A 571,410-nucleotide genomic window follows, 5' to 3' on the forward strand; every position below is an offset into this window, starting at 1 on the left:
AACCGACTGTCCTGAGGTCCCCGATGGGCCGGGCTGGTCATCTAGATCCAGTTGGACAGAGCTGCTGTCATCACTGTGGGCCTCTTCTGTTGGTGGTGTGGACATGTGTGGACCCTCCTGTCCGGTGACGTTGGGTAGGGGTCCTGCAGGGGTATAAAAGGATGGTTTTTACATCTGTGTGTGCCATGGTGTGCAATGGGTGGGTGACCGTGTACCCTAGTGCTTGCATTCCTGTGTGGGACCTTGTGTGATGATGGTTTAGGGGGTTGTATGGGTATGTGCAGTGGGCATGCTTTAGTGATGGTTATCCATGCTTTGTTGTTGAATGCAGGGCTTGCTGTTGGGATGGGTGGTTTGTGATGTTGGGACATATGTGAGGAGTTGGAGTTCTGGGGGTGAGGGTGCGGGTGGGGGTATGTGCTGGCATTCAGGTAGGGTGGGGGATGTAATAATTAAGATTTGACTTACCAGAGTCCATTCCTCCACCTACTCCTGCGAGGCCCTCAGGATGCAGAATCGGCAAGACCTGCTCCTCCCATGTTGTTAATTGTGGGTTAGGAGGTGGGGGTCCGCCGCCAGTCCGCTGAACCGCCTGGTGGTGTCTTGAGACCATGGAACGCACCTTCCCCCGTAGGTCGTTCCACCTCTTCCTGATGTCCTCCCGATTTCTTGGGTGCTGTCCCACTGCGTTGACCCTGTCCACTATTCTTCGCCATAGCTCCATCTTCCTTGCTATTGAGGTGTGCTGCACCTGTGATCCGAATAGCTGTGGCTCTACCTGGACGATTTCCTCCACCATGACCCTGAGCTCCTCCTCCGAGAACCTGGGGTGTCTTTGCCGTGCCATGGGGTGGTGTAGGTGATGTGTGGGGTGGAGTGTGTGGTGATAAGTGTGCTGATATGTAGTGGGGTGTTGTGTGAGGTGCGTGGAAGTTCTGTGGGTGATGGTGTTGTGTGCCTGCGGATGCTGTTGTTCTTGCTGGTGCTGTCTCTCTCTGGCCTTCTTTCTGAATTTTTAGTCGTAGGGGTTTATGAGTGATGTGGGTGTGTGTTTTATATTGTAATGGGTGTGTGGGAGTGGTGTGTGTATGTGTATCAGGTGTGTGTATCTCGAATTGTCCAATGTGGCTGTGTTTTGCAAGAGTGTGTGTATTTTGAGCGCAGCGGTGTGTACCGCGAATGGAATACTGCGGTTGCGTCGTGATATTGTGGGCGTTTTTCTGTTGGTGTGACGGTGGAGGTTTTGTTTTCGCCAGTTTATCACTGACCTTTGGTGTGGCAGACTTGTGTGGGTGTCTGAATTGTGGTGGATTCTGAAATGTGGGTCATAATAGCTGTGGCGGAATTCCGCGGCGGTGTGTTGGCGGTCTTCTGCACGGCGGTAAGCGGCTTTTACACCCAATGTTGTAATGAGGGCCTTAGTCTCCAGCCAAAATCCACTAAGGTTGAAGTAATAGATTGTATTAGGTCTATCCAGTTCCATCTTTTGCAATTGCCATAAAAAGCCATAGCCATTGTGGCCATCGTGTCTTGCTTGATACTGATGGATGATAAAGATATCTGAGTGGTGTTAGGGAGCCGTGACTAGTGCTCCTGGATGAAAAGGGCTGATGGATCTGTGATTGAGCTCATTCCTGAATATGGGAGTCTGTGCCAACGATGCTTCGATTTGGGCTTCCAGGGAGAGAAGAAAATGGTTCAATAGGTTATCCAGTCTTGGTCTGATATGCTTTCCCTCCTCAGCTTTTTGGTAGGGGATTGAGAGTAATTAGCCTCTGGCATGTATTTAGGTGACTCGATCTCCTGTGGTGCTGTCTGGGACAGTGGGACAGCCCCGCTGCTGTGCACTTATGTGGTCACCGTAACTGCACACAAGCACTGTTTGCTGGGGGAGCTTCTCTTTCCGTTCCCCAGTTTTCTATGTCTGACTGGTTCAAGTGATGATTAGCTCCCATCTGTGCTGTTCTCACCAGAATGGGTTCCTGAAAGCCAAGTGGAGGGTCAGTTCAGGGAGTCCCTTCGCTGCATCAAATCTCCACTTGTAACTTTGGGCAGGGGTTTGACCTACAAGATTATAGCCCTGTGACTGAGGGCCCCTCAAGACAGTTGCTGTAGAAACTTGTTGCTGGTTTATTGGACTCCAATGTGCCCATTGAGGTGGCTGAATGAAGGCCCTTATGGCGGGCCCTGACAAATTATTCTATGATCAGCCCTTGTGCTGGCGATTGGGCCCCTGGGGCCAAGGACCTCTTAAAACTTGCACTGGACGACCCCTGGGGTGACCGGAGATCTGGAATTATTGGCGTTGGTTAGGCTGTGGGTGCGCCATCTTGACTGTACTCCTCTGTCCCTTGCTTTCTTAACTTGTTGGATGGGCTGGAGCCAAACTCAAACTCAGACTCCTAAAGGGAGGGACCCAGAGGTGTGGTGGAAATATTATCTGTGAACTCCTTGGCTCCGGGGTGGAACTTTCCTTTTGGGCACATTGCCAAGACTTTGTTTGGATGAAGCATTACTGTGTCCTTGGGTGCTTGGAATCCTTAAAATGCTGTACTGTAAACTTTATCTGAGTTTAGCCAACAAATGTGTGGTTAGTGCCTCCCTGTTGGCAGCCTTACCCCGGGGCACCAGTAAGGATGGTGGGAGAAAAAAGAGCATGCTACTGACTTGCTGAAAATTACAGAAGGTTCGCCCAGGCAGCTGCTGGAGTCACGGAATGGAAATAATTAGTTGGCTTCCAGATGGCTCCTGTGTACTTCTGGTAAGATTCAAGATACGGCAAGTTCAGTGGCCTGACGGCTGTGCGAGGCACTGAACCAGGCTCAGGCACCCAGCGGGACAACACCGCTCTGTCCCCGCCGAACCGCTAAATCTGCTGGTCCGGAGGATCCCAGTGGGCTCCCCGCAGCTGCTGCTCCAACCGCTCAATAGCTTGCAGCTTTTCGGTTCCAACTTCACCTTCCGTTGTGTCTTACATCTCACATCCATGGTGATATTACATTTCTACATGCCTAACTTTTAAATACCATCCATTTTACTTTGTGGGCTACAAGACCTACATAGGGGTGATTTATTACTATGGATTGTTGTGACAGGATAAACTACAGGTTTTACATTAAAACAGCAGCCAGGCTACAATGGTATGCCTGAAGCCATGTTTTCAAGGCCCACTCTGTGGATGGCACAATAGTGGCATTTAACTTCCAGGCTGTGGGTACATTTTCTAAATTATATACTATGGACTTACAGGCATGTTCAATATCTCAATCAGGGAGAGTCAATTTAGCCATGTTTAAAGGTGAACATTGGCACTTTACTCCTGTTTAGAAAGGGGAACAGAACAAAGAATTCCAGGTCCAGAAAAAAAGAGTATAGAAAAAGGTGACCACGCGGAACAGGCAAATTTCCTACAATGTCCAAACTACTTCTTACATCACATTATGCAATTACTCTATTTGCTTCATACCTTTGTGTACCAGTATCTTCCATACCTATGGACTAGCAAGAAATGTAGGCCCATATTTATGGAAAGTTAGCACCGCCTTAGCATAATTTTATTTACGCTAAAGCAATGCTCACTTAGCTCCATATTTACATTTTAACACCAGACCTGACTAGCGTCAAAATATCTGAGTTAGCGGCATTTTTAGGAAGCGCCAACCAACCTTGCGTCAAATTGCCACAGTGATATGCAAGGTAGGCATTTACTTCCTAAAAATGACGCTAGCTCTCCAGTGCCATATTTACCTCCTGACACTAAAACGACACACACTATGGAGATGGACCTAAAGAGTGATGCTAAGGCCGATTAGCATCAAATATTAACGCCTGGTCAGACCAGGTTGTAAAGTGCTGCTAGGCACATTTTCATGGGGAAACACCATGTAATGGGCACATAGATGCCCACTCCAACCCCCAGCATCACCACCACTCACACCACAGGGACACTAATTGAGGAGGGAGCCCATCCCAGGTAAGTTTACGTGTATGTATGTTGTGTGCAAACTGGGCGCCACTTACATGGGGCCCCCTGGCTGGCACTGGTTGTTTTGGGGTAGTCCTTCAGATACTTGCCCCTGTGTTGGACATTGGGGTTGTGCTAACAACTCTTTTTAATGATGTTTTGCAATTTAAACCAGAACAAGCTGTGCAAGATCCTCCATACATTTTATTCCTAGAATAGAGACTTACACAGATACAGGTACGTGATACAACTTATGTGTCACAGTTAGCGAAATGTCACTCCACGAGATATAATAATGCAATAAAGTATCCAAGTCATGTACACCATTGACATACAAGAGTTCCAAAGTGAACACCGTTGGTTGTCTTGACAATTGCAACTCATAAAATAACCGCATCAATCAATTCTCTGTATCAGTGCTAGCTTTCGAGCTCAAGGACTCATTATTTGTAAAGCGCTTCAACAAATGACCCCAGGGCATTAAATCTGTTGTTACTCTATAATCTGCACATGCCAAATGCATAAGCTGTTCCTCCACTACTACTACCCCTCACACCAAAAGATCCGGTAGCCAGAGATCAACCAGAGGTCTCCTGGAGCTCATCCATCCTATGGCTACCCTACGTTGATCCAGCATCTGTGCCAGCTGTGCAAGTTTTTGAGGGATCTTCCACCCTCTGGGTCTAGCCACCACTCTGAGTACACAGGCCAACAGGGTCAGGGCAATATCTAGGCCCGTGGACTCCACAACCTTGGGGACCACTGCCTTACAAAACAGCCGCATTCCCTCACAGGACCATGCCAGATGAAGAAAGGAGTCATCTCTCTCACCACAGCAGTTACACCTGGCCCCCCTAGTGGAGTCCATTTTGTTCAGGTGATGTGGAGTCACATATGTGCGGAGCACAACATTTAAGTGTAGGAGCTTGAACCTATCTATGAGACAGTGCGTAGTATCAATAATGTCTTAGCCCAATCAGCGTCCGCTATTGGGTCCTTCAATCCCCACTCCCAGGCTCGACGTGCAGCACAGGGTTTTTTAACCATGTCCTCCTGAAGTGCCCTGTAGAATAAAGTAATCAAATGTCTCCCCTCTCCTCAACTAATCAGTCCTCCTAACACCTTCCTTCAATGCATATGGGGTGGCTGGGAAATCACTCCACACCTCCTGCATGACACTTTCAAGTTTAATGTAGTGCAGGAAATTATCCAGGCCTAGCTGAAATGGTTCCCGCACCTCCTGAAATGAAAAGAGAGACTCACTAGGGTATAAGTCCCCCACCACCAAACAGCCCTCTGCTCTCCATTGTTTTTTAGACATAACTGGGTGGTCATTTCAACCCTGGCGGTACAGGACCGTCAGGGCTGAAATGACGGAAGCACCGCCAACAGGCTGGCGGTACTCCCCTGGTCATTACGACCGCGGCAGAAGCGCCGCGGTCGCACCGCCGGGGCCGACGGTTTCCCGCCACAATGGCCACGGCGGTAGTAATCTGCCAGGGCAGCACTGCTAGCAGCGCTGCCTAGGGGATTATGAGTCCCCCTATCGCCCGCCTTTTCCTGGCCGTTTGAACCACCAGGAAAAGGCTGGCGGTACGGGGAGTCGTGGGGCCTCTGGCATGGGCAGTGCAGGGGCCCCCTGACAGGGCCCCATGCGGCTTTTCACTGTCTGCTCTGCAGACAGTGAAAAGCGCAACAGGTGCAACTGCACCCGTCGCATGGCCACAACACCGCCGGCTCCATTTGGAGCAAGCTCCCATGTTGCGGCCCAGCGGGGATGTCATAATGGGCCCTGCGGGAGTTACAACAGTTACAACTGTTGTAATGAGGGCCATGATTTTTTATCGCTCAGAACGGCGCTAGGTCCCATAATTTCAACTCCCTATGAAATGTGGCACAACGGAGTATCCTCCCGACCACCTGATCCCATATCATCCCAGTATTAACTGGGTAGGGACCTCCTGCTCCGAATGACCGCCTCTCATCAGGATCCTGGCTAGTGTGTCAGAGCCCAGCATCCCCTCAAAAAGTCACTTCTCCCATGTGTCCATCTCAACTAGCCACTTCACAGCGAGTTTAAGGTGTGCTGCATTATAGTATAGCCTGATATCTGGGAGAGCCAACCTGCCCTCTTCCACGTCCCGTCCAAGTGTGGACAAGGCCACTCTGCTGTGGCACCCAGCCCAAACCAGGGAGATCACCAGGCTATCCAAGCAAGCGACCAATTGAGGGGTCAGTGGAAATAGAGAATTCTGCACCAGGTCGAGACAACGCAGGAGGACCACCATCTTGGCAACTGCTGCTCTACCCATCACAGACAATGGCAACTTATTCCAGAGCAAGACAAAGGGTTCCAGACCTAACATAACCCTCTCTGCATTGAGCGTCTTATGAGCCGCCTCGGTATGGGTGACTCAGATGCCTAGGTATCGAAAGCCCTCCAGCTCCCAACAAAAGCCCACCACTGGTAACTCATCCAGGGATCTACCATGAAGAGTACCCAGGGGGAACAAAAGTGATTTATGTGCATTCACCCAAAGGCCAGAGACAACTCCAAACTCTGCCAAGAGGTGTAACAACAAGGGAACCAATTCACCTGGTAATCTAAGATAGTGCAGTGTATCATCCACATAAAGTGAGAGTATATGGGTGGATTGGCCCACCCGAATCCCCCAGATGTCCACCTCTTTACAAAGCAACAGGGCCAACAGCTCCATTGCTAAAGCAAAAAGGAGAGGTGAGAGGGGTTCCCCTGCCCACCACCCAGGAGCCCAAGAGCTTATCACCCACTCAAACAGATTGATGGGTTCAGTGTAAAATAAGTGCACCCATGCACATAACTCAGGGCCAAATGCCATCCCCTGCAACAAAGCCATCAGATATTTCCACTTAACAGTATTGAAAGCCTTGGCTAACTCCTTTGCCATGTCCATTGTTTCATGCAGGAGATGGGACAAGCAACATAAGTTAAAGGTCGTACTTTGGGCTGGTATAAAACCGCATTGGTCCTCATGAACGAAATCTCGAGCAACCCCACGCAGTCTGGTAGGTAATATCTTGCAAAGAATTTTGACATTGCTAATTAGCATTGTAAGCCGATGGGAGGTAGGATTGCTCTGGTCGCCTCTGGGTTTGAGCATAAGGCAGATAATACCCTGCTGCATCGATTCTGGCAAGATACCCCTCCCATGGGCCTTCTTGATGACCTCTAACAGTTTCACCTGGAGGAGGGTGTAATATGCTTGATAGAATTCAACGGGGTAGCCATCGCCCCAGGGGTTTTGGACTTTTGTAATGCAGTTATAGCGTCACCCACCTCCTCCAGTGTGATATCTTCTTCCAATTCCCTCATGCCGTCGGGATCCAACTGGGGAAGCTCTAACCATTGTAGGAACTCCTGTATAAACTCATCTGACCCCAGTGGGCCAGCTCAGGATACTTTTTGCAAATGTTCAACCAATAAAGCCTAAATGTCCCTTCGGCTTGTAACCAGTACTCTTGCTGGGTTTCTAACATGCAATATGGGGGAAATCCACCTCACGTTATAGTATCCGTGCTAACAACTTGCCCCACTTATCCAGCTCCTTGTGCAGCCTCTGATGGTAAGTCCCAAGTGTTAACTTGTCCAGTGCCTCCCAACAGCTACCTACTTACCTGCTTATGCAAAGGTGTTCTCTTTGTGCCTCAGGAGTGAAGGACTCACAAAGCTGCATGTCTGCCGGTTACCCCTTCCAAGTCCTTGAGATCACGTTCTAATTGTCTGCGAACCCCACATGCGGTTCGAATACAGGTCCCCTGCACAACTACCTTCAGTGCCTCCCATTCGATTGCCATGGTTGCCATGATTCCCCAGTTCACCTCCAAGTAATTTGCCAACATCTTGCCTCCCTGCCACCCAGCCACCCACAAAATCGCAGAAGTACAAGAGCGTGATCAGAAAGGAATCTCCCAAAATGTGTCACCTCTATCACTTGTGAGCAGTCCAGGTCACCCAATAGGAAATGTTCCAATCAACTGTATCTGTATGTCTGCTATAATTCCCCAATTTGCCTCCAAGTAATTTGTTATCGAGGTAGCTAGTGTCTCACAACAGGCACTGTCCATCAGGAGATCTGGTGGCATATGCCAACATCTTGCCTCTCTGCCACCCAGCCCCCCACAAGATCGCAGAAGTACAAGGGTGTGATCAGAAAGGAATCTCCCAAAATATGTCACCTCTGTCATTTGTGAGCAGTCCAGGTCACCCAATAGGAAATGGTCCAATCAACTGTATGTGTTGTGTGTCTTTGAGTGGCGTGTATATTCCATGCCTTCCAGGTACAATCCCCTCCAGCCACCCATAGTCCCAAATTGTTCTTAACAGAGGTAAGTGAACTAACCATTAGCGGCTTAGTACCCTGCCTCGAGAGATGACGGTCCCTCTCCCCGCCAAATATGCATTTAAAATACCGTGCCCAAATAATGGGGGAGCCTATGCCATTCTCAAGCACCCCCAATATATTTTCATAAAAGGAGCGATCGTCACTGTTGGGTGCATACATTTTTAGGATTGTGATGGGTTCCCCGTCCAGTATCCCCTGAAGGGGCAAATATTGTCCCTGCACGTCCGCCTCACTGTAGGTGTGTAAAAAAGGGATGCTAGGCACCACTCACACCGCCATGCCCTGCACATAGGAGAAATATGACACTGAAAACAATTGGCCCTAACACTTCTTGGATAGTTTCTGGGATTCATCATCCACCATGTGCATTTACTGTAACCAGGCTAACTGTATCTTATGCCATCAAAGAAATTAACGTACCTTGTGTCATGTAGAATCTTTTTTTTAGCTCCCTGACATTACATGTCATTATGTTCACTTGCTTAGCCATGGGACTGTTGTACATTGCCCCATCTGCCAGAATCTCCCCTCTCTTACCTATATAGGTGGGCATGAAACCACCCCCAAGTAAAACAGATTAGTTAAAGCACAAAATGAGATTATCAGGGAAAAGAGGGTGTACATTGATCAACAGACCTACACAACATTACACTTCTGAAGGTCAACAACAAGGAAAGAACGTTCTTGGGTGTGCTGATTGATCAATACATCAGGTATTGCTATTTAAAAGGGAGCAGTTACTCTTTTAGTTAACACAATGATACACTTTGTAGGAGGTTGTTATTCCTGGTAGGTCCAGATGATGGCAGGGTGTGTTAAGCGTCATTTAGAGTATGTAACTGCCTCTTCTAATGGTTTTATACCTCAGTGAACTACAAAGGACAAAATTAATAAGAGAGGCACAATCAATTTGATGAATATATGTTTAAATGAAGACAAGAATCAAGGGCCATAGCAACACAAGTACTAATTATCTATAAGATATTCTTGATATGTAAAACAGGCATGTAAAGTTGGAATAAAATGCACAAAGTTGACTGATTCCAAAAATCTTACTTTCACTGATATATGCATTTTGGAAATGATTTCTGTGTCCTGCTTCTTTTTATCAGATGCCTTATATTTCAAATTCTTTGTCTAGGAGATAATTTGTTTAGATGTGTGTTATTTATATTTTTGTTTTACTGTTACCAGCATGAAGGCAAGGTCATTTTTTGAGATAATTTGAAATTTATTTTAATCCTTAGGAATAATGCCTAATATGTCCAAAATCTAATTATTAACCGGTGGTTTTGGTGTAGTTACATTACAGATTTTAATTGCGCTTTTTTAATTCACTGTTAATGTCACTTAACACGCATAACTTCAGCAGACATCTTAACCAATTTTATCCAATGTTTTCAGGCACAAGGGTCAGTGGTCTGAACCGATTGCTTGGACACCCTTTTAAACAACAATTGGTGGCGCTGTTTCCTCAGCTTTGACTATGCGTAACATATTCCTTTGGTTCCAATAAAGATTAGTTTATTTCGATGTCTAGAAAATATAACTGTACCATAAATTGTTTACTTTCATAGATATAACTGCAATTGCTTCAACAGAATATTGGTACCAGGACCTGCTAGACATTTTAAGGAGTAGATGTAATGATGCATTAGCCATGCTATCTAAATCCACAAGGAGCGACATGAGCTTCTACACTTCTCCACACCCACAGCCAACCTTGCACTTTTACAATGTGGATTAATAGCAGACCTGTGAAAAGGTAAGAGGGACAAGAGAGAGAGAGAGAGACACACACACACACACTGGATATCATCACATTGCCTGGGTGGACAGCTGGGTTTGACTTGCACCGCAGAAACATTGTTATTTAAAGATACAAGAAGAATGTTAGTATGATTATGGTATTGACTTTGACATCTAACTTCTGAAACCGAATAAGCCATACATGATGACACTAAACCTATTTCCAGTTCTCTATTCTGGAACGAAGTTCAGTACTTTTTCATGAGCTGAAATATAATTAGAGTGGATATAATAACTTCAAACAACACTGTGAGTTATTATATGTTGTTTGCTGAAAAGAGATACCTTCAATTGATTGCATTAAGTGTAACTCATGGATGACTGTATTATGAAAGGTGTTTATAATATCATATAATTAACCTACACAACCAGCAATCATATACTATTTCAATGTAATGCATTAACAGCAAATATTATTAACAATATAAGGCCAATATTAAAATTACTCCTCTTGTAGAAGCAATGCAAATGTGATATTGAGTTCTTAATCCAAACAAATGATTGCTTGTTTAACCAAAGTGCAAAATAAGAGTCCTAGTGGATGATTGTTTGTGAAAAGTGAACAATGTGCAATGATAAGAGTTCAGATTCGTAAATGAAGAGGCCCTAAAATAAATTTCAAGTGCAAGTTTATATCCCTATACGAGTGTTGTGCTTAAATGCCTCACTGACTCCAGAGATTCCTTTTGTCAACTTCCAAGAATAACAGTTTACAAGGAATCCAAACCTCTAAATAGCAAGTCCTGGCTGCAGCAACTACTATGCAACTCCTATGCAATGCTATGAACCATGAGGAACTTATGCTCTAAGAAATGAAAAATACAGCCACCATATGGAAGTCTTGTGAGAGAGCTGATGCTCCATGGGACACGTAGTGTAACACAAGGCATCTGACCAAGTAGTACCTACACTCTGTATGTTCCACCATCATCTTTTGCTTCTGAGGCCATTCAGTAGATTCAGAATACTGGACCTCATTTACAAGGCCCTAGTGCCACACTGCATCACTGTAGCGTCATTTTTTAATGCTCCAGGGACGCAGTGTGCCGGCCCATATTTACAAGGCCACGCAATGCCACCTTGCGTGGCTTTTCATGGCCTTGTAAATATGGCCCCCTTTCAATCATAACTCTGTGTTAAAGGGGCATTCCATTGGTGTTGCTGTGGGTGTTCCCACACTACACCCATGGAACCTTAAGGTATCTGACACGTTCCCAGATTTACAAGCCTGGGAATGCGCCAGATTCCTATGCCACCTCAGAGGTGGTGTTAAATTTGCACAAATTTGCCTGTGTTTTCCTCATTCTGCAGCACACATAGAAAAAGGAAAACTCAATTAATGATTTTGTTTATGTGCAGGAAAATGTGCCTTCCAGCACCTTAACAATCATCCCTGCAATGCAGGCACCCTTGCACCATGGCCCAAGAATGCCTGAGTTGGTGCTAGGCAGCAGTTTGTGCACCAGTGCTGAGGAAAGTATACGTCTTATTTCTGTAAATACAGCGCATCCCTGCACTTTCTAAATGATGCACTGCAGTGCACCAAGCTGGCTTGCAGCACCACACTGCATCATTTCATCATAAATGAGGCCCACTGTGTCTCCATCAGGGACCATGACGCAGGTCCCTTGCATCCTAATATCAGGCTACTGCACTCCTGGAAAGACAAAGGTGCCATTTAATAAGACGATGTTTTATTGACACTAAAAACAAAGCCCGATTACATAGACTTTGTGGTAATTAAGATGTCATTATTCTCTGACAGGGCATCTGGTGTTCATTTATTCCCTTATGCACACAGTTCCTGCAGATCCACATTAATAATGAACCTAATTTCTGCTCACTACATGAAAAAAGCATTCAGTTCTCCAGTCCAGCATTACGTGACATGAAACAAGTTACAGTGTTCACGAATCATGATCATAACACATTTAAGTGCAATCTTGTTAGCAAACTGTTCACTGAAGCTTTACACAAATATGGCAAATTAAGCAACTAATATGAAATTAAAATTACAAACAAATATAAAGATTGTCCAACTGTTTAAATTGAACATAAGAGTTATCACTTCAGCTATGCTTGCCAAGTAGTGTGAACTCTGTTCTCACTTGTTTTGTTCCAAGCTTTATTAACCTGAATAACCTCAGCCAATTGAACAATTATCCAGGAGGTATCCCTGACCTCAAAGCAGGGAATTTTAATTTCCTTCTTTATTTGATTGAACACCTGCTAAGTCGCACGTGAGTGCATGTGCAGTGGTTCTAGTTTCCAATTCCTCTGGTATGCAAACTGGAATACACGTATAATATTAATCTTTGCAGGATGTTTTTCTGTTACCAATATGTAATATCATAATTCACTCCACTGCTCTGCAAACATTAGGGTTTCTGCAAATTGCTGATTTTTGGGTAAAGCTGTCTTTATAATCTAATCCCACTGGCTTACTACTGCTGCGTGAAAGACATTCTGAGGGAAATATACAGATTTCAAAGTATTAATCACGATTTTACGTTTACCTCCATAAGGCAAATAATTCATATTCTTTACAAATAGCATCACTTTTTGCTTGCACAAACACTGTATTTGAAGGTGCTGCTTATTGAATAGCAAGCACTGGTCATGTTTCTAACAGTTCAGAAACATCCATTCTTTATGGATTGAAGCAGCACTCATAGCAGGCAGGGAGTTCCTATGATACCTAAACAGTAGGAGCCCTAGAGCAGTAATAAAAATTAAAAAGAATAATGATTCAATTAATTTAAACTTCAATAACTAAGGATGTGATTGTGAAATAAGATGCATCACCACACATATTGCCAACTTCTCAGGAAATATAAGTGCTCTCTGTACCTTTGAAGTGTACAGACAGGCTGCGTTACTTTTCTTCCCGTAAGGTGTAAGCTGTGTTGTGAATGTTGCCATGGCACTAGTAGCGTTCACATGAGCTTAGGTTCTTCCTGCTTTTAGAAGAGGCCTGCTGTGTTGGTATTGTGGCCACTGTAATGAAACAATGTTCCTGTATTTTCTACATGGGTATGGATTTGCATTACTGTCACATGATCAAAAGTCTTTTGCATAAATTGAATAATTTGTTTAAAGAATTAGGTCTTAGCTCAGATGAATCCAAAGATATTGGATATTTTTCAAAACATTAACTGTCACCCTTTCAGCAGTTGATTGCTGTTAGTTGTTAGAGTCCCAACTGAAGGACTCGGGACAAAAATATTTTACACATTAAGAAGCCTATTCACAAACTGCCTTTTGTAGTATATTTTTCAGTCTACAGTAGTACTATTAAGGTACCCCAAAATTATGCTCACAAACCTTGCTGTAATGCTTTTCACAAAAGGATGTTAAAATATTTTATAATGAAATAATAAATATGTTTTATTTCGCTATTGTTTTGACATTACATTATATTTATTTATATTATTTACTATTTTAAATAGTTCAATTTCACTCAAAATGATTTCCTATAGGATTTTTTAAGTCCTTACCTCCGTTATATTCCATGGGAGGGTGTTGCAGAATCAGTGGTTGACCAAGAGTGGTGCTGGATTTACCAGTGTTTCTTTTGTTGGCTGTAGTAACTTACTCTTGGAAATTTGGCTCCATCCCCATTTTTAGGGGGTGGAGATGTGTAAGTTTACCGTTTGAGTAATTTTATGCTTGTATTTTATGTATAGCCAAACGAAGTAAAGTTATTCAAAAATGTAAAAGTTGATTATACGTGTAAATAACTCAAAGGTCTACGTTACCTTTGAGAATAGCCCATGAAGTGTATTTCAAAAACAGTGTGACAAATGATTCTTTGTCATTAAGATGTTTATGTTGCTACATATATAGTCACTTCAAAGGGATTGTTTTGAAGATAAGAAAACAAAAGCATGATGAGTGGAGTGCCTGAATTGAGTCATTGAGTCATTTTTGGTTCACAGTGCCACTACAGGTACCAATTATATGCAATTAAGTCATAGTGCCACAGCAGTAGGGACATTCCAGCCAGAAATGGTAGTGTGTTCTAGAGCAAGAGCATCCAAACAATCTCTTCGTTGAGGTGCAGTTTCAGTCCTACAGCCCACTGAACACAGGCCTTATATAGGGATGTACCTTTTGCACTTGGGTAGCCTCACAGACAACAACAAAAAGTGATGGATGGAATGCTTGAATTAATCACAGCCACTGTTAATTCCTCTGGTCTGAATTCCAGTTCCATTATTTTAAAAGCACCAGTTATTTCAAGAGAGGTCTCAGAATCTTCAAGAATCCTTATCATCATGTACCATTATTTAAAGTCAAATGACTTGAATTGTCGAGTGAGATGCATACATTATTGTTATTTAATATACAACACTGTTCTTCGTGGCAGTGTATTATGGTAAAGAGGTGCTCCCCACAGTGGAAACTCAGTGTAAATCTGTAATCCGAAGCAAGATTTTTCAATATGAGTAGGATATGCAGAATAAAAGAGGCAGAGTTTTCAGCAGAAAAACTTACTTTGCTTTGGACTTGCCCCTCTCTACGGCCTTATTGGACAAGCATTACAGATGTTACATGATTGGTGTCTACAAGTACCGCTGTATATCTGGGCAAGAACCTTTGTGTACGCATTACAGTGTCCCACTCCTGACAGGCTCTGAAAGAGGTATTGTTATATATACGAACACATTTCAAAAGTTACATTTTTGCACAATCGAGTCTGTCGTGGATGCTTCACTGTACTAAACAAAAGTTTGCTTTGAAAGACTCCTCACATGGGTATGCTGATGCTCATAGCAATGTTGCTTCATCCATTCTTTCCATGTCTCTTTCCCATCCTTGCTTGAAGATTAACAATTGTTTCAACCCATCACCTGTTATTGTGCAATATGTGGCAGGTACAGCCCCTTTACCAGGTCTAGAGCTAACAGCTTTCTTTTTTAATGAGGATTCTTCTTGGAGGATTTCGTTCCCTACCTTTAGCCAATGCTTGTTGGAATTATATGTATCTATACAATTGACATCTGTCTAATTTGAACTTTGCTTACAGTTTCTTAAGCAGTTTAATGGTAATCGTGTCCCAAACATCACTAAACTGAGAAATTCCTATAAGGGCTCAGCTTCCAAATTTGCCTAGAGCATTCACACCTGCAAGTCTGTTCCCTGATAAGAGTATATGTCCTCAACCAACCACACTCCTTGACTGTTTTTCCCATATGTTGTGTTGATTGTTGTGCTTGTCACCACAGGTATCGAGGGGTGCCAGTATTGTTCACATAAGGCATTTACGTAGCCTTCTGGCCCAAATGGTATTCCATATAGTCATACTAGTGGCTCATCAGCAGGTGAGACAATCCAGCCATGCACAGCCAACAAGAGTGCAGCTTTGTAATGTAGTCTAACGTTCAGCAGCGCTATCCCTCCCTCATACTTGCTATGTTGTTCTTGGCGCTCCAAGAATGTTCTTAAACCTTCAATTATTTTTATACAGTTTGGAATTGGATACTGTGTTCTGCAAACTGTAGGACGCAGGGAAGGGAAATAAGTCTAATAAAAGCTATTTCATGTTGCTATATTAAATTAATTTTAGTAAATTCGTATTTCATTGCCTGAAATTTATTAGCGGTTTCGGCTTCATTTTTCAAGACACAACTGTTTTAACTCAAGCTCACAATACAATTGTGCTAAGCATTCACTAGTTCAACATCTGATATATCCCAGCTAGTTATGTAGAATCCCTAGGCTAGCTCTAGGTATATTGAACTGCCTTTACAGCAAAGGCCTTCTCCAACCAAAACACATTATTCCCATGTTTAGAAAATATGAGAACTCCAAAGTTCATGTGCGCAACAGAGCAGAGCCAAGACATCAGAGAGACATAAAGATGGCACCATTCAATCTAATCCTCAATATTAGCATAGATACAAATATGCACAATCACTTTTTTCTATACGCTGATGGGCTACAATTTATGGAATTATCACTGAGATTACCATCCTGTTTACCGTTGATTCTCAATCCACTGATTAAATGTATAACTTGTCTCCTTCAGTCTACTGATATCTGATGACTTTGAGGAGTTTGGATCAAACTAAAATTTCCCCGTTTTCTTAACTGTTCTTGTTCATCTTAAACTACAAAGCAGTGTGAAGAGCGTTATTACATTCACTTTTCGCTTTGTCTGTTGGTGTCTGAGTCACTACTTTACTGATAAGCCAACTGTTTTTACCAAAAAAATCCATTATGAGTTTAATTGTCTAATTTACCAAGCAGTTTACTCATGTAATTTAGTTTTAACTAACCCCTTGGCCATAAATCGTCCAAGTAGATTAATCATTAACGCTTGTCTACATTTGAACAGATTTTCCTCTAACAGAGAGAGCCTCGTTCATCAATGTTTTTCCACTAGATCCAACAAAGCTCTGGTCAGCATCTGTTCAATAAGATTTGTGTGGAATCAACCGTGTGGTCGGATTTGGAGTTACGTAAAATGGAATTCCAGCATGGAACTTCATTTCACCAGATCACGAGTGGACCGGCGTTCCAGTAGCCAGATATATAAGGTACAGGAACACCACATCCGATTTTATTGGCTGGACAATCTGGCTGGTAAAATTGTTCTGGGAAACGGCAGCATTGCAGCTCAACCAGCTTTCAAATCCCTGCCAAACCCTCAGTAATGGCACCAAAAGAGTGTAATGCTTTGCCCTTCTAGTGATAGTCACTCCCCTTCCCTCTCTTCCCAACTCACTTTCCTTACTGATAGCCTCCGCTCACAGCAGGTGGTAAATATAAGCATTAATCCCCCAGAAACATGGGGTACAATACATAATTCATGCAGTAAAACCGAGTCCACAAAGTATTCCTTATTCCTTGGGAATAGCTCAGAACTGCAGAAAGTCTATGAGAAATTTCCAGCCAGTATGGATAATTCCAGCAGCCTGGTATTTCCTTATTACTCATAATCGGACCTTAGGTATGTTTCCACTCAATAAATCTCAATAATGGGCCCATCAAAACGAACCTATTTCCTACAGATACTCCTAGAACCATCCATTTATCATTCTCCTGCAAGAAAACGAGAAGTGTGTTAACATATCCTTGTAAGGGATTGTAATTCACAGAATCTCTGACCAACTGGGATGAGGCCATAAAATATGGGTGGTCCACAATTAATACATAAATTATATAACTCTGCTTATGTAAAGTGCTAAAGTCCTGATTATGATCTTGGAGGATGGAATACTCTGTCACAAACGTGACAGATATTCTGTCCGCCAGAATATGATTTACATAGGATATAAAGAAACTGTAATACAGCGGACGGGATAGCTGTCCCCCATGTGCCCCATGCATCGCAATCAGGCCCTAAGAGTTTACAGTAAACTAAGGGGCATATTTACAAGCTCAGTGGTGCAGGGAAGCACAGCAAGTGACCTTGCTGCGCTGCCCTGTGCCACAAGTATGTGCATTTCTGACCTTTCTCCTGTGCTGGTGCACAAATGGCTAACTAGCGCCAACACAGGCACTCATGCACCATGGTGCAAAGGTGTCTGCATAGTCAGCAAGATTGCTTTTGTGCAGAAAGGAACATCTTCTTGCACAAAAACAATCTAGAGAGGCATTTTCCTCTATGTATGTGGCAGAATGCAGTACACATGGAAAGAGAAAACAATGAGAAGAAATATAGATATTTCTCCTTGTTGCACCTGCCCTGGGGACGTATTCCCAGGTTTACAAAGTCTTGTAAATCTCCGAATGCGTCAAAACCCACCGCACTGCCCATGGTACGCCTCCCTGATGCACTGTATGGCAATACAATGATTTGCGCTGCACTGCCTTGCATCATATCTACAAGACCATGGAAAATGAAGAACCACGCAAAGTGGCTTGAGTGGCCTTGTACGTGTGGGGCTGCACTATGCGCCGCCTGTGTGTCACAAAATGTGACGCATGAGCGGGGCACGGGGATTGTTAATAAGCCCCTAAATACCAGCAAAATTATATAATCACAGATTTCACTGATTATCAAAGATAATTCTTAGTCAAACGAAACTATTGTTAGCAGGGGAGTAGTTTTTCAGGGCTGTGCGCCCAAAACATAATTTCGTCCTCACTTGCTTAGCTGTTGCATGCTGGGCCAAGAAACAACGCCCTTTCTCACATCGGAGAAAGAAACTGAAGTCTAAGAGCCTTGAAATACAGCACCGGTGCAGTCCGATCACACAGCTCACACCACTGAAGAATAGGCAACAAATGCATAAAGGTAGTAAGTATATCCTGTTTAACACCGTACACGTGTATGTGTGCACACGTACACAACTATTTTTTTTTATTATGAATAGTTTATTTTTTATAGTGCAGTCCATCTGATGAAAGAAAAATAATGGTTCACTTCACAATTTTTTTTTGCATCATCTGCAAACTGGAACGTTGGGCAAAGAGCACTTGATGTTTACTGTCAGGTCGGGGTGCCTGTACACAGTAAGACGTTGCTGTGTCACCCAGCAAATATTGGTCCCAGATGGTAGATTTATCTTGTTCCCCGTGGCACGGGTAGTAACTTTCCATTTACCGTGGAGGAAACGGACAGGTGTCCCATGAACCTCTTACAAATCTATGTGGAAAGGCCACATTCGGAACAGTTGAGACTGCCAGAGACAACGGGGACTCGTCACTATTTCCCCAGAGAAATCACACAAAGGAATCAGGGTTAGGGGTGTTAGAGACTTTTATTAGAATCAAAAATAGTACAGACCATATGCAAAATAGTACTAGGAAATATCACAGTTATGGTGGCTTAAAGATTAGACAGAATCTAAATATTATAAAAAGCGATAATACGGTAATTTGATAACTCCCCTTCCAAGTGAGTCTCTGCTAAATTAAATGCACAACTGAACGCCTGCCCTCGTTAAAGGTGCAGTACATCATTGAATACCTGATTGGTAAGAGCAGGCTGCCCTCTGCTCTCCACGACAGGTTCCATCTGTGAGAGCCTAGAAGGGTATCAGCTAGTGTCACTGCAGAAGTAACTCAATAGATACAAATATGTGTGCCTCTCTGCCTCAGAGAGTTTGTGGCATTGTATTTTTACAGGGCAACAGTGAAATGCTGTCCCTGTAAGATCTGGTGTAGTGTGTGAAGAAATTCATTGGAATTCTACAGCTTCACACATAAAAACCCTCTAGGACTAAGGTAAACAGCATACCATACATGGCGATATGAATTAATGAACTGAAACTGCACTATTGTAATTTGTAAACATAGCAACAGATTGGTATATACTTCTTTACTTAATGCAAAAAAGCAACCAGCAAAAGGAATGATCAAAGAGGGGACTTAGTCCATAAGTAACTAGTCGGCACAAAGCAAATAATATGTAAATACACCACAGTAGTTGTGTTTGTTTTACGTTATCGTTATACAGACAGGTTTCTTTTTTTTTTATTTCAAACATTTATATTGAGTTTCATATCAAAAGAATATACAGTACACTTCTGCAAAGGAATGCAGCGCACAGGGTGTGGTTATGGGAATAAAATGAGTTCTTGTAATCCAGAACATCCCTGTCATTACTGATTACAATGTGTTTCCAAGATGCAGGTGTGAGAATTAACATTAGGGCGGTATAACAATATACATATCCAAAAGCAGACCAGAGATAGACGCCTGTATTGGCATTTTATCTGGTATCTCAAAACTAAAGTGCCTATTAAGAAGTGTAAATAAAGAGAAAAAGGAAAATGGAAGAAATGGAAAAGGACACCCCAGTGACAAAAAGATAAAACAATAGAAAGATAAAAGATACTTTTATTAAACCCAACATCACAGGAGCAGGTCCCCTCCTCTAAAGAAGGATGTGAAAAGCTAGACAGCTACTTTCAGATTAATTTATGATGCTTTGTCAGGGTCAGCAGGTCTACATATCACAAATTAAGATCACTAACAATATACTCAAGAAGCCTACAGTGGTACTTTCCGCCTTTCGAAATCTTATTCATACAGAGGTCCTGCCAATTGTTAGGACGATTAAATCAGGTTCTCCTGTAGACCCAGTTCCATTAGAAACAAAGCTGAGAGGAGGCGAGAGAGCCATGGAGGATTTAACGTAGATCTCTAAGTTATCCCTGGACAGTGGGTGCATATCAAATCTATAGAAACATGTGATCATCGGCCCTTTGCTAAAAAAAAAAATACAGCACTGGATCCAGACAATGTAGAACATTACAGGCCAATCTTGCTATGGCCATGAGTCAGTACAATTCTCAAAAAATTGACTAATGGCATTTTATCCGACTTTCTGAAATCTAATAAATTACTGCACCAGACTGGATTCGGTTTGGTTGCAATAGTGAGACTGTTCTTATGCTGGCAACGGAAAACAAATAAAACTCTGAACAAAGGCGGGTCTGCTGTGTTCATTCTCTTGGATCTGAGCGCAGCTTTTGACATGTTTCCCATTCAATACTTTGTCACAGGCTGGAAAGTATTGGGGTCACAGGGGCAGCTTCAAGATGGCTAACATAATTTCTGGCAAACAGGGGTTTTGTAGGTAGTGAAGGGCCCTATCTGTCAGAGATGCATCAGTTGAAATGTAGAGTACCAAATGGCTCTTCATTGAGCCCTACTTTATTTAATGTATATGTGCGGCCACTATTAGACATTACTTGCGATCTGGGTTTTACACAGGTCTCCTACGCGGATGACACCCAGATTGTTGTCTCTCTGTCACCAAATACTCTCACAACCTTTGACAGACTTCACACCTGTCTGGAAAGGGTATCCAACTGAATGGCCTCTAGCTGCCTCAAGCTAAACGGGGATAAGACAGAGCTAATGGTGACCGGAAATAATCCAGCACCCTGGGACCAATTCCTCTGGCCACCATTCCTGGGGGAACGTCCGTTCCGCAAATCTGAAGTAAAAAGCCTAGGTGTCACTGTAGACAAAGACTTGACGATGGCTGTTCATGATAAAAAGGTGTCAGGTTCATGTTTTGGCCTCCTAACATCTCTTTAGCAAACACTAAAATGGCTTCCCCTGGAGTGTCGGATAATAGTAGTCCAAGGATAAATACTTTCCAGACTGGACTACAGCATCGTTGCAGCCCCTCATATGTTATTAGAAAGGCTGAAGGTTGCACAGAATGTCACAGCCAGAGTATTGGTGGGACTGCCTAAAACAGCTTTAGCACAGATTCACTAGTTTCACAAAAAAGATTCAGTAAAAATCAAGGCCCTTTGTGTTGCTCCCAGGGTAAAGTATTCTCAAGGTCCACACATACTTCAACATCTTGTCCCTTCATACTTCCTCTAGAGGTTGAAGAACAAACAATTATTCTCTGCTGATGGTTCCCAAAGTCAAAAGAGTAAGAGGTGGTGCCCAGTCTTTTAGCAATCTTGTCTCCAAACTCTAGAACACACTGCCTATTCATTTAAGATCAGACCAGAATTTCTCAGCTTTAGGAAACAGCTGAAAACCTATCTTTTCGCCCAAGCAGGGTAATATAATCGAGATGCCCTCACTGTGTGCTGTTCTCACCGGGAAGCCTGCAAATGGATATCTGTGCACTCTATAAATATTTTTTTTCATAAACTTTTAATTCATTTTCCAATCACGGTATGGCACTATCTCTTGCTACAAATATAACATGTGACAGTGCATATATTGTCAATACATATCATTATTCCAACCATTTGAATCCAGCCGGTGAAATGCAGACTAAATACCAAATCCTTATCACCACCCCTTCCATTCTTATAAATATTTGTAATAATAATAATAAACAATAAAAGAAAGAGATACTCAGAAAAAATGACAGGGCCATCAGTTTCTGAAGTTGGTCAATAGCAGCGATTTGTGAACATGTAATACCCGCCATTAAGGTGGTTTGCTCTTCTATAAATACTTAACAAAGGAGTCCAATAGGTGCCTAGACCAGGAAGCATTATGTAATTGAGGGTACATTATGTTGTCCATGCTTGTAATAGAGCAAAACAATTTCCACCACGTTTTAAAGGAAATCACAGAAGTTTAATCCATTCCATTAGGACCACCTTGTTGCCCATTAGGGCTAGCAGCAAAGAGTTTTGTTCAGTGAGGCCCAACGTGTGAGGACTGGCTGGCTGTCCCAGGGCTATGGTCAAGAAGCAAATCTTAAATGGGCCTCCCAAAGATATCAATTCATGTACACTGCCCCATAACAGTTGAGTCAATTTACAGGTGAAGAACATATGTTCCAGAGTGCCATCTCCCTCCCGGCATCTCCAAAAAGTGTCCGTCTTAGACAAACCCACCCCATGAAGTCTGGCAGGTGCCCAGTATGTTTCATGCATAGACCAGAACCTGGTTTGTGCTAAGGCCGGGGATACAGACAGGTTTCTAAGAAAGTTTCGTCCCAAGAGACAGTGTGCAGGATTTATCAGGTGGTTATGTAAGAAAGGTTGCTAGCTGAGAGAATGTACTCATTGGATGCACTGTGAGTTTTTCTAAAATTGGCTATATGTCTGTGATGATAAAGGAGAATTCTATGCGATGAATGAGAGAATGTCATGACAGATGGAATTGCGCAGATGAATAAATACTGGCATCTCAGTAGTGAAAGGAGCTCCTGTCACTGTTTTCACCTAACGAGGGACAAAACCGTAGAGTTCCCCATCATAAGCTCCGCATTTTAAGTTGCCCTTGCTCTTTTCCTGCTACTCGGGGAGCTGAGGGTATCACAGTAGCCACTACCTCTAATTATGATACACACACTGTTGTGCAAGCCATCCCAGCTGGCTATATTATTCATTGGGTTACTTGTTTCTCTTACAGGATCAGAACCTATCTACTAACTATCACTTCTATCTTTATCGTTCCTTAGACTGGAATGGAATAGAAACTAGAATTCTGAACAGTAGCGAGAAATAGGTAAATAGACAGAAATCAAGGTAGCAAAGTTTGTTTTAAGGGTAACAAAAAGATAAAGATGGGATTCAAGTTAGAAAGGCTGCTGATGTGTGAACTGGTTAATTGAGGTGAGGGGGTCAGAGTGGAGTAATAGTTAAGGGGGGCGTGGCCAAGATGTTGGCCGGAGCAGACGCTAAAGCAAAGAGCTCTGCTCACGGCCCACCTTTCGCACAATTATCCTGGCCCCTGATGTGAGTATCAAGAAGGAGGCTTCTCCCCCTACCTGGGGGTAGCCTAGCAGACTCTAGACCCGCGGGAGCTGATCACGCGTTGGCCCTACTGAAAAGCACGGAGTGGGGCGTGGTCGAGGCCCCGGCTCGGAGGACCGACTGTCCTGGCCGAGGAGGGAGCGGCTTTGAGGCAGCATCGGAGAGGCCCCCTCGGACCTCGCTGAGATTCCCCTGAGACGCTGGGGCTGTGACGCCCGAAAAATTACCTGGAGGAGCAGGGAGCCGTCTCTCTGAGCGCGACTCTCGTGCGCCGTGTCCTCCGGCCTAGCCGTGCCCTGGCTGGGCGGCCAGCGGACCGGGGCGCGCGTGGCGGGCGGGCGCGGTGGCACCCTGAGTGGCCCACCTGTGTGACTCTGCCTGCGCGGGGATGGCGCGCGGGTCCAGGGCCTCTGCAGGGCGGACTCCAGCCACGGGAGGACCTGGACTGGGCGCTCTGACCGGCCGGAGCCGACCGCCCTCTGCCTGGGGCTGTGGCTATGCGTGCTTACCTGTGGGGGGCCCGGACCACGGGTGGCCCGCCGGGGCGCCCCATCTGCTGTGAGGCGGTGAGAACTTTCCTCCTGGGCCCCCTTCTGTAACGGGTGCGGTGCGTGCCGGGGCCTGGGCCGGGCAAGGCGGCCTGCTGGCAGCGGTCGCCCCTCCCCCCACGCTTGAGAACTGAACAGGCTTGTTCACGGCCCTGGTGAGGAAGATCAGCCAGGAACGGCGACCTGGCACTGCGGCAGCGACTGGGAGTGGGGCCACATAAAGAGTAAGGAACACGCAGGAAAAATTTAAAGAAGGGAAAAAAAAAGGCTGAAAAAAAATACAAGAAGAAAGACAATAAAATCAACAAAGCACCAGAGTGATAGAACAAGGCTAGTATAGACGCAAGATACAATCCATCAATCCACAACAAGAAGAAACTCTGCTACTGGGAGTCTCACTGCTTCGCGCTGACCACCGCAAACTAACAGACAGAGTGCACAACACAGAATTGTCGCTAAAAACTGTTCAACCAGAGGTGGCAGACATGAAAAACAAAATCCAACAAATGGAAACGGAACTAGCGCAGTTGCAACAAAGGGCCGAGGAAGCGGAAGGTCGCTCAAGACGCAACAACATCAGATTTATCGGCATCCCGTAACGCTTGGAACTACCTAAAGCTGAGGATTTCATAGAGAACTGGTTGAAAGACATAATGAAAATACAAGACGCCACTAAAGCTCCAGTGATAGAGAGGTCCCATAGAATCCCGGGCAGGCCCCCGCGGCCACCTCGCCCTCTGATAGCCCGGTTTCTTAATCATAGAGAGAGAGACTCAGTCCTCCAACATTTCAGAACCTCTAACCCAGTCAGCTTGGAAAACAGCAATGTATCTGCTTATCCGGACTACACGATGGAAGAGCAACGTAAAAGGGCAGCCTTCCTCCACATGACCTGGGACTGCCCCCCAATCCGAACTGTATGGAACGACATAATAACACTGCTGGCCGAATGGACGGCCATCACACTGTCCCCTACACCTGAATTATGCTTACTGGGAATAGGCCCATGTCCCAAAAACCGGAAGCAAACACTCAGATGCATAGCTCTAGCGCTGGTGATGTACAGACGCCTCGTAGCCATGCACTGGAAAACCCCGGTCGCTCCGGGGATTGATCAGTGGCGCTGGGCCAAGGCCGAGGAGCAGACGCTGCAGCTTCTATTGGTCAAAGGGATCCCGGTCAAGGGATTAAACACTTGGAACTCCTTCGTAATAGCCATAGAAAGCAAAGATGACGAGCGACCGCCATGAATATTTCTCTAAACGACAACTCCCGTGCGAAGGAGACAACAAATATGTCAAAATAACCAAACACCACCACAAACACTACAAAGACGTATTCCAACGCACACAAGATTACACTTTCACATGTGGATGCCCAGTCACACTACCGGCAAATAAGCATACGACAAAAAACAAAAATACAAAAAAAAAGGGGACACGCAGTGATAGCACTAGTAACGCACCAACTAGGTGAGAGCGCATGCTCTGGGGTTGCCTGCCCTCCAGAGGGACCAGCGGCCCTGTCCGTTCTCGCCTGCCTGAAGATTCCCCCCCGGCCCCTGGCCGACTGTGGACTGGCTCCCCCTGGGGTTCTCTGCCTGCCCCAGGTCAGCGTCCCGGGCGGCGCTGTTAACGCTCGGGAGGCGGTCGTCGGAGCATGGGTGGAGGTCTATGGCCTCTCGCCCCTATACCCCCCGCCTGTCCTCTCCCCTCCTTGCACACGCTCACTGGGTCCCCTGACTCTTTCACTGGGCTCTTCTTTTACACCCCCCTGTTCGTTGATTTTTATTTCACAAGGTAGATTAGACTAACGCTTTGCTCGGCCCTGTCCCTTCGACCTGGCACGCACCCATGCTGGGGCTCCCGCACTTGCATGGGCAGTCGTGGGGAGGGGCATCTGCCCGGGAATGGTAAATGTGGTTGCCAAGGGTAGAGTGGAGTGTATCACCATTCGCATCGTATTATAATCACCTGGATCTTTCTTTTATGCTTATAGAGTAATAGTTAAGCACATGTTAGAAGGAATGAAGGGGAAAATAACCTCTTGATATTTTGGAAGTTGTGATAAGGTATGCAGAGCTGAAGATTCAAGTGGAAAAGGCTACCCTCCTTGCCTGTGTATGAGCTGGGCACTCTTGGGGCCTCATGGGATGACCCCTGTAACACACTTGTTACTATTGTTCAAAGCTGGGTGCTTCATGGTGGTGTTACAAGTGCCACTTAAAGCATGCCAATCTCTAACTTGTTTCTAGACACCAGACGGGGGCATCGAGCTCAGAGGTTTTGTTTCTCCAATTCTCTTAAGACACGTTCAGTTCAGCTGCTGCCGTTCATATGAGGGGTTGGACTGCAGCGGTTATGAGTACCAGTCTCCATGTAGGCTTCCTTTGTTCTGGGAGATAAGGTCTGCCTTACATGCCTCTTTCTATATAGAGGAGAGTCAAAGTTAGTCCATTATCAATGGGATTCTCAGATCCAGGCGTGTAGCGAAGGGTAGATTTTTTAGGGGTACTGGACCCAAAGGATAATTACAACATAAACGAGGCTCCCTAATAGTTTCTTTTAATAAAGCCACAATATAGTGAGATTCTAAAGGACGCAACACATTTGACAATATTTTTTAAGTATTCTACCCTGACAGCAAATTATAATAACTATTATTAAATGGTGCTACTAAAAGTACAGTGAGAAAGAACCATTGGGAATCTTTCATGAAATGGGTGTTTTGAAAGCAATTCTTGACAATAAAATGGAGGTGAACTGAATAGAATATAAATGCAATAATACACAGGACTATGTATACTCCATCAATGCATCTTTGGGGAAATATACGGCAAATGCTGCATTTCTTGGTGTATTTTAATAACAACCATTGATAAAAGCTGAATTGGCTTTAATGGTACTTCTGAACACAATGATATAGTTTTGAGTACACAGACAGTGCATTCAAAGATACGGGGTCCACTGTCAGTCAGCACTGTGCTGACTATACCTGGTTCTTACAGGGTAGACCTTAAAGGAATGTCAGCAGGACAGAAAGATACAGTAGCTATAGGTTATTAGGGGAGGTTGGACACAGCTCAGGTAGTGAGTGTAGCGATGTACTTACTACCACAGTTAAAAGGAACTGGAAATAATCAGTCAGCTACCTATCCATTGTTTTAGAGCAGTGGTTCCCAAACTTTTTCGACCAGCTGCTCCCTTCACCTATTGGCCATTTCACGTGGCTCCCCATTATGTCACTTTTTGGGTGGGCGATGTAAGCCCAGCCTCAGGAGTACTTCAATTTCAATTCAAATAATTGGGATGAAGGCAATTAAGGTATTATCATACTGGTAACAAAATAAAAATATAAGTTGTTTACTTTAAGAAAAAAATGAAATTCAGTTAAGTCAGAAACAATACAATATTAATGGCCAAAAATGTTCCCATGAATTAGCAATCTTTTTTAACACATGTAAGATTAACCACACAACAAGGTTCTGTAGAAAATGTTTTTTAATTAACAGGAAAAACCGCGGAGTCCGAATGTAAACAAAGTAGAAAGGCCTAAATTTGTTTTGAAAATCCCAGTGAGATGGATGTGCTTGTTTTTCTTTACATAGCTCCTCAAATCTTGGTGTTTTTTTTTAGATTGCAACACGCAATTCCTTTTCAAGGTGAATTGTTTCCCTATATTTTTACTTTATCACCGCAACTGCTAAGAAACCAGCTTCACAAAACTAGGAATTAGCAAATGGGATCAAAACACGCAGGGCACTCTTGCTAATCACTTGGTATTCATCTTCAGTTTGGCACCAAAACTCAAGCAGTGACAGAGAATGGAACTGTACTTTCAATGTTGAGTCACTTGAAATGTCAATGAGCTGGTCTGCTTCATCGTTGTTGAAATGCTGCGATATCTCAGCACTAAAGGGGCCTCTCACCCATTTTAGTGTCTCCACTTAATCCTCTGGGAAATATTTCTGAAGGTAAAAATGCAGTTATGACAAACACAAAACAAAAACGGTCCTCAGTTCCTCCTTTAATGCCATCACATAGTCTTGCAGAAACTTGTCCAATGAAGAAAAACATTTATAGCCACCTTTGCTTACACTGCTTTTCCAAAGGATCACTTTTTATTAAAGCCTGAAACTTTGTCTGAGAGCTGCAAGATGTTAGTATTAGTACCGTGCAAGGACTTGTTCAGTTTTTCTAAAAGATCAGAAAGAAAATAATGTTTTCTTAGAATGTCTGCATTAATAAATCTGTTGGCGAAACAATGTTCATCATCATGTAGATATGAGTATATTTCATTCCTAAGCTCATACATTCTAAGCGGGAGTTACTGAGAGACAGCCATCGAGGAGCATAAGTGTTTGGCACCTATGTCATCACACAGCTTAGCAAAAAAATCTTGCTTTCATTGGCCTTGTTTTAATAAAATGTATCACGTTGATAACTATTTTCAGAATACTATGCAGTTCTTCACTGAGGTTTTCTGCTGCTAGTGCTTCTCTGTGTATCATACAGTGTGTCCAAACAGCATTAGGTGCTTTAGACCATATGCAAGCTTGAATTCTTTAGCATCCTGCCATTGAAAGGCCCCCGTCTGTACAAACTCCAACACATCTCTCTCAGTCAATCTGATTATGTACCATAAAATCGTCTACAAACCGCAAACAAGTCTGCACCGGCAGTTCCACCTTTCATTTCTTTACCGAACAACAAATCCTCAACAATTTTATTTTGTTAACAAACCTGACATAGCAAACATGATGGTTGTCTTTTTGGTTGTCTGTTGCCTCATCCAATTGGAGTGCAAAGTCTTTGCCTTTTAAGTTACAGATAAGCTGATCATTAACATCTTCAGCTATATCATTTATCCTCTGGCTGATGGTATTATTAGAAAGAGGCACTTAAAGCAGTTGTTTACTTGCATCTTCGCTGAGCATGATGGTTACTATATCAACAGAAGCAGGCAATATCAGCTCTTCTGCAATTGTGTGTGTTTTTTTACACTGTGCAACACGATAGGCCACTTTAAAAGAAGACAGGAGGGCGTTGCTATTAACTTTGGCTTGTTTTGAGAAACTGGACTTTTGTAGTTTGACTTCTGTAGGTTTTCTTTGGAAAAATTCCCTTGGCTTCCAACCACATTTGGGTGAAGACTTTCAAGATAATGCTTTAGTTTACTTGGAAGCATGGATTCTAAAGCCAAAACGTTTAAACAGATTACACATTGAGGACGTCCTCATTATTGACCTGTACACATGTGAAACCATAATCTAGATACCTGTCATCATACTTTCTGTACTTGGTTTTTGGCTTCCTGTCCTCTTTTTTCTCAGAAGAACCTGAGACTTCACTTTGCTCAGACGAACTTGAACTCGGGATTAAAAATCTCTTCATTGTCAGTCATAAAGATGTCAATCAGTTCCACAAGCCTTAATTGTTCAGACGTAGAAGAGAAGAAAGGGAGGAAATTAATCAACAAAACTATATAATAGAGGCCTTTCTGTTTGTTAAGTTCCTTGTCTTTTTTTCTTTTCTTTAGCTCAGGCTGGTATCTCCAGGCTACTATTGGGTTCTATCCACAGTTCCCTCTGAATAAGCCTTAAGTTAAGGACAAAGCATCCAGGTAAGTATAAGAAGAACTAAAGCTATTCTCTTTCTATTCTGCTGTTATTTAGTAGCACATGATGATGGTGACCACTGTGACTTCATTGATATCAAAGACAAAAATGACATTCCTTTTTTTTAATGAAATTGGAGATCAGAAAATGTGTTCAAAGGATGAAGGGAGCCAATTTGGAGCTGCTAATGGATACATCAGACTGTCATTTGGAATGGAAAATATCACACTTCAACCATTCCTGGGTCCTATCCAATGAGATTTCATCTTTTTTCAACATCATCAACAATTATCATGGATGAAGTTTTGGCTCTTTGTCAAATTTTCTGAAATAATCAACCAATATCCTTGTGATTTTTTAATCAAGATGAATGAAAATAGGATGGCATGACATTTGTTGCTCAGATTAGTTTTTGGTAATTTTTCTAGCATAATCGTGATAACAATTAAAAGTAGTGCAAGAGATACAGGAAAAGGAGAATGTCCATTTTACCAGTTCACATGGTCACAGGACTAAGAATAGAAATACAGAACAATAAAATGGCACAGGGAAACTTTGCTGATTTTCAGCGCTGTGGTTGCAACCAACAACAGAAAACATGAGCGACTCTAACTCAGTGCACATAAAAGCTGGGTAGGAACCACTTCACATACCTGCTCGTACTTCAATGAAGTAATGTGCAGGTACCAAGGTGCTCTTTCAATGATGGATCCAGCTTTGGCAACAGCAAGTGATACGCCACAGATTGCTTGACTGCCAGGAAGACCTGGTTCACTGGGTTCGGCTGGTGCAGTGGATCGGCTTTCCCACAGCAGTGTGCTTCTTCCCTGTGCAGATTTAAAAGCAGTAAGACAAATTATTACTGTTTTATCTTTAACCAACCCTACCAAAGGCATACTTTTTTAAAATTCAGTGTGCCATCCAAATAATGATTGGTACATGTTTCAAACAGCAAATATAACTTAAAATTATTTTAAATGTATGCTAAAGCTGCACTAATGCTATGTACTGTTCTGTGACTATAATTGAAGTTAGAAAAACAAGGTGATGGATTAAATGCTTGTAATAATCTCAGCCACTGGCTGCATTCCAATCCACTGTTTTTTTGTCCACCATGCCACCTCAGCATTAAATTGTAGTAAGCACCATCATACACAGTGTTGCTGGTTGTGAAGAAGGAAGGATAGGGAACTCTTGGCCGGGGCACTAACTCATTCCCTCCCCAAGCTCAATAAGAGCTGTTTCCTACCCTAGCTCAGTCCACAGGAGGTTCCTTTTTCTGGATCTTAAACCGTTCCTTACAGTAGAAGGCAGAGCCCACAAAGAAAAAATCAAAGTCCTCCAGGATACATGGGGGTGCTGTGTAGCACCTTCTGCGCCTCTAGGTCTTTTAGCCTAGTGCCACTGACTCTACCCTGCCACCAAGGACCTGATCAGTCCCAATCAGGCTCATACTTGTGTGCTTCATTTTTGGCCCCTTTCATCTTTGTGATGGCACTGAGGAGGTGTGCCTGCTAAGATACTGGGAAACGCATTTAGAAATGATGCTGACTGTGCTCATTACCTCCTCGTCCTAGTCCTCACAAGGCTTACTCACTGGTTGAGTTCTGCTTCCAGCACAAAACATTGCAAGCTTAAACAAAAGTAAATGTTGTGACTATGTTGTTGAATGTATGAAATATGAATAGGTAATTGCATTCATAGGGCTTAGTGCCCCTGTGGCCTACACATGCACTGTTAAGAACAATAGCAGCTCAGACAGAAACCACTTCCTGTCCTTTAATTTGCCTGCTGCCAGACCCTGCAAGTGGGGGTATGTTTGTCAGATGTGGTTGCTCTTACAACTCTAATAATATCAGTAGCTCGGAGTGATTATCAAGTAGCTGTTATAAATGCTGGAGATTCCTGGACCCTAAACTCACCAACCAAAATAAACTGTGCCATTGCAGCCTTGCCTTTCAGGTCCCAAAACCGTCAGTCATTGTTTGGAAAATGGCTTCAAAGAGTTGGTTTGTGTACTGTTCCCAGTGTCATCGTCACTTGCCCTGAAGACAGTCGCCCTGCCTCTCGGATGTGGACATTTCTCTACATACCATAACCTCTAGCTGTCTCTTCACTATCTGCTCTTAAGCCTAAAGTAGTCTCTCTGTCCCTTTGCTGTAGTTGTCATTCGGATCTTCCTCTGGCTGTCTCGTCTTGTGGTGGTGCCCACACAAGAGTAATTTCTCTTCTTCTGGTTTGTCACAGCTCCCTGCTGCTGAAGGGTCTCTGACAGTGTTCCCTGGCTGTCCCGCTGACCCTCTCTTTGCACCCGTTCACCCTCTCTCCCTGTGATCACCTGCAGCTCTCCCCACCCTTCTCCCCTCTCTCCTGTGATCACCTCCATTGCAGGCTGCAGCTCTCCCCGGCTGGCTTCTCGGTGAGCTGCATTCTTCCCTGATTGCTGCACCCTACTGCCCTCCCTTCCTACACTTACTCACACTTCACCCTCTCTACACCTTCCACAGCACTTTAGGAGGGGTCACTAAGCATTCCTAGCCCCTTACGCTGGAACCCTGCTTTCTGGGTTACCTGTTCATGATGTTCCGAACATCTGTGTGATCCCAGCTGTCCCCACTGTGCCCTCCCAAACCGTAGATCCTGTGGATCCACAAGCCCTTCGTTCAAACCACTGGGCTGCCTAGTCATAATGCGTGTATTATGAATGAAGCAGTCCTGCCGCTCAGCATATGTTCAAAGACCCCGAGTTATGCCCTGGACTCCGATAATCTACTGTACATGCATAAGACTAGCCATCCAACTCTTATCTCCCAGGTGTATACTGTGCATGCAACATCCCTGCCCTATGATGCCCAGGGCATCCGCCACAGCTACTGTGCATACATGCACCCTCTCGTGCAAGTCACCTGGTCTTCCCCGTACCTCCTGCAGCATGCATAGACTCTGCCATGCATGCTAACAAACAGCTGCAAGTTAGAGCAGCCGTTCACCCCGCTGCTAATTGGACCTCATGAGAAGCTTCTCAAGGCAAGGAAGGTGTGCCACAGTGCCAAGGTTTAGTGGAGAGAAGAAGGCTTCAGTGAGAGCCAATTAAGGTTTGGCGCAGCCAAGTGCAGTCATTCATTATAAGTACTGGTTGACCTCGAAGTGGCAAAATATTGTGATGAGGCCGTGGGGAGAGAAAGATGAATGTCAGGTACACAGGGAAAGATATATTAACAAGCATAACATGGATGTTGTGTACGTTTCCTCCTCCTTGCTAGACCACAGCACCTCCACTTCAACCTCTCATTCTCAAACGTACTAAAAAGTTAGCCACATCTCCCTTCTGTGTCACACTTGCTGTCCTCCATACACATATTTTCTTCTCCGTTTACAACGTCATTACTTTGCTTTGACCACACACACCTCACACCTTACCTCTGGAGCACACATTCTGCCTTCAATCTGGACACTTTCTCCTCTCCCTAACACTATTTAAGAGTACTTGATTGTTCACACTCCTACTTTACAGTTTCTTGAGAATTTAGGAGGCACCGCTGCTTTCAGTTATTTCAAAGCCTCTAGCTTTTGCTAACTGTGGTTTCCAAGTTCCACTCAGTCTGTACCTCCCATAGCTGTTTTTAGGTTGAGCATAGCTGCACGCAAGCGCTGCTTTTCCTACGTGTTGGTATGTATTAGGTCGAGCAGTTTTTAACCACACCCACCACTATCACTTGTTCATGGGCTTGCCCTTCAAAAATCCTTTCTTTTCATTGGTAAATGCTTTACATTTGTCCCTCCTTGGGGCGGTTTTGGTACCGCCTTGGCTATCACCCCTGTTACATGGCTAATTGCACTTTTGCCGATATGTTTGACTGCGAGCGAACTTCTTTTTCCTTTTGTGTCTCTTCACGCTGATGTTCATGGCGGGCGTCGGCTCGCTTATGTGAAACTGTATTACTTTAGTTTTTTTATTAGTTGTTTACTGATCATGTCTTTGGTGTGTGTTGTACTTATTTCTCTTTTATGCCCTTTCTTCTTCTCACAATAGCCTCGGTTTTAAGGGCACGGGCCTATCAGCCTTTGTTTTTTTAATATTTCATTCTGAGCAGCTCATGTTTTTGTTTTTCACTATGCGGGTACACCGGTACTGCTTAGAAACGGTGCACAAACCAAAATCCTCCCTGGATATCAAGAACGAAGGGGCTGAGCCGGCCCCTGGTTTCAATCACTTGAGTAACAGCTGGATCTAAAGAAGGCACACTTATTATGTTCGCAGTGCTTAATTTGAGCTGGTGTGTTCCAATGCAGGGCACAAACAATTTTTGTTAAAGGGCCATCAGTTATTTTTCTGCCTCACTGATTTACTGTGGGCAAAATAAAGAATAATTTATTAGAAATGCAAACTCTAATATGTGAAAGTGTCCTTCCGTTCCAAACTATAAACAAGCTGCCAGGCTGGAAGTTTAAACAGCAAGATGTTATCATGTTGTAGAAAACATTTTGAACACAAGGAAATGAATCACTCTTTACTCGTAAACACTGTGAAATACAGCAAATTAATGTAAAAAAGACTGATGGGGAGACGAAAGCTTAACGTGAAAAACAAAAACAGGGAGCAAAAACATTAGCATGTGTTTGTGAAAGGGTAGCATCACCCAGATGAAAGAGTATAAATGACTGGCTGGCTGGCTCTTAAGACAGCAGCAATGTTATCAGATGCTATAAAACTCTGTGGAGTGGATCACACCTAAACAGTGTAAATTGCAGCCAAACACCATATGGGACACACCAGTAAAAGAACTTGTAAACATAAATATTATAAGACACAATTGTATGCAGGCATTAGCTTTTAAAAAATATTTATTTTCTGTGTGACCAATGTGTTCCATGGTTCGACTGTAGCTTTTAAGTGGAAATTGTGTATTTTGTAAGCCCGTCTTTGCCTTCAGTAAACACAACGTTAGCGTGCTTCAATGAAGATTTGCCTGTCTCTCACCCTAGCAATCCTAATCTCATAATAATAATTACCTGATTTTCTTGCATTTGACAAGGAACTTCTAGTTGCAACGTTGGACGTGCGTACTTTAATGACAATGGCCTGCCTAATGATCCCACGGGCAGCAATAACACTCCAGCGCTGTCTCCTGAATTGCCGCTCACCCGGCGCCGCCTAAACAGCGGCTCTTCTTAGTCATGAACGTAATCACGCTGGGTGAAACCATGCTCCAGAGGCTAGACGCTGACAGGTGGGGCTTATGTAAATCTCCCACATGGAATGCCTAAATGAGTTACTCGGGCCGCAAAAGACTTTCAACTTCTTTGTAACGTAATTTATAAACTTTGCACACATAAATCTTTTTAACTATCTTACCATGTTCCCAAGATGCATGTGGCTCCCCTCCCTATATCTAACGGGGCACAGTTTGGGAACCACTGGCCTAGACCAACCTGTTGCTTTAAACTTTAGGAGGTTACTTCCTATGGAACGGAGATGGCGTGCTGAAGAAGCTGAGACCATAACTGTTTGGGGCTCACTTCAAGATTCAGACAGACCAACGGGCCCCTCAATTGGCTATTGCAAATGAGGGGTGAGAATCCAGAATTGTTGAGGTGGTCCATTTCCCTACACGGAATGGACTTTACAGTGGAACATAGACCTGGGTCAGACCATGCCAATGCTGGTGGTCTATCCAGTTTCTTCCACCTTAGTGATGAGAACTCCCAGGAGTTTAGGTAGTTCTTCTCAAGTTCAGCTGGGAGAGACATGTGTTAAGCCTTAAGCACGGCCTTAAGGTGGTGCTCCCCCAAATGTTTTGCCTGCTTGCCTCCATTTTCCTGGATTTTTTGTTTCAATGGGCCTCACAATCCCCGACAACAACCCAATTTCTCACAAGCAAAGTGGAACCAATGGAGACTGGAATGTCTAAACCCAAATTGTATTCAAACCCGACACCCAAACACCTTATCATTGCCTTTTGTAGGTGAATGGCAATCCGGTACCAGCTCTGTTAGATATGGGGTGTCGACAGAGCATAATGAGACCCCAGCTCCTCCAAGGAGAACCACTTGAACAAGCAAGGCTTAGTAACTATCCAATGTTTTCATGGCGATTAAAAGCCATCCCCAGTAGTGAAAGTAGATTTATAACACAAAGGAGAGAAGCAAGTGCCTCTTCAGGTGAGGTTGATTCATGAACAATGTAAAGTGACCTGCGCGATGCGGCACTGCACAGGGGCCCCTGCACTGCCCATGCCAAGTGCATGGGCAGTGCAGGGGACCCCAGAGGGGCCCCAGAGCACCCCTTCCGCCAGCCTTTCCCTGGCAGGGAAACCCGCCAGGGAAAGGCTGGAAGACATGGGATCATTATCCGAGGGGCAGCAGCGCTGGCCTGTCGGATAATCATGCCGTCCACCGTCAGGCTGCCTGTCGGACGCAGCTGTGACGGTCTGGGCCGCCATGCTAGATGGTGGGATTTCCTGCCACCACCAGCATGGCAGCCCAGACCGCCAAGATCATAATGAGGGCCTATGTCCCACTGTTATTGCCTACCTCTGAGCACAAGATTTTGAGTCAATGGAAGGATCTCTTTAGGGTCACAGAACAAGTGACCCTGGTAACCTACAAACTAGAGATAATACAGTGAAGAAAGAATCTCAGCTATACCATGTGCATTTGCTAGAAAGATAGGAGGGGCCTCTTCCAGTTCTCTGTATTGAAAGGGGAGGATTCAGTGGGCAGGACCTACAATGTATAGATTCAGATCTGGAACCTGAGAAGAGACAGGAATTGGGGAAACAGCTAGACTTGTGTCCAGAGTTTTTTCCACAACTCCCAGGCAGACTCAAATAATTCAGCATTCTAATGTGACAGGGAACCAGGAAAGTGAGTGCGACTCAAACACTGTAGAATACCTGAAGCCCGGCATCACACGAAGAAGAGAAAGTACAGACAATGCTATTAATGGGAGTAATGTAGCCATCAGAGAGGAAGTGGAATTCGCCCATAGTATTGGTCCCAAAACCAGACGGTACTACCTGCTTCTGCATAGACTTCCGAGAAGTTTGATACCTACAGCACCCACTGCTCGACAACATGATTGAAAGATTAGGACAGGCCATATATATTAGCGCGTTAGATTTATGCAAAGGATACTGGCAGGATAAAACTGTCTTTACCACCCTGGGTGGACTTCACTGTCTTGCCCTTTGGATTGCACAGGGCCCCTATTACATTCCAAAGGATGATGAACATGATACAATACTGAAACCCCATATGGCCTTTGCAGCCTCTTACATAGATGACAATCATTTATAGCCCTCCATGGAAGTAACACATGGGACACCTCTGGACCATCTTACAGGCTTTACAGCACAAAGGGCTTAAAGTTAACCCTACAAAGAGTCATCCAGCTTCCAAACAAGTCAAGTATTTGGGATACTTGTTGGGGAAGGGACTAATTCAACACCAAACAGAGAAGGTGTCAGCTATCCTACAGGCATCCTTTCCAAAAACAAGAAAAGATTTGCAAGCCTTTCTTGTTTTAGTGTGGTAGTATTGAAGGTTCATTATGAGATTTTCCCATTGAGTCGCACCATTAACTGATTTGTTGAAACATAACTGAGAAGCTGACAAAAATTTAAACAATCTGTCACCCAATGTGCTGAGTGCTTTTGAAATGTTACAGAATTTCCTCACCTCAGCCCCCGTTCAACGTACCCCTGATTACTCTAAGAAATGTATCTTACAAACTGATGCTTCAGGGGTTGGGTTGGTGGCAGTACTTTCCCAAAAAGATTAAGTGGGGGTCAAGAAACCCATAATCTACATCAGTCATAAACTCATCCCAAGGAAAAAGAGGGACTGCCAGTCAAATTGGCTATTGAGGGCAGAAGTTTGATTTGTACGCCGATCACACCCCATTAGAATGGATGTCATAGTGTCGCGTAGGCTCTCAATATTCGAATGAGACTACTGGATTTTGAGCAGCAAGATCGTTCACAGTGTGGGAGACTGAGTCTGACCCACAGTGGGTGACACCTGTCGCTCCAAATCCGGGTTTTGCTCCGACTAACTAGCAGTGCCTCATCTCTCCCAAAAGGTAGAGCTGATTGGGCAGCCCAGCGCATGACATATCATACTTCTCGGGAAGTCGTGGTCACTAGGGTCGCATCCGGTTCACTCATCCACAATTCGGTCCCAGATATAAATGACGATAAAAAGCAGTACAAGTTTTAAAGACTGGTTTAATAAAACAACTGCATTTTAGATAGCAAAGCGTGAGCTGCAATAACCAGAATGACACAACATGACAATATTAAAATGGTGACGATGAGAGTGAAGCACAAGACTAACGCTATCATATTGCCACTAGAATCAATGGACTATTTTCTATCTGAGTCATAATTTGAGCACAGCATGTTAAGCTCTAATCCTGCCCTTCAGGTTCCCCTGGGAGGACATCGACCCTCATACCTGAGCAAAGGCCTGTAGTCTGTGTTAGCATCTGCAGCAAAGCATTCAGCATACAGTCGTGGTTCCCTGGCTGGAATCTCCCTCTTGGCGTGTAATGGGACTAGGAAGTGTTTTTATAATAACACAGCTAATGTTCTAAGAAAATGTCCCTATGTAAGGATGTGTATTTTCTAAGAATGTTGGAGACTAAACTTCTACCGGCAATGGACCAAACTGTAGCCTTGACTGAAGCACAAAGTGATCAAGAATGTCTTGTTTGAGATCACAGTGCTGGGCTAAGCAAAACAGTTAGATAGAAGAAATTAAAACAGGACCGTAAAACTGGTTATTGTAAAAATAACAATGCGAAGCCGAATAAAATATATCTAGGTCATAGTGCACAGCGGCCTAGTGTATTAAACTAACGTGCATGAAGCTATAACTAAAATGGCTACATAACACCCTACCCTTGTCGGTTGAAAGTGGTTCAAGCCAAACAAAAATTTCCCAACCTAAGATATATAAAAACCCAAGTCAATTTTGACAAGTTAAAAAGGACACACAAGCACACTACTGGGCAATTTAAAACATGAGCATGTGACTTATAATTCAATGATAATGTCAATTTAGAAAAGTTCCAAACTAAGTACGAGTCATGAAGAGCAGGAGATCTTCCACTTCAGCAGGTGAATGAACCGGAAAGTCTGTGCCAAAAATGATCAAGGAGCAAGTGTGTTCCATAGCCCCAGTGTCAACCAAGTTGCATCCCGTGGAGTGCCCATAGATGAGTTGCTGGCAACTTCCTCCAGGAAGGGTAACTCATAATTAGCTTCACATAGCAAACGCAGCCTCAGTGCGCATATCTGGTAATGAACCCTCAGCAAGAACATCAACAGATCAGCATTTATTGCTTCCAGTGCATGTTCAAAAGAGCACCAGAGGCACTGGAACACGGGCTGCACACAATACAAAACCGGTCTGAATGACAAAGACCAGTCACACTCCAAATGCTCCAGGAGTGTTGCTCCAAAATGCTCCATCATACGTTCATGACACAGCTGCGCTGATGGGAGCGCCGTCATTTGTTCCCGTTGAGGCGGGACAGCCATTGCGCATAAACAACAGCAACAGCAGGATGCCAGCTAATAAAGCCAAAGTTATCGGAAATCCCCAAAAAAATACTACTGAAAATTGAGTGGATAGCTGAAGGTATCAAACCGAATATAGAGGAAAAGGTGTGAACAAAACCAGAACCAACAGCTTTGAAAAAATGTGCTATTCCAGTCGTGCTGGATGCATTAAATATCCGTCTCACGAGTTCACCAAAGTGTCTCGGAAAGTTCGTATTTAACAGGGACTGTATTTCTGCTGATGACCTTGCCACTTGAAGTGCGTAGGTCTCGCGTGCAGATGTAAGGGCCACATGCTTTTGAAACAATAAAGCCTTGAGTCTACTTAACATGTCAAAATTCACGTTTGAAGTAGCAATGTAAGGCCAAATATCAGCTACCTCCTTAAATTTAGTGGGGGAAAACAATACGTTCCCGCAGCATGTAACAACCTTATAGACCGAAACAACGTAAACTATTCTGGCCCCCATGCCACAACAGTCTATTGAGCAGGATGTAGCTGCCGTTTGAAAGCACCTGGAACGTAGGTCTAATCAAGAGGCCTGGAACTCCCTTACGATAACAAGCCAAGTTTGCAGCCGAGGCGTTACACGCCCCATGCAAGGACAGCTTTTTACAAATTATCGAATGACTGACTGAAGTCTTGCATTCACTGCAGCTAAGAAAGACCTCTTTCATGCCATTGAAGCATTTGTACGAGAAGGGAAGCTCCCACACCTCATGGATGTAACTATCTCCCAGCTTTTCATATCTGCCTACTGGAATGTGTTTTAAACAGGAGGTGAATTGTAGTGTTGAAATAGGCAGATTAATAACCCCGTGTATTAACCACTCTGCCGATGGTATTTCGGCCACGGTAAAAGGCAACTTTTCTAATTTCTCAATGTTAAGCATGACATAAGTCGCTTCTTTCTTAGCCATAAGTTGTTGTCTTTGTCGCGTTAGATTAAAAGAAGAAAATATCTCCCTTGCACTGACGTGCTGCCATGGAACGCGACCCGCCTTCAATGTTTGAAGCGTCCAACCCAACTGCATAATGGACCTGATCTGACTCTGTCCATGGTATAAAGAAGACATATCAGATTGTATAATGTCTATAGCATAAGAGACAATGTTGTTAATTGTATATATCTGGTCTGGTTTTTAGATTTTCCTGATCTATTTGCCTTAACCGGGCAGCAGCATCTTGTTGGGAAAGTTTCCATATTTCATTGTATACTACATATAAGAAACGCTTCCTACGTGGTGTTCTGGGGCCTGACAACAAATCTTGTAAGTCAGTGGAGTTAGACAAGAGACTGAGGTGTTCTTTAACTGCGTTCAGTGAGGATGATTTTAGCCACTGTTGGCATAATTTTCCTACACTATATGTTGTAATGATATCTGCATGTTCTGGAGATGTATAGCGAGGGTCTGGCCTACTCTTCCTAAAACCCCCCGAGGAGTTAATAAAACATTGATGACACCCATTGGTATCTATTGGCCACAATAACCACCCGCCTGGACGGGTCAGTGAAGCATTAAACGTACCATTCTGGACCCACTCATCGAGCTCATCTTTAGTTGCATTTGTGTATTTTTGGCCTTGTAAAATTTCGCAGGGGCAGGTATACTGGGCGTGTTTAATTCACTGATTGTTGCTAAACCTAAACAACTCGTTTGTTGCACTGTTTCATTTAAGAAGATCATTTGAACAGGAATAAGACATGCTCTAAACAATGTATCTTTCCCCTTAATTTGCCAATTTTTTGTTCCCCAGACACTTTTCAGATCAATTGATTTGGACCAATATTCATAGCCTTCTATCGATAGCCAAGAAACAAAGGATTCCAAATATATAAATTTTGTATTAGTCAATACCATGCGTATATCCTTAGTAGGCAGTACCTTAAAGTAATACGACTCAGCATTCTTTTGGTTGTGCCCAGAAAAATATGCAAACTTTTCAGAATACGTTTTAGAACTCCCTTGCAGTGGAGTTGTACAATGTTCCAATTGCGTGTAATTAAATACCATTTTGGGACTGCTTGCTCTATGTATGAAATGGTGCCCATAATAATTATAGCAAAACATATCACCATAATTTTCTTTGGATTGGTAAACATCTTAATTTTCAAAGACAGTATAATATTGCAAATCTGTCATCATAGAATCAACTGTTTTCACATCCCAATCGTCAGATACAATGCCTGGTATCACTATATCATTCATTGATAATTTGAATACATACGGTATTTGAATAATTTCCGTGGGACCATATATATCAAACATTACTTTGTACCAAACAATCCCATCAGGAATTTGCTCTGCGGAAATGTTCACAAAGGATAAATCTCTTCGGACTTTGTGTGACAAAAAATGTGGTTTCAAAACCTCCTGCACCTGTTCAACTCTTGATCTTTCAGGAAGAAAATGACCATGTATTAATAAGAAAAAGGTAATAACAAAACCAATCCAAAGTAGAAAGGCTAGGACAGTCAGAAAAAGCCATATATAGTTCCATGGAAAAATGAAATACGTTTCTTTAAGCCAGTTTGTTAGCTTACGTGCACTTGACAAATCAGCTGTCGAAGAGGCGAATGAGTCTGAGAAGTCATCGTTGAAGCCGGCAAAATAACCAGAGGCAGTTCGTGCAAATGGCATAGTCGTTGTCAGTGGTGGAGTTGGTGTTTCCTGTGGTGGTACACTATAGACAGCACCATCCGTTTGGCTTGTAGTCGAGTTGACTTGGTCAAATGTTTCTAAGTTAGTTGACGTTAGTGGAACTAATGCAAGATCATCTTCCACCCTCCCCAAGCTCGGAGAGGTATCAGTGTTCGTATAAGCAAATTGTAGTGGAACTTCTTCACCAGTAGTGAGAGGGATTCGGGAACTACTGGATGTTCCTCTTGGACGGCTGTGCAGGATCAGCCACATGGTGTAATTTGACATTGTCAATAGAGACAAAACGATTTTCTTTGGCACCTGCCAACGGTGGTAGAATAACAGTTCTGGTACCATGTTTCCCTAGTACAGGGACTGGTGCTCGATAAGATGGCCCAAATTCCTTTTTCACTGCAACTTTTTTCACATACAAGATCCCCAACTCTGGTAATCCAGCCAGTAGATGTTACTGGCACATCCTTAATTCCTCTGGCGGCGCCACTTTTTGAAGAATTATCATCACGGAACTGTTGCAATTCCTGTAAGACAGTGACATGTTCATTTATGTCAAAAGGTGTTTCTGCTGCCTCCACGCCAGGACCATCAAGATCCGGAACATATATTTGACTTCCGAACAGGCACTCATATGAAGTATGACCCCCAGGGACCTTCTAGGCAGGTTATTTAGTGCTCTCTGGACTCCATACAGGTGATTAAGCCAACTACGATCCGTACCTAGGACTCTGGCTGTTAAGGATTGCTTTAAATTGCAGTTTAATCGCTCCATGACACTATTTCCCTCGGGATGAAATGGAGACGAGTACTGGAGTTGGACTCCCAACGAAGCCATGGTGTCCCTGAATGCCCTTGAGGCAAAAGCAGGGCCCTGGTCTGAATGGAAGGCCGCAACTGCATATGTACCGACAAAGACTCGCAAATCTTTAATAACAGTCCGAGCATCAGCCGAGCATTGTAGCCACACCCATACAAATCTGGAGCATGAATCAACAGCGACTAGTATATATTTGTATACACTATCAGGTGTTAGGGGACCGCAGTGGTCCAAGTACACACACTGTAATGGTTTGTTTGAAATTAGGAGGGGTGTCTGCGGCGGGCACTTGGCAGTGGAAACTTTGATTTGTTGACAGATGTCACAACAAAGGACATACTGCTTAGTTTCTTTGTAGAGACCTGGCCACCAATAACGGGCCTGTAATATTGAAATTGTAGCTGCCACACCTGCATGTGCAGATGCTACCCCCTCATGCGCTGCTTTAATCAATTGTGGTCTTATATCTTTGTTAGGGATGTCTCGTACACCTATGCCTGGTATCTTAACTTCAGCGTTCAGCATACTTTCCATATGATAATGATATTTGGTAGGAAATCCTTTAGGATGGGGCGTGCCATCAGACGTAGCTTTCACAGCAGGCCTAATATCTGCGTCTGGTTTGGAACTCGAGCGAGTCACTGCAGCTACAGTGGCTACTGCCACTGCTGACTTTGCGGCTTCATCAGCCAACGTGTTTCCAGCAACATGTATTCCAACGCGCTGGTGTCCAAGTGTATGTATTCATGTATTCGGTAGCTTCTCTTTCAGGTCAGCTACTTTCCCCCACAGTAGTCTGTGTTTAATGGTGTTGTCTTTGGAGTCTCTTAACCCATTCTGGCACCAATAATGCAGGTATTCATTAAAGGACTGAACACAGTAATACAAATCACAAACAATCAGCGTAGGCTGTGCCGGATCCGTGTGTTCAGTGCCATCAGCAGAGCTTTTAGCTCAGCCAATTGTGCTGTACAATCCCCCAGGGTCTGTGTAAAGGTATGTAGAGGACAACATTTATCCCCTTCCATATAGCCACTTACGACTGCGCAAGCAGCAGAATATTGATGTTTTAGTTCCAATTGCAGGTTGTGCTGAGCCATCAGTATGCATGACTCTATGATACTGATCAATAGGCAAGGTATTTGCTGGAACTGGGTATTCTACTTCATATTGTAGGAATTCCTGAGTTTGTAACTTTGGGTCGAAAATGTAGTCTACAACAGTGGCCGTCAGAGACGTAGCCTATTGTATCCAATGTGGATGTAGTGCTTTTGCGTTTGGAACACTAGCTTTTGTAACAGCCTCTAAGGCTGGGCTTGGAGAAACGACAATAATGCGTTTTCCTTGGGCAAGATGTCTTTCTTTAATGACAGCCATCTGTACAGCAGTGAGAATTTTCTATGTGGGAGCAAAGCATTGTTCAGCTGCTGAATACAAATGTGATTTGTATGCAATCGGGACTGTCTCATCTTCATTAAATGTCACATAGGTGAAACCGATGGCTCCAGCTATTACTCTGATGACCAAATGTGTTTTGTTGTCCCTTGTGTGTAAATGTTGTGCTGCAAGCATGTCTGTCTGCAATTCTCTAAGAATACGCGTATGTTCAATTGTCCAGAATTTACTTGAAAAATCTGGACGTATTAGGTCATATAAAGGTTTTATGCACGTAGCATAATCTGGAATGTAGGTTCTGCCCAAATTTAAGAAACCCAATAATGATTGGAGTATTTTAATCGTATTCGGTGGTTGTAACTGTACGCACTTTTCTAAGAATTGTGGCGCTAGGCTCTTCCCTTCACTTGACAGCTCATATCCTAGAAACAGGACGCTGAGGAAGGCTATTTTTGTTTTTTTTAAGTTAAATTTGTAGCCAAATTTGGCAAATCCTACAACAATGCGGGCTACCCGTCTTAAATGTTGTAGTAGTTCATCATCTGTGAGATATATATCATCTACATAGGACAATGCTTCAGGGTCGATCTCGGGCAAAATACTAGTGACATGAGCCGCGAACAGTCCTGGGCTGTTCTTATACCCCAGATGTAAACGACAGATTTTTTTCTGAGAGCCTAGTGCGCTAAAGTTTGTTAAGTCTCTACTTTCAGGCGCTATGTTCTGGCAGAAAAACCCATTGGAAATGTCTAGTGTTGTTTTGTATTATTTACGCATTATGTTGCTCATTAGTGCAGTGCTATGTGAATTTTGTATAGCATAGATGCATGTATGACTATTCAGATGTCTGTAGTCTAAGACTATTCTGTATGAATGGTCTGGTTTAGCTACGGGGAGTAAGGGGTTTTTCATTGGCGAGACACAGGGTTCAATCACACCCTGGTACTCTAATTGCGTGAGTATTTCTCTCACTGGTGCTTTTGCTTCATGTTTCAGAGGATACTGCGGTTGTGGCTGAGGTACACTTTTAATTGGAATTACATGGTAGGGGGATTCCTTATCCCATCCTACGTGATTTCTGTTTAATGCAGGTGGTTGTGCTAGAGCCCATTCAATGGAATAGGATTCAGCTAGTTCCTCTGAAACAAGGGGCGAGAGGAAGGTTTAATGACATCTTCTCCATATGGACAGGTACGGACAAAGTCAGGCGGCCAATCTTGTTCGGCCAACAAGACATCATACACTTTTACTATGCTATCCCAAAAGATTGCGTCTACTGTGCGTTCAATGCCTCCTTCTAACTGTAGTGTTACTTTGTACACCTTCCCATGCGTGGAGACACGCATGTCAGCTGTTTGTACTTGTATAAAGTCATCAGTTGCTTTCACCTCCAGATGCTCTAGAAGATTCCAGCGAACTATTGTGACCTCTGCCGCGCTGTCTAGCAAGGCTAGAGCCCAATTCTTGTTCTTCAAGAGGACCCTCTTCCTGTGTGGCATGTCAGACTGCGACTGCTGCCACTTTTTTCTTTTTAAATTTTTGTTTTTGTTGGGCGGGTTTCTCTTCCTTTTTAACAGAAACCTCTGAAGAGCGTTGGGATTCCTGTCTCGGTTTCACGTACTCTGTTCTTCACCCTGATCACCCACCTCTCTCATTTCTCGTTTCCGATGAGTCCTGAAAGGAACGAGATTGGCGTGTATCAGTATATTGATATCTATCAGGCGTTTTGATATTATCTCTATTTCTGAGATTATACCTATTCTGTGGGGTCTCCGTACGCAGAGATTCTCCCCTTACTTTTTTAGGCGTTTGTTGCTTTTTATCCCAGTGTTTCTTACTACCCTCAGGGGCTTGCTTGGGGTTATCTTTATTTGATTTACCCTGAAATTGAGGGTTTTGTGGTCTGGCCCCTAGGCTATCTCAACCAATGCTTGGATAGGTCTTGCTATTATTTTAGGCAGCTCTCGTTCATGATCTTGTTGTGGAACGTCATGAAGCCGCATGCGCACTGCAAGTGTGACTGCTTCCCCTTTAAGATTACTTAAAATGATTGAGGATACTGTGGCAAAATTGCCCTTCAACTGCATCCCCAAATCTAGGGCCGGGGCAGCCCCATATTCATCTTGAATTTGTTTCCGCACTTCCAGTAAATTGGCAAGTGTCGGTGTACCGTGTGCGGTTGTGTAGAGCGCGGCAAATACTGTGCCCCATGTATTACAATTTTCTACTGCCAAAGGGCAAGCACATCGTTAATATTCTATGTTTATCCTGAGGTCCCGTATGGGGAAACACTGCCTCCAGCGTATTAGTTTTCTGTGCTAACCAAAACGGAGTTTCCTCTCGTTTACCCATAATCGAATGTACAGTCGCAGGATTTATACCTGGCGTTACTGCCTGTGGATGTGCTGGAGCAGCACGTGCTGGGTTTGTATTTAATGTTTGCATCACAAATTGTACTAATCGTCTATATATTGCTATTAATTCAATGTATAAGCAACGACCCTCAGCTACTACTAAATTTCCAACCGCAGGATGGGGTGTATAGGTGGCCAGTAAAGGCCAGGTAGAACCATCATTACTTAGAGGACCTAACCTTACTGGTAATATTGTATGGGGTAGGGTGCCATCAAGCCAATTATTATGTTCTTGATAAGATAGAGGTACCTCTAAATATGCGTATGCTCTGTATTGTTCAGGCGCATTCACAGGTGTAGATTGGTGAAATGTATCAGTGTTCTCATCAACTGTTGGAAATGTGACCCAAGAGTAAAAAAGTTCTGTTCTATAAGCTGCATGGGCATCCACCACAAAAGTGACTGGACCTCCCTGGGCCGTTAGGCCATTTGCTAGTAAGTGTGCTGTGAGAGGTTGTCTCATGTTAACAGCGATTTATACATGTTAGGGATTCGCCATGATAGTAACACTATTAGTTAAGAGAAGGCACACCAAAATGGGGTTTCCTTTTGAAGTTCAAGCTTGAACAACCGCCAGTTGTAGTAGGATTACCTACACAGCTGTGGTGGAAATCTTCAGTACCACGGACATCTCCACACACGGCATGGAGGTGTCATTATATACAATTAGACAGAGATACTCCGGAAAATTAGAGCCTGACCAAACGTTGGCGGCGCCATGTCGCGTAGTCTCTCATTATTCTAATGAGACTACTGGATTTTGAGCAGCAAGATCGTTCACAGTATGGGAGACTGAGTCTGACCCACAGTGGGTGACACCTGTCGCCGGGTTTTGCTCCGGCTAACTAGCAGTGCCTCGTCTCTCCCAAAAGGTAGAGATGATTGGGCAGCCGAGCGCATGATATATCATACTTCTCAGGGAAGCCATGGTCACTCAGGTCACATCCGGTTCTCTCATCCACAATTCTCAGATATAAATGACGATAAAAAGCAGTATAAGTTTTAAAGACTGGTTTAATAAAACAACTGCATTTTAGATAGCAAAGCATGAGCTGCAATAACCAGAACAACACAACATGACAATATTAAAATGGGGACGATGAGAGTGAAGCATAAGAATAGCGCTATCATATTGCCACTAGAATCAATGGACTATTTTCTATCGGAGTCATAATTTGAGCACAGCATGTTAAGATCTAATCCTGCCCTTCAGGTTCCCCCGGAAGGACATCGACCCTCATACCTGAGCTAAGGCCTGTAGTCTGCGTTAGCATCTGCAGCAAAGCATTCAGCATACAGTCGTGGTTCCCTGGCTGGAATCTCCCTCTTGCCATGTAATGGGACTAGGAAGTGTTTTTATAATAACACAGCTAATGTTCCAAGAAAATGTCCCGACGTAATGATGTGTATTTTCTACGAATGTTGGAGACTAAACTTCTACCACGTTCACCGGCAATGTACCAAACTGTAGCCTTGACTGAAGCACAAAGTGATCAAGAATGTCTTGTTTGAGAACGCAGTGCTGGGCTAAGCAAAACAGTTAGATAGAAGAAATTAAAACAGGACCGTAAAACTGATTATTGTAAAAATAACAATGCGAAGCTGAATAAAATATATCTAGGCCATAGTGTACAGCGGGCTAGTGTATTAAACTAACGTGCATGAAGCTATAACTAAAATGGCTATACAACAATAGGACAAAGAGAATATTGGAGTATTACGATGGTTTCTGGCCCATCAATTGTTCCCATTTGAAACATATCAGACGAAAGAGAGGGAACAAACCAATGCAGATTTCCTTTCACAATACCCTCAGAGACAATTTCTTCCAAGGAAGAAAGTAAGGGAGGAGAATGTGATGACCCACAGTTCCACCCAGCTCACTTGCCTGATATGACCATGAAGGTCTCTGATGGATGTCGGCACCACCTGAAACATCAAAACCGCATTAAAAGAGGGGAGGGGCAGCCACCATAAAGGAAAAGTCCATGGAAACTGATGGAATCCCTCCTACAGAGCAACCGGGGAGTAGCCGAGCTGCAGAAAAAGGACAAAAGACCAAAGAGAGGGATCTCAGAAAGGAGTAGTAATGCTGACCTAGAGGAGGATGGAGACACCGATGCAGAGGGGAATCTTGGGGACAAGTGCTGAGGGGGAGTGCACACCACTCCCCCTAAGTGCCCATGTACGTCTCGAGCCGGCCAAATACACATGTGCAGTAGGCTCTCTCCAGCCCAGCAACACAGTTGCCGGGTTGGAGAGGGCATGCAGAGGCTCCCATTCTGCTTGGGAGCACCCTGGCTGGGCGCTCCCAGCCAATCCTGATGCTGCTTTGAGCAGCGACAGGATTGGCCGCAGGGCAGGCTGGGAGCCTGTGCCTGCAGCAGAGGTGCGGATGGAGCGGTGAGGCAGCGATGGAGGTGTTTGTTTAAAATGTATTTTTAATTTAATTTTTATTTCCAACATCCTCCCCTCCAGCGCGCTGCCCCACCTCTTCTGATTGCCACTAGCCGTGACGGCTAATGGTGGTGTCTTCAGTGTGGGGGTTGAAATTTTTCTAAATTCATGTTTAAAAACTAGACACGCAGAATACATGAGACTCAATGCAGTGCCGTAATAAGGTGAAACATTTCTGTGAGTTAAAGGAATACACTTTTTAGAATTTTGAAGAGAGATTATCATACTTTTACATGATTTTTGTTGCAAAATATTTTCATGGTTCAGCTTATGCATAGCTTCTTAGAGCTAAAACAGACCGTCGGCTCTTCCAGTTAATTTTTTGGCTTCCCTGCCTCTACCTGTAGCGATGTGCCTCTTTTTTGTCTGACACAGACTCACTGTATGTGTTGCTAAAGCAAAGGGGCTGAGTGTTTGTCAGCTGGCCAGTGTTTTTTGTCTTGATTCCCGGTAATGTGCACAGTGAGGTCAGCAAGGAGGGGAGGTTAGCTGCGGTTTGTGGGCACTTATCGCTGTTTTCGATTGGCTAACCTGTGGATACATCTTTCATAAACCTGAATGCTTTTCTGCCCCGAAGTCCAAGTACTCTGACAAGAAGAATTAGTCCTCTAAATCTCCCCCTGGAGTTGATACAAGTGTATCAGTTTGGAAGAAGCTTGACTACAGCATGACTGTAAGCGGCAGAGTAGGCTGACTACTTCCTCACGGGGATCCTGCCTTAATATAGAAAAGAGTAAAGTGATTTTGAGCTGTCATTCCATTTCGTCTCACTGCCCAAACCCATCCATTTACTTTCAACTTCTATCTATTCTTTATGGATCTCTCTCGCTCTTCTCTTTCCTTGTGATTGTACTCCAAAGCACTTTCACTCCGTCTGGGATGGTGATACAATTTTTGGTATCATAGTTGATGGGCTTTTTTAGGTCACGCTTCCTAGACAGCACATGTGCTGTATGTTGTGAGGCATGTTGTGGCTTACCAAGAACACACAGGGGCTTTGAGCCCACCTGTTGCTTACCACAAGTTGGTTTTTCTGTTAGTCTCATTTGCCCACTTCTTATTTGTGTCTCAGCTTGTCAATCCTTTGGTTGTCCCTTCCCTTAACTCTTTACCATCTCTTTGATTGCCTGGCATCTCTGCTTCCACCGCTTGATTTTCAAACACATTTGTTTTCTCTTAAGCACTCCATGAGAGTGCATGTGTTTTCAAATCTTTGCCCTCATGTGCTTATCTTCCCCTGCATTCCCTGTAACTCTCTGTTATCCAAGTGCTTTTGAGCTCATCTGTGTGCTTCTCCCCCTTGCCTCGTCCCTCCCTCCATGTTGCTTCCCCACACTCACCTCTCTCTGTGCTGCTTTCCTAGCTCTCCTGCCCTCCTCTGTGTTGCTTTGGCTTCCCTCCACTTCCACCCTCCTCTGTATTGCTTTGGCTTTCTTCTCTCACTGTCGCCTATGTTATTTCTGCATTCCCTCCATTGCTTCTGGGATGCTGCACAGCATGGCTATAAACCATTAGCAAAGCCAGTATGCTACAACAGAGACACCTATTGACTTTGCCATTGCCTTTTCTTTTCTTAACTGTGACAGCAGAAACCATATGGCCTTCTTGCAGTACTGGAAACCGATAAGGTAAATTGTGGAAATTTACAATGACAGAGGCAGAGTTCTGGCTGGCTTATTGTCTCAAGAATAAAGATTAGGAAATATTGCTGATGACCAGATTTTGCCAACGGTATGCCTTCTTAGCACTAAGGTATTTTAAAGAACAATATTATCTAGTTGGGACCATAGACTTGTTTGCTGTTATGTTCATGCTACAAGTGTTCCTGGTCCCTCGGTCTACTTCACAGGCATAATCTTTGTGTCCATGCTTTAGCGTCTCTATGTCCTTGTGTCTCAGCACCAGCAAGCTTGTGTAACTTTTATGGCCCTCCTCTGTGACACAGTGAACCTCTATCCCTATGTCCGAATATCAGGGATGCCGTGTATTACCCAGTGCCAGTGTCAGTAAAAGTGTCTCCTACATCATTGTCCAAATGTCAATGCCCCTTTAACAGTGCCAGTTTCTCCATGTACCATGTCATTGTCCCAGTGCCAATATGATCATCTCAATGTCTCTGTCAATACCTCAGTTTCACTATTCCAATGACAATGTCCAATGTAACTTTAACTGTCTCATTGTCAGTGTCTCACAGCATCTGGGCTACATGCCAGTGACAGCAATGGACTTCTCATTGTGCATGCTAGTGTTCCGCTGTCAATATTGATGACCTTGTGTCCCTGTGTCCCTGTGTTTATATCAGTGCATTTCCATCAATACCCCCATAATAGAGTATCAGTATCCCTGTGCCTGTGTCCCTCCCATCATTATTCAGGTGTTGGTGTCCCGATTTGTGTCTCCTCTGGTAGTTTCCCTTTGTCAATTTTGGTGCTTTAGTGACAACGACCCAGTGTCAGTGCTTCCATGTTGGAGGCTGATGTTGTGTCACATCCTAGTGCTAATAACCACATGTTGTAACAGCCTCCTGCGTCTGTGTCCCAATACTACTGCCTTTGTGTCAGTGTCCGACTTGTTTTCCTCGTTAGTGCTCCATTATCAAGACCAGTGCAGCTATTTCTCTCCTCACCCTGGTAAGTGTCTTCTGTCAGCAACAATTTCCCCATCTAAGTTCTTTTCAGTCATTGCCATGTGCTGATGGGAGCATTCCAATGTCACTGGCTCTGTGACAGTGTCCTCACGTACCAGTGTCTGTGTTATCAGGCAGAGTCATTGTAGCAGTAACTCTTGGCAGGGTTGCAGTGCCCAGTATCCAGGTTAGTGTACAATTATCTGTGTCCCTATGTCAGTCTCCTTATATCAGTCTTCTAATGTCACTGGTCAGTACCTCAGTGTTGTGTCTCTTCAGTTAGCAAGTGTTTTTTAGTGTCCCTGTGCCATTTTACTGTCCTGGTGTTTTGTCTGTGTGCCAGTATTTAAATGTGAGTAGTACTAGTCTTCCCTTTTCAGTCTCTAACCATCACTGACCCTTGCCATTGTTCCATCATTTAGCATGTGTTCCCTGTCAGCATTCCAGTGTCACTGTTTCCAAGTTATTATCCTCATTTAAGCACTGGTGCTCCAGTGTCTTTGTCTCAGTGCCTGCGTCCTTGTATCAGTGCTGGTATGTCAGAGTTCTAGTGTTGGTGTTGGTGGTCCTGTGTCAGTGCCCTAGTGTCAACGTTTGGGACCCATGTCAGAATTTCTGTTTCACTTTCCCCATGTTACAGTGCCTATGGCGGATGAGCTTCACCCCACTGCTGAAAGGTAGCAGACAAAAAAATAAAACGATAATACAACTACTGTATTATTGTTTTATTTTTTGCTTCCTCCTCGTAGGGTGGGGCAATTACTGTCATCAGCAGCAGTCAGAGGGGGGAGGAGTAGTGCGCACTTCTATGTGTGCATGTCGGTCTGGCCAGCCGTCTAAGGCTGGCCAAACCAGCATGGGCACTTGTTGGAGCTAAATTTCCCCAAGGTGTCTTCCAGTAGGAGAGAGCACCAAGATTTACTAAATAGAATATGAAGAGACAGCGTTGGTCTTCAATTTTATCAATTTATTCGCTGCAGAGGGCTACAAGCACAGGAGCACATGTGTCTTCTCATGCAAAGCAGTAGCAACCCCCAACCCTTCTCCCTGGTCACCTTTAGACTGTAATTTCCACCTCCCTCCCACTGCGTGAGTGCTTAGTTAATTCCATATATGTGCAGAACCCATCCCGAACTGGTTTTAGCAAGATTAACAGGATGCAGATTGCATCTTAACAGAAAACGGTTTCAACTGACAGGATACAGATAATGTCTTAACAGAAAACATTTGCAAACTGACAGGATATAGGCAATATCTCCACTGAAGCGCCTTGAGCTAACAAGATAAGGATAACATTTCTAAGCTAAAATATCCCAGAATAGGAGATGCAGCAGTATAAACCATCTGCTAAGTGTGAGCAAACAAATTCCGAGTAAAGCAGGTCCAAGGGTCAAACAGAGCAACTGCCTTCCCAAGTAAAATGCAGCTCTGCACGTAGTTCATACATTGTAGAAATCAAATAGCATACAAAATGGAGCCCTCATGTCAAGTTAAGAATTTTCCGTTTCCACAAACACCCCTTTTTGACATGAGGCGAACATTTTTCATCTAAATTTCTATGTTACACATCTCATAAAACACTCCTTCTTGAGCAAGCAAAGCATTTGTTGCACGTATATTAACCGGGGGTGGATGACAAGCTCCCATACATGTGGTACAAATGACTGGCAGACAATTTATACAGAGGCAGCATCCTAGCACTACCCCAGCAATTATGAGTAGTCCTATGAACACTTTCCAGCCCCAAGTAGTAAGAATTCCCCAGAACCATCCTGACACGGTCCATGTCCCGGTATCTTGGTATATTTCTTCAGCTGTTTTATATAATTTATTTATTGCCAAGTGGACAGAAGGGGCATTATCCGGTATAGATATGCAGCAAGAAGGCCCAATTATGCAGCATACACCCAACGCTTATATCTAAGGCGACCCTGTGTTGAAGAGCCATCAACCCATTGGCTTGCATCTCAACAGTTATGTTGGCTAATGCTCCTGCAGTCTCATTTATGACAACTTCAACCATGTGGGTGAGTCTCCTAATGTCTCTACTCACAAGGCCTGCTCCTACTGGGTAGAACAGGGCTAGGAAGAAATCTGTAGCTACCTCACCTGTAGTGTCTCTTTGGTCAACTTCTCTCTTCTGCAGGTGATTGTTTTTGTGGTAGCTAGGAGGCGCCATATAAACAGGAGATGTAAGAAAGGCTAAATAGCAAGCGTCAGATCATTCTGGTGGGAGGCGAATATAGGCGTTCTTCCCACACACAAACACTATGGCTTCATGTTGCCGCAAATTCATGAGGGCCTGTCTCGTTCAAATGTATTGATGTCCTACATTTACTCTGACCAATCCACTTCTGTCCCTGGCGCGAGAAACAGAGGGGGACCTTCACACTGGTCACTATTATTCTAGTTCACAGTCTCTTCCTTATCTGTGATGTGGTGAAGGAGCTGTTATAACTTTCATATTCCTTTTCCTCCAGTTCGTTGCCCCTCCTCCCACTGTTTATTCCACATGTATTATTTAGTTTTGACAGGAAGTCAAGATACCCCAGTGTTTCCTTTGTTATAGACCTTTTTAGAAGGAGTGCTGTTATTGCCATGAACTGACTTATTCTGCTTGTTCCATTAAATGAAAAGGGAAGAGTACCAAACGGCATAATACTCTCAGTGGAATGGGGAAGGAACCCACAAACAATCGGATTTATTCAAATTTGCAGAACCGCCCCCATCATTTTAATGAAAGTGTTATTCATATAATCTGCCCTGTGGGCTTCCTTGTTGGGTGCTAACATAATAAAGTGATGTTTGGGAGGGGAAGCAGTTGTGGGTATTATCTTATGCATGGGAGCATGCCATGCAAGTGCGAAAAACGCCACTAATGCAAGGGAGCATACGGAAAGTAATGTAGAAAATAATACAATACCCTTTTTTTCCTGTTCCCCCCTCTTTCCTCCTCTGTAATATTGCTTTACCTATCCATTTCCCTATCTACACTATCAGGAACTATTACAATAATCCCCAGTGTCCTTTGTTTGAAAGCACTGGTCAGCTTATGTACAGGTCCGGTCGTTGGCGATCTTCACCACTGGCAGGGGGTGCAGTCCTTCCTGGGACTGTTTCTTCTGTTAAGTCTCTTTATAATTCACAAAAGCTTTCCTTCTCAAACAGTATCTGGGTCCGATTAGATCTTGTTCAAACAACCCAGGAGGAGAAGTGATCTTATATGCGTGTTCCTCAGGAGTCCTTACCTCCCCGTTCAGAACCTCTTCTCCATCTCCAAAAGGTATCTGGTAGAGAATGTGTTCAGTCTCAGACTCCGGCACTTTGTTAAGCACCCATTGATCATAGGGCAAAGGCAAAGGGCACTTTTTCACATGTGAGGCGTGAATCCAGTTCTTTTTACCATCTTACTTCACAGCTGTTTGGGTCACTAGGAGAATCTGGAATGGACCCTTCCACCTGGGCTCAAGGCGGAATTTTTTCTGGAAGTTTTTCACGAATATCCAGTCCCCTGGCCGCAAGGAATGGCCATCCCCCTCAAACCTCCTGGGTAGTGTCTCCTTCACCTGTTTGTGAATAGAACGCAATTGTTCATTGAGTTGCACACAATAATAATGGATAATCAATGTCAGAGAACAGCTTTTTCCTCGGCATCCCCCACAAATTGGCTGGTCCCATTATCACTTCATGGGGCGACACCTTAGTGCTAGAGTGTGGCGTATTTCTAATGGACAACACTGCTATGGGGAGTGCCTCTGGCCACTTTAACTTTGTCTCAGCACATATCTTTGCCAATGTGCTCTTTAGGATATCATTGTAGCGTTCCACTTGGCCTGCTGCTTTTGGATGATAGGCACAATGAAATTTCTGTTGTATTTGCAAATCCCTACAGACCAAATCCATCACCTGTCCGGTGAAATGGCTGCCATTGTCACTATAAATTGTTTGAGGCAGGCCATACCTAGGAAAGTGCTCTTTCATCAGTACCTTGACCGCACTGGCAGCGGAGCAATCAGTCAGTGGATAGGCCTCCACCCAGCTGCTGAAAGTGCACACCACTACCAGCATGTACCTTTTCTTGTTCACTCGTTCCATTTCCACAAAATCCATCTGTAGGACTTCAAACAGAAGGTCTGGGGTGCAAAATTTCCTTTAGGGACAAGGGTGCCATTTCCTACATTGTATGTCTGGCATATTATGCATCTCTGCGCATGTGATCGTGCATACGTGCACATTTAGTAATATTCTTGTTACACCAGACCTGGTCTAGCATGTCCACTATACCCTGTGCACTGATGTGAGCTGGCACACGAGCTGATGTAACAATAGCATTTACATGGGCATCTGGTAACATCCACTTTTTCTTCCTTGTTTTATCCACCCAACACCTTTCTCTGTCCAAGTACTATGCCACCACTCAAGTTCCTCCAGTGTCGCCGCATCCTGGATATCTTTTACGCTGCTTATTGTCTGATTCATCATGCCTACTTCTGGCATCCATCTAGCTGTCTCTGCCACATACATGGGCGTCTGTTCACTCTGAGCTGTATCTTTCGCTATTTGATCAGCATAAGCATTGCCTCTTCCCACATCATTCTCTATTTTCATGTGGGCTGAACATTTTATCACTGCAATCTTACTGGGTAGCGTCAGGGCATTCAGTAATCTTACAATCAAATCCCCATGTTGTGTCTTCGTCCCATGCAAAGTCATGAGCCCTCTTTCTTTCCACAATTTTCCAAAGGAGTGTGCCACCCTGAAAGCTTATTGGCTATCTGTGTAGACATTTACTCTTAACCCCTGGCTCAGTTTGCAGGCTGTTGTTAGAGCTATCAATTCCACTGCTTGTGCAGAGTTTTGAGATATTTTGTTACTCTCTACTACCGTATCGGGTGTAGTGATGGCATATGCAGCAGTAGCCATTCCACTGGGTAATTTGAAACAAGACCCTTCCACAAACAGTTCCCCCTCCCAATCTTGCAGTGATTGATCGGTAAAGTCAACTCTCCCTTTTGTCTAGTCTTCAGCGGTGATAATGCAGCCATGAATGTGTTTGTCAGAGAGATCTTTGTCTGGGAGGGGAAATATGGTGGCTGAATTTAGGACATTACATCTTCTGGTGGTGATATGGGGTGCAAATAGCACCAACTCATATCCAGTCAATCTAGCATTGGTCAGATGTTGAGTCTGTGTTTTGTTTAATAAAACATCTAATGCATATGGTACCATTACTGTCAATCAGTAGCCCAATATATACCCTTCACTCTAGCTGATGGCAGCCGCAGCAGCTGCTAACGCCCTTAAGCATCGAGGCAGTGCTCGGGCCACCAGATCCAACATGGATGAGAAGTACGCACATGGTCTGTTCTTTTCTCCATGTAACTGTGTTAGCAGGGCAAAACTGCATCCTTCATTTTCATGTAGAAAAAGCGTAAATTGTTTCTGATAGTCTAGGGTGGCCAATGCTGATGCATTGCATAGAGCCCTTTTCAATTGTTCAAAAGCCTGCTCGCATTCCTGCGTCCATTGTGAGTGTACATGTACATCCTTGAGGTTGAGAGCTACTAATGGTTTGCCCAACAATGAGAAATTTGGTATACATTGTCTGTAATATGAGGTAATTACTATAAAGGCTTTCACCTATTTCTGTGTACAGGGTCTCTGCAAGGCACCAATGGCTGAAATTCTTTGTGGATCAAATCGTTTACCCCCTTCGACAGGAGGTGCCCTAAGTAGGAGACCTCCTGTTGACAGAATTGTAATTTGGGAAGGGATACTTTGTGACCCAATGTGGACAAATGTGTAAAAACCTGTAGTGTAGAGTCTTTGCATTCGTCAAGAGTGACACCTGCCACTAGTATATCATCAATATACTGGAATAACACTGTGCCCTCAGGGAGCTGAAGGGAATCTAACTGATTTTTCAAAATCTGTGAGAAAATCAACGGACTTTCAGTATACCCTTGAGGAGCCATCAAAATTTGTAAGATTTGTGTCTTAGGGTGAACAAGAACAAGTATTGGCTTTCATCATCAATAGGAATGCTGAAGAAGGCATTCTTAAGATCGATGACTGAGAAGTATTTGGCTGTGAGCGGAATCATATTGAATTATGTTGTGACATCAGGGACAGCAGGGACCTTTGGTACTACAATTTTATTAATGGCATGCAGATCAATAACTAATCTATACTCAGGTGGGGCATCAGGTGCTGTCTTCTACACCACGGGAGTAGAGAACTATTGCAGGGGCTACCATAACTTTCCTTTTTATTCCCTGGCCAGCATGTGTTGAATGACTTGGAACAGTCCTTCTTCTACTTCTGGGGCTAGCTTAAATTGGGGAATACGAGGTAGAGGAGCACCATTCCTTACCCGTATTTTAATGGGGTACAGTTTTTTACAGTACCAAAGTCATTTTTGTCTGCGGCCCATAGGGAAGTGTTGATGGTACGCAGCTCTGGATGTGTGCCTAAGAGGGATGACTTTGAATAGTTGTGTGTTGTTTTAGGATTGGCTATGGTAACATCTACACTGTCTGGGGAACAATATATGTGGGCATGCAATTTCTTAAGGAGATCTAATCCAAGTAAATTCTCGTGACACCCCTCAGTTAGGACTAAAGAATGTGGGACGGAAAAAGGTCCTACAGTGATGTCAAGTGGCTTGGAGATGGGGCTGTGTACTGGTGTTCTTGCGAACCCACGCGAAATGTTTGTAGACCCAGAGAGGGGCGCCCCAGGGAGAGAGTTGCGCATGGCTGAAGTATGTGTAGTGCCAGTGTCTAACAGAAATGGATGATCCCTATTTTCTACATTCACAGGTACATAGGGTCCTCGCTGGTCAACAGGTGTGGCCACTCTCCCATTACCCTTTCTTAGGCACCCCTATGACATATTGTCAATATATTCATCCATTTATTCATCAAAGTGAATTGGGCGTGGCTGTTGGTATTCAGCGTGTGGTTTGAAATCATGTCTGGTCATTCCCCCCCCATTCACTGTCTGGTATCCCGTCCACTTCCTCGCTAACCTTGTTGTGTGGTCCCCTGTAGATCCGGACAAGTGTATTTCCAATGTCCCTCCTTTTTACAATAGGTGCAAGCATTTGGCCCTATTGGTCTCTGTCTCTGTTGCGCCGGGGCCACTGAGCCCTCTTCTACGTCCTCTTCCTCTCTGTCCCATGTTATTACCTTGATACTGCTGGAGAAATGCCTGCACCATAAGCGCCTTTGTTTTTAAATCCTTAAATTTTTTATCTGTATGTTCCTTTCTAGTTTTAGACATATTTTAATAGTAGGTGGCCAAAACAATTAAGACGGATTCTTTGTTGTTTTAATAGCATCACAGACATCCTTCTGTAAATTAGACACAAATTTATCAGCAAACATTTGTTGTCCTGTCTGTGTATTAAGGTCCTGCCCACTAAAGGAGCAGAATATTTCCTCAAATCTGGTGAAAAAATCTGTCATTTCATCATCTACCTTCTGTTTGCAGGTGGCTAATTTGTCCCAATCTACATGTGTGTTAAGCACTATGGTCTGAAGGTGAGTTATAATGCGCTGGGGTAGGTTGCACAAACGTTTGCTGAGGAGGGCGCCTGGTACTTGCGTGGCATCATCCCCTTCTAACTCTGCCCAAGTAGCCCCAAATATAGTAGCATCATTCACTTTCTTTATTTGCTGCCAAATAGTGAGTGGGAGTAATGTACCAAAGAACATCTCTACATCTTTATATGTCATAATGGCCATACTGCTGGCAGCTTCCAATTCCTCCTAAAACAAAGTAGGGTTTTTTCTGTAGTCAGGAAGGCTTTTCCTAATACTGAGGAGTTCTGAACATTGCCAAGGGGTATGTACATACTGATGAATGAAACCTCCTTCAGCTAAAGCATCAGCTCTATGGTGAAGTTCACGCATGGGGAGTTGGCGACTTAGTGCCTTTACAGCCTATGTGTGAGACTTCGTCCCACGGCAATACACCTATCTTCTAATCCAATATAAGTCCCAAACAGACTGTATTCATCTTCCTGTATGTCTGCAGGAAAGTCAATCTTTGCCTCCTCATATCTACCTTGCAGTATTTTATACATATGTTGAAATATAATACCCTGTTGGACAACATTGTAATCTTTGAACTGGTGTAGTACTTCTGCTACTTGTACCTTTTAATTCTCATCCATCCTGTCCTTTTCCACATTAGTGAGTTGTAATTTTTGTGTGATGGACCTAGAGGTCCTCCCTGTGTTCAAATCCTCTTTACTAAGTCTGAGTGTGGGAAACTCTATTTCAGGGTCATTTTTCTCGTGGCATAGGATTGGGCGCAAAGTACTTCCCCACGACAATGCTGGTCCCCTGGGCCCTGACGGGACAGTATGGGTGGGACTAGTGCCAGTGAAAGGAGAAGGGGTACTAGTGGTAGTGGAAGGTGTGGAAGGGGCTGAAGTAACGCTATATGTTAGAGGTGGCTGAGAGGGAACCGTCACAGCCACATTTTGGCCACCATGTTGCTCTTGTGCATTGGGAATTTCGTTTAAATTCGGGTTTGAAGGGGCACCTGAATTATAATGGGAGCGTAAGGTGGAGGGGGGTTATCAAGGAGATGTTGCAACGGGTCAGGGGGTGTTGGATGTTCTTCGTCTTTTAACTTTTGGGGTACTGAAGGATATATCTTACTTGTAGTCATTCTGAACTCCCTATCCCCCTCTTCTATATTCTGTGCTCTCTGTTGGTTAGCATAATCAGTTAGTTTTTGGACTGGGGACTTTTTTTTTTATTATTTGTTCTTTCATTTCTTTCATTCTAACCTTTCTTGCTTCTTTTTCCCAGGTATGATAACTATCCCACATAGCTCCCAGTACTTTCTGTTTATTCAACATTTGTTCAAGGTAATAAAGGTTTTCATCATCCCAGGAGCCATTTAATGGCCATTGCCTTTCCCCTCCTTTCCTTGTGTATTTGTGCCGTAATGGGCCCCAGAGGGTCGGGCCTGTACCATATTTCTTTAACACAAACCAAGCCGGGCTTCCCTCATCTGGCACAGGTATTGACACATCCAGACTGAATGCCCCGAAACAACAACAACAATACTTAGAAATGCATTTCTTGAGCTTACTCATCCTTATCTTAAAAGCGGATTATGGGCATGAGAAGGTCTTTTACCAAACCAAATGCCTAGGTCAACAATATCTCAGAGCTAAGTATTCAAGACGTCACAATATCCCAAAAAGTACAAAGTGACATAGAACAGTCTCACCAATTAAATGCAGTCAAGTGGCGTGGTCAAGTCAGGGGCCGGGTCTTCGTATTCTTGAGACACAATTTCGTCTACCCTCCTACTGGTTCTCAGTGGAAGAAAGTCTTTACAGATGGACAGATGTTGGGGACGTTGGATGGCAGCTGCAAGAAACTTGTTTAATGGCAGGGGCCCCCCCGATCCGCTGTCTCCGGTCTCCTCTGTCTGTCACAGGCTTCTAGTCTGTCGAATTTCTTGCCATGAGGATCAGCAGCAGTGCCTCCATTTGTTGGGGCTAAATTTCCCCAAGGTGTCTTCCATTAGGAGAGAGCACCAAGATTTACTTAATAGAATACGAAGAGTCAGTGTTGGTCTTCAATTTTATCAATTTATTCGCTGCAGCAGGTTACAAGCACAGGAGCACATGAGTCTCCTCATGCAAAGCAGTAGCAACCCCCAACCCTTCTCCCTGTTCACCTCTATACTGTAATTTCCACCTCCCTCCCAGTGCATGTGCTTAGTTAATTCCATATATGTGCAGAACCCATCCCCGAACTGGTTTTAGCAAGATTAACAGGATGCAGATTGCATCTTAACAGAAAACGGTTTCAAATGACAGGAAACAGATAACATCTTATCAGAAAACATTTGTGTTAGAAATGAGGTCTTAGCTTGGAAGTCAGGTTACCCCTGTCCAAGCAAGGACCCTCACTCTAGTCAGGGTAAAATAGAATCACCCTCAGGTAACCCCTGCTTGCCCCCTTGGTAGCTTGGCACGAGCAGCAGACTTAACTTCAGAGTGCTAAGTGTAAAGTATTTGTACCAACACACACAGTAACTTAATGAAAACACTACAAAATGACACAACACAGATTTAGAAAAATAGAAAATATTTATCTAAACAAAACAAGACCAAAACAACAAAACGTTGTTAGTGTGAAAATGTACCTTGGGCGCATCAAAAATAACCCTGCACGGGCAAGTATGCGTCAAAAAGAGCTTGCGATGCGTCGATTTCACTCACGAGCGAGACCTTGTGTAATTTCTCCTTTTGTCGTGTCGGCGTGCAACGTTTCTTCTCTCCGCAGGAGAGCGATGCGTCAATGTGGTCACCACTCTCGGGTCTGGGCAGACCTTACGTCGTTTTTACACGCCCAGCAGTGTTTGCGTTGGAAATCCAGCCACTGTGCGTCATTTCTCAAGCCCCAGGCGCCGATCTTCTGGTCGCGTTGCAGGCGAGTGTCGATTTTAGGCCGCGAAGCCAGCGGCGCATGGATTTTTCAGCCGCAGATTGGAGTTGCGTAGATCTTTTCCCTGCACGGCGTTCTGTGCGTGGATTTCTCACTCTTGGGCTGCCAGCTTCTCCTTTCAGGGTCCCAGGAACTGGATGAGCACCACTTAGCAAGGTAGGAGTCTCTCCAGAGACTCCAGGTGCTGGCAGACATAAGACTTTGCTGTCCCTGAGACTACAAATAACAGGAGGCAAGCTCTAAATCAAGCCCTTGGAGATCTTCACAAGAAGGAAGGCAACACAAAGTTCAGTCTCTGTCCTCTTAGCACAGGCAGAAGCAGCAACTGCAGGATAGCTCCACAAAGCACAGTCACAGGCAGGGCAGCTCTTCTTCTTCTCCAGCTCTTCTCCAGGCAGAGGTTCCTCTTGGTTTCCAGAAGTGTTCTAAAGTCTGTAGTTTTGGGTGTCCTTCTTATATCCATTTTCTCCTTTGAAGTAGGCCTACTGCAAAGCAAAGTCTCTGTTGATTGTGAAATCCTGCCTTGCCCAGGCCAGGCCACAAACACTCACCAGGGGTTGGAGACTGCATTGTGTGAGGGCAGGCGCAGCCCTTTCAGGTGTGAGTGACCACTCGGGTTGGAGACTGCATTGTGTGAGGGCAGGCACAGCCCTTTCAGGTGTGAGTGACCACTCCTTCCCTCCCTCCTAGCACAGATGCCTCATCAGGAAATGCAGACTACACACCAGCCCCCTTTGTGTCACTATCTAGTGCAACCAGCCCAACTGTCAAACTGACCCAGACGGTGAATCCCCAAACAGGAAGAGTCACAGAAATGGTTTAAACAAAAAAATGCTCACTTACAAAAAGTGGCATTTTCAAACACACAATCTTAAAATCAACTTTACTAAAATATGTATTTTTAGATTGTGAGCTCAGAGACCCCAAACTCCAAATATATATCCACCCCCAAGGGGAATCTACACTTTAATCATATTTAAAGGCAGGCCTCATGTTAACCTATGAGAGAGACAGGCCTTGCAACAGTTAAAAACGAATTTAGCAGTATTTGACTGTCACAACCTATAAAACACATTAATATATGTCCTACCTTAACCACCTTAACCATACACTGCACCCTGCCCTTGGGGATACCTAGGGCCTACGTTAGGGGTGCCTTACATATAAGAAAAGGGAAGGTTTAGGCCTAGCAAGTGGGTACACTTGCCAAGTCGAATTTACAGTTAAAACTGCGCACACAGACACTGCAACAGAGCTAGTAATGTGGGTGGCACAACCAGTGCTTCCGGCCCACTAGTAGCATTTGATTTACAGACCCTTGACACCTCTAGTGCACTTTACTAGGGACTTACCAGTAAATCAAATATGCCAATCATGGATAAACCAATCAACAATACAATTTACACAGACAGCATATGCACTTTAGCACTGGTTAGCAGTGGTAATGTGCTCAGAGTTCTAAAGCCAACAAAAACAGGTCAGAAACAATAGGAGGAAGGAGGCAAAAAGATTGGGGATGACCCTGCAAAAAGGGAAAATTCAACAATTCGCAAACTGACAGGATATAGGCAGTATCTCCACTGAAGAGCCTTGAGCTAACAAGATAAGGATAACATCTCCAAGCTAAAATATCCCAGAATAGGGGAAGCAGCAGTATAAACCATCTGCTAAGTGTGAGCAAACAAATTCTGAGTAAAGCAGGTCCAAGGGTCAAACAGAGCAACTGCCGTCGCAAGCAAAATGCAGCTCTGCACGTAGTCCATACATTTGAGAAATCAAATAGCATATAAAATGGAGCCCTCATGTCAAGTTAAGAACTTTCCGTTTCCACACATTTAGACCTCTCCATCCGGGCAAGAACTAGTACAGTCTCCCAGTCCCCATCTGAGCGGCAATTCGGGCCGCTCAGACCAATCCAGGTGCTTGTCTCATGCTGGGTAACAGCATGAGACAAGCATCTGGATTAGATGGGGAGAGAAGACGCACAGAAGTACCGACGAGGCGAGGAACACCGAGGCGGTCTTCTTAAGGTAAGTGTTTTTATTGTATTTTATAACTATTCCCACCACCCCTGCACAAACACCCCTCCTACACCTCCCCAGGCATGAACACCACCCTCTGCCACGCAAACCCTCCCCCTATCCCAGCGAGTATTATTAAAAGCAGCCACCAATGCACAGTCTCTATGTCAGTGTCCATATCCCAGTGGCAGTGTGTTATGCCCAGGTTCGGCGTGCGCTGCTGCGTGCCGAACCCGAGCTGCCTCGGTCGCGTCTGCGGGGGGCTCAAGTGAGTGAAGGGACGGTTGGACGGAGGCGAAGCTGCCGGGCAGACGCGACCGCGGCGCTCTTAATTTTGATTGATTTATAAATAAAGAAAACGGAATATGCTTACCGCAGTGTCTCCAGAGTTGAATACAACAACTCATTTGTGGCGACGAGCTGGTTTCTTACTACGCTTTTAATGTAAGGAGATTGAGACCAAGGGGGTCATTCTGACCTCGGCGGTCTTTTTTGTAGACCGCCGAGGGACCGCCGTACGGAAGACCGCCAGTGCTGGCGGTCTTCCGCACGGGCCATTGCGACCGTTGGCAGCGCTCCGCCCGTTTCCGGACGAAGAGCCGCCAACAGCCATACTGGCGGCAGGCAGGGAAGTGGAGGTAGCTCCACCTCCACCGCCACGCCAACAGAACACCTCCCAGCGAATCACGACTTGTGATTCGCTGTGGCGGTGTTCTGTTGGCGTGGCGGTGTCGGCGGAGCTGCCCCCATGGGTCCCGTTCCCTCCTGTAGGATCACCGGAACAGGTAAGGTGATCGTCCATTAGGGAAAGGGGGTGGGGGGATGTTGTGAGTTGTGTGCGTGCATGGGTGGTGTGCGTGTGTGTATGTTGAGAGTGCGTGCATGAATGCGGGGGGGTGTGTGTATGTGCATGACTGCGTGCATGAATGCGGGGGGTGTGTGTATGTTGAGAGTGCGTGCATGAATGCGGGGGGTGTGTGTATGTTGAGAGTGCGTGCATGAATGCAGGGGGGCTGTGTATGTGCGTGACTGCGTGCATGAATGCGGGGGGGGTGTATGTTGAGAGTGCGTGCATGAATGCGGGGGGTGTGTGTATGTGCATGACTGCGTGCATGAATGCGGGGGTGTGTGTATGTTGAGAGTGCATGCATGAATGCGGGGGGTGTGTGTATGTTGAGAGTGCGTGCATGAAGAAGAACTAGATGAATATTTGATGACTACCAAAAAGTTGTCCACAAGATTTGATGTTTTACCTAGTCTAGTAGTTTTGTGGCACAAATTCTTCAAGCGTCAGCAATTTCAAAGCGAGGATGTTGATGCATATGTCAGTGCTCTAAGACAACTGGCTTCCAAGTGTGAATTTCGGGATTTTCAAGACCAACTCATAAGGGACCAGTTCATTGGTCATTGTTCAAATAAACATATTCAGCAGAAATTACTCACCATGGGAAATTCAACGTTGGATGAAGCTATCAAAGTAGCCAAGAGCGTGGAGCTTGCCCAGATCTCTTTGATGGAACTTTCTTCTAGCTCTACTGTGAAGGACTCGGATCCTGTTCATGTCAGTGTTGTTACAAAAAGGGGTGCGGCAAAGAATGCTGATATGAAAAAGAGTGACAATCCTTTTTTTAGATCTTCGAATATTTGTTTTAGATGTGGAAACATGCCTGTCTGTCAATCCACTAGCATTAAGCAAACTAATGTCACGTGCATAGTGGAGGACGGGGAAGAAAATAGAGAAGAATCTTTTGTAAAAGCCTTCCAAGACATGATTGTTGTGGTCACAGATAGAGTATTAGGGGTCAAGGAACATAACCAATGCATAGATCCCATGGTGGATATTTGGGTTGGGGATAAAATGCTTCATTTATTGGTGGATTCTGGTGCACGCATTACTATGATTTCATCGGATCTGTTCCACAATACTTGGGGTGACAGAAAGTTATTCCCTCCCGATAGGTCTCCGGTCTCGTATGAAGGCAGGAAAATTGAGTTAGAAGGTTACATAGAAGACAGTTTAGTGTTCAAGGGTCGGAAGATTTTTGGTAAAATCTATGTGGCATACAAGGGTTTGAACATTTTGGGGTGGTATCATCAGGGTCTGTTTGGTATGGTGCTGAAACCTGGAACTAAAGAGCAAGTTTTGGTGGTGGAGAGTGCAGATTCCAAGACACCGTTTGAGGATGAGTTTCCTGGTATTTTTGCCCAGGGTTTGGGGAAGAGTACAGGATCCAAGCATAGAATAAAGGTTAAGGATAGGGCCATTCCTGTAAGACATAAAGTCAGGTCAGTACCGTTTAGTTTAAGAGAAGGTCTTAAATCTGAATTGAACAAGCTTCAACAGAATGGTGTAATTGAGCCAATTGAGTCCAGTTTGTGGCTTTCTCCTTTGGTTGTTGCCCGTAAACGTAATGGAGACCCGCGTTTATGTGTGGATCTCAGGAGTCTCAATAAGGAAATATGGGTAGACTCGTATCCTTTACCCAAGATCAGTGATCTACTTGAAGGGCTCAGGCGCTCAGTATGGTTTTCAAAGATTGATCTGGCGTCTGCATATCACAAGGTTGAACTGGATGAGGATTTGCGCCATTACACCGCTTTCAATTCACCCTTTGGCACTTTCCAGTTTTTGCAGGATGCCTTTCGGGTTGGCTTCTGCTGCATCAGCGTTCCAACGCATCATGCACAAAATTTGGGGGGAAATCCAAGGTATTCTAATCTTTCAGGATGATGTGTTGATTCACACAAGGGGTTTAGAAGATCACAATGAGAAAATTAGATCAGTATTTAAAAAATTTCAGTCCTTTGGCGTCTGTGTAAAGAAGGAAAAATGTGAGTTTTATAAAAAAAAATATAATTTTTAGGCCATTGTGGGGGTCATTCCGACCCTGGCGGTAAAAACCGCCAGGGCCGCGAACGACGGAAAGCACTGCCAACAGGCTGGCGGTGCTTCCTGGGCCATTCTGACCGCGGCTGGCGGTTTCCCGCCGGATTAACCCCGGTTGGCCCAATCCGCAGCGCCATGGGGATTCTGACCCCCTTCCCGCCAGCCTTTTCTGGCGGTTTTTACCGCCAGGAACAGGCTGGGGGGAATGGGTGTCCTGGGGCCCCTTAACAGGGCCCCATGAAGCTTGAAAACCGCGACGGGTGCAACTGCACCCGTCACACACCTGCAACACCGCCGGCTCCATTGGGAGCCGGCTTCTGTGTTGCAGGCAGTCTTCCCGCTGGGCCGGCGGGCGCTAACAATGTTAGCGCCCGCTGGCCCAGCGGGAAGGTCGGAATGGCCCCAGCGGTCTTCTGACCGCGGAGCGGCCATATGGCGGTTCCCGCCAGGCGGGCAGCGACCGCCGCCCGCCTCGGTTGGAATGAGGGCCTGTGTGTCTCGGGAAGGTATTACACCTCGTCCTGGGTTAGTAAAGGCGATTGTAGATTCCCTTAACCCTAAAGATAAAGATGAGTTACGACCTTTTGTTGGCATGTGTGAATACTACTCAAAGTTCATTTCCAACTATGCTAGCAAAACGAAAGTTTTGTCCAATATGCTCAAAAGCAAAGTTCCGTTTAAATGGGACAGTGAATGTCAAACCATTTTCGAAAGGGTGAAGCAAGAGTTGGTGGACGCCAGACCACTGAGTCCTTACGACCCCAGCCAACTGTGTACCATTACGGTGGATGCTAGTAGGTATGGGTTGGGGGCTGTGTTGTCGCAAGGTCTAGGAAAAGAGGAGAAAGTTATTAGTTATGCTTCTAGAGTCTTACGTGATCCTGAACTGAATTATTCAGTGATTGAAAAAGAGTTGCTAGCATGCTATTGGGCTAGCGAGAAATTTAGGAGTCATATATGGGGCAGAAAATATGTAATTCAAACAGATCATAAACCGTTGGTTTACATTCTAAATGGTGATAAAATTAACTATATGACCCCTCGTATCGCACGTCTCACCACAAAATTGTTGCAGTATGACTTTCAGGTCAAGTATATTCCGGGGAAAGATAATTTCACAGCAGATTTTCTATCTCGTCTACCTATAAGTGAAGAAAGTAATCTTGATTTGGAGGATGATGTGGAAGATTGTTTCATAGCTGCAATTGATGCTGATGAGTCCAAGGTGTGCACGGAGACTGTGTGGAGGGAGGCTGAAAGCAGTGATGAGGTGTTGTCCATTGTTAAGCAGCATATAATCAATGGCTGGCCTAAAGAAAGAAATGTGAATCCTGAAGTTCAGCCATATGTCAAGGTGGGTGATGAATTGTCAATTGAAAATGGTTTCATTTTGAGGAATGATAAATGTGTTCCCCCATGTGAGATTCGTACAAGGTTGGTGGACCACGCTCATGAGGGTCATCTTGGTGCCACTATGACTAAGAGACGTATTAGAGCACACTATTGGTGGTCTTCTATGGACAAGGATGTAGAAAGAGTGGTTGGTGGGTGTGTGGTGTGTAATGGTGCAGAAAAAGGGTTGAAGATGGCAAAACCTCCATTACAACCCATATCGTTACCGGACAAGGCTTGGGTCAAAGTTGGGGTCGATATGGTTGGACCTTTCAATTTTCTCCCCAGCCAGATGCGTTATGCTTTTGTTTTAATGGATTATTTCAGTAAGTGGGCAGAAGTGCTTTTTTTTGCAAAGCCCACTGCTGGCAGTGCGATTCAGTTTCTCAAAGAGATTTTTTGGAGGGAAGGTTTTCCGGAAACCTTGATTTCGGATAATGGTGTACAGTTTGTGGGTTATAACATGGAAATTTTTCTGAGAGAATCTGGTGTGAAACATTTGAAAAGTTCTCTATACCATCCTCAAATGAATGGTTTAGTAGAGAGAATGAATAGGGTGGTTGTGGAGTGTATCAAATGGGCTAAAGCGAGTAAGCTGGATGTGGAAGAAGCAGTTAATTCGATGCTGTGGTTCTATCGCACCACTCCACATTCTGTGACAAAAATTTCTCCTTTTGAACTGCTCAAAGGAAAACGTAGCACCTCAAGACTGTTTCCAGCGTGGTTAGCCAGAGCTGTCTCTGGTAAAATTCCTGATTCTGTGAACAAGGACGGGGTGTGGTGTGAAGTAAAAAAAAATCAAGAAAAGGTAAAAGCTAGGTATGACCTGAAGAATTCTACAAAAAAGCTCTCATTCCAACCTGGAGATCTGGTGCGCGTCAAGTTACAGACATTTGTGAGGAAAGGAGAAGCCTGCTATGGTTCTCCTGTGAGGGTGAAGAAAGTATGTGGTAATGCCATCATGGTTGAGGGGGGTCAATGGTGGAATATGGGGAAGGTTGTTAAGGTTAAGGATGTCGGTCACCGTGGAGAGGAAGGATGTGACTCCTCTGGGTCAGAGGGCATTCATCAGGAACGCAAGGTGTTAGACAATCATTTGTTAGAACCCGACACCTTGAGGAGGTCTGTCCGTGAGAAACGGGTACCGATCAAACTCAGGGAATATCATAGTATTTAGCAAGAATGTTTTAAGTTTTTTTTTTATCTCATGGACACACTGATGTGATTGTTAAATGTTATGTAACGCATAGGTTATCCAATGCTCTTATGTTTTTGTTCTTATTTTTGTAAGTTGTCTTGTTAAAAAAAAAAAGAAAAAAAAAAAAGAGAGATATTATGTTATGCCCAGGTTCGGCGCGCGCTGCTGCGTGCTGAACCCGAGCTGCCTCGGTCGCGTCTGCGGGGGGCTCGAGCGAGTGAAGGGACGGTTGGACGGAGGTGAAGCTGCCGGGCAGACGCGACCGCGGCGCTCTTAATTTTGATTGATTTATAAATAAAGAAAACGGAATACGCTTACCGCGGTGTCTCCAAAGTTGAATACAACACAGTGTCTCCCTGTCAATGTCCCTGTGTCAGTGCACTTGTCATTATCCCCATTTCAGTACACTAATATCTTGTCCCCAGTCAGTGTCTCTGTGTTGTATTACTGTACTAATAATGTGTCATAGTGTCAATATTCATGTGTCCTAGCTTTCCTGTGTCAGTGTCCCAGTGAAACGTCCCCATGCCAGTGTCCCAGCATTAGTGACTGCGCTCCATGTCTATGTTTCACTGCCCCAGTAATAGGGAACCAAGGTCAAGATGTATTTGCCTGTGTCATTATATTAGTTACTATTTGCCATTGCCCCTGTGTTAGTGTCCACTTGTATTCTAGTGTCACTCTCCTGGGTCAATGTCCCTATTCCAATGTTGGTCCTCCTGTGACCAGTGACAATGTTGGCATCCACTTCTCAATGGTCCTAAATCATATACAAGTGTCAGTTTTCTGGTGTGAGTTTGACCCCCCTCTGAACCCACCCCGCGCTGTGCCAGTATTCCAGCCTTAAAGTCCTGCGAAATGTCACTGTTTATAAACTGCTTATTCCATCCTCAGGCCACTTTGAAACACTAAAGGGCTGGATAAGCACTGGGGGCTAGGAATAAAAAATTAAAGCTTTATTGGTCCGGGGAGATGAGTAGTTAAGGAAATATATCTTGAAAAATGTTGTAAAATAATGGGGCAGTAATTCAGCAAAGCAACCAAAGTTGCTGCACTGTGTCATGCATGGGGAAGAAAGCAGTTTAGAGTCATATTTACTAAAAATGTCCCGCTGTTGCTGTCTTCTCATGTACTGGCGCACAAACAGGCCATCTAGCATAATGCGCACAAGCCCTTGCACCATTGCGATGTCTAGCTTAAGTTTAAGTACACCATTGCAGTACACTGAAAATATTTTTATAATGTTCCACATATTGGGTGGGGGGGGGAGCATTTCCTGTACAGTGCAACACACATGCCGAATTAGACAAGTTAAGAGAAATAAAATAATTTGTTCAACTTTACGCTTTCTTTAAGGCTGCCTTATTTTCTGATGTAAACCTTGTACTGGCTATTTTAGTAGTTTCCTGTATTCCTCAGGACTGCTTCAACGCTGATCCATTTAGGAAAGAGTTGAAGACTCTTTTCTCTTTCTCTTCCCCCTTCGTGCGTTTTTCCCCTCTTGATCTTGGGAAATGTCTAATGAGGAAACATAACCACAGGCCCATATTAAGCATTGGAGCAAAATTATAGTCTGCTAAGTGAAACACAGGAAAGATTTTTGTACAGCACATACCCTGAACTATTGTAATGCCAGGTGCTCTCATATGTGATAATAAAAAAACAGAGGGCACGCTTTAATAAAAATAATTGGCTAGGATCACAAAATGTGGTGTTGCTATTTCCCATTGATGCTTGTTATTATTAATTCCTGCCGTATGAGGGTGGAGCATAGGTGGCATGAAGACGCCACAACAAATCTCACCCATCTGTGGCTCGTCCAACTCAACAGCAGAAAAAGCAAGCATCTTAAACTACCTCCTTAGCGCCGCGAAATTGGCAGGGGGTTGGGTGTGGGGTGGTTGGCACACGACAGCAGTCATCGCGCATGCAACTTTTGAAATGTGACGGTACGTCCTCTGTGGTAAGAACAATAATCTATGAAACAATAAGCTTCAAATAGTCTTCCGCAGAGCCATACGACAGCGAGAACAGTGCCCCGCCTTCCCCCATTAAAAAGTCCAATATCCTTAAATGACGCTCAACAACAAGACCCCGAAAGTGAAAGCGAAAGAGCGGCGTCTGACCACGAGAGCAATGCGTTCAGACTCTCCCGGCAGCAGAGAGACCCGGGCCGCCTGTGTACGCGCCCCCTTCGGCCGCCATGTAAGTGGTTGTGGTGAAGCGCCCAGAGGACACAGGCAGGTGAGGCGAGCCTCGCCCTCCGCACATGGCTTGGAGGGAAGCGCTGTGCGCCCTGATGACATTTCTCCACCTTGTGGCTCTCTGCGCAGCAACGGCTGAAGCACGCACAGGTAAGGATCTGCTATCGCTGCTTGTCCCTTGCGCTGCTCTATCCAACTTGACACGGGCCAGACGTGTCACCTACACACCCTCTCACCTTGAGAGCCCGCCCAGCCTAGTTACGGTAGCCCTTCTGATTGTTAACGGCACCCCGTAGTCAATGGGAAATTTGTCAAGCCCAAATACAGGTAAGACCTGCGGCCGCTTTCAGGGAAGTCATGAACAGGGCCAGCTTTAGCGCTGGTGGCGCCCTGTGCGACAGACTTTTTTCCGCCCCTCTCCATCACGATCTCCTCCTCAGAGACACTCACTACCACTCAGGCAAATGTGTCCCCTTTCTCTCCATAGCCACCTTTCACATGTGTTTAATTTGTTTTAAAGCGCTGGTAAACGCTGGCTTTACTAATCCACTCAGCTATCCACATAAAATATATTCCTGCGCTTTGAAACAGGCATATTAACCCTCTGCGCTACTTTATGGCAAATCAAAGCTGCCCTACACAAAACTCCCATCCCTTTCTAGGGTGAGCACACGTCCATAAATTTCACGGACTGCCCGTAATTTCGCCTTGCTGTCTGTTGTCCGTGATGAAAGGTTTAACAGACGGCATTTGTCCGTAATTTTAGGGCGAAGGCCCACAACCGAAGGGCGCTTGAGGGTCCGGAGCAGAAATCCCACCGAGGCCCACGAGTAACAATTTGTGCCGAAACGAGGCGCGCAAAGGAGGGGGACCGGAAGTGGTCTCCCCTCAAGGCGACCACCCCACTCGCAGCAAGGGTCTGCTGGAGAGCAGGATACAAGGACTAAACAAGGTAGCGAGTTAAGCCTAAAAAGAAATGAGTACCCTCCTACATAGAAAAGGAATAACACCAATGCCAAAGGGCAAGATACACAAAGGAGTAAACGCGAGAGTGATTTGTGGCAAATTATTGATGGATAGGTGACATGCAGATAAAAAATTATGGGGGTTGTTAAGATGCAAAGTGTGTTAGGACAAACCATAACAATAACAATGTAAGCATAAACCCAGGGGCTATTAACCTCATGGACAAAGTGATTTATGACAACTCATGACCCCTTTGCATGTACATATGAGATGACGGAATGATTTATGGCCCTCATAAAAGCAGGGCAAACATGCTGTAAATCAACCTTAATAAACTGCAGCCAACATTTCCCAAACCAATGAACAGAGTTATGTACTACTTATATTTTACAGGAATGGGCCTTTTGGAGGGGTTTAGCCTTTCACCAAAAAGACAACGGATGGCAGGGCGAAATTACAGTCAGATCAGTTTCCCCAGCTGTATTGAAGGGCAGGGAGTCCCCTGTGTTCTGAGGGAGGGAGGGGCAGACGGAAAAGAAAAGGCCTTCTTGCCAGGGTGTTTCCTTCCCTAAAGAAATGAAAATATGTGCAACTGGTAAATCTGCAAATGCAGAGGGGCTTGAAAACCTGCTTTGACTTTAATCAAAGGAGTCACTTGAAGCTTTCTGATGGCAAAGATATTTTCTTTTAGAGAGGTACTGTAATGGTGTTCCAAGGTGAGCTGTGGAGTGTGTGGTTTTAATGGAGTGTAATAAAAAATGTTAGTACTAGGTGTAAACTGTGTATTATTCAAATCTGTATTTGAGAAGCAACTTTTTTTTATTTAACCGAAATGTATTTGCGCGTTTTGAAGCAGCCTATAATATGATGTAATTGTATTTATATAGCGCTTACTACCTCTGACGAGGCGTCAGATGCATGTTTAAAATAAGGACTTACATATTCACAGTTCTTTCATGGACCTCGGTACCTCATAGTACTAACAAACATTGGCAAAAACCAATAGGTCTTGTCTACGTAAGAGTTATTGGCTTTGCCAATGTGTTTTAGCCTTGTTACACACCAGAGTGGCTGCTGTTCATGGCTAAAAGTTAGTGGCATAGTGGTGTAGAGTGGCATAGGAGCAGTGGCGTAGTGGTGCAGAGTAAAGTGCAGTGGGGTACAGTGCAGTTGTTTAGAGTGCATTGGCATAGAATGCAGTGGTTTAGAGTGCAGTGGCATGGAGTGGCGTGGGGGTAAAGTAGAGTGGCATAGAGTGTAGTGGAATAGAGTGGCATACAATAGTGGCAGAGAGTGCAGTAGTGTATAGTGGTGCAGTGTAGAGTGGTGTAGTGCAGAGTAGAGTATAGTGCTGTAGAGTGCAGTTGCGTAGAGTGGAGTGATGCAGAGTTGAGTGGCCTAGAGTACATTAATCGCAAGAGGTATCTTGACATTTTAATTGCGTCCTGAAGGCTGGACACAAGAAACTTTTCAGCAGGTGCTTTTAAATTTTAAGTTTTGTAATTAATTGCCAAAAACAGCACCACCTCCCTCAGGTCAGCGCCTCCAAACCAGGTCAGCACCCCGTGCAGCTGCACAGCGCGCACTGCCTTAAAGCCGGCCCTGGTCCTGACCCTAGAAAGAGGAGGCCACTGTGTGCATGACAACATGTCACCAGTGTGATAAGTTAACTGGCCACTACGTGATAACTTACCTAACCTGGGCGCAGTCGAGGGTATAAATAAATGGTCGCAGTTACAGATGTCCTGTGTCTGTTGGTGCAGTAGGGCTGGTGGCATTGTGTGGCACCCACTCTTGCAACATTTGGTGTTGAGGAGGGCCCCCACGCAGCCCCCGATTCTCCTGGACTAGCAGGTTTTGCCAGCATCACACAAGCACGTCTGTGAAGTAGAAGGGCCACCTCCGCACAGCTGCTTCATTGCTGCAGCCGCCGCTGATTGTTTCAGCCTGTGGTGTGCTAATTGCCCACATCTCACCTTGGGCCCTCGTCTGGACCGCTGCTGCTGGCAACCCAGGGGAACTCACTGTGCTGTAGCCGATTTCAGAAGTTCCCTGCAGGAAAACAAGTGTGTATCCTGGCCTTTGCTCAGAATCCTGAGAACCCCGACAAATCTCCCAGTACTGAAAAAGAAAAAGCGTAACATAATTTTTGTCTGTTGTGATATGCCTGAGCAAGGTTTGTATTACATAAAGCTGCCAAAAATAAAAGGTGGAGTCTGTCTGTCGCCCACGCTCTGTCATCCTCCAAAACGTATGGGCTGATTTATAAGCCCCGTGGTGCAGGGCAGTGCAGCAAGTGAATTTTCTGTGCTGCCCAGTGCCACAGAGAAAGAGAAGAAATGTGCCATATCTTTAAGATACAGTGCATTTCTGTCCTCTCCTCTTGCACTGGCACACCATGGTGCTAGGATGCCTGCGTTGCAGATAGGATTGATTCTGTGCAGAAAGGGATATCTTCCTGCACAAAAACAATTAATGGAAGCTATTTCCTCTTTGAATGTGTGCTGCAGGATGCAGCACACATAGAAAGAGGAACAAAAGAGGAGAAATTAAGATGTTTCTCCTCATTGTGCCTCCCCTGAGGAGACGTAGGATTTTGACACATTCCCAGGTTTATAGATTCTTGTAAATCTGGGAATGCATCAAAACACATGCATCAAACCTCATTGGTGTTGCTCGGGAAAACCCACCGCAACACCCAGGGAACTCCTCTCTGACGACTTACGATGCATTGTCTTGCACCATATCTACAAGGCCATGAAAAGCCACGCAGAGTTGCTTTTCTTGGCCTTGTAGATATGGGCCTGCACTATGCGGTGCCAGTGCATCACAAAAAGTGACACACCGGTGGAGCACAGGTCTTGTAAATAAGCCCCTTAATGTCAAAGCCTTGACCTTTGATGTCAGAAAGATTAGATACCCATCCAGTGGATGAATTGGATATTGTAAAACTTTAAAACCTGATGTCAATCCCAGGGACACTACTTTACCAAATTGTGTGATCCTAAGAAAATACTTTATTTTGTGTAACCTCCTTTTTTGTTAATTTTTACATGCTAAAATACCTTTAAATATGTGAGTTCAGGATGTGTGCTACAGAAACATCTCACTTGTGTTTGATTTAATAGCCTATAATGTTATTTCTCCATTTGTAATATGAATTTAGACACCATATAGGGTATGCATAACAACTGACTTGCAGACTAGTTCACTAATAGCATAGTTATCAGGGTAGGGACAGGCAGGTTTCTCAATTCATTTTTGAAAATTAGCACTTTTAATAAATACCTTTCCACTCTCTGATTGACATGAAGCCCCAGTGCTTCAGGGCTTCAGATTGAAGTGGCCGGGGCTAAATTTATGACCCCGTCATCAGTGGGAGGAGATTAGCCCTTGAGGCTACGGCTTTGCCGAGCAGATGACCTCACAAACCTCAGGACTGTGAGATCGTCACCTGGCACATAGTTTAGTCATTGTAGACAGATGTTGGGCACCCGCAGGCCTGCAGAAGAGAGAATGAGCAGAGTGCAGCAGCCTCTAGCCAGCAAAAGAGTATGGTGGTCATTCCAACCCTGGCGGTCCATGACCGCCGGGTTGGAGGACCGCGGGAGCACCGCCGACAGGCCGGCGGTGCTCCAATGGGCATTCCGACCGCGGCGGTAAAGCCGCGGTCGGACCGGCAACACTGGCGGTCTCCCGCCAGTGTACCGCCGCCCATAGGAATCCTCCAAGGCGGCGCAGCTAGCTGCGCCGCCGAGGGGATTCCGACCCCCCCTACCGCCATCCAGTTCCCGGCGGTCCGCCCACCGGGAACCGGATGGCGGTAGGGGGGGTCGCGGGGCCCCTGGGGGCCCCTGCAGTGCCCATGCCACTGGCATGGGCACTGCAGGGGCCCCCGTAAGAGGGCCCCTAAATGTATTTCACTGTCTGCTGCGCAGACAGTGAAATACGCGACGGGTGCAACTGCACCCGTCGCACAGCTTTCACTCCGCCGGCTCGATTCCGAGCCGGCTTCATCGTGGAAGCCTCTTTCCCGCTGGGCTGGCGGGCGGCCTGAAGGCGGCCGCCCGCCAGCCCAGCGGGAATGTCAGAATTACCGCCGCGGTCTTTCGACCGCGGAACGGTAACCTGACGGCGGGACTTTGGCGGGCGGCCTCCGCCGCCCGCCAAGGTCAGAATGAGGGCCTATGTGTGGTAAATGTTTTAAAAAGGATGAAGCACTGTGACTGCAGTGCACTAGCACTTGCACAAATCTGATTTTATTTTGACATGCCGTGGGAAACAATTAAGGGGACTGTTCATTCATGACGTCTTCCACAAGATGCCCCTGCCTACAGCATGCCCAGTAACCTTGAGACTATACAAGCTAGAGACTTGATAGAGATGGTTAGGTTGCAGGTCTTGTAGGCCAACAGTGTGTGTACTTGTGCATTAGCTTGAGGCCCTACCCTTGGTTCTGGCTTGTTGAAAATCTAAAGGAATGGAGATGAGCAGAAAGCATTTCATACTTTGACATTTATGTCCTTGTTCAACCCAGTGGCCTATATCTGTCTCACGTAATGCTTTTGGGTGGGTCTTTTCATCTTTCTTTGAACTCTTGTATGGAACTGCATGAAGGACTTCTTTACTTACAAATATAGCCCTCACTGTCTGCTGTTGTTGCCATCCTCCTGTGTACCTCACTCTAATGTGCTAATTCTATGTGCATTAGCACACTTAACCCAGACCTTTCGGCTTTGCCGATGCTTGTTAACTGTCCTTTACATACGTGGTCCCATAGCTGGGTTTTCTCATGTCAGGAAGTACTGTGGATTTATAGAAGACTACGTTACAAGTATTCATTATTGCTTTAAAGGCTCACAGATTTTTCACATGGGCAGTTCTCTGTATTTTTCGTAAAATGAATTTTCTACTCTTTTTGGGGATGGGGATGGTGTCAGATTTGCAAGTGATAGCACAGCCATTTTCTATATTTTTCTTTGGGCATGTGATATAGATTTTATTCATAGTACTGTTTCATGTGAGAAAATCATCCTTTCTTTTGTGGAGTGCCTTTGATGCACTTGGTTGTTATCTGCTAGTGTTTTCTTATTGTTGACTATTTCCATATTTAGTTTCTTTGGCGTGCTGCTGTTTTGTCATGGTTCCCAGTTTACCCACTGTTTGTCATGGTTGTGATTCCTGATGCTTTCACTGGCTAAACTTTGGTGCTGTTGTTAAACATTAGTGATCTGCTGCTATTTTTCCACGAGGAGGTATAGGAGCTCCTTGTACTACGTATCATTGGTGACATGCTGTCGGAGATATGCTACAGTTGTAAGTCCAAGAAACACAAGCATTGGCAAAGTCAAGAGGTCTCGCCAATGGGCGGCCTATTGGCTTTGTCAGACGGGTGGAGGTAGGTATGGGGAGGGGCGGGCAGTGGTGGATAACGTGATTTTTTTAAAAATAAGCACTATGAAGTGTCCAGCAAAACAGCAGTAGGGGTGTGTGACCTAGCCACCAAGGAAGATGGCAACATGAGTGCTGAGCTCCAGCAGACAGCCTCTTTGCAGATGGTATCCTGGTGACCCACCGGGTTGCTCCTAAGTCTGGTGCAGATTGTGAAGTCCCGGAGGCATGCAGCGTTGAGCAAGGGGCCGAAAGGGCAAAGGATGTGTGGCGGCTGTGAAGCGGATGCCATGCTGAGCATCCCCAAAAAGTAAAAAAAAAAAAATGACATTGTGCGAAGTGTGTGCATAATTTAAAAAAAAAAAAATGCTTCCATCAAGTGTGTGTGTCAGGAGGGAAGTGCTTGATTCCATTGATGCGTAGTGGCTGTGAATCGGTGCCACAGTAAGGGCCAGATGTAGGAAGTTCCGATTTTGCGAATCGGAAATTGCGAGTCGGTGCGACTCGGATGCAGAACGGTGTCTCAGACACTGTCTGCGATTCGCTATGGGGTCGCAAAGACCCACCTCATTAATATTAATGAGGTGGGTCGCATTTTGCGACCCCATAGCGAGTCCCTGCACTCACAGGGATGGTGGCCTGCTGAAGACAGCAGACCTCCATGTCTGTGACTGCTTTTTATATAAAGCAGTTTTTTTTTTTTCTTTTGCAGCCCGTTTTCCTTAAAGGAAAACGAGTTGCAAAATAAAAAAAAAAACGAAACCATTTGGTTTCGTTTTTTCAGAGCAGGCAGTGGTCCTTTGGACCACTGCCTGCTCTGGAAAAACATTTTGGGCAACATTCACAAAGGGGAAGGGGTCCCCCGGGGACCCCTTCCCTTTTGCGAATGGGTTACCACCAGTGTGACACTGGTGGTAACTGCGAATTGCTTTGCGACCGCATTTGCGGTCACAAAGCAATTTAGCATTGCGAAATTGCGAGTCGCAAATAGGAAGGGGACACCCCTTTGCGAGTCGCATTCACAATTTGCAAGTCGGTACTGACTTGCAAATTGAGAATGTGCATCGCGATTAGCATTTTGCATGGCGCAAACTGCGATTTCCGCAGTTTCCACCATGCAAAATGCTTCCTACATCTGGCCCTAAGTGAGAAGTGCTGGCTGGATGACGCACTTGCATTCCATTTTGAAGGGAGTGTCTCTGTCACAATTCTGAAGGTGAAAATGAGCCAAGCCGAAGAAAAAATAGTGCGCCAACAAACACATACATTAAAGAAGAGAGTGAGCTTACATGTAACAGGGGCAGTCTTCATGGGAGGAAACCAAGCAACAAAAGGAGGAACAAATACAAGTAAGTGACTAGTACAAAAACACACATTTATGAGAGGCACTACAAAGAACCAATTAAAAGCAACGGGCAGCAATGGGCATGCACTTACTTTGCAGCAGTGGTTCCCAACCTGTGGTCCGGGGACCCCAGGGGATCTGCAAAGCCTCCTCAGGGGGTCTGCGACTGCTGAGAAAATTAAATAATATTAACAAATTAATAAAGTGTATATAAGGTGCCTAAATGTACAATCAAAAACTTGAAAGTGTACTGTGTCGAGTAACTTTTAATGGAGGCTAAAAATTAAATTAGTATCCTCAGATTGATTCGTGGGAGCAGTGCAGGTACATCAAACAGAATATATTCTGGGTGATATGTGGCTTCATTTACATTTAGAAAAGTTCCAACCTTCCTATTGAAATTTTTTTATTTTTTTATTTTTAAATCAAATACATCTGTTATCATTTGTGGATGTGTTTGATGAATTTTTGTTTCTGTATTTCTTGTGTAACGTTTTGTAATTCAAATCATTGACAGTATTTAGGCCAAAGTCCCTGGCTTCCACTAATGACTCAGTGGAGGGTCCCCTGATTCCAACATTGATTCAGTTGGGGTCCCCGGGCTCCAGTAATGATAAAGTGGGGGTTCACAGAAGTCAAAAGTTGGAAGCCACTGCGCTACAGAGTAGATAATAACATATCTCAAAGAGAGAATGCATGGACTGCCTATGCAAGACCAAATGAAGCACAGCTGCTAGCAGTGTTGTTTGTTGAGGTTTCATGAGGTGATAATACTTTAGATGGCGGTGCTAGCTGTGTGTGTTTTTCTTGATGCAGTGCTGTAATTTATGGTGTGGTCAAGCCTGTATTGATGGAAAAAGGTAGCTATCATACATATTTCATTCAAGCTCCATTATTACTCAGAACAAGCTCAATCACCTTAAGACAGGTTTTGGCTGTTCATTTTTAAAGCCTTCTTTCAAGGAGGAAGGCAAAATGCCACCTATTATAACACATTTTTCCAAATATAGTGACCACAAAGACATAACTTTTCGACCTGGCTCACAAAGTGTAAAGTCTGCTTTCTAATTTTTAATCAGTTCCATCATTCCCTCTTGATTTCTTACCCACACTGACTTTTGTTTCCCTTGTGTTCATTGTTCCCCAGGTCCATTTTATTAATACTCTGCCCGGTGTCCATTAGCTCTCCCCTATATCTGTCACTTCTATCTACTTCACACAAAAAAGTCTGACACTTACTTTAAATGAGAAGGTCTTAGATTAGTTTGTTAGTGAAATAATAGAGCAGATATGAAAATGTAAAAGTTCAGTCAAAGTCGATCTGTACATCAAGTTACTCAGATTAACCCTTTGGTTGCCAAGGGCATAACGGTTACGTCCTCGGCTGCACAGCTCGCGTGCCGAGGATGTAACCGTTACGCCTGGACCCGGCCAACGGGGGAGCGCTAGCAGTAACCCCGTGGACCTCCAACCCCCCTCCCATGGGCAGGGATGGAAGGGGAATCGCTTCCCCTTCCACCCCTTCCACCCCTGCCCTCAGCACCCTCCCCCCCCAATGACTCGTCAGAGGTCGCCCCGATCCAGCGCGATCGGAAGAGAAATGCCTGCATTTCTCTTCCGATCTGGGGAGGGTGGGGGATGGCAGAGAGGCATTAAAGGAAAGGAAAAGCTTTTCCTTTCCTTTGATGTCTTTCTTAGCATTTCTGCAACCTGATTGTAAAGTGATCGGGCTGCAGAAATGCCCACTAGACTCCAGGGATTTGTGTTTACTTTTGTAAACACATGAGGGGAGCGGCCCCATAGGCAAAGGCTGCTCCCCAAGGGGGGCATTTTTTTAAATTAGGCCTTTTCTGCCCTCTCCTCCCCCCCCCCCCCCGGAGCAGATCGGCCTATTTTAATTAATTAGGCAAGGTTCGCTCCCTGGGGGGAGGGTGGGGGGCAAATTGTTTTTAGGCCATTTCTGCCCACCTTGGGGGCAGTTCGGCCTTTTTTTGAAGGGGGGCAGAAACCACTAGATACCAGGGATTTTTTTTTCACATCAATTTCACACAAGGGGAGCAACACCGCCACCCCCCCTACGCAAAAACAGGTAGTTTTGTATTTGATAATTTTGATGTGTCCACATAGTGTTTTGGGGCATTTCCTGTCGCAGGCACTAGGCCTACCCACACAAGTGAGGTACCATTTTTATAGGGAGACTTGGCGGAATGCTGGGTGGAAGGAAATGTGTGCCTCCTCTCAGATTCCAGAACTTTCGATCACGGAAATGTGGGGAAAAAGTGTAAATTCTTTTTGCCAAATGTTGAGGTTTGCAAAGGATTCTGGGTAAGAGAACCCAGTGAGAGCCCCACAAGTCACTATCCTGGATTCCCCTGGATGTCTAGTTTTGAAAAATGCACAGGTTTGGGAGGTTTCCCCAGGTGCCGGCTGAGCTAGAGGCCAAAATCCACAGCTAGACACTTTCCAAAAAACACGTCAGATTTCAATGTAAAAATGGGATGTGTCCATGTTGCATTTCCTGTCACGGGCATGAGGCCTACCCACACAAGTGAGGTACCATTTTTATTGGGAGACTTGGGGGAACACAGAACAGAAGAACAAGTGTTATTGCTTCTTGGCTTTCTCTACATTTGTTCCTTCAAAGTGTAAGACAGTGTGTAAAAAAGACGTCTATTTGAGAAGTGCCCTGTAATTCACATGCTAGTATGGGGACCCCAGAATTCAGAGATATGCAGATAACCACTGCTTCTCAACACCTTATTGTGTGCCCATTTTGGAAATACAAAGGTTTTCTTGATACCTGTTTTTCACTCTTTATAGTTCACTAAATGAATTGCTGTATACCCGGTATACAATGAAAACCCATTGCAAGGTGCAGCTCCTTTATTGGCTCTGGGTACCTAGGGTTCTTGATAAACATACAAGCCCTATATATACCCGCAACAAGAAGAGTCCAGCAAAAGTAATGGTATATTGCTTTTAAAAATCTGCCATAGCTGGGAAAGGTTATAGAAGAAAAGGTGGACAGAAATGGCTCTTTTTTTCACCTCAATTTCAATATCTTTTTATTTTAGCTGTTACTTTCTGTAGGAAAACCTTGAAGGATCTACACAAATGACCCCTTGCTGAATTCAGAATTTTGTATACATTTTAGAAATGTTTAGCTGTCCGGGATCCAGCACTGGTTTCACACCCATTGCTGCTACTAACTGGAAGGATAATTGTATGTGGGTGTACTTAACCGAGGGAATGTTAGGCGCTCTGGGTAATAGGGAAAAATCATACGAAATTATTACTTAAATCATCTAATGGTGCACCCTTGAAAGACCCCACCCCTGGGTCTTGATGTGTGCTAAGCACTCATAAATACCAATAACTACAAGAGGCACTCATGCATACATAATATCCAGTATTATAGAATCACTGATTAAGATTTGTTATGAGATCGAATAAAACAGTGCTCATAAGTAAGTACTCATTATGTACATATATTGTATATTACTACAAAAAGAAAATGAGATAATATAAATCATATATATCAATGTCCTTCAATTAAGTAACAATGTCCGAATTAAATGTAATCAAATAATCAAAATTGATGCTCCAAACTTGTGATATGATCCAAAGTCAAAATCCCAAATCCTTCAATCCAAATTGAGTCATGTTCTTCAAAGGTATCTCGTAGTCAGTGTTGATTTAGCTTTCGGATTCACAGCCAACACGTGTTTCGTCCGGGAAAGCTTCCAAAGGGTGTGTTTTTGAATCTGAGTATCGCAGATAATGGTGGGGCAGGATTTTCTTTCAAAATCAGGGATATATAATTTTGCAGCAAAATAGTTAGGAAACGTGTAGTAAAATAGTAAGAGTTTACAAGAGTTGGTAAGTGTGTTTTAAGACATTTTACATGTGTACAACCCCAGTTAGGCATCTATGGCACTATGGGGGTCATTACAAGCTTGGCGGGCGGCTACCGCCGCCCGCAAAGCTGTAACCGCCATGCGGCCGCAATCCTGCGGTCCCCATTACAACATCCCCGCTGGGCCGGTGGGCGCAAACCTAGTTTACGCCCGCCGGCCCAGCGGGGATGCAGCCGCAACATAGGAGCCGGCTCCTAATGGAGCCGGCGGTGTTGCGGCCGTGTGACGGGTGCAGTAGCACCTGTCGCGCTTTTCCGGGGCCCTATTAGGAGGCATGGGCAGTGCAGGGGCCCCCAGGGGCCCCAGGACTCCCCTTAGTGCAATCCTCTTCCTGGCGGTGCAAACCGCCAGAAACAGGCTGGCGGTAGGGGAGTCATAATCCCCAGGGCAGCGCTGCCCTGGCGGATTATCACTGCCGGGGCTAAAACGGCGGGAAACCGCCGGCCCCGGCAGTGCGACCGCGGCGCTACCACAGCGATCGAAATATGGGTCTCCGTACCGCCAGCCTGTTGGCAGTACGGACGCCACTTTAGCCCTGGCGGTCTCTGACCGCCAGGGTTGAAATGACCCCCTATATGTTTTTCTTCTCACTAGGAAGTACCTGTTAAGTGCTTGTTTGTGCTTATCTAGCCTGTACACATCTGGAAAATTGCTTCAAAGTCTCAACAGACGTAGAGATAACAAAAGTGACTCTACCTAAATTTTGACTAAATTACTTCAGAGAACATGACCTAACATGACTTTTGACTTTCAGGACATCAAAGAAAGTGGTATTGCACAACCCTTGACGCATTGTGTCTATTTTGTAATCATGTATTATTCAAAACAGGCGATTGCAACATGTTAATAGGAAATTGGTAACCAGCAAAACAACTAACTGCCTACTAAAATTAGCAACAGTGTTTCCACTGATAGAAGAGACAGGCCACACTATAAAATCACAATCTTCTAACCATGCACAACAAATAAAGTGATGTTTACTTAGCCACCTTACATGGGTGCACTTTAAAACTTCGTCATGTATCTGAGGCAATGAATAAATGGCACAAATTGTTGTTTTTGTACCTTTTAAAAGGTCTTGCCTGGGACAACTCCTGTGCTGTCCCTTGCAAGATGTTTTGCCAGTGCTGCCATATCTGGCACTTTTTATGTCTCTCCTGCGTCTTGCTTGCAAGAGACACTGTGTTCCCCAAGGAGCTACCATGTGTGGGCTTCATTGTCACTTTTATTTGCTTCCTTCTTATTGGGCACCATAAAAGATGGGGCAAACCCAGTAACCCTGGGACCTGGGTATGTAATTCTATGTCATTTCAGGCCACCACATACGTTTAACTTCCTTCTGGGTGACTTATGCTTGGGGAAAACTTTTTTAGATCAAATAATTATAATGGTCATGGGTTGTATTCTTCATACATTGGGAATTTTGCCTCTATCAATGGGGTGAGTTATGTAAGTTTTCACAAATACAAACAAGCTGTATTGTGAAGCGCAAAGGACTGATACACGGTTCTCTCACTTTAGGTGCTTCCTACAACAAAATCTCATCCTGATGATGACCCTGTGTGAATTAATTTTGCAGGTTGGGTTGAAACGTTGACAAAAACGGATGTGGACTGACTTTAAAATTGTTAGTGGTTTCCAGAAACCCAGATTTGGGGTGTTGTATGGAAGATCACATGATTTTTTTAGCCACATTTGTACATATGATTTTGTTATAACACTGGTGCATTTTAGTTTCACTTTATTCACTTCCACTGCGCTGTCACATTTGAGGGACACCTGAAATATAAATTGAGGGTTGTCTTGAGTGGGCAATTTTAAATATTTTTGTTTTGAATAAAATGGATAAGGTACTTACCAAAACTTATCAGTGTGTTTTTTTTTTTAATCCTATTGGTCACTGCCGAGGAAGTTAAGGGCTGTACTTCCCCTGAAGGGATCATCTATTTGTTATGGAATTCTAATTGGGCAGCACAAGCTGGCCTCACTTCCTCTTCTTTCAGCTAGAGCATGGACCAAGTGCTGATTGCATCACCCGATTAGGGTCCTTTCCTGCTAGGGCTATGATTGAGGTACTATTTTTTTATTTTTTGTATCTCTTGCTTCTTCCCCTCCTTCCACCCATCAGTGTTGCTTCTTCCCCTTCCACCCTTGTCTGAGTTGTTTCTTTCTCTTCCACCCCCTTAATGTCCATGTTGCTCCGCCCTCCCCCTCCCCCACCATATGGGAAGAAAAAGTGCTATGATGCGGCCAGTGCTGGCCTTTCTTTCAGTGTTTTTTTTTTAATGTCTTAATGTCCTGTTGACTCCTACCTACTCTCTGGTTGTCCACCTCTACTATATTGACAAAGCCAATAACTTACCTCTGGGTGAGATATATTGACTTTGCCAATGCTTGTAATCTGTGTGATGACATGCTGAATTTGTTTTTATTGTGATGTTGTGTATCATTGGTGTGGTAGATTACAGTGTTTCTTTCAATTGTATGGTGGTGTGTTTTATGTTCTGGTAAGATGCAATGTTTACCTTGTAAAGGTGCAATAGGTTTCGGCATTGTTTGTATGGTAATGGATTTCTGAAAGTGGTAGTTTGCGTATTTGTTGTGTAATATTGAATTTCATGGCCTCATAGTTTGCTAATATTTTCCATCACATGGAACTGTGTTTCAAGGTATGGTTTTTGATGAGTACAGTCTTTCATTTATTGTCAAGTTGTTGTGCTGCTTCCTTATGTGATGTTGTAGTTTGCATGTTCTTGTATACCAGAGGTCTTCAAACTGGGGTGCGGGCCCCCCCAGGGGGGCCTCAAGTAATCCCGGGGGGGCGCCAGGCTCTGGCCAAAAGAAGCATTAAACAGATAACAGGGCTTTATTTCAAGCAGAAGCATGTTATTGCATGTTTTTTAAAAGGAAACAGTACTAATAGCAATGTTTAAATAGTTCTAGACATATTTAAACATTGCTATCTTTATAAAATAATTGTGAAAAATGCTGAGGGGGGCCAAATGATTTTTATTTTTCAACTGGGGGGCTCGGCATTAAAAGGTTTGGAGACCACTGTTATAGACTGTACCATTCTGTTCTCCATATAGTGTTGTATTTCATGAATTTGTAGTTTCCTAGGATTTATAGGAAGGTGTTGCTGTATTTTATGTCCTGACAATATTGTACTGGATCCCATGGTTCAGAAAATTGCACAATATTCCCTTGGTGTGGTATTTTATTTCTCAGTGTTGCACTATAATTAAGGCTGTGATAGACTGCTGTGATTTGTTTTTTTGGCATACAGCTTTTGCAAGGCATGATCGAATTATGTGGCTTAACTATGAGCTAAGCAGCTTACTTATTTGTGGGGCTCTATATTCTAATATGGTAGTTTTCTGTAGTTGTGCCTTGGTGTGTTACTGTTATTCATGATGTGTTACTTTTGTTTTCCCTTGGCGTGGGACTCTATGTAATAATTATATAATTTGCTGTGCTTTGCTTGGTCTGATTTACTTTTTCTGTCATAGGTGCCTTGCTGTTAGCGAGTGGCTGTCAATACTTCTGTTGCTGACTAAACAACATATGAGTACAGATAGAATGCTGTTGTAATTTATGCTGCAGTAGAAGTGGCAGTATGGAGTTTTGCTCCATGACTTGTACTTTGATGTTTTTCATGTGTATGGTGTATATTTCATGGTGCTCTGATTTGTGGTGGGCTGCTTTGTTTTACTGTGTTGATCACCATCATATGATGGTGATTTTCCTGATGTGCAGTTTTCGGCTTTTTCCCTATGGATCGTAACAAATGTAATGGTGTGGCAGATGGCGGTATAGCTCAATGATGTGATGTATTTCATGGAGAATAAACCTTTTAGCCTTGGTATGAGTGTATGTTTGGCTGTTCTACTTTGTTGCATTTATGTTATATTTCATGATATTGTAGTAACATATGTTTTTTGCCTTTGTGTGGTGCTGTATTTCTTGGTGTGATCATTTACTATTTATGTCTGGGTAGTGCTAAATGTAATGCATGTGGTAAGTTTCTGTTTTTTACGTCAAGAAGTATATTGCTTTGTATGTTGATTAATGTAATTTTCCTACAGATGTTGCTGTGTTTCATGGAATCGAAGTGTGCTGTGTGTTGTTTTGGCATGTTGTACTTAACGTTGTGGTTTTGTTTGTTCTTTACTTCTATGTGATGAGCTTTTCACTCTGTGGTTTTATTGTGTATTTCTTTGGTGCTGTTCCATTTTATGATGAGGTAAGTGTATTGTTTTTCTGAGTGAAGAGCTATATTTTAGGATCTGTTTTGATATATGTTCTTGCGGCGTGGTTCTGTGTAGCAAAGTGTAATTTGTGCTCTGATTTTTTTCGTAGGTTTGGTGCTTTTTTCAGGTAGCATTTTGTTTTCTTTAATATGGTTCTATGCTATAGAGGAGTAAGCCTTGAGCCAACCATCTTATCAGTCCCACTTGGGGGATGGGTTCTCACATGATTTATTGGCAAGGTATGGACGCCTAGAGATGGAAAATATGTGATAGCAAGTCATAACTCTTTGCCTTTTATAAGTTACAACTCTACTACCAAGATACTTTAATGTAAAAAAAAAATCATATTTTTTTATTATTGTGAATTGTATTAATAAAATTTACAATTACAGTAAATGTGATTATATAAATTGATAATTATAATAGTAATTACGATTTATATTAAGTATACCAAGTAAAATGTATACATTTTTTAAATTAATTTATTTTTCCAGAGCTGGTGGTGAATGACTGTGCAGCATCTTGAAGAAGACTGAAACAACCACATCCTGCCCCTCTGATCCCTAGTGTATAATTCACTTATGGTCAAATGTCCAATATGGAGTTACACTGACAAGCCCACAGTACGACTCATCATGGAAAACTTTGTTAGAGGCAGCTTAAGTAAGGAATCACATTCCACTATTAGACATTGTGAGAAATGTGGAAAGTAACATGGTTCCCCAAATATTTTACCACAGGAAGCGCAGGAGCCTGTTTACTATGAAGAGGGACTTATAGACTATTAAGCAAAAAGCTGAAACAAGTGTCAGTGATGATGCTGGAACGAGTGAGTGCATATATAAACGCTTAAATAGAAGAACATCATTAAAGTCCAACGTGTATGCTGAAGAATGCATAGTTTGTGGAACGATAATGCTCCAAGGGAACATCAACACATGGGAAATTAATCAAGGCCACAGAGCTTAGAGTTGATAAACGACTTCGAGAATGTGTAACCATTAATTGTGATTAAAAGATTTTAGCAGTTTATAGTAAGGACATAGTGGCTGCAGAAGTCCATTATCATATATCTTGTATAGGAACTATACAAGGGTTAAAGCAGAGGAGGAAGATCATGCATCTAGCATTAAAACCGATGATTATTTAAAAAATATGAGAGATGAAGCATATGATGAACTATTTCAATACATAAGAACTGTGATTATTCCTGACAAAGAGGTAATACGTGTGACGACTCTCACTGAAAGGCTTGAAACCCTCATGACACACAGAGGAATACAAAGAATAGATGAATCGACCAAGAAGCATATTAGAAGAAAATTGGACTCCGAGTTTGGTGACCGCAGCCAACTATTCTCAGACAACCAAGAAAAATTATTGGCCCAACCTGATAGTATCATGTTACAAGACGTTGTAAGAGAAAACCAGAGTATGAAAAGAACATTATCAGTTTTAAAGGTTAAAGTAACAGACATGAACAAGATCATCGATCAAACATCATTGCACATAACAATGTGTAAAACAAACTTGACATCAACACCATGGCCATATCATCCATCACACGTTGATAAAGATTCATTTACAGTGCCTGATTACCTCAAACAGATCCTATTAGGACGTCTGACTGGAGAGCCAGGAAACACAAAGCCATCCAAAAGGGTTGCCTTACTTATGCAATCATTCCCCCCAAGCAATTGTTGTTCCCATACGCCATGAAAACGCTGACCGGCAATGTTGAAATAATTTGCAATCTAAACAGACCTACTTGGTCATAGGATTTCATACTCACAACTGGAAGAAAATGATACCTCCTTGTGTCTTCAGAGACTTGCTACTAACTTAAATGAGCAAATTGTTCTTCCAGCCAACATTCAGCCTCATGTCTTCTCTAACTTAGCATAGGATAACATTGTAGGCAGGAAGAGACTCTTATTGGTAAGGGGACAACCCATTGAGTCAACAGTATAGCTGTGCAGCCCACGTTGTTTGGACCACAATCTTTTCAAGCTCCTCTCCCAAGCATTGAGAAACAAAAGCAAAGAATGTTGACCACCTCAAACACTGACAAATTGTTCATGTAGGTTTCTGATGAATGAGTTGGGCCTCAGCCATTGATGACAAGTACCAAAGTCATGCCGGAATGTGTTGCCCGATTGCAGCTTCCACAAAATAAGAACATAATCTGGGTTGTCACAAGACAAGAAGCAAGCCTTGCACAGATAATACAAAGTTGGACAGGATTTAACATCAGTACTAGAGACCTAATTAGTGTATACCAGGAGTCCATTGGCTACTTGCCCACCATTAATGCCCCTGCAACTGAGTTGACAACTGTTTCTGAAATTGTGAAACAGTCAGAGCTGATAAGGGAACCACTGCATTTTGCAAAAGTTGTAGTGGTCATATATCAAGCTCTCTACGCAAAAGCAACTGAGATTGTGTGGAAGCATAAAGCAACATACAACAGAATCATTCTTCGGATAGGCACCTTTTGCACCATTTGCAATGTCATGTCCGTTCTTTCAAATGCTTTCAAGACGCTGGCCGTCAAAACCTTTGCATTGAAGCAGACATGATAGCAGAAGGATCAATATCATCAGTACTAGAAGGTTGTGTGTACAATTGTGCAGATGTTGAGGCTGGCTTGGATGGAATTTATCCCCTAAGTGGAGAAAAATTACAAAGAGAACATTTAGGTATCTACTCCTTCATTGAGGATGTTAATGACTTTGCAAAAGACATATGCCAACAGAGATTAAACAGCTTCTTGCAGAATGCAACCTTTGCTAAAGTAAAAGAGCTTTGGGATGTATTCCTGGAACATCTTTGTCATGACAATGGAAATCTCTCTGCATTTTGGATGTCGTTTGTGGATATTGTTGAAAATGTGTTGCTAGCTTTGCTGCCTGCTGCTTGAGAAGTAAATTAGCATTTATATCTTACCACCATACGCACTATGATCCCATAGTGTTTAGCATATGACAGGATGAACTACACTAGATATCTTCCTTCATACTATGCCAAAATGACATTACCTGCAGTGAAACATCCAGAGATACACCACTACTTAATCAACTGATGCTTTTCAGTTCAAATATCAGATGTTAATCTGTTTTGATGAATTCCGGTCGATCAAGCAATAGAGGTAACAGTCAACAAAGACACACAGACTCTGGGTGTTACGGCAAGGTTCAACCTCAAGGTGGGGGCTGTTAAAAGATATATGACGGCTAAACACAGACGCACCTTTTTGGGTCAGATAAGGGAAATGGTTCATAACAACAGATCAGCTCTTACTCATGCAGACCTCATAAGTCACAAATTGACAAAGATGAAGATACTATTACGAGAGCTATTAGTCTGGTTCAAAGCTGGATAAACTCATTTCTTGTGCCACATGATCTTATTAGTCTCTCCAGGGCAAAAAAGGCATCTCAGGACATAGTATCCGACATAATAAAGGTGCATGAAATAGGTAAACAGTGCTATACAGACTTCAAACTTTGAGCGAGTTGAAGATGAACAAACTAAAAATCCACACTAACATGTCCAAGAAGAAGGCAGTGAAAAGCAATGGCAGGACAAACCTCATCAAAGCAGACAAAGCACCATTTCGTTGCATCCTTGTGACAGCACAGAATCACCCTTTAGGACCTTTACCCTGGGCTTTAGCAACTGTTGCGAAAGACAAACAAAGCTGTTATAGCAGCATACTTGTAGAAAGACGTTGCCACTGCTGAGGAAATACCTGGAAATTCAGCCACACTGATTCATGATATGGTTCTTGTTCAAAGAGTAAAAGGAGAGGAATCAAACTTTGGTGAGGTGGCTATGTCTGTCTTGTCCATGGCTTTGCAGGAAGGAAATAGGAGTCAAAGAATCAATGTTGTGTTTGATACGTACAATGAGACATCTATTAAGAACACCGAAAGGACAATCGGAGAGGAAGAACTCAGGCACCAGTTACAGAGCATCTCACCTTCCCAGATTGTCAGACAGTGGAGGAAATTCCCAAGCCACATAAGGAATAAAACAACTGTGATCGCATATCTTCTTAACAAATGGAGGAAACCAGAGTATTTTATAAAACTTGAGAATAAAACAATGTTCGCGAACTGTGAAGATAAATGCTACAAAATCACATCTGAAGGCAGCCACGAAGTGCCCAATCTCAACAGTACACACGAAGAAGCAGATGGTTGTTTGTTGCTGCATGCTGCACACACTGCTAATGAGGGTTCTGAGGCAGTAATGATAAGCTCAGATGACATGGATGTGTTTTATTATGTTTTTGGGATTCCATGACGGAATCATGGCTAAATTGTTTCTGAAAAGTGGTACTAAAATACAGATGTGAATACTTGACATTGATAAAATAGCTTTACCTCTTTGTGAAAATGTTTGGCGAGCTATGATAGGTCTCCATACTTTTACTGGATGTGACACAGTAAGCGCATTTACAGGAAGAGTAAGTGCATTAAAAATCCTGTCTGCCAACAGACATACACAGGAAACATTTTCGCAGCTTGGAGACAAATGGGATCTGCCTGAAGAACTAATGGACAAATTGGAACAGTTCTCATGTTTGCTGTATGCACCAAAATCTTCGGTTCATCACGTGAATGACTTGAGTTATCACCTATTCTTCGCAAAGAAGGATGCAATAGACAGTCATCAACTTCCACCTTGCACGAGCTGTCTGAAGAAAATGCCGAACGTGTGAATCATCAAGCTGCAAGAGATCTCTTCTCAATGATCCACAGACACCTAGTCCAATTGGGAAAGGGTGGAAGTTGGCAAAGCATGAGGGAGCAGAACAATTGGTAGTGGACTGGATGGAGGGGCAGCCAGCACCTTAGGCTGTGTGTCAACACCAGGGCAGTGCGTGCTCTATTGGCGACTAGAATGCAAAAACCCAGCACTCTCAAAACAACGTAGTTTATGCATTGTGCTGATATGTTGTTGTTTAACCTTTTGCATTGCAGAGTTCTATCCAGAAGACTTATTTTTAATGTGCTTACAAATACTGTTCATTTGCAGTGTATTGCTGCAGGCTTTCAGAGTGTGTTAGGGTGTGGTCCCTTTCCAGGGCCTTCTAGAGACTTTCCCTGCAACATGCCTGGGTGTGGTTGTGGGCTGGGCCAAGACTCTATAAAAAGGAGCCAGCCCAGCTCCAAGTGCTCACTATTCAGAGGTCCCGGTGCAGAGCAGCAGCTACTTCCTGAGCTCCTGTCCTGGTGGCCTATTTGATCTTCCAGACATCTGACTTTCATTCTTCATTTGGAGATCCTTGTTCTGGGCGGTAAGACGGTGGTTGGGCTGGCCTCCCGACGCCGTTATCGAGAACTCTCATGTTCTTGGGCCTAATCCTTTTATGATTTGACAGAGTACTTTGCGCGGGTGAAATATGCGCTTGAGTGTTTGTGACATTTGCAGGGTGACTTGCGAATCGGCAAGACGCGCGATTCATTTCATGATAATTTAATCTTGTTAATTATTGCGCGCTACCATTTCTTGACATTTACATGGTGGCTTAAGAATCGGCAAGACGTGCGATTCGTTTTATGGTGTTTTAACTTTGTTGTTCATTGCGCGCTACCATTTCTTGACATTTACATGGTGGCTTAAGAATCGGCAAGACACGCGATTCGCTTTATGGTGTTTTAACTTTGTTGTTCATTGCGCACTACCATTTCTTGACATTTACATGGTCGTTTCATTGTACTTTGATCTTGTTATTCATTGTGAGCTGTTATTTCTTGGCATTTACATCGTGGTTTGCGAATCGGCAAGACGCACGATTCTCTCCTCAAGTTTAATTCATGTTGTTTAATGTATGCCACTATTCTAAGATATTTATCATGTAATATTCGAGTTGACAAGTTATGTGATTTGTTTTTCCTGAATCCATATTGTGTTATTCATGGTGCACAATCCTGTTATGGTGTTTACTATATATATATATATATATATATATATATATATATATATATATATATATAAATCTACAATATGCGAAATTTGTGTTGAAACATTTTAAGAGTACACAGAAGATCAGAGTGTCTAGATGCAATATTGTATGGTCCTAGTATGCATTCTCAAAAAACGGATTTATATGACTGGTTTAAAATTTAGTCAGAACATTTTTCTGATTTTCATGTAAAGGAAAGTACTTGAATAAGAAAGTTTTCATTTAATCCATCTTGGTTCCCATACAGGTATCCGGCCATCTTGAAACTTAGTCATTTTAAACGTAATTCTTCGATTGTTCATGTTTTCAGAATGACTATGCTTTGAATCATAGTCTGGTATAGATTTCAGGAGATATAATTTTCATATTGTGTGTTCTAACCTTTTTCTTACTACAGGTCTCCTTCCCAGCTGTTTCCCTTCCTAATCCTCTGTTCCCCTCTTGAACTCTCTTAGCCTCTGTGATTTATGTATCAGAGTCTTGGAGCTGTTCAGTGGTGGACGTGTTGGGAACGTGCGCAGACCCTGAGGATCTGGTGACTCTGACACTGTGTTAGATATGCTAACTTGCAAATGCATTAGGAACTGCAAACTGCCAACATGTGTCTGCTGTCTAAATTACCTCAAGTGCATTGACATGTGCAGACTTCCCGCCTGTGAAAATCAAACAGATGCAGAGAATTATGACACCTATTGAGAAGAAGATGATGACAATGAATGACAAAATTGTGTTTATGTTCACTCATGACATACATTGCCTACGTAAGATGTGACAACTATTATTATTTGAAATTGTAAGTGAAAATTATGCACATAAACTATATCAATATATGAGGAATACAATAATGTTTTATTGCTATTATTTTAAGGACTGTATTGTTATTTTTACAATTAATAATCATAATTATTTTAAAATTATATTGAATTTAACCAATCTGGTGGAATTAGATTTATTTCTCCACATATTATGGTGAATTTGTATGTTATTCATCGAAAATATGAAAACCATTATTTTGTTAGGCTATGGTTGCTAATGTCACACAAAAGTAAAAGAGTGACAACTTGCTATCACATATTTTGCATCTCTAAGCATCCATACCTTGCAAAGAAATCATGTTATAATCCATCCACCAAGTGGTAAAAATGGCCTAAATTGGGGGCTCCTGGCCTATGTTCCCTCTAAGCTGCGTGCCTGTGGGCCCACAAAGAAGGAGATTTATCAGCGCGCAGGAGGTCATGAAGAGCGCGCATTCCACAAGATTTTTCTGCCATAAATCACTAAACAAGTGAAGAGATGAAGAGATCTTTCCACACTGTGTGAAAAGTAGAATGAAACAGAGACTGGAAAGGCAGTCTGATTTGTCAGAAATATGAAAATAAAGCATTCCATGTATTGCTTTTCTCACAGGTCACGCTTTGTCTTGTTCTGGCTGCCAGTGCTTTTCGCATCTCTTTTGAATCGTCTGCAGACGGTTTCATCCAGCACCCATTCCACCCCTCGTTCTTTTAAATACATGTTATTTCTTCACAGCATGGAACACCGTAGGACACTTCAAGGTGAACACAAATGTGATTATTGTTGGGGAAAATTACACCAGCTTTTTTTCGCTTTCAATATGTATGAGTTCTGCAGAGGTTTTTAGCACTTTCATATGTGCATTGGTGATTCATTTGGACGTGCAAGCATGTCTAAACTGCCTTTTAATAGTACCAGTTTACACTGCTGTATGAACACAATATTGCAAATTTGGTAAGGAACATATGTTTGGGAAACAGTTTCTGAAAGGTGGTATTAAAGCAGTGGAAACCGTAAAATGCACTCCTTGTATATCATGTAAACTTATAATTACGGTAATATCACATTTACATGCGCTTTGACAGTGCCATTTCCTTCTTCACCTGTATGAACTTTTCTGGTATCTGCATGGTGACAGTAAGATAGAGAGTAAGAAGAATGAGAGTGATTGAGTGACCTGGTGAATGTGAGTATGAATAAGTGCACGAGACAGAGAAAAAGGAAGTGAAAGTGATTAAGCGAGATAGTGGACACATGGAAAGTTAGTGATCTACAAATAAATACTGAAGGAGTTAAGAGAGTGTCTGAGCATGTGTCAAGGTGACTGAGAAAGTGGGTGTTAAGGAGACCGTGTTATCTTGTAACAAATGAATGAGTGGGAGAGAGCGAGTGGGTGACAGAATGAGAGCAAGTATTGACAATTCATGAAAGATTGAGAGTAAGTCTGAGGAGGGACATATATTTTTGGACCATGGTGGGATGGAAAGAAAGAAGAGAGAATGAGAAAGACGACAAGAATTGTATGGCACAGTAAGTAATAGATATTCTGTTGGCTAGTAACCAATGAGTCACACATATTCAAGCTACACCTACAATTAATAGCACATTTTACATCTTTTCAGTCTGTAGCTGAAGTAAATTAAGGCCATGCATTTTGTGGTACATAAACTGTTTGACAGGCCTTCTGTGCGACATGACAGGAAGGGCAAGCAAAATAACTATGTGCAGCTCCATAGAAACATTAACTGATAAGCACAGTAAACACAGAAATTCCCACTGTATTAGCGCTTGTCATATTTTCCTGCTACATGTTTTCTGATGGATGTTTCTCTATTGTTATTGTCATGACTATTTTATCTCCTTTCACAAAATGTATCATGGGTGATATTTCTTCTGCATGATGCTGCAATCTTGATTTTTTCAGATAGCCGTAATTTCTAATTGACCATTCACATGTTCTACAGAGCTTCTGATAAATATTCGGCTCATTATAAGTAAATCTTTTTCTGCTGCAGAGGAATGTGCTTCTGGGAATATTGAAGTTGGAAAGATTTTATGAGCTCCCATTGATAACACGCCTGAATGTAGTTTGCTTTTTAGCTGTGATAGTTAGAAAATATGCTTTAAAGTGTATAATGGTGTACCATTTTATGTAAAATGGGGGCCTTTTCTGCCCCTCGCAATCATCACATAGAGTAGTGAATTGCATGCTCACATAATGTCTCACCTGAAAGTGCTGTGGCACACACAGCAAAAATAAGTGTGCCCATAAACAGTCTATTATCGCACACAGGTGAAAATAATTAGAGGGAACATTGGTCCTGGCTAAAGGCTTAGAGGTCATTTTCTGTGTTCTTCCTTGGTATGGTACACCGTTTCATCGGGTGGTAGCTTGGTGTATTTCTAGACTCCGCACTGTTTCATTATCTGGTAGGTTGCTGTTCTATTTCCTTGGTATGGTGGTATATGTTTTTTGAGATAGTATTTATGTTTTATTTTGTTTGGTGTTTGCTGCTATCTCTTCAGACCAATCACATGGAGCTGATAAAATTAAACCAAAACATTTATATTTCAAAAGCTAAAAGCAGCAAACCTTTCTACTTGCCTTTGAAATGGATTCTAATAAATGTATTGTAACATTTTGCACGCAACAGCTAATCTTCTTGCTAGAGTTTTCCTAAATGTTGGCATTCGTTATCTATTTTTTTTAACAAGGCCGCTGTGCCTTTTTTTAAATTAGTTTTACGATTGTCACTAAGATTCAACCTTGGAACTGAAACTACTATCAGGTAGCTTCTCATATTCCTCTTTAAAGGTGAGGAGCCGGGAGGCATGTCATCACTGACGGCCACTTGCCAACAGGGGCGGCGGGCGATGGGGGGGTATTAAAAAAAAAAAACTGTAACAAAAATGTACCTCTATGTTGAGAGAGACTGCTCCATCTCTCCCTCCGTCCTCCGCCCTCCTGGAAACACAAGGCTTCCAGACAGTATGACAGCAGCATTGTGATTGGTCTGAGCACCCTGATTCAGCGCTCAGACAGGAAGTAGGGCTCTGTCTCCTTTGGGCTGTTCCATACATCCTTGTGGAGAAATGCAAAGCGTGCATGACTGTTTGGCCGGCTGAACACGGCCGGCCAAAGCGCCATGTGCACTTATGTGCACTCACCACTCTGCCTCCAGCCCTCCTCCTCCTCCAGCCCCGCCCTAACCTAGCTCCCAGAGGAAAAATGACGTTACATTATCATTTTTCCCTTTTGTCCACTGCATAAAGCAGTGAGGCAACACTCCACCACTACCACTGCTGCTTGTCATCTGTAGTCATTCGGAAACCTATGCCTAGACACTTTAATATAAGCCCAAGTTTTGTGTTCCTCTGAACAGACATGTTTATTGGAAATACTTAGTAAAGGGAAGTGGAGCCTGGGGATACAGAAGAATCACATCAGTGCTTCACGGCATTCCACAGTCATAAAAAAGTCTGGCAGGAGTCTGGTTACTGTTACACAGATGATTCATTGCTAGAACTTGTTTTAACGTGCTGTAAAGATTGAGGCAACTGTAGCATGGCCCAGCCTTTAATTTGAAATACTTAATGTGAGAATGGGGGGATGCTAGCATGTCCTACGTCAGGACTCCACTTGTGATCGTGCTTATAACTATTAATTAAAACTTTCCCTCTTTAATAAGATGTCTCATATGGGATGTTGTATCAACGGTGCTTCCAACGAATAGATATCTGCCATCTCTCAACCTTCAATAGTGCTGCAATGCTGTACTAATGGCAATGTGCGCTATACAAATGACAAATTGGGATCTATTTACTAAATTCTCGCGCAGCAGACAAAAATGCTGTGCTCCATTACGTGAGAGGGAATGGGCAGGGCAGCGCCACATCTGCAGAGGTATGGCAATCTTCTCCCCTCTCCCTAGCATTGGCGCAAAATCAGGCTGCCTGACGTCATGCATTCACCTTTGCACTACAATGTCAAGCTGCCTGTGTGAGTGTAGGATAGGTTTTGTACTGAAAGGATACTATTCCAATTCAAAATACCATGCTTAGACTAACTTTAAATCTTTTCTTACCTTGTATGTGTGCTGTACAGTGCACCACACACATGTGAAGTAGGAAAAGACAGGAGAAATAAAAGTATTTATCTTTGATATCTCCTTTTTTCAAAAGGGTGTTATTTTTTAGGAGAAAAACCCTGTTTACTTTATTTTAGTAAATAGGGTTTTGTGTCAATATTCTAAAGTTGAAACATTGCATGGAAGTGAACTCTGGTGGGTTTTTGTTTAAATGTCTCTCACTGCATTATGTATTGAAAGTTGCATATTATTTGATGCTGTGTTAGTTGTACCTGGATTGATCTAACACCCATAGTTGTGCATGTGCTTCTCTATTTCTTTAGCAGTTGTTAATGATCCAGTCGAATTGCCACCATCCTGTGCAATTGTGTCCCTAAGAAAGAAGCCTTTTCAATTCGAGTGATAGGAAAGCACCCTTTTAAAGGCTCCAGTGCACTGTATTCTAGAGCAAATTTTTCATATAAATTGGAAGTGCTGCTTCAAAGTTACCACAGCATGCCCACATGTCTCTAGGAAGCAGATATGAATGGCACCCTTCCCACTGTGAACCTAAATGTTTCCCTTTAATGAAAGTAGAACTACTAGGCCCCTCAATGACTCAAAACTGGAATAACTGCTGGAGGCCTCTAATCATCCAAAAAAGCCTGTGTTTCTTCATACCACAAACTCTACCTTGCACAACCAATTCCAGTTGCAGAGCAAAATAAAAATGACTGGAGTTTCAATATTTGTGCTATGCACACCACAGAAAACAAAATCAATACAGCGGTATGTCATGACTACCTGGCAGAGACCAGGGGCCTAGCACATTTTGGAGGGAGCCCATCTCGACCTAATCACTGATTCATTGTCTGGGTTCAAACTAAATTATAGCAGCGTCCTGCATACCAACATCCATCAAAGACTGCGGAATCGGCCACCAGAGATTCTGAATACAGCAGCCAATATGGTTACATATGGAATTATAGGTGAATTACAGGGAGGTTTTTCACCAAGGGGTTCTGAGTCACTCGGAACCCTGAGGTGAAAATTATCCCGTATTCACTTATTACCCATAATTCACCTATTACTCATCTATGATTTTACCCATCTATGAATCATCTGTGCTTGCTTTCAGTTACTATGCAGTGGCAAACTAGTAACAGGGAGCCATAGAGCCATACATAAAAGAGACTCTCCTTCCTGTTGTAAATTAAATAAGTAAATTAATGACCTCCTGCCACTCATCCCCACCACTCCGTGCCTTCCCTATGCTGCAGAAACTATGTTCACTAATTTACACTGCTGCTCTGACAAGCTCTTAGAGGGCTGAGCCAGAACAGCTTGGAATTCCTCTAAGACGTAGCAACAGTGGGTAATTGTAGGAAGTTGGCTTTGTATATACTATCTCAAAGTGAGAGATAGTGTGCACAGAGTCCAAGGGTTCCCCTTAGAGGTTGATAGTGGCAAAATTTGATAATACTAATGCTCTATTTTGTGGTAGTGTGGTCGAGCAGTAGGCTTATCAGAGGGTAGTGTTAAGCATTTGTTGTACACACACAGGCAATAAATGAGGAACACACACTCAAAGACTTAACTCCAGGCCAATAGTTTTTATATACAAAAATAACTTTTCTTAATTTATTTTAGAACCACAAGATTCAAGATTTGAAGTAAATACATAAAATGCAAGGCACTCCACACAGGTAAGTAAGGAACTTTGAATTAAAACAGTAGTACACATAGTATAGGTTAAAATGTCAATAAGCTATTTTAAAAGTAGGCAGTGCAAAAATCAACAGTTCCTGGGGGAGGTAAGTATGGTTAGGTTTTGCAGGTAAGTAAAGCACTTACACAGTCAGTCTCCTGGGTATAGGCAGCCCACCGTTGGGGATTCAAGGCAACCCCCCGTTGGGGGTTCAAGGAAACCCCAAAGTCACTTCACCAGCAACACAGGGCTGGACAGGTGCAGAGGTCAAAAGAGGGCCCAAAACACATAGGTGCCTATGGAGAACAGGGGTGCTCCGGTACCGGTCTGCTGGCAGGTAAGTACCTGCGTCCTCGGAGAGCAGACCAGGGGGGTTTTGTAGAGCACTGGGGGGGGAGAACACAAACAGGCACACAAAATACACCCTCAGCGGCACAGGGGCGGCGGGGTGAAGTGTGCTAAATAGGCATCGGGTTTGCTCTAGGAAGCAATGGAGGGACCCGGGGGTCACTTAGGTGATGCAGGCAGGGCAAGGGGCTGAACTAGGAAGAGGGCCGTCTGCTGGTCACTCCTGCACTGGAGGTTGGTTCCTCTTGGTCCTGGGGGCTGCGGGTGCAGTGCTTGGTCCAGGCATCGGGTTCCTTGTTACCAGCAGTTGCGGTCAGGGAGGGCCTCTGGATCCTCTCTGTAGGCGTTGCTGTGGAGGTGCAGGGGGGGTCGACTCGAGTTACTCACATTGTCGCAGTCGCCTGGGAGTCCTCTCTGCAGTGTTTGTTCTCTGGAGCTCGAGCCGGGGGCGTCGGGTGCAGAGTGAGAAGTCTCACGCTTCCGGCGGGAAGGGAGAGTTTTTTAAAAGTTGTTTCTTTGTTGCAAAGATGCTGCTGTTGGTGAACAGTGCCGCTGTTCTCGGGAGTTTCGTGGTCCTTTGGTTTCAGGGCAGTCCTCTGAGTCCTCAGAGTTCACTGGTCCCTGTGGGAAGCGTCGCTGTGCAGGTTCTTTGAGTCTGGAGACAGGCTGGTAGTGCTGGGGCCAAGTCAGTTGTTGTCTCCGTCATCTCTGCAGGGCTTTCAGGTCAACAGTCCTTCTTCTTTGTGTAAGTTGCAGGAATCTGATTTCCTGGGTTCTGGGTCACCCCTAAAGACTACATTTACGGGCGTGTTTAGGTCTGGGGGACAGTAGCCAATGGCTACTGTCCTGGAGGGTGGCTACACCCTCTTTGTGCCTCCTCCCTGAGGGGAGGGGGGCACATCCCTAATCCTGTTCCATGTTGAATAGCGCCCCCAAGAAAAAAAACAGTACTCGTCCTTTGCGACATGCAAAATTATTTTAATTATCGTAACGTATTTGGTAGCCTTTGTCCGGAGCCTGCATTCTAATTTGTTGATCTCCCGCCACTATGCCCCTTTTGCCGTCTCTGTAATTAGTCATTCCCTTTGCCAAGACTGAGTGGCTGTGACACTACTTGTTTCTCTCTTGTCATTAGCTCAGTCAGTAAGTTCTAATAGCCTTCTATAAGTCCAATGCTTGCAGTTGTTTACAGCCAGAAAATGATAAAAATGACACACAATATTTACACAGTAATTCACTTGGAAGAATCTATCACTATATATAACCAACAGTTTCTAAAAACAGCATAAACCAGTAATTCAGTGCATTATATTCTTTCATCATTGGGTTGCAGTATTTATAACCGGTAATACATCTGCTACAGTGTGTTTGTGCATGGCCCAGTGTTAGATTTAACAAACGTAGTAGGTTGTGGTACTTTTAAAATTTGTTAGTTTGCCGTGCTGCAGATTATATTGTTTAGTAATGTGCTGTGATTTTTCGTGCCATAGTGGTGTGTTTTGTTGTCTGGTAGGTTGTTCTTTTCTTGATGTTGCGCTGTTTTTTATGATGTGGTTATGGATTGTTTAATTTAGTGTGGTGTTATAATATGTGATAGGCGGTTTAGTGTATTATTTTGGCATAGCACTTTCTTTTATGATGTTGTAATTTGCAGTGGTCTAGCTTGTTGTCGTAGTTCTGTGTTTTCCCTTTGGTATGGTGGTATTTTTCATGGTGTGGCATTTTAGTTCAAGTTTATTTATTCATGATTTGGAACTCGTAGAAGGTCCACATAAACAATACAGTATATTTAAAATTACAAAACGCATAATCAATGGATTCAAATCTACATTATAATCCATATTATTTACAAATAAAGTGTATCCATATATCAGCCCACTTAGCTGTATTACAGTACATTTCCTATACAGTGCATTAACATATAAACTTCATGAATACAGGAATAAAAACATTCTCTGTATAAAACGCCTGTACTATAAAACAATCAATGTAAATTTAAAAAAGCCTTAAAAAATCTAAAAATCCTAAAACAGAATATTTCATTTGGAGGGTTAAACAATAATTTGAGAGCTTCACCTTCTGAGCGTATATTGAAACTCAAAAAGGGGGTGTTTCAGCCATTTTTTCCTCAGTAAAAGTAAAGATGGACAAACAAATATAACATGCTTAAGATCCTGAACATCCGCATAACACAGAACACACACGTTTGAAGTAACAAATCCTTTATAGGTTGTCTTTAAGTGGCAGTATGTTCTATCTCAGCAGAATACAAAAAAGCTTCACCCCATGCGGAAAATTCCAAAATATATAAGGCTGTGTTTTTTTCAGAATCACTGCTATAATCAAAACATCAAATCTCCTCTTTTGGCTAGAAAGCTCCATATCTAACTGAAAACGTTTATGCATTATAACCACCTTTTAAACTCCATTTGAATTGGAGAGGCGATAGAGCCAAAGTTAAATAAGAGTCAAGCTCTAACACTTATAATGCATATTTATATTTTCTAAAAAATTGAGATTTCTCTCTCAGTATTTCAAAAACTTCTTTATGAACAAGATGTTTTATGGAAAATTGATCACTATGAAATAGGCAAAAAGCCCTCCGGACCATCTCTGCTAAACCCTGCATAAAAGAACTATTAATGCTAAATTCCAGCCTTACGGTTGCAGTAGATGCCAAGGTTTTGAAGGGAACTAAGGGCCAGATGTAGGAAACACTTTGCGAGTCGCAAACGGCAAAATCTGCCATTTGCGACTCGCAAATGCGTGTTTCCTATGCAGAAATGCATTTTGCGAGTCGTTACCGACTCGCAAAATGCATTTCCGAATCGCAAATAGGAAGGGGTGTTCCCTTCCTATTTGCGAGTCGCAGTGGTATGCAACTCCATTTGGGACCGCGGTCGCAAATGGAGTCGCAGTTACCATCCCCTTCAAGTGGATGGTAACCCACTCACAAATTGGAAGGGGTCCCCATGGGACCCCTTCCAGTTTGAGACTGGACCCCAAAACATTTTTTCAGGGCAGGGAGTGGTCCAAGGGACCACTCCCTGCCCTGAAAAAACCGAAACAAAAGGTTTCGGATTATTTTGAAATGCAGCTCGTTTTCCCTTAGGGAAAACGGGCTACATTTAAAAAAAAAAAAACTGCTTTATTTAAAAGCAGGTCGCTAACATGGAGGTCTGCTGACGTCAGCAGGCCTCCATGTTAGCGAGTGCCTATACTCGCAATGGGGCCGCAATTTGCGACCCACCTCATGAATATTCATGAGGTGGGTCATTGCGACCCCATTGCGAGTTGCAGTCGGTGTCTGAGACACCGTACTGCATAGCAATTTGCGACTTGCAAATTGCGAGTCGCAGGGACTCGCAATTTGCAAGTCGCAAATTGCTTTTTTGCTACATCTGGCCCTAAGCGTCTTAAAATGTGCCCTTCCGTTCTGTCTAAGAACTCCCAGTCTGCTATCTTTGTACCTCTAATGCATACAATAAAGTAGCAGGAAACTTTACTTGATAAACTGACAATAGATAAGCAAAATGTTGCAGACCAACTGCCTTATAAAATGCACTTAATCCTTGTGCTTGCGAAAAGGTCTTCCCCACATTATTGCATATACGTTCATGGTCACTGAGTGAACTAGACATAATTTGACCCAGAAAACAATAGGCCATCAAAAGCTAGAGCGGGTGAAGACCTATGTACCAAGAAATATTTATTTTCTCACGTGATTTTTTTCCCTAGAAAACATACTACTTGTGATTTCAAGAAATTAATTTTTAAATAATGTTGATCAGTATAGCATTTAAGAGCTGGCAGGCGATTATTTAATCCTTTCGGAGTGAGGTCAATCACCACAATATCATCAGCATACAATAGATAAGATATATGGCGCCCTCCAATTTTGGGCGCCAAGCCCTTGCTTTTCCCTAAGACGATAGGCAAGTCATTAATATACAATAAAAATAGCAGCGGGCCAGAAGACACCCCTGCTTTAATCTATTTTTAGTTGGAATTTCAGCTGACAAACCCGGATCCCCACTTAACAGTGCTTTGCACCATGAGGAAGAATGCAAGGCTATGATCAAATTAACAAATTTGCAGGGATGCCTAAGTTAAATCGCTTCCTCCACAGGATCTTGCGATTAACCCTATTGAAGGCTGTTGAAATGTCTATAAATGCAGCATATACAACACCACTCCTAATCTGTACATATTTTTCATTTAAAAGCTGCATTACTGAAATATCATCTAGAGTATTATGCCCCTTCCTAAATCCAGCCTGTTCCAAAGGAAGGGCAGAATTTTCCTCGACCCAAGACTTTAAATGCTCTAATAGACTTTTGGCAAATACCTTACCGACTGCATCCAATAAAACTATTTGATGGTAACTTAATGGGGAAGTTCTATAATCTTTCTTATATAGGGGGACTATAACACTCCCAACCCAAGATGCCGAAACTGCACCTTTTAGATAACAGACCTGAAATACAGGATGGAGGATCTTTGCCCAAAGCAAGGGTTCCTGTTTAATTACTGAAATTGGGACCCCATCAGGGCCCATTGCTCCAGAAGCCCGTAGGGTCCGTATAAACCCTCAATCTTCATCACTGTAGGAGGACCATATCAATATCAGTATTACAATCTAGCAGAATGTCCATTTCACTTAGCTCAGTATCCAAGTTTTCTGCACAAAGGGAAAGTATGTAGTCTCTCCATCCTGCCTCAGCTATAGGCGGGGTGAGAGAAAATTTGCGAGACCCACATCATTCTGAGATAATTTCCCAATATTTACAAGCCTTTTTTGACCCAGCAGCTTCTCTTAGGGCAGCCCACCTCTGCTCGGCCTTCTCGTTTCTTATACCTGCCTTCAACTACCCCCTTCTCCTCTTTAATAAGGAGATTGTTCTGCCCCTTTCCTTTGTATACAGCACAAACTGGAGTCTTACCACCTTATTAATTTCCCTATTCAGCAGCAACACAGATGACCTTATCTTCTTTCGGGGTGGCTTACACCTTAACTGATTACACTGGACTATTGCACCCATAAATTCAGAAAAACAATGAAGGAGGTCCCTACTACAGTCATCAATTTGCAATATAGCACTTTCAAGACTTTTGTTTTTTAGAAAACTTATTTTTAAAGGGAACAATGATTTCTACCTGTTTTCCTATTGAAAGTAGTGTGTAGGCCATTACAATTCCATGCTTCTGCAGCCGAAAAACATAGCTTCAATGAAAGGCTAAGGATCTTATGATCACTAAACAAAGTATCTAAAATTATCAGATCCTTCACAGATTGAGCTATAACATAGATGCAACAAAATAATTGATGATAGAGCCTCCCCTTCATGATTTATGTGTTAGCTCTGCTGGTGAATCCAAATTAAATCTTCCATTTAAAATCACATAGCTAGATTCTCTCATGCATTTTTAAAGGGTGTATCCCCTTTTATCAGTCCTAATTCTTGAAGGGAATAATAAAAGTGGAATATTAAAAGCGGATTCCCTCTCTGCATCACAAAATCGAGAAATAGATAAATTAGTAACTTTGCACTTGAGATCACCCATTAACAACAGCTCACATTCTACCTCATTTAACCCAATGGATGATATAAAATTAAACGTGTAATAGTGATTTCTCATCACCCTTATCTGGGAGAATATATGCAATCACTACTAACATTGAAACTCTCCTACGACCTTCCATAATAGGATTAACTCTCAATATCTGATAAAAATTTGCAGGGGCTTTCATAGTCCAATTTTAATTTATTACTCAGAAGCATAGCAATTCCCCCCTTTGCGCAATCTTTTTTCGCTGGCTTTGCCTTTTGGCACAACACTGTATAGCCTGAATAAGAAAAATCAGCTGTACACCAGGTCTCTTGGATGCAGATTAAATTAGCCTGTAAGGAATAAAGATGATCAAGTTTTTCAGTTTGATTCTCAATTCCAGCTGCATTTCATGAAAACACACACAAATTATTGTTAATGACCTGTTTGTGATGCATGCCCCATCGTCCGGGTACTCTTTAGAGCTCCAACCAGCCAGCTCCATTTCTCCTGGTCATTGTCTACCCAGATGGAGAGGGGATCGCCCACATATTTTACAACTCTTTCTCCATTAAAAATGGAGACAGTAAGATTTTCCAGAGAAGATCTTAAAGGACAGACACCTCGCAAAGAACATAGCCACCTCCATACTGTTGTGGAACTGGGAAAGCAAGATATTTATTAAGTGGATGCTCTTCTTTCCATATAGGGATCACATCTATACCTCTACATTGAAGCTGTTCTCAATTGTCTAGAATTTTGAAAAACTTTTAAAATGAAACCAGACCCTTGTCTTTGCTACTCCTGGAGCATATGTTAAATACACACGAGAAATATCTTTACTTTCAATCAGTTTTAGCTCATCAATATCTGGAAAGCAAGATATTAAAAATGTCTGGTTCAAAATGGGATCTGAGTCAAATAATACTATAAATTCCAAACACACAGTATTTCCAATGGCCCAAGTAGAGCCAACTTCCTTGGTTAGAATGTCCCCACCTCCCTGATGACCAGACAACTAGTTAGGTAACTCAACATTTGGCTTCACAGCATTAGAGACCAAATAGAAGAATCAGCACATGGATTTAGAGAAGAGAAACCCTTCTCTACAACAGAAGGCTTTTCCTGGGAGGGTCCTAACGAAGAGGTCCGCTTAAGTTCATCCTTAAAAGGAGAAGCTCCTGATGTTCCCAGTTCCAAAAACCTAACTTTCCTTGGTTTCTTTTTCGAAATGTTCTGCTTGCCCTTTTTTCCAGACAGTGTTTTCCCAATTTTCTTCCTTTTATTTGCGTTCTGTTAACAATTTCCATTATTTGCCAGTGCCACAGGTTCAGTGTGTACTCTAGCCGTTGATTGACAAAATAGGAAAAGAGGCCACCTCGGAGATCAGCTCTTTTGATGGAATATCAGAGTCAGCTGTACAGGGGTCAGGGGTGGGGGGTTTGAGAAAAATTATTTAGTGAATAGCCAACACTATCTTGATGAGAAACCGTCTTAGCATAAGTGGACTTACGAGGTACTTGAGGCTTACCTGCTTGGGTTCCCTGATGAAAAAATAAAAACTGCTTAAGAGTATATACTGCAGGGCGGATGTCCTGGTCTAATGAAGAGGGGCTGATAATTGGACACCCCAATATTTTTACAAGCCTCATTGGTGACCGATAGAAACTTCTCATCCGGAGCTATCCCCATCTCCTTTTGACCCATCAGTACTTTCAATATGACCAATAATATAACTTGTGTGTGGTCAGAGTTATTCACCAAATTTTCTAGTAACACCAAGATAGAAGATAAAATTCTTACTAGACATTTGAGAGACTCAGATAGTAAAGTGTATTGATCTGGAGACTTACTGGACAATTCCCAGGAAATACAAGATCTGGGGCTGGAGATGACTGTAGTGCTGAAGGCGCTCAATCAGATGGTGTACTGCTGAAAGGCCTCAACCCAGAGGATTGTTTTGTGCCAACCAGAGACTTAGTTACACCACAGGAAGGGGAACTCCTGGCAGGCAGCGCTACATTCGCATCAATGTCTGGAAGAGTAAAGTCCCCTACATCAGGATCACCCGGGACATTACAAGCACACTGAAGTTAAAGGTCTTCCATCTGGTAAGATTGGAGAGACATGTTTTTTGATGAAATCAGAGTTCCTAACAACAGTGTCTGCTGCCAGTCCATCTTCCTTGATTACTAGATTATCTGACGACTCCTTCTGAAGAAAGGAAAGAATAGAATTAGAGCTTTTTTGCCTGCAGCTAGGATATACCCCTATTTCTAAGTGGGTTGGCATTATCTGGTAAGAAGAACTCTACCCATACAAAAGACTTCTAGCTGTCATTCTGGAGCTAATAGATCTTTGGAGTCTGAGCCCAAAATAAAAGGGGCGCTGCAGGAAACTGGCAGACAATATATATATATGTATATATATATATTAGGCTACTAGATTATCAGACGACTCCTTCTGAAGAAAGGAAAGAATAGAATTAGAGCTTTTTTGCCTGCAGCTAAAATATACCCCTATTTCTTAGTGGGTTGGACTTGGTCTTTTTACATGCTCTGGTAAGAAGAACTCTACCCTTACAGAGACTTCTTGCTGTCATTCTGGAGATAATAGGTCTTTGGAGTCTGAGCCCAGAATAAAAGAGGCGGTGCAGGAAACTGGCAGACAATATATATATATATATATATATATGTATATATATATATATATATATATATACATATTAGGCGAAAGAAGTAACTCAGAATGCCTATCTTTGAAGAGACCTTGTGCTAAAGACCAGTGTGGGCGGGCCTCCCTGGGGTGCAAGCCGCACTAGCCTACTACCAGCCGCTTCCACCCCACCAGAGGAAACCCACGGCTCTAAGCCTCGCCTCTCTTGGCCCTGTCCTGCATCTCCCGGGTCTCCTAGTTCCCTTGTGGTTCCAATGCCACCAGTTCCTCCTGGAACCAAATCCCAGGCTTTGTAGTCAACTTCTCCACACTGCTGAATCTCAACAGCAGTGAGCCAACACTGGTGCCAAAAACCAGGCTGCTATACACAGGCTACTGTGTCTGCCGAGTCTCCAAGATGAATTACTGGTAAGCGGGGAGCAGAAGGCACCAAACACAGTCCTGTCCAAATGGCCTCCAGATGGGCCAACTGTACCAAAGTTAGAAAACAGGGAGCAGGATTATATGAGCGGTAGCTTGTAGCAGGCTTACTCTTCTAAACGGGGGGCGAGGGTCAACACACAACCTCCACATGCCTCCTATCACCTTTTCTAACTTCCCGACCTCTCCAGTACCACTGCTGGACACCGTTCTGCTTACAGCAGGCTTTCTTGGCAAAATGGGGGGTGGGGGAGTCCCTCACCGCCTCCACACTCCTTGCACCTTTTACCTTTCACCTTTCCTGACTCCACAGCTTCACTGATGGACTTTGCCAGCACCGACGCTTTACTCCTCTTCGGGGGTTTGATGCTGGCCGCGCTGTGTCACAGTTCCACCCTGCACCACACGCCTGCTGGAAGCCACTCCGCTTCTGGAAGCTGCGGGAAGCCGCTGCTGCTGGACTGCTGAAAGACCTGTAGTGCCAACACTACAGGTGCTAGTTTTTCATTGGCCGGTGTTGAATTTCATTATGTGCAGGCTTATGTGCTATAGCCTAGTGCATTGTTACATGGTTTATTCGGTTGCCAGGGTATTGTAGTTCATGATATGTTCTTTTACACTTTGTTTTCCCTGTTGTGGTAGTGGGTTTCATGAAATGTTCTTTTGTAGTTTGTTTTTCTTGGTGTGGTAATTCATGATCCAAGTTGTTATTTACAATCTTATTGTGTGATGTGTTTTCCATGGTATCATGGTGCAGTGGTTTGATTCACCTTGACTGTGTAAGTGATGGATCCAAGTGTTTAAATCAATCTGAACCACTGAAAATTTAACTCGCACACATTTTTTTCCCTTTTGTGGCTATATTTCAAGTTTATTGTGTGTTGCTTTCGGTGTGGTTATGTATTCCGTAAAATGTAACAATTTGCTTTGTGTTTCTTGCTTGAGTTCTGTCTTGCATGTTGCAGTAGTTTATTCTGTTTCATTGGTGCAGTATTTTATTTTAAAACTTGCCAGTTTGCTGTGTTCCCTAACATCATTTTATTCCCTCTGATCCCCATGCATTGAGTGCACTTTTCTCTTTAATTCTTCCTAAATGGTTACAAAACCCTTCAATCAGAAAACTATTAATTTGCACATGATAATCACTTCATTTCAAGCAAAATACCCTCCATCAGGAATCACAACAAAGCAAATTCCAAACCGATTTTTTTTTTAATCCTTGGCATCTGAAAAAGTTGTAGATTTTCGAAAGATTAATAAAATGAAGATTGGAGTGGATAATGATATTGCTCTTGAAATTGAGAGAGGCCGTTCAATTAGAGTTATTACCCCAAAGCACTGGGAAAAGTATTAAATTAACATGCGATTTATCAATTTTGGAGTATCAGTTAAGGATAACTTGGACAGTAATTGGTTAGCTGTGTTTTCCTTACCTGTGTGTTGTATCACCATGGTAGTTTGGTGTGTTTTTCCTTGCCATGGTGACTGTTCAGTAGCTATGTAGTTTTCTTTGTCATAGTACTGCATTTTATGTTGTGGTATTGTGTTCTATTTGTCTTCAAGGTGTTGGGAGCTAAACTCTGTCTTGTGGTTTGCGTTGCAGTATTGAAATGTACCCTTGTTTTGTATTTTTAGGCAGGAGCACAAAGTGACTGCTGTTTCTATGAAATGTTTAGAAATTGTTTTCTTGGGGTGTATCATTTAAGTCCAGTTGGTAAATTTCAATATTCAAATTTGATGAGAAAATCTGATGGTTTTATTAAAACTCATTTAAAATGCACAGGTGAATCCACAAAAACACCTTTCAATTTTGCCTGAACTAAACAATCTCACTGCAGTGATTTGCATTTATGACGTTTGAACTGGTCTTCACAGGTCCAAGATTCATTCTGAAACTAATGGTAGTCTTGAAACTTGTAGTAGAGTGAAAGGATTTAGACAGGTGGATGCTACATTTGATTGTTAGCAGTTGGACAACCCAAGGGGGAGTTGCCTAAATGGCAATACAAAGCTGAGAGCTAAGATCATATCACTTCAGAATCACCAGAGGGTGGTGGCGGAGCCACGCAGGCGACCAACATGGCCGCAAGGCACTGAAGCTTCGACGGGCGATCTACTCCCGCCAGCAGATATGAGGCCAGCGGAGCAGAATTAAACTGAGGCCGGACATGCCCGATGTGCGAGAGGGTCCCCGAGCTTGTAGCGGAAGAGCAGGTCCAGCTGGAGGTGAGCGGCCGGGGGGCCGCCTGGAGGCCTCTCCGGCCCACCACAAGCCCTGGAGGCCCCGCGATGACAGTGGCCACGGGTGAGCATGGGGCGGTTTGGCCCAGGGTACTGGGCGGTTCCCCGTGACTGACTGACAACAACAGGTTCTGCCGCCGTGCTGTCTGTGGGCTCAATTCTAAGTGCCGGCCCTGCGCTCCAGAGGTCCCTCGGTGACAAGGGCCGAGGGGTGGGCAGGCTGGGCGGTGCAGCCTAAAAGCACAAGTTGCTGCCCAAGCACTGGGGATTAGGATCCTGCTGGCATCCAGCCCGATAAAGAGGGAGAGGGCCGGCGGAGCTGGGCATCCTGTGGTGCGGCCTAGCTGGAATGAAAAAGGCCCGACACACCCCTATCCGAGGTCAAGGGTTGAAAGGCCGGTGGCACGCAGACCAGGATGTGTGAGAAACAAACAAGCAGCTACAAACACTGATGTAATGCTCAGGGGGTCACGGGCTGTGGTGTGAGAGCCACTACGAACTAGAGATTGGCTACTTTGGAATGCCTGTCTGGTGCGGTGCTAAGCTAGGCCGCAGGCGACAGTTTGTAGTGCGATGAACATGGCAAGGGGGGACTCTAAGCAAAAGAAGCTTACATTTGAGAGGTCACGCCGTGCCATGGTGACAGACAGAAGCATGGCAGAGGGGGGTGATGCGGCTGGGGTCCCAGAGGTGGCGCAGCCTACGGACCTGGGTGCAGTCATGGCTGAGCTGAGATCCGGATTCTGGGCGCTAGATGCCAGATTTGACACAATGTTGTCCCGCCTGGATAAGATGAGGGACGTAATGAACAAACCGGATACTAGAAGCCAGGGAGTCGAAGATTGTATCTCCTACCTTGACAGTGGAGCAAACAAAGTAGAGAAACGTCTTTAATAGATGGAAAACAGGCTCCGCATGGTGGCAATTAAAAACTAGGATCTGAAAGCCTGAGGACGACGGAAAAATATTTGCAAACTGGGAATTGCGGAATCCATAAACACTGGTCGCTTAGGCACTTTCGTAGAGACCCTGCTAACTGGAATGCTAGGCTGAGACAACTTAACTACTACGTTTGTGGTGGAACATGCCCACAGGGCCTTGGGGCCGCATTCAGGCCTGGAGCACCGCTGAGACCTATCTTGGCCCGCCTACCAAATTTTCAGTGACCGCAATACTGCCCTATGCCTGGCAAAAGAGAAAGAAAGTCCCCCTGCAGTATCAGGGCATGTCAGTGTCAATATTTCCTGATTTCATGATTGCGGTGCAGGAGGCATGGCGCAAGTCCCCACAAGCGAAACTACAGCTGCGCAAGCTTGGTATCCAATATGGAGTGTTGTATACAGCACAGCTACGGGTTGACATTAACAGTAAAACACGCATTTTAGAGATCCAGCCGACGCCTTGGACTTTTGTAAACAAACAACATGTCGGAGACTTGGGGGAAGGGCCAATGGGCTCCCCACCCAATACACAGAATTCAGTCAGTATGGACATGTTCCCAGAAGAGTAGGCCTGGTCTGGGATGCGGCCATCAGTGGATCGGTGCGGCCATCAGTGGATCTTGCCTCCGCGCTTTCAGAAAATGCGAGTGAGTCACTGAAGGGCGCATAGGGCTGATGCACTGTACTTCTAGAAACTCATCACAGGTGGATCCTAAATTAGTGAGGAGATGCCCGTCGTGGTGTTGCTTCTTCCCCCCCACCCCCCCCCCCCCCCCCATGGTGGATACCCTATGCATCTTTCAGGGATTGTTGTTTCTTTATTTTCAATAAATATGTTCTATTTGGTTTATTGTTGGGGATTCACTGGCCAGTTTTTTGCTGGATTTTTATGGGGGGGATGGAACTGTCTTTCGTATAACTGTTGCAGTTATATGTTACCGTTTTTGTGCACAGATTGCCAACACTTGTATTGTATTATACCCACACATATGCCCAAATACATGACAGGCTGCAGCACCGACGGGCATGCAGCTCTAGAGACCGGAATATTCGGGTGTGTATAATCACAGCAAGGACAAAGAAGTACTGCAGTACCTGAATAGGCACGGGGCACAGATAGCATTCCTACAGGAGACCCAACTCCCACCACAAGATACACACAAATTTGCAGCCTGCTTGGGCCCTCAAAGGTATTTCTCCTGTTATAGCTCATACTCCTGTGGGGTCAGTACCTTGGTGCATAGGAACCTACTGTTCCATCCCATTTCAACCTCGACGGACGACCAGGGCAGATATATACTGGTGGTTGGAGTGTTGGCAGGACACCTGGTCCTGTTAGTAAATGTTTATGCCCCGAATACAGACGACCCTGATTTTTTTCCACACCCTGCTGTCCTGAATAGACCAATTGGCAGTAGACCACATTATTATGGGTGGAGTTTTTAATATGATTATGGACACACTCCTTGATACCCCAGCAGTAAACCTGACTGTCAAACCTCGATTCTTGCGGATTCTGTGGGATATCCATGGGCTACGGGACCCTGGCACCTACAAAACATGCATGCCTCATATTACACATTCTATTCAGCTCCACTTAACACATAGACGTGGATAGACTACTGACTAGTCTTGTGCGCCACCACACTCTTAGTGGACCATATCACACATCTACGCATGTTGTCAGACCACTCCCCAGTCAGGCTCCTCTGTAAGATTCCACAGACAGTACCGTGAGAGCATAGATGGAGATTCCCCACCCTGGCTTCACAAGACGTGCTCTTTTGCACCGAGCTACAAAAATCGATTACAGAGTACTTCAACCTCAATAAAGCCACAGTCACCTCTTATGCCACCTTATGGGAAGTTTTTTTAAAATTATTTATTTATTTATTTATTTATTCAATTTAACAGTAAACATCAATAATAGCCCGGGAGCCGAAGACACAATAGGCAAATCCCCTCAGTGTGCACATGATATCGCAAGAGGAGCTAAGACCAACCCCTGTAAATCGAAGAGCCACCTCATTTCCAAGTCCGCCAATCCGAGTGGCCTCCCTTATAGAAAGCAGAGTTACAACATGAAGCACACCCCTAAAAATAAGCTGAATACAAGAGCTCTCCGGGCACAACTCCATAATACACACAACAACGTACAAAAGAAGGCGGCAGGGCAGACTGAAATAGCAGGATCATCCATCATACATCACATATTTCACATCAAGGAACAGCATTCAAGGCAAACATCCAAGGGTGCATCCATGCGCACTCTCCAAGTCTTCCCAAGTCAATCCTGGGACTCCAAAAAGGCACAAAAAGGTGCCCAAATGTCTCTGGGGCGGGAGCACGCAGGAGTCAGTTCCCAAAACATTGACAGCTGCTCCTGGCAAAATGCAGCATCACGTAGCCAATCAGATCTCTGCGGAACCCGGCCCCTCCCCCAGCACATCGCCACTCTTCGCCAGCAAAAGCAACATGCCCACCAGACGTCTCCACTCCGAAGGGACCCCATCCAGCAACCCAAGCAGAGCCAGCACTGGAGAAAAGGGCAGATCCAATCCAGTCACACTAGCTATCACATGCATCACCTCTCCCCAAAAGGAGCGCACCGCTCCACAGTTCCATGCCAGATGTAAAAAGTCCACATCCGGGGCAGAACATTGCTCACAATGTGCATCCTCCCTGAGCCCCATATCACACAGGCCGCGAGGGGTATAATATAAACGGTGCAGAAATTTAAAATGTATGAGCCGCCGCCTATAATTGGGTGACAAGGCTCTCATATGTGCGCAACAGCTTCTCCACATAGCCTCAGTGATAGCCTCCCCAACGTCCTTCTCCCATTTAATCTTAGCAGCCTCCACCACCGCCTTCCGCTGCTCCTGCAAGCAGCCATACAATTTTGTAATAAGCCTACGTGGCGACTGTACGCGCCACAACAATTCAAGCGCCGGAAAGGTCTCAGGCAGCGATGGAAGACCAGTAATTCGCGCACGGAGCACCGCATATATACGAAGTAAATACAACCTATGTAGCCCAGTATCAGCTCTGGGCCGCAATGCCTCCTCCAGCTAAATCAACTGCTTGTTCACAAACCAGTCTCCCAACAAGGACAGCTCTGAGTCAACGAGAAACTCCCTCAATCGTGCGTCGCGGGACACTCTCTCATCAGCGACGTCCAACACTGGCATCGCAGGAGCAAAGGGTTCACGCACCCCGAACGGCGTGCCAAAGCAGCCCACGCCCCAGAAGTACACGCAACTGTGTTCACCGCCCTGGAACCGTGTTCACCGCCCTGGAACGAGTCCGGGACACACATCCCGGAAGCCTTGGCAGCCGATCCGGCCAAATCGCATCGTCTTCGGCCGCAAAATGAGGCGAATATCTGATAGGTCGGATCCAGTAATACGCAAAATGAGCCTGCGCACAACAATAATAAAGCTCCAGATCAGGGGCGGCGAGACCCTCCATCTCGAACGGCAGCGTCAGCTTCTCCCAGGAAATCCGGGGCTGCCCGCCCGCCCACACCAGCCAGACCAAAGCTGATCTAAGCCTCCGCAAAAAACTTGCAGTGAGCGCCAAAGGGAGATTAACAAACAGATACAAGAACTTAGGCAGCACAACCATCTTTAGCAGGCCAATACGTCCAAGAAGCGAGAGCGGCAACGAACGCCACACCTCCAGTCCATCTTCCAACCAAGCCACTAATTGGCCATCCAAAGGGTCTCCGCATCACAACTCAACCAAACTCCCAGATAACGAACCGTTCGCCCAGTCGATAGGATAACGCGTCCGAACACACGTCGTGCCACACATGAGGGGAAGCACAACCGACTTCGACTAGTTCATCGTTAGGCCTGAGAAAACACCAAAACGGACAACCTCAGCAAGTAAGACCTTCAGATTCGCACCAGGCTTCCGCACGTACAGTGCAATATCATCTGTGTACATAGAAATTAAGATCGGACATTGCCTGAACTTCACCCCCTATCATTATGATGCTGCCGCAAGTAGGCCGGCAGTGGCTCCATCGCTATAGCAAAAAGTAGGGGGGGACAAGGGGCACCCCTACCGAATCCCCCAAGCCACAGGGAAGGGGGCCGAGATACAGCCGTTCAACCGTAACCTCGCAACTGGATCCGTGTACAACAAACGAATCAACTTTATGAAACGGCCACTCATACACACCCTACCCAACAACTCAAATAAGTAGGGCCATGCCAAAGAATCAAACGCCTTTGTTGCATCAAGGAACACCGCCACCGCAAAAAACGTACGCAAATTATGAGCCGTCGACCGCTCCGGTACGAATCCAGACTGATCGGGAAGCACCAAGCGCGGCATCAGCGGCCTCAATCGCAGCACCAACAACTTAGCCAGAATTTTGTTATCCACATTAATCATGGAGAGCGGGCGATACGACTCACGACGACAGGGATCCTTACCCGGCTTAAGTATCGTAATGATCAATGCCTCACACAGGGAGACCCAGACTCCAGTGCCTCAGCATAAACCTCCTGCAGATGAGGGGCCAAAATCTCAGAATATTCCTTAGCAGCGGTTAAGCCATCCAAGCCAGGGGACTTATCACCAGGCAATCCACTGATTACGGCTTTGATCTCCTCCACCGAAAAAGGTTCATCAAAGTAAGCTCTAAGTGCCTCTTCGAACCAAAGCAAGCTAATCTCTGAAAAATAAACGTGAACCGTGTCAAGATGCAACTCAGCGGGGGCCGAGTACAAATCCTCAAAATAACTTGTAAAAACCTTCAGGACTCCCTCCGTGCCCACCACCCGCTCAACCCCCTGTCCGTCAATTTCAGTAACGTAGTCACTCGCCCAAGGTTTCCGCAACATGTTCGCCAGTGTACGACCCGCCCTGCCTCCCTCCCCATAACGCCAAGCTCTAGCGTATCGGCCCAAAAAACAAACTTCCCGCTGGGAGGCTTCCTCATATCGTGAGACCGCCTCGGGTAAAGCTGCCTGTGTCTCACCATCCCAATCTTCCACTAATTTTGTCTCCAGTTCCGCTATCTGCAACTCCAGTCCTGCCAACTCATGGCACAGAGAGCAAAGCACACCATGCTGCTTGGAAAGGCACTCTCCCCGAATAACCACTTTAAAGGCCTCTAACAGCATGCCAGATGAACTAACCGATCCAGAGTTCTCAGCGAAATAATGTAAGATGGCCTCACAAATTTCCTCGCGAAATACCACATCCCGCAGGGCCCCCCGTGGCAAGCACCAAGCAAACGCAGTGGTAGGGATCCCAGGGATCGACAACTGCAGCTTAACCGGGGAATGATCCGAAAGGGTCCGGGCCAGATGCTCCACTGACCGCATCCACATCTCGACATCTCTAGTTCCCAACCACTGGTCCAAACGGGACCAGCTATTATGCACATAGTTGACACATGTGCCCTCCCGTCGATCACCATGCTTAGCCCTCCATAAATCAATTAAACCACCATCACTCATCAAAGTCATCAAGGTAGCAGCAGAAGCGGAGTGTCGGGGCCTAGCCCCACTCTCTCGGTCTCTCTCTGGATCCCAAACCACATTGAACCTCCCCCCCAAATCACAGCCCCACCCCCCAGTGATTCAACCATACGCCACACCTCACTGAAAAAAACAGGGTCATCCACATTAGGGCCGTAAATTGACACCAGCCGGCAAGGTCTATCTAACAGCGTCCCGCTCAACAACACATAACGTCCATTCGGGTCCACGATAGCCCGGCGTATACCCCCCTGCAACTCCTTACGCAACAATATCGCTACCCCTCTGGCATAACGCGAGTACACCACTCCATGGCATTCACCAATCCACCCAGCCTTCAGCCGGATCAACGTGGAAGCCACCAAATGAGTCTCTTGAAGCATACATACATCAATCTGATGACGCTGAATGTAAGAGGACATAAGACGCACCTTACGCTGATCATTTAAACCACGCACATTCCAAGTTAAGCAATTAACCACCATCATTATCTCCCATCACGTGACAGCAACATTTCCATGTGTCCCGCCACAGAGTCACCCGCCGCCATCCAACAGACTCAGTCAACACAAATAGACAAAGATAACAGATCCAAACATCAGAGATACAACGAGCCAAAAGCACAAACCCACCCCCACCGATGCAGACCCCCCAAACGGGCCAAAGCAGACACCCCCCCCCCCTATCTCCTAACCAAAGGGATCGGGAACCCACAACATAGCTGAACAAAAGGACTCATCCATGGGGCGGAAGTCGAGCCGTCCAGCCCATCCGTAACGCAGATGAGAAGGAATGGACAAAGGGCTAAAGTAACGGATAAACTAACACAGCAGCACTTGAGTAAATATACAAGGCAATGCAGCAAGGCACTTTACAGAGACAAGGGTCCAGTAGTATCACAAAGCCAAAAACAGTCAATCAGTATCACTAAGGTTTGCCCGCTCCGAGCCAGGATCTCCAGACTCCCCAGCCGCAGCTCTCCTTGGAAGCGTCTTGACAAATTTGTCCGCCAGCTTCGGATCCGTAAAGAAATGTAAGGTGCCCCCATGCTGTATCTGAAGCTTCACCGGATAAATGAGAGAAAAACGAGCTGCGGTCAGACTTAAAGAGCGCTTAATTGGCAGGAACGCCTTACGCGCCGCCTACACGCTTGGGGTGTAGTCTGGAAAAAAATGCAGCTCCATTTTTATAAATCACCGGGCGCCATTCTCTGGCCAACCGCAACACAGTGTCTCGGTCGCGATATTTCATAAGACGGAAAATAACAGGACGCAGCGGAGTCCCAAGAGGAGGCCGAGGGCCCAACGACTGATGAGCCTGCTCGACCACCAACATGCGAGACAACTCACCAGGAAACAAGTCGGAAAGCATTTTCTCCATAAAGTCCTCCATCCTACCCATGTCTGTGGACTCAGGAAGACCAATCAGCCTGATGTTATTACGCCGCGACCTCGTCTCCAAGTCTTCATTTTTGTTCCTGATAACCTCCAGGACCCTCTCGATCTGCAGCAAGCGTTCTATCTCACCCTGCCGCTGATCCTCCATTTCCGAGGTACCCGCCTCCAGGCGGTCAAATCGGGCATCATGGTCGTCTACCCGGGCCCTGATGTGATCCATCTGCTCCGTCAGATTATCAAGCTTAGCATCAATGCCCGCCAAGCTGCACTTATGGTCCAGAAACATGGATTTCCGAGGGCACATCATCCGTCTGCGCCTCTCCAGACAGCAGAGCAGGGGGGCCTCCCTTCCGCTTGCCGCCATCAAAGGACAACTTGGCCTGCCGCTGATCCGCCTTGCCCATAACTGCACCACTGCAAGTGCAACTGAAATCACGCCGTCAAACACCACGGAGCAGACAGGGCACACAAAAAATGTAAAAATAAAAAAATATGGGGCCAAGGCGTCTTTCTGCCGAGGAGCCCCGAGGCCAGACAGGTCCCCTCAGCCAATAAGCACACACGCCACAAGTAGCACCAGGGATCCTCCACGTAAGTCCCTCTCCTGAAATGGCGCAAGATGCCACCCAGAGGCACCCCCAGGCCGCCGCCACCACCAGGGCGCCCCGTCACCACCTCCAGGCCCACCAGTGGCAGTAGTGGGCCAAATGGGGCCTCAGTTCACTACAGAGGACCAAAAATGCGGCAAAAAATACCTCTGGCGCACCCCCCGGCCCGATCCGACCGGCGATCACCACTACCAGGCGCTCACGGCAAGGGCTGATTACAGGAGGCCCAAGGCAGGCCCACACATCCCCGGAGCCCAAACCCCCGGCACTCCCCTGCACAGGAGGCACCACTGCCATCGACTCTGGGGGGCCTCCTCACTCCAAAAGCCGCGCTGCCCAGGAGGCCGCCACTGGCCGACCCGGGCTCGCGCAATTTGGCCGCCTCTCCGGAGGCGGGACAGGCCCTGCCGTCCTCGGCGCCCCGCCCGCAGCAAGGCCGCACCAGGCAACAGGCCGCCGGAGGCGCAGCTCTCCCGGGGGGCCGCGGCCCGACAAGACCGCCGAGGGCCCCCCCCCCAGTGACACTCACCACGTGCCCCTCTCCAGCGGGGGTCAAGAAACACCCGGGCCGTGCGCGCCTCTCCTCGCGGGCCCGACACCAGCTGGGCCCCCCTTTGTAATCTGCCCAAAAGGCCCGTCCATAGCCGGGGCCCCTACGCCTACGGGGGCACCAGTCCCAGCCGAAAGTCTCCCAGCCGGGGGGAGCACTATTCAGGCCACTCCATCAGGAGAAATGTCAAAAGGAGCCCCAGGTCCGGCGGAGCCTCACTCAGTGACGGCTATCTTGCCGGCCGGCTGGCTCTGCCCCCCCCACCTTATGGGAAGCTTTTAAGGCATACGTAAGGGGGGTCTGCATAGCAAAACAAGCAGGAATCCTGCGCCATATCCGTAGCACTCTTTCCAGGGTGGAAGGGGCACTGGTGGAGCTGGATCGCACTGATGCATTGCATCGTTTGCAAACTAATAAGAGCCAGCGAGCCTCTCTCATAGAGGAGTTTCAGGACCTTGCCAAGGCCAAAGCCCATTACTTGGGCAACTATGCAAGCACCCGGTGGTACGGAGAGGGGGAGCAACCGGGCCGCCCCCTGGCAAACCTACCGAGATCCTCCAGGGCCGCCTCACACATACATACATAGTTTCTCACCTACTACACGCAGCTATATTCTTCTACCCAGAACGGTGATAACCCATCCCAGGCACAATATCTTGACGAAATAGCAATGGTGTGGCTTACAAATGCACAACAACAGTTTCTGGCTGAACCATTCAAATGTGAGGAGATAGTTCAGGCTCTGGATGGCTCAAGGGCCCCAGGGCTTGACTGGTTCACCATTGCCTTCTACAAGGCATATTGGAACATACTAGCGCCACATCTATTGGAAGTGTACACCAAGGCACAGGAAACTGGCATCCTACTGGCAACACTTAGAGAGGCAGTTATTGCACTGCTGCCCAAGCCAGGTAAAGACCTAACAAAATGCAGCTCCTATAGGCCCATTTCCCTATTAAATTTCGATAATACTAGCAACTCGACTGTCCTTACTGTTGGATAGCGTAATATAATCTGCACAATTGGGATTGATCCCACAGCGGTCAACAACCATTAACCTCCGTACATTGTTTGCCACGCCTAATAGAGTCTCCCCTACGATTCCCGCAGCAGTGCACTCATGGACGCGGAGAAGGCGTTCGACTCGTTGGAGTGGCCATTTTTAATGGCAGCTCTTCATAAGCTTGGCATTCCCTGTACCTTCCTTTTCCTGATTAAGCTCCTATATACTGAACCAACTGCCAGACTTAGAATTAATGACACCCTGTCACAGTGTCGCGTAGGCTCTCATTATCCTAATGAGACTACTGGATTTTTGGACGGCAAGAACGTTCGCAGTGTGGGGGACTAAGTCTAACCCAAGGCGGAGGATCCTTGTCACCCCAAATCGGGGTTGAGCTCCGGCTAACTAGCAGTGCCTCATCTCTCCCAAAGGGAAGAGACAATTGGGCAGCCGAGCGCATGACATCTTAGTGCTTCCCAGGGAAGTTTTTGTCACTCAGATCCCAACCAGTTCTCTCATACACAGTATGGTCTCATATATAAATGACAAAGGCAGTTTGAGTTTTAAAGATTGGTTTAATAAAACAACTGCATTTTAGATAACAATGCGTGAGCCGCAATAACCAGAACCATACAACACAGTAGGATTGAAATAGTAACGAGGAGAGTGAAACATAAGAATAACGCTATCATAATTCAACTAGATTACGTTCTCTCTCCTAAGTTCTATTTTGAGCACAGCATGTTAAGCTCTAAGCCTGCCTTTCAGGTTCCCCTGGGAGGACATCGACCCTCATACCTGAGCAAAGGCCTGTGATCGGGATCAGCATCTGCAACAGGGCAGTCAGCGTCTAGTTGTGGGTTCCTGGTCGGAATCTCCCTCTTACGTGTATCAGGACTAGGAAGTGTTTTTATAACTAACACGCCAATGTTCTAAGAAACGTCCCTACGTAAGAATGTGTACTTTGTACGAACCCTAAAGACTAAACTTCTATCACGTCTATCGGCAATGTACCAGACTGTATCCTTGACTGAAGCACAGAGCGAGCAGGAATGTATTGTTTGAGAACTTCAGTGCTGAAGTAAGCTAAACAGTGTGATAGAAGAAAATAAAACAAGACTGTGAAACTGGTTATTGTAAAATAACAGTGCGAGGCTAAATAAAATGCATCTAGGACAAAGTGCACAAAGGCCTAATACTTTAAGCAAACGCGCAAAAGCTACATTAAAATATTGCTACACTACACCCTCCCCTTGTCGGTAGAAAGTGGTTGAAGCCAAAGCTAAAAATGCCCTAAGCTAAAAAATAATTAAAACCCTATAGAATTTCAACAAGTCATGAGGACACCAAGGCACATCAATCCTCAATTTAAAAATAAGCATGCGGCCAGAGCCAAATTCATGTAACAGTGTCAATTTAGATGAGATCCAAGTCAATTAGTGGTAATGGAAAGCAGGAGGTTCTCCACTTCGGCAGATGACAAAACCGGAAAATCCACACCAAAGACTATCAAGGAGCAGGTGTGTTCCAAAGCCCCAGAATCAACCAAGGCGGCATCCCGGACACAGTCCGTGAACGAGTTAATATCAACTTCCTCCAGGAATGGTAACTCGTAATCAGCCTCACAAAGCAAACGCAGCCGCAGAGCGCATGTCTGGGAATGAGTCCTCATCGGGAACATCAACAGATCAGCATCAACCACTGGGGGGCGTTGCTGTGAGAGACAGACGACTAGTGCACGTTCAAAAGAGCACCAACGGCACCGAAACACGGGCTGCACACAATCCAAAACTGGTCTGAATGACAGAGACCTGTCACACCACAAATGTTCCAGGAGTGTTGCTCCAAAGTGCTGCATCATGCGTTCACGACACAGCTGCGCTGATGGGAGCGCCCACATTCGTCCGTGTTGCGGCGGGACAGCCATTGCGGAAAAACAACAGCAACAGCAAAATGCCAGCTAATAAAGCCAAAGTTATCGGAAATCCCCCAAAAATGCTTCCGAAAATCGAATGAATAGCCGAAGGTATCAAACCAAATATGGAAGAGAAGGTATGAACGAAACCAACACCAACGGCTTTGAAAAAATGTGCTAATCCAGCTGTGCTGGACGCATTAAATATACGTCCCACGAGGACTGTATTTCTGCTGACGACCTTGCCACCTGAAGTGCGTAGGTCTCGCGTGCAGATGTAAGGGCCACATGCTTCTGAAAAAATAAAGCCTTTAGTCTCTTCACCTTGGAAGTAGCAATGTGAGGCCAAATATCCGCTACCTCCCTTAATTTAGTGGGGTGAAACAACACATTCCCGCAGCAAGTAACGACCTTAGTGACCGAAACAACATAAACTATTCCGGCCCGCGTACCACAACAGTCTTCATTATTGAGGAGGACGTAGCTGCCGTTTGAAAGCACCTGGAACGTGTGTTTAATCAAGGGGACTGGAACTCCCTTCAGATAGCAAGCCAAATTCGCAACCGAGGCATTACATGCCCCATGCAAGGACAGCTGCTTGCAAATCATCGAATGGCTGACTGAAGTCTCACATTCACTACCGCTAAGAAAGACTTCTTTCATGCCATTGAGGCATTTGTACAAGAAGGGAAGCTCCCACACCTCATGGATGTAACTATCTCCCAGCTTTTCATATCTGCCTACCGGAACATGTTTCAAACAAGATGTGAATTGTAATGTAGAAATAGGCAGATTAATAACCCTGTGTATCAACCACTCTGCAGACGGTATTTCGGCCACGGTAAAAGGCAATCTTTCTAATTTTTCAATGTCGCCTCCTTCTTAGCCATTAGTTGTTGTTGTCGCGTTAAATTAAAGGAAAAAAATATCTCCCTGGCACTGATGTGCTGCCACGGAACGCGACCCGCCTTCAATGTCTGAAGCGTCCAACCCAACTGCATAATGGACCTGGTCTGACTTTGTCCATGATATAAAGAAGACATATCAGATCGTATAATGTCTATAGCAGAAGAAACAATGTTGTTAATCGTATATATTCGGTCGGACAAGGTGTGAATTCCATTATCCACAACAGCTTATGCCTTTTTCAAATTTTCCTGATCTACCTGCCTTAACCGGGCTGCAGCCTCCTGCTGGGAAAGTTTCCATATTTCATTGTACACTTCGTACAAGAAACGCTTCCTACGTGGTGTCTTCGGGCCTGACAAAAAGTCTTGCAAGTCAGTGTTATTAGACAGGAGTGTGAGATGTGTCTTAACTACATCTAGTGAGGATGATGTTAACCACTTTTGGCACAATTTTCCCACACTATATGTAGTAATAATTTCAGCATGTTCTGGTGATATATAGCGAGTGTCTGCCCGATTCGCCCTGAAACCCCCCCCGAGGAGGTGACAAAACGTTGATGACATCCATTGGTGTCTATAGGCCACAATAACCACCCGCCCGGACGTGTCAATGAAGTGTTAAATGTACCTTTCTGGACCCAGTCTGTAAGCTCACCAAAAGTGGCATTTATGTATTTCTGCCAGTTATTAATTTTTGCCGGGACTGGTATACTAGGCACGTTCAATTCTCTAATCGTTGCTAAGCCCAAACAGCTAGTCTGTTGTACTGTTTCATTTAAGAAAATCATTTGGACGGGAATGAGACATGCTCTAAACAATGTTTCTCTACCCTTTGTTTGCCAATGTTTTGTTCCCCAAACACTTTTCAAATCAACATTATTTGACCAATATTCATAACCTTCAATCTACAGTCGGGAAACAAAAGAATCTGAATATATGAATTTCGTATTAGTCAACAACATTTGCTTATCTTTAGACGGAGTTAACTTAAAAAAATGTGACTTAGCATTCATTTGATTATGCCCAGAAAAATACGGAAATTTGTCATAATAAGTTTTGGAACTCCCTTGCGGGGGAGTTGGGCAATGCTCCCATTGCGTATAGTCAAATATCGTTTTTGGACTACTTGCTTTATGTATAAAATGGTGCCCATAATAATTATAACAAAACATGTCACCATAATTCTCTTTAAACTGGTAAACATCTTCATTTTCATAGACAATATAGTATTGTAATTCAGTCATCATAGAATCAACTGTCTTCACATCCCAATCATCAGATACAATGCCTGGTATGACGATATCATTCATAGATAACTTTAGGACATACAGTATTTGAATTATCTCAGTGGGACCGTATATATCAAACATTACTTTATCCCACACAATCCCATCAGGAATTGGCACCGCAGAAATGTTCACAAAGGACAACTCCCTTCGAACCTTATGTGATGAAAAATGTGGCTTCAACACCTCCTCCACCTGTTCAACCACTGATCTCTCAGGAAGAAAATGACCATGTATCAACAGAAAAAAGGTAATAACAAACCCTATCCAAAGAAAGAATGCTGACAGTCAATAAGAGCCACAGATAGTTCCAAGGGAAAACAAAATACGTATCTTTAAGCCAAGACTTCAGCTTACGTGGACCTGGGTCAGTAGTAGAAGAGGCAAACGAGTCAGATAGACCATCGTTGTTGTTGGCAAAGTACCCAGAGGCAGTTCGTGCAAAAGATGCCGCCGTATTCAATGGAGGAGTTGGTGTTTCTCGCAGTGGTACACTGTAGATAGCACCATCCGCCACAACAGTAGTCATGGTGACTCGATCAAATGTTTCTAAGTTATTGGTTGTCAGTGGAACTAAAGCGAGATCATCGTCCACCCTCCCCAAGCTCGGAGAGGCAACAGTGTTGGTATAGATAACTTGAAGCGGAACATCTTCCCCAGTAGTGAGAGGGATTCGGGAACTACTGGACGTTCCTCTTGGTCTGCTGTGCAGAATCGGCCACATGTTGTAACTTGACATTATCAATAGAAACAAAGCGATTTTCTTTGGCCCCCGGCAACGGTGGTAAAACAAAAGCTCTTGTTCCGTGTATTCCCAACACAGGGACAGGTGCTCGATAAGAAGGGCCAAATTCTTTTTTCACTCCGACCTTTTCACGCACAAGATCCCCGACTCTGGGAATCCAACCAGTAGGTGTTACTGGCACATCCTTAATTCCTGTGGAGGCAGCACTTTTAGAAGAGTTATCTTCATGGAACTGTTGTAATTCCTGCAAAACAGTGACACGATCATTTATGTCAAAGGGCGTTTCCGCCGCCTCCACACCAGGACCATCAAGATCCGGAACAAACATTCATGTTCCGAACAGGCACTCATATGAAGTACGACCCCCCAGGGACCTTCTAGGCAGGTTATTCAGTGCTCTCTGGACTCCATACAGGTGGGTTAGCCAACTACGACCCGTACCTAATACTCTGGCTGTTAAGGATTGCTTTAAATCTCGATTTAATCGCTCCACGACAGAATTTCCCTCGGGATGAAATGGAGACGAGAACTGGAGCTGGACCCCCAACTAAGCAATGGTGTCCCTGAATGCCCTTGAGGCAAAAGCAGGGCCCTGGTCCGAATGGAATGCCCAACTGCATATGTACCGACAAAGATACGCAAATCTTTAATAACAGTTCGAGCGTCAGCTGAGCGCTGTGGCCACACCCACACAAATCTGGAGCAAGAATCATCAGCGACTAGTATATATTTGTATGCACTATCTGGTGTGAGTGGACTGCAATGATCCAAATACACACATTGTAATGGTCTGTTAGATATTAAGAGGGGTGTCTGCGGCGGGCACTTAGCTGTTGAAACTTTAATTTGTTAACAGATGTCACAACAAAGGACATACTGCTTAGTCTCTTTATAAAGACCAGGCCACCAGTAACGGGCCTGTAATAGCGAAATTGTGGCGGCCACGCAAGCATGTGCAGATGCCACTCCCTCATGCGCTGCATTAATAATTTGTGGTCTTACAACTTTATTGGGGATCTTGCGTATGCCTACACTAGGTATTTTAACCTCAGCGTTGAGCATACTTCCCATGAAGTATTGATATTTATTAGGAAATCCTTTAGGAAAAGGCGTGCCATCAACCGTAGCTTTTATGGCAGCCAGAATCTCTGTGTCTGGTTTGGAACTCGAACGAGTCACTGCGGCCTGCCGACTTGGCGGCTTCATCAGCCAAAGTATTCCCAGCAACGTGTATTCCAACGTGCTGGTGTCCAAGAGTATGTACAACATGGACTTTGGGTAGCGTCTCCTTCAGGTCCGCTACCTTCCCCCACAGCAGCCTGTGTTTTATGGTGTTACCCTTTGAATCTCTGAAACCATTCAAGCGCCAGTAATGTAGGTATTCATTAAAAGACTGGACACAATAATACGAATCACAATCAGCGTGAACTGTGTCGGATTTGTATGTTCTAATGCCATCAGTAGAGCTTTCAGCTCAGCCAATTGTGCTGTACAATCCCCTAATGTTTGTGTATAAGTATGTTGGGGGCTGAATTCTTCCCCCTCCATATGGCCGCTCACTACAGCACATGCAGCAGAATATTGGTGTTTTGTCCCAACCGCCGGTTGCGCAGAGCCATCGGTGTACATGACTACTTGATATTGATCAATAGGCAACGTGTCAGCGGGAACTGATTATTCGACTTCATATTGCAGAAATTCCTGAGTTTGTAATTTTGGGTCAAAAATGTAATCTACATCAGTGGCTGTTAAAGACGTAGCCCATTGTATCCATCGCAGGTGTAGTGCTTTTGCTTTAGGAACGCTCGCTTTTGTAACAGCCTCCAGGGCCGGAATAGGGGAAACAACTATAATGCGTTTACCCTGGGCAAGAGGTCGTTTCTTAATAACAGCCATTTGTACAGCAGTGAGAATTTTCTCTGTTGGTGCGAATTGTTGTTCAGCAGCCGAATACAAGTGGGACTTGTATCCAGTCGGGACTGTCTCACCTTCATTAAATGTGACATACGTAAACCCAATGGCCCCAGCTATCACCCTGATGACCAAATGCGTCTTATTGTCCCATGTATGTAAATGTTTTGCAGCAAGGAGGTCTGCTTGTAACTTCCGAAGAGTATGTGTATGTTCAATTGTCCAAACTTTGCTTGAAAAATCTGGATGGATTAATTCGTATAAAGGTTTTGATGCGTGTAGCATAATCAGGAATATATGTTCTGCCAAAATTTAGAAAGCCCAACAATGATTGGAGTTTCTTAATCGTATTAGGTGGTTGCAATTGTGCACTTTTTTCTAAAAACCGTGGCGCTAGGCTCTTACCTTCATTCGACAGCTCATATCCCAGGAATATGACGCTGAGGAAGGCAATTTTAGATTTTTTAAAGTTAAATTTGTAGCCAATTTTGGCAAACCCTACAACAATGCGGGTTACCCGTCTTAAATGGTGTAGTAACTCGTCATCTGTGAGATATATATCGTCTACATAAGACAATGCTTCAGGGTCCAACTCATGTAAAATTGCAGTTACACGAGCCGCAGACAGTCCCGGGCTATTCTTATACCCCTGAGATAAACAACAGAATTTTTTTCTGGGAACCTAACGCGCTAAAGCTTGTCAGATCCCTGCTTTCTGGTGCTATATTCTGGCAGGAGAAACCATTTGAGATGTCTGAAGTCGTTTTGTGTTTTTTCTGCACAATGTTGTTCATCAGTGTGGCGCTATGTGAATTTTGTATAGCATATGTACGTGTATGTCTGTAGTCTAAGACTATTCTATATGAATGGTCCGGTTTAGCTACAGGGAATAAGGGATTATTCATCGCTGAGACACAGGGTTCAATTACTCCCTGGTATTCTAGTTATGTAAGTATTTCCCTCACTGGTGCCCTTGCTTCATGTTTTATAGGATACTGCGGTTGTGGCTGAGGTTCACCTTTAATCGGAATTACATGATATGGAGAATCCCTATCCCACCCTACGTGATTTCTATATAAGGCAGGTGCTTGTGCTAGAGCCCATTTGATGCAATAGGACTCGGCGAGTTCCCCTGGAACAAGTGGTGAGAACGAAGGTTTAATAACCACCTCCCCAACTGGGCAAGTGCGAACAAAGTCAGGCGGCCAAGCCTGCTCAGCCAGCAAAATGTCACATATCTTGACTACACGATCCCAAAAGATCGCGTTTATAGTGCGTTCAATGTCTCTTTCCAATTGTAAAGTCACTGTATGCACCCTATCGGGGTCAGAGACATGCATATCTGCTGTTTCAACTTGTATGAAGTCATCAGTTGCTTCCACCTCCAGATGCTCTAGAAGATTCCGGCAAACTATTGTGACCTCTGCCGCGCTGTCTAGCAGTGCTAGTGCCCAAGTCTTGTTCTTCAAGAGAACTCTCTTCCTGTGTGGCATATCTAACTGAGACTGCCGCCACTTTTTTCTTTTTAAACTGTTGTTTTTGTTGTATCGGTTTCTCTTCCTTCTTGACAGAAACCTCTGAAGAGCGTTGTGATTCCTGTCTTGGTTTCACGTACTCTGTTCTCCGCTCTGACCGCCCACCTCTCTCATTTCGCTTTTCTGATGAGTCCTGAAAGGAACGAGATTGGGGTGTATCAGTGTATTGATATCTATCAGGCGTTTTCAAATTATCCCTATTTCTGAGATTATACCTAGTCTGCGGGTTCTCCGTACACGGAGATTCTCCCCTTTCTTTTTTAGGTGTCTGTTGTTTTTTCTCCCAGCGCTTCTTATTACCCTCAGGTTGTTGTTTAGCAGTGTCTTTACTAACTTTTCCCTGAAACTGTGGTTTTTGCGGTCTAGCCCCTAGGCTATCTCGACCAATACTGGAATATGTTTCCGCTATTATTTTAGGCAGTTCCCGCTCCTGATCTAATTGTGGGACGTCACGAAGACGCATACTCACCGCAAGTGCAACTGCCTCCCCTTTAAGATTACTTAGTATTATTGAAGAAACCATGGCAAAGTTGCCCATCAGTTGCATTCCTAAATCTAAGGCTGGGGCAGCCCCGTATTCATCCTGAATCTATTTAAGCACTTCCGGTAGGTTCGCTAATGTCGGTGTACCGTGTGCCGTTGTGTAGAGCGCGGCAAACACCGTGCCCCATGTATTACAATGTTCCATGGTGGGAACCATGCCAAATGGTAAACACATAGTTAATATTCTATGTTTGTCCTGAGGGCCCGTATGGGGAAATACCGCCTCCAGCGTATTAATTTTCTGTGCCAGCCAAAATGGAGTCTCCTCCCGGTTTGCTGGAACTTTACCCATGATAGAGTGTACAGTCGCCGGGTTTATACCTGGAGCTACTGCATGTTGTTGTGCTGGAGCAGCACGCACTGGGTTTGTATTTAGTGTCTGCATCACAAATTGTACTAAGCGTCTATATGTAGCCATTAAGTCTGTATATAAACGACGAACTTCAGCCATCGGCATATTTGCAACCGCAGGATGTGGTTTATATGTGGCCAATAAAGGCCAGGTCGGACCATCAATACTCAGCGGACCTAACCTTACTGGCAATATAGTATGGGGTAGGGTGCCATCAAGCCAATTATTATGTTCTTGATAAGATAGAGGTATCTCTAGGTATGCGTACACCCTGTACTGGCCAGGCGCGTTCGCAACCGTATATGTGTGAAATGCATTTGTATTCCTATCAACTGCTGGGAATGTGACCCAGGAGTAGAAAAGTTCTGTTCTATAGGCTGCATGGGTGGCCACCACAAACGTGACTGGACCACCCTGGATCGTAAGACCATGTGCAAGCAAATGTGCTGTGAGTGGCTGTCTCATATTAAGAGCTATTTGTATTACCTGGGGATTCGCCATTAGAAAAACAGCACTGGTTCAGAGAGGGCACACCAAAATGGGGTCTTTCCTTTTAAGGTTCAAGCTTGAACAACCATCTGCTATATTTAGGGTTACCTATATCGCGGTGGTGGAAGTCCTCAGTGCCACGGACGTCTCCGTTAAAGGAACTGAGGGATCATTATCATATATGAGACCGAGAGAGACTGGTGGACCTGAAAATTAGAGCCAGACCAAACGATGGCGGCGCCATGTCGCGTAGGATCTCATTATCCTAAAGAGACTACTGGATTTTTGGGCGGCAAGATCGTTCGCAGTGTGGGGGACTAAGTCTAACCCACGGTGGAGGACCCTTGTCACCCCAAATCCGGGTTGAGCTCCGGCTAACTAGCAGTGCCTCATCTCTCCCAAAGGGAAGAGACAATTGGGCAGCCGAGCGCATGACATCTTAGGCCTTCCCAGGGAAGTCGTGGTCACTCAGATCCCAACCAGTTCTCTCATACACAGTATGGTCTCATATATAAATAGATGACAAAGGCAGTTTGAGTTTTAAAGATTGGTTTAATAAAACAATTGCATTTTAGATAACAAGGCGGGGGCCGCAATAACCAGAACCATACAACACAGTAGGATTGAAATAGTAACGAGGAGAGTGAAACATAAGAATAACGCTATCATAATGCAACTAGATTACGTTCTCTCTCCTAAGTTCTATTTTGAGCACAGCATGTTAAGCTCTAAGCCTGCCTTTCAGGTTCCCCCTGGGAGGACATCGACCCTCATACTTGAGCAAAGGCCTGTGATCGGGATCAGCATCTGCAACAGGGCAGTCAGCGTCTAGTTGTGGGTTCCCGGTCGGAATCTCCCTCTTACGTGTATCAGGACTAGGAAGTGTTTTTATAACTAACACGCCAATGTTCTAAGAAACATCCCTACATAAGAATGTATACTTTCTAACCCGATCACAGATAAAATATAGGCAGCATGCTGCTTACAAACTTGATAAATCTCTATGAACTACAGCCACAGACTCATACGTTATAAAGTTCTATGATGGGTATATGTAACACCGGTGGCTATAGCCAGGATGGACCCCACACGCTCATCAAACTGTTCTAAATGTCCGGCCCCTCAGACAGATTTTGCACATATGGCATGGTCGTGCCCCTTATTTCCGCAATACTGGCAGGATATTTTTGGCAAACTTTCTTTAATGATATAAGTTACACTAGAGTCCTGCCCCATGCTTGCACTTATGGGTTAAGTAGCTGCTATTCCACAATCTGTAAGACGATATACGGCACTAGCCCTGCTATTAGCAAAATGCAAACTCGACATACACTGGTGCAATTAAAAATGCCCAAAATAGGAGCATGGCTACACAGTCTTATCTATAGCAATACCACCAGCAAAGTATATGCAGAGCTTCAACCACTCGCATCACGCCCCAAAAACATATGTCAACCCCTATCTGTCTGCTGCCAACATATCACTTTTATGGGAAGGCCGCCTTCAAGGACTGTAGTGAATAGAGGATAAGGAGGTATATATGGTACCGAACTCAGGTGAAGCCCGCCTGATTGCCACATGCACACTCTCAAATGGTTGGAATATTGTAATGCCTGTACACACTGGGAACATGTAATGTTTGGCATACTGGGCTGTATCTTAACTTGAAGTAATGGCAGCAATCTGTGTTTTCCTTTGTTCTTCATTGTCTTGTTTGTTTATATCTTATTGACAAATTATAAATATTTTTTTTTTTTAAAGAATCATCAGAGGGTTTCTTTTTTTAGTATCCATGTATTTAGAGGCTGATCAATTTCACGCAGAACATTTCATTATTGTACTGTATTCTATGTATCTTTTTGTAAAAGTGAAACAAGTGGGAACAAGTGTGTTTTACCACCAGATCTGTCCTTGTTAAAGGCAAATTGAAATTTGACCCTTAACTTTCCTGACAACAGCGATGGTGGCGACAAAAACTTAAAACCATCAGCTACAAGATCCCTCTTAATTTGGGTGTCACGGGTGGGAGGCTGCACACCACGCATGGCAGAGCACAAAGAACCAAATAATTGGCAAGTAGTACTTTATGCAAACATTGTGATGATGGTACAAGTGCCTGGCACGAGCAGATCTCATGAGGGGACATGGAGTGGAGAATCATCTTCCATCTACATAAAAGACCAAAACATATGGATAGCATTGGGAAGAACAGAACTCCAAGAGGTGTAGAGCTATGACAGTGCATGGTTATCTGCTGGTGAAATCTCTTTTCTAAATATTAAAAAATACTTAGGCACCATTTCACTGGTTTTGAAAGCAATAGGAACAATGACACAGATGGACAAAAGGCTAGTCAGGGAAACAATAACAAACATTGTTTGTGGCACAATAGTGAGTTCCTTTCCAGAACATATACAGGCTGCAGTTACATTGTTGCAAAGGTGATTGCTTCGGAAGCCACACCAGCTTTGTAACTTGCGATCCATTGTTCAGTCTTGTTTCTGCAGTTAGTTCCGTTAATCAACAGGGATGAGAGAGTCCTACAGTCAATATTCATTGTTGTGTGATTTTCACCTAGACAAACAATCTAGTTTATTGCTCGCACAAAATATAGCACTTTTTGGAATGGCAATTACAACATTTTAATTACATTGCAGAGTAACATGGGGCCAGATGTACTAAGCTTTTTTCTGTGCGCAAACAGCCTGATTAGCACTGTGGGATGTACAAATGCTATTTTGCAATTCAGCAATCTATCACAAAATCGCAAAATAGGTTTTCGAGTCACTTTTAGGAAGGGGCGTGTCAAGGACATCCCTTCCTAATAGCCAGTCGCAGGGGGATGTAGGAATGTATTGCAACTGAGAATGCAGTCGCAAAACATTTGCGGTTACCACCAACTTCAAGATGATGGTAACCCATTCGCAAACAGGAAGGGGTTCCCACAGACCACTGCCTACTCTTAAAAAATGAAAAGAAAACTTTTCAGTTTTATTTTTGTAATGTATTCCATTTTCCTTTAAGGAAAAGGGGCTACGTTAAAAATAAAATGCTTTATTTAAAAAGCAATCACAGACATGGTGGTTTGCTGACCCTTGCAGGCCGCCATCCCTGTAATTGTAGCCATTCACAGTGGGTCACAAATTGTGACCTGCCTCATGCATATTAATGAGGAAGGTACATTTGCGACCCACTGTGAATCACTAACAATGTTAAACCCACTGTTGTACATCGCATTTTGCGATTTCCTAATAGTGAATCGCTCAAATTTTCTATTAGGAAATTGCAAACCTGTGATTTTGTACATCTGGCCCTTAATTCCTACATACATCTTCATCCTTTCTCCTCCTCTATAACAGCTATTCTTAATACATAGTGCATATTTGATATGTAGTGTTCATTTTGGAATTTCGATTTGGGTTCTATATGTTTGACCTTGCTTAACTCCTAAACTCTGTTTAAATATGGGCTTACATTGCTTGGCACAGTATGTGATGTAGTATATAACTTATTTATTTTTTTGGCATTGAATCTAATGCTGTATTAGTCAAACGTGACTATTAAAGAATCCAATAGCTGTTTTGAAACTAGTCAGTGCAAACATTGCAGCGCATGCAAACCTTATGATGGTATGTTTGTGCAATTCCTACCCATCACCGCTTGAGTCAAAGGAGGGATACATGAGGGAAGAATTTAGAACAGGTTATTTGGGAGATAATAGTAGTAAAAAGAGGTTTGGGTGCATCAAGGAGGGAAGAGTCTAGAAAGTGGTATTTTGGAGGCCAAAGTAGTAGAATGAGGTTTAGGATGAGTCAGAGAGTGGAGGTAGTTGGGAGGACGTGGTCTGGCACTGCACTAAGATGGCAGCATTCTAAGTTGCTCTGCTGGACAGAGCAACTATCCTGAGTGTCATCCCGGTCTGGCATGCAACATCGGCCAGCCTCAGGACTAAAAGTGATCACCAGCAGCACACCCTGAAGTGGACGCAGGCAGGATCTGCCATGGTGCCTAGCGCGTGAGACCTGGAGGAGGACAGGCCGTGCCAGGCCTGCACCGATGGGCTGCCTGGGGCTCTAGGGCTCTGGGGAAGCACGAGCTTCCATCCCCACATGAGGGGCCGGCGGGCCGTGCTGCGCTGAACTGGGACTGGCGGAATGCTGTCGGGAGCCATTGAAGATGTTGGACGGCCCGGGTCAGCTAGGGGAGTGCACCGGCACCCATGTTCACTTGCGACCTGACAGCGGCTTACAGCTGCACGTCTCCACCCGCAGAGAACATCCTGTACAACTCAGGGGTGACAACCATTGACGCTTGTGGGTTGCTGTTGGGAGAGATACGCTGGCTGTACTTTCTGCACCATGTTCCCCGGTAAGTGCAACGATTTTTTACTCTCGCCTGCATGAAAGGACTGGCATAACTCGTCTCTAATAATGTAATCTGGACACGCATACTGCACTACGCAATCTTCATTTATCTCTCCACAAACCTGCCAAAATTGCATTACAGCGTAATGTGAGGCATCATTTGCACCATAAGCGGTACCTTTACGGCTGGATATTTCCTAGGCCTGTACTGCTGTGCCACTACCCTTGCTTAGCCCAGCCTGCTTACTATTGAACACCTGATATCCTCACACTGAAAAATGGGCAAAACAGGTGCTAAGCAACAGCGCCTTACATTTGAATCTAAGAGACAATCGCACCTGGCAGCACCGCCGGCTGATCAGTTGCCAGAGGGAGAAGGTGATGGAGGAGAGGCCTCTCCTCCTGGTGAAGACATTATATCAATCCTGCCTGAAATGCGAACCAGTCTCGCCGCCATTGATTATAAGCTGAAGTCCTTCACCCGACGCATGGTCGACATGAAAGACTGCATAGATAAACAATACAGGCGCCTAATTGATGCTCAACAGCATGTTGGGTCTGGTGGCTTAGTGGACTAATGCGTCCACTGTAGGGGGCTGTGTTTGACCTTATGGTCACAGGTTCCAAATCCTGGAGGGTCCACTCAGACTTTCATTCAAAATTCTGAGGTCGATAAAATTTGTACCATTGAGTTGGGTAACAATAAACATCTGTTATTCAGCGCCAAGAGGCCTACGGGTGAACATGCGCTTTACAAATACACATGTTATATTATGTCTCTGATGTAGATGTGGACATGCAACAAGCCAAACCTTTGGAGGAGGTTAAAGCGGAGCTGTGCAAAGTTCAATTAAAAAACGATTTGGAAGCCCGGTCTAGGAGAAATAAGGGCGCACTGAAGTCTACATTGAAAAATTACTCCTCACGTTATTTGGAGCTGAGATGTTCTCCCAGTCATTTGTAACCAAGAGGATACATAGATCTCTGGCCTCTCGGCCGATTCCTGGTGCTCCTCCCAGGCCCATTATTGTTAGGTTTCTCAACTACAGGGACAGAGTCCGGGTGCTTCGACTGGCCCGGGAGGCAAAGGAGGTTTTTCATGAAGGGATGCACCTAACTTTCTTTCCTGACTTCACACAGTCCGTGCAAGACACACGTAGGAAGTTTCTCCCGTCAAAAAGAAACTACAAGAGCGGGACTTAACGTATGTCATGCTGTCCCCAGCAAGACTGTGTTTCTCCTGGAAAGGCAAGCCGAGGATCTTCACGGACTCTATTGCAGCACTCTCCTTCCTGCAGAAACAAACTCCTTCACAGGGTGCCTCCGTGCCTCATGGACACGCAGACAATGCATCGTCCCTAGACAAGGTAGAATGACTGACCATCAGGTTTGTGTATGCTACCCAGGTTATTTCAGGTCAGACCTATTGGTTGCTCAAATATCAATACTTACACTGTTGACATAACATATGCCACATATCTCATTTGGGTCATGTGGTTACTATTGCAGGCTATACTGCATTGGCTCGATCTCAATGTTATATATAGTTTACCGCTGAGAGTCTTTTTTCAATACCTATGTTTTCATGACTCTTTTGCTGGTTGTCGCTACCTTACCAGTGTTCTGGCCTCCCTCGGCTTTTGGCTATGTTATCTAAAGTATTATATGATGCTCTAAATCAGTAGTTCCCAACCTTTTGACTTCTGTGGGCCCCCACTGTATCATTACTGGAACCCGGGGACCCCCACTGAATCATTAGTGGAATCCAGGGACCCCCCACTGAGTCATTACGGAAAGCTGGGGAGCTAATGTTTTAATATTATTTAATTTTCTAAGCAGTCGCGGACCCCCTGAAGGGGCTTCGTGGACCCCCAGGGGTGCCCGGACATCAGGTTGGGAACCACTGCTCTAAATAGTTTGTCCCTATCTCACCAATCAGTCTGTTTATGCTGTTTTCGGGTCTCACTGGGAGATTGGGTCCTAGTGTGGGAGGGAGGGTTGGGGGTGGAAGGGATGTTTGTACTTTTCATCATTTTGTGAAATGCTGTGGCATGCAGCTGGAAATTTCTATACATGATCACATTACATTAATACTGTCGGTTTTATATGGTACACACACCTGACTGAGGAGGCCAAGCATTAACATTTATCACTTGGAATACAGGAGGTCTATATAACTCTAAAAAATGTCACCAGGTCCTCACCTATCTCAAGCGCCACAAAGTGGACATTATTTGTTTGCAAGAAACACCCATCATGCCAGGGAGAAGGACAAGCTTGCCCACCTCACCTCATTAGGCCCCTATCAATACTTTGCTTCTTATTCCTCTGGCTCCAGGGTGGTAGCTATCATTATCCAAAAGCATGTGCTGTTCCGACATCTCCAGGCTGTAGCAGACCCTGAAGGACGGTATCTAATATTACAAGGCCTCATCGGGTATACACAGGTTTAACTACTTAATACATATGGCCTTAACGTAGACTGCCCAGACTTTTTCCAAACTGTACTGAAACAATGCCTTACAGTTGACCCAGGTACCATCATCTGGGGGCTGGAGACCACAATCTTTTACTGGATATTAACTTGGACTGTTCTGACTGCCACAAGTGTCGCTTGACCATGGCTCATGTTGCATTCTTGGGCATAATGGCACAGTTTGATCTGTTTGACATTTGGCATGCATTGCATGGGGTGGCCCCCGAGCACACTTTTCACTCCTCGGTGCATGATACCTCCTCACGACTTGACTTCTGGGTGGGTTCATGGGATGTGGAGAGCTGGACGAAAGATGTAAGATGCTTACCCAGAACTCTGTTTGACCACTCCCCAGTGGTCTTACTGATCACCTTGCCTACTACCTTAGTACAGCTACCGTTATGGCGACTTCAAACTAGGACATTGTTCAATGCGGTATTTAAAGGTTAAATCCGCTCTGCGATTACAGATTATGTATCCTTAAATAAGGGCTCTGTCACCACAGTTGCCACTTTCTGGGAGGCCTTGAAGGCTGTTATCCGGGGTGAGTGCATTGTTAAGGGGCATGGAATCCTCAAATCAATTAGAGGGAGACTTGCACAGCTGGGAACCAAGCTTCTTAATCTGGAGCTCCACGATGAAGACTCCAAAGACTAGAGCCTATTAGACCCCATGTTGGCGCTACTTTTGGATTTCAGGACAAGGCTTGTAGAGAGGTGAAATGAATAAGTAAACACTCACAAGCCAGGAAATACGGGAGGGAGACAGGTCAGGACATACACTGGCCATGCTGTCTAACCCCCTTGACCTTCCAATGACTGATGTCTTAAATTAAACTTGATTTGTTTACCTACCTCCTCATTTGCATCCTAGTCTTTAGGCCTCCGAGTCACATGCCGCATTTTTCTCAGGCTCTTATGGAACAGCTTTCTCCATTTGTAATTGAGTTAGCAAGGATATTAATCTTAGGTGACTTTAATTATTGGGCAAATGAGGCAACTGTCTCTTGATTTCACAGATCTGCTCTGCAGTTTAAATCTTACCCAACATGATTTCTCACCTACTCATTACAAAGGTCACACTCTTGACCAAGTTTGGATTACCAGTCATTCAGTGTCTTCTATAGATGTTTTACCATGCATATGGTCAGACCATTAATTAAATTCCTTCTCATGGATGTGATTTTGTCTATGCTCAACCTGTAGCTGCTAAATGCTCTAGAAACTGGGCCTGCGTTAACATTAAGTCCTTTTGCACCTCCGTGGCTAATTCTATGCCTGATACCAAGGTCAACCTTGACATACTGGAGGATGGTATTCTGAATTGGCTGACTAATGTGTGTGATTCCCATGCTCCTCTTAGAAGTGCTAGTCCACTAAGGTGTCATGATGCCTCAAAATGGTTCTCAGAGGACCTGAAATCAGCCAAACTGAAATTATGTTGTGCTGAACGTAAGTAGCGAAGGAACTACTCCAATGAGGGAAAAGCGGTTTATTTGTCACTTCTTAAACAATATAAAAACTTAGCATACTACCTAAATCCATTTATTTTTCAAATAAAATTACCATTTCAGTCAACAAGTCAAAGGAAATTTTTAAAATCGTGGATGAACTGTCCAATCCTGATAGAGTGACGTTTACAATCACTCTCACCCAAAATGTATGCGAGGCCCTTGTTCAGATTGTTCTTCTGCTATGACTATCCCTATGTCACATTGTAATTCAGCCACAATGTCTGCTCCGCCTACCATTAGTAAAGAGCATCTTTTGGATCTCTTGTCTGAAGTAATATTGGGCTCCCCTAACAACCCCTGCCCTCCTGAGGTTCTAAAAATAGTTTTTTCGCATTTCCCTGATCTTGCCCTTGCCTTCCTCAACACCTCTTTAAATTGTGGCCTGGTGCCCAGCTTCTTTAAGGTAGAGATTGTGATCCCTTTACTAAAGAAAGACGGTGATGACCCCTCTATCTAGAAAATTATCACCCAATATCTTTCCTTCCTTATCTGGCTAAGGTTCTCAAGGCCCATATAGCCAAAAGCCTCTGCTTCTTTGTGGAGTCAACTAACTTTCTTGATCTGCCCATTCCACCGAAACAGTCATTCTAGCTGTGGTGGACGATCTTCGTGAGGCGGCTGACAGGGATAACACCCAGGTTTTGGTGCTTTTTGATCTCTCGGCGGCCTTCAACACATTTGACCATTATATTCTGGTCAACCGGGTCATAGCCACAAGTCTTTGTGGTGCGGAACGAGACTGGGTTGAGTCCTTCTTAAGGGATTGGTCACAGGCAGTCAGGATTTCCTCCTTTTTTCATCTAAGGTTAGGTTGTCCTGTGGTGTCCCTCAGGGTTCCTCCCTGTCCCCCTATCTTTTTAATTTACATATACACCCACTGGTGAATCTCCTGAATCAAAGGAGGGCCAAGGTTTACAACTTCACTGATTATTTTCAATTGATCTTCACCATTGACAGCTCCTTTGAATGTGCAACTTCTTTCCAAAACTCGTTACTATTTATCCAGGATCGGATGAATGACAATCAGCTAAAACTTAACTTTGAAGTGTACCCATGGGCTCTCCCCCTGTTCCCAATAATTCAGCTAAGAGCCCTGGAGTCTTGATTGATTCCAATTTGACCTTGAAACCCTAAGTAGGGGCCTGTAATGTCCTCATGTTTTTTACAGTTTAGGAAAATCAGAAAGCTCTGCAAATGTGTGTCTTAGGAGGCTTTCAAGCGGGTTTTAATTGCAATGGTTCTCTCTAGATTAGACAATGCTAACTCCTTGTACTTGGGTCTTACTAAGTTCCTAATTTGCAGATTCCAACTAGTCCAAAATCAAGGAGCTAGGCCATTGTTTCAGCAACCTCATAATTGTCACATTAACCCCTTATTAATTAACCTGTAGAACAGCTCTCCATTTTCAAGGCAGGGTGTCTTATTTTTAAGTCACTCCAGTCTGGCAGTCCTACTTTTGTATCTGCTCGTATACAAAAACATATTCCTATTCACAATTTGAGGTCCTCAAAGGCTAATGTTATTTCTGTGTCCACCTTTAAAAAAGAGACACTCTGTGGCTCCAGGTTTGCGGTACTGGTGCCCCACATCTGGAACGCATTTCCTCTAGAAATCAGATTCTCTTCCTGCTACATGGCATTCAGGAAACTCTTAAAGACATGGCTCTTCAGGCTGGCATATGAGTAAGGAGCTGTTGTATGCTTGTTCTTGTTACGTCAGCACCAAGAAACCAATCTGGTGTACGTGCGCTCTAGAAATAGTTGTAACATAACATAACATGCTGGTAAAACCTTGGTGGAATGTCAGTTATGTCCAACTGTAGACATCCCTGATAGGCACCCACTGTATGACCCAGAGAAAATACTACGGGAATTTTGTTGCCTTCTACCGAAGGCTATATACATCTCACACACAGGCTGTCCTCGAAGAGTGTTAACCTATTTACAGCGGGTTGCCTTGGCATGGTTAGACCAGCCGCAACATGAGATCCTTTGCCGACCCCTGACAGTTATGAAGATCAAACAGGTTATTGCACAGCTGAATAATTGAAAGGCACCTGGGAGTGATGGACTCTCAGCAGCGTTTTATAAAACGGATGGTGAGGAGCTGGCACCTTCATTGCTCGAGGTATATGCCAGGGCATTTCAACGGGTCACACAGTCCCTGACAATGAGAGAATCCATCATGATTACACTTCTCAAGCTGGATAAACCTCTGCATAAATGTAAATCATATTGCCCTCTATTTGTTATAAATGTTGACAACAAAATTTTGGCCAAATTATTGGCAAACCAGCTACTTCCATTGATGCCCAACTTGACTCATCCAGACAATTGTGAATAACCTCTACCTACTGTTCACCTTTACACATCAGTTGAACTCTGAGGTACCTGTTGTCGCAACATTTTTATATGCTGCCAAGGTGTTTGATACTATTGAATGGCCTTTTCTGCTCACAGTGCTAACCAGAAGGGGACTGGGTGGGGCGTTTGTGAAATGGGTGCAGTTGTTACATACAGCCCCGTTGGGTAGGCTATGCTTGAATAGCAGCTTATTAGAGCCTTTCGAGATATGTTAGGGTGCACGACAGGGATGCCCTCTGTGGCCTCTTCTTTTTAGCCTTACTGTGTAGCCCATGGGAATCCACCATAGACTATCCTATGTGAATTCCACCATAGACTGGTATGTGAATTCCACCATAGACTGGTATAAACTTGGGGTTCCGGTACACTACTATCCATGTATCCTGATGATGCGATGCTGGTAGTCAGTAACCCAGCTGTCAATTTGAATGCCATTATACAGGAAATAATAGACTTTGGGCATTGGTCCGGACTTGAGATCATTTGGTCTAAATCAATCATGGTCCCCTTGATGATAGCCACCACCAGGCTCAGTACCTTTTATGAAATACAATGGCAGACTGAACCAGTTAGACACTTGGGTATCTTTTATCAGACAGACATTCCCACCATTGTCAGGGCGAATTATGGGAAATATATGGAGACCTTATAGTCTCACATTGATAAATGGATAACCCTCTTGCACTCACTGGTGGGTAAGGTTGCTCTAATGAAAATGATAGCCCTTCCTAAGTTTCCATATTTATTCCGGATTATTCTGGACCCTTTACACAAAGCTTTTTTTCGCCCAACTGTGCTCTCTCATGATAAAATTGCGTGGGCAGGCAGGCACCCCCAGATTGGGTGGCACACCTTACTTCTTCTGTACCACAAAGGTGGATTTGCAGTCCCTCTCATGGAAGTTTACTATTTAGTGGTGCAAGTACAATTCATCCTCCATTGGTTCCACAACAACAGACACACACCCCATGTAATTATTGAGGGAGGCCTGATGTACCCCCGCCCATCTCCGGCCGGTCACTTACACTGAACTTTCCAGACCAACCCAGGAAATAAATAGAGTGCACTACACTGCCTGGGCCTAGAATAGGCTGGCCACTCTGTGCAATATATCCTTGCCATACTCCACGCAAATACCCATCAGGCCTTATCACATGTTACAACTGGACAGCGCCCCTGAAGTTCTGCAGTCTATAAAGAAGAGCCATCTCACAACACCAGGAGATTTATTTCTTGCACACAAATTTTAAACATACCGGGAATATGTGGGAGACTCACAGGCCGCTATGGTAGATGTTCTTACTTATGATAAACATTCACACAAAGCAAAACGCCTTTTTTGTATGTTCCCAGAGGAACCCCTGGAATGGTTGATCTTGACCATCCTACTTACTAACCCACAGCCCTATAAACTTGTATCAAAATTGTATACCGCAGTAATGAACTACTTGATCCCCAGAGCCTCCTAGGGTTCGCCAGGCGTGGGTGGGTGATCTGGGACAGGATATAACAGATGAGCAAATGTAAATTTGCTGTCAACAAACTAAGGAGGTGTCCTCCAAAAGCAGTTATTGATTAATCCATTATAAGTATCTACATACAGTGTATCTTTCCCCAGTAGATCTTGCACACTACTATTGTGATGTTGATATTAAATGCGAACAATGTGGAATTCTGGGTGTAGCGTTTTTTCATTTAGCATGGACCTGCCCGGCAGTGACCACTCTTTTGGTCTCAACTTATGACGCATTACTCGACGTGACAGATTATACCTACCAACTCACCGCCACCATGGTGCTGTTGGGATATGTTAAAGAGATTCCAAAAACATTTCAAAAGTTTACTGCCCTTTCCTTACTTCTGGGAAAGTGCAGAGTAGCAATGAGGTGGGTAAGCTCGCTCCAAAATTTCAGGATCGTCTGAAGGATATGTCACTATGAGAGGAATGGTCAGGGTTATATGCTGAAACTTTGCCACCTGTGGACCATCTGCAGGACCTTTGGAATTCATTGAGGTCCTATCTGTTAAAACTGGATCCGATCTGAATGAACAAGTTGCACCTGCAGTGGTGTCCTATGCTGGTTCCTACCGGAAGTGCTGTACTGTTTGATTATTATATACTAAAGTGGTGACATGTAACTGATTTGCAAGATATTATGATCTCCTAGTACGCTGGTAACTATGGTTGAATCTTTGTCTTCACAATGTTCCACTTGACAGCCTTGTGTACTGTGGGCATAAGTTTCTCAGCTTATTTTGCCCAGTAGTTGTGCCATTCTTTGCCATATTGACATGCTCCTTGTCTTGATTTTGTTATCAAAATATGAAAATAAAATTAGAAAAAGAGTTGAGGTAGGTGATACATTGAGAGATGTATAGGATGAAACATTGAGTATTGCATAGAAGAGAGTCAACTTTTTTTTCTTTTACAGTGGGAGTAAAGTAATAAATATATAGATAGATAACTACATAGAAATGGTATATATGTTTAAGGAAAATAATATTTCGGGATATTAAATTGTATAAACTCAGAATTTCAAGTGTCGATGTACTTGAAGATCAATTATTGGTGTATTTTAATAAATATATATTTTTATTTGTATTCTATATTTTTCTCAATAATTCAATGGTGAAGCATGTGTAGATAAAAGTTATAATAATATTTACATATTGTGATAGATAAATGAAACAGAGACCAATAAGCATCTAATCAAATAACTTACATGAAAACTATGCAGTGACCTATATACATGTTAAGCATAAAATAATATACATGTATGTAACCATAAGTAATATATACATTTGTTAAGGAGACCAAAATAATATCTATATATTTTTAAAAACCCATAGTTAGTATACCTATTTGTGCAAAGAAATACATATATTTAAATACATGGGGCGTACCGCCCCTGCCTCGGGTGTGTCCTGCGCTGCCTTTCACCAGCTTCCGCATGCTGCAGAGTGTCCTCGGCTCGCTGTTCCGCATTCCTCCTAGTCTTCGCGGTGTCCTAAGCTCTGTCATGAAGCCTCTTGTGGTGTTCGTCCTGGGCGGGCCCGGTGCCGGCAAAGGCACCCAGTGCGAGAAGATAGTGGAGAAGTAGGGCTACACCCACCTGTCAGCAGGCGATCTCCTTCGTAACGAACAAAAAAAGCCAGATTCCGAGTTTGGTGAACTCATCAAAACCTACATTAAGGATGGGCAAATTGTCCCAGTTGAAATAACAATCTCTCTGCTCCAGAGGGAAATGGACGAGACGATGGCAGCCAATGCCCAGAAGAATACGTTTCTGATTGACGGCTTTCCTCGAAATGAAGACAATCTGCTGGGCTGGAATAAGCACATGGAAGGCAAGGCAGTTGTGTCTTTTGTGCTCTTTTTTGACTGTGATAATGAGACCTGTACAGAGCGTTGTCTGGAGCGAGGAGAGAGCAGTGGAAGGACTGACGACAACCGAGAAAGCCTAGTAAAGAGAATCCAAACCTATCTACAGTCAACAAAGCCCATAATTGACCAATACGAAAAGAACGGGAAAGTCAAGAAGGTGGATGCTTCCAAATCAGTGGATGCTGTGTTTGCTGCAGTGCAGATTATTTTCGACAAAGAAGGTTAACTCCACGCTGGAAGATTACCTAGGAATTGTGCTGAAATCTCCGAAAGCTGCAACTAGAACTTGTCAACTACTTTTTTGTTTTAACTGTCGAATTATTATTGTTTAAAAACTTTTATTATGTATCAGTGTGACTTATTAGAGACGGCAGGGTATGTTAGCTAATTATCAGGTTTGTTCAACAAATGTTGCTATGAAATTACTGTCTTAATCAACTGTGCAGTTTTAATGAATTTGGTAGCAAACCTTTAATTTGATGAAAACTCTGTGCGTGCATCAAAATATCCACACACTCCCTGTAGTATAAGGCTTGTCTGTTGTTCTTAATTTGTTGTAGTCTTTTCATAGTTGATAAAGATGATCTGTGGTAGAGGTCATAGGTGTGCTCCAGTTTAGACAGTACAAGAGAAATAATAGCCTGTACCTTGTGTGTAAATTGCAGGTGTTTGAAGATGTGTGGCAAAGTTTTCATAGTAATGAAACTTTATTCTGCTAATTTATCCACTTGAGCATTCATTGATAACTTGGGAGTCCATGGTAATTCAAAGCTTTCTTATTTCCTTAGATACTTTAGTAGGTGGTCCCAGATCGTAAGGCCAGCACAGAGTGCGTCATAGTTTTTCCAGTCGCCACATGTGAGTATTTCATCATCATAAAAAGCTTTATTTGGTTGTAAAACAACCATAAAAGAGCATAAAAAGTATAACACATACAATCATAAAAACCAGTACAGATGATAAAACTCTAAACGTTAGTTAAAAGTAAGAAATCCCAATTAGAAGCAGTACAAATAGTCAGACAGGCGTTGAATGCCTCGACCTCCAAGCAGCTTGAGAAAAAAACAGGAAACAGCATATGAAACATGTTCATTAGGGTGCAACTGTAGATGCATCAATGCTGAGCGAACTTGCATAAAATTCAGAGACTTCAGCAACTGGATAATAAACTGCTTTCTAGCCACACTAAAATATTTTCGAAATAGTACAAAGAGTAGAGTGTCCTGCGTAGACCTGTTGACACAGCTGCAGGGCAACAAAGTGCCAGATAGCCACCATCCACTACATGATGTCAAAAGACATTGTAACAGGTTAAACCTTAATCTTTTTAAAACAAATCTGTCCCTCAAATTGGAAACATTGATCAGATATGGTTCCAATCCCTGAACTGTTTTCAGGAGCATATGTCCTCGAACCATAGGTTTCATCATCTCTGCTTGTCAATGCACAAACAAGTCCCTCAGCCTTTTCAGATCTGAAAAGCACAATGAGTGGGGATAGTAAAATAACAGTACCCCGCCTAGGCTGGCAAAAGCTGCCCTCACATAAGCGATCCAGAGGTTTCTTTTTACTTTATTAAGTGACAAGTAGTCAGAAAGAACCTGTCTAGTCAGCTTGAGGCCCTCCCTAGTCTAGATCTTAATCCAACACAACAAGGGTCTGAGGGCAACAGCCTCAGCTAAGTATTTGTTGCCAAGCTCCTCATGGATGGAGAAGACCGGAGTACTTTTGGGAACCTGCACCAGTTGCCTTAAAGCCTGCAGACTGAATTTTATCAATCTTCGCATATCCCCTAACTTTGCTGCCACATAAAACTTTCGAAACACATTTGGCCTGGTAGATCTTGAGTAAGATGCATGGTGACCAGGAATCCAACCTTTTTGCAAAACCAGCCACTCGTCCCTGTGGTCTTTATTAGCTCAACCACCTGCCCTCAATTAAGGGGTTCCAATTTATATTTGCATCAAACATTACCCCTAAATATAGAGAAGCCAAGACTTTTGCAAGGGTGTTATGAGCCACTTTAAAAGTCTTGGAGCTACTAGACCGAGTGCCAACTACCATGACATATGATTTTGTAAAGTTTACTGCCAAATCCAAGCTGTCCACAAAGGCAGTTAACTTGTCTTATAGTAGTTGCAGCCCCACTGCCGTTCTGGCCATGAGAACCGCGTTGTTGACATATAATAAAACTGGAAGCGTCCTGATTACCACCTTTGGGCGACCTGCCTGTACAGAAAGGAGGGCTTGTTCCAATTCATTAATGTAGAGGGAGGACCAGAAGGGGGCTAGGATACATTCCTGATGAACCCCCCTGCTTGTGGGGAAGGGCTAAGTACAATCTACACATTGGGAGTACTACAACAGGCCAAGGTAGCAGCGTGCAAGAATGATAAAAAGGGCCACAGAATTCGCATCCACCCCTTTGCAAGAAGCAGATCCCACAGCTTCTTGTAATTGACTCTACCAAAGGCAGACGTAAGGTCCATAAATGCCAGTTGGAGAGATCCTGTACAGGCAACAGTATACTTATTAATAAATAGGTATAAATTCAAACATTGATCAGATATTGACCTCTCCGACTCGAAGCCATATTGGACCTAGGACAATATGGGGGTCATTCTGACCCTGGCGGTCCGAGACCGCCAGGGCTATAATGACTGAAAGCACCGCCAACAGGCTGGCGGTGCTTTCTTCCCTATTCTGACTGCGGTTGCACCGCCGGGGCTGGCGGTTTTCCGCCGTTTCTGCCCCGGCGGTGATAATCCGCCAGGGCAGCGCTGCCCTGGGGATTATGACCCCCTTACCGCCAGCCTGTTTCTGGTGGTTTTCACCGCCAGGAAGAGGCTGGCGGTAAGGGGTGTCCTGGGGCCCCTGGGGGCACCTGCACTGCCCATGCCATTGGCATGGGCAGTGCAGGGGCCCCCTAACAGGGCCCCGGCCAGCTTTTCACTGTCTGCATAGCAGACAGTGAAAAGCGCGACGGGTGCAACTGCACCCGTCGCACGGCCGCAACACCGCCGGCTCCATTCGGAGCAGGCTCCTGTGTTGCGGCCTCATTCCCGCTGGGCCAGCGGGCGCAAACTTGGTTTGCGCCCGCCGGCCCAGCGGGAATGTCGGAATGGGGGCTGCGTGAGTGCGGCCGCATTGGTGGCCGCATGGCGGTTTCCGCCTGGCGGGCGGCGGTAGCCGGCCGCCAAGGTCGCAATGACCCCCTGAGTCCTTAGCATCAGCCCATGCCATCAAACCTATTTAATTTACCCTCTCCAAAACCTTGACTACTACTTCAATCAAAGAGATAGGATGATAACACTGAGGGTTATCCTTGTCCCCTTTCTTGAAAACCGGTACAATAACAGTGGTAGACCACAAAGGCAACAAACCCACCCGCGTGGCAGCATTCAGAATGAAGGTCAGAGCTGGTCGCCAAATCTTGATGTTATCCGGAAACAAATCACTGGGAATTCCTTCAGGTCCTGGGGCTTTTTACAAGATAGTGCACGGATATCTTGGGAGACTTCATCTAATGTGAAAACAAAGCTAACACTGCCCTTCAGCTTCTGTCCTGCCACCATTGGTTCCGAAGTTATAAACCGCTTCGAATGGTCAATCCATTGTTGCTCTGAGATATGATGGCATGTGGCCGGGCCAGTTCCCTCTGCAAAACAAGGCCTGTTTATCACCCTCCTGAAAAGAGAACTAGCTCTAAACTCACAAGTGTGATCTAGCTCCGCCCATGCATTTTCTCATAAGGCAGATTTGTGGTTAGCTAAGGCCTTTTTATACTCCCCTACGACAGGCAACAGGATCCCTATCTCTGGGGACTTGTTTAATTGCCGCCTTCCGATGGCTAAGGCTCCTTGAACAGTCACGGTCAAACCATTTAGGGACCTGCGGGTCAACAGTTGTCACAGGGGCTAGTAATAATGCTTCAGGGGTTTGAAATTTGATAAAATATCTACTTCAGCATAGGACTGGTTGCTTCTTAAATCGACTTGTCCTGTAAAAAAAATCTACTTGTCCCTTTGGTGCCATGTAGTGTGGCGACAAATTATGGTGGCAATCTCATTATGTAAGAGCTCTGATAATGGCCTCTCTGGTTATGCCAGGGCTACTTCTATACTAGGGCTTGAATACTTAGATTTCAATCCTTACTTTAGCTATTTCCTTATTTTGAGACGTTCCGCAGATCTACATACTGGGGCTGGAGGAAGCAGTAAACAATAGTTCTAGGGCTGGAATGCCTTTGAGTCTGCAAATCTACTAACTTGCATGTTTTTAAAGGATTTTCACCAGCTCTTCTCTAATCCTTTCCCATAATGAGAAAGGTTGGAAATTTACTCCTTACAATGGCAGAAGTAGAAGTTCTTCCAGGGTTGGGAAAAAAGTGGGCGTAGGGAAAGTGAACTTGTAAACGCTAAATAGATTTTCGCAAGAGCAGATCTACACATGCATATTTGCTTGTGCTAAAATACAGTTCTCAAATATTTCTAGGAGTAAAAAATCCTGGTCTACTTCTGTAAGTTCTTGTGAATTCATGAAAGCCACTAATTCAAAGAGGCTGGTGGCCCTTTGTTACGCCACTGGTGGCAATGTGTGCTTTTTGAGACCAAAAACCTTTTTTGTTTTTGCCAGTGATTGTTAGAATGGTGAGGGCCTGGCAGCTCCCACAACAATAAAGTGTTTCAAAAGCCATGTAAAAAAAAGACATGCATTGACAAAACCAAAAGACTCACAGAAAATGTCAGATCAGTTCGCTTTGCCAGTGCTTGTTTATTTTCATGCTTCCCATAATATTTTTGAAAATGGTTGCACTGATTTTCCATTAGGAATATTTTATGGAAATGCTAGCATGCATCAACACATTTTACTAAATGACGCTTCAAAGAAATAGCACCTAACATTTCATAGTAGCAAAACGTTTTTTTTCCTACTTGCATTTTTTTCTGAATATTTTATTTTGAAAGCAAAGCTTCTGCAAATATTTGCATCTAATCACAACATCTGGGAGCATTATACTTAGCCTCAGATTGTTAAACATTTCAAACGTGTTTACACTTTTGTTTTTCCACTGGAACCACTGCCAGTAGTGAAGTCTGACCTTAAAACGTTTATTTACAGCGCTCACCCTAATAATGAAGGCTTTTCATTAATGAACCATAAATACAAGTTCGAACAGCATTAACTTAAACACACACATATTACTTCAATTGCAGACATTTCCCTTCTCTGTAAACTGGCAGTGTTTGTGCTGCAGAGGGTTGGGCCTACTTGTCCCAAGGACAAAATAAACATGAAAAATAGTTGCCATTGACCCCAAACAATATGTCCTGGGCAATAGGAATTCCACAAACCTGATGCTTGTACTTTCTGAGCAATACCTGCAAATGCTGACAAGATAGCTCAGTCTGGGGTGCATGGATCCAAAGAAGTAGTAATAGCCTGCTGACAACTTGAAAAAGTGATGCTTTAAATTGCAATGGCTCCACCTGAGACCATTTAAGTCTCCTACCTTGGTCAAAAATAGAAAATCCACTTTGCCCCTCACCCTAGGGCACACAAGCAATTGCACCATCAATAACTAAGGACAAAGGGCTATGAATTATATCAAACTTAGAAATTAGCAAATGCAAGGGGGATGATACAAAAATAAAATCTATAATGGACATGCATACCTCTGAGTGTTGGGTGAATAAGTGGGTTAGGAAAATTAACTAACCTCTCCATAGTAAAGACAAGATTATAAGTGCATAAAATTATACTAAGCTCCGAGCCCTCCTTAGTGTGAGCCATGTGCAGCGCTCTCGTCCACCATACATTTAGGCTTATTTGAGGCCAGTCCTAGGGAGCAATCAGAGGGGTGACAGTTAAAGTCCCCGCTAATATAAGCATTTCCCTCCCAAAGCCATGCATTGATAAAGAGTCGGTAAGAGAGCATAAACAGGAAAGGCTAGACACCCCACCTGCTCTGTCCTTCACATTATAAAAGTTAAACAAGGGACTGATAGCTTCAACCCCTGCAACAGAGGCGAGTCCCATTCCAAATCCTTTACCTACCCACAGAGCTCCGCTGCAGCAAACACAATCAAATCCCCACTAACCCTCCCCACCACAGAAAGCACTGCGAGAGAGAAATACATTTTTTATAACCCTCTAAAAAGAAGATATTTTTCAATTCCCATGATTCCTGAAGGCAAATAATCTGATAACACCTGACAAACTGTGATCAATTATAGTCATTGCCCTTAGCAGACAAATCTTCATTATTCCAAGATAACAGTTTCAGGTCATTCTCATTGCTAGCGACAATTACCTCAGAGTGAGATGTGGATGTGGAGAATGGGGGTGGGGGTAGATCGAGGGTAGTCAGTCAGTCTCACATCTCAAGGCTGCTTAGGGGCGCAAATCTATTCAACAAGCTTAAAGCTGGGGATACCAACAGGACTGATGGAAAACTACCCCTGGAGACCTACCTTCACCGTCCCTGGTTCTACAGGGGACGACAAACTATTTCAGGCTTATAGAAAAAACCCAGAGGGTGTGCTTGGATAGTAGCAGGTCTGGTAGACTGAGGCGCTCTCAGGTGGCCAGAACGTGTGCAATAATAGTAGGTTTGGTAAAGTTTACCACCACGCAATCCCTCACCCATCTCTTGCTATCTCGACCCAATCAGCTTACCCTCTGGACTACATTGACAGATTCCTAGATCCCTGTGCTTGTGCTAGAATGCATGTTGAGCCAGTGTACCACTTTAATTTTTTAGCCCATCAAAGGATTTGGGTACAGGATTGTTCTAAGGGGGGGCATACTCCCTGGGACTACCACATATGGTATTGCTTGTGGGGGCAGATTAATTACCACCCCTGCTTTGGGAAGTGGCGGACAGGTTGGGACGGGGGATGAGATGGGTCCCTGGGCACTGGGAGGCCTACCGGAGCAGAGGGAACACCTGATGAGTTCCTGGTTTGCTTGGACACTTGGAGAGGCGGAGCTAGTTCATTAGGAAGCATGTTAGGTCTTTGTAAAAGAAATAAACCAGAGGGAGTAGTCAAAACATGCCACGTGAGGTGGAGATACATTTTTCATATGATTAGCAAAACTCTGCATTTAATCGGGGTTAAGCTAGATAGGATAGGGTCTAGTTTAGTTTTTAAAACAGCCTTAAAGTCAGACAAGAGGTCATCATAAGGAGACTACTGGAAACAACGTAACAGCGGTTCCATTTGAGCCCCCGCATTGACTGAGGTACAATTCTGTTTAGCGGCTGCCAACCATCTCCTGTGTTTACACCTGGGGCTTGCAGTAGGGCTTAAAAGTCTACATTCTGAGCAGTCCCTCAGGCCCTTCCACCTCAGAGGACAGGGGAAGGCTGTCCCTGGTAAGGGATGGCCTTCATTCAACCAACTCAACCTCCTTTGAAACCACCCCAACTGCTCGGGTCAGAAGACCCTCAATGGTGGAGACACGAGGGGCAACATACAGAGACAAAGACTTGGCAGCTGGCACTTTCCTTTTTCCCATAATCCCAGCCAGATGCCTCACCAAAGATAGGGAATGGCAGCAAATACAAATTGTTCTATACAAACGCCACCCCAAATGAAACAAAACAATAAATAATTACTAATTCTTCTTGAGTCAAAGCAATGGAACCCAGCAAACAAATTGCCTCCACAAGGTATTATTGTCACTATTTCGCACCAAGCCGCAAAGGGGAACTGTCCACATGCTCCCTGAAGCCCTTACAGGACAAAGACAGAGCCACAATCACAGAAGGTAACTCCAACCAGGTGCCCACAGATGAGTAGCCCAACAAAAAAAATCTAAAAAAATATTTGCACCAAACCATGTAGAAGCTAAAAGATCCAGGTGATAAGCAGCCAAGACGAAACCAAGGGGGGTGGCCCTGTCCCGCCTCTTCCTGGTGCCAACGGGCGCAAGAAGTGCTCACCATGTCCCCAGCTTTGCCTGGCCGTGGCCCGTGCGCGACCTGTGCAGGGGGGCTGACAATAATGCATCAGGCGCAAAGACTGGTGGGATAGGTAGTCCCCCACCAGCACAACAACTGCGTGAGTATTTCAGTTTTGGAATCATTCAATTTGAGATGGTTCCATGTCATCCACTGATCAATGGCTCTGAGGCAATTGAGGATGCTTTAGTTTCCAATATTTTTGGGAATTTCCAGTTTAAGAAATGTGTGTGTGTGTGTGTCATCTGCATAGTGATAGCATGGGAGCTGAAATTAATTGATCATTGCCAGTAATGACTCCACGAAGAGGTTGAAAAGCGTGGGTGAGATGAAGTAGCCTTTAGGGACCCCTGCTTTTGAGAAGTACGGTTTGGATGAGAAAGGTGGAGTTTGGATGACATTTGTTCTGTTTTGAAAGTAGGATGAGATCCAGTAGAGAGCAGTCCCCTCTATGCTGGCTTCATATTAGTCTTTGTTTTTGAGTGTCATGGTCAACAGTGTCGAAGGCAGCTGAGAGGTCCAAGAGAAGTAGTGCAGTGACCCTGTTCTGGTCTGTTGTGTTTTTAAGGTCATCCCATATGGTGATGAGGGATCATTCTGTGCCTCTTGCTGGGCAGAGCCTTGTTTGGTAGTCGGAAAGTATGGAGTTATCTTCACTGAATTGTGACATCTGGGCGAATGCTGCTCTTTCGATCAGGTTGTCCGTGCAAAGTCTTTTTGTAATCAGTCTGTAGTTGCTGGGGTCATGTGGGTCCTGGTTTGTTTTCTTTAATAATGGACATAGGTATGTCTGTTTTAGGTCTTCTGGAATAATTCCCATAGTTAAAGAATTATTGATGATTTTTCTTACTGGTGTGGCAGAAGATGTAGTTAAAAGAATGCTCTTGAAGATTTGTGGTGGATAATGGTCAGAAAGGCAGCCAGCTAGCTTTGACAAGATCCATAAATTCAATTTGTGATAGTTGTTTGAAGGAATGCAGCGGCAAAGTGAGCCTAGTCTTGGAGGGAACTGTTGGAAATGGGTTGGTGCTGGTGGTTTTCCTTTGTTTTAAATAGGAGTCTGACATGCCTGCTTTGATTATGTGATGATTTGCCAATATGTCAGTGAATTCTTAAGTAATGAGAAGAGTTCCTTCTGTGCATTTAGGTTTACGATAATCAATGAGAATTTTATTTGCACATTTATCTTTTTGACGCCCACCATACTATCCCTTACTCTATCGGAGACAACCATTTGGGTCGGTTGGCACCAGGCTTATGTGTCAGTCTGTTTGCCCCTTTTTTAGCTTTTTGATTGTTGACTTGTATATTCTGTTAAGTTTGTATAGGTGAAGTTTGTTTCTATTACAGTTTGTTCTGAGTCAGGTGCATTGCAGCCTTGTAATTTGTTGTTTTATCTTTGTTAGTCCTGTAATTCTCTAAAGTGCTTGTTTTTTTTGTCTTGTTGTGTTATTCTTAGTGGTACTAGGACATCAAAAGCTTCCTGAAGCCATTCATAAAGTTTCTGAACGGAATTTATTATGTCTAGGTCTGTGTTGAATGTTAGTTGTGTTTCAAAGAATTCAAGAATGAATTTGTTCCATGGTCAATAGGTGGATGCATGCAAGGTGGATACTGTAAAAAAGGGGGGGCCCTGCTATGAATAACGAGTCCCAACTCAGGGAGAAAACACAATTCAATTGTAACAAAGACTGGACACTCTGTACTTAATTACATACACAACTTCTGATTAATTTCAAGGCAAGAGCAAACCAATGCACATCAACACTCTGTTTATTATCATTATTTATCTGTCCTACCTTAATTCTACCAATCTATAAAACGTATTAAGTAAAACTAGACCACTTGATATAAACATCTAAATAGCAAATATACATTTTTCTCGTTAGGCTTCCCCCTCAAATTGGAAACAGCACTTTACCATCACATCTTCCTCTGGCTTAATTCGCCCCGATAATCACCCACCTCCTGGGTATGTATCTTTACAAAGGAAGACCCAAGACAAGTACCTCAGTTGGTAGATAAAACAATTCATTATTGATGCAGTGAGTGCAGTGCAGGTTGGCAGACTGCTGGTATTAGTCACAACTGTAATAAAGAGTACAACAAACTGTAACTCCTTGTGCATGACAAAGGGGCTCATTATCACATTGGCGGTAAATACCCCCGCGGTGACGGCCACCAACATACCACCATGGCGGCTACCATCCGTCCGCCATCTTATGAGCACTGCCTGACTTCTGCCACAATAAGGGTGGAAATCCGGCAGTGCTCATGGTGGTGGACAGTGGTAAGCTGCCACTGCTAAAACCAGCACCGCCCTGCCACAAGGACTCCGCCAGCCATATTATGACCAGTAATACGACCTACAGGTGTTCTGCTGGCGGTAGCAGTGCCCCTTCCCGTTCCCTGCCGGATGACCTCCTCGTCGGACAAGGTAAGTCGGGTGTCCTACAGGGGAGGGGATGGGAGGGTAGGGGGTGTTGTCTGTGTGTCTGAGTGTGTGCATGAATGTGTGAAAGCGTGTGTGTGAATGTGTGTGTGTGTGTTGTTTTGTTTGCGTGGTTGTTTGCGTGTGAGTGAATGCATGTAAGAATGGTGAAGTGCGAGTCTGCATGCCAGTGTAATTGTGTGTAAGAATGTATGTGAGTATATCTGGATGAATGCGTGTATGCCAGTGTGTGTATGAATGTGTGTATGCAAGTGTGAGTAAATGGGTGTATGCGTGGTGTGTGTGGGTGTCTGTGTACATGCATGCGGGGAGGGGGGTGTGGAGTGAGGGGCGTTGTGACTGTAGTGGGGGTGGGGGAGGGGTAGGTGATGTGTGCGTGTATGGCTGTGAGGGGTGGGACCAGTTGTGTGGTGTGTCCATGTCTGCAGGTGTGTGCGTGTATGGTGGGTGGGGGAGAGTGTGAATGTATTGGAGGGGGTGAGTGGGTGGATTGTGGGTGTGTGTGAATGTATCTGAGGGGGTGAGTGAGTGAGTGGATCAGAGGGGGTGGGGGTAAGTGAGTGGATGGAGGGGGGATTGGGGGCATCAGGTGAGTGTTTGGGGGGAGGAAGCCTCCTACCGGTGACAAGGAAGGAATTCCCTGTCACCAGTAGGGCCTACCGCCATGGTTTTCATGGCATTGCTAACGCCACGAAAACCATGGTGGTAGGTTGGCTCATAATGCCATGGGCAGTACTATGTCGGCCGCCGGGCTGGAGATAGACATCTCCGGCCAGGTGGCTCATACTGCCATCCCACCAATCTCATAATGTGGCAGTATCTTCCGCCAGCCTGTTGGCGGTAATACCGCCACATTAACCCTGGCGGGTTGAGCCCAAAGTCTCCAGTTAGGCCCAAAGTCTCCAGTTTGTGACAATTGGTGTAGCACGACCAGGCACATTTTATAAGACGTAAAGCATTCTCTCTTGCTCCTTCATGCCCACCAAATGATTCTTTATTCGATCAGAGACAACCATTTTGGATGGTTGGCACTAGGCTTACGCGTCGGTCCATTTTCTTGCTGAGCAAGTTACAGGTAAGTTATGGTCCTTTAAGTGCTGGACGGGAGGCTTCTCATGAGCTTAGTTTGATCATTTTGCATTTTCAGGTCTATGTGCCCTGAGGTCGCAGGTTTTATGTGTATTGGCATATCATACTGGATCTTCAACAGCTCACCAAGTCTCTGCTATAGATTTTTGAGGCATTCCACAAGTTTCTTTGCCGGTGAGCGTTGTGAGTTTTTGGGATACCACTTGTGGTCGTATTTGGTGAATCAATAAAGTTTCCGTTATAGCACCTAGTAAAGGACTTTTAGGTGCAGTACTTTGCCCCTCTATATGAGGTTATTTGATATTTTAGTTATAATTCATTCATTTTTCACCTTCTTCACATCTTTGGACATGAGTTCATTTTACAAGATACTTTATTTTGGATATTTTCAACAGTGAATTTGATATGGCAGCTATTATTAATTTTGTATTGCATGGAGTTAAAAGTATCAAATTTTGAGATAATTAGAGGTCACAATTGGCTGGGGTCTGAGTTCCTTTTTCTGCACATTTCCGTTTTCTGTTCACTTACTCTAGTGGATTCACTCAATCTAGTGGTATAATTTTGGGTTATGATACAATATACTTTTTTTCCAGAACCTGCTCTGGTGGTGGTTTGATGTTCAGTGACTTCAACCATTAAAATGTACAGTGTTATATAATTTGCTAAAAATGTAGGGCAATAACTACTGTGACTTGTGATAATTGATTGCAGGAACGGCTAACTGGTGGATGTCCTGAAGAAGGCACTGTTGCGACTTGCAATTTCACCAAGAAGATTTTAGGATCTAATCAATAATTATGGGATTGTGATTTAGATGATAATTGCGTTATTTGAAACGTTTTGACTTTTGGATAACAGCCATCAAGAGGATCAGTCGAGATGAATTTTAGTAACACCCTATATGAAATTGTTATATCATATGTATTATGGATGATGTAAAGATTATTGCTTTTGAAATTGTTTCTTTGTAATTCTTGTCTACAATTGGTTGGTTAGCTGGGCATCTGGGAGATGTGTGATTGAGGATGCAGAAGATGTATGCATGCCATACAGATGTATATATCAGGTGGTCTATTTTTACATAATATGTTTTATAGATTGGTATGTATGACAAATAAATAATGATAAAAAGCAGAGTGTTGTTGCTCATTGGTTTTGCCCTTGCCTGAAATTAATCAGAAGTTGTGTATGTAATTAAGTACTGAGTGTCCAGTCTTTGTTACAATTGGAGTGAATGTAAGGTGGCCTTGTGTGTTGATTTTGTGTTGGAAAGCTACCAGATGGTGGTCAGACCAAGTGACTGGAGTAGTCCTTTGAAAGATAACCAGTTCTGAATTTGCAAAAATTACATCTAGGTTGTGTTGAGCGATGTCTGTTGGTTTGTGGACAATCTGATTGAAGTTCACTGTGACTAGGCCAGTGATGATAGTTTTTGGATGGGGCATATTGGGTTTTATCAGACCAAATGCTTAAGTCAGGAAGAATGCATAGGTTGGAGCGTAGTGTTAGAAGGTTTGAAACTGTGTCTAGGAATGTTGCATTCCTAAGTGGTGGTCTGTATGTAGGTATGCAACACCTAGAATGAAGCTGCTATTGAGTAACTAAAGATAAGTCCAAGTGGGGGCCCTTTGAGCCTCAGTTGCAGCAAAGGTTCCATGGAAGAAATATTAACAGATAGTTAAAGACAACTATAATTTCTATACTGTGACCCACTCACACCTTTGGCTGTATTATCACTGCATGTACTGCACTAATGATGGCTCTGCCTGCTATAGCAACCAATCCCCATAGAGTGCATGCTTATGACCTAGGTTACATAATGTCACCATTGAGTCCTGATGCTCCTTTTCTCACTTCACTATCTACCCACTTCATTAAACGATGAAGGATTGATGCCTAACACAGCAAGTGATAAACATTAAATATACTGGTGGCAAGTTGACTACATTGAGTAGTGCTTAGACCTCAGCAGCAGACTCTGCATTAGTGAAGGAACCTAAGGACAAGATTTTAAGTGCTCAACATTACAGGCAGTCTTTAGATTATACACAGAAGAAATATGTGGCTGTGATTCCCCTCCCCAATTATCTCATTTAATTTTCTAAAATAAATAAATACAAGTCTCCTTTAGCAAGGAGGCCCTACCCACATATGTGCCAACAACTGCATGCCATTATGTCAAACCATGATGATTGATATCTGGCACTCTTGACATCCTGAGAACACTGAAGGCATATGTATCACCACTTCTTGCAATGCCTGGTCCCGGATTGACTATTGGCTTCTAACCAGGGGCGCTGAGGTATGGACTGGATGAGTGGGATATCTACCCAGGACACTATCTTGATCATGCAACGGAACTACTAACACTGGCTCTGACAAATGCGGGTGAGCTGGCATTTACTTGGAGACTACCCATTAATCCCCTTAGAGATGCCATATTCAAATTGGAAATCGCGGCAGCTATTTCCAAGTTTTTACCTTTAACATGCAATCTGTTGATTCTGCATGCACACTCTAGGAGGCCTTCACTTATGGTAATTGCATCTCCAAGCAATTAACGTACCTTGGTAAACCAGAAGAAGAGATTGGAGAGTTTGAAACCCAATACTTCACAACCGGAGAAAGATGAGTTATGGATGAAACGGTAGGGTGCTGAGAGCTAAATTCACTAGCCACAGCTAAGGCAGTAGGGGAAGGGCGTTCGAGCTGAGAAGACTGTAGGAAGCTGGCTCTGTATATACTATTTCAAAGTAAGAAATAGTGTGCACAGAGTCCAAGGGTTCCCCTTAGAGGTAAGATAGTGGCAAAAGTAGATAATTCTAATGCTCTATTTTGTGGTAGTGTGGTCGAGCAGTAGGCTTATCAGAGGGTTGTGTTAAGCACTTGTACACACACAGGCAATAAATGAGGAACACACACTCAAAGACTTACTCCAGGCCAATAGGTTTTTATACTGAAAAATATATTTTCTTAGTTTATTTTAAGAACCACAGGTCCAAGATTTAGAGTTAATACTTTAAATGTAATGTACTTCACTTAGATACTTTAGGAACTTTGAATGAAAGCAATATCACATACAGTCTTTGTAAAAATGACAATAAGCGATTTTCAAAGTGGAAACAGTGCAAAAGTCAACAGTTCCTGGGGGAGGTAAGTAAAGGTTAGATTAGGAGGTAAGTAAAACACTTACAAGTCTCAGTCCTGGGGCATAGGCAGCCCACCGTTGGGGGTTCAAGGCAACCCCAAAGTTACCACACCAGCAGCTCAGGGCCGGTCAGGTGCAGAGGTCAAAGAGGTGTCCAAAACACATAGGCGCCTACGGAGAACAGGGGTGCTCCGGTTCCAGTCTGCCATCAGGTAAGTACCTGAGTCCTCGGGGGGCAGACCAGTGGGGTTTTGTAGAGCACTGGGGGGGGGACACAAGTAGGCACACAAAACACACCCTCAGCGGCACAGGGGGCGGCGGGTGCAGTGTGCAAAGCAGGCGTCGGGTTTCAGGTAGGAAACAATGGAGGGACCCAAGGGTCACTCTAGCGGTGCAGACAGGCACAGGGGGGGCTTCTCGGGACAGCCACCACCTGAGCTAGGCAGAGGGTTGTCTGGGGGTCACTCTTGCGTTGAAGTTTGGTTCCTTCAGGTCCCGGGGGCTGCGGGTGCAGTGTTGGTTCCAGGCGTCGGGTACCTTGTTACAGGCAGTAGCGGTCAGGGGAAGCCTCTGGATTCTTTCTGCAGGCGTCGCAGTGGGGGCTCCGGGGGGTTGTCTCTGGTTACTCACGGGCTCGCAGTCACCGGGGAGTCCTCCCTGAGGTGTTGGTTTTCTGCAGGTCGAGCTGGGGATGTCAGGTGCAGAGTGTAGAGTCTCACGCTTCCGGCGGGAAACATGAAGTTCTTGGAAGTTGCTTCTTTGTTGCAAAGAAGTAGCTGGTTATGAACAGGCCCGCTGTTCACTGGAGTTTCTTGGTCCTGTAGTCCAGGGCAGTCCTTTGAGGCTTCAGAGGTCACTGGTCCCTGTCGGATGCATCGCTGGAGCAGGTTTTCGAAGTTGGAGACATGCCGGTAGGGCTGGGGCCAAAACAGTTGTCGTCTTCCTCCTTCTCTGCAGGCTTGTAGGTCAGCAGTCCTTCTTCTTTCTTCAGGTTGCAGGAATCTGATTTCCTGGGATCTTGGGAGCCCCTAAATACTGAATTTAGGGGTGTGTTTAGGTCTGGGAGGGCAGTAGCCAATGGCTACTGTCCTTGAGGGTGGCTAAACCCTCTTTGTGCCTCCTCCCTGTGGGGAGGGGGGCACATCCCTAATCCTATTGGGGGAATCCTCCAAAACCAAGATGGAGGATTTCTAAAGGCAGGGGTCACCTCAGCTCAGGGCACCTTAGCGGCTGTCCTGACTGGTGGGTGACTCCTCCTTGTTTTTCTCATTATCTCCCCTGGACTTGCCGCCAAAAGTGGGGGCTGTGTCCAGGGGGCGGGCATCTCCACTAGCTGGAGTGCCCTGAGGCATTGTAACACAAAGCCTGAGCCTTTGAGGCTCACTTCTAGGTGTTACAGTTCCTGAAGGGGGGAGGTGTTAAGCATCTCCACCCAGTGCAGGCTTTTGTTTCTGGCCTCAGAGAGCTCAAAGGTTCTCACCCCAGGGGGTCAGAAACCCGTCTCTCAGCAGCAGGCTGGCATAGACCAGTCAGTCCTGTACTGAAGGGTTGGGTAAAATACAGAGGGCATCTCTGAGATGCCCTCTGTGTGCATTTTTTAATAAATCCAACACTGGCATCAGTGTGGGTTTATTATTCTGAGAAGTTTGATGCCAAACTTCCCAGTAATCAGTGTAGCCATTATGGAGCTGTGGAGTTCGTTTTTTACAAACTCCCAGACCATATACGTAATATGGCCACACTGTATTTACAATGTCTAAGAATAGACTTAGACACTGTAGGGGCATATTGCTCATGCAGCTATGCCCCCACCTGTAGTATAGTGCACCCTTCCTTAGGGCTGTAAGGCCTGCTAGAGGGGTGACTTACCTATGCCACAGGCAGTATTTTATGGGCATGGCATCCTGAGGGGGATGCCATGTCGAACTTTGCCTTTTTCTCCCCACCAACACACACAGGGGGTCATTCCGACCCCGGCGGGCGGCAGAAGCCGCCTGCCTTGCGGGAACCGCCAGAAGACCGTACCGCGGTCAAATGACCGCGGTGGTCATTCTGACTTTCCCGCTGGGCCGGCGGGCGACCGCCAGAAGGCCGCCCACCGGCCCAGCGGGAAAGCCCCTTCAACAATGAAGCCGGCTCCGAATGGAGCCGGCGGAGTTGAAGGGGTGCGACGGGTGCAGTGGCACCCGTCGCGATTTTCAGTGTCTGCCGAGCAGACACTGAAAATCTTTATGGGGCCCAGTTAGGGGGCCCCTGCACTGCCCATGCAACACCCGTTCCCATGGCGGGATGGCGGGAAGGGGGTCGGAATCCCCAGCGCCGCCATGGAGGATTCCTATGGCCAGGGGAAAACCGTCGGGAAACCGCCGATTTCCCTTTTCTGACCGCGTCTTTACCGCCGTGGTCAGAATTGGCCACGAAGCACCGCCAGCCTGTTGGCGGTGCTTCTGCGGTCGTTGGCCCTGGCGGTCGATGACCGTCAGGGTCAGAATGACCCCCACAGTCTACAATGGCAGTGTGCATGTGTTAGGTGAGGGGTCCCTTATGGTGGCACAACATATGCTGAAGCCCTTAGGGACCTTCCCTGGTCACAGGGCCCTTGGTACCACTGGTACCTTTTACAAGGGACTTATCTGTGTGCCAGGGGTCTGCCAATTGTGGAAACAATGGTACATTTTAAGTGAAAGAACACTGGTGCTGGGGCCTGGTTAGCAGGGTCCCAGCACACTTTTCAGTCAAGTCATCATCAGTATCAGGCAAAAAGTGGGGGGTAACTGCAACAGGGAGCCATTTTCCTACAAAGACTCTGGCCCATTTACTCAGAAAAAACGAGCTAAACAAGGACGGAGAGATTTGCTAATCCAGCAGAATAGCAAATCCACTGTCACTGACCGAGAGGGCGTATCTTATTACTTGGAGTCAATCCAACTTTTATGGCTGGATGATGCCCAGAGGCAGTATTCAGACAAGGAGGAATATTGTTTAAGTAATTCAAAGCATGCCAGGCGACAAAGCCCCCAGAACGGACCGTCTCACTGCCCTGTTCTATAGGGAGCATACACACCAGCTGGCTCACCACTAGCTTTCAATATGCAAAGAGGCAAGAACTGCAGCTGCCTCCCTCATTATTTTATAACTGTCACTGTTTTAGGCCTGGCAAACCACATAACCTATGCAAGTCATGTAGGCCACTTTCCATGATTAATATAGACAACAAGATTCTTGTTAAACTAATTACAAACAGGATTTTCCCTCTCCTGCCCTGTACTGTCAGGCCAGATCAGTTGGGATTTATACCAGAACTTTCCACAGCTCACAATCTGTGCACACTGTTTGCTGTAGTTCACTCGCTGAACCCACAGCTGAAAGTGGCCACTGTCTTTCCGGAAGCAACTAAAGCGTTTGACTCACTAGAATTGCCCAATTTATTCCTATTGTTAGGTAGAGCTGGTATTGCAGTTGGTGGCCAAAATGCTGGTGTTACTCAAAATCTTCATAAATAGTCCCATTCTGGTGACATTTGTTTTTTCATTCGCATTAGATCTCTTTTAATTGAGTTCACCTGGGCAGGGAAAAAGGGCAGGGAAAGGGCAGGGAAAAAGCCAAGAATTGCATGGGAAGTACTTGACTCTGTAGTTTAAACAGGGAGTACTATACGCTCCCAATATTGAACTGTATTACTACAGCCTGCTAGTACAGTTTGCACATCCGTAGGTCCACCCGATGCTGTACCAGCCATGTCCCGGTGTAGGCGATAATGGTAGTCCGTGCCCACTTGCCAATGGGATTTGTTCAGCTACTAAACACCCTAGGGGGAGATCAACACTAAAGAGTGTACAGTATGGACATGGTTTTAGGGCTCGCCCTAATTGTCTATACGTGAGCCAACTGCCCCAGGTGCAGAATGCCTCTTACGACCGGCAAGCAGGTGCCCCTCCAGTTGAGATGTAGGACTTTGAATGTGATAGGTGACCTCTACGCTGATGGTAGTTTCATCAAACTGCCGGAAATAGGAGCGGTACCGACTATGACTTGACCGAGTGCGGAGCTTGAATGGCAGGCTGATTTAGGCACTTTGAACAATAGCGCTATTGATCTGCTCAGGCAGGAGAGCTTTCACCAATCTATAGATTACATCTGCTACATGTTACATTTTTGCATAGAACATATCGTATCCCTCATGCTGCACGTGATGCAGTAAGAGTGAAGTTACTTCTCTTCATATAGCTTGGCGACTCCATAAGTGACCAGATTCTGGTCCTTGATGTACGAACGTGGGGTGAGGAGTTCAACAATGCCTGTTGGTCATGCTGCTGGGATACGTTAAGGATGCGCCCTCTAGTGTGTGTAGGCTCACAGCAATGATGCTGCTCTTTGACAAATGGAGGGTGGCAATTCACAGGGTGCAGGGGACAACCCTGCTGGTAAAAATAACTTGTTAAAATATGTAACATACTGTCAGGAAGAGCTTAAGGAGTAGTGGACACTGCTGCCTGCTATGTGCAGACCAAAGGACATCTAGCACCCTTTCAGTGCGTACCTGGCATGGTCAGACTGGCCAATAGGGCAGTCAGACAATGCTCGATGGGCTGGCCTGAAAAGTCAGTGTGTGGGCCTGTTTTTTTTTTGTCTGTTTGTGGGCCTATTTTGTTCTCTTGTTGGACAGACTTTTACTATAGATGTCCTTGGTATTATTACAAACTTTGATTATGGCAAGCACGAATACATTCATTCCTACATACCTTACAGACAACACCTCAATAGTATGTCTTTACAAGTTCACAGGAAACCCAATTTGCATATGTGGGACACTTTTTTTTTAGCTATCTGATTTGCTAATGGGAGCCACATTTATTTGGCTGCCCAGGACTATTTTCCGTCCCAGGCTGACCCTGGTACCTGGTCCTATGGGCTGAAGGGGACTAGGGTCCAAGAACAGATGTTCAAGCTGAAATAATTGATGTGGAAAGTATATAATTTCTGCTGCGATGGGAGTGGAATAGCTTGATTTGGGCACAACATAATTGGAATGCAAGGGCTCCTCTCACTGGCTGTGATCCTGGAGCCTGAATTATGGACCATCAATCCGAAGGGGGGTAAATGAGGTTCAATAGTCACGATCTCAGATGTTGAGACAGAAAAGTCCCCTGCGTGGTGAGAGATGTGTATCCCTGCCCTGAGTGCCCATCTGCGTTGTTCTCTGATTCTCGAATACTGATTTTTTTTTTGCCAAAGGTGAACACGGACATGTGTACATGTGCACTATGACAAAGACCTGTCTCAAGGATTACGATTTTATTGGACCAGGAGGGACACTCAAAGCGCTGCTCTCATAGTGGTGGAAGGCTACTGCCTTTGCCAGGAGCTAAGCAGCACAAGCACAGTGGTGGCAGCATACTGTGTAGTGATCAGTAGTAGTGAACAGGTCCTTTTTACCCTGTGTCACCTTTTTAATAAGTTCAGCTGCTGTGTGATTAACTCAACCCTGGTCTACATCAGGTTGATGTGGAAATGCATGTGTGGTGGCAATGTGCTGAGTTCATGTGTGCTTGTAAGAAATACACTACACAAAAGGGTGAAGTGTGGTACATTGTGGACAGGGTAAATGTGTGTGCTGGCATTGTGTGGTTTTAAAGTAACGCACTCTGGTACAGTACGGAGAACCTACAGTACAGAACAGTGTGCGCAGATTCAGTGTGTGTGCTGCCTGTAGGTTTGCTGGTAATGGCATAATACATGGGAATAACAGTACTGGGCAGTGTGTGTTCTGTGGATGTACACTGAGTGCAGAAGTACCTGCACTGGTACATTACATTGAGGACCTTGGATTCCATTTTGGTAAGCCCAGTCCTGCCTGGTGAAAACATGAGGAGTAGAGGAATCCCCCATACAGATTTGTGTACTGCTGCATTCCTGTATTGGATGGGACATGCACTGGAGGATGGGAGAGCCAAGCTGCATTTCAGAGGGCCCAATGATTCAGTGAGAGATCACAATGAAGCAGGCCTGGACACATCTAAGGAAGAAGGAGATGGGGCTGTTAAGGGAATCATGAAGAGTAGGCTGAGGGCCCAAGATTCTGATGCTCTTATCGCTGTGGCTGGCATCCAGGTGTGAACTATAGTCACTCCCATGACTCTTGTTGGAGTTTAATCAGCTTTGGAGTCCTGCCTGCTGTGACAGACATCCTTCAGGAGGAAGAAGAAAGGAGAAAGATGTTCATTTCAAAATAGCAGAACCTCAACATAAAATGTCAAAGGCCCAGACATGAAATCCCAACTTGTGTCTGGAAAAGGACTATAAGTAGGGGAGTCAGAGACCCCAAAACATTGTCATCTGCTGAGAAGCCAGACCGGCTGTATGAGGAGGAGAAGCTCTGGAAGACTTCTGCCTTTTACCAGGACTAGGGGCCTGGCTTGCTAATTTCCCTGCTGGGTGAGGGGACATAACCCAGGAAAGCCAAGATCACCTGCCCTGGAACCTGGAGCACCAGCGCTTGCCTGCTCGCCAAGACCTGTATGCCCATGGAGAAGAGGAGAGTGTTGGAGGGAGAAAGATCCAGAAGGGATCCCTGATGTGAGTGCTTCCTATTCGAGGTGTGAGGAATCCATCTCATCACCGATCGCGCCACTGCCCAAGTGCAGGACTGATTAGGTGACCCCATTTGCCGGCAGGTGCTGCTGCAAAGTGAACTTAGAAGTGTGGTGGGCGAAACCTGCATCGTGTACCAATCGGCCTATAACCTATGTGCAGGAGTGAATTGGTGACCCCATATGCCAGAAGGGGTCGCCGTTGAATGAATCAAGGAGTTTGATGGGAGAAACCCATCGCTGCTGTTGTGTTGTCGTGTCGCTAAAATTGATACTAAAAAGAGTTTCAGACTTTGAAGATTCCCCATGCATTTTGCAAAAGCAAACGTCAGAACTTATCAAGGAGATAACTACTCTAAAATCTCAATTAGAAAACCAAAACAGAGGTCAAATTAATGTTTCAAAGGTATTCCGGAAAAAAGAGTGAAACTCCTCATTCATAAATCTGGGCAAGGACTTGATTAGAATTTACAATTTAGATGAAGCATAAGAAGATTTGACAATTAGTATAGCTCATATAGTTCCTTCCTCAATCAGTCAAAGAGCTCATATCCCTAAACAAGCTTTGTAAATTTTGGAGATTATAGGATTAAAGTAAGTGAAATTTCGGGCTACAACAATCAGTGCCAAAGAGTTCAAAGTGACAGGGAGTTCCTCTTTCAAACTTACACACGTCTTTTGGAACTTCTAGGTGGAGAAGAGAATTTACACAAACGTTTTCATTCTTTAAATCTGAAGTGGCTCAAGCGATGGTCCTTCAGCCTGTTAAACTAATGGTGTTAGTGCATGGAACATTTAGAATATTACATGCCCATAATGCAGCTCATGAATCTCTTAAAGAGTTACCGAAAAAGTCCAAATGAATAATTGTCTATTGGCGTGCTCGCTTCGGCAGCACATATACTAAAATTGGAACGATACAGAGAAGATTAGCATGGCCCCTGCGCAAGGATGACACGCAAATTCGTGAAGCGTTCCATATTTAAAAAAAATAAATAAATGAATAATTGTCTATTGGCATTAACACTTCAAGATTGATCTTTTTGGTTGGTAAAATATGCTTTATGGGCATTTTGGGGTGCAGGGTGGCGGTGTCTGTTTTTCTCTTTTGAAAGGGTTGTACTACCTTGCACCATGTTTGGGAAAGGGTTATTTAACTGGGACCAGGTGGGGCATTTTCAAGCGCAGTAATGGAGGAAGATACAGGAAAGAAGGGAGTCAAAGGGGTTTCCACACAAAAAAATAAAGGTTTTCTGATTGAAAAGATATAGGGCCTGATAACAACTTTGGCGGAGGGGGTTAATCTGTCCCAAATGTGACGGATATCCTGCCCTCCGTATTATGAGTCCATTATATCCTATGGAACTCGTAATACGGTGAGTGGAACATCCGTAACATTTGGGACGGATTAACTCCCTCCGCCAAGGTTGTAATGAGGCCCATAGTTAAGAAACAAAAGACGAGGAAGCAGACCTTATTGAGGGAGAATAGTTCTAAGCGCCATTAACAACAATGTCACAGGGAGAAGTAGCATGAATTAATCAATTACACATACATATCCACGAAGGAGTAATTTACATAAAGCAATGCCCAGAAATGGAGACCTCTGCCTACTCTGAATGTGTGGTACAGATACAAAAGGGTCGTCTCATATAAAACATCAGGTATTGTTAGAGTCAGACAAACAGTCACCCTCAGAGCCCCGCTGAGAGCACGAGTGGTCTAAGAAGTTGTCAAGCAACCCTCCCCAGGCATCGAGATCATCTTCCAGTTTGTTGACATGTGTACACATGTTCAGCCTAATCTCCTCCGCACTGCCCATTTAGCCACATTCCTCTCCCAGCATTTCAGTCTAGGACACACAGTTCCCATCCATGTGATTGCTACTCGGTGCTTAGCTAGCAGCAGGAGCAAATGTAAGAATTTAAATGCCATTTTCTGACCTTTTCTTTTTTAGACGTGTCCCAAAAGACAAGTGGTGATTTTTGCTGGGAATGGCATTTCTACAGGTACCATTACCTGAGCAACCACATTCATCCAATACGCATGAACAGGCAGACAATTCCATGCCAAAAGTTAAAAGAAAGAAGCAGAAGGGTGTTGGCAGCGTGGACAATGCATTGGTTTGGTGAATCCATCCTATGCAGAGTCAATGGGGATAGCTACTCGCTCCTTGAGAGAAAGGGGCAGAGTGTTCCAGAATTGGCCGGAAGCTTGAAGTCCCTTCATAACCCGGATGATATTGTACTGCAAGCATTTCTGCTCTGTGTGCACCACTATCATGCCCAAATAATGGAATCTATCAGTTTGCCACTGAAAGGGAGATTCCAGTAAGGGCTCAGGAGTCCGGGAAAGGAGAGAACCCAGAGGGAAGATCAAAGATTTGTTATAGCTAATCTGTAGGCCAGAGATTTCCCCGAATGATGTAGGCAAGTAGGTAACAGTGACATCTGAAATAAATCAACAGGCATTCACAAATATTTCCAATAATGGTCCATTGCAGGATCACCTAAAACCCATGTATGATTTAGAGCCTGATTTAGAGCTTGGAGGATGGGTTATTCCATCACAAATGTGACAAACGTTTTGGGGTAACAAAATTATTGGCATATCTTTAACTCTTACAGTGCTAGCCTGTGTGCCATGGGATGGGCATGCCATTCAGTGCTCCTGTGCACATCACACAGACTGGCCATGGGTGAGTCGCTGATGACCAGATCTGAGAGTTCAGATATGTTGTTCGTGGCTTTAAATGCTATGCCGAAGAATGTGGGAGTGCTTTGCCCTACTACTTCACTTTTTTTTTGCAGTTTTACCTGGCACAAACGTGGCCCCAGGGCTTGAGCGCACTTCACATTAGAACCATATTTTTTCATTATGTACCTAATCCTTTCATAAGAAGGAACCATGCCACAATAGCATTCCTAGAATTAAATAAAGGTGTGGTTTTTTACAGTGCTAATGTCAGAACCAAGAAACCATTTGAACTTGTATTTATATTATGCTGGCCTCCCAGCATTGCTACATGTAAGTTAAAAGAGACCTAAACAGCTTGAAATTACAGAAGCAGGGGGCTGATACTGCACTCTGCGGTTATCCACTCAGGAAGCTGTATTGCTATCTGTATTTAATCACCAACCCCATTTGACCACTGACTCCATTACGTGCTTAGCTTGGCTTCAGGTGCCTGCGTCACATTGGTGGTGCAGGCTTTTTCCACACAAGCTTGTTATCTACATAGAACGTGTTTTGCGCTTCCTCCCACCAGCACCAGGTTGCACTGGACAGGAACATAACATGGAGGATGTGGACAGTAGGCGTGATAGGATGGTCTCAGCTTGGGAATGTTTTCATTACGGAAAAAAAAGTACTGTTCCTCTTTATTGGGAATGCGCATCGGGACAGGGCCCATTCCTTTGCGTGTTTTTAACGCAGACAGAGTACAGCTAGCGCTTGAATTTCATAACTTACTTGAAGGGAGTGGGAAGTTGCCAGAACCTTCATCTTGAGTTTGTTTAAGGTATATAAGGTGGGGAAGGTTGGCATTGAGGCAGAAGGAACTCATTTTTGGGGTGGATGCACTGCCCAAATCAAATGCCATTGGAGAAGATTCTCCTGTCTCGCTGTCCAGGGTTCCTCAGGGTGATGTTGGCAAGGATAATGCTTGATTCGATCTTCATGGTGATGCATTTTTTTTCTTAATTATCTAGCTTAGCTGTGTGTGTATATATGTATATATATATATGTATATATGTGTGTATATATAATGTTCATGCCTGTCATTCTTTAGCTGTTGTAACTATTTTAGCATTTACATATGTTTTACTGCATTCGAGTTAAATGCGCATGTTTATATTTTTGTGTGCTTTTATTTGATATCTGGGAAGTGGCTTAAGAAATGTATTACTCCAACTAGGAGTGCTGCATTCCTTGGCATCGGGTTCCTCCTAGATTGAAGCAAACAAAGCAGAACAGTGGCGGAATGATTTCCTTTTCTGTCAGTGCAAATTAATTTAGGGTTGTCATTAAAAAGGAATGCATCACTGTTTAAACATTATCATTAGTTTGTTTCATTTGAAGAAGTGGACTAAATCCAAAGACCATTTTTACATTTTGGACACATATTTTATCACTTTTACTTTGCAAAATGTAAGCATTTTAATATAGAGCTTAAAAAGGATATACCTGAAAATTGTACTGTAATTTATTTTTTAGAAATCCACCTTCTCAAGAATCCATTTAGCATAGGTTGTGGGGTTGTGCATTTATATGCAAACATGGTAGCAAACGTAAATGTAATGCATGCTGTTTCAGAAGCTGCCAAAATCTGAACAAATAGTCTTGCTGATTTAAATGTACTAAGAGCATTACCAATATATCTTTATATTGATTACAATATCTCAACAGCGCCGAGTCCTGACTACAGGCCTGAATCAGACAAAACCAGCAGGCCTTTAGAAATGCGGACTGAGTGTAGTGCCTGAAGTACAGGTGAGAACTAGAAGAACGCTACTGCTATTCTTCACTCCCCCTTGTGCAGAATGCTGTCACTTGTGCTGCGCATGAGGAGTAAAGGATTGCCATCACTTCACCATTAGGGAATCAGGACCGATTTTAATTTATACTTAAAACTGCATGACAGCAAAGTAAGGCTTGTTTCGTGCGGGTGAACGCTGCATTCCAAAGGAGACCGGGGCCTCCTGGCTCCTTAACAGAGCATGGATTCAAGACCTGAAGTGTGCATGTCATATTGGCCACAGTCAGAGACCTTTCCAACCTGACATGCTCACTGGACTTCAGTTGTTGCTGGGATTGCCAGCCACCAGGATTGGACACACCCTGCATTGTTTTGTAACTCTGCCCCTCCATCACTGGCAGCACTGAATAACAAACAGAACAGCAAGCCAGCCAAAGCCCAGTCATTTGACTACGGTGAGGGACTTTACATAATACACTGGTAACCCCCTCCCAGAGGATGACCTATCCCTGAACAGGATCAAAATTCACAGTCTTCTCTTCCCCAGACTGTGTGATCAACTTTCTATGTCCAAGCTATGCATTCTGTTAAAAACAAAACTACCTTTCAGTCACTTACAGCACAAAACATAACGTGCATATTTCTGTGCTCTGTGCTGAGCTCTCCCTGTTCTCTAAATGCCCCTATGTCCTCACAGTTCATGCAGTTCTAAGCCAACACATAGTCCAGGCTTCCTCCAAAGCTCATTGACAATGTCCTGCCCCTGTTCTACAGTTTTTTGAGGGCCAATCTTTCCTCCCAATCCACAGCTTTCATGACGTGTCTAAAGCCCAAGGGCCCACATGTGCACAACAAAGGTGATCCTGTCCCTAGTTTATATAAGGGAAGAAGTAAGATTTAAGGGAAGACCGAGCTAGAGTCGCTCTTCCTTCGTTTGAGACAGAGCCTCAGGATTCCCTGCCACCAAAGAACAGATGGGGGAAGAAGTCAGTCCGCTAGCCTGTCCATGATCTCTAGAGAGAAATGGTTCCACTGAGCCCTGACCTTACCAAGAACATCATTCACAAGTCCCAGGGGGCCTATGGGTGGAAATAAAGCGCCACCATATTTAGTGATCTTGTGATTTCTTGTACTTAAATGCTTTTTCAATGCTTAGAGAGGGCTAGGGTAACATTGCCTAGAAGGGAAAAGGAGCTTTGGAGCCAACGTTGGGCACCTCACCATCAAGTACAGAGAAATGAGATGGGGATAACTCAACTAAATCCAAGGCCCTAACCAGAGGGCCCACTATATCAAAAGAAACTGCCCTCACAGACTTTAAGCTCCTTGTCTTGGCTTTTTCTTTAGATCACAGCCAGATTTCCCCAGAAGTACAATGATTTAAAGGTCAGACTCCCAAGTAGCTAGACTCCCACTGTCTAGCGATTGGTGATGACAATGGAAACACGTACATGTGTACATGTACATCTTTATGGCTAGCCCTGCAAATCAAGTACTTCAAATAGTTTGTTAAATAGGGGAAGATGAACCATTCCAGAGAGAGCGGGTCCTGCAAAACGTGAGTGTCAAGTCTCAAGTTGCCCAGAGATTGATGATGCCCTGGAAGGCATGTTAGCATTCTTAGATAGCTTAGAGTTAGAGGAACCATGTTCACAGTCAACGTCGAAGACCAGGAAAGGGAGATCTCACAAGTGCAAGGAGGCAATTATAGGGCCTGAAGTCAAGCATTAGAGCAATATAAGTTTGGGAATACCCATGTTGTCAAGTGACCAAGAGCTTCCAGGAAGAAGCTTGTAAAGAACGAGGTTTTAGGTCTATAGTTGTGTGTTGATCGTTATATAAAAATCAATTCAGACTTACAGACTGTTGCCTTAAAGGTCATGGATCATTTGTTTGGATTCAAAGTCTTTATGTTCCCAACATATACGTCAACATGTGTTTCGTGACTCAGCAGCATCTGCTGTTGCCTCATCGGGGCTAAAAGTAAGGGGTTTAAATATATTTACAAGTTGGATTGGTTAAGAATGGAAAAGATGAGCATCCACAGGCCATGTGCCACATGATGAAATTACCAATTAAGCGTAAGTATGGAGAGATTAGACAAAGAATAGTACAAAAACCAACAGAAAAAAAAATAATCTTAGTTGTCTACATAAATGTAACATTGGACAGTGTTTAGATATTTGTTGCTCATCCAACCATTTCTAAAAACAAGATATAAAGTCAAGGTGGTGAAAGTTAGTGTGTGAAATAACCCGCAACAGAGTGAACATTATCTAAGAGAAATGCTCTAAATATACTAAATTGTATCTTCTCAAAACAAGAAAGAATTCATCAATAAAAAAAGCCTCCAAGAGAGCACCACATGCTGAGTAAATTAAAGGAAAGAACAAAGACTAGGGTGCTACTCCAAAAATCTGTTTCCCAAAATAAAAGCTAAACCCTTGTGGTTATCCAGTTGCCCAAGAAAGCCACTTTTGCATTACATCATTAGTTAATTTGAAATTATTCCAAATCACAAATTCCTATGTTCTTGTTACAGTTATGTAAAGTTCCAAAACGAAATGCTACACATCAGAATAGCATCTAATATTCATGGCCAGTACAGTTAAAGAAAAAAAGAAAAACTTCTCATGATTCAAATTCTCATACGTTTTCAGTATAATTATAAGTTTAGGTTCGAGTTTAAAGATCTGTTGTTTCAGATGAAGGCCAATAATCAAATTATCCAGAACTAACAACAGAGAAATATAATGAGCCGTGACACATTAAAAAAAAAAAGTTTGGGGAGTTATTATAAAAACTCAGCTGTTGTGTATTTTTTAACATGCACGTTAATCAGTGCATAGGTAAATGTAATCAAATTTAGGATGGGAAGAATAGTATGTTGCATTCAGATTCATATTGGTGCTAACTACTCTGAGAAAGGTATCATATCACATGTTGAATCATAATACATTTTAATTCGAAAACATTAAATAGTCCATTAGAGGAGAAATATTAAATTGCACAGTGGCTATCCTTTGTGCAGTTAAACACTTTATGTGGCAAAGCCAGCAACCAGCAATGTTCTTATTTCATAAGCAGTATGCTGCTGGCAGCATTCTGCTGGATGGTCGGGGACGTAAACAAAAATGCCTACAAGGGAAAGATTCACAAATGTCTAGCATCGGGTTAGGATTACTTTTTTAACACTAAACCTTTTGGGGGATTAACAAACCAATGCAAAATGGTATTTGCATTGGTTTGTATGAAAAAGTAAAGCAAAGCAGTGCGAAATACTGCTGTGCATCACTTTGAGTCAGTGGGGTGGTACATTGGTGGTACATGGGCATACCCGTGCTACAACCCATGCTTTTTGAGACAAAACCCTATCCACTAACATTAGTAGACAGGGTTTAGTGCTAAAAATTTACGCCTTTTCAAAGCAGGCGTTAAACAGAGAAATGTTTTCATATCTCCATGCTTTTCCGACTTTGTATGTGTGTAGCACTATGCAGCACACCTGCAAAGTAGGAACAGCTTTTAAGCTTGTCTGGGTGTCGTATGTTGTACAGGAAGGGTATACTTCCTGTACAAAACATATGCTGGACCCACAAACACACACCCTAGCACTATGGCGCTAAGGTGTGTGTGGGTGGCGCTCAGCAGCTAAACTCATGCCGGCTCTAGGGAGAGGGGAGAGAGAGCCATATCTTTGTGAATATAGCGCTCTCCTGCCCCCTGCCTGTCACGCCAGGCATGCAGCATTTTTGGCTGCTTCGCTGCGTTGCCTGACAGCTTGCAGGCCTTAGTCTCTTCAGTGCAATGCAGTATTCAGCTAAGCATTAGATCAAACAACTTTTAGTGTGTTAAGGTATTGAATTTGAGCACCGTAAAGTATACAGATGTGGTATTTTATGAGCAAAAACAAATTTGTACGTACACATGGATTGTTTGTTCCTAACTATATTATGTCCACATATTTAAATCTAATCAGCATTGTGCAAATAGTTAAGAGCTAACGCTTATACACACTTGCATTGCATCTTCCAGGAAATTTATAGGTAAACATACCTAACAATACTGGTTCAGCTTGATGTGTTGGGTTTGTGGCATTCTTTCAATATGTAGTCCTGTGAGTTGAAGGGCTGTTGTAACATTATTTGCATGATTTCATTCCAAATCACATCATATTCAGTAGAGTAGTATTGTTAGGTATGTTTGTGTGTGTACATAGTCTCCAGGACGCAATGCAAAGTTTTATTGGTCATGAATATTTCATGTTTTGCTTATGTGTAACGTACTTCTTTTAGGAATTTTGTGTAATTGTAACAAGACGATATGAATTTCTGAATTGAAATTTCAGATTAACTAATTATTGAATTTATTGTAAAGTAACATTTGCTTTATTTGGTAACTGTGTAATCACAAGGTGTTAGGTTTTATTTTAAGCGAATCCGTTTTTTTCAATAGCATATTACTCTTGGTTCTTTCCTTTAGCTTGCAACAAATCATGTGGTGCTCTCTTGTTCACTTTCTTATTGATTACTTCTTTTTTTCTTTTGGGAAGATGAAATCGAGCATATCCGTAGCCTCTTTTATTTTTAGATCTTAGATATTTTTCGCTCTATTTTGGGTTATATCACACTGCTAACTTTCACCACCTTGGTTCTAGAAATGGTTGGATGAACAGCAAATATATAAACATTGTCCAATGCTATGCTTATGTAGACGACTAATATTAGGTATTTTATTTTTTTCTTTTGATTTCTATTATTCTTCCCCTAATCTCTATATATTTATGCTTCATTGGCAATTAAATCATGTTATACATGGTGTGTGGATCTTACTGTTAACAGATCCAACTTTTAAGTATGTTTAAATTGCTTAAGTGTAGCCCTGATAAGTAGATGATTACATTAGTGCTATTAGTATGCCCACATTTACTGGGAAAAGAGTGGCCGAGTTGGAAAAGCTTCTCCATAATGAGGAGTTCCTGGTGGCTCTTGAGGATATTCCGTGGGCAAAACTCACAGCATAGATGGCTGTCTTCCCCCCTACCGAGTTTTACTGCCACCTCTGGGCCGACCTTATGGAAAAGCTTCTGGAGGTCTTTCAAGAGTTGTTTCGCCAACACACGCTCTTGGAATCTGTGAGAGAAACTTTGTTTCTGATGATGTTGAAGCTGGACAGGAAACCACGGGTCCTGGGTTTCTATCAACCTCTCTTGATGATCAGTGTTGATGTAAAAATACTGGCTAAGACCTTGGTATTTAGGCTTATCCTGGTGGTAGTCTCCTTAGTCCATCTGGACCAGAGTGGCTTCATCCATAGTTGTAGTACTTGCACAAACTCCACCACGTCATGGATGTGATCTTGAACCAGCTTTAGATTTTGGCACATTGGATTGGGACTAAATTCACGCAGTGTTGGTGACCATGGGATTTGGAACTAAGTTCTGAGTCTGGATCAAATTACTATACACTGATCCAGTGGCCACAGTGAAAAATGGGAGTTGTGTTTCAGAGCAATGGGCTTTAGAGAGGGGCATGAGACAAGGCTGATCCCTCTTACCTTTGTTATTCGCTCTAGCAGTGGAGCCCCTGGTCATTCGACTCCAAGAATATATGAGGGAGTGGGGTATCACAGTGGGGACCAATAGACATGTAGTATTGATGTATGCAGAAGTAATCCCAGCCCTGCTCTGTGAGTTACAATTATTTGGGAGCCTGTCAGGCCTGCAACTTAATAAATGTAAGCCGTACTATTCCCACTGGTGACCTGTGCTAGACTGTTGCCACATGTCTGACTTACCTGGGAAATAGACAAATTATGTTATTTGGGGATCCAGATAGAGGATGCAGATAGCATGCTCGGTGAAGCCCAGTACAGATATAGGGTACTCAAGTGGTTGGAGATAGCAGTCACACTGTGGAATAAACTCACAGTGCCAGTAATGGAAAGGGGAGCACTGGCAAGTGTGGCCTTCCTCCCTCAATACCTTTACATTCTCCAGAATTTTAATATCTATATTATGCAGTGGACACTGGATAAACTATTGATGTCTTTGGTGTGGACTGGCAAGAGGAGCAGGAAATGGCAGTCATACATCAAATGCTGTTAAAAAAAAGGGTGTCCTGGGCCTCTGGGCAATGAAGCTATGTTACAGAGTGGCGCAGCTCCAGCATGCAACGCAGTAGTGCATGAAGGGGGATAATTGGAAAAGGGCACTGCTGAGGTTTACCATAGAGACGGACAAGCTGCCTCAATACCGGGGGTACACCCGGGGGTACACCAAACCACTAAGCTCCCTGTGAATGTCAACAGGGTGGCTGCGACTTGTGGGAAGGCCAGTACGAGGGTGTTATGCAGACCACTGTTTTTGAGATCTCCGCAGAGAGAGTGGTTTACACCCTTCCAGGATATAGCCTGGGCCATGTCTTAAGAGAGATGGCATGCAGGCGGCTGTCTTACCTTAGGTGACTTATACCCCTCAGATTCATTCATAAGTTTCACGGATGCCTGCTAGACTTTTAGGGCCATTTTTACAATAAATTACGTATATAGCTGTGTTGCAGGATCAATGCATTTAAAACAGTTGCGATGCACAGGAATCCGTTACGATGCCATGGATGCGCCATATTTACAAAGTGCGTCAGAAATTCTGACACATCTGTGGAAACTTTGACGTAACGATTCCACCCAAAAAGTGGTGCATTGCTGAAGTTGGCCTCAGAACTGACGCAACAGTGGGCATAGTGTACATATGTGTATGTAGAGACCTGAGTATGTGACATAGTGGATGAAGGTGTAATATAAGTGAATACAAGTATATGTTGGAATGTGAAATGGAAATAAATGTATTACATGCCTTATGTTTGTACTTTCCTGTTGTCCTTTCAGAGTACGCAGATCTGGACTTGAGGACCCCTTCCTCCATGGAAAATGACAATCCTGGCCTGTCCCTTGAAAACAATACACAATGCCACATTGCCTTGCTGCAGAGGATGATGGAATCATATGTGAAATTGGTCCCAGCTTGGTCAAGGGGTCTTACACCATGAGTGGCACGTGTGGACCCACTACTAGTAGCGGGGTAGTGAAATACAGACATATTCCAGTGTGTAAAGTGACTTCAGCTAGTCAGATCACTATTGGAAAGCCAACGCATCATTTTTGCACCTGTGTTAAGCAGGCGTTGGTATTTTGATGCATTTTGGACATTTTCCAGCGATGTGTCACTTTCCTAAAAACTTGTAAATACGGATGCATCAGTTCTGCGTGGGATTTTAAGAGGGAACGCCTACCCTGCATATGATTACCTTAACCTGAAGCAGCCAGTTGTAGCGCAGAAATGATCCACCAGCTTTTTGCCACTACGGAATGAGTGAGCGGCAAGGCAGAGGAGGAATCGGATTGGTCTAGTTCTCATATCGGATGTTCTGTTTGTTGCAGTTGTGCCTGTTTGGGATGTACTGGGAAAGCGGAAATGCAGGAGGGGGCAGGAGAGAACATTTATTGTGATATGGATCTGCTTTTAAGTGCCTCCTACATGCGGGTGTAAATATTGCCACTTTACGGCTTGACAGGCTTCCAGATATTATGGATATGTGCTGTGTGTGCTCTCATTTCGGTGCCACAGATGTGACCTGAAATGCCACAGCACTGTGAGTTACTCTTGTTTGTTTTCATCTTTAAAGATTTTTTTTTTTAAATAACGTTTGGCCCTTATGAAATGACAACAGATGTGGTTAAGTTGTGAAAAACGTGTTGGGCGATTTCTTTGGAAGATAAGACTTTGAATGGAAATAAATGATTCATGTCCTTTAAGACAATAGTCTGTAAAGCTTAAATTGATTTTTATACAACAACGACCATTACACAACCATAGGCGTCAAACCTTGTCTTTTCAAAGTTTATTTCACTTGTGCCAAGGATTTAGACACTATGGGCCTGATTTAGATATTGGCAGATGAGTTACTTCGTCACAATGGTGAAAAATATCCTGTCCGCCAATATCTAAATCCCATAGGATATAATGGGATGTAGAGTTTGTCGGACGGGATATCCATCACCGTCGAAATCTGTCCCTATACATTGTTTGAAGTTTAACAGCCTATCGGAGAGCCCTTTTCTCCCTGGCTTTTACTTTGCATTAATTTCCTCCAGGAGGGAGGACCAGGTTCTGGGTTTAGGTGCTTCCACTTGGAGAAGTCCTTGGAGGACATCCAAACTAGGTTGCAGGTGGATCTACTTGCCATGGAGTCCCATGGGTAAAAGGGAGACAGGCCTGTGTATCTGTACAGACTGGGGCCCGTTAGGACAGTGGGAAGGGAATGGTATCTCCAAGGTTGCAAAGTGACAAAAGCCTTTTGTAAGGCCGTCTAGATAGAAAACACTATTTAAAAAGAGAGGGGTGGTCTGAGCCTTGTAGGGGGCTTAATCCATTGCAGGGTTGAAAAATAAACATGTTCGCTCTCAATGGACAGACAGGGGAGCGCAGTCTCATCGGGTTGCTTCCACAACCTGCGCATGCTTTGAAAGATCTACAAGTGGGTCCCCACCGAAACCAGAAGGACAGTCACCCAGGCCCTTGTCAGCAGCCGCCTCGACTATGGCAATGCTCTCTACGCCGGAACCAACGCCAAGACCCGGAAAAGACTGCAACGCATCCAGAACGCCTCCGCTATGCTCATCAAGAATGCCCCACGACACAACCACACCTCCACCCTCCTAAGAGACCTACACTGGCTGCCTATCAACAAGAGAATCACCTATCACAAGAGAATCACCTTCAAGCTCCTAACCCATGCCTACAAGGCCCTACACGACGCCGGACCAGCCTACCTCAACCACAGACTCTCCTTCTACACTCCCGCCAGACAACTCCGCTCCGCCCACCATGCCCTCCTCAAAGTCACCTGCATCCGAAAAACCACAGCTGGAGGTAGATCCCTCTCCCACATAGCCGCCAAGACCTGGAACACCCTCCCCATCCATCCTAGGCAATCTCCTACCCTGTCTCAGTTCAGGCTGTTTGACTGATCCTCGTCTCCCCCCCCCTTTTTTTTTTTCCTCCCCAGTCCCTTGAGACTCTCACAGGTGAATAGCCACGTTCTACAAATCCCTGATTGATTGATTTCAAGCAGAGGATGCAATATTCTGAGCGGCACCTGACAAGTAGTGCACACAAGGAGGTGGACCTATAGCCCCGACAAACCAGAATTTCCTTCACTGAAAAGGGTAGTCCTTCAGCGAGTCTGTATCAGGCTTAGCCCATGAGGGCTGTAAAATAGGATCTTTTCCGCTGTTGTTTGCTGTCTTTTTTTCACCTGTGTACCACAGGGGGTTTCGAGATATGACTGTTAATATACACTTATCCCAGTCAAACACCTCTTTACATCAACTCCTTTCTTTCATCGCCTTTTTAAAGTAAGTTATAGAAATGCAGGAAATTAAAAGGGTACAGCTATCAAACAAAACCAGGAGCCCCAATACAGTAAACTACCTTTATTCACCACAATTCTGAATGGGCAAATACTGCCATCATGCCTGCCAAGAAAAATAGCTTTAGAAATAATATTGCAGATAGAGATAAGCAAACCATTGAAGTTACGAGCCAGGCTCGAGCCAGAAGCCAAGCTCCGGCTCCGCTCGAGGTCCTGTTGGAATCTTGAGACCCTAAGGAACCGAGCTTTCATGTGGTTTGTGTGTGACATGTTCGGCTTCTCGGGGTGCTGCAGCAAAGTGTATTCACAAGAAGGCTTGGGGGGGGGAGGGGTCACAATATCATAACCCACAGACTCTATGGCGGGGGCTGAACTTGCGCAGGGCAGTGTGTTTTCTCATTCACTGCCATTTTAAATGAGAAACAATGTTTGTCCTTAGCAGGGATGAGAAAGAGGCTTCCCTTTAAAGATCTCTACCCTGTTGACTGATGCCCTGAGCGCTTCCAAACAAAGAAACAGGCATCCCAAGGTGGTTGAATTATAATTGCATTTACGTAATGCTTACTACTCATGCAAGGGGGTAGTACGTGCCATATAAATGCCAAAAAGAAGATAACGTTTTTTTCTGTTTTTTGTTTTTTTTAATGGCTTTGTACTTACATTGATCATGGGGTAGTTCTTACATTTCTACTAACAACATTCTGAATTTGGAGGGGGGCATGATTTTGCTTCTGAAAATCCAAGTATTAACTAAAAAATAAAAACACTTGTCAGCTGTTTTATAACTGTACAATGTATCGAGTCAATTTTGAAATTGCTTTTAACGTGGAATATCAAACGTGAGCCCCTCACTTATTGTGGGAAGTATGCTCTTGTACTAGAATCACATTCACACCAAGTATTAACAATTCATTTGTTTTGACCTTTGTAACCTAACATTGGAACTGCCCTAGTATAAACAATAGGTTATAGGCACAAATATAGGCAGCACTGAAGACCACATCATGCTCAATGTTATTTAACTTATACAACAACAATGAAACATTTATGGCATATTCTCTGGCAGTATTATCCATTTGAGGTAGGAACAATATTTTTAGTGAACTGTACAAATTTTGCAAATTAAGTTGTAAACTCAGTTAATCCATAATTATGTGGTAAACTCGACAGTCGCAGAATTGCATACATACTACGCAGTAGAATTCCCCCACAATTTTTTTCATCGCAGTACATACTCCACTCTGTTAATGGGTTTCATATATGTCGACTTTTCAACATCTGTGGGAGTATGTTCTTCTGCTATTTGGGAGATTCCTCACACCCATCATTTTGTTTCATGAAAGCATTTGTTTATTATGCACCGTGTGTCGCTTTTAGTAAGGAAGACACTGTTAGAAATTGGGTTTCTGGTTGGTGGAGGTATGCACCCTATACAAGCAGGAACCGCCATCCTAGTCAGGGTAAATCAGATACATGCCCTGATATAACCTGTGCTGACCCTCTGAGAACAGAGAGGCTTAACTTAAGAGGCAATGTGTGAAGTAGTTGTGCAAGTAAAAACACCATGAAAAGACTCCGTACCAGGTTGGAAAAATAGATTAGATTTTTATGAACAAAACAAGAGAAATCCAATAAGTAGAAGTCGAGATATGAATTTTAAAATAGGCGCTATCTTGTCGCGCTAGACCATGTCAAAATGTGGCTGTCTGATTGCAGTAGACCAGGTCAAATCAGAAAAGTCAGGGCAACTGCGATGGAGCGCAGGTCGGATACACGGACAAGCCTTGGCCTGCTGAAACAGTACCTTGGGGGGTAGTGGGTGTTGACATCGAGTAGATGATGTGAAGAGCAAAGGAGGGGATGTGTTGGCGTCAATCCCCAAGATGCAAGTGATGCGTCATCTGTCAGGAATGGGGCGATTGGTCGTGTAGTCAGTTATCTGATGCTCCCGATCCTTGCAGCAGCGGTGATGCACCAGCATAGATGGTGATGCAACTCCGTCAATGCTCTGGTTCTGTTTAAGTTGGAACACTTAAAACCCATCTCCAAGGGCCCAGGACTAGAGTGACATGACTGGATAGGGCAAGACTTGCAGCAAGCAAAGTCCAGGTGCTGTCAAAATAAAGCTTTAACATAAAAAAGATAAATAGATACTAATTTACTTGCTGATTTGTACAAGGTGAAATACCGGCCTCCTCACTGAAATTATGTAATTTTAGGGGAAAATGTTACTTCATTCAGACTCCTTTTTTCATGGTTGCTTATGAGAGCACTTTTTGAAAATTTGAATTCAGAATACCAGTTTCACAAAAACCTATTGTGTGTTTCATTTAATAGACTGTAAAGTTGCTCTATAATAATGTGGGCCACATAGCAGTTTACAACTGTCTTGCATCTCAGTTCACTAATGTTTCATATTTACAAACCTGTCCCTTTAATGATGCCTTCTCAGTGCAGTACTATAATGTGATGTATCGATGTCAAAGCATTTCCAGGTTAAAAATAATAGTTTGTTGAATTTTAAGGAGGCTTTATCAAACTTTACATGATATTTGTTGTATAATTTACTTAGCAAACATTTTCAGGGTTCAGCTCGTGCAGGGTTCCATGAGCAGAGCCAGACCTGTCACTCATCTCTCCCAGTTATTTTTTGCCTCGCCCTTCTCTAATTGCAGCTAAAAATATTATTTTGGTGGTGACTCAAACATTTTGAGGGCTCAGCTCGTGCAGGGCTCCATGAGCAGAGCCAGACCTGTGCTCGGCTCTCCGAGTTATTTTTTGCCTCACCCGCCTCTAATTGCAGCTAAAAATATCATTGTGGTGGTGACTCCAGTTTTGCAAGATTCCTTGCCACTGGCAGCATATTGGTGGTGATGATCATGGACAAAAAATGTAGGCCCTGATTTTTGCCAAAGTGGTGCAGTCAGTTGCTGCACCACTTTTGAAATGCAGGGATGCTCCATATTTACAGGAATACGATGCACCCCTGCGTTTACCCCTGCGCCGGCACTGAATTAAGCTGCCAACACAGGCATCCTTGCACCATAGTGCAAGGGGGTCTGTGTTGAGGAAATAGATAGTTTATATGCAAGAAGGTGCACCTTCCTTCACATAAACAATATGTAATGTCAATTTGGCACTTCTATTTCTACTGCAAAATGAAGCACACATAGAAGTACCAAAGCGTCATTTTGGAATGATTGTTTACGTGCAGGAAGGGACACCTTCCTGCACATAAACAATCTGCAGTGATTTGTGCCTCATTGGGTTACTCTGGATTTATCAAGCCACGCAAGGTGTCCTTGCTTGGCTGATAAATCCGACTTAGGTTTTGCATCACCCTTGCGCCCAATTGCTTGTTGCAAGGGCGATGCAAAACCTACATAGATATGCCCCTGAATGTGCAGCTGCTTCAAAGGTATTTGTACAGTGAGCATGCCAGTTCCAAGAGGTGAGCTCTGTGGCTCATAGTGCTCAAATGACCACATACCATACAATTTCAAATCCTTTCCCGAGGGTGCCCCTTGGGATGCAGGGACTCTAGACAATGTTCCACTTTGCTCATGCCTTAAAACGTCTCTGGCTAACTGCTCTTGTGTCACATAGACTGCATGCAGCAGAAAAACATCTTAAACTACTTTTAGAAAATGAGAAGCCGCCTCCCCGTGAGGGGCGCTGGAACTAGGCATGCGGAATGTGCTGCAGCACCGCCAGAATTACCTTGCAGGAGTAAAAAAGTAGAATGATCAATAAAGAGGACTTTCAATTTTGTTTGTATCTTGTAGCTCCACTCAACGACAGGTAAAAGGCAAGGCAATGTTGTCTGAAAAATTGCTTCTCATTCTTTCTTTCTTTTTTAACTTGGAGATTGATCTTTACTTCGCCTTCTCTAACTGCAAGTGGCAACCTCTTGGGGTACAGAGTGTGAAAGGAGAAGGCTGCAGTATGTCAAATGTTTTCTAACACACAACAAAATTCAAATATTGTAAGCAGTTTAGTGAGATAAAACAAGCCAACACACTCTCGGCCTGACTATGACCTTGGCGGATGGGATACTCTGTCACAAATGTGATGGATATGCCTTCCACTGTATTACAAGTTCCATTGTATCCTATGGAACCTGTAAAACGGCAAGTGGGATATCCGCCACATTTGTGACGGAGTATCCCATCCACCAAAGTCATAATCAGGCCCTTTGTGTGATAACTATGCACAGATACCAAATTTCCACAAGTTGTTGTGTGGGGGCCATACATGTTTAACTGTAATTTAATGGCCATTTGAGTGGAAAATGTGCTTCCTAGACATGGCAGTACTCCTTGCTTCACTCATATTTGTGACAATGTGCTTCAAAATAAACCAATAGACACGTTACTACAACCCTGCCATGCCCCTGTTGAATGGGTGTGGCTCATTTGCTACACTTGTTCTTTATATAACACTTTGATTTGTGGCTTTGGTGATGTAACATTAATGGCTTTTTACCAAACACTTAGGAGACAAAAACAGATTTAATAACAAAACCACCCCTTATTTTTTTTCATGCAGCATAGATCCATAATAATTTAGGAAAACATCCTTTATTATATATACAAAATATATTCTCTACTCATACACAAAAGAATGAATAAAAAGACTTCCCTATCGTATCACCACAACAAAAGGACAGAACAAAGTGCGAAAAGATCAAGTGCTCGTGAAATAGGAAAAAAAAAGAAAAAAGAAGAGATAATCAATCTCCCACTAAACCATTCAAAAAAATAAACTTAAAAAATCAGCCTGTTGGTTAACCCTTTTTGTGCATCGAATCAATGTTCGTTTTTGTCAGAATTCAGTTCCCACTTTTGCCCTTCATTAAATATTCGGTAAGAAACCAAATCCAGGCTAAAGCATCATTGTCGATGTTTCGACCCCCTCTAGCTCCTGGGCCAATTGCGGGCTCCACACTGGATCTTCCTCAGGACTAATAAATAGGGGACATCCCCACATTTCATAAAACAGACATCTTCTTCAATAATACTTCAACTTTCCACCAATCCAAAATATATGAAGTTTATTATTCCCAATTTTTCAGTCAAATTCACACCAGAATGATTCCATATATCAGAGGGTCTTTAGCTGGCAAGCAGAGGCTTCGCAAGGTAGACGAGTGAGTGACCGGCGGTGAAAAGGGTACTTGTGTGATTTAGAAATGGAATGGTTAAAAACACAATGGATAGGAAAGTAAGGTAAAGGCACATAGTGTCAGCAACACTTCAAACAAAATGGAAATGTAACAGATCACTAATGTGTAAGCTGGGTTGTAACAGTTATGTATTTAAAAGCATGTCAAGATCAGATGATTCGTCAGTCCAAACAGAACTACTACGATACATGCATGTTACCACTGTTAACTTTCAAACCTTTCATAACACGTTAAGTACAACTTGGAAGGCTACAACAAAGTCAAGATGAACACACGCCATTAAACCACTCTTATAACACATGTACACTTAAGGGCCCTTCTCAAGTCCCTCAGCCATGTTAAGGATAAGGTTGTAGCAAGGAGCAGCAGGATAGAGGAGGATGATGTTGAGGTATTTTTACGCAAAAATTATTTTTTGGAATATCATTACTGAGAAACTATTTTGCCTAAACTATTGAATGGAAATTTGCAGGAAGAACGGCATTTACCATTTGATAGAAACCAATTCATAGAAAGTAGTTTTTTTCGAAATTGGCTTCTGCATGTTTAATTTTTAGTGTGTAAATGCAATGATTGCAGGTCTAATTTTCAGAAACATTTTTGCAGTAGGGATTTATGTCAGTGCTTTACTATAAGGGACATTATTTCAGATTAAAAAAAATTACATTGTCAGACAATTATTTCAGATTATTTTATTTTACTGACACCAGACCATCCTTAAATACCATTCATTCCTGACCTCCTCACAACCTCTAAAAACAATCCATCCATCCCTCTCATAAACTCCTCACCACGCCTAATCTAACCCATAGCTTGACCCTGAACTACACCCATCCCTGATTCCTAAAAGCCTTTTCTAGCTCTAAAATCCACGAATCCCTGAACCCAAAAAACTCCCTTGCCACACCTAAACTGTAAGCATCTCCGACCCCCTAAGCTGTATGAGTCCTGAAAGCTTAAAATTCCTTTCTACCCCTAAATTCCACCTATCCCTGAAATATAAAACCCTTCACTACCTTAAACTCCACCGATTTCTGAACCATAAAAACTCCTTTCTACACCTGTACACCGCCTAGTCCAGAACCCTCCTCATGACCCCTAACCTCCACCCTTTCCTAAACCCTAAAAAAAAAACCTCAACACCCCTACACTCCACCCATCCCTGAACCCTAAAAAACCCTCACCACCCCTAAATTCATCTCATAACCAAATTCTAAAACCCCTTTCTACATGTAAACTAGTTCCATCCTTGAAACCTTAAAGCTCCTATCAACCCCAAATCCATCCGCCCCTGACTCCTGAAACACCTCAACACCCCTAAATTCCATCCATTCCTGATCTCTAAAACCCTTCTCTACTTCTAAACTCAACTCATCACTGAATCTTTACACCTACATCAGCCCTAGTCCCCATCCATCTGTGAAACCTTAAAACCCCTCAACACCCCTATACTCCTACCTACGCTTTCAGATTGCATGAACGCCACCACTAACAGCAGCAGAAAAATCTTCACCATCATCAAAGATCTCACTGCGCATCCTGACGCCTCAGCAACATCACCCCCTAAAATGACCTGTGCATAAGCTCTTGGAGTTCTTCTGTAATAAAATCAGTTCAATATACAGCAATTTCAACCCTCAGCTGGGTGGCGTCACCATGACAATTCAACTTCTACAAATCAGCAAAAAAATCCTCGACTCAGCCACTTTTCCTGACACTTGGAAACATGTCACTGTCATGCCTCTACTCACGAAACCAAACGCTGGCCCAGCCACGCTTTCCAACTTCTGACCCATTTGTCTCCTACCAAAGATCTTAGAGAAACTAATCAACTGATGCCTCATCGACTACCTTAGCAACAATCAGCTCCTTGACACAACAATAGTCAAATTCAAGCCCAAACACAGAATAGGAACAGAACTCATCCTGGCCACAGACGACATCCGCATGATCCTTGACAGCGGCGACAAAGCATCCCTCATTCTCCTAAACCTCTCTGCAGCATTTAACACAGTCTCACACTCCATCTTCTTCAGGCATGTGCATGAGATTGGCATCAAAGGACCCGACTACGCTGGATATGTGCCTTCTTAACAGATAGAACACAAGCTGTCAGCCTGGCACCTTACTCCTTGGAAGCCCTTAAACTCATCTGTGGAGTGCCACAAGGTTCATTGCTCGGCCCCACCCTCTTTAATGCATACATGATCCTTCTGGTCAATGCCATCCATGCACACATCCTGTCCTTTGCTGACAATATGAAACTAATACTATCCTTCTGGGACAAGGCTACAACACAAGAACCAAGTTCATTGCCTGCATAAACAAAGGTACTAATTGGAAGAAAGCCAACTGTCTCAAGCTCAATACCAACCAGACAGAAGCAGTGATCTTTGGCAAGAACACTTCACCATGGGACTCAAACTGGTGCGTGGTCGAACTTGGGCCTACACTCAGAACCCACACCAGGGGCCATATGTACGAACACATTTTCCCATTGACACAGAATGGGAAAATCCTTTGCTACATCTGGCCCCAGGAACCTTGAAATAATCATCAATAGCAAACTGGACAAGACCCCTCAAGCCAGCACTGTCACCTCATCCTGCTTTCACACACTGAAGATGCTGAGGAAGATCTTCAAATGCCTCCTAAGCAACACTAGAAAAACTGTCACTCGCACCCTAGACACAAACAGGTTGGACGACTGGAACACCTTCAAGGCTGGGATTACCAAGCAACTCACTAGAAGACTACAAACCATCCAGAAGTCTGCAGCCAGACTCATCCTCATCCTCTCATACAGAACTCACATCACAATGCAGGGAACTCCACTGGCTCCTGATACACCAATGTGTTCAATATATACAAACACACACACACTCTCTATCTCTCTCTTTTTTTTATATAAGGCACTACACAACGCAGGCCCCAACAACCTGAACAATTGCATCTCCTTCCACTAACCACCCAGACACAGCTGCTCCTCAAGACACCTACTCGCACACAATCCGTGAATACCCAGAAACAGATCAGGAGGACGAGTGTTTCTTACATTGCTCCTAAAGCAGGGAACAGCCTCCTCCTATTTTTTTAATTCTGCAAGAAACTGAAGACCTGTCTTCTCAATTAACCAAAAAATCGAAAAATATCAAGAAGAGTGAAACCTCACCATGCTCAGAACCAGACTCTCTTATGAAATTAATATTAAGACCCTCACCAGCTAATTTCTATCAGCGGTATGTAATTTCCACTGATGTACTATTAGCTGATGGCCTCATCATAGGGTCTTGCCTGCACCAGGAGGAAGAGTCTCTTGGTGTAGAGACATGGTGGGATCTGTCAGACAGTGCAGTGAATTATCTCCCCAAAATACCATTTATTAGGGCTGGGATAGAGGCAGGATTAAAAAGGCTGATAAGTGGTACGGATGGTTATCTATCCTTCACATCTACAAATGTGGTCAGCATGTTTCAGCCTACTTTCGCCTGGATAGGTTTTCGGATTTCTTCAGGACCTCAACATACCAGATCTCAGTGCTGCAATGTAAGATAATTCCACCTGGAGCTTAACAGTGGGTATACTGACCTATTTCGGCTGGATAACGAGTTTCTGTCCCTTTAGTGGGGGAATCACAGGGCCCCCGGGAACCAATTATAGGCAGGCCTAGGCGCACACCCAGGCTCAGCACCAGGATACCCACACGGGTGATAGTGTGCTTCACAAATACACATTAAAACAAATCCACACACCTCGGAACTCCACTCATCCATGAACTTTACAAAAACCCTCACCACTCCTAAACTCCACAAATTCATGAACACAAAAAACGCTCACCAACCCTAAACTCCACCCATGTTTAATGTAATTTTAGATTTTTACCTAATATTATCTTTCCTATGAAATGTTTCCTTTCATTTTTAATTTATTTGTATTTCCTTAAGATTGTCTTTCCTTAAAATTGTTTTTCTATGATTTGGACTTCTCCAGCCTGGTTTCTCAGTTCTCATTTTTCCATTAATGCACATACATCAGTTATGGTGATGAGAGGATGGCTTAGAATTAAAACAAAATGGCTGACTTCCTATTCCTGTATGGTATTTCTTATTTGTTGCGGTAATCAGGGGTTTCCACTCCGACTACGGAGTCTCTGCTTCAGCTGTATGTGGAGGGGGACGCTCGGCATGCGGGAAGTTACCGCCACATGTAGGAGAGGGACCTCTGCACATAGCAATAACACTAGAAAATTTATAGAAAAACAGTGGATTGTTTCTATACCTAATGTACATATGCAGGAAGGATTTTAATATGTTTGCCCTAAAACATGAGTGTACTTTGTGAGATTGTGAGCTTAGATGTTGTCAATGGTAAATGTTTGAAAGTTGTCAGAAATGAAGAGTCAGTTTATCTTTCACTAGAGTATAGAATGTCAGTTGATGACAAGAAAAAAACAGAGTTGTCTCAGGATGGTATATGTGGACAATGTGGTAGTAGTCCACCAGTCATCATTGACGAGAGACTCCATCATTCATCCACCATTCAGGTCACACTTTGGGGGTCATTATGAGTTTGGTGGACGGAAAAGGCGTTCCCCCAAACTCTGGCGGTCAGGTTGCCGCTAGTGCGTCTGCCTTCCAGTGGGCCCCATTCCAGGTTCCCCACTGGGTTAGCAGCTGGACCAGTGGGGACCAGCCTACAACATTGACGCCAGCTCACAATTGGGCCGGTGGCAATGTTACAGGGTGTAGGGTGCACCAGCACCCGTTGCACTGTTCACTGTCTGTATGGCTGGCCATGGAGTCCCCTGCACTGCCCATGCCAAGTGCATGGGCAGTCAAGGGGCTCTCTGCACCCCTTCTCTGCCAGCCTTTACATGGGGCTGCTGGAGGAGAAGGGGGTCATAATCCCTGGGGCGGCGCTGCTTGGAGGATTAGGACCGCCAGCTCCACCAGTCCCTCCTGTGGAGGTAAACTGGCAGAGCTGGCGGTCCGACCGTGGCACAACCGTCACAGTCATAATGTGGCCACCTCGACCCTGGTGGTCTGAAGACCTCCAGGGCCGTAATGAGGCCCTTTGTTTGGTAAACAAGATGAGAGGTGATATTTGTCCCTGCATTCACTGCATGGCCTAAATAACATTCACACTACGGATTGTTACCTTGTACCCTGGATTTCAGAATTTACCGGAGAGTCCACCATTCATCATTACCAGAGTCTCTAACAGCATAAATGCATCCACCAAACTCGCAGCTCAAAAAGCGTTAACAAGCTGATCCCCCTCCTAATGTCTCTAACCTTTTTTCTTTTCTGGGAATAGATCAGGGTCCGGATCTATATGTAAGCCCTACAACATGGTGATGTTGTGCCACACACAAGAAGCTATAATATACTTTCACACAATCTGTAGGGAGTACATGCACATCCCCCTGTGCTGTCAAGACACCTGAATCGCAACTTGAAGATCACAAAGATGTGTTCAATCATGGCTTGTATGTATGTCTTATTGTACCTCTACTGAGGTAGTGTGAATGGATTTCTGTTGGGTATGAGAAGATGGGGAAGGGAGCAAACCCAATATCACCTGCAACAAAGAAAAATGCTTACAGAGGGGCCTCTATTTTAAATGTAATACGCCATGCATACAAAAATGTAATGGAGGTGAGAGTGATGCATGTGTATTACATTGTAGTGATGATACCACCCCCAGATGGAGTGCCACTGGTATCTGTTGTGGAAAGGGTGTGCTGTGTAGTGAAGTGGCTGAAGTGCTACCTGGATACAGTCAGTGACACCTACCACACTTCCAAGAGGAAAAAGAGAAAAATAAAACGCAACATGTCGGGAAGCCCAAAGCCTGACATGCATTTTATGCGAAATAGCAGCACAGGAAAGTAATTAAAAGGCAATTGTCATTTCAACTGATTAGAGCTCTAGCCAGAATAGGGCACGTTGGAGTATAATTCGAAAGAACAGAAACAATTAGAACAGTCTACATAGGTTGTCCTAATACAAGTCTACGGAACCTTGTCACTTTCAGCAAAAACATAACTAATGAGCAAGTGGCAGGATCTTCTCACTGAGGAAATGCAGAATGTCCTTATGGAAGAAATACCACTCAAAGATACAATATTTAGCTTCCTGTTCTCCTAAAATCCAGCTTTCTGTTGCCCGGAATGAAAACACATTTTTGTTTTCCTTAAATGTGCGAATTTACAACCTTGTTATATGTGTGTAAAACAATAATACTGTAATACATAAGAATACATGACCACATAAGAATATATGATTATGTTTTTCAAAGGGGTAGAATTCGCTTGCCACCATTTGCCTTTTTGCCAATGACTGTCGCATGGCAATAAACCTGTGCAGTCTTCTAATGATGTGTGTCCATAACTGATGTAAGCATCACAACTGGCTTGCCTGTGAGATGACAACATTGTCAGAGCTGGCCCTCTGGAAAAATCCACTGGCCAAGAAATGGAGTGCAGGCAGTGTTTCGACATAGGCTCGGATAGCATGGGAGCAGGCTGTAGCTGAATCATGCTCCTGCTTCTAATCCGCAACCATGTCTAGGATCACATCAGGTGAGAAGCAGTATCTGGCAATGACAGCCTTCCTGGACCATCCCTACCCCTCAAAGATGTTGATCTTTTGCCTGTCAACCCTCCCTCTTTCCTCCTCCTCTTCTATTATTTATTCTTCCAATGTAGAAGCAAACCAACAAAGACATTCACCGAAATAGTGAAGGGAGCAAACATTATTTGGTGTGTGAGTTCAGTTTCGTATGTAGTTAGTATAAGAAACTAGATTATTATTTGGGGTGTGAGGCTACCGACCTCAAGGATGTACCCTCAAACACACTAAATTAACCTGAAATCAATCCACTGGTAGCTATAGCTCAGATCAGACAGCCTTAACTTAGGGTAACGTGTAAAGTATTTAAGTATTTCTGTAGTACCAAAACAGTTATAAAGTCAGTCATCCTGGTATAAATGAAGTTCATCCTGTTCAAAGATTTTATCATTGAATTCAATCTTTTGAATCCCAGTCAACCACAGGAGTACTCTTCTGAAGCCCTTCCAGAGCCTCAGGGTAGTCACTTAAAGACTGGCCAGGTACAGACCAGTTGCAGGGTCCAGTCCGGATCCATCTGTTACTGGTCAATTGGGTACTTCCAGGAAAAGCTCTGCTGTGGCTTGCTATCTCCCTTTAGCCACACGGGAGTTCACCCAACTGACCCTTGAAGTCCACGTATTTTTCTTAGATACACGAGGAAGCAAGTCCTGTTCCTCAGGGCTCCTCTCAGGTCACTGACATCAGGCCCAGCCTTCTTCTAATCTTTCACAAGTCCACAGGGTGCTCTGAACTGGATGCTTGCAGATGCCACATTAATGCTTGGCATGGACTACTGAGTTGGGGGTGACTCCTAGCCCTTCTCTAACTAATGGGGTAAAAGATTCCAGGCTCCGATCTATCAATTTGTACAGCAGCTTGTGTTTTCCTTATTTCAAACAGACCCAAAATGCCATGTGTCAGGGCATTTTCAAGATAGCAAAAATCTTTTGCCACATTAAACTTGGGTTCTGGGAGCCAGGAGCATACTATAGTAATCCTAGTGTCCTCCCACATCTAACACTAAAATCCAATTTGAGGCAGGCACTGTACTCAAGCCAAAAGACCGAATTTCGGTAGGACAAAAGCAGGGTCCTCCAGCAACCAGACAGTAGATACACATGAATTCTCTTGGCATCTTGATCTATCCCTTTCAAGTATACCCCAAGTGTAATATGTGGCTCAACAGACCTGCCATTCAGGATTTGGCAATATGCTGTCAAAAGGAGTTCCACAGCAGCCCCCACACTACATATCCTGTAGAGTTCAAAGGAGTCATTTCTGCCTGTTGTTTGATCCTGGAGGCATTTCATACCTTTTTCACACCTATTCAAGGCTAATCACTGGTGGGGCTCAGAACTCAGGCTTACAGATCAGCAAGCAGTTCAAAAGGTTGACTGAATGTCTCTGTACATTTGTGGCTTGCCTAACTCAGACCTCAATTGACTTGGCAATGAGTGCCTCTATAAATTAAGCTTTTCAAATTGTTCACTTTAACATACCTTCTTGAGACACTGCAGCAACTTTTTCTCAGTCGGTGCATTAAAATTAGTACAAGTGCAGAGATTTTGTCATGCAGACCACTGAGTCCTGGCTGCGGTCATGGCGGCGGACGGCGGTAAGGTGGCGCTGCTGCCAGTGGCAGCACCACGCCAGCAGAGCATCACCGACCCTATTATGAGCCTTGATATGGCCTGGAGGTGTTTTGCTGGTGGACGCTGCTGCTGGCAGCAATGCCGCATACTGTCTCCTGCCGGTGGACCCCCTGCAAGCAGGTAAGTCGGATTCTCCAACAGGAGGGGGGAGTGGAGGGGTGTTGTGTGTGTGGGGGGTGACTGTGTTTGAATGCGTGCAAGCGTGTGTGCATGAATAGGTGTGTGTGTATGTGCATGTTGTGTCATGTGTTTGCGTGTGTGCCTGGATGTATGTTAGTGAGTATTGCTATGAGTGTGTATGAATGTATGCATGCGTGGGTGAATGTGGGTATGCATGGGTGTATGGGTGTGTATGTATGTGTGTGTATATGTGGTGGGGGGTTGGGATGGAGAAGGGGAGGGTGGGGAGGACTCGGGGGAGGGGAGAGGAGACCCCTATCAGTGCCAGGGAAGGAATTCCCTGGTGCTGATAGTGCCTACTGCCATGGTTTTCGTGGCGGTACAGAAACCACAAAACCATGGCGGTGGGTGAGGTCAAAGTGACGGCCACCGGGCTGGAGACTGTAGTCTCCAGCCCAGCGGTTGTTACCGCCATGGCGGTCGGTGTGTTAACTTGGCGGTTTGGGTTCGGCCAAGCCGCCAATGCCATAATGGTGGCGGTGTGTACCGCCAGCCTGTTGGCGGTACTACCGCCACTATTACACCGATTGCAGGGGTCGTATTGACCCCCATATTCCCTTACTATGTATTTATATATATATTTATTTATTACTCTAACCCTACTGTACTAGAGAAAAATTCTATAAAAATTAAATAAAATCTATAAATAAAATTCAAATTATAAATAAGTAAATTAAAAAAATGTATTAATAATAATGAATAAATAATTTAAATAGAAATAATAAAATAAAATGTGTGTGTGTGTATGTGTGTTTATATATATATATATATGTATATATATATATATACATACATATATATAAAATTATAAATACAAAATATATTTTTACTCTCTTGTAAGCTTTACTTTGTCTAACCATCAGCATATGCCATGTCTCTATCAATCTATGCTCCATCCCCAATCTGACTCATCCCAAACGCATTCTACTACTTCCATCTCCTAAATAACCCTGCCTAAGCTCTTCCCTCCTTTTCAACATCTAACTCACCCAAACCTCAGTTTCCTACCATGATCTCCCAAACAACCCTACAAAATTTTCCCTCATTTATCTCACCTTTGACTCATCCAAAACCCATCTTGCTACTATGATCTCCCTAAACCTTGCCACAGACTCTTTCCTCCTCCATCCCCCCTTTACTCATCCCAAGCCTCATCCTATTACTATAAACTCCCAATTAACACTTTTGGATTCTTCCCTCCTCTACTCCTCCATTACTCCAGTCAATCCAACTAACAAACTCACATATCCTCAGCTCAAATTAACTCATAATAATACTAAAACTGTACTCATATTACCCTATACTAATCCTCCACTAATTCCTTTTGTGTTACAGAGTAGCGTGCTACTCGCCGAAAAGCGCTTTGACGCCTCATCAGGGATAGTAAGCGCTATTTAAATACTGTTACAATACAAAAGTGTGTATTTAAGGCTCTCAGATCTGCTGCTCGGAGAGACCGAATTTTAAATCATAATCTGACTACACATCTTGGGTACCACTGCCAGATATGATAATTAGAATCACTAATATCAAGTTACATGCCGGACACACTTCAGTTTTCTCTTTTCATAATACTCTTGCAAGTAAAGACCACAACATTAAAGCCGCCATTGGATAAAAAGCAAAGTATGATTCATGGTGTGACACATTACATGATGTCTGTTGGCAACGCTGCAGGCCTCTCCTTCATTGCTGCACATAGTATATTTGTGTTTTGTGATGGAGATTTTTCTCCTGCTATACCTATGTTCTGTGGTTGCTTAGCTGCTGTTCATATTGTACCTGTATTCTGAGGGAGGTCTGCATACTGATTGCCCTTGCTGCATTTCTTTTGTGACTGAGGCTTGCATTAAAGTGAGCTCCGAGTGCTGTACCTATTGTGAAAGGGACCCTCCTACACCTGCTGTTAATGCTTTTCATCGTGTTGCACAGTTCCTGCCAGCCATGTACCAGATTTGTTAATAAAACTTTTACTGCTACATCCTATAACTGTGATAACTGTGTGATAGAGGCTTAAAGTGCAGCTCATTGCAGTGTTGTGTGAGGGATGACTTCACAACTAATTCCTTTGATGTGGCTGCTGTTTGTGAGATTGGTTTTCATAGCTGCTGTCCATACTGTGCCTTTTTAGTCTGTGCACGAGAAACGTTTGTACTGCTGAAGTGCATCTTGTGTGTTTGTGAAGGAATGGGCGCTGCTATTTCAAGTGTTTATATTTATTGTTTGAGTTAGGAAAGCTCACAGTGCTGCTTCCTGTGGTGTAACCTTTATGTGAGAGGAAGTCTTGCCATTCCCATGTTGCATGTTTTGTGTGTGTGTGTGTGTTTTTTTTTTTTTTACTATCCTTGTAGGGATCTGGGTATGATAATACACTCACGCTGTAGGGACCTGAAACCAGGTCCCCGCAAGGCAATATCTTCTAAATGAGATATTTTTTTATTATTTTTTTTTTTAATTGCCTTGTGGGGAGCTGTGTTTCATCAAGTGTGTTAATATTTTTGCTCCGCTCTGCCCCTGTAGACAGGAGGCGGTACTGCAGTCTTTAACACACTGCATTTAAACACACTTTGCTCATCAGAAACACATTCTAGCAGGACGAAGGACAGACATTCCAAAGGAAAAGCAGCATAACCATGTGTTTGACCAAATATTTTCCTTGCAAATTAACTTTTTCTTTAGTTTTTTTTTAAATAAATCTTCATTTACACACTATTAAGTTTAGAATTTTTGTTTGTGGAAATTGTTAGTGATTTTAAAATATTGCTAAAAGCAGCTCAAGTTAGGTTTGAAACACAAAGCACACTTCACTGTCTGTTTTGTGATCTTTAAGTGCAAATAAGGAATACCAGTGCACCACACTGTGGGACACTGATTTGATAATTTCTTGCAAATAACCCAGATGCATCAATGTCTAGAGATACACTTACTGCTTGAACCAAGAATTCAGAGTCTTATCCTGCTTTGCCTTTGTTGACATGTTAGTATCCACTATGTAATATATTCTTTTAGACAGTGGCTAGATAAGTTAGTGACTAGCATTGCATTGTGCTAAGGGCTACATTCTCGTAGAGAGCAAACTGAAAGAATGTTATGCCCATAGCATGAGGAAGTTTATTTTCAATAAAAAAGACAAGTTCTTATCAAATTAGTAAACTTCTAAGAAGATATATTCAGATAACGTCATAATAAGCCATCAAATTTAAATCATTTGAACTGCTTAATGTAAAAACTATTCCTAGAGCTTTACAAACTAAACCAAAACGGAAGTTCACCTGCTCGTTTATTCAACAAGAGTCCACAGTTTTGTAGAAAATGTCTATTCAGCTGGAGAACTTTCTAGTGGTTAGCTAGTAAGTGCTAACTTGTTGGGTGAATGGCTAGTGTGCAGGAGGGTAGGGCCATGCGGCCCCCCTCACTGGGCCGATCACGGCCCCGGGGAGCCCATTCCCTTGGGACCCTCCTCTATTCAATGGGGGAGTGGGTTCTTTCAAGTAACTATAACTTGCACACTAAGGTAACTATAACTCATGCCTTCGCCATGCACAGCTAATTACTCCACATATTATGTCATTCATGAGATGTTGTATGGCATCTTTGATATCATTGCAATGTTTGCAATAACATTATTGATAATAAAACTGTGCATGGCAAGGTGCGAGTTACAGTTACCTTAGGGTGCAAGTTATAGTTACTTGAAAGAACTCCAACTATAACTGCTGGCTTTCTATGGTTTTGTATGAGTACATCCAGAACCTAACTATAACATCCCTGTAACCTTTAGCAAAACTAAAGGTTGCAGAATGCAAAAAATAAAGCCATAATTTGACAAACTACTGAAAGGTTTGCCTTATTAACTATTCTTCTTTAAAAAGCAAGGGGCGACTTGCTAGGGCCTAATGCCGTTCCTGCTTGCAGCTATTCATTGAAAATCTTCACAAACAGTTTAGCTAAGTAAATTAAATTATGGGTAAAGCACAAACAGTCTCGTCCACGTTGTGCGCATTTCAGGGATACCTTTACGCTAATGCATGCACAGAAATACCATTACTTTTACATAAATGTTTGAAGACTCGATAACACAGGTTTTGCCTTTCACCAGGGATGTGGGTATGTAGGGATGTGCATTTTATTTTATTTCCAGAAGAGTGTCACAGTTGCATGCCGATGTTTTACAGTTTTGAGGATATAAACGTGATCAAAGGCCCGTTTTATTACAGGTCTATGAATAGAGGTTTTCCTTTCCAGTCTCTGATAAAAAAAAACAGAACATGCGTTTAAGCTATCGAATTGGATTGAATGACTGCATCTGAGTATTTCTTCTTGCAAACAGAAAACTTTCGGTGTCTCATACTTGGTTTCAACCCTCCCCCAAAATTCCTGCAGCAAGAACTTCTCTGTCAGCCTCTATTGTCATGCCAATGGCCGAAGAACAGGTGTGATTACGCTCTCCACCAGGTTCAGCATAACAAAGGGCTTGACACTCTCACAGCTCAGCAGTGAGCCATCCAAAGTCAACTGCTGCTGCACAGGTCTAGCCGTGGGGGAGAGGTTCAAATAAGCTGAGGTGTTGGCCCCCAAAGAAGTTATTCTGCAGAAGTGTTTATCAGATAAAACGGACATTTTAGTAATCTGCAAAAGTCTTGAAAAACCTCTCATACTAGGTGAAGAAGAGTGTAAGAAATGACTATTTTGTAATTGTGCTAATGTGCCGTAACGATTAACACTCGGAGACCATGCTTGCTTGCTGACACACATGAGACTGCGTCACCGCAGTTCTCTCTTTATTTTATACTTGTGCTCTGTGCCCCTCCCGGACACGCAGAGCACGTTGTACAAACAGGGAGAGCCCGCATGGCTCCCCGCTTACTCTCTACATCCCCCCCATGTTTTACTCCACATGGACAAGGATTAACTGATAAACTTAAGCAAATGATTTAACATTACCCTACAGACCCCCTCCCATAAGGAATAAAATGAAAGAACACAAAAGAAACAACAAATAACAAAACAGTGCAATTCCGTAACAACCTGCGCCCCATCCTCTCAAACACTGTCCTCTTTAGACGTCCGGAGACCTTCTCACACTGTCACCATCTGTCCCCAACAGTGTTCCGTCATAAAAAGACGATAACGACATACAGTTTATGAACAATCGACTTGACAGATAAAGGCGGTCATTCTGACCCTGGCGGTAAAAACCGCCAGGGCCGTGGTCCGCGGGAGCACCGCCAACAGGCTGGCGGTGCTCCTTTGGGCATTCTGACCGCGGCGGTACAGCTGCGGCCAGAAACGGAAAGTCGGCGGTCTCCCGCCGGCTTTCCGCTGCCCGGGGGAATCCTCCATGGCGGCGCAGCTTGCTGCGCCGCCATGGGGATTCCGACCGCCATCCTGTTCCTGGCGGTTTCGGCCGCCAGGAACAGGATGGCGGTATGGGGTGTTGTGGGGCCCCTGGGGGCCCCTGCAGTGCCCATTCCAATGGCATGGGCACTGCAGGGGCCCCCGTAAGAGGGCCCCACTTAGAATTTCAGTGTCTGCTTAGCAGACACTGAAATTCGCGACGGGTGCTACTGCACCCGTGGCACCCCTTCCACTCCGCCGGCTCCATTCGGAGCCGGCTTCCTCGTGGAAGGGTGTTTCCCGCTGGGCTTGCGGGCGGCCTTTTGGCGGTCGCCCGCCAGCCCAGTGGGAAACCCAGAATGACCGGCGCGGTCTTTTGACCGCGGTACGGTCTTCTGGCGGTTCCCGCTTGGCGGGCGGCTCCCGCCACCCGCCAAGCTCAGAATCACCCCCAAAGTCTTTTAGCTGACTACTTGGTGCAGGATTGGGGCGTAAGTCATACCTCGCACTTCTAGTGCGCAAACCTCCATGCTCAGGAGCACAACCAGGCTGGGTTTGCTCAGTCAATGCTGGTCCAACAACACTCTCCGTCTCTTCAGATGTCGTTGATGGACCACCATTTGTGTAATCTATTTCGCCTTCTTCTTCAGCCGACTCCCTCAGGCCAGCCCTACGAAAATGTGACACGTTTCGGGTCACTCTCTGTCTTCCTCTGGACGCAGTTATCATCGACCCCTTTACTCCAATGACCTCCCATACCTCAGGCTCAAATGGTGTCCTGAACTTCCCTCCTCCTCGCCGACATCTCACCACCACTCGATCTCCTTCTTGAAACCCTCGATATTTGGCTCTCCGTTTTACGCTGGCCCTCTGATTAGTAATCGCTCGTCGTCTTTGAGTGGCCTTGACATCTAGCACAGGAGGTTTCCACTTAGGACCTGCTGGAATACAGTCATGTGGAGACACCTTGAACATCAGAGCAGAGGGGACACACCCAGTGGTGCTATGGGGTGTTTGACGATAAGCACTCAAGAACTGGTACAAACACTGTTCACTGTCTTCTTTTTGCTCAACTCCAATTCGGAAGGCCCTATTCAAAGTTCGCATAAACCTTTCAACATCCCCATTTGCCTGAGGCCAGTAGGGCATTATGTTACGATGATGAATCGCCAACCTATCGAGATACGAGCGAAATTCTTGCCCCTGGAATGGGGGACCATTGTCTGTTCTAATTTCGTCGGGCAGACCAAACAATGCAAACGTCTTTTGCAGAACTGGCTTTACATTTTCAAACGCCGTTGACGATACAACCTCGACCACAGGGAATTTTGTATATGAATCACTCAAAACAGCGGTCAACCTTCCATCCGGAAAACTCCCAAAGTCCATGCTCACCTTTGCCCAAGGTTTCAAAGAAGCAGGTTCGGTTACCACTGGGCAACTCGGAGGGTCCATTGATGTGATGATACAGGAGTGACACTTCCCTACCATGTCATCAACTTGCTTATCCATACCAGGGAACCACACTTTGGCACGTAACCTTGCTTTGGTTTTAGCAGCACCTTGATGCCCTTGATGAGCCAACTCAACTACTCGTGACCAGAGACGCTGCGGAAGCACAATTCTTCTTCCTCTCAGAACCAGCCCATCATTATCGGTAGACAGTTCATCACGCACCTTCCATATACTTTGCATAGCCAACTTCTGATCTGGGCATGACACATTGGTCTTCTCTAGAAAATACTTCCATTTCTTGTTGCTCAACGCCTCTTTGACATGACTCAGCACCACATCATCCTGGGTAGCACTTACAATGTCAGTTACGAGAAGAGCATTGGGACATGCCGACTGTACGACCATGCTGACGAAAACCTCAGTACTTTCTTCATCTTGTTATTTGTGAGCATCAAATACCTTCGGAGAAGGGTGACGAGATAGATAGTCTGCGGGATTATTCGCCCCAGGTCGATAAACGACCGTAAACCTATAAGGCTGAAGCAGAACAGTCCATCGTTCAATTCTCGGAGGTGCAAGACGTGGGCTACCCGCAAACAACGAAACCAAAGGCTTGTGGTCAGTGACTACTTGAAACTCATGCCCATACAAATATAGGTGAAAATGGCGGCGCGCCCATCGAATGGCTAGCGCTTCGCGCTCAATCTGCGCATACCTGGTTTCAACCGCCGGCAAAGCCCTACTGGCATATGCAACAGGGATCCACTCTTGATGTCTCTGTTCTTGCAACAGAACGGCTCCAAGCCCGACGGGGCTCGCATCTACGACCACTTCTGTTCTCCTGCTGGGGTTGAAATAAGCCATAGTCGACCTGTCTAGCAATGCAGCCTTAATGTCCACAAACGCCTTGTGTGCATCCGGAGTCCAGTCCCAACGGTGTTGCCCTTTCGTGAGCTGTTGAAGAGGTTCAGACATGGTGGCAAGTTGTGTTATGAACCTTCCACAATACGTGGCCATTCCTAGAAAACTGCGAACTTCCGTGGGATTTTGTGGAACAGGGGCTTGACGGATTGCTTCAGCTTTCCGTGGGTCTACTTGCAGGCCATCTTTCGAAAAGATATAACCGAAAAAATCTACAGACGTTTGATAAAAAGCACACTTCTTTTTGTGCAGTGTCAACCCTGCTTCTGCTAGTCTTTGCAACGTTGCTCTAAGATGGCGATGATGCTCCTCTCTCGTCCGGGAGTGTATCAAGATGTCATCACTCAGATTGATTACTCCCGGTAATCCAGACAATGTCTCTCTGATTGCATTCTGAAATACCTCGGCGGCCGAGGACACCCCAAAACTTAGGCGGTCATTCTGACCGCGGCGGGCGGCGGTTGCCGCCCGCCATGCGGTTACCGCCGAATGGCCGCTCCGCGGTCAGGAGACCGCAGCGGCCATTCTGGCTTTCCCGCTGGGCCGGCGGGCGACCGCCAAAAGGCCGCCCGCCGGCTCAGCGGGAAAGCCCCTGCAACGAGGAAGCCGGCTCCGAATGGAGCCGGCGGAGTTGCAGGGGTGCGACGGGTGCAGTGGCACCCGTCGCGATTTTCACTGTCTGCAAAGCAGACAGTGAAAATCTGTATGGGGCCCTGTTAGGCGGCCCCTGCACTGCCCATGCCAGTGGCATGGGCAGTGCAGGGGCCCCCAGGGGCCCCACTACACCCGTTCACGCCATCCTGGTTCTGGCGGTGAGAACCGCCAGAAACAGGCTGGCGGGAAGGGGGTCGGAATCCCCATGGCGGCGCTGCAAGCTGCACCGCTATGGAGGATTCCCTGGGCCAGGAGAAAACCGGCGGGAAACCGCCGGTTCCCCTTTTCTGACCGCGGCTTTACCGCCGTGGTCAGAATAGCCCAGGAAGCACTGCCAGCCTGTTGGCGGTGCTTCCGCTGCCCTCCGCCCTGGCGGTCAGAGACCGCCAGGGTTGGAATGAGGGCCTTAGTCTCTTATATCTTCTTAGCCCCACATGTGTCGAAAAGGTGGTGATATTCCTACTTCCAGGGTCTAGTTCCAGCTGATGATACCCAGCGTTAAGATCCAGTTTCGAGAACCACTGTGCCCCATTCAGATCTGCAATAATGTCATCCATTGTGGGCGTTATGTGTCTCTCTCTTCGAATAGCCTTGTTCGGCAACCGCATGTCAACACAGAGACGAATCGCTCCAGGTTGTTTAGGTTTTGGCGCGATCACCAACGGTGATACCCAAGGTGTAGGCCCGTCTACCTTTTCAATGACTCCTTGGTCTTCCAGCAGTTGCAATTCTTTCTCAACGACAGGGCGCAAATGGAACGGCACTCGACGATGTCTTAGCGCCACAGGAACCACACTGTGGTCTATGTGCAGTTTGATGAGCTTTCCTTTCAACCGTCCCAGCCCCTCAAAGAGCTGCGGGAACTCATTGAGAAGCCGTTCCACCTGAGTGTCATAGACTTGACGTGCAAAGAACACCAGTTCTAACTCTTCTGCCGTGTGACATCCTAGCAGAGTGCCAAGATCCCCAGCCACCACATAGAACTTTGCCTCTGTTGACTTGTCCCCACTGTTCACAGCCACTTCCACAGTTCCTTTGAGAGGAAGGGGTTCTCGTCCTCCATAGTTATATATCTTGGTAGTCGTCGGAGTAAGTAGCAGGGCAGGTACTAATTTCTGGAAAAGAGTTTCATCCATGACGTTGACAGACGCCCCTGTGTCAATGAGTACGGATACGAGCATGCCATTGACATGAACGTCGCTCATGGGAGGCGGTCTCTTTTTTTGTTGCCTCCCTCCCGTGAAAGAAATTACAAAAATGTCCTCTTCTTCGTCTTCACCGAAAACCGGGCCACTCGCCATCGCGTGGTCCCTTACCTCTTCCGTACTTTTGGATACAGCTCTGACATTAGCATCCTTTCCCTTCTGATCTGCTGGCTTATTCTTCCTGGATCTTCACACTCTAGCAAAATGGTTTGCCCTACCACAGCGGTTGCACGGCTGTCCTTTTGCCGGGCACCCCATGTTCGCTGGGTGTTCATAGCCACAGCTTCCACAAGCCCTATCACTGGGTTTGGCAGGGTTCGGTTTGCGCGGTGCTGCCTGGCGTGTCTGGACAGCATCCACCTGTTCCTCCTTTACCTGGACAGCACGAGTCGATGACGCTGCAGCTAACGACTGACCTCTTACGGCCGCCATCGCGTCTGCTCGTACCGCAGACAGTTCATGCGATCGTGCAAGAATCAGAATATCGTCAAGGGACATACCCTGCTGTCGAAGAATAAGCTTTCTTAAGGCATTGGACCTGCAGCCTTGGATGATCTGCGCTCGGATCTCTACTTGCTGGTTCAGCCCTGTGCACGAGCTCACCAGTTTTCTCAACCTGGCGTAAAACATATCCATCGACTCAACTTCTGTTTGTTGCGCCTGTCTCAATTTAAACGTTCATAATCAGAATTAAGTTGAGGATCAAAGTGCCTATTTAAAGCAGTTACCGCTGCATCAAAGTCAGACTTGTCCCCTGTATCAGGGAGAGAATCAAAGAGCTCCTGTAGTTCATCTCTTCCCATCAGCAGCATTATAGACCTATGCACTGCCCCATCCGTTTCTCTTGTTGCGCAAAAATAGTTTTCTAGGCGATTTATCCATAAACGCCATCTGGGCGCAGCCGTGACCGGGTCAATCAGTTGACTAAACGGTGGTACTGACGTGAGTGAGGAGTGAATACTATTATTTAACTGTGCTGGGAGTTGGGGATTCCCTGGTGGTGGTGGTGGATTGGCATTGTCTTGGGGTGGGGCACTCATATTTGCACTCTCACGCTTCACTGATTTACAAAAGTTAACGTTTTATTCTTATTAATCCTTACTCTCCTATCTTTGGATTCCACCCTCCTTTTGTTTCAGCGCTTTATGTTTTTTTTTTTTTAGAATATTCCTTGTAGTTGATGATGGATCACCCACTACTTGTTTGTGCTTGTTGTTTAATTTATTTTTCTTTTTTTTTTTTAATTGCAGGCCTCTGCCTGCCAGCTGTACCTCCGGCTTTCTCTGGCACCAGTCTCCAGTGTTTTAATGCGGAGACCCGCCTTCCCCGCGTTCTTTTAGATAAGTTCCCCGGCCCCGGGGAAAACACTAATTGTACGTTGCTGCTCTCTCGCAGCGGCAGGACGCTCAGAGGCGGAGCGCCCGACAGGGAAAGCACTCCTACGTCATTGCTACTCTCCCGGCAACAGGACGCTTAAGGTCGGAGCGCTCGACGGAGCGTTTCGCTCCACGTAGTTTATTTTTCTGAGGCAGGCTCTCCCGGCAACAGGACGCTTGAGGTGGGAGCGCTCGACGGAGCGTTTCGCTCCGCGTGTTTTTTTTTTTTTTTTTTTCTCTCTCTCTCTGGGGCGGGGCGGGGCATGGCTCACCGTATCCGGCTTCCCCAGGCAGGGAGCCAGGCCTCACACTCTCCCGGCAACACACCAGGCGGTTAGCCTCCACCAGGCCAGGACCGACGATCGCCCTCGTCCCCGAGACTATGCCGGGTCTCCACCTTCACAGTGGCCGACTCCACACCACGTTCACGCCGGTACGTTTATTCTTTATTCTTTTTTTTTCAGGGTAGCTTCACCTCATCGCTCACTTGTTGTTTACCCTTAAGATGCGTGACATGTCGATATCCCGCTCGTCGCCAATGTAATTGTGCTAATGTGCCGTAAGAATTAACACTCAGAGACCATGCTTGCTTGCTGACACACATGAGACTGCGTCACCGCAGTTCTCTCTTTATTTTATACTTGTGCTCCGTGCCCCTCCCGGACACGCAGAGCACGTTGTACAAACACAGAGAGCCCGCATGGCTCCCCGCTTACTCTCTACATCTTTCAGAAGCCTTTGCTTTAACTCCACATCTCTTTCACTCGTTCACCTTTCCCTGTGCAAAAAGACTCCGTGTACTTCAGAGGCATCTGCATCTAGGAGATGTGGAAGAAGTTGTTTTTTACAAGGAAATGTGTTTTGTCAACTGCACATTTTCACATAACACTTCTTGAACACTGTTTTTATTTTATGGAAAAACACTGTTCTCAAACCATGCTCTCTTCTTTCACTTATAAAAGCTACGATTTTGTTAGCTGCTAGATATTACATTATTTAATATTTTCATATGCATAGTGTAATGATTAAACACAAAAAATTGAGTTATTTGCGCTTTGTTTGGCCTGACATCTAATTTGCAGGCAGTACAGTTCAGCATCCAAATTTGCTTCTCTATGTTGCAAATGGTAAAAACAAAATGCAGAGCTATATCTACTGACGCCTGTGCCTGGCGCACAAACTAGGGTGCCTTGCGCAATGCAGGGCCTCACACCATGGTACAAAGGTAAGTGTGTATTGTCTGCTATAGGATATGTAGTGGAAGCACAACTTCCGGTATACATTCCTATGCCTAGACAAACTTAAAAGGATATCTCACATTGCAAGTAATGTGCACAACAGCACACATGCAATGTATGGCCTTTTATGTTTAAAAATAACAGCTATCCCCCTTAACATCTGTTTCAAGGGGGTGTTAGCTTTTGACACAAACCTAGTCTTACTATCTTAGTAGATTTTACCTTGTGTCAGAACCAGTGCCTAATTTGTGCTTGTTGTTTCCAGGGCTGAGCACCAGCACTTATTTTTGAGGGCCGGGGCTTGTTCTTCTGTCTCAAGCATTTGATGCGAGCAAAAGACACCTATGGGAAAGACGGAAGAAGATAAAAAACTAAAGAGCGTCACAAAAGGAGAAAGTAGAAAGCTGCAAGAGTGAGCTGAAGGGGCAGGGAGTGGTTTTATATCCTTTGAAGAGGCCCGAGATGGCTTCAGGATTACGCTGCCTCAGTATTCCATGTTCCCACATTTAATTGCAACAACCGTGTGTTTAAGAGGAGGACTTTGGGCACCGGCACGTTTTTATTTACAAATTAAGCACTGGTCAGAACTAGGGATATTTGCACTGATCTGCCTCACTTACAACCAAGGTTACACTACTATTGACACAGTGCGATGCAAAGTGGCACAAAGTGGTCGTTGTGCTGAGAAAAATTTATCTTTTCAGCATAAAAATATATCTTTATTGGGAGACTTTGTGTCCCTTTGCATAGATCTGCGCTAATGCAAAGCTTTCGTAATTCTACAAATGAACTGTAAAAACAAACCTTATATGTAAGTCATGAACAGTGAAAGATCACCTTTGCACCTGGATTTAATTTTGCATTCGGCACCAGAAAAAATATTTTGTTGTTTTGAGCAAGACACTTTATCTGACTGACTTGATAAATGTGTAAAGCTCAAACAGCTGACCGTGTCTTGACGAGAAGACTGGACTGGCCAAAGGCTGTAGAAAAATGCAGAAGGTTATACAGAAAAAATGAATAGCTAAATTTTAAGAAGCTTGCTGGAATCATTCACGGTAGGTGCAGACAGCAAAATGGGAAGAAGCTTGTTCCAGTGAATGGTGGGTAGAATGCAAAAGGATTTCTTGTTTTTTACTGCTACTAATATATATGGTAGTAGCAACAAATTTAGCTTATGAGGAATGCAGCTGCCAGGATGGGTTTGGACATATTATGGAAAAAGAAAGTCCTATATTTCGCCGGGGGTAAGTTGGTAATAATATGCTCTTAAAATCGGGTTCTTAGAAGCACTGGAGGCCAGTGAAGCTTTCGAAGTTAAAAGAAAATAGTTTGATGATGCAAAATGTTGAGAATCAAGTGGGCAACATTTTTAACCAGATGAAGTTTTCACAGGTGTTACTTAAGAGCCACAATGTAGACTGAATTGTGATTACTTCAGCATGATGAGAGCTTGTACCACGTCTGTGTGTGGTGAAAGGGAAGGATGTCTAACACTTTCCGAAGGGTGTGTTTTATAGTTGAACAGAAAGCTGAAACTGCAGAAATGTGAGGACCAAAGGAAAATTTGTAGTCAAATTTGACCCCAAGATTCCTGCTAACTTCACTGCGGCTAGATGGCCACAATGCATGCCACCAGATGGGTTCAGTCATTCTAAAAATAAGAATTTCTGTTTTGTATGTGTTGAGCTGCGGACAACTTCCTTCATCCAATTGGATAAGGATGCCAAACAGCCCTTGAACGAGCGTTGATTGACTGTTTTTCTCTGAAATAGGAACAGTACGCTGAGTAGCATCATCATAGGAAATTAGTTTGATGTCAAAAACCTGAACTAATGCAGACAATGGAAACATGTAAACGTTGAACAGTGTAGGGCTCAGTGAAGAGCCCTGGGGTACTCTGCATAGCAGTGGAAGGGAAGCAGATGTAAAAGATGTGAAAGAGACTGCTTGAGAACGTGCGCTAAGAGATGTATGAATCCACTCAAGTGCACCTTTATGCTCTCCAATAGAATTTAACAGCTGAAGCAGAGAAGCATGAGATACAGTGTCAAACACAGCTAAAAAGTCGGGAAGAATAAGTGCTGAGGTGCCCCCAAAGTCATGGATCTAAAAAAGATGTTCAGACATTGCCAACACAGCAGATCCTATACCATGTTGTGGCTAGAACCGTGATTGAGTTTTGTGTAGGAGGGTGTTGGATTCCAGAAAGTCCAAGATGTGGTCATTGATAAGTTTTCTATGTATCTTCAAAACACCTGGTTAGAGAAACATAGGTCAATAGTTATACATAATGGTAGGATCAGCGGAGGGCTCTGTTAACAGTGGGTAGACATGCAGCTGTTTCCAAATGGAGGTAACCTCATAGAAGCAAGAAAATTATTAAAAAGGTTGGTCAGAGTCAAGCTGATGACACCAGCCATGATGCTCATAATACGAGGGGGACACAGATCAAAATTGTAACTAAACTTAAGAGTGAGAATACTATTTTTTATTTCTTCAGGTAAAATAGGGATAGAGGTACACAGTGATGGACGGAACTGTAATGCAGGAAAGGTTATTGTATCTGCAACAACAGAGGCTAATGAGGTAGATAACAATTGAGAGAAAGTTTAGTAATTATATCAATAAAAAAGGATGCAAAGTTATTACAAAGTACCTATGATAACTTGGAGAAGAGTGAGCTCTAGGTTAATAAAAGATTTAACAACAGGGAAGACTTCTTTCACGCAGAATGAATTCTGGAATTATAATATTCTGTCTATGATCTTTTTATCAGTTTGTGGTATTTTTTTATTTTTACTCTGTAGATCTATTTGTCATTAATCAATCAGTTCTAGTAAAGCGTGGCTTATCACCCGTATGGTCTCAAGGCGCTGTGGTGGGCATGGTGATCGTTCGAAGAGTAAGGTTTTGAGATCCTTCCTGAATTTCGTCAGTGATGCGACCTGTCTGAATTTGAGAAGGAGTGTGTTCCATCCGGTCTGCGAGGTAGAAGAATCTGCCTCCAGATGTGCTTTTCTTGATTCTGGGGATGGCAGCGAGGGCATGGTGGGAGGATCAGGGTTGCCTGGCGGGGTGTAGAAGGTCAGGCGGTGGTTGAGGTAGTCTGGTCCGATGTTGTGATGTGCCTTCCAGGTGTGAGTCAGTAGCTTGAAGGTGATTCGTTTGTCAACTGGGAGCAAGTGGAGATCTCTGAGGGGGCGGAGATGTGGTTGTGGTGGGGGTGTCCAGGATGAGTCTGGCTGCTGCGTTCTGGATTCTCTGTAGTCTTGCTTGTAGCTTCTTCGTGATGCCGGCATAGAGGGCGATGCGGTAGTCCAATTTGCTGCTGAGCAGGATGTGGATGTTAAATTGAAAGCAAAAACTCTAAGGCTTCCATATCTGGAAGATTATTTAATCTAAATGCAGAACAAGAAATGTGCTTCATATAAATGATCACTCTGAGTGATAGGGCAGTCAGAATGAGAAATGGTGTAGCCTGATGGAATTGCAATTGTGATGCCAGGAGCAGGTAACCCTGAGAGCAATATCTCAGGGGTAAAAAGAACAGCAGGTTTGTATGACTTGATTAAATCATAGATGTCTGTAGCCTGTTTAAGGAGTGAACATCTGTTGATAAGGTAGCACAGCATCAGCAAGTGTGGGACAGGACTATCAGATTGCACACTCTTCTGAGACTATACAAGTTCCTCTGAGGCAAAAGTATTATAATGGCAAAGCAGATGGGTCCTGTAAAGAACAAATAGGTAGGTAAGAGCAACACGTGGTAATGGGGTGGAGGATCTCTTGAGTGGAATAAAGGATTGGTTCTTACCTGAAGTGGAATGATCAGTGGTCCTAGCTTCCAGTGTCATTCAGGCATAGATGGGTGTGGAAATGGCTTGCCTTTGGCTACACTTCATGTTCCTATCACATCCTAATTTCTGTAATACCTTCACTACTGATCTGGCACACATACATCTGTGTACAGATTCCCAGGTTCAAGAAGCTCCCAATATAAAAATGTTATCTCTATAGAGTCCCTCTGTTCCTGGAAATGATAGGCGTGTGCTTCTTCAAACAAACAAAAAATAAACCATGGGCTAGAACTTAATTTTGTGTTGAGTCACTGGGGTTAAGGACAAGAAGAGTCATGGACTAAGAGACACGTGGATAAGGAAACAAGTGAAGGCTGACATGGGAGTGCGTAGAGTGGACCAACATGGGAAGACACAGATACATATAAAATCATTGAGGCATGGATGAAGGACACAGATACACAGAGATAAATGAGCAGAAAGATATGGAAGGTCAGTGAAGCACAGGAAGACATTGACACATGCATACCCTAATAGAGTGAGGTATGTAGATGTGAAGTTAAGAATATAAAATCTATACTTAGCAATATGCATTTACCTACACAATATTTTGCTTCTTGATATTTAGGCCTCAATTCTTGTTGCCCCTGAACCTTTTCATGTTGTTATGGCATAAATCCCTCCCAGACTATCTCTTCTGTGGACTTAAACATGACTATCATCCCAGACTTTCTCCATAGGGGGTATCATCACAGGACTCTATAAATGAACATGATAAACATAATGCAATATATCTACATGGGCTGGAACATGATAACATTCAAATACTTTCTCAGTGGGGATCTGGAATTCGCTATATTCATATACAATCTCTTGGTGGGCATAGGTATCTCTGTGTGCAACAATAAAATCTCACACTATCTCTGTAGCAACCTGGAAACCACTATTATCACACACTTTCTCTGTAGGTACCTAGGCATTTCTATAAATCCATATTATCTCTGTGGGGAGCTGGGAATCACTATTATCACACATTCTCTCTGTGGTGACCTGAGCGTCTATATAATCACACATTGTCTCTGGGAGACTCGGGCATTACTAGGTTAGTACACTGTTCCTGGGGGGGTTGAACATGACTATCACCACATAATATCTTGTTGGGGGCTGAACATGTCTATCACCGCAGATTGTCACTACAGGGACATGAACGCAATCAACATAGACTCTCTTTGCAGGGAGTTGAGCATGACTATGACCATAGATTACCTCTGAAAGGGGACCTGGGCCATCCCTAAATTCACACTTTATTGCTGTGGGAACCCATATAACCAAACGCTCTACTTGGAGACCTGAACATATTTATAATTTCAGCACTTCAAAGGAGGAAAACATAATGGCAAAATAGTTTCTGTGTGGACACTGTTTGCCTGCTGAAAACTCAGCTTTGTTCTCTCAGACTTCTGCCCCTCAGTTTGCTGGAGCACTGCCTAAAACTGTATTTTTTGTTTGATGTGGGAGGGCACAAGGACTACCAAAATACACTCCAGATACAAACATACTGCCCTCAAAGCCCAAGTTTAGTATGGCTGAAAACCTCGGCCATGTTGAAAATGCCCAAAGTGGGTTAGATTAGCCGCTGGAAACTTATCCTCCTGGATAGATCGTACCCAGAGGTCAAACCCACTCACAAGCTTGTGTCAGGCATAAATATGGCATCTCTAGGCACCCACTTCAGAACACTCATTGGCTTGTGGAAGAATGGAGGATGCTGCCTGAGACCTTAGAAGAGCCTAGAAGTCTGCCTGAGACCTGAGAAAAGCCTCGAAGACTGGACTTTCTCTCCCTCTGGTATCCAGGATAAATAAGTGGACTACAAGGGTCGTAAGGTTAGCCTCCTGTTAAAACTAAGAGGACACAACAAGGCCTTGCCCTGGAACTGCCCAGCTGAACCAGCTGCAACTGGGCCTGCCTCCCCTGAGGTCCTTGGGTGCTTTAGAAGTGTGCTTCTGTGGTACACTGGGAAGTAAAGGACTAAAGTCAATAGGTGAAATCTTGGACCAGGACATTCCTTGCAGTGTATCTGCCCTGTGCTCGATCATGGTCGGAATCAAATTGAGCCTGCGTCTTGTTCTACTGTGACCATTGACTAGCATTGGCACTTTGAGTCTCATGTACAAGCCCCTAGTGGCGCACTGCGCTACAGGAGCATAATTTTTTTGATGCTTCATTGGTGCAGTGTGCCGGCATATATTTAAGAGGCAACGCAAAGCCATCTTGCTTGGCTTTTCATGGTCCTTTTTTTTAAATATGGCTCCCTTTCACGCATAGCTCTGCGTGAAAGGGGTACTCCACGGGTGTTGCTGTGGGTATTTCCACGCAACATTCAGGGAACCTGATGGAATCTGCCACATTCCCATATTTACAAGGCTGGGAATGCGTCATATTCCTACGCCACTTCAGGGGTGCCGTTAAAGTGGTTCAACAAGGAGAAATACAATTATTTTCCCTGTTTTTTCCTATTTGTATGTGTGCTGCATTCTACAGCACACATAGAAAAAGAAAATACCATTAATGATTGTTTACGTGCAGGAAGGTGTCCCAGCCTGCACATAAACAATCATCCCTTCAACACAGGCACCCTTGCATCATGGCGCAAGGGTGCCAGCGGTGGTGCTGGGCAGCAGTTTGTGCACCAGCACCGAGGAAAGTACAGGGATGGATTGTATTTCTACAAATACGATGCATCCCTGCACTTTCAAAGTGAAGCAGTGCACCAAGCAGACTTGCAGTGCCTCGCTGCGTCATTTCTTAGTAAATGAGGCCTTTTGTGTCTCTTGCAACTAGTTCTACCTAAAACCATAAAGAACTTAAACTTTAAAAATGCACATATGTTGTTTCCCTATTTGGAATTTTCTCATTTTGGTGTCATTAAGTTTATTACATTTTACTTTTATTGTTTTGCAATTTAACTTTATTGTTGTTTTAGTTCTGCACAAATACTTTGCGCATTGCCTCTAAGTCATTGTTCTATACTGTAGCTACAAGAGGGTTGAGCTCAGGTTTATTTGGTGACTTTAGTGGTTGACTCTGACAAAGATTGTCCTTATTACTTGAGGTGGGTGCTTATTCAGATTAACTAATAAACCAATTTCTTACAAGCTGGTGTGAGACATTCTGGCTAAATGTCTAATGTGGCCTTGCCTCCAACTTCCAGTGCAAATCACAATACTCATATTTACGGAGGTAGGCATGGAGCAGTGGGGTCTCAACTGAAGGTACAATATGTATCTGGTGATCTCTTATGTAGGAATGCCAATAAGAAATGGCACAATGGTGGTCGGGCTGGACGAGCTATGGCCCAAATTCATTTTTCCCATGATTATGCTGCAAATCCAGAAGTAGACTCACAGTAGGACCTTGAAACTTCCACCTTAGTTGTAATTACAGTAGTATCTTGGAGGCAGACAAAACCAAATTCTGTCTAGTCTGCGTGGAGCATGAGACAATTAACCTGTTGCAGGTTCAATGCAACAATAGTTCTATGTCAGCTGGAATTGCAGCACATGACTAGGGTGGCTGTGCTTTTGCTGCACAGAAAGCTGATTCTCAGGCCATTCAAAGTGAAGCAAAGTTAATAATGGCACTGGCTGTAAACTGGAAAGTTTAGATCACCTTGCTAAATATAAGATATAAATCATAGAGCACCTCTGATACAGAAGTTTCTTCCTCTTATACAACAAAATCCTTTTAACCATTATGAGAGGATTACATATCCACATACCCTACTATGATTGGACCAGGGAGAAATATTCAGTGCAAGGAATACATTCACATACTAGTGAGGTAGGAGCTACAGAAGGAGTATGGTGGTGCCCGATGTAATGAGCTTCAGCACTTCGTCAGGGGTAGTAAGTGCTATAAATCCAATTTCAATCCAACTACAATACAATATAATACAGTAGTAAGGAAAAGACATGTTAGTAAAGCCTTGGTGTCTTACCATGGATGGGGATGTATACAGAAGGAATTAGAGAGTGAGGCACATGTTAGCAAAGCATTTTCATTTGAGTTCTTCATCTACAGTATCGGTTCAAGGATCCTCAGAATGTACAATGTGAGCGTCAAAGATTATCAGCATCATTCTGGTGACACCATGAGTTACAAGCTCTCTTCTCTGAAAGATTGCTCTCCTTCCCAACTAGTTGCAATAAGGATTCTAAATAGATGTCTGTTCCACGTAACTCTCAGGATCTCCAGCAGTCAGTTTTCAATATTGCCCAGTTTTATTTATCCTCTATCAGCCGTCAGGCCTTCCATGTGAGAATGGAACAGAAGAGGGTACAGACCCAGGACCAGCTTATCACTGCTCTGCTTCTGGGGTCTTCGCTTTTTGTTAGCACATGAACAAAGAATGAAAATATTCTGTCATGTACATAACAGGACAGTTTGTATGTCAGATACAGCTGAGGAGGAAACCAACAGAATGGCAGCCAGGCTGTGAAGCAGAGCAACAGCATCAGAAGGCCAATGGGACACAAAGAGGTTGGGTGTGGGACTTTAACTGTTGTGCCAGGCTTGCACCAGTGTTGATGAAATGAGAAAGGATGGGAAGGTGAAAAGGAGCTCAGGAGTGGTGGAATTCTGTCCTCCTTGTGGGAGCAAGAAAGTCTGTTATTTTTGGGATAGTAACTGAAATAGCTGGTATCCCATGCTTACAGAATCCAAACTACTATCTTATCCAATTGCAACATCAGTTTGTCACAGGCCCACACTTTCTGGTTTAATTCTAATTCACTGTCTGCAAACCATGCAAGCTAGGTGTTTCCAATCTTGGTTCAAGAGGACAGGAGCCATTCTGGATTTTCAGAATAGGAACATGAGATTAAGATGTATCTAATAAAGTAAAATATTATATTTTATAAAAACTTCTGTAGTTTTTGAACCATAGAAATGATGGCTCAACATTGAAAAAGCCTTTTTTATCCCAATGGCAGAACTGAATATTTAAGCCTCTACATGGTTTGTAATGCAGACACTGTGTTGTCAACATATGCTCTGTTTTAAATTTTCTTTGATCACTTACAAAATCCCCAGGCCAGCAAACCCTGACCCGAATGCAGACAGGAACCTAGCCACCTTTTCCACAAGCTCGAATAACAATATACAATCATGGAAACAGGGGTGAGTTTGAAACCTACAATGGTTTTTAAGATCACATGCACCAGCTACACCATTAACAGTCCACATAGAAGGTACATATTTTTCAACACTCTGTGGTGGCAAACCTCTCCACACATTCAGAAATACAATTTGAAACATTTGTGAGATAGCAACATCTGTTATTCACATTCACTTTCAGGTACACAGATGATTCTGTAATGAGCTCTTACTACTACCTTGGTGACATAATTACAATGTGAAGTATTTCAAGTATACGTTATATTGCTCAATCTAAAACACAAGGCTACACTCTACACAAATCGGTGATGCCTAAGTCTGATTTGTTCATGCTCAATGAAACATTAAAATGAGTACTGCTGGAAAACATTTGGGATGAAAAGCACAGCTGATAAAAGCCTTGCACTCTGTCTGGAATACTGTAATATCTCAAGGGAGTGAGTTCCAGACCTTTGGTGCTTCACTCGAGAAAGGGTGGATGAAACTCAAGGAGTTTTTACTCTACGGCATTCCGCAGAGTTACATAAAAAGATGTTGCACTCCTCGCTGATTTTAGCACCAGTAGCTTGTTCAGCGTTGTAAAATCGGCACAATTGGAACCACACAGAATGCCAGAGGGTGCTGCTTTTCTGTCACTCAAGTAGATTTTCTACTTGGGCATCAGCTTTCTCAGTGCGAATGGTCATGACCTGTCGTGACCGCTGCATTGAGAAAACTTGCTGGGAGGTGTTCTAGCTTCCGAAAATCATGCTAAGGACCCAAATTCTCACTTGCGCTCGTCAACTTAATGCTAGTGAGCTGCGCATGAGAAAAAAAACTCCGCCAGCCAGCAGTTGGCAGAGTTTTCATGGATTTCTGCACTCCAAAGCAGAGCGCGGAATAGGCAAAACTCCAGAACTCTACCAGCAGAGTGGACATTTTCACCAGTCCCTACACTCGAATATGTGCATCAACCCACTCAGGTGCAGTTCCCTCAGCTGATTTAGCACACAACCTCTGAGTGCATGAGACTATAGATATTGGACTTCTGACTTCCGATCACGTCTGAAAATATGACTGTCCATTTTGCCACAAAGAGTTAAAATGACTTTGTACATCAGCTAACTCTGATGCAGAAGATCACAGCTATCCATAGTATGAACCACAAAATGTTGTTCATGTTGGGAATTACCGCAGTTGAAAATTAATAGATAATAATTTCAGGTCTTGGAAATGTAACCCCCAAAATGTGCAATTTAAAACAAAAAAAAACAGCTAAAAGTGTCAGCTAACTGAATACTTGCTTCAGATGTAGCTTTTACTCCTTGTGTCCCATTTTATGTTCATAGACTAAGCCTATAAGTGTCAAGGTATTTTGCTGTTTACAATAATGTAACTTGGCTTCATATAATCAAATGCATGATTACTGCTTGCATAGTGATGTTTCTCCCTTCTGAGATCCAAGTCTGATAATACAACTTTTGAAAGTGAACCAAAAAGGGGGTAAAGTGCTATTTCGAAAGTTGACTTTGATCTGGTAAAAGTACCATATTTTCTCACTAGAAAAATGTCTAATGCTCCCTGTGAGTGTGCTGTACTTTCATTTATCAAAATTTTTTTTTTCTTTAACTAAAGTACAAAAGACAACCCCACAGAGGTGCATTCACACCTCTTAAGGCTTCAATGTGGCCGATTGCCGATATACAAATTAGGAGGTTCCAAATAGACAATCAAGAACGCCAGGTACAACCTCATCCTCGGCTCTCTAAGACAAAGTAAATCCAGACAGAGGTTAAGGGCGCCAAGGGAGGTTTCATTGACAGCGTCTGCAATAGCAAATAATTATCACACCAGCTTTGTTACGGACATGAACATAGCCACCAAAGGACAGTATAGTGCTGAACATGGAAGTGGAAATTCACTTTGACAGTGCCAGAATCTTTTTTTTTGCATTTGAACCAACTCTTACCAGAGCAGGATGCTTACTCTGATTTGGGTCGTATTTATGGACACCTAATATAACAGGCTAGAGAACAAGAGTGGGTGTTTTAGGAAACTTGAGAATGTGTCATTTTTTGGGAAAAGATGCTCAGAAAATACCTGAGCAATTGTATTTGTATAAAAGACCATAACCTAACCGGATACAAAAATACAAAATGCTTAAAAAAAAAATGCAGCTGACTGTGGTTCTACCAGGCCCATAAGTGTATGAGTGAGTCAAAAGACTTTTGTGGCAAGAAACTGTGAAGTGACTGGATTTCAATCTAAATAGATGTATTCTTTTTATGACTCATAATAGTGTTTTACATTGTTTATGATTGCTACACTTTAGCAGCTATGCGACAAACACAAGCAAAGATGAAAAACTGATACAGGGTCTAAATCAGTGGTTCCCAACCTTTTGACTTCTGTGGACCACCACTTTATCATTACTGGAACTTGGGAACCCCACAGAATCATTATTGGAATCTGTGGATCTCCTACTGAGTCATTACTGAAACTGGGAACCTAATCTGTTTATTATTTAATTTTCTGAGCAGTTGCGAACCCCCTGAGGAGGCTTCGTGGACCCCCAGGGGCCCCGGACCACATGTTAGGAACCACTGGTCTAAATGATTGTAGGAAACATTACTCTGCTACTGCACCAGTCAATCACCACATCATCCTGAAGATCTATAAATAGCACAGAATAATGTCACCGTCATATAAATAGTGTAAGGATTATAGTACTGTGACAGCTGTCCCCATCTAATGTAATACCTTCCTCTAAGGTTCTTCCCCATATTGTGGTGTTCCGCGCTTTGAACTTGCTTCCTGTCTCCAAGTGGAGAAGTCAAAGGAAGCAGTTTGTATACAATTATACCTTAATGTCAGTCATTGAGGGTGTTTCCATAGAATCCTTTATATTGTTAATAAGGCGCTCCTGCGCCAACATACCCTGAAACCGGGGGAAGTTTGAATATCCTTATTTTGTAAAATGCTACTTGTACGGACCATTTATGTCCGTTTATGTCCTTGTTTAATATTATGAACTTGTATTTGTACAGTACATTACCTCATAGCTTTGTTTAGCTGGAGTGACTTTTACCCAACTTAAAGAGAAAGCAGGAAAGCAGAGGAAATGCCAAAATATTTTCTTTTTTGAGATTGGCGCACCCACAGCCCTTCCAACATTGCGGTGGAGAGGAAGAGATAATATAGAAAATGATGAATTGCTGTCAGCTGTGATAGTGTGCATTGCGAATTCAATGGCACATCCCCAAGTATTTGTTTAAGGAAGCTGAAAGCACAATGCTTTGAGTCAGGAAGAACAGCTTCAACCCCCTTGAAGTGCATTGAGAACATATTGTATGGATGTCTCAGAACAGGCAAACTGGAAAAAACTTCTGACAAAAATGTGTTCTATTTAAATTAGGTTTGGGTAAAGTTTTAATTATGCCACAGTAACTTTGATGCATCCACAACCAGAGCACAGGAAAAGAGCACAAGTGACTGCTGCTGTTCTGCTGCATTTAGCACTATTTTCTTAGCAGAAAATGCATCCTCGGGTCCATTTTGGATGCAAGTGTGCATTTTTCAATAAGAAAATGGCACCAAATGAAGAGTTACGCTCCTTGTGTAATTTTACATAATCTGTGTGATTTTTGCATAATTATTCTATGCAAAGTACATGCATTACACTCATCCCTAATCAAAATGCTGTGACTTGCAGAAGAGTAATAATGCCAAATTACAGCATATGTATGTGAGATTACACACAATTACGCGAAAAGTGAACACTGCATTTAGTGCTACTTTCTTAGTGCAAAACACACCCCCATGTAAAAAATGGACCGAAGGATACATTTTCCACTAAGAAATAACCTAAATTCAATAAAACAGGGAAAGCAGCAACTAGCAGCTGCTCACACTCACTTCCTGTGCTTTTGGGTAGACATTTTTGCCCCAAATTACTCCAAATCATGCAATCGGACATAATTGCATCATTTTCAGTAGTTTCACGTCATGATGTGAATGCAAAATGACTCCCGCGAAATTAAAATTTCACGTAGGCCTAGTTTGCTGCCCATCGTAGTGTGGCCCTGCAAGAACCCGTTCTTGTCTTTTTCATAAATTAGAGTAGTATAGCTCTAAAAAGGTGCATGGTAAGAGAAATATTAGCATAGAGAAATATGACAATAAGCATATTGAATCAACAGGTTTATATACAGTAGGCATGGGCAAAATTTAAATTATGGTATGTAATTTCAGGACTTTTGTGTTGTGCTTATTATGAAGAATTCCCTAAATTACTCCATTTATGCTATTAAGTTATTGAGACATTCTTCAAATCCATGAGAGCAACAGTACATGAGCAGATGTTGTTTGTGTTGCTTTGTTTAAATGTGCTCTTGCACTAAAAATTGAAGTGAGGACAAATTTGCTCTAAAATATATTGTAAAATGTTTGATTTGCATTTTGTTTATTTACACATAGGGCCTGATTCTAACTTTGGAGGACGGTGTTAAACCGTCCCAAAAGTGGCGGATATACCACCTACCGTATTACGAGTTCCATAGGATATAATGGACTCGTAATACGGTAGGTGGTATATCCGCCACTTTTGGGACGGTTTAACACCGTCCTCCAAAGTTAGAATCAGGCCCATAATTTTGCAGAAGTTTTTCAGAATTAACTGAAAGCAAATTATACGAATTTCACACGACCAAAATGTGTCCGAAACGATAATTTGTTACCCTGAAGTCAGGTACGACAGAGAAATAACTCAGTATGCTGAGTGCCTGACTAGGCTTGGGGTTCACTGATAGATTAAGTTTTGAGCTGGGAAATGTAATTTAGTTGAGTACTGGTCGCACCTACTACTTGGCTTGTTTGATTTCCGCTGTACATTTAATGGTAAGGAATATTTTTATTACTGTAACTAAAATCTTTATTTTCTACTGGCAAAGCAGTGCCTTTTGCGGCAGGTAAACTTCCATAAAGTTACTTTGATCAATTGTAAATATATTTAATAAAATACATGAATTCCTATATCTTTTCAACCTTTGATACTGCACATATGGCTGCACCAACAGCAAAGATATGACACACTGATCAATTTCCTTATCTTTCAAAAGCATTGAAATGATTTTCTTAGTCTACTTGAATACGTAGGACCTGGTTATATAGTACACAGTATTGGTGGAGTGCAAACTCTGTACTTATAAACACAGAGATATAACACCCTGCCAGTACCATGCATTTGCAAGTTGTTTGCCACAGTATGGAGAATATCTCATTAACGAGTTTATTTGGGTACAATTCTGCACAGAATTTCAAATCTGTGTGGAATTACTCTCACATTTACCACCTGCTTTGAGCAGATAGTAAATGTGACCATGGGGCAGGCAGGAGGTAGATGAGGAAATGGGGTTGGGGAAGGTGGCAAGGGAGAAGGAACACGTGGACTGTCAACATTACATGCTCCCCACTAAGTGCCGGAGGAGAGACAGGGAGGGGAGGCCACGATACTCTTACAGCTCAGCTTTACATGATTTTACTAGCAGGGCTTTCTGGAGGCTAAATTTCGCCCTGGTTTTTAGTTTCTTTTGTTCCTGCACTCAGGAAATCCAAGTGCGGGAATGCCAGGCCAGTTATAATTGGGTGGATCAGTATTTCACTTACGCTGCCTGTATCATAATTAGATCCAGACGTAGGTCCAGTGCACACTGTCCTACTGAAACCAAGTTGTTCCAGACTTACAAGACCTAATATTTGTGAAACTAGTCTTGATTTGCTTCTGTTCTGGTTCAGGGAGGACCTAACTTGGTACTACAAGCTTAAGTGCTCCTTTTGAGCAGGGTCAAGACTGATTTGCATATGGCTGGGTCCAAACAGAGGTGGCATGGTGTGCAAACTAACAATGGACTGGGATGCAGCTCTGAGTAATTATCACTGGCTGAGAATTATTCAAGTATTCCATCCATCACTTTTTTGTATACTTCAGTGCATCTTATAATCAGGCCCACAGAATCTCTGCAACACATGTACAGAACTAATTTTGGAAATAATTAGGAGAAACAAACAGCAACACAATTGTTGTCTAGAAACTCTCATCTTGTCCTATGGACTCCTAAACAGTGTATTAAACTCACCTCCCTTACCCTGACATTTCGCACATGGGGCACTTCCTCTTCTCCTGTCTTACTAACCTAGGCAACACCAAACCAACTGGAATTCATGTTGCCAGAATACTTGAATAAAAACATTGGTAAAAACAACAGGTCTCCCCTATGAGGCCTACTGTCTTTGCCCTTGTTTTTAGCCATGTTGTACAGCATCATGGTTGCTGCACACCATGGCTTAATAAAAAATAAAAATAATAACAGCACAATGGCAAATAGGGATTGGGTCCCCCACGGCAAAATTGACCTAGGGAGGGGGGCCCCCCTCCTTTTAATAATTGGCTGGGCCCTGAGGGATGAGGTTGACAGGGCCAGAATTGGCCCAGGGACTGGGGCCACATGCCCCACTCCTCTTGTAATAATTAGTTGGACCCTGGGAGATGGGGTCCCAGGGACCAAAATCAGGGAAGGGGGCCACGCAGCTAATTTTAAGAATGTTTGTACCCCCAAGAATATGGCTATTGCACAACTGTCAACATGGGCTTCTCTAATCTGGCACAAAAGGATCCCCAGCACCATTTAGGAAATCATATGCACACCCCAAGTATAAAATCTATGCTCTAAGGCACAGCTAATCTTTCAACGTTTTGAAAAACCCCTCTAGTTAACATGTGCCCATTTTGTAAATATGCCTATTCCTATGAAAAAGGCAGTTTCAAAGTGGCTTTCTCCAACCTGGCAAATATCGATCATCAGTCTCTTTTAGAATATCTAGTTTAATGCTTTACATCCTAAAAAATATTTTTTTTTAAACTTTGTGAAAGAGTTCTTTATTTAACATAGTAACATTTTGAGAATGTCTCTTTTCGTGCGAAAAATTATTTTGCATGATTGTTAAAGGTAATTTTCTCTTCTCCCGAACAAAGGAACCACAAGCTCTATTGAGCAACCCATGTTATGTAACCATCCCAAAAATGTGGGCCTCCAAATTTCTTTTTACTTTGCAAAAGATTCCTATAACTAAAATATCCATATTTCAATAATGTGCCTGTTCCAATGAAAAAGACATTGTTTTATTGTCAATGTGACTTTATCTACTTTTCCATTAAAGTAAACCTGTCAACATTTTGGAAAATAATTTTGTAAGCCCCACATACAAAATATGTGCTTCTAAATACAGGCACTATTTCAACTTTGTGAGACTACTATATTTAACATGCTCCTATTTTGAGAATGTCCCTTTTCACCCATGAAAATATTGTTGCATACCTCTTAGTGGTTTTCCCTACTCCAGCACAAAGGTACCATACGCCCTAGTCCGAAAATAGTGTTTAATACTCTGTGTACCAAATGCCCACTCCTGAAAAAGTGTTTTTCAACTTTATGAATTACTTCTATATTTAAGTGGGGCATATTTCAAGAAGCACAGTTTTACAACCTGAAGACACCAACATATAACATTTGGGCTCCTCAAAAAAATTTACATTGTGAAAGAATCCAATAATTAAATTGGGCACATTTTAGGCACGGTTTCAGATGTTAATTGACATGAAAAAGTCAGCTGTGTGTCAGCCAAAGTGACTTTCTCTTCTCTATCATAATAAGCAAAGCAGCTCAGTGCAAAAATTCAATTTGTAAAACTAATAGGATTTGGCCTTCAAAGAACAGGACCTTCAACATTATGAAAGACTCTTGTAGTTAACATGGGCACTTTTGAGAATGTCTGTTTTTCCATGAAGAAGCCATTTGCACCACTGCCAAACTACCTTTCTCTACACTTGTAGAAAAAAACAGAACCCTTGTTCAGGAATTCCTATTTTACACCTCAAATGTAAAAAGCTGGTTCCTGTACAGATTGTTCATATTTGAAAGTCTCCCTTGTTTTAAATGGGTACATTTTGGGGATATGGGGGCAGATTATGAGTTTACCCCATCTGCCGAACTTCGGACGGGAGGTTGCCTTCTTAATAGCTACCTCCCCGTCGATCCCATTTAGAGTTTTCTGCTAGGTCAGTGGGTGGAAACTCGAGTTTCCGCCCACTGGCCTAGCCGGAAACAGCCTAGAGCATTGTCTTCAGCTTGTAACCAAGTTGGCAGCAAAGCTGTAGAGCGGGGGGTACACCAAAGCAGACAGTGAAAATTGCGAGGCTGCTGGCCAGGATTGGCCCTGAACTGCCCAGGCAAAGTGCATGGGCCGTGCAGGCCCCCCCTGTAGCCCCCTGCACCTGTTCTCTGCCTGCATTTTCATAGTGGTGCTACCACCATGAAACCGTTGGTGGAGAGGAGTGTCGTAATCCGCTGCCACCCTGTGCTCCTGGCGGATTTGGTGGTTCCCTGGCAGCCCGACCACCAGGGTTGTAATGTGGTAGTGGGACCGGCACATTGGCGGTGGTCGGACCGCAGTCTGCGAGTCTGGCGGTCGGGTGACTGCCAGACTCAGAATGGGGCCCTATGTCTTTTCCCATTATGAGGCAATTATTGCACCACTGCCAGTGTGATTATATTTTACTCTTGCACAAAGTGACAGCAAGCCTCTTTCAGGAAGTCCACCTGTATGTTCTACTTGCAAAATCTGTGCTCCCAAACACAGCAATGTTTTAACTTTGTTAAACAAGGCTTATGTCTGTATGTATTTATAGAGTGTAAGCCTAGGTAGACAGAAAAGAGCACCAACAGCGGGTAGAAGAAATACTCTGAAAGGAGGAAGAGCTTTGGGATAAGATGCTCATTACATTTTTTAATTCTAGAGACAAATATAACAAAGATGTGACAGCCCTTGAATCTACATCTCTAATGTAATAAACCAAAAGGACCAAAAAGAATGGTCATTGGGAGTGTGCGGCACTCAGAAATACAATTGTATTTTCCTTATTCAGACTTGTTCTTAAGGTGGTGGCTAGGAGCGACAATGAGAGCTCATGTATTTAAGGAAGTGTGACCCACTTGGATTAACACAGTTTAAGTCAGTTAATGTTGCAGTTGAAGTGAGATTATTAAATCTATTGGATACTTCCAGTCTAGCTCCTGTAAGGGCTTGTATATCACCATTTTTACATCACAACATCTCATGTGTTGTCAGAAAGTGCACATTCATTCCTGGGGTACCTTGCTGCTGAAAAATAGATATTTATTGTTACCTAACTCATTGATGCACAATTTATTAACCTTGGAAGGATAAAAGCCTGAGTGGAAGCAGCAGGATTCAAACGTGTGTAGGAGGTCAAACACAGGTCCCTGGAGAGGATATACCTACTAATCCTATCTGTTTGAGATCCTTAACATAACTACAAACATACAAATCGCTGTGGAGACTTGAACATGACTGTAATAACACACTATCACTGAGGGCACTTGAACGTGACTATAAACACATACTAACTTTGTGAGTAGCGTGGTGACACTCTATCATTCACCATCCCTTTTTAGGATCTGGATACCCTTATAATCACACACTATCTCTGTACTGATCTGGGCATCCCTATAATTGCATGTTATCCTTGTGGAGACTTGAACTTGAGTATTATCACACAGTATCTCTAAAAGGCCTTCAAAATTCCTATCATAAAAGACTCTCAGTCTCAGTCTCTACAGGCTATTGAATTCGGTCTTCATCATGACTGTAATTCTGCCTGTCATTATATATAAAGTAATCTTAACTATCTAGTATTGTGCTTGTGTTTAACTGTGTTTACTGCTTTTACTGTTAAACTGAATCTGAATGTGAACTTGATTGCTGCACTGAAAACCACGGCACAATATAGTTGTACACATCAAATGCTGCTACTATGAGAGCTTTAGTTGATCTCTCTTACTGCTGGCACTATTCCACTTTATCCTTGCAGGCACACTTGTTTTTTAAGGTTGGCGGGGAGTTGCTAGTTGTTTGGCAATCAAATTAATTCATTCTAATCAACACTTACAAAAAGAGGAGTGCCATTTTTCCTCCTTCCCTCGTGACGCATAGAGGCACTATTTTGGGTAAGCGCTCTAGTGGTTAGGCTTGTCAGGCTCCTTTTCTCTCCCTAAAAGGGAAACCATGTGGTGGATATGTCCCCTGCATGCCAAATGTGCACCAAAGGCAAGCCTGCTGGTGCCTCTCCGTTATTGGTTGAGGTCAGCCATGCTGCCCAATTCTCCACTTGCCAGGTCAGTAAATATTCTAGAGTGGCTCTTTGCCTTGATTATCAACTCCTGCTGCCCTCAGAAGGTACTCTCTCTACTTTTTCAGACTAAGAACATCTACCCCCTCCTTCTGCTTCTGTGGGCTCATCATTTATAGGCCTCCTGACTGCCTTATATGACAGTATTGCACAATAATCTCTTCAAACGCTAATTTGACCATCCTTGCCTCAGCCGTCCAGCGTATTCAAACTTTGGCTGGTTTGAATCTTACCCACTCATAGAGCTGGTCATATGCTGGCTCTGACTTTCTCTAATGTACCCAGCTTGCGGGTTAAATACTGAGAGCATTTGGCCAGCTCTGATCACTTTAGTATCCTGTTAATGTTTCAGGGATCCTCTCCTTGTATTAGAAATGCCCCTCCACCTCGCAGATGAAAAGGAAATGGCAGAATATGTTGTAAGTTTCTTTTTCCCAATCCGACAGCTCATCCCAACCACCTTGAGATAGATGACCCCGATATTTCTGTGTGACAAATGGATCACTAACTCTCTAGACCTTCTAGTCCCCTTGAAAAAACATTTGGCAGAAAGATCTATCCCTTTTGACCCTTGTTTTTTCCCACCCTAAGGGCTGGGAAAAGAATGTGCAATAAATTAGAGGTAAATTCGAGTAAATCATATGATTCCAACGCTAAGATCCTCTATAACGCGGCGCTTAATACCTTCCGCAAGAAAGCGCGCAATGTTATGAAAGAGTACTTTGAACACCATATTGAGACAGCTGCTAATTCTTCTAGGGAAATCTTTCATTTTCCATAAAGTGGCCAAAACTGTAATCATCCTTTCAGCCAAAATTTGGAAAAAACTCTGTCTTCCTTGACGAGAAGATTCAGAATCTTTATTCCACCTTTCCCAATGCACCTAATGGGGATTTAGCTTCCAGTCTGGTTTGTGTGGAGAATGCTCCCCACAGCGCAATCCCATACCCCAAGCCGTCTTTTTCCAAATTTGCTCCTATACCTGAACAAATCTCCCTCAATGAGCTAAAAAAAAGTGTCAGGCTCCCCTGATGATGCCTGCCCCCAACACATTTTCAGACTCATGGCACGTAGTTTCTGCAGTTCCTTAAAAAGCTGAATGCAGACTCTGGTGTCTGAGTAATTATAGATGTCCCATTCCATCCTGCTGAACATATTCACTCACGTAAGCGTTGTCATATGTCAACAACACTCGCCTGTTTTTTCCCTTTCAATAAAATTTGGAGGCAGCCTTTAATAACTTCAAAGAGTGCCTTAAAGAGTTGTGATCTGGATAGAGACAAATTGCTTGAAACTCAATTCCGATAAAACTGAAGTTTTGGTTTTCAGTCAAAACCAACTGCCACCATTACCCTCTGGTGGCCTGCTGAACTTAATCCTCCCCTCTCAACACCGACTCCTTCTGCCATAAAACTTAGGATAATATTTGATTCTACACTCTCCACCACTCAAATCAAACAAATTTCGTTGGTCTGCTTCATAAAAATGAAAACCTTAAAGAAGTTTCTTCATTTGGTCCCTGCGGAGACCCGCAAAATGTTAGTCCATTTGGTGGTAACTTCTCGTCTGGACTACTCTACCAGTCTTTACCCAGTCCTTCCTGCGAATATGATACGTGGACTACAGATAAACCAGAACGCAGAGGCCAGACTTATCAGGAGAGTCCCTTGTTGCAAATATATCTCTCCCTCTCTGGGAAAACTACACAGGCTTCTAGTGGCACAGCGGATTAAATTAAAAGTGTTGATGCTGGCCCTCACAGCTGTCCGCGGAGATGCCCCTTGTTACCTGATAAATAGATTGACCCCCATATAACTCAAGAAAGAGCACTTAGGTCTAAAAAAACACTGCTTGCTACAGATTTCAAAATATTTGAAGACATGCCACAGAGGAAGCTTCTTTAATGTTCTTACAGCTACATTATGGAACAGCTTACTATCTAATCTATGATGGTGTGAATCATTGACCACTTTCAAAAGAAAACTCAAAACCTGACTGTTTGAACTGTTTATATCTCGGTTAGCTTTTTGTTGTCTGCTCTGAGCGCTGGGATGCTACTGTTTGAAGCAGCTGTGTGCCTTATCAAATGTTGATTGTTGATTGATTGACGATAAAAGACTATCTCTACATTAACTGGAATTTTGGCAGTCATCACACAGTTTCTGTACAGGTCTCTAATACCCATCTCTATTGTGATGTGGGCATTTCCATAATCCAATCAGTGAGAACATGGGTATCACTATAATCATACATCATCTCTATAAGGACCTGGATACATCTATAATCACACACTGTCTCTGTTTGTGACCTGGGCATTCCTATAGTTACACACTATCTCTGTGGGGACTTGAACTTAACTATAATATCACACTATTTTTGCAGGGACTTGAACTATAAAAACACTATCTCTGTGAGTACATCGGTAAGATTCTAATAATACATCTTCTCTATAAGGACTTAGATATCCCTATAATCACACATTATCTGTGTGGGACCTGGGCAACCCTATAAACACACACTCTCTCTGTAGGGACCTTGGCATCCCTATAATCTCACCCTATCTCTGTGAGGACTTGAACATCACTATAATCACACACTGTCTCGGTGGGGACTTGAATATATGTATAATCTCACACTTTCTCTGTGGGTACCTGGGGAACACGATAATCATGTATCATCTCTATACATACCTGGATACCACTATAAACACACACTATCCGTGCTTTGGACCTGGGCACCCCTACAGTCACACACCATCTCTGTGGGGACTCGAACATCACTTTACTCACTCACTATCTCTCTGGGGATTTGAACATCACTAAAATCACACACACTCTTTGCTGGGACTTAATATATCTATAATCACACACTAATTTTGTAGGGCCTTGAATACAACTGTAATCACACACTACCTCTGAAGAGACTTGAACATGACTATAAACACTGCCTCTGTGAGTATCTGGGTAACATTCAAATCTTACATCAACTCTATAAGAACTTGGATACCTCTAGAATCTCACACTATCTCTGTTTTGGGACTGGGCAACCTTATAGTCACGCACTATCTCTCTGGGGACTTGAAATCTATAATCACACACTATCTGTGTGGGGACTTGAACATAACTATAATCACACACTATCTCTGTAGGGACTTGAATATAACTGCAATCACACACTACCTCTGAAGAGAATTGCTCATGACTACAAACACGCACTGCCTCTGTGAGTACCTGAGTAACATTCTAATCTAACATCATCTCTATAAGGAATTAAACTATAATCACACAATATCTCTGTTTTGGGACTGGACAACCTTATAGTCACCCACTATCTCCGTGGGGACTTGAACATAACTATAATCACACATTATCTCTGTGGGGCCTTGAACATCACTATATTCACACACCATCTCTGTGGGGGCTTGAACATAACTGTAATCAAACACCACCTCTGCAGAGACTTGAACATGACTATAAACACTCACTATCTCTGTGAGAACCTGGTTAACATTCTAATAATACATCATCCCTATACTCACTTGGATACCTCTATCATGACACACTGGCCCTCATTCTGACCTTGGCGGGCGGCGGTGGTGCCGGTCCGACCGCAGCTTTACCGCCGCGGTCGGAATCCCCATTGGAGCACCGCCGGCCTGTCGGCGGTGCTCCCGCGGTCCTCCGCCCTGGCGGTCAAAGACCGCCAGGGTCAGAATGACCACCATAGTCCCTCACAAGGATGGTAACGAGAGAGAGAGAGAAAAAAGCTTCTGTGCTGTACCTGTTGTGCATATGGAGTGAATGAATCTTACATTGCTGCTGCCGGTGCATACCTGCTTTATGTCAAGGAAATCTTCCCTGTTGCTGCCTTGCATCATGGTGTATTAAAGTGGCCATACTCACTATGAGATCCACATGCAGGTACAGCACTACCTATAATGTTGGTAAGAGACTAATGAAACTTGACTATGCTCACAGAATGAGGGCCGAAGAGGAGAAGAGTATGTATGCTTAAGACACACAATATTTTTTTCAGATGTCCAGCGGCAAAACAGCAGCTCATAATTCCCTTCCATTCGTTCTGTGGTGCTGCTTACTGTGAGATGCCGAGTGACTAAATGTTTTTAAAGCACAAGTAATCAGACCTGTAATAATCTTTTCTACATCCATTCTGTTAAACATTTGAATATTGGATGAGACATCATCCTTTTGAAAATGAATGGACTATAAAAGTAACTCAAAGTAGCAATGACAGTCAATAAATAAGGCTACTTCGACGTGAAGTAAAGAGATCCAGTGCACCTCTCATTGAAGACCAGGTACTGGGGCTGAGGCTGCACCTCGTGAGGTTGCTTTAGACTGAGAGGAACGAGGTCACACTTTGGGATGTGCATTAGTTCCGCAGAAGCCTTATACAGAGTGTCATACTATTGTTTCTTAAATTACCTGTTTTATATGACAGATGTGTTTTAAAAGTTGACAAATTTTGATTACAACAGAAGTTTGATTACACATTTCATAATATATTGTTATGAAGACCTTCATTTTCAGATAAATTCTAGCGAGAAAAGTAGAACAATACTGCTGTGAATCTTGGCATACAATGGCTGAACCTGTGTATTTTATGCCATAATTGCATATGGCTGTGTGAGGCATATAATGACTGCACCAGGGTAGGTTGTAATTTGCCCTGGGATATAATGTAGTAAGTACCACAGTAATTGTTTTTACTGTACTGTTTGATTAATTGTATTGTTTTTCAGATAATGTTTATTATTGTTGTTGAAACAACTATTAACAAATGGATTTGCAACCTCCTGAGGTGCAAACTCTGCCCCCAAAGCCTTGTCTTCAATGATACGTGCATTAATATTCATTATGGGGTTTTTAACATCAATGGTGTCAATTTGTGCGTTGGTAGTTGAAAGTTACACAATGTCATTTCCGCAACCCCAGGCATTTTAATGAACTGACGCTCATGGAGGGGAGCTATTCAACAAGGCATTTTGCAGTACTTAAAAGAGTACTCATGTAGTAATCCTTAATGTACTTTCACATGCCTTTGTGAATTTTCTCCAAAACATATAAAATGGGAATATTCGAATGCTATGAGAACAAATAAATGGTGATCATCTCTATCATTAACCACGTTTTTAAGAAATTCGGCTGGTTAGAAGAACAAGAACTTAATATAGGAATTAAGTAAAACTAACTTGTGAAATGGGGTAAGACAGTGACAGTGTATATAAATGGACGTCAAGTATGAGATTTCAAAGCTATGGCCCCAAGGCTCTGTGGTCCAGTCTAAAACTAAGAAAAACAACCTAAGATTATGATGAATTACTGTTGATTTTAAAGGGAATCATTCCAAATTTTTTAATAGAACAGAAAACAATTGGTGAAATTACGGAAAGTGAAAGTGGCAACAGAATGGGAAATTCTAATAACAACCAGACATGCTTTTATTTACTTCCTGTGAGACACAGTGATTAAACTAGTGTGTAGTGATTAACAACAAGGAAATCGTTTTTTCAAAGCCATGCTTTTGTCTTTTTTCCGGATTTGTAAAGAAGAGATGGTTTCTGGCATCCTATTCAGGGTATTAGGGTTATTCTTGATATTAACATCAGAATCAAAGCGGGGCACTATCGTTACTGCCTGAAGTTAAAAAGAGGAGGCTAGTTACTACAAGTAACATCATAAGGTTGGCTGTTAAAGATTTACGATTTACATGTTTCTGTTTCCTTAATTGTCAGAATGCAGGGCAGTCTTGGGTTTTCGGTTTTTGTGTAAAGACATGCTCACGGGTTGTGGGCTCTGAGGTATGTGTGCACACACACTCAGACACTTCAGTATTACAGGCCTGATAGGCCTGATAGGTCTGCTTTCCGCATTTCATTGACAGAGCGCTAGTTCAGAATAGTTCAGCTTCAAAATTCCTGAGCCAGTTAAGGCAAATAGTATTATGAGGGCCTTAAGAAAACATGCTAGTCTGTGCAGGCAGTGACTGGGGCAAATATTTGTAACTGAAACCTCACAAAGAATATCCTCCTGGGTGTTGCTACGTGATGTCTTGTTCACTGAGAATGAAGCGGGGGAGGATTGGGGGGCCGGGGAAAGGAACTGAAATAAGTATCTGCATTGAAATAAGACACCGAGGAAGCTTTTGTTCAAATCAGGGGTCTTGACCAGAGTGGCTGATGTTCAGGATAATCGCCGATACATAAATGGGCTCCATTTCGATTCAATTAGTGTGTCTAAACTTAAATGTATTGAAGTTCTGTCCTCTATAAGCCAACACATCTCCTTGGGATGTTTTACTGATGACTGCGAGCCTTAGTTCCTTCACTGCTACTTGTGTGACTTATTTGGGGATTATTTCAAGCTAGAGCCTTTGCAGTGCTCGTATAATTATAAGACTATCAGCTTGTGTTTTTTTTGTCTCCACTTGTTATGAATCGTCCTTTCCCTCACAGATCAGTTTTTTTAACCTTAATTCTAATTCTACTGTATTGTATTCTGGTTCCTTTTTTACTGTGACGCTTTATTTGTTGAGTTTCTCTTCGTTACCCTGGTGAGTCTGGTTCGCACTATTTAAAACTGCAATTAAATGCATTAATAACAAATGAAATTTATAGTATAAATACTTGTTTTGCCGATGTTCTGAAAAACCTGGCCTGAATCCAGCCATCATTGATCTTTGTTGGACACACCGGCCTTATACCAGTATATTGTAGAAAAATAAGAACTCTGACAACGAAATCTCTGTCATGTAAATATGACCTTCCTTTGCCTCTCCAGAAACTGGAGACTAAGAAACGAAAAGTATCCTTCCAGGCATCAGGTATGATATATGGAGGGACCATCCACAATCTCATTATATTCCAGACAAATCTGATCTGGCGCACCACAGCCAAGCAAAATAAAATAAAAAAAAACATATGGCACATGCTCCAAATGTATTCTAGTCCCACCATGTGCTCACATATGCATCTAGTGCATTGTGTCATTCTGTTGGGATCTACCTCAAGAATCTAGATAAAAGGTATGTCAGTGACAATGATGAAAATAAAGTCACAAATTCACAAGGACTCCACAATAGTGATTTGAATGCTGAAAGAGGATTTCAGTAATCACTAAACCAAGCCAATTGAGTCAGTTAGCTTCTAAGTTCAGTTCCAGTCGAAGAATGAGGTGGAATGCATGTAAGTTGTTTTCTGATGAGCAGTTAATCCCATTCACCTTAAAACAACAACATGTGCCGAGAACTTGATACAAACCCACAAGGCGTGCAACATACACATTGCTGTTTTACAATGCTGGGCTAATGTAATATTTATTGTTCTTGTTGAAAAGTGGAATCACCACGTAAATGTAGGTCTCTTCATCACAAATGGCCTGACAGTGGGGTTGAGTACTCAAGGAAAACCTCAGGCTGCAAATGACCCCTTCATAGAGAACACCACTCCATCAGTTCATAATCTCAACCTTATTGTATTTACTTGTAACCTTGTGTGATGTAGCATTCACCAGTGCTAGTAGTTCTACTTTCAACACTTACTAATAGCCGATCAGAGGTGATGTAACTGTGGCTAGTACATGTTTTATTTGATAGGAACCGCCACTGGCACTGCAGCTAATACTGGTAGTAGTGGTTGTACTTAGGTAATTTTATCCTCAGCAGGAAGCCTGCAGGCTCACACTTCCCTTTTATAGAAGAGGGCATTGCTGGCGTTAGTTACCAATTACTTGAATGGTATATATGGTTTCTTTAACACCATGAACACCCTGGTTTCCTGAGGCTACTAATCATCCGTTCCGCAATACACATAAAACATATACAGTATAAGGATGAGCAGGATAAATACCTTTTAATAGTTCTGAGCTTATTGTTCATTAGTCTAGAAAAAACATTCCATCTCTTTTGTTACAGAATGCCACGTTCCAGAGCAAATCCAGCATACACAGCCTTTCCCACATGAAATGTTCCCAAGCAGGGAGGGAACATCACTGCGATATAAATGTCAAGCGGGCTACAAACGGAAAGCAGGGACGTCTAATCTTATTGTGTGCAAAGCAGATGCAGGTGAAGGCACAGCACGTTGGACAAGGCCAGAGGTAGAGTGCATCAGTAAGTACTGGCACTGGATGTTTTTTGTCATGCTTCTTAGATCCTTTGTTTTTCTATTTAAGATCAGTCTGTCTACCTTCCATTTTTCTATGTGCTGGCAGTCAGTTTTCGAATCAATTCAATACTTATAGATTAACAATTGTAAAATCGTGCTATTTATCCAACAAAAGAAATTCCATTATGTCCCTCTTATTTTACCACTAGCACTGTGGGGTCTGGATTTTCTAATTGAGTGTAGGGCCAGTAGTTTAAGGGCCTTGTTATTAGCAGCTGACCTATATGGTCCAGAGGTCTCCAACGAGTAGCTCGTGAAATACTGGTAGCTCTCGAGCTACCCATAAGTAGCTCAACTGTGTGTAGCCCAGTCTACAAAAACTGAAAAGTTTATATTTTAAAACAAACATGTCTGATGTGGTCAGTATTACCATGCTAATAATATACATAACTCTGGATGATTTTCACCACTCTAAGTAGCTTTTGATACGAAAGAGGTTGGACACCCCTCCTAGATCAACTGCTTATGTCATTCAAAGACTAAACCTTTAAGACCAGCCGAGACACAGGTTTACATCTTGTAAACAGACTTCCACCAAGTGAATTTGCCTTTATTCCTGGCCCACCTGTCAGTGTAGAGAGAGTTAAGCCACAAGGCTGAAGTAAGAGTCATCACCACTACCTTCAGGGGATTTGGCTGCTGGTGTATACTTTTTCTAAGCTTCACACATACTGCAATTGCAGGTAAAGAGACACTGAGAGGATATGATTTTCTCTCAGTTTGCTAACTTTTTTTCAAGAAACCACCTATGCTTAGGAGAAAAATGTGTGCACAATGCCTGTAAAAGTAGCAATAAGGAAATTAGCAGTAACCAAAGTTCCTCCTTTGCAACTCACAAAAATCATGTGTCTGTGGTGAAATTACCACTGTCTTAGCATGGTGAAGCTAAAACAGTATTAAATGGACAAGTTATTTACCTTCCGGAACGCTTTGTTTGGTACAGACTGTATCTAGCTGCAGATTCCTTTAACCTTAGAATATTCCCCAGGTGCCAGACTGGATCCGGAATGTTTTTGGTGTAGTCCTCAAGCGTGACGGTAGGTGGTGTCATTAGTCTTTGCATATGACATCGTCTGTGCTGAAAGTGATTTGCGCAGTCCACATTTCATGACTATTTTCCTTGCCGGAAGTACTGAGCCATACTGAGACAGTGTGACTAGTGTGCCAAATAGAGGTCCTGAAAGACCTCTTGAAGATTAAAATTACAGTTTGCAGAACAGGGAGGCTGGGCGGCTCGTTAAGGAATCTGCGGCTAGATAGTCTCTACCACAAAAAGCATCACCGAAGGTGAGTAACTTGCTCATCTGCTAGAGACTTCTAGCTGCAGATACCTTACCTTAGAATAGTTCCAGCAATCTTTCCTCGAAGTGGGTCTGCGAACTGTTTTACACTGAGAAGTCCTGGAGGACCAAACAAGCGGAATGTCCATCACGCCGGACCTGACTTTCCAGGCTGTAATGCTTGGCAAATGTGTGCAACGATACCCACTTAGCTGCCTGACAGATCTCTGGGACGGGACTCTGCATGCTAGGGCAGTGGTCACAGCTTTGGCCTCCTGTTGGATAATCTGAAGCACCTGTTTGTCCAATGTTATCCCCTGCCACTGTGGGAGGTGGTGCCGCATCCTGCTACCAACTGGTTGCCCATGATGTTGTGAGGGCTTATTAAAGAGCTTAACTTCTTTGCATCTCTGCCATCAACAGTAGCTTGGGAGAATATAGCTCAGGCCTCTGAGGAGACCATAGTCAGCACTTGCATAACTGCATCCCCTATAGTATGGCAATAGCAGTCCAATAAGCACTTAGTGTTCCCTGACCGAAGTGCAATACTGGTGGAAGAATAAATCTTCTTCCCAAAAGTGTGCAGGCTCTTGGATCCCTAACTGATGGCATGGTAGATAACATGCCAAGGTTGATTTTAGAGGCCAAGGCCTGGACCACCTGGCTTTCAGGGGTGGGGTGCTGAAAGAGGAAGGCTGGGAGCGGAGTGATAGTCCTGTGCACAGGAGCATCTGTGCAGGGCTTGGTCCAGGCCTGAGCATGACATCAGCGGGTGTTTCATTGAAAGGGAGTAGTGTTCTGAGGAGGATAGCCCAGGTTGAAGCACCTCTGCCAAGACGATGGTCTTGGCCTCCACCGTGGGCAGCATCAGGTCTAGGACCACAACTGCTTTTTAGATCACTATTGCAAAAGAGGCCCCTTCCTCCATAGTCACCACAAGAGAAAACAGGAGATCACTGTCTGGTGAGGTATCCAGACGGCTGGCATCAGGCAGGTCCTCATACCAGTTATTGTCAGTCATGGACTCCCCTAGGTGGTCAGAATTACCATAGGGACCCTCCGATCCCCTCCATTCGTATCCTTAGGGGTCCCTTCAGGAAAGTAGGGCTCCATCTCCATTTCAGGCCATGTGGGTCTGGTCAGTGTTGGAGTTGTGGCCGTGTGACGCTTGTCTGGCTCTGTAGCATAATTGTGATTCAAGATGGGTTTGGCGCTGCCAGCACTGGGAATGGTGCCACTGAAACGTCCATTGGCAAACATTGCAAAGTTGCAGCAAATCCAGGGCCACTAACAGATCCTGAAGGCCTGACTGGCGCCGATGGCAAACATGCTGGCGGAAATTTAGTTGGCGTACCTTTCGAACCCATAGGGACCGAAGTAGCTCCATAGTTGTCCAACCCCCCAAAAATTAGACTCATGGCCTCGTAAAATTTTCAAAGTTGGATGAGGGTCGCTGAGGCTCAGAAAAACTCAGAGAATCCTAGAGCAGACCAAAACACAGGAAAGGGCTTCATAGAGACGACCTGGGAGCAGGTCCTGGACATGTGGCATCATTCCCACTCCATATCTGATGAATGGGACCGGTGCAGGAAAGTCAAAGACTGCTTCAACTTCTTGGACTCTTTGCAATGGGACTTATCTGTAAAAGTCTGGAATCGCGATGATGACCGGCAAGAGCGACTCAGAAAGTGGTCCTGGGACTTCCCTCATGACCAGGACCTGAAGCAGTGTGGAGTCATGTGTTGAGCGTCCAGAAGCTTCATGGCTGTGCCACAGATGGCCTTCAGGTCCATAGTCATGCATTCCGAGCATGCCTTGTAGCCATGCTGTGGCTCCAGGCACAAGAGGGAGACCAAGAAGTGGGAATCCATCACAGACATGTGTCTGTTACAGGCACCACAAGGTTTAAAACCAGTAGATTTCTTGGGAGACATACCCAAAAAGAAGTACAGAAAAATGCACACTGGTTATCAAAGTTGTCAGGAAGATCGAAAAAGTCAGTAAGAAAGCTACTGAGAGAAGCTTGATCCAGATCTGTGTGGATGGCACACAAAAGAAGGAACTGAGGTCAGTGTGCTGGGGTAGCTCCTATATAGGCATTGTGCACATCACTTCTAAACAACACCACTGACCGGCACACAAGGGGACTGCTCAGAAAGGTTTTGGGATCTAGCCTGACGTCTGGGAAATATTCGAAGGTAAGGAATCTGCAACTTGAAGTCTCTATCCGATATTAACATTTAAGATTATGCAAACAGTATACATTTAATGCTTGTGCAGTAACCAAGTAAAGTACTTTTTATGTGCTTTGTATTTTACTATCATGTTAATGAGTGACTAAAATAATAATGATTTTGTGTATTGTAATGGAATGTAATTCAGAAGTTGATTTATTTGGTGCTAACATCCAAGGTCATTAGAGCTGTCGAAGTCATAGGGCTTCAGTTAAATGTTTTGACCATGTGCTATAAAGTTCTCTATTATAGAATATGTTCCAAGTACTAAAATGACAAGGGTGCATGTTGCAATTACAGTTCAAAACCCAGAATAGAGGAGGTAGTCCTAGGTTATGCTTTCTGGTTTGAACTGGACTTTGACCTTAGTTTGAACTAGTGAGGTCTCTATGGGTCAAAAAGAAAAAGGAACCTTTAAAGACTTGCTCATATAATAAATGTGAGTTTGGATCTGAACCTATGACTTACCAGGGGTGCCTATCCCTAACTGAGAGGAGTGGTTAATTCTCCTATAAAGTTCTAGCTTCGTAAAATAGAGCGGATAGATCGGAAGTATGGGTGAGATGCTTACACTGGACTAGTGCTGAAAGAACACATAGAAGTCTGCAACCAGTACTTGCCTCATTTAGCTTGAATTAATGCTGCATCCTGAGCCACTGACTTGGCAGGACGTCTCAGGAGAGAGATACTGACTTTTGTATGAAAAGTGAAAAATCTGGAATGAGATTCCTTAGAAGGGCATACCCGTATGCCAGCAGTTCTCCAGGTCTTCTTATATAATATGTGTACTGTGTATTTGTGCTAGTGTTAGTGTAGAGACCATAATTTCTTGCCACTTCAACCCCCTATGAGTGCGGTCAAAATGGAAGTCTTCCTGGAAACAGAACATTAAATCTACCCTGTGCATATCTATGATAATGGGAACGAATATGATGACACACTGAACGAGAAGTATAAAGGGAGGGCCAACATTATCAAAAGAGGCATTGCACACAAAGGCATTCACCAATATCTCCCTCTCCTATGCCAGACGATACATGTGTGCTTTCCTATCCAGTACTCAGACTATTGAATCTTTGAAGAATATGAGCTAAAGGTAGCAGGTCAGTGCCAATGTGAATTAATTAGTATTTTTGTAACATTACCGTATTTGAGAGTTATATACACGGAGGGGGATTCATTGATAGAACTGTGCTGTGATAGTCCTTGCACTTCAACATTGGCAATGTTGTCACTCTTCCTCTCTTGTATTGTGATTTGTTGTGGTTTTCTTTTAGTTCAGTGTGACAGTTCAAAGCTGGTCTCCTGATTCCACCATCATCTTCCATTGACACACAGTACTGAAATCCATATCGTTGGGACATGTTTGCAACTCTTATTGACTAATTTTAAGTGACCGAACTGCTTTGAGTAGTGCCTTAGACATGGACCTTACTCTTTCTTGCTCTTTCATTCTTTGTCCATATGGAGTGTTTATGCATGTATGTATGTGGTCTTTGTGTAGCATGAACAAAATGCAATAGTTTATTAGTGTTATCTTAGATTCCCCGTGGCAGAGACCGCTTTCTGGTTTATATTTACGTGTTGCCCATATGTAGTAACTGTGCATGGTAGGGGTACTTCGTGGACTACACTTGACATGCCCCTTACATGTGTGGCTTTATTGTTACATTGTTTTGCAAGAGTATTGGCTGAACAAGTGCTTCCTGGAATGCATTTCTTAAAGACTGGTTCTTTTTATTCCATTCACATATGGAGTGTCTGTGAGCAGTAGAAATGCTTCTGAATGTGCCTTTGGTAGCCCCCCCTTTTTAGAGTCGAGCGCACAAGCGCTCTGTCCCAGTTGTAATCTCTCTTTGGGCTTTTAATCACACCCATGTCATGCCTGTCACTTTCATTGGTTAGTGGGCTTGCCTTTTAGAATCTGCTTGCTTTCATTAATGAAACGCATGCATACGTCATGCCTTTTCCGGTGTTTATCCCTCCTCGAACGCACTGGCCACCTACTGAAAACATACAGGGTACCTTGATTTCAGCCTAATTTCTGCACTACTTTATCTTTTTATTTTCAAGGCTGTGCAATTGCGCTGGGTTTTACATAGCGCAATAGCACTTGTTTTGTTTTTTCTTTCAATTTATGTGGCAAGAAATGTCTGGTTTGGAGTTTACAGCGCTAATAGCTCTAACTCGAGCAAATGTGAGACCCGTTGCATTGCAAATGCTTGTTATGGTTTAGCTTGATATTGGAGCTGTCTCCAGAGAATTACGTGATTGTCACCCACAGAGGGGCTTTGGCTCTGCCCTGATGTTTGGGGGCAGGAGTACATGTTTTGACTGGGCAGAAATTGTTTGCTTCCACAATAAAGTCCTTTCCATCTACGCGGCTGTGATCAATTTGTTTATTAATCTGTCTGCCTGAGCTTAAACATTTAGAGTGAAATACATAATGGAATGGAACGGAACGCTATTATTTAAATAATTTACAGTGTTTTTCTCTGCAGAGGCACAGATGAGAGAAGGACAGTCATTAACCTACATGGATTTTTAGGGTTGGTTTGACAATGAAACTGGCACTTGACCTTATGTTATTAACAAAAACACTTTCAGAGTCCTACTGAGAAAGGAGCTTAGACTCCATCCACATGTTGGTCTCGATAAGTATAGGATCTGATTGGCCGAATGTGTGTGTCCATTAAAATGACTGCATGTATTGCACTTTTTGGCTTGTGGCAAAGTTTATATTTGATGGAGCAGGACTGAGTTTATTAAGGTGGCAACCCAATGATTGTGGCAATAGACCTAATGTGTGTATTATGAAATGTCATGATAAAGGCACTAGGTCTGAAGTATGTATTTTGAAAATATTTGTTAAAGTTGATAGGCTTTTAAATGTGGATTGTTATTACTTTATATTAAAGTTTACGGATAGGTATTTTGATACATGGAATATCACAGATTACAGTAGTAGGTAAGGGAAGAGTTGTGATGCTGGCAACCCACTCTGACAAACCCTTGGGGGCTGTCACTGTGATGATTCTTGTTGGGTCCTGTTGAGAGGGGTTGTATATTGTTTTGCTTTACTAGCTGTATGTTTCTACATATTTATCATTGCAGAACTGTATGCATGATTGTTGCCATTTTACGTGCACTTGATTAGGCCAGTGTAGGGTAAAATGTGAAGGCACTGTTAAAGGATAAAGGCTTCATCAGTTCATTGGAAAAAGCAGCTGATTTCATAGGTTTGATATCTTTATTACGAAATGTTATGACAAAGCGAGCATGCCTGACTTACTTATGGTGAAAAGCATGCATTAAAGAATAATTGCCTTTTAAGGCTGGATTGCTATAAGACTGTGTTAAGTCCTGTAGGCAGGTACTTTGTTACCTGGAATTTCACAAATGACTTTAGTAGACAAGGGTTTTGGTGTTTGTTATCTACCTGAACAAACTGCGGGGATAGAAGATATGCGCTACAAAAATCCTTAATATGTTGCTTTGCCAACTGTAATTTTGTATACATTTGTACTTCTATAACTGGATGCCATATAGGTGGGCTTGCGGAAAGTTTACACTCAGTACACTGGGCTTAAGATGGTTATGGTAACAAGCCAAAGACAAAGGCTAAATAGCTGATTTTTTTTATTATAGAAAGTTACTATAAAGGCAGTGGGTCTGGCATATTGCTTGTGAAAAGCCTATGTTAATTAAGGGTGGCTTGTTATTTCTCTGAATTAAAGCCTACAGATAGTGTTCTGTTACATGAAATCTAGTAGACTACTTAAATCAGCAAGGATTTTGGTCTTGCTTACCACCTCTGACAAACCATGAGCAAATAACATTTGCACCGTGAGAATCCTTGGTAAGCGCTATAAAAGACAATACTATTTGCCATATAGTTGCAATTTGATGCCTCATGGTTCCCTTGTGGGAAAGCTTATGCTCAGTACAATAGGCCTGAGATGGTTATGGTGAGAAGCGAATGGAACAGCTATAGATTGATAAGTGTGCAGAGAAATGTTATGTCTGATGCCATAGGTCTGGTCTGTTTATTATGAAACATTATTACAAAAGCAATACGCCTGGCTTATTTATTGTGAAAAGAATATGGTAAAGCCAGTAGGCCTCTAACAGTGGAATGTTGTCATGTTATTCTGCAAGCTGTAGAAAGATGTGGTTACATGTAATCCCACAAATTACTACAGTAGACAAGGGTTATGGTGTTGGTCACCCACTCTGACAAACTCTGGGAGTACAGTTTGACTGTGATGATTTTTGTTAGGCCCTATTGAGGTACAGTATATTGTTTTGCCTTCTGTCATTTTGTACATATTCCTATCTTTTTTAAATGTATGCCTACTAGTTTCAAGCTTCTATGCACTTCTGAAGACCTGGGTTGTATATTGCTAGGGGTAAGGGTAGAGGCATAATCAGTTTACTGGACAAGTTTTGCAGCGTGAATCTTTTATGGATTCTGATACTTGCATTATTCCACCACCTATTAGCTGGGTCTAGAATTTACTTCTTGGTCCTCTTTTTCCTTTTTTTTGTTTTTGGCTGGCTATTGTTTATCGTCCGTTACAATTTGGTGCTTTGTCTGTCCCTTTTGTAATGCCAGACACGTGCACTGGACCCCTTCATACGTGGTTGCCATCTTCAGTTTCTTTTTTCCGCTACTGGACGTGGAAGCAACAGCCAAGACTCTACGGACACAAAAAAGAAAAGGAAGTCAATAGATTGTAGAACAAATCTGAAGAAATATCAGCCTACAAATAACATCATAGATAAAGAAGAAGCGGATAACTATGATCCACCCAAAAATTAGGTGGAACGTGGTTGTTGACGGAGCAGTCAACGAATGGACAGCCAAGGGCCTTAATCACCCGAGGCTATGGAAAATATGCTCTTAAGATTTTGCCTTGAGTGTCACCACAAATTTACCCAGAGAGACTATTGCCAAGTTTGTAATTTCTACCTACCTACAGACCACAGCAATGAGGGCTGCGAAATGTGTGCTGATTTTCAGCTAAAAATGCTTAGAGCCAGGGGGAAGCAGAGGCAGACACATTGTGCTATGAAGGCCCAAATGAAAGAGCTCATCGCTGAAGGACCTCAGGTTTTTGAGTGAGGAGAAGGATAATATTGCGGACACAGAGGTAGCCCATGGAGAAGGCTTATATGAGAGTTGAAGACCATTGATAGTGAACCGGAGCAGCTGCAGAACATATAGAAAGAAAAAAAAACAAGCGCAGGTAATGCACAAAAAAACTAGATTAACCGAGTTGAAACCTTCGGACACAAAAGCAACAAAGGACACTGTTGGTGGATATCCCGCTGAACAATCCTTGGTGTCGACAGATGAGCAGGAGCAGGAGCAGACAAAGAAGATGCCAGCTGAAATGCCAGCTCCGACATCTTAGAAAATAACACATATTGGCCTTGATGCCGAAAAGAGAAAATTAAAAGAAGTCATCTCAATGCCACAATGGCACGAACCCTTCAAAAGAAGAAGGATTCCAAAGCCACCCTCTGAAAACTGCGAATCCCCGCAAAAACCTCTAATGGAAAAGAGACACAAGAAGGTGGAAATGGTCGACTTCGAACCACCAACTACACCAGAGCCCTAAGAAGAAAAAGAAAAAGATGTGTTCTATGAAGGCAAAGAATCAGTGTCTCAGAGAATGTTCCAGGATGCCAAGGCCATTGAAGATCAGTAGCAGGATATCTACTCCGACTTGCCATTTAAGGGAGTTGACACACAGCATTGAAGCCTTTGAACAATATTGCCATGTACAACTCAGTGGTAAAGAGGGCAGTGAACAAATAGGAGTCCAGATAGAGGAGCAAAAGACTCAAACATGTTTCTTGCTTAAAACACTCCTCCACTCACAAAGCAAATGCCAATATCCTCCAATGCTGCCCAGCATGTTTTGACCATGGAAGGAACTGGTGACCTTCAAATTGGAAAAGAATTATAAACACTCATTCAAAGACTCCAGCAGCAGACTCCATCATTGTGGTCACCATGAGGAAGAGGGCCAACATGGCAACGTCAACGGGGCCACAGCCTGAAAAAGAGAGCCACATAAGTGAAAATTTGAAATCAGTCAGCTGACCCCCTGGAACTAGCACCAGGGCCATGAAAGCTTAAGAAGCCCACTCCGGCAAGTCAGTAGCTACTTTCCTCGAATCGCCGCTGGGTGGTCGAAGAGACTGGGCCTTGATGACCAAAAGTTATACCAGAGTCTGCTTGACCCAGGAGCATCGTCTGAGTCCAGACTTGTTATCAAAGATGGACACCAGCCTTCACCAGAGGATACCTCTGGACCCGCTTAGTAGAGAGATCAGTAGCCCAACTGTAGTTGCCATTCTAATAGGACACCAACCCCTGTGGCCAAAGTCACCACACCCTACTCGTGGACCAAGAAATAACCGCAAGGACACCCCCAGTGAGCGCACAACACCCAGAGCACATTTCAGCTTCCTCCGAACATCAGGACCACTCCGAGTCTTGGCGGTCTTGGTGTAAATTGTGGACCTGGACTTGAGACTTCTTTGGTGACCAGGTTAACTGTTGAAATACTCCTTACTGGCACCCCTGACCTTCTTCCTGACAGATTTGGTCTCCCGTCTCTCGCCGCAGTAGCTGATCCCAACTCTTTCAAATTTTACAGATGTCGTAAATTTACAATTACCAATGTCTGTTTAGGCTTTGGACTAAAAAGCTGAGATTTACGTTTTATTTGCAAATGAGCCTGACTGAATTTGCTAGTGTATTACATGGTAAGGTCGCACAACTATACTATACATTACACCACAATCCTTGTTATATATTAAGTTGGTGAGTGTTCACATAGCGCTTATATGTGTAATTTTATGATGTTAAATTATTTGCATGTATAAACTAACAATACTTCATAGCATTTAATGTACTGCTGTAGTAGGTACACACAGATGTTCGTTCTGCGTTTGGAAGTATATATATTATCCCTGCAGTGGGATGGTGTGCACAAGAGCTTTCTCAATGCTGTTCCCAAAGTCATATAGTAATAATGGGTACTGGGATGTGTGCTTGATGGTTACTAGTAATGGGGTCTCAACAAGGAATGGGGCTGCTTTTTTCAGCAAGAAAAGTATCTGCCACCTCTTGAAAAGTTAAAGTGTCTTTTGAAAGACTGTTAAAAGCCATTCTACAGCTTCACATCCACAAAGTGAAAGCTTTCGCAGGACATCACATTTCTAAATTCCTACAATTCTGCATGAAAAATTGACCTTGACTTAAACTTTCAAAATATTTATTTTGAATGTCCCTGTTCTTCCCTTCTGCATACTGTAGGAAGTTGGCTCTGTATGTACTATTTCAAAGTAAGAAATAGCATGCACAGAGTCCAAGGGTTCCCCTTAGAGGTAAGATAGTGGCAAAAAGAGATAATTCTAATGCTCTATTTTTGTGGTAGTGTGGTCGAGCAGTAGGCTTATCAGAAGGTAGTGTTAAGCATTTGTTGTACACACACACAGGCAATAAATGAGGAACACACACTCAAAGACAATTCCAGGCCAATAGGTTTTTGTATAGAAAAATATATTTTCTTAGTTTATTTTAAGAACCACAGGTTCAAGATTTACAATCAATACTTCAAATGAAAGGTACTTCACTTAGGTATCATAGGAACTTTGAATCAGCAAAATAGCATGTACAGTTTTGGCAAAAATGGCAATAAGCTATTTTAAAACTAGACAGTGCAATTTTCAACAGTTCCTGGGGGAGGTAAGTATTTGTTAGTTTTGCAGGTAAGTAAACCACCTACAGGGTTCAAAGTTGGGTCCAAGGTAGCCCACCGTTGGGGGTTCAGGGCAACCCCAAAGTTACCACACCAGCAGCTCAGGGCCGGTCAGGTCCAGAGGTCAAAGTGGTGCCCAAAACTCATAGGCTTCAATAGAGAAGGGGGTGCCCCGGTTCCAGTCTGCCAGCAGGTAGGTACCCGCGACTTCGAAGGGCAGACCAGGGGGGTTTTGGTGGGCACCGGGGGGGACACAAGTCAGCACAAAAAGTACACCCTCAGCGGCACGGGGGCGGCTGGGTGCAGAGTGCACACAGGCGTCAGGTTTCAAATGGAGTTCAATGGGAGAACCAAAGGGGTCTCTTCAGCAAAGCAGGCAGGCAAGGGGGGGCTCCTCGGGGTAGCCACCACCTGGGCAAGGGAGAGGGCCACCTGGGGGTCGCTTCTGCACTGGAGGTCAGATCCTTCAGGTCCTGGGGGCTGCGGGTGCAGTGTCTTTACCAGGCGTCGGGTTCTTAGAAGCAGGCAGTCGCGGTCAGGGGGAGCCTCTGGATTCCCTCAGCAGGGGTCGCGGGGGGGCTCAGGGGGGTCAACTCTGGCTACTCACAGGGTCGCAGTCACCAGGGAGTCCTCCCTCTAGTGTTGTTTCTCCGCAAGTCGAGCCGGGGGCGTCGGGTGCAGAGTGGATATTCTCACGCTACCGGCGGAAAAATGTGCAGTCCTTTAAAAGTTGTTTCTTTGTTGCAAAGTTATTTCTTCTTTGGAGCAGAGCCGCTGTCCTTGGGAGTTCTTGGTCCTTTTAGATGCAGGGTAGTCCTCTGAGGCTTCAGAGGTCGCCGGACCCTGGGGAGTGCGTCGCTGGTGCAGTTTTTCTTGAAGTGGGGAGACAGGCCGGTAGGGCTGGGGCCAAAGCAGTTGGTGTCTCCGTCTTCTCTGCAGGGCTTTCAGGTCAGCAGTCCTTCTTCGTCTTCAGGTTGCAGGAATCTAGTTTCCTAGCTTCTGGGGTGCCCCTAAATACTGAATTTAAGGGTGTGTTTAGGTCTGGAGGGCAGTAGCCAATGGCTACTGTAATTGAGGGGGGCACATCCCTAATCCTATTGTGGGAATCCTCCAAAATCAAGATGGAGGACTTCTAAAGTCAGGGGTCACCTCTGCTCAGGACACCTTAGGGGCTGTCCTGACTGGTGGGTGACTCCTCCTTGTTTTTCTCATTATCTCCCCTGGACTTTCCACCAAAAGTGGGGGCTGTGTCCAGGGGACGGGCATCTCCACTAGCTGGAGTGCCCTGGGGCATTGTAACACAAAGCCTGAGCCTTTGAGGCTCACTGCTAGGTGTTACAGTTCCTGCAGGGGGGAGGTGTGAAGCATCTCCACCCAGAGCAGGCTTTTGCTACTGTCCCCAGAGAGCACAAAGGCCCTCACCACATGGGGTCAGAAACTCGTCTCTCAGCAGCAGGCTGGCACAGACCAGTCAGTCCTGCACTGAAGGATTGGGTAAAATACAGGGGGCATCTCTAAGATGCCCTCTGTGTGCATTTTGTAATAAATCCAACACTGGCATCAGTGTGGGTTTATTATTCTGAGAAGTTTGATACCAAACTTCCCAGTATTCAGTGTAGCCATTATGGAGCTGTGGAGTTCATTTTTAACAAACTCCCAGACCATATACCTAATATGGCCACACAGTACTTACAATGTCTAAGAGTAGACTTAGACACTGTAGGGGCAAATTGCTCATGCAGCTATGCCCTCACCTGTGGTATAGTGCACCCTGCCTTAGGGCTGTAAGACCTGCTAGAGGGGTGACTTACCTATGCCACAGGCAGCATCTTGTGTGCATGGCATCCTGAGGGGAATGCCATGTCGACTTTGCCTTTTTCTCCCCACCAACACACACAATATGCAATGGCAGTGTGCATGTGTTAGGTGAGGGGTCCCTTAGGGTGGCACAACATATGCTGCAGCCCTTAGGGGCCTTCCCTGGTCACAGGGCCCTTGGTACCACTGGTACCTTTTACAAGGGACTTATCTGTGTGCCAGGGGTGTGCCAATTGTGGGAACAAAGGTACATTTTAGGTGAAAGAACACTGGTGCTGGGGCCTGGTTAGCAGGGTCTCAGCACACTTCTCAGTCAAGTCAGCATCAGTATCAGGCAAAAAGTGGGGGTTAATTGCAACAGGGAGCCATTTCCTTACACATACCTTTTGTAAATATAGACTGCTCTAAATTGTATGCTAATCTTAGTCTCGCTTTCCTTGAAACCATATCCCTGAAACCTAACAATAGCTATTCGTTCCATTAACCATTTTCTTTAACACAACCTCCTCTAATGTTCATGCTGAAGTCTTAATGTATCACAAAGAAGCTGGAGTAAACGCATGGAATGGTTTGAGCGCACAAGGCTTATCTCAATGCCGGATTGATTGGCCACTAAATTTGGGCTACCGAGTAATGTGCTACTTGCATCAAAGAGCATCAGTACCAATGCAATTTCAGTTGTTGGTGTGTGCATGTGCGAAACCTAGGTTTTTTAATGCCTTGGGTTAACCTTTACTATCCTTTTTCTTCTTTGAATTAATAACTTACTAACATAAAATTAGGGCAGGGTCTAGTTAGAATTGGGTGTTGGTGTCTTAAATTAAAATCCACAATTGAAAGTCATTCAGTGCAATCAGTCAATAAATAAATACCAATAGCATGGGGTACGGGTGCGATAAATAACACCTATTATGAGTTTGTGCAGAATAACATGCAGATGTTGGTGTTTAATACACCAAAATCTGCATGACATGGTAAATATTATATGAGTTTCCCCAGTAAATTTCTGTAGGTCTGACCTGCAGAAATGTTACGAAAATTGAGGTATTGAATGCATCCGACAATTACTAGATGAATTAAATAACTTCAAACTAGTAATTCCAATCGATGCATAAACAGGAGTTTACGCATCAGTCCAAATATAACAAGCAACTCATAATCAGGGCCATAAGATCTTAATTTCTTTTTCTCTATTTTTTTATGTTTGATAATGACCACAGTCTATACTGTGATACGTCAGACGACGTTACAGATATTGCCAAGATTGTCCACGAGGTATGGACTGTATACAGATATCTTTGATTGTGTGTGCCTATGTATAGAGTGTTGGTGTCCAAGGTTCCTCGCATGGCACCAGTGAGTTTGTAAAATGTCCTTGTTCAAATGTGCATGCTATTCAAGCACAAAAGTACGACGAGCTACATCAGTTAGTTTTATTTTTCTCATTGTTAGGATAGATATGAATGACCTGCTTGTTCTTTTGGGCTAAGAAACCTGGCCTTGTTGTGCCTTTTCCCCAGATAGGGGTATTTGAGGTCAGCCAAAGTGCCATGACAGATCCATTCCTAGAAGGTGCTTTTAAGTTGACCTCACTTCTCTGAAAGCGTGTGCAACTGTAATTCACTTCTCGTTGCTCCTGAGCTAGTCCTTAAGTCAGGAAGCATCTTTCGCAGTTGAGGGGTGCATCTGAAAGAATGACGCAGTAGGCTCATGTAATAGTGGTTTTGCATGAGGGTTTGGAGAGCTCTCTATTTGTGGATACGTTCACTTCTCCATTTAAATTACCAGTAGTATTGAAAGTTTTTCCTGTACTTGAACGAGGAAAATCACTTGACCAAAATCATCAAATGCTGTGTTCAAAAGATAGCAATTTCCTGTTGCTTGTATCTAAAGGTGTGTTGCTATCAACGAGGGGTGCAGAAGTTAGTGAAGAAATATCTTTTGAAAAATCTGAAGCACTAACGTTTTACTTTGGGGTTAATTTTACTAGTTTTAGTTATCAATGTTTCTATTCCTTTTCAAACGAGAGTTCGTAACGTATGAAATGAATTGATAAACATGCTCCATAGGAGGGGCAAAGACATGTTGGACAGCCTAAAATAAATAAAACCAGCAGACAGAAAGCAAGCAACTGTGAGTTACAAAACACAAAGCCAATGGTAAGTAATAGGCAGAATTCACTTGTAGGGAGGCTTTTAGAATTAACCCAAGTAGTCTTTTGCAACCAGACAGCTGCACTGTTTAGTAGACTTCCACCTAAAAAGAGATGGTTTGAGAAGCGTGGCCACAAAGTTTTTAACAGGGTATATGGAACTAGAGAACATAAATCAAGTCAAGACAGCAACTTTGAGACCACACAATACGACAGGGTGAGGTACCCACTGGTAGACTGTTCTACCCATCCTTCGGAAATGGTCTTCGCATGCTATTGTAAATCAGGATTTTTTTAAAGTTAATCTTAGTTATTTAGGTATATCAAAGAACTGGAAATGCTGAGGAGGATGGTGAGCAAAGGTGGATATAGTATCTTGCCCAGGATCACTCAATGCCTTAGAGCGGGAAGCAGGGATTACAACTCTGGTTTCAATGTTTCAAAGTAAACAACTTAATTATTGAAACAAATCTCATCCCACATAGGGCATTGTTTCCGTGTGTTCTGTCTTTATTGTTATGACTTGGGTGGGACAAGTCAAGGAAGACAAAAAAATATTACCTGACATGCTCGAAGTTATATTTGACAAATTGGTCAGAGAGGGGCGGGGGAGGGGAAATGGTGGACAAAAATATTACGTTTCTCATACACAAACTCTGCGACTGCAGCGCATGTCTAAGAAGGAACCCGTGTTTTAGGGTCGAGCCTGCGTTCCATGCGCTCGCGCATGCATATCCAGCGAGACTTTAGTGTTCAATAAAAGGGCTCGGAGCCCTGTCAACGTCACGTCAGTGTTTTTTATTGGTTCGTGGGCTTGCCTAATAATATCTGCTTGCTTTTATTAGTCGAAGGCACGCATACGTCATGCCTTTTCCGGGGGCTAGCCCTCCTCGAGCGCAGCGACCAAGTACAGAAAACATCGGCCCGTGGACTTCTTTTTCTCTAATTTACGAGCGCGTGGCAGAAGTCGAGCGCTTTACATAGTTAATTGCACTTTTTCGGGTTACGTACATAAATGCACTTTTGCCTATAGGTGAAAAGTCGGGTTAGGAGTTTACAACGCGATCAGCTCTAAATGAGCAAACGCGAGACCCGTTGCATTGCAAATGCTTGTCATAGAGACATGTTTCTAAGGGGAAGGCGTAAAAGCGGGGGTAACATTAAAAAATAGAATCATGTACAGAAATAAAACCATGAATGTTGTAGGAAAACGTAGATGTTGGTGATGTAAGCACAACTTTTTGAATGAGGTGAAGCACATCTTTGTAAATGAAAACATTTCCGGAGTCAGGGGCGGGCACAGCTGGACAGCCATTACACTGTGAGACACACTATGGAGTACGAGGGATGCACACAGTAATGTCTGCTACATGCAGCGCTCAACATACATACATGGGTGATACTCTTAAAAGGTTATTTATGGCAAGTGAAAGAGACTGAGAAGGGTTTTATGAGGGTCAGCAGTGCGTAATGATCACAACTATGGGGAGCCCAAAGAAGAGGGATGTATTTGTTTGCCTTGTGAACAATAAAAAAGCGTATATCTTTTCATCAAATACAACAGCTCCATTGCAACAATACGTTTTTTTAGGGGGTCCGTTAATGGGCCAGGCAGAGTTAAAAAAGAGATAACTAAACTAGGCAGAAACTGAAGAAAACAAAGGCCCGCAACTGATGCGCGGTTACCGTAAGCAGAGCAGGACTGCACTATCTTCAGGCCGAGCTCCTAGACTGCAGTGCCTTTTTAAGAGAGGGAAGCCAACGCGGATATGTGCGTTTTTGGCACTATCGGTGCCAACACGCTTGCAGTTTAAATATAATCTGACCGATTCAGACAGTGAGTGTCACAAGAACAGGAGCAGTCATTGTGAGGAAGGGTGAGGGGAAAATAAACAAGAATTCACACGGTTTGTGCCGTTAGGCAACACAGAGAAAGGCAGAGGACGCTGTGTGCGTTTGTTGACTGAGTGATAAAGACAATGTGCAGAAGCGCAGCTTTTGTTTCCAAAATACGAATGGGGCATGTGAGGGCTAAAAAGGGAAATAAGGCACCTTGTAAAGCAATGCGCGCACGCACATTCCCACAAAGTTTATTATGAATGAATTAAAAACTTCCCTTGAAAGTTTCCAGTGAAATTAACAACTTGTATAAAGAGACGTAGTGCACCCATCAGTCTTACCTCTTAACTGCCTAAAGCAACAAGTGTGGGCTGTGCTGATAAAAGAAAGATGCAGCCGCCATGCTGAAAGATGAAGCGTGACGGTTGTGAAGTGGCCACACGCCTTTCTTTCATCAACACGGTGTTCACTTCATGGCCATTGCGCTTTGTGGGAGAATAAATCAGCACCATTACTCCCTTTTGTGTGTAAAAGGCTGCTTTATTGGAAACAGGTGCACTCACAATTTATTTCCTTGGCCTTGTGCCTTACAAAACTAAATCCTCGCTATACATAATCACTCCTAACAAAACCTCTCCCCCATCCCCTATCCTCCCCTTCCCCTCCCTATCCCAACCTTGAACTTGCCGCTCATTTGTCCAGTCCTCCTTTCCTCCTGCTCCTGTTTAATCAGTCTAGTACCTTACAAGTCAGTTGCTAACGTCTTGAGCATGCAAGTCTCCATCCCCTAAAACTCCATGTTATCTTTGTAGCCCTGCTACTGTCCACCCTCGTCCAATCTGCAATTGTCTTGTCATATTTTCTTCCCATCCGTTCTCGTCTGTCATGTGCCCGTTCTCTGTCTCCGCTCGCACGTGTTTGCAGCGACAATACATAGTTCCCCCGTGCACCCATTTCCAACAAGGCCTACTCAACTGAACAAATCCTTAACATCAAGCTAACCCCTCCCCCCTTATCACTACCCCCAGGGCGGGCGGGAGGGAAAAACTGCCGCTCCTATCCACTGTGTCACCACAAAATGGTGGCGATTCAAAATGTCCGGCCCTTATATAAAGTAGCCCCCCAAGCTACAAACCTACCACCTAAGGAGCCCAAAACGGCACCCAAAACGGCGCGAATGGGCTGAACCATCTCCCGCAAACTTCCCGGGGGGGGAGTCTGCCAATGTCCCAAGACCTCCTTGTGAAACTTGAAAATAATAAGCACGTTATCAAAATGCACAATGAAAGTGAACACGAGCTGGACGAAAAATGAATTCTATGTCCGAACCGGAGGCAAGGATTATGCTTCTCTTTCTATGCTTTAATATTTCAGCAGCCAATAGTAAAAGTAAACAAACAGTCACATGATAACCATAGAGATGTGCCCTCTAAATACTCTTGCCCACATAACCCTTCCTCTTTCTTTGCTGCTCCGCATCCAGTTAAGTGCATTCTCCTTTTTACATGTGATAATTTACTGTAGCGTTGTACTCCTTTCAGGCCTCATGTCAGTTACGAGTGATATTCTGTTGTTGTTGAGGCGGTTTGATCCCTCGATAGTGTGGCACTTTGCCGACTAAGCTTTCCCTTGTGGAATGGGATTAGAGAGCAAGGACTACGCGATCATCTCTCACGTCATCCTCTTTTTATTGCTTTGAGCATTAGCGGCACGCGCATGTGCTTTGCAGACGCCTATACACCGCAACTCGCCTGAGACATGCGTTATCTCACATTTTGCCTCAGACGTCGCACAGTGCCTATTGTGGCTCCCGTGGACACCCTGCCTCGACAGAGTTCAGCAGGGTTGTAAAATAGTGCAGAGGTCCTGCCCAGAGCTATTCAGGCCTTGTTCCCTCCGCTCTTTCTGGTGCACTTTGTGCTGGCCTTTTTCTGGGGTATTTGAAAGCTTTGTCTTTTGGCTGCTGTGGTCCCCCTGATTAACTCCTTGGAGCTCAGAATAATTTTTGGCATCAAGTCTGATGATATCTGAACACAGATGATGATTATTTTTATTATGGGGAGGACCCATCTGGGTCATTTGAACAGAACCTGATTCGTGCCCTTGACGCAGGAGTGTGTCAGTCGGTGAATGACGGCCTAGTGAAAGCCATTTCACCTTGAAACAACATCTCTACCGTTTTGCGCAGCAACAGGGTTGGCTCGCTCCTCCCCCTTCTGGTGCACCACAAGATATGGGTAAGAAGGCTCTTCAGCCCTTAGGGCCTCACACAGAAACCTTTGAGAGACTGACAGCATCTCTGTCCTCCGACCACGCTTATAGTGTACCCTCTACCCCGCGTGATGACACTGGGTCAGACGATTCCAGCTTCCCAGATTCTTAGAATTCGGATCAGGAGGTAAACCCAGAATCCAGCAAAAAGAAGAATAAATCGTGACATACAGAACCACGTAAGCAACCCTAGGTTCTGACTTTCGAAACCAAGGATACCATACATCCCAGATCCACTTCCAGGATTCCCCGCTAGAGGTTGCAGATTACGTTGCTTCCCATATCCGCCAAGACTTTGATAAGGATGTACGTGCTTGACTGCGGTGGGAATGTCCCAGACCGGAGCTGCCAGATAAGGTCACAGGCACTCCGGAGCTGACCCCACCACTGGTAACTACCTCAAAAAGTTCACTAAGGACCCTAAGAACGGTTTTCGACCGGGCATGGAATGCATGCCAGGACAAATTATTGGACATGTCAGGGCCACTAACATAGATTTTGGGGATGGCTTTCATTCCAAGGAGTCTCAGGTACCTATTGATGCTGACATTTTGGTGGGGTAGGCCCAGCGTGTCATATGCCAGCTGGGTAATGTGGACTGCACTATGTCTAGCAAACGTCATAGATCTATATTGATGAAATTGGACCCTAAATTAGCAGATTTAGGCCCTGATTCTAACCCCAGCGGTCTTCGACCGCCGGGGCGAGGGTCGGCGGGAGCACCGCCGACAGGCCGGCGGTGCCCCCCAGGGCATTCTGACCGCGGCGCTTTGGCCGCGGTCAGAAAGGGTAAACCGGCGGTCTCCCGCCGGTTTACCGCTGCCCTCAGAATCCCCCATGGCGGCGCAGCTTGCTGCGCCGCCATGGGGGATTCTGACCCCCCCTACCGCCATCCTGTTCATGGCGGGAAAGCCGCCATGAACAGGATGGCGGTAGGGGGGGTCGCGGGGCCCCTGGGGGCCCCTGCCGTGCCCATGCCAATGGCATGGGCACGGCAGGGGCCCCCGTAAGAGGGCCCCGCAAGGTATTTCAGTGTCTGCCTGTCTACTGCACCCGTCGCACCTTCCCACTCCGCCGGCTCGATTACGAGCCGGCATCCTCGTGGGAAGGGAGTTTTTCCAGGGAAAAACTCATAATACCCTCCGCGGTCTTCTGACCGCGGAGCGGTATTATGGGGGCGGAATTCTGGCGGGCGGCCTCCGCCGCCCGCCAGGATTAGAATCACCCCCTTAGTCTCCTCGGAGGCTGGCCCTTCCGCCCAAAGCCTTCTTTTTGGTGCGCCCTTTTTGAAGGAACTTTCTAAGTTTGTAGCGACGTATTCTAATCTTGATAAAGCTCAAGGCTCGATCAAAAAAGTCATTCGGCCACGGATATCAACAAGGCCCGCAGAGAGACTACTATTACAGAGTCAGAGGTGGCTATCAGGAACAGTCTGCCACCTTCTATCCTTCCAGAAACCGTAATAATAGAGGCCGCTTCAGGAAAGAGCGAGTTAGAGGCAACCAGAGGTCCCTCCATGAGGCTAGTTCCGTAGGTAAGGATTTTACATTTATGAAAGGTTTCTCTGAGGGGAAGAACACATTTGCTTATTCACAAATGGCACAAAATTTCACAGGACCCATGGGTTCTAGAGACGGTACAGGGTTTCAAACTGCAATTGTACTGGACTCCTGTCCAAACCCTATCCCCCCAGACAGTGTCTTTTTCCCAACTCGAACAGCGATTCATAAATGCAGAAATTCTGTCTCTGTTAGAGAAGGAGGCCATTCAGTAGTCATTTATTCACCTGAGAGGTTTTCTCAGTTCTTTTTTCCTAGTTGAAAAGAAAGGAGGAGGATCCAGTTTGGTTCTCAATCTATGAAATTTCAATTATTGTATACATCTTTTAAGGGACATTCTCCAAGAAAGAGACTGGATTGTACGCCTGGACCTGAAGTATGCTTATTTGACATCCCCATTTTTCCCACTCACCGTCGTTTCCTTCAGTTTCTATGGGACGAGGTGTGTTAAGAGGTCAAAGTCCTTCCATCTGGTCTTTCTTCCACTCTTTGGTGCTTCACAAAAGTGATGAAACCAGTAGTAGAGTATCTAACGTCCAGAGGGATTTGTCGAATCATTTACCTGGACGACATTATCATAATGTCCCAGTGCCCACAGACGACTCTAATTCATCTAGAGTGGACTATTGTCCTCCTCCAGGACCTTGGTTTTATTAATGACCAGAAATCAGTCCTGACCCTGACCCAGAACCTAGAATTTCTGGGGTTTAAGATAAACACCCTCTCTTCTCAGCTGAGACTTCCTTTACGCAAGGTGAGGATTATCAAGGAAGAATTGAGGGCAGTGTTGTCTTTGACAACCACTTCCTTGAGGTCCATTGCCCAGGTAGTAGGCCTTCTAGCGTCCTCTATTCAGGCAATATTCCCGGACCCCCTTCATTATCGGGCCCTCCAACACCTTAAAATTCAGGATCTGAACAGGGGTCTTTCTTATTACCAGAAGATCTCCGTGTTGGAGGAGGCCAAGTCGGAGATCTCCTGGTGGCTGGATCACATGGAGGCTTGGAATGGCAGAGCCATTTTTGGTGCAGCCCCAGAGATGATTATAGAGGCGGATGCCAGTCAATGTAGCTGGGGAGTCCATTGTAGTCAGATCTCCCCGGGAGGTCGATGGTCCTTAAAGGAGCTAGGGGCCAGATGTACCATCAAACCATTTTGCGATTCTCTAATAGCGATTTTTAAGAAATCGCTATTTCAGAAATGCAAAATGGTATGTATCATTTTTGCTATTCAGTAATAGCGATTTCTTTAAAATCCCAAATGCTATTACTGAATCACAAATTGCGATTCTGACCCCATTCGCACCTATGGGCCTGTAGGCCCATATTTGCGATTTTTTTGCATTTCCCAAAATGCGAATTCCTAACTGGAATTCGCAAGGTTGGGGAATGCAAACCCCAGGGTGCTGGGGGCTTAAGGCCCCCTTTACTGCACCCAAAAAAAATATTTTAGGAGATGTAAGACGCACACATGCCAAAGGGGCATGTGTGTGTTACATGTCGATTTTAAAAATGCATTTTTAATGCATTTTAAAAATTTGCACATAATTGTGATTCCTTAATGCCCAATTCGCATTTACTGTGCAGGTTGATTAATAACAAAGATCACTAAGCCTGCACAGGAGAGTGGCTTTAGAAATGTTAGAACTATTGCTTCTCTAGAAAAGCGTGGGAGAGTAAGAAATTCCAGGCCAGTCACTGACTTATAGGGCCTTATAAAGTTCAGGCATCAAACCATTTGAGCTAGGGTCCCTTTGTATTGCCAACCCATCTCAGAATATATTTTAGGTAATTGTATTGGCTCATGTAGAGCCTACCTGTACTTCCCATCTACCCACATCAGAGCTACAGCCTCCAAGTATTTATTTATATCTGCTTGTTCAAGCATATAATGTGTGGCATGTAAGGTCTCTTATAGCATGAAACCACCTCCAGTATTTGGTCACTGTGGGGTTTTATTTCACCTTGTTGTTCCTTCATGATAACCACACTGTATGCTGGAGTAACTCAGCTATAGGCCTTCCACAGGCCGGCACTGGCTCTTGCTCAGTGCACATCTGGCTGCGCTTAGCGAGATACAGCCTATTTGCATGACAATAGTATTGTGATCTAGATTGATGGAACACACTGGGAAAATACATTTGTTCTCTTCTCCACTCCTACCCTAGAAAATACTGATTTATGATGAACTTTTGAAAGTTAGTTCATTGGAGAAATCCTGGCACTTGATGTCAGAATTGTTGGTGACATATACAACAAAGATGTATAAACTATTTTGGACTTTCCCAACGTAAGGACTACCCTGAAAGGGTCCAGGTTTGTGTGCCATATTTTCCCAGCATCTATTTTACCAAGAGGACAGTTTCAGATTTTCCATCATCCATTGCAGCAGGAAGTGGCGCACTGAATTTCCCATCACTGGTGTCCCTCCAAAAAGCTCCTTTAAAATAAGAAGCCAAGCAACCAGACTTCATTTCCCAGCATTCATTCCAAGAAGATATATCTGAATTTCCCAGCATCCATCTCAGCAGGAAGTGGTCTCACTGCATTTCCCAGCATCCAACTGTACATGTAATGAAATCTCAGTTTCTTCGTTGCATTTACTGGTTTTCTGCTTGCTTATACTATCTACCAAACCCACGCAGCAAGAAACATAACCAATATGTAGATAAGAACAATCATGCTCCTTGCAGGAAAGACAACTTTCACATAAACATGTTAAAACAGATCCACAAAATTATGAAACATTGTAAGAAAAACAATTAAGGGTCAGAGGGTAATAAATATGGCATCACTGTTTACCCACCAAAACCATCTTTAAAAGAAGGTGCCGGACATACAGTCTTCATTTCTTAGCAGTTAGCTCAACAAGAAGACATCTACAGATTCCCAAGTATCCATCTCAAAACGAAATGTCTTCACTACATTTTCCAGCCTCTCTTTGTACAGGAAGTGTCATCGCCGCATTTTCTACCCCCCACAGCCTTCAGTGCCCCTTACTCAGTTTCCTCAGGCTAAGGGCAAACAAAAAGGGCCTTTTTGGAGCTAGTCGGCCTTAAATGGCCAAGGGCTCTTGCTGGCAATCTACACATCTAATAGCAACAACCTCATCGGCATACCACTCACTAGAACACATTTTCACCCCCATATCACATCACACTTTCTCCACCTCATGCTGATCAGTGCGTACTCAGCAGTAAGCCACACCCCTACCACACTAATAATATCATTCATCACAGCCTAGCTACATAGATTACACATACAAAATTGGAGAGGTACTCACAGTCATTCTCAGGTCACTAGGACACTGCACCAATTTCAACATGGCCACAACTAACGGGCACATGTATCAATAAGTGTCACCTTGCTGCGCTGAGTGAAAATGAAAGAACAGGAATGCAACATATTAAACATAATACAGCGCATTCCTGTCCTTTCATTGCGCGGGTTCCTTTCGGTTGCCTACTGCCGCTGCAAGCACTCTTGCACTGTGATGTAAGGGTCCCTGCGTGCAGACAGGATTGTTTTTGTTCCAGAAGGATTGCACAAAGACAATCCTCTGAGGGATTTGCCTCTTTCTACGTGTGCTGCAGAATACAGCACACATCCGAAGAGGAAAAACAAGGAGAAATATAGACATTTCTCCTTGTTACACCTCACCTGGACAGCCATTGCATTTTGATGCATTTACAGTTCTACTAGTAATGGTAAATCTGTGAATGCTCCAAAATCCATGGGTGGATGTGTGGGAACACCCATCCTCCACATATGGAATGCTTCCCTGGCACAGAGTAATGGAATGTGATAAATATGCCCTTAAGTCTTTTGATCTACACTCCTGCTACTTTCTTTTCACAGCCTGCAAAACAGGCTTATTTCATATCATGACACTGAACCTAAAAGGACTTCTGAGCACAAATATCACCTATCCCTCCATCCAACACTCCCACCGACCTTCCTCAGAGACTTCAATCAGCCCAGCAACTTTAGCACCAGGACCATGAAGGAAGCCCTTGACCTTCTACTCAGCACTTTACAAATAATGCACCACATCACCAAGCCAGCTTACAGCAAAGACAACACACTGGCCCTCATCCTTTTAACATGCCGCAACATCCAGTGGCAGCCCCTATACACCTAGACTAGAAAGATCATCTCCCTTTCCACACCTGACATAAAGGGCAGTAGAAAAAGAACATTATCTTCTGCTTCTTCAAACAAATCCATCAAGAAGTACTCTAATAAGAATTATTCAAACTACCCAGACACTTATAGCTCTCAATAGATAGCAACACCCTATCAACATCCACAATACCACTCTGAAGAATTACATAGATTGCTGTGGTTCTCTGAAGACTCTCATCTTCAAGCCAAAGCTATCATCACCATGATACACCCAAGAACATATGAAGGACAAGTGTGCCATATAAAGACAGGAAAAGAAATGGAGAGGATCATGATGCCAACAGAAGCTTACTCTTCGGAAAGCACTCTCCTGCAACAGTAGTTCCATCATCACCTCAGCTACATCCACCTACTTGTCAGACCACCATCAATGGAGCAGTCAGTTGAAGCAAAGCCCTCTTTAAGGCAGTCATTGTGCAAACCTCATCCTGGATCCCACCATCAGCCAACAGATGCAACAATATCAACTTCTTCCCTGTGAAAATCATCATTAAACTTGCCAGATCATCATCATCCACACCATCACCTATACCCAGCTGCCACACCTTTAACTGGTCATCCTTCAGCACTATCGCTCACACAGACCCCCGCCAACATTCTGAATTCACTAAAAGCCTTTTCTTACAATAGTGATGTGCTTCCGCTCTCCGTCATCTAGTCTTTAATGAAGTACACTCCACACCACTAGTTATGACTAACTGAATTTCCGATTTCAGAGCTCAGGTATTTCTTAGATTTTGCTTTGGTATCTTAATGATGTAAAGTATGTAATTGTATATAATGATGTCAATATTTCTTAAAATCTATAATTAACATTTGACAGCATATCCTTCGATTATCCGAAGACCTGTCCTGTACTAGCAGAAATGTTCTAAATATATACTAAAATGTGTTTGTTTACCATAACAGTTTCTTGCTTCAATAACTCTTTAACATTAATGCAAAGAAGGTAACATCTTGATTTGTTCTTATTTTTTACAGTAAGCATAGTTTATATTTTTATCAATACCCCCACAAAGCCTTCATTATGATTTGCAGCGGTTGTGGATCGACTGCAGAACCACACCCAGGGAAAACACTGCAGGGTGAAGGGCTGTGAGAATGAGTGTAACTCAGGCCCCACCTGACCACTGCAGCACCACAGTGAAGCAAACTCCATTAGCCTACTCCAATCCTGCCCTGACCCACCACTAGCCCTCTTGCTTACACCTGCTCTGAGCAGGCAGAAAAAGCTAGTGGATTTGTTTTAGATTTGGGGAAAGCAAGCAAAAGAGGAGTAGGTATTCTAGAGTCCTAGTGGTTATTCCCCATTCTAAGAGAATTTAAATGCCAGATTTGTAGATTCAAACCCTCAGGTATCCTCACACCAAAGGTCGGCTAACTTGTAACGCGTCCTCTAGTCTCTGAATTTCATTAGAAGTTACACACAAATATATTAATTCATTCACTTAAATAGATCAGATTGCAATTTGAAAAGATATATAATTCTAAGATACTTATCAATATTGCAGTAGGAAAAGACAATAAATAACAGCCTTCGTAATATAATATTCCGAAGAATGAGACCATATCTCCTTCAGTAATATTTTTTTGAGCCAACATTTCTCAGGACAGTGACTAAAAATGTGCATTTTGGTGTCCAATTATTGCTCTGCAACAATTTAGTGAGTCTGCACAAGTTTTAACTTTTGGAACACGAGAATGAATAAAATGGCTCTCAAAGCTGTTTTTTCTTTCTATTTCGGGTGAATGGGCTTTTAGGGGTGGATGACATGGTTCTGCAGTTGTTAAGCGTGGAGGGGCTGTGCTGGATGAGGCTGTATTCATGCAGCAGCAAGAAGAGTGATTCCCTTGGATAGGTTTGGGCTTCTCCAAATTTTTGGCTGGGTTACGTGGTGGCTTCTTGTATCTGCTAGATAGGAGGTGTGCTTCCAAGGTGGAGTGCGTTGTAAAACTGATCATTAGACAATTTTTGCATTTTTCTATTCGATGGCAAGTGGCTGTTAAAACCACCAACTTACTTGGAATGTTAATTGGTTCAACAGTTCTAACAAGAGAAGTTATGTAATCTCCAACCGATATAATTTGTCTACAGGAAATGCATTTACCCTTCCAAGGCAATTGGTTGCTGAAGCAAATGGGGCTTTCTAAAGGTTTACCATTTAAAGATTTGGGATTTTATTAAAGACAAGGAGGCTAGCATTATGCATAAAACTTTTTATTTACTTCATCTGAGCAGCAAACCCATTAAAAGTATCCAAAAGAACATTAACAACATCATAATAGAAAATAGAATGTTCAACTCCATATAAACTGTATCCTCCATTTTGTTCCTCTTTTGTTTGAATTCTTCTTCACCAGAATCCACTTAAGTTGAAATTATCCCTTCTTAAAACTCTGCAAAATATGTTTTAAATAAATAACTGTAAATCATAAAACTTTATTTCCTTACTCTTTTTGTTTTTATAATAAAATACACAGAATTCACTATGCTACCACTCCTAGGGAAGGGAGGGTGGTATAATGCTAGCCTCCTTTGCTTTAATAAAATCCTGATTCTTTATACAGTAAACCTTTAAGAATTGCCATTTTATGTCAAGACAGGAGGCTAGCATTTTGCAAGTTTAAAGTAATTCAAAACACATTTTGAAACATGATCTATAGATTTAAAATAACATTTTCTAGATGTTTCTGCTGCGGACCAATCAGCAGCCTTCATAATACGAGCCAAACTTCCTCCCATCATACAAACCTTACTTGCCATTGCTCCTCCCACCGAATGAGCTGTGAACTTTGAAATATCCACACCAGTCTCCTTCATAGCACCTTTTACCCATCTTGCAATAGTAGCATTTGATACCCCCTTAAAAGGTTTTACATAGGAAATCAATAGTTGCTCAACCCCTGCTCCTCTTCTTTCCAGCATCCTAGATTCGTACTCTTTCAAACAACGACCCACACAAATCTTTGGATATTCATTAAAAAATGGATAAAATATCATACCAGACATCGTCTTTGTACGCTTACACACTTCAAACAACACACCAGTTGGCTGAAAAAATCCACGCAAGACTTCTAAAGCCTTCACATCTGAAACCCTTCTAAAAGATATCAGACAGAGTAAAGTCGCTAACTTCCAAGAAAGCTCCCTTTCTCTTAAATACGTATTAGCTGGCCACCTCTGAAATAACTGGAGGACCAAATTTCATTCCAAAGGACATGATATTTCGAAGTAGTTGGACGCTTTAAGCAAATCCCTTTCATCACCCTACATACCAAAGGGCTCTTACCAATGTGTACTCCCTGTTTAAGAACCTTACCTGCAGCTATAGCTGATCTGTAGCAATTAACTGTTCTATAAGATATACCTTTAACAAACAATTCTGCTAAACAAAATTTGCTACTTGAACATCATCAGCCTCCACGGGATCCAAACTCCTTTGTTTTTTTTGTTTTTTTTCAAATATATGTTTATTAACTATTCGCTGTCTTACATATGCAAGTCCATTTGCGGCAACATCTTGTTTTTATCATACATATCAGTCAAGCAATCCGTGTTCATGTTATACTTTACAGATACTTTGTTACATAACTCCTTAGTCATTTTGCTTACCATTTAGTATTCGTTAATCACTGATTCTAATATACTAAAATTTCTACTTTAAGTGTTTATTTACTTCGTGATTCTTTGTTACCATTTTGAATTATGTGACCTCATAACAGACTTAACTCAACTTCAAACTATAAATAAACTTAATGACTTATGTGGGTGGGCCTTCGCATCTTTTAAAGGAAGTCTCTGCCGGGGCACTTCAATGAGCGGGGATGGCCAGCCATCGTTCTCCCCCCCCTTCCAGTAGTTATGTAGCTATTTGTGTCCAGTCCCTCTCTACCCTTTGTCATTGGGTGCAGCCTATTGGTATGTTCGTCATTGCCCCAGTTCTAGTTCCAGGGACCTTCCCCCAAGGGCCAAGTCTGTTGGACGTATTGGTCATCTCATCCTACCACCTCGGGAGCTATCGGTCTCTTCATTAGGTCGTCCCAGCTTGTCACTAAGTCCTCCCACTCTGGAGCAATGGGGGTCTGGCGAATTCCCCTGGCCTCCTCGGCCTTTAAGACCTGCAGTTCAGCCCTGGTCCATCTCGTAACATCGCCTTTCCATTCAGTCAGCGAGGGGTGGCTGGAGGCCTTCCAGCCCCTCGTGATCAGCCTTTTATAAAGGGCCAGAGTCAGGTCCAGGAAACGACCCCTAACTTTCCCCCGCGGGGCACCGGCCTCGAGGCCCAATAAGCATATAGCAGGTGTTGGCTGTAGTTCCGCCTCAAATAGTCCTGACAGGACCGCCATCATCGCCCCCCAACCAGCCTGCAGTACCGGGCATCCCCACACCATATGATCAAAGTCAGCCTCCCTGTCACTAGATCTGGGGCATGTCCTGGGGGTCCCCCCATACATACGGAACAGTCAGTGAGGAGTGAGGTACGTCCTATGTAGGTAGTTGTATTGGATGTATCTTAATCTCGTGTTGCGTGAGATCGTCCAGGGATAAGCCAGTGCTCTGTTCCATTCTGCCTCAGACAGGTCCCGCCCAATCGTTCTCGCCCACCTTTCTCTCAGAGAATGCAGAGGGTCTAATGCAGCCTCAATCTGGGCTCGGTATATTTTAGCAACCAAATGAGGTTCTTCTCCTGAGGTCATCAGGAGGTGTAACACCCCGTGGACAGTGGGCTCCGCATTAATCGTATCCCAATGGTCCTTCAAGGTATGCACTAACTTCCTGAAGAGTAAAAACTGTCCCAGAGGAACTCCCCCCGATAGGTCAGTGAAGCTCCTCAGCACCCCCTCGTTGAACAGCCCCCCAACTGTCACTACTCCTGCTCTTGTCCACGGTCCCAACCCTAGCCCCCCCTGTCCTTTTCCTCCCAGGTCCAGGGCAAGGACCGATAGCGGCAAGGCCGGGGAGTATGGTGGGCCCACTCCAACCCTTCTCGTGCACTATTTCCAACATTTCATTGCAACACTATTCATTATGTTGTCCCCTAAGGGGGGAATCTTCCAGCCTGCCATACGTGGTACAATCCGAGCTGTGTCTATCTCACCGTGGGCGGTACACAAATCCAGATGTCCCCTGTCCACCAGCCACCCAGACACCCATTGTAGTTGAGATGATAGATAATATGCCTCGAAGTCAGGGGCACCCAGTCCACCCATATGGGTCGGTCTACAAATGATCATCAGTGCCGTGCGTCTACGACCATCATCCCATATTAACTCCCTGAGCAAAGCGTTCAACTCGCGAAACCACGCCAAGGGGACCAGTAGTGGTAAGTTAGCGAAGTAGTAGAGTAGGCTAGGAAGCATAATCATTTTAGATAACGCTACTCTGGCCATTATTGTTAACTTCAGTGAGCGCCAGAACCCAACCGAGGACCGCAGGGATCGGAGTGTCCTGCCAAGATTACCATCCCGGAGATCACTTAGTTCGTGGAATATTTGAATGCCCAGATATTTAAAGGTCCTCGGGGCCCAGTTCATGTCTAGTGTGCATGCTCCAGGGCGTGCATCGCCTGGCCGCATGGGAAACACGAATGTCTTTCCTCGGTTAAGGCGAAGCCCAGACAACGCCCCGAAGTCCTCTAGGATCCTCAAAACCCATGGAAGTCCATTGGTCCCATCCCTCAGGTAAACAAGTATATCGTCAGAGACAATATGTTCAGTTGGTCCCCATTCAATTCCCTTACCTACACCTTCCCGCCGCAGCCGGGACGCCAGGGTTTCAATTGCCGGGGCAAATAATAATGGGGACAGGGGGCATCCCTGTCTGGTTCCCCGAAATATTGGGTATGCACTAGATATTGTTCTGCCTGTCCTCACTCTTGCTAGTGGGGACGAATACAACAGGTCCACCCATTTTACCCAACCCTCCCCGAGTCCCATTTTCAGAATTACGGCTCTTAGGAAGTCCCATCTGATCGAGTCAAAGGCCTTCTCGAAGTCCACAGCAAGCAAGACCCCCGCTGGCGGCTTCGACTCGTTAGGCATGTACAGAATAGCAAAAATCCGCCTCAGGTTCAGGGAGGTACTGCGACCAGGAACAAAGCTGTTCTGGTCCGCATGCACGAGTGTGGTCATGAGAGGGAGCAACCGGCCAGCCATGATCTTACTAAGGATCTTAAAGTCGCTGTTTAGCATCCATAAAGGACGGAAGTCCGTCACCGATGCTTCCCTGGCGTTTGTCTTGGGAAGCGGCACCACCAAGGCCTCACGTAGCGTGCGTGGCAACTCCCCGCATTGTAATGCCTCCGTGTACATTTCCACCAGTTGGGGAGCAAATAGAGATTTATATTTTTTATAAAAATCCATGGGGAGACCGTCTGTACCAGAGGGCTTCCCGGGGGCTAATTGCGCTATGGCCTCGCTTATCTCCTCCGCTGTCACTGGTCCCCCCAGGCTATCTCTCTCTTCTGAATTCAGTGTTGGCAGTGGGATTTGCTGTAGAAAATTATCAAAGGCCTCCATTCCCAGGTCACTAGGTCTCCCATATAGTTGTGTATAGTATTCCCTAAATGCGTCATTTATGGGGCCTGGCCTGAGTCTGCGGAGTCCCCCCCATCTAATACACTTGTGATGGGCTCGTTATACCCGCCTGGGCGCACCAGCCACGCCAGCAGTCTCCACGATCTGCCCTCCTCCGATTGTAGGGATGAAAAAAAATATTTTTGCCTGCTGTGACACCTAAGCTGCTCCTCAATCCGGGAATGTTCTCTACGGACACAGTTATATTCCTCATTCTCCGGAGCTGCAAGGCCCTGTCTCAATTTCCCCTCATGCATATCCTTCTCTAGGGTAGCCAATTCCCTTTCAAGTGTACGTTTCACCCCCACCGACTGCCCCAGGCAGAAGCCCCTCGTCACCACCTTGAGTGTTTCCCACTCCGTGGCCCTGGAAGGGATGGACCCACCATTTATCTCGATATATTCTGCCAGGTGGCAGCGCAGGGCCTCTCTGTATGCCTGATCTTCGAGTGCTGCGGGGGTCAATCTCCATGACGGTATGGGGGGTCTATCCTCCGATGCCCTCAACGTCAGCAACAGGGGATTATGGTCAGATAGGGTGCGGGCAAGGTATTCAGAGCGTGTCATGTTACTCATAAGACCCGCTGTGCAAACCACTCTATCAATTCTGGTGTGCACCCGGTGGAGGCCCGAGTAATACGAGTAGTCACTAACATTTGGGTGTTGCTCTCGCCAGTCATTCACGAGCCCCCAAGTGCCCAGCCATTCGCAGAGTCTTTTGGCTGTTTCAGTTGCCACTGTCCCTTGCAGTGGCAGGGTTGACCTGTCCATGTTTCTGTCTAGTACTGCGTTGAAGTCCCCCCCAATTAATAACTCTCCAGTGCATTGACGGGTAAGGTGGCTCGATAAACCTGTCATGAAGGAGACCTGGTCCTGGTTAGGGGCATAAATGCAACTCAGGACTATCGGGGTACCGTGTAGCCTCCCTTCCAGTATCACAAATCTGCCCTCCCGGTCTATGTTGGAAGAGTCTATTGTTAGAGTGACCCCTGCTCTGACCAATATCAGTACACCCCTTGCATAAGCCGAATACTCTGTGGCAAACACCTGTCCCCTCCATCTGCGCCTCAGTTTTTCTCCCTCCCCGATGCCAGATGAGTCTCCTGCAGCATTGCCGCCTGTACCCCCCTTCTCTTTAAGTAGGAGAGAATCCTATGTCTTTTAGCCGGCGTGCCCATCCCACTAACATTCCATGTTAAGAGATTGTAGTCTGCCATCTCTGTATATCAGTCTGGTAAACGTGTCCCCGGCTCTCCCGGGCCTCGGATTTATCCCTTTGTATGTTCAGACTTTTGCTATAGTTGGACTTCACCACCCACTTTGCCATTTTAACTTGTAACTGTGTACCCCAACTCCCGAACCCCAGGGCACCTCCCAAACTGTAGGTTGCCCAGAAAACTGTGCAACAGGGCAACTTGTTCAAACGTATGTCAGCAGTTCTCGCCAGCCTGGCTAGACAGGCGAGGATCTGGTCAGGGGGGTGGCCAGGTCCGGAGGGGCCACTTGTTCACACGTTGTGCCATATCTCTGGGGTCTTTTGCGATTTTGGATTAGCCAAGTTCGTCAGCCGTTTGCGGGGTCACCTTCGGGGCACGGTCCGAGCACCCCAACTCTCTGGCAGAAGACACCTCGGAGCCCTCCTGGGGAGACATCTCTCCACCCACGCGGGCCGCCGCCTCCAGGGCCGCTTTCCTGCCCTTTTCTTTCTGTGTTTGCGTTGGTGTTAGTCGCGGGCAATCTCTGGGTCTCTGTCCCCTCGGGCCCGGCGGGGCCGGCTCCCAGTTGGGCCCCCTCCTGCCGACCACCCCGTTTGGGGCCCATGTGGCTCTAGCCACTTCCATGCCTCCTCAGGGGACTGCAGGAACGTGGTCTTCCCTTCCAACATCACTCTTAATCTGGCTGGATAGAGCAGTGAATACTGTATCTCTTCCTCTCTTAGGTTCCTCTTTACTGCCAGAAATGAAGCAAGCTTGTTCTGAACCTCCAGTGTAAAGTCTGGAAATAGTGTCACCTCCCCGTTTGCTACTTTAAACGGGCCCGACTCTCTGGCCTTCTGCAAGAGGATGTCTCTGTCTCTATAATGTAATAGTTTGGCGATCACAGCACAGGGAGGTCTACCAGGGGCAAGAGGCCTCGACGGCACCCGATGCGCCCGCTCCAGCGTGTAGAAGGGAGTCAGGCACCCAGGTGCCACTGTCGTGCTGAACCACTTCTCTAGAAATTCCATCATGTTCGTCCCCTTGGCCCCCTCAGTGAGGCCCACCACGCGTACATTGTTCCTCCTATTCCTCCCTTCCGCATCCTCAGCTCTCTTTTCAAGTCGTGCCACTCTGTCAGCAAGGGAAGTCACTTCAGCCGACAGGTCTTTCTGCTTCGGAACGTTGTCCGCCAACGTGGATTCTGTTTCTTTGACTCTGTCTACCAGTTTATGGTGGTCCGCTCTCAGTAGACCCACCTCAACCGCGACTTGGTTGATGTCACGTTGTAACGTTGCCTTTGTGTCTTCTATCGCCCCAGGTATTTTATCTAAGGTGTCCTGCACTTTAACTTGTGCATGGTCCTGTGAGTCCGCTTCTTTGTGACCCGGCGGCGCTGCGGGGTCCATTGTTCTGTTGTTGTGACGGCTCTTGGGGGGCATCGGATGTGTAAGGGGTCGCACCCCAGGGGCCCAGGCAGTGGGCCAAAAGTTATTGTGAGTTCTTCTCCGTCCTTGCCTCCGTGCCCTGGTCTCAGTAGGCTGCTCCGCAGCACCTAGGCGGTCCCGAGCAGGTCCCAGTCACCCTGCCGGTCACCTCTGATTTCCGGTTGCAGAGCTGGGAAACCAACTCTGACACCAACCCCGTAAAAGATGCACAGTCAAGTCTTTCCCCTTCAAGTACGCATCCTCTCCTGTGTCAAATATCTTACCCAAAGGACCCAGCACATCAAGCAATTTATTCTGAACCTGTTTCAAAGACTTTTCTAATCCCTTTCTTGGATCTTTACCCATCTTAAATAAAGAAGTTATTATCTCTCGAGCCAAATTTGGTGTTACACACACCTTCTCAACAATGACAGACCTCAAACACTCCGCCCTCATTATATTTCTTTCATCTCTAAAGGGTTACGTAACCTTGCTTTGATGTAACTGGCAACATGGTCCAAAGACCACCATTCCTTCCCCCGTGGATGTCTAATATCCTTAGGCTCAAATAACTTCTCACCTAATGGATCTAATAAATCCTCGCTACTCTTAGTTCTTACATTACTACCCAACTTGCCCTCAAGACCATCCTTATACTCCAGATCTAATACATATTAGTCTAAATCATTATCATATTCCTCATTTAAATAATCTTTTTCAGCATCAAGCTGACTCTCCATTGTACCGCTTAGGGTACCTCTCTTTTTCAAGCCGCTTGGGACTCCAAACTTGTCCTGCATTGTCAGAGTCACCAGATCCTCGGGGTCTGTGCACGTTCCCAACACGTCCACCACTGAACAGCTCCAAGACTCTGATAGATAAATCACATAGACTGAGAGAGTTCAAGTGGGGAAAAGGGGATTAGGAAGGGAACAGCTGGGAAGGAGACCTGTAGTAAGAAAAAGGTTAGAACACACAATAAGAAAATTATATCTCCTGAAATCAATACTAGACTATGATTCTAAGCCTAGTCACTCTGAAAACATGAACAATCTAAGAGTTCAGTTTAAAATGACTAAGTTTCAAGATGGCCGGATAACTGTAGGTGAATCAAGATGAATTAAATGAAAACTTTCTTATTCAAATACTTTCCTTTACATGAGAATCAGAAAAACATTCTGACTAAATTTTAAACCAGTCATATAAATCCTGTTTTGAGAATGTATACTAGGACCATACAATATTGCATCTAGAAACTCTGGCCTTCTGTGTACTCTTAAAATGTTTCAACACAAATTGCGCATATTGCAGATATACATATATATATATTTATATATATAGTAAACACCATAAAAGGATTGTGCACCATGAATAACACAATATGGATTCAGGAAACAAATCACATAACTTGTCAACTCGAATATTATATAATAAATATCTCAGAATAGTGGCATTCAATAAGCAACATGAATTAAACTCGAGGAGAAAATCGTGCGTCTTGCCGATTCGAGTGTCACCATGTAAAATACCAAGAAATGGTAGCACACAATGAATATCAAAGTCAAATCATCATTAATCGAATCACGCGTCTTGCCGATTCGTAAAACACGATGTAAATGTCAAGAAATAACAGCTCACAATAAATAACAAGATCAAAGTACAATGAAACAAATCGCGTTTCTTTCGCCGATTCTTAAGCCACCATGTAAATGTCAAGAAATGGTAGCGCGCAATAAACAACAAAGTTAAATCCTCATAAAAACGAGTTGCGTGTCTTGCCAATTCGTAAAACATCATGTAAATGTCAAGAAATAGTAGCGCGCAATGGACAACAATGTTTAAACACCATAAAACGAATTGCGCTTCTTGCAAATTCTTAAGCCACCATGCCAATGTCAAGAAATGGTAGCACCCAATGAATAACAAAGTCAGACCTTTATGAAACAAATCGCGCGTCTTGCCTATTTGTAAACTACCATATAAATGTCAAGAAATGGTAGCGCGCATGTAATCTGTTACTCATTTAAGAATTAAACCAAGAATATGAAAATTCTAAATAACAATGTCGGGATAGTCCAACCACAGTCTTACCGCCTGGAACAATGATCACCGATGAAGGATGAAGGAAAGAAGACAGGAAGACCCAAATAGGCCGCCAGGACAAGAGCTCAGGAAGAAGCTGCTGATCTGCACCGGGACCTCTGAATAGTGAGCACTGGGAGTTGGGCTGGCTCTCTTTTGAAGAGTCTTGGCCCAGCCCAGAACTATGCCCATGCATGTTGCAGGGAAAGTCTCTGGGAGGCCCTGGAGGGGACTACACCCTAGCACACTCTGAAAACCTGCAGCAATACATTGCAAAGGAACAGTATTTGTAAGCGTATTAAAAATAAGTTTTCAGGATTGAACTCTGCAATGCAAAAGGTTAAACCACAACATATCAGCACAATGCATAAATTACGTTGTTTTGAGAGTGCTGGATTTTTGCATTTTTGTCGCCAATAGAGCGCGTACTGCTCTGGTGTTGACATGCATCTCCACTAAATGTTTTCTTTTAATTAAACACTTACCCCAGGGCCTCTAAAATGGTCCTCATCCTCAGACAAAGAGATAAATGCCTCCTCATCAATACCTTTCCTTTTTTCCAAAACTTGCTTAACTGACTCCTGAACTAATGCTTTTAATTCCTCAGAAACTATTTTCCTAATGAAATCCTCCTGAGTTCCTTCTTTCTCCTTGTTTATTTCAGACTTCCTCTCCAAAATTACTTAAAATATAAATATTTCTCTCCAGAACTAATCTAATAATGCCTGAACACTTTAAAAATATCTCTTCATGTGTTATGTAAACCTTTCCTCGTAACAAACCATCAACGGTGATCCATTACCTTGGAAACCCACTACCACAATAGTTCGCTTTAAACATAACCTCACAACGTGCTCAGATGCCTGCGAAAACAAAAAACTAACCATTTCCTATTTTTGTTCCAGACGCGCTGCTACGTCAGCGCGTCCAAGTGTAGAGGAAATGAATGTCTTAAGTGTTCATTCCTCTAATCCCTCTGAACAGACGTAAGCATCTGTTCATAAAGGCCTCACACTCCCGAAATCATTCTAAGCATGAGCAAAGTCTTTGCCTCGCACTCTAAGCGGGCTACAAATAACGGATACAAAGTAAGGCTGCCATTTTTCTATTTTTAGTTAAATACGCAACAATAAACCGCACAAAACATAAAAATAAACTCATAATGAAATATGTCCCAATTAATCGACAATTAAATGTAGTAACTGCCCCCTTTTATTATTTTTTTTTTTATATCATCCTTAAATCCTGTAACTATAGCTTACTAAACTAATTCTACCCATAAATTGGGTAAAGTATACACAAAAAAATAACCACATACACCAACCAGTAAAAAGTCATAACTATTAGTAACATATCCGTATCTGCTCAGAAGCAGCAAACAAAAGAGGAACAAAATGGAGGACACACATTTTATATGAAGTTGAACATTCAGTTTTTTCTCATGATGTTGTTAATGTTCTGTTGGATACTTTTATTGGGTTTGCTGCTCAGAAGAAGTAAATAAAAGGTTTAATGCATAATGCTAGCCGCCTGTCTTGACATAAAATTCAGGTATGTAACTCTTACCCTTACTCTACTCAAACACTTTCTATTTGGGTTGTGGTGATTGCCACACTCACTAACCATTAGTACGAATCTCAAACAACTTCAGACCCCCACGGTAAGTGGGTTATCACTTATGTGTTCACTATATGGTACATTTTCACAATTTGTTTGTGGCTGTTACTTCCTGTTATTGTTGTTTGAGATCTTAATCCCTGTATATATTCTCATGTTAACTCCTCACATTGCAAAGGATGCTATTCTGGGCTCCCATTTTGCAGGTTTTAGAAATGTAAGCCATGAAAGATGCTTGGGGTGGTTCTGTGATGACTCTCCGGGCATCATATTTTATTTGGCTGAGGATGGTCACGACTCATGTATAGATACAATGCTGGGCACAATATATGTTTGTGATGATTTATCTTAGAATATATTCCCTAGGGTAACCTCATACCATTCCCATGCTCTTGAGTTTACAGTTACGAAGTCTGGAGCTCCACTAAGACTATAGTGTTTTGAAATGAGCTTGTTGATTGATGCCGCTTTTCTGAAAAATATTGGGACTGGGAACATCGAACTCCATAAAATTAACAAAGGATCTGTCCCTGGACCCATTATTTGGGACTCAGTAAAAAGCATATTTATGTTGTATTGTTACTTTCTTATCTGCGTATAAATCCCATCTCGAGTGATGGGAATGGTATCAGAAGTATTGACTGTTTCAGATTCAGAGGGTGCGCGTGCAGATTTCTTTCTGCCAATGTAAAGATTCTGCACTAAGTCAGGAAGATCTTGATATATATCAGTGAAAGCCTCTTCATTAACTGATAATAATTATTGATAAATGGCATGGTAGCCCGCACATGCCATACCTGAAAATTGTGTTTTTTTTATAACTAGCGGCCATTAAACGAGTCTGAAACCACCTCTATGGTACCGCTCTAGTGGCTTTACATTAAGAGTTCCACATTAGTAAACTATTTGGCTTAGTCCTCCTTCAATTATTCTATTTTCTCAAACGCAAATTGTGTCACAATGCACATTGAATAAATACATTATAAATACTTCCATTGTATATGTTCCCCTTTTTAAACAAGTCAAACGGCTGATGTTATAAGGTGCACAATTTGTTAAAAGGTTTTAAATATACAAGTCCCATGTGAAAGATCAAACCCTAAACAGAAGTCTTTGTGAGTCTATAATTTATCTAAGCATCATTGCAACATTTAGCCTTGCTAGGACAGCACCACTCCTGACAGCAGACATCCATGAGGTCTTGTTAAATATTGTGTTCTTTGTAAACTGAAATTGCTTTTAAAGCTGACACATTAATATGGCCATTAAACAAAACAGGAACAATTGCTGTATTCCCTTAACCGTCCATTAAGAAATTTCTGTTCATTTATACAGGGGTCTAATTTAGGTCTTTTCTGATTCCAGATGATACAGGTATAAAAATATATTTTTTTTCTGTAAAGATAAGTTAGATTTGTTTTTGTCATTAAAATGTACGAAAACGGATTCTCCGCAATTTCAGATTTTAAGATTAAAACTAATCAATATTGTGTTAATCAAATTTGCAACTCAAAATATAAAACCAAAGTTTTAGTTTTTCTTGGTGATGAATTACCCCTTCACAGAGGACTACTCTTGCAGTCTGCCCATTCTAAGCTGTACGCAACAGCACAAAGGAGCTCTTTGTAAGTATTTGGCACGAAGACAGCACATCCACCTTCCTCTGCCTTCCTGCCAATTAACCTTTAATGCAATTAAAATAATTAGATGCCATTGAATGTCTGCTCTGAGCTTTTTCTCAGATGGTGTTAGGGCTTGTACACAGCAAAGAGCATGTCCCCTCTCACTGCACTAGTGGGTTCTGTAATAGCTCCCTTTTAAACTTACTATTGAAAGCCTTTCTTGTTATCTCACCTTCCCCCCCCTAAGCTTCTGTGTATGTTGTTTAATGTGTTGTTTTGTTTACACATTGGGCCTTGATTTTACCAAGGCTTCTTTAAAACACTCCTCCCTAGGCCATGTGTTAATCCAACTCATTTGCATAATAACTGAAACTCTGCACACCTTTCAAGAACATGTGCAGCATGTGAGGACCACACCCAGCTCTTCAAACCACACCCAGCTCTGCACACCTTCCAAGAACATGTGCAGCATGTGAGGACCACACCCAGCCCTTCAAACCACACCCAGCCCTGTCTATAAAAGGCATCCCCCGAGCCTCACCCAGTGCTTGTGCTCGTCTACCTCCCGCTTACCTGAGAACAGATCCCTTGGCGCTGGCACTCCTGCTCTTTACAGACTTTCATTGACTTCAATGGGCGCAGCTTCTGGCTCTTCCTTCTTCCGGTTTTCGGTTCCTCCTTGCTTCAGCCTCTCTCCTATGAGTAACCTGCAAAAGAGAAAGAAGACAAGGTTAGACTGATCAGTATCTCTTGCCAGCAACAAGTAAGTGCAAAACTTTTTATTACCTGAAAGAACTTTGACAACAATTTCTGGATTCGTGTATAGACAATTTGAAACGAAATACCTTCCACGAACATTGTGATTCAAACTCTTTGTTACAAGAATATTTTGCAGAACTTTGTGAAGCAAACATTGTTTTTTCTCATGGAACTTTTAAGAATCGAACAGTGGAAACCATTAACAGCAAGGCAAACAGTAAATCAAGGACTTGCACAAATTACATGCTGTATTTTGATGTAAAAGTACAGTATTTGTTTTATAAAAGATTCTGGAAATATGGGAAAAGTGAGTCTGCTATTGGGAATTTAGGCTTTAGTTATATTATGATGAATGTTTGATATTGGTAATTCTGATAACGGTATTTGTTTAATGTTTTAGAAGCTTTACAGTAATAGAAAACACATCCCAAAGCAGTAACACATTCCAAACCTGGAAACTAGAGACCAGGATCCAAGAGGTACTTTTAGAAGAGAATTTCTAATAAATAAAGGGATAGTCAGGAACCCATTTAGGAATAGGTTGCACTTATCTGTTCTTTGTTTATGTTTCATTAGGCACCAGTTTCTACAGAAGTCAGAAAGGGCCGCAGATTTGTGCAGCACTTCAACAGTGGAAACGCAAGAATGGTGTTGTCTCTCTTTTTTATTTTATCCACTTCCCCCCTTCCCTTGAGCTTCTGTTCTTAGTGCACTGTTTTAAAAACTAGTGTGCTGGAACAAGCAGTTTCAGGGTGGGGTCGGATTGTCTTCAACCTCCATCAGAACTGAACAAGAACTCAGGTGAGCTGGGCTTTGACAGAAGCACAAGCCTTAACAAATTTCAGTTCTGGTGGACGATGAATACCGGGGAAGAAATAGAGGGCATTGACGTCACGGATATGGCGCAGGCCCTAAATGAGGACTTGGCTCATAATGAATCAGTGTCTGGCATCTTGCAACATATGCAAGAGGAAATAGAGAGATTAAAGATGGAGAATACCTCTTTAAAACAGGATTTAAGCCAGTATAAATTTAGGGGATCTCAGTGGAACACAGCTTCTACGCCTTTGTTTAAAACCTCCTCAGAGACAGGGGCGCCATCAAAACATACAACTTTGCCTTCCCCAGTTGAGGTTACTGTTAATGTTCCTAATGTTGTGCCCTTAGCAGCACCTGAACGTTTTCATGGAGATAGTAACAAATTCCATGTTTTTATCAATCAATGTCAATTACACCTCATTTGTAAGCCACAACAGTTCCCTACTGATGATACGAAAGTGGCATTCGTCTTGTCTTATTTGGGTGGCACAGCAGCCAATTGGTCAATTCCTTTCGTGGATAGAGATGATCCCATCCTCCATAATTGGAATCAATTTAAACGTACCATGACCAGCCTTTTTGCGAAAACACACTTTCATGCAGGCAAGTGATAATGAGCTTTTAAATCTTAAACAAGGTAACAAGGATTTATTGACCTATCTCACTAGTTTTAATCGTTTACTCACCGAGACACAGTGGCAAGAAGAAAAGCGTGTCTCCCTTTTTTATAAAGGTTTGAGAGACGAGTGAAAAGACGCGCTGGCTCATATCATTGATTTGCCAAAAGACTATTCGGACTTTGTAGATTTAGTTGTGAAATTAGAACATAGACTAGGAGAAAGAAAGGGAGATAAATACAAACTGGAATCACGGTTAACTTTTATTAGACACGAGAAGAAAGACACAGATAATAAACTCCCTGAACCAGAGCCTATGCAAATAGGGACACTCAGAGGTCCACTCACATCAGAGGAAAAAGAAAGAAGGAGAAAATTTCAATTATGTTTATATTGTGGCAGGGCAGGTCACTTTGCCAGAGAATGTCCAGTAAAGCCTAAAACTCCACGAAAGGGTGCTGTTTCCTCCACCTCCTCAACTGAATCGGGAAACAATTAAGCTCGACAAGGGGAGAGGTTACTTGTTCGAGAAAACATCTTAATCAAACCTCTAATGCTGCAGCCTTCAGGGTACCGCACATACCTAGACATTTCATAATTCAGGTTGCTTTAATTGTTACTACCCAAGTGAGGCATTCTCTCCCTGTCCTACTGGACTCAGGCGCGACAGGAAATTTTGTGGATAATAAGTTAGCTGAAATCTTAGGACTTCCTATGTGCCTAAAGCCTTGTCCAGAAGCAGTATGTGCAGTGGATGGGTCAGAATTGACCTCTGGATTAATCACAAAACAAACAAGTCCACTTGTTATGGTCTGTCAGAACGGGCACACAGAGGTGATTAGCTTTGATCTGATAGATACTCCTAATTTTGGTTTGATTCTCGGGGTACCCTGGTTAACAACTCATAACCCAAAAATTGATTGGGTGAATAGAACTGTTACTTTGGATTCCTCTTTCTGTAGAACCAATTGCTATCAAGAAGCAGGTACAGAACAGAGCACAGTATTACACTGTGCTAGTGTTACACAAGATGAACCAAGTCTCCCTCCTGAATATTCTGACTTTAAAGACGTCTTTGATCCAGTAAAGGCTAGTGTGCTGCCCCCACATCGGTCTTATGACTGCCGTATAGATCTTATCCCAGGGGCCCCTTTACCTAATAACAGAGTATATGCTTTGACTGACGAAGAAACCAAATACTTAAGAACCTACCTAGATGACCTACTACAGTCTGGGTTCATCCGTCATTCCACATCTCCGGTGTCATCTCCACTCTTTTTTATCCCGAAGCCGGATAAATCCCTGCGCGCGTGTATCGATTATAGAGGACTAAATAAGGCTACAATAAAGAATAAATATCCTCTTCCTCTAATACCTGTGTTGTTGGATCAATTAAGACATTCTACTGTATACACTAAACTAGATCTGCGGGGAGCTTACCACCTGGTCCGAGTAAAAGAGGGGGATGAGTGGAAGACAGCTTTCAAGACAAAGTTTGGTTTATTTGAGTACACAGTAATGCCCTTTGGGTTATGTAATGCCCCTGCGGCCTTTCAGTTCTTTATAAATGAGGTCCTACACGAATTCCTGGACGTTTGTGTCATAGTATACATAGACGACATCCTCATTTATTCTAAGAACTCAGAAGAACATACCCAACATGTTCGTGCAGTATTATCAAAGTTAAAAGAAAATCATCTTTTTGCTAAGTTAGAAAAGTGTACTTTTAATGTCAACAAGGTGGACTTTTTAGGATACTGCCTGTCACCTCAAGGAATAACTATGGATGTAAAGAAAATCAGTGCTATTGAGGATTGGCCAGAACCATCCTCTGTAAAAGATATTCAGAAATTTCTGGGTTTCGCCAATTTTTATAGGAGGTTTATTGCACATTTTGCAGACATTGCGGCCCCAATAACTACCTTGTTGCGGAAAGGGCAACGATTTCTTTGGACTGATGAGGCGGCACACGCCTTTCAACTCCTAAAACAAAAGTTCACTTCAGCCCCAATTCTGAAACATCCTGATCCTGACTTGCCCTTTTTTGTTGAAGCGGATGCTTCACAAGTAGCTTTAGGAGGAGTTCTCTCTCAACGAGATGCAGTAGATGGCCAGTTACATCCTATAGCCTTCTATTCCAAAAAGTTATTGCCAGCTGAACAAAATTACACTGTGGCTGAAAGGGAACTACTAGCTATCAAAGTAGCCTTTTCAGAATGGAGGCACCATTTAATGGGAGCCAAGTACCCAGTTACAATCATTTCTGACCATAAGAACCTACAGTTTTTTGGATCACTTAAAGCACTAACACCACGTCAGATGCGCTGGTTAATTTTTTTTAGCACATTTGACTTTGTTATAACCTATAGACCAGGTGCACAACAAATTCAATCTGATGTGTTATCTAGATACGGACATACCTCAGACATGAAACAAGATAAAATAGGAGAACCCATTATTCCTCCCCAAAAGTTGTTGGCACCAGTACAACAGAAGGATTTCATCACAGATCTATATAATGCACACATGCAAATAGCACCTCAGGATTGGTTAAAGGATTCCCATAACACAATACAACGAGGTTTATTGTATCACGACAACATGCTGTTAGTGCCCACCTCTGAATTACAAACACAGGTGATAATTTGGCATCACGCCTCACCGTTGGCAGGTCATCCTGGTTGGGTAAAAACCCTGGAAAATGTGCAAAAACACTTTTGGTGGGACACTATAAGAAAGGACATTAAGCAATTTGTCACTACCTGTCCAATTTGTGCAAGACATAAATCTTCTCATAAGGCTCCTGACGGCTTGTTAATACCAATGCCAACACCCAAACAACCTTGGCACACTGTGAGCGTAGACTTTATTGTAGGTTTACCACCTGTAAAATCCTTCACAACAGTGTTGGTTATAGTGGATTTTTTATCTAAAATGGCACATTTTGTACCATTACGGAAATTACCCACGGCGGCAGAATTTGCCGATATTTTTATAAGGGAAATTGTGCGTTTACATGGTTTGCCAAGCAAAGTGGTGTCAGACCGAGGGAGCCAGTTCAACTCCAGATTTTGGAAAAAATTATGTGAAAAACTGAAAATAGATGTGGCCTTATCCACTGCTTTCCACCCAGAGACAGATGGACAGACTGAACGACTGAACCAAACCTTACTTCAAACGCTACGTTGTTTATTGGCTGATTATTCTAGTGAATGGTTGGAAGCTCTCCCTGTAGCAGAGTTTGTTTATAATAATACTGAGCATTCAGCTCTACTTTGCTCACCATTCTATTTCTTGCAGGGGTATCATCCAAGAGCTATACCCATTTTGTTAGAAGATTCCCTGTTGCCTACAGTAACGGATAGACTAACGAGGTTAGGTGACATACAAGACAAAGCCAGGAAACATTTATTAAAGTACAAGGAAAGCATGAAAAGACAAGCAGACAAACACAGGTCTGAGGCCCCAATGTATAAAATTGGTGACAAGGTATGGCTCTCCACAAAGAACCTAAACATAGAGGGATCCCGAAAGCTGCAACCACGTTTATTGGACCCTTTAGTATAACTGCCATAGTAAACCCGGTAACAGTAAAATTAGATTTAGCAAAAGAATATCCAGTACATACTACATTCCATGTGTCCTTGCTTAAGCCGTACAACTCAAAAACCCGACCTGAACCACCACCTCCACCCATACCAATTAAGGGAAATCTGGAATATGAAGTGAAAAGCATAAAAGACTCAAAAAGAATTAGTGGACGTCTGTTTTATTTAGTAGAATGGAAAGGATATGATGAATCTGAGAATTCATGGGAACCAGCATCATATGTACATGCCCCACAGCTGATTAGACGGTTTTATTAAAAAAATCCAGGAAAACCCCGTCCTGTAGGAGGGCCTTTGAGGGGGGCAACTGTTAGGGGTTGTACACAGCAAAGAGCATGTCCCCTCTCACTGCACTAGTGGGTTCTGTAATAGCTCCCTTTTAAACTTACTATTGAAAGCCTTTCTTGTTATCTCACCTTCCCCCCCCCTAGGCTTCTGTGTATGTTGTTTAATGTGTTGTTTTGTTTACACATTGGGCCTTGCTTTTAGCAAGGCTTCTTTAAAACACTCCTCCCTAGGCCATGTGTTAATCCAACGCATTTGCATAATAACTGAAACTCTGCACACCTTTCAAGAAAATGTGCAGCATGTGAGGACCACACCCAGCTCTTCAAACCACACCCAGCTCTGCACACCTTCCAATAACATGTGCAGCATGTGAGGACCACACCCAGCCCTTCAAACCACACCCAGCCCTGTCTATAAAAGGCATCCCCCGAGCCTCACCCAGTGCTTGTGCTCGTCTACCTCCCGCTTACCTGAGAACAGATCCCTCGGCGCTGGCACTCCTGCTCTTTACAGACTTTCATTGACTTCAATAGGCGCAGCTTCTGGCTCTTCCTTCTTCCGGTTTTTCGTTCCTCCTTGCTTCAGCCTCTCTCCTATGAGTAACCTGCAAAAGAGAAAGAAGACAAGGTTAGACTGATCAGTATCTCTTGCCAGCAACAAGTAAGTGCAAAACTTTTTATTACCTGAAAGAACTTTGACAACAATTTCTGGATTCGTGTATAGACAATTTGAAACGAAATACCTTCCACGAACATTGTGATTCAAATTCTTTGTTACAAGAATATTTTGCAGAACTTTGTGAAGCAAACATTGTTTTTTCTCATGGAACTTTTAAGAATCGAACAGTGGAAACCATTAACAGCAAGGCAAACAGTAAATCAAGGACTTGCACAAATTACATGCTGTATTTTGATGTAAAAGTACAGTATTTGTTTTATAAAAGATTCTGGAAATATGGGAAAAGTGCTATTGGGAATTTAGGCTTTAGTTATATTATGATGAATGTTTGATATTGGTAATTCTGATAACGGTATTTGTTTAATGTTTTAGAAGCTTTACAGTAATAGAAAACACATCCCAAAGCAGTAACACATTCCAAACCTGGAAACTAGAGACCAGGATCCAAGAGGTACTTTTTGAAGAGAATTTCTAATAAATAAAGGGATAGTCAGGAACCCATTTAGGAATAGGTTGCACTTATCTGTTCTTTGTTTATGTTTCATTAGGCACCAGTTTCTACAGAAGTCAGAAAGGGCCGCAGATTTGTGCAGCACTTCAACAGTGGAAACGCAAGAACGGTGTTGTCTCTCTTTTTTATTTTATCCACTTCCCCCCTTCCCTTGAGCTTCTGTTCTTAGTGCACTGTTTTAAAAACTAGTGTGCTGGAACAAGCAGTTTCAGGGTGGGGTCGGATTGTCTTCAACCTCCATCAGAACTGAACAAGAACTCAGGTGAGCTGGGCTTTGACAGATGGGTTTCAAAGGGTAGGGGGACACATTTCCTGTCCTCACATTCTGTACAGCCAAGTTAACTGATGACCCAGTAACAGTGATCATCTGAAGCCTTTCAACGCCTTGGCCAAGAATTCTGTGCAACTACTCAGGCATTATTCTATAAAGATCACACTAGCTGCATTCCTGTGCTGTACTTACACTGTCTAAAGGGGCATGTGAAGGTTTTCATTAGTTCAAGTGCTGGATCTGGAAGCAAGTCAGAATAAACTGCTCTTATTTCTATATCAAGATTAGACACTTATTCATAATCACATTAAGAACCTGATTTAGATTGGCGTTACTCTGTCAGAACAATGACGGATATCCCATCCGCAGAAATATTAAATCCTATTTGATTTAAATATTTTGGCGGATGAGATATCCGTCACCGTTGTGAGGGAGTAACTCATCCGCCGAAAACCAAATCAGGCCCTAAGTGGCTGTGTGGTTTGTTGTAGATCTTTTATAAAAAAATTATTTGGCCTGGCTCCTTTTCCGATTGAAACATGTCTAACACTCTTAGGAAAATAAAGAGAACATTTTATAGACGTGTCTTTTTCTGGTGATTAGATCTAGTGAATATATATTTACTTAACAAAAACTGGCATAATTCATGTTTGTCATACTGTATCTGTATTAAACTGATATACATTATTTTATTATGCGTGGCCCATATTCCAATTTATTAAAATTATATAGCTTCCTAAATAAATAATTTCTAAAACAGAAGTATTTATCATGACAATTTCTGGTTGTTACATTTACAGTGGATTCTCATTAAGTGGATCCTCATTAGGTGGAATACAATTGTACACACACCATTCCTGTGGTGTTTCTATTCAAACTTCGATGTCTAATGCTACATTTCTTCAATTTGGAAAAGAGCTTACAACACTTCACTTTCAAACAAGCATTGGCAAAGCCAATAGGACCGGCCTTTTGCATAGACACACCACCTCATGTCATGACGATATGTCCTTCTCGAGTCTGAAGCAACACCTTGAAGTTTTTAACAAGGATGCAGCCCTTCAGAATTGTACTTGATGTACTTCAACAGCCAGATGCAAGTCTATTACAAAGCTGCAAAAACTAAAGTTGTTATTAACTGTCCCTCTTTGACCAGATGAAACTGCTTGAAATGTTCTTCAAAAAACTGAAGGATTGTGGTTTCAACATGAAAAGTGTTTATATGCACACTTTTCCTCTTCTAATGAATTGTGCTTGTTTTCTATAGGATAAGTAAATATGCTAATGCTGGTATATGGTGATGAATCAATATTTGAAATATCAATAAGTGTCTTCATTTACTGAATGAATGTTGTCATTACTATTGTTGTGTAGCCATTTTAGTTATAGCTCCATGCACGTTATTTTAGCACACTAGGCCTGCCGCTGTGCACTTTAACCTAGATATATTTTATTCACCTTCATTTATTATTTTAACAATAGCCACATTTGTGGTCCTGTTTTATTCCTCTCTATCTAGCTGTTCTTTGCCTAGACCAGCACTGCGCTCTTAAATAGGACATTTCTTTCACTCTGTGCTTTTCTCAAGGCTGCAGAAAGATAGGTTGCCGATAAACGTGGTAACATTTTGTCTCTGGTATTCATAGAAACATACACATCCTTACGTAGGGACATGTTCTCAGAACGTCCGCTGTTTTATTACAAAAACGCTTCACTGTCCCATGCACGTTAGAGGGAGATTCCAGCCAGATGACCACTACCGTATGCAGATTGCTGAATGCTTCACTACAGCTGCTTACGCAGACTTCAGGCCTTTGCTCAGGTATGGGGGATGATGTCTTCCCAGGGGAACCTGAAGGGCAGAACTAGAGCTTAACATGCTATGCTCTAATATGGCCCAGGGATTAGTCTATTGACTCTAGTGACAACATGGTAGCGTTATGTTTGTGTTTCACTCCCCTTGTCACAATTTTAATCCTGTCATGCTTTATCGTCCTGGTTATTGCAGTAAATGCAGTATCTAGTTGCTTCATTAAAAACCTTATTGAAACAAATACTGCCTCTGATTTTTCTTGTATATATGAGACTAATGTAACTGAGAGAAACCGATGCTATCTGAGTGACCACGATTTCCTTGAGGAGTCAATTATGTCATGTGCTCGGCTGCCCAATCATCCCTGCTCTTGGGTGGAGATGAGGCACTGCTAGTTAGCCGGAGCAAAACCCGGATTAGGCCGACAGGTGTCAACTGTAGTGGGTTAGACTCAGTCTCCCCTCACCGCAGGTGATTCTGCTGCTCAAATCCAGTAGTCTTATTCGAATAATGAGAGCCTGAGCGACATGGCACCGCCAGCGTTTTGTCAGGATCAAATTTTCGGGTCCTCTTGAGTATCTATGTCTCACTACATATAAAGACACCTCATTACTATATACGGAGACATCTGTGGTATTGAGGATTTCCTCCTCAGCTAAGTAGGCCGTACCTAACTAACGCTGTAGGTTGTTCAAGCTTGAACTCTAAAAGGATAATCCCCATTTGGTGTGCTTATCTCTGAACAAATTTACCATTCATTATGGCAAATCCACAATAGGTAGCAATTGCAGTCAATGCGTGACCACCCCTTACTGCACATTTACTGGCACATGGGGGGCCAGTCACATTTGTTGTTGAGGCTCACCCAGCCTATAGAACAGAACTTTTTTATTCTTGGGTCACAGTTGATGGGAACACCAATACATTTCATCACTATACATCTGCATATGTACCTGCACAATACAGAGCATATCCATATATAGAGATACCTCTATCTTTTCAAGAACATAATAATTGGCTTGATGGCGCCCTACCCCACAGAATTTTACACATTAGGTTAGGTCCTCTAAGTAATGATGGTCCCACCTGGCCTTTATTGGCCACTTATACGCCTCACCCTGCTCCAACGAACCTAACGGTAACTGACTTCCATTGTTTATATGCTGAGCTGACGGCAATATACAGATGATTAGTACAGTTTGTAATGCAAACATTAAACCCAAACCTAGCACGTGCCGGTCAGGCACAACCACATGCAGTAACGCCAGGTATTAATCCTGTGACTGTACATTCGATCATGGGTAAAATACCCGCCAAACGAGAATAAATTCTGTTTTGGTTAGCTCAAAAAATAAACCTGCTAGAAGCAGTATTTCCCCATATGGGACCTCAGTACAAACACAGAATATTAATTATGTGCTTGCCATTTGGGATGGTTCCCACTGTACATAATTGTAATACATGGGGCACGGTTTTTGCTACGCTTTATACTACCGCACACGGCACACCAACACTTGCTAATTTACTAGAAGTGTTGAAACAAATTGAAGATGAATACGGGGCTGCCCCTGCCCTGGACTTGGGGATGCAACTAATGGGCAACTTTGCCACAGTATCCTCAATTATATTAAGTAACCTTAAAGGGGAAGCGGTTGCACTAGCAGTGTGCATGCAGCTCTGGGATTTCCACCACAGGATCAAGAACGCGACCTACCAAAGATTATCGCAGAGATCTAGTCTAGAATTGGTCGAGATAGTCTGGAGGCCAGACCCACAAAACCACAATTTCAAGGTAAATCTAATAACGATTCTACCAAACAAGCTCTTGAGGGCACTACGAAACGCTGGGATAAAAAGCAACAAACACCTAAAACAGAAAGGGGAGAATCTCCGCATACGGAGACCCCACAGAATAGATATAATCTCAGAAACAAAGATAATATAAAAACGCCTGACAGATATCAAAATACTGATACACGCCAATCTCGTTCCTTTCAGGACCCACTGGAAAAACGGAGTGAGAGAGGTGGGCTGTCAGAGCGAAGAACTTAGTACGTGAAACTGAGACAAGGAATCACAACGCTCAACACAAGTTTCTGTTAAAAAAGAAGAGAAACTTCCCCAACAAAAATCTCAATTCAAAAAGAAAAAAGTGGCAGCAGTTGCAGTTCGACATGCCAATCAAGAAGTGGGCATTAGCCTTATTAGACAGCACAGCAGAGATCACAATACTTCGCCGGAATGTTCTACAGAATCTGGAGGTGAAAGCAACTGATGACTTTCTACAAGTAGAGACTGCGGACATGCGTGTCTCCACGCTCGATAGGGTATACAAAGTAACGTTACCATTAGACGGAGACATTGAGCGCACAATCGACACAATCTTTTGGGACCGCGTCGTAAACATATATGATATTCTACTTACCGAAAGGGATTGACCATCTGAATTTGGCCGTACCTGCCCCTATAGGGAAGATGTTATCAAACCTTCTTTCTCACCCCTTGTTCCCGAGGAGCTCGCAGAATCCTACACCATCCAATGGGCATTGGCACAGGCACCCGCATTATATCGCAACCACGTAGAATGGGACAAAGATTCCCCCTATCATGTAATCCCTCTTAAAAATCAACCCCAACCTCAAACCAATATCCAATAAAACATGATGCGAAAGCACCCATGAGGGAAATCCTCACACAACTGGAGTACCAGGGCGAAAATCGAACCCTGTGTCTCACCAATGAATAATCCATTATTCCCAGTAGCTAAACCAGTGCATTTGTACAGAATAGTCTTAGACTACAGACATTTGAACAGTCATACACGCACATATGCTATACAAAACTCACATAGCACAGCACTCATGAACAACATAGTGCGTAAAAAATACAAAACAATGGACATCTCCAGTGGTGGCTTCTGCCAAAATATAGCGTCTGAGAATAGAGAACAAGTTTCAGCGCACTAGGCTCCCAGAAAAAAATCTGTCATTTACCCCAGGGCTACAAGAACAGTCCAGGACTGTTCGCAGCTCGTGTGACTTCAATATTGCATGACATAGACCCTGAAGCATTGTCCTATGTAAGTGCTATCTATCTCATGGATGATGAATTGATGTAACATTTAAGACGGGTAGCCTGCATTGTTGTAGGATTTGCCGAATTCGGCTACAAATTCAATTTAAAAAATCAAAAATAGCCTTCCTTAGCGTCCTGTTTCTGGGATAGGAGCTATCAAGTGAAGGAAAGTGCCTAGCGCCACAATTCTGGGAAAAATGCGCACAGTTACAACCTCCAAATACCATAAAAAAACTCCAATCCCTATTAGGTTTCCTAAATTTTGGCAGAATTTACATTCCTGATTATGCATCACGCATAAAACCTTAATATGACTTGATACGTCCAGACTTCTCAAGTACATTTTGGACAGTCGAACACACGCATTCTCAGAGCTTTGCAAACAGACATGCCTGCAGCACAACACTTACACACTAGAGACAACAAAAAACATCTGGTCATCAGAGTAATTGCTGGTGCCATTGGTTTCACCTATGTAACTTTCAATGAGGGTGAGACAGACCCAATTGCATACAAATCACATTTGTATTCAGCAGAAGAACAATGCTTTGCTCCCACTGAGAAAATTCTCACTGCTGTTCAGATGGCCGTTATTAAAGAAAGACCACTAGCCCAAGGCAAAGGCATTATTGTCATCTCTCCAATCCCAGCCCTTGAGGCTGTTACCAAAGCCAGAATTCCAAATGGTAAAGCATTACATCCGCATTGGATTCAATGGGAAACGCCTTTGACGGCCACTGATGTAGACTACATTTATGACCCAAAATTACAAACTCAATAATTTTTGCAATATGAACTAGAATACCCAGTTCCAGCAAATACACTGCCCACTGATCAGTATTGAAGATTCATGTACACCGATGGCTCAGTGCAACCTGCAACTGCCACATAACATCAACACTCCGCGGCTTGCGAGGTCGTAAGTGGCTATACGGAGGATAATACATTTTGTCCCTAACATATATACATGCAAACCCTAGGGGATTGCACAGCATAATTAGCAGAGCTAAAGGCTCTAGTGATGGCACTGGAACATATGGATCATGCACAGTTGTTTTTGATTTGTACTGCTGTGTCCAGTCCTTCAATAAATACCTGCATTACTGGCATCAGAATGGGTTCAGAGGTTCTAAAGGCAACACCATCAAACACAGACTTCTGTGGGGGAAAGCAGCAGATCTGAAGGAAATGCAACCAAACGTACGTATTTTACATGCACTTGGACACCAGCGCATAGGAATACACATTTCTGGAAATACACTGGCTGATGAAGCCACAAAATCAGCAGTAGCTACAGCTGTTGTTGCTGCAGTAACCTGCTTAGGTACGAAACCGGACAATGACATATGGGCTGCCGTGAAAGCCACGGGCTGAAGACACGCCCTATCTAAAAGCATTTCCTGCTAAATATTCCTACTGAATGAGAGGCTGCCTAGACACCACAGTAAAGATACCAGACGTGGGGGTTTGAGTAATTCCCAACAAAAAAATAAGATCAGAGTTGATTAAAGCAGCCCATGAGGGGGTAGCTTCTGTCCATGGTGGTGTGGTGGCTCCAATATCATTATTGCAAGCACATTATTGGTGGCCAGGTCTATACAAACAGGCCAAGCAGTGTGTCCTTCATTGTGACATCTGCTAACAAATTAGGGGTTCCACCGTCAAACGCCCACCGCAGACACCCCTCCTAATTTCCAACAAACCATTACAATGTGTGTACTTGGACCATTGTGGTCCCCTAACGCTGGACAGTGCATACAAATACATCTTTTCCGCTGTTGACTCTTGCTCCAGATTTGTATGGTGTCTTATCCAGGTGATTGATTGACACCTGATCTGATCGATATGAGTCAATAAGGACGCTCAATGAAGGACCCCGCACCAATAATTCACACAGATTATTAGCTTTAATAGAATTTTCAGTGAAATATATAATATGCATTTGGCACACCAACAGATTAGAATGAAAATAGCAATAAAATATCTGTTTATATGTATGCAAAGAGTTCACCAACATGGCTTTTACGACACTGCAATAATAGACAGCCTATGAAAAGCATATTCAGCTAATGCATCACATTCACATTGAGACGTTCAAGAAAAATCAAATATAAATGAGAAGAATACATCAGATTACAGACATAGCACTAGTATTTTAATCAATCAGAATGAAGCAGAGAAACAAAGGCCTTTTGTCCCTGGGTGGAACTTAACTTTATCCACAATGCTGGGAAGCCCTCTCCCACTTGCTCGAACCTCTGACACCCTCGAGCGTCGCAGTCTAAGAACAGTACAGCCAGGGAGGCAGTGTTGTTCGCTAGCCATTATTTTCTGGCCTTTTCTTGAACTTTCTTTCTCAGGGTTAGAGTAACCTTTGTTTGCCTTTCTCCCACACTTCCTGCTTCTTGCACATGCAGACTGCAGATAATTTTATCTATTGAATGTTGGAAAACAAGCTTGAAAACGACATTGTGAACTTTTCCACGTACGGTTCGGGTTTCTGCATGTAGCACGCTCATCTACACTGCTCAGACTAACTAACCATTCGCGTCACAATGTCTTCTGCACCTTTCCCTATACTGATCATATGGGTGTGGCCATAACGCTCAGCCGACGCTTGGACTGTTATTAAAGATTTGCGAGTCTTTATCGTTACATATGCAGTTGTGGCTTTCCATTTGGACCAGGGCCCTTCTTTTGCCTCAAGGGCCTTCAGGGACGCCATGACTTAGTTAGGGGTCCAACTCCATTACTCGTCTCCATTTCCATTTCATCCAGAGGGAAATAGTGTCGTGGAGCAACAAAACCGTGATTTAAAGCAGTCCTTAACAGCCAGAGTCTTAGATACGGGGCGTAGTTGGCTTAACCACCTGTATGGATTCCAGAGGGCACTTAACAATCTGATTACAAGGTCCCTGGGGGGGGTCATACTTCATACGTGTGCCTGTTCAGAACTTGAATGTATGTTCCAGATCTTTATGGTCCTGGTGTGGAGGTGGCAGAATCACCCTTTGACATAAATGAATGTGTCACTGTCTTGCAGGAATTGTAACAGTTCCGTGACAACACTTCTGCCAATGCTGCCTCCACAGGAATTAAGGATATACCAGTAACACCTACTGTCTGGATTCCTAAGGTTGGGAATCTAGTACGGGAAAAGGTTGCTGTGAAAAAGGAGTTTGGTCCTTTATATCGTGCACTGGTCCCAGTCTTGGGAATACACGGTACCAGAACTGTCATTCTACCACCGTTGGCTAGTGCTAAAGAAAACCGATTTGTGTCTATCGACAATGTCAAGTTACACCATGTGGCCGATCCTGCACAGGAGACCAAGAGGAGCAGCCAGTAGTTCCCAAATCCCTCTCCCTACTGGTTAAGAAGTCCCTCTACAAGTTTTGAGCAGCAACACCAACACCTCTCCGAGCTTGGGGAGGGTGGAAAATGATCTTGCATTAGTTCCACTAACATCTGTTACAACAAACAATATTGCAAATACTGATCAATTTGATACAACTTCAACACAGATGGATGGCGTCATTTATTATAAACCACTATGGGAGACCCCTACCAGTTCTCCTCCTACAAATACGGCTCCAGCTTTTGCACGAACTGCTTCTGGTTACTTCTCCGACGTCAACGACACCTTTTCGGACTCATTTGCCTCTTCTACATCTAAACTCCCAAAAACACATAAGCTGATAAACTGGCTTAAAACAAATGACTTTATTTTTCCATGGAACTGTCTGTGGCTTTCCTTGACTGTATTAGATTTCCTCCTTTGGATTGGCTTTGTCATAACATTCTTTCTATTGATACATAGTCATTTTCTTCCTGAAAGATCAACAGTTGAACTAAAACCCAATTTTTCTTCTCACAAGGTCCGCAGAGACTTGTCTTTCATGAACATTTCCGCTATACCAATTCCTGATAGGATTATTTGGGATAAAGTAACATTTGATATATACGGCCCCACAGAGGTCATTCAAATACCATATGTGTTTAAACTTTCAATGAATGATGTAATAATACCCGGAGTTGTTTCTGATGACTGGGATGTGAAAACAATTGATTCTATGATGACTGAATTGCAGTATTATACTGTATTTGAAAGTGAAGATATTTATCATTTTAAAGAGAATTATGGTGACATGTTTTGCTATAATTACTATGGGCACCATTTCATTCACAGAGCAAATACCGCAAAGACTATCTTTAATTACACACAATGGGAAAATTGTCCAACTCCACCACAAGGGATTTCTAAAACATATTCTGAAAAGTTTGCATATTTTTCTGGGCACAATATTAAAAATGCAGAGTCATATTATTTCAAATTGCCATCAATGGAAAATGTACATATATTATTGACAGACACATAATTCATTTATTTGAATTCCTTTGTTTCCCGGTTGGCTATAGAAGGCTATGAATATTGGCTGAAGTCGATTGACTTAAAAAGTGTGTGGGGAACTAGAAATTTGCAAATAAGGGGGAAGGAAGCTTTATTCAAAGCATGCCTGATACCTGTCGAAATGATATTTTTAAATGAAACAGTACAAACTAGTTGTTTAGGCTTAACAAAGATTAAGGATTTGAAGGCGTCCAGTATTCCTGCCCCTGCAAAATTTTACAAATGGAAAAGTATATAAATGTAACAGAAGATCAGCTTGATGAATGGGTCCAGAAAGGAATGTTTAATGCTTCACCGTCACATCCTGGCGGGTGATTATTGTGGCCTGTAGATACCAACGGGTGTCATAAACGTTTTATAAACTCCACAGGAGGTTTTAAACCTAGTAGGCTGGATCCTCGCTCCGGGTCATCCAAACATGCGGGTATAGTAACAACATACAGTGTAGGGAAACTATGCCAGCAATGGTTGAAGAGTTCCTCACTAGATGCTGTTAGAGAACACCTCAGTCTCCTGTCTAATAACACTGATTTACAGGATTTCCTGTTAGGCCCCAGAAAACAACACAGAAAGCGCTTCTTATATGCAGTATATAACAAAATTCAGAAGCTTTCCCAACAAGAAGCTGCTGCCCGGTTAAGCCAAATAGACCACGAAAACTTACAGAAGGCATTTGCTGTGGTAGACAATGGGATTAATACCCTGTCAAACCGGATAAACACCTTAAACAACATTGTTTCTTCTGCAATAGACATAATACAAAGTGATATGTCTTTGTTACACCATGGACAGAGTCAACTGAGGTCCATTATGCAGTTGGGTTGGACACTTCAAACATTGAACGCAGGTCGCTTTCCCTGGCAACATGTTAGTGCAAGGGACATATTTTCTACATTTAATTTAACGCGACAACAGCAACTAATGGCTAAGAAAGAAGCGACTTATGTCATGTTAAACATCAAAAAGTCATAAAAATTGCCTTTTACTGTGGCTGAAATACCATCTGCTGAGTGGTTAATATGCGGGGTCATTAATCTGCCTATTTCAATACTCCAATTCACATCCTGTTTAAAACATATTCCAGTAGGCAGATGTGAAAGGATGGGAGATACTTACATCCATGAGGTGTGGGAGCTTCCCTTCTCGTACAAATGTCTCAGTGGCATGATAGAGGTCTTTCTTAGCGATAACGAATGCAAGACTTTTGTCAGCCATTCAATGGTTTGTAAACAGTTGTCCTTGCACAGGGCGTATAACGCTTCAACAGCAAACTTGGCTTTTTATGTGAAGGGAGTTCCAGTCCCGTTGATTAGACCAGCGTTCAAGGTGCTTTCAAATGACAGCTATATTATCCTCATTAGTGAGAGTAGTTTGTTGTTTCGGTCTCTAAGATTGTTACATGCTGTGGGAACATACTTTTTCCTCCCACAAGACAAAGAGAAGTAGCTGAGATTTGGCCCCATATTGCTACTTCTAATTTGAATTTTGACAAGTTGAGCAGACTCAAGGCTTTATTGTTCCAAAAACATGCGGAGCTCAAATCTGCACTCAAGACCTACGCACTTCAGGTGGCAAGGTCATCAGCAGAGATACAGTCCCTTTTAAGTGCTAACTTTCCGAGACACTTTGGTGAGCTCGTGGGACGAATATTTAATACATCCAGTACTACTGGAATCGCAAATTTCTTAAGGCTGTTGATTCTGGTTTCGTTCACACTTTCTGCATATTTGGCTTAATACCATCAGCCATCCACTCAATATTCTCTAGCATTTTCAATGGGGTTTCCGATAACTTTGGCTATATTACGTGGCATCTTGCTATTGCTACTTTTTTTGCGCAATGGCTGTCCCGCTGCAACAAGGAGGAATGAAAGCACTTCCACAAGCGCAGCTGTGTCGTGAATGCATGATGCGGTACTTCGGAGCAATACTCCTATGGAAGATGGCATGAGTGCCATAATTTGTGGGGTAATTAGCAGTGCATGGCAAGGGCCATATAGTTATAGTGACCTTAGGGCAGAGATGAAAGCTTCGGATTTTGACAGTGGGACCTGCTTTACAGGCCCTGCAGCCAAAGCCCACAGTGTTTGCTGTGGCTTGGCTGCAGAGCTGCAGCCAAGACTTAGTAAAGAGCTATATCCCAGGGTAGGCACCCCGGGACATAGCAGGAGCCGTCTCTACGGGTGTGGCAGTCCCCCAGGCCATGAGTGGCTCCAAGAGGGGGGCAACGCGCCCCCTTCTTACTGTGCATACAGCCCCGGGAAGGTGCCCCCCTCTCTTTTTTTTTATATATTTGCCCTGTCAAATACAGTGTAGCCCCGAGGTGGTGGTTCCCCGGGGCGCATGGGAGAGATACAGGCCCCCCGCATTAAGTACATTTATTGCTGTGGGGAGTTGGTGGTCCCCAGGGCAACATTTAAGATTTGCCCTGGGGAGGTGTGGTCCACAGGGCAGCAGGGGGGCATGTGGACCACACATATAACTCATAAGCCCCAGGGAGGTGGCGGTCCACTGGGCAGTGGGAAGGGGCCAGGAGCCCCCTACCCCCCACACTTTTTATTTTACACAAAATGCCCACGGGACCTGGCCCACTTTGAGGAATTATGGTAACTAAGCGTGGGAGGCCTTACTTTGATTTTAAAAAAATAATAAGAATTACCGGAGGTCTGCGGATCCACAGCGACTTGGCCATAAAATAAAAAAGTATGCTTTTTAGCCTTTGGGACCCCACTATCAGAACTAAGGGGTCAGGGTATCCGTACCCCTGCCTTTTTTTTTATTTTGTACTTTTCTTTTGGGACTCGGCTTCAGTCGAGTCCCAAGATGGCTGACAACACTTAACAACTTCTGTTGTTAAAGTGTTATCAGCCAATCAGATCTCTGCATGAGATCGGGAGGGGTTGCGTATCCTTCGCGTCCCTAGATATACAAATTTGGATTTTTTTAATTTCTCTAAAGAACAAGTTACTTACCTTCTGTAACACCTTATCTGGTAGAGACATAGACTAGCTGCAGATTCCTTACCTTAGAATTCTCCCCAGGCGTCAGACTGGATGTGGAAAACTTTTTCAGCAGTACCTCTGCACGTCGGTAGAAAGTGTTGTCCGACTCCGTATCGACATCATCCTCCGGATATGACGTCGACGGAGTCCATATAGTCACTCCCCTGACGCGCTGACGTGAGTTTCTTCTGTGACTAAAATCCGCACAACAACGCGGAGCCACAATAGAAACTGACAACCGCAAGTGTATGACAAGAGAGGTGGATGTAAATTTGAATTTACAACTACCAAATTAAAAAGCATGGCAAAACAATTCATGAGGGAATCTGCAGCTAATTTGGGTCTCTAAAGGATAAGGGGTTACCAAAGGTAAGTAAGTTGTTTGTCTGATAGAGACTACTAGCCGCAGATTCCTTGCCTTAGAATTAAATACCAAAGCAGTATCAACACAGGAGAAGGGTATCTGAATACATCCTACCCAAGTCTCGCAAGAAACAACCGGTCAAACTAAAGGATTAGTATACCACACAAGAGCGAGACAAGGTGAGATGAAGAATTTATCTCACCTGAATAGGGTGCACAACTTATAGAACAGTGTAAGAAAGTATGAAATGCTAGGGTGGCGGAGCGTATGGCAATGAAAATGAATCTGTTGGTAGAGAACAACAACAGGGAAATAACATGAAGCGCTCCAAAATGGAAGCCGAAGGAGGAAGGTGCAGAAGCGTCCCTAACAGTCACTGAGACAATAGTAATGGTACACCATCAAGGGTTAACCATAGAGGATATGAAAAAAGGGAAGCACTGCAAACATGCTTCTCTCACCAGGGTGCATAGGCAAAACTCGCAAGAAGCAGAAAACTTAACACAGAAAGGAAGAGTAACCCAAAATACCGAATGCACATCCCCAGGAACACCCATGGGGAAAACCTGAGGAGAGGTGAAATAGAACTGGTAGACACCTAGAGGTAGACGGCAGAAAGCAAGAAATGTATGCCTGGCATACAATGGTTAAAAGATGATGTCTGGAAGATACGTGTCGAGACACCAATACGCACAGAGATAGATGTAAAGACATGGATGTGGCCATACATATGATATTTATAGATATGCAGAGGGTCATGCAAACACAGATGCTGATATAAAAATAGAGACATAGACCTATGAAGCAGAAATGAGACATAGGTATACATGCCTATATGTACATAATATATAGAGAACATAGGAAGAAATGAATTGCTCAACAGCACAGGAGTAAAAGAAAAGGGAGAGAGAGAAAGTACACCCCTCAAGAAAGAAAAGCCAGCCAAACAGGAAAATCACTGCTAGTGGACTAAAAGTAAAAAGAGGTTGGTAAAATCACCCGCTGATCGGAATCAACAGAAGCCTCATAGGTGTGAAAAAGACCAACATGAGGCATACAAATGCCGTGTGAGTAGAAGCCAACCACAGAAGGGTAAGGCAATAGCAATGACAATCCAGCAGATTTAAAAAACAATTGCTGAAGACTGAAGGAAAAGTCTAGTCCACAAACACATTCCCAGAGGGATAGCCAATGCATAAGAAAACAATCCATAAGGAAGAAATATGAGTACCTTCTTGCAGCTGACAGAGAAATGATGAAGCAACTGCTAGGACTGGAATCCTACATGGAAAAAATGCCTGAAGATAGTGGTAAAAAAGATGACCGAGGCATACAGAAGGGGGAAAAAATCCCAGGAAGCAAAAGAAACCCCCTAATGGGACGAAACATAGAAACAGGAACCCATACAAAATTGGAAGATGCCCCAGACCTACCAGAGCAGGGCAGGCGAAACAAGAAATAGGCACATCATTTGTGTGGAAAGAATAGCCAAGCGTTGTTCCATTGGCAGGAAACAACCTTTGTCCTGGCCATTGTGTAGTCATGAGGCACTAGGTATTGCCACTAAGGGATAGCTCCGTACCCAAAAGGAAGAAGTGCATATACATATGGTAAATATAAAAGAATTAAAGGAGGGAAATGTCTTCAGACACACTCAGAAGAGAACTCTCAGTGTGAGGGTCTGTGACATATGCCATTAAGCCACACAGGATTGTTAAGTAAACATAGAATATATATATATATATATATATATATATATATATATATATATATATATATATATATATATATATATATTTATATATATATATATATGTTTGGCATGTGTAGTTGCAGATACACATGCTGTGCACTGTTCCTGCCATCTAGTGTTGGGCTCGGAGTGTTACAAGTTGTTTTTCTTCAAAGAAGTCTTTTCGAGTCACGGAACTGAGTGACTCCTCCCTTTCGACTCCATTGCGCATGGGCATCGACTCCATCTTACAATGTTTTCTTTCCGCCATCGGGTTCGGACGTGTTCCTCTTCGCTCCGTGATTCGAATCGGAAAAAGTAATAAAATCATTGAAAAACCGTCAGTATTGTTGCATTCGGGAAAAATGTTCTATCGATACATCGGCACCGACGAGACAACCGCTTCGGTGGCCCTTCGGGGCTTCCGCGCCCAGCCGAAGCCTGGTCGGCTCGACCACACCCGTTGTCGAAGCCTCATGGACCGGACCCCCTTCTGTTTCTGTCCGACGTGCCACGTGAAGTATCCGTACACAGACCAGCATTGGGTCTGTAATCTGTGTCTGTCACAGGAACACAGAGAGGATACTTGCGAGGCCTGCAAGGCCTTTTGCTCGAAAAAGACCTTAAGAGATCGAAGGGCGAGATGCTTGCAGATGGTGTCAAAATCGTCGCAACACCTCGACTTCGAAGAGGAGGAGATGGCTATCTCCATCCAGGGATCAGAATCGGACGACTCCGACGGAGACTGACCGCCGACAGCGGGCCAAAAAGTGAGTACGTCTGCCCCGAGCCAACCTCAAAGTCAGTCGAAAAAGCACAAGGCCTTGTGGATGCCACTGTCTGAATGCCATGGCTCGACCCATAAAAAAAGCGGTGACCAAGCAACACCTTCGGCAGCGAAGAAGGCCAAGATCGTGCCAAAGTCTTCCGACTCGAGTCGAGAAACCGGCGTCGAAAAAAGTCGACATCACCTGGTCGAAGCCACTAAGCCTCGAAAGAGCCTTTCGGAGCCGAGGCCAACCGTCATCATGGGCATTTTGGTGCAGAGAAAACCGGCTTCGGAGCCAAAAAAGACCTCTTATACAGAGGAACATGGGCCATCCATAAGGATACTGGAAGGATTCAAACTGCCCCTCCTCTCAAATTTAAGAGAAAGTTGGCTTTTCAACCACAGACAGAGACTGAAACTGATCAGCCAAGAGCTAAAGTGGCTAGAGAGAAATCACCAACTCGCCATTTCTCTCCAGAAATATCGCCACCACATTCACCACAAAGGACAAGGTCACCAATTGGCACTCCAACTGCACAGTCACCCACACATACTGTACAAACACAGGATGATGTAGATCCCTGGGACCTCTACGATCCCCCTGTATCGGACAATAGCCCTAAGTGCTACCCCTCAAAACCATCGCCACCAGAGGATAGCACCTCTTATACCCAAGTCTTGGCCAGGGCTGGGACATTTCATAATGTCAGTATGCATTCAGAACCATTGGAGGATGACTTCCTTTTCAATACCCTGCCTTCCACGCATGCGTCATACCAAAACCTGCCTATGCTACCAGGCATGCTTAAGCATGCACAGCAAGTGTTTCAAGAGCCGGTTAAGGGAAGAGCCATGACTCCAAGGGTGGAAAAAAAGTACAAATCACCCCGTCGGACCCAGTGTTCATTACGCAGCAGCTCCCACCGGACTTTGTAGTGGTTGGTGCAGCAAGGAAACGTGCAAACTCGCAATCATCAGGAGATGCACCACCCCCTAATAAAGAAAGTCGCAAGTTTGACGCAGCGCGGAAAAGAGTGGCGTCACAAGCGGCTAACCAGTGTGGCGTATTGCAAATTTGCAGGCCCTCCTTGCTCGTTACGACCGAGCCCACTGGGATGAAATGAGTGACATCATTCAGCATCTATCAAAAGAGTTTCAGAAACGGGCTCAACAAGTGGTAGAGGAAGGGCAAGCCATCTCTAACAACCAGATTCTTTTGGCACTGGACTCCGCTGACACCGCCGCAAGAACTGTAAACACGGCTGTCACAATCAGGAGACATGCTTGGTTACGAAGCTCAGGATTCAAACCTGAGATACAGCAGGCAGTGTTAAACATTTAACGTTTAATCAGCAGCAGCTGTTTGGGCCGGAAGTGGGCACAGCCATCGAAAAAATGAAGAAGGACACTGACATGGCCAAAGCTATGGGCACGCTCTACTCTTCCCAGCATAGAGGGACATTTAGGAAACCACAATTTAGGGGAGGTTTCAGACAGCAACCTTCAGAGGCATCCACCTTTCAGGCAAAACCCACCTATCAGTGCCAATACTAGAGAGGGGGGTTTCGTGGATCATTCAGTGGACAATTCCCAAGATCAAGAGGAAAGTTTCAGCCTACCAAGCAGATCCCCAGTAACAAACAGTGACTCCAATGTCACACTTCCCCAACACACATCACCAGTAGGGGGAAGATTAACACACTACCACAAACATTGGTCAGACATAACCACGGACACATGGGTTCTATCAATTATCCAACATGGTTGCTGCATAGAGTTCACACATTTCCCTCCAGATGTTCCCCCAAGAGCGCACAAACTGTCGGCACAACATCTAGACCTGTTACAAATAGAGGTACAAGCACTATTAACAAAACAAGCCATAGAACTAGTACCTCACCACCAAAAAGGAACAGGGGTTTACTCCCTATATTTCCTTATTCCCAAAAAAGACAAAACACTAAGACCAATTTTAGATCTCAGGACATTAAACCTCTTCATCAAATCAGAACATTTCCACATGGTCACACTACAAGATGTAGTTCCCTTACTAAAACATGGAGAATACATGGCAACACTGGATCTAAAAGATGCGTATTTCCATATACCCGTCCATCCATCTCATAGGAAATACCTCAGATTTGTCATACAGGGCAAACATTACCAATTCAAGGTACTGCCCTTTGGGATAACAACAGCACCCAGAGTATTTACAAAATGCCTCGCTGTAGTAGCAGCTCATATAAAGAGACATCACATGCACGTATTCCCATATCTCGACGATTGGCTAATAAAAGTCAACGCTCAACACCGGTGTCAAAATCACATGCAGTATGTAATAGATACCCTACACAAACTAGGCTTTTCTATAAATTATGAAAAATCTCACTTGCAACCATTCCAACTACAACAATACTTGGGAGCAACACTCAACACACAAGGAGCAATTGCCACTCCAAGCCCACAGAGAGTTCAATCTTTTCAAACTATGGTGTCAAACATACAACCAAATCACCAGTACACAGTCAGATTTGTCATGAAACTACGAGGCATGATGGCCTCATGCATCGCTATTGTCCCAAACGCACGGCTACACATGCAGCCCTTACAGCAGTGCCTAGCAAAACAATGGATGCAGGCACAGGGTTAACTTCAGGATCTATTGTTGATAGACCGCCAAACACACTTTTCGTTTGAATGATGGAACCCTGTAAATTTAAACAAAGGACGGCCATTTCAAGACCCGGTGCCTCACGCCATTATCACAACAGATGCTTCCATTATTGGGTGGGGAGCACACCTCAACAATCACAATATACAAGGACAATGGGACAATCAACAAAAACAACTACACATAAATCACTTAGAACTACTAGCGGTCTCCCTAGCACTAAAAGCTTTTCAACCCCTTCTAGTCCACAGACACATTCTTGTCAAGACAGACAATATGACAACAATGTACTATCTAAACAAACAGGGGGGGACACAATCGTCACAACTATGCCTCCTAGCACAAACAATTTGGCATTGGGCAATTCACAACAACATTCACCTGATAGCGCAATATATACCAGGCATTCACAATCAGTTAGCCGACAATCTCAGTCGAGATCACCAGCAAACTCATGAGTGGGAAATACATCCCCAGATTCTACAAGATTACTTCTACCCCTGGTGAACACCAGACAGATCTGTTTGCAACAAAACAAAACGCAAAATGCCAAAACTTTGCATCCAGGTACCCACACCCTCAGTTCAAGGGCAATGCTCTATGGATCAATTGGTCATGGATATTTGCTTACACTTTTCCCCCTCTCCCACTCATTCCTTTCCTAGTCAACAAACTGAGTCAAAACAAACTCGAACTAAAACTCATAGCACCAACGTGGGCTCGCCTACCGTGGTACACCACACTGTTGGACTTCTCAGTAGTATCTCGTTTACATCAAACTCCCAAACATACCAGATCTGTTAACACAACACAAACAACAGATCAGCCAGCATCGCTCAACCTAGCAATCTGGCTCCTGAAGTCTTAGAACAGCCAGACTCAGTAGCAGAAAGAGCACTGCATACATTAGACATAAAGAGAACGAAAATGTATTGTTAAGACCGAACAAAATCATTTAGTAAAACTAAGCAATTGTTTGTTGCTTTCCAAAAAACCCATGCTGGTAACCCTATAGCCAAACAGGGCATAGCCAGATGGATAGTCAAATGCATACAGACCTGTTACCTCAAAGCTAAAAGAGAGTTACCCAATACACCAAAGGCACACTCCACTAGAAAGAAAGGAGCAACAATGGCCTTTCTAGGTAACATACCAATGACAGAGATTTGTAAGGCAGCCGCTTGGTCTATACCTCATACGTTTACCAAACATTACTGTGTAGATGTGTTAGCAACACAACAAGCCACGGTAGGACAGGCTGTACTAAGAAGATTATTTCAAACGACTTCAACTCCTACAGGCTGAGCACCGCTTTGTGGAGGATTACTGCTTTGTAGCCTATGCACAGCATGTGTACCTGCAGCTACACATGCAATTGAACGGAAAATGTCACTTACCCAGTCTACATCTGTTCATGGCATGTTCCGCTGCAGATTCAAATGCGCCTTCCCACCTCCCCGGGAGCCTGTAGCCGTTTAAGTTGCAATTACATTTTTTATATATGTAAATAAACATTCCTTTAGCACAAACTATGTACATACATATCTATTCTATTGAATGGACATCTTTAGTATTCTCATTCTACCACTCCTACCGCACCCTATGCGGGAAAACAATCTAAGATGGAGTCGATGCCCATGCGCAATGGAGCCGAAAGGGAGGAGTCACTCGGTCCTGTGACTAGAAAAGACTTCTTCGAAGAAAAACAACTTGTAACACTCCGAGCCCAACACTAGATGGCAGGAACAGTGCACAGCATGTGAATCTGCAGCGGAACATGTCACGAACAGATGTACTGGGTAAGTGACATTTTCCATATATATCACCATCAGTGTGCAGTGGGCTACTGGTCCCAGTGTTCATCTGTCTGAGTCTAGTGCCGAAGAGATGGCATTGCTTAGATGCTCACATTCCTGGACTATGAGGTCTTGGGTTGGCCGATGTGTTAGACAGCGATTAATAGGGTCTAGCTTTTGTTTAATGATTATCTGGTTAAATGCCTTTTGATCAACCTTTTCCCATTTCATACTCAGGCCTGTATCTTTTATTAAAAACAAGATTTCCACTCCCTTCCTTATTCTTACGGCCTAATTTAATGTTGTAGGCTAGGTTAATACACAGGGGATTATGATCACTGGCACAGTGCGGTACTATCTTGAATTCAATAATTAAATTAAAATCAGCTAGACTGATAAGAATAAAAACAATGACGCTCCCTTTGGAGTTCCCTGTAAATGTCAGAATTTTCTGAATATTTTGAGGATTTTTTTCCCATGCAAACATAAGGTCATACTTACTCATAAAGGTATTTAAACATCCCCTACATCTGAATGATTAAAATGGGTTGTCTTCTCTCTTCCCTCAATCAAAAAACTACACGCATGTGAACCTTCCGATTGACATAGGGGCATATTTAAGTCTCCTACCCAGAACATGGTTAGGTGTTTGTCCTGAAGCTGAGTAGATGAATCGAGAGAATCAATTACATCCTTAAGGCTTTTCTTCCAAAGGCCATATGGTACATTATTATAGAAATTTATAAACAAAGTACCCTTTCTCCCCTCAATCAATAATAGGACAATCATAAAATAAGATGAGGACCAAATTAGGGATGCCTCCATGTTGGGTAAGTGTAACGAAACAAGAACTAAGAGACCACCACTTGACCTTCCTGCTGTAGATGGTATCGCTGGTTGGTGTAAAGTTAGATAACCATCCAGAAAAAAGGGATCTGTCCACCAGGTCTTCTGAAAACAAATTATATCGTACATAGATACAAAATGTAGCCAGTCTGGGTTTTTTATTTTCAACTGGAGCCCCCTATTTTCCAGCTAATCAGTGTTAGAGATTTATGTCCTAATCCTGCAGCCGGATCTTTCGTAGTGGCAGAAGGAACCAAATCCCAAGGGGGAGGGTCTAACAGGTCCACCTCTCCTTCTAATGAAGATATGTCTTGACCTTTTCCTTCACTTAGCCCCTCCAAGTTGGCCCTACCATACATGGGGATTAGAGATTTCAGAGCCTGAAAACGATTTACAATGGGAGCATTTATCTGAGCCTGTAAACCCCCCAACCGTGGATTTTGGTTTCGGGATACTGCAAGGGAGTCTGAAAATAAAATAGAAGGATTATAACAATGACTTAACGGGTACACATGAATCCCTTCTTTTGCCCTTGCACAGTAGTCCAAATCTGCCAACAGGCGTTTGACCAAAAGAGGATTTTTAACGTTTATCACAATGCAGTCTCCCTCAGAAGCCAACCCATTTCATTCTACGTGCCAAAAGGAAAAAGACAACTGTCAGGGCACTCATGATCATAAGATTAGAAGTTGGTGATGTATAGAATCTTCAGTGTGGAAAGGCAATCACACCATAAACAGTTCAGATTCAATTTATTTCTTGAAGCACAAAGTTCATCATAATAATAGAAGATCGTCCTTGAGTTCAATATTCATATAGCAACCACAGCCAACACGTGTTTCGTCCTATGAGAGAACACTCTCACGGACTTCATCAGGGCTTAGTTCAGGTAAGTCTTATGTAAGAAATAATCCTTTCCAAATACTTGTAAAGTCTCAATAAAGTGCAAACAGTCTCAGAACAAATCATCTAGTGAAGAATTCCTCTGACGCTATCTTTCATCCAAATAAGTAACAATATAATAGGAAAAACACTCCGTGGTCAAATAATCCCACGGCGTTTTCAGTATCACAGAGCCATTATCGTTAATGGCTCTGTGATACTGAAAACGCTGTTAATTATTGTTAATGGCTCTGTGATACTGAAAACGCCGTGGGACTATTTGACCACGGAGTGTTTTTCCTATTATATTGTTACTTATTTATTAGCAAAAAGGGGACCGCCTCCATGACTGGACCCAAAGGTCAGAAGGAGGACGAAAATGTCCAGGAAGAAGATCGAGAAGATGAATGTGGTACAAGGCCAGACAAGAGAACAATTCAAAGGTGAAAACATATAATAGCCAGCAGAGTGATTGGTGGAAACGAAGAGGTACCAACATCCGCAATGGAAGCAGACCACGGAAAAGAGGCAGAAAAATAAGTCCCACTACCGCAATGGAAAAGGACACTGGTAAAAAAACAACAGTAGAATCCTGAGTGAAACAAGGGTTAATACACTACTCCCAGAAGGAGCACTGAGTAAGTTCCCAGTAGGGAATAGATAATTATAAAATAACCACCAAAAGCCTACCCTAATAGCTCCAAAGAGCAGGGACTGGAAACAACTCTGACATGAGGCAGAACCTCATAGAGAGCACAATCTCTTTGGCAAACCGCCTATTAGCAGAGTACAACAGAAAACCCGCTTTAAAAGGTATAAGTCCTAGACTTGGTCAGAAAATAATAATGAAACCTGTTCACCCTAGTGGGGTTAATAAACAGAACACCTGCAAGGCAGGAGCACCACCCTGAGTGCTAGAACATGATAATAAGAAAAGCACCTGGGAAGAGAAGGAACACCACACTGGGTATCACATTATAATCGAGAAGCACATCACCGCAGTTGCAGTAGGAAAAAAGTGTTACAGGGGAAAAAATGCAACTGCCCCTGAACAATGCACCAAACCAGAAGAAGACTCTGGAAAACGAAGAGGACTTACAACTGAGTCCCACCATGAGCATCTCTAAAGCTTTGTAAGGCTAAGTCAGCATGCACCCCAAAAAGGGAAGTGTCATCAAAAGGTATATCAAGTAAAGATGCTTGCACTGCTTACAAGAACTTAACCATGCCCTTCTTCGCAACGCTACTGAAGAAGCCATAATCCTTCCAACAGAATCTGTGTAATCCTTTTTAAAACAGGTTTGGAGAAGCTGATAAATTGTCTTATGGATGTAGCCAGTGGTGAGTGGATCATTCTACCCTATTAACTGCATATACCCAGTAAACAATTTACTCCTCCCCTTCTCCCACTTCCTAGAGCTGCGAATATGAAGATAGACCTGTTTTGTGGAGAACCTTTAAAGCTTTCCCTACCAGAGAAACGTATGCCCTCAGCATGGTCCCAGCGAACCCAATAAGAATTAACAACCAGTCCCAAACAAGGGTTGTAATCATTAAGATCACTTTGCCAAGAAGAGTAAAGGAAGGGTATCTTCACCCCCGGCATCCTGTAACTGTTCTTTGATGAGGAGCCATTATCAAGCCTGTGGGAAAACTAGGAGAACAAAACAGAAAGAGCATTGTTATTCACTAGATTCACAGTTACTACCCACCAAGAGTAGCATTTAAACAGGTGTAATGGCAGAGTAGCAAATAAGCTCTATGATTATAGATGAGAGTTGCTAATAAGCTCCCTATTGATAGGGACATCTTTTTGTTTTAAGGATGGTGCAGCTATAGGAGTCCCCTTAGTTTGACAGAGATTAATAAATGGGCACACTAACACCGAAACAAAGTATGCTGGTCTTCTACCACAGTTGCAGGGGAAATTAGGTGTCGCCATCCCTGTATTGGTCATGTACGAGACTCCCTTAGGTGATAATGGTACTGTTATCCTGTACTACTGTATTCCGATATACAGCACCAGGAAGCCTTATCTCATTGTATAGGCAGGGAAGAAACATGGTAATACTAGCTTTTTGAGGCACCAGTCAACATATTCTGTTGTATAGATCAAACCAAACAAAATCATTAAAATCAACAGCTCTTTTTCTTTCTGACAGCAAAAAAATGAGAATTGTACCAAACAGGTTCTTTGTGTGTAAGTGTTCCTACAAATGGAAAAGCATCTTTGCTGTATTATCACCATAAAGTCACATAATTGTTTTAACTTTACAGTGGTGTTTAAGTTCCAGCAAGTTGGGTTTCACTATATTTTACACTAGACAATTGTCACAAGTCAAAATTTAAATGCTTTATTTTTTTTTAATGGGTACTTAATTTCTTCTTCTCCAGGGGATCCATCACTACCACCTCCCCCAGCTACATTCACAACCAAGAGGACGACATCAAGCACTGCCCCAGAGGCACACAGCACCACTTATCAAGGTATAATGGGAAATTCATGTTAACATTGCCAGAAAATAATTCATCTAATGTGGTCTTCCAGTGCCAGGTACTCCAGTTAAAACAAGTGACCGCCTGAACCAGGGCTTATTTTTCTATAAGCCTAAGGAATCCTCACTGGAAATAAACTCTTTTCAATGCATCCTACCTTTGATTTTTAATGGTTGAGGGAGATGTTGTCTTTTTAACCCCAATCATTTGGTGGAGTCCTATTGTTTGATTTGTTTGATTGTACAATATTGGCTTTATTAACATACTGGTAGTGTATGTGCATGAGTTTATGAACATCTATCTGTGACGCTTGGTGCATGTCTGTGCCACTTAAGAGATTCGTGAGGAATGCTTAGACACAAATCTGTTCAGTTGACCTTGTAAAAAATGGAAAAATGCATGTTGCTTTAAATGAATATACGAGTTGTAAACTGCACTGAAGAGGATATAGGGACCATGTCAAGAACAAGTAAGGCCACAATAAAAGTTTGTGTATTATAATATGGGCCGACCATTTTTGTGAGCCAAAGCCGGAAATGGTGAGGTGGTTTGTACCAGTGGACATTGAGGTGCTACCGGAAGAGGTGAGCCTGTAGCTCTCTTCTGAAACTGCAAAAGTGGGATGAAAGCGTGATATGCAGAGGGGTGTTAACTCAGATCTTCGGAGCATACATGGAAAAGGTTTAATTTTTAGCCGTAAACTGTATCACATATTTTGATATTGAGACTGGGGTTGTTTTGGCTCCTATTGTTACACTGACTAGCAGAATTAGTTGTTCCTTTTGCTTTCTAAGATGAGGTGAGCTTGAAAGGTAAGCTATTGAACGCCCTTCTTGATATAAGTGGCGTTTATGTATTATTTCTGTCCTGTGCGATGTGCAATATGGCAGCTTGTAAGATTCCTTTCTGTGGGCAAAGTGTGAGGGCTTTCAGTTTCAGTTGCCTACTTACTGTTGGTGCATTGCTCGCCCCATGTCCAGGGTGAAAATGACTGGCACAGGAAGAATCAGTGGAGTGCATCATTTGACAAAGTAAAATAGATATTGGTTGATTAGAGGATAGAAGACCACTTAAATACTCAGCAATAATCTCTGACTGACCTCCTTCACCGACATGTTCTGTAAATTCCAAATATCACCTGGGGAGACACAGGGTTAAATCCACGGTAACTGACAATAGGAGAGTAAAATACCCAATACTTTAACTCTTTGTAGCAATACACTCGTAATAGCCAATTTTGGGATGCCTAACTACCTAAAGTTAAGTACTCACTAACTGGACTGTGTGCTAGTGTTAACCTTGAATGACAGACTATATATACTGAATAGGTGGTATTATATCCCCAACATTTGATTTAGTTTAACAATGTATCGACTACATCGGTGTAACTCCCCTGCAGTTAACCAGGTGATGGCAGGAGCAGCTTGCAGTATTGAAAAGACGCTTGTGGGTTGATTAATGAAAAATGTCCTAGCTAACGAGAAGGAAAGTTTCAATTCTATTGAAGACAAGGGGGCCAGGATTATCCCACCCAGGCAACATTTCTTCTTAATGTACCTCTACCTCCCATGGGCTAAAATACCTTGCAGGATAAAATAATAATCTGATATTAGTTTTGGTCCTTCTGGAAATAGTGAAAGTAACACTTTCTGAAGTGAGGACCCTAGCTGATAAATCAGGAGCTCTAACATCAGAAACTCTTTTGCACGATATGAGGCATAGAAGAATAGCTAATTTCGCTGATTATTGTTTCCGAGATAAGAAATGATTATCTTGCCATTGAGAGAGAAAATTTAAGACTATGTTAACATCCCAGAGACCTGAATATTTGGGTTCTGGAGGTTTAGAAAGGTGAATACCCTTCATTGATTTAGATACCCACAGATGTTTGCCGACTGGTTTCCTGTCAATGGCGATATATCCAGCAATAATTGCTGACCTAAAAGAGTTGATTGTATGATTAGCTGGACCCAATCGGGCAAGTTCAGCTGAAACGTTCAGGATGTAGGTTAGTTCTGCCCCCAAGGGATCAAGATGTTTGTCCATACACCATTGGTTCCAAGCCGATCTATATGCCTTGGTTGTACTTGTAGACCAAGCTGTTTGAATTAAATTAGTGGCTTCTTTTGAGAGGTGTTTGTTTATCCAACATCCCTGGAAATCCTCCAGGCCTTGAGGGAAAGATGGCCCTGGAGAACTAACGGGTGAGGAGAGCTTTGATAATCTAGAAGTATTGAAGGGAATAATTTTATTGGGTGATCCCAAGATAGCTCCATCAGAGTTGGGAACCATGCTTGAGATTTCCATATTGGAGTCACTTGTACCAAAGGTGCAATTTGACGTCTTACCTGAGCTGCTACTCTGGGAATTATTATAAACGGAGGCAATACATATGGAAGATCCTTCGACTAGTCCTGGAGAAAAGCGTCTGTTGCTATTGCACCTGGGTCCAGTCTCCAACTGACATATCTCGTCAGTTGGTGAGTTAGTCGAGAAGCAAAAAAATCTAGATTGCAAGGGCCCAATATTTTCATTAGGGCTAGAAAAGTGTTCTGATCTAGTTTCCAATCTGTATTGTCCGCGAACTTCCTGGAGTTCCAGTCCGCCACAATGTTTTGATCCCTGGGATAAACTCTACAGTTACCAAGATCTGTTTCTGAAGGCAATAATGCACAAAATACTTTGCTATTTCTGAGAGGGTTTTCGATCTAGTGCCCCCAGATGATTGTGGACTGGACTGCTGATATGTTGTCCCTGGTGAGAGATTTGATTGCAAAAAATCCCGCCAGGAGTTCCAGGCAATTGATATTGAGAGAGAGTTCTTCCTCTGACCATCTGCCTCCCATGGATATGTCCCTGCAACTGGCTCCCCATCCCAGACAGCTGGCATCTGATTCTATTACCATGTCTGGTGATATGCCGAATATTGCTGTTCCCGTCCAAGCTTTCATGTGGTCTGTCCACCACTGGAGCTCTGTCTTGGCTACCGGAGATAAGGAGATTATCTCTGAATAAGTTAGTCTCTGTAATGCACAGTAGTGAAGGGGACCTGGAAAGATGGCCTGAATTGATAAGGATAAAGTCCCACTACATGACCAATTGGCGGAGAGATAATCTTTCTCTTCTGAGAACCTTCCTGAGTTCTTTCTGGATCTTGGTAAGTTTTGTTAGTGGAAGGCTGAGAGATGCTGTGACTGAATTTATGAGGAACCCCATAAATACAATCTGTTGAGTTGGAATCAGTTCTTATTTTGATGAGTTGATTACAAACCCTAGATTTTGAAGGAGCATATTAGTTGTGTTCAGATTGAGTCTGAGCTGAACCAAGGATTGATCCACCAGGAGTATGTTGTCTAGATAAATAATCATCTGTGTTCCCCTGGTACTTTGTGCCCAGCCAGCTACAATGTCCACCGATAATGGAGTTCCAGTCTGTTTTGCCTGTTCCACTTGTTGTAGGATTTGAGTCAGAGGGCCAGCCACGTCTAGGAGTTTATCCTGGCAACTCCTCCAAGATCTATTAATCCCCTTTTTTGGGTCTTTAATGTATTTGCTGAAAAAGGTACATCATGTCAGGTCAGTGTCAGAAGTGATGGCTACCTTGCCGGGAAGGGAAGGTCTGGGGCATTGTGCCCTAAGTTTTGCCCTGACTTCTTTTTCCAGAGGCTGGCAAATCTTATTGGCCACATAATCAGTCAACTTGGGTTCAGTAGCCCATTCCGAAGATCTGGGGTGGTAAATTTCTGATGGATCAAACATATCAGATTCTTCCTCTAGAGAATCAGAGGAAACAGAACTAGGACGCCAGAGACTATTTATCTCATGTTCCTCATCCGAGGAATTTTCAGCATCCAGTACACCCTCCCCTCCAAGGTGGACCCCAAAGAAAGGGTCATCATTTTTTGTGAGGAAGTTGCGCTTTTCCCTGGGTTGATATTCCTCCCGGTAGGGCAGATGTTTACCCGTGCCCGTACTCTTATGGAAAGTCTCTGTAAGCTTATCAAAACCTTCCAGGTGCCCTGCATCAGCTTAGTGGCCTTCTTTCCCCCTGATTTAAGACCACTAGGGCCCAGTTTAGATTTTGCGGGGTCGCTAAAAAACCCTGGAATGCTTTAAGCGAGCTTGTCAACCTGTTCCTGGAGAGGCGCTAGCGCGTTTGCAATGGTGATAGAAAGCTCTTGATTCACCTCTGTAGGGAAGACGTTGAGGAGGCCACTCCTGTTCGGCATCCTGAAAGGATGAATTTTCATTACCACTATTTTGGTCCATTATGATGGTGGGAGCACAAAGAAAATAAAAATATTTTGTTTAAAATATAAAAAAAATTATGTTATGCTTTCTTTATTAGAATAATTTTAGAATATGGAAAAAATGTTTATAATCTATTTATTCACCCAAGTTTTAATTTAGGTATCCCCCTCACTGGTACTCCTAAATAAAATATATTTACCAATATGAAGAATTCATGAAAGCCACACTAGGTGGTGCTTTAAATAAACACCAACCGGTGTTAGCACGCCTGGTCCTTAGTAAGTAAACTTACAAGAGGACGCATATAGGTCGATGAACCTTTTGGATCACATGGAGTATCCTAGCTATGCGGTAGACTACTAAACCATCAACAACACTAAAATCAATATCAAACATTAATAAAAAGCCTATCTAATAAAAAGTTACCATCACTCTCAAGAAGGTTAATAGTTTTATCCCTATTGGTTACAATTCTAATCAAAAACCTTATTCAACTTTATCATTAATCCAGCTTTATTAATCATCACAGAAGCATTATTCATCCAAGAATTGCAAAATCAAAGTAACGTTAACTAATCATTTCTCAACACATGGTTGTCGTCAGTCAGCTGTCACCGTCAATGTCACCCTTGTTAGCCTACCTAACCCAGATTAGCATCAGCAATTGGGGTTTCATGTGAAAACTATTTGGAAAAACATTAATTTGGAAAAACAATCTATCTAAAAGAGAAAATATTTTAAAACAGCACAGTTGGAACCTAGAAGAAAAAGCACAAATTAATCAGTCACATTATTATAGCTACCTATTCAAGATGGATCAGCAACGAGACAGTCTTCGTCTCCAGGTCATCAGTCATCAGCAAAGTATCAGGCTCACAGAGGGTAAGCCCAATTATCAGCACTTCGGACAGCGTCTCCTGACGTCATCAACTTTCTCCTCTCTGCTCTAAATTTTCTCCCCTTGTCATGACTTTTGATTAGGGTCTCTCAGTACGTCCTCCTACTAATTGAAAATTGGTAAACCTTATCAGAAGTTATGACTTTAAACGATAGTTTTTGTTTGCCGCATATACACGTCTATTCAAGATTCAAGTTCCATTAGTTTGATTGGTTCTTCTGTCGATGAGGACATCATCCGGCTCTTCAGGTAACGAAATTGTTGCACACAGTCTTTTACTCAGAGCTTCCATTGTTCAAGTCCTGGGAAAGTGGGTTTAGCTTACACTGCACATAATTGTATCAAATTGTCTTCATCATCTCCTGTCTACTGGTACATTCACAGAATGTTCTAGCAGAGCAATCTGCACTCTGCACAGTTCAAGGTCCTTCTTTCCAGTTCCAGTCCTCAGAAGCCTTGTCACGTCTCCACGTTAGAGCAGGCAAGGTCCAGTGAAAACCAGGCCCTCAGTTTGGCTAAGTTAGGAATGCAAATTAATACAAAACATAGGTTATACACTCAAATATGACATAGTAATACATTTTTAATTAATATTTCTCATTATGTAGCATCTAATACACATGGTGACCACTCCTCGTGGGCACATTTTGCTTATGCATGTTATTTTCAAGTATTTGTTTCTTTATCGGATTTTCTCATTAATAAACACACGCAAATCATTAGAAATTTCTCATACTAGCATATCTGCTCCATCAGTCCCTCCTCTGATGACTAAATATGTAATCACACCTTTCCCTCGTTAACATTTCACAGCATGGTTTCGGCTACATTTTGATTTCTCCTAGTATTCGCCCTATAAATTCTTCTCCTAGGTTGTTCTTCCCTCCTCTGATTATTTTTACCTCTTTTTAGTTTTATTTGTCTGCCATATTTCACATGCACCAAATAATCCTAATATAACAGTAATCACAATTAGTATGCCTTGGACGATTTTCCATAGTATCACACCCCAAATTTTGCTAAAACAATTTCCCACAGCAACAAAATCCATTTCCAACCTTTTCCCAAACTCCAGGTTCTTTTAATTCTTTCAAATCCTTACTTGCATTAGTTAAATTAGTAAGCAAATCTTTTATCTCTTTCACATTCTTAAGTATATACAAGCAACAGTGCCTTGCATTAATCATTTTACAAACTCCTCCGTCTTTTGCTAATATTATGTCTAAAGCAAGCCTATTTTGAAGCGTCATAGCTCTATCCACAGCTAATTCAGTATTTAATAAAAGTATGGCTCCAGTAAAGTTTTCCAGCATATTATCCACAATAGTAGACAATTTTCGTATCTTGTTCGCATTTAGTATAACTCCTACAGAAGGAATTATTTTCCCCAAAATATCCCCTACGATTGCAGAGGCTGTTTCTCTCTTTTGTCGCATTTGGTGTAATTCAGTCATTTTCGGTATTTTCTTCAGGTCATCAATCTGCTAAATCTTAGGAAGGACTATTCCCAGATAACATGTCTCATACCATCCTCTAGGAAGACGGTAATAAGCATTAAGCCCACAAATATAATAAATTCCAGGAATCACAGGGTCTGCACCATTCTACATAAATGTCTACTTACTCTGAAACAAAAACACATGCCTACATTCACTCGTTCCCACAAACAAAGTGTCAGTGCTTAATTTTGGCCTATATACACAGAGCTTCCCTACATGTAATGCATCTAAAGCTAATCTCCCTTGTGTTTTAAAAGCAGTTTAAGCATAATCATTTTCATAAGTCCTTTTCTCTAGCTCTTGTTCTAGTTTCTCTTTTAGTGCTTTTCTCCTGTCGTCAGTATGCCCAATAAAGCTCTTCTCCATAGGCGTTAATAAGTAGGTTAAATTGTTACGATACGCATAAGCTGTGCCGAAAGTCAGAGTTGGCTCAAAGAATCCTCTAATACTATATCACGATCCTTAGCTATCTTACTCAAATATCTAATAATAGGAACAAAGGAAAAGACCACATCGTGGTTAGAATACAAATATTGAATATGCTCTTGGTTATAGAATCGGGTTAGTAGCAAGCTACAAGTTATGCCATAAGTCAAAGGCAAGCTATGATATGTAGCCCTTCTTCCACAGAGGAAGGGATTTGCGTGCACACCAGACAATCCTTTGCATCCATCGTCTCCACATACTCACTCAACAATCGATAGAAAACGTTAGAAGACAGCTCTCCTTTTGCGTTAGTATAATCATGCAAATATTGTTCATCTAGCTTAAACCTCTCTAAAGCCGTTAGTGTGGTAGTCTCAGATACGGATGTAATATCGACTTCTCGCATCTCATGAATAGACATTCCCACAATCATTATTATAAACAATATACCAAACACAATTGCCATTCCTACACTCAAATACCTACAATACCTAATGTTTTTAGTGCCATTATCTAATCCAGCCATGATCTGTAAACAATCAGAAAGTAGAATTAACTCTTAAAGTGCAACAAAAAAAATAAAAAATATGCTTCTTCTTCACGATTCAGATTCATACACAAAGACCCTTTTCCTTCCTTTGTCAAAACCGGTTAGCAGCTAGCCACATTCAGATTTTTAGATGTCATATCAGGTTATTAGCGTCTCTTCCGGTTAAATTTGACAGTTTTCTCAATTGCTCTTTTGCTTAGCTCGACAACTCAGTCTATTGATTTTCTTCAGGTTGCATCAAAATACTGACTCTGAACTTCTCTGTCAAAACAAAAGGACATGAATTAGTTTTGCCAATCACTTGTGGAGGCATATGCCCACTCAGGTCCTGCGTATCTTCGACTTGCTACTCTCTTTCTTTTCAACTTATGTTCTCCTGCTAACTCTCCATCACTTAGTTCATCCTTCCTTGTAGTATCTATTTCTTCCTCTATTGTCTCATTTATAACTAAGTCTTTCTTCTTGCCTATTTGAGATTCAGGCCAGTTGTCTCCCTTTCTTTTTCCTTCTGCCAATAATCTGTTTAAGATCTGACTTTTCTCCTTTGGCTTATCTGTAGTGCCTTCTCTTGATGGACCTGCAATGGGTTCAGCAGGAGTCAGATTATTTTGGCTCTGATCCGCCTCAACTATTTCCCCCTCAGGTTCTGGCACTTGGTCTCCTTGTGCTTTGTCACCCTTTCCTTCTAAGAGAACCTCCCCTGTGCTTGGTTCTCCAGTCACCTCCGTCGGATTAGTTTCTTGCTCTGCCTCCTGAGCTTCTGCACCTTCGTCTCTCACTGGGGTAATCAATCCGTCTTCCACCAGCTCTAGATCCACTTCAGGCTCAGCCTGCTCCGGCTCTGGTTCAGGAAGAACTACTTGCTTTGCTGCTGTTCGTGCTCTCAACAACACTTCTTCATGGTCCTGAGGACTCACCACTCTCTTGGAATGGCGCGCGTGTATCCAGTTAGGCAAACCTGCACATTTCACAGCTGTTGTAGTTGTCAGCACCACTTGGTATGGACCTCTCCAACGTGGCTCTAGGCAAGTCTTTTGCACATGCTTTTTGATCACGACCCAGTTTCCGGCTCTCAGGTTGTGACCTGGGTCATGGATGGGTGGCAGGGTAACAGCTTGTACTTGCTGAGAGAAAGATTGAACCACATCAGCTAGACCTTTTCAGTAGTCCAACACCATATCATCTATAATATTGACAAGAGCATTCGCTGGTATTGCTGGCAACCTCATTGCTTTACACATGAGAATCTCATGTGGGGACAGTCCTGTTTTCCTGTCAGGTATATTTGGCATTGACATCAACACCAAAGTCAATGCATCTGGCCATTTCAGATTTGTGGCAGCACACATTTTGGCAATTCTCGATTTCAAAGTACCATTCATCTGCTCTACAAGTCCTGATGCCTCTGGACAATAGCTGCAGTGAAGCTTCTGTTCAGTGTTCAATGCTGCACATAAGAGCTTGATCACTTCGTGATTGAAGTGCATTCCCCTATCTGATTCTAAAAAGATCAGAAATCCGAACCTTGGTATTAATTCTCTAAGCAATAGTTTTGCAACTGTGAGACAATCATTTCTACGTGTGGGGTATGCTTCAATCCAGTGATTAAACACGCACACAATCACCAACACGTACTTCAGTCCACCACATGCAGGCATCTCAATGAAATCCAGATGCATTCTGCTGAATGGTCCACCTGCTCTTCCAATGTGGCTCAAATTCACCACTGTCCCTTTACCCACATTTAACTGCTGACAGATCACACATCTGTGACACACCGCTTCTGCTGCTTGCTGAACTTTGGATTAAACCAATCAACTTTGAACAATCTGACCATGGCATCTCTTCCAATGTGTGCCTGACCATGGTAATACTGGGCCATCTGAGTCAATAGACTATTTGGCAACACCTTCTGGCCCTCCTCAGATACCCAAATGTCATCTGGTATTTGTATCTATTTCAGTTTTGACCACAGCATTTCTCTTCCTTATCTTCATTCTCTTGTAATGTTTTTAATTCTTCCAAAGTGTCAATTATTTTCAAAGCAAAACTTGCACAATTTCTCTCTTCTTCTGGCATTAATTCCCACTTATCCTTGAATGATATACAGTTCAATGCGCAGACCCTTGCAACTTGATCTGCATACCCATTTCCCAAGGAAATGTAATCTTGCGTCTTTTGATGTGCACTGCATTTGACTACAGCAATTTCTTCAGGTAACTGAATTGCACACAGTAACTCTTTTATCCGGTCGCCATTTTTTACTGGTGTTCCACTGGAGGTCATAAAATCTCTCTGCGACCACTATTGACCAAAATCATGAACAATTCCAAATCCATATTGACTATCAGTGTAGATTGTGACTCGCAGCATGGTAGAAACATAGCAAGCTCTAGTAAAAGCTACCTGCTCTGTCACTTGTGCAGAATATACTCCTGGAAGCCATGAAGCCTCCAAGGTTCCCGTAATGGTGCATACATCATATCCTGCTCTCAAGGTACCAGTCCCATCTCTGAGACATGAACCATCGACAAAGACAATTTGATAATTTTCTTCTAACCGAGTGTCTCTAATGTCAGGCCTTGGTTTTGTACACAATTCAGTCACCTCAAAACAATTGTGTTCAATATCCTCCTCCTTCTCAATTTCAGCAGTATCACTTGGAAGTAATGTTGCTGGATTCAACACTGTCAAAACATCTTTTCAAAGTGACATTTGAAGCTCCCAAGATGCTTGTCTCTTACCTTGTCAATCTGGCCACCGTCAAATGTTGTGTTTTCGTACTTGTCCGTAAAATCTCAACAGAGTGTGGTACCATTACCGTCACAGGGTATCCCATGACTACCCCTTCACATTGGGAAAGACTTTGACCAACTGCGGCTACTGCTCGCAGACAACCTGGTAAAGCTGCTGCAACCGGGTCCAAGATAGCTGAAAAATAAGCTACTGGGCGATAAGCACCTCAATGCACCTGTGTCAAAACAGACAAAGAACAAGCATCACGTTCATGGCAAAACAATGTGAACGGCTTTGTTTAATCAGGCATTCCCAATGCTGGAGCTCTGCACAAACTCTCTCAATTCAGTGAATGCCCTCATCTGGTCCTCATCTAGGATAATGGGATCTGTAACTCCGTTTTGGGTCAACTGCTGGAGGGGTTTGGCTATCTCAGCAAAACTCAGAATCCACTGTCTACAGTACCTGACCATTCCCAGAAACATGCGTACATCCTTCTGGGAAGTTGGGGTACTTCTCTGCAAAATCATTGTTATCTTTTCTCTAGAGATTCTTCTTAATCCTTTCTCAATCTGATGTCCCAAATATTTGACTGATTTTTGACAATACTGCAACTTCACAGGTAAGAAATTATGTCCAAATTCTCCCAAATGATTCAACAGGGCAATCGAGTCATTCTTGCACTCGTCCCTTGTTTTGGATGCAATTAATAAATCATCAATGTACTGTAGAAGAGTCGATTGGCAAGGTAATTCTATTGACTCCAGATTCTTCTTCAGGATCTGATTGAACAGGGATGGTGACTCCCTGTACCCTTGTGGAAGCCTACACCAGCTATAGACTTTGTCTAGGAATTTGAAACTGAAAAGAAACTGACTATCCTTGTGAAGTGGTACTGAAAAGAAAGCTTGTGACAAATCGACCACTGTGAACCGCTCCGCATCACACGGAATCTTAAACAGTATCACTGCTGGATTGGGTACAAGCGGACAGCACTTAACCACCATTTCATTCACCTTTCGCAAGACCTGCACAACCCGTACTTTTCCACATGGCTTTTTCAAACCCATAATTGGTGAATTACATGGGCTGCTCAGCACTTTCTTTAGAACTCCTTGTTTTAGAAAATCTCCAATTATTTGTGCCACCTTCATCAAAACATCCTGCGCCATGTTATACTGAGGAATATAGTTTCGGGAATTCAACATTTGGCTCCAAAGTAATTTTAATAGGTTCCACTCCTTTAATCAATCCCACTTCCTTTCCTGTCAAGTCCCAGACTTCTTCCTTTACAGTTCCCTGTAAGTCTGTATGCAACTCTTTCATAGTAAACATGGGGAAAAATGCAACCAATGGATATCCTTCGTAAGCATCTTTGAAAACCATAGCTGACACCTACTCCTCTTCATCATCACTATTTGTTTGGACTTCTATCCCTGCATCTGTACAATTTATAGAGCATTTGCTTTTGCACAACAAATCTCCACCTAGCAAGGATACAGGACTTAAATCACACACCACAAATCAATGCAGTCCCACATAATTTCAAATTTTGACTTGTACTGGTTCTGTGATGGGTTTGTCAATTGTCTGTTCTCCACTCCCCCAACCTGAACTGTCCTGCCTGAAAGAGGTAAATTCGGTACTTCTACGCTCCTCATTGTAGAGCACGTAGCTCCAGTATCAACCAAGAATGAGACCTTGTGACCCATTACCTTTCCTTTCACAAAAGGCCCTCTCTGATCTACCTCTAGAGATGCAGCAAGAATACCGGCTCCCTCATCCGAACTGTCACTCATCCATCCATCGTTTATTTCATCCTCACTGTGAAATGGGAATTGGTGTACTGTATTATTACTATTGTCCTGTCTTTGACCAGTGACCTGTTGAGTAAGCATAACCTGTTGCTGTTCCATCGGTGCTTGGGGTATTTACATTTGCTGTCCAGATACTTTAGAAACCTGCTGCTGTACTGGTGATAATGGAGCAAATTGTGCTCAAGGCACCTGCAATTGTTGTACAGGCAAGACATTCTGTCCTCGATTCTGAGCATTTGGAACTATGCCCCTCATTTTCAGGGCTTTCACTGTATGAATTGTACTGACATCACCTTGCTGAACCACTCCATCCTGCACCTTCAATGGGCACTCCTGCTTCCAGTGTCCCACGTTTCTGCACAAAAGACACCGTAACATCCTTTTCATACCCTGCATATCACTTCGAACAACCACAGTTCCTAAATCTGGACCGTGCATCATATCCATTCCACGCCCTCTGCCCCTCACTTGAGGTTGAAACATGACAGCTCTCTGTTCCGGTAGCATCAGTGGCACTAAAGCTCCTTGTGCTCCAGTTTGGCTGCCTTAATCTGCATCACCATTGCTTTTTCTTTCAAATTCTTTTGTTTCAATTCAATCTCATCACTACAGTATTTAACATATTGCAATACCTCATCGATCGGTTTTGCCTGCCAGCAAATCAAATGACTCTTAATCATCTGTCCTACTTCTGGTCTCAAACCTTCAACAAATCTTAACACAAAATGCAAAATGTCTTTTGGTTCGATTGATTCCTTGCCACTGTACTCCTTAAAAGCGTTCAGCAACCTTTCATAGTAAGTATGTATTGACTCTTTAGACTCCTGGACTGTTCTATCAATCCGCTGCCAATCAATGTTCTTAGGAGAGATCCTAGTCTTCAGGAACTCAATCACCTTATAATATTTCTTCATTACCTCGGGTGACTGTGCACCTGTAACCTTGTCTCTCTCTGGTTCACTCGTTGGCCAGTCTACTGCCCTCGACCCATAGGTCAGCTGGAACAACTATCTCCAATAGTGTGTTCAAGTCTTCCCACAAACATTTAGAAAGCTTCACAAATCTCTCAGTCTGTTGATACCATTCAACTGGCTTCTCTCTCAACTTGGGATAATCATTCGTAAAAGACAGTATGTCACTTTTGTGCCATGGGACATGGGCAAATTGACCCCCTGGGATTTCCCTCATTGGAAGCATTTTAACGGATTCCCCTTGATCAACTCCTTCTGCCCATTCTTGGGAATCTTGTTTTCATTTCTCTTTTTTCTTCGTCCATCTGCCTTCCCACTTCTCTAATGCTCCTCAAATATGTGCACTCTGCAGTAAGTTCCTCAAGTGTGCTTTCATCCCAGCTGATCTCATGTGTTCAAAATCTTTTGCCTCAAAATCTAATCTGTAACTTCGTCTCAGATGTTTTGTCATTTTAAGATCAATGTTGTGTTTCTCTGCTAATTCCTCTGGCTTCTGATGTATTTTCCCCACTTCTTTTGTAATCCTTGGGCATAAATAACTCAGCTCTTCCTTGGTATAGGATTCTAACCTATTCAGTCCCATTGTTCCCTCAACTAACTTATTTGCTTCCTTGTTTAATCCCACTCAGTTCAACTGATCTTCCCCTTTTGATATGCTGTGAAAAGTACTTAGACTAGCCAGCCAATTATTCAACTGTTGAGCTGTTAACCCTTGCAATGAAATGGCATTTGCATTCGGGGCTGGTGACTGCTGTGCCCAAAGCTTGCGGTGTCAGAAGTCTCAGACTCTGACTTGCATTCGATACATTTACTGCATCCGGTAATGCTACAAGAGGACTGAAACCCATAGAAGATCTAGGTTGATTAAACGCCTGTCCTGTGGACGATGTAAATTGCGCAGAATCTCCCACTCCCCTTCTCACAAGACTCTGTGAAATGTAATTCTGCTCTCTTGCCTCCGTTTTCTTCTCTGCATATAAGGGTAACGGTGGACCAACAGTAATCGGTAGCGATATTGTATCCGGGGCTGCCATAGCACCTGCACCTTGTGCGAGTGGCACTCCCATTGCCTGATTCATAACTGGTGCAAAATGAGTCGGTGTTCCTGTCAAAGGGGTAAACTTCGACATACCCTGCGCTTGGGCTGAGGGTAACAACATTGGCTTCGGTTGTGTCTGAACCAATATTGGCTTCCGAAGTGCCTGCTCCCTCGGCACCATGCTATTCAAAACAGTCTCAAGAACTGGTACATCTGGCTGAAGGTGGATGCATCTGTGCCTGAGCTACAGTACTAGCTCCTGCAAGAGGTGTACTCTGTACTACCCCTGGCAACTGTCCTGCTTCTGCCTGTCAAGCTCCCCCGGCTCCCTGGGATTGCACAGGAGTAGCTGGAGGGGCCGAAGCATTAGTACCCGGACCCTCTGCATAGGTTGTCAAAGGTGGAGGTCTGTCTCTTAACAACTGTGTAGTGACATCCTCAACATCGGAGTCATCATCGTCTACATAGGACTTTTTCCTTTTCTTTTTTCCCTCACTCTCTTCTTCCTTAGCACTATCCCCCTTTTCTGATTCATCTCCCTCTGTAATTGCTGGGAACATTTTAATCTCTTGCATTGTCGCCATCCTCCATCTCTTTTGCTCCCAATCCCATCTAGCTTCAGCTGGTGATTTTTCCACTTTCTTCACCCTTTTATTGAATTTCAGTTCCTGCTGCTGTCTGGCCACTAGTTCCCAGACTGCTAAAGCCTCAAACTATGCTGGTCTCAGTAATGGCTTCATATCATACAGTAATAATCGCAACTGATCCAACATTCTCAAATTAAACATTCTATGTTTCGGAAACGCTAATGTCCCTTGATTCTTTGTCAATTTACTCCATTGCTTTAGCACAAGACATGGTGCTACACCTCTCTATGCCATCACAAAATACGCCGGAGAATCCTCTGGGGGTGGGGTGGCTCCCCCACTGATACCTTAATGTAAGAATCATCCCTCATCGCACTCTTAAATACCTTGAAAAACGTCATTTTGCCTGTTTTTGTGTACGGTTAATTCAATAAATGAAATGACTTTTACCCTTGAGATTCCCTTCACCCATTTACTCGACCAATTGCCTCTCACAGACAGCTGCCAATCCGGTCACGGCTCTTCTTACCAACCAACCTATCCCAGCGCGGCACACTCTGACGTCACACTGGCACACAGCGGCTGACAAAGTCTTGCGGCTTGTCCTCCTCAACTCGGTTCACACAACTAATGCTATTTTATTGCGAGCACCTTTACCAACCAATAACTAAAACAAACCTGAGGGACACAATCGCTTCAGGGACCTTACAGATTTTCACTAATGGCTCTTTCTGGCTCTTTAGCTATTCCTCTTTCTCAGTCCCCCAAATCCGCAAGCAAAATTCGACCTGCAAATTTTACTCTCAACTGATCAATGGGTCTGTGCTGGTGCACATAGGACTCACCAAATCTCAGTCGAAAACGTCTTTTACTCAACTACCACGCAGACTGACTTGTTGACCACGCCCGATCAACCTACTAAACCAGACAGATTACAACATATAACCAAGTGTCTCCTACACTTGTTAATATACTCCGGAGCCTTAGACCACGCAGGGTCCGTACATCACCAACAACCACGTGGAAAAATGTTTGCGCACAAAGCACCACACACATATGAAGTTCAACGACTTCCCTACTCTCACACTGCGGAGTACACACATCCTACTAACCCAAACCAGAATACGCAGACTTCCTACTTTACCTCACATACATCACAATTCATCTGCGATCTGCTTAAGCCTTGCAAGCGCAACCTACTACTTTCATACTACTTCAAAATTATGCCGATAACATACCCAACCTTATTAACAGGATCCAGGATCTGAGAAAGTCACATCATCTGTGCTACAATTGCCATTTCAGAAAAATAAAATTCAACCCTCATAAAATAGAAACAACTATACCTATCTTAAACTACCACCATAACCAATAGTCACCACATAAGTAGTTCCCCAAGGAAACTAACCATAAGTCTGCTACCAAAAACTGTTATCGCGCCTGGTCCTTAGTAAGTAAACTTACAAGGGGACGCATATAGGTTGATGAACCTTTTGGATCACATGGAGTATCCTAGCTATGCGGTAGACTACTGAACCATCAACAACACTAAAATCAATATCAAACATTAATGAAAAACCTATCTAATAAAAAATTACCATCACTCTCAAGAAGGTTAATAGTTTTGTTCCCTATTGGTTACAATTCTAATAAAAAACCTTATTCGACTTTATCATTAATCAAGCTTTATTAATCATCACAGAAGCATTATCCATCCAAAAATCGCAAAATAAAAGTAACATTAACTAATTATTTCTCAACACGTGGCATAGTAATTCAGCAAAGCAATTGTCGTCAGTCAATTGTCACCGTCATTGTCACCCTTGTCAGCCTACCTAACCCAGATTAGCATCAGCATGTGGTTTTTCATGCGAAAACAATTTGGAAAAACATTAATTTTGAAAAAAATCTATCTAAAAGAGAAAATATTTTAAGACAGCGCAGTTGGTACCTAGAAGAAAAAGCACAAATTAATCAGTCACATTATTATAGCTACCTATCCAAGATGGATCAGCAACGAGTCAGTCTTTGTCTCCTGGTCATCAGTCATCTTCCCTTGTCATGACTTTTGAATAGGGTTTCTCAGTCCGTCCCACTAATTGCTAATTGGTCAACCTTATCACAAGTTATGACTTTAACCTATAGTTCTTGTTTACCGCATATACAAGTCTATTCAGGATTCAAGTTCCATTAGTTTGATTGGTTCTTCTGTCGATGAGGACATCATCCGGCTCTTCAGGTAACAAAATTGTTGCACACAGTCTTTTAGTCAGAGCTTCCATTGTTCAAGTCCTGGAAAAGTGTGTTTAGCCTACACTACACATAATAGTATCAAATTGTCTTCATCATCTCCTGTCTACTGGTACATTCGCAGAATGTTCTAGCAGAGCCATCTGAACTCTGCACAGTTCAAGGTCCTTCTTTCCAGTCCTCGGAAGCCTTGTTGCGTCTCCACGTTAGAGCAGGCAAGGCCCAGTGAAAACCAGGCCCTCAGTTTGGCTAAGTTAAGAATGCAAATTAACACAAAACATAGGTTATACATTCAAATATGACATAGTAATACATTTTTGAATATTTATCATTATTTAGCATCTTGTTAATACACATGGTGACCACTCCCCATGGGCAGATTTTGCTTACACATGTTATTTTCAAATATTAGTTTCTTTATCGGATTTTCTCATTAATAAACACACGCAAATCATTAGAAATTTCTCATACTAGCGTATCTGCTCCATCACCGGTGTATCGAGCGAGGGTTGGTTCAGGGATACTGAAGCGTTTGACAGGAATTAGAAGAATTTCCTGTCGGGCTTCCCCCAAAACGTGCGCAGCAGTCAGCTAAAGCGCTCCCAAGAAGCTGCCTCAGACACTGCTGACGTGCCTGACAGGTCATCAAGTGACTCCTAGACCGCGGCCACACTGCAGCGCTCATACTCCTCGATCTCTCAGCAGCCTTTTACAAGGTCTCCTATCAGCACTCTACGCACCAGACTCCACGAAATTGAAATCTGCGGAAGAGCCCTGGAATGGATCCATTCCTTCCTCTCCAGGAGGACGCAGAGTGTCAGATTCCCACCCTACACATCCATACCCAGAGGAATCAACTGCGGAGTCCACCAAGGACCCTCAGTGAGTCCCACACTGTTCAATGTATACATGGCCCCTCTCGCAGCCATCGTCAGAAGCCACGGTATGAACATCGTGGCATATGCCAATGACACACAACTCATCATTTCCCTCACCGAAGACCCGGACACGGCCAAAAGGAACTTCCACTCAGGAATGGAAGCCGTGTCCACCTGGATAAGAGAAAGTTGCCACAAGCTCAAGTCCAACAAGACTGAGCTCATCATCTTCGGAAGCGCCTTCTCAGCTTGGTATGACTCCTGGTGGCCTACAGCCCCCCCCTGCACCCACTGAGCATGTTCGCAACCTAGGCATCATCCTTGACTCCTACCTATCCGTGACCCACCAGGTAAACTCAGTCACCTCCTCCTGCTGGCACACACTCCACAAACTTCAGAAGATCTTCAGATGGATCCCAGCCGACAGTCTTAAGGACAGTCACCCGTGCCTCAGTCACAAGCAAGATTGACTACTGCAACGCCCTCTACGCCGGCACCTCAACTATAAACATCAAAAAATGACAGCTCATCCGGAGCGCCGCTGCTGGACTCATCCTGGACCTCCCACGCCAAGAACACATCTCTCCACACCTGAGGACCCTCCAGTGGCTCCCGGTAGAGAACCGAATCACTTACAAGCTACTCACCCACACATACAAGGCCATACACAACGCAGGACCAGCCTACCTGAACCACCAAGTCTCCTTCCATACCCCCGCCAGATCCCTCCACTCTGCCCAGATTACCCTGGCCACCATGCCTCGCATTCATAAAACCACTGCCGGAGGAAGATCCATCACCTACATCACAGCAAAGAGCTGGAACGACCTTCCCCTGCACCTCAGACAAAGCCCATCACTCACCATCTTCAGGAAGAACCTCAAAACTTGGCTCTTTGGTTGGGCCCCCCAGCACCTTGAGACCCTCACGGGTGAGCAGCTTCACTTCACAAAAACTGACTGATTGAAAATAATAAACAAGCGCTTGGGCAGATGCCTACTGCGCAGATACAGAAAATGATATTAATGGCTATAAAGCTATAAATAATAAAGCATTTCAGTTGTAAGGAAAACGTCACAAAGAGGATTTCACTTAACTGACCAGCAGTGAGGAAAGACGGAACAGGAAGCGACGTTATATGTCTATATACGTTGGACTGGACTCTAATTGGACTGTGTTTGGACTCTGATACCCAGAGCCTCATGGGGTATGTAGTGTTTCATAGAGTTTGTTTCATAGAGTTATGCATAATCCTCACCTCCCATCCTGACATAGAATTAAAAAAAAAAAAAAAAACTCTGCCGCCGGCGCCACCGCCATGACCGTGCTGCTCCTCTCCTCTTCTCTACTGACAGCCTGCAGGCACAGGCTCCCAGCCTGCCCTGTGGCCAATCCTGATGCTGCTTAGAGCGGCGTCAGGATTGGGTGGGAACGCCTAGGCAGGGCAGGGCGGTCACAGGCAGACTGGGAGCCTGTGCAGGCTCTCTCCAGCCCGGCAACTGTGTTGCCAAGCTGGAGAGACCCTACTGCACATGTTTGTTTTGACCTGTTCAAGCCAAATACACATTCGCAGTGAGGGGAAGTGCTGTGCACTCAGGGACACACAGCCTGTGGCCCTGCCCCTTTTACCAAAAAACAATAATAAACATAGTTTATTATAGTTTTTTTGTAAACGTTTTACAGCTGCTTCTGATGGGGTGACACTCCTCCGCCCTAATGAAGGAGGCGCCCCTGGGTGATGGTGATGTCACCAGTAATAGTTTGGTTGATGTTTAATCTTCAAAAATTAATTTATATTAGGTGCGATTGTTTTCCCCAAACTGTCCGTGTTTGAGGTGACTACTCCAATCACCAACTAGTCATGAGGTTCGAGCTCAAATAACTGTATGTCCCATGACATAACTGGTTGGAAATAATCCCAAAGAACTCAACTCTTTGAAATGAGTCTGAACTAAGGGCCACATGTACAAAGCAGTTTGAACAACTAGAACAATTATTTTTGGGATGTAGAAAGCCCAAACTCCGATTCGGTAACGTGTTACTGAATCGCAATTTGGGTTTTGCGATTCGGTATTAGGAAGGGGCATGTTCAGGGCGTCCCTTCCTAATACTGAATCTAAATGGTATGTATGATTGTTTTGTGAATGTGAATGCGGTCGCAAAACAGTCACAGTTAGCACCAATTTCAAATTGAGACACTGCCTACTCTTAAAAAATGAAACTGAAACATTTAATTTTTTTCTTTTTAAACGCAGCCTGTTTTCCTTTAAGGAAACGGGCTACGTTTAAAAAAAAAAATGCTTTATATAAAAGCAATCACAGACATGGTGGCCTGCTGACTCCGGGGCTAATTGCCTGGTAAGCAAAAATGGGTCTGGACATTTTGACCTTTACCATAACGTTTACAAAATGCAGAAGTTGGTCTGAAAAAAAATAATCAAACTTCTGACTTATTATACACATCGCTGTCATTTACTGGTAGCAGTTGCCACCCTATTATGCTCTTGAGGCCCCTGTAGACTGTGTAATAGCCCTTGTGCTATCTATTAGGGGAAATTCTTCATTTTTGTTTTTATTAACAGCTGGTTGTGTGCCTGTTATCAATAACTGCTCTTGTCTCAAATTTTCCATGAAAGCAATTTCAGCTACAATGCTCGTTTTTGGGAGAGTGAATCCTAAATGCCAAAAAGGTGGCTCAGGGACGGGGAAAGATTAAATGAGTGTTCAATGTCACCTCTGCTATCCCTAAGATTTTAATGAAGTGACACCACTGGCAATAGATGCGGCAAGGCAGTAGTGTTTAGTTGTTTGCTGTCACTGAAAAAGCCTTTGATTCCCTGGACTGGGGATTCCTATTTCAAGTGCTCTCCCGCGTGGGCTTTGGACCTCGGTTCCTGTCCTTTGTCAGAGTGCTGTATGCTCAATCCCAGGCGCAGGTGAGGGTGGTGGCATCCTTCCTCCTCCTTCACCATATACAGGAGCACAAGGCAGAGATACTGTCACTGCCCACCGCTGTTCCCCTTGACGATCGAGCCCTTGACAGTCTTGGTTCGGTGTGAGGTCCAAATCTAGGGTTTTCAGTGGCTGAGCTGCAGTTTCCAGTGGCGGAAGACTGCAATGCATTATATGCAGATGCAGCACTGCTCTTCCTCTGCCAACCACGTATCTCTGGGCCATGCCTCCTACAGGTACTTCAACTGTTTGGCGAGGCATCAGGGGTGGTTAATAGGAACAAACAAGTTGTTTCTCAACCCTGTGTGTAGTGGCAGTGAGGACACAGACTGGCAGGATTGCCTCCCGATACTTAGATTGAGTTTTCCCTATCTGGGGCTGGTCATTGCTCTAGAGTCCGAATTGACCTGGAGCCTGAACCTTAGGCAGTTGCTATATCGGATGCATTGGGACTTGATTAGATGGTCCGCTCTCCTGCTCAGTGGCTTGGGGAGAATCACCCTCTTCAGAATGATTGCCCTCCTGCAACTAATCTATGCATTGTATTTGTCCCTCATTTTGTCCCTCATTTTCGTTTGCAGGCTTACAGAGTGCCATGCACTCTTTTCTTTGGGCAAATTAATGGTCGAGACTCACCTTTTGTAACTATGGCTAGTCACCCTACGACAGGGGAATGGGGCTGTCGGATGTTCGCCTGTACTATTGGGCCTTGTAGCTCCAAACAATCAATGATTGGATATTTGGCGACTCTGACGACCCCACAATTCATTTGGGACTTTCACTTTTGGACCAACGGTGTATCCTGAGTTTCTTATTTGGTAACCCATTCTCCCACTCTCTTCCAGTGGTGACTAGGGCCACTCTCCTGTGCTGGAGGTGGGTCCTCGGGTGAGTTGACTGGGACCACAGGCTTACGTGAATGATCCCCTATGGCTGGGCAGCCTGATATCACAGGTGTCCAGTCTGGACTGCTTTCATAGATGGGATCTTATAGATGTCTCTCATCTTGGGGGTGTCTTGGATGGCTCACAGCTGAGGACCTTCCGAGCACTCCAGGACAATTTTCATGCCCATAGAACCTAATTCTATAGATATCTTGAACTTTACCATGCATTGGCTGTCTATCAAGCACAGCTGCGGGGCCTTCTGGAATACAATCCCCCTTGAGACGCAAGTCCTTTTGGCACCTCTGGGTCGAGGGGGCATCTCTGTCGATCTCTGGTCCATAACTCTCTGGAGTCCTTTGGTGCCCTTCGGACTAGGGCCCATATTTATACTTTTTTAGCACCTCATTTGCGTAAATTTGTTACGCAAAAGCAGCACAAACTCACAAAATATAATTGTATTTTGTAAGTTGGCACTGCTTTTGCATCAAAAAATGACACAAATGCGGCGCTAAAATAGTATAAATAAGGGCCTAGGTATGGGAGGGTTGGGACGATGAACTAGATGACCAATTGGGGAGATGCCAGGATGACTCCACTTGAGCTAGTCATCACTTCTCATCTACGCCTGATTCAATTAAAATACTTGAATGTTTCATACTTTTTTTGAATTTTTATTGATTTTCTTCATATCATAGAGGTACATATCTATGCCATCCCAAACTGGGGGGAATAGAGGGTGCAATAACACAGACAAATGCAAAATTGAAAGTTCTAGCATAAAGTAAGGATGTTCATGCATAATACAGTGTATGTAGGCCACTGATAATGTTATGGATCAGGCAGAACAAGCTGAAAATCAGTATAAGCCACAGTTGCTATTTCTCAGAGAGCCATCAAGGGTAAGTAAATAATCTTTCAACGGTTGCCGGATATCTTTGGATGGAGGTGGGAGGTTGGAGGGAAGCATACAGTTCGCTAGTGTTGTCACAGTATATAAGACACTTCAACCACATATTCGTCATGGGAGGGTGTTTACTACCCCAGTGCATCTCAGTCTCTCATTTGGCCAGGAGCAATGCTATAGCAGTGAAGCGCCTCACATTTTTAGGAATGTTGCCCACATAACCTAGTAGGGCCAGGAGAGGGCTAGGCTGGAGCTCAATGGCCAGCATTAGGGAGAGGCGGGCGAACACATCAGTCCAGTAGGGGCTATACTGCTGCACATCCAAGTCATGTGGGAGAAGTCAGCTGCTTGTGCGCAGCATTTAAGGCAGCTGGAGGAGAGGGAGGGGCCAATACGTGCCCATGCAGAAGGCTCGACATAGACCCTGCGTAGTAGCTTAGTATGTAGGAGCTTGTGAGGGTGGTTAAAGGACACTAATCGGGTTTGAGCACAGCAGGCAAACCAGATTTTGTCAGGTAGGGGACACCCAAGGTCTGTTTCCCAGGTGGTCCTCAGTTTTAAGTCTACTACAGGAAGGAAGCCCACACCGGTGTGATAAAGTCTCGAGGTAAGTCTGACCCTTGAGTCTTCAGCGATAACCAGCGTGAGATGAGTAAAGTCATCTGAAGTTAGTAGATATGACGGAATTCGTCCACATAGGATGCTTTGGAGGCATCTGAGTACAAAGTGGTCAAGGTAAGTGGCATTGAAAAACCGGTCATCCTCTGTGCAGGAGAATACATAGCCCTCCGGGAACATGTCTCCAAATGTATGGAAGTCATGTTGTTGATGTGTGTTGGACTAATTTGGCAAGTGGCATAGCAGGGGAATAGAGCATGTCTCCATTAAAAAGATGGAAAAGTTTGCATCATGCTCAGCTTGTGGCAGAAAAAGTCTGAATATCCTTGGAGTAAAGCAGGATACCCAGCGGGAAGAGCGCCCGTAGTGGTGTCTGGGCAGTTAGGTCTCTTTCAGGAATGGTGTAAGGAGGACATGCATTGAGATGATACCAAAGGTGGGCAAATTGGCACTGCGCTGCAAGGTAATAGAAATGGAAGTTTGGGTCTCACAATCCACTGCGTTCATATGGGAGAATCGGCACGTCCCATCGAATATGGGGTGTTTGTCTGCCCATATAAGCCGCAATAGCAGTCGTGGAGGGTAGTGAAAAAGGAGTTTGTGAGTGGAATAGGTATATTCAGAAATAAATACAGAAATTGGGGCAGTACCACGATTTCAATTATGGAGATATGGCTTGCCATAGAAAGGGGGCGGCAGATCCAGTGATTTACCTGTGCGGTAAGTTTGTCCATTGCTGGGTCATAGTTCAACTGTATGACTTGTTCTTTGTTGCGGTGTATGTGTATGCCAAGATACAGGACGGAGTAACTACAGCACAAGCAAGGCTGCATCTGTTAGGGGAAAATGCTCTGATTTTTTCCAATTTACATTCAGTCAAGAGAATTCGCCAAAGCATACTATCTCACAGAGCACTGGTGCCAGGTTATCGTCAGGGTGTCACATGAACAGCACTACGTCATCCGTGTATAGTGAAATTAATAATGGATCAGTGCTGAACTGCAAGCCCGTGTGTATATGTTTTTCTTGTAGATGGCATACTAGTGGGTCCATTGCTATAATAAAGAGCGGGGTGATAAGGGAAATCCTTGATTTGTCCCACTGGCCATGGCACTGGGAGGGTACAGTGTTCCATTTGTTAGCTTCTTAACTGTCGAAGGAGAGCATAATAGCATAACCATTACGATGAACCCTTGCAGAAGCCCTAATTTGCAGAAGTTAGCGTGTAGAAAAGACTGCTCTAATGAATCAAATGCTTTCTCCGCATCCAACAGAGCAACCTCATCAGAGGTGATTGGAGATACCCTATTCAGTACTGCAAAGACTGTATGGAGTTTCAGGGACGTAGACAGGTGAGGGACAAATCCCACTGGTCTGGGGAGATGATTTGGTCCATCAGGAAGGACAAGTGTGTGGCCAATAACTTGGCCAATCCCTTATTATCAAAGTTAAGTAGAGATAAAGGGCAGTTAGAGCCGCACAAGTGTGGGTAAGGACGGAGGGGGGTGACTGCTTCCCATAATGTTGGTGGAAGCTTGCCAACCTTAAGCTTCCGAGTACACAGGGAGGAGATGTGGTGCCATTCTGTGCCTATATGCTTTAGAAAATACCCCTGTGAACCCATCAAGGCTAGGAGTTTTGGAGCAGTCCAGTCTTTCAATGGCCAGTACTAGCTCCTCAGTTGTAAAAATATTGTTGATAAGCCATGGTCAGCCATACCATTGCTATTTCAGCAAGGTGGTGTTCCATCTCATCTGACACTTCCACGGGCATGGAGAGTAAAGGTGAGTATAGTAGTTTAGGAGCTCGACCCAGACTGCTTCTGTACCCACAGCATGGGGGCAATTCATTCTGTGTAACTCAGGTATGCACGAGGAGGCCCTGGGCACATGCAGCAGTCTAGTTAGGGTACAGCCAGGTCTTTCTCCCCTCTGTAGCCACAAGCTGCTGCATGCTTCCCCATGTAATTTGCCTCAGAATCCACCAGTATGTGAAATCTGTCCAAAAGAACGGTGCATTGGTGTAGTTGAAAACCTGTGGCATGTTGTGTGGTTGCTTTTTTGAGTTCCAACAGTTGATCCTCAACACGAGCTAAGATGTGATGTATGTCTCGTAGCACCCCAGAGTGTTGCAGATACACCTAATGTGGGCCTGAAAGGCCTCCCATAATGTTGCCTGGGTACTGCCGAACCCTCCTTGAGGTCAAAATATGCTGTAATTGCTGTGCGTAGCTCAGTACGAAAGAGTTTGTAGTGCAATGCCATGGTTGGGAAGCACCACGGTTCTTTCAATCCTCTCTTTATTGGGATGTGGAGTGTCAGCTGCAATGAGGAGTGATGAAGGAGCGTGTGTTGGAGGTGCTTAATTGAGGCTAGCCATGGGGTAACTGTGACGGAAATCAACCATTAATCAATCTGAGTTCACGTGCTGTGAGGTGCAGAGTGTTGACTGGGATATCAGTGCTGTGTAGGCGCCAAGGATCAAGGTCGCTTCCCCTCAAAGACGCCTTCCAGAGGTTAGTAAATCTGGGAATCTGGTGAACCGGGCGTGTGACTCAATCAGAGCAAAATGTGCACACTTGTTACTCGGTCCACTTCACTATTTCCTACTCTAACCCCTCTGTTCTAACCGGAATATCTGTTAGGCATTCCCAAATGAATGTCTCTTCCAGGGGCTGTCCCCTAGGTAATGCACTACTTTCGTCCAGGGCTGCCCCCTGGGTAATACACTGTTGTCATCCAGGGGCTACCCCCCTAGGTAATACACTACTGTCTTCCAGGGGCTACCCCCCCGGGTAATACTCTAAATGTCTTCCAGGGGCTACCCCCCTGGGTAATACTCTAAAGTCTTCCAGGGGCTACCCCCCTAGGTAATACTCTAAGTCTTCCAGGGGCTACCCCCCTGGGTAATACTCTAAGTTTTTTCCAGGGGCTACCCCCCTGGGTAATACTCTAAAGTCTTCCAGGGGCTACCCCCCTGGGTAATACTCTAAATGTCTTCCAGGGGCTACCCCCCTGGGTAATACTCTAAGTCTTCCAGGGGCTACCCCCCTGGGTAATACTCTAAAAGTCTTCCAGGGGCTACCCCCCTGGGTAATACTCTAAATGTCTTCCAGGGGCTACCCCCCTGGGTAATGCAGTACTATCTATTACACCAGCTAGTCTTCTGGTCTGACCAGGGAATCACAGTGTAGTAATAAAATACCATCAAAACATTGCTTTAACCCCCTAGCTAGTCTTCCGGTCTAACCGGGAAATCACAATTTATTTTTTAGCACACAGTATAATATTGCATTAAAACATTTAAACCCCACATAAATCATGCATGCATTTTGTCATATTATAGTTGCCAAAAAGAATCATGCAATTAAAAATAATAAGGTACAAGCCCGACCTCTCTTTACCCCTTTAGGACTGCAACATCTGGAATCCCCGACTGCCTGGTTGAATAGGCAGGTGTAATCTCACCTGTTTATGTTGCGCGCAGTGTTCTATTCAAGCAGTACAGACAGATTTTCCTTCAGCTGCGTCCGGAGAAGAGAAGGAGGGCTCCTGGCTTGGCTGCGCCAAATGTTTTGGCAGGTCACGAATAAAGAAAGACAGGATTCAGTTTGGCAAGTAATATGAGCATTTATGAATAACGGCCGGGAGGACAGCACAGCTCTAAGTCTGAAACTGCCCTCCAAATCATCAACTCAAGCAGCCCTTTTTATATACTTTTGCTACCTTGAATGCATCTTATCACTTGTCATGCATTTTGATTTAAGCGCTCACGTGGTACATTGTGTCATTCCTTTCGTCAGCATAAAGCAGCATTTCTCAAGAGAAAGCGTCTAATTACACATTTGCAGAAAAGCGAAGGTTACATATCTATCACGTGCACATTTACTGAAAAACAGCAATACCTTTATCTCACGTTCTAAAGGCTGTCTGTAGCTCCTCCTTTCCTAACTCCAGGCTTGGAGCTCTCCCCGACTGTCTGACCTCCTTCACACAGCTGCTGACCTTCTAGCATCAAAGCTTTTACATTCCTGTCCAGAAACTCCCTTTCCTCATTAACGTGGATTTGAAATGGGTGCCTTCTCTGTCTCCTGCACTGGCCTTTTACTTGGAAGCCATGAGCACTCGGGGCCTGTATTTCTCTTTGAGCACATATGATTCTGCACGTTTTCCTCCCAACTCTTGCTTTAGCAAAAATGGGCCTTCTCTTTCCAAGTTTTCAGTAACAATTCTAACTTCTCAAGATGTTTTGCAATTCTAGTAGCACCTTTTTCCAGCCCAGAGACATGCTCCTCTGCACCCTCCAGACTTGTATGCTGCAGATCCAGACGCTCTCCTGTTCAGTCCAAACGACTAGTGAGGGTGTTGAAACGGGTGTCAATTGCACGGAAGCCAGGTCAAATCTCAGCCATTATTGAATCCGCCCCAACAACTTGCTCAGGCACAGAGCCTCTCGTAGGCCCCCCTTCCACATTGGGCGCAGATTCAGATGTGTCTGCAGCACTAGTCTTCTTAAATGGGAGTTTACACTGCTTAGGGTCACTGCAAAATATTGCAGGGCTGGGTGCAGGAAGGTTATGTCCCTGTGAACTCAAAAGAAAAAGGTGCAGTCCCTTTGGCCACTGCGGCAAGGTCCAGCATCCACTGGGGTACCACCCTTAGTTTAGTTGACTGAGGGGGGACAGCGGTATACACTGGTTCCTTCACAATACTGTATAGAGCCAGGCATTGGGAGTAGCTGCTGAATAACAAAGAGGAAATAATAGAGAGGCTGAGTGTGGGGTTGGGGGTATAATTATCCTTTTGGTGCAAAGGGGAATGGTAGGCATTAGTTCACACTTCACTGGTAGAGGGGCTGGCAATCAGTGCTTTCAGACAAGGGAGATATTGTGTTTGGTAATCCGCGATGTGGGGCTGCAGTTCCTGGCTGGGAGGCTAGAGGAGGTGGCTAGCTCCGCCGGCAAAAGAAGGCTGCAGAAGAGATTATGTGCAGCACCACTAAAGAATCTGAGGAGCCCTACCATTATGGGGCACCAGATCTGCAAAGATGGCTTCCGTGACACCAGCGAGAACACCAACAGCCAGGTTGGGCTGCGCCACGATTCGCAGGTCGCAGTATGGAGTGTGCTGGTTCTGTCAGGCAATACAGGAGGTCCTCCACTCAGAGCGGTGCACCCGTTCCCAGGTCTAGATCGGTCCGGTAGGGGACGGCCGGTATTTGTCTCAGGACACAGCACGCACCCGCACCCGCACCCGCACCCCTCAGGCTTGCTTACAGCCCCTGTCGCCGCGAGGCCTCCGAGCCAGGGCAGGCTGCGTCAAAGGCAATTTCACCGCAAAATCACACTGCAATATTCAGAATGCTGCCACTGCCTTTCAGGTTCCTCGATCCGTCGGTAGGGGCCCATCCTGCACATTATAAGGGCATCTTCTGCCAGAGCTTCAGCCCATGCGGCCACAATGGTCTCCGGCGTGTCCACGCCCCTGAATGTTTCATACTTAACCCCACAGTGCTAATGGTGAATAGGCATGCTCTCTTGGGGGCATATTTATACTCTGTTTGCGCCAAATGCGCGTCAAAAATTTTGCCGCACATTCGGTGCAAACCTTGCCCCATATTTAAACTATGACGCCCGACCCTGCGGACGTCAAAAAACCTCTGTGTGCCTAATTTTTTGGATGCGGGAAACCGCTTTGCGTTAATGACATGCAAGGTAGGCATTCCAGTCCAAAAAATGACTATAAGGCCAGTGCGCCTTATTTATACTCCTGTGTCATTTTGACGCACAGGAGGGGGCGGGCCTTAAAAAACAGGGCACAGCCTGATGTGCGCCGTTATTTTATTGCCTAGGTGAGGGCAGGCGTTAAGGGACCTGTGGGCTCACTTCCAATGTCGCAGACCATGAAAGCAGTCCAGAGGTGCCCTTCCCTGCCCCCAGGGACACCCTCTGCCACCCTCGCCCACCCCTGGAGGACACCCATGGATGGGGGACCCATCCCAGGTAAGTTGAGGTAAGTATTATTTTTTTATTTTTTAAAGTGGCATGGGGGGCCTAATTCGGTCCCCCCTACATGCGACTGTGCCCAATGGCCATGCCCAGGGGACAGAAGTCCCCTGGGCATGGCCATTGGGCAAGGGGGCATGACTCCTGTCTTTGCTAAGACAAGAGTCATTTCAATGGGGGATTTGCTTCAAAAAATGGCGCAAGTCCGGTTTGAGCCATGATTTTTAACTCAAACCTGACTTGCACCATTTTTTGACGCACAACCCCCATTTTCCCCTACGCCAGTGCTGCCTGGTTTGAGTCATTTTTTTTTTTTTACTCTGACCAGCCCGCAGCGCCGTTTAACGTCAATCCTTAAATAAGGAGCCCGGATGGCGCGTAGGAATGGCATTAGCCGGCAGTAAACTTTTTTACGAAAACCAGCGCCGGCGCTGGTTTGCGTCAAAAAGTATAAATATAAGCCAAAGTGTCATAGGTGTCTTTATGGTTTGGTCCTGCCCGTTTGTAGCAAAATATTGGTCCTCTATTTTCGCTAAGTTAACAACTGTGCTGGACATGGGTGCAACCCTGCTGGGCATTCTGGATGATGTTAGGGGACCCCCTGAAGAGTGCACCCTGGTGGGCATCACCACTGTGGTGGCCAGGCATGATATTGCTTGCCACTGGAAGTCCTCCTCCCCACTGTCTATTGCTGAGTGGTGCGCTGCAATGGATTAGTGTGCGAAGTTGGAGGATCCCATCTACAGAGCACATGGCTGCCCTTGCAAAAACACCAGGCAATTTTGGGTAGGTGATGGGAATATCATGGCTTGCTTGCTGTCTGACTTGTTGGACCTTTCTCTTCTATGCTATCTGTGCTGGGGTTATACCGTGTTTTGTACTATGCACTGTTTTATCCCATGTGCAGTAAAACCAATAAAATTGTGTTTATAAACAAAATATGCTTTGGGGTTTACTGAAGTGGTCTGCTGAAATTTTTTCTTTTTACACCTAGCATTGCCCCCTTTTTTGTGTTCTGCAGGCAGAATTAGGGAGAAACTATGAAATGCTGACACCTACAGAAGTGTGTGTGCTGCTTGAAGGAAAGACAAGTCACAAGAGACTAACTTTACATCCACCTGGAGGGTGGGGGTGGGCTCTGGTTTGGAAGTACACTAGGTCCTGCCACACTTATGAAAAATGTAGGAAGACAAAGGAATAGATTGTTTAACTCACTGTACAGTTTACCACTATGGGCAACCTAAGACCAACTATAGGTTTTAGGTTGGAAAACTAGAGAGAAAGGTATAAAGTTAGTAAAATTCCAGTGCAGCTCAATATAAATTATTGAAATCCCATAGATACATTCTTCAACAAAATAAAGCGCATTCATTTAAGTATGAGATTTAAAAATGCTGAGAAATGAGCAATTCCAAGCAGAATCTCCTGAATATATTTTAAATATTGAGACTGAATACATACTGTTTGTGTAGGAAGCTGTATCTGTATATACTATATCAAAATGAGATATAGGCCCATATTTATACTTTTTTAGCACCACATTTGCATAATTTTTTTACGCAAAAGCGTCGCAAACTTACAAAATACAATTGTATTTTGTAAGTTTGTGCCGCTTTTGCGTCAAAAAGCGGCACAAATGTGGTGCTAAAAAAGTATAAATATGGGCAATAGTGTGCACAGAGTCCAGGGTTTCCCCAAGAGGCCTGACAGAGGCAATAATAGATAATACAGATACTCTACTAATACTCTATTTGTGGTAGTGTGGTCGAGCAGTTAGGCTTATCAGAGGAAAGTGTTAAGCATTTGTGGTACACACACAAGCAATAAGTGAAAACACACACACTCAATGACTTAACTCTAGGCAAATAGGTTTTTGTATAGAAAAATATTCTTTTGTTAATTTATTTTTAGAACCACAAGATTCATTTAGCAGGTGAGTACATCAAATGAAATACTTAGGACTTTTGAATAGATTCAATACTGTACACAGTTTTCTTTAAAATGGCAAAAAGCTATTTTAAAAGTAGACAGTACAATTTTCAACAGTTCCCTCAGAGGCACGGGGTCGCCGGGTGCAGTGTGCCAACAGGGCATCAAGTTCTCAATAGATCTCTTTGGAGGAACCCTGTGGTCACTTAAGTGCTGCAGGCATGGCACAGGAGGGCCTCTCGGGTGAGCCACCGACTGGGCACGGGTGAGGGCCGCTTGCTGGTCGTTGCTGCACTGGTGGTCAGTTTCTCATGGGCCCAGGGGCTGCTGGTGCAGTGCTTCTCCAGGCGTTGGATATCTTTGTCCCGGGCATTCACTATCAGGGGGGTCCTCAGGATTCCCTCTGCAGGTGTCGTTGAGGGGGCTGCAGAGAGGTCAGTCCTCTCGGGATAGTTGGTCTCTCCGGACACGGGCTGGGAGCAGCGGGTGCAGAGTAGTTGGACTAACGCTTCTGGAGTGAGGTGAGAGTCCCTTTAAAGTTGTTTTCTTAATCTTCTTTTTGGACAGGTCCACTGTCCACAGGAGTTTCTCGGTCCTCGGTGATGCAGGCAGTCCCCTTGAGGCTTTTCAGGGGTCGCCGGTCCTGCAGGACGCGTTGCTTCTTTTCTTGCAGCTTTTTGAAGTAGGAGACAGGCTGGTAGGGCTGGGGCCGAGTCAGTTGGTGTCTCCGTCTCTTCTCTGCAAGGTTTTCAGCTCAGATGTCCTTCTTCTCTCTTGAGGTCGTCAGGAATCTGAAGAGCTGGGTTCAGGGTCACCCCTAAATACAAAATTTAGGGGTGTGTTAAGGTCAGAGGGTTGCTGCACCCTCCTTGCGCCCACTCCCTCTGGGGAGGGGGCACATCCCTATTGGTCCTAATCCTCCAAAGCAAGATGAAGGATTTCTCAAGGAGGGGGGTCAATTCAGCTCTAGACACCTTAGGGGTGGCCCTGGCTGAGGGGGTGACTCCTCCTTGTTTTTCTCATTATCCCTCCGGACTTGCTGCCAAAAGTGGGGGCTCGTCTGGGGGGGGGGGGTGGGGGGGGGGGGTGGTCATCTCCACTAGCTGGAGTGCCCTGGGGCACTGTAACACCAGGCTTCAGTTTTTGAGGCTCACTGCCAGGTGTTACAGTTCCTGCAGGGAGAGGTTTTAAGCACCTCCACCCAGGACAGGCTTTGTTTCTGACCTCAGAGTGCCCAAAGGCACTCACCCCATGTGGTCAGAACCTTGTCTGGAAGTGGCAGGCTGGCACAGACCAGTAAGCCGTGCACTAGCAGTTGGGCTAACATACAGGGGGCATCTCTAAGATGCCCTCTGTGTGCATTTTCAATAAATCCCACACTGGCATCAATGTGGGTTTATTGTGCTGAGAAGTTTGTTACCAAACTTCCCAGTATTCAGTGTAGCCATTATGGTGCTGTGGAGTTCGTAACGACTGACTCCCAGACCATATACTCAGTATGGCTACCCTGCACTTACAATGTCTAAGAATTGACTTAGACACTGTAGGGGCGTTGTGCTCATGCAGCTATGCCAACACCTGTGGTATAGTGCACCCTGCCTTAGGGCTGTAAGGCCTGCTAGAGGGGTGACCTACCTATGCCACAGGCAGTGGTTTGTGGGCATGGCACTCTGAGGGGAGTGCCATGTTGACTTTGTCTTTTCTCCCCACTCACACACACAAGCTGCAAAGCAGTGTTTATGTACTAAGTGAGGGGTCCCTGAGGGTGGCAAAATGGATGCTGCAGCCCTCAGGGACCTTCCCTGGCCACAGGGCCCCTGGTACAAGGGGTACCTTTTACAAGGACTTAACTGTGTGCCATGGCTGTGCAAATTGTGGAAACAAAGGTACAGTTTTAGGGAAAGAACACGTGCTGGGGCCTGGTTATCAGGGTCCCAGCACACTTCCAATCAAAGCTGGCATCAACACTAGGGAAAAAGTGGGGGTGACCATGCCAACAATGGCAATTTCCTACAGCCTGGTTTTGCATCTAATGCAGTAAAGCCCTTGGAAATTAGGGAGATGCGCTTCTTACTTTCCGTCTAGCCTCAACTGTGTTAGTAATGGATCAAGGAGAGGACTTTAGACTGATTATTCCTAACCTAAAAGACAGTAATGATGTTTGTTGGGTTCCTTCTGTTGGATACAAGCTTTCCCATGTCTCTTAATTGAAAAGGTGTTCTTTCTTGCCAAAGAGACAAAAAAGGTCTTTTCACTTCAAGAGGGAAGCAATGTGGAATGCTGTTGGGAGCCCTGGGGGCATATTCACCTGAACACTTAACACTTCAATCAAACTTAAAAGTTGACTTTATTGAATAAGTGGCAAATTTGGAAAGACATGAAAATATGAGTTCGATGGCATCTGTCGCTGTAGATACACATGGTATGCATGAGCTCGCCCGCCATCTGGTGTTGGGTCGGAGTGTTACAAGTTGTTTTTCTTCGAAGAAGTGTTTTCGAGTCACGGGACCGAGTGACTCCACCTTCTGTGCTCATTGCGCATGGGCGTCGACTCCATCTTCGATTGTTTTCTTTCCGCCATCGGGTTCGGACGTGTTCATGTCGCTCCGAGTTTCGGAACGGAAAGATAGCTGAAGACGGAAGATTTTCGACGGTATCGTTGCGATCCGGTTAGAGATAGACACATACGACGACGCGTTGAACATCGAAGCGCTTCGGTGCCCTTCGGGGTAGATTTCGGCACCCCGTCGGGGCCTAGTCGGCCCGACCGCGTGGAGGACAACGCCGATGGATCGGACCCCGTTTCGATTCTGCCCCGAATGCCACAACAAATATCCTTATACGGACCTGCACTCGGTCTGTAATCTGTGCCTGTCACCCGAGCACAGTGAAGAATCCTGCGAGGCCTGTCGGGCGTTCCGGTCCCGAAAAACTCTGCGCGACCGTCGAGCGAGAAGACTGCAGATGGCGTCCACGCCAAAAGAGCGCCGACAGTTCGAGACAGAAGAAGAACAGGAGGAATCCTTTTCCATCCAGGATTCAGACTCCGACGAGCTACACTCTACAAGAACTGTGAGTAAGACGTCGAGATCAAACCTTAAAAAAGGAAAGAAGGCCCAGGGGACGCCACTGCCAACCGGCCATGGCTCCACCCAAATTCTCGGTGACCAACAATCGGCACCGAAAAAGGCCCATTCAGTGTCGAGATCGTCCGACTTCGGTCGAGACACCGGCACGCAGCCTCCTCGGGACCGAGAGAGTGCTAAACAGAAGCATCGACACCGAGAGTTCGGTGTCGACACCGATCGACGCCGAGACAGTGGCGCCGAAGACCATAGAGGCCAAGAATTTTCGGCACAGAAAAAGAGGAAGGTTACCTCGGAGCCGAAAAAACAATCGACAGGGCTTTCGGAGCCGAAAAAAGCGACATCAGACCCTGTTTCTGGCTCCTATACCGAAGAGCATTCTATGTCTTCTCAAATGAAGAAACATAGATTTGAACAAGAACTGCAATCCACTGACGTGGATCACACGCAAAAGCGTATCTTTATTCAGCAGGGGACTGGGAAGATCAGTACCCTTCCACCTGTCAAACGAAAGAGAACGCTTCAGTTTACTCCTCAGCAAGAAACAACACAAAAGGTAACACCTCCTCCCTCGCCTCCACCTGTAACTCCGGCTTCGCCAACTTACACCCCGTCACATTCGCCAGCTCACACCGCCATGAGCCACGACGACCAAGATCAGGATGCGTGGGACTTGTACGACGCACCAGTGTCTGATAACAGCCCAGACACATACCCAACTAGGCCATCACCACCGGAAGACAGCACAGCCTACTCACAAGTGGTGGCTAGAGCAGCTCTATTCCATAATGTGGAACTACACTCGGAACAAGTAGAGGATGATTTTTTATTTAACACCCTCTCCTCAACCCACAGCTCCTACCAAAGCCTGCCGATGCTCCCAGGCATGCTACGCCATGCAAAGGACATTTTCAAGGAGCCAGTTAAAAGTAGGGCAGTGACGCCTAGGGTGGACAAAAAGTATAAGGCGCCTCCTACGGACCCTGTCTTCATCACCTCTCAGCTGCCACCAGACTCTGTGGTGGTAGGGGCTGCCAGAAAACGGGCAAACTCACACACTTCTGGGGATGCACCTCCCCCAGATAAAGAAAGTAGGAAGTTCGATGCAGCCGGGAAGAGGGTTGCTGTCCAAGCAGCAAACCAGTGGCGCATCGCAAATTCACAAGCGCTGCTAGCGCGATACGACAGAGCCCACTGGGATGAGATGCAGCATCTCATTGAACATCTCCCAAAAGATCTGCAAAAAAGAGCAAAACAGGTTGTTGAGGAGGGTCAAAACATTTCCAACAATCAAATACGCTCCTCCATGGATGCAGCAGACACGGCCGCAAGAACCATTAATACGTCGGTTACCATCCGTAGGCACGCATGGCTCAGAACGTCTGGATTCAAGCCAGAAATTCAGCAGGCAGTGCTTAACATGCCAGTAAACGAGAAACTTCTGTTCGGTCCGGAGGTCGACACAGCTATAGAAAAGCTCAAGAAGGACACTGACACTGCCAAGGCCATGGGCGCACTCTACTCCCCGCAGAGCAGAGGATCTTATAACACCTTCCGCAAAACACCTTTTAGAGGAGGGTTTCGGGGTCAGGCCACACAAGCTAGCACCTCACAGTCCGCACCGCCCACCTACCAGGGACAGTACAGGGGAGGTTTTCGGGGCCAGTATAGAGGGGGGCAATTTCCTAGGAATAGAGGAAGATTTCAAAGCCCCAAAACCACTACCAACAAGCAGTGACTCACACGTCACTCACCCCTCCCACACAACACCAGTGGGGGGGAGGATACATCAATATTACGAAGCATGGGACAAAATAACTACAGATACATGGGTCCTAGCAATTATCCAACATGGTTATTGCATAGAATTCATGCAATTCCCTCCAGACATACCACCAAAATCACAAAATTTATCAAAATACCATTCACAACTTCTAGAGATAGAAGTTCAAGCACTACTGCAAAAAAATGCAATAGAATTAGTACCAAGCACACAAATAAACACAGGAGTTTATTCACTGTACTTCTTGATACCAAAAAAGGACGAAACACTGAGACCAATTCTAGACCTCAGGGTAGTAAACACATTCATCAAATCAGACCACTTTCACATGGTCACACTACAAGAAGTGTTACCATTGCTCAGAAAACACGACTACATGACAACCCTAGACCTCAAGGACGCATATTTCCATATACCAATCCATCAATCACACAGGAAATATCTAAGGTTTGTATTCAAAGGAATACATTACCAATTCAAAGTATTGCCTTTTGGTTTAACAACCGCTCCAAGAGTATTCACAAAGTGCCTAGCAGTAGTCGCTGCACACATCAGAAGGCAGCAAATACATGTGTTCCCGTATCTAGACGACTGGCTAATCAAAACCAGTTCGCTCACACAATGCTCAAACCACACAAATCAAGTCATACAAACCCTCTACAATTTAGGGTTCACCGTCAACTTTGCAAAATCAAACATTCTGCCAAGCAAAGTACAGCAATATCTAGGAGCCATAATAGACACGACAAAAGGAGTAGCAACGCCAACTCCACAAAGGATCCACAATTTCAACAGGGTCATTCAACACATGTCTCCAAACCAAACAATACAAGCAAGAACAATACTACAGCTCCTAGGCATGATGTCCTCATGCATAGCCATTGTCCCAAACGCAAGACTGCACATGAGGCCCTTACAACAGTGCCTAGCCTCACAGTGGTCTCAAGCACAGGGTCACCTTCTAGATCTGGTGTTGCTAGACCGCCAAACTTACCTATCGCTTCTATGGTGGAACAGTATAAATTTAAACATAGGGCGGCCTTTCCAAGACCCAGTGCCACAGTACGTAATAACAACAGATGCTTCCATGACAGGGTGGGGAGCACATCTCAATCAACACAACATAAGAGGACAATGGAACATACATCAAACAAAACTGCATATAAATCATCTAGAATTATTAGCAGTTTTTCAAGCACTAAAAGCTTTCCAACCAATCATAACCCACAAATACATCCTTGTCAAAACAGACAACATGACAACGATGTATTATCTAAACAAACAAGGAGGAACACATTCAACGCAGTTAAGCTTGTTAGCTCAAAAAATATGGAAGTGGGCAATCCACCATCAAATTGGTCTAATAGCACAGTTTATTCCGGGGATCCAGAATCAGCTGGCAGACAATCTCTCTCGAGATCACCAGCAAGTCCACGAATGGGAAATCCACCCACAAATTCTGAACACCTACTTCACACTCTGGGGAACACCACAAATAGACTTATTTGCAACAAAAGAGAACGCAAAATGCCAAAACTTCGCGTCCAGATACCCACACAAGCAATCCCAAGGCAATGCCCTATGGATGAACTGGTCAGGAATATTTGCTTACGCTTTTCCTCCTCTCCCTCTCCTTCCTTACCTAGTAAACAAATTGAGTCAAAACAAACTCAAACTCATTTTAATAGCACCAACGTGGGCAAGACAACCCTGGTACACAACACTGCTAGATCTGTCTGTAGTACCACACATCAAACTGCCCAACAAACCAGATCTGTTAACGCAACACAACCAACAGATCAGACACCCGGACCCAGCATCGCTGAATCTAGCAATCTGGCTCCTGAAATCCTAGAATTCGGACACTTACAACTTAGCCAAGAGTGTATGGAAGTCATAAAGCAGGCCAGAAGGCCATCCACTAGACACTGCTACGCAAGTAAGTGGAAAAGATTTGTTTGGTACTGCCATCATAATCAGATACAACCACTAGAGGCAACTCCAAAACATATAGTAAATTACTTGCTCCATTTACAAAAAGAAAAGCTAGCCTTCTCTTCTATTAAAATACACCTTGCAGCAATATCTGCATACCTGCAAACTACATATTCAACTTCCTTGTATAGGATACCAGTTATCAAAGCATTCATAGAAGGGCTTAAAAGAATTATACCACCAAGAACACCACCTGTTCCTTCATGGAACCTAAACGTGGTTCTAACAAGACTCATGGGCCCACCCTTCGAACCCATGCACTCTTGCGGAATACAATTCCTCACCTGGAAAGTTGCCTTTCTCATCGCCATTACATCTCTAAGAAGAGTAAGTGAAATTCAAGCGTTCACAACACAAGAGCCTTTTATACAAATACATAAAAATAAGGTCGTCCTACGACCTAATCCAAAATTTTTACCAAAAGTTATTTCTCCATTCCATCTAAATCAAACGGTAGAATTACCAGTATTCTTCCCACAGCCAGATTCTGTGGCTGAAAGAGCACTACATACATTAGATGTCAAAAGAGCATTAATGTACTACATTGACAGAACGAAGAACATCAGAAAAACTAAACAGCTATTTATTGCATTCCAAAAACCTCATGCAGGTAACCCAATATCAAAACAAGGTATAGCCAGATGGATAGTTAAATGCATCCAAATCTGCTACCTTAAAGCAAAAAGACAACTGCCCATTACTCCCAGGGCACATTCAACAAGGAAAAAAGGTGCTTCAATGGCCTTTTTAGGAAACATCCCAATGCAAGAAATATGTAAGGCAGCCACTTGGTCTACGCCTCACACATTCACCAAACACTACTGTATAGATGTGCTATCCGCACAACAAGCTACAGTAGGTCAAGCTGTATTAAGAACTCTATTTCAGACAACTTCTACTCCTACAGGCTAAACCACCGCTTATGGGTAACTAACTGCTTACTAGTCTATGCATACCATGTGTATCTACAGCGACAGATGCCATCGAACTGAAAATGTCACTTACCCAGTGTACATCTGTTCGTGGCATCAGTCGCTGAGATTCACATGGACCCACCCACCTCCCCGGAAGCCTGTAGCAGTTCAGAAGTTACCTTCAATTTTGTACATTTGTATATATATTACTTAATCCTTTAATAGGTACATACTTACATTTTTCATTGCGCGGGCACTATTACTATAGTACAACTCCTACCTCACCCTCTGCGGGGAAAACAATCGAAGATGGAGTCGACGCCCATGCGCAATGAGCACAGAAGGTGGAGTCACTCGGTCCCGTGACTCGAAAACACTTCTTCGAAGAAAAACAACTTGTAACACTCCGACCCAACACCAGATGGCGGGCGAGCTCATGCATACCATGTGAATCTCAGCGACTGATGCCACGAACAGATGTACACTGGGTAAGTGACATTTTCATTTTCATTCTCTTTAGTGAAATCTTTAGAGGTTTTGGGTTTTAAGAAAAATAATTTAGACCATTACTAGATTAAGTGGTGTTATGTTAGGTTTGCCTAATCAGTAGGATTGTCTGGATCAAAAAGCTTTAATAACTTAAGGCAGAAAAAGAATGTCCGTGTTATTTCCAAGAGACCTAGTCATCTGATCTTTCTGCCGTTCATCTTTCTGCTTTTTACACCTCTCAGTGCGTTGAATGCACGTACTATTCTCTGTGTTTTGATTCCTTCTATATATCTAAATAACCATCATATTAGAAATCTTCAGTGCTACTTAAGAGCACACCCTATCTAGCATCAGCTGTCTTATCCCTACTGATCTTGAGGAAGAGATTTGCTACAACTGCTCCACGATTTGCTGGTACGCTCCGCAGTCAGTCATTCAGGCATCCCTCCCCCACCGCAGTTTGACCATTTTTCACAATTTGCAGAGGTATTTCATCTCTTCCCTTCCCTCACCAGACCAGATAGATACAGAGGGATAAAATGTTGCTGTATTATCGTAAAAGTGTATTTTGATCTCCTTTAGTGTGCAGTTTCCAGGTTGCAAAGAGTGCGAAATGCTGCAGCTCAGCTACTGCTAAAACTCCAGCCCTGTGCCACTATCTCGCTAGTGCCACCCTCTTTACACCGGCTGCAGAGGTAGCAGAGGTCCCAAGCAAGTGACTTCATGCTTTAAACCTTTTGCATTGATCCTCCATTTTATAAACATTATGGCCCATATTTATACTTTTTGACGCAAACCTGCGCTAGCGAAGGTTTGCGTCAAAAAGTTTACTGCCGGCTACCGCCATTCCAACCCACCAGCCGGGCATCATATTTAATGAATGACGGTAGCCGGCAATGCGGCCTGGTTAGCGTCAAAATAATTGACGTAAGCCGGGTAGCGGAGGCGTAGGGAAGACTGGGGGTTGTGCGTTAAAGAATGGTGCAAGTCAGGTTAGAGTCAAAAATATTGACTCTAACCTGACTAGCGTCATTTTTTGACGCACAATCCCCATGGTAATGACTCCTGTCTTAGCAAAGACAGGAGTCATGCCCCCTGCCCCCTGCCCAATGGCCCAGCGGCCATGCCCCTGCACAGTGGCCATGGCCAGGGATCTTCTGTCTCCTGGGCATGGCCATTGTGCACAGTGGCATGTAGGGGGGCCCAAGTTAGTCCCCCCCAATGCCTCTTAAAAAAATATATATATACTTACCTCTACTTACCGTGGATGGGTCCCCCTATCCATGGGTGTCCTCCAGGGGTGGGCGAGGGTGGCAAGCAGTGTCCCTGGGTGCAGGGAAGGGCACCTGTGGACTGTTTTCATGGTCCGAGACCATGGAAATGAGCCCACCGGTCCTCTAACGCCTGCCTGACTATGCGTTAAATATTTTTTAAGGCCCTCCTCCTCCTGTGCGTCATTTTTGCATGGGAGTATAAATAAGGCGCAAATGCCTTTGAGTCATTTTTTGCCCGGGAACACCTACCGTGCATCTCATTGACACAAGGTAGGTTTCCACTGTAACAAAATGAATCTAACTCCAAATATTTGGCGCTAGACAGGTCAAGCGCCAAAGTATAAATATAGAGTTGGGTTTGTGCCAGATTTGCGTCAAAATAAATGAGGCAAATCCGGCGCAAGCAGAGTATAAATATGGGCCTAAGTGCCTATTACTCTACCAACCGTATTACCTGTATCACATCACACATGTAAGAGTGACATATACGCTGCATCTTGATCTGTTAGGATGTGGGATACTATTAGGGATGATACAAGATCTATTGAACATTACCTATGGTTCAGGCACAGCTGTAAGACCTATATGTGCTCACCCTGAGCCGCCCCTGTCACCCTTTCTCAGGTTTTACGCAGAAAAATATTTATTTTTATGTCTTTATGCCTTTCTTTCTAAATTTGTAAGGAAAATGATATAATAATCTCAAAATCATTAAGAATGATTCAGTACAGCGATTCGTCATAAAAATTCACCCTGAAATGAAACATTTAAGTCCTCATAATGTTTCCTAATTGCAAAAGCAGTTCTTGTAAAATGTATAATTGCATGACAAATATCTGGTGAATGTAATTGCTGGAAAAACACCAAGCCTTCCTTCTATCGTCTAATAAAAGCTTGACGTAAAATGGTAGCCAAACAGGAAATGCGTGGAGCCAAATACAGGGAACAAAACAGCAAAAAATGGGTCGTGATTGGAGTAAAAGTGTTGACACATTGACAAGGTGGGAGATCCTGCTGTGAAGCTCCCTGCAAATGAAAAACTACCATAAAGTGCACAGGGCTTATTCTTAAACTAGTGAAATAAAAACCGAATCATTTATTGTGACCGGTAAGTTCAAGTCCTACCAAATGGGGGGGGTGGGCTTGTTGTACAGATTGAAAAGACAGTATTTTAATTATTTGGGCATTCTTTTTAATGCATCTTTATGTTGGACCCTCCTTGTAACTTTGCGACTACAACAATTTAAGAGAACGGTGAGGCATCTTTAGGTTTGCACATATATTATGTTACAAAGCCTGTGGAGTAAATGTGAAACATTTATAAGAGTAAACGTATCCCGGTAGGTACTTATGAACTGGGCGTGAGGGGTTATATTAATTGCGTAGCATGCCAAAAATGGTTTAATTTGTAGATGATTATCATATAAATGCAGTCTCTTTCAGAGCTTAAAGCCATGTGTTGAACGTCTCCTTAGCATGGTTTCTCTTGAACTGCCTGGGCTGAACTGTTGTTGACAATGGGGAACATTTTGGAAAGTTTGGGTTGTATATTATACAAGCAAAAAATAATGTTACACCTTCAAAGAAGGTGGGGTTTTTTATTTATTCAGATAAACAGAGTGCAGTCAAAGTTACTTTTACCAGGGAAAAAAGTGAAACTTCTAATGAAATAAAGAATGCCTTTCCTAGGGAAAGAGAATTTAGCAAAAATAACTTTGGCAAGTATTGTCATTTTATCATCTTCAATACAAACAATTTTTTTTCAGGTCCTTTATACTATTGCACTTTACATAGAGTAATAGGAGAGTCCTTGAGAAAGGATGTATGGTATGGAGATGGTATAGGATTTAGCATAGAAGTGAAGTAAGAATTAGTATGGTGGTTGGAAAATTTGGAAGCATGAAATGACTAAATGATATTGTGTTAAAGAATGATACAAGTTTGCACTGCTGGCGTACACGTTTAGACAATCTGGAGACTAGTGGATGTTGGTAAGGTTAGGTGAGAAAGAAGCATATAGATTGCTTGGAGTTGACAGCAGAGTTAAATGCTTCAGAGGCTCATTAACAGGGGAGCAGTGCTTTTGTGCATGGACAAAGTATCAGCTTTGTCTTACATAAATCACTTAGGATGAACTGTTAGAAGATTTAACAAAGGAATTATGGTTGTTTTTGTTAGAGCAGAATATATCTCTGTGGGTGGAATATTTTTCAGGAGAGGAGAATTCAGTAGCACACTGAATTTCAAGAAATTTGATGGATTACAACAATTGGAAGTTGGAGCAGAGTTATTTCAAAGAGATAACCAGGAAATGAGGACCCATCGGGGTTGGATCTCTTTGCTAGCAGAGTAATAATTCAGGCAAGGAATTATTACGGGTGGTTGCCATATCCACAATGAAAGCAGTGGATGCATTTCAACAGACGTGGCTAGGGAAGAAGCTTATTGGTGTTACAGAGAGTTCTTTTGAAAGTGAGAAGGTAGAAAGATAAATTAGTTCTTGAGACTGCTTTTTGGGCGTCACAAGCTTGGTTTCCAGCACTGTTGGAACTGGCCTGCGAAATACCTTTTTTAATTGTAGCAAGAGAAGGTCTGTTGACAAATGGACAGGGGCAGGAACATTCTTTAATAAAAGGTGAGTGTATTTGATTTTAAAAAGCTAACTTTAAAGTTACCTACTTTATTGTGTTAAATTTCAGTTAGATTGTATCAGACAAGGGATTTGAAGGCAAGTAGTAGAATTTATTAATACGTCGCTTTTGAAATAATGAAAATACCTAAATCTATTCCTGGTTTTGTTTTGTATCTAGGGTTTGAGAAGAATGAGAAATCATGTGTAGTAAAATGAAGTAGGTGAATGAGAATAAAATTTTGAAATGCAGACAGGATGGCAAGAATCAATTGATATCATATGTGAAATTGTATAAAGCTGTGCTGTCTGCAACAATTGCCTTGATGGTGAAAAGGTGTTATGGATAAGGCAGGTGTAAATATGATGAGATATAGAGCACATTTGATCAGAGGAGCCATGACAGGATCAAGCATTGTTGACAAGTGCAAATAGTCCTGGCTCCTTGATATACCTCCACAAAAAAATATTGCCCAGATATTTTCATTTGTGATTTGTGTTTTTGCATCATTAGAGAAGTAATTTAGCTTGGGTAGACATTGCTAATTCAGGCCGATGTTTTCTAGACAACATTTAAAAAAATGGCGGATGTGTTGCAGTGATGATGTAATATTTCAGGAAACATTTCATATACTTCATTTGTCAAAGCATAGGTTTTGGGGGTCAAGTAGTCTAATAGAGACAAAAAATAACTCCTCAGAGCAACCCTTCCGCTATTTTCCAAAATGGTGGCTCTATAATGATATGTTTTAGCCATCATATTGATAATTTATTTTAATATTGTTTTTCTTTCCGGTTTTCTGTTGATTCAAATTCGTAAACATGAGTAAAGCAAGTGGTAGCAGAGGATCTTTACCTCCTGGCAAAGTGTTGCTAACTACAAAATCTGAGGACTCCTTCAACAAAGAAAAATGTGTCGTATGCCAAGCTAATCTGAAAGAAAAGCTAACATCAAGTGTGGCTGGACAGAAGAGTGTTTGAGGTGCTGCAGAAATATGGCAAGATGATGCTCACAAAAGATTGAAACTGATGTGTGAAAAGGATCAAATATTTTATCATTGTATCAACTAGTGCTCCAAGTCGTATACAATGGAAAAAAGCCTTGAAAGAAATAGTCAAAAAATAGCAGAAACCAGTGATTCACAACTAGAATACGAGTCTTCCTAGAAAGCGACAACTACCAAACCCACTGCCCATCCACTTAGAAGATCAATGGCTACCTCTCGTCCACCTCCAACTACTGATCAGAAAGCACAGGATCTGCAATGTGTTATTTGTGGGTTAGCCAGAATGAGGGTCAAAGGGACTGATGAAAGAACAAAGTACAGAGTATGAGTCTCAAAGGAAAAACATGTTTGTGTCTGACGCTAGTTTCTTCCAAAATTAAGTTTTCAGCCAAGTAGCTGATCTAAACGGCGAGGTGAATGTATGTGCAGCATATTTGTAGGCCCACCCGAACTGCATGCATGCATACATTCAAAAATATGAATGTGCAATTAGCTCCAACAGCAACGTAACAGCCAGCCTTCAGTTACGTTTGTAGTCATTGAAAAATCAAATGAAGTTTTAAAGCCACTCTTGAGTGCTGGCTACGGGTTCACATTAGCAAGATCAGCGAAATAATGGTCAAAATTGATAAAACTGTATTGATCCATAATAATGAAATTAAGATTTTTCTGGTGAGAATGTACAGTGACAGAATTCGTTTTTGTCTGTCTAACAAAAAGAACGAGCCACTTACTGTGTTTTCTGCTGATTTGACTCCTGAAGTTCTTGCTAGCACACTAAGATCGCAATATGGAGTAAAATCAGCGGGAATCATTTAAAAAAAAAATGTCCTGAAGGATTCAGATTTTGGACTTAATGACAAATTTTGTGATGCCCCAGAGCTCCGCAAATCTTGGGAGTCAACAAGAATGCCTGATGTTGTCTTAATTTTTTTTTACATCATTGTTTAATATCAACAAACCAAAACTGTTAAAAACTAAAGTTCTTGAGTTCGGAACAGAAGCTGACAACATTGATGATGGCTTTGAAGAGATAAGCGAAGAAGTGGAAGACAATCCCATGAACCAACAGGCGTATGCTGTGCAAATGTAATGTATTTACAAATCATGTTTCATGAATTACATCACAGCAAAAAGAAAACTCAGCAACATATGAAGTCTGCTCATGCAATGTATGACTAGTGCAAAAGTAAAGAGCTAATCACTTCAATGAATAGGGCTAGTGTATCAACAGGTTTTAATTACATAGTACAGAGCAGGAACTTGTTAGCAGCTCATACTGTAAAATCATGTGAATCCGACAGCACAAAACTTAAAAGTCACTTTACCAGGAAAGGATTTACAATTGCTGCTATTGATAATATTGATTTTGAAGACAGCTCTTCTTTGTCTGGAACATCCAGCACACACGATACTGCCATGCTGCTTTTTCAAGAATGGACCAATGAAGTAGCTGCTAAAAAACAAGCTGTGCCAGCTGTAGGGATAAATAAATGAAACTGCAAATTTATAACCCAACTGCCATGCCAACATGTGCAAAATTACTACGTTATGTTGTGTTATATTATTTATAGAGAATGTAGCTGCCCAATAAGAGGCTACTGACCGTAGGAGGTGTGACTGAGGGAAAAGTTATTGGGGGAAAAGCCAGGCCTTCAGTTTTTTTTTAAAACTGGTTTCTTGATCCATCTGCCTTAACTGAAGAGGCATAGAGTTCCAAAGATTTGGGACCAGATAGAAGAAGGATCTACCGCCCCACCTTGACTTGCTAACTTTCAAGACACTCAAAAACTGCTGGTGTGATGGTTGGGACCTAGGAGGAAAGGAGGTTTTTGATCTTCACAAGGCCTTTGTCACGAATGGCTTTATGCGGCAGGCATAAAGCTTTAAATTTGATTCATGTATCGACCAGTAGCCAGTGAAGACTTCTTAAAGCCTTCTTCACTGGTTCTCGGCTTGGGATTTTAAGCAGTAGTTTGGCTTCTGTATTTTAGACTATCTAAAGTTTTTTCAAGACTTATTTTGGAGAGAATTTCCATAATCTAGTCAGAAGACCACTAAGAATTGAATCACTCTTCTTTTGGACTTTTCTGGAACAAGATCCAATATTTTTCAAATTATTCGGAGTAGCCCAAAGTAGGTTGCTGCAAGTTTATTCACCTGGACTTCCATGGTTAAAGACCGGTTCAGCCACATTCCCAGACTCTTTATTGTGGAGCTGGGAACTGGGGGGTTGTCCCATACATCTGGACCAACTGATCAAGCCATCAACACGTCCCAAAGTACCAGAAAGTTTCAAAGGTGCTGAGGACATGGATCTACTTCTACCTGATGCTGCGGTCCGCAAAGCTGATTAAACTGAATTTATCATATTGCTTATTCGGTGCAGACTTAAGGATGAAAAAAAGCCAGTTCCTCCGTGGGGTTGAATTCATGCTCTGATCCTCCCAGAATAAAGTCCCACTGAAGTAGGTTGGGTTCTTACAAGTAATGCCATCTCCAGTCACAAACTACGCAACAGTATACACAGCTCTAAAAAAGTTCAAAAATATGCATGCTCAACTTGAAGACCAGCATATCCTGCCAATTTTCTGTGATTAAGGTGTTTTCCGTATTGTAGCTGACATTTTTATGAGCAATCCAGTAGAATTTGATGATCTTTATCCAATGATGGGTGTTTTCCACATGACAACAGATGTGTTGCACTGTGCAGGAAGTTATCTCAGTTGATGTGGCTTAGGCCATGCACTTGTTAAGGCTGAAGTCTTTGAGGCAAGACTATCCAGTCAGTATTATGTTAGTTCATTGCAAGGTATGCTCATCATATCTGAGGTTATAGAAACATTGCATTCAAATGCTTTCTGGATCAAGAATGACATGAAGAAAAATAAGAACTTTGAAACTACTGGGGAAATGTTTTACACGTGATAGCTCTAGTGAAAAACTTGATATATGCTGATCGGGAAGGTGACTAGGAGCTGCATCTAAAGACTTTGGAGTCACTGATTACTGTGTTTCGCGAACTCGATTAAATAAACTACCTGAGATATGGGTTCTGGTATTTGAAAAGAGTGAAGAAGCTCGAGGTGGAAAAATCATACCTCTACAGAAAATTAATCCAAGACATTTTGTGGTGAAAGACACACAGGGAAGGTTTGATGCTGTGGTTCCAGATATGAAACTGGAACAGACAATCCAGAGATCACAGACCATTGTGAAACTGTTCCACAATAGGAACTTGTGGGAAAGTCAGGGGAACGTTTTAATAAACAAGTTGACAGCCTTCGTCATTTCATGCAGCAGCAAGGAAACCCCTTTGAAATGACCAAGCCTGTGCAACTACACAACTTTGTGTCCAAACAACATGTGGATAACTATATAAAGACACGTCTACTAGATGTCCTGGAACATGGATCGAAACTATAAGCAGAACTGAAGCAGGAGAAATTTGTCCTGAAAGAGAAAAAGCTGTTTGACATAATCACTAAAGCTAAACTTCCATGTTTTGATTGCCATAGTAAGAGTTTTGTCCATCCAGCCACTACAAAACTGGTTGCAAAAAAACAACATTCACAAGTGCACAGAGAGATGGATGAGCAAAAGAAAGGGGAGAATTTATCAAGGACATTCTGTTGCTTGATCTTCTTCCAACAAATGCATTATTTGATAGTGCTGCTGTAACCAAACCAGTGAAACACAAACTCGTTCAAGAGTTTAAGTTCAAAAAGGTATTGTAATTGAAAACTGCTGTTGTTGTAGACTATATGTCACAATTGCAAATGGTCAAGATTTTATTAATGCAAAAATTCAGAGAGGTTGTTCAGACTCTTCTACAGATATCAAAGTCAATGTGCACCTTGCAAGAACTGCACATTGTCTTTTGACAGTTATCTTGAACTATCTGTCAAAGAATGTGTGAAAATCAGATGAATGACTACAAGTGAAACAATTGACCTTGCCTGCATCAAACAAAAAAATCAACACCTATACCTGTGCAACTTGATAAATTCTGGTCATCAACATCGAACAAGATGAACTTGGAGATGATAACTCGTCAAAACATTGCTGATGCTTCAGTGAACGCTGCATTTCCAATCAGTGCGGGTGGAATGATTGTCATTTAGGAGTTGGTGCCTGCAGAGATATATTCAAAAGGTATGGGTCGTATTGTTCAAGAACTTAACAGCAAGTTCGAGGAAGCTGACCTTCGTGTTGGGCCACATGTTGAGGGGGCTGTTTGAAATGGTTCCAATCGAGTCATTGTACTGTCAAATGACACAGATGTTATTATCGTGCTACTTAGATTTGTTGCAATGTTCAGAAGTCAAGGATTGTCAGAGTTATGGATACATTATAGAACAGACGAGAGAAGACACTTAATCCTGCTTCATATTCTGTACAAGAAACTTGACCCAGAGATGCCCAGTGTACTTATCAAGGCACATATTCCTACAGGTGATGAAACTATGAGCAACATTGGAACAAAGCTTGGAGCTTTAATTGCCGAACTTGTGAAGTTTCTAAAAGAATTTGCTGAGACAGAAGAAGAATGTGAATTTAAAGACGTGGAAAAATTCCTTGTGTGTGTGTGTGGAAAATGAGTTGTGACTACCACACATTTGACAATCTTCGGTACAGTGAATTCAAGAGATCAGTCCCACTAGGTGACCTTCCACAAACATCATATTCTGTGCGTGGACACATTAAAAGAGTATTCTGCTTCATCAGAAGATGTGTAAATGTTTTGGATCATGCATATATAGAGCAATATCTGCGTAAACTTGGTTGCGAAGATACTGATGGGGTGCTAAAATCTATGAAATTTCTAAAGCCCCTACCTACAGAACTTTCACGGGTTATACTTGAAAAAGCTGTGCTACAAAAAGATGTCCCTGTCGATATGCTCTTCTCAAATGTTCAACATTCTGCAAATGTACCACGAATGATTGACGAAATGAAAAAATAAAGTGAGCTATGAACATTAGTCTAGAACAGGAACAATGAAATTTGTTTTCCATATTCAGATCATAAACAGTGTCAGTCAGTAAATCAGTCAAAATAACTTTATTCGGCGTTTAACTATAAAAGTATACATACATACATAAAAGTCATCATAGAATACAGTACTTATGGCATTCATAAAAAACAAATCTATTAAGTCTAAGCTTACCGCCCAAGCTTACTAAAACAGTATAAGATAATAAATACTTATAAAAGCGTATATAATGATAAGACAATATAGTAATAAGACTATGCCTATTTTCTCTTAATAAATAGTCACATTACCAGTTCATATCGGTTTCTAATGGTGATAGCGGATTTAATAAAACTAAGAATAGAAATGCAGATTTGTTTGGATGAGAGGCTTTGAATGCCAGTCAATCCTTCTTTGTAGGAAGAAGTGTGCAAGTTACGCAAAATGGGTAATAAAAAGGATTTCCTAGGAACTGAGTAAAGTTTACAGAATAAAATAAAGTGGCAAGTACTTTGTTTCGAAAAGTTATCACAAGGGCATGGCGGTAGTGTTTTTTCCCACACACATTTTATCGGGAACGCCACTCTAAAATGGATCAGATTAAATCTAAAAAGTACGAGTAAAGAGTATAAAGAAGGGGTCGGGAACCAAACAAAATAAGGTTCTAGCAAGTCTGATGATAGAATTTGTGTGTATGAATTTAAAGAGCTCAGTTTCTCTGCCACTTGGTATCTAAGATTCATAACATACTCTTTATGTCGAAGTTTAACAATTTCTTTCGCATTAGCTGGCAGGAGCTCTGGTTTAAAATACATATACTCCAAATCCAAGTTTCGGAAGCCATTGTGAACAAAATTTAGCCATGGAATTTTATTACAGTTTGTTAGTGAAATACAATCTTTTACACAATCGTGTGTTAAAGTAGCCGCCGGATTTGACCATACTTTTATCCATAGCAAAAGTGTGGCAATATCTATCAAATCTGTAATGTAGCTGATTCCCAGTTCCTCATGGCATAAAATGTTCGCTATGTTCTTAGGTACCATAATTAACCGATGAAGGAATTTATTCTCTGCAAGCTGTAAAATGCTTGGACTGGTATATCCCCAAAGGCCACCCCCATAAATCGCCGCCGAAACACATTTGGAGTTGTAGAGCGTGAGGATCTGGTGGACAGGTCTATGCCCTAATCTGCGGGCAAAGCAAAAGATTGCCTCAACATTTCTTGCCAGTTGTTGAAACTTAAAATTCAAATGGAATTTCCAAGACAGAGTGGAACTTAGATACAGACCTAGATAGCAAAAGTCTTTTACCTTTGTCAAAGTATTCCCCCCATTCTAAAACATCTGGTACGAGTGTTTTTAGTACCGCAGGTCATAACGTGTGATTTTTTAAAATTGACTTTCAAATCAAGCTCTCGTGTGTGTGTTAAAAAAAGATCCAAGAGAGTCTGTAGACCATTGGCTGTGCGGGCAATTAAAACAGCATCATCGGCATATAATAAAATTGGCAATTGTCCAAAACTCATCCTTGGAAAATCCTTACCATTTTGGACCAAACAATTATACAAGCCATTTATGTACAGTAAAAACAGGAAAGGTGCCAGTGTTTGGTGTATACATAAAAAGATTAAAAACGTTATTTATTTCATTTCTATGTGTGTCTCTTTTTCCTCTATTATAGCTGCCATTTTGGAAAATGGCGGGAAGTTTGTTCTGAGGAGTTATTTTCTATCTCTAAAAGAGTACTTGACCCTCAAAACCTATTTTTTTAAACCAAAAAGAAATCATCATTGCAACACATCTGCCATTTTTAAAAATGTCCCGAAAAATTTGGCCCGGATCAGCAATGTCTACCCAAGCTAAATTACTTCTCTAATGATCCAAAAACACAAATCAAAAATAAAAAATCTCTGGACAACAATTATTTTACAGAGTTATATCAGGAAGCTGGATTAAAGCTGGAAAATATTTTGAAAGAGGCTGATCGGTCAACTGGAGGAGTGTTTGTAAAGTTTTATTCCAGACCAGTAAAACATGTTTTGAATGCAGTTCTGAATATGCATAATGTTAGCCTTCGATCTGAAATTATGATTCTCCGATTAATATGAAGAGAGAATGAAAAGTTTCCTAGCTAACGTAACAGAAAGTTTCAATTCTATTAAGGACTCGGAGGCAAGGATTATGCTAAACTTTCTTCACTTTATTTTATAGCAGCTGAACATTTGCTAAACAGACTACTACTCCCACGACCTGTTGGGAAATCGCAGTACTTAACTACTTAAAAACATGTCAATAGAACCAATCCAGAGCAGTCAATCCACAACATAGTCCATCGTTAGTTTCTCCTCTTCCTCTTTCATTGCGCAAGTCAGGCTGTTCAAAATCGCTAACTATCTTGTTTCACTGGTTCAGATCCTAAGAATGAAGGATACATTTGAGAAAATATACCTGGAAGTTGAAAGTAAAAAATCTCATAGAAGTGGAAACAATCATTTTAATATTTATATAAACAAACACAATCGAAAGGCATTATATATATGTATGACAAATCATGAGTCCTTACTTACTCAGTATGGGCAGAGATCCCTTAAATATGCTATATTTAAAAGTTTAGTTAGGGTGGGATAATCCTCACCTCCGTGGCCTCAATAGAATTTAAACTTTCGTTACGTTAGCTAGGAAATTTGTCATTCTATGTCAGGATCGGAGGCGAGGATTATGCTAGCTCAAAGCTTATTCACACCTAATTGAGCTATATCAAGAACTGGTTTGAAGTAAAATCTCTTAAAAGTCAAATCCGGAGACCAGTCTTGCGTTCATAATATCCTCTAAACAAACAACTAAACTAAATGCTTTAGAAGCCATAGCTCCACGAGTAGAGTGAGCACTGAAAAAAGAAAGACCAATACCAGCCTCCTGCACAACCCAACTAACCCACGAGCAATAGTGGGTAAGGTGACTGCTTTAAGCAGTTTACATAATGCAATAAGAAGCTGTCGTTCCCCAGGAGGATGAATTTCTGAAGACATTTCCTCATATGCTTTGAGACAGCACACAATACACAATTTTGGAATGTCTGGAAAAGCAAGATAAGAGATTATCCTGGTATTGCTCTTTGTTCGTCTACTTACCGTAAAGAAACCTCCCAAAGGGGAAAAGGTTCTATTTCAAATATCTAGGGCACGGACATCAGAAAATCTTCTACAGGATATTAAACAAAGAAGCATGGCTAACTTAGCAGAAAGCTCCTTTCTGGAAAGATATTGATGTTACCAAGACAGAAAGAGGTTCAGCACATGATTGACATCCCAAAGGGGTGAATAACAGGGTTCAGGAGGTAAAGAAAGCCTGATATCCTGAAGTAGACGACACACTAATTTATGCTGCCCCACAGGGAAGCCATCTACCAAAGAATGCCCGGCCAAAATAGCTGACCTAAAGGTATTAATAGATTGATATGCCATGCCTTTTGACGCAAGGTCGGCAAGGAAATTGAGGACCTGGACTACATCCACCTCCATGGGATTGAAACTCCTTCACACACACCAATGGGCCCTTCGACCCCATGCTGATCTGTAACATTTAGAGGTGCTAGGAGCCCATGCTTTAGATAATAACTCTTCAGCTTGTTGTGAAAGTCCTGGGACCGACCATCGTCCCTGGAAATTTGCCACACCATCAATGATTGGGAACCTTCCAGAACCATCTGATATGGCATTTTGTTCTGGCTCAGAAGAATTGAAGGAAACAGGGGGAGTCGGATTGGAAAATCCCAAGAAAGTTCCAGCAGAACTGTAAACCAAACTTGAAACTTCCAGATTGGAGTAATCACGACTATGTTTGCTCGCTGGCGACGTACCTGCGTGGAAGTTTGAGTAATCATGCAAAGGGAGGGAAGGCATAAGCTTTCCCTTGGCTCCAATCCTAAAGGAAAGAATCTGTTGCTGTCGCCAACGGATCTGGTATCCAATTGAAAAATTTGGGCAGTTGGTGATCCAACCTGGAAGTAAAAAGGTCCTCTGTAAACAGACCCCAAAGAGCTAGGAGGAGAGAGAAAACCTCCGGATGGAGTTTCCACATGCTGGAATCGTTGAAATGTCTGGAATGAAAATCTGCAATCTGATTCTTGTTTCCCGAAAGATATTTTGCAGTGACCAAAATTTGACAGTCCAGACAATATTGCCAAAAACTGGTCGCCAGATCGGAGAGTACCTTGGACCGGGTGCCCCCTAGATGGACCTGAAATATTGTCCATCTTGAGAAGAACACACAAGTGGATCGAGTCTTGGGTCCGGCACTTGACTGCGAATGAACCATCCAAAAGTTCGAAGCAATTTATATGCAACCTTTGTTCTTCCAGAGACCAAGTTCCCCCAGTGGAAAAAATCTCCACATAATGCACCCCAGCCTGATCTGCTGGCATCTGATTCGATTATTAAATCTGGAGTGGAACCGAAGATTGCTCCGCCGTTCCATGTCTCCATGTGTGAAAGCCACCAATGAATTTCTTCTGTTGATTCCTGCGAGAGAGGTACTTTTAGACTGCATCAGACCTTTGCAAAGATGAGTCGCCTTCAGACATTGATGAGCTCGATAACGGAGAGAGCCGGGAAAAATTGCCTGAATAGAAGAAGAGAGAAGTCCAACTAAGCGGGCAATTTGACAAAGGGAAACCTTCTGTTTGACAAGGGTACGAAGTAATTCGTGACAAATTTTCATCATTTTGCGAGAAGGAAGACTTAAGATAGATGAAACTGAATCTATGGTGAAACCTAGAAATACTGCCCTTTGAGAACGGGTTAAGAGAGATTTGGACTTGTTTGGCAAAGCTTAGGTAGCAAGTTGACAGTTATCTGCAGTTGGGCAGAGAGTTCATTGGGACATTGGGCCAAGAGCAACATGCCATCCAAATAAACACTTAGTTGTATCCCTTGCGCCCTGAGATGTTCCACCACAGGTTTGAGTACCTTTGTGAAACACCACAGTGCCGAGGATAGACCGAAAGGGAGGATGGTGAACTTAAATGTTTGATTTTGCCAAACAAATTAATGAAAACGCCTGTGTGGTGAAAAAATAGGTATAGTCAGATAAGCGCCTTTTAAATCAAGACGTACCATCCAGTCTAGATGACGTAACATCGCAAAGAAGGTGTATCCTTTCCATTTTGAAATGGCGATAAACCAACCATTCATTGAATTCTTTTAAATTGATAACCGGTCGACGACCTCTATCGGCTTTGTCTACCAGAAATAGATTGCTGATGAAACCTCGTGAATGTGGCATTGTTGGGCAAATAGCTCCTTTGTCCATCAATGCCACAACATTGCATCCACCAGAATGGCATCCCAAGAGGAAAACACAAGGGGATTTGGGCGTGAGATCTGTCTGGGAGACCCAACAAATTCTATTTGAAAACATTTTATTGTCTGTAAAACCCATGCATCTTTTGTTATTGCTCCCCATGCCTGGGTAAAATTTGCCAAACGTCCCCCTACTTTCCGAAGGGAAGAAGGGAGAACACTCATCATAAGAGGTTGTTGTTGAAGAACCGCTGCTACCACGATATCTGAAGCATCTGCCTCTAGTTGGGTAGAAGTTGGCAAACCGGGATTGATCCTGGAAATGTCCTTGCTTGGAGCTTTGACCTCTGTAGGAGCTGAGTGCTTGAGCACTGCCGGTCAAGTAGCTCCTGCCTCAAACAGCCTCGTGGAAAATGCGTGAGGGAAAAACTCTTTTCATGGATGATTGTGCTTTATCTAAGTAAGTAAAAGTATTTACAAACTTCCCTAGCTCTTTTATAAAAGGTTCACCAAATAATCCTCCCTGAGCAACAGCACTGGCTTTGGAGTCAGCTAAATCTCTCATTTTAGGATTAGGATCCACTTTAACAAGGACTGGCGACGTTCTGTAGAAACAGCAGAGTTTGCAGTGCCCAAAAATATAATAGCGCACTGTGCCCAACCTGATAGGATTTCAGGAGAAATTAAAGCTACAGAGGATTTAGCATCTTCAGCCATGTCAAGGATTTTTGTTAATGGGCCTAAGACATCCAGGAGTTTATCCTGACATACTCACCACGATCTATCAATTCCTTTTTTAGGATCCTTCATACATTTTTGTAAAAATGTGGACATTTTGGGATCCAACTCAGGAGTAATGGCAACTTTGTCTAACAGGGAAGGACGGGGGCATTCAGCCCTGAGGCAGCTATTGGATTCCTTCTCTAACGGCATCTGAATGCACCCTGCAACATAATTCGCAACCTTGTCAGACGGGGCCCATTCGGAAGACCTTGGATGAATAATTTCATCCGGATCCAACATGTCAGAACTTTCAGTTGGTGGAACATCATTAGCGAACTGAGAAGAGGAGGGAAGTCAAGGTCTGGATGGACTGGCATCATCATCATCTCGGTCCCCAGAAGAACCGGTATACTGTAGGGACAGAGAGTGGGATCTTTCCAGATCCAAGGTAGGAAAGGATCAACAAGGGACAAAAGGGAATTTCTGGTGCAATCAAAAACATGACGATCAACTCCTGTGTCACGAGGACGCTTTGCAGGAGTGGCACCCGTAAAAGAATGGTTATCATTAGAAGCAGGGAGAGTTGGGGAAGACAAATTAGAGGCTGAGAATTTTGAACATTCACATGCTATTTGTTGTGATAGTCTGTCCTCAAGAGGGCATATTGCCTCAGAAATTGCCCTATAAACAGACGCGGCCACAGCGTAAAAAAAATCCCCCTCATCATTCAATTCCATTTTAAAACAAATGAGGTTAAACATACAAGTAAGAATTAAAACTTGTAACAAAAGAAATTAATTTGGGCAGAAATATACTCAGTTTTCACTTTATTCATTTTAATAGCTCGGTGTCGGCATGTATCATCAAAGTGTGTAACACACACTATTCATTAAGGGCTTCATCCCAGGACACCACACCCTTGTGCACAAAAAGTTTTATAATAGGGGTAAGTATATTATTATTATTTGCCTGGGAGTGTGTTCTTGCTTCAGGCTAAAATGCAAGTACAGACCCAGTTCGGCCTAATAGAAGAAAAAGGGAAATACAGACCCCAGCATTATAAAAAAAACGGGGCATCAGGGAAAGAATTAGTTCATACGGACTCTTATTGCATAACGGTGTCTATCTCCAGGGGAAATCAAGTTGAGGCAGAAACATGCTGATAAAGGAGACGCGCAGCTTCGTCCTCGATGTGAGGATAAATCGAAGCTGTGCGTCTACCTCAGCGCATCCGTCACAAAGTGAGCGTTCCAAACAAGCGTCCTCTGGCAGTCGTTGGAAGCTTGTAAAAAAATATGCACCAAAAAAGAAAATGCTCGCAAAGGAGTGATAAATGCTGCTGCAACGTTATTAGAAAAGTGTCACACCATAAAACACTATAAATAGAAATAATTTAACATATTCATTAAGAGAATAAGAAAAAACAACTTATCTCGGCCACGAGCAGTGAAGAAAGAGGAAGAGGAGAAACTAACAATGGACTATGTTGTGGATTGACTGCTCTGGATTGGTTCTATTAACATGTTTTTATTCGATGTTTAGTACTCCGATTTCCCAACAGGTCATAGAAGTAGTTGTTTGTTTATCATATGTACGGCTGCTAAAAAAATAAGGTGAAGAAAGTTTGCCATAATCCTCGCTTCCGGCCCTGACATATCTAGATTTCAGTAAAGTACTCCCATAACTAGTTATGTGGTTTATTTTCTTCCATGTTGTGTGCCTGACAGTAAGCAAGATGGTTGCACTAACCTCCGTTGTTACAGACTTAGGGCCTCATTTCAACCTCAGCGGTCTTTTTTGAAGGCTGCTGAGGTACCGCCGTGCTGAAGACCGCCAGTGCAAGCGGTTTGCCGCACAGCGTATCCTGGCAGCCCTCCGCCCTTTTCCAGACGGAGAGCCGCCAGCAGCCATACTGGCGGTCAAGTGGAGGCTGCTCCACCGCCATGTCATTAGAACACCGCCCACCGAATCACAACCCATGATTCAGTGTGGTGGTGTTCTGGTAATGGGGAGCTGGCAGCAGGGCAGTCCCCATGGATACCGTTCTTTCCCGGAGGATTACCGGACCAGGTAAGGTGATCGTCCGTTAGGTGGTGGGGGTGAAGGGGTGTTGTGTGTTGCGTGCGTGCATGGGGGGTGCGTATGAGTGTGTATGCATGTGGGGGTGTGTTGTGTGTATGGAAAATGTGTGCGTGTATGTCTGTGTATGTGTGCATGTATGTATATGTGTAGTTGTGTGAGTGTGCGTGTAAGGAGATGTGTGTGTCAATGTGGCGGGGTGTGGGGTCCTACCACCTTTGGAGGGTAGTAGGGGGTTGTGGGTTTGGGGGAGGACTCTGGGGAGGGGGAGACCCCTATCAGTGCCAGGGAACATATTCCCTGGCACTGATAGCGCCTACCACCATGGATTGCGTGCCGGTACAGAACCCCACAAAATCCATGGCGGTATGCGGGGTCGTGATACCACCGGCGGTGTAGTGACGGCTGCCAGGCTGGAGACCAAAGTCTCCAGCCCAGCGGTCTTTACCACCCTGGCGGTTGGAGTGGAGAAGTGGCGGTCACCGCCATGCTTGTAATTCCAATTTTTTTACCGCTGGCCTGTTTGTGGTATTACCGCCACTTCTCCACCTACCGTCAGTGTTGTAAGGAGGGCCTTAATAAGTAGTTCTCTTCACTTCCAGTGATAGCTAAGGCAAATTTGCGCTTTGCCAGACAGAAAATTACTTTTTAAATTGAGAGACACAGCAGTTCCTCAAAACAAGCCAAAAGCTGTCAGCCAATGTCAGACCTGTTTGCTTTATAAATGTCTATTTCTCCTTGGAAGCAGATTTAATTTGGGAAACTTAGAAATGCCTTGCAGATACCGGAAAGGGGGTTAGTGGGTTAGGTTTGTTGAATGTGGTGTTTTAGATACGCACTATTGGGTTCTAAAAAGCTACTGCCATTTAGCTATGATTGACTCCCTTGCCCTTTCCCAGTAGTTTTCTGATTTACTACTCATATTTTAGGCGCCATCTTTTTCAGCTTTTGTCGATAATCGTTGGGCTGGCAGATAACCGTTATAGGCCTCAGCGCAGCCCCATTGTCTGCTATTGAGTGATCACTGGTACAACACTGCAATATTGAGGATGGACAGCTTGCTGGTAATCTATTTAGAAATTATGTATTAGCCTTAAATTAGAGCTCACAGGCTCGGTCAACTGTGCTTAAAAAAGAACACGCGTTTCTTCTGCTCCCTTTCATTTCACTTGGCTATAAATTTCACCATCCATAGTATAACACAGCTATATGAAATTCAAAGTAGGTCACAGGGTAATGCAGGACATTTATCAATCCTACCTACTGAAGGAATAACAACAGTCTATTGAACAATCTATTAAACAGTTGGCAGTCTCAGGGCCATCGTATGCTGACTCAAAAGTTACATCACAGTGCCAAACGTGTCCTAACCTCGCTCCAAGCATCCATCTGCTGTTCCCCTAGACTTTTGATTTTAGTGTCTGTGAAAGGCAATCCTGAGGCAGCTGAGTCTGCTAGGCTCCCCTCCGAACTTGAATCGCCTTTCAGATCATGGTCCAGAAGGAGTCATTGAAGACGAGAGCTCTGGCCAAAGGAGTTTGCCACTTTTCTTCCTCTGACTCTGTGCTCTCTGCTTGCTGAGTCTCCAGTACCCCTCAGTGTTGCCTGGAACCTGTTGCGATCCTCACACTCAAATGCCTTCCAACTGGTGTGTTCTTTGTTTTGTCTTGATGAGACCCACTGCTGTCCCAACCTGGTCGCTGCCGGATGAGTGAGGGCAGTGACGTGATGGGCCACACTGCTTGTGACTGGAGCATTAGTCTAGGAGGACGTCCCAGGAAGCATCATCCCTCCCTACACTAGACTGTTTCTGCTGCACCAGTTGCAAGCACTGATCCCAGCTATGTCCAGTGACTGCTAGAGATCTGCTGGCCCTCATTCCGTGGGTCAGGTTTCGTTGGTCCTGTGATCGGTAGGCAAGGCACCACATTGTGACCACCTCAGCTGTGCACAACATTTCTATGATGGCAATCGTTCCAGTAGTATAAGAAGGAAACCCCTTCAGTGGCACGGTACAATAGGAACCCACTGCTCTCGCCTCTGAAAAATGCCTCACCAATATACTGGAGACAGCAATGTCCAAACAGAATCATCCAAAGATAGACATTTTCCTGGGGGCGAGCACTAAAGCACACAGGAACAGCAGCTGGAATAGTGACAGTTCACAGCACACCTTTTCCCACCAGGCACACCCATGTTTCTTCCCTTTTTGGAACTAGATATTATCCTGTCTTTACATCTCAGTTCTAACTTATTTTTTTTATGGGTGGATATTCTCAGTGTGTAACACCACATTGGTCGAAGTTTCCTAGCTACACAAATAAATTTTAATCTTGACTTCCTCAGTGTAAAACTCAGTGGATTACTTCTTCCTGATTACAGACTTCTGCAGACTGTCTATTGTTTTGATTTAGAAAATACATAAAGATGGGATATGGAAACTCATTGGACCTCTATACTGTGACCTTGCTCACATACGGTTCTATTACATCATCTCGATTCTAATATTCAATCCCACTGCCAAGCCAATACTGAACCTAAAAGAGCAAAACACAGCTCAGCCAGTGCACTTCAAGTCTAACATTCAACACCATTGTTGATGGGAACCACCACAGCTCCACCAGAATCCATCAATTCTAACATTCAGGGGGTCATTCTGACCCCGGCAGGCGGCGGAAGCCGCTGGCTTGGCTGGAACCGCCAGAATACCGCTGCGCGGTCAAAAGACCGCCGTGGGTATTGTGGGTTTCCCGCTGGGCTGGCGGGCGACCGCCAGAAGGCCGCCCGCCAGCCCAGCGGGAAACACCCTTCCATGAGGATGCCGGCTCCGAATGGAGCTGGCGGAGTGGAAGGGGTGCGACGGGTGCAGTAGCACCCGTCGCGATTTTCAGTGTCTGCATGGCAGACACTGAAAATCTTGGTGGGGCCCTGTTATGGGGGCCCCTGCAGTGCCCATGCCATTGCAGGGCCCATGGCACTGCAGGGGCCCCCAGGGGCCCCATGACACCCCATACCGCCATCCTGTTCCTGGCGGCCAAAACCGACAGGAACAGGATGGCGGTATGGGGGTCGGAATCCCCATGGCAGCGCAGCAAGGTGCGCCGGCATGGAGGATTCCCCAGGGCAGCGGAAAACCGGCGGTACACCGCCGGTTTTCCGTTTCTGACCGCGGCTGTACCGCCGCGGTCAGAATGTCCAAGGGAGCACCGCCAGCCTGTTATTCCAGTAGTGTAGCCCACATACAATTCTGTCAGTGCACCACTTCCCTAACCTGCAGCAACCCATTATTCCAATACCAGGAATTACACACTGCTCTGTTTCTCGTTCCTGACCCACTGTCTTTCTGTTATTCCAGCACTGGGCCGGGACTCAGCTCTGTCTATAACCCAAATCTTAAGTGCCCCAATATTGCTGTTTTCGGATTCACATGAAACTCTGCTGATGCACCTCCTGCTGTTCTGCAACGTCCCGTGCTGTTCCACACTCTGACTTTTGTTTGAGGACGGGGGGAGCCATTCAAATTTATTCTTAGCTGCCATCTTGATTTAGGAGGGTCTGTTTCACCTATCTCACTCCTTTCTTTCCTTTACTCTGTTTACTCTCAATGTTTTCTTTCTCACCCACATTTCTCTTTCCAGCTCTCAAAATCCACGTTGTTTCGCTCTTTTTTCAGCTGTTTATTTCTACTCCTCTCCCATTTTTTATTTCCCTCTTCCTCTTGCTACCTCCTCTTTCAAACGTTCAAAAACTTGGTTATTTCTTTCCTTGTTTCATTCCTCTCTTTTTTCTTCCTCAGGCATTCATTCTTTCACTATTTTTTTCTCTTCCCTTCATTATTTTTGCTCTTTCTTTTGACTTGGTATGCGTCTTTTCACTTTTTTTTTTAGATCTTTCTTCCTTCCTTTCTCTGGTGCTTTTCTTATCTTTATCTGTCAAGTCATGTTTTACTCTAAATCCCTCTTTTCTCCGTCTGGGTGTGTAAGCCACAAGTTATTTGTCAGGCCCGAAGTGTCAAAGTAGTTTCCCATCCTGTTTCTCTGGGAAATATGTCAGTTGATACATACCCTGGTTCTTTAACTGATTGTTTCTCTCACCATCTTTCTTTTTTCTCTAATGTTCATTTTTCTTTTTCTTTTCAAAGTTCCTTCATTATTTTTTCCTCTTTCTCTTTCGTACACTAGCTTCCTTCCCTTTTTTCTTTTTTCTCACGTGTTTGCTCTATTGCTTCTCTTAGTTGTGTTTGCATTTTCTCATTCTTTCTCGTCTTGATTTCTTTGCAACCCCTTCTCCTTCTTCCTTTTGTCTGTTGTATTCCTTTCGCTTCTCTTTTTCTGCCCCATCCGCTTTCTCTCTATCAAAGGAGCAACAGGTGCAGTTGCACCATGGCCCATAGTCTTACGAACCTCATTCAACTCTAATTACTGCTATATTCTCCTACCGAAATTAAAGTCAACCATTTTCATTTCTTACTCCAGGGCCAATTACACTGTTACTACGCCACTTGTCCTCCCCATCGTTACTCCCCACTCCCTATTTCCTTTCACCCTCCAATCCATCCCAAATGATATTTTTGTTATGGTGTTTTGAGCAATACAGTCTAATGCCAAACATTTATTTCTGCTAAAGGTTTATATGGTAACTGTATATGTTTTAAGATAGAGGAAGAAGGTAAATAGAAGTGCTTTAGTTATATGCAGGGCCACTGGAATTATATGGCGGGAAAAGATGAAATTATGAGGCAGGGTTGACCAATTTATATGGCAAGAAAAGTCCAATTATGAATTTACAATGCCAATAGCTCTAACTCAAGAAAATGCAAGACCTATTTCATTGCCAATGCTTGTATGCATAGTTTACACTGTGTGAAAGCTGGCCATAACTTTCAGTCAGGTTATGCTCGTTTTAAAGAAAGAGGAATATGGACATGAAGGTGGCACCCGTTTATGCAAATCCGTTTTTCACACAATGATGTATTTACATGTAAACACAAGAAGCCCTTTCTTCCCAAATTCCTGGTCATATTTGGTAGGAAGGGAGAAGCTGTGCAAGTAGGTGTAACTTATGGCACCTGTGTGCCTTGCATGTCCTCATGCAGTTGTGTGCTTTGGTGTACAGCTATACATTTTTGCCTGTTTGACAGTGCTAGACACCTTTTAACCTGCATTTTAGAGAATGTATCTATGAAGACCTTTGCTTTGAAATGCATTTCTGTCAACAGACCTCTGTCCATGCACCCATGCAGGTGTTGGGAGCTGAAGTATAACTAAACGTGTTCCAAACACTCGGTGATGTTTGGAGTGGTAAACTGCATACAATAGGCCCTATTCATAAAGGAATTGTCAACTAGATACATGTATATATGTGTAGGGTATTTCTATAGTACAAGCCTAGCCAAAATGCAGCGGAGCACTGTACATGGTCAAAGACAAACATGGATACATGCGATTGTACTTAAAAAAACCTCGATTAAGTTGGCCAATAATTCATAAAATGATTCTTGGCTGGTCTAAATGTGTTTAACACTGTGGATTTCTCCGCCATACTTTCACTGATAAATCTCAACCAAGGATTCCGAAGGGGGTAGTTCAAGACGTTTCTTGTCTCGAAAGTTTGCAAACTCCCTCATACATGAACAGTTGAGGGCATTCTTAAACTGTTTTCTAATCCGTTCCTACCCTGAAAATGGTTGTACATTTACTGCTGTCAAGGGCAGGAGTATGTCCTGTTCCAGGATAGGAAATATGATGGATCACCCCCTCATTTGGTGGATGTGTGAAGAAATGGCTTTCTCTAAAGGGGAAATGTTTTCCTGGCAGAGAAAAACAAGTGCACATTTGCACAGGGACCTCCATTGCTTCACGTGGAACTCTAGATACAGGGATGTGGAATTTCCATCGTCCGAAGCCTGGGACATGTTGTTTGGGGTCAAGGGCAACAAGTTTTCATATTTATTTTGTCCGTGGGACAAGGAGGTCCAACCCCCTGCAGCACAAACCCTTTGGCTACCAGTTTACAGAGAAGGGAACTGTCTACAGTTGAGGTAATATGTGTCCATATGTGAATGCTGTTCAAACTTGTATATATGGTTCATTAATTAAAAGCCTTCATTATTAGGGTGTGCACTGTAAAACGTTTTACGGTCACACTGCACTATTGACAGTGGTTCCAGTAAAAAAAAAAAAAGAGAACATACGTGTTCGAAAAGTTTAATAATAGGAGTCTGAGTATAATGCTCCTGGAATGCTCTCTGATTAGATGTAAATGTTTGCAGAAGCTTGTAAGCAAGAGTGATGATTCTTTGCTTTCAAAATAATATGCATTTCTGTCAACAGACCTCTGTCCATGCACCCATGCAGGTGTTAGGAGCTGAAGTATAACTAAACGTGTTCCAAACACTCAGTGATGTTTGGAGTGGTGAAATGCACACAATAGGCCATATTCATAAAGGAATTGTCAACGAGATACATGTATTTATGTGTAGGGTATTTCTATAGTACAAGCCTAGCCAAAATGCAGCAGAGCACTGTACATGATCAAAGACAAGCATGGATACATGCGATTGTACCTAAAAACACCTCGATTAAGTTGGCCTATAATTCATGAAATGATTCTTGGCTGGTCTAAATGCATTTAAAACTGTGGATTTCTCCACCATAATTTCACTGATAAATCCCAACCGAGGATTCCGAAGAGGGTAGTTCAAGACGTTTCTTGTCTCGAAAGTTTGCAAACTCCCTTATACATGTACAGCTGAGGGCATTCTTAATCTGTTTTCTAATCCGTTCCCACCCTGAAAATGGTTGTACATTTACTGCTGTCAAGGGCAGGAGTATGTCCCATTCCAGGATAGGAAATATGATGGATCACCCCCTCATTTGGTGGATGTGTGAAGAAATGGCTTTCTCTAAAGGGGAAATGTTTTCCTGGCAGAGAAAAACAAGTGCACATTTGCACAGGGACCTCCATTGCTTCATGTGGAACTCTAGATACAGGGATGTGGAATTCCCATCGTCCGAAGCCTGGGACATATTGTTTGGGGTCAAGGGCAACAAGTTTCCATATTTATTTTGTCTGTGGGACAGGAGGTCCAACCCCCTGCTGCACAAACCCTTTGGCTACCAGTTTACAGAGAAGGGAACTGTCTACAGTTGAGGTAATATGTGTCCATATGTGAATGCTGTTCAAAATTGTATATATGGTTCATTAATTAAAAGCCTTCATTATTAGGGTGTGCACTGTAAAACATTTTACGGTCACACTGCGCTACTGACAGTGGTTCCAGTAAAAAAAAAAAAAGAACATACGTGTTTGAAAAGTTTAATAACAGGAGTCTGAGTATAATGCTCCTGGAATGCTCTCTGATTAGATGTAAATGTTTGCAGAAGCTTGTAAGCAAGAGTGATGATTCTTTGCTTTCAAAATAAAATGTTCAGAAAAAATGCAAGTAGGAAAAAAAATCACTACAATGAAATTTTAAGTGCTATTTCTTTGAAAACAATATTCCTAATGAAAAATCAGTGTAATCATTTTCAACAAGATTATGGGAAGCATGAAAATAAACAAGCACTGGCAAAGCCAACAGATCCAACATTTTTCTTGAGTCTTTTGGTTTTGTTAATGTGTGCCTTGTTTTGACATGGCTTTTGTAACACTTTATTGTTGTGGGAGTTGCAGGGGCCTCTCCATTGTAACAAAACAGTGGCAAAAATGTTTGATCCTAAAAAGCACACATTGCCACCGGTGGCATAACAAAGGCCCCGCTGTCCCACTCCAGGGGCCCCCCTCATCACAGCACCTGCCCTGAGTGAGTCACGTGGGGGGTGGCCTCAATGTTCTTTGCAGGGGGGCCCCCTCCAAGTTCGTTACACCACTGATTGCCACAGTGGTTCTTGGCACTGAACAAAACTACTTTGTGTGCCAATATGGTCCTTGTGGAAGAGGAAAATGTGATCACTTAAAGTAAACCCAGCCTATAGATAGAGAAATAGAAGTTTAATAAAAACAAAATGTATTTGTTAACGCCAGACCCTATTAAGGGCCCAATTCTTAAAGAAAGTCACTAAAGTGCACCCATGGTATATGTCTTTGAATTAGTGGCTTTCATTAATTCGCAAGAATAATTCACAAGGACTTACAGAAGTAGACCAGGAAATTGTACTTCTAGAAAATATATTTGTGAGCTGTATTTTAACACGAGCAAATGGCATGTGTAGATTTGCTCATGTGAAAATCTGTTGAGCCTACCCCTTAACCACTTTTTTCCCCAACACTGGAAGAACTTCTACCGCTGTCCTTCTCAGGAGTAAATTTCCAACCTTTCTTATTATGGGAAAAGATTAGAGAAGAGCTGGTGAAAATCCTTAAAACATTCAAGTTAGTAGGTTTGCAGACTCAAAGGCATTCCAGCCCTGGAACTGTTGCTTACTGCTTCCTCCAGCCCCAGTATGTAGATCTGTGGAAAGGTGGAAAAAGAAGAAATTGCTATAGTAGGGATTGAAATTGCAAGTGTTCAAGCCCTACTATCGTAGTAGTCCTGGCATAACCAGAGAGGCTATTATCAGAGCTCTTACATAATGAGATTGCTGCCATAATTTGTCACTGCATTTCATGGCACCAAAGGGACAAATAGATTTTTTTTACTGGACAAGCAGATTTAAGAAGCAACCCTTCCCATTGACAAATAGATATTTAATTAAATTCCACACCCCTTTAGGTTCCACTGGACATGTTAGATGACATTCCAAAAACTACACCGTAAACCTGTACCTGGCAGAGCACTTCTTGCAGATTTCTGGATATACTTGTGAATAGAAAACAAACTGTAAATGTATGCTGAGATAGAGATGTACATCTCCTACCATACTTTTATGGAGTTTTTAAATGGGTCCCATGTGAGCTTTGCTGAGCACTCAGACCTCATTTGTGACTAAGGGGCCTGCTTGTTTTCGGAATAGACACACATATGTAATGCACAGACTTATATATAGGGCTTTCACTTCATAAAGCAGTCCCATTGTTTGTTATTGATTGGTAAATCAGGTCCCAGGTCTATTAGTACAAGGTTGAGGAAACTTAACATTTCGGTAATCTGTTTAGAAACTGTACATTGAATAGAAACTATAGAATGATACCTAGAAACCAAGAAAGGACATAGGTTACTTCTAAAACTCTGAATCAAAAAGCATAATGGTATGTGTGGATGTAGCATTAACATAGAGGAGGACATGTCACTATACCTACGTTGTGCTTCAGAGCTTGGTACACTCAGACCCACAGAAGCAGACATCATGCCTTCAGAGATTCCTACCACAAGGATTTTAATATTTCTAACATCCACTGTTTCTCCTGAGAGCACATCTGAACTCAGGGTTCTATTCAGTCACAATAGTAACATCAGAGAGAAGTTCAATTAATACAGCAACTCCAGAAGAAACCACACTAACATATACCAGCCAACTTGACACATCAGCTGGAGAAGGCTTATCAGGTTACTATGATGAACAAAAATCAAATATCGGATATGAATTACTGCTAACAAAGCACAGTGTTGCATGGTGCCAAGCTACTAAAAACACCTTGCAAACCAACCGGCTATAATGAATTCAGGAATGGGCCAATCACTTTTCCAAACTCATACGCTAACATATTCTTAAAAGCAACTACAAAAATCAAAGGTAAGTTGAAGTGTAAAGAATCTTTAACCTTGTCCCATCGTTGTACACCGCTGTCATCCTACATTTACTTCCTTTACATTTGCATGACAAATCTTATTAATCACAGTCTTCTAATTTGATCAGAACACCACAATAAATAAATAATATTCATTCTCCGATTTCTGTTGCATTTAACAGTCATAAATGCCATTCATGGACGAGCTGGCTTGACGATTATGAATTCTCACAGGGGTAAATAGTTGTATTTGTTGTAGGCACAATCACAGGCAGTGTAAGTAATGCAAAATTACAGAACTTCATTTGTTAAAAAAATGAAATATGTGCAGAGGCTTAGAGTTTTTTCTTTTAAGAGCACTACTGGCGATGCTGCTGAATGCTGTGGTGTACACACCAAAACTACTTAATCACAATTGCTTCTTCCACCATCCGTCACTAACTGCCTACTTATCTCACTCTTGGATGCTCTTCATGCCTCCTTTTTAGGGTCGAGCCTGCGTTGCATGCGCTCGTGCATGCGTATCGCAGCGAGACGCTTTAGTTATTAGAAAAGGGCTCGGAGCCCTATCGACGTCACGTCAGTGTGTTTGATTGGTTTGTGGGCTTGCCTAGTAAAATCTGCTTGCTTTCATTAGTGGAAGGCATGCACACGTCGTGCCTTTTCTGGTGGTTAGCCCTCCTCGAGCGCCGCGACCAAGTACAGAAAACATGCGAGGCTCGCTGTTTTCTGTCGGATCGTGGACTACTTTTTCTCTATTTTCATAGCGTAATTTCGCTTGGCAGAAGTCGAGCGCTTACACAGTTAATTTCACTTTTTTACGTACATAAAAGCACTTTTGCTGATAGATGAAAAGTCGGGTTAGGAGTTTACAACGCGATCAGCTCTAACATGAGCAAACGCGAGACCCGTTGCATTGCAAATGTTTGTTACCTTTGCCATTGTTTTCTTAATGTCTTTTCTCTCTGTCTGCTGAGGTTCTCTAGGGCATGTAACCATTTAGTATCACTTTTAACTAATATTTTGCATGTACATACAAAATAAGACCACAGTGTTGTCTCCACATCCTAACAGCTACTACTGTGGCACACCTACCTTGCATTTATAAAATGGACACTCATGTCATATTTTGAATCTGTGATTGTGTCACAGTCATTGCAATATGATGTTGAAAGGTTGCAATGTAGGATGATGTTTAAATTTGTATTTGAAAGAGATACAAACCTATATCAAGCACATTGATGGATTTAGAAATACAAATTTCACAAAATTATATCTGTCCAAAATATTAACATTCTTCACAGATTCAAACATAAACACTGCAAAACAAAATACCCAATGTTACAATTATAGTTTGGGACCCAAACCAATCATTTGAATCAAACATTGCAAATAACAACATTGTAGTCAGTGTCAATGAGAATCAGGTGGGCATTAATGCATCTTAATATGCCTTGTTAGTCAACTTAAAAGTAAGAGGTCACTATGTTGAAACCTCCTTCAGAGCAGGAACAAACCAGAGACCAGCCAGTCTTAGGGTATAAAGAATGACGATGTAATACGTGCACAGGAACTGATGGCTTGAGAGGCCAAGTCCAAGCAATCCGAATTACGGAACTCCAATACAATCTTTTATGCATGAAGACCATAAAAATGTGAAAATACATCATCTAATCAGAGCAACAGAGAGGTAATATATTAGGCATCTTTCCAATCACAGTAGAACAACATTTAATGATGGCAGCGTGATACAAGATGACAACAAGTGTGATCTCCACATTTCTCAGACGGTTGGGACTTTCCAAGGCATCACCAAACCAGTTTCTTCATAACCTTTCCTCAGACCTATGTGGACATTCAGATGTTTGTCTGTTTCTGGGTGAATGAAGCAATGCATGTTGCGTGAAGAGTCTCTTTGAAGCAACCCTTGCATTACAAGCTGTCTGTCAGGGTTAATTTACTAAAGGTCATCCAACCTTTTGCATATGTTTTTCAGGCCTTTTCAGCACTGAGTATCACAGGATGAAGTCATGCCTGGAAAAATAATAAAATGGATTCATTAGCCCGTTTCCACAACTAAAAGATTGTATGCTTCCTGTCTTTTGATAAGGTTGTGTTTATCAGGAACTATACTTTAAAGCATGGCATCTGCTTCCAAATAATTTCCACTAATCTGTTTCCTCAAATATGTAGATATGTGTATCAACTCTTACTTTGGGCTTTATTCTGTATGACCGCTCAACATACAACAGCATTCTTCACTGTTCAATTGCAAAATGTTTGGTTTCAATAAAGATACTGATGTGGACGAGTATGTACTATCTGCACTCAATGGGAGAGAAGAAGAATCCCTGTTTACTGAATCTGAGAGCAGTTCTCACCTGAAAGAAATATGCCCCTGATGAAGAGCCTCTATGACCTGCAGTGCAGTGGGATTTAGAAGTGATAATGTGTTCTTCAGTGCAAAGTTGTGAAGCCATAGTGTAGGAAGCTGGTCTGGTGTGTGGTGAGTACATAAGGTACTTACACCTTATACCAGGTCCAGGTATCCCCTATTAGTGTCGCGTAGGCAGTGTTTAGAAGCCAGGCTCTCTAGAGGAAGCTGTAGATTAGCAGCCAAGGCTTATCTAGGAGACTAGCAATACCACTGTAGTCACACAGCCAGCACTTACACACATGAAAGTTACAATTATAAAGGTACTTTATTTTAGGGACACAATACCAAAAAGTACTAGAGAGGTAACCCTCCAATAGGAGGTAAGTAACACAAAAAAATATATACACTATTTTCCAGAAACAGGCATAGAAAGTGATAGAAACCAGTGCAAATGCAGTTAGACAATAGTGACCCTAGGGGGAGCCCAAACCATATACTAAAAAAGTGGAATGCGAAGATAGGACCCCCACCTAGGTAAGTGGAATGTGTAGAGGGGAGCTGGGGGGTACTAGGAAACCCCAAAGATAAGTACCACAGTGCCCCCTAGCAACCAGGAGAAAAGGAGTAAGTTAGTGGATTTTCCTCAAACACCCAAAAGGAAGGAAAAGAAGAAAATGCAACACCCAGACAAGACTGCAAGAAACCAGTGGTGGCTTCCTGAAGAGGAAGACCTGTGGAAGAAGGGGACCAAGTCCAGAAGTCACAGACGAGTCCAAGAGGAACAGGAGCTACTACCCACCCAGCTGTGGATGCAGGAGTTGGTCGACAGTGATGTGAGGAAGGTCAGCACTGCAGCCCTGGAGTTGGTGAAGAGTTCCTGAGGGATGCAGATGACGTCCCACGCTGGAAGAAGAATTTAATGTGGGTGTTGATGCAGGAATTCCATCAACAAGCCTTGGCAAAGGCAAATGTCGCAGTTGGGGGAAAATGGAACTGTGGGAAACCAGCAGGGCCCAAGAGGACCCGACCCAGGAGGGGGAGTCAGAAGGGACCCTCAGCGACAGAGAGCCCACAGGAGCAAAGGCAGCACCCACAGGAGTCCCACAGGATGGGGACACAGAAGTCTCAAAGAGCCCAAGCAGCACAACTGGAGAATGGTCCCATGCCCCAGGAGAACCACACAGAGGGCTATGCGTCGCAGGAAGTAGTGCTGGTGGCTGGAGCTACACATTGCCAGAACATCCTTTGCAGGAGATACAATCAAGCCTTGGCAGCTGCAAGAGACGTGGTGCACGGGGTACTGTCTTGCATGGGAAGGCAAGGGCTTACTTCCACCAAAGGTGGACAGCTGGCAGAAAGGACCAAGAGGACTACTCTGGACCACCACCCGTGATGCAGGATCCACGCAGCTCAAGGCGAGAGGAGATCCATGCAGCCGGTCTTCATTGCAGTTGGTGCCTGTGGCTGCAGGGAAGTGAGTCCTTCACTCCGAAGAGAGATTCCTTCTTTCTTCTTGCGGAGACTAAAGATTTGCTGCCCTCAGAGGATGCACAGCCAGGAAAATGTTGCAGAAGCTGGAAGGAGTCGTGGAAACAATGTTGCGAGAAGAATCTTATTTGTGGATGCAGATTGTCGGTTCCTGGGGGGTTCAGTCGCGGTTCCAGTGGCTAGAAGTTGAAGTAAGTTTGCAGAGGAGTTATGCTGGAATCTTGCACACCCAATCTGAGGACCCACCCAAGAGAAAGACCCTAAATTGCCCTGAAAGGGGGATTGGTCATCTAGCCAGGTGACCACCTATCAGGAGGGGGCTCTGACGTCACCTGCCCGGCCTGGCCACTCAGATGCTGCCAGAGGTCCCTGCCAACCTTTAATTCAAAATGGCAGAACCCAGGGACCCTATGATGGAGCTCTGAGCACCACCCCTGGGGTTGTGATGGACAGAGGAGTGATCACTCCCCTTTTCATTGTCCAGTTCTGCACCAGAGCAGGACCTGGAGGTCCCTACACCGGTGTAGACTGGTTTACACCCAGAGGGCACCAAATGTGCCCTTCAAAGCATACCAGTGGCTTGGGGAGGCTCCCCATCCCAAGCCTTGGAACACCTATATCCAAAGGGAGAGGGTGATACCCCCTCTCCCAAAGGAAATCCTTTGCTCTGCCTTCCTGGGCTTGAGCTGTTCAAGCAGCAGGAGGGCAGAAACCTGTCTGAGGGGTAGCAGCAGCTTGGGCTACCTGGAAAACCCTGGAAGGCTGGTAGGAGTAATGCTGGGGGTCCTCTAAGGAGCTCCCAGAGTGCATGGAATCATATGTCCAATTCTGGCAACAGGTTGGGGTATGATTCCGACATGTTTGATACCAATCATGCCTAGGTTCGGAGTTACCATTATGTAGCTGAACATAGCTAGTGACCTATGTCCAGAACACGCCTAAAATGGCCTCCCGCACTCACGAAGTCCATGAAAATGGCATTGGAGTTCGTGGGGGCACCTCTGCTAGTTCAGGGGTGCCCTGGCACACAGGTACTTGCACCCTGCCCTATGGCTAGGAGGGCCTGCCACAGGGGTGACTTACAGTGACCTAGTGCAGTGACCTGTAGTGAAAAAGGGTGCATGCACCCTTTCACGCAGAGTGCAATGGCAGGACTGCAGAGCAGTAGCCTTGGCTTTCATTGGATGGAAAACCCACCAGGACAGCACGTACACAATTGATTAAGCTGTGTTTAACAGTTGGATTACCTAAGTGCATTTTTTGGACTTGGTAGCATTTATACACAGAAGATTCTGCCTCATTTCATTTGCTTAAAATCGTATACATCCATCACTAGGCTTGGCGTTTGAGGCCTAAAAGGTTTCATCCCCATGCGTTCACAGAAATATTAATTTGATGAACCGCATGAATCCTTTATGTGTTCCAACAATATGGCAGTGTCACTACACCTGAAGAATTTTGTCATTAAAACCAGGAGAATGGTTTGGTAATCTGCTAAGAAATGCAGTGATCTGAAGGTTAAATGTTTATCTCCTCGCAAGGCAGCCCCCTTCCTTCTGAGGTTGGTGTATTGAGTACCATAACTTAGAAAATGAAAATTTGAAATCTGTTAATTAGAGCACTAAAAACATCTGAAGTGTGCCATGAAGCACTACATAAAAAAGAAGGGCTTATTATTAATAGATAGTGAGTCTGGTTATCATTACCTGCTGTGTAACAGCGGCTTGCTGATTGGTTACCCATCTCTTATGGGCAATTTTCTTTGTCTCAGGGCCATAATACAGGGTCTGGCAAATAATTACTCATGATCAGTATGTGAAAAAGGTCACTGTTAAATGTTTAAGTCCAAAGTCTGAATGTTTATGCTTGGCAGCAGGCAGCCACTAATCTCGATATGCATGTTTTGTATACAAAAATCTGAAAATCTATTGCGTTGTCTCTTCTTATTAGTGTGGTACAAAATGTTATAAACCACGTGAAGGTATCACTGTACTTCAACAATTTCAGGGCATGCAGAATTATTTTGGTGGTGAGTATACAGTTATTGAGATGGGTAGCAAAAGTAGCTGGTAACTTACCTTCATTCTAAGGAGCCTGTACATGAACGATCTTGCTCTTCTGCATGTGAGATACTAATGCAAAGAAGTGAGGGGGTAGGATGGGGTTCTTAAGTTGCCACTGTAGTAATTATAATAGATCAACTGGCTTACTCTCTTACTTATGCTTACTACTCCTCAAGGAGTGTATGCTGTCAATCAGGACTCTCTAGCCATCTCTGTATTGGGCTTTTCTTTTAATCTGACTCCAAGTGTAGCCTATTGCCTTGCAGTCAGCCTTGAGGCCTCAGCACCGGGTGTTTCTTGGTCTTCCTCTTTTCCTTTTCCAGGTCAGGGCTTGCCTGGTGGTGTTTGACACAGGCTTATGGAGGGTGTGACCTAGCGTCTTTTCATGATTTCTTCATGGGCAAGGATTTTGGAAGTCTGCTGTTATAGGTCATTGTTGCTGATTTTTGGCCAACAAATTTGTAGGATTTGCCTCAGGCAGGTGTTGATGAAAGTCTGAATTTAGTTGGTGGTTGTCACTGTTGTCCTATAACTTTCTTCTCCCTACAGAAGAACTAACTTTACCTTGGTGTTAAAACACCTGAACTTGGTTTCCCACGTTAGGTTCTTGGAGCTCCAGACCTTCTTTAGGTGAATCAAGGCAGTCCTTGCTTTGCCGATTCTTGCCTACGTCAGCAACTGTACTTCTCAACTTGTGTATGACATTGCACATATAGGTGAAGGCCTCAACCTCTTCCAGCGCATCACCTGTAACAGTGATTGCAGCTGTGCTGGCTGTGGTGTTGGTTTTCAGATCAGTTTAAGTTTTTACTAATTTAGAAGAAAAATACTTTTTCCAGTCTGTTCTATTAGGATGGTTTTGTATTGGCCTGTAAAAGAGTATAACTAAACGTATTCCAAATAGACGGTGATGCTTGGAGTGTTGAGCTGCACAAGATAGGACCTATTTACAGGGGTACTCTCAGCCACCTACATCTATGTATATAGAATTTCTATAGCATAAAGCTAGCCAAAATGCTGTGGAGTGCTGTACAAAGACAAGTCTAGATACATACATTTATGTTTGAAAACACCTTCATTTCAAGCCCACCAATAATTCATAAAATGATTCTTTTCAGGTCTAAATGCATTTTCAACTGTGGATTTCTCTGCCATAAATTCACTAATTAATCCCAATCGAGAGTTTAGAAGGGAGAATTTCAAAGGCACGGTTTGCCTTCGAAGCTTGGGAACTCCCACAAACATGTACGGGTGAGGCATTCTCAAAATTTGATCTGATCCTTTCCCACGGTAAACACAGGGGGAGAAAAAGAGGCTTCTAGGTCACACGTTTGCCTCCGTCATTGAAACCAACAACAAAAAAGATGACGTTAATTGACTCATACTTTCGTCACCAAAAACTATACCACTAATCTACTTAAAAGAAAAGTCCCTGAAAGAAAAAAGATCCAAATGCATAAATATCAGTATATACACTCTATGATACATATAAGAAACAGTTGTAAGTAGAAAAACTTCATTAAAACCTAATGAGGTACAGTACATGTGTTTTACTTTTTATTAGCAATGTCTTAGAATATAAGCTCAAACAATCCAACAGTTTAAAATATGACATTATATACTATTAGCCTCTAGTCTGGAACATTCAGACTACCTGTCTAATCAGAATGTTTTGTTTGTGTACATTAGATACCACTCGTTGTGCACCCGTTAAGCCATCTTTGGCTTTCTGTTCCATGCACCTTTGGTAGTGTCGTTTTAGGTCTCGGCTGTAGATAGCATGCATGTGCAGTCTCAAACCGAGACATTCTAGCCCATATTTATACTTTTTTAGCACCACATTTGCGTAGTTTTTTTACGCAAAATCGGCGCAAACTTACAAAATACAATTGTATTTTGTAAGTTTGGGCCGATTTTGCTTTAAAAAGCGGCACTAAAAAAGTATAAATATGGGCCTCTGTATCTACATGGCGGGCTTCAGCCTGCCCATAGCCTTCCCATTTGCTGGCACCATCGTCACTCCATTTTGCAGTATTCCCATTCGTCAAGAGCATGCCTTTTCCAGTGTTTAGCCCTCCCTGAGAGAACTAGCCAACTACTGATAAAGTATGCAGGGGCCAGTTTTTAGCCATTGTTTGGGGACTACTTTTTTATTTTGTTTTCAATGGGTGACCGGTCCTGCCACACATTAGGAACGCCAGAGTTCCTGTTGCTTGGTTTGTTTCATATGGCTGCTTTCTTTTCCATGTAAGCCTGGATGTTTAACTTAGCCGTTTGTGTTTTATGAGCTGCGCCATTGAGTCTGTCAGATTGGAAACATGTTAAAGTGACAGTGTTTGCGAAAGGGAAATTCATAACCGGATTTTTGCCTGGAGTGACTCACTACATGGTAGTTTGAACATGAGCTATCGTGACCACAAAAAGTATCATGCAAACTTCCTAAAATTTGAGTAAATGTCCATTGAACAGAAAGGGAAAATGCTTGAAAACATATTCATTGACGTGTTTTCTTTCATAAGGTCACGAACATGTATTTCAGGGAACAGTGAAAAGACGATTGATTTGATTGTGGTGCAGTGGCTTTCTGTACAGTTACTAGCCTTTGGCAGTTGCAGTAAAACCTTGGCACCAACTGTACTGCTGCAGATGACATCATGCAATGTTTCCTCCTATGAATGTGATTAGAAAATAAAGTGCTCAGGAAGCTACATAGCAACCTATTCTAGATTGAAGTATTAGGATTTCGAATGAGTTGAGGGTTGCAGTTTTGCTGATTTTTCAAAGATGTGTTCAAGTCTATGAAAGCAATTACATGATGGAATTCACAATTTTGCATTACCATCCAATCCCCTTTGTATTCACAGCAGTGGATAAATCTTGCTTTCAGAAGCTAAAACTGTTTCTGCTAGTTGGTGGCAGGTGGTTTTCTCCTTGGCTGTCTCTACATGTCTCTATCACGTGCTAAGTCCAAGATGCCTCCTTTGCCTTATTTAAGGGATGGTGACGTCTGTCCTATAGGCAGTGTATGTCCTGCATTGAGAAATGGATGAGCAACAGTGCGCTCAAGCTCAATGCCGGGAACGACAGAGGTACTAGTATTTGGGACCCAGAGATCAATATGGTCTGATATCTGGTGGCCCATGGAGTGTGGCCTCCTTCAAACTCCTGTAGAATCTGCACGTAATCTAGGTGTTTTAGTTGAGAACTCCCTGACTTTTAATGCGCAAGACAGTCTTATATCTAATACATGTTTCTATCAAATTAAGAACACTGAGGAAGCTATTCCCTTTCATTCCTAATGATTAACGTCAAATTGCTCTTATCACTTCCTGCTTAGACTATTGTAATTCCCGCTATCTAAACATGGAAAAGAAAAGTATAAATAAGTTGCAGATGGCACAAAACGGAGTTTCTAGGCTTATTCTGAACAACCCCAGGCAGGACTCCATTAGGGAAGGTATGAAAACCCTTCATTGGCTCCCCATCAATAAGAGAATTGTCTTTAAGCCATTATGTCCAGTTCATAAAGCTCTTTATTGCAATAGCACTGGACAGCTTAATGCTATGTTCCGCTGGTATGTGCCTACAAGATCACTTAGATCCTCATCTCGCAGATTGATAACTTTCCCTAGATTTCAGAGAACCAGATGGGGAGGCAGGACTTTTTCGGTGGCAGCAGCCAAGCTATGAAACTCTATGCCGCTTAATATGGCAAAGGTAGAAAACTTTTCTATTTTTAAAAAATGGCAAAAAACCCGGCTCCTCGCTCACAAAGGCCTTGAATAAATTTGCGGTCTTCCATCTTATGCAGGTCCCCGATAGCGCCTTCATACCCTCGGTCTTAGTGCGCTTTATTAATGCATATAACATATAAACTAACATAGTGAAAACACAAATACATGACGTATACACAGCTTATGTACTTTATTTGTCTCACACTGTAGGAAGTTGGCTCTGTATGTGCTATTTCAAAGTAAGGAATAGCATGCACAGAGTCCAAGGGTTCCCCTTAGAGGTAAAATAGTGGTAAAAAGAGATAATACTAATGCTCTATTTTGTGGTAGTGTGGTCGAGCAGTAGGCTTATCCAAGGAGTAGTGTTAAGCATTTGTTGTACATACACATAGACAATAAATGAGGTACACACACTCAGAGACAAATCCAGCCAATAGGTTTTGTTATAGAAAAATATATTTTCTTAGTTTATTTTAAGAACCACAGGGTCAAATTTTACATGTAATATCTCATTTGAAAGGTATTGCAGGTAAGTACTCTAGGAACTTTGAATCATTACTTTAGCATGTATACTTTTTACACAAAACACAATAAGCTGTTTTAAAAGTGGACACTGCAATTTTCACAGTTCCTGGGGGAGGTAAGTTATTGTTAGTTTCAACAGGTAAGTAAGTCACTTACAGGTTTCAGTTTTTGGTCCAAGGTAGCCCACCGTTGGGGGTTCAGAGCAACCCCAAAGTTATCACACCAGCAGCTCAGGGCCGGTCAGGTGCAAAGGTCAAAGAGGTGCCCAAAACACATAGGCTTCAATGGAGAGAAGGGGGTGCCCCGGTTCCAGTCTGCCAGCAGGTAAGTACCCGCGTCTTCGGAGGGCAGACCAGGGGGGTTTTGTAGGGCACCGGGGGGGACACAAGCTAGCACAGAAAGTACACCCTCAGCAGCGCGGGGGCGGCCGGGTGCAGTGTGCAAACAAGCGTCGCGTTTCCTTTAGTTTTCAATGGGAGACCAAGAAGTCTCTTCAGCGGTGCAGGCAGGCAAGGGGGGGGCTCCTCGGGGTAGCCACCACCTAGGCAAGGGAGAGGGCCTCCTGGGGGTCACTCCTGCACAGAAGTTCCGTTTCTTTAGGGGCTGGGGGCTGCGGGTGCAGGGTCTTTTCCAGCCGTCGGGAAATGGAGTTCAGACAGTCGCGGTCAGGGGGAGCCTGGGGATTCCCTCTGCAGGCGTCGCTGTGGGGGCTCAGGGGGGGACAACTTTGGTTACTCACAGTCGTAGAGTTGCCGGAGGGTCCTCCCTGAGTTGGTTGTTCTCCACCAGTCGAGTCGGGGTCACCAGGTGCAGTGTTGCAAGTCTCACGCTTCTTGCGGGGAGTTGCAGGGGTCTTTAAATCTGCTCCTTGTAACAAAGTTGCAGTTCTTTTGGAGCAGTGCCGCTGTCCTCGGGAGTTTCTTGTCTTTTTCGAAGCAGGGCAGTCCTCAGAGGATTCAGAGGTCGCTGGTCCCTTGGAAAGCGTTGCTGGAGCAGGATTCTTTGGAAGGCAGGAGACAGGCCGGTAAGTCTGGGGCCAAGGCAGTTGGTGTCTTCTGTTCTTCCTCTGCAGGGGTTTTTCAGCTCAGCAGTCCTTCTTCTTGTTAGTTGCAGGAATCTAAATTCTTAGGTTCAGGGGAGCCCTTAAATACAAAATTTAAGGGCATCTTTAGGTCTGGGGGGTTAGTAGCCAATGGCTACTAGCCCTGAGGGTGAGTACACCCTCTTTGTGCCTCCTCCCAAGGGGAGGGGGTCACATCCCTAATCCTATTGGGGGAATCCTCCATCTGCAAGATGGAGGATTTCTAAAAGTTAGAGTCACTTCAGCTCAGGACACCTTAGGGGCTGTCCTGACTGGCCAGTGACTACTCCTTGTTGTTTTCTTTGTTTCCTCCAGTCTTGCCGCCAAAAGTGGGGGCTGTGGCCGGAGGGGGCGGGCAACTCCACTAAGCTGGAGTGTCCTGTGGTGCTGTGACAAAGGGGTGAGCCTTTGAGGCTCACCGCCAGGTGTTACAGCTCCTGCCTGGGGGAGGTGTTAGCATCTCCACCCAGTGCAGGCTTTGTTACTGGCCTCAGAGTGACAAAGGCACTCTCCCCATGGGGCCAGCAACATGTCTCTAGTGTGGCAGGCTGCTGGAACCAGTCAGCCTACACAGATAGTCGGTTAAGTTTCAGGGGGCAGCTCTAAGGTGCCCTCTCTGGTGTATTTTACAATAAAATGTACACTGGCATCAGTGTGCATTTATTGTGCTGAGAAGTTTGATACCAAACTTCCCAGTTTTCAGTGTAGCCATTATGGTGCTGTGGAGTTCGTGTAAAACAGACTCCCAGACCATATACTCTTATGGCTACCCTGCACTTACAATGTCTAAGGTATTGCTTAGACACTGTAGGGGCACAGTGCTCATGCACTGGTGCCCTCACCTATGGTATAGTGCACCCTGCCTTAGGGCTGTAAGGCCTACTAGAGGGGTGACTTATCTATACCTGCATAGGCAGTGAGAGGCTGGCATGGCACCCTGAGGGGAGTGCCATGTCGACTTACTCGTTTTGTTCTCACCAGCACACACAAGCTGGCAAGCAGTGTGTCTGTGCTGAGTGAGGGGTCTCCAGGGTGGCATAAGACATGCTGCAGCCCTTAGAGACCTTCCCTGGCATCAGGGCCCTTGGTACCAGGGGTACCAGTTACAAGGGACTTATCTGGATGCCAGGGTGTGCCAATTGTGGAATCAAAAGTACAGGTTAGGGAAAGAACACTGGTGCTGGGGCCTGGTTAGCAGGCCTCAGCACACTTTCAATTCAAAACATAGCATCAGCAAAGGCAAAAAGTCAGGGGGTAACCATGCCAAGGAGGCATTTCCTTACACAACCCCCCCCCAAACGAAAGAGGATGAGACTAACCTTTCCCAAGAGAATCTTCATTTTCTAAGTGGAAGAACCTGGAAAGGCCATCTGCATTGGCATGGGCAGTCCCAGGTCTGTGTTCCACTATAAAGTCCATTCCCTGTAGGGAGATGGACCACCTCAACAGTTTTGGATTTTCACCTTTCATTTGCATCAGCCATCTGAGAGGTCTGTGGTCAGTTTGAACTAGGAAGTGAGTACCAAAGAGGTATGGCCTCAACTTCTTCAGGGACCAAACCACAGCAAAGGCCTCCCTCTCAATGGCACTCCAACGCTGCTCCCTGGGGAGTAACCTCCTGCTAATGAAAGCAACAGGCTGGTCAAGGCCATCATCATTTGTTTGGGACAAAACTGCCCCTATCCCATGTTCAGAGGCATCTGTTTGCACAATGAATTGCTTGGAGTAATCTGGAGCTTTTAGAACTGGTGCTGTGCACATAGCTTGTTTCAGGGTGTCAAAGGCCTGTTGGCATTCTACAGTCCAGTTTACTTTCTTGGGCATTTTCTTGGAGGTGAGTTCTGTGAGGGCTGTCACAATGGATCCATATCCCTTCACAAACCTCCTATAGTACCCAGTCAAGCCAAGGAATGCCCTGACTTGAGTCTGGGTTTTTGGAGCTACCCAGTCCAGAATAGTCTGGATCTTGGGTTGGAGTGGCTGAACTTGGCCTCCACCTACAAGGTGTCCTAAGTAAACCACAGTTCCCTGCCCTATCTGGCATTTGGATGCCTTGATAGAGAGGCCTGCAGATTGCAGAGCCTTCAAAACCTTCTTCAGGTGGACCAGGTGATCCTGCCAGGTGGAGCTGAAGACAGCAATATCATCAAGATAAGCTGCACTACAGGATTCCAACCCAGCAAGGACTTGATTCACCAACCTTTGGAAGGTGGCAGGGGCATTCTTTAAACCAAAGGGCATAACAGTGAACTGATAATGCCCATCAGGTGTGGAGAATGCTGTCTTTTCTTTTGCTCCAGGGGCCATTTTGATTTGCCAGTACCCTGCTGTTAAGTCAAAGGTACTTAAGAATTTGGCAGCCCCTAATTTGTCTATTAGCTCATCAGCTCTAGGAATGGGATGGGCATCTGTCTTGGTGACAGAGTTGAGACCTCGGTAGTCCACACAAAACCTCATCTCTCTCTTTCCATCTTTGGTGTGAGGTTTGGGGACTAAGACCACTGGGCTAGCCCAGGGGCTGTCAGAGTGCTCTATTACTCCCAATTCCAGCATCTTGTGGACTTCCACCTTGATGCTTTCCTTAACTTGATCAGACTGTCTAAATATTTTGTTTTTGACAGGCATGCTGTCTCCTGTGTCCACATCATGGGTACACAGGTGTGTCTGACCAGGGGTTAGGGAAAAGAGTTCAGCAAACTGTTGCAGGACCTTCCTACAGTCAGCTTGCTGTTGGCCAGAGAGGGTGTCTGAGTAGATCACTCCATCCACTGAGCCATCTTTAGGGTCTGATGAGAGGAGATCAGGGAGAGGCTCACTCTCAGCTTCCTGGTCCTCATCTGTTACCATCAACAGATTTACATCAGCCCTGTCATGGAAGAGCTTAAGGCGGTTCACATGGATCACCCTCTTGGGGCTCCTGCTTGTGCCCAGGTCCACCAGGTAGGTGACCTGACTCTTCCTCTCTAGTACTGGGTAAGGGCCACTCCATTTGTCCTGAAGTGCCCTGGGAGCCACAGGCTCCAGAACCCAGACTTTCTGCCCTGGTTGAAATTCAACCAGTGCAGCCTTTTGGTCATACCACAACTTCTGGAGTTGTTGGCTGGCCTCAAGGTTTTTACTTGCCTTTTCCATGTACTCTGCCATCCTTGAGCGAAGGCCAAGTACATAGTCCACTATGTCTTGTTTAGGCTCATGAAGAGGTCTCTCCCAGCCTTCTTTAACAAGAGCAAGTGGTCCCCTTACAGGGTGGCCAAACAGAAGTTCAAAGGGTGAGAACCCTACTCCCTTCTGAGGCACCTCTCTGTAAGCGAAAAGCAGACATGGCAGGAGGACATCCCATCTCCTTTTGAGTTTTTCTGGGAGCCCCATGATCATGCCCTTTAATGTCTTGTTGAATCTCTCAACAAGGCCATTAGTTTGTGGATGATATGGTGTAGTGAATTTATAAGTCACTCCACACTCATTCCACATGTGTTTTAGGTAAGCTGACATGAAGTTGGTACCTCTGTCAGAAACCACCTCCTTAGGGAAGCCCACTCTGGTAAAGATACCAATGAAGGCCTTGGCTACTGCAGGGGCAGTAGTCGACCTAAGGGGAATAGCTTCAGGATACCTAGTAGCATGATCCACTACTACTAGGATGTACATATTTCCTGAGGCTGTGGGAGGTTCTAGTGGACCAACTATGTCCACACCCACTCTTTCAAAGGGGACCCCCACCACTGGAAGTGGAATGAGGGGGGCCTTTTGATGCCCACCTGTCTTACCACTGGATTGACAGGTGGGGCAGGAGAGGCAAAACTCCTTAACCTTCTGGGACATATTGGGCCAGTAGAAGTGGTTGACTAACCTCTCCCACGTCTTGGTTTGTCCCAAATGCCGAGCAAGGGGAATATCATGGGCTAAGGTCAGAATAAACTCTCTGAAACCCTGAGGCACTACCACTCTCCTAGTGGCACCAGGTTTGGGATCTCTTGCCTCAGTGTACAGGAGTCCATCTTCCCAATAGACCCTATGTGTTCCATTTTTCTTGCCTTTGGACTCTCCAGCAGCTTGCTGCCTAAGGCCTTCAAGAGAGGGACAGGTTTCTTGTCCCTTACACAACTCTTCCCTTGAGGGTCCCCCTGGGCCCAAGAGCTCAACCTGATAAGGTTCCAGCTCCATAGGCTCAGTTCCCTCAGAGGGCAGAACTTCTTCCTGAGAAGAGAGGTTCTCTTTTTGGTGTTGTGTTGCAGCTGGTTTCCCAGCTGACTTTCCTTTTCTCTTGGTAGGCTGGGCCATTTTTCCAGACTCCAGCTCTACTTTTTCACCCTGTGCCTTGCAATGTGCCCTAGTCTTGACACACACCAGTTCAGGGATACCCAGCATGGCTGCATGGGTTTTCAGTTCTACCTCAGCCCATGCTGAGGACTCCAGGTCGTTTCCAAGCAAACAGTCTACTGGGATATTTGAGGAGACCACCACCTGTTTCAGGCCATTGACCCCTCCCCACTCTAAAGTTACCATTGCCATGGGATGTACTTTAGTTTGATTGTCAGCATTGGTGACTGGATAGGTTTGTCCAGTCAGGTATTGGCCAGGGGAAACCAGTTTCTCTGTCACCATGGTGACACTGGCACCTGTATCCCTCAGGCCCTCTACACTTGTCCCATTAATTAAGAGCTGCTGCCTGTATTTTTGCATGTTAGGGGGCCAGGCAGCCAGTGTGGCTAAATCCACCCCACCCTCAGAGACTAATGTAGCTTCAGTGTGACACCTGATTTGCTCTGGGCACACTGTTGATCCCACTTGGAGACTGGCCATTCCAGTTTTAGCTGGATGGGAGTTAGAAGTGGTATCTTTCTTGGGACAGGCCTTGTCTCCAGTTTGGTGTCCAGACTGACTACAGCTATGACACCAGGCCTTTTTGGGATCAAAGTTTTTACCCTTGTACCCAGAATTGTTTTGTGAAGAGGCTCTGGGCCCACCCTCCTGTGCAGGTTTTTGGGGGCCTGTAGAAGACTCTTTACTATTTTTGTTTTTGGCTGTCTCACCACCTTTCCCCTGGGGAGGTTTTGTGACCCCTTTCTTTTGGTCACCCCCTGTGGAAGTTTTGGACACCCTAGTCTTGACCCAATGGTCCGCCTTCTTTCCCAATTCTTGGGGAGAAATTGGTCCTAGGTCCACCAGATGCTGATGCAGTTTATCATTGAAACAATTACTTAACAGGTGTTCTTTCACAAATAAATTGTACAGCCCATCATAATCACTTACACCACTGCCTTGAATCCAACCATCTAGTGTTTTTACTGAGTAGTCTACAAAGTCAACCCAGGTCTGGCTCGAGGATTTTTGAGCCCCCCTGAATCTAATCCTATACTCCTCAGTGGAGAATCCAAAGCCCTCAATCAGGGTACCCTTCATGAGGTCATAAGATTCTGCATCTTTTCCAGAGAGTGTGAGGAGTCTATCCCTACACTTTCCTGTGAACATTTCCCAAAGGAGAGCACCCCAGTAGGATTTGTTCACTTTTCTGGTTACACAAGCCCTCTCAAAAGCTGTGAACCATTTGGTGATGTCATCACCATCTTCATATTTAGTTACAATCCCTTTAGGGATTTTCAACATGTCAGGAGAATCTTTGACCCTATTTATGTTGCTGCCACCATTGATGGGTCCTAGGCCCATCTCTTGTCTTTCCCTTTCTATGGCTAGGATCTGTCTTTCCAAAGCCAATCTTTTGGCCATCCTGGCTAACTGGATGTCCTCTTCACTGGAGTTATCCTCAGTGATTTCAGAGGTGCTGGTCCCTCCTGTGAGGGACCCAGCATCTCTGACTATTATTGTTGGAGTCAGGGCTTGAGAAGCCCTGTTCTCCCTAGATAGGACTGGTGGGGGGGAATCACCCTCCAAGTCACTATCATCATCCTCTGTGTTGCCATCCACAGAGGGGTTGGCTCTATCATACTCTGCCAACAGCTCCTGGAGCTGTAGTTTGGTAGGTCTGGAGCCCATTGTTATTTTTCTTATTGTACAGAGTGACCTTAGCTCTTTCATCTGGAGATGGAGGTAAGGTGTGGTGTCGAGTTCCACCACATTCATATCTGTACTAGACATTATTCTTCTAAAAGTTGGAATGCTTTTTAAGAATCTAAAACTAGTTCTAGAATCTAATTCAAACTTTTACAAACTTTTAAACTCTAAAAGAAATGCTAACAGGGACTAACACAAGGCCCTAGCAGGACTTTAAAGAATTTAGAAAAATTTCAAATTGCAAAAATCAATTTCTAATGACAATTTTTGGAATTTGTCGTGTGATCAGGTATTGGCTGAGTAGTCCAGCAAATGCAAAGTCTTGTACCACACCGCTGATCCACCAATGTAGGAAGTTGGCTCTGTATGTGCTATTTCAAAGTAAGGAATAGCATGCACAGAGTCCAAGGGTTCCCCTTAGAGGTAGAATAGTGGTAAAAAGAGATAATACTAATGCTCTATTTTGTGGTAGTGTGGTCGAGCAGTAGGCTTATCCAAGGAGTAGTGTTAAGCATTTGTTGTACATACACATAGACAATAAATGAGGTACACACACTCAGAGACAAATCCAGCCAATAGGTTTTGTTATAGAAAAATATATTTTTTTAGTTTATTTTAAGAACCACAGGTTCAAATTTTACATGTAATATCTCATTTGAAAGGTATTGCAGGTAAGTACTCTAGGAACTTTGAATCATTACTTTAGCAGGTATACTTTTTACACAAAACACAATAAGCTGTTTTAAAAGTGGACACTGCAATTTTCACAGTTCCTGGGGGAGGTAAGTTATTGTTAGTTTCAACAGGTAAGTAAGTCACTTACAGGTTTCAGTTTTTGGTCCAAGGTAGCCCACCGTTGGGGGTTCAGAGCAACCCCAAAGTTATCACACCAGCAGCTCAGGGCCGGTCAGGTGCAAAGGTCAAAGAGGTGCCCAAAACACATAGGCTTCAATGGAGAGAAGGGGGTGCCCCGGTTCCAGTCTGCCAGCAGGTAAGTACCCGCGTCTTCGGAGGGCAGACCAGGGGGGTTTTGTAGGGCACCGGGGGGGACACAAGCTAGCACAGAAAGTACACCCTCAGCAGCGCGGGGGCGGCCGGGTGCAGTGTGCAAACAAGCGTCGGGTTTCCTTTAGTTTTCAATGGGAGACCAAGAGGTCTCTTCAGCGGTGCAGGCAGGCAAGGGGGGGGCTCCTCGGGGTAGCCACCACCTAGGCAAGGGAGAGGGCCTCCTGGGGGTCACTCCTGCACAGAAGTTCCGTTTCTTTAGGGGCTGGGGGCTGCGGGTGCAGGGTCTTTTCCAGCCGTCGGGAAATGGAGTTCAGACAGTCGCGGTCAGGGGGAGCCTGGGGATTCCCTCTGCAGGCGTCGCTGTGGGGGCTCAGGGGGGACAACTTTGGTTACTCACAGTCGTAGAGTCGCCGGAGGGTCCTCCCTGAGTTGGTTGTTCTCCACCAGTCGAGTCGGGGTCGCCGGGTGCAGTGTTGCAAGTCTTACGCTTCTTGCGGGGAGTTGCAGGGGTCTTTAAATCTGCTCCTTGTAACAAAGTTGCAGTTCTTTTGGAGCAGTGCCGCTGTCCTCGGGAGTTTCTTGTCTTTTTCGAAGCAGGGCAGTCCTCAGAGGATTCAGAGGTCGCTGGTCCCTTGGAAAGCGTCGCTGGAGCAGGATTCTTTGGAAGGCAGGAGACAGGCCGGTAAGTCTGGGGCCAAGGCAGTTGGTGTCTTCTGTTCTTCCTCTGCAGGGGTTTTTCAGCTCAGCAGTCCTTCTTCTTGTTAGTTGCAGGAATCTAAATTCTTAGGTTCAGGGGAGCCCTTAAATACTAAATTTAAGGGCGTGTTTAGGTCTGGGGGGTTAGTAGCCAATGGCTACTAGCCCTGAGGGTGAGTATACCCTCTTTGTGCCTCCTCCCAAGGGGAGGGGGTCACATCCCTAATCCTATTGGGGGAATCCTCCATCTGCAAGATGGAGGATTTCTAAAAGTTAGAGTCACTTCAGCTCAGGACACCTTAGGGGCTGTCCTGACTGGCCAGTGACTCCTCCTTGTTGTTTTATTTGTTTCCTCCAGCCTTGCCGCCAAAAGTGGGGGCCGTGGCCGGAGGGGGCGGGCAACTCCACTAAGCTGGAGTGTCCTGTGGTGCTGTGACAAAGGGGTGAGCCTTTGAGGCTCACCGCCAGGTGTTACAGCTCCTGCCTGGGGGAGGTGATAGCTTCTCCACCCAGTGCAGGCTTTGTTACTGGCCTCAGAGTGACAAAGGCACTCTCCCCATGGGGCCAGCAACATGTCTCTAGTGTGGCAGGCTGCTGGAACCAGTCAGCCTACACAGATAGTCGGTTAAGTTTCAGGGGGCACCTCTAAGGTGCCCTCTGTGGTGTATTTTACAATAAAATGTACACTGGCATCAGTGTGCATTTATTGTGCTGAGAAGTTTGATACCAAACTTCCCAGTTTTCAGTGTAGCCATTATGGTGCTGTGGAGTTCGTGTAAAACAGACTCCCAGACCATATACTCTTATGGCTACCCTGCACTTACAATGTCTAAGGTATTGCTTAGACACTGTAGGGGCACAGTGCTCATGCACTGGTGCCCTCACCTATGGTATAGTGCACCCTGCCTTAGGGCTGTAAGGCCTACTAGAGGGGTGACTTATCTATACCTGCATAGGCAGTGAGAGGCTGGCATGGCACCCTGAGGGGAGTGCCATGTCGACTTACTCGTTTTGTTCTCACCAGCACACACAAGCTGGCAAGCAGTGTGTCTGTGCTGAGTGAGGGGTCTCCAGGGTGGATTAAGACATGCTGCAGCCCTTAGAGACCTTCCCTGGCATCAGGGCCCTTGGTACCAGGGGTACCAGTTACAAGGGACTTATCTGGATGCCAGGGTGTGCCAATTGTGGAATCAAAAGTACAGGTTAGGGAAAGAACACTGGTGCTGGGGCCTGGTTAGCAGGCCTCAGCACACTTTCAATTCAAAACATAGCATCAGCAAAGGCAAAAAGTCAGGGGGTAACCATGCCAAGGAGGCATTTCCTTACACACACCAATCCCGAGTTCACATTATTGGACAGACACTGGATGTCTTTAATCATGGCCACTTTTCAATGATATGAGAAACTCTTGTTTTGATTTTCGTTCGCAGGACTTCGGAGTTTATTGGTCTTCAATCAAATTAGGTTTATCACAATGTACACTTACTGTGCCTTTCTGCTTGTGTCTTTCCCGCTGTTTGTGCCCTCTGCACATTTTCTGCTCGTTTCTTGCCCTCTGTTTGTGCCTCGATGCCTGTTCCCTGCCCTGTTTGTGCCTTTCTGTTCCTTTATTGCCTTCTGTTTGTGCCTTTCTTCCACTTTTCTGCTCGTTTCTTGCCGTTTGTGCCTTGCTGCTTGTTTTCGTTATTACCATACTGTGTGCCATATCCCTGACCCTTGTTGCTTCTTTTAGCTGCCCCCCACCGGCTCCTGTTTCATCTCCTCCCCACCTTCCCTTCTCATTTCTGAATTTTACAACTCTTTCCGTGGTGCGACTATCTTTAGGGCCCAAATACAGGTGCGGTCTTGTTGCCGCTCTGCCCCATCCGTGCTCCGTCCAAAGCACTGCATCGATGGCCGTAGGCCACCGGTTTATCACCCACCCACTGGCCCTCCCATTCACCACACACACCCCACTCCCAAAGGCAATAGGCCACCAATTGCCAAGATGTATTGGCTTTGCTAATGCTTGTTTCCCTCACCCCATTGTTCCTGTAGTCCTTTCACTGTTACTTTGTTCTTTTCAGATGTGGTAAAGTTGATATCTGGCTGCAGGACCCTCTGGTTGGCTTCTGCGTTACACATCCTGGAGTGGGATGAAGGGCAAAGCACCAATACACCTCACACTGAACAACAACCCAGGCCTGCATTACTATGGTGGAGCAATCAGAGTGCAAGCAGGGAGAGAGAGCTTTATATGGTGCTGGGAAATGACAAGGGCACTTTTGGGCTTTTTGTGCTGTTGAAAGAGAAAGAGAATTGCATCTTGTACTACTTTTCTGTGGTTCAATGAAGGCCAACTGGCAGCTAATTGTTTTTATGTCTGGTATTAGTCACGACCTTCTGATTTTACTAAAGTACATATATTTACTACACTTACATATGGGGGCTTCAACCAGCCCTCTTCACTCATTGGTCTGTTCTTGTGTCATTCACAATTTCTTTCCACCACAGCATGGGGCAGTGGGTCAGCCCACTTCATCCACTGCCTCACTTCACTGTGACCGCATTCTCAGAGAGTGCATCCACACAAAGTAGTTCCCTTCGCTGCCAGTAACAGCTATTCCAATTGTGCTTTGTCAGGATAACATTATTTGTACTTTTTATATCGGCAGATAAACAGCAGCTCCTCAGAAAAACAGTTTAACATAAACCATTACAAAATAAAACAATCATTGACAAGGACATAAAAGGCTGGCAGTGATTGAGAGACTTTTTGGCTTTGCCAATGCTTGTTTCTCAGCTGAAGCAACTTTTCTCTTGGATGCATGGAGATGCCTGGCAGAGTCAGGAAAGGAGGGCTAGTGGGTCAGGTTTGTGGGTTGTGGCGTGTTAGACGGGCACTAAGTGGGAGGTCTAAAAACTACTGGTAATTAGCATTAGAATTAAGGTGTGATTAGCCCTATTGCAGTTCCCCAGCAGTTTGTTGAATATTTACCCATCTTTTCAGTACCATCTCCTTAACCTATGCTGAATAACGAGTGGGCAGATAATGGTTATAGGTTGTAGGACAGCACCATTTGTTACTGAGTGATCACTGGTAAATCACTACAATATTGAGAATGGACAGATTGTTAGAAATTGTGTATTAGCCATAAATTAGAAGTTACAGGCATTGCCTGCTGTGGTTAGTAATGCATACACTTCTCTCCAGCAAACCTTTCGTTTCACTTGACTATAGATACAGCAGTTGCTACCCCTCTGCTAACATATTACACTAGGGTATGTATAACTAAAGTATATCAAATTCAAAGCAGGTAACAGGGTGTTGCAGGACATATCTCTGTCCCTCGTATCCGGGGACTAACACCAGAGTCTACTGAACAGCTGGCAGGCTGAGGTCCATCCAAGAATAACCTAAGAGACATCGGAAGCCTAGCCAGTGGTTACACCACGGTGCCAGTCATGTGCCCGGCCCTCATGCCAAGCATATATTTTCCATGTACGCAGGCCTTTGGTTACAGTGTCTGTGAATTGCAAACCAGAGACAGCTCTGTCCACTATACTTTCCTTTGTGGCCTGAATCACCTCTCAGCCTCTAATGGTCCAAAAGCAGTCACTGGCGCAAGAGATCTCCCCAAAGAAGTTTGCTACTTTTCTCCCTTTTACCCTGTGCTCTCCACTTGCTCAGTCCCCAGTACCTCTCACTGTTGCCTGGTATCTTTCCCCCTTCTCTACACTCAAGCGCTAGTGTGTTCTTTTGCCATGTAGGAGTCCCATCATTGTGATGTGCCTAATTCTTTCTTCGGCCTACAGTCAAGCTTATCTCCCCCAATACTCCCACTAATTGATCCCTCTTAATGATTTCTCTGGGTTGGGGCTCGCATCAGCCCCATCAGCGTACCAGCCTGGTTGCTGCCAGATGAGAATTGCATAGCTCCAAGTAAGCGGTGACTTAGTTTCACGTATTGCATTGTAAGTTGAGCATCAATCTTTGGGAACTTCTTGGCAGGCATCATGCCTCCCCACACTAAAGTGTTTCTGCTGTAGCAGTTGTAAACACCGACTCCCCTATGCCCAGTGATCTCTGGCCACTTCTTTACTGGGTCTGGTGTCATGTGATTGGTGAGCAAAGCACCACACTTGATCCACACTTTAGCTGCTTGCAACACTTATATGATGGTGACCACTCCAATAGCTGAAGATGGAAACCACTCCAGTGGCAAGGCAGACTGGGAACCCTCCTCTTTCGTCTCTGAAAAATACATCACCAGTTTACTGGAGCTAGCAACATCCAAACAGAACTCTCCAAAGATTGCCATTCTTTCTGGGGGTGAGCACTGAACAAGGGGGAGAGCACAAAGAAGAGGGGAACCCCAGTGGGAATGGTGACAGAGTACAGCACAACTTATTCCGCGTCAAAACATTTACCGCCGGCTAACACCATTCCAACACGCCAGGCGGGCGCCTTATTAATGGATTGACGTTAGCTGGCGTAGGGAAAAATGGGGGTTGTGCGTCAAAAAATGGTGCAAGTCAGGTTAGAGTAAAAAATCATGGCTCTAACCGGACTTGCGCCATTATTTGACACACAATCCCCATTGAAATGACTCCTGTCTTAGTAAAGACAGGAGTCATGCTCCCTTGCCCAGTGGCCATGCCCAGGGGACTTGTGTCCCCTGGTCATGGCCATTGGGCACAATGGCATTTAGGGGGGCCCAAGTTAGGCTCCCCTATGCCACTTTAAAAAATATATATATATATATTTACCTCGACTTACCTGTACTTACCTGGGACGGGGCCCCCCATCCATGGGTGTCCTCCAGGGGTGGGCAAGGGTGGCAAGGGGTGTCCCTGGTGGCAGGGAAGGGCACCTTTGGACTGCTTCCATGGTTAGAGACCATGGAAGTGAGCCCACAGGTCCCTTAACGCCTGCCCTCACCCAAGTGTTAAAAAATGGCGCACATCAGGCTGTGCACCAATTTTTAAGGCCCGCCCCCTCCTGTGCGTCAAAATGACGTGGGGGTATAAATAAGGCGCACAGGCCTTAAAGTCATTTTTTGGACGGGAACGCCTACCTTGCATGTCATTAATGCAAGTTGGTTTCCCGCATCCAGAAAATGACGCACAGAGGAATTTTGATGTTCGCGGGGTCGGGCGTCATAGTATAAATATGGTATTAGGTTTATTTTACTAACACAAACTAGGTTTATTTTGTATGCTGAGTAAAAATCCACAAATGGGCATCCCCATATTCAAGGAGCTCCTTTTATGGCCTATTTACACTATGTGCAAACTCTTCAGAATTTTCTCAGCGCATGCTTGATTTAAATGCAAAAGGGTGTGGATGTCGAGGTGGTAAACATGTTTGTGTAAATCCCTAATTCATGCAACAGTGTATTTACATGTGAACACAGGGTAGCCCTGTCTTCCCAAATTCCCGGTCAGATAAGGTACAGAGGGAGAAGCAGGGAAAGGAGGAGTAATTTATGACACCGGTGTGGCTTTCATTTGTCCATGCAGCTATGTGCTTTACTGTACAGTTCTCAATGTTTGCCTGTTAGACAGTACTAGAATTTTTTTAAAGCATGTGTTTTAGAGGATGTATCCTTTAAGACCTGTGCTCTGAAAAGCATGTCTGTCAACAGACCTCTGCCGCTTCACCCCATGCAGGTGTCGGGAGGCCAAGTATAACTAAACGTGTTCCAACTACATGGTGATGCTTGGAGTGTTGAGGTGCAAACAATATGCCCTGTTCACAAAGATACTTTCTGCCAGATGCATGTATATATATAGTATTTCTATAGCATAAACCTAGCCAAAAGGCAGCAGAGTGCTGTGTATGGTCAGACACAAGCATGGATACATGCATTTATATTTGAAAACACCTCCATTTACTCCAACAAATAATTCTTGGCAGGTCTGAATGCATTTACGATCATGGATTTATCTGCTGTAAGTTCGCTCATAAAGCACAATCAAGGGTCCGGAAGAGGGTTTTCTAAGGTGTGGTTTGTCTTTGAAGTTTGGGAACTCCTACATACATGTACGGTTAAGGGCATTCCCAAACTGCGATCTGATCCTTCCCACCCTGGAAATGGTTGTAAAGTTACTGCGATCAAAGGCAGGAGTAACTTCCATTCATGGATGAGAACTGTAATGAATAACCTCCACATTTGCTGGGTGGGTACAGCCGAAGGGGAAATATTTTCCCCACAGATAAGTAGAAAAAAAAATGCACATTTGCACAGAAAGCTCCATTGCTTCATCAGGAAGTCTAGATCTCACTTGAGATCTTACATGACATTCCAAAAACTACGCCTGGAAACCTGTACCTGGCCCATTAACTTCTTGTAGACTTCTAGGAATGTTTGCTGATAGACAAAATACTGTAAATGTATGCTCAGATAGAGGTGTAACTCCTTTATGGAGTTTTTTTTTGTGAATAGGCCCCCATGCGAACTGTTGCAGAATATGAAGATCTCATTTGTGACTAAGTGGCCTGTTTGTTTTTGGGATAGTCGCACGTGTCTAATGCACAATTTTAAATATTCAAATCATAAACATTTATAAAGCGCGCTACTCACCCGTGCGGGCCTCAAGGCGCTAGGGGAAAGGGGTTACTGCTGCTCGAAAAGCCAGGTCTTGAGTAGTCTCCGGAATGCGGAGTGGTCCTGGGTGGTCCTGAGGATGGTGGGGAGGGAGTTCCAAATCTTGGCCGCCAGGTAGGAAAAAGACCTCACACCCACCGTGGAGCGGCGGATGCGAGGGACGGCGGCGAGAGCGAGGCTGGTGGAGCGGAGAAGACGGGTGGGTGCGTAGAAGCTGAGGCGGCGGTTGAGGTATTCTGGTCCCTTGTTGTGGAGGGCTTTGTGTGCATGGGTGATGAGTCGGAAGGTGATCCTTTTGCTGACGGGAAGCCAGTGCAGGTGTCTCAGGTGTGCGGAGATGTGGCTGTTGCGGGGTATGTTGAGGATGAGGCGGGCGGAGGCGTTTTGAATTCGTTGCAGACATTTCTGGAGTTTAGCGGTGGTTCCTGCATATAGGGTGTTGCCGTAGTCCAGGTGGCTAGTGACGAGGGCGTGGGTCACGGTCTTTCTGGTGTCAGCGGGGATCCTACGGAAGATCTTTGGGAACATGCGGAGGGTGAGGAAGCAGGAGGATGATACGGCGTTGACTTGTTTGGTCATGGTGAGAAGTGGGTCCAGGTTGAAACCGAGGTTGCATGAGTGGTCTGAGGGGGTCGGTGCGGTGCCAAGGGCCGTGGGCCACCAGGAGTCGTCCCAGGAGGTCGGGGTGTTTCCGAGGATGAGGACTTCCGTTTTGTCTGAGTTCAGTTTCAGACAGCTGAGTTTCATCTAGTCTGCAACGTCTTTCATTCCGTCTTGCAGGTTGGTCTTGGCGCTGGTGGGGTCCTTGGTGAGGGAAAGTATCAGCTGGGTGTCGTCGGCGTAGGAGGTGATGATGATGCTGTGTTTGCGTACGATGTCGGCGAGGGGGCTCATGTAGACATTGAAGAGAGTCGGGCTGAGCGAGGAGCCTTGTGGGACGCCGCAGATGATCTCGGTGGGGTTTGAGCGGAAAGGTGGGAGGTAGACTCTTTGGGAGCGGTTGGAGAGGAAGGAGGTGATCCAGTCTAGGGCCTGTCCTTGGATCCCAGTGGAGCGGAGGCGGGTTATTAGGGTGTGGTGTCAGACGGTGACGAAGGCAGCCGAGAGGTCGAGGAGGATGAGGGCGACTGTTTCTCCGTTGTCCATCAGGGTTCTGATGTCGTCTGTGACTGAGATGAGGGCGGTTTCTGTGCTGTGGTTGGCTCGGAATCCAGACTGAGAGGGGTCGAGAAGGTTGTCATCTTCAAGGAAGTTGGTAAGCTTCTTGTTGATGGTCTTCTCTATGACTTTGGCAGGGAAGGGGAGGAGCAAGATGGGGCGGAAGTTCTTCAGGTCGCTTGGGTCCGCCGTAGGTTTCTTCAGTAGGGCGTTGACTTCAGCGTGTTTCCAGCTCTCGGGGAAGGTAGCAGACGAAAAGGAGCTGTTGATGATGGTCTGGAGGTGCGGGGCGATGATGTCGTCGGCTTTGTTGAAGATGAAGTGTGGGCAGGAGTCCGAGGGGGCACCGGAGTGGATGGAGTTCATGGTGGCTTTGGTCTCTTCTGTGTTGATGTGGGTCCAGGCGTTGAGGGTGATGACTGGGGTTGTGGGTTCTGTGGTGGTTGGCTGGGTCTGGTGTCCGAAGCTGTCGTGTAGGTCGGTGATCTTACGATGGAAGAAGGTGGCGAGGGAGTTGCAAAGGTCTTGTGAGGGTGTGATGGCGTTGGCGTTGGGGTTGGAGAGCTCTTTGATGATGTTGAAGAGTTCTCTGCTGTTGTGGCTGTTTTTGTCCAGTCTGTCTGTGAAGAAATTCCTTTTGGCGGCGCAGATCAGGTGGTGGTGTTCGCGGGTAGCGTTCTTGAGGGCAGTCATGTTATCTGCGGTGTGGTCCTTACGCCAGGCTTTCTCGAGAGTGCGGCAGGTTTTCTTTGATTCCTTAAGGGTGTCAGTGAACCAGAGAGGTTTTTTGGTGTTGGTCTGTCTTGGGAGGCGTCTGAGGGGAGCGAGGTTGTCTGCGCAGTTGGTGATCCAATTCGTGAGGCTGAGGGCTGCGTCGTTGGGGTCGGAGGAGAAGGTGGGTTGGTTGTCGATGAGAGTGGAGAGAAGCTGTTCTTCGTGGATTTTGTTCCACTGTCGACGTGGGATGGGTTGTGTGCGGAGGTGGCGAGTCTCGCGTCGGAAGGTGAAGTGGACACATCTGTGGTCGGTCCAGTGTAGAGCGGAGGAGCGGCTGAAGGATACGTGGTTGCTGGGGGAGAAGATGGGGTCGAGCGTGTGTCCGGCGATGTGGGTTGGGGTGTTCACCAGTTGCTTGAGACCGAGGTTGGGGAGGTTGTCGAGCAGGGCGGTGGTGTTGGGGTCGTTGTTCTGTTCCAGATGGAAGTTGAGGTCGCCGAGGAGGATGTCGTCCGGCAAGGCAAGGGTGTGCGGGGAGATGAAGTCGGTGATGGAGTCGCTGAAGAGGGCGCGTGGTCTGGGGGGACAGTAGATGAGAGATCCTCTGAGGGTGGTCCTGGGGTCTGTGTGGATCTGGAAGTGCAGGTGTTCGGCGGCGAGGGGGGTGTCTTCGGTGGAGGTGGTGACGTTGATGGAGTCCTTGAAGACGATGGCGATTCCTCCTCCTACTTGGTTGGTGCGGTCTTTCCTGGAAATCTTGTAGCCTTCGGGGATGGCTATGGCGATGTCGGGGCCGAGGAGGCGTTCATCCAGGTCTCAGTGATGAAGGCGACGTCTGGTGCGGTGGAGTCCAGGAGGTCCCAGAGTTCAACGGCGTGCTTGTGGACGGAGCGTGCGTTGATCAGGATGCATTTGTGGTGGTTGATGGCGCGTGGGCTGGCGGATGTGGTGTTTTCGTGGTGGAAGGTAAGTTTGCAGTTGTGACATACGAAGGGTCCGTGGGTACGTTGGGCTTTTGCTTCATAAATCAGTCCCATTGTTTGTTGCAGACTACTGAGGGGACTCAGCATTTTGCAATCTGTTTAGAAACTGAACATTAGGTAGAAATAATAGAATGACATCAAGAAACCACTCGGAATCAGAGGCATAATGGTATATGCGTGGATGTAGCATTATCGTAGAGAAGCATGTGTCAATATAAATACATTGTGCTTCAGATTTTGGAATACACAGAACCGAGGAAACAGACATCATGTCTTCCGAGATTTCTACCACCAGGATTTTGTCCTCAGTGCCCACTGCTTCACCGGACAGCACGTCTGAACTCGGGGTGCTGGAACGCTCTTCAGCCACAATAACACCAGAGAGCAGTTCAGTCGGAACAGCAGCTCCAGAAGAAACCACACTAACATATACCAGCCAACTTGACACATCAGCTGGTGAAGGCTTGTCAGGTTAGTAAGATGAACAAAAGTCAAACATCTGATAAGAACCCATTCCCTGCTAACAGAGCATAGTGATGCATGATGCCAAGCTACTAGAAGCAAGATGCAAACTAACCAGCCAAAATTAATGAAGGAATTGGCCAATCACGTTTCCAAACTCATCTAAGACGCTAACACTTTCATAAAAGCAACTACTAGTGTCAAGGGCTTTATCCATCTGCCATCACTGTGCATAGCTCTCATTCTACATTTGAATTCTTTACATGTGCATGACAACTCTTACTAATCACAGTCTTCTAAAGTGATCAGAACACCACAATAAATAAATAATACGCATTCTCTAATTTCTGCTGCATTTAACAGCCATAAATGCCATTCATAGACAAGCTGTTTTGATGATTATGAATACTCATTGGGAACAAATGGCTCTAATTGTTGCAGGTAACAATTAAGGACAATGTGAGTAATACAAAATTACAGGACTTCACTTGTTGAAATATGAGCAGAGGCTTGAAGGTTTTTTTTTTTAAAGAGTACATAACTGGCAACGCTGCTGAATGCTGTGGTGTGCAACACCAAGGCTACTTAGTCGTGATTCCAACTCTTTCCTCTTTCTTCCACCTCCCTACACTTCCTGTCTCCGTATCTCACTCTTGCAGGTTCTTCCTTTCTCCCTTTGACAATGTTTTCTCACCTTTCTTTCTCAGTCTGCCGAGATTCTCTAGGCCACATGACCATTTATACCACATTCAACTAACATTTTGCTTGTACATACAACATAAGACCATAGTGTTATCTTCACATCCTAACAGCTATCACTGTGGCACAGCTACCTTGCATTTACTAAAATGACCACTCATGTCCTGTTTTGAATCAGTGATAGTGTCACAATCAATGCAACATGATTTTGAAAGGTTGTAATGAGGTACAAACCTTTATGTCACAAGATGTGATTGATGGATTTAGAAATACTAATTCCACAAAATTATATCTGCCCAAAATATTACTACTCTTTTTTTTTTTTTTTTTATCTGTTTATTAAACGCATACTGCACACAACAATACAATAGCTGTTGATAATTTGGGATCCGTTAACACGCTTATATAAATTTACACAGCATTATTACACAGCAAGGTGTCAAAGAAAAAAAATAAAATAAGAAAACTAATGATAATAAGGAACGAGGAAAACAAATATAAAGCAACATAAAAAGTGCAAATCCAAGAAGAACTAAGGAGGAAGGGGGAGCAGCATTCGACATGGAGGCTATGAGTGAACTGTTTGCAGATCTAGGACACAGGTGGCCACTTTCAGTGTCACTACTAGTTTAAATGATCCCTCACGTTGCGAGGGGAAAGAGAGAAGAGGGAGCGCGGTTAATATGTGTGAGTAAAAGGAAGATGGCTACCACAGAGGTGTAGTATATGTCTATGGAAATGACAGGGTGCAAGGTAGGTATGACCGCACGTGATCTGGGTATAAGTAACATACGTGTGTTATCCCCTAGAGCGTGTCTAATTGTGGTGCAGAAATACTTTGCGGGAGGTGAGGTTGTTAGCAATGGGTACAGTTGAGGGGGGTTGAGTTTGGGACAGTATAATTAAAGTGTTGACGATGTTTAGGCATTGTTGTAGTATGTATGTATATTATCCTGCTTACGGGGGATATATATCGTCTCTGGCTTCAATGGCCACCACAAAAGTGTCCCAGACCTCGGGCCGTCTTGGATGAGACCCCTTTGTCGCAGTAAGTGGAGTGTCTGGGCTTCTGCCTGCGCACGGCTATGTAGCTCACGCAGCCAGGACAGATGGGAGGGGACATGTGGGGCTTTCCAGTGCGTTGCTATTAATCGTTTGTGAACCACGAATGCCAGGTCTATAAATTTATGTGTTTGTTTATCTGTTCTGGTTCGGTGGCGTATGCCAAGTAAACAAGAGTCGGGCGTAGGCACCAGGGTATGGGTTGAGATATCTGCAGTGGTCTCTGTCACACGCTGCCAGGCCAAATTTATTGAGTGACAACTCCAAACCATATGAAAGAAGTCAGCCGCCGGTGTGGCGCATCTGGGACATGTCGGTGATGTGCTCGGATATATTCTTTGGATGCGGGCTGGTGATAAATATGAGTGGTGAAGATAATTGAATTGGGTATAACGCAGACGAGGGTTGCGGGATACTGTTTTAACCATTGCGAGAGCGGCGGCCCACGATTTTTGCGTTAATGGTGAAGGAAGGACGGAGTCCCAACGTGCCTTCGCGTATGGCAGGGTGGTGCATATCGGCTCAAGCAATGCTTTATATAGTTTAGTTATAGTGCCTCTTGTGCTACCTATGGTGAGGATGGTAGTGAGTAATGGGGATTCCAGGGGCTCCGTGTCATTGGTGCCCCAGAGATTATGGAGTAGTCGTTTTATGGCGCTATATGTTAGAAAGGCCCCATTATGCATCATTCCGGCGGCTACCATTTCCGCAAAGGTATGCATCACAGACCCAGAATATAAGTCGCCCAGTTGCAATGTGTTTATTCCACGTGTGTTATGGTACATTGAGAGGACTTGAGTGCCTGGTAGTTGGAACAGTGGTAGCAAGGGTGAATAAGGGGGAGAAGAGGCTTTATTCTGGACGTATCTACGCCAGCAAAAGCGAGCTGCTTCTAATAATATTAGTCTAGGAGATGTGGTGGGAGGGGTGGTTAACATTTTAAGCAGCAGTACCTGCGGCGCTATATGTTTTTGCAGCATTGCGCCTTCGACAGAGGGAGTTACTTGAAGCCATGCGGATACCCATGATAGTTGGGCAGCCGCATAGTATCTTTCAAAGTTAGGCATACCCAGCCCACCCGACTCTTGCGGATGTTGTGTTATGGCCAGCGCCACTCTCCGTCTGTCTTTGCCCCAGAGTAAGTCAGTTAGCATTGAATGCAATTTGTTAAAGAACGAGCGTGGCAGGCACAGAGGTAGGGCAGTAAAATAATATAAGAACCTTGGGAGGATAAGCATCTTGGCTATCGCCACGTGACCCATGGGAGACAAGGGGAGTGAGCTCCAGAAAGGTATTGAGCTACGAGTGGAGCCGAGCACCCTATCAATGTTGCCTTCTTTTAAGTCTGTGATTGAGTGATAAATCTGCACTCCGAGGTATTTAAAGGTTGTATGTGACCAAGGTAGTTTATACTGTGGCAACGCCTCATAATGGTCAGCCGGGATGGAAGCGAGGGGGAAAATGCTTGATTTGGACCAGTTAACATGCAAGCCGGAGGCAAGGGCGAAGGAGTCCAGCAACTGCAATACTTCTGCCATATAGGATGAGTGATTGCGCAGGTATATTAGGGCATCGTCTGCATACAAGGATATAATGTGATAGGTATTGGATTCCGGGATGCCCCATATGTGTGCGTAGCTGCGTAGTTTAATTGCTAATGGTTCCATGGCAATAGCGAATAGTAATGGGGATAGTGGGCAGCCCTGTCTGGTGCCTCTGCCTATAGGGAATGCTTCAGAGATAACTCGGCCATTTTTAACACGGGCTGTGGGCTTAGAGTAGAGCGTTTTGATCCAATTAAGGAAACCGGGGCCAAAACCGAATGCCTTAAGTGTGCATAGGAGATAATTCCAACTGAGCGTGTCAAACGCTTTTTCAATATCTAGGGAAAGGGCCACCGCTTCCGAGTTTGTGTTGCTGTGCATTATATGCAGGAGTCTTCTGATATTTAAAAAAGTGCTCCTGCCAGGGATAAAGCCGGATTGATCATGGTGTATTAAACCCGGTAAATAGGGGAGGAGCCTATTTGCGAGTACTTTCCCTAGTAGTTTGCAGTCTGTGTTGAGTAAGGAGAGCGGCCTGTATGATTTGACATCGAGAGGGTCGCGTCCTGTTTTTGGGAGGACGACTATCAATGCCTCACGCATAGAATCCGGCAATTGTAAGTTATGGTGTGCTTCGTTAAATACTTCTAGGAGTGGGTGCAGTAAGTGGGTAGCATGGGAGTTAAAATATTCTACCGGTAGACCGTCGGACCCAGGGGTTTTGTTACGTGCCATTTGTGATAGGGCTAAGCGTAGCTCATCTATAGTAATAGGGCCGTCTAGTGTGTCGATGTTGTCAAGGATAAGTTGGTTTTGAGGGACCAGGTGTAGTGTGTCAGTAAGGTGCTGCTCTAAGGGATGGGGGGGGCGTATAAAGAGCGCGGTAAAATGCAGAGAAGGCATCATTTATGCCTGTTTGGGTGTTAACAATGACATCAGGGTTTAAGCGTATAGCGCCAATAGGAGCTGATTGTGATGGCTGTCGTGTCAGCCAAGCTAATAGCCTGCCCGACCTGTCTCCCTCAGCATGTTGTCTTGTCATGTAGTGTCTATAGTCGTGTTTGCTTAATCTGTTGTCCGCTTCCTTGTGAGCCGCTCTGAGCGAGTGCAGTGTTGTTAGTGTGAACTCTCCGTTATCAATCACATTTTCTGCCCTGCGGAGCTTCACTTCTAAGTCTTGTAGTTCTCTAGTAAGTGCTTTTCTAACCCCCACGGTGGCCGCGAGGCAGTGTCCGCGTATTACCACCTTATGGGCATCCCACTCTATAGCGCGGGATGAGGTTGTATTTTTGTTTTATAGAAAATAATCGGCTAAACTTTTGGCCATATCTGCTTGAAAGGGGGAATCTAGGAGGGCTTCTGGCTGTAGTCGCCATGTTGGTATCCGAGTATGCGTGTGTCCCCAAGCCATTGTTATGCATAGAGGGTTGTGATCCGATATCGTACGTGCTAAGTACTCAGATGAGCATACTTTATGAATGACAGCTGTAGATACAAATAACATATCTATTCTGGTATGTAGTTTATGCACTGGAGAGTAGAAAGAATATTCGCGGTGAGTGGGGTGGTTCACCCCCATATATCACTCAGACCATTGTTTGATGCCCAGTGCGCCAAAGCCTGTGAGGCACGATTAGAAGGGGCTGTGACGAGTGGAGGGAATGAACGGTCTATTTGAGTGTCCAGGACACTATTGAAGTCGCCCCCCCATATACACTCCAAACTAGGATCACTTAGGTTGCCGGTAGAGAGCGTAGATAGGAAGTCGCACTGATTTACATTTGGGAGGTATAGTGCGACCAGAGCCAAGGGGGAGCCATCAATGGTGCCTTCCAGTATCACATGTCTGCCATCTGGATCACACTGTGTGCGAGTCAAAACAAACGGGACCCCCGGTGCAATCCAGATGGCCACACCGCGGGCGAAGGAGGAGGAGGAAGTGCCATGCAGTTGGCCTTTCCATTTAGAGCGTGCATTTTGAAGCGTGGATTTAGCAAAATGTGTCTCTTGTAATAACGCTATGTGTACTTGGTGTCTTTTAAGGAAAGCGTAAACCCTTTGGCTTTTCCGTGGGGTTGCCATGCCTCTGACGTTCCATGTGAGTATCTTATATTTTAAGAACACTTGGTGTGTGTGGGTGGCCATAATGTTTTTGTAGCTATTATGGGACCAGGGGGGTAGTTGTCTTTCAGCCTCATTGTGGCATTATTTTGACGTTCAGCTTCTATAATAGATCGGCCAGTAGTTACTGAGCTATGAGCTGCGATCCTGTTGCTATATTGGACATATCCTATGTGTTTGCTGCTCCTTTTACAATTAAATTGCACTTGAAAAAACCAATCACCTAAAATGAAGGTGCACACTAAAACTACATACAACAACAATTGAATTACTACCAAATAAAAAAAAACAATACCGGTGGTTCCCGGCGTAAGATAATGGTCCATATGAAGCAGGGGGGTGCCAGTGGACAAAACTGCAAAGATGTGGGCCTACCCTGCCCAGGTCTCTTATGGTACAAAAAACAAATTGCGCCAGCCGGAGGGCACCCACGGACCGCATGAAGCCGCGAAGGAACAATGAAAGAAAGAAAAAGAGAACAACAAAAAAAAAACACGTTCGGTAATCAATGGGCAACCAAAACAAGGAGGAGGCATCAGATGGCAGCCAGTCAACAGCAGCAGGTAGAATTTAACTACACATCAGATGTCATCCGCTGTGCGTGGTGTGAGAGGGGGACCCCTTGAGGACTCGGCAGAGTCTGAATTTATATCCTGTTCCAGTTCAATATCTGTTTGCATAGATAAAGTAGTAGGCGAGGTGTTGACGAATCTGGATGTTGTCTGTAGGAGCCAAGAGCATTCAGACTGTGCCTGTTCAGGTGAGGGTTTGGTACCTTGTTTTTTGCGTTGCCTGCGTCCTTGCGTGTAGGATAGTTTATTGTCATCCTGTGTACTTGCGTCTAGCGGGTCGGCTAGGCCCTTGGCATGCAGCCAAGTCCAGGCATCCTCCGGAGTAGTGAAAAAAAAAGAGCGAGTGTCATCTTGTACCCGGAGTCTGGCTGGGAACATCAGCGCATACTTGATGTCATGTTTGCAGAGGCAAATTTTTACCCGGTAAAAGGAGTTGCGTTTTTTCTGCACTTCTGCTGTGAAGTCTGGATAGGCCGCGATCACAGAGTTTTCATAGCTTATTGGGCCAGATTTGCGGAATAACTGCAGGATGAGATCCCTGTCTCGGCAGTTAAGAAATCTTACTATGAGAGGGCGTGGATGCGAACCAGGTGATGAGGGTCTGCCTGGAATCCTATGTGCTCTTTCAACGGAAAAGAACTTCGGGATATTGTCTTTAAGTATTGTGTCTATGAGCCATTGTTCAATAAATAGTTCAGCGCTTAGGCCCTCTGTGCGTTCAGGGAACCCGACCAATCGTATGTTGTTGCGGCGGGACCTGCTTTCCGCATCTTCCGCTCTGCGTTTTAGGGAATCCACTTCTGTTGATAAATGCGTTAGTTGCAGTTGGAGATTTTTCATAGAGCGGGGGAGAGTCGTCGCATCTTTTTCAAGCTCAGACACCCTTTCGGCCAGTGCGTGTTGATCGGTGCGAAGTATATTGAGATCTTCCGCTACCGAGCCAATTTTAGCTTCCAGGGTGGTCTTGGTATCCAGAATAGCTTGCAGTATTTTTTCGAATTGTGACGTGTGTGATTGTAAGGTGAGTTCCAGCTTCTGTAGTGTTGTTTGTGTGGTGGCGTGGTCCTCTGGGGGAGGTAAGGTAGTGAGATCCATTTTTTCTGGGGGCACCCGTACTGTCTTTGGCTTAACCATTTGGTAGGTGCGGCGATGCTTGTGCGTTAGCACTGCGCAAGAACACACAACGGAGGTTACGGTCTCGACAAGTATCTCGGAGATCTGAGAGGTGACTACAGAACAAGTAACTTAGGAATTGGCGGTCCAGTACAATGACTATTTATTTGCGAGGCCAGCAATTTATGATGCCAATGGGGTTTTGTAGTGCTGATGAGATGTGGAAGTTAGACGAGGGTTATAGATGTTCTGGGTGTATGGAATGTCAAGAGAGTAACTAACACAGTAGCGAACCACGGCCCGATAAGTGTCGCCGGGAAGCTCACCTTATGAAGTTGATCGTGCCCGGTTCACCCTTTTCGTCCGGCCCTTGGATGTGTTCTTGCTGCGTTGTCCTTCCTGTGGTGGGGCGAGTTTCAATGCAGGAGAAGAGAAGGGTGTGCTCCTGCTGGGTTGCTCTTCCTGAGGTGAGATGCAGAAGAAAAAGAAAAAAAAAAGGGGGAAAAAGGGGGGGGAAGAGAACCAGCGCAGTTCGAGCCCTCTTGTCGATGGGGTTAGCCCTCCAGGGCCTGGTGGCTGCAGACTGATAGCAGGCAGCTCTCCAAAATGGCGGCCTCGGCCTGTGAGGCCACCCAGCAGTGTATTGTGTGCAGCTCAATGGCGTTGGCAGTTGCTCCCCGCGAGCTCGCACCTTAAAAGTCCAGTAAAAGAGAGACGGCGCCACCGCAGGAAAACCCCGACCGGCGCCGCCTCACAAGACAACTCTCCCTGGGCCTCCCCAGGTCTGCGCTTAGCCCCCGGTGGAGTCAGCAGTCTCACCAGCAATATTCAATGCCGCTCCAGCGGCATTAGGAGGGAGCTGCGCCGCGGATGATCGCCGCAGGCGCCCACCTCCGTAAACAGCTCCGGCCAGCCTGCTCCAGCAGGGCCCGGTCAAGGATGGGAGGCGTCGCCACGGGAAGGGCTCGGCCGGCGCCGCCCCTCAAAACACTGCTCCCCGGGTCCGCACCTCCAGCAGGGACAGCGGTCCCTTTATTTTACAGCTCCAGCCGGCTCGGGCATACGCTCCGGGCCAGCATGCATCCGATACAGCGCCCACCAAGCACGCAGGTCCCGAAACGGGAGCGGGCCCTGGTCGGGCGAACCTACGACGATCAACCAATGCTGCCGCAGTTCCAGCTTCGCAGCTTCGGGTCCATGCGCGGCCCCCCGGCGGCTTTTCAAGCGGCGTCTGACCTCCCCGGGGGGGGAGCCAGGGCCGCTCTGTGCAGGATAATTATTTGGGCCAGGGATCGGAGCTGCAGTTTAGGCTGCCGCTCCGGTCGCCATCTTGGCCACGCCCCCAAAATATTACTACTCTTAACATATATAAACATAAACCCCGCAAAAAGAAAATTACAGATGTTGCAATTATAATTTGGGGGCCAAGGAAAGCATTTAAAATAAACACTGCATACAACGTTGTACTCAGTGTCAATGAGAACCAGGCAGGCGTCCAGGCATCTTAATATACCGCCATAGCCTACTTAAAAGTAAGAGGTCATTATAAGAGTCTATGCTTCCTGTCTTTTGATAGGTTTGTGTTTATTTATCAGGAATTGTACTTAAAACCATGCCATCTGCGTCTACGCTGCAATCTGTTTCCTCCTCTTAGATTTTATTTTATGTTGCCGCAAGGGCCTGGCTTTACTCCAGTCCTTCTCAAGCAAGTCACATTTTCTTCAAAACGTTTATTATCTACACTTCGTTGTTGATGGCATCGTCTCCTATATGAATGAGCCACAATGTTCATTATACCGAACTCTGATCTGGCTTCTGTCTTTATCCGTCACCCTACAAACTGTGGCAGGAGTTACCTAGAAATGTCCATCAGCGTGTACTTTGGGTTTTATGTTCAATTGCAAACTGTCTTATTCAATAAAGGTACTGATGTGAATGAATATGTACTATCTTCACCAAATGGGAGAGAAGAACCTGCCTCGTTTTATTTTCTTATAATTATATTCATCCACCACTAGGCTTTGCGTCTGAGGCCTGAAAGATTTCATCCCAATGCCTTCACAGAAATATTCATTTGAGGAATCCTACATGTGTTCTAACAATAGGGTAGTTTGATTAACCCTGAAGCATTGTGTCATTAACACTTCCGGAATAGTTGTAACCTCTTAAGATTTGCTGGTGATGTGAACGTTAAAAATGCTGACTCCTTGCAAGGCAGACTCATTTTCCGAGGTTGGTTAATTGAGTACCAAAAATTAGGAGATACAACATCTGTTAATTACAGCACTCAGAAACGTCAGAAGTGTTGCACGAAGCACTGCATAAGTAGTTATTATTAGCCTTACTGTCGTTGCCTGCCGGGAACAGCGGCTTGCTGATTGGTCACCCACCTTTTACGGGCAATAGTCTTCGGCTCAGGGCCACAATACTGGGTTAGGCAAATACTTACTCATGATCAGCATGTGACAAAGGTCACTGTTCAATGGGTGAGCCCAAGTCTCAATGTTTATGCTTGGCGGCAGGCAGTGACTAATCTCGATATGCATGTTTTGTTTAGAGAAATTTATTACGTTGTCTCCTCTTATGAGTGTGGTACATAATTTCATATACCACGTGAGGGCATCACTGTGCTTCAAGAGGTTCAGGGCATGTCGAATTATTCTGATAGTGAATATAGTTATTGAGATGGATAGCAAAAGCAGCTGACAAATATCTTCATTCTACAGAGCCTGTTCAAGAGCAATCTTGCTTTTCTGCCGGTGAGAAGCTGATGCGAAGAAGAGAAAGGGCAGGTAGGGGATTGTTGAGGTGCCACGGGGAAATCATAGTAGATCAATTAAAGTGTTCACTAATTTAGAAGAAAATTGATATTTCTAGTTTGTACTATTAGGTGGTTGTGCACTGGCATTTGTAAGAGATTCATTTAAGTGTTCATGAGCACACTGTACCCAGGCAAGCACAGGCAAACATCACGTTTAGAATATAAACTAGAACAGATTACTGTCTGGATATTTCCAATTTATAGAAATTATTTGAAACTGTAATCTTCAATCCGAGGAACTAAATGTTTCTGGGTCTCTGCTTAATGTGGATGGAGAAAGTGGTGACTAATATTTTAGAGATTGTAATTGTTAAAATATTTCATACTATTACTATAATTATTTTTAAACTGAGCAAACACCAAAAGGCTTGGAGTTCTGAGACTATTGGAAGAGACCACCAAATCGATCTAAAAGAACGGAAAAAGTACACTTAATTTACCAAGACAAAAACACTTTTAATGCCTTTATAATGGCCAATAGACTTTCAATCACTCTAAGACTAAAGGGCAGTCCCTTCCAGAGCTTCAGGACACATGTTGAGGAGCATCACCTTGCCATGGTTTCTCTTGAAATGCCCAGGCTGGATTGTAGGGTTGCAAGAGATGATCAACCTATGTTGTTTCTAATCTGTTTAAACATGTAATGGGTGACACAAAATGTTTGAAATTACCCTTCTGTTCAACCACCATCCAGGACCTATTTCTCTGGAACATGGCCAAATTGTTACACATTGCAGGCTCTTAACTGCGATTTTCTACACCCTTTGTTTGAAGAGCTAACATTAGATGAGCAAGCAGGCTCAGGTATGTCAAGGCACAGTAGCTTAGCAATATCTTCACAGAACAATACTATTAAATATTCACCATGGACGTAGGTGACATAGCACACCTTTGCTGCCATGTGAGAGTTCGAAACCAGTTATTGTGGCTGACCGGATCATGATTTCTCACCTGTATGTAAAATTACTTCTAATCCTTCAGAATCAAAATTCACTTGGCTTAGAAGGGGGCTTGATTTTAGTTAAGAGATTCCTATTAATGAAAAATAGAACAGAAAGCAAATGAAAAGTATAAGCAACCAAACATCCCAATTCGCTTCACTAGAGTCTCTATGTTATAAAATAAACATTACCATTTCCAAGGTAAAGATCATATGAAAACCACCTGGTGTGACCCACTAAAAGCCTCTTAGAGTCTCAGAAGTGCCAGCCACCCTCTGTTCCTGATTTCTGCCTTAGTTGCTCTCCAGTTGTGTGCAACCCTTCAGAACCCTGTTGACAGTTCCGGTGGACGCAGTACAAGTTAAGCAACACTTTCGCCCTTCCCTCTATCAATAAATTATCCTCTGTTAATATATGTGAGTGAGTCATTGGGCTCCTGTGCACACTAAACCAAAATGTTGACAACAACAGCCTGAATTACAGTTTGTTGGGATCTCTGAATACTTGAGATTCTGGAGGAAAATATGGAGCAGAGGTAATTAGCTGCATTTCCTACGCTATAATGTCCATCTGGTGAAGGTATTTCTGTAGGAAGGTGGTCTATTTCTAGCATGGTTACCCCCACTTTTGGCATGTTTGTCAGTGTGTTTGACTGTCTATTTGGGATCCTTCTAATCAGGACCCCAGTAGTTATGCTCTCTCTCTTAAATTATGGTTGTAGGATACTGTTAATCCAGTATTTCGCCCACAATTGGCATACTGGTGCCCCCTAGTAAGCCCCTAGTATATGGTACCTAGGTAACCAGGGCGTTGGGGTTCCAGGAGATCCCTATGGGCTGCAGCATTTTTTTTGCCATCCATAATGAGCCAATGCAAAGGCTTCTAAAGGACTGCCATCGCAGCCTGTGTGAAAAGGTGCATGCACCCTTTCACTGCCATTTATACTGCACCAGGTCACTTATAAGTCACACCTATAGCAGGCCGTCCAGCCCTGAGGGCAGGGTGCAGAGTACATGTGTGTGAGGGCACCCCTGCACTAGCAGAGGTGCCCCCACGACCTCCAGGATCTTTTTCCCGGACTTCGTAAGTGCGGGGATGCCAGAACGCGTGTACTGGATGTAGGTCACTACCTATGTCCAGGTACATAATGGTAACCACCCAGCAACCCGTATCTGTCTTCTGGGGTGCAGTACTGACTGTTGTTCTTCACTGGTGGTTCTTCTTTTACACCTTCATCCGGTTTAGCAGGGGCTCCTGTTTTCCCTGTACTCTTTAGTGCTTCTTGGACTTGGTCCCCTTCTTCCACAGGTCTTCAGGTCCAGGAATCTATTGTTGGTGTCTTGCAGTCTCTTTTGGTTCTTGCAATATCTTCTTTCTCGTATTCTTGTGTGTTCTAGGAAAGTTACTGTGATTTACTCCTGCTTTCCTGGGCTCTGGGGTGGGTTCTATTACTTACCTGTGGTGTTTTCTAATACTCCCAGCGCCCCTCTACACACTACAATTGCGTAGGTAGGAAACAGACTTTCGCATTACACTTTCTAAGTATATGGTTTGTGTTGCCCCAGGCCCATTTCTAACTATTGTGATTTTTACTTTTTGCACTGTTTTCTAACTGTTTTTACAGCCATTTCTGCATACTAGTGTATATAATTTGCATATTATTGACCTCCTAAGGGAGTAGAGTCTCTATGGTATTTTTGGCATTTGTGTCATCTAAATAAAGTACCTTTATTTTTGTAACACTGAGTATTTTCTTTCATGTGTGTGAGTACTGTGTGACTACAGTGGTATTGCATGAGCTTTACATGTCTACTAGTTAGGCCTTGGCTGCTCATTCACATTACCCCTAGAAAGCCTGGCTTCTAGACCTTACATTTCACTAATAAGGGATAAGTGGACCTGGTATGAGGTTTAAGTACCTTAGGTCCCCACTACAAACCAGGCCAGCCGCCTACACTTTCCACTGTTTGATTCTACTCAGTTTCTTCCAAAAAGTAGTAGAATATCAGTCACCAATGAACTCTAATTCAGGCTCGAGTGCAGAGAAAACATGACTGTAACATGGCCTCTGTGACGCAATGTATACACGTTATCATAAGTTGCGCAACTCCCGCTCCTGGACCGGAAACACACATTGAAAGTAATAGTCATAACATAAATGAATGCAAATACCTAACATGTTCAAGTTTAATACCAACAGGAGAGGTTATTTCTGATATTCTCTGGCTCGAAACTCAAGGAAGTGTCCTGCAGGCCATCACAGTTTTACAAGACTGAAGGCTAGCATTATGCATTCAGGTCAAGGATTTGCATCACTTTTGTGGCACAGTCTCAACGAAAAATAATGTTTGATCATTTACCAAGCCACACAAAGCCAATTTATATTTGAATGTCCAGAATCCTTTGAGAAGGAGGGAAGGCTTGACTCACCATAGTGTCCTGTACTGCCCGCATACACAGGGTACGCTGAGAGGGCTCTAGGTGAGATCTGGGCCAGTTGATGGGAAAACCCAGATTGAACAACCATTGAGTCCTGAACCACAAGTGATGCAACAGCAACTCTGGAGACTTGGCTTTGATGAGCCAGTTGTTCAGGTGAGAGAATATTGGTATTCCCAACCTTTTGTGATGAGCTGCAACCTTTGCCATCACCTTTGTGAAGACTCGAGGAACATAAACAAGTCCAAATGGGAGGAATTCAATCTAATAATGTTGAGACCCCACCATGAAGCAGAGATATTTCTTGTGTGACTGCAGAATAGGGATGTGAAAGCAAACATCTTGCAAGTCGTTTGAAAGAATCCAGTCTTATTTCTCCATTGTTAGTAGCACCTGAGCAAGGGTCAGTTTCTTGAACTTTTCCTGTTTGAGAAACCAGTTCAAAACCCTGAAGTCTATGATCGGCCACAAATGACTGTCCTTCTTGGGGATGAAGAAATAACATAAATATCATCCGTGACCCCGTTCCTGTTCTGGAACCAACTCCACTGCACCCTTTGAATTAAGGATTGGACCTCCTGTTGGAGGAGCTGAAGATGTTCTAAAGAAAGCAAATTCTGTTGGGGTGGAAAGGGTGAGGGAAATTCTTGGGAAGGTACAACATACCCCTTTACCACAATATTTGATCCCATTGTTTGGTTGTAATGGCTCTCTACTGATGTAGAAACTGGGACTTCCATCCTCCCACCAGTAAAACATACTCTAAAATGGGAAAACTAGGGCTGCCTTCCTGCATTGTTGGCAAAGGAGGAGAAAGAGGATTAGTAGGAAGATGGGAGAAGGGGAACTGCTTGTTGCCTACCCCTTCCACGCCCTCAGTAGATTCTATAGAGGGGGTTGGATGACTGCTGCTGTTACCCACAAAAAGAAAAGCTTCTGGCAAAACCTCAGAATCTCTTAAATTGCCTGTAGCCATTGGGCTGCGATTGATGACCCAAAGAAGGAGCTGTTGTCTTACTCTTTAAAACATTCCAGGGCAGAAACTGCTTTAGCCCCAAACAATTAAGAGCCATCTAATGGCAATTCATCAGAGAATTTTGCACATCCTGGGAAAACTCAGAACCTCACAACCATGTGTGCCTTCTGGTAGAAACTGAAGTGCCCATTGCTCTAGCCACAGAATCTGCAGTATCCATCCCCAACTGTATAACTTGGTGGGCTCCAGCTTGGCCATCACTCAGAAGTTCAGAAAGATGTCCCTGAACATCATCAGACAATTTTGTAACAGCAGACGTAACAGAATCCAACAAAGCATGAATGTGACAGCCCAACAGGCAAGTTGTGTTTTTGAACTTCAATGCCACGCTGCTTCCATCTTTTTGGATTCTCTATTTGCAGGTGAAGAAGGAAGTGATTCAGGAGTCAATGTTGATGAGCATGAAGCCTGAACTAAACTCAGATGAAGGCTGAGAAGACAAAAAGACTGGATCCCCTGCAGCTGGAGTTTGACAATGAGTAAGAATGAAGTACCTCAGTCAGTATATTTGATTTTACTTCTGTAGTAGGAAGAAGTAAATCCAACATTTCCGCTACTTTCCTCATACTGAATGATATAAAGTGGTGTCCGGAGGTGGAATACCTTTTAGAGACAAAAATTCCCATTTTCGAGACATATCCAAACTACTTGCGCCTCAACCCTTCAATGTTTAGGTCTAATAAAGGCACAGTTGTTTCTACAAAGAAATATTGTCCTTCTTTCATAAGCATTTGAGCTTCTCTCCTTTATCTTTCTTGAAATGTCGGCAATGGCACTGGAGATGCAAGAAAAGGCACCAAAGCTTGTGATATCAGTACGGAGCTAGTCAGTGCTGTAGAAGTTATTTGCGGTGTTGGCAAAACCTCAGCAGGTAGAAGGATTAAAAGTATTGAGTCCCTTTCCTATGAATATCCATCAGCCAGGAAACCTGGGCCATCGGCATTAAGGGCATTAAAGGCACCCCTTGGTAAGGCACTGGAAAGCCTCCCGGAGAACAGAACTGAGGACCCATGGGGGGCCTGCCAAAGCATCAGATGGAGTCATGGCACTATTAAAGATTCTAATCATAGAATCCAAAAAGTGGCTAGGATCCGCACCTGGAGGTGGGAATGCTGGATACACCTGCGCCTGCTGAGGCTGAGGAACTGGATCCAAGATTGGCTCTGTGTCCTGAGGCTGAGGCAAAGTCAGCTGCGGTACTGAACCCAAACTCGGAAATGGCACTGGAGACGGAACTGGAATTACATTCTGTCAATGCTCTTCTGAAGCCATACGTGAAGATACCAACTTCAGCGACTTATCTTTTGAAGAGCTGTGTTAGGAGCCATGACACTGCTTCTTATGTTCCTTCCTTGACGATTTTGATGAATGAGGAGACGGAGTCTTCGACCTACAACAAGACTTTGACGACCCCTCTTTATATGACTTGTTCTGGCCATGAGCAGCTTTGCCTCTCTTTGTTTTAGGGCCTTCGGATTCATCCATTGACAATTGTTGACATCATGATCCTTCCCTAAGCACTAAAGACACTTATTATGAGGGCCAGTAATAGACATCTGACCCCCACAGTACTTGCAGGGCCTAATTCCCAATTTTTGGGGTGCAGACATTTTTTTGCACAAATTTGTCAAATTTGAAAAAACCTCGAAAAACTTGACAGTTCCCTAACGGTAAGTTAATGAAAAATGTCAAGCATCAAATGCACAGAAAAAAGGCAAGTGATGTCAGAATGCCAATAGGTGCTTCTTATGGCTCCAGTGATGTCACCTGCAGAGCCATGTGGTTTCCTACACATTTGTCGACGTGGGACAGCTTTCAAGAAAAGTTTCTATGCAATGCTACTGTATGGGGTTATTCAAAAGGTGAGGAATCCACAGGTAAAAGTATCCATCAGATAAAACCTATTTACAAAGGTATTTTCAGACAAATATATGTGTATGACTATGCTACTTCTTTAGTGCAAACCTAGCCAAAAAGCAGGAGCGCTGTACATGTTCAGAGACAAGCATAGAAACATTAATGTTTGAATATACCTCCATTTACACTAGCCAGTAATCCATAAAATGACTCTTTTGGCACATCTAAATGTATTTACGACTCCAGATATTTCTGCCATACATTTGCTCTTAAAGCCCATTCAAGGAGCCAGAGGAGGAATTCCAAGGTGTGGTTTGTCTTGGAAGTTTGGGAACTCCCTCATACTTGTATTGTTGAGGGCATTCTCAAACTGTGATCTGATCCTTGGCTGTCCTGGAAACGTTTGTAAAGTTACTGCTGTCAAAGGCCAGAGTAACTCGCATTCCAGGATGGAATGGAGAATGGACCACACCCACATTTGGTGGGAGTGTAGAGGAAGGCCTTTCTCCAAAGGGAAAATACTTCTCCACATATAAAATGAAGTGCACATTTGCACAGGGAGCTAAATCCCCTCATGCGGAAATCTAGATCTCATTGGAGGGGTCAAGTGACATTCCAAAAAGTACACCTGGAAAGCTATACCTGTTGCAACACGTCTTGCAGGCTTCTGGGAATGTTTGTGAAAAGAGGTAAAACTGTAAATGTATGCTCAAATAGAGATGTAAATCTTCTTCCATACTTCTATGGCCCTTTTTGTGAATAGGTCTCATGAGAGCTATTGCAAAACATGCACATCGTATTTGTGACTAAGGCACCTGCTTGTTTTTGAGATGGTGACGTGTGTAATGCACAATAATATATATTGGGGTTTCCCTTTATAAATCAGTCTCACTGTCTGTTATAGATCAGTAAATCATGTCTCAGGTTTACTACTACAAGATTGAGGGGACTCAACATTTCGGTAATCTGCTTCAAAATCTTTTATTAGGTAGAAAGTATAGGATGATATCAAGAAACCAAAACAGGACATAGGTCATTTCTAACACTGAATCAGAAGACATAATTGTTTATGTGTGGATGTAGCATTAACGTAGAGAAGCATGTGTCAACATACATACATTGTGCTTCAGATTTTGGAACACACGCAACCACAGAAGCAGACATCATGTCTTCCGAGATTCCCACCACCAGAATTTTAACCTCTTCAACATGCACAGCTTCATCTGAGAAGACGTCTGAATTTAGGGTGCCGGAACATTTTTCAACCACAATAGTACCATCAGAGAGAAGTTCAACTGGAACAGCAGCTCTAGAAGAAACCTCACTAACGCATACCAGCCACCATGACACATCAGCTGTTGAAGGCATGACAGGTTAGTAACATGAACAAAAGTCAAACATCTGATAAGAATCCTTGCTGATAGAGCACAGTGATGCATAGTGCCAAGCTACTAGAAGCAAGATGCAAACTAACCAGCCAAAATGATTGAAGGAATTGGCCGATCACTTTTCCAAACTCATCTAATACGCTTTAATAAAAGCACTTACAAGTATCAAAGGCAAGTAGAAATGGAAAAGATGTTCTTTATCCATCTGCCATTACTGTACTCTGCTGTCATCCTACATAGTCTTCCTTTATAATTGCATGACAACTCTACCTAATCAGTCTTCTAAATTGATCAGTAGATCACAATAAATAAATAACATGTATTCTTTAATTTCTGCTGCATTTAACAGTCATCAATGCCGTTCATAGGCGAGCTGTCTAGATGATTATGAATACTCATGATGCAAAAAAGTGTAATTGTTGTAGGACACACATAGACAATATAATACAAAATTACAGGACTTCATTTGTTTAAAAAAATAATGTGCTGAGGCTCAGATTTTTTTTTTTTTAAAGAGTCCACCACTGGCGATGCAGCTGAATGCTGAAGTGTACAAATACCAAGTCTACATAGTCATGATTCCACCTCTTGCCTCTTTCTTTGACGATCCTACACTCCATTCCTACTTACTTTTCTCTTGCAGGTTCTTCTTCATCCCACTGTTTCCTTCTGTCTTTCCTGCCGAGGGTCGCTAGGCCATGTAACCATTTACTATCGCAGGTTGGCTTGTCTTGGAAGTTTGGGAACTCCCACATACATGTACGGTTGAGGGCATTCCCAAACTGTGATCTGATCCTTTCCACAGTGGAAATGGTTGTAAAGTTACTGCAGTCAAACGCGGAAGTAACTCCCATTCCAGGATGGGCAGTGTAATTAATAACCTCCACATTTGCTTGGTGGGTACAGGAAGGACATTCTCTGAAGGGGAAATATTTTCCCCGCAGAGAAGTAAAAAAAAAAAAAAACTGCACATTTGCACAGAAAGCTCCATGGCTTCATGGGGAATTCTAGATCCCACTTGAGACGTTAAGATGACATTCCAAAAACGACCCCTGGAAACCTTTACTTGGTGCACCACTTCTTGCAGACTTCTAGGAATGTTTGTGAATAGAAAAAAAGACTGTAAATGTCTGCTCAGATAAAGGTGTAACTCTTTTATGGAGTTTTTTTGTGAATAGGCCCCCAAGCGAGCTGTTGCACAACATGCAGATCTCTTTTGTGACTAAGGGCCATATGTACGAACACTTTTTCCCATAGACACAGAATGGGTTGAAACCTTTGTTACATCAGGCCCTAAGTGACCTGCTTGTTTTTGGGATAGTCGCATGTATGTAATGCACAATGTTAAATATTGGGCTTTTGCTTAATAAATCAGTCCCGTTGTTTGTTAACGGATTAGTACTTCAGGTTCATTCCTACAAGATTGAGGGAAGTCTGCATTTCAGTAATCTGTTTAGAAACTGCACATTAGATAGAAATCATAGAATGATATAAGGAAACCAAGACAGGACATAGGCTATTTCTATCACTCGGAATCAAAGGCATAATGGTATACGCGTGGACAGAACCGAGGAAGCAGACATCGTGTCTTCCGAGATTTCTACCACCAGGATTTTATCTTCAATGTCCACTGCTTCACCTGAGAGCACGTCTGAACTCAGGGTGCTGGAACGCTCATCAGCCACAACAATAACACCAGAGAGCAGTTCAGTCGTAACAGCAGCTCCAGAAGAAACCACACTAACATATACCAGGCAACTTGACACATCAGCTGGTGAAGGCTTGTCAGGTTAGTAAAATGAACAAAAGTCAAAAATCTCATAAGAATCCAATCCCCGCTAATAGAGCATAGTGATGCATGATGCCAAGCTACTAGAAGCAAGATGCAAACTAACCAGCCAAAATTAATGAAGAAATTGGCCTATCACTTTCCCAAACTCATCTAGGACGCTAACACTTTTATAAAAGCAACTACTAGTGTCAAAGGTATGTAGAGGTTAAACCAATTTTCTTTATTCATCTGCCATCACTGTATGAAGCCGTCATTCTACATTTGAATCCTTTACAATTGCATGACAACGCTTACTTATCACAGTCTTCTAAAGTGATCAGAACACCACAATAAAGAAATAATACTCATTCTGCTGCATTTAACAGCCATAAACACCATTCATAGGCAAGCTATCTTTTTTGAATCTGTGATTGTGTCACAATCAATGTAAAGCATTGCTTGCTTGTGGTCCCGAAACACAAAATATGATTTTGAAAGGTTGCGATGCAGGGTGATGTTTATTGAATGAGATACAAAAATATATGTAATACGATGTTATCGATGGATTTAGATATACAAATTCCACAAAATTATAACTGTCCAAAGTATTGCTGTTGGTCACATATACTGTCATAAAACCCACAAAAAAATGCAAACATCACCATTATAGACTGGGGGCCAAGGCAATCATTTAAATAAACATTGCATACAACCACATTGCTCACAGTGCCAAACAGGTAGACTTCCAGGCAGTTTAACATGCAGGTAGACTTCCAGGCAGTTTAACATGCCTCCTTAGTCTGCCTAAAAGAAAAGGGTCACTTGAAGATTCCAGATTCCTGTCTTTTGATAAATCAGGAATTTTACTTATAATCCAAATCCTCTATAATGTAATCTGTTTCCTCCCATTAGCCTTTCTTTTTTGTTGGCGGCAAGGATTGTCTTTACTCGAATCCTTCTAAAGAAAGTAATAATTTCTTTAAGCCGTTTAACATCTACAATTTTGGTTGAAGGCATTTTATTATAAATGAATGAGATGCAATATTATTCTGAACTTTGGCCTGGCTTTTGTCTTTATCTGCCACCCTGCAAATAGCCTAGGTCAAAATTAATTGTTATGCTTATCTAGATGCTCATATTCGGTACTCCATTATATTGGATACCTACGTTGAATGCCAGGCCTTTTTTTGGCTATTTGGAGCAGTGCGCGCTTAGGCCCTCATAACATTTTGTCCACATGAGCAACCCACACCAAATATGCTTCCTTTTTTTCCCAACATCCTAGGGATTCTAGAGGTACCCAGACTTTGTGGGTTCCCCTGGAGGAGACCAAGAAATTAAGCAAAATACGGCAAAAAGTTAGTTTTTTTAAAAAAATGGGAAAAAGGGCTGCAGAAGAAGGCTTGTGGTTTTTCCCTGAAAATGGCATCAACAAAAGGTTTGCAGAACTAAAATCACCATCTTCTCACCTTTCAGGAACAGGCAGACTTGAATCATGAAACCACATTTTTCAACACAATTTTGGCATTTTACTGGGTCATACCCCCTTTTTACTATATTTTGTGCTTTTAGTCTCCTTCCAATTAGTGACAGAAATGGGTGTGAAGCCAATGCTGGATCCCGTAAAACAAAACATTTCCGAAAAGTAGGAGAAAATTCTGAATTCATCAAGGGGTCATTTGTGTAGATCCTACAAGGTTTTCCTACAGAAAATAACAGCTGAAATAAAAAAATATTTAAATTGAGGTGCAACAACAGCCATTTTTCTCCACCTTTTACTCTGTAACGTTTTCCTGTGATGTCAGATTTTTTAAAGCAATATACTGTTACGTCTGCTGGCCTCTTTTGGTTGCCGGATATATAGGGCTTGTACGTTCATCAAGAACCATAGGTACCCAGAGGCAACATATGAGCTGCACCTTGCATTGGGTCTTCATTGTATACCGGGTATACAGCAATTCATTTGCTGAAATATAAAGAATGAAGAATATGTATCAAGGAAACCTTTGTATTTCCAAAATGGGCACAAGATAAGGTGCTGAGAAGCAGTGGTTATTTGCACATCTCTGAATTCCGTGGTGCCCATACTAGCATGTGAATTACAGGGCATCTCTCAAATAGATGTCTTTTTGACACACTGTTTTACATTTGGAAGGACAAAATGTAGAGAAAGACAAGGGGCAATAACACTTGTTTTGCTATTTTGTGTTCCCCCAAGTCTCCTGATAAAAATGGTACCTCACTTGCGTGGGTAGGCCTAATGCCCGTGACAGGAAACGCAACATGGACACATCACATTTTTACATTGAAAACTAACGTGTTTTTTGGAAAGAGCCTAGCTGTGGATTTTGATCTCTAGCTCATGTGGCACCTAGGAAAACCTACCAAACCTGGGCATTTTTTAAAACTAGACACCTAGGAGAATCCAAGATGGGGTGACTTGTGGGGCTCTCACAAGGTTCTGTTACCCAGAATCTTTTGCAAACCTCAACATTTGGCCCAAAAAAACATTTTTTCTTCACATTTCAGTGACAGAAAGCTCTGGAATCTGAGAGGAGCTAAAATGTTCTTCCACCCAGCGTTGCCCCAAGTCTCCCGATAAAAATGGTACCTCACATGTATGGGTAGGCCTAGTGCCCGTGAAAGGAAATGCCCCAAAACACTACCTGGACACATCAAAATTATCAAACACAAAACGACCTGTTTTTGCAGGGGACACTTGCGTTTTTGGTCCTGGGCTCAGCAGCCAAATAGGGAAATGTACCAAACCCAAACATTTCTGAGAACTAGACACCCAACGGAGTCCAGGGAGGTATGACTTGCTTGGATCCCCCAGTGTTTACCCAGAACCTCAGCAAACCGTAAATTTAGCAAAAAAAATCTAATTTTTCCCACATTTCTGTGTAGGAACACCACATCGGGACAGATTTCCTACTACCCAACGTTCCCCTCAGCCTCCCAGTAAAAATTATACCTCACTTGTGTAGGTGGGCCAAGTGCCTATGACAGGGAAGAGCCAAAAAACATGTTGAAATTGAGAGGGAACGAACCAAAGCGGATCCAACATGGCAGTTTGAAAAAAAAACATTTTTAGCCTTAGTAGTGGGGCAGAATTTTTATCGGTATAGATGCAATAATGCTGGATGGTAGGAATTTTATGGATTCCTGCAGATTCCGGAACATTCCATCACAAAAATGTGGGGAAAATGTGTGATGTCCAGCAAAATTGGAGATTTGCAGGGCATTGTGGGTAATAAAATGGTGTGGAGTGCATGTGAAGCACACCACCCTGGACTCACTCATATGTTTAGTTTACAGATGTGTCTAGGTCTTGTGGATTTTTTTCTACATGGCAGCGTCCCAAAGTCCAAAAAGTGCAGCCCTCACCATTCCAAGTGGGACGATTTTGAGAGTTAGACAAGGGCCCATGGCCCAAATGTAAAACTAAAACCCAAAATAATCATGCGTCCTCTTGCTTGCCGTGGGATAACATGTTTTAGTGTGCAGGGGAAAGCTGAAAGACTGTTACCCCCTTCAGTTGGTGAGGGGGCATAACCATGTCCAAACTGGTTGGTAGCCACCAGCCCACTATTTCTATTTTTTCATTTCCTGGCATATAGTAGGGTTTCTGGCCCCCCACCCCTGGGGAGTGGATCGGGGGTAATTGCCCCATCTGCCCACCGGTGGGCAGAACAACTTTGTCCCCATTTATCTCGGGTGGGGGTATAGCCATATGCCACTCTCTTTTTTTTAAAACAAAATCTTCCCTGGTGTCTGGTGGGGTTTCTGCCACCCCGGGGAGGCAGATGAGCCTTACAAAAATAGGCCGATCTACCCCCATGTGAGGCAGAAATGGCCTAAAATAAACCCCCCCACCCCCCAGGGGAGTGACCCTTGCCTAAGGGATCACTCCCCTTGCGTGAAACTGACCTAAAAAAATATCCCTGGTGTCTAGCGGTTTCTGCCTCCTTAGGGGGCAGATTGGCCTAATAAAAATAGGTCGACCTGCCCCCAAGGGGAGCAGAAATTGAACTAAAAACAATTTCCCCCTCCTCCCCCCGCCCCAGGGGAGCGACCCTTGCCTAAGGGGTTGCTCCCCTTATCAATGTAAACAAAAAAACAAAAAAATCACTGGTGTCTAGTTTGTTCGGGGCAGATTGGCCTAATTAAAATAGGGGGACAGAAAAGGCCTAATAAAATTATTGTCCCCTGGGGAGCGACCCTTGACCAAGGAGTCGCTCTCCTTCATTATAAACAAAAAAAAACTCTCTGGTTTCTTTTGATGTCTCTGTCTGCCCCATCCTCCCGAGCGGAAGAGAAATGCTTAGCATTTGTGCTTCCAGCACGAAGGGAGGTGACCTCTGATAAGGTCAGCTCGTGATCGCGTGCTGACGTCTTCAGACATCACTGGGTGGGGTCGAGAGGGTGCGGGGGTGGAAGTGGAAGCGATTCTTCCTCCATCCCTGCCCTGGGGGGTGGGGGCATGGCCCACGGGGGGAGCGCTAGCGCTTCCCCAGAGGGCCAGTACAAGGACGTAATGGTACCATCCGTGGCGCCTCAGTGCCGGCCACCGGACGTAACCATTACGTCCTTGGCACCCAAGGGGTTAATTCCAAATGTATATGTTTAGAGAACTGAAAGAGTTCGTTTTACTAAGATTCCGAGTGTTCGTTAATCAAATAAAATATATTTTTTATAGTAAAATCAATCTATTGATGGTTATTCACCAAGTTGCAGTTGAAGTTGAGGTTCACACGTCCCCCTGAAGTGACCATTGTTTCCTATATTATTGTACTACCCAGGTCCTAGGGTTACTGGGTTGTCCCTTGCTTTATGTATATAAACATTGAAAAAAGTCACAGACCTAACGTAAGTCAAGGGTGCGTACCCATTCCCACTATTGAGGCCTTTCCTGTGACAAGTCTTCTTTGTGGTTGAGGTTTTCAGGTCAGAAAAACTCCAAACTGAAGAAGCATAAGAAGTCAACCCTCTCCCACCACTCTCTCACCAAAGAGAATTTACGAGGGCATCAAGGTACTAATCAGTCTCGCTCCCAAATGAGGAGGCAGTTCCACAACTAGTCCCACTGTGCCTTAAATTTCCTGGGCCACTGGTGATGCAGCAGCATGTTGACGCCTTTAAGGAGGCAGTGCTGAATAGGAGACTACCAGTTGGTTTTCCACTGCCAGATCCATCTTCAGCACCGTCAGAGTATGTGGAACCCATCTTGAGTTTCAGCCCAAATTCAATTTCATTACCAAGACTCACGCCGATCCCTCTTTTGCCAATGCTGGTACCAACTTTGCCAGCACCATTATGGGATACGGGTGCTGGTTCTGATGTTGGACCCCAAGCCGAATCAGTCCCGATCCTGACCGAGGTCTCACTAAGACTCTACTGCACTATACCCGGTCCCTGTACAGTCTGGCTCAGATAATATACTCTTTAGCTGTAACCCTGTAGTATGGTTGTGACAGTTTATGTATGGACTTACCAGAGGCAAATGGCCTTGATACTTCCTCTGATATAGGGTCAATTACATCCTTTTTGACCCTGAATGGAGGAGAGTGCTTCATTTGCTGTAATGATTAGAGCAGCAGTTGCGGTCATGGACCTACAACTTCCTTTCTGTTGAAGTCAAGGCAGAAGTCCTGACTGAGGTTTTGCACCTTGGGCTAGCCTCTTCAGAACCCTTACTTCCATTTAATGAAGCCCTCACTTACACCCTTATGGGCATTTGAACTAAACCTTGCTATTGCCCACCAGTGAACAAGCAGATGGTCACAAGCCACAGACCACCATCTGGTGATCTAGATTGTTTTATGCAGCATCCTACTCCTGAGAGTTTATTGGTCCACGCCTCCACCAGCAATGTGAATCCTAAATCATTCCCTTAAATCCTCCAGGCAGGGGGTCGAAGAGGTTTGAGGTGTTAAAGTGAATTTTACCAGCTTAGGCTTGAGGTCAGTCAGTGCGGTCCGCCAATCAGGCAGTTGTAAGCACACCTTCTGGGACACGGCTGGAGGAATCTTGCCAGTGGTTCCCAAAGAATGTCGGGCCTCTTGCTCTCAAACTATTCAAGGCAGCTACCGATGCAGCCAAATATGTAATTCGGGCTGTCCTGGATTCTACCAATTGCTTGGGGGAGTGATGGGCTCCAGTGTGGTGCTCCGTTTCCATCTGATCCACAGGCTTTTCTGGAGCGTGATGGATATGCCTTTTGATGGGTTCTGCCTATTTGGCAAAAAGGCTGATTTTGCCCTTGAACCCTTCAGCCTTTCCACCATTGCCAGACAGTTTACTCATCAGTTTCCACACTTACAAGGCTAATGCACATGGATGGCATATAGATAACACAAGTCCCTCCTATCACATTCAACCCAGTCCTTTTGTGGCCGGGGACAAGGATCAATCACACATGTAGGTCACCAGGAAAACATTTCTTCTCAGCCCCACTCCCCAGTGGCATCAACCCCCAATCCCCTTTAGTTTGCCCTTAGCTGTGCACACTGACACCGAGAGATAGGATCATACATTTTCTCCCAGGGTGGCAGTCCATCACATCTGCCATATGGGTCATCCAGATCATTCAGCTGGGCTATGCCCTCCCATAGCTTTCCAACCCACCTCAGCTTCCTCCCACATCAGAGCAGCTTTCAGAGGACCACCTAAGCATCTTGCAAGATGTGCAAGCTCTGCTGATCAAAGGGGCCATTAAAAGGGTGCCGGAAATAGAGATGAGTTATTACTCTAGCTATTTCCTCATGCAGAAGAAGGATGTAAGGCTTTGTCCTATTTTATATCTATGGCCTTTGAATCCCTTCCCGTATAAGGACAAAGTTCTGTCTGCCCTGGATCTGAGTGACTGGATGGTAGTATTGGACCTGCAGGATGCGTGCTTTTCATGTGCCAATCCTTCATTTTCACAAGTGTTACCTGTGGTTCAGGGTCGGCCAGCAGAATTTTCAGTTTGCTGTGCTCCCATTTGGCCTTACTAGTGCCCCTCGGGTTTTCACCAAGGTGATGACAGTGGTCTCTATATTATTTTTAGGTTTTAGGGTGGGTATGGGTTTTTGGGTAGTAAGGGGATTTTTAGTGTTTAGGGTGGGTACAGGTTTTTGGTTGGTAAGGGTAATTTATGGTTTAGAATGGGTATGGGTTTTTGGGTTGTAAAGGAAATGTCAGAGTTTAGGGTGGGTATGGGTTTTTAGGTGATAAGGGAAATTTGAGGTTTTAGGGTGGGTATTGGTTTTTAGGCGATAAGGGAAATTTTAGGTTTTAGTATTGTTTTTTGGGTGGTATGGGGATTTTTAGAATTTTGGGTGGGTATAGGTTTTTGGGTGGTAAGGGTACCTTTAGGTTTTTGGGTGCTTATGGTTTCGGGTGGTAAGGGAACTTTTAGGGTTTAGGATGTTTATGGATTTCTCTGGGGGGTAAGGGAATTTTGTGGTAGGAAAGGAGGTTGGGTACTGGATTTTGGGTAGTAAGGAACATTTCTGGGTTTGGGTGGGTGTGGGCCTTTGGGTGATAAGGTAAATTTAGGTTTTAGGGTTGTTATGGGTTTTTGGGTGGGAAAGGAACCTTGAGGTTTTAGGTTGGTTATGGGTTTTTGGGTAGTAAGAGAACTTTTAGGTTCTAGGGTTGATGTGGGTTTTTGGGTGGCAAGGGCACTTTTAGGTTCTAGGGCTGGTATGGGTTCGTGGGTGGTAAGGACATTTTTAGAGTTTGAGTTGGGTATAGGTTTTTGAGAGGTAAGTCACCTTTTAGGGTGGGTATTTTGCTGTGGTTGTTAAGGGAACTTTTAGGTTTTAGGGTGATATTGGTTTTTGAGTGGTAAGGGAATTTTTAGGGTTGGAGTGTTTATGGATTTTTGTGGGTAGTAAGGGACTTTTGTGGTAGGAAAGGATTTTTTTAGGGTTCAGGGGTTATTGCTTAAAAGGTGTGTGTGTGTGTATATATATATATACACACACACACACACACACATATATACATATCTTTGCAACAGATGCCTTTCCACAAAAAAGTATTTTACAAGTCAAAGTAATACCATTTTATATGTGTGTGTGTGTGTGTGCATATTACCTAGTGACAGTCGCGACTAGGTAATTATAGTTAGGGCCTAGTTTTTATAGAAAAAGCATGTTTTGCTTTGCTAATAACTTTGACACTGTTTGATGAATCTTCACGAAATTTTCCAAAACAAATACGAAGCTAACGTCAGCTGCTGTCTGGAACGTTTCGGGGTGATCCGTCAAGCGGGGACTGAGGAAAAGGGGAGGGTCCCAAAACACGTTTTCCCCATTCATTTTTCCATTGGGATTTTGTACAGAAATAGCACACAAACTACTGGATGGAATTACGCCACATTTGGCAGAACAGTAGCTCTTGGTCCAGAAAGAGGCCTTTTTGTTATGTGGTGTAAATCCGTTCATTAGTTTTTGAGACATTAAAGAAAATCCAAATTTGTATGTATAGGGACGTGAAGGCTTTGCAAATCCATCCGATCTCGTGGTGAATTCAGATTGGCTGCCAACACTTAAACAAGGAAGTGTTTGCAGCCATTTTGGGGCTCTGCTTCCCAGAAAAAAGATGAAAAAAAAACCCAAAACGGCCAGAGTAAGGAAACCCTAACCTTAAGCTCCCGGTCCCAAAGGGTCCCCAACAGAGCTAAAAAGCATTTATTTTTTTTAAATGTTGCTACCAGTCACGGCAGATCTGGCAACAATTTAAAAAAAAACACTGTCTCCTGCGCTTGTTCCTGTGAGGCTGCCGGGTGGGCCAAGTCCTGGGAGCATTGCCATTTAAATGTGGGAGGACCTCCCAGCCCCCCACCCCCTGCGGCCCCCCCACTGCAGCAACGGGGACCTCCACGAGGCAAATATACAATGGAATGCATGGGGGCCATCTGGACTACCACCTCCCTGATGCTTTTATCAAATGAAACACTGAGAGGGGCTGCCCAGCCCCCCTGCAGCTCCGAGGACCTGCCACCTTCCTGGGGCTTTAACCAAGTAGAGTGTGGGGCTATGCAAAATATTTGGTATGAATGTTATACTTACGTTTGGATGCAGAGCGGAACAGAGTCACTTCTGGCCTAATGGCCAAGGTCTTGTGCTGTCACTCAGTAGGCTGAAGGTACACTGCCAGTTACCCCACAAATGACAGTACTCATGAAATCTTTGATAACATCATTGATAATATCAATGTAATATTTTCAGTTGAATTTTTTACAAAAAAATTTACATGGCGGGCGTAAGTTATAGTTACCTTAGGGCACTAGTTATAGTTACTTGAGATAACTATAAATGGTGAATTTATGTGTTTTTGTATGAGCAAATGCAGGACCTAACTATAGCGTTACTGTAACATTTGTTTTTTTTAAAGTGAATTTCAGTTTTTTTTTAATTCTATTTCCTAACTATAACGTCCCTGAAAACTTTTTTTTAAAGTGAATTTCTTCTAATGACATTTGGTATTCCGTCATACATCCCCCTCCAGATGACGGCGAACTTCCTAACTCCGTTGGGGTTTCAACCAATGAACCAAAGTTACACCTGACTCCTTTGCAAAAACTTTCATTTACAGGTGCTGTGTTGGACATGATAGAGTTTAGGGCATTTCCTCTGCTGCAACAATTCTCTCACAAAGACATCCTTTTACAGGAGTGGTTTTGGATTTGGTGGGGTTCAGGGCCTTTCCTCTGCCACAATGAGTCTAGGATACTGGGGCAATGATCCTGATGTTTCAGCCTTGTTCCTGAATTACTGTGAGAACAGGTCTGCGACTTCTTGGCATGTTGGTCTCAAACATCCTGTTGATGTCCTAGTCTTAAACATCCAGGAGTTGACGTGGTTATCGATATGTCACTATTGGGCTGAGGAGCTTATGTGTGAGAGGTAGAGATTGGAGGACTCTGGTCTACGGCCGAAACCCAACTCCACATCAGTCTGTTAGAGTTGCGGGTAATACACATGGTATTGAAGGCCTTCTTGCCATTCAGCAAAGGAAGAATGGGGCAGGTTCTCATAGACAACGCTGTCGACCACCTGGTGTGAGTTCTAAATACAAGGGGGAACAAGCGCAGCCGATGATGCCTGGTGGATCACAAGAAGCATTTGCACCTTGAGATAGTGCAGTGCATCTTCCGATAGCAGGGTAAACCCTGGCAAGATCTTTTTGCTACAGTTGGGAACAATTTTCATCTGAATTTTATTTCCCAAGAAGATTCTCTCTAGGAGACACATTCAAGCAAGAGTGAAGTGTGGCATTCTTATATGCCTTTCTGAATCAGTCTCTCTTGTCGCCAGTCCTAAAGAAGGTCAGGAACGATCAGGTCCAAGTAATTTTAGAAGCTCTGATTTGGGCCTGGAGAGTGTGGTACGTAGAATTCTGGACAGGAGCACCTGTTGTCTGACCGCTTCAGGTGGATCTTCTATCACAGCAGGGTTCTTCACCTGAATCAGAGCAATCTACATTGACATACATGGCGACTGAGTGGCGGCAGTTGACTGAATTTATACCTTAAAATGTGTGTGTTATCCTTGCGCGAGGAGTCCCTCAACAAACTCCATTTACACTTGGTGCTGGGACGTTTGCAACCTGGTGTGGAGTCCACTAAATAGAGGCTGTATAAGCCAAACTGCCTGATGTTTTATTGTTTCGTCTTTGGCCCAGCAAGGTCAGAGGGCACGAGCAAAGGTTAATTGTCAGCTCTTTTTGCATTTGCCAGACCAACTGTCCTTGTTTAAATCACTTGTGATGCGGTTTATTAAAGGTTTGACACAGAAGTTTACTCCCAAACCATTTGAGTTGTCACAGTTGGATCTTAATTTGGTCCTGATGTTCCATCTAAGCACCCCTTTCCAACCAACACACAGCTGCACAATGCATCTTCTGACTCACAAAACTGTCTTCCTCACTGCCATTATTTCGGCTTGTTACATGAATGAGCTCCAGACTCTCTCATGCAGCTGCCCTAGTCCACCTTTTTCTCAGACAAACTGGTGGTGAGAACCAAGGCACAATTTGACAAAAGTCATGACTCTTTTTCTGTTGGGTAATCCATCACTCTCCACATATATTTTGGTCCACCTCACACCTCCAACGCGGACGAGAGACTCCATTAACTGGACCCCCAAAGAGCTTTAAGCTCTTACATCGATCATACCAAAGACCACTGAGTCGACAATCGGCTTTTTGTGGGGCTCTTGATGGCCAAGAAATGTCCATCAAGCCCTAAAGTTGTGCTGAACAAATTTGAACATGACAAGCAGCAGTCAAAGGGAGCTAGAATGTGAATAATTTAATTCCTCAAATGGTGCACAGGGAGACCTGGTGATGGACAGCTGGGATGGGTTGGTGGAGAAAAAACATCAAGAAATGTAAGGTGCTTCAAAAAAGACTTTATCAAGTTCTCTGGAAGGACTGAGGGCTCATTTTACCAGGGGACAAGGCTGCTACCATGTGTTGGTAAGTGGAGTGCCTATTATGGAAATCTGCTAGGATGCAACATGGACATTGCTGCACATGTTCATGAAGCACTATTGCCTTGTCAGCCAGGTCCGACGGAAAGGGCATTTTGCCTGTTTGGTTCTGAAGGACTTTTTTGGTCCGAGTCCAATCCACATTCCTTTCACCTTGGGAGGTAATGCTTTGGTATATGTTCTAAAGGTAAGGAATGTAGGATAAAAGTATGCTTCAGAAGAAATTACTTGCATTGGGTGTAGGAAACTGGCCCCTTGTTTGCAGTACCCCCCACGTTTCACCTGATTTCTGATGCTAACTTGACTGAGTGTGTGCTGGGATCCTGCTAACCAAGCCCCAGCACCAGTGTTCTTTCCCTAAACTGTCCCATGGTTTCCACAATTGTCACACCCCTGCCACACAGCTAAGTCCCTTGTAAAAGGTACCAGTAGTACCAAGGGCCCACCCTTAGGGACTCATCACCAAACACATGCACACTGCAACTGCAGATTGTGTGTGCTGGTGGGGAGAAAAAGATAGACTCGACATAGCATCCCTCTCAGAGTGCCTTATCCACAAACCACTGCTTGTGGCATAGGTAAGACACCCCTCTAGAAGGCCTTATAGCCCTAAGGCAGGGTGCACTATACCATAGGTGAGGGCATAGCTGCATGAGCAATATGCCCCTACAGTTTCTAAGTCCATTCTTAGATATTGTGAGGGCAGTGTGGCCATATTGAGTACATGGGCTAGTAGTTTGTCATTACGAACTCCACAGTTCCATGATGGCTTCACTGAAGACTGAGAAGTTTGGTATCAAACTTCTCAGCACAATAAACTCACACTTTTGCCAGTGTTGGATTGATTGTAAAATGCACCCAGAGGGCATCTTAGAGATGCCCCTGTATTTTACCCAACCCTTTAGGGGAGGACTGACCAGTCTGCGCCACCCTGCCACTAACAGACAAGTTTCTGACCCAATGGGGTGAGAGCCTTTGTGCTCTCTGGGATCAGAAACAAAGTCTGCTCTTGGTGGAGGTGCTTCACACCTCCCCCCTGCAGGAACTGTAACACTTGGCGGTGGGCCTCAGAGGCTCAGACCTCCTGTTACAATACCCCAGGGCACTCCAGCTAGTGGAGATGCCTGCCCCCAGACCAAGCCCCACTTTTGGTGGCACGTCTGGCAGGAAAAGTAGGAAAAACAGGGAGAAGTGACCACTCTAGCTAAGACCACCCCTAAGGTGCCCAGAGCTGAAGTACCCCCCTCCCTGCAGAATCCTCCATCTTGGTTTGCAGGACAGGGGCCAATAGGGTTAGAAATGTGTCCCCCTCTCCAAAGGGAGTGGGCACTGGAAGGGTGTAGCCACCCCCAGGGCAGTAGCCATTGGCTACTGCCCTCTGACCCCTGTAACACCCCTAAATCTAGGACTTAAGTGCAATCCTGAACCTAGCTAACCAGATTCCTGGTGACCTCAAGACAAGAAGAAGGACCACTAAGCTGACCTTCCAGCAGTGAAGACTCCAGATGACAAATCACTTGTCCCCAGCCCTACCGGCCTGTCTGTTGCTTCAAGGACTCTGCTACGAAAAGACGACGAATCCTGCAGAACCAGCGACCTCTACAAACCCCAGAGGACTTTCATCAAAGGACTAAGGCCCATATTTATACTTTTTTAGCGCCGCATTTGCATCATTTTGTAACGCAAAAGAGACGCAAACTTACAAAATACAATTGTATTTTGTACGTTGGCGCCGCTTTTGTGTCGGAAATGCAACGCTTAAAAAGTATAAATATGGGCCTAAGAACCCCCGAGGACAGTGGCCCTGCCCACAAGAAACTCCAAGAAGGACTCCAGAACCACCGCAGAACCGCCAGTCCTGCCCACTCCGCACCCAACGCCAGGAGGCCCACCGGTCGAGAGCAGGTACCCAGGTGATTCTGACCTTGTGTACACCTTGGGTTGACCCCTCCTGGCCACACGATGACGCCTGCAGCCTAAATCCAGAGGACCTCCCACCTGACTGCGAGAGAACCGGACAAAGATTCCGGATACACAAAAATATCCCTGCACCCGCAGCCCTGTGTCCTTGGCAGATCTGACTGATGGTCCAGCAACGTTCAGCAGGCAGCCTTCCTCCTTGTCCAGCCTTTTGTTTTTCTGAACTGACCCCCTGGATCCAGCTTGCAACATCTTCGTGACCCCTTGTGGTCAGCCAAAACTTTGACCTGTGGACATCCTAACCCCCGAAGACTGGAATTGTAAGTTGTGTACTTACCTCTTTCCTCCCCCCTGGGACTCTATGGACTCCTAAGGAAAATTTAACTGTCAACTTTTAAACTGAAAAGTTATACTTACTTGTAAACTGATTTATCTGCAAAATTCAAACAAAGTACATTTGATACATATGCTTGATACTTGCTCACAACTGTACTTAACTGCAACAAAGATTCGGTTCTAGTAATAAAGTAACAAAATATATTTTTACTATATAAAAACAATTGGCGTCGAATTAGTCATTGAGTGTGTGCTTCATTTCTTGACTGTGTGTGTACAACAAATGCTTTGCACTACCCTCTGATAAGCCTAACAGGCTAGACCACACTACCACAAAAGAGAGTATTACTTTAGCCTCTGTTAAGCCTCTGGGGAACCTCTGGACTCTGTGCACATTATTCCTCATTTTGGTATAGTATATACAGAGCCAGGTAACACTTTTTCGGGTGGATTCTATAAATGACAAATCTGCAGTTAGAGTATCCACCAGAAAGCTATATTTAGGGATGGATCTTGCATTAAGAAGGGCTGCACGAATAGCTAGTGGGGTCAACTGGCTGGGTAAAGCATGTCTCCTGGTGCAAGAAGAAGGTATAGAACAGTCTACCCGAATTTCTGAAGGAAAATAATTATATCCCTTTGATAACATCATTCTCTTTGTTCTTTCCTTGATGGATTCGGAAGAAGAGTACTATAGCCAAGTTCTAGAAGCTTAAGATGTTAAACTCGTGCCTGGCTGCTGCTGCATTGCGGACATAGATGGACAGTAAACAGACTACTCCGAGTTGCGCCTTTTCCAGCAAATGCAATGTCGGAGTCCTAAAATTGTGCTGAACAAATTTGAACATGACAGGCACTAGTCAAAGGGAGCTAGAATGTTAATCATTCCCTTCTTGAAATGGCGCCAGGGAGACCCGGTGATGAACAGCTGCAATGGGATGGTGGAGAGCAAACATACCGAATCAGCAGATACTTACACACACCACCAGAAGAGTTTCAAGTTAAGACGTATTAGTGGCCACAAGAATTATGAAAATATAAAAACTCTCTGGTTTGGAAAGATAAAATATACAAAGTACCAATCTGCACAGTTCAGAATATAAAAATATAATATAGAGTTTGAATTCGATCAGCAACTCAAATTACCTTAGTGGCAGTGAGCAGACGCACTGCTGGAGTCCTATAACAGTCCCAGCCAATGCTGCACATGGCAAGCAGCGGCCAAAGGGACTAGAACACTAACCATTAATTTATAAATCCAAGTTGCAATCATGAGTTGAATTAAAGTTTCAAAATGTACAACCTCTTATATCCCTTGTTCACCCTCTGCACGGAATATAAACAAAAGAAAGTAGCAGTGGTGGTGGTAAAAATGCATGTTCGTGCATCCCTAATTCACACACGTATGTATTTACCTCTACACAACACCTTACCCCGCCTTCCTCCTTGGCTAATGAGTCTGAGCACAGAGGAAAACTTGGGGAAGGCTTGTGTCATTTATTTATTGAACAATGTAAATAGCACAGCTGCACCAACGTGCAACAAAAAACAAGATCAAGAAAAAATAGTAATAAATACAGTATTGTTGGGCAGAGTGCGCCAAGCCCCTTTATAGCAGCTTGACGCAGCTCCTCCGGCGTGATTCCCGCTTCTAGGACATGTGCAGCTGCCTGTTCCAGACCCTGAGTCGGCAGACCAGAAGGAGGTGTAAGAAGCGGTTCTGTCTCCAATTAGACATTTTTGAAGACTTTATATTTCAGCTCAACTTAAAGGCTGGCAGAGTGCTTCCCAGTTTGTCTCCCAAAATGGAATCATTAGGTCCAAGCAATGCTAGACTCCGGAGATGAGGCAATGTGAAGCCACCACCCATATAGATTACTGCAAGCAGCAGGCCAGTGGAGATCACTGCATCCATGGATGTTTCAGAGCCCTCTGGGGCTATACTTCAGTTGCTGTATGGCAAGAGAAGAGAGTGGTGTTTCAGAAGTCTGCAGACAGCTCTGGAGTTGATGGAACCCAGGCCTCTGTTAAGGTGAAATCTAACGGGCAATCGTTCCGCAACACCTTCTATGCCCATTCTCGTTGGATGATTCTGGAGCTTTTGAGTGTATATTACAGGGGTGTTATCAAGTGGCCAAAAGAAAACAAAGGAAACTCCCTTGGAGAAAGAAAGGTATTTTAATCCCACACCATCAGCATATATGGAAAATTCTGCTTCTAGAGCATCTGAGGATCCCATCCTTGACACTCGAAGAATTACTGTGGTTTGAACTTCTGCAGAATTTGAAGACATAACACCATCCAGCAATATATCAGAGAAAGTCTCTGCAATGGAATTAGCAGTTAAGTAAATCCAAACCAGGGAAGAAGCCACAGAACAGGAGGTGCAAGAATTGTCAACAGAAGTGAAATCTCATCAGGTACAGTTGCAACAAGATGCTGACATGCAGAACTAGAAAACATTTTAAGAATTATGCGATTGTCTGTTTTGCCAATGGAATCTAAAATTAAGAGATGTAATACATTCCCTGCTGGCATGTCCGTGCCTCTGAGGGCACCATGACAACAGCTGAGCCAACTTTTGTTAAGCTGCGTGGGGTTATGGCTGCTTCTTCGCTTTTAGGTCTTTCCTTTGAGGTGGTAAATTTTTACTTCTCTTTTGGAATTATTTAATTTTGTTGTGCCCATCGAATTCCCAGTCCTGGGACAAGTGCCACTTGTTTCCTGAGCACATGCAACAGGATTTCCAATGACCACATACAGCTCCTGCCCGTCCTCCCTGCTCGTGCTGCAGACCTTTATTACAACATTATTTACAATAGGAGACTTGAAAAGAGAGGGTTGATCTGGCAAGTGCAAAAAAAACAGAGATAGGAGATAAATTACCTGGTAGGGTGCACAATGCAGAAACCTACTCTGCAAGTGAAGGATAAACAAAAGTACCTTGGAAAGGGAAGCAGACACAGGATCAACCTGTTACTCAGAACATCCGGCCACAAATTTGTTCCAGGGGCCGGCATATACCATCTTGGTAGAGGGACATCGAGCTGCCAAGATAACATAGCAGACTTTGGGCAGAAGGTTAAAAGCTGTCAACTGCCGTCGCTCACTCTCCACGTATGAAAACAGAGGGTTGACAGTTTTGGGTGGAGAACACTCCCTTACTGCTGTGACAGAAGATCCTCATAAAGGGGCAGCCTGGTCGGAAGACCGCTGGTTATGCTCAACAGCTCGGGATACCAGACTCTTTGAGTCCAGTCCAAAAACACATGGATGACTTGATTCCGGTTGTTCTTGATCTTCTTGAGAAGTCTGGGCAAGTGTTGTATGGGCAGGAAGGCGTACAGGAGGCCTGAGCTCCACTTGAGGTGAAGAGTATCTCTGAGCGAGAGCTGCCTTGGAAACTCCAATGCACGGTACTGCTGACATAGCACATTCTCAGTGCTGGTAAATAGATCTAACCAAGGCTCACCCCACTGCTGAAAGAGACCTTGGACCACCAGCAGATGGAGATACCATTTGTAATCTACTATGCATCATCGGCTGACTTTGTCCTCCCTGGTGTTCAGAAATCCCGTGGCATGTTGAACCACAAGGGATATGCACTGGTGTTCAAGCCATGTCCTGAGACACAGGGTTTTGTGACAAAAGGTCCACAACCACATCCCACCATTTTTGTTGCAGTGCCATATGGCTATGGTATTGTCAGTGAAAACCTGCAACAACCTTCCCTTGATAGAAGGTAGAATGGCTTTGAATGCCACTCGGATTGCTTGGAGCTCCAACAGGTTGATGTGGAGTCTGGATTTCGCTGGAGAACAGAGTCCTCTGATCCACCTCTCCCAGATGGCCGTCGCCTCCCAGGAGTGACGCATTTGTCACTACTGTCAGATCTGCTTGGGGAAGCGGAGGGAGGGGTGTGGGGGTCTGCTGCTGACCTTGTCACGGTTCGTTAACCAATGCTGCAGGTTATTTTTGCAGTGCCCTCTCAAATCTGTACCATGCTGGAAAGACACCCCTGAAACTTCAGGTCCCACTGCAGAGCCTGAATGTGCCAGCTGGCATGTGACTCTAACAGGATGCAGGAGGCCCAGCAGCCTCAGAGTCAGTCTCATCAAAACACAGGAGAGTCGCTGAAACATTGGTATCATTGCCTATATATCCTGGACTCTCCAGTACTGCCCCAATGAAAGGAAGTGTCTGAGAAGGGGTCAGGTGGGACTTCAGGACATTGATAATGAATCCCAGTGAATGGAGGAGGTTTGTCACACTCTGGAGGTGGAAGACGTCTGCCTGGGCTGAGCCTGCCTTCAACAGCCAGTCGTCGAGGTAGAGGGAAGATTAGCACCCCTGATTTCTGCAGATGATGTGCACCAACTGGCATCATCTTGATGAACACCCAAGGAGCATTAGTAAGGCCAAAGGGGAGCCTGGTGAACTGAAAGTGCCTGCTGTGATCGGCAGGTAACATCTGTGGGCAGGCAGGAAGGGTATGTGGAAGTATGCGTCCTGCAAATCCAACGGTACAATCCAATATCCCGGGACCAGGGCAGACAGGACTAAGCAAGTGTGAGGATTTGGAATTTCTCCTTTTTTGGGAAGAACATGAGAGGTTGCAGGTCTAGAATAGGACAAAGGACGCTGTCCTTCTTGGGCACCAGAAAGTAGCAGGGATATCAATCACTATGTACTTCTGATGTGGGCACCATCTCTATGACTCCCTTGACCAAGAGAGCTGATACTTGCTGATGGAGTAAGAAGAGATGGTCCAACATCAGCCTGTTGTAAAAAGGTGATATGGGTGGGGGGTACTCACGAAATAGCACCTCAGGACAATCTGGAGAATCCAGCTATCTGATGTTATTGACCACCAGTGGTGCATGTGATGACATATCCTGTCACCCTCTGGTTGCCCATGATAGTTGGAGGGCTAACTAAAGGTGCTTGGAGGTTGCGGCTGCTGGGGGTGGTGGACTGGGTTGTCCTCTGGCTGCCTGATACACGGGGTCTGTGAGTGCCACGACCTCACAATCCAGAGGCTGGGAAGCTTGTTGGCCATGGTGGCTGGGCAGGTAGAGCTTTAGCAGAAAACCCCTTCTGTGGCCATGAAAGGAGCAAGAGGTGGGCTGCAGCAGATGGGAGGTTATGGAAAGGACCAAGAACCTAGCAGTACCTGTGCTGTCCTTTAAGCGCCCTAGAGCTGAATCCATAAAGGAAGCCTGGCCATTCCCTGAAAAGCCAGTTGTCCTCAGCCATATGTGGTGCCTTAAGGCTACTGATGAAGAAACTGCTCTGTCTAGCGAGTCAGTCATGCCCAGCACACATTTGGTTGCAAACTTAGCTGTGTCTCTCCCATCAGTCTTTGCTTGGGAGATTATGGCCCGGGCCAGCACCTGGTCAACCGAATCCCAAAGAGAAGGGAGCAGGGGCTCAAAATGTATGCGTTGTTCACAGACCGCAATGCCAGACTGGCAGAAGAACATCTTCTTTCCCAAAGTGTCCAGCCTTTTGTATTCCTTTTCCAATGGAGCAGTAGGGAATGCATCAGGATTTACTTGTGAAGTGGAGGATTGGACCACCAAGCTGTCCAGGGTGGGGTGCTGGGTGAAGAAAGAGAGGTCCTCTGGGCCGGGACGATGGTGGTGGGCAATTGTCTTGTTCACAGGAGACCATGTGCAGGGCTTGGACCAAGCCCCAAGCAGGACATCTGTGGAGCTTCATTAAAAGGAAGAAGCAGTTCTGGAGGGGTGACTCCCGGCTGAAGCACCTATGTCAAGATGTTAGTCTTGACAGTCACTGGGGGCAGCTGAAGGTCTACGACCTTGGCTGCCCTCCGCACCATTGTAGAAAAACGTGGCTCACCCTCCTCCACAGCCATGGTAGGGAGAGAGGCCAAGCCAGTATCTGGGCAGGTGGCCAATCCACTGGCATTTGCCAATTCCTTACACTAGTCCATATCAGAGTCTAGGGAGTGGTATTCTTCAGGGTCCGGTGGCCCCTCCCAATCTTCCCCCAAGTCCTAACCCTTTCGAATAGGGCTCAGGCTCTGACCCGAAGGGAGTGTCTCCTGTTGGCAGTGGATGATGCTCCTCCGGCTTTGGGTCGGTAATGAGTATGGGGACGTACTGCAGGTGGGCGCCGTTGGTGCCAGCAATGTGGAGAGTGGGACAGATGCTGGGTAAGGTCAAGGTGGCATGACCACTGCTGGTCCTGATCCATCTGTGGATCCAAGGGGCCTGACTGGTGCCCAGGGCGGACCCGCCAGCAGGTAACCAGGAGGAGCACTTCCCAAACCATGGGGCCAGAAGGTGCTCCTGTGGAGATGGGCCATCCAAAAATGAGGTGCATGGTCTCATAGAATTCTCGAAGTTAGGAGAGGGCTGTTCCGGCTACTGGAAATTCAGGGAGGCACAGAGATGACCCAGGCGAATGCTCAACCGGGGAGCCAGGCCTCGAGTGACGACATTCCCTCGTCCAATGACTTTGATGGATGGGGTGCTCTTGGTCTTCTTTTTATGGGACTCACTCCAGTGGGATAACTTTGACTGCAACAAAGATCGGCAGCTCTGCGACTGATCCCCAGATCTATCAACTGGGATTGAGACCATCACACCATTGGACGTCAAGCGACAAGGACCTTGAGGGATCACTTCATTAAGGTGTCATGGTGCATGGCACAAAAATTGATGCAGGTCATTGCATCATGGTCATGCTCAAGGCACCAGAGACAGATGAGATGCGGATCTGCCACGGTCATTTGTCAGTAACAGGCTCCGCAAGGCTTGAATTCAGCCTTTCTCATGGACATCCCTGCCACACCAGGAGGAAAAAAAAATGGCAAAAATCTTAGACAAAAATGTCAGCCAAAAATTAATTGGGGGTTGTGCCCTATTGATCTGCGCTGACTGGTGTGGAAAAAAACCAGAACTGACATCAGGGCACTGAGGTAGCACTTATATAGGTACTTTGCATGTCACTTCCAGTGCGGACACCACTGACAATGTCACATGGAGCTGTACAACCCCACTACTCGGTGCAGAGGTACTGCTTGCAAAAACAATTTCAAATTCAGTATGATGCCTGGGGATAATTCTAAAGTAAGGAAACTGTGGCTAAAAGTCTCTATCAGCCTTTTTTTAAACTAACCCTCTTCCATCATGGACCTACCCCACAAGAGCTAGGTGGCCAGGGCATTCCTACCCCCTTTATACCGTAATTATTTGCTTTGTTTATTTTTTTATTTTTCAGGACATGAGGGCCAAGTCCCTGAGTCCTGTAATGCCAGCCCCAACATTTCTGCTTGTGTTAGGGCCACCCAATCAGAGTGAGCACTATTGCAGGAGCCTCTCACTTCTGCAAGATGGCCAATGGAAAAAAAAGGCCAAACAGATTGCTTCATTAATTGACGTTTCCCACATGCATCTTGCAATACTTTTGCATACTCAGCTGTTTAAATATCTATAACATTGCTGAATATATTTCTTCTAAATCACAAAAGGCATGCTTTCTGGCTAAAGATCTAGCTTTCTTATAAATTTGGTGTAACTCCGTTCAGCCATTTTGGCTGTAGTGCTGTCTAAACTTCCAGATGAAAATCACTTGAGGAAACTGTATTATTGGACCCCACCTTTTTTTGCAACCCGACCCCGCACCCTGCAACCCCCACCCCCCCACCTATTTCAAGGATCCCCCTCAAACCTTCGAGGAAGGAGAGCTGAGGTGGATGAACTTCTCTCCTGAAAAGTATTGGCAAATGGCGTCAAAGTTAATAGCAAAAGAAGTTGCTCCCTATCAATCAAATAATTTAGCCACACCCAGACATCTATACATTTTTAACCTTAATTACTCAATGGATTTACACCAAATCACAAAACACATGATTTCTGAGTGTAGATCTAGCTTTTTGACGCATTTGGAATAATGGCATTCAATCAGTTGTTTTCAATCGCTGTTTAATTTCCCTATGGAAAATTGCACAGGGAGATTGTGTTTGGGCTCTCCCAACCTTTTACCCTCTGCCACCCGCTTCCCGGATCACCATGAAACCTTTCAGGAAGAAGCTGAGGTGGCTGAGAGTTTTTTTTCTTCTGGAAAATGTCTTGGAGGTTTGTCACACAGTGCCAAAGTTATTACCAAACCAAGATTATTTTCCTCTCAGCAGACTGCAACAAAAGAAAACTGTGCCAAAAGAACTCAAACATGCCTGCAAAGCAAACATCTACAATATAACACAGTAAAGACCACATCCAGGATATAAGTTAAAATGTAGCTACCTTTGCCTGTATATATAAATATATATATATATATATATGGTTTACGATACATTTGGAGCACCATCTTTCCTGTTAAGAAGCGGATTTTGGAGCATCTGAGAGCGATTAGAAATTGTGACCATAATTATTCAGTGGCTAGACATTGGGAAAAAGAACATGCCAAAAATTCTGTTAATCTTTCCTTTTTTGGTATTGACAGGGTGGAGGTTTCAGCAAGAGGAGTCGACAGAGAGGAAATTCTGGATTTTGGAGTCTGAATATATTGTGCGTCTTAACAGTAAGGCCCGATGGGTCTGAATCTTGATGAGGAGCTTTCAGTTCATATAGGCTGATAGAATTCAGAATATGAGACAATTGACAATGGTTTACTTATTTGTCTGCTTTATGTTGATGAGTACATACATGGGAGACAGATGATAGGGGCACCTATGGTGGGATGATACTTTCGCTTAGCACTCTTCTTATTTTATATTTTCACGTATCTATTTATGTGGGTGTACGGGTTTTCTTTCTTGTGTACAAGATTGACATGAAAGAATAAAATAAAATGAAATTCTGTTAGTTGGATATAAAAGATAAGAATATATAGCATGATGGGATTTAGGCAGTGGTTATGAGTGTTTGGAAAAGATTAATCATGCGCAGGGGATTATGAAATATTATATGGCCACTTGGCCAGTATATATATTTGGTATAGATATGATATGTGTTGAGATCTAGGTGGGGTTATGAGTATTTGCTCAGATTAATTATGTATAAGAGATCATGATATATTATATGGCCACTTGCCCGGTATATAGGATACAGATATTTACATAAAAGCTTTTTGGAAATGATGTAAACATGATTTAATATCACTGGTCATAATACATGTGTGTTGAGTATTTTTTTAAATATATATAGAAAAATGTGGAGATACAAAATTGATTAATGTATCAAGAAAATAATTAGAGGTTGATGAATTGTATATATTTACATGTATAATAATTTCTTTGTCTTTTTTCTGATATTGTGTGAAAGGCTCATAGTATTTTACTATGTTTAAGGTATGTTGAATGTTTTTAAGGGAGGTGGTGCACTTTATTTTTATTGGCTGTGAGGAAGATCTCCGGGAGATTGAAACACGTTGCCATTAAATTTCTTTATCACGATTAACAAGCCTGTGGAGTGTGTTTGTTCAGGTATCGGAGACAGTGGCACATGGATTCCTTTTTTTCACACACATATATATATATATATATATGTATATATATATATATATATATACCTAGTGGCGGTCTCCACTAGGTAGGTATAGTTAGGACCTAGTTACCTGTATCTTTGCCGCCGCTTGACGAAGCTTCACAAAATTTTCCCACAAAATCTGACAGTCACATTAACTGTTGTATGGAAAGTTTCAGGGTGATCCTTCAAACGAGGGCTGAGATAAAGGGGGGGGGGGTGAAAGTGAGAGCATTTCCAATGTTAATTCCCATAGAAAAAATTGAAGAGTGATGGTGCTAAAACCACTGGACTAATGACACCAAATTTGGCAGAAATGTAGCTCTTGGTCCAGAAGAGCCCTTTTTGTTATTTGGTGTCAATCCGTTCAGTAGTTTTTGAGAAATTTAAGGAAATCCAAATTTGTACATCTGCTGACGCGAAGAATTTCCAACCCCTCCCGATCTCGTGCTGAGATTTGATTGGCTGCCAACACTTCAAACCAGGAAGTGTTGGCAGCCATCTTGTGACTCAGCTTGAGCTGAATCACAGAAAAAAAGAATGAAAAATACGAAAGGGTTAGGGTATGAACACCCTGATCCCTTAGCTCTAGTGGCCAGGGCTAAAAAGCATTTTATAAAAAGAATTCTACCATGGAATTGCGAGGGGGGGGGTCGCAAATCCATGGTAAAAATTAAATTAAAAAAAAAGATGTTTTCAAAAAAGACCCCAGGTGGGCCAGGTTTCGGGGGCACTCTTTTCTTCTTAATAGGGGGCCTCCTGGGCATCCGAGGGTCCACCACCCTCTGGGGCAAAAATGCTTTTATCAAGTGGGGGAGGGCTGATGGACTCCCCCACAGCCCCGGAGACCACCACCTCCTTGGGGCTATAATGAATTATGAACGGGGGAGTGCACGACCCCCTGGGGCAAGCCTGGGGGCTCTCCACCTTCGCAGGCACATATTAAATAATGTAAATGTAATGTAAAGGGGGTCCTTTTAAAAACACCATTAGCCCTGGGGATCAGCACCTCCCTGGTGCCATGTGCACGTTGGAGGGGGCCGCACAACCCCTCACGTGGAGCCACTGATGGCCCTGGGGCCCACCACCACTCAGGGTCGGCTCCTGCTACGTTCCCGGGTGCCCACCCCTGGGACAAAGCTGAGGCCAAGTCACAGCAAACACTCCACTTTTTGACAGTGGGATTTGTAAAGCAGGTCCCGTTGTCAAAGAGTGGAACCTTCATCTCTGTTCCCAGGGAACAGAGATGAAATGTTTCAGCAAGTAGGGAGCTGCTGTTAAAAGCAGCTCCTTGCTTGCTGAAGCAATGGCACCACGAGGTCAGGCTTGAGGCTTACCACTCAGTGCCAGATAGACCGTAAATGGCCTTTTCCTAAATAATTAAAAATAAATTAATAAATATGTAGAGACTGCGGGCTGCAGACCTTCACACTGAGCATTCAGGGTTAGAGTCCAGTGGGACTTGCTTCCCTCTTTTTGTTTTTAAAGTACAAATTATTTTAATTTTTTTAAATGGTTTTTACATTTTTTATTTTAAATTGTGCAGAAATCTCTCATTCTAAATATATCATACATCAAAGCCTGAAAAACTTGCTATCTCTCCTTCTCACTTTTTCTCTCTTTCAATCAATTTCTCCCACTCACACACCCAATCAGACACGCACCCACTCACAGACCCACTCAAACCCTCATGAATCCACTCAGCCCCAGTCAGACCCTCTCACACCCACTCACAGACCCACTCAGTTACGCACCCACTCACAGACCCAGACTCTCACACATCCACTCACAGACCCACTGACAGCCTCAAGCATACACTCATAGACCAGGCACACACTTATGCACCCACTAAAACACTGAGGTACGCACTCTCACATCCAGACAGGCTGTGTGTTGCGGTGGTTGCATTGAGGTATAGTAATGATAATTACTATATCTTAAAAAACATAGAAATTCACTGAAAAACCCAAAGATTACAGGGACGTAATAGTTAGAAAATAGAATCACATTTTGAACGTACAAAATGTTAGAAATTCACAAGTTATAGTTACCTCAAGTAACTATAGCTCGTACCCTAAGGTAACTATACCTCTGGCCCTCGCCATGCACTGCTAATTAAACCACAAATAACAGCACTCATGACATCTTTGATAACATCATTGATAATATCAATGTAATATTTGCAGTAAAATTTTAGATGAAAAAACATGCATGGCGGGGCGCGAGTTATAGTTATTTGAGGTAACTAAATATAAGTTGTGAATTTCTATGGTTGTACGTTTAAAATGTGAGCCTAACTATAATGTACCGGTAACCTTTGTTTTTTTAATTGAACATATATTGTACAGATATATATATATGTATCTATATATATATATATATATATATATATATACATATACACACACAGATATACATGTATATCTGTATATGTGTGTGTGTGTGTAAATATATATACGTATTTATCTTACCTAATGGCGGTCACTAGTAGGTAGTCAGAGTTAGGACCATGTTTCCATACGAAACACATTTTTTTGACTTGCCTATATATATATATATATACATATATATATATATATCAGAAATTTAATATTGAGCCCAGGGGAGGTGGCGGCCCCTGGGGCTGCGGGGAGCCACGTACACCCCCTTACTCGTAATTAATTGCTCCATGCAGGTGGTGGCCCCCAGGGGTCTGCAACAAACCCCTTAATCATTTTTCCTCCTGCCCCAGGGAGTTGGTGGTCCAGGGGTATTGGGGGGGCTGTGCGCCCCCCACATACTATTGAATCCCTGGGCCCCAGGGCATCAATAAGCTGAGGAGGTGGCCCTATGCTCCCACCTCCTTTATTTTTTACATGTCCCCAGGACCTATCCCACCCAAAGCTTTTATTAAAACAAGAGCGGGAGATGCTCTTTTTCTTCAAAAAAAATTAGACACAAATATGCGCAGCAAATTTTTTTTTTTTTAAAGTGCTTTTTTGTCCTGGGGTGTGTGATGCTATTAATTGTGTTTGACCAATGACTTTGTGTTTCACCACTGCGCATATTAGTTGCTCAACGTTCACCAGTAGCACATTATATGTTTTGTTCAGTTTATCTGCCTATTGGCTTTAACATGGAGTTAGCCATTACATTCTGTATTCAGTTTAGCCGCCTATTGGCTTTAACATGGCATTAGCCATTACATTCTGTATTCTGCCTATTGGCTTTGACACGCTGTATTCAGTTTAGCTGCCTATTGGCTTTGACATGATATTAGACATTACATTTTGTATTCAGCTCAGCTGCCTATTGGCTTTGACATGATATTAGACATTACATTTGATATTTAGGTTAGCTGCCTATTGGCTTTGACATGACATTAGACGTTACATTTGATATTTAGGTTAGCTGCCTATTGGCTTTAACGTGGAGTTAGACATTGCAGTTGAAACATCGCAGATGTCTGTATTCTTCCAAGCTGTGTTTTTCCACAAGATGAACCAAGCTGTTTTCTTCACACCAGACTAGACCTGATAAGAGAGAGTACATTTGGTGTTTTCCTTTCTGCTCAGCCTTGGGAATAAGTCTCCAAAGGCTTGCGTAGTTTTCCTGAGTCTGAGAGGAGGGAGGGCGTTTTTTTAAGCATGACTCTGGGCTACAATGAGTTAGATTCAAATCTGCTTGACTTCAGGCTGGAGCTAGACGTCAGTTGCCAGTCTCCCGTTTGGGTAGATAATCTCTTTCTCGCAGTTGACCGGAGTCATCAACTTGCAGACCCCAGAAAGATGAAGCTGAATGTTTAGGCCCTGCCGCCTTGCCCATACGGTGATGAATTTTGACTTTTATGCTTTGCTTTGAATATATTATATATTTGCTATGTACATTGCAACTGAGAAGTACTGTAATATATTTTGCTTTCATTGCTGCAACTACTTTGACTCTTTTGAACGTGTGCTTGAAATCTACTAATTCGTCTCTCAAGAACTTGTGGGTGGGGAAGAATTAACAACAATAAAGGTCTTCTTTGAACTCATAAGTGCATTCCAGAGAGGTTCTGTAAGCTCCGATATGAGATATGTAGGAAAGCAGAACAGGGTGTCCTTCTGAGACCTCAGCACCAGAGCTAAGGGGTCAGGGTGTCCCTACCCTGCCCACTTTTCTTTCTTTTTCACTTTTTTCTGGGACTCGGCTGCCAAGATGGCTGCCAAGACTTCCTGGTTGAAGTGTTGGTAGCCAGTCACAGATCTCTGCACGAGCTTATTAATCATGAAGTCATCAGGAAGGATCCACAACCCTAGGTATACAAATTTGGATTTCCATTTATTTCTCTTAAACTTCTGAACGGATTTACATCAGATAACAAAAAGCATAATCTGCAGACCAAAAGCTACCTTCCTGTCTGGTTTGGTGTAATTCCGTCCAGCAATTCGGGCTGTAGTCGTGTTCAAAACTTCTATGGGAATGAACATGGGAAACACCAGTTTTTTAAACACCCTTTCTCGGCCACGGCTTGACAGATCACCCCGAAACTTTTGTGCGCAACAAGAATCACAGCAGACTTTTTTGGGAAACTTTTGTAAAGATGCGTCAAACAGTGCCAAAGATAGGCTAGTCAAAAAAACGCTTTTTCTATGGAAACATGGCCCTAACTAAAACTACCTACTGGTGACTGCCAGTAGGTATTTTATGGCAAAAGTAATTTTTAGGGTTGGGTATGAGTTTTTGCATTGTAAGTGATTTTGTTAGGGTTTAGGGTGGATATGGGTTTTTTATGGCAAGGGTAATTTTAAGGTTTAGGGTGGGTATGGGGTTTTTGTTTGGCAATGGTTTCTTTAGGGTTTAGAGCTGATATGAGTTTTTGGCTGGCAAGGGTAATTTTAGGGTTTAGGGTGAGTATGGGGTAATGTTAGGGTATAAGTTTTTTAGTTGCAAGGGTAATTTTAGCATGGGTATTGGTTTTTGTGTGGCAAGAGGTTTTTTGGAGTTTAGGGTGGGTATGGGTTTTTGGGTGGCAAGGGTAGTTTTAGGGTGGGTATTGGTTTTTGGATGGCAAGAACATTTTTAGGTTTAGGGTAGATATGGGTTTTTGGGTGACAAAGGTAATTTTATGGTTTAGGGTGGATGTGAGTTTTTGAGTAACAAATGTAATTTAACAGTTTAGGGTGGGAATGGGTTTTTGGGTGGCATGGGGTATTTTATGTTTTAGGGTGGGTATGGGTTTTTCATTAGCAAATGAAGTTTTATGGTTTAGAGTGGGTATGGGTTTTTGGGTTTTAATGTGTTTTTAGGGTGGATGTGGGTTTTTGGGTGGGAAGGTGTTTTTAGGGTTTAGGGTACTTATAAGCAAGTAATGCAACCCCAGTGAAACAAAACATGGGAATTGCACAAAATATTATTCAAATGCATGCTGTGGCAGGGCAACCACTAAAAATGAAATAGCTGAAAGTGTAAGGGAACATATCCATCCGACTAACATTACTGAAATAGAAGCAAGCAATATTTACAAGACTTGGAAGAGGCCAGTTTGAGCTCACATGAACCAACAGGAAAGATACTTAAAAATATTATTCCTAACATTCCTGAGCAAGCAACAGGCCCAAAAAAGTGGACAGCCAGAACAGCCATACCACGATTACTAACCACTCGTTAACAAGACACCTTTTTACTAACAGATAATCTCAGTTATCAATTTTGCTACCAATAATAATTTACTAACCTTAACTCAGTGTAACATGGATGATGGATGGTACTTTTAAATCAAGTCCACCACAGTGCAGTCAGTCAAATAGATACAATACATGGTCAATACCAAAGTACAAACATCACATTAATGTGAGCATTGTTACCTTAAAAATTATTTGTTACAGTGAAATGCAAAAACATATAAAACAACAATCTAACAATTATACACCCAAAAATCAATTATATCCCCTACAAAATCAACTATAACCCACAGAAAAAAACGTAATAAAGTTTGATCAGGCAATGATTTTGACCATACTTTAAACTTACCTACACACTGCAACTCCGGATACTACTATCACTTTTACCATAGCATATGGAGTCACCTAGAAAAACTCACACTGAGTATAGAATATGCAACTAACCTAGAATTTGCACATTAATTAGAAAGCTAGTAGATTCAGGCTTCATTCCTATAATAAAAGTGACTAAACATTGTGAGATGCTAACTGAATACCCTTATCATCAAAAGCATGAAACAAAACTAGCTCCAATAATGGATACTTTTGAAGATAGTTGGGTCGGTTAACTGCACTGATCAGGCCACAGTAGCCAACCCAAGTATCACATGACAGGGAAACACTCTACCAATTCCTATAACTACCTAAAAAAGAACAATCTAAAAGGAGCCAAGAATGGAGGCATATCTCAAGCCAAAAATCTTCAAACTAAACAAAGGCATGAACTCTTAGAACACAAAGTAAGACTCTTTGCTTACAACTAATGCCTATGAATCTAAACTCTATGACAAGAACCCTGCTAAAAAAACATACTAAACTACAAAACCATTTACCTTCTGTGAACATGAACACTCACATTTTGTTAATATTTATTTCCAACTGTTATGAAAGAAACTGTAAAAAAAAAAAAAGATATCCTAAAATACAAATATTCAACTAGCTAATTAGATTTTACTATAATAAATAAGTAGAAATAAATAAAAATGTGAAATAAGCAACACTATCTACATGCCAAGAGCAATGCTTAGATTGGCTGGCAGCAACCTGACAGGAAAGTTGTGGCTGCCATTTTATGTATAGTAATTAAATATTACTTTAAATTTAAACAAAAACCTAGAAATTCACTAAAAACAACAAAAGTTTCAGGGACATTATAGTTAGGATCTAGAATTTAAAAAACCTTAGAAATTCACTTAAGTAACAAAAGTTACAGGGATGCTATAGCTACATTCAGATCTTAAACACATAAAAGCATAGTAATTCACCAGTTATAGTTATCTCAAGAAACTATAACTTGTACCCTCACCAGCACTGCTAATTACACCACATATTACATAAGTCATTACATCATTGATAATATCACTGCATTTGTTTTAGAAGAAAACTTTGCATGGCGGAGGAGTTAGCTATAGTTACCTTAGGACACAAGTTATAGTTATTAGTTTAAGATAAGTATAATTATAACTCCTGAATTTCTGTGGTTTTGAGTGTGTAAATATCTGACAGAACTATAACGTCCCTGTAACCATTGTTTTTTTTAGTGATCATATATATATATATATATATATATATATATTTATATATATATATATATATATATATATATATATATATATATATATATATATATATATACAGTTCTCTATTTCTCTTGACGTGGTGTGAGGAGCCCAACATTATATATGCTAATACTCCTTCCCCTTCCAACAAGACGCGCACTCCAAGACCACTGTACGCTGTGTAGATTTTATTCTGGCAAGATAAAGACCCTAGGTGATTCGCCCATACGGGACCCGTGAGCAAGGCCATATAATTCTCAGTTATCTCATCTCTCATTGCTTTGTAATAGCTCCTGGTGGCCATGATTGGAAAAGGGTTCAGTCTATCACTGTATAGTTATTGTGATGTTCTTGTGTAGTAGGTTTCTGACGTCTCTTTGAGTTACCATAGTGACGTTAACATTCTATTTTGCAGATCAGTTCTGGAACAAACATACACAGATAGGTAAGTATGTTTCAGTTCTGTCATGACTAATCGTTAGCTCTCATTATTTTCAATACAAAAAAAAAAAAACACTGGCAGTTTTGTTTTCCAGGTGGCGGAGTCACTGCCGTGCTGGTATTAATAGTGTTATCAGGAATTGCAATGTTCATGACCTGGAAAAAAAGGCAAGTGTAAGCATCATCAAGTTTAATTTCCTAGAATAAATGTTATAGTAGAGCGTAAATTCAGGACTGTTTCAGCAGGATTTTGACTCCTGAATTCCAGCAGTGTTTACCCAAACTGAATGCTGGTGAAGGCAGAAGTGGAACTAAAAATGAAAGAGAAGGGGTGCCTATTTGGGGGAGGTAAAGCGTGTACTGCCAAGGGGTTGCGAGCACTGTGACTTAGGGCCTGATTTAGAGTTTGGCGGATGGGATTACCACGTCACAAATGTGACAGATATCCCGTCCGCCGTATTACACGTTTCATAGGCTATAATGGAACTGTAACACGGCGGACGCGATATCCATCACATTTGTGACAGAGTAACAAACTCTGCCAAACTCAGGCACCCTAGACAGGAAGGCTGTTCTCCGGGAAATGGATTGGATTTAATGTAATGTAAAAATTATGGTTAAGTCAGTCACCTCAGTTTTTGGGGGTGGGGGGCTGTGTGACACTAAGCCGTAAAAGGTTCACATTAGATATATGAGAGATTACCTATTCTGGCCTCAGAGTGGCATCGCAATTGCCTGACAAAATGGACTACAATGCAATTCTAGGCAGATTCAGGGACCTGAGACTTACAAAGACATTGCAGTCGCTCGAAGACAGGATGCACAGCAGTGCAGTGCAGGACACAAGCAACCGGGCCTCTCAAGGACATTGCAATGACACGAAGAACAGATGTATGGAAGGCCGCGCACCCAGGCCTTACACAGGTATCAGTATCATAGTGCATGGAGCAGGCATATGGGCCTCGCACAGACAGTGTTGCTTGAAGAGCAGGCTGAACATTCAGTACATTCAGTTCCCAGTATGCACCCTGCTCTTGGACAGCCTCTGGGCCTGACTCTGGGTGAACTGGCCAGGCCATCGTTTCACAAAGGCGGTCTACTGCCTTGTCTCCAACTGCAGCAAAGGCTTTTCCTCTGTGCTGGAGGTATAGTGCATACCCCTCTAAGGGAGATGTTGAATAATTCAGTCTCTGTTGCTCACCTTCCTCGGTATAGGCTTGGAGAGTTCCTTGAAGTAACAGTTGAACACTAGATGTGAAACAGGGCGTCAGCTTAGGTCCAATCTAGGGCAGTGGTTCACAATCTTTTGACTTGTGTGGACCCCCCACTTTATCAATACTGGAACCCAAGGACCCCAAATGAATCAATATTGGAATCCCCCCACTGTGTCACTACTGAAAGCGGGGGACCTAATCTGGTAACATTTAATTTTATAAGCAGTCAGTCGCGGACCCCCTGAGGAGGCTTCGCAGACCCCCAGGGGTCCCGGGACTACAGGTTGTGAACCACGGATCTAGGGCATATTCAGTTGAATCTAACTGTTTCTCAGATTCACTGCCATCCCCAAAGTTTAGTCCACAGAGGCACTATGACTCTCAGGATTTGTGTGTATTCCAAACAACTCAATCTTGGAACATTCTCTCTCTCCAATAGGTATGAACAACACTAGATGCGGGAGCTGGGCAGGTATCCCATTTTGTTTCTTCGGTGTGCAGAGTTGACCATGCTGCTCAGTCACATCAGTGTTCAAGTGCTGCTCTTGCCAGGACGCAGCCTAACCTGCTGAAACTAGTTTTATCCAGGCCTTGAATGCAACAGAAATCCTTCCTGCTTCATTCACTGGATCTGTGGCCAAACTTAGACAGATGCACTTGTATTCATAATGAATGTACGGGTTGTGGCGGATTATAGGAGGAGCACCCACAGGAAGACTTGAAGGAAGGAGCGGATGTAGCTCGCCATGACTACGTTTAAACCCTTAGAAGGCAAGTCTTTTGAGTATGGGCACCCACCTTTCATGCACCCGTGCACTTTTTACTTTTATGCTTCAAATTCCACTTATATTCAGCGGCAATCAGGGTGTTAACTTACCGCTGAGTGCTAAAAGGCAGTAGAATCAATGCTGGGGTGTACTCCTGTCACTGATGAGTCTAACAATCTGTTTCTGAGCAGTATACAAAAATCACTGTATGCACTTATGAGATTACTTCATATATGGGCCATGTGCACGAGACACTGGGTAAACTAGAATGATAAAGCAAAAATCAGTTGTTAAATGGAGACAGCACCAGTGGTGTTAATGCTCATTTTAATCTTTAAGAAAAACGTTTAAAAAAAAATCCAAAACTGGGAGCCGCAATGTGAATGGCTTCAATTGCTTACAGTGCTTTTAAAATATAGTTTCCAAGTGGAGTGGCAAACATGACTGATGACTAGGACATGCCATGTTGATGCTTTCTTCCATCAAGTGAGGTCACCTCAGACAAGCGTCCACATGATGAAATAATCAACTTAGTTGCCAAAGGCTGCAGCTGCAACAAATGTGGTTGCCCTCTGGAACAAAAGGTGATCGATATACCGTAGAGGAGATATGATGGGGACTGCGGGCCCGAGACATTCCTCAGTGATTCTGCATCCTTGTGACTGTAGCTGAGGGTTAAAGTAAAGCTCAAAGCTCCTGTCACCAAAGCATTTCCATAAAACAATATTTTTGGACCTGTAGTTATCTGCCACCGAAGCTCAGATGGTGACATGAAACATGTATCACTACTGACTTGCCTTGAGTGCATGGGTGCTTTTTTACTATAAATGCTCGTTATAAGTAAAGTGCTCCTAAATTCTTTAAAACAGATTTAACTGTACAAAAGACAAACACTCAGAGGGATAATTATTGGCACTTGATAGCACTGACTCCCAAATCGTATTCAGAATTTGCTTAAAAAAAACAAATGCAACCTTCTCCAAATTGATCCAGTTGCAGCAATAAAAGGGGGACATATTGAAACAAGCAGCAAATGGAAAAGTTTAGTCTGTTTACTCTAGAAACACTCATTGTGATTATAAAGATACTAACACGAGAGCCTTTCGTATTGCAAAAGAACATATAATGAATTGACTATGAAAGCGAGAGGTACAAAAGCGATGTACTAATGGAGATCTTGGATTTACCAAACAATGAGATAATACATATGAAAGCTATGAGAAAAGATCTAATTAATTACATTGTACATGAAAATGCGCTCTTCCAGTATTTCCTCAACTACAGTCCACACCACGGTGGGCAATTGAAAAAGTAGTCCTTCGCTGTCTGCACAGTCACGGAGCCTGGAAAATTCACTTTTCCATCGGAATAAACAAGCCACTCGGGCCTACTACCTGTGATGTCCTGAATGTGTTGTTGGAGGAGAGATAACGTTCATCGGCACAAGTGAACAGCCTACATAAAGTAAACCGATTAAAGTATACAGTTGAAGTAAACAAAGCGCAAAAACATGTATAGGAAATGGGCTGCAATAAGAGGACACCATAACACGATGTTGTTAAATAAAACTGATTAGGGCTGTTGACAGTGCAGCAAATTTATCGTGAGAGGGGCAGCAAATAAAGAAAGAGCTTTATGCATATTGAATAACGTTTAAATAAAACGAGGCAAAAACATAGAAGAGAATGACAGCTTCTGTAAAGAACACTAAAAGTTGAGGGAATATCAGGGCTTCTATTTACACATGTGCACCTGAAGGAGCAGTATCCAAAAACGTCGACATAGTGGGAATGAACCTTTCAAAAACTATTAATGATCCAGTGAGGAGGACGATTCCCTAACTTCTAATAAAGAACTAAAAATAACAGCCTCAATGGATGGTGTATTTTTGAGACAATGTAAACGATCCAGCAGAATAATTCGTTTTCTTTTTTAATAATTTTGAAGGCTCAGTGTCATGAGTTAGCATGTTCTTAATCTTTATAAGTGGCAAGAACCCTGAAAGGAATTTCTTTTGACAGACACATTACCATGATGAACCTTGATGACCGGGTCGTTACGGAGCTTTTGAGTGTTAGGTTGGGCATGTTAAGATGCAGAGAAGGCTTTCAACATTCAATGAAGTAGCTCTAAGATTCAGGATGATAGATAAGTCCTTTATTGAAAAGATTTTTAAAATCATTACAATAGTGCCCCAGATTCTTTAGCAAGTAATGAATATATAATGTATTCATCAAAGCAGTTAAAAAGGCAACAATTTAGAGTGGAAAGGATAAAAAAAAAATACTTAAAAAAACAAAAACAAAAAAAAGCTCGCGTCCATATGCTGCTACTGATGCCCAGTTTTGCCACCTGGTCCAAAAGCCAGAATATCAATGGATGGGTTTGCGCCCAAAAAATATTGTTTAAATGACCTAAAATGAAGTTGTTCCATTTTCACTAAGAAGGCAGCATTTAGACAACTATGTTTGGGACAGTTGCTTGTCAAAAAAACACAAAAGTAATGTTTGCATACGACATCTCGATGGAAGAGGAGAACAGGTTAGGGAATTATGAGACTTTGAGAGAGGGTGTTTGGTTCAAAATAAACACGGCGGATGTTACTGTAAAACAAAGAGAAGTAGATTTTCCTAAAACATTACACCCTTTAACTACCCTAGTAAATAGATTAAATTACAAACCTAGAGGACTCAAATCACCTATTCTTTCCAAACACTTTTCAAGACTATCATATTTGACATGATTAACATATTAAGAGAAACCTAAAGTCAAAGTTCAAATCTTGGCATACACATTACAAACTGTGAAAACAAATATAAATTCAAGACACATTGTTTCCACTTTCTCTAATTTCAAATTCCTAGAAATATTTTTTCAGAACAAACTGTTACACAACATGGCCTTCAAGTGGATGCATACCTGTGGGGCAGGTAGGACAATGAAACCCTATATCAAGTGAGTAAAGGGGTCTAGTACTCCCTTATGTACTATCCAACAGCAGTACCAGGTCACCTAAATGCACGTAGTTGCACGTGTTATGTGCATTTGTATAGTTTACGACTCGCCCGGGAGGCTATCCTGGCACTGAAGCAGAAACTGTTTAGGCCAAGTTACAACCAGGGCTAATTGAAGAGCCAGGTCCCCAGTTTCTTGTGGCATTCTAGAGCTGAGGAGGTGGCTCTGATGTGTAGAGGCAGGTTTTTCCAGGCTTTAGGAGCGAGATAGGATAATGCATGACCCCGGATCTGGTTCTGCATGTGTGGGTGAGGTGTGGGGGGGGGGTGCAAGTAGGAGTCTGGTTGAGCAGACATGTCTGGTAGGTTTATGGAAGCTTATGGAGTTGCTGAGGTAGATGGGGCCAATGTTGTGTAAGGATTTTGTATGTGTGTGTGAGGAGTTTAAAGAATGCTCGTTTGTGGATTGGGAGCTGGTGGAGCTCTTTCAGACTTGGGGTAATATGAATGCACGTGGGAGGTTGATGGTGAGCCTGGCTGCTGAGCTTTGTATGGTCTGCTTTTTACTTTTGATCAGTTGAGTGTTGATTTGGGCATAGAGTGTTTTGCCGTAGTCCAGCAGACTGGTCATGAGGGCTTGTGTGATGGTTCTGCAGTGTTGGCGGGAAGCTATTTGACAATCGTCTTGAGTGTGTGGAAGCAGGACATGGGGATTACGTTCATTTGGCTGATCATGGTGATCTGGTTGTTGATTACTATTCAGAGGTTCTTTGTGCAAGCACCCATGAGAGGTGTGGGTCCAAGTTCCACGGACCAGCAGAGGGAGTCAATGAACAAGGTGTCTTTACCAAAGATTACTACTTCTGTCTTGTTTGTGTTGAGCTTGATGCATTTGGTTTTCATCCATCTGGTGACTTCGGTCAGGCAGAGAAATTGGTCTGGGTATTTGATGTCTTGTCAGAGGGAGAGTATGAGCTGGGTGTCACATAGGTGCAAATGATTCTGGCGAGTGGTGTCATGTAAGTGTTTAACATGGAGGGGCTGAATGAGGATCCTGGTGGAACTCCGTAGATGAAGCTGATGGTGTCTAAGCTGAAAGGTGCCAGACTGACCAACTGTGTACGGCCGGTCAGGAAGAATCACATATAGCAAAGGCTCCTTAGATGCCAGCTTTGTGCAGTTGTTAGATTAGGATTGGGTGGGGAGTGGTGTCAGAGCCTGCAGAAAGTTCCAGTAGGGTGAGGGTTGTGGCATCACCTCTGTCTACAGTTACACAGCTGTCCGTGGCAGCAATGGTTAGTCACTGTACTATGGTTTGGCCTGAATCCAGATTGAGTGGTGTTGAGTAGGCGGTTGTAACTGAGGTAGGTGACTGGGCATTTAGCATGCTTTTCATGACCTTTGCTGGGTAGGGTAACAAGGAGATTGGCTGGTAGTTGGCTGGTGTCGTTGAACCTGCTGAGAGTTTCTTGAGGAAGGCCTTGTGTGTGTTGGTAGGGTGAAGCTGGAGTACTGGGTGTATTTCCACACATCCAGGGAGGTGGCCTTAATGACAAAGTCATTCAGGATCAGGGTGGGGGCTGGGCTGTTGGGATCCTGTTCTTTACTGAGGGTGTGGTGAGGGCAGTGTTCCAAGGGTGCTCTGGGGAGCACTATGTACAACTATGGACACCATGGAAAATTGCTGTTTCCTGAGTGGTGTTGGGTCCTCTGGGTGTTGGTTGAGACGGCTGCACAAGGTGAAGGGTCCCGTTGGGGCTTTAAGTTGTTGTAGACGCTGGTTATCTTGTTGCTGAACATCTGGATGCAGAGGTCCTGAGAGGGGGTTATGCTGGTGGAGGTTGCTGCTGAAGAGATGAAATCTTCACTATTGTGAATAATTCCTTGGTTCTGCTTTTGATGCACTTTGTAAGCACAGAACATTTGGTGGCTCTGACTTGCTGATGTAATTTCTGACGGCGGATTTATAGGTGCTTTTATAAGTGTTGTCCTGACTTTGTCTCCACCTTAGTTAAAGTTGCTTGCAGTGGTGTTTGATGAGTCTGATTTCTTCCATGTACCAGCTTGCTTGCGTTCTGGTTCTCGTGGACTTGTTTGCTTTGAGGGTAACTAGTGTGTCAGCCCAGGTGGTTATCCAGGCGCTGATGTTGAAGCTGGACTCAGGGAGGCTGATGCCGTTTCTAGTCTGTTGGTGTAGAAGCTTGGAAAATCAAGATGCTTCTCGTTCCAGTCCCATCGAGATGATTTGGCAGTGGTGTTTCTGCTGTTGTGTGGGATGGGTATGCGAAAGTTGATGAGGGCGGGATCTCACCAGACCTGATGCTCATCACCGAGACCAGGCTCACACCCGCATCAACCCCCCAACAGCACCTGCGCCACCCCGCAAGGCTACAAACTGATCCACAAAGACTGCCACAACAAGCATGGAGGAGGCGTCACCATCATGCATAAGGACAACCTCTAGTGTCTTCGAGCACTTGGTGTCTCACCTCATGGAACACCTGAACTTCCTCATCCAAACTGACATGAGAACAACCATCAGGGAAACCCTCGCATACAGACTCCCTGAGCCATGCCCCACGTTCTGCAAGGCCATCGTTGACCTCCTCGCCCTCCTAACCACCTATATATTCTTAGGAAATCTGAAATTCCACCTAGATGATCCTAACCTCCCAGACACCATCACAATCAAACAACTAGTCACCAGCCACACACACACCGGGGGACACTTTTTAGACCCCATGTTTACAGCCAGCGATAAAATCAAATTTTCCACACAGCTCGCATGGACCGACCACCACCTGGTCACCTGGTACACTTTGCCATAACCAGCAGATCGGAGCCGTCCACTATACCCCCCACACCTCCCCCTCTCCGCAGATTGGGAAAAGTAAGAGACACAATGGACCACCGCCCTCCACTCCACAGACTCATCCTATCCAGAAAACTCAAACAAGTTGCCTACAATCAATCCAACTGCATCCTCAATGGTCGGCCCACGAGGAACTCCACCTCCAGAAGATCCAGCAAGCCTGCAAGGTGGCTCACCCCTGAACTACGCACACTCAAGAGAGAATGCAGATGGCTAGAAAGGCGGGTGCACAGTAGCAGGGACATTGCAGAGCACACCACTTTCAAAGATGCTCTGAACAAGTATCATCTCCACCTCAGAGAAGCAAAAAAGATTGCACTACTCAGCCGCATAGAGGAAAGCACCATCTGCCCGAAAGAACTCTTCAAAATCGTCAGAGTTCTCCTGCCCAGCAAACACCGAAATCACAATCCAACCCATTCAGACCCTCTGCGACTCACTATCCGGCTACTTCCATGACAGTCATATGACAGTCAAATACAGAAATTTTCACCGCGACCCACCAGCATCGAACACCTGCCACCTGATCACCGACTGGAAGCCACTTTCCATTAAGGAAGCAGTAGCCCTCATGATATCGACCATACTCAAGATCACTCAACGACCCATGCCCACATTACATCTTCAACCTCGACTGGAAGAAAATCAACAGCATTCTCTCTCCCATCATCAAGACCTCCATCAGGACTGCCACCATCCTCAAAACAACTATGAAAGCAAGCAGCGGTCAAAGCGCTCCTAAAGAAACCGTCTGCCGACCCCAGCGAACTCAAATGATCGCCCTCTTTCACTGCTCCCCTTCTCAGCGACCGTACTGGAAAAAGCCATCAACAAACAGCTCTCCGAACGCCTGGCAAGAGAGTCTACTAGACTCCTCCCAGTGCGGCTTCCACTCCAACTACAGCACCAGGACCACCCTTATCGCCACAACGGACAACATCAAGCCCCTCCTCAACCACAGAGAGAAGGTGGCCTTGATCCTCCTTAACCTTTCTGCCGCGTTCGACACCATCTCCCACTACAACTTTACCTCCAGACTCCACCACATCGGCATCTGAAGCAACATCCTCAAATGGATCCACGCCTTCCTCACAGGCAGCACCCAGAGAGTTCACCTCTCACTTTTCATCTTAGACCCTAAGAGCAGCATATGCACTGTCTCCCACAGATTCTCACTCAGCCCCACACTTTTCATTTACATGATGCTGTTGGTAAAGATTGTTAATTCCCATGGACTCAACATCATCCCATACTCTGACGACACCCAAGTCATACTCTCCCTCTCCAATCTGACAACTTCAGCAATGCCATGACATGTCGCAGAATAAATGAAATCCAACTGCTTGAAACTGAACACGGACCGAGGTGATCATCTTCTGAAGCAACCCCTCCCCTTGAGACTACTCCTGGTGGCCTTCCAAGCTCAGACAGCTTTGATCCCAACTGACCACGCCAGCAATCTCTGCATCATCATCAACCACAAACTCACCTTCAAACAACAGATAAAGGCAGTGACCTCCTCCAGTTTCCACAACATCCACATTCTACAGACGATTTTCAGATGGATCCTCATTGAAACCAGAAAGGCGGTCACCCAAGCCATCATCACCATCAGACTAGACTATGGAAACGCCCTTTACGTCAGACTCCCCACCCAGTTCCTCCACCACCTCCAAACCATCCAGAATGCAGCAGTGGGACACGTCTTGGACCTTCCCATACGGACCTGCATTACCCTCCACCTTAAGAGGTCTCCACTGGCTGGCTGTGCACAAGAGGTGCAAATTCAAGGTACTCACCATTGCAAAGCCCTCCACAACATTGGATCCAATCTCATCAACCACAGATTCTCCTTTCAGAAGCCAATCAGAGAACTCTCTCCAACAACTCTCGCCCTCACTCAAGTCCAGAGAGTTTGCTGTAGCCGCAGGGGAGAGCACCCCTTCTCCAACCTCGTTGTCAAGATCTGGAACGACCCCCCACCTGTGCACTGCAAACACCTCCTCGACTTCAGGAGAAAGCTCAAGACATGGCTGTTTGGGGAGCAGCTAATGATTTGCAGCAACAACTCACAGCTCCTGAATAACCCCAGGGGTGATAAGGTGCGCTTTACAAACCTAATAATTGATTGACTGAATTGTGTTGTCGCTGAAGCTGGCAAAAATGGGGTTCAATATGCTTCTCGTGGGGTTTGTGGGGCTTTCCACTCACTGGGTGAGTCCAAGATTAGACATGTTGCCAAGGAGGTTAGTCGTGTTGGGATCAGTGAAGTCCTCCTGTTGATAGTTGAGGTTGCCAAGGAGTATGAAGGCGCTATAGCTGAGGATCGGGGAGAAGTGCACAATGGTGCTGTCAAATTTGGCAGGTTAGGGAGTTAAATGCAGCTCAAGAAAATGCACTTTCCACACTGTTTTAAATCTGGATATAACGGATCTATTCATAATGTGGACAGGATGTTAATTCCACTGATTAGGTGCTACAAAGATAAACAAATGGAAGAGGCAGAATGGAGAGTGTGATAGGGAGTTTATATGAAACAGAACATGATTAAGGTAGAACCAGTAAGTGAACAGCTTTAAACACAAGAAAAAGGATGTCAAACCTGAATTCATGAAGTGCAGGTGGGCAAGAAAGCTGAGTAAGTTACACAGATATGAGCATTAACCAGAAGCAAGAATAAATATATTAAAGGTAAACACAGGAGTTCTGAATCATTTGTCGTGAGTGAATCGATCATATATTTAGTGACACCAACATAAAGAAAACAATAGAGGTTTAGATAATACAGAACAAAAGTGTAAAGGAAAAATGTCAAAGAAAAGGATGGAAGAAGCACTTAGAATGTATAGATGCTGTATACATGAAAGCAACGAGAGACAGACAATTTGGGGGGAAAAGTGAAAAATCAACTTCCAATCAAGTACAACAAGGACTTATTCCAGCCAAAAATGGAGATACTTTGAAACATGGCTACAAGGAACATTTAGAACAATACCGCATTATACTGGGCAAAAGAAATATCAATATGCAAAACAGATTATGTAGGAGGCTGGCTTAGTTCATGGCGTACACCTATGGTGTGGCACCATATACTGAGTCCAGGCAACCCTTAGTGATAGTGTGCAAGTGTCCAGATAGGACGAGCTCTCTAGGGCTAGCTGTGGTGAGCAGCTAAGGCTTATCTAGGAGGAGTCTAAAGCACTTGCAATACCACAATAATCAGTCAGTAACTGTACACAAGGAAAAACCACACCAGGTGTTGGAAAAATAAAGGTTTCTTTATTCCAACACTAAAGACTATACTAACGTTAGTATATCTCCACTTGGAGATTTCTACACACAAAATATACACTTGAAAACAATCAGAGATAGTATACGAATACAGGAGGCCCTATGAGGGATGTGGGGGCCAAACCATGTACTAAGAAAGTGTTATAAGAATGGAGGTGCCCAACAAAGTTAATTGTGTTAGGGTCCCAGGGGCTGGGGGAATGTAGAAAATACCAGAGGTTAGTAACTGTAATCCCAAGGCGCCCGGGTGCAGAGTTATCATCAAGGACCGTCACAGTTGGATTTTTATGGACTCACGACCCTTGAGTGGACCCTGAGGAAACAAGTTGTCACAAAGAAGTTTGGAGAGTGCCCGCTCCCGTGGATGCCCAGAAGCCCGGAGTCCAGGAGGACAGGGACAAAGTGGCATCAGAAACACTCGTTGGAGTCAATGGAAGCCTTGGTTGTCCAGCTTCTGTTGCACCCATGGACTAGGTCCGTGGAGCCCAAAGGTGGGTTCTGGACAAGAGGAACCTGAAAAAGAAGGGGACAGTGTCCAGACTACTTGGAGATATCCAGGTGGTGCAGGTAGGCAATGCCCCCCCTCTTGGAGGTGAAGTTCCTACAAGACGGTGAAGGAGAGGTCCAGCTGCGGAGTCCAGGGGGATGCAGCAGACCTTTGGAGTCACCCACAAACTGTCCCACGTAATTTCCCGGATTGCAGGAGAGTCAGCGGCCAGTAGGACTACCAACAAGCCTTGGCAAATGCAAATAGTAGTTGAAAGGTAGGTTATAAGTTTTTGAGGACCAGCAAGGTCCTAGTGCCTCAACCCTTCAGCAGGAAGGAAAGCCAGACGGAGTCGATGGAGCCCCTACGAGGCACCAGGCAGCAGGCACAGGGAGTCTTCAACAGCACAACAAAACAGGAGACCCACATCACAGGAGCTGCAGAGTGGAAGCTGATCTTGGAGATGCAGAGTGCTGGAGGCTAGGGCTTCTTGGAGCCTGAAGATCTTCTTGGAGGAAGAGCAAACAAGCCCTGGCCAGAGCAACAGCCACAGTGCACAGGGGTTTTGTTCCAGTGGCTGCAGCAGGGGCCCCACGGACGCCCAAGTGGATCAGAAGAAAAGGGGGGTGGTCCAAAGATGATCACAGCACCACCACCTGTGCTGTAGAGCCTTTTGATGTCTGTGGATCAACAGGATCCACCAGCCAGTCATTGTTGTCTTGAGGTGCTTGTCAGATACTAACAGAGTCCTTGGGACCCTGGAGGATGCACAGCCATGGATGCTGCAGAAATCTTGCAGGAGCTGGAAAAACGATGTTGCAGTGGGAGTCCTCCTAAGTGGATACAGTCTTGTTTCAGTTCCTAAAGCAGACCAGCAGCAGTTTCGGAGGTGAGGAGCAGAAGATGTCTTGCAGAGAGTTCCTTGAAGAGTCTAGCGCGATGAATCTGAGGACCCACACTTGGGGAGCTATAAGTAAACCTAAAAGAGGTTTGATCACTCTGTGCGGTGACCCACTTATCAGGGGGGTCAGAGTTGTCATCTACTTGGCCTAACCAGTCAGTTGCTCTCAGGGGGCTCTGCCTACCTTGTTTCCAATATGGCAGACTCAACCAGCCTTCTGGCAGAGCTCTTTGCACCTCCCTAGTGGAGGAGCTGGACAGGGGGGTGGTCACTCCCCTGTCCTTTGTGTGGTTTCATGCCAGGGTGGGAACGGGGTGTTCATGAACTGGTGCAAACCGCGTTATGCAAGTAGGGCACCAAATGTGCCCTTTAAAGCAGTCTGGTGGTGCTCAGAGGCCACCTCACTCCATAAAGCCTATTTCAGGGGGAGAGGTGGTCTCACCTTTCCCTTGCAGGAAATCATTTGCTCTGCCTTCTCTTGCTTGAGTTAGGCTCACCAGCAGGAGGGCAGAGCAGTGTCTGGGGTCGGCAACAGTGTAGGCTGGCAGCCGGGCCCAGTAAGGCTGCATAGGCAGAACTGGGAGATCCTAAAAGGAACCCCAAGAGTACAAGGGATCATGCACCTAGCACTGGAATCGGTGTAGTTGCATGATTCCAATATGTTTGTTACCAAACATGTCTAGGTTCTGAGAAGCCATTATGTAGTGAGACCACTTGTGTTGACCAGTGTCCACTACATACCTTAAACTGGATTTCCAGGACTTACAAAGCCCAGGGAATGAAGTCCGATGATTGCAGGGGTACCCTCACACTTAGGGACATGCACCCTGCCCTTGGGCTGAAGGGCCTACCAGAAGGGTGACTTACAGAGTCCAAGTGTAGTGACTGTGATTTAAGGCAAGCCTTATATCTAAAGCGAAAGGTGAATGCATCATTTCACGCAGGCTGCAATGGCAGGCCTGCAGACAGTTTGCATGGGCTCCCATGTGTGGCATAATACACGCTGCAGCCCATGGGAGTCCCCTGGTACACCAGTGCTCTGGGTACCTAAGTACCATACACTAGGGACTTATAGGTGTGCATCAGTATGCCAAGTGTCTGTGTAAACATTTACTAGCAAACAAATTTAGAGGAGAGGGCACAGACCCTGAGATCATGGTTAGCAGGATCCCAGTGTACTACAGCAAAACATACTGACACCATGCAAAAAGTGGACGTAACTATGTTAGAACAATGCTGCTTTCCTGCAGATTATATGAGGGAAAAATGTGTAATGTGACAGAACTCAGAAAAAAGTACTGTTCCTTGGACATAGGAACAGCACCATCCATTTGAATACAGATTTAGTGTTGATGAGCAAAAGGTAGTTCTAGGAAGCTGGCTCTGTATATACTATACCAAAGTAAGGTATAGTGTGCTCTGAGTCCAGTGGATCCCCAGAGGCTTAACAGGGGCTAAAGTAGATAATTCTAATGCTCTCTTTTGTGGTAGTGTGGTCGAGCTATTAGGCTTATTAGAGTGTAGTGCTAGGCATTTGTTGTACACAAGCAGTCAAAAAATGAGGCACGCACTCCATGACTAACTCCAGTCCAATGTTTTAGGTATCAAAAAAATATATATTGTTACTTTATTTCTAGAACCAAAAGGATCTTTGTTGCAGGTAAGTACAGTTTCAAGAATGGATCACTTTCAAGTATCAAATGCACTTTGGTTGTAATTCACAGTAACAACAGTTTTCAGGTAAGCAATATTTTCAACAGCAGAAGTAGACAGTGCAAAAATCATTGAAGGCAATGCAGTCCTAACGGAGATAAAGTACCAACAAAGTTTATAGGTAAGTACTCGACTTACAGTCCCAGTCTTCGGGGGTTAAGGTGCCCACAAAGTTTAGGAAGACCAGGATGTTAGGGTGTTGAACACCCAATGGAATCCTATGGATCCTGGGGGCACTCAGAAGTGAAAAGGTTTGCAGGTAAGTACCTGCGGTCTCAGAGCACGGGCCCTGTGGGGTTTAGATCAGCAGCAGGGAGGGGGGGAGGAGGGGTTGCACAGGTCAGCACCAAACACACCCTGTCAGCGGCACAGGGACGGCCAGGAGCAGGGTGCAAACACAGCATCTGGAGCCCAATGCTTTTCAATGAGAAACCCCGGGTGTCACAGAGAGGCTGTAGGCTTGGTCCACGGAGTCGGCTGAAGAAAACCAATGGCTGGACAGGAAAGTAGAGATTCCGCTGGACATCGATGGACCATCGGTTGGGTTCTCCAAGGTCAGGGGGCTGCGGGTCCAGGGGTACCTTTAGGCATCTGGAATCTTCAACAGAGCCAGTCGCGGTCAAGGGGGTCCTAAGGATTTGGGCTGCAAGCATTGTTGTGTTGGTCAGGAGGGGTCAACCCAGAGTGGACTCGAGGTTGGAATTGCCTGGGGTCCTTCTCTGGACCGGTGGGCCACCTAGACTCGGACCATGGGTTTTGGGTGCAGAGTGGGCAGGACTCACGTATCCGAAGGGCTCTGGAGTCCTAGTTGGAGATTTCCTTGTGGATAGGGCCACAGTCCTCTAGAGATTGAAGAGGTCGCTGGTCCTGCAGGATAAGTCGACTTTTTGTAGCAGAAGTCTTTAAGCTGCAGCCTTTAAGCTGCTGGCAGGACAGCAGTGCTAGGGCCAAGTCAGTTATTGTCTGGAGTCTTATCTGCTGGTGCGGCTCTTCAGTCCTCCATCTTCTTTAAGGTCGCCAGGAATCTGAAGCGCAAGGTTCAGGGGTGTCTCTAAATACTAGATTTAGGGATGTGACTGAGGTCAGAGGTCACTAGCCAATGGCCACTGATCCCCTGAGGATGGCTACACCCTTCCTGTGCACATTCCTAACCCTATTGGCTATCTCCCTCCAAAACAAGATGGAGGATTCTGCAGAGTGGGGTTCACCTGAGCTCTGGGCACCCCTGGGGTGGACAATCGTACTTGTGCTTACTAATTTTCCAGCTGGGCCTGCCACCAAAGTGGGGCTTGGTCTGGTGGGTGAGCATCTCCACTAGCTGGAGTGCCCTGTGGAGCAGAACAAAAGGCAGGAGTCTTTGAGGCTCACCACCAAGTGTTGCTGTTTCTGCGGTGGGAAAGGTGTAAAGCACCTCCACCCAGGGCAGGCTTTTCCCCTGACCCCAGAGAGCACAAGAGCTCTCGCCCCATGGGTCAGAAGCTTGTCTGGTGGTGGCAGGCTGGCATAGACCAGTCAGCCACATACTAGAGAGCTGGGTGAATTATAGGGGGCATCTTTAAGATGCTCTGTGTGTGCATTTTTCAATTGCCAAAAAAAACCAACATTGGCATTATTAAGCTGAGAAGATTAATACCAAACTTCCCATTCAGCCATCTGGGTCACCTGGACTCGGGCCATGGGAGTCGGGTGCAGAGTGTGCATCGCAAATCCGGAAGCCATCATGGAGCTGTGGAGTTCGTAATGACACACTCCCAGCCCAAGTATTCAATATGGCTACACTGCACTTACAGCGTCTATAAATGGACTTAGACACTGTAGGGGCATATTGCACATGCAGCTATGCCCTCACCTGGTGTGTAGTTCGGCTGTAAAGCCTGCTAGAGGGGTGAGTTACCTATCCCACAGGTAGTGTTTTGTAGGCATGGCGCCCAGGGAAGGATGCCGACTTTACCTTTTTCTCCCCACAAATACACACAGTCTGCAGTAGCATTGTGCATGTGTATGGTGATGGGTCCCTTAAGGTGACATAATACATGTTGCAGCCCTTACGGTCCCTCCCTGGGCACAGTGCCCCAGGTACCACTGGTTCCTTTTACAAGGGACTTAGCTGTGTGCCAGTTGTGGAAGCAATGGTACAGTTTAGGGGAAGAACAATGGTGCTGGGGCCCTATAAGCAGGATCCCAGCACACACTCAGTCAAGTTAGCATCAGATATCAGGCAAAAAGGAGGGGGTGACCATGCTAAAAGGTTATTTTTCCTACACAACCCCCTCCCAAATGAAAGAGGATGAGACTAACCTTTCCCAAGAGAGTCTTCATTGTTTAAGTGGAAAAACCTGGAAAGTCCATGTGCATTGGCGTGGGCAGTCCCAGGTCTGTGTTCCACTGTAAAGTCCAGTCCCTGTAGGGAGATGGACCACCTCGAAAGTTTAGGGTTCTCACCTTTCATCTGCATAAGCCATCTGAGTGGTCTGTGGTTAGTTTGAACAATGAAGTGAGTACCAAACAAGTATGGTCTCAACTTCTTCATGGACTAAACCACAGTAAAGCCCTCCTACTCAATGGAACTACAACACTGTTCCCTGGGGAGTGCCTCCTGCTAATAAAAGCAACAGGCTAGTCATGGCCATCATCGTTGTTTGGGACAGCACTGCTTCTATCCCATGTTCAGAGGCATCTGTCTGCACAATTAACTGTTTAGAGTAGTATGGAGCTTTGAGAACTGGTACTGAGCACATTGCCTACCTGAGGATGTCAAAGGCCTTTTGACAACTAACCGTCCAGTTTACTTTCCTGGACATCTTCTTGGAGGAAAGTTCTGTGAGGGGGTGCCACAGTTGATCCCTACCCCTTCCCAAACCTTCTGTGATACCCAGTCAAGCCAACGAATGCACTGACTTGAGTTTGGGTGGTAGGAGCTTCCCAGTCCAGAATTCTCTTGATCTTGGGCTGTAAGGGTTGCACTTGACCTCCACCTACAAGGTGGCCCAAATATACAACAGTGCCTTGCCCCATCTGGCATTTGGATGCCTTAATAGTGAGGCCTGCAAAACTATCCCAAGGTGGACCAGGTGATCTTGCCAGGTGGAGCTAACGACTGCAATATCATCTAAATATGCTGCACAAAAAGTCTAAACCCAACAAGGACTTGATTCACCAATCTTTGGAAGGTGGCAAGGGCATTTTTCAAACCAAAGGGCATGACGGTGAATGATAATACCCATCAGGTGAGGAGAATGCTGTCTTTTTTTTTGTTCCTGGTTTCATGTGAATGTGTCAGTACCCTGCAGTCAAGTCAAATGTACTGATAAACTGTGCTGCACCTCATTTGTCTATCAGCTCATCAGCCCTGGGTGTGGGGTGAGCATCTGTCTTGGCGACAGAGTTGAGACCACTGTAGTCCACACAAAATCTAATTTCTTTCTTTCTACCCTGGGGATGAGGCTTGGGGACTAAGATCACTGGGCTAGCCCAGGGGCTGTCAGAGGGATCAATAACCCTTAAATCCAGCGTCTTGTTGACTTCAACTTTGATGCTCTCCTTAACTTGGTCAGACTTCTGATAAATCTTACATTTGACAGGCAAGCTGTTTCCAGTGTCCACAACATGGGTACACCAGTGTGTCTGTCCAGGGGTTAAGGAGAAGAGCTCTGCATATTGCTGCAGGACCTGCCTGCAGTCAGCCTGCAGTTGGATAGAGAGGGTGTCTGACCAGACAACTCCATCAACAAACCCATCTTTGTAACTGTAACAGAGGAGGTCAGGTAGAGGTTCACTCTCTACTTCCTGATCCTCATCAGTAACCATCACCATGATTACATCAGCCCTGTCACAGAAACGTTTAAGGTGGTTCACATGGATCACCCTTTTGGGGGACCTGCTAGTGCCCAGGTCTACCAAGTAGGTGACCTCACTTTTCAGGGATGAGATAAGGGCCACTCCATCTGTCCTCATGGGCCCTTGGAGCCACAGGCTCCAGAACCCACACTTTCTGCCCTGGTTGGAACTTCATCCAACCTTCTGGTCATACCACTGCTTCTAGAGCTGCTGGCTGCTTCAAGGTTTCTGGATGCGCTCTACATGTACTCTGCCATTCTAGAACGTATGCCTAGTACATAGTCCACCACATCTTCCTTAGGTTTGTGGAGAGGTCTCTCCCAATCCTCCTTCACAACAGCAAGTGGTCCCCTAACAGGATGGCCAAACAGAAGCTGAAAGGGGAAAACCCCTACTCCCTTCTGGGGCACCTCTCTGTAGGCATGGCAAAAGGACATCCCAGCTCCTTTTGAGCTTTCCATGGAGTCCCATGACCATACCTTTCAGTGTCTTGTTGAACCTTTCAACAAGTACATTGGTTTGTGGGTGATAAGGAGTTGTGAACTTGTAGGTCACCCCACACTCATTCCACATGTGTTTTAGGTAAGGTGACATGAAGTTGGCACCTCTGTCAGAAACCTCCTTAGGAAGTCCTACCCTGGTAAAGATACCAATGAGGGCCTTTGCTACTGCAGGGGCTGTAGTAGACCTAAGTGGAATTGCTTCCGGATACCTGGTAGCATGACCCACTACTCCCAGTATATATTACTTTCCTGAGGCTGTGGGTGGTTCAAGTGGATCCACTATGTCCACACCAACCGTTTCAAAGAGAACCCCAATGACTGGTAGTGGAATTTGGGGGGCCTTTGTGTGGCCACCTGCCTTACCACTGGCCTGGCAGGTGACCCAGGATCTGCAAAATTACTTCACTTTTTGAGACATGAGGGACCAGTAGAATTGGCTTACTAGCCTATTCCAAGTTTTGGTTTGGCCCAGTTGCCCAGCTAGAGGGATGTCAAGGGCTAGTGTAAGGATGAATGCCCTGAACTGTTGAGGCACTATCACTCTCCTATTGGCACCAGGTTTGGGGTCTCTGGCCTCGGTGTACAGAAGTTCCTTCTCCCAATAGACCCCATGGGAGCCATTGACATCCCCCCTTTCCTGTGCAGCAGCTTGCTGCCGCAGGCCTTCAAGAGGGGGACAGGTCCTCTGTCCCTTGCACAGCTGGTCTCAAGAGGGTTCCCTCGGCCCAAGAGCGCAACAGTTAAGGTTCAAGTTCCATGGGCTCAGTTCCCTCTGGGGTTAGTAAGTTATATTCCTGAGAAGAGGGGTCCTGAGTGTTTTTGCTGTACTGAAGTTGGTCCCCCAGTCTTTTTGCCTTTCCTCTTGGAAGGTTGGACCATTATTCCAGACGTCAACACTTCTTTTTCACTCTATGCTTGACTTTGAGCTCTGGTTTTCACACACACCACCCTCTAGGATTCCCAAAATGGTTGCATGGGTTTTGTGTTCTACCTCAGCCCATACTGAGGACTCCAAATTATTCCCTATCAGAAATTCAACTGGGATTGCCGAAGAGATCCTCCCCATGCGAAGGACACCATAACCAAAGAATGCACCTTAGTTACATTATCAGTATTGGTCACTGGATATGTTTGTCCAGCCAAGTTCTGTCCTAGGGAAAACAGTTTTTCTGTCACCATGGTGACACTGGCACCTGTATCCGCCAAGACTTCTACTCTAGTCCCATTAATTAAGGGATGCTGTCTGTATTTGTTCATGTTAGGGGACCAGACAGCAAGAGTGGCAACATTTACCCCACCCTCAGAGACTAAAGAGACTATGAGACTTCAGTGTGAACCCTAATTTGCCCTAAGCACACTGTAGATCCCACCTGGAGACTGGCTATGCCAGTGCTAGTTTTGTGCAGTACTAGGGGGATTCTTTTGGGACAGGCCACATCTCCGGTTTGGTGTCCAGTCCATCTACAGTTGAAACACCAGGCCTTTTTTGGATCATAGTTTTTACCCTTCTACCCATGAGTGGATGGTGAAGAGGTTCGGGTCCACCCTACTGAGCAGGTTTTAGGGGCCTTTAGAAGACTCTTTATTTTTATCCTTAGGTGTCTCACTGACTTTCCCTAGGGAAGCTTAGTAACCCCTTTCTTTTGGTCACCCTCAGTGGAAATCTTGGTCACCCTAGTCTTGACCCAATGGGCTGCCTTCTTTCCCAATTCTTGGGGAGACATTGGACATGGGTCTACCAGATATTGGTGCAACCTTTCGTTAAAGCAGTTAGTTAAGATGTGTTCTTTCATAAACAAATTATAGAGCCCATCATAGTCATGCAATTCACTTCCTATTAACCAACCATCTAGTGTTTTCATTGAGTAGTCTATGAAGTCAGCCCAGGTCTGGCTTGAGGTTTTGTGAGCCCCCCTGAACCTAATTTTATACTAGTCAGTGGCGAGTCCAAAGCCCTCAGTCGGGGTAGCATTCATGAGGTCATAGGACTCAGCATCTGCCCCAGTGAGTGTGAGGAGTCTATCCCTACACTTACCAGGGAAAAGTTGCCAAAGGAGAGCTCCCCATTGAGACTTTTCTCAATCCCCAGGCCCCCTCAAAGGCTGTGAACCATTTGGTGATATCATCACCATCCTCATACTTGTGGAAATCCTTTTGGGGATTTTAGGGTCATAAGATTGCTCTCTGTCCCTAGTGATTATGTTGCTGCCACCATGAATGGGTGCTCAGCCCAATTATTCTGTCCCCCCTCTCCATAGCTAGGAGTCCATCCTCCAAAGCTATTCTTTTGGCCATCCTTGCTAAAAGGATATCCTCTTCACTGAGGCTGCACTCAGTGTCCTCAGAACTACCTGACCCACCGGTGTGAGGCCTAGGTGCTGTGAATACCTATCCTTGGAGACGGGCACAGAGACCCTGTCTTCCCTAGTTACTGTAGGGGTGTGAGAGAGTTGATCTCTTCCCTAATTTCCTCCTCTGATAAGTCATCCTCCTCAGAAAGGTGTTCCTTTGTGTACTCTGCCAATAGCTCCTGGAACTTGACCTTGGTAGGGTTAGAACTGGTTTTAATCTTTTTGAGTCTGCAGAGAGACCTTACCTTTCCCTTCTTGAGATGGAGGTAAGGGGTCAGGTCGAGTTCCACAAGCATGTTCTCTGGGCAGCTCATTATGTTACTAAAGTTGGGGATTTCTTTTTAGGAACAAAGGCTACTTCTAGTTACTTTACCCCTAACTATAGTAACTTTTCAAACTTTTAAAGAAATGCTAAAAAAGGGGGTGAAGGGGGGCTTAACCAAGGCCTTATCAAGACTTTTTACATTTTTTGAAAAATTGTCAACTCAAAAATCACTTGAATCTAAAGGCAATATTGGAACTTAGTTGTGTGATCAGTAGTCCAGCTGATCCACCAATATAGGAAGCTGGCTCTATATATACAATATACCAAAGTAAGGTATAGTGTGCACAGTGGATACCTAGAGGCTTTACAAAGGCTAAAGTTGATAACACTAATGCTCTCTTTTGTGGTAGTGTGGTTGAGCAGTTAGGCTTATCAAAGGGTGGTGCTAACCATTTACTGTACACACAGAGTCAAAAAAATGAGGCACACACACTCAATGACTAACTCCAGTCCAATGTTTTATGTATCAAAAAATATATATTGTTACTTTATTTCTAGAACCAAAAGGATCTTTGTTGCAGGTAAGTACAGTTTCAAGAATGTATCACGTTCAGGTATCAAATGCACTTTGTTTGTAATTCACAGTAATAACAGTTTTCAGATAAGCAATACTTTTCAATAGCAAAAGTAGACAGTACAAAAATCATTGAAGGCAATGCAGTCGTAGAGGAGGAAAAGTGCCAACACAGTTTACAGGTAAGTACTCGACTTACGGTCCCAGTCTTTGGGAATTAAGGTGCCCATACGGTGAAGTTTAAGAAGACACCAGCACCACGGGGCCGACTGGGCGCAGAAGTCAAAGTTGGTCTTAAGCACCCAAAGGGATCCTATGCCGACTGAGGGCACTCAGAAGTGAATGGTTTGCAGGTAAGTACCCAGGTTTGCGGGTAAGTACCTATGGTCTCAGGGCATGGGATTTAGATTAGCACTGTATGGGGGGGCGCCACAGGTCAGCACCAAACACACACCCTGAGCGGCGCGAAGGCAGCTGGGTGCAGGGTGCAAACACAGCGTCTGGCACCCAATGCTATTCCATGAGGAACTCCAGGTGTCACAAACAAAGAGTCTTGATCCAAGGAGTCGGCTGAAGAAAACCATTGGCTGGACAGGTAAGCAGAGATCCCACTGGGCATCGAAGGACCGTTGGTTGGTTTCCCCAAGGCCAGGGGCTGTGGGTGCAGGGATACCTATAGGTGTTGGGAATCTTCAATAAAGCCTGTTGCGGTCAGCGGGGTCCTTGGGATTTAGGCTGTTGTGTTGATCAGAAGGGGTAAACCCAGGGTGGATTTGAGGCCGGAATCACCCGGGGACTTTCTGTGGACCGGTGGGCCACCTGGTCTCGGGCCGTGGGCGTCGGGAGCAGAGTGGGCAGGACTTGCAAATCTGAAAAGCTCTGGAGTCCTTATTGGAGTTTTCCTTGTGGACAGGGTCGCTGTCCTTGGGAGTTCTTCGTCCGTAGGTAGGCAGGCAGTCCTCTAGGGGTTTGTAGAAGTTGCTAGTCCTGCAGAGTGTGTCATCTTTTGATAGCAGGAGTCTTGAAGCTGGAGACGGACTGGTAGGGCTGGGACCAGTTCAGTTGTCATCTGGAGTCTTCTCCGCTGGTGCGGCTCTTCAGTCCTTCTTCTTTAAGGTTGTCAGGAATCTGAAGAGCAAGGTTCAGGGGTGCCCCTAAATACTAGATTTAGGGTTGTTAAAGAGGTCAGTAGCCAATGAATACTGATGGTGGCTACACCCTTAAGGTGCCCAATTCCTTTGGGGAGGGAGGCACATTCCTAACCCTATTGGCTAGCTCCCTCCAAAACAGGAAGGAGGATTCTGCAGAAAGGGGTTAACCTCAGCTCTGGGCACTCTAGGGGTGACCCCAGCTGGGGTGGACACTTCTGCTTGTGTTGACTAATTTTCCTGCCAGACCTGCTGCCAAAAGTGGGGCTTGGTCTGGGGACGAGCATCTGCAGAACAAAAGGCAGGAGCCGCCAAGTGTTGCTGTTCCTGCAGAGGGGAGGTGTGAAGCACCTCCACCCAGGGCCGGCTTTGTCCCTCACTCCTGAGAGCACAAAGACTGTTCTTGCAGGGTTCAAGAATGGACTTAGACACTGCAGGGCCATATTGCTCATATGGCTATGCCCTCACCTCTAGTGTAGAACACCTTGCCTTAGGGCTTCAATGCTTGCTAGAGGGGTGACTTACCTATGCCACAGGCAGTGTTTTGTAGGCATGGCACCTAGCAAGGGATGCCATGTCGACTTTATCATTTTCTCCCCACCAACACACACAATCTGCAGTGGCGTTGTGCATGTGTTTGGTGAGGGGTCCTTTAGGGTGGCATAATACAAGCTGCAGCCCTTAGGAACCCTCCCATGTCACAGGGTCCTTGGTACCACTGGTACCTTTTACAAGGGACATAGCTGTGTGCCTGGGGTATGCCAGTTGTGGAAGCAATGGTACAGTTTAGGGAAAGAACACGTGCTGGGGCCAGGTTAGCAGGATCCCAGCACACACTCAGTCAGGTTAGCATCAGATAACAGGCAAAACGTGGGAGGTGACCATGTCAAAAGGGGCATTTTTCTACAGTAGTTTCTTAACATATACATAATCTAGTACGTACAGCTGACTTCAGAAAAAACAGATGCTAATAGGGCTGTCCATTAAAATAACCACTTGACATCCAGATGGGCATCATTTAAACAATTGAAATGCATAGTTCTACCTGCACAAAGTCCCTCTTAACCATTCTGGGGTCATTCTCAGAATCACCAGAAATATCTCCTAAAGTCTGGCTCCAACTGTTTAGAGGGAGAGTGAGAGACTTGACAATAAGTGATTGTGCTACAGTACACACAAACACCACCACCCCACTTACTTTCAGCTTAGGTTTTTATTTTAAAAAATACCCTTCTGACTCCTCTATCTTTTTAACTTGAACTGCTATAAATAATTGAGACTGCATACAAAATTATATATATGGCGTGTCAAAGACATTCCTGTCATGTGGCTAGTGAGCAAGAGCAACACTGCTTCACAATTGAGTGCCTCTTTAAAAACACATAAATTGATATGTACAATCGTATGTATTCGACAGTGAACAAAGCAGAGACATAGCTTCGGTTCCAGATCAACTTCATTCAGTGTACAACTAAGTAGGACAATACATGTAGCATGTTTTACTTAATTCCACTGCAACATCAGGCAAAGTGGATGAGGATGTTTTATAGCACAACACATCCAGTGTACCATTAGGTATATAAGGTTTTTTATGATATGTAACTGATTCCAGGCATATCGAATAACTTCCACAGACGTGTGTATTGTGGAATAGACTGTACAGACATTTTATCAATGCGAACATCGTTCATGGTAGATTAGAGGCACGTGGGGGTACAACGCCCGTTTTCAATCAACTAATCCGTCAGTGAGACTTTTGTCAAGCCTAAAGTGATAGGCCTTCCTCCTGGACCGCGGAGCATTCGCCCACGCCTTTCTACCCAAGTTCTTTAATTTAGGAGATTACACCATCCACTTAATGGCAAATCTGCGTCAGACTAACACCGGTGTCGTAAAGACAGCTCTTCTTTTCATTTAATGTTTGGCTGTAGAAGTGGGTATACGTAGGCAAGCCTTAGGCGGTTTCACTTGTGCAGGCCAGAGTTTGATGTAACCCCGTACACTATCAGCTATACTGTGATGTTCTGGGGTTTCCCCGTAGGTGACACACTACATATGGCTGTGCCAGTTATAGAACAATTATCTTTTCTATTATAGTCTATTCTGTGCAGCATTAGAAAGGTTACAGAACATTTGGAAGAGGATAAAGTTTGAATCTAGCATTACTAGAAATTTTCAATATCCGTTAACAAACTATTGACTATTTGTCCTCAGGTTTATGGGTACTGTAATCTGATTCCAATTCCGCCTTTGCTATTAGCAGCGTTCGAAGGATATCAGTTTTTATAGCACCATACAAATGCGAGATGAATTTATTTCTAGATTCCATACAGCCATCAATGACAGTGTAGCAGAAGTTTCTGGCATATGAGGGAAGGAGACCCATTTACTCTAGGCTGACTTGTTCAGTGTTCTGTACTGTAGATACTTAGGTCCGTATTTATACTTTTTTAGCGCCGCGTTTGCGTCGTTTTTTGACGCAAAATCGGCGCAAACTAACAAAATACCATTGTATTTTGTAAGTTTGCGCCGATTTCGACTCAAAAAACGACGCAAATGCGGCGCTAAAAAAGTATAAATACGGGCCTTAGTGCTTGCAGTGCCAAACGTATCCTTCATCCCGTTCAAATAATCTAGGTGCCAAAGTGTAAACTCTATATCCCTGGCCACCATCTTCAATTTGGAAAGTATTCAGAATAGGAAGGTTGCGTATAGTGCGCGCACAGGTAACTATTTAGTCATTTGGTTTCAATGGCTCACAGGTGGCTGATTTAGAAATGCTGTATCACTCCTAGGTCCAACAGACAAAAAAGTAGGTCATCCTTGATTGGTGCCTTGTTCATACCTTCTAAACAGCCTGTGTCAAGTCCAGACCTTGAGCAAATCAAACTTGTAATGTCGGGCTGTTTGGTCCACCGTCATTGTTCCATTTCAACACTACCCCTCTTCCTGCCCCCATATCAAGTGTTTCAACATCTTGCCCAGCGTTTGAAAAGTCATCCTGGACTATGTGCATCTGCATCCCTGGATCATGTATAAGCATCTTGACAACACAATCATCTTATGGCTATTTTCTCATTAAGGACAAGTATAGTGATACTAAACAATCAAAACTTGTTGATTATGTCCCAGTGCAGAGTTTGTGATCATGATTCATAGGGATAATAAGTGCTATACAATTCAGTACAATACAGTTCTCAGATAAAGGAACTATGTTCACTATCTCAAATACATGCTTCTTCTAAAAAATGTAGTGAAGGAGAAAACTAATGAGGCCTTTTTCATAAAATAGAATTTTTTTAAAAAAAACAGTATTGGCATCCATAACATTCATGCACAAGAATCAGTGCCGGCTGGATTACCAAATAGGCAAAGAAGACACTGGCCTATGGGCCCCATGCCTTTTAGGGGCCCGAGACAACGGATCAGAAAAATATTGATTTGCTCTGGAAAGAAAATTACAATCAAGCTTTCTTAAATTGTTTCCAAAAGAAAAAAAATAATTAATCAACCCAAAGAAACAAAAACTTTACTTTAAAGACTATAGAAAAAATACTGTACTAAGGTAATGTACCCATTAACTACTAAAAGTACATAAACCATAGACATCAGATTCAAATAGCAGTTTGTCTCTTAAAAGCTCATCTTCTGTCAGCTGTCGATCTGTAAAAGAAAAAAAAAAAAATCAGTGCAAACTACGTACGTGTAATGTTTAGTTTTGTGTAATAAAATTGGTTTCTTAAAATTGTTGGTTGGTAAAAATTACAAAGATATTAGGAGATAATTTGTGAGGGGTCCCCCAAAATCTCGACTGCCGAGGGGCTTCCGTAGGGTTATCCAGCACTGACAAGAATGTAACTTGCAGTCATGGAACCTGCAGAAAGTTTCTTACATGGGTCTTTTATCCCTCCTTATTTCAAACAATTCTCGTTAATGCACAAAAATAAGTTAAAGAAAGGTTGCAGTCGCACCTTGTCCCCGAGGGTAAAGAAGGAGGCAAGCCTTACTTCAGTGAATTTCAGCAAATGAGGTTGGTATGCGTGGAGTATCTCTACAGGTGCCTTCATTTCATTCAGTGTGTGTGTATATGTGTTTTGAAAAGTTCTGTTAATTGTAAGTATTAAAGGGGGGATGTGGGCAAGATGGCGAACGGAGTGGACACTTAACAATCAGCTCCGCTCCAGGCCCGTCTAATATCCTGATGAAGTAACCCCACCTGGGCCCCCAGCCGTCTGAAAAATTAATTGTCTGGCCAGAGGGTGCCAAGGGGAGGTCACACAGGAACAATGTTTGCTTCCTAGGGTTCCCGGAACACGCAGAAGAACCTAACACTGAACTTTTTCTAGAGAAATGGTTGTTGACCACAGTGCTGGGACACAAAATACCGACCCTCTTCTCCATTGAACGAGCACACTGAATCCCGGGCAGATCACTATCACCTGGTGCCCCACCCAGGCCACTAATAGCCTGGCTCCTCAACTTTCAGGACAGAGATATTATCCTCCAGAGCATCCGGATGAAGGGCCCATGGAGGTTCGAAAATACCACCATTACAGTCTACCCTGATTACACGATAGAAGTACAACGCAAGAGAAACTCATTCATCAGGGTTAAGCAACGCCTACGTGAACACAACATTAAGTATGCGCTGATATTCCCTGCAAGACAGAGTAGTGGACGGAGAGAAAACTCACATATTCTCAACCCCGGAAGATGCTTGGACATAGCTGCACGCCAAGGGCCTAGCGAGGCCGACTTAAGAGGAACCTCTGTCGGAGGGATGGCTGATCCCCCCAGTCCCGTCGTAAAAGGAAACCAAGGACCAGGATGCACCCAATGAAGGCCCAAGCGGCAGAAGGCCAAGCTCAAGCCCTACTTGACGCCATGCATCACATGTCCAATATGTACGATGCTCTAGGTGAGGCTCACACTTCGGCTACAGACTCCTCAGAGTGCCACTCCAACAGCACGATAACTTGCTGCCAACAGGGTCCGGACATTACTCCACGCACATCAGAGGACCTGTGACATTGCCTCCACTGATGGCAACAAAAGGAGACTATATGAGGACAACTCCTGGCGCAGTGGGGAGGCAATTTTGTACAGGACTCAAGACCCAGAGGACAATCAGTCTAGAGAGAGATCCGTCTGAATCAGGTCAGGGTACCCAAACGACCACACATGTACATTCAAATCACCTCAAAATTGTGAAAACTGATCAATGGCATAGCTGCAATAAGGAATCCCGACAACTGCTAAATGCATGTGCACCCCAAAGAAGGCTGGGGACGAGGGCCGATGGAATCTGGTCAGCTTGTAAAAATGGGCCAGAGAGGCTCTGGACACAGTTCCGGATTAGGCATGTCCCCAATATGACTTTCTGAATGGACGACGCTCAACCCACTAACGGGTTTGGACTTTGTTAAGTTCACAGGGGTATGGTGGGTTGGCTGTAGGCCCGTTGGCCACAGACCTAAGACGGTTGATGTTGAAATGGTTTATGATGTTAACAAGGAATCCAGGATGAAGACACGGGATGACGTGGGTGGGGAAGACAGTGGGATGAAGGCACGGTCATACTTAAGACATTGCGTCATGATAATGCAATAGAAGCGGGACAGGGCATTGAACGAACAACACACAATCACAGTTACATGGGAGCCACACAATATAATAGCTTAACGTGGAATGTGAGAGGTGTGGCAACATCGTTTAAGAGCCAATGGGTACACTCCTACCTGAAACGCCACAATGTGCAAATAGCGATTATCCAGGAAACACACCTCAGTGCAGGGGAATTACAAAAACTCAAAACTAAATGGAGGGGACCGGTTCACGGCATGACGCTGTCGGCATTCGCCAGATGGGTTACTTATCTGGGTGGCATCTGCAGTCCCTTACACTATATAGCGCGTCACAGTGGACGCGGAAGGCAGATACGCGCTAACAGAAGGTACACTGGACAGGGAGCCCCTAGCACTGGCCGGTATTTATGCCCCCAATTTAAAACACAAAGAATTTCTGTCATCCATTACACCCACACTCTTTCATGACCCCTTCGTTTCATGCATATTGGGAGGCGACTTCAATTGCATTCCAGATGTAGACACAGATAGATCCCACCCTCCTCTACCCGGGGCTCCCAGCAGAATTACCACACTTGGACTTTGCTCATGGATGTCTGACAGAGGGCTACATGATATATGAAGCTTACAACATCCCCAAAAACAGGAGTACTCCTTCTACTCCCCGGTACACCCGCCACACACTAGAATAGATCTGATACTTGGACCAAAAACCTGCTGCGAGATGTCCTGCAGGTGGAATACATTGTAGTACACTGTCGGACCACTGCCCGCATAAGATTAGTCTCCAGTGGGGCAGGTCACACAGAAGCATACCAATGTGGCGCTTACAACCAACAGTACTCACGGACCCTCCATTCCGTTAGGAGCTGGCTGAACGAATTGCCAGTTATTTCGAGCACAGAAAGCACACAGCCTCCTCACAAGCCATAGAATGGGACGCTCACAAAGTGGTTGTACGGGGTCACTGCCTCTCGGCCACAGGGGGAGTCAAAAGTGATCTCACGTGTGAACTGCTTGCACTGGAGACGGACTTGCATGCCATGGAAAAAGATGTGGCACAGGGCAAAGCGGACCCAGACGTGCTTCAAGAATTACGAGTGAAACATAAGGATGCAGACTCACGACTGCGTAGACATGACTATAGACAATATATCACTAGGTTGCATGCAAACGGCGATCGCTCCAGTAGGCTGCTACCATGGCTGATTAATGGCAGACAGAACCACACTCCGTTGGAGCTATTAGGTTAGAGACGGGTAACATTGTCAACCCCCAAGTACCTATAAATGAAGCTTTTAGGGATTACCACTGCATGCTATATGCAGAAGCACCAATACCCACCTCAGCACAATTAGAAGACTTCTTTACTAACCCTTCCATTGACCCAACTCACCCCCCTACATAAAATGGAGGTCTACGAGCCCATTGACATAGAAGAGATCCGTACCACATTGCGACAATTAGCCCATAATAAAGCGCCTGGAACGGACGGGCTACCAGCCGAGAACTACTCCACTTTCTCAGCTCACTTAGCGGGTCCATTACTGGAGGTGTTGAACGAAGTGCAACAACGGGGCAGTGGTCCTACCTAAACCAGGCTGCAATCCGCATGGTGCAGGACAGATTGGGTCACACGAATGTGCTGACATGGCTGTCAGATCACACATGCCCTCACTCACACAGCAACACCCTGATGGACACAGCCCGAACATGCTGGCGTAGATTCGTACAGGGGGCCCAACACCGCCTTACTCCCCCAGGATCCCGCTGCTGGGCATGCAGGTACACACACTATGCAATGGGACCTTGGCTGGCAGCTGGGCTGAACACAATAGGGGATTTTCTTTAAGGAGGGCACGCTTCTGACATATGCAGACATTGTGAACACTCACAACATAGGCTGAGAACGCTTCCTAACCTACTGCGCCATGAAACAGCTTATACAAAACACATGGCGGAATGGTGATACTGAGCCCCCAACATCAGCCACACTTCACCTACTACTGTCAGACAATGGGCACACCAGAGTGGTCTCCATGCTGTACGGCGCTCTCCTGGGAAGTACAGAAACAGGCCAGGCGGGAGCTAGAGCCAGGTGGGAGGCAGACCTACCCAGCCCAATGTCTCAGTCAGCTTGGGCCGGGGTGCTCCAGCACATGAAGGGTGTGTCCCGCAACCCTAGATTTTGCTTCACTCAATTTAATTATTTACACCAAGCCTACTTATCCCATCACTGGATCTATCGCATGTTGCCCCACGAATGCCCTAGATGTGGAGACCAGGAAGCCAACTTCTATCACATGGTGTGGATCTGCCCGCCCATGCAACGTGCCTGGCATGAAGTTACCACATTAACGGGGGAACTGACAAACCACCCACTGCTTCCCACCCCTGAGTCCTGCCTACTAGGCATACGCACTAGGCCCAAGGGGGACAAACAATTACATAGGGTCATAGACCTGACTTTTGTCCTATTCACACGCCTCATAGCTATGCAGTGGAAGGCGTCAACTACCTCAAGTGTAAATAACGTGCTAAAAGGGCTACTACAGTGGGCTGGGGCCGAAGCACAAGTACTTCATTCACTGAATGATAGGGGTGTGGAGGTGGCAGGACGTGGAAACAGGGACTACATTGCAGAGGCCGAGGCTAAAAACGACTTACATCCCCCCTGAATTACGAAAGCTGATGTTCACTAGATGACAACTAGCACATCAAGATCGCCTCGCGAGAGGGCACCTTGTGTTAGGTGATAAACAGGTCACATCTATAGCCCAGCCAGAGACAGCCATAGCACACAGTAAGGCGTGACACACTACCCAACACAACAGAGATTGGAGCCTGGGTAACGACGCCAGCACCACTTATGGGATCACACTCAAGTACATGGGTAAAGCCTGGGAAACATTACATCACCACAATTATATCCAGGATTGTCAGATATAAGGTAAATGTCACAAGAATGCTGCCTTGATTACCATCACTCTCAGAACTTAGCATCCTGACGATGTGAGAATATACACATATGCATACTGAAGATAATGTTTGACGGCAAATGTCATTTGTCTAAGAACTTGTAGTAATTTTGGACTCCTTTCCCTTTTACCTACCCCCCTCCACAGCCTCCATAATGAATACCTGATATTATGTATGTGCATGTACAACAAACGCCTAGTGTTCTGCATCGTTTGATTATGTTGTAACGATTAAAATAAAAACAGATTTGAAAAAAAAGTTAAAGTATTAAATAATGCTTGATTCAGCATGGGGGGGTGTTCCTGCATCCGGTTGTCCCTGGTGTTGGAACATGTTTACCCTGCTGTAATTTCTCCCACTAAAGTCGGGAGGGTCTGGCGGTTGCAGCATTCTCATTCTGGATTTTGCTGTTGCAGCAAAACTCATTCTGGATTTTTTTCATGGTTGACGGAGGATAGAATGCCAGAAATTACATTTCCTTCCCTCCTCTACCCCCCGTCCCCACCACCCACACAGCAGGTGGTAAATGTATATGTTAAAACTCATAAAACTTGTGGTTTTCCAATCAGTAAATCGGGTTCCACATAGCAACTCCTCATCCCAAGGAACGTAATTTATAATTGCATAGTACTGGAACGGATTTACCACACATTATTTACTATGCTACACTAGTGTGCATCTCAGAATCAGGGCTCTAGGGGGGCTTTTTTGTGCTTACCCTTAAACATTCGTGCATTGGTATTTTCTCAGTATACATTTTGACTTTAATGTTCAAATTAATGTCTTTCAGAAACCAGCGGCATACACCGAAAACCATTACCGAGAACTCTTCCATTCCAATGATGAGCCAAGCTGCAACCAAGGAGAGGGTGGATAGCAACTTGATGGAAGAACAAAATACAGAGCATGTGGAAGAGGGAACGTAGGGCTGCCACAGTGCTACTCAGACTGCATCCTAAGTTAAGCCTCATTCACCTTTTGTATAGGTCGACTCTTCTATTCAATGGACAAAGCAAATTGTTAAAGAAATCATCCTTATCAACCCGAGTGCGTATTGAGCCTGCATAGCAGTTTCTGCAGTAAAGAAAAGGCCACGCTTCTACACCAAGATTCTGTCCTTTTTATACTCTTCACAACAATCATTGTGGCTACGTTCTGGCTCTGGTGAGGAAAGTGAGGAAGCGCTTGAATAGCACCCAGCGCGCTCCATCATAGGTTAACCAAAATTGCCATTTCGTCCTCAATTTTAGGTGTGGATGCGTTTTTAAAGACACAAGGACCTCTGATTGACCGAAGGGGAGATGAATGCAAGCATCATGAATAAGGGATGGATTTTTGCCTGAGCACATCCTATTTCTGCACCTACCGTCTTAATTAGTATCGCTAGCAGAAATAAATAATATTTGTAAATGAAAGCATTGATGCTAGAAGATTCAACACATTTAATGGAAATTTGAGTTTTAATATGTGCACAGACTGACCTAACAAGTCATCAGTTTCAACATCCATTAGACAGCTATATTTCAGGGGGCATTTAAGTCTCCTGAAATGCAAACATAATTTTAATGCGAGAAGACTAAAAGAAAATATTTGTACTATATGTAGCAAGCTACAAAATGTTTCGAAGAAGGAAAACAATAATTTTAAATGTACACACCAAATAATTGTTCAGTGCTCAACATTTCATTTGTTACAGTAAACACCTGTAACCGGAAATCTGCAACGAGAGCTGCCAGATCTCGGCATGTGCACTAAATATCGTGTTGCTGCTCCAGTTTTCACTTTTTCACTTAACAAATCAGTGCATTTCGGGAGTTGTAATATTTGTCTGAGTCAGCCGATCAATTTTTACTAACAAAATTGATAATGACTTGCAACTTAAAACCCGCGTCTCTGAAGGTGTTGTGTAGTGTGCATGGAGAGTAAGTGAACGGGTGGTCTGACTCACCAGCACCAACTAAAGGCCTGTTCATCTGCCTGCCTGTACCTCTCGCTGTCTGTCTGTCCAACTCTATCTGTCCACGTGCACCTGCCTGTTCCCTGTCTTACTGTGTGGGTCTATATATGGGTGTTTGCATGCACATTGGTGCCTATATATTTATGGAACTATTTGCGCTGTTGGACATTTGTTGGAGAGGCTGTGTAGTAGTTCTAGTGGCTGACTGTATGGATGTTGGTTTGTGCATGGATGCATTTACGTCTGGTGATACATGTACATGGATATCAGTAGGTCTGTTGCTGTACCTATTGTCAGGAATAAGGTGAACCCAGAGTGCAGGCAGGCCCTGCTGACCCCTTATACTCAAGTCCGGGACTGATAAAGGCAATACCTTGTTTCAGAGAGAAACAAAGAAAATGATAGGTTAACAGATGCTTGCCAAAAAAGGAGAGCTGTGAAAAGGTATAGATAGAGGATTGCAAATGCTGGCATTAGTAATATAACATTCTGAAGTATACAATTGTATTCTCAGCCAGATGTACACTAACCTCTCCTGTTCTGTCGAAAGGCAAAGATGCAGACAGAGAATGTCTCCAGCTAAATTCAAGACAGCACATCTCTAGTAGAAGGCAAATACAAAAAACACAAGAAGTACACAAACACCTGAGGAATTTGAGGAGGGAGCACGGATAAAATGGAAACTAAAAAAATGATAGCAGAGGAAGGCCAAATGTGAACATGAATGAGCGCGAGGTAAACGCCCCAACACACAAAGTTACCAGGCACAGGGTGATTCAAACCCTTGTTTCTTATGCTGTCACAACCATCCATGCCCCAGATGTGACTGCAAATGGTGGCCATATTTCATAAAGAACAAAATAGTTTCTTACATGTAGGTGTAGTTTTGCAGCTTGAAGAATTTTCTGGATTCACATGATGGGCATATTCCGCCATCTAGTGGTTAGGACCCGAATTCTCCAATTTAGTAGTAGTCCTTTTCTCTTGTTCCTCTTTTTTTTGTTTGCTGTTTGGCGTCGCCAACTACCACCATTTGGTGCTTGGACTATCTTCTGACGTCATGTGCCCTCCCCAGAAGCCTTCCTGTTGGTCGCTATCTTCAGATTCTTTTTTTTTTTAATCATCTCATCTTCTGGGGAAACCAGAAAATTCTTCATGCTGCAAAACTACACCTACAGGTAAGAAACTATTTTGCTTTGTAGTGTGAATCTTTTCTGGATTCACATGCTGTGCATTCATTTTGTAGCAGTATTTAATCCTGAAGTGGCTGGGATGAAGATGAGTTTAAATTTGTAAATGAATGCATTAACACTCTTTGTCTGACTTGAGCTTCTTTGTTCATTTGAATGTCTATGCAATAGTGTCTTGTGAATGGATGCACGTATGATCAGATAGCTGCCATACAAATGTCCTGTAGAGGTATCTTGGTTAGAAAAGCTATTGTTGCCCTTTTTTGCATGTTGAATGTGGTCTTGGGTTGTAATTTAATGGTGCTCCTGCAATTGAGTGACACAATTGGATCATTTGAGATATCCATTTTGCAATTTTTCCTTTTGTAACTGGATTACCCTTGTAATTTTCTCCAAAGGCTACAAATAGTAATTTTTGTTTTTCTGACTGCTTTTGTTCTTTCTATGTAGTACCCGATTGCTGTTCTGGCATCCACAGTGTGTAGCGCACTTTCTGAGCAGTTATTTGGTTCTTGGAAAAAACTTGGGAGTTGGATTGACTGATTTAAATGGAAATGTTAAACTACTTTTGTTACAAAATGTGGGTCGGTTATTATGACTAGCCTGTCCATGTGAATTTGCAGATAAGGTTTTTGAAAATTGAGAGCTTGTAATTCCCTCAATTTACGCAGTAATGTAATTGTCACTAGGAAAGAAGTTTTTAGCATGAGTATTTTTAAAGATGCCTTGTGAAGAGGCTCAAAGGGTTTCCCACTTATTTGTGTTAGCACCAGGTTTAAGTTCCATGTTGGTGCAGGCCCCCTTCTGAGTGGTGCTATTCTTTTTTCTCCCTCTAATTACTGGGAAGTAAAGAGTCTTCTTCCTATATTGCCCTTTGTATAGGGCACAATAGCTGCTAAATGTACTTTTAAGGAAGCATATGTTAGTTTGCAATCTAGGACATGAGTAAGATATTTCAGGACTGTAATGTCTTTTGTATTTTGATGTAGTAGGCCCACCCTTTTGCATCAAGGAGAGTATCTTTTCCATTTTGCCATATAACATGTTCATATAGTTGGCCTTCTTGCTGCTCTGAGGACTGCCATTGACTTCTCTGACAGATGCAGGTGACCAAACTCTAAGGCCCTCATTATGAACATGGCGGTCTGAACCGCTGTGGTGGCAGTCATTACTGCCAACGGCATGGCGGTCCAGACCGCCATATTCTGAACATGGTAGTGAACTGGCTGCAAGGCAGCCAGTTCACTAACACCCACTGCCAGGACCAGAGTCCACCGCCGGGCAGACTGTGAGCACATCCGACTCCCCCCTTTCCACAATCCCTACCCACCCCCCAATCCCATAGAACAGCCTCCACCCCCCAAACCCCATGCAGGTCCCCCCACCCCGACCCTCACCGTCCCCCACCCCTTCATACAGGTCCCCCACACCTCAACCCCCCACATCCACACTCACCTATTCACGTACATGCACACACGCAGACATGCACTCAGACACACATCCCCTCCCCCCACATACACTCACGCACACCCCCATGCACACACACACCCCTCCCACCTCAGACACCTTTTCCGTCGCGCTGCTCAAGGAGGGAACAGGCTTCCCTGGATGCTGCTCCGCCGCCATCACCACCTCTCCCAACACTGCCACGCCTATAACTGCTTCATTATAGGCGTGACGGTGTATGGAGTGATGTGGTGGTGAGGGTGGAGCAGCATCTACCCCCGCCACCGACCACTCGCATGGCGCGTCTCGGCTGTGAGCCACCATGCGTCATTATATGGCGGGATGCTGGCCGCCAACACTGGCAGTCTTTCATTGACCGCCGGCACTGTTGGCAGCGGAGCATCCCGCCAAGAATATAATGAGGGCCTAAGTGTTCAGGATCCATGCTGCTAGACTTAAAGTTTCTGGTTCTGGATGGAGAACTTGCCCCCTCCTCCCTTTCATTGACAGCAGGTTGTGAAATGTTGGTAGTTTCTGGGAGTTTTCTTTTGCTATTTCTATATGTTCCGAATAGCAAGTGTGTCTCGCCCACTGAGGGGCAATAAGAATTAGTCATCTTCTCCTGTTTGCATGTGCTGATTACTCAGTTTATCAATGGTTTAGGGGGAGAAGCATATGCAACTATCCCTGGCCAACTTATCGAAAGGGCATTCCCTATTGATTAGTGGTGTGGGTGTCTGGCTGTGAAGTATTGGCATTTTTCATTTGTCTGCGTTGCAAAGAGATCTATTTTTGGTGCACCCCAACATTTGAATAACTGTTTGAGTACTGATTGATTGAATTCCTACTCTTGGGTAGATAATACTTGTCTGCTTAGTTTGTCTTCATGGACCTTGTCTTTCCCTGGGAGATGAAGTGATAACAGGTAACTCTGTCTTTAAATTGCTTATTTCCAAATATGCTGTGATAATTTTGACATGACAAACTATTGAGTTCTCCCCTTGTTTGTTTATATAAAACATTGTCGCATTGTCTGCTTGTATCAGTTATGATTTTCCACATAGCTCTTTCTAAAAGGCTTTTAACGCTAGGAACACTGTCTTTAGTTCCAGGTCATTGATATGCTGTACTGCAGTGTTCTGTCCATACACCTCTTACACTGAGAGATCCCATGTGTGCTACCCCCATGAATGTGCGAAGCATCTGTACTAATGGTCACTGTAGGAGTTGGTTGTGTAAACGGTATTCCTGCCATTAACTGTGTTCTGTTATACCACACCTTCTCCTCCTGAACTTTTTGCGTGACAACCACTAGGTCCTTCCAACTCCCTGCTGATTGTGAAAATTGGATTTGTAGCCACTCTTGAAACAATCTCATATGTAGCCTTGCACATGGAATGAGTGGGATGCACAAGGTCATCTTGCCTAGGATTTTCTCCACAGTCCTCAGTGTCAGAGACTGACCCTCCTGGTAAGGGCAAGTTTCTTGAAGTATTGATGCTACCCTCTTTTCGCATATATAAGCTTTTGCCTCTAATGAGTTGATTCTTGCCCCCCAGAAAGACTTTAGCATTGTTGCATTGTTGATGATTTTTCAGTATTTACTGAAAATCCTAGATTGATGTGTTGTTATTAATTTTTGAATATCTGTTTTGCATTTGTTCAATGAATTTGCTCCAACCAACCAGTCGTCTAGATAAGGGTAGGCATGAATTCCTTGTCTTCTTAAGTGTGCTGCTGTAGCCGCTACGCATTTTTTAAAATACTCTTTGTGCTGACTTTGTTCCGAAAGCTTGTACTTTGAATTGGTAATGAGTATTGTTGACGACAAATCTCAGGAATCTTTTGTGCTTCTGATTCATTGGAATGTGCAAATGAGCATCCTTGAGGTCTATGGTTGCTATATAATCACCTTTTTGAATCCGTGGGATAACCTTCTGCTGTGCTGTCATCCTGAATTTTTGTGTTTTTATAAACATGTTTATAAATCGCAAGTCCAAAATAGGACATAGAGTTCCATCCGGTTTTATTATAAGGAAATATGTTGAACAGTTTCTCTGATTGATTTCCTTTTTGGCACCTTTTCTATGAATTCCTTCCCCAACAAATCCTCTACTTCCTTCAGTAGACGTGATGTTTCTTCCTTTGAGAGGACCTATTTTGTTGGTCCTTTTGCCCGGTGTGTTTTGATTAGTTCTCTGCAATGTCCATATTTTATGATGTTTATGATCCAATTGTCTGTTATCTTCCTCCACTCCTGAGGAAAGTGTTTATTCATCCTCCCACAGGTGTTGAATGTGAGCAGTTTTGATGCTAAGAAGAGTCACTTTGTGGCGGGTGCTGCTTTGCCTCTATGAGGCTGCACTCTTCCCCGTGTACGTCCCGAAAGGACTGTCACCTTTGCATCTGAAATTGCCAGTGCTTATTGTCGTCTGGGATTGGCCTGCTCCTTGAAATCCCTAATGTGTCTATGCCCTGGAGAAACTCCCTCTCCTTGTCGGTCTTCTGATAGGAGCTGTTTCTCTTCTTAGGTGACCTCTGAATTGCAGAGTTCCCACAGATTTAGTGGTGTCATTGTCCTTTTACAACTGCTGTAAGGTATCATCTACAGCACTTCCAAAAAGGTGTTCACCGTTGACTAGAGAGTTGAGGATACTTGCTTGGACTTTAAAACAGACATCCTCAACCATGCATGGCGTCTTAGTGTTGTCCTTACTGTCATCTGAGGGCTAGCTGTATCTGCAGCATCAAGAGCTCACTTGAGGTAAGTGTTAACTATATTTCTATCTTCCTCAGCCAGTGCTGCATGCCTTGTTTGGTACCTCTCAGGTAGGTATTTCATCAGCTCTGCCATTTCATCCCATTTCTGGTAAGTGTATCTGTTTAGCAGAGCACTGGAGTTTGAAATTCTCCATTGATTTGCTGCCCCGCCTTCAAATATGCTTCCAACCAAAATCCATCGTCTTACTTTCTTTATTCGGAGGTGGACCAGCTGTCATTGGTATATTTGCCCTTTTCCTTGCAGTAGCTGCAACAACTGAATTCGCTGAAGCTGTTACTCTTATGTATAAAGGATCCTTTGAGCAATGTCTATATTTTTTCCTCAGTGCTGTGCAAGTTGCAGGCTCCTTGAAAGCCTCTCTCCCCTGATCCAAAATGCTTGGAAGCACTGGTAGAATCTGAATTTTAGTTTGAGAGGGAAATAATGTCTTGAGTAGGAAGCAGGACTGGGCCTTTTTCTCTTCTAATTGTACCCCATATTATGTAGCTGCCTTTTCTTATAAGCTGACCATACATCGCAGTGTCATCAGGGGGCAATGGTCCCGGAGGGGTAGGTGTCAATGACCTCTTCAGGGGAATCAGTCTCAATATCTTGCCATTGGCTCTCTGTGAATACAGATCCTTCAAAAAGCATTTCCATAACTACATTCGCAGGATCCTCTTTAAAGAAAAACTCCTTTTCCAGTTCTTCATGTGGCTTCAGAGTTGTGGATTCCAGTTCCTCGACTTCCTCCTTGCACTGTCATCATGCCTCCAGGGCTTGAGTGGAATACAAAATTTCCAAAGGGGTTCGCTGAAGTCCCTTTTTTGAAGGACTGCTGCCATTTCTGCCTCAAGCCACTTCTTTTTTCCTTCAATTTCTGCGACCCTTTCTTCGGCGTTGATGCAGATTTTCTTTTTGGCGTCAACATTTCCTCAGACAGAATCTCTTTTGCCAACTTCTTCGGTGTTTCTCCCTTTCCCTCTTCTCTCGATGCTGAAGATTCTTTATTTCAATCAATTTTCTAGTCTCCTTGACCTTGATCGCCTTTCGATGTCTTTTGAAGTGCCTGCAGTATCACTAACACAGGACCCGAGGGGTTCTTTTGATTGTGATTTGCATTCGGTCGATGACTTTTTTATGCCAACGCCCCTTTCAAACTTCTAGAGTCAGATTTTGCATCTCCACAGTGTATTTTTTCAGGGTTACCTTTTCTTTGTGCTGTTTTCTTTCAACATCAGTAATGGGTGACTCAACACCTGAGCCTTCTCCTTCTGCCCCCTCTGCAACATTTTCTTCCTCATCACTGGACAATCCCAAGTCCTTCAAGGATGGAGCTGGTTGTTGCCCGTGTGGCACAGGGAGCATGCCTCTGCTAATCTTTCAAGAGGACTGCCTGCACACCAGAGGACTCAGTATCTTCGGCTTAAAGTCTGAGCAAAAACTTGCAGTTGTCACTGTTTTGGTCGAGTGGTAGACACAGTGTACACTGTTGATGCTTATCTTTTTGGGCATATTTGTGGTGGCACTTTGGTCAAATTGGTTTCAGAATATGCAGAAAATTTGGAACCCATTATTTTCTTGGCAAAACTCTGTAGTACTCACAGTAATGCCTTATTTGGGAGAGCTCTAACCAGCTGCAGATTCCTTACCTCAGAATTATCCCCAGGCGTCAAGACTGGATCCTGAAATTTTTTCATGCGCAGTACCCCTGCACCCTAGTTGGTGGCGTGCGTGGTCTGGCTCTGCGTGGCATTGGCTGTGTCATCCACGCAAAAAGTGATGTGCGTGATGCCTATATAGGTGCCACAGCAGCATTCTGACGTCCTTTCTGTGACTTTCCACACCAGGAATGCAGAGTCACCAATAACACTGACCACTGGTGTGTGGACCACTGGTAGGTGGAACTAGGGTCCTGAAAAGGGAGCAGCCCTGTGCCTCTAAACTGTTTTGCAGAGCGGGGAGGATGCATGAGTCAGTAATTTCTCTGTGGCTAGATAGAGTCTCTATCAGAGAAGGTGTTACTGAAGGCCAGGAACCTGTCCATCTTGTACAGACTTCTAGCCGCAGATTCCTTACCTTAGAGTAGATACCCAAGCAGTGCCTCTCTGGAGATGGGGCTGCAAACTTGATTTAGAGTAGGAGGTCCAGTTGCACTGAATGGACAAAGTGCCTGTCCTAACATACCTGACTGTCCAGGCAGAAGTACTTGGTGAACGTTTGCACTGCTGCCTGACAGATGTCCAGGACCGGAACTCCTTGTGCTAGCACAGTAGTTGCAGCCTTTGCTCCTGTGAATTTGCACGCAGACCCTCTGGGAGTTGCATCTTGGTCAGAGCATAGCAGATCATAATGCAAACCATCAGTAAATGGTTTGTTTCTGCACAACCTTCCCTTTTTGGCTCTGACATATCTCATGATCGTCAAACTGGAACAGTTTTGTGGATTCAAGGTAGAACAAGGATGATCTTTTTGGCTCCAGAAGGTGGAGTCTCTCCTTTTCTTTAGAGGGATGAGGCGCAGTGTAAAAGTGATGGACTAACATATGTGGAACGGATAACTACCTTCGGCAAGTAAGATGCTAGGGCCTGAAGGACTAGTTATCTGGGAAGAAAAACATTTATGGAGACTGGGATCACAGCACCTGCAGTTCACTGATTCTCTGGGCAGATGTAATTACACCCAGAAAGGCTGTCTTGATGGTTAGAATCCTAAAAAGGTATGAAGTGGCTCAAAGGGAGCACACAGTAGAAAAGTAAGAACCAAGTTAACATCCCATTACGGCATAACAAATGGAGCTTGAGAAACTAAGTCTTGAAACCTTTAAGGAACCTTTTTACAATAGAGGACTTCGAGAGAAGGCTGATCTGGCAGCCACATGGAGGCCAAGATGACAGATAAATAACCCTTCAATCTGCCCAATACAGAACCCTGCTGGGCCAGGGTAAGGATAAACAAAACAACTTGGGAAATGTGTGCAGATAAAAGGTCAACCTGTTTGGCTGCACACAATGCCACAAACTTGTTCCAACGGCTGTCATATATAGTCACGGTGGAGGGACGCCGAGCACCCAAGATTACATTACAGACTTCGGGTGGAAGGTCGAAAGCTATCAATTGTTGCCGCTCAAAGAGACCTTGCACTACCTCTGGATGGAGACATCATTGTGATCTGCCAGGCATCTTTGACTGAGCTTGTCTGAGCTGGTGTTTAGCGATTCCGCAAGGTGTTGATCCACCAGAGAAATAACCTGACATTCCAGCATTGTCCAGAGACATAGGGCCTCTTGACAAAGGGTCCACATCCCTACCCGCCCTGTTTGTTACAGTACCACATGACAGGAATGTTATCTATGAACATCTGCACCAGCCTTCCCTTGATGGAGGGTAGAAAAGCTTTCAATGCCAGTCGGATCACACGGAGCTCCAGGTTGATGTGGAGCCTGGATTCTGCCTAAGGCTAGAGCCCTCTTATCTCTACCTCTCCCCATGGCCACCCAAGCCCAGGAGTGACGCATCTGTCACTACTCTCAGACCTGGTTCGGGAAGGGAGAGCGGTCTGTGACTGACCCATTGCTGTTTGTTAACCACCACTGCAGATCTTTTGCAGTGCCCTCTGGAATCTGAAACATGTTGGAGAGTCCCCTGATGTTGCGCCCACTAGAGCCTACATATGCCAGCGGGCATGTGTCACAATTAGGATGCAGGAGGCTGTTGGAAATGGCCCATTTTGCAGGGTAACCCCCACATTTTTTTGCCTTCTTCCATCTATTTTTTAAGTCGGTTTTTGCTGGTTTATTGTCTCTGCGCACTTTACCACTGCTAATCAGTGCTAAAGTGCAAGTGTTCCCTATAGAAATTGTACTGTTGATTGGTTTATCCATGATTGGCATATTTGATTTACTGGTAAGTCCCTAGTAAAGTGCACTAGAGGTGCCCAGGGCTTGTAAATCAAATGCTACTAGTGGACCTGTAGCACTGGTTGTGCCACACACACATTAGTAGCTCTGTAAACATGGCTCAGACCTGCCACTGCAGTGTCTGTGTGTGTGGTTTTAAACTGCCAATTCTACTTGGCAAGTGTACCCACTTGCCAGGCCTCAACCTCCCCTTTTACCACACTAGGTTAGGCCCTAGGTAGCCCCATGGGCAGGGTGCAGTGTATGTTTAAGGTAGAACATATACTAGTGTGTTTTAAATGTCCTAACAGTGAAATGCTGCCAAATTCGGGTTTCACTGTGCAAGGCCTATCTCTCTCATAGGTTAACATGGGGGCTGCCTTTAAATATCCTTAAAGCGCAGATTCCTTTTGAGAGTAGATAAAAATGTGGAGTTTAGGGTCTCTGAACTCACAATTTAAAAATACATCTTTTAGTGAAGTTGGTTTTTAAATTGTCTGTTTGAAAAGACCACTTTTAGAAAGTAGGCATTTTCTTGCTTATACCATTCTGTGACTCTGCCTGTTTGTGGATTGTCTGTCTGGGTCAGTCTGACAGTTGGGCTGTTTAGCACCACTCTAGACAGTGACACAAAAGGGGGCGGGGTGTAGCCTGCATATCCTGATGAGCCACCTGAGCTAGAGAGGAGGGAGGAGTGGTCGTTCACACCTGAAAGGACTGTGCCTGCCCTCCCACAATGCAGTCTCCGACCCCCTGGTGTGCGTCTGGGGCCTGGCCTGGACAAGGAAGGATCTTGCAAACTCTTGAGACTTTGCTTTGAAGTTTGCCAACTTCAAAGGCAGAACTGGATATAAGAAGAAGACCCAAAACCCCAGACTTTTAGAATCTTTCTGGAATCAAGAGGAACCTCTGCTCAGGAGAAGAGCTGAAGAGCTGAAGGAGGAGTACTGTCCCTTTGCTGTGTTGCTTTGCCGGACTGCCCTTCAGTTGCTGCTTCGTGAAAAGAGTGCAAAGGGTGAACTTTGCTGTGTGTCCTGCTTGAGAAAATTCTCCAAGGGCTTGGTGTATAGCTTGCCTCCTGTTGGAAGTCTCAGGACATCAAAGACTTCAGTTTCCTCAACCTGCAGCACTGGGAACTGTGTGTTTTGTGCTGTTCAAGAGGAGAAACCACTGCAACGCCGCAAATTATGCCGCTGGCCTGCACCGTGACCTGGTGACACCACACGGAGTCACATTGCCCCGCTTCGCACCATGACCCTGGTCTCACCGGCGCCGTCATCGGACGACTTCACCGAGCCACTGCTCGCACCGCGACCTGAGGGCCCTGCACTCTGGCATCACCTGCTGACACCGCAGCCTGGGTATCCCCGATGACGACGCTCCTGCTGACACCGGTGCCGCTGCCTGCACCGTGGCCTGTGGACCCCACTCATGAGGTACATGAAGCACTGTCCCATCCCGCACTGCAGCCCCGGTCCACCGACGCCAGCACCATCGACTCCTTTGTCGTCACCAGGCATCCTGCCTGCACCGTGCGTGGCCTGTGGACACCGCTCGTGATGGTCACGAAGGACCGTCCCGTCCTGCACAGCTGGCTTGGGCCTACCGAAGACATCGCTTCAGCAACAATGACATCGCTGCCTGCACCATGACCTGTGGACACTGCACATCGCATAGCCCCGCTTCACACCGCAGCCCTGGTCTCACCGACGCCGCTGGACGCCTTCTCCGAGCCGCTGCCTGCACTGTGACCTGTGGGCACCACGCGTCGCATCGTCCTGCTTTGCACTGCAGCCCCGATGCCATCCACTGCGGCACACCTGACTTCATCAGCCTGGAGTTCGATCCACAACGCGTGTGACCTCAATGCCCCGAAGACTCCTGCACCGACTCTGAAACCGACACCGTGACGTCAGCGACGCCACTCTCCAGAGCTCACCGCGAGGATCACGATGCCCTGCAAATCCAAGGTACTGTTTGAGGGTCTTCCCGACACCGTAGCTGGCCTGCAACGCCGCGGCCAGCCTGAACTGTTGGTTTTGTTGATCACAACGCCGTGATAGCCCCAGGTGGAGCTATCAACTTCAAGGAACTGTAGTTTTGAGTAGGTCTTGCAGACTTAATATTTTTCTTACTGTATGTTGGATTTTTATCATATTTAGTCTTGTTTTATATAGATAAATATTGGCTATTTATCTAAAACTGGTGTGGTGTCCTTTTCTATTGTTTTCACTTATTGCTGTGTGTTATGTGCAAATGCTTTACACATTGCTTCTGAGATAAGCCTGACTGCTCGTGCCAAGCTACCAAGGGGGTGAGCAGGGGTTATCTGACCTAGAGTGAGGGTCCCTACTTGGACAGGGTGCAAACCGACTGCCAACTAGAGACCCCATTTCTAACAGAGGCCATGAGGGCCAGTAGCCTCAGAGTCAGTCTCACTGAAATCCACTATGGAAGCTGAAACATTGGTATCATAGCCTGACTATCTTGGACATTCATTTGGGAGAATAAGCCCAAAACTGCACTGTGTCCCAGAAAAGCTCAGATGAAAGGAAGCATATGGAAAGGAGTCAGGAATGATTTTGGCACATTCACAGTGAACCCCAGGGAGTGCAGGAGGTACGCCGTAGTCTGGAGATGGGACACGTCTGCCTGGGGTGTGGCTGCCTTAAATAGCCATTCGTTGAGATGTGGAAGACTGGCACCCCTGATCTCCACAGATGAGTTGCAACCACCTCCATCACCTTGGTGAACACCTGAAGGGCACCGTAAGGCCAAAAGGTAGCAGGGTGAACTAAAAGTGCCTGTGTCCTACCATGAACTGCATGTAATGTCTGTGGACAAGCAGGAAGGGGATGTGGAAGAATGCATCCTGCAAGTCCAACCTTACCATCCAGTCCCCTGGGTCCAGGGCAGACAGGACCTGAGCAAACATGAGCATGCTGAAACTCTCACCATTTTCAGGAAGAAACTGAGAGGTCTACGATAGGGTGAAGGTCTCCATCCTTCATGTGCACCTGAAAGTAGCCAGAATAGCTGATGCCGCAACCCTCTCTATGGCTCCTGTAGGAAGCTGGCTCTGTATATACTACATCAAAATGAGGTACAGTGTGCACAGAGTCCAGGGGTTCCCCAGAGGCTTAACTTAGGCTAAAGTACATAATACTAATGCTCTCTCTTGTGGTAGTGTGGTTGAGCAGTTAGGCTTATTAGAGGGTAGTGCAAAGTATTTGTTGTACACAAACAGGCAATAAATGAAGTACACACTCAATGACTAACTCCAGGCCAATTGTTTTTATACTGCAAAAATATATTTTGTTACTCTAATTCTAGAACCATAAGATTCAGTTTGCAGGAAAATACATTTGTAAGTAAGTATCAAACAAATGTAACAACACCACTTTGTTTCAATTTGGCAAGTTAACTGGTTTTCAAGAACATAGCAAATATCTGTTTTAAAAGTTGACACACTGCAATTTTCAGACAGGAAGAAAAGTTAGTACAGTTTTTGAGATAAGTACCAGATTTACAGTTCCAGTCTCTGGGGGTTAGGATGTCCACAGGTCAGGGTTCAAGATAACCCCAAACACCCTACACCAGCAACATCAGGCCGGCTGGGTACAGAGGTCAGCGTTGCTGTTGGAATTAAAATGGGATCCTATGGAGACTGGGGGCACTCGGAATCAGATCTGCTAGCAGGTAAGTACCCGCATCTTTAGAGGGCAGTCCTTGGGGGGTGGGGGTGGGGGTGAGGGAGGAGGGGTTTGTGGGGGAGTACAGGTCAGCACCAAACACACACTCTCAGCAGCACAGGGGTGGCCGGGTGCAGAGTGCAAACTTAGCGTAAGACTCCCAAAGTCACAAAGATGCTGCAGGCTAGGTCCAGGGGTCGGTTCCAGAAAACCACAGGCTGGACATGGAGGAGGGCTGCCTGCTGAACGTTGGTGGACCAGTGGTCGGATTTTCCAAGGCCAGGGGGCTGCAGGTGCAGGGGTATCTTTAGGCGTCTGGAGTCTTAGTCCCGTTCTCTCGCGGTCAGGGGGGTCCTCCGGATTTAGGCTGCAGGCGTCGTCGTGTTGGCCCGGAGAGATCCATCCAGGGTGGACACTTGGTCAGAATCACCGGGGGACCTTGTTTGGACTGGTAGGCTACCTGGACACAGGCCGTGGGCGTTGGGTGCAGTGTGGGCAGGACTCGAGAATCCAGGGCAGTTCTGGAGTCCTTTGCTAGAGTTTCTTTCTGAATAGGGTCACTGTCCTGGAGATCTTGGTCCTCTTGTTTGCAGGCAGTCCTTTTGAGGCCTTTAAGAGGTCGCTGTTCCTGCAGGATGCGTCGCCTTTTTGTAGCAGGGCTTCAGAAGCTGGGGACAGGCCTGTGCGGCTGGGGCCAAATCAGTTGGTGTTTTCAGTCTTCTCTGCTGGGGGTCAGCTTAGCAGTCCTTCTTTCTTCTTGTTGTATTCTTAAGGTCACCAGGGATCTGGTGAGCTGGGTTCAGGGAGGCCCTTAAATCCTGGATTTAGGGGCATTACAGGGGTCAGATGGCAGTAGCCAATGGCTACTGTCCCTGAGGGTGACTACGCCCTGCTGGTGTCCACTCTCTTTGGGAAGGGAGATACAGACCTAACCCTATTGGTCCCTGTCCTCCAACCCAAGATGGATGATTCTGTAGGGAGGGGGTCACTTCAGCTCTGGATACCTTAGGGGTGGTCCTGGCTGGAGTGGTCCCTCCTCTCTGTTTTGCCTAAATGTTCCACCGGACTTGCTGCCAAAGGTGGGGCTTTGTCCAGGGGGGGCGGGCATCTCCACTAGCTGAAGTGCCCTGAGCCTTTGAGGCTCATCCCCAAGTGTTACAGTTCATGCAGGAGGGAAATATGAAGCACCTCCACCCAGTGCAGGCTTTGTTTCTGGCCTCAGAGATCACAATGGCTGTCATCCCATGGGGTCAGAAGCTTGGCAGACTGGCACAGACTGGTCAGTCCTGCAGTAAAGAACTGGGTAAAATACAGGTGGGATCTCCAAGATGCCCTCTGTGTGCATTTTACAATAAATCCATCACTGGCATCAGTGGGGGTTTATTGTGCTGAGAAGTTTGATACTAAACGTCCCAGACTTCAGTGAAGCCATCATGGAGCTGTGGAGTTTGTGATGACAAACTCCCAGCCCATGTATTTAATATGGCCACACTGCACTTGCAATGTCTAAGAATGGACCTAGACAGTGTAGGGGCATATTGCTCACGCAGCTATGCCCTCACCTGTGGTAAGTGCACCCTGCCTTAGGGCTGAAAGGCCTGCTAGAGGGGTGACTCACCTATGCCACAGGCAGTGGGTTGTGGCCATGGCACGCTGAGGGGGATGCCATGTCGACTTTACTTTTTTTACTCCCCACCAGTACACACAAGCTGCACTGGCAGTATGCATGTGTTTGGTGAGGGGTCCCTTAAGGTGGCCCAATATATGCTGCAGACCATAGGGACCCTCCCTGGTCACAGGGCCCTTGGTGCCACTGGTACCTTTTACAAGGGTCTTAGCTGTGGGCCAGGGGTGTGCCAATTAGGGATCAATGGTCCAGTTTTAGGGAAAGAACACAAGTATTTGGGCCTAGTTAGCAGGATCCCAGCACACACTCAGTCGTTAGCATTAGATATCAAGCAAAAATTGGGGGGTACTACAAACAAGGGGCCAGTTTCCTACAGCTCCCTTGGCCAAGAGAGCTGTCACTTCCTGGCGGAGTAAGGCAATATGGTCCTTTGTCAGCCTGTTGCAAGTGGGTGGCATGGGTGGAGGATGAAGGGGAGTGAATAGCCCCTTCAGACAATCTGGAGGACCCAGCGGTCGGATGTTATCGACCTCTAGTGGTGCAGATGATGGCATATCCTGCCTCCCCCACTGGATGCCCAAGATGGTCGGTGGGCAAACTAAAGATGCTTGAAGGCTGAGGCTGCTGAAGGAGGTGGACTGGCCTGACCTCTGGCTACCTGACCCACAAGGTCTGTAGGTATTGCATCCTATGGCTCGAAAGGGGTGACTCCGAGCTGAAACATAGCCGATCAGTCAAGACGTTCGTCTTGACAGCCACAGAGAGCAGCTGAAGGTCCAGGACCTCAGCTACCCTCCTCACCACCATAGCAAATGAGACTCCCTCCTCCATACCCACGGTAGGAGGAGAGACCAAGCCAGTATTTGGGGAGGTGTCAGTCCACTGGCATCTGCTAAATCCTCACACCAGGTGTCCTCGGTGACGACTTAGGGCTGGTATTCATCAGGGTCCAGTGGCCCCTTACAGTCATCGCCCAAGTCCTAGCCCATAGGAATAGGGCATAGACTCCGCCCTGGATGCAATGCCTTCAATTGGCATCAAAGATTGACAACATCCAAGTGGCTCCATGTCGGAGTTGGGGAAGAGTATAGGACCGGTGCACTGGGGACGTCTGCAGTGGCACTGGCACTGGCCGAATCCGTCTGTGGATCCATGGGACCTGACAGGTGCTGGGGCGAACCCATCAGTGGCAGACCAGTAAGGGCTTCTTCTGAGCCCGCTCCAGTGGGTACAGGCCGCCCAAATATAAGGTTATGGCCTCATAAAATTCTTTGAGTTGGGTGGGTGTCGCTCTGGCTCCTGAAAACTCGTGAAGAAGCAGAGACAGCCCAGGCATAGGCTCAACTGCAGAGCCAGTTATCTTAAAATTTATAGAAGGGGTCAGGGTAGAGGTACTCTGACCCTATGGGACTGATGGACTGGTCTGTGAGGGACCCATCATGGGCAAGAAATTGTGCGGCCCCCTGTGAGAATCTCCAACAGACCCATGGCTCCAAATCCCAATTTAAAAAGAAAAAACTGCACCCACTCACACACTCACTCATCCATTCACATACTCACACACCCACTCACAGACCCACAAAATCACTAACACTCCCAGTCACTGACCCACACAGCTACTGATACACCACCTCACACACATCCACTTATACAACCCACATACCCACTCATAGACCCACAAAGCTACTCTTACACACAGACACACACCCACTCACAGACCCACAGTGTGGAGTTGGCTGCATGGGGGGGGGCTTAAGGTAAGCATAACTTGCGCCCCTGACATGCAGTTTTCGCATCAATAATTTTACAGCAAATGTTGCAGTGATTTTATCAATGATGTCATAGAAGACGTTAAAAGTGATGTAATATGTGGGGTAATTAGCAAAGCATGGCGAGGGCGCAAGTTGTAGTTATTTTGGAGCATGAGTTATAGTCACTTGAGTTAACTTTATAAGTGCTGAATTTCTATGGTTTTGTGTGTGTAAAATCTGAACTAAACTATAACGTGTGTGTATATATATATATATATATATATATATATATATATATATATATATATATATATATATATATATATATAGTTGTGTGAAGTGTGTAATATGGGATTTATTAACACTGTTGAGTGTGGCACTGACTCCCAAGTGGTAATAAATAGCATTTTGTACATATTGTTTATTCAATAGTGTGTTTACATTCTTGTTAATTTAAAAAGGAAAACACATCTAAACAAAACATGGTCACAAAGGTTTAAATTTGTGCAGTGATGTTAAGATAACATTCAAGAGGCATTGTGACTATTAGCCATTCTAATATCCAGTCTGTGAGGTAGTAAACAGTGGTTTCCTCTGTCAGTATCATGAACAGTGATAATAATATGAAATTCGACCTTTGCACTATTGTAAAAATGTGTGTATTTGCATTTAGTTCTGCCCAATTACATTCAGGTCAGAGGATCAGGTCGGTTACACGGCCTACGTGGTCTCACTGTAGACGGCAATAGTTATACTATTATGAACTCTTTATCAACGTATTGCTAAAACGTCTCCACACAAGTAAAAAAATAGCAGTCATAGTACTTCACCAAGGAGCTCCATCAATCAGTAACAAGCCTCTCAAATTCAGCATTAATTTCCCCCCAAGTATCAGCTTTAAATATATTTCTGAAATGCAGTCATTTCGTCTGAAAACATCTGGGAAAAAATTCTGCCAGTTTCTGAAAACACAGTCTGTGAAACATAAAAGTTTATTTTTTAATTTTTTAAAAACTTACATTTTGGTAAATACATGATGGGTCACCAAGCAGCAGCTTGTCATTTTCACGAAGCACTCACATAAACCATGATTTTACATGGATGGAATCTGCCTTCATGCTCATTTTATCATCATCATAAGGTACTAAGAAGGGCCATTACATGACATGCATTTCAGACCCTTGTGCTGGGGATATCAGGAGTTATGTTAAAATTGGCTACAGTAATTCAGGGATAGACACCATTATCTGAATGCCTCATTGCACAACTAATAGCCACAGTTATGTCAAGAGCGCCTAAAATAGGTCAAGGATCTGCCACTATGAGGTAAGAGCCAGCATGTCACCAAGAATGCCCCACTATATGTCAATGATGCTATTATATAAACGGAAAACCGAATGTTGTCAAGAATACTTATTTTATGTCAAGTATATGCCCCTAGTGTGTCAGATATAGCCAGTGTCTTAAACAATGCCCACAATATGCCAGGTATAAACTGCTATATTAGCAGGAATAGCCACAACAATGCTAAAAAAGGGCCACAATGTCTCAGGTATGCACTGACTATTGGAATATCACCACGCATGGCTACAATACGCCAAGCATTGGCCACTATTATTCCATGGATTGCCATGTCATTAAGAATGGTCACCATAGTTTAGGTACAGGACATTTTGTACATTATTATGCTGTATATAGCCAGAATGCTGCAAACGTTCCTACAATAATGGACTACTTTTAGGCCAGGGATAGTCAAAATCTCATCAAGAATACCCCCTTGGTGACAAAGATGGGTCACTGTTTTGCTATCGCCAGCAAGAACGTCACCAAGAATGCCCATAGTATATTAAGAGAAATACCACTAACGCACTAGGGATAGTCAAATGGCCACAACATGCTGGGGTCACCATTTAGCCAACAGCCTTACACCTACACATTCAGGAACACCTGCATGCATACGGACACAAGGACTCAATTAGTCACACATTCACACATTTTGGCTCATATTTATACTTTTTTAGCGCCACATTTGCGTCTTTTTTTTACGCAAAATCGGCGCAAACTCACAAAATACAATTTTATTTTGTAAATTTGTGCTGCTTTTGTGTCAAATATGGGCCTTTGTCTCCTGAAACCTGCTATGTACCCACCTGACCTCTGGGTGGTAGCAACGAACCTGCTTAACAGCTCAGCAGCTCCACTAAAGATGCCTGCTGCATCCACATCATCCTTTAGTGCAGATGATAGCAGGGGCAAGCAGCAGGCCTCAGCACCGACCCCTGCAGCAGAGATTCTAGAGAATGCAAGGCCGGGATGGAGGGTGCATTTCAGGGCTGGGGATGTGCAGCATATTCCAGAGTTGCTGATGACAGAAAGTTGGATGAGGTGAGGGCGGAAAGCAGTGGCTGCTCTTCTAACTGTTCCACATAACTCTTGCACCCTCCTGTCATTGGATGACCTTCTGAAGGCTCTGCTGCTGAGAGAAGGCAGGAGGGACCAGGGGTTGGGCTGTGCTACTATCATAGCTCGGAGCTGTATTAAGGTAGCTTAGAGTAAAAAACCACCAACATCGTGCAAAATATGATACTAATATGGCACTTGGAACACTGTTAGTCAGTCATATACACATAGATTTTTTATATAGACCCCAAAAATCTGTCCCCCTCCATTTTAGGCATGTGATGTCATAAAACAAAATGGCCGCAGCAAGGGCCAGTAAATTATCATAAATGTATTATTAGTCTCTGTAGTGCTTTCCTCTTATCTAGTTTCTAAGCACTAACATAAACCACTAGAAATGCACTTCTGAGTTCAAAGAAGACTTTTATTGTTGTTAATCCTTCCCCAACCACAATTTTTATGTATGACGAATTAGTAGCTTTAAAGCCCGCGTTAATCAAACAAAATATATCAGTTTGCAATATACACAGCAGGTTATATTTATAAGATATTGAATGCAAAGCAAAACAAATACTTCACCGTGTGGGAAACTATTTACAGCTTCATCTTTCTAAGGTCTGCAAGCTGATGACCCCTGTCAGCCGCGAGAAAGAGATTCATCTACCCACACGGGATTGCTGGCAGCTGGCGCCAAGCTCCAGCACGAGGTCCGGCAGATTCGAATCTGACTCTCTGCAGCCTGTTACATTCGTTACAAAGGTGTGCCCCCTCCTCTCAGACCTGGGAAACTGAGCAAGCCTTTTGGAGACTGGCCAGGTCTCCAAGACTACTCCTGTTCCCAAGCTCAAGCGAAGAAAAACAACACCCATGTACCCTCTCTTATCAGGTCTAGTCTACTGTGAGAAAAACATCTTGGTTCTCTTGTGCAAAAACACAGCTTGGAAAAATACAGCTTGGATTCTCAACTGCAATGTCTAACTCCACGTTAAAGGCAATAGGCAGCTAACCTAAATATCAAATGCAATGTCATGTTAAAGGCAATAGGCAGCTAACCTAAATATCAAATGCAATGTCTAGTGTCATGTCAAAGCCAATAGGCAGCTGAGCTCAATACAAAATGCAATGTATAATATCATGTCAAAGCCCATAGGCAGCTGAGCTGAATATAAAATGCAATGTATAATATCATGTCAAAGCCAATAGGCAGCGGAGCTGAATACAAAATGTAATGTATAATATCATGTCAAAGCCAATAGGCAGTTAAGCTGAATACAAAATGCAATATATAATATCATGTCAAAGCCCATAGGCAGAATATCTAATAGCATGTCAAAGTCAATAGGCAGCTAAACTGAATACATCATGTCAAAGCCAATAGGAATGCAATGTCAAAGCCAATAGGCGGCTAGACTGGATACAGCATGTCAAAGCAAATAGGCAGAATACAGAATGTAATGGCTAATGCAATGTCAAAGCCCATAGGTGGCTAAACTGAATACAGAAAGTAATGGCTAATGCCATGTCAAAGCCCATAGGCGGCTCAACTGAACAAAACATACCATGTGCTACTGGTGAACATTGAGCAACTAATATGCGCAGTGGTGAAACACAAAGTCATTGGTCAAAACAAAATTTAACAAATGGCAGTACATTCCGCCCTTTGACCAATGAATTTTTGTTTCACATATCTCTTGTTTCAAACAAAAACAAAAAACAAAAAACATCAGCACAGAAAAAAAACATTATCAGCAAGTCAGATTTGAATGATCAAAACAATCCCTGTAAAGCAATAGAAGTGAATTGACACATTGATCTCATAACCTTTCACATCAGATACATCTACATAGAAAAGACTGGGCAATTTTTATACTCTGAGTGAGTCTCTAATTCAACAGTGTTAGCAATTTGATGTGGCATGAGTTCTGCTCATGTAAAGGTGCACGGTCCACCTGAAAGGTTTTCTGGAAGGTAAGCAAAAGTCAGAGTTCCATACGAGAAGGGAAAAAAAAAAAAAATCACAGCTTAGTTCCAGTGGAAGAATGCAATCAAACAAGTTGAACTTGAACTGAAGGCGCAGTTTGCGCAAAATGGATCCATGGTGCTGGCACTTTACTCAGCCAGGATCAGGTTGGGGATTCGGTCCCTTCCCCGACCCCACACGCACACACCGGAAGGGGGACCACACAGCACACTCAGGGACAGTGGCGAAACGTGGTAGGATCTGCAAAAGAAACAAGTATGACTTTTCTTGCAAATAACATTTTTCATTTAAAATGTACCCTTCCTCTTTCTTTCCCTGTTTTATAATCAGCAGGACGTTTTTGGGGCCCTTTGTTATAATTTCTGCAGGTTTTGGAGTATCACTTGGGGCTTCAGCCCACACATCAGCACTGAGGTTTTTATCTGTTGCACCACAGCTTCCCTTTTCTTGCACTGTCAGAAGGGCTGGGGCAGACTCCTTCTTTACCAAACCTCCATTCACTGCATTTTTGCCAATTTGGGCCATTCTGTCTCCAATTTGTATGAATGAATCAGATTCTTTTCTAGGTATCAGCATAATTTCGATTTTTCCTTGGTAATTTGCAGCAATCACTCTCCCTAAAACCTGATCAATTTGCCATTTCTGATCTGGTAACTTTCCTCTCCCCAACTGCTCTGTGACTGCTTGCATGACAGATTGCTTTTGTGCGTGCTGCACAGTTTTTATCAAATCTAGGGGAATGTGCATCTCTCTCATCTCTGCCCACCTGTAAGTGGCTTTTTCTCTCAGCTGTTCACATTTCTGGGGCACCCACTTAGCCATCCCCACTAAGGCAGAATTCTGGGTGTACACTTCTCTCTCTGCATTTTTCTCATTAACATCTGCAAGGTAATTGAACCAGTTAGGTGCTAAAACATTAGCAATGAACCAAAAATCAGCATAAAAATGACACATCTCACGTAGCTCTTGCTTTAAAATCTGACACACATTATACAACTCTGTTCCTTCTACTGTGCCAGAAAACAACATTTCAGTCAATGAATCATTAGTAAAACAAACATGCTTTTTATCTTCAGTGGACACGAATTCAAATGGTGCACACAATTTCACCGGTAATTCTTTTACCTGTGGTACTCTAGCCCTGTCTTGCAAGTACCAGATCCATTGTATGATTCTAGCTAGGGGCACTATTTTCTTTCCTTGTTCTTGATTTAAATGTACATAAGTATTTCCTTCTTGCATTGTGCAAAAACCTAAAGTCTGCATTATTTCATTTGCCAAATCACAAGCGCGCAACTGCATATAATTTTTCACAGTGACCATATACAAAAGTGTTAGGATTTCTCTCAAATGAGGGCTATTCTTTTTCCAAAAATCAAACAAGCTAATGAAACTCGGGGTGTCTTGCTCTAAAATCCTTCGTTTTACTTGTGCATTTTGCAACGGTAACTCGTAAATCACATTCTGGTCTCTCTCGTCCATCTTATCAGTTAAGGAATGCGCTTTCACTGCCAAAAACCCTGGCTCACACGAAAACTCAGTGCAGCTCGGAGCTGTCTTAACCCCCTCATTACTGGAATGGGACAAGAAAGATTCTTCTAAAACAGCCTTTTTATAACTTTCAGTCTGGCTAATTTGCTCACGTAAATTCCTATTTTCATGTTCCAACTGCCTACATTTCTCCTGCATTTCTCTGTAAGCAGATAAAGGTATCCAGACCTTTCTGTCATCATTACTTCCAAAAGACACTTTTTCTACATATGTACAACAGAAATTATTTCTCAAAGCAATATCAGGCATTTTAGCTACACATGCATTTTCAAACATGGTCTTCTCAGACATGGTCTGCCGTGCTTCTGTGATTCTCCAAACAACAAAAACAATTCCTGTAATTCTCCAAACAACAAAAAAACAATTACACTTTTAAAGTGTGCACTTAGAAATCTACCAACTCGTCAACACCCTCTTAATCACCTCTTAATGACCGACCCCACTTCTGGTACCAATTGTAGTGCTTTCCTCTTATCTAGTTTCTAAGCACTAACATAAACCACTAGAAATGCACTTCTGAGTTCAAAGAAGACTTTTATTGTTGTTAATCCTTCCCCAACCACAATTTTTATGTATGACGAATTAGTAGCTTTCAAGCCCGCGTTAATCAAACAAAATATATCAGTTTGCAATATACACAGCAGGTTATATTTATAAGATATTGAATGCAAAGCAAAACAAATACTTCACCGTGTGGGAAACTATTTACAGCTTCATCTTTCTAAGGTCTGCAAGCTGATGACCCCTGTCAGCCGCGAGAAAGAGATTCATCTACCCACACGGGATTGCTGGCAGCTGGCGCCAAGCTCCAGCACGAGGTCCGGCAGATTCGAATCTGACTCTCTGCAGCCTGTTACATTTGTTACAAAGGTGTGCCCCCTCCTCTCAGACCTGGGAAACTGAGCAAGCCTTTTGGAGACTGGCCAGGTCTCCAAGACTACTCCTGTTCCCAAGCTCAAGCGAAGAAAAACAACACCCATGTACCCTCTCTTATCAGGTCTAGTCTACTGTGAGAAAAACATCTTGGTTCTCTTGTGCAAAAACACAGCTTGGAAAAATACAGCTTGGATTCTCAACTGCAATGTCTAACTCCACGTTAAAGGCAATAGGCAGCTAACCTAAATATCAAATGCAATGTCATGTTAAAGGCAATAGGCAGCTAACCTAAATATCAAATGCAATGTCTAGTGTCATGTCAAAGCCAATAGGCAGCTGAGCTGAATACAAAATGCAATGTATAATATCATGTCAAAGCCCATAGGCAGCTGAGCTGAATATAAAATGCAATGTATAATATCATGTCAAAGCCAATAGGCAGCGGAGCTGAATACAAAATGTAATGTATAATATCATGTCAAAGCCAATAGGCAGTTAAGCTGAATACAAAATGCAATATATAATATCATGTCAAAGCCCATAGGCAGAATATCTAATAGCATGTCAAAGTCAATAGGCAGCTAAACTGAATACATCATGTCAAAGCCAATAGGAATGCAATGTCAAAGCCAATAGGCGGCTAGACTGGATACAGCATGTCAAAGCCAATAGGCAGAATACAGAATGTAATGGCTAATGCAATGTCAAAGCCCATAGGTGGCTAAACTGAATACAGAAAGTAATGGCTAATGCCATGTCAAAGCCCATAGGCGGCTCAACTGAACAAAACATACCATGTGCTACTGGTGAACATTGAGCAACTAATATGCGCAGTGGTGAAACACAAAGTCATTGGTCAAAACAAAATTTAACAAATGGCAGTACAGTCTCACAGCACATAATTGTAATGGTTTTTAGCCAAGGATTTCAAAACTGTTGAAATTTAATTGAGTCATAGTACACTATGAGAGGTATGTAGATATATGGTAGATATAGAGGGTGTTCCACCTTACTTGCTCAGCACCACTTAACTTTTGAATGGCTAAAGATAGAAATTTCAAACAAAAATCATGGTTCATCAAAAATGTCTAGTTGTTGTTACTATTATAGGGGCACTTGGACCCCATATACAGGGTGAACCTCCTAATTGTATTGTCCATCACCAACACAAAGACTAGTACATGGAAGGGGCAACTGTTTACAAGCATGGGTACACAATGGTTTACATCCACACTTAAGTTCTTTGCAGTATTTTGAAGCATCAGGCAAAAGTGACTACAGAGGTTTATATCTCCCTCTGCCGTCCCCACTGAGCTGGATCACGTATATCAGGATACACATTCCAGAACTGAGACCACACATAACCAGTTTGGAAAATAGCTCTCTTGCTGTGCTGTAAAGGTGCAGCCTCACTTTGTGGCACATTTTCTAGAAAGCGATTAAGTTTGGTTACCGTCATTCTTAGACACTCGTTAACAGAATCTGTTTTAATGTTCTTATTGTATAATCTAATTGCAAATTGCTGAAGCTGACTGAAACTGTTATTTGAAATATCTGGTGGACAATGAGAGAGCACAATAAATGTTTCTGTGACAGCCTAAAAATGTTGCCATGTTTCCCAACCTGTTTTCTTGCCATGACCTGCAAATGGAGATACAGTGTTGCATCCTGTAAATGCATGGACGAATAAAATGCCATCACAAACACTTTTGCCAAGTTTATTAGCATACTCATGTATAGGCAGTAGCCTTTGATGTTTCCCAATACCAAAATCAATCCACAAATCTGAAAGATTTAAGCTGCTACATGCATAAAGAGCAATAACTGCTACATCAGAATCAGCATTACATATGGTTATAGACTTCTGGCCACTTTCACTAGTATGTTATACATGTAATAGTATTCCGGTATCAGCTTCTTCTTGATACTTGATAACGTAGTCAGATATATTCAGATTTTCAGGAATATTCACCATGTTATCATCTTTTGCCATTACTACAATTTTACCCCCTAGTATCTCAAGACTCAAAAAGTTAGAAGCCAAGAATTGGAATAAATCATTTTTGTTAGGCTCATTTTGTAGAAAAGTCGCCCAGTTTTTGGTATCTTTGTTGAACCTTTTACACAATTACATGGACCAAAACCTCACCTATTTCTTTCTTCCTATTTTAGAGACCCCTCTATGTAATGGTCAAACACTATGTCTACTCGTTTTGAACTGTTAAATGTGTTCATTACATAAGGCTGGAGTATACAGATGATGTAGTCTTGAAAATTGTGTACATTGTTGGGTTTTAAGAAATGGATTATTGCCGTTCCATCCATAATAATACAACTTGCAGTGTCTCTAATGTTATTCATGTTATTTTCAGCACCATTAAGCTTTCCAAACAAGAGATGATGTCAGACTTTGTCCCTTTTCTTAACAATCCTCCCTCAGAAAGTGATGGGGGGATAATCAAGATTTGCATGGGCAAGAAATTCCTTTAAATCTCCTTCTCTTTCTTGGCAAGCAATATACAGTCTAGTGAAAAGCGAGTAGTCGCTTTTTAAGATGGATACTTTGTGGTTCACTGATTTGGGGGCTATCTTATGAAGTAAATATACCTTGTTTCTTGGAATAGGTTCAAAAATTGATTTTTTGCAGTGTACCAGGCGTTCTTGAACAAACGTTTTATATTGAGTTATCCCCACGTTATCAGCAATGCATACAGATTTATTTGCATCATCACTCATGATTAAGTTGGATGCAGTTTTCATAAGATTATCACCAATACCACAGACATAAGGATTTCTGTCATCATGCGAAAACACTTGTGTAAGTTCCTTAACATCATTTACAAATCTAGTGTTGCAAGAGACGTTGTCTTCATGGTGAACACAGTTATTTTTGTTTTCACTGAATCCCATTTTTTCATCGAATTGTCCCAGTAAGTTGGCAATTACAGGCCAAGACACCATCCATGCACTAGGATTATCAAGAACACCAACTGCCCCGCAGTCTGATTTTATATCCTTGTTACACTGGTCATGCATCTGATCATGAGATATGCAGGAATAAGTTCTACCACTTTTACAAGCAACAAAGTATCTATTGAAAATTCTTCATAAACATCTAGAATTTTTCTTTTCAGCTCAACAAGCGTTTTAATGAACAGTGGCATCAACCTAGCATAGTGGGTGTGGTCCAAAGCAAACATCCAAGAACAGATCATTTGCAGGGTTACAACAAACTTAAAAAATGTGCTGATCTAATGGTACCAAGAAAGTGAAATAGCAGTAACTCGAGTTGAAGTGTAATATACCAATATTTGAAATGAACAGACTCTGCAACTCTTCGTATAATCCATTATTTCATGGAAATTTGCCCATCAATAGATTCATCATAAGCCTTTTTCAAAAGTGTATACAGTGATGCAACACTAACTTTGTATATGTAACACAATTGTTCTACATGAGTCTCTTTTAGACATTGTCCAACTTTACACTTACTGGTAACATTGGCTTCAACTAAAATATCGGCTCAGCCACTACCATCAAGGCAATCTCTTAAAACTGCAAGGAATGACAGTTCAATGAGTAATGCTCCCATTATGTCTACATTTTGTAATCCCCATACACTTCTGGAAGTAACTTCTGTAATTGTTTAGCTGTGGAATAGACTGGTTGATCACGTCACCACAGGAGTCTGAATAGGATTAATTGTGGCCAGTGTACACTTTAGTATATCAAAGCAGTGGCGTACCATACAAGAAGAAGTTATTGACTCATTTAATAAAGGTAGCTACACACCTTATGTGACAGAACCACTTCTGTTGGGAAGTGGAATTCAGCCCAACTGGTATGGCTTATTTTGGTTACATCATGATGATCAAGAGTTTGAATCATCTGCAGCCATTTGTCAGACATAGGTTCATTATGAAGAGGCGGACGCTGGAAGGCAATGATTTTACTTACAGGTACATTTGGCTGTTTTTTTCGTTGTACATGGTAACTGCTAATACCACTCTGGGAAAGATGAAGTACATTTCTTGGCCCACTCATTTTCAGAATGATATACCCTGCGCATCTGATTTTCTCTGTATCAGAGATATGGCTGTTCCATGTAATGACTGAGTGGATGAAGGTGACAAGTGATTGTGATCCGTAGTGTCTATTGCAGCACATGTGAAATTAGATGTAGGAGGCTGGCCTGGCTTATAGTGGGTACCTAGTGGTACTTACACCTTGTGCCAGGTCCAGTTATTCCCTATTAGTAGATTAGTAGTGTTCTAGCAGCTTAGGCTGATAGAGGTAGCTATAGCAGAGCAGCTTAGGCTGAACTAGGAGACATGCAAAGCTCCTACTATACCACGTATATCACTTAGTACTATATCATAAGAAAACACAATACTCAGACTTACTAAAAAATAAAGGTACTTTATTTTAGTGACAATATGCCAAAAGTATCTCAGAGGATATACTCCCTTAGGACGTAAGTAATATACACAAAATATATGGACACAAACCAAAATCAGGTAAGTAATAGTTAGAAAAGTAGTGCAAACAATGTAGAACACAATAGAATGCAATAGGGAAAAATAGGCATAAGGGCAACACAAACCATATACTCCAAAAGTGGAATGCAAACCACAAATGGACCCCAGGCTTAGTGTAGTATGTAGATGGTCGCTGGGAGTGTAAGAAAACACTAAGGGTGTCCAAGATACCCCACCCCAGGACCCTGAAAAGCAGGAGTAAAGATACCCTACTACCCCAGAAAGACAGTAAAGTCGAGATGGGGGATTCTGCAAGGACAACAACTGACTGCAAAACACTTGAGATGGATTCCTGGACCTGAGGACTTGTAAAGGAAGGGGACCAAGTCCAAGAGTCACGCAAGTGTCCAGGGGGGACAGGAGCCCACTAAACCCCGGATGAAGGTGCAAAAGGGCTGCCTCCAGGTGGAAGAAGCCGAAGATTCTGCAACAACGGAAGGTGCCAGGAACTTCTCCTTTGGTCAGAAGATGTCCCACGGCGTGCTGGAGGATGCAGAGTGGTTTCCATGCAGAAAGACCGCAACCAAGCCTTGCTAGCTGCAAGAGTTGCGGTTGAGGATTTTGGGTGCTGCTAGGGCCCAGGAAGGACCAGGAGCTCGCCCCTTGGAGGAGGAGACAGAGGGGGTGCTTAGCAACACGTAGAGCCCACGCAGAAGCATGCAGCACCCGCAGAAGCACCTGAACAGGCACTTAGAAGATCTGAGGACAACGGTTGACTCAGAGTCACAAAGGAGGGTCCCACGACATCGGAGTCCAACTCAGCGAGTTGGGCAATGCAGGACAGAGTGCTGAGGACCTGGGCTAGGCTGTCCACGAAGGAAATCTTGCAAAAGTGCACAGAAGCCCGAGCAGCTGCCGTTCATGCAGTACACAGGATTACTGTCTGGCGTGGGGAGGCAAGCACTTACCTCCACCAAATTTGGACAGAAGTGCCACTGGACTGTCGAAGACACTTGGACCCAGCTCCTGTGTTCCAGGGACCACGCTCGTCAGGATGAGAGGAGACCCAGAGGACCAGTGATGCAGAAGTTTGGTGCCTGCGTTGGCAGGGGGAAGATACCGTCGACCCACTGGAGATTTCTTCTTGGCTTCCAGTGCAGGGTGAAGGCAGACAGCCCTCAGAGCATGCACCACCAGGAAACAGTTGAGAAAGCCTACAGGATGAGGCGCTACAATGTTGCTGGTAGTCTTCTTGCTACTTTGTTGCGGTTATGCAGGCGTCCTGGAGCAGTCAGCGGTCGATCCTTGGCAGAAGTCGAAGAGGGAAGTGCAGAGGAGCTCTGGTGAGCTCTTGCATTCCTTATCTGGTGAGATGCCCACAGGAGAGACCCTAAATAGCCCACAGAGGAGGATTGGCTACTGAGAAAGGTAAGCACCTATCAGGAGGGGTCTCTGATGTCACCTGCTGGCACTGGCCACTCAGAGCTGTCCATTGTGCCCTCACCTCTGCATCCAAAATGGCAGAGGTCTGGAACACACTGGAGGAGCTCTGGGCACCTCCCATGGGAGGTGCTGCTCAGGGGAGTGGTCACTCCCCTTTCCTTTGTCCAGTTTCGCGCCAGAGCAGGGCTGGGGGATCCCTGAACCGGTGTAGACTGGCTTATGCAAGGAGGGCACCATCTGTGCCCTTCAAAGCATTTCCAGAGACTAGGAGAGGCTACTCCTCCCAGGCCCTTCACACCTATTTCCAAAGGGAGAGGGTGTAACACCCTCTCTCAGAGGAAATCATTTGTTCTGCCTTCCTGGGACCAGGCTGCCCAGGCCCCAGGGGGGCAGAAACCTGCCTGAGGGGTTGGCAGCAGCAGCTGCTGCAGTGGAGACCCCGGAAAGTTAGTTTGGCAGTACCCGGGCTCAATGGAAGACCCGGGGATAAATGGAATTGTCCCCCCAATACTAGAATGGTATTGGGTGACAATTCCATGATCCTAGACATGTTACATGGCCATGTTTGGAGTTACCATGGTGACGCTACATATAGGTATTGACCTATATGTAGTGCACACGTGTAATGGTGTCCCGCACTCACAAAGTTTGGGGAAATTGCCCTGAACAATGTGGGGGCACCTTGACTAGTGCCAGGGTGCCCTCACACTAAGTAACTTTGCACCTAACCTTAACTAAGTGAGGATTAGACATATAGGTGACTTATAAGTTACTTAAGTGCAGTGTAAATTGGCTGTGAAATAACGTGGACGTTATTTCACTCAGGCTGCAGTGGCAGTCCTGTGTAAGAATTCTCTGAGCTCCCTATGGGTGGCAAAAGAAATGCTGCAGCCCATAGGGATCTCCTGGAACCCCAATACCCTGGGTACGTTGGTACCATATACTAGGAAATTATAACGGAGTTCCAGTGTGCCAATAAGAATTGGTCAAATTAGTCACTAGCCTGCAGTGATAATTTTAAAAGCAGAGAGAGCATAAACACTGAGGTTCTGGTTAGCAGAGCCTCAGTGATACAGTTAGGCACCACACAGGGAACACATATAGGCCACAAACCTATGAGCACTGGGGTCCTAGCTAACAGGATCCCAGTGACACATAACAAACACACTGACAACATAGGGTTCCCACTATTAGCACTGTGCCCTGGCTAGCAGGATCCCAGTGAGACAGTAAAAACGCCCTGACATATACTCACAAACATGCCAAAAGTGGGGGTAACAAGGCTAGAAAGAGTCTACCTTTCTACAGTGGAGAGTTGATTGGTTGTTGGACACACAACCCTGTCATTGTAGAATTGCTAACATTGTTTGTAAGTTATTTTTACTGACACGTATCAAAAATGCAATTTCTGCAGTTTATCAACTAATTCACATTTTTGAGTTTTAGCATACACCATTAATCCAGTATAAAGAGGTAGCGGAGTTTCATTATCTTTTTTGTACAGATGTTTCCTTTAGGATTTGCCTTCTTACACTTACTGGTATGATACTGAACAAGCTGTGAGACTGACAAAGCTGCTCTACTCTTATAATTTACTGCGTTGTCATCTGAAATGTTACAACCCTTCCATAATTATTTGTATTAGATTAATCATAGAAGCCCTTTCTGATGTTTCTTGGCAATTCTGCTCAAACTGTCCACTAAATCCATCTACTTCAAGTTAAAACATAGTAGCAGCTGCACTGGCCAGGCAGGCACCACCCTGACGAGCATTTTGTTTACAGATACTGAAAATATTTTCTCCTTTATCATTTTTGTGTATTAGAAGAATATCTCTACCTTTAGGTTCAGCTGTAACTTCCAGTATGAACGCAAGAATCTTCTCTGTTTATCACGTGCTGTGTACATATTTGTCTGCATTCTCTACACCTAATTCTGTCATACGACGAGCTACAAGTGATTTGATGTTAGATAAAGACAATACTGGCAATACTTCAGAATTCTGAAGTGTATCTTTGAGATAGTTTACAATTTCACCTTATTCCATGCCATAGATTAACGTCAACTTGTTGTCTTCACTATTTTCTTTGTTCTGTATTTGCCAAAGCCAGTTTCCATTTTTGGTGCCTGAAATGTGTTCTTGAAAATGGATGATGGAAGTGGAAAATTACAATTCCTCAAACAGGAGTCTGAGGTTTGTTTGATGGAGAATTTGGTAGCGGTAGGCTCTCTGCCAGCCAAACTACAGGGGCCAGGACCTGGTTAACAAGGCCAAGCACAGTTCGCACTGTCTTGGCATAATTGACATCTGTGGCATAACAGATATCTGTAGCTCTCTCGAAGGTGGTATCATTAGCCATCGTGGCCAAGAACAGTTCGCGCGGTTTTGGCATAATGGATATATATGGCTGTCTGCAAGCAAGCGTGTCTCAAAATGTTTGCCCCATGAACAATTAGTTTACTGTAGTAGATACAACGCTATGAATCTTGATGAGAATGACTCAGAAGGCTAGACAGGAGTATACGAAAAAATAAATGCAGAGGTTGCCTTATATCTTGAATGCATTGTAACTGATCCTTCTCACTCATTTTTACTTATCCGTTGACCCATTTTGATTTTTTTTTTAACTGACAATGCTATTATTAATGTCAAAAGTAACAGTTTGTGCTTTTTCTTTGGTGTACTATCACACAAGTTACTTACCTTCAGTAACACCTTATCTGGTAGAGACACAGGCTATCCGCAGATTCCTTATCTTTGAATTCTCCCCAACTGGCAGACTGGATCTGGAATTTTTTCCTCAGCAGTACCTGAGTGCGCGTCAATAGAGGGCATTGAGCGACTCCGCAGCGACGTCGTCCCCGGACATGACATCAGCAGAGTACATATACTCCGTCCTCTGATGCGCTGATGTCCGTTTCTTCAGTGATTTCAAGCCGCAGAACAACGCGGAGCCACAGAGAAATTGGAAATGGAATAGAAAAACAGCTCAATAGCGTATATGTCAACCAGAAATGAAAAGGTATTTCTTGAGGTGTAGCAGAACTACAAAATACCCAAAACCACCTAAGCGAGACTGAAGAGTACACAGTTCGCAAGCAGGGTCGATGGGTGGGTCGATAAGGAATCTGCAGCTAGTATGTGTCTCTACCAGATAAGACGTTAACAAAAGTAAGTAACGTGTCCATCTGATACAGACAACTGGCTGCAGATTGCTTTTCTTAGAATTATATACCAAAGCAATCCCAACCCCTGGCAGAGGGACGCGAATGGACCACATTAGTCTCACAAAGAACAACCCGGTAACACAGAGGAATAACCAGGTTTGAGACAGAGTGGGCGAGTGAAAAATAGAAGCGACTCATATGAGAAAATGAACTGCATATCCACTGTGGAAAAGCTAAGTCATGGCTGGTAAGGAAAAGTCTCCACCGGAGACTAGACAGCAACCATCCCCATAGGGAGTAAAAACTGCGAAAAAAAACAACAGGAGGATGAAATGGAAGGGGCACCAGAAAAGACACACACACATATAAAACGTGTAAAGGAGCCAAAGTAGAAAGACTAGCATAACCGTGACACACCACAATCTCACAGTCAGAATGAGAGAGTACTCCAGTTGGAGTTGCAAACAAAGTCACTGAAAGAGTACAGATAGACTGGATGGTAGGCTCAGAAGGAGGGATAAGCAGCTCCAGGCCCAACTAGGATAACAAAATGGAAAAGACCAGCAAGGCCTTACTCAAGTGCAAAGTGTATAGAGATACACCAGGCAGGATATGATAGAAGGGGAAAGAGAGAGAGCACTAAAGTAAAACTGAAATGATAAGGTTAAAGGAGTTGACAAGCCTGTGTGAACTCAGAGCAAAAATGAATGCCAGAAAGCAAACTGACAGGGGAGCTAGAGGCAGAATTATCAACTGCATACCAAGGCAGCCAAAGAACTGTGCAACAGAAAACACAGATCATAAGGGAAGGTGCGTGTGCATATTTAAGAGCACTGTCGAAATTCAAACCCCTGTAGAGGGGTACCCCTAGCCACCAAGCTAGAGCTCCTTCAAATAGCAAATTAACGTAATCATGGCACCTCGCATGGAAAATGAGGGTAGGAAGAACATGGAAACAGAGACCTGTGAAGAGACAAAAGTCTGAAAAGAGTAAGGGTCTGTGACCACGTCCCAAAGGACATAAAATTATGTTGAAAGACAACCATGGCTCATGCCAAGGAAGAAAGATAGGAAACATGCAAGTGTGTCAACAACACCAGCTATAAGAAAAAACTCAGAACAATCCCGGGAAGAGTGTTCAGGAGGGATCCGACAGAATCAATGCTAATGATCAATGACCAAGTAGACTAGAAACACTACGGAAGGAACCCTACAGGGATGCACAGAAGGGAACCAAACTATTTGTCAGCAGCAAAATACCAAAACAATTGAAGGAATACCAGCAACAGGAAACAAAGACATTACACCTCCCAGGCCATCACCATAAACAAGAAAGGCTAGGGACAAAAAGGCCACCAAGCAAGTTGTGAAATCTTGCTGAATCCAGTACTGGAAGTAGCATCATACCACTCCTATTGAAGGGGGTGTAATGATATGTGAGTTTTGACCACTGACTCCACGTTGCACTTAGCCTAGCACTACACCGTCACATTAGTGACCACCAGCTTTATTTTGCCTATTGACTTTATTTTAGCACTAGCCACTGCCACGTTATACGCTGCAAGTAGTTTTCCACGTAGTACTGTGCTCATGTTTTTATTCTTCGTATTTTTTCCCACCAAGGGCTTAGGCTGATAAGAATGTACTCAGACGGCAGGGACGGTCTTGTTGTGAATTGGCGCCTTGGGATTGTGGCCAAGTCCCGACGTGTTATTTTCAAAGCAGGTCTAAAGCAATCAGCATTTTTTGAATAAATAAACTTCTGCAGGGAGAGGTAGGTTCTAAAATTTCCCTCTCTTGTTTGTTCAAAGTATAAGAGGACCGGGAACAGAAAGTGTTTGCAGATCTCAGGCACATCCAGGACGCTGGAGTGTGCCATCCTTCCCGTGAGGATAAATGATCTCTCTCTCCTCGATGGATTCTGGGATCTGGCGATCTGATGCTGAAAAGGAGGGAGATGAAGCAGTGATGCCCTTTCCTCATGGTGATGCATATTTTTTAATTCATCATTTGCTTTGCATCATAATATAGATACAAATATTTGCTGTATACATTGCAGTGGAGAATCGTTTGTACATTCTTTTATTTCATTGTTGAGACCATTTTTGAACGTGTGCTTTCAGCATGCTAATCTCTTTTTAGGAACCTTGCGTAGTAAAATAATAAATGTCTTCTTTGGACTAAGAAGCGCATTCTAGAGATTTTTGTCAGTGCATGAGTGTTGTAGCTTGGTCATTAGTGAAGCAAAAAAGGGGGGGGCGGGTTGGAGGGAAAGTATAAAATGGCACCAGGAATAAAATACAAGAATAAAGGATACTTCTGTAAAGGCCAAAAAGAGGAACCGCACTGCCTCAAGAAGAGGTAGTACGATAAAAGAACCCACAACATTCTGTGGAAAAGAAAGCAAGAACCCGTGAACAACAGCACGAGGAGGATCCAGCTCAGTAATGAGCAGAAAGGAAGAAAACTATTTGAAATAGAGGAAAGTGCATCCTAGTGAAGTTTACAGTAACAGTACATTACTACAGTAGAATATATTTTTCTAATTTTTTATTTTAGGTATGCACGGAATCCCTGGGACGGGGAGGCCAGTGCGTCGAAAGGTAGAAGGCACAATCATTGAGCTAGGGTATAATGGCCCTGGAAGAAATGTGATCAACTGTGGATACGAGAACAAAGAACACCCTAAAAGACAGGGAGTGGAACCTGCAACAAGCACAAATATGAGCCCGTAGCAGAAGAAAAGCAGGAAATGGAGAACCCATTGGAAAATTGGGAAAAGAAACCTTCCTAGGAAAGGACACCAGCGGTGAAAGACCCTACCAAAAGTACGCAAGAATTGGCTCCCGGAGGAGTACAACAATATATGTACACATGGTGAATAAAACTACAGAAATGCGTAAAATAGCATCTACTATCAAAAGCTCAAAGAGCGAATGTCCAACCCAATCTCTTAGCAACACAGATGAAAGGCAAAATGCCTAGGTAAAGCAAAGGAGAGGCAATGTTGGCAGAATGTTAAACAGAAAGAAAACCACAAACCGTGGTATGAAAAAACCAAGCGGAGGCGGAAGTTCTGCCAGGAAGCTGGCCAAATGAGAAGAAGGCACTCTGCCCGTCTCAAAAGTAGAGGCACTACCAAGCATGGCAAGGTCCCACCAAATGCAAGCGAAAGGGAGAGTTGAAACTCTCAAAGAAAACATAGTGATAAATATGACGGACCATACTGTTACAGCTGTGAAATCAACCCCCTGTACAGAGGAGGCTGCTCCAGCTGAGGCACAAGATATGCTCCGCAACCACTGCTCCAATAATGGGAGCAACAGTATAGAAATAGCACTGTGCGCAGCAAAGGAAGCGCAAAAAGATCCAACATGGATAACAAAAGCGCTACTAAGAATATGAGTCTGAAGCAACCCAATTAATGTAACAAACACCATTACAAGCCATAGAGAAGGGGTGAGTATGCCCACACTTGAGAGGAACTTGACAGTTCACATACAGTCGCAACAGACAATCACTTGTGCTAGAAGAGGAAGGACACTAGTCCCCACCAAGGGGATCACGTAAATGACGCAATGCCCCAAAAAGTCACTTGCCATCAAAATGGCATTTCAATTAGAGTATCTCGCACTGGCGGTGAAAAGTTGGAAGCCGCCAACCAAGACCTGCGACGAATGGCAACAGAAGCTGCCATGATCCGTTCAATGAAATCAGTAGAATCCATAACGGATCAAACTGCAAGTCAAGCAGCCTGTTGACCATCTCTGATCAAAGACGTCAGAGCAGGGCGAATATCGTCAGAAAACGATTGTAGTAAATGTTCCACAGAGTCCCAAAGAGCATGGGAAAAGCGGGCCAACACACAGGAAGTGTTAGTGGAACAAAGAGCAGCACTAGAAGAGGCGAAGATACGCCTGCCGGCAGCACCCAGCTGCCTAGAATTCCTGTGCGGTGGAGGAGGTGGAACCTGCTCCAGAGTAGGAACTCCTAAAGCAGTTTGAGTAACAAACGCCCAAGGAGTAGTTTGGTGGCAAAGACACAAGGGGTCGATGCCTGTGTGTAATAGAATGATCTACTGAAGGACCAGAGACACGTTGATTCCAGACACCTAGAAGTATGTCGTAAAGAGCCTCGCAAAAAGGCAGAACGGGTTCAGTGTCGGATTGATCCGGAGTAAAAGATAACAACGGATCAATAAACAACTGCACCATAGGAAGATGCAAAGTCAAAACATCAGCCACCCGCCTCAAAATATCTGCGAATTGAGTGCTGGGCTCTGTCATCAAGCAGGGAACGAGAGCAGGCTAGATGCTGGGGGGGAGTCTACCACTAGCAGCTCCCAAATCAAGTACCCAATCTGAGGACGAACCTGGAATGGGCCCCAGAAGGGGAGCACGAGGATGTGCAAGAGGTTCAGAAGGAGGACCCAGCACATAAGCCTCATGTAAATTCTCTGGTTCCGCACCCGGCGTCAGTGGCGACATCGACCGACGTCGAGTAGTGGAAGCTTTCTCAGAAGCGGCATTGTCTGACTCCAGAGATATCAATATAGGCACGTCAAGCAGAGTCGACTGGTCCAACGCCACTGTGGGGAGCATCAGGAATAGAGGATCAGGCGAAGGAGATGGAGGTTGAACGAGGCCATGCGCCGATGCTGATCCAACTCCAGAGTCGGATTCAAGAGTGGGAACAGGCAACGAGGTGGAAACCGCCGGCGAAGACCCCACCAAAACACTCACCATCTCCGTAGGGCCCAAAGGTGCTCCAAAGAGAGGGGAAGGACCAAAGACAGGATGGCGGGACATATAATAACGTTGCATTTGGTCCATAATCGCCCCAGTGCCGGGATACGGCGGAAGGGATGGGGCGACATGGGCGCGTACTCCACTCGAGGAGAACGCGGAGGCGGAGATGCTGAAGAGCACGCAGGCACCTGGAAAGACTTACCTGGAGATGCCGAGGGTTCAACCGAGGTCGACAGAACCATCCGAGAATGACTCCTGGAGCACTCCCGGGACCGTGAAGACAAAGACGAACTGCGACGCCAGTGTCAAGAGGACTTGTCCACTCACGCCGCAAGGAGCTTCATGCGATGCTCCCTCAAAGACTTCGGCTTCAGCGATGGCAGACATTGCAGTCGGCGGCGTCATGATGAGACCCCAGACACCACAAACGGATATAATGCGGATCCGTGGCCGACATCTGCCAGGAACAGGATCCACACGGCTTAAACCCAGAAGGCATATACACTATGACGTAAGAAATTAATACAAAATATCCGACGTTGGGTACAAAAGGCCAAAAGGACCCGAGGTACTCCATACACCGGACCCACGCTGCTATGCGGAAAAGAAGAAACTGATGTCAGTGCGTTGGAGGAGGGAATATATGGACTGCGCTGGCATCATGTCCGGGGACGATGTCGCTGCGGAGTCGCTCGACACCCTCCACCGACACGCAGAGGTACTACTGAGGAAAAATTTCAAGATCCAGTCTTACGCCTGGGGAGAATTGTAAGATAAGGAATCTGCAGCTAGTTGGCTGTGTCAGATATGAACGTACACCAAAGTGGCAATTTTTCTGATTGAGACATAAAAGAACTTAAACTATTTTTAACATTAACATTTGCTTATGAAAACAGTACCGAAGGAAGGGCTCCAAAACAGGATACGTGCAGCTAATTGTGTGAATGGAGAGAATGTCAGGTTATCTGATAAATATATTTTTTTAAACAGGTAATGTTATGTGTCATTGAATAATCATTGTTGATGCTGTAAAGGTATTCAGAAAGAAAATAGAATACAATTAAAAAAAAAAAATAATGGCACCCTCTAGAATATTTTTTTTCTAATAGCACAAAACAAATAAACTGATGAGCAAAAAGTAGGGAGGTGCATTAGTTAAAATACATATTTGTAACAAGCCAAGGAATTCTTTCAACAACCAGCCCAAGCATGCAGATACAGTATGCCTTGAGACAGATATCTGTATAGTACAGGTGGGTGGTGGCTTTGTGCCTGGAAATGCTGATAGTGGAAATGCATCTTAGCATATGAGCATCCTGCATGCAATGTAAACAAGCATTGGCAAAGCCAATAGGTCTTGCCTATGCGAGAGCGGTTTGCTTTGGCAATGTGTTTTAGACATATTGTAGACCAGTGTGCCTGCTGGTCACCATGGCTTAAAGCAGTGGTTCCCAAACTTCTTCAACCCCCAGCTCCCTTGACTGTTTGACATTGGTTCCCCGTTATATTATTTTTGAGGGATGGGAGGGATGTGCAAGCCTGGCCTTAGGAGTACTACAGTTTTTCTGCCTGAAAATAACTGGGATGAAGCAGATGAAGGTACTATAATCATATAGGTAACAAAATAAAAATGTAACAGTTGTTTAAAAAGAAACGTTAATTGGTTAAGTCAGAAACAACACTCTTCAGCACTGGGATCTGCATATGGATTTTTTTTAAACAGTTTTTTCTTTTGAAAACTTGATGTGGCACAACCTTGTTCTAAGAAATGTTTTTTTCAGTTACTAACATCACTGCTATACACATGTACATGATGCCATTCGGACAACCACGTTTTATCTATGTGTGCAATCCTTTTTTCTATCTGGCCTTATGTAGACAACCACATTTTGTAATATTAAGCACATATAGTCTCAGTCAGTCTACAATGTTTGGTAAAATCCGATTCAAAAGCAACTGAATATTCTTTCTGTCAGAAAAGCAGCGTCAAAAGGTCTGAAATAATAGATGACAAATATATAGTTGTCTGAAAAAAATACACCCATTGCTGTCTATGCCAAAAGGAAAGCACACGGCACAGACACCCCCAAACACGCAAAACACACCACACAGCTGATTTGCACAAGCATGCATGCAGCTCGGGTCTGTAAATAAATGGGCCCCTTCTAGCTGTTCTTGAGGAAAGCAGCGGCAGTAGCGAAGTGAAGGCTATTAAACACACTTCAGTGCGTATAACAATGTTTACACGAGACACCAGTAAACTAAGCGTCCTGGCACTTAAACGTGCCCATTTGTGCAGTCAAAACGCAGCATTGGCTAATAACTTACTAAGCTGAGCCACTGGGCATTCATTCATTAGATGAAAGAACCTGAGCTGCCTAAGGGTTTTTTAAAGGCAATGCAATAACAATATGTTTTGAATGCACCCTTGAATAGATGGATCGAAGTCATATTGAATACGTTCGAGAAATGCAGGTATACATATGTAGTCAATATTTCTGTTATGGACAATCATTTTGACTGTCAACCTCATTGGTTTAGGTTCACTATTTATATTTTTGCACAGTTTACATACAAAGGGGCATATTTATACTCCGTTTGCGCCGAATTTGCGTCGTTTTTTTCGACGCAAATTCGACGCAAAACTAACTCCATATTTATACTTTGGCGTTAGACGCGTCTAGCGCCAAAGTTCATGGAGTTAGCGTCATTTTTTGGCGTGAACACCTTCCTTGCGTTAATGAGAAGCAAGGTAGGCGTTCCCGTCTTAAAAAATTACTCCCAGGCATGTGCGTGGTATTTATACTCCCGGGCAAAAATGACACCCGGGAGTGGGCGGGGCACAAAACCCCGCATTTGCGCCTCTTTTTAACGCCTGGGTCAGGGCAGGCGTTAAGGGACCTGTGGGCTCAGAATGAGCCCAGAGGTGCCCTCCCCTGCCCCCAGGGACACCCCCTGCCACCCTAGCCCACCCCAGGAGGACACCCAAGGATGGAGGGACCCATCCCAGGGAAGAAAAGATAAGTTGTGGTAAGTATTTTTTTAAAAAAAATGTGTGGCATGGGGGGCCTGATTTGTGCCCCCTACATGCCACTATGCCCAATGACCATGCCCAGGGGACATAAGTCACCTGGGCATGGCCATTGGGCAAGGGGGCATGACTCCTGTCTTTGCTAAGACAGGAGTCATGTTAATGGCGTCTGGGCGCCCAAAAGAAATGGCGCAAATCGGGTTAAGACGATTTTTTTGCCTCAGCCTGACTTGCCCCATTTTGGGACGCCCAAGCGCCATTTTTCCCTACGCCGGCGCTGCCTGGTGTACGTCGTTTTTTTTCACGCACACCTGGCAGCGCCGGTCGGCTAACACCATTCAATAAATACGGCGCCCGCATGGCGCTTCAGAATGGCGTTAGCCGGCGCTAATTATTTTGGCGCAAAACTGCGTTAGCGCAGGTTTGCGTCAAAAAGTAGAAATATGGCCCAAAATGTTTTAAACCGCATCTCAGAGGAAGTACCATGCTTCACTTGCCGGTAAAACCACAAGGAAAATCGAAAGGAATAAATGTAAACATTGCATTTCAAACCGTGCAAATCCGTTGCAATCCTTAAATAATATCACATAGCATTCAGTAAAAGAGCGGTAGAGTCTGCAAAATCTGCCGTCCCCATGATGCTAGGTGGTGTGTAGTCCGCTTAAACTGAGGCAGATGCTGAGTGGGCGCTAAATTTATTCACAACACTGAGAAAGAGAAGGAACAATTTAACCTCTTCGCTGCCAGGCCTTTTCCCCCTCAGGTGCCAGGCCTTTTTCTTTTGGCTATTTGGAGCAGTTCGCACTTAGGCCCTCATACCTTTTTGTCCACATAAGCTAAATACACCAAATTTGCGTTCTTTTTTTCCAGCATCCTAGGAATTCTAGAGGTACCCAGAGAGTGTGGGTTCCCCTAGAGGAGGCCAAGAAATTAGCCAAAATACAGCAAAAATTTAGTTTTTTTTTAAAAGAAAATGGGAAAAAAAGGGCTTCAGAAGAAGGCTTGTGGTTTTTTCCCAGACAATGGCAACAACAACAGGATTGCTGTGCTAAAATCACCATCTTCCCAGCTTTCAGGAACAGGTAGACTTGAATCAGAAAACCACGTTTTTCAACACAATATTGGCATTTTTCTGGGACATACCCCATTTTTACTATTTTTCTGCTTTCGGCCCCCTTCCAGTTAGTGACAGAAATGGGTGTGAAACCAATGCTGGATCCTGGAAAGCTAAACATTTAAAAAAAAATAGACAAAATTCTGAATTCAACAAGGGGTAGTTTGTGTAGATCCTACAGAAAATAACAGCTGAAATAAAAATATTGAAATTGAGGTGAAAAAACAGCTTTTTTCTCCACGTTTTACTCTGTAATCTTTTCCTCGGATGTCAGATTTTTGAAAGCAATATACCATTACGTCTGCTGGACTCTTCTGGTTGCGTGGATGTATAGGTCTTGTAGGTTCATCAAGAACACTGGGTACCCAGAGCCAAGAAAGGAGCTGCACCTTGCAATTGGTTTTCATTCTATACCAGGATTACAGCAATTCATTTGCTGAAATATAAAGAGTGAAAAATAGGTATCAAGAAAACCTTTGTATTTCCAAAATGGGCACAAGATAAGGTGTTGAGAAGCATTGGTTATTTGCACATCTCTGAATTCCAGGGTGCCCGTACTAGCATGTGAACTACAGGGAATTTCACACACCGTCTCACATTTGGAAGGAAATAAATGTAGAGAAAGACGAGGGGCAATAACACTTGTTCTGCTATTCTGTGTTCCCCCAAGTCTCCCGATAAAAATGGTACTTCACTTGCGTGGGTAGGCCTAATGCCTGTGACAGGAAACGCAACATGGACACATCACATTTTTACATTGAAAACTGACGTGTTTTTTGGAAAGTGCCTAGCTGTGGATTTTGACCTCTAACTCAGCTGGTACCTAGGAATAACTACCAAACCTGTGCGTTTTTGAAAACTAGACACCTAGGGGAATCCAGGATGGGGTGACTTGTGGGGCTCTCACCAGGTTCTGTTACCCAGAATCCTTTGCAACCCTCAAAATTCAGTCACAAAAACAATTTTTCCTCACATTTCAGTGACAGAAAGTTCTGGAATCTGAGAGGAGCCACAAATTTCCTTCCACCCAGCATTCCCCCAAGTCTCTTGATAAAAATGGTACCTCACTTGTGTGGGTAGGCCTGGTGCCCACAACAGGAAATGCTCCAAAACATAATGTGGACACATCACATTTTCCCCAAAACAACAGAGCTGTTTTTTGCAAAGTGCCTATCTGTGTATTTTGGCCTCTAGCTCAGCCGGCACCTAGGGAAACCTACCAACCCTGTGCATTTTAAAAAAACTAGACACCTAGGGGAATCATCCATGATGGGGTGACTTGTGGGGCTCTCACCAGGTTCTGTTACCCAGAATCCTTTGGAAACCTCAAAATGTGGCAAAAAAACACTTTTTCCTCATATTTCGGTGACAAAAAGTTCTGGAATCTGAGAGGCGTCACAAATTTCCTTCCACCCAGCATTCCCCCAAGTTTCCCGATAAAAATGGTACCTCACTTGTGTGGGTAGGCCTAGTGCCCGCGATAGGAAATGCCCCATAAAACTAGGTGGACGCATAAAAATTATTAAATACAAAACTGCCCGTTTTTCAGGGGGGTTGGGGTGGTGGAGTGCTCCTGCGTTTTTGGTCCTGGGCTCAGCAGCCATCTAGGGAAACCTACCAAACCCAAAAATTTCTGAAAACTAGACACACAAGGGAAGGTGTGACTTGCGTGGATCCCCTGGTGTTTTCTTACCAAGAATATCCTCAGCAAACTTCAAATTTAGCTAAAAAATTAAATTTCTGCCACATTTCTGTGTGGGATCACTGCACCGGCACAAATTTCCTACCACCCAACATTCCCCTCAGTCTCCCGGTAAAAATAATACGTTACTTGTGTAGGTGGGCCAAGTGCCTGTGACAGGGAAGAGCCAAAAACATGTTGAAACTGAGGGGGAACCAAAGCGGGTCCAAAAGGGCAGTTTGAAAAAAAACATTTTTAGGTTGACAAGTGAGGCAGAATTTTTTTCGTTATAGATGTGACAACGCTGGGTGGTAGGAATTTTGTGGATTCCTGCAGATTTCGGAAGGTTCCTTCACAAAAATGTGGGAAAAATGTGTGATTTCCAGCAAAGTTGGAGGTTTGCAAGGCATTGTGGGTAAGAAAATGGTGCGGGTGCATGTGAAGCACACCACCCTGGACTCACCCAGATGCTTAGTTTTCAGATGTGTCTAGGTCTTGTGGATTTTTCCACATGGCAGTGTCCCAAAAGTCCAAAAACTGGAGCCCTCACCATTCCAAGTGAGACGATTTTGAGAGTTAGACAAGCTCTCATGGCCCAAATGTGAAACCAAAACCAAAAATAATCGAATGTCCTCTTGCTTGCAGTGCGGTAAGATGTTTTAGTGTGTGGGAGAGCTGAAAGACTGTTAGTCACTTCAGTTGGGGTGGGGGCATAGCCATTCCCATACTGGTTGGTAGCCACCAGCCCAATATATATATATTTTGTTTTAATTCCCTGGCATCTAGTAGTCTTTCTGCCCCCTGGGACTTCCAAAAATAGGGCAATCTGCCCCAAAGGGGCAGATATGGGTAACAGTAATGTGCCCCCATGGGGAGCGACCCTTGCCCAAGGGGCTGCCCCACCAAACAAAACACACACATAAATCCCTGGTGCCTAAGTGGTTTCTGCCCCCCCTCCTTCCGGGGCAGATCGGCATAATAGAAATAAGCCGATCTGCCCCCAAAGGGGGGTAGAAATGGCCTAAAATAAATTTTCCCCTCCAGGGGAGCGACCCTTGCCTAAGGAGTTGCTCCCCTTGCGTGAAATTGGTGCAAAAACAAATCCCTGGTGCCTAGTGGTTTAAAAATATGCCGATCTACCCCCTAGGGGGACAGAAATGGCCTAAAATAAATTTGCCCCCCAGGGGAACGACCCTTGCCTAAGGGGTCGCTCCCCTTGTGTGAAACTGACGCAAAAAAATAAAAATCCCTGGTGTCTAATGGTTTCTGCCTCCCTTGGGGGCAGATTGGCCTAATAAAAATAGGCTGATCTTCCCCCAAGGGAGGCAGAAATGGCCTAAAAATATTTTACCGCCAGGGGAGCGACCCTTGCCTTAGGGGTTGCTCCCCACATCTAAAAACATAAAACAAAAAAAAAATGATCCCTGGTGCCCAAGACGTTTTTGCCCCCAAGGGGGATAGAAATGACCTAAAAATGTTTTATTCCCCCCGCCACAGGGGACCGATCCTTGCCTAAGGGGTTGCTCCCCTCGCGTGAAACTGACAAAACAATACAAAATCCCTGCTGTCTCGTGGATTCTGCCCTCCCTCCCCCCGGGAGTGACCCTTGCCTAAGGGGTTGCTCCCCACATGTAAAACACAAAATAAACAAATACAAAAAAAAGATCCCTGGTGTCTAGGGGTTTCGGCCTAATTATAATAGGCTGATCTGCCCCCAGGGGTGCAGAAAAGGCGTAAAAATATTTTGCCCCCCTGGGGAGCGGCCCTTGCCCAAGGGGCCGCTCCGCTTATGAAATAACACTAAAAAAACAAATTCCCTGGTGTCTAGTGGGCGTTTCTGTTGCCCGATCGCATCGCGATTGGGCAGCAGAAATGCAGAGAGAGACATCAAAGGAAAGGAAAGGCCTTTTCCTTTTATTGATGCCTCACTCGCCCCCTCCACGTGATCGTCAGAGAAGTGCTTTTGCATTTCTCCTCTGATCTGGAGGGGTAGGCCTCTGATGAGGTCAGCACGCGATCACGCGCTGACGTCATCAGACGCCACAGGGGGCAGGGGGTTAGGGGCAGGGGCAGGGGTGGAAGGGGATGCGATTTATCTTCCATTCCTGCCCTGGGGTCACCGAGGTGAAACTCATGGGAGGAGCGCTAGCACTCCCCCTATGAGCCGGTCCAAGGACGTAACAGTTACGTCCTTGGCTCCTCCACCAAGGACGTAACCATTACGTCCTTGGCTCGGAAGCGGTTAATTGAACTCCAGCATGCATTGTTTATGCCTACGTGAGGTCATCCATCATCAGTTTTTTGCATTAAAATACCATCCCAAATCACACAAGTGTAAATCATCAATGCTGCAGCGCCTCTTGCTCGTTTTGACAGAGTAGTGTCGTAGAGAAGTATTGTATAGTGGGAGTAGTGTGAAGTGGATTAGAGTGGAGTAGATTAGAGTGAATCTGAGTGGAGTGCATTAGAGCAGAGGGGAGTGAACCGAGTGAAGTGGAGAGGATTGGATTGCAGTGGAGTGGATTAGAGCGGGGTGAATTACAGTGGAGCGAACTGAGTAGATTAGACTGGTATGGAGTGGATTAGACTGGAGAGGATTAGAGTAGATTTGACTGGAGAGGATTAACATGGAGTGGACTAGAGAAGTATTTTGCAGGGGATTAGATTGTAGTGGACTGGAGTGTATTAGCATGGAGTGGAATTGATAGAGGTGGAGTAGATTGGGGATGAATGGGTTAGAGTAGAGTGAATTAGAGTGCAGTAGATTGAAGTGGATTTGTTTACAGTGGGGTACAGTGGATTAGACTGGTGTGGGGTAGATTAGGGAGAAATGGGGTGGACTGGAGTGGATTAGAGTGGAATGGATCAGAGGGGATGACAGGGGATTAGAGTGGATTCAATTGGAATGAAGTGGATTAGAGTAGTGTCAATTGGAGTGGATTGGACTGCAATGATGTGGACTGGAGTGGATTTGAGTGGGGTGGATTGGAGTGGATTGAATTAGATTAGGGTGGATTGAATAAGAATGGAGCAGATTGGAGTGGGTTAGAATGGTTTTGAAAATTGGATTAAACTGGAGTGGACTGGAGTGTAGTGGGTTTGAGTGGACTGGGGTGGGATGGAGTAGAGTGGATTGGAGTGGGATGGAGTAGAGTGGATTGGAGTAGGATTGAGTAGGGTTGATTGGAGTGAATTAGAGTGAGGTGGAGTGGATTTAATTAGATTGGATCGGAGTGGAATGCATTAGAGTGGATTAAGGTGGAAAGAATTATGTGTGGAGTGGATTAATTAGAGTGGATTAGAGTGTAGTAGATTGGAGTGGATTGCAGTGGAATGGATTGGAGTGGATTAGTGTTTCAAAAGCATAGGGTTGCGCAGCTGTGTTACCTGCAGCTTTAAAGAAAAGTGCTGCAGTATACGAAAAGAGAGCAGGACTACTACTGCTGACCTTCTTTGTAGCAAGTGATATAAATAGGGTCAATATGCTTGCTAATTTAAGATGATTAAAACAACCAACATCATTGCAGGACTTCAATTCGCAGCATGCGCTATAGACAGGGTGGACACTTTTTTATGTACCTTTATCTGTAGCACTACTGGTGTGCCACACATCTCAGCCTGAATGATACCTCAGCCTTGTCAACTTAGTGTTGTTGGGTGACAGAGCAAGGGTGCACTAGGATATGTATCTTTACTGTCAAAATTCTCCCCAGTTTTTGTGTTTGAAAACAGCATGCGCAGCGATCAGCATGTGTGTATCACTATTCAGCCATATAACGTAGACTCTTCAAACTCGTAGCCTATGTTCACCAGGAGAAAATAAAAATGCTAGAATACTTTTTCCCTGTGTGACAACAATAGCATATATTAATCAGGAACAACATTATTGTTCTATTGTTGATTAATTGTGAATAACTGTAATTTATACCTTTTTGTTTTCCCTGGAATCATTGTTACACATTTATGTTATTGCACCTGGTTCTGGGTGCTCTTTGGCAGCCCCTGTTACTAACAATCACATAACTAAAAGCATCAGACTATCCTCCTTGGAGTAATGTTTGAAATTTGCGGTACTTGTTATAAGGATTCTCCAGACAGTATTGCATTTAGAAAGTTGTCCTCTGCTTGTATAACAAATACTCACATCTCATTTCATGTTTCATTTTTTCAAACCAGTTCATAGTATTTGACACCTCTGGAGAAGACCATTTTTAACTATTAATAGTCTAGCTATTATTGACCTTACCAAAATCACATTTTCATGCCTTCCTAGATGGTTAAATTGACTTGAGAGTTTCCCTGCAGTGCAACACAGGCCCAGTATAATCCCTACCATAAAGGTATTATTTAGGGGTGGGTGGAACTTGCAGAGTTTTACTCTGCAGAATTCCTCAAGGATATGGAGAAAAATGCAAGATGCTGCGGGATTTGGCCAACAGGCTGAAAATATGCAACTTGTACTGCAATTCAGCGCTGATAGCGTGAGCAGCACTGACAATCAGCGCAAACGACACCACATGTTGGGCAACAGCATGTGGCCATTCGAGTTGATTTCGCTGCCACTCGAGTAGAAAATCTACTCGAGCGACAACAAATCTACTCAAAAGGCAGGCCTCTGACTGTGAAAGCCTAGTGACCGACTGTGTTACAAAACTGTGCTATGGGGCACCAAATCTTGCTTGCATATTATGGAGCCTCAGGGAGAAAGATTCCGCCTAAGGTGATTGGCAGAATTTGGCCAGAACACTGCATTAAAGAGTAATGCAGAGTGGCCAAAACTCTGTCAATTCAGCAGGCAGAATGGAATATTTTGCCCACCCCTAGTGCTATTCAATTCAGCAAACACTGATCTCCGTAAATCCTCCAGAGAAGCACATCTCCACAGCATCTAATATGGCAGGAAAGCATTCAGTGCAGCCATGGCGGTAAGCACTGCCGCTGCGGAGGGCCTGAACAGGCCATGGCTGTTAGAAATGGGATATCCGGTCGGCTAGGGTATGCATCTAAGCCAGGCAGAACCCACCCACTCTAGTCAGGGCAAGGGAGTTACACGTCCAAGATATCCCCGCTCACCCCCTTGGTAGCTTGGCACGAGCAGTCAGGCCTATCCCAGAGGCAATGTGTAAAGCATTTGCACAACACACATGACGCACTATCCCCACCACAAAGGAAACACAACACCAAGTTCTATAAAAAATAAACTGTATTGTACACAACGTAATTATTAGACCAAACACAACATGTCAGTAATACCCTGCTACTCAAGCATCTGTCAGAACGTTACACAATAGTAACTCTGCAGAACCAGCAGTAGTCACACATAACACAGTTTACTTATTATTCTGCAACATAAGCAGTAGTCAGGAATCACATTACGAAAGAAATGCACTTGTCATTAAAGTAGCATCAATGCCTATACCAAGAGCATTGTAAAACATATGGCAAGTCATAAAACACATCAGCGTGTCATGCCCATAAAAGGAACATCTGCACATAGATGTAGCACATCATAACATAAGCAGGTTAACATGTTTTTAATGGCCATACCAGGAACATAAGAACTATGTATGTCCTTTAGAAAGTACCTGTTTTTATGTTGAAAATGCACTTCCAGTGCCCAGGAGAACAAAAAGGGGGCCCTGGCGCTCCTCTGCGCCCAATGGGAGCCTTTCTGGTAATCTGGGGGAGGGGGGCCGGCACGCACCCACTCTTACTTTTATATCGGGCTACTCCTGGGGCCTGTGATCTCAGGGCCCCTCCCCCCTGGGCCGCAACTGGCCCTCCAGAGGGGAATCAATTGGAGGTGAGTTTCCACTTCAAAAATTAAAACTACTCAGCTTAATGCTTCCATAGTGATTTATTGAGAGAAAAAGAAAGGAGTAATCAGTTCCAAAGGTTATTAGTCCAGTGAATTTTTAACAATCTGGGAGCTGGAGTTCAGATCAAAAAATCTGCGAAATGACAGTCCAATCTGTTGATGTCACGGTTTGGAACAGATAGCAACATTCAGTAGAGGAACAGCCAACACGTGTTTCGCCCCTTGAGCGGATAGGCGGGGGCTTTCTCAAGGCTGTAGAGAATAAGAGAAATAAGTAACTTTCCAAACAAAATATGTTACCAAATAGAGAGCATGCTAGCCATGTGAATCATGCAGGGCATGTTGTGCTCCCGTTCGGTGAGGCCACAGAGTATCGAGATGTAATCCATGATAGATTTCCCCGTGTAAACCAAGGGCCATGGTCATAGGAAAGATGTGAGTTAAAGTAAGGCCAAAAATAAAAATAGGAGAGTTAAAAGTAAACTGCTCTTTGATTTGAGGGAGAAAAGAGGGAACGAGTTTTGTGAGAGTGAGAAAAGTGAAGAAATAAGAAAAAAAGTATTGTAGTCCTGTCTTAGTAATAAGTAAATACTAAGTATAGGCTGGCAACTCACGTAATGTGAATTCATGCTCTACGAAGATTCATGTGAGCAAAAATTATAACAAACAATCCTGTGAAGAATGTTAGTGTGAAACAAGAATAATAAAGAATTGGTACCGTACCCCATCCAGAACAAAAAGAATGAAATCTTCTGGCGTCAGTAGTCACAATTGTAAATAGAAGTCTAAATACGAGAACAAATTATTAAAAAAACTCCTCATACCTAATCAATAATTAAGAAATAACACTGAAGACTGAAAACATCCGAATATCTATAGAGACGAATTTGTCCCTGAAAGCGTATCGCAGGTAATGTCCACCATCAATGCATATATATCAAATGAAAAAAGGAAAAACATCATGATAAAGCTCATTCGGTCATAAAGAAGCCTTTTGGAACCCCATCAACCATGTCTCTGGTTTATGGGTCTGCAAAATTAGATAGAATAAACATCAAAAGGTAAAGTGAGGAGATGTCAACAAATGCCAAAAAAGTTTGGGCAACATGTTGTTAATTACAAGAACGCTGTTACATGTAGGCAAATGCTCCCCGTCAGGCTTGCTAAAAACGTTGTGAAAGCAGTATAATTTGACTAAATACCCCTAATTCCATACTCGCTGAATGTTCAAAGTCCTGACAAGGGGAGAAGTATTTTTACCTGGGATAGCAATAAGCGAGGGAAATCCTCTGCAGAGAATAGGCCAAACACTCCTCAGCGCGTCCTGCGTTAAATCGCTAAGACGCCTGTCTGGCAATACCGCGATTAAAAGACTGAGGCGTCCTTTCTCTGTTTCCAATGCAGCGAAACAGAGGAGGTACTCAGCGTGAAATGTGCTAAATTCAATGGCGGCCATGTTGTAGGAGTCGAGGCCGTAAATAACAATAAAGTCCACTTAGTAATGTGGGAAAAAATAAGAAAAGAAAAGAAAATCTATAAAATATTAGAAATTCAGACAAAGGAATATGGTAAGGCGGAAATAAAAAGAACCATAGAGAGTTGAACCAACATTAGAAAAAAAAAAAATTAGAGAATGAAGCGGATGAGACACAGTGAAGGAGAGTGAAAAAAGGTAAACATAGGAAACGATTTACATGAATAGTTTTATGAGGGGAGATTAGAACCAGAAACCAAAATAAGGTCCTGTATACGGACAATGAAGCAAAAGAAGAGAGTTGAAAAGACAGTGAGACAGAGATGATGAGAAAGTAGTCAAAAAGACGAAAAATGAGAAGGAATTCGTCACCAAAAAAGAAGGAGGCAGATATAAAGCAGTTATAAGTTCACAGAAGGAGCCAGCAATTTAAAGGGGAGAAAGAACAATTATATATCACCGAAGACCTGAACTTCAAACCATCAGACAAATTATAGCAATACAGTAAAACAGTAAAACATTTACAGTAGCCAATAGTGCCATTCGTGATCCTGGTTCAGACCATTGTTCACTGTGTCATATTGGATAATCATCCTGCTCTCCTCTTGACGCAGTCTTAGTTGTAAGTTGCCACCCCGTGGGGATGGTGTGATGCGAAGTATTCCACTAAATTTGAAGAATCGTTCATGATGGTGAAATGTTTTATAGTGCTCCACTAACGGCGCCTTGGTCTCCAGTTTTGAGATATTCCGAAAATGTTCTTGGATTCGAAGTTTTAATGGGCGAATCGTGCTGCCAATATAGGCCTTGTGACATGGGCAGAAAATCAGATAAACCACATTTTTGCCTTCGCAGTTGATAAAGTCCTTGATTATGAGTTCTTTGTTATTGATATGTAATAGAGTCGATCTGTTGAGTCCTAATTTGCATATTGAACACTTAGTACAAGTGAAAAAGCCTTTGGGCTTGGGAAAATGAGGGTCTGGGGCTGTGAGTTGAAAGAAGGAAGGGCAAAGTTTGTCTCTAAGATTAGGAGCCCGGCGGAACCCTATTCTTGGATGTTGAGTAATGAATTTTTGGATAGAGGAATTTCTGCTAATGAGATGCCAATGTTTCCGTAGATGTTTCCGTATTCCGTATTAAATGATGACCATTATGAAATTGAGTAATAAATCGAATAGTAGAATCCTCTTTATGTCGTGGAGATGAATTAATCATCTGATTACGGTCCATTTTGCCCATTTTGGTGTTGGAAAAGGTTAGTGACTTATGATTGTATCCCCTGGTCAGGAGTCTCTCTGTTATTTGTGAAGAGAACAAATCATAATCAGTGGATTTGGTGCAGTTAAGTCTTGCTCGTCTGTACTCACCTTGTGGGATATTTTTAATTGTGCTTGGAGGGTGACAACTGCTGGCGTGTAGAATTGCATTTGCCGCTGTTGATTTTCTGAAAAAACGGGTCTGCAATTTCTCATTTTCCACAGAAATCAGTAAGTCTAAATACTCAACCTGAGAATCTGAGATGTTATATGTGATGTCAATGGCCCATTTGTTTGGTACTAGAGACTTTAAGAATTGAGTAAGTAGAGTTCTTTGTCCTTGCCAGATCATCAAAATATCGTCTATATAACGTCCCCAGAAGATGATGTTTTGGGAAAAGCATTTGTTTTGGTCGCTCCACAACCACTCACGTTCGACCGCTCCCATGAGGATACAGGCATAGGGGGGCGCAAATTTGGCCCCCATCGCCGTCCCCTGTAATTGCAAATAGAAGTGGCCGTCGAAGAGAAAGTAGTTATTCTCAAGACAGAATTGTAACATGTTCAATATCATACAGTTGTGAGTAGTGAGTGATACTGGTCTTGTTGAGAGTGCTTGTCTAACAGCATCTAGACCATCATGGTGTCTGATAGAAGTATATAGACTGACTATGTCTATGGTCACTAAGAGATAGTCAGGTTGCCAATCGATATCCTGGAGTTTACAGATTATATCTTTTGTGTCTCTCACATAAGAAGGTAAGTTGATCATGAAAGGCTAGAGTACTTGGTCAATTAGGGTCCCTAATTTTGAGCAAATCGAGTTGACTCCTGATATTATAGGTCTGCCTTTAGGGGGAAAATCTTTCTTGTGAATTTTAGGAAGTAAATATAGGGTTGGAACAGTAGGGTGAGAAAGAAATAGGGCAGTTCGTTCTTGATGCGAAATGACATGGCAGGAGAGCCAGTGATCCAAAAGTGCTGAGAGTTGATGTTGTATGTGTGCAGTAGGATTCGCATCTAGTCGTTTATAGCACTGGGAATCATGTAGTTGGCGGTAAGCCTCTAGGAGATAATCTGAGGTATTAAGAATAACAATATTTCCTCCCTTATCTGCTTCCTTGATGATAATGTTGGGATTCATTCTTAAATTGGTCAGAGCAACAATTTGTTGGCGTGTAATGTTTGATGGAAAGAATTTACGCTTATTGCAATAGCGTTTGTACTCTTTATCAAAGTCGTTAAGAACTGCTTGTGCAAAGAGGTCAATAGAATTGCCTGCCGGGAGAGTGGGGGTAAAGGTAGATTTCGGTCTCATACCCGAAGGGTGGTACTGATTAGTACTTAACTCTAGTTGTTCTGCTAGTATACTAAGAGGAAGGTCTGGTTCAGAAGTATTTGCTAGATTATAGAGAAGCCCAATATCTTCTAGATCCCGAACAGAAATATCCTGAGATGGTGGTGAGAGGGGGGACCGGGAAGGAAGAGAGGTGAATGTAGAAAAGAAAGACTTAAGTTTGAGTTGACGTATGAACTTGAAAAAATCAATTTTGGTTTGTGTTATGTTCCAAAAATTTGTGGGACAATAGGACAAGCCTTTATTAAGGATGTGTAACTCAGTAGGCGAAAGAGAATAATCTGAGAGATTAACTACTAGTTGGTCATCGTGTTGGAAGGTCGGAGATTCTTGCTGCGTGCCCTTGTTTGTATACCGGAAGTACCGGGCATGACCGTTGTAGTATCTGGTGGTTTGGACCGGGATTCTTGGAGGGAACCTAGGCGAAAACGCCGTGCTTCCTCTAAAAAATGAACCCTAGGTTTAATGGAAGGGTCCCTGTCTGAATCATCAGAAGTGTCAACTTCTGAGGAGGGAATAGTGTCTGGGCAGCTAGTAGTATCTAGCAGGGAATTGGTATCTTGAACATGATCATACTTCTTGCTGAAGGTGTACACTCTCCCTTGTTGACTGGACTCCCCCCTTCCGGCCCTCCAGAGGGGGAGCCAAAGCTACCACGACAAATGGGGCAACAGATAGGGGACCTTGCGGCGAGGCTTCTGGTCCGCCTGCGGTCTCAGCAGATTAATAAGGGCTTCCGGTGGGGCGGGAGAGCCTCTGATGAGGCTTCCTTCCCCCTGCCTGTTCTTACAACAGCAAAGGGAGCCCAGTGGGGTGGGTAGCCTCCGATGAGGCTTCCTTTCCCACCAGATCCACACAGCTAATTCCCCCGGGCCACAGTGGTGTTTGGCCCTAAGTAAGGGCCGTCTGGTGACCCAGGGGCGCTCCTTGGAGCACGCTTCCGCTGGGGTCACCGCTAGGAGCGCACTCACTCCAAATATCCCATATTTGTGCCCCGGGGGCACCGAGCAGCGTGAAACACTTGCAGAAAACAGCCGCGTCGCAGCAGTGATTTCTTGGGACATCAAAAAACATGGTTGGCCAAGTGCAATGCCTGGGTTGCGGCGGTGATCTCGGGATTCAAGAATGGGTGGGGCACCAGACAGGAGCACTTTTTAGCGTCAAATGCACCATCAAGGAAGTGCTTTCCAAGGACTTCAGGACAGGTTTATACAATTGCTCTCCAGGCGCTATGGATTGGTTGCAGGGGTTTAGGGCCACAGCACTCAGCCCCTGCGGAACAAGGGATCATGGAGCTCTGGGAGGGAGGGCCTAGTAACAGACCAGCACAAGGAGGATTCAGGCAGATGGCAGTCTCTTCTAGTGACCCAGCAGGTCACAGGTCAGCACAGCAGCAGCAGTCCATGGCGGATCCTGGTGAGTCCCTCCAGCATTCTGTGTCCAGTTCCAAGTAAGTACTAAAATGTCACCAAATTGTGGGGAAAAACTCCCCTGTACTTATACGCAGTTTTAGCAGTGTTTCACAAAGAAGGGGAGAGGAGGGTCCAACCAGTTACAAATGGTTCTTCGAGTGCCCCCTCTCCTCTCTAGCACAGGCTCCAAACATCAGTTGGGGTAAACAACCCTTTTGTGTGAGGCCAGAGCACAGCCTTTACAAATGCATGTGTGTCCCACCTCTCCCTTCTCTCAGCCCAGGAAGACTATTCAGTATGCAGATGCACCTCTGTGACACCTTCACCCTCCCTGTGTACAGGCTGTCTGAAAAGTATGCACAAAGCCCAACTGTCACTCTGCCCAGATGTGGATTGGAGTAAAGCTGCAAAACACCAGAGTCATAAGCACAGAGAAATACTCACTTTCTAGAAGTGTCATGTCTGTAATAGTAATATTAAATCCACTTACATCAGTGAGCATCATTTCTCACTACCATGACAACCATACCAAACATGCCTACGCTGCCCCTCCTAAATCAGACAATACCGCCTAGACATAAGGCAGGGCATTTCCAATGCAATCCTATGAGAAGGCAGCACCCACAGCAGTGAGAAACCAAATAGGCTGTTTGTTACTATCAGGACAGGCCACGCTACTGGGCACATGTCCTGTTTTCTACATACATAGCACCCTGCCCATAGGGCTAGCTAGGGCCTACCTTAGGGGTGACTTACATGTAGAAAAGGGGAGTTCTGGGCCTGGTAAGTAGATTTAGATGCCAGGTCCCTGTGGCAAAAAAACTGTGCGTTTGAAAGGCTACTTCAGTGGGTGGCGCAAGCAGCGCTGCAGGTCCACTGGTAGCATTTAACTTACAGGCCCTGGGTATAGAGCTACCACTGTACAAGGGACTTACAGGTAAATTAAATATGCCAATTAGGTGTAAGCCAATCATACCAACTTTAGAAGGGAGATCACCTGCACTTTAGCACTGATCAGCAGTGATAAACTGCTCAGAGTCTTAAAGCCAACAGCGAGAGGTCAGAAAAAATAGGAGGAAGGAGGCAAAAAGTCAGTGGATGAACCTTCCAAAAGGGACAGGTCCAACAATCGCTGTTGGCAGAGATGGCCGGCTGGCATGCAGAAAGTTGGGCCCAATGGATGAAGCAGCCATACCACGAAGGAGGTGTGGGGAGGTAAGAGAAGCCCAAGGATTCTACCTCCTCATCCCCACCCGCCCACCAGCCTGGAGAGACTGTTCTGTGGAGTCAGCTGGTGGCGTGGCAGGTGAAAATTACAGGAGGGAGACAGAACGGCCATGGATTTGCCTGCACCCCTCCCATGGCCTCTGAAGGTCTGTGGCAAGGTGAGATCCGTTGTGGGTGCAAAGTGTCCTGACTGACCTCCCCAAGATGCAGAGTGTCCTGCACCGTTCGGCTGGGTATCAGCTGGCCCTCCTGCCCTGCTTGATTTCTTGTACAGTTCACCACTGGGGATGTCTTCGTGACCTTGTCCTCCATATGGACCTACCAGCGAAATGTGATTTCTATCTCCTCCCGGGAGCCAGTATGAGCAAAGCCTCTCTTGACCTGGAGGAACTGTCTGGTGTGGTTGGCTGGCAGAACGGCCTTTGAAAATCCACTGAAGAGACAGAACACCCCTGAATCAGCTTGTGCCCCTCCTGCAGCCGCTGAGGGTCAGGGGATGCCTTGAGGCAGCACCATGTCCCACCTCACACCATACAGGTACTCCTACCTGCAGCTGGACATTGGCTGCCTCCACCCTCCCCACTGCTGCCTGACATCTGACAGAAAGCTTGCCTGATATCTGGCAGAGAGCATGACTGGGGTCAACTTGGGGATCTTGTCCCCTGCTCATACGCATCTATCTGCAGTCTGTGATTTCTCTCCCTCTCCTGTGAACCCGTGTGAGCGAAGCCAAACTACTAGCACCATCAGAGGGGGCCCTGATACTTGCTGGGTGAGACATTCATCACCACAATGGGAAAAGCTGATAATAAGCAGTCAAAGCTGTCATTCAAGTTCCACAGGGGCTGCAGGTTGCTGTCTCAGGACCCCCTGTCCATAGAGGATGTGGATGTCTACTAAGGGCCAGCGACCAGCAGAGAGGACACAAAGGCTCTACTAAAGGCCATGCAGAACGATATGGTCTCCATCGATTCAACCTTACAACTCGTGTTGACTATCACCAGGTAACTTGAACAACATAACAAGTGCACCTCCCAGGTGGAGCGGTGGATCTTCACAGCGGAGGATTCTCTGGCCACAAAGGATATGACTATTCACAATCTAGAGAAGGTCCACAGTGTCATTGCTGTTAAAAATAAAGACATGGAGGCACGATATTGACAAAATTTCATCCACATCCTTGATATACTGGAGTCTGCTAACACTGAGGGGGTTATTCTAACTTTGGAGGAGGTGTTAATCCGTCCCAAAAGTGACGGAAAAGTGACGGATTTACCACCAGCCATATTACGAGTCCATTATATCCTATGGAACTCGTAATACGGCTGGTGGTATATCCGTCACTTTACCGTCACTTTTGGGACGGATTAACACTCCTCCAAAGTTAGAATAACCCTCTGAGTGGCTATAGGAGTATGTGGAAAAGCTACTATTGGTAATCTTTGGTGCATTCGCCTTCTCCCAACTACTTGTGTATAATTGGGAGAATTTATATAGTGTTGTTAAAATTGTGACTTTGTTATTTTACAGCCTGATGACGCAGTGTTCTCACTGCGAAACATGTGTTGGCTGGCCATGCACTGTTATTTCATGAACTATGAACTACAAGATGAACCCAGCTAGGGCACAGGAAGGAGGACTCTGTCTGTCCAAAGAAATCACCACAGGTGGGACCTCTACAGGAGTGGCCCATTATCCTTAGGGTAAAGTAGTCCCCAGGGGCAGGTTGTAGACCATGCCTTCATCTCCTTCAGGTGGGAGATAGATGCAGAGGATAAGCTGGTGATCCCTGATGGTGGGAGTCATCTCTTCCACCAGGTGGGAGTGAATGGGGTTCCAGTCACCGCTCTGAGGGACACAGGGGCTAGTGATACCATGATGGTGGAGAGACTAGTTTCCCCAGAGCAGTACACCGGTCAGGTGCGTAGGGTGACTCCAGCCCATGGGGAGGATTTCTTCCGCCCCATGGCCATGGTGTCCCTAGAGTGTGGTGGGGAGGTGACCCAGAGGTGGGTCATAGTTAGTCCCCAGATGCCCATTGACTGCATTCTGGGGAATTAGTTACCCCTAGTGGCAGGAGAATTGAGAGGGGCAACCCCTAAGGGTCGCTGTCTGGCATTACCACTCCCCAGAGGAGCCGAGATGTAGGGGCAAGGTGAGGAAGGACTCACCCTTGTCCCTGGTTCAGCAAAGGGTACCCTAGGTTGATTGACCAGTGTCAGGTTACTACCCCTGAACTGGTGAGAGTTAGAGTGGAGAAGAGGTACAAGACCCCTGGGGCTACTGCCCCCCATTCTGAGATACCTCAGAGGTCAGAGAAACATCAGGAGCCCCTGGGAACTCCCTGCCAGCTTTAGGGTTGGAGGAGAAGCTTGCCCAGTGGCCCTGCTCAGGGACTCCACTTAGCAGTGGATGGTCTGGGGCCTGACTCCTGACACTGACAGCTGTCAGTGGCCTCTTTTGGTTGCTGTCCTTGTGGACAGAACTTTCCCTGGGTTGGGACAGAAGTCAGACCCAAGGAGTGGAACGGGCCACATCACTTTGTTGGCCATGGTGGTACTGTCTGCATACTGGGATGCATCTGTGAGCAAATTAAAGTTAGGAGCTTCACAGATGGGGTCCTCAGGTGAGGAGAAGGGTTCCCCATGTGGTCAGTTCAGGCCCCCAGAGAGTATAGACAGAGGAGCCTCACTGAGTTCAGAAAGGCGTAGAACTGTCAAGTGCCCCAGCACCAGTGTTCTTTCCCTAAAACTGTACCTTTGCTTCCACAATTGGCACAGCCCTGGCACACAGTTAAGTCCCTTGTAAAAGGTACCGATGGTACCAAGGGCCCTGTGGCCAGGGAAGGTTGCTAAGGGCTACAGCATATATTGTGCCACCCTAGGGGACCCCCTCACTCAGCACATGCACACTGCCTGGCAGCTTGTGTGTGCTGGTGGGGAGAAAAAGGCAAAGTCGGCATAGCACCCCTCGCAGGGTGCCACGCCCACAAACCACTGCCTGTGGCATAGATAAGTCACCCCTCTAGCAGGCCTTACAGCCCTAAGGCAGGGTGCACTATACCACATGTGAAGGCATAGCTGCATGAGCAATATGTCCCTACAGTGTTTACATCCATTCTTAAAACACTGTAAGTGCAGTGTAGCCATATTGAGTATATGGTCTGGGAGTTTGTCATTACGAACTCCTCAGCACCATAATGGCTTCAATGAATACTGGGAAGTTTGGTATCAAACGTCTCAGCACAATAAAACCACACTGATGCCAGTGTGGGATTTATTGAAAAATTTATACGAAGGGCATCTTAGAGACGCCCCCTGTATGTTAGCCCAACTGCTAGTGTAGGACTGACCGTTCTGTGCCAGCCTGCCACTTTCAGTTGAGTTTGACCACATGGGGTGAGTGTCTTTGTGCACTCTATGGTCAGAAACAAAGCCTGTCCTGGGTGGAGGTGCTTCACACCTCCCCCTGCAAGAACTGTAACACCTAGCGGTGAGCCTCAAAGGCTCAAGCCTCGGGTTACAGTGCCCCAGCTAGTAGAGATGCCCGCCGCCCAGACAAAGCCCCACTTTTGGCGGCAAGTCTGGTGTGAAAATTAGGGAAAACAGGGAGGACTGACCAGGCCAGCTAGGACCACCGCTAAGGTGTCCAGAGCTGAGGTGACCCCCTCCTTGCAGAATCCTCCATCTTGGTTTGGAGGACAGGGACCAATAGGGATAGAAATGTGCTCCCCTCCCCTAAGGGAGTGGGCACAAGGAGTTTGTAGCCACCCTCAGTGACAGGAGCCATTGGCTACTGCCCTCTGACCCCTAACAAGCCCTGAAATCTAGGATTTAAAGACCTCCCTGAACCCAGCTCACCAGATTCTTGGTGACCTACAAGAAGAAGAAGGATTGCTAAACTGAAACCCCCATCAGAGAAGAAGGAAGACGACAACTGCTTTGGTCCCAGCCCTACTGGCCTGTCTCCTGCTTCAGAGAACCTGCTAAAAGACCAGTGACGCGTCCAGAGGGCCCAGCGATTTCTGCCATCTCCAGAGGACTGCCCTGAACCCAAAAGGACCAAGAACTCCTGAGGACGGTGGCTCTGTCTAAGAGAAACCTATAACTTAGGACTCCCACCTCTCTCCAGATACGTGAGTCCTGATCTCTGTGCACCCGACGCCCACGGCCTGTGCCCAGGTGGTCCATCCAGCAAGAGAGGGTCACCAGGCGATTGCTAACAAGTGCCCTGCCTGGGTTGACACCTCCAACCCCCAATGACAACACCTGCTGAAGGAATCCCAATGACCCCCCTGACCGCGAGCTCTGGATGAAGATATCCGACGCCTAAAAGACACACTGCACCCGCAGCCCCCAGGCCTTGGAGAACTCAACCCCGGGTGCCTCATCGTTCAGCTCCTCCTTGTCCAACCGGTGGTATGCACGAGACACCCCCCAGGACCCCACTTGCAGCCTCTGAGTGACCCCCGCATCTCACCATAGACCTGCATTGGAAACCCAATGCCTTGTTTGCACCCTGCACCTGGCTGCCCCTGTGCCTCTGAGTGTTTTTTTGGTGTGTACTTGTGGCTCCTCCAGTGCTCTTCTAAAACGCCCTGGTCTGCCCTCCGAGTTGCGGGTACTTACCTGCTGGCTGACCGGATTCAGAGTACCCCCTCTCTCCATAAGAGCCCATGTTAATTTGGTTCCTCTTTGACCTCTGCACCCAACCGGCCCAGTGTAGCTGCTAGTGGGTGTTTGGGGTTAACTTGAACCCCCAACAACAGACTACCTACATCCCAGCGGTAAGAACTGTAAGTTGTATACTTACCCGCAAAACTGTACTATCTTTTTTTCCCCCAGGAACTGTTAAAAATTGCACTGTGTCCACTTTTAAAAATAGCTTATTGCCATTTTAAGAAAAAAAGTATACATTGTCGATTCTATTCAAGGTCCTGATCATATATACATATATACCCTCTGAAAAGCCTAACTGCTTGACCACACTACCACAAATAGAGCATTAGTGTTATCTATTTCGGCCTCTGTCAAGCCTCTGGGGAACCCCTGCACACTATATCTCATTTTGATATAGTATATACAGACCCAGCTTCCTAAACTGGTCCCCCCATGTAAGTCCCTAGTATATTGTATCTAGGTACCCAGGGCATTGGGGTCCCAGGGGATCCCTATAGCTGCAGCAGTTATTCTGCCACCCATAAGGAGCCCATGCAAAGGGTTCTGCAGGCCTGCCATTGCAGCCTGACTAAAATAGGTGCATGCACCTGTTTTCACTACTGGTCACTACACTAGGTCACTATAAGTCACCCCTATGGTAGGCCCTCTCAGCCCAGAGGGCAGGGTGCAGGTACCTGTGTGTGAGGGCACCCCTGAACTAGCAGAAGTGCCCCCACAAAGTCCAGATCCATTTTCCTGGACTTTGTGTGTGCAGGGACACCATTTTATGCGTGTACTGGGTATGTCACTACCTATGTCCAGCTACATAATGGTAACTCTGAACCTGGACATGTTTAAGATCAAACATGTCAGAATCATACCCCAATACTGTTGCAAGTATTGGAAGTATGATTCCATGTACTCTTGGAGCTCCTTAGATGACCCCCAGCATTGCTACCACCAGTCTTACAGGGCTTTCTGGGCAGTCAAGCTGCTGCCACCCCTCAGACAGATTTCTGTCCTCCTGCTGCTTGCTCTGGCAGAACAAAGGATATCCTTTAGGAGAGGGAGGTAACACTCTCTCCCTTTGGAAACAGGTGTGACTGGCTTGGGAGGGGCCGCCTCCCAAAGCCACAGGTTTGCTTTGAAGGGCACATATGGTGCCCTTCATGTATAAAACAGTCTACACCGGTTCCGGGACCCCCCATTCCTTGCTCTGGCAGGAAACTGGACAATGGAAAGGGAAGTGACCACTCCCATGTCCATCACCACCCCAGGGGTGGTGCCTAGAGCTCCTCCATAGGGTTCCTGGGTTCTGCCATCTTGTTTCCAAGGTTGGCAGGGAACTCTGGGAGTATCTGAGTGGCCAGGCCAGGCAGGTGATGTCAGAGCCCACTCCTGATAGGTGCTTACCTGGTTAGGTTACCAATACCCCTTTCAGGGCTATTTAGAGTCTCTCTCTTGGATGGGTACCCAGATTTGGCTTGCAAGAATCCAGCAGGACTCCTCTTCAACCACCACTTCACTCCCCTGCAACTGTAGGCACCTACAACAAGCGACAACTGGCTGCGTGGATCTCCCCTCATCTTGAGCTGCATGGGTCCTGCAGCACGGGTGGTGGTCCGGAGTAGTCCTCTTGGTCCTCTCTGCCAGCTATCCAACTTTGGAGGAGGAAAGCGTTTGCCTTCCCACGCAAAACATTACCCCTGTGCTCCACATCTCTTGCAGCTACCAATGTTTGCTTGCATCTCCTCCAAGGGATACACAGGTGACATGTAGCTCCAGGCCCCAGCACTCCATCCTGCAAAGCACAGCCTCCTGCGTTGTTCTCCTGCGGCATAGGATCCTCTGGACTCACAGAAGTAGGAGGCTACTTCTGTGACTTCTGTCCCCCCCCCCGTCCTGTGGGATTCCTGTGGGTGCTGCCTCTGCTCCTGCAGACTCTCTGCAACGCTGAGGGTCCCATATGACTTCCTCTCCTGGGTTGAGTCCTCCTGGGACTTGCTGGTGTCTGGCAACACCACTTTTCCACTAATCGCGAGTTTGCCTTTGCCAAGGCTTGTTGATGGAATTCCTGCACCAGCACCCGTCTGCAATCTTCCTTCCAGCGTGGGACATCATCTGCATCCATCAGGACCTCTTCTCAAGCTCCAGGGCTGCAGTGCTGACCTGTTCTTTATCACAGTCGACCCACTCCTGCAACTACAGCTGGGTGGGTAGTAGCTCCTACTCCTCCTGGACTCCACTGTGACTCTTGACTTGGTCCCCTCTCTCCACAGATCTTCTTTCTTCAGGAATCTATTGCTGGTTTTCTTGCAGTCTTCTATGGGTGTTTACTCTTGCATTCCTGGTCGCTGTGGGGTACTGTGTTACCTACCTCTGTAGATTTCTGATGCCCCCAGCTTTTTACTTACCTAGGTGGGGGTGCCTTGTTCACATTCCATTTTTTTGCATATGGTTTGCGCTGCCCCTAGGGTCACTATTGGTTATTACTGTTTGCTCTGTTTTCTAACCTTTTCTATGCACGTTTATGATTACTAGTGTACATATTGCCCTTCTAGTATTTTGTGGGGATTTGTTCCAAAAAATAAAGTACCTTTATGTTTGTTCAACTGAGTGCTTTCTTTCATGTGTGTAAGTGCTGTGTGACTACAGTGGTATTGCATGAGCTTTGCATGTCTCCTAGACAAGCCTTGGCTGCTCATTCACAGCTACCTCTGGACAGCCTGGCTTCTAGACACTGCCTACACATCACTAAGAGGGGATACCTGGACCTGATATAAGGTGTAAGTACCATAGGTACCTACCACACACCAGGCCAGCTTCCTACAGGATGACAGTTGAGATGTTTGTCAATTCACTCTAGACAGTCAAACAAAGGGAGCTCACATGTGCCCTCTATTTCCTGAGGGATCTTCCTGAGCTGGAGAAGTGCTAGAAGCTGACACTCACACTGGAACAGGGCAGTGCCTGTCCTCTCACAAAGCAGTCTCCAGCCTCCTGGAGTGTTATTGGGGCCAGTGCAGGGAAAGGTAGAATCTTGTGCACTATAAAGACTTCTCTTTGAAGTTTGCCTACTTCAAAGAGAGAAATTGGTATAAGTACTGGACCTCTGACACCACATAGTTAAAACACTTCTGGACTGGGGACATTATGCCAGGAAGAAAAGCTGGATGCTGTAGGAGGGACTGACACCTGTTGCTTTGTTGTGCTGGCCTGCAAACTTGCTGCATTCTGTCCTGGGAGTGAAAGGAGTAGACTTTGCTTTCTACATCCTGTTTCCAAGGTTCCCCAAGGGCTTGAACTGAGCTTGCCTTCTGTTGAGAAGTCTCAGGGACATAAAAGACTTAATCTGCCAGTGCCTGGGCTCTTCTGCTGAGAGTCCTGACTTGCAAAGTGGTACCAGTCCAGTCCCTGGGCCCTTGGAAGTGTAAACTGATGACATGAAGGAGAAAATCCATGCACTGACATGCTGTGGCTGAAAACTTGACGTTACACATGTGGAATCAACGCAGTGCCTATCTCCCTGCTGCAGAATTGACGCACCACCCGTTTCATGGCTGTTCCATCATCACAGTGCGTCTGGATTTCCAATGCATCGTCTCTGGGTGTCAATTTCTCATTGACCCCGCACCGCAGTAAGGAACCGAGTCTGTGTGTCCAGTAATCAATGCATCGTCTTTCCTGCGGGGAAAGAATCAATGCTTCACCTCCCCTGCGCAAGGAACTGACTCATCGATTTGCTTTTTTGGAGCTTCACATCCCCTGCGGCCCACATCATCTTTGTTTTTGAAACATCCCAGATACTTTGTGCTAAAAAGATACAACTATTCATTCCTATGGACTAGGACTCATTTAAACCTTTAAAAAGTGATATCTTTCCTTGTGTATGTGGATTTTTGTCACTTTGATCTTGTTTTACTCTGAGAAATATTGGCTATGTTTTTAAACTGGTGTGGAGTACTTTTGTGGTGTGTTCACTGTGTTACTGAGTGTGTGTAGCGATACTTTACACATTGCCTCAGAGATAAGCCTGACTGCTCGTGCCAAGCTACCAAGGGGGTGAGTAGGAGTTATCTTAGCTGTGCGCGCTTCCTTACCTTGACTAGAGTGAGGGTCCCTACTTGGACATGGTGAAAACCACTGCCAACTAGATTACATTGCAAAACACGGAATCTCACAATCCCTGCGCACGGATCTATCCAAGTTGGATACGGAGATAAAGGATTTGGAGGGGTGCAAATCAGGAATAAACTCAGTGTATATATGGATACAGCAGAAAAAGAGGCTAAACTGCACAAGAAAGTTGCCCGTGCCTGTGGGAAGGGTGAACATCCTAGGATGACCCTGGCAACCATGATCAAACCCCTCTGGGCAGTCAACTTCATCACCCACCTTGCTGACAAACAGGGTACACAACACCATGACGTAGCACAGATTTTGCACATATCTTGCACATACTATACTACGCTGTACTCAGCCAAGGGTTCCACGAAGCCCTTGGATGTTAATGAATATTTGGACGATACAATCCTCGCCGGCTAGGAAGGGTACAAGCAGCAACTCTTGTCTCAATTGTACAAAGGTGAAATCACTGATGTGGTACTCAGCCTCCCCATCCATAAAACATCAGGGTCAGACAGATTCTGCACCAAGTTGTATAAGCGCTAACAAGCCATTTTAGCCCCCTCAGATACTGCCTATGTTTGAGGGAGTCCTGTGCATGCCATACCCTCCCTCCACTCTCCGTGAAGTGATACTGGTCTACCTCTTGAAGCCAGGGAAGCACCACAGCACTGTGAATCTTAGAACATTGCAGGCCCAAATCAAATACTGACCTGGATAAGGTGAAGAATTCAACTGAGGAAATAATGAAATAAGTAACTTGAAAGGGTTGCAGTTAAAGGCCAATTGGCACAATTGACATCCCAGATGCTCTATTTTTATTTATTTGTTTCGATCAGGTATGCAAATCATTGGCTAATGCTAAGCATGTAATGCACACACTCATGCCGTAAGTGAGACACACACTCAATAAAGAAATCCAACACCATTTTTAAAAATAACATGTACTTTTACATAAACTTTGATATCAAGATCACTGGAATCAGCTGAGTACTTTTTGAGATATAGATTTTTAGAGTTTTTAGAAGTTGACTGTGCAATTAATTTTTGGGTGCAATTATGTTATCCTATTGATTTAAAAATGGTACGACATTCAGGTACTTCACAGCGACTTACAGGACTGTTCTATAAGACTTAAGGTGAGTATGGGACAAGGTCCAAGGCCACACCAACAGGTCAGCTCAGGAGACTCTGGGGGGTCCGATGGCAGAGGTGTGTAATGGCATCGGGTGTCCTATTCATTTCAATGGGGATTAGTTCGGTCACAAAGTTACTGCAGGGATGGACTGAAAGGTCAGTCCAGAGGAACCCACAGGGGGACTCGACCCGTGAGGTCCTCGGCCATGTGGGACACCTCTGGTCCACTCTTCCTCGGGCTGAAGGACATGGATGTAGTGCTGTCTTCTGGTGTTGAGTCTGGTGTTGTAGCTCCTTGCAGTTGCTGGGGGACCTGCAGAAACAATCTGCAGGCGTGGGCTGGGGGTCCAGTTTGACCAAGCCAACAAGTAGGCTCAGGTCTCACGCAGCTGGGAGACGATGGGACACCCTGGTTCTCTTCTCCTCAGGCTGGAGTGGATGAGTGCGGAGGTGTCCTGAGGCATCTGTTTTCTGTCTCCTGGTCACTCGCGGTTGCAGGGGAGGTCTGCAGAAACAGGCTGCAAGCGCTGTCTTGAACTCCACTGTGGGTGGAGTCAGGGTGGGCTTCATCTCTGGGGGGCTTGGGGACCAGGCTGACACCGCTGTCCCACTTCTGCTTGAGCTAGGCAGCTCAGGTGTAGTGGTGATGTCTGACATCAGGTTTCTGGTGGTCTCAGTCCTTGGGTGCCTGCGGATGCAGGGAGCAGCTCCTCTACTCAAAAAGAATTCTCCCTGGCGATTTGCGAAGCACTGGCAGCTCTCCCAGTTTCTTGGAGGCTGCAGTGGCAGGACAGGTCAGTTGCTCTGTGAAGGTGAGGTGCAGCAGGCAGGCCTGCAGGGTTGGCTTCAAGTCAGTTGTGCTTCTCGGTGCTCAGGTTCAGCAGGCTTCTGGTACACTCCTTTTGTGTCCAACGAAGATATGAGGATCTAGTATTCGGGGGCTCTCTAAATACTCAATTTAAGGGGCAGTAAGGAGAGTGAAGGGTAGCAGCCAATGGACTACTTATCCCTGGGGTCACTACACCCCATAGATGACCATTTTCTGTGGGGAGAGGGCATCACCCTGTCCAGAGTTCCTAAATTTCACCACACACAAGATGGTGAAATTTTCCAGGTGGTGTCCACTTCGGGCTGGCTACCTTAGGGGTGTGCCCGGCCCAGAAGTCAAACACACCTCCTGCATAGCTCATTTTCTCACCTGTCCAGGTGCCAGATAGGCCCTGGTGCAGGGGGGTTAGGATCTTCCTCTGTGGAAGGCCAGATCTGCAGACTGAAGGCGGTGGGCTTCTTTGAAGCTCCCTGTCTTGGAATGTAGATTATCCTGTGGGGAATGGTGTTCCACACCCCAGCCTGGACAGGCTTGGTTTCTGAACTTCAGAGAGGGAAGGCTTTCTCCCTGGGGGAGGGTGGGCTCACATTCTCATCTGTTGGTGGCAGACTGGCTAGAACTGGGTCAGTGAGCTAACCAGCACTTGGTAGGTTTTTCAGGGGACACCTTTAAAGTACCCTTTGGGTGCATGTATTACTACACCCAGCACTAAAATCAGTGATGGTTTATTAATATGAGATGTTTGATACCAAACATCCCTATATTCTGATTATGCAGCTAGGGAACTCATATTGACCAGTGTCCAGCACATGTATCTAAAACGGCTTCCCTGTTCACATCTAAGTCTACGTCTAAGAATCGAGAAAGACATAGCAGGGGCAAATCTGCTCTTGCAGTTATGCCCATACATGTAATATATTGCACCCTGCCTTAGGTCTGTAAGACCTGCTGTAAGGGTGACTTTCAAATACTATATGCAGTGTTTAGGGGACATCGCACACAGTCTGTCTGCCATGTTGTGTTTTACTTTTAAGAAGTACCTTGTCACACAGCCCGCACTGGCAGTCTGACATGAGGTTGATGCTGGGTCCCTTAGAGTGAACACACTTAGGGGAAACCCAGTATTCCCCTAGAAACTGGGCACAGACAATGTCTCACTTAAAAATGCTCCTAGAGGAATTATTTAGATATAGGCCCTCATTACAACATTGGCGGTAAAAGGCGCTTACCGCCGTGCAGAATACCGCCAAAACACCGCCGCGGAATTCCGCCACAGCTATTATGACCCACATCTCGGAATCCGCCGAAATTCAGACACCCACACAAGACCGCCACATCAAAGGTCAGTGATAAACTGGTGAAAACAACACCTCCACCGTCACACCAACAGAAACACGCCCATGCTATCACGACCCACGAATCCACGTGGCGGTCTTTCAACCGCGGTATTCCATTGGCGGTACACAACGCCGCGCTCAAAATACACACACAGCTCCAAAACACCGCCACATTGGACAATTACAAATACACACAGCTGATACACATACAAACACCACTCCCACACACCCAACACAATATAAAACACACACCCACATCACCCACAAACCCCTACGAGAAAAAATTAGAGACAAAGGCCAGATAGACAGAGAGCACAGCAACTGAGAACCCCACCACACAGAGGCACACAACACCATCATCCATACAACATTACACGCACAATACACCACACACCAATACACATCACCACACACATCAACACTTACACCACCCCACACATCACCCACACCACCTCATGTCACGCCAAAGACACCCCAGGTTTTCCGAGGAGGAGCTCAGGGTCATGGTGGAGGAAATCCTACGGGTAGAGCCACAGCTATTTGGCTCACAGCTCAAGAACACATCCATAGCCAGGAAGATGGAGCTATGGCAAAGAACCGTGGACAGAGTCAAAGCTGTGGGACAGCATCCGAAAAATCGGAAGAGGTGGAATGACCTACGGGGGAAGGTGCGTTCAGTGGTATCCAGGCACAACACTGCGGTACAGCGGACTGGCGGCGGACCCCCACCTCCTCCCCCACAACTAATAACATGGGAGGAGCAAGTCTTGACCATCATGCATCCAGAGGTCCTCGGAGGAGTCGGTGGAAGAATGGACACTGGTAAGTTAAATCTCAACTATTATATCCCCCACCCTACCTGCATGCCATCACACACCCCCACCCTCACCCCCTCCCCTATCACTCCAACTCCTCACTAATGTACTCATAACACAAACCACCCATCCCAACACCAAGCCCCGCATGCAAAAACAAAGCATGGTCACCCCTCACCAAAGCATGCTCACTGCACATAACCATAACAACCCCCTAACAATCATCACACAAACCCACACACAGGAATGCTTGCACTGGGGTACACAAACACCCACCCATTGCACACCATTACTCACACACATGCACTAATCATGCTCTTATATCCCTGCAGGACCACTACGGAACGTCACCACACCGGAGGGTCCAGACAACTCCACTCCACCCACAGAAGAGGCCCACAGTGACAACAGCAGCTCTGCCCTACTGGATCCTGATGACCAGCTCGGACCATCGTGGGCCTCGGGACAGTCGGTTCCCCTTGCACAGGCACAGCCCAACACTGACCTTCCACCCTCTGGTAACACCAGCACAGCACCCACCCAGCGTGCCCATACCTCCGTACCCAGGACACGTCAATCAGCGGTGTGTCCACCACTACAGGGAACCCAGGATAACCCACCACCCCAACAACAAAAGGGACCTGGGGGCAGTGGTAGTGGGCACACGGTCCAGGGGACAGAGGCACAGGGACACAGGGGAACTGGGAGGGCTGCTGTGCGACAGGGGGCGACAGGCCAAGGGAACCCACCCTCCACGAGGCCCTCTCCTCCATCATGGGAGCATACCACCATTCCCAGGAGACAATGGCCACGGTACTGGCCAAGTTTCAGGAGACCCAGCGCCTGCAGGATGACCTGTATTTGGGGTTCAGGGAGGAGCTCAGAACCATCAGCTCCGCCCTGGGCACCATCATAGGGGTGCTGAAGGACATACAAAAGACCATGAGGGACACCGTGGCACTCCAAGGGGCCCCTGACACTAGCATGGACGATGAACTGCCCAACACCTCCGCCGGCGCTAGTGGACAGGACGCCCTGCCACAGGACCACCACACCAGCACCCCACCCCCTGCAGACAGACAACCACCCCGCAAGTGGTCCCTGAGATCCAGGAACAGGACAGAGCAAGATGGCAAGACCCCCGCCAGGAAATGAGACCACCCTGATTGTCCTCCCACTGTCTCACTTTGTTACCCTGTCCCATCTCCACTTCCTATGCCCATATGGGCAGTGCACCTGTGTGACTAATGGACTGGACTCTGCCATGGACATTCCTCCACCGTCCCCCATCACCATATCACTACCCCCCTCCATTTTTTAGCACTGAAATAAACACCCTTGAACTACAAAACAATCTGGGGTCAGTCTGTGATTTGGTAAATATGTATAATCAATGACAGTGTCAACATGCTTTCCTATTTTATAGCCAACATACCTATGTCACACATCACAAGTCCTTGAAGGATGCAAGCAGATGACACACGTTGCTAACCACACCTGTGAAACCGTAATGGAAAGGTGCAACTCAGTGACCAAATACTGCTATGAACTGACAGACAGGATAGAGGTAGAAGTGTGAAAGTGAATGTAATGGTAAAAAGAAAACTGTTATCACCTGTGTGTCACTGGAAATATTGCCGTATGACTGACTCCCTGTTGTCTATGTCTTCTTCCTCAGCGTCCTCCTCATCACTGTCCACAGGCTCCACAGCTGCCACAACACTGCCATCTGGACCATCCTCCTGCAGAAAAGGCACCTGGCATCGCAAAGCAAGATTGTGAAGCATACAGCAGGCGATGATAATCTGGCACACCTTCCTTAGTGAGTAGAATAGGGAACCACCTATCATATGCAGGCACCGAACCTGGCCTTCAGGAGGCCGAAGGTGCGTTTGATCACCCTCCTAGTCCGCCCATGGGCCTCATTGTAGCGTTCCTCTGCCCTGGTCCTGGGATTCCTTACTGGGGTCAATAGCCAGGACAGGTTGGGGTAACCAGAGTCCCCCAATAGCCACACTCGGTGCCTCTGGAGTTGATCCATCATATAAGGGATGCTGCTATTGCGCAGGATGTAGGCGTCATGCACTGATCCAGGGAACATAGCATTTACCTGCGAGATGTACTGATCTGCCAAACATACCATCTGTACATTCATGGAATGATAACTCTTCCGGTTCCTGTACACCTGTTCACTCCTGTGGGGGGGGACCAGAGCTACATGGGTGCCATCAATAGCACCTATGATGTTGGGGATATGTCCAAGGGCATGGAAGTCACCTTTCACTGTTGGCAAATCCTCCAACTGAGGGAATACGATGTAGCTCCTTACGTGTTTCAGCAGGGCAGACAACACTCTGGACAACACGTTGGAAAACATAGGCTGGGACATCCTTGATGCCATGGCCACTTGTGATGCTATTAGTTTTGTTTGACCAATGACTTTGTGTTTCACCACTGCGCATATTAGTTGCTCAATGTTCACCAGTAGCACATTATGGGGCTCATTCTGAGCCCGGTGGGCGGCGGGCACCGCCCACCGGGCGGAAACCGCCGAAAGACCGCACCGCGGTCAATAGACCTTGGGGGTCATTTTGACTTTCCCGCTGGGCCAGCGGGCAATCGCCAGAAGATCGCCCGCCGGCCCAGCGGGAAAGCCCCTGCAACGAGGAAGCTGGCTCCGAATGGAGCCGGCGGAGTTGCAGGGGTGCGACGGGTGCAGTAGCACCCATCGCGATTTTCACTGTCTGCATAGCAGACAGTGAAAATCTTTGTGGGGGCCTGTTAGGGGGCCCCTGCACTGCCCATGCCAGTGGCATGGGCAGTGCAGGGGCCCCCAGGGGCCCCACGACACCCGTTCCCACCATCCTGTTCCTGGCGGGTTTTACCGCCAGGAACAGGATGGCGGGAAGGGGGTCGGAATCCCCATGGCGGCGCTGCAAGCAGCGCCGCCATGGAGGATTCTCTGGCCCAGGGGAAATCCAGCGGGAAACCACCGGATCCCCTTTTCTGACCGCGGCTTTACCGCCGCGGTCAGAATGGGCACTGAAGCACCGCCAGCCTGTTGGCGGTGCTTCCGTTGCCCGTGGCCCTGGCGGTTTAGGACCGCCAGGGTCAGAATGAGGGCCTATATGTTTTGTTCAGCCTAGCCGCCTATTGGCTTTGACATGGCATTAGCCATTACTTTCGGTATTCAATTTAGCTGCCTATTGGCTTTGACATTGCATTAGCCATTACATTCTGTATTCTGCCTATTGGCTTTGACATACTGTATTCAGTTCAGCTGCCTATTGGCTTTGACATGATATTAGGCATTGCATTTTGTATTCAGCTCAGCTGCCTATTGGCTTTGACATGACATTAGACATTACATTTGATATTTAGGTTAGCTGCCTATTGCCTTTAACGTGGAGTTAGACATTGCAGTTGAGAATCCAAGCTGTGTTTTTCCACAAGATGAACCAAACTGTTTTTCTCACACCAGACTAGACCTGATAAGAGAGGGTACATTTGGTGTTTTCCTTTCTGCTCAGGATTGGGAAGAGGAGGAGTCTAGGAGATCTGGCCAGTCTCCAAAGGCTTGCGTAGTTTTCCCAGGTCTGAGAGGAGGGGGCACGCTTTTGTAACGGATGACTCGGGCTTCAGAGAATTAGATTGAATTTGCCTGACTTCGGACTGGAACTTGGTGCCAGTTGCCAGTCTCCCGTGTGGGTAGATAATCTCTTTCTCGCAGTTGACCGGAGTCATCAACTTGCAGACCCCAGAAAGATGAAGCTGTAAACAGTTTCTCACACGGTGAAGTATTTGTTTTGCTTTGCATTATATACAGTATATAACCTGCTGTGTACATTGTAACTGAGAAGTACTGAGATATATTTTGTTTTAATGCTGTGACTACTTTTGTGCTTGAAATCTAATAATTCGTCTCTCACGAACTTGTGGGTGGGGAAGAATTAACAACAATAAAGGTCTTCTTTGAACTCAGAAGTGCATTCTTGATATGTTCTGTAAGCTCCGATATGAGATAAGTAGGAAAGCAGAACATTTTGGTACCAGGAGTGGGGTAGAGTCGAATTATAGATTTCTACATGTACAATTTAAAAGTGTAATTGTTTTTTGTTGTTTGGAGAATTACAGAAGCAGGGCAGACCATGTTTGAAAATGCATGTGTAGTTAAACTGCTTGATGGTGCTGTGAGAAATACGTTTTCTTTCTGTGATGAAGCATATTTAGAAAATGTGCCTTTTGAGAGCAGTGATGTTCCTTTTGTTTTTGACAGAAGGGTTTGGATACTTTTATCTGCTTACAGAGAAATGCAGGAGAAATGTAGGCAGTTGGAACATGAAAATAAGAATTTACGTGAGCAAATTAGCCAGAATACATTAATGCAAGATAATGCTGAAATGTATAAAAATGCTGTTTTAGAAGAATCTGTCTTTTCCCATTCCAGTAATGAGGGGGTTAAGACAGCTTCGAGCTACTCCTAGCCTCCGTGTGAGCCAGGTTTTTTGGCAGTCAAAGTGCATTCCTTAACTGATAACAGGGACGGAGCTCAGAATGTGATTTACGAGTTACCGTTGCAAAATGAAGTAAAACGAAAGATTTTAAAGTTTCTTACTGTTTGCATTAAGCAAGAGACACCAAGTTTCATTAGCTTGTTTGATTTTTGGAAACAGAATAGCCCTCATCTGAGTGAAATCCTAACACTTTGGTATATGGTCACTGGGAAAAATTATATGCAGCTGCGCGCTTGTGATTTGGCAAATGAAATAATGCAGACTTTAGGTTTCTGCGCAGTGCAAGAGGGAAACACTGATGTACATGTAAATCAAGAGCAGGGGAAGAAAAGAGTGCCCCTAGCTAGGATCATACACTAGATCTGGTACCTGCAAGACAGGGCTAGAGTACCACAGGTAAAAGAGTCACCAGTGAAATTGAATGCACCATTTGAATTTGTGTCCACTGAAGATAAAAAGCATGTTTGTTTTACTAATGATTGATTGACTGAAATGTTGTTTTCTAGCACAAGAGAAGGAACAGTGTTGTACAATGTGTGTCAGATTTTAAAGCAAGAGCTACGTGAGATGTGTCATTTTTACGCTGATTCTTGGTTCATTGCCAATGGTTTAGCCGTTTGATTTTCCACATGGCTTGCACCTAACTGGTTCAATTCCCTTGCAGATGTTAAAGAGAAAAATTCAGAGAGAGAAGTGTACACCCAGAATTCTGACTTAGTGGGGATGGCTAAGTGGGTGCACCAGAAATGTGAACAGCTGGGAGAAAAAGCCACTTACAGGTGGGCAGAGAGGAGTGAGATGCACATTCCCCTAGATTTGATAAAAACTGTGCAGCACGCACAAAAGCAATCTGTCATGCAAGCAGTCACAGAGCAGTTGGGGAGAGGAAAGTTACCAGGACAGAAATGGCAAATTGATCAGGTTTTAGGGGGAGTAATTGCTGCAAATTACGAAGGAGAACTCGAAATTATGCTGATAACTAGAAAATAACCTGATTTATTCATACAAATTGGAGACAGAATGGCCCAAATTGTCAAAAGTGCAGTGAATGGAGGTTTGGTAAAGAATGAGTCTGCCCCAGCCCTCTTGACAGTGCAAGAAAAGGGAAGCTGTGGTGCAGCAGATAAAAACCTCAGTGCTGAGGTGTGGGTTGAAGCCCCAGATGACCCTCCAGAATCTGCAGAAAATATAACAAAGGGCCCCAAAAACGTCCTGCTGATTATAAAACAGGGAAAAGAGCAAGAGTACATTTCAAATGACAAATGTTATTTGCAAGAAAAGTCATACTTGTTTCTTTTGCAGATCCTGCCACGTTTCGCCACTGTCCCTGAGTGTGCTGTGTGGTCCCCCTTCGGGTGTGTGCGTGTGGGGTCGGGGAAGGGACCGAACCCCCAACCTCAACCTGGCTGAGTAAAGTGCCAGCACCATGGATCCATTTTGCGCAAATGGCGCCTTCAGTTCAAGTTCAACTTGTTTGATTGCATTCTTCCACTGGAACTAAGCAACCTTAACAGTTAACTGTCTGTGTTTTATCGTGTGGAACTCTGACTTTCACTTACCTTCCAGCAAACCTTTCAGGTGGACCGTGCACCTTTACATGAGTAGTACTCATGCTGCATCAAATTGCTATTTTAGAGACACTATCATCTCATTCAGAGTATAAAAATGTCAGTCTTTTCTGTGTAGATGTATCTGAGGTGAAAGGTTATGAGATCAATGTGTTAATCCTCTTCCATTGCTTTACAGGGATTGCTTTGATCATTCAAATCTGACTTGCTGATAATGTTTTTTTGTGCTGATGTTTTTTTTGTTTTTTGTTTGAAACAAGAGATATGTGAAACAAAAATTCATTGGTCATAGGGTGGAATGTGATGCTATTAGTTTTGTTTGACCAATGACTTTGTGTTTCACCACTGCGCATATTAGTTGCTCAATGTTCACCAGTAGCACATTATATGTTTTGTTCAGCCTAGCCGCCTATTGGCTTGGACATGGCATTAGCCATTACTTTTGGTATTCAATTTAGCTGCCTATTGGCTTTGACATTGCATTAGCCATTACATTCTGTATTCTGCCTATTGGCTTTGACATGCTGTATTCAGTTCAGCTGCCTATTGGCTTTGACATGATATTAGACATTGCATTTTGTATTCAGCTCAGCTGCCTATTGGCTTTGACATGACATTAGACATTACATTTGATATTTAGGTTAGCTGCCTATTGCCTTTAATGTGGAGTTAGACATTGCAGTTGAGAATCCAAGCTGTATTTTTCCAAGCTGTGTTTTTCCACAAGATGAACCAAACTGTTTTTCTCACACCAGACTAGACCTGATAAGAGAGGGTACATTTGGTGTTTTCCCTTCTGCTCAGGATTGGGAAGAGGAGGAGTCTAGGAGATCTGGCCAGTCTCCAAAGGCTTGCATAGTTTTCCCAGGTCTGAGAGGAGGGGGCACGCTTTTGTAACGGATGACTCGGGCTTCAGAGAATTAGATTGAATTTGCCTGACTTCGGACTGGAACTTGGTGCCAGTTGCCAGTCTCCCGTGTGGGTAGATAATCTCTTTCTCGCAGTTGACCGGAGTCATCAACTTGCAGACCCCAGAAAGATGAAGCTGTAAACAGTTTCTCACACGGTGAAGTATTTGTTTTGCTTTGCATTATATATATAACCTGCTGTGTACATTGCAACTGAGAAGTACTGAGATATATTTTGTTTTAATGCTGTGACTACTTTTGTGCTTGAAATCTAATAATTTGTCTCTCTCGAACTTGTGGGTGGGGAAGAATTAACAACAATAAAGGTCTTCTTTGAACTCAGAAGTGCATTCTTGATATGTTCTGTAAGCTCTGATACGAGATAAGAAGGAAAGCAGAACACCACTGTTGTCTGAAACGATCCACTTGCAAGAAAATGGAGCACTGACAGCACCTGCACTTGAGGGGGGAGTCCTGTGGGATGGCGGATTGGTGACATCAGGTCTGACTCCAACTGGGTACATAGTTCTTGGATAGTGGCACGGTCAAACCTGTAGGTGATGAGTAAATGTTGGATAGTGGCACGGTCAAACCTGTAGGTGATGAGTAAATGTCGCTCCTCCATTGTCAACAGGTCCACCAGCGGTCGGTACACCGGAGGATTCTGCCATCTTCTCCAATGTCCAAGCTGACGGTGCCTCGGAAGGACAACAGCAACCACAGAGTCAACAAAATCCCAGGTATGTACCCACAGATTCACAGAACACGACACCAAAGAATACAAATCTTCCTGTATGTGTGTCGAGTGTAGGCCCAGGTATGTGTGACACAGTTGCAAATTAAGCCATGTGGGCCCCTGAAATGGCGGCTGCCTGACCTCTAAACTGGGACAGTGGGATGTGAGGTAACTGCGCTGGCGTTGTACACCGTCGCGGTAGGCGGTCGTAGACTCCGGCGCAATGCAGCATTGGTTAACATTGGACCCAAGGGTCCCAGGAGCCAATGATGAAGTGCGCCGGCGGTGATGATATGCACCGCCGTGGACGTCATCGCCGCGGACGTGACCGCCATTTTCTATCTGTTCAATCACTCGATACCTGATCTTCGACAGGAGAGGACCTACACTGCAAGTGCTGCTGTGACCTCGGTCTGGAAGAGACAATGGCTGCTGCGTCTGGGGAAAGGGCCCCTGCCTTCACTGCTCAGGAGTTGGAGAAGCTCGTGGACAGGGTCCTCCCCCAGTACACGCTACTCTACGGTCCTCCAGACCAACAGGTAAGTACCAAGGGAGCACGTTGTATGGGCTATGCCTGGGTGGAGAGGGCTGGTTGTAAGAGGGAAGGGGGCAGAGTGCAGTGAACATGAAGGACTGTGAATGCATGTGCCACATGGCAAGGGCAGGGATGGGGGCCACTCACTTCGACGGTGCTCTTGCTAATGACTTCTCTTCTTCCCCTGTGCATGTCATGTAGGTCAGCGCCCACCAGAAGAAGGACATTTGGCATGCCATCGCCAGGGACGTCCGGACCCTGGGGGTCCACCAGAGACGGGGCACCCACTGCCGTAAAAGATGGGAGGACATTCGCCGCTGGAGCAAGAAGACATCCAGTTGTTAACGTTTATCTGATGCGCCACCCAATAATATGCTTCCACATCTGGCAGGGACAGGGCCCCACTATATTGATTACGTTGCAGGGTTTTGAGAGCAATTCTCGGGTGCCTGTTCTCCCATAAAAAAGCCCGTACACCCCGCTCCGGGAAGGGAAAACCCCCAGTGGGATCCGGTAATACATGTTTTGAAAGACATATAGTAACTTCGGTAAGGGGATCATCTTAAACATGGCCACCCTACCCATCAGGGTAAATGGGAGACCCCTCCATATCAGCTCGGCACATTCCAGTCACCCTCTCCAAATTACGGGCATAACAGAGGTCCGTCATCCGTGTCATAAATATAACAAGGTACTTGAATCCCTTACTTGAGTATTTTAGTTAACCTGGAAGGAAGTGGAGAACCGTGTCCTCCTGTGGGGTGTATAACACTGATTTATCCCAGCTAATCTGGTACCCAGAATAACTCCTGTACTCTGCAAAAATCTCAAAGAGTCTCAGCAGAGAATCTAGGAGTTTCGCCACATACAGGAGTATATCATCTGCTTATAGGGAGATATGCTCTACTTCCCTTCCCTCCCGTCAGCCTGAACCCATATATCTTGGGGTGTCTACCCGCTAGGGATGCTATGGTGAGGGAAAATAGCAAGGGGGACAAGGGACATAGATAATTCAAATAAAACAGTCTCATTAACTCTGACCGATGCCACCAGATTACAGCAGAGCAGCTGCACCCTTTCACAGTATATGGGGCCCACCCCGAATCTCTCCAAAGTGCATTCTAGGAAGGGCCAATGCACTGCATTGAATGCTTTTTCAGCATCTAGAGCCAAAAATATGTGTGGGTCTGCGTGGCGCAGGATGGGGGGAGTACCCAATCTCCCACCAAAACATAGCCGCTACCGGAGTCAGTTGCCTGCCACTCGTTGCCCCCTAAGGTCTGCCATTCCTCTATTGCCCAGTCCCAGGATCATGGAAGCCAAAGCCGTTATGGCGCGTCAGTCCTTCGGCACCAGTCTGCACCACGCTGCTGCAACCCCTCAATTGGGGGGGGGAGACAGAAGGCACCGGGCGCTATACCACTGCACCTCCTCTCGCCGTTAGGCAGCACCACTGACCATCAGCACCTCACCTCAGGCATCTAGTCCCTCTCGCACACATCAACTGATGGGATGGGGGGGTGGCCCCACCGCAACACGGACCGAGCCGGGGTCTCCACTCGGCCGCCCGGCCTGAGCTGCCGATCACCAGGCGGGTCGGAGGGCCTCAGCTCTGCCGCTCCCTCAGTCACAGCCTCCTCAGGGGTTCCACTGCCACTCCTCTCACTCTCGGGGGGCTCACCTGGGAGGAAAGTGGATCTTTGTACACAATTATGACGCACCGGGACAGATCTAGGTTAAGGCGCACCAGTCCTCAGCTCCATCTTGGCTCCGCCCCCTGTCCACAGGAGTTCTTAGGCCTTTTGTGAGCAGGGCAGTTCTCTGGAACTTGGCCGAGGTCGCTGGTTCTGCTGGATTCATTGCTGTTTTTTTGCATGTTCTTTGAAGCAGGAGACAGGCCAGTAGGACTGGGGCCAAATCAGTTGAGGTCTTCCTTCTTCTCTGCTGGAGGTTTCAGCTAAGCAGTCCTTCTTCATGTCAGGTCGCCAAGAATCTGGTGAGCTGGGTTCAGGGGTGTTCCTAGATTTAGGGGTGTTCTAGGGGTTAAAGGGCAGTAGCCAATGGCTACTGTCCCTGAGGGTGGCTACACCCTCCTTGTACCCACTCCCTTTGGGGAGGGGGCACACAACTAATCCTATTGGTCCCAGTCCTCCAAACCAAGATGGAGAATTCTGCAGGGAGGGGGTCACCTCAGCTGTGGACACCTTAGGGGTGGTCCTGGCTGGGGTGGTCTCCCTGTTTTCCCTAATTTTCCTGCTGGCCTTGCCGCTAAAAGTGGGACTTTGTCCTGGGAGCGGGCAACTCCACTAGCTGGAGTGCCCTGGGGCACTGTAATCTGAGGCTTGAGCCTGAGGCTCTCCGCCAGGTGTTACAGTTCCTGTAGGGGGAAGGTGTGAAGCACCTCCACCCAGGACAGGCTTTGTTTCTGACCACAGAGTGCACAAAGGCTCTCACCCTATGTGGTTGGAAACTTGTCTGAAAGTGGCAGGCTCTAAGATGCCCTCTATTTGCATCTTTAAATAAGTCCCACACTGGCATCAGTGGAGGTTTATTGTGCTGAGAAGTTTGATACCAAACTTCACAGTCTTCAGTGAAGCCATTATAGAGCTGTGGAGTTTGTAATGACAAACTCTCAGACCATATACTAGATATGGCTGCACTGCACTTACAATGTCTAAGGATGGACTTAGATACTGCTAGGGCATTTTGCTCATGCAGCTATGCCCTCACCTGTGGTATAGTGCACCCTGCCTTAGGGCTGTAAGGTCTGCTAGAGGGGTGTCTTACCTAAGCCATAGGCAGTGGTTTGTGGGCATGCCACCCTGTGAGGGGTATCATTTCGACTTAGCCTTTTTCTCCCCACCAGCACACACAAGCTGCAAAGACAGTGTACATGTGCTGGGGAAGGGGTCCCCTAGTGTGGCATAATACATGTTGCAGCCCTTGCGGATCTTCCATGGCCACAGGGCCCTTGGTACCATGGGTACTTTTTACAAGGACTTAACTGTGTGCCAGGGTTGTGCCAGTTTATGGAAACAAAGGCATAGATTTTGAGAAAGAGGATCCCAGCACACTTTCAATCAAAGTTGCCATCAACACTAGGCAAAATGTGGGGGGATAACCATGCCAACAGGTTTCTTTGGGGAAAGGGACTCTCACCTCAATCCAGAAGCGTGAGTCCAACTACTCTGCACGCAATGCCCCCGGCCCGTGACTCTGACGACGTGTCCACCCTGGGCTGACCTCTCTACACCCCCACGACGACACCTACAGAGGGAATCCCGAGGACCCCCCTGACCGCGACTGTCCGTGCTGAAGATATCAGTCACCTGGAGAAGCACTCCACCCGAAGCCCCCAGGCCCGAGTGAAAACCACTGGTGCAGCAACGACCAGCAGGTGGCCGTCACCCGTGCCCAGTCGGTGGCTTGCCAGAGGCCCCCCGTGCCCTGCCTGCAGCACCTAAGTGACCCACAGGTTCCTCCATAGAGTTCTATTGAGAACCCGACGCACTGTTTGCACACTGCACTCGGCCACCCCGGTGCCACTGAGGGTGTGGTGTTTGTGCCTACTTGGGGCCCCTCCAGTACTACTCCAAACCCCCCTGGTCTGCCCTCCGACAACACAGGTGCTTACCTGCAAGCAGTCCGGAACTGGAGTACCCCCTTTCTCCATAGGGGCCCATGTTATTTTGGCTCCTGTTTGACCCCTGCACCTAACCGGCCATGTGTTGCTGGTGCTGGGTGTTTGGGGTTATCTTGAACTCCCAACGGTGGGCTACCTATGCCCGGAGATTGAACCCGTAATTTGTTACTGATCTCAAAAACTGTACTTTACTTACCTCTCTCAGGAACTGTTGAAAATTGCAGTGTCCACTTTTAAAATAGCTTTTCGCTATTTTAAAGAAAACTGTGACCATTGTTGATTCCATTCAAAGTTCTGAGTATTACTGTGTAAAGTACCTTCTATTTAATGTACTTACCTGCTAAATGAATCTTGTGGTTCTAGAAATACATTAACAAAAGAATATTTTTCTATATAAAAACCTATTGGCCAGGTGTTAAGTCATTTAGTGTGTGTTTTCACTTATTGCTTGTGTGTGTACAAATTCTTAACACTACCCTCTGATAAACCTAACTGCTCGACCACACTACCACAAATAGAACATTAGTATTATCTATTATTGCCTCTATCAAGCCTCTCGGGGACCCCCTGGACTCTGTGCACACTTAGGGGGTCATTACGACCCTGGCGGAACAAGTCCGCCATGGCCGTGGGACGCGGTGGCACCGCCGACAGGCCGGCGGTGCCCCGCGGGGCATTCTGACCGCGGCGGCTCAGCCGCGGTCAGAGAAGGGAAACCGGCGGTCTCCCGCCGGTTTCCCGCTGCCCCAAAGGAATCCTCCAAGCCGGCGCAGCATGCTGCGCCGGCATGGGGATTCCGACTCCCCCTCCCGCCATCCAGTTCCTGGCGGTTCTCCCGCCGGGAACCGGATGGCGGGAGGGGGAGTCGCGGGGCCCCTGGGGGCCCCTTCCGTGCCCATGCCTATGGCATGGGCACAGCAGGGGCCCCCATAAGAGGGCCCCTAAAAGTATTTCAGTGTCTGCAAAGCAGACACTGAAATACGCGACGGGTGCAACTGCACCCGTCGCACCTTCCCACTCCGCCGGCTCTATTACGAGCCGGCGTCATCGTGGGAAGGGAGTTTTCCCCTGGGCTGGCGGGCGGTCTTGTGAAGACCGCCCGCCAGCCCAGGGGAAAACTCGGAATACCCTCCGCGGTCTTACGACCGCGGAGCGGTATTTCGGAGGGGGGAAGCCTGGCGGGCGGCCTCCGCCGCCCGCCAGGCTCGGAATGAGGGCCTATATGTCATTTTAATATAGTATTTACAGAGCCAGCTTCCTACAGAGATGAAATGGATCCTCCCTCCAACTGGACTAGTATGGTCTTACAGAATCATACTAGGAGGTCTTGGGCGCTCCGTGGTGGCCGACCTCTGGCTAGACCCTGTAGGTCTGAAGGTACCACTACCTTGTCCTTGCTCTGGATGCTGAGTTGACGGAAGACGGAGGCTGACTTGTGGGTGGCGTGGTACCACTCCCGTTCCCAAACCTCCAAAGGGGCATAAGGCAGGCTGCTGGCGAGCAGGCACCGAGAGGCCCAAGGATCTGCCCATAGCCTGAGAGACCTTGATCCGCTCAAGCTCTGAGTCTGCCTTTTCTCCAGATACGCGCAAGCCATCCATGGGCATGTCCATAAGGTTTGCCTAGACATCCTCTGAAAAGCCAGATGTACAGAGCCAGGCGTGGCGTCGAAGGGACACCATCCATAAAAAGCCCTACCCAGTGAGTCGGTCGTGTCCAAACCACACCGTATCGTAAACTTGGCTGAATCTTTCCCATTTTATACAGCTTGTATGAGAGTGTCCTGTGTGCCCTCAGGGACCTGGGGCAGCACATGTGCCACTATATTCCACAAAGTATGGAAAAAAACGGCCCAATAGGCATGAGGTGTTGGGTGAGGAAACTAGGATCATTTGGAGCTGGTCTATGGCGACAGCCGCTAATCCTATTAACAGGAGCCCCTGTGCTAGGTTTGGACCACGTCCAAAGCAGGGCATCAATGAGGGCTTCATTGAAGAGTAACAATGACTCCAATGTGGAAACCCCAGGCTGAAGCACCACAGTCAGGAAGTTAGTCCTGGCTGGCACCGTAGGCAAATCTAGGTCCAAGACCTTAGCTGCCCCACAAACCACCATAGCATATGAAGCTCTCTCCTCCGTAGCCACAGTAGGAGGTGACAGCATGCCAGTATCTGGAAAAGTATCCAGTCCACTGGCTTCCCCTAGTTCCTCATACCAGTCCATATGCTCCAATCCATACTCTAAAGGGTTATAGAACCCCTCCCATTTCTCCCTTGTACCTGGCTGTTCAGAATAAGCCTCATGAACTGATCTGGCCCCTTTCGGCGCCATCAAAGGTGGAATTGGCATCTTATGACATAATTCCAGCTCCAAGTCATATGGGATAAGGATGGGGCTCGCTCCACTGGTGGGCGCTGGCGGAGCATCGACGTCAGGAACCATGCCCAAGGAGGCCGACTGTGTAAACTCGGCTTCACCCCTGATCTGGTATCAGATCCTGCAGTCCCCAACTGTGCCGAGGCCGAAGGCGACGAACCCAACGGGGCCCTGCCGACCCCTCGGGGCAGCCCACTCAAATACAAGGCGCATGGTGTATTAAAACTCTTTGAGCTGAGCTGGGGTAACTCCATCTCCCGGAAAAGGGGGGGCCTTGAAGTCAGCCCTGGCATCGGTTCCCCAGAACAGTGCCTGGAACTTTGACATCCCTGAGACGGCTGACGGGTGTCGCAAAGTCCGCTTGGACTTCTTCTTCTTGTAGCTCTTCCCTGAGTGCCCGGAGGACCTTGAGTGCCAAGAAGAGGACTTAGGGGTCCTGAAGCAGTTCCGTGATCTCCTCCTTGATCAGGACCGTGACCTCCTAGGAGTCGCACCAACCAAAGTCAACTGCCGGGCTGCCATGAGCTTCCAGGTAGTCGGAAGACGACTTTGAGTCGTGGTCTCTGTCGTGACACCTGAGACATACCTGACATGTCACGATGGCAGGTGCCACACGGCTTGAACCCCATCTTCCTCAACGTCATCCTGCAAAACACTTGACAAAAAGGTTGAAAAAGGCCTGCCAAGAAAGGCAGAGGGTAGCTCGAATCTGGACTGACACTTAACCGGCGTGGAAGGAAAAGAACAGATATACGCGCACCGGGGTGGTGCCTTTATAGGCTACAGTGACATCACAATGATGCTGATGACACCACGCGGAGCCAAACGACTCCCGCAGATCCGGACGATGCCACCCGACGGCATGCTCAGAGTACTGCTCAACAAAAAATTCTGAATTCCTGGCTAACACCAGGAAATTCAAAGGTAAGAAATCTGCAGCTAGAAGTCGCTATATAGGCCAAATTAGCAATCAACTTGCCTAGAGATATCTATTTCGGAAAGTAAATCGTTATGTGCAAGGGCTTTGATGGTGGTGTTAACTCCTGCTCTGATTTTTGGATCTAACTGATAGACTGCTGTTCAGGAGGGAGTTATATCAACCTGCCACTTTACAAAAAATACAATTTTGCTCCCAATCTGCTTTGTAGGTACAAATTCTAATCAGATTGTTTCGTAACAATTCAGGAAAACACACTAGTGTGAGGCTATACCACCATCCCCCAATAATTTAGTCAAATATTTTCACGAATATATTCTTCTTTATCTGAGCTACTGTTTTTTAATTTATCAGCCCCATTCTACAACCTAAGGAATCTAGATCTCATAGAGAAGGTTAAAGTCCTTTACATTATTTTCTTGGCTGGTTATAAATTATTACCACTAGGGGATGCCATTAAAATACTAATATCACAAACCAAAGTTACAGATCAAGTTAAGTCTTTCAAAAGTGAAATAATTCAGCATTTGCTTTTCAGGTTCTCCAACAATTATCAGACTCTTGTAGGCCGAATGTAGCTAATTTAATTGTTGGCTAATATACTTTCCAAATACCTTTTGTTGTACCAAATAATTGAGGCCTAATTTTCTGCATTTTGCAAGACTTTTTAAAGAAAATGTCTTTACATTATCCTGAGCCCAATCATGTATACTTGTTCTGATACTAAACCTGAGTCTGAACTGTCCTAAAACATTTGTATACAATAGATTTTAGCTATTAATAATTCCCTAATATACATTTAAAAATTAAAGATACCTTTTGAACACGAATTCCATATTTTGTAAGTTTTGTTTCCGAATAATAAACTCGACAATTTCCGATTCTAATAAATGATAACCTCTCTTTAGACTACCAAAAATGTACCTCACTTTCATTGGTTCATACATGCCAAATAATGTTAATTCCTGCAAATATAATTTTTTCCAAATATGCATTCCAACCGCATTTTAACGCTCATGTTGTTCAACAACAAAATATATTTGCATATATTTAAATGTATTACCTGAACAAACTGTTTCAGTTTAACAAACTATGCCTCCTTTACTGACTTTCAATATATACTCAATTAGGCATACCCACTGAACTGCTAGACTTGGGTGATATTTTTCAAAGCAGGGCTACCCACACCCCCTTCTACAAGTCACTATCTGCATCCTTTTTAATACTATTTTCGTGGTATTTTCTTGACCAAACAGAAATGAAACAGAGATGTATCTGTTTATATTTTAAAACTGGATATTTTTGTGAGATTGCTGAAGATACACAATAATGTATGAACTGTATTCTCCGACCACCTTCTCGCCATTTGAAACCCTCAAATGAATAACATCTGAATATTCTTCCTTCATTAAAAGCCCATTACAGAGACAAATCGTTTTCTGTTGCCTCTACTAAACTTTGGAACCCTATCCACTCTATCATCACGCCCAACTTTCTTCTGCCATTTTTTTTGGGAAGGAGTGGAAAATTTAGTTTTTAATAAGTGAGTCATACCATGTATTTCTGGGTTAACATGAAGCAGGTGATTTGCTCCAATTGAATTTTTAGTCAGAAAAATGTGTAAAAAACATGAAAGGGTTGAATCTCAGCAAGAGAGTGTACTAGCTTCCTTTCATCTCCCACGAGAAGCATTGTACTCTAACACTACTACTCTATGCCACTGCACCACTACACTCTACACCACTTCATTCTACTCTGAAACAACCTTACCCTATGCCTTTACAGTCTATGCCACTCTACTCGACTACACACTACTCCACTAAGGGCCAGATGTAGCAAAAGAAAATTTTGCGAGTTGCAAATTGCGAGTCAGACCGACTCGCAGTTTGCAACTCGCAAAATTGTATGCAGAAAGGTGTCTCAGACACCTTCTGCGACTCACTATGGGGTCGCAAAGACCCACCTCATGAATATTAATGAGGTGGGTCGCATTTTGCGACCCCATAGCGAGTCCATGCATTCACAGGGATGGTGGTCTGCTGAAGACAGCAGACCTCCATGTCTGTGACTGCTTTTTTAATAAAGCCGTTTTTTTTTTTTTGAATTGCAGCCCGTTTTCCTTAAAGGAAAACGAGTTGCAATACAACAAAATAATGAAACCATTTGGTTTCATTTTTTCAGAGTAAGCAGTGGTCCACTGGACCACTGCCTGCTCTGAAAAATAATTTTTAGCGACATTCACAAAGGGGAAGGGGTCCCCTGGGGACCCCTTCCCTTTTGCGAATGAGTTACCACCCACTTCAAGTGGGTGTTAACTGCGAATTGCTTTGCAACCGCTTTCGCGGTCCCAAAGCAATTCTGCATCGCGGTGCGAGTCACAAATAGGAAGGGGACACCCCTTCCTATTTGCGAGTCGGATTCACATTTTGCGAGCCGGTACCGACTCGCAAAATGTGAATCAGCATCGCGATGGCCGTTTTGCATGGCGCAAACTGCGCTTTTCGCAGTTTGCGACATGCAAACCGGTACCTACATCTGGCCCTTAGTTACTCTACTGTACCCTGCTCCACTCTGCACCACTCTACTCCACACCACTACGCTGCAAGACTGCATTCTCAGCCACTGAACTCAACGCCACTCTGCTCTGCACACTACACCACTGCAAGCTAGGCAGCTTCACACCATTGCACTGTTACTACAATCTACACCACTCTGTTCTAGTCTGCACCACTGTACTGTACATCACTCTACTCTGTGCCACTGCGCTGTCACTGTTGTTTGTTCTTAATCTCCGATATAGTGAACATTGGAAGAGCGTGGTCTCTGGTCCCTCCCCAAAGGGATCCTGCTGTGACCCAGCGACCTACGAGGCCTTCAACAGATGCTTCTCTCTGTCACTAGAACTGGAGGGCTCCATGCTGAACTTATGAGCCTTCTTGAAACTTGTGGTGCTCTCACTGTGAAACATGCACTTTCACCTCCGATTAATTTCTGGCAAGGTGTGACGTCATGCCTAGTTTACTCAACGAGCAAAACTGCTTTTAAAAAAAAAAGAACAAACGAGGCAGAAGTCTCGTTATACATATTGTATTTATGCAAGGAAAGCAAATGGCTGCAAAGTTCACATTAGAAAGATGCACTTTTTCTATCAACAGAATAAACATTACAGTTGTATTTTGCCCATTTGAGCATTAAAGTCGCTTTTATTTGCTAAAATAGTTTTGTGTTTCTCTTTAGGCAATTTTAGCATTTTATATAGTTTGCTAACTTGTTTTATGTCTTAATTTTGCTCTAGAGTGTGTGTATGCGTGTCACAGCAAATTATGTGCTATTGTTTAACTTGTTGAATGAGCCTATTGAGTTCACGTTGTTGGGCCTGTTTGTGCTATGAGAGTCATGGCTGCCATGCAGCACGAAGGGGAGAGACAAAATAAATAGTTCGCTAATGCTGAATTATATCGCCAATTGTGGAGCTATCCATGTAACAGGGGCAGTCTGCAAGGGGTGACAAAAACAGCCTCAAGGCGGGACAAACGTAAAGCATTTATCAAGGACATCAAGGGATTTTTGAAAGGCAATCCCACGAACGAGTGAAAGTGATGGGCGTGACATGGGTGTGGTTAAAAGCCCTCAATATTTGCAACAGGTCAAAGGCTTGCGTGCTCTACCTAACAAGGAGAACAATAATGATGATTAGTGGAGAGTTAAGCATTTAGATCAACACAATAAAATTTTTGAAGACAGGAAGACGAGAGGTCCACAGGCAGTGGAATTCTAGGGTAT

At 44.5% G+C, this 571,410-nt stretch overlaps 1 protein-coding gene, 1 non-coding gene and 1 pseudogene across 3 annotated transcripts; all 3 read left to right on the top strand.

The window, feature by feature from the left end:
• The first annotated feature begins 71,399 nt into the window (after positions 1 to 71,399).
• IL15RA (interleukin 15 receptor subunit alpha) lies at positions 71,400 to 485,298 on the top strand. Of its 2 annotated transcripts, XM_069229273.1 has the most exons (7): positions 71,400 to 71,728; positions 233,135 to 233,332; positions 304,327 to 304,419; positions 417,779 to 418,021; positions 450,702 to 450,731; positions 450,823 to 450,895; positions 482,959 to 485,298. In XM_069229273.1, exons 1-7 carry the CDS (start codon positions 71,644 to 71,646, stop codon positions 483,092 to 483,094), a joined length of 858 nt encoding a protein of 285 aa, XP_069085374.1. In that variant the 5' UTR covers positions 71,400 to 71,643; the 3' UTR covers positions 483,095 to 485,298. The 2 variants fall into 2 exon arrangements, with proteins under 2 accessions (XP_069085374.1, XP_069085375.1); XM_069229274.1 differs by lacking the exon at positions 417,779 to 418,021.
• LOC138288566 (UMP-CMP kinase pseudogene) lies at positions 144,585 to 145,502 on the top strand (annotated as a pseudogene).
• Positions 167,136 to 167,242, top strand: LOC138288636 (U6 spliceosomal RNA). Its single transcript, XR_011202498.1, has one exon. It is a non-coding gene; the product is annotated as a U6 spliceosomal RNA (small nuclear RNA).
• Positions 485,299 to 571,410: the final 86,112 nt, after the last annotated feature.

This window comes from Pleurodeles waltl, chromosome 4_1 (assembly GCF_031143425.1).
Source record: "Pleurodeles waltl isolate 20211129_DDA chromosome 4_1, aPleWal1.hap1.20221129, whole genome shotgun sequence".
Classification (NCBI taxonomy): domain Eukaryota; kingdom Metazoa; phylum Chordata; class Amphibia; order Caudata; family Salamandridae; genus Pleurodeles; species Pleurodeles waltl.

Coding starts and splice junctions, on each gene's coding strand:
- IL15RA (XM_069229273.1), top strand. CDS start 71,644: ATGGCTTGGAGGGAAGCGCTGTGCGCCCTGATGACATTTCTCCACCTT. Junction 418,022..450,701: donor AGCTGTTGAAGGCATGACAG/GTTAGTAACATG, acceptor TCTATTTTGCAG/ATCAGTTCTGGAACAAACAT. Junction 450,732..450,822: donor GAACAAACATACACAGATAG/GTAAGTATGTTT, acceptor TTTGTTTTCCAG/GTGGCGGAGTCACTGCCGTG.